The 555,032-nt window shown below is 56.1% G+C and overlaps 15 protein-coding genes, 3 long non-coding RNA genes and 1 other non-coding gene across 40 annotated transcripts in view; 9 read left to right on the forward strand and 10 right to left on the reverse strand.

Moving 5' to 3' along the window:
- Positions 1-18,768: 18,768 nt before the first annotated feature.
- On the reverse strand, positions 18,769-75,427 carry SLC13A2 (solute carrier family 13 member 2). 4 transcript variants are annotated; one of them, XM_075904456.1, is made up of 14 exons: positions 75,239-75,427; positions 65,287-65,365; positions 64,345-64,455; positions 48,008-48,136; positions 47,564-47,700; positions 41,916-42,142; positions 40,111-40,297; positions 39,750-39,872; positions 30,503-30,724; positions 29,576-29,688; positions 26,691-26,809; positions 24,519-24,680; positions 23,034-23,171; positions 18,769-19,911 (listed from the first exon to the last, which is right to left on the reverse strand). In XM_075904456.1, the coding sequence occupies exons 3-14, from the start codon at positions 64,399-64,401 to the stop codon at positions 19,774-19,776; spliced, it is 1,752 nt and encodes a 583-aa protein (XP_075760571.1). In that variant the 5' UTR covers positions 64,402-64,455; positions 65,287-65,365; positions 75,239-75,427; the 3' UTR covers positions 18,769-19,773. The 4 variants fall into 4 exon arrangements, with proteins under 4 accessions (XP_075760571.1, XP_075760572.1, XP_075760574.1 ...); XM_075904457.1 differs by lacking the exon at positions 65,287-65,365; XM_075904459.1 differs by lacking the exons at positions 64,345-64,455; positions 65,287-65,365.
- Positions 75,423-85,310, forward strand: SLC46A1 (solute carrier family 46 member 1). The gene is made up of 5 exons (XM_075904460.1): positions 75,423-75,789; positions 76,191-77,043; positions 77,486-77,569; positions 79,307-79,463; positions 82,990-85,310. The coding sequence occupies exons 1-5, from the start codon at positions 75,490-75,492 to the stop codon at positions 83,045-83,047; spliced, it is 1,452 nt and encodes a 483-aa protein (XP_075760575.1). The 5' UTR covers positions 75,423-75,489; the 3' UTR covers positions 83,048-85,310.
- Positions 85,311-88,097: 2,787 nt separating this feature from the next.
- On the reverse strand, positions 88,098-106,229 carry SARM1 (sterile alpha and TIR motif containing 1). 5 transcript variants are annotated; one of them, XM_006118016.4, is made up of 9 exons: positions 105,775-106,229; positions 95,015-95,633; positions 94,594-94,806; positions 94,017-94,108; positions 93,425-93,660; positions 93,156-93,258; positions 92,519-92,708; positions 92,275-92,396; positions 88,098-90,968 (listed from the first exon to the last, which is right to left on the reverse strand). In XM_006118016.4, the coding sequence occupies exons 1-9, from the start codon at positions 106,227-106,229 to the stop codon at positions 90,839-90,841; spliced, it is 2,160 nt and encodes a 719-aa protein (XP_006118078.2). In that variant the 3' UTR covers positions 88,098-90,838. The 5 variants fall into 5 exon arrangements, with proteins under 5 accessions (XP_006118078.2, XP_075760562.1, XP_075760563.1 ...); XM_075904447.1 differs by having other exon boundaries at positions 88,098-91,006; XM_075904448.1 differs by having other exon boundaries at positions 93,425-93,729.
- LOC142819213 (uncharacterized) lies at positions 96,990-108,020 on the forward strand. The gene is made up of 4 exons (XR_012897015.1): positions 96,990-97,416; positions 98,932-99,047; positions 105,792-106,218; positions 107,183-108,020. It is a non-coding gene; the product is annotated as an uncharacterized LOC142819213 (long non-coding RNA).
- A 4,002-nt stretch (positions 108,021-112,022) lies between these two features.
- Positions 112,023-117,785, forward strand: VTN (vitronectin). Of its 2 annotated transcripts, none has more exons than XM_006118017.4 (8): positions 112,023-112,175; positions 112,636-112,755; positions 114,358-114,639; positions 115,077-115,216; positions 115,588-115,744; positions 116,193-116,345; positions 116,936-117,220; positions 117,592-117,785. In XM_006118017.4, the coding sequence occupies exons 1-8, from the start codon at positions 112,115-112,117 to the stop codon at positions 117,687-117,689; spliced, it is 1,296 nt and encodes a 431-aa protein (XP_006118079.2). In that variant the 5' UTR covers positions 112,023-112,114; the 3' UTR covers positions 117,690-117,785. The 2 variants fall into 2 exon arrangements, with proteins under 2 accessions (XP_006118079.2, XP_075760576.1); XM_075904461.1 differs by having other exon boundaries at positions 112,048-112,175; positions 112,609-112,755.
- Positions 117,786-127,042: 9,257 nt separating this feature from the next.
- SEBOX (SEBOX homeobox) lies at positions 127,043-128,017 on the forward strand. 2 transcript variants are annotated; one of them, XM_075904463.1, is made up of 3 exons: positions 127,043-127,191; positions 127,294-127,478; positions 127,559-128,017. In XM_075904463.1, exons 1-3 carry the CDS (start codon positions 127,134-127,136, stop codon positions 128,015-128,017), a joined length of 702 nt encoding a protein of 233 aa, XP_075760578.1. In that variant the 5' UTR covers positions 127,043-127,133. The 2 variants fall into 2 exon arrangements, with proteins under 2 accessions (XP_075760578.1, XP_006118083.2); XM_006118021.4 differs by having other exon boundaries at positions 127,047-127,191; positions 127,297-127,478.
- A 9,378-nt stretch (positions 128,018-137,395) lies between these two features.
- Positions 137,396-147,650, reverse strand: VMA12 (vacuolar ATPase assembly factor VMA12). Its single transcript, XM_075904464.1, has 6 exons — positions 147,330-147,650; positions 140,788-140,861; positions 140,525-140,614; positions 139,509-139,551; positions 138,655-138,767; positions 137,396-138,476 (listed from the first exon to the last, which is right to left on the reverse strand). Exons 1-6 carry the CDS (start codon positions 147,523-147,525, stop codon positions 138,381-138,383), a joined length of 612 nt encoding a protein of 203 aa, XP_075760579.1. The 5' UTR covers positions 147,526-147,650; the 3' UTR covers positions 137,396-138,380.
- A 1-nt stretch (position 147,651) lies between these two features.
- Positions 147,652-160,519, forward strand: POLDIP2 (DNA polymerase delta interacting protein 2). The gene is made up of 11 exons (XM_075904462.1): positions 147,652-147,896; positions 148,363-148,444; positions 148,851-148,948; positions 150,932-151,028; positions 153,606-153,681; positions 154,640-154,747; positions 155,465-155,601; positions 156,025-156,051; positions 156,277-156,402; positions 157,338-157,417; positions 160,056-160,519. Exons 1-11 carry the CDS (start codon positions 147,739-147,741, stop codon positions 160,168-160,170), a joined length of 1,104 nt encoding a protein of 367 aa, XP_075760577.1. The 5' UTR covers positions 147,652-147,738; the 3' UTR covers positions 160,171-160,519.
- A 1,140-nt stretch (positions 160,520-161,659) lies between these two features.
- Positions 161,660-161,775, reverse strand: LOC112544954 (U5 spliceosomal RNA). Its single transcript, XR_003088332.1, has one exon. It is a non-coding gene; the product is annotated as a U5 spliceosomal RNA (small nuclear RNA).
- A 3,689-nt stretch (positions 161,776-165,464) lies between these two features.
- On the forward strand, positions 165,465-178,124 carry TSR1 (TSR1 ribosome maturation factor). 2 transcript variants are annotated; one of them, XM_075904443.1, is made up of 15 exons: positions 165,465-165,616; positions 165,696-165,799; positions 165,871-166,084; positions 166,188-166,322; positions 166,922-167,352; positions 168,041-168,200; positions 169,455-169,609; positions 170,193-170,395; positions 170,848-171,010; positions 172,094-172,204; positions 172,689-172,821; positions 174,350-174,466; positions 174,724-174,864; positions 175,210-175,284; positions 175,445-178,124. In XM_075904443.1, exons 1-15 carry the CDS (start codon positions 165,517-165,519, stop codon positions 175,621-175,623), a joined length of 2,421 nt encoding a protein of 806 aa, XP_075760558.1. In that variant the 5' UTR covers positions 165,465-165,516; the 3' UTR covers positions 175,624-178,124. The 2 variants fall into 2 exon arrangements, with proteins under 2 accessions (XP_075760558.1, XP_075760559.1); XM_075904444.1 differs by lacking the exon at positions 165,696-165,799 and having other exon boundaries at positions 165,503-165,616.
- A 1,594-nt stretch (positions 178,125-179,718) lies between these two features.
- Positions 179,719-183,829, reverse strand: SRR (serine racemase). Its single transcript, XM_006118018.4, is given in 8 exon segments — positions 179,719-179,922; positions 180,316-180,525; positions 181,208-181,282; positions 181,480-181,599; positions 181,691-181,794; positions 182,410-182,542; positions 183,435-183,505; positions 183,508-183,829. Coding segments are annotated over 8 exon segments (996 nt in total). The 5' UTR covers positions 183,587-183,829.
- A 340-nt stretch (positions 183,830-184,169) lies between these two features.
- SMG6 (SMG6 nonsense mediated mRNA decay factor) lies at positions 184,170-342,076 on the forward strand. Of its 7 annotated transcripts, none has more exons than XM_075904436.1 (19): positions 184,170-184,291; positions 186,987-188,757; positions 195,483-195,675; positions 196,808-196,918; positions 201,995-202,101; positions 204,581-204,659; positions 207,402-207,512; positions 208,283-208,495; positions 235,469-235,530; positions 242,456-242,601; positions 271,923-272,039; positions 272,552-272,711; positions 281,517-281,718; positions 324,944-325,120; positions 328,140-328,289; positions 333,940-334,093; positions 338,702-338,913; positions 339,172-339,253; positions 340,978-342,076. In XM_075904436.1, the coding sequence occupies exons 1-19, from the start codon at positions 184,189-184,191 to the stop codon at positions 341,106-341,108; spliced, it is 4,281 nt and encodes a 1,426-aa protein (XP_075760551.1). In that variant the 5' UTR covers positions 184,170-184,188; the 3' UTR covers positions 341,109-342,076. The 7 variants fall into 7 exon arrangements, with proteins under 7 accessions (XP_075760551.1, XP_075760552.1, XP_075760556.1 ...); XM_075904437.1 differs by having other exon boundaries at positions 184,171-184,291; positions 328,143-328,289; XM_075904438.1 differs by having other exon boundaries at positions 184,209-184,364.
- Positions 342,077-344,219: 2,143 nt separating this feature from the next.
- On the reverse strand, positions 344,220-350,869 carry HIC1 (HIC ZBTB transcriptional repressor 1). Of its 2 annotated transcripts, none has more exons than XM_075904453.1 (2): positions 350,612-350,869; positions 344,220-349,102 (listed from the first exon to the last, which is right to left on the reverse strand). In XM_075904453.1, the coding sequence occupies exons 1-2, from the start codon at positions 350,661-350,663 to the stop codon at positions 347,184-347,186; spliced, it is 1,971 nt and encodes a 656-aa protein (XP_075760568.1). In that variant the 5' UTR covers positions 350,664-350,869; the 3' UTR covers positions 344,220-347,183. The 2 variants fall into 2 exon arrangements, with proteins under 2 accessions (XP_075760568.1, XP_075760569.1); XM_075904454.1 differs by lacking the exon at positions 350,612-350,869 and adding an exon at positions 349,408-349,501.
- Positions 350,870-353,740: 2,871 nt separating this feature from the next.
- Positions 353,741-359,034, reverse strand: LOC142819210 (hypermethylated in cancer 1 protein-like). 3 transcript variants are annotated; one of them, XM_075904451.1, is made up of 2 exons: positions 358,508-359,034; positions 353,741-356,054 (listed from the first exon to the last, which is right to left on the reverse strand). In XM_075904451.1, the coding sequence occupies exon 2, from the start codon at positions 356,023-356,025 to the stop codon at positions 354,130-354,132; it is 1,896 nt and encodes a 631-aa protein (XP_075760566.1). In that variant the 5' UTR covers positions 356,026-356,054; positions 358,508-359,034; the 3' UTR covers positions 353,741-354,129. The 3 variants fall into 3 exon arrangements, with proteins under 3 accessions (XP_075760566.1, XP_075760565.1, XP_075760567.1); XM_075904450.1 differs by lacking the exon at positions 358,508-359,034 and adding an exon at positions 357,556-357,828; XM_075904452.1 differs by lacking the exon at positions 358,508-359,034 and adding an exon at positions 356,360-357,512.
- Positions 359,035-393,372: 34,338 nt separating this feature from the next.
- Positions 393,373-403,820, forward strand: LOC142819214 (uncharacterized). The gene is made up of 3 exons (XR_012897016.1): positions 393,373-393,468; positions 402,889-403,028; positions 403,326-403,820. It is a non-coding gene; the product is annotated as an uncharacterized LOC142819214 (long non-coding RNA).
- Positions 403,821-424,369: 20,549 nt separating this feature from the next.
- On the reverse strand, positions 424,370-426,327 carry OVCA2 (OVCA2 serine hydrolase domain containing). Its single transcript, XM_075904465.1, has 2 exons — positions 425,885-426,327; positions 424,370-425,657 (listed from the first exon to the last, which is right to left on the reverse strand). Exons 1-2 carry the CDS (start codon positions 426,183-426,185, stop codon positions 425,170-425,172), a joined length of 789 nt encoding a protein of 262 aa, XP_075760580.1. The 5' UTR covers positions 426,186-426,327; the 3' UTR covers positions 424,370-425,169.
- Positions 426,328-430,078: 3,751 nt separating this feature from the next.
- Positions 430,079-472,457, reverse strand: DPH1 (diphthamide biosynthesis 1). 3 transcript variants are annotated; one of them, XM_075904466.1, is made up of 12 exons: positions 472,302-472,457; positions 470,839-470,994; positions 468,817-468,880; positions 456,623-456,744; positions 451,216-451,370; positions 447,454-447,575; positions 437,791-437,859; positions 436,319-436,475; positions 434,287-434,387; positions 432,491-432,569; positions 431,714-431,848; positions 430,079-430,449 (listed from the first exon to the last, which is right to left on the reverse strand). In XM_075904466.1, the coding sequence occupies exons 1-12, from the start codon at positions 472,351-472,353 to the stop codon at positions 430,345-430,347; spliced, it is 1,317 nt and encodes a 438-aa protein (XP_075760581.1). In that variant the 5' UTR covers positions 472,354-472,457; the 3' UTR covers positions 430,079-430,344. The 3 variants fall into 3 exon arrangements, with proteins under 3 accessions (XP_075760581.1, XP_075760582.1, XP_075760583.1); XM_075904467.1 differs by lacking the exon at positions 436,319-436,475 and having other exon boundaries at positions 434,211-434,387; XM_075904468.1 differs by lacking the exons at positions 436,319-436,475; positions 437,791-437,859 and having other exon boundaries at positions 434,211-434,387.
- Positions 472,458-486,914: 14,457 nt separating this feature from the next.
- On the forward strand, positions 486,915-549,523 carry RTN4RL1 (reticulon 4 receptor like 1). The gene is made up of 2 exons (XM_075904469.1): positions 486,915-487,585; positions 547,698-549,523. The coding sequence occupies exons 1-2, from the start codon at positions 487,573-487,575 to the stop codon at positions 549,059-549,061; spliced, it is 1,377 nt and encodes a 458-aa protein (XP_075760584.1). The 5' UTR covers positions 486,915-487,572; the 3' UTR covers positions 549,062-549,523.
- LOC142819217 (uncharacterized) overlaps positions 534,324-555,032 on the reverse strand; it is a 23,243-nt gene continuing 2,534 nt past the window's right edge. Inside the window, exons 1-4 of the long non-coding RNA XR_012897018.1 lie at positions 552,241-555,032; positions 536,840-537,092; positions 536,171-536,456; positions 534,324-534,613 (exon numbers count right to left, since the gene is read on the reverse strand). The exon at positions 552,241-555,032 is cut by the window's right edge and continues 2,534 nt beyond it. This is a non-coding gene — a long non-coding RNA (uncharacterized LOC142819217). The remainder of the gene's footprint in view (positions 534,614-536,170; positions 536,457-536,839; positions 537,093-552,240) is intronic.

The raw sequence follows: 555,032 nt of genomic DNA on the forward strand, positions 1-555,032 counted from the left end.
CTGGAGCCGGGAGCAGAAGCATGTTTGGGGCTGTTTGGCAAGTAGACTAGGCCAAGAGTGACACTGATCCAAAAGAGTGGCTGGAAAAATATTACAAACTTGACTGCACCTGGTATAGCAGAAACTAAAGCTGTTAGTCCCTGTCCCTGCCCCCATCAGCAATCTTATATTTATGAGCTACAGGTGTGTGCTTACAGAGCAAAGAGGACCAGAAATTTTGTGTTTAGGGAAATAATCCTCATGCTTTCCATCAGAGTATTTCTGCTAACATACAGACGCACAAACATGCACTTCTGCACTTCCACACACCCCATGTGCACCTGGGGAAAGGACTGCAGCTTCCAGGGATGGGATGGCATACAGAACTCGCCCCTTTGGCTGTTGTGTACCTCGTTCTTTTCTGAATATATCACAAAGCCCACCTTCTATGTTGCTCGTGATACATGCTGTCTACAAACCTGCTAATTCCTCTGCAGATAGTTTTGGCCTGATGGTGCCACACTGGCACCTTTCTTGATGTACTGATAGCAGAAGGGCATCTAGACACTTACATTTAGATCTGATGAAAAGTACTGGATTAGCAGCCTAGAAGGCTGAAGTTCTCTCTCTTTTTCCCTGGACAGGTGCAGCATGTGTTCTGACAAAACAGTGTTTTCCATATTCCCCTCCTGTGTGCCTCATCCCTGTCAGGGAAGTAAGAGGAAGGAGTTTAGTTTCCATGATGCATCCAGTATCTGGCCTCTCTGTTGAGACTGTCCACCAGAAAATGAGTCCTAGTTCTGATGGATATTTTTAGTATGGATACCTGTTCACTGAGAATTTGGGCTGAAACGTCCACTTGGCTTCACATGCAGCATGGAATGGCCACCAGATACGCAATGACTTTGACTGTTCATGAGAGGAGAAAAACTTTCTGTCAGCCTCTGGGCCTGCAGGATCCCCTGAGCCACGCAGCCCCCAAGAGTCATTGAAATAAGTATCAGAAATGTTACCAGTTTGATCTGATCTGGATGGGAAGGATTTGAAAGAAATGACACAGACCATGTCAGTTGGAACAGGTGACAGTGGTTGCTCTTGGTCTCACCGAGCCCTTTGATCAGCTCCGCAGAAAGACGGGAAAGGAAGCGCACAGGTGCAAGGAAGCTTGCTTTGTATGTCTGGTATCTGCGGTACAGGCACATGATTTATGACTGTATATTTAATGTGGCAGGAATGATACTGCTAGAGGTAGAACAAGGAACAAAATCTAAATGTGCTTCAGGGGACATCCATACAAATAAAGCAAACCCTTTTGAATTTTCTGGCAAGTCTCATCAGGACAGTCCTGCAGCACAGTAGGAAACTTGGCTTTCTCGTTAGAATCCCAGCAGCAGTTACTGTCTGTCCAGGGCACACCTGATAAACACCAGGAGAGCAGCTGCCCTGACAGCAGTCTGCGTGTCGGGAAGTGTGTTCCTTTGTGTTTGCACACAACTTGTTGCTTTGACATCATCAGTGAGGGTCCCTCTTAACACAGAGCCGAAATATAGAGACATTTCTAACTATTTCTCACTTTGCTTTACTGAAGATGCAAAATACCACAGAAAGTCTGAGATTGATGAGACTTTTGACTGCATGGTGATACTGGCATGAACCGAACCAGAGTAGTTGTTATCAACTGGATTGGGAGGGAAAGGTTGCCTGGCTGGTTGGTTGAAAGCCACTTAGATTATTTGAAGACGGAGATTTGGGGGTCCCTCTGCTGCGTTTAGATTGAGCAGTGAATGAGGGAAACCAAGGGAACTCCAATAACTCTGCAGGTCTGAGCTCAGAGGCAGAGCAGATGGGGTGATGGAACTAGAACACTGAAGTACAAGTCTAAAATGAGCAGCAGAGCATAGGAGAGAAGAGGAGCAAGATGGTGGTAATATTAATCAGACTCGTTTGTATGACAGTAGCACCGAAGAGCTCAGGCCCCACTCTGCTACATACTATAAAACATTCAGGGCATTACACAGCAGAGCTAAAGCCGAAAGAAGCTAAGCAATTTGAGCTACGTCAGTTGCGTAGCTTAAGTCAAAATGGCTTATTTTGGCTTTTGGCACTGTCTACAAAGCAGGAAGTCTGAGTTAGAGCAGTCTTCCTCCAACTTCCCGTACTCCCTCATAAAATGCAGGTTACAGGAGTCAGAGTAAGTAGTCCTCCAACTTGACATTATTTCAAATTATGTCAAAATAACTACTTGCTGTGTAGAAGCAGACTTTATTTCAGAATAATGTTACTTATTCCAAAACAATGCTGCTGTGTAGATATAGCCTCAAAGACTTTTCACTTCCCAGAAAAACTTACACTCCAGGGTGTTCTTTGTGACAGGGAAGACTGGTCCTTTGGATGAACTGTTCTTTTCCTTCTTTCTTGCTCTTCAGTTTTGTGTTTATTCAGTTTCTCTTTCAGACTTTGACGCTGTTCTTATTCAGTTGAATTATTGCTATATTTTTAATTCAGCAGGAGTGCTACAGTGCAGCTCTTCTGACAATTAGTACCAGTTCAGCTTAGCTTTGTCTCATATGTTTTCCTACTGGCTCTTTGAAGTTGGGGTCATCCATCTCTGACATGGCAGAATGTCAGTGTTGGGTGAAGTGATTCTTGTGCTCCATTTGCAGATGCCTCCAAAAGGGCTTTGGGCCTTTCATGACAAAGGGCACACCACATATGTGAGCGATGTGTATGGTTTTATTGGTGGAAGTTGGTACCAAAAGCTGCAGATGACAAATAGCTCAGTCCAGGAACGTGTGGCATGCATTAAGAGAATGAGCTCCAGCCACTAGATGGCATATTGCATAAGAGTCTGTCCATGGTTTCTGATTAGCAACTGAACTTTACCTTTTCAAAGTCTTGTAATATGATTAATGGATAAATAACAATAACCATGTGTCTAATGAGAGAAAATGCCCAACCTTGGCAGTAGTGATTAAGGTTCATTAAGAAGTTGTTATTTTGGATACCTGGTGATTAGTGCATGCCAGCTACTTTATTTCCAGGCTTTGGCACCGTGGTCATTACTAACTCAAGTCATAAAGCAGAGTGAATCACAATGTCAGTCACTTTATTGGTTCTATGGTGGAAAGGATTCTGGGTTTCTGAAATTCCTTGATGAGTTGAAGTTTCAGATTTCCCAATTCCCTGCATTACTGTATCTCTTCCTCTCACTGCCCCCACTTCTGAGTTCTGTTATTCCTCAGCATGGACATTTAAATTGCTTTTCTGCTTCAAACCCATTGAAAGACAATACTCTGCCATCAAACTGACAGCCACAGGAACCAAAACTCTTTATGCTCTGAACAGGAAAAGCAAGCTAAGAGAATGCAAGTGTCCTGCCACTGCCTGTGTGCCTCATTTGTGCCCTAGACAGACCATCCCCCTGGGAGGAGAGGGGAAATCCCTCTCCATACCCCCCCTTACCAATCCCCCCCCCCCTGCTAGAAAAGAGACCTATTGTGTTGGGTGGGGTCCTCTTGTCCTGTAGGAATGGGACAATAATACAACATACAGCTTTGCAATGACTCACCACAATGGAGTCTACAGCCTAAAGCATAGGGGTGCTGAGTGTGCAGCAGCACCCCCTAGCTCTCAGTAGTAATAACAAACACCAAATACACAGGTTCAATCATCAGCATCCCTGCTATAAACATTGGCTTTGCACGCTTGCTAAAACAGACCAAAAACTTGCTTCCCAAGGAGAGAAGGCTCCCTGCCTCTGCGCTTCCCTCCTTCTGTGGGAGGGAGAATCCCCAGTAGGAAGCAACTTTGGAGACTGTTGTGAAGACTCTGCCCCTCCTGAAGGAGTTGCTAGTTGTGAGAGATGGTTAGTTCAGATATGTTTCCAGTTCATTGCTTTAATAGAACACGACTGTGGCTTTTAAATGCACACCATGATCCTCAAAGGATGTGATACAAGAGCATGTCTTTGACTGGCTGAGGTTCCCGGTAATGGTTTTTGGCATGCTGAAGAGGCCACAGGACTTCATGTCCCCTGTTCTAAGCCCTATTGCAGGATGGCTTTGTATTCGAGAAAGTTATGGCTGTCCTGCTTTGACACAGCAGACTGTCAGTGCTGGGTGAAGTGATTCTTGTGCACCATTTGCAGATGCCTCCAAAAGTGCTTTGGCCCCTTTATGACAGAGGGTATGGCGCACATCTGAGCTATTTGTATGGTTTTATTGGTTGGTGCAGCGTCCATCATATTTTCTAGTGGTTCCCTGGACAATGGAAGTGTTTGTGTCAGTTTAAACCCTTTGTTTTCCCTGGTGTGCACATATGTGTGCCTGTAGCTCCATGGCAGGGGTGTGTCTGGGCCTGGCAAGGATCAGCTGTAAAACTCCAGGGGGTTACGGGGAGCTGACTGCGAGTCACCCACTGAGTCATTGGCATGTGCTGTGGGAAACCTGTGGTGAGTGGCTTTGCAGTGCACTTGCTTTTCAGCCACACAGGCAGGCAACCGTCCCCTTATTAACAAATATGGCACTTGCCCCTCTTATGTAAAGCAAATCCAGCATGAGCTCTGACACAATAGCTTTGTGAATCACTTGGCAACTGGTGCTGAGCTGATGGTTTCAGAACAGATTGTGAAATGTGAGCACTGGGTAGGGAAGATAGAGCCACCCCTGGGGGGCAATAGCAGTGGAGAACCACCCCTGGAGAGTGACCACAGCAATAGTGTAGCTAGGAATACTTGCCATCTGCTTGGGACAGAACATGGTAAAACAAGGTGTGGAGGCTGGTGGTGTGCTAGTGGGTTTTTGCAGAGGCACGTTGTACTTAGCTGTACCTCAATAAATTCTGCTCTTAGCCACACCCCAGTAATAACAGAGCCTTGTGTGTACCTGCTGCCAACACACCCACCAGTTCAGGCTGAAATCAGTTCTTAGATCTCTCAGGGCCAAATACAGGTCTGAACTTTGCACTTTGACTTTTCTCCCCCTCACTTTGTTGCACTACTGGAAGTGTTTCACTATCAGTGCCCAGGTTTCAGAAGGCCAAGGCTATTGCATCTCTCCTTTCAGAAGCTGGATGGTCCCTTTTGGTTTGTACAACCCCTCATTGTCCCTGCTCATGCATCTTCTGCTGGGGATGCTGGGATTATGGTACTCTCGTGCTGATGACACAGGGAGTATACAATTTTACCCTACTTGGCCCTGGACATCCCATGTTACATCTTCCTTCTGCCTCTGAGGTCCTTAACGACTGTCGTAATACTGGTGAGGAGACTGTCCCTACACTCCTGAATTTATTTGTGAACAACTCACACCTTAAAGATGTGCACGGACAGCACAGAAGTCAGAGAACCATATGGAGGATTTAAGGGTCCAGAAGGCTAGATTTATTGGGAAATATTTTAAGAATGAAATATTTATAGCTTAACTAATCAACCATTTAGAGGGATATGAAAACCATCTATAAGAATTGAGAAGAAAAACAAACACAAAACAAACACCGCACTCACCAGTTCCTGGAAGTGAAGCACAAAGAAGGTATAACAAAATACAGGACTATGTAGCACTTTAAAGACTAACAAGATGGTTTATTAGAAGATGAGCTTTCGTGGGCCAGACCCACTTCCTCAGATCAAATAGTGGAAGAAAATAGTCACAGCCATATATACCAAAGGATACAATTTAAAAAAAAGTGAACACACATGAAAAGGACAAATCACATTTCAGAACAGAAGGGGGATGCGGGGGGGGGGGGGGAGAAAGGAAGGTGAATGCCAGTGAGTTAATGATATTAGAGGTGGGGAAGGGTAGATGTCTGTGAGTTAATAGTATTAGAGGTGATAATTGGGGAAGCTATCTTTGTAATGGGTAAGATAGTTGGAGTCTTTAAGTCCCCTGCGGAGAGTGTTGAATTTTAGCATGAATGCCAGTTCAGAGGATTCCCTTTCAAGTGCAGATTTGAATGTCTTCTGAAGTAGGATGCAGGTTAGCAGGTCATTGAGACAGTGTCCTTTCTGGTTGAAATGACAAGCAACTGTTTTTTCTTTGTGATCCTGTCTAATGTCTGTTTTGTGGGCATTGATTCTTTGGCGAAGTGTCTGAGATGTTTGTCCAATGTACATAGCAGACGGACACTTTCGGCACATGATAGCATAGATTATATTTCTGGAGGCGCAGGAATATGTATTCTTGATCTTATAATTCACTTGGTTAGGCCCAATAATGGTGTCAGCAGAGTGAATATGTGGACAAAGCTGGCAGCGGGGTTTGTTGCAAGGGAAAGTACCAGGGTTGGTATTAGTGTAGTATGTCCTGTGGTTGTTGGTAAGAATCATCTTGAGGTTAGGTGGTACAAAGAAGGTACACAGCAGCTACACAGATGCCACGATCATGAGGATAGCGCAAATACTTATGAAAGGATAATATTTGATTAATCACAAATAACTCAAACAAAGTAACTCAAAAATTAATCGTGATTTTAAATATCACAATCACAGTTTTAATTGCACTGTTTAAAATATCAATTGGAATTTATTAAATATTTTGGATGCTTTTCTACATTTTCAAGTATACTGATTTCAATTACAGCAAAAGTATATAGGGCTCTCTTTATTATAATTTTACTACAAATATTTGCACTGTAAAAATGATCAAAAATTGTATTTTTCAATTCACCTCATACAAGCACAATAGTGCAATTTCTTTATTGTGAAAGTGTAACTTACAAGTGTAGATTTTTGTTTTTGTTATATAACTGCACTCCAAAACAAAACTATCTAAACTTTGGTGCCTGCAAATCTACTCAGCCTTTTTTCTTGCTCAGGCAATCACTTAGGCTATGTCTAGACTGCAAGCCTCTTTCAAAAGAGGCTCTTTCGAAAGAGAGCGTCTAGACTGCACGCAAAATTTCAAAAACAAGCCGCTTTTTCGAAAGAAAGCACCCAGTGAGTCTGGATGCTCTCTTTCTAAAAAGCCTGTTTGCTTTCAAGAACGCCTTCTTTCGAAAGAGCACTTTCGAAAGAAGGCGTTCTTCCTCGTGGAATTAGGTTTACCACCGTCGAAAGAAAAGCCACATTCTTTCGATTTAATTTCAAAAGAACGCAGCTGCAGTCTAGACGCAGGTGAAGTTTTTTCGAAAAAAGGCTACTTTTTTCGAAAAAACCCCTGAGTCTGGACGCAGCCTTAGAGAAACTATCGGTAAGAAATGGTGTTCCTAGCCTCTGTTTGTCCGAGGGTGGAGATGAATGGCAGGAGAGAGATCACTTGATCATTACCTGTTTGGTTCACTCCCTCTGGGACACCTGGCATTGGCCACTGTCGGAAGACAGAGTACTAGGCTAGATGGACCTTTGGTCTGACCCAGTATGGCCGTTCTTATGTTCTTATGTTATGTGAACAGGTTTGTTTATATTTACAGGAGATAATGCTGCTTATTTATAGTGTTACCTGAAAGTGAGGACAGGTGTTTGCATGGCACTTTTGCAGTGAGCATTGCATGCTATTTATGTGCTAGACAGGCCAAACATTCATATGCCCCTTCATGCTTCGGCTACCATTTCAGAGGATGTACTTCAATGCTGATGTTGCTTGTTTAAAAAAATTAATTAAATTTGTGATTGACCTCCTTAGTGGGGGATTGAATGTCTCCTGCTTTGTTTTAGCCCTATTCTGCCATATACTTCATGTTATAGGAGTCTTAGATGATGACCCAACACATGTTTAAGAACACTTTCACTGCAGATTTGACAAAACACAAAGAAGGTATCATTAGGAGATTTCTAAGAATGGCTACAGCACTTGACCCAATTTTTAAGACTCTGAAATGCCTTCCAAAATCTGAAAGGGAAGAGTTGTAGAACATCTTTCAGGAGTCTTAAAAGAGCAAAGGCACATCTACACAGCAGATAAAATAACTGCGTAGCTTAAGTTGAAATAGCTTAGTTTGGCTTTTGGTGCTGTCCACGCAGCAGGAAGTCCAAGCAAGAGCACTCTCTCTCTCTGCCTTCGCTTACTCCTTGTAAAATGAGGGTTACAGGAGTTGGAGTAAGCAGTCTTCCAGCTCGACATTGTTTTAACATTATGTTGAAATAGCTGCTTGTAGTGTAGATGCGGATTATGTTATTTCGGAATAATGTCAATTATTCTGAAATAACACTGTGGTGTAGACATACTCCAATGCAGACAGGCAATAAGCCTTTTGCTGGAGACATCTGACTCAAGTGATGAAAATGAATGTGCATCAGTCTGCACTTCTTTTGGACTGCTATGGAACAGAACCCATCATCAGCATGGACACGTGCTCTGGCATGGTGGTGAAGAATGACAGGATATATGAATCCTTAGTATATCTCTCATATAAATATCTTGTGACACCAACAGTGCCGTGTGAACACCTGTTCTCACTATCAGGTAGCAATGTAACAAGAGGCAGGCAATGGTTAACTGGTAAGTATCACCCTTACCAGGTGATGCTTCCTAGTTGCAGTTAACTGGTAGGAGCTGGAACATCCCCCCCACCCACTGTAGGTAGGGGGCTGCTCCAGCCTGGCAAGGCCCACTGTGATTGGGGGGTGGTCCAGTCCAGCCAGAGCAGCCCCTACCAGCAGCTATTTAAGAGGTTAACTAGTCAAACATAACATTGAATCAGTTAACTGATTCAATTGAATTTTACACCTCATTATCTCTTGTAAATGTAAACAAACTTGTTTGTCTGGGTGACTGGCTGAACAAAAAGTAGGACTGAGTGGATTTGTAGGCTCTAAAGTTTTATATTGTTTTGGTTTAGTGTAGATTTTTTGTACATGATGCTACTACATGTGTATGTTTAACTTTCATGATAAAGAGACTGCACTACAGTAGTAGTAATTGGGGAGCTGAAAAATATTTTGTTTGTTTTTTACAGTGCAAAAATTGGTAATAAAAAATAAAGTGAGTACTGCACATGTTGTATTCAGTGGTATAATTTAAATCAATATATTTGAAAATGTAGAAAACACCCAAAATATTTAAATAAATGTTGTTATTGTTAGTGCAATTAATTGCAATTTTAAAAAATATCTTTACAAACACACGGCGGAAAAGTGAATGATTTATCATGGAACAAGAGCATTCTGAAAAAACACAGAAAACACCTGCTTGACTATTTTGTGGCAAAGGAAAATGCAACCCTTCATCCCTCTTTCCTAGTTATTCTACTGGTTCCAGACCCAATCAAGATCCTGGTCATAATTTTTAAAGCTGTTAGGAGCTGCCAACACAAGGAGTGAAACTGAGAGGACCAGGAAGCAGAGCTATCATGGCACCTGGCCCTCGGGCGGGACGGAACTCCCTCCATTAATACTCCAAATGAAAATGAGAGCTGCCACTTTTAGATGCAAACATAGAGCATACCTCTTCATCAAAGGAGATGTCTACATTGCAACAAAAGTGAGTCTCAGAGCTTAGGTCAACTGATTCCACTGAATACTATGGGGCCAGAATTAGCATGTAGACACTGCTGCTTAATCTGGGGCTTTGGCTCTGTGCTCCTCCCCCATTGCCAGGTTTTAGAGCCTGGGTGCCAGCCCAAGTGAGAACATCTACACTGCTGGTTTTAGCCCTGTGATATGAGACCCGGGAATCAGCTAACCCAGGCTGTGAGACTTGCTGACATGGTATTTTGTTACTGCAGTATAAACGTGTGTTTAGTCTTCTAATCATGAAGATAATAAATGGGAGAGAAGAAACATTCAGAGGGGTTGGAGTCATGTCTCAGGATAAAATTCAGGGTGGAGTGATAAATAGTCATCAACATCAAAGCTACCTCCAGATAATAAGATAACTTGGATTCTCAGTTTTTCCTAGGTGGATCCCCTGTCTTTCAACATCGTGTTGTCTGGCAGAATGTTTCCTGTCCTGGGTGAAGAAATCTACCTTCAGTTACCAATTTCATCTCAAAATATGACTTGTCAGTGTTTCCAGCCACATACATATTGTAGAGGTTTGCTCTGCAGTCTTGGATTAGTCCCTGAGAAAGCTCTGTCTGCTGTGCACACCCGCTGGGACACAGTGCTCTTGTGACTGAGGAGTAATGTCAAGATGTCGCCCATCACCTTCATTCTGCAGCTTTAAGCAGTTTTTAAATATGTTAGTTCTAGGCCGGTGAGCATCTTGCAGGTAGGGATGGAGACCTTGAATGTGACTCTGTATTCTCTGGGAAGCCAGCATAAAGACAGGACCAGTTTAGTTTGTTCATAGCCCCCTGTGTTGCTGCGGAGATGTGTTCTGCGCTACGTGAGGATTGCTGGCTTTGTGCCCAGCTCTGATTGGTGTTCTCCAAACATGAGGCGACAAAGGCATGTAGAACTAAACCAGGTCATCGTCCACCAGAATAGGGCAGAATGTTGTAGCCAACAAATGGTGAGAAAGTGTTTCTTACAACTGATGGAAGATGCTTAGCCTTGGTGAGGAAACCAGGAGCACTTCTACGCAAGGGATTGAATTGACCAGTGATGGGGGGACAGGGATGTCTTAACCAATGGAGGCTGTGCTGGGGCTGAAAGCTCCACAATGTGTTCTCCTGTGTCCCCTCTTCACTTGAATTTAGCTTCAACCAGCTGTTAGAACACTAGAACTGGAAGGGGCCTTGAGAGATCATCATCGAGGACAGGGGTGGCCAACCTAAACATGAGAAGGAGCCAGAATTTACCAATGCACCTGGCCCAAGAGCAACAGTCCTATGTCACCAGCCCTGATCATCTCCCTGTGACGGACCGGGCCGTGTCTGGGCACAACTGAGGGCGTCCGCTCAGGGCGAATTGCTCAAATCCGGGGCTCCTTACAGCCCCCCTGACTGGTGACCTCTCCAAATAGGCCACAAACCAGTCTCACAGAGCGCTTCAGCTGCCTGCCTGAAGCCTCACGAGCAAAACCCCTCCGACACCCCAGCAATATCCGTGCCCCAGATGGCCCCGGGCCTCATACACAGGTGGGGGGTCCTAGCACCCAATCCCACCTACCCCGAACAAGTTCTGTCCGGTTCCAAGAAACCAGCCACAGATCCCTGGTCAATTTACCCTCTGGACCTTACCCACAAATCACGCTGGGCCAATCCTTTAGACTATATATCTAAAGGTTTATTATTACAATAAAGAAAAGCATGAGAGTAAGGTTATTAAAGTACAGTACGTTACATGCACCGAATCTCCCAGTTCTCGATGCAGGCTCTAGCAGAGGTGTTGCAGCTGCTGGTTTAAAAGTTCTTATTGCACATCCTACGATCAGGATGGGTTCACAGGTCTTCCGGGCTCTTCGATCCCTGCAATGCTGCCTCTGGGATGAAGTGCTGAGCTGAGAACAAAATGGCATCGACCGCATGGCCTCTTTATACCTCCTTCCTGGCCTCTTCTTGTATGCAGCAAGTCACCTGGTCAGAGGCCAATCTCTATGTTCCCTGCTGGCTGCCCTCAGGTGACAAATCCCGTTCTTTGGGTGTGTCCATAGCCCATTGAGAGCCATTGTTCCACAGGGCTTCACTACTCAGCCTGTCCATAGCCATGCTTAACCACATTCAGAGAAATATTCAGCTTCCACACAGATTTACAGATTCCTACCTACACACACAGACATTATATACTCACATAAATAGCGTACATAAGATCAACAAACAATAAGCTCCCATTCAATACCCCACATGGCTCCCTTTTATACCAATTTCTGGGGCCAACACCCCCACCTAGGGGTGCAGCAGCGATCTGGCTGCTTCCCTCAAATTCAGTAATGTGACACTACCCATCGCTGCTCTCAGCACATCCCGCCCACGGGCAGCCCCACCGGTCACTGCCTCCTTCTCCTTTTCCTCCTGCCCACTGGGATCAGCTCTGTCAGTGGGAGACACTGGAGGGAGGAAGCAAACCTCCCTTGCTGCAATTTAAACCTATTGCTTCTTGTCCTATCCTCAGAGGCCAAGGAGAACAATTTTTCTCCCCCTTCCTTATAACACCCTTTTAGATATTTGAAAACTGCTGTCATATCCCCTGTCAGTCTTTTCTTTTCCAAACTAAACAAGCCCAGTTCTTTCAGTCTTCCCTCAGAGCTCACATCTTCTAGACCTTTAATCATTTTTGTTGCTCTTCTTCTTTGGACTTTCTCCAATATCTCCACATTTTTCTTGAAACATGATGCCCAGAACTGGACACTGTACTCCAATTGAAGCCTAATCTGTGCAGAGTAGAGCGGAAGAATGACTTCTCGTGTCTTGTTCACAACACTCCTGTTAATGCAGCCCAGAATCATGTTGGCTTTTTTTTGCCACAGTGTCACACTGTTGACTCGCATTTAGCTTGTGGTCTGCTATGACCTCTTTCTGCAGCAGTCTTTCCTAGACCATCACTTCCCATTCTGCATGTGTAAAACAGATTATTCCTTCCTAAGTGGAGTTCTTTGCATTTGTCCTTATTAAACTTCATCCTATTTACCTCAGACCACTTTTCCAGTTGGTCCAGATCATTTTGACCCTATCCTCTAAAGCACTTGCAACCCCTTTCTGCTTAACAAGCATAGTCTCTATGCTAGTATTTAAATAGTTGATGAAGATATTGAACAGAACCAGTCCCAAACAGGCCCCTGTGGAACCCCACTTGTTATATCCTTCCAGCATGACTGTGAACCATTAATAACTACTCTCTAAGGGTATGTCTACACTACAGCACTAATTCGAACTAACTTAGTTCGAATTAGTTAATTCGAACTAAGCTAATTCGAATTAGCGCATCTAGACTTAAAAACTAGTTCGAATTAGCGTTTTGCTAATTCGAACTAGCATGTCCACACTGAGTGGACCCTGAACCGAGGTTAAGGATCGCCGGAAGCAGTGCCGGCAGGGCATCAGATTAGGATGTAGAGTGTGGCGCTGCTGCCTCAGGCTAGCCGAGGGCTGTGCTTAAAGGAACCCGACCCCCACCCCGGACAGACAGTTCTCAGGGGTTCCCCGCTTGCAAAGCAGTCCTGGCTTGGAGTGCCCTGAGTGCCCACACTCGGCACATCACAGCACTCGGCCATCAACCCGGCTGCACTTGCTGCAGGCTGCCATCCGGGGGGGGGGGGTCAATCAAGGGGCTTCAGGAGAGTTTCCACCCCGAGGAGCCCGCAGAGCCAGCCCAGTCCTCCCCATCGGGGGCTCGTACCCCATTCCTCCCTCACCTCCTTCCACTTACCCCTCCCTAGCCCCCCTTCCTGATGTACAAAATAAAGGACACGTGTGTTCAAAAATAGAAACTCTCTTTATTGAACAAAACTCGGGGAGACTGGGAAAAGAAGGTGGGAGAGGGGAAGAGAGAGGGTGGGAGAGGGGAGGGCAACTAAAATGGTCAGGGGTTTGGAACAGGCCCCATATGAAGAGAGGCTAAAGAGACTGGGACTTCTCACCTTAGAAAAGAGGAGACCGAGGGGAGATATGATAGAGGTCTATAAAAGCATGAGTGGTGTGGAGAGGGTGCATAAAGAAAAGTTCTTCATTAGTTCCCATAATAGAAGGACTAAAGGACACCAAATGAAATGAATGGGTAGCAGGCTTCAAACTAACATCAGAAAGTTCTTCTTCACAAAGCAAATAGTCAACCTGTGGAACTCCTTGCTGCAGGAGGCTGTGAAGGCTAGAACTAGAACAGAGTTTAAAGAGAAGTGAGATAAAGTCATGGAGGTTGGGTCCATGGAGTGCTATTAGCCAGGGGGTAGAAATGGTGTCCCTGGCCTCTGTTTGAGGAAGGCTGGAGATGGATGGCACGAGACAAATGGCTTGGTCATTGTCTTCGGTCCATCCCCTCCAGGGTACCTAGTGTTGGCCGCTGTCAGCAGACAGGCTACTGGGCTAGATGGACCTTTGGTCTGACCCAGTACGGCCATTCTAAGCTCAGGGCTCAGGGTTGGGGGTCTCAGTGGACCACCTTGATTTTCATGCCAACCTGCTCCTGGGTGGCCAGGCTGGCAGCTATCCCGCCCTAGATGGCCACTTTCCTGTGCCTAGTGCGGAGATCGTGGATGAGGTCCACGATGTCTGCACCAGACCAGGTGGGCGCCTGCCTCTTGCGGACCTGGGCAGGCTCCTGGGAGCTGCCAGCCTGGTTCCGGGAAGAGGCGGAGGGCTGGGTGGCAGCGGGTGGCTGGCTCGAGCCGTGCCAGGTGCAGGGTCTGCTGGCTGGATGCTGGCAGGCTTGCACCTGGCACGAGCACCGTAGCCAACCCGTGCCCCTTTAAGAGCTCCGGGGCCGGAAGGGGGGCAGAAGAGTTTCCCTGGTGGTGCCCAGAGTGGCCACCAGGGAAAGCTGGGGAGGTCTAGCCTCCCAGTAGTTCGAATTAAGTGGCTACACAGCCCTTAATTCAAACTAGTTAGTTCGAACTAGGCGTTAGTCCTTCTGGAATGAGGTTTACCTAGTTCGAATTAAGCGCTCCTCTAGTTCGAATTAAGTTCGAACTAGTGGTTTGTATGTGTAGTTCCTATCAAAGTTAATTCGAACTAACGTCTGTTAGTTCGAATTAACTTTGTAATGTAGACATACCCTCCGAATGGTTATCCATCCAGTTATGAACCCACCTTATAATAGCCCCATCTGGGTTGTATTTCCCTAGTTTATTGATAAGACGGCCATGTGAGACTGTATCAAATGCTTTACTAAAGTCTAGGTATACTACGGCCACCATTTCTCCTTTATCTACAAGAAAGGATAAGAAATCAAAGAAAGCATTGTTGTTATCCTATCAAAGAAAGCATTCAAATTGGTCTGCCATTATTTATTCTTTACAAATCCATGCTGGCTGTTACCTATCACTTTATCTTCCAGAAGTTTGCAGATGAATTCCTTAATTATTTACTCCATTATCTTCTCTGGGTTCCCAAACTTTCCATTACCATGAAAGCCCATCTCTTTAACACCAGTATCCTTCCGGTAATGCTGTATGGCTGCAAAACCTGGAACATGATGCTTACAGAAGAATTAAAGCTACAAACCAGCCAAAGAGCAATGGAAAGATGCACGGCGAGTGTAAGTAGGGTACAAGCATATTACTATCGACAATTTACAGACAAGAAATAGTATCAATAGTATTCAAGTTATGTATGATCGGAAAAGAAGATGGGTTGGTTATGTAGTGAGATTGAGACAACAGATGGAAAGTGAGTATACTCCATTAGTATCCACAATATGTAAAAATACAAGAGGAAGGCCTCCAGCACATTGGGTGGATTCTATATGGAGGATTCATGGAAGAGAACCACATAAAACAGGATAGCGTGGAAAAGTTGCAATCTGCATTGGTGGTGAAACTGTTCACATTGATGAAATCATGGATCTTCCAAGTATCTTCCCTGGCACAAACGTTAAGCTGACTGATCTATAGTTTCTGGGCTTGTTTTTATTTCCCTTTTTATAGGCGGGCACTATATTTTCCCTTTTTCAGTCTTCTGGAATCTCTCCCAACTTCCATGACTTTTCAAAGTTGATAGCTAAAGGCTCAGATATCGCCTCTATCAGCATCTTGAGTATTCTAGGATGCATTTCATCAGATCCAGGTGACTTGAAGACATCTAACTTTTCTAAGTAATTTTTAACTTGTTCTTTTTTTATTATTTTAACTTCTGAACCTATCCCATTTCCACTAGCATTCACTATGTTAGGCATCCCGTCACCATTAATCTTCTTAGTGAAAACTGAATCAAAGAAGCCATTAAGCACCTCTGCCATTTCCAAGTTTCCTATTATTGTTTCTCCGTCTTCACTGAGCAATGGGCCTATCCTGTCCTTGGTCTTCCTCTTGGTTCTAATATATTTGTAGAATGTTTTATTGTTACCCTTTATGTCTCTAGCTTGATTGAGCTTGTTTTGTGCCTCTGCCTTTCTAATCTTGCCCCTTTATACTTGTGTTATTTGCTTATATTCATCCTTGGTAATTTGACCTATTTCCACTTTTTATACAACTCCTAGTTGATTTTTAGATCATGTAAGATCTCCTGGTTAAGCCAAGATAGTCTCTTGCCACAGTTTCTCTCTCTTCTATGCAGTGGAATAATTTTTGTTTTTTGGTCCTTACTAATTAATATTACTGGCCATGGGCCCATGTTGCCTCCTTGTTTAATCTAGAAACTGCATGTATGTACTGAATAAAACTAGAGGGAGAATCCTTGCAGGACACCACAAGTCAGTGATCCAGGGACAAAGGTGCCGTTTCTCATCCATACTCTGTGAGCCCCTCTAGGGAAGACTGAAGGCCTTTTATCAACCTCCACTGGAGCACTGCTCTTAGGTGAGACAATTGGCTGAGTGTGTATTGGCTGTATATTGCCAAGAGATGCAAAAGGGAAAGAATGGATGTCTGCCCTCCATCTATAGGTAACTGAAAACTTTCCATTAGTGCCACTAATGGCTATGTCCAACTGTGGCGGGGTAGCCCCGCCCCTCCCAGAAGCCGCCGGAACGCTGCGATCGCGGGGGGAAGGCCCCCCGGAGCGGCGTGTATAGCCGCCTGTCGTCCCCAAGCGGGGGGGCCGGCACACCGGCCGGGTGATGAGCCGGGGCCGGCAGACAGCGCCGAGAGGGGGCGGGGAAAAGCGGACGTGGCAGTGATGTCACAGGGAGGCCAGCCCGGGGGGGGGCCAGAGGCCGACGAGGAGGGTGACGTCATCTGCCTGCGACCAGCGGGCAGTTTAAATGGTCGCAGTGTGCCGGCAATCAGGGGGGACGCCGAGGAGACGCATTCCCCCCAGGAGCCGGTGAGCGGACACCGGTACTGGAGACCCTGAGCAGGACCGGAGTGTGAGCCCAGGTGAGACAATTGGACCTGGGGGAAGAAGTGGCCCAGGGCAGAGAAGTGGACCCTGAGAGCGGGGGAGTTTAGGGTTCTCGACCCCCCCCCCCCACTAGGTGGGGAGTCTTTCCCTGACCTTAGGGCCCTGGGTCGGGGTCCGGAGCGAGGGCGGGCCCGGACCCCCTTCCCCCAACCGCCGAGCTGAACCGAGCAAAGCCAGGCGAATCGGGTCGCTAACGACCGTGGAAACCGAGGGGGGCGGACGTAAGCTCCTCCGCACGGGGGAAACCCCTACACCAACTCATGTCCTAGCTTGACTATATGGCCTTCAATTAGATGAGCTTGCAGGTGGCCTTTGGCTAGTGTCTCTATGGCTGCGCTCAGGAATGGAAGGCTTGGTACAGGATCGCATGGCAAGAATCATGTATGCAAAGTAGAGTTCTTCAGTATTGGTAGGGTTACTGCATGTTTGGAGGAGGAGGGGAATAAGGCATTGGCTTACTCCCTGAATAAGGCATTGGCTATTGCAGTCGTCCCACGCAGGACTAGAGGTAAATGCACATGCAAATCTTAAATCCTCCATGTGGAGGGTGAAGAGATCTTGGCAGGTGCCATTAAATAATTGTTTGTTTAAATCTGAATCCTGCCAGAGGGATTGGGTCATCTGGCTTCTAACGTTAGCACCAGGGAAATAGCAGCTCATTAGCAGAGAAGGGTAAACCTTTTCTAGCCTATGGTTTACTAGCATCTGCTCTCCAGCTAGCACATTTTGTACCTAGAGACCTATACCTGTTTTACCAGCTGAGAGATTAGGATCAAATGCAGAGGGGTAGGGGAGGGGGCAGGGTGTGCTCTGGAGTGCGTGGTGCAGGAATTCCTGAACAAGGTAGATTTTATGCAAATACATGAGTGTTCTGTGAACTTGTAGCTCAATTTTCCAGAGACAGGCCAGGAGCTAGCCTGTTGAAATGAATCCTGATTTTCCATATCTCCATGCTCTTGCAGGCATTAGCTATGGCTTCTATAGGAGCCAATGGGTTCTCTTTCAAAAATCGGGGAATAACATTCTGCATTTCCATGCTAATGGGATTGGTGATTGTGACGATGAGTCGAGGTTCCTCCGATCCTGCAGCCCCGTAGCAGCAAGAACAGACTCCACCAGCCAGCAGAATAGAGGGGGTTTAATGCTTCTCCAGGATACAGCACAGCACAGACATGATGTGTCGACCAGGATGCCTCAGCCTCCTTGAGATGGGGTCTCTGGGCCCCTAGATTCCAGCCCCTCCTTTGTCTGTTTCCTTCATGGTTCCAGCCCAAGACTGACCCTTCCCCCAACACTCCCTTCCTTTGTTTCATCCCTTCCCTTAATGGGTAGAACCGGTTCCGTCACTGTCAGGGGGGCTCTCAGGATGCCCTCCGCTGGGCAGTGCTTACAGACAGAGGCCGGTAGGGGTCATCTGCAGAGCTGACACTACATCACAGAGATTATGCTATACTCCCTTTTCCCAAAGATAACTAGCCCTGTCCCTCTGTTCTCTGCGGAAATGGTAAATAGAGATGAAAGGGAACATTTTCAAAAGTGCCTACGTGCCTTCAAGCCAGGCTTTCAAAAGCAGCCTAATGCTTAGAGATGCACGTGGGCACCTGATGGAATTTTCAAAGGCAGGGTAGATGCTCTGCTCTCATTGACTTCACTTTCAATGGCTGTTAGGCATCTAACCTGTTTGGATGCGTTTGAAAATCCCACTGTGTGCCAAGGTGCATTGTTCGGTGCCTAAGCACCTTTAAAAATCTTCCTCTTTGCAATGTAGGTCTCACTGAACGTCAGAACAGGCTTACATACTCCTGAGTTGCTTAGGCACTGCTGTAGTTTGACCTGGATGCTGAAAACCAAGGGCTATTCCATGATTCTTTCCATGGTGTTAAAAGATATGTTGGTGGTGCTGGCTCTGCCAGGAGGAGTGGGAAGGGTATGGTGAGCTGACATACACAATAGCAGCAGAAAGATTGGTTTCTTATAGAAAAACTGGACAGAATATAGAAGTTGCATAAAAATTCTTTAATTCAATCAATACTTTAGGAAACAAGAATTTCCCCATTCTCAGGAGAACACTATAGTTCCTGTCATGTCCTTACAGCAGGGGGAGTCAAGAGGTGACAGTGGGCCATATCTTGACTGCAAGATGCTTTTAGACAGCCCCCTAGATCTTTTTATGTAGTTATTGCTAACAGTATTGTTGGGGGGCTTGTTATTTTTGTCTGGAATCTGTACCTTGATTAGATTTTCAACAAGAAATTTGGACCTTGACACAAAACAGACTGTCTTTGCACAGTCTTTGGGCCTCCATAAATAGTCTTAGGATTGATGTGATAGTGAAAATAGCCTCTTGTTTTCAGAAGCTCCTTTTCACTTCAACTACAGAGTGAATTTTAAATAAATAAATTAGAGAAATAGAATGGTCTAGATAGTGTTTTGATTAGTCCACAATCATTATAATGCATAGATTGTTGGAGTGCTTGCAGGTCATGCGTACAATTTTATGTTCACCAGGCCCGAGTACAAGCATACCTACACAGAGAGGTCTGTGCCTACAAACAGAGGTATGCATTTAGTTTCAAACACACAGTTGCAGTCACAGCATCAAGTACAAACTGTTCCCCTCTTTCTTCTTATATGCACTTCTGTGCCACCCTTCCTTTCCTCTCCTGGCACACTCAGAGCAAACACGGAATTTACAGGTAAAATCTGCGCTCTGATAGGAATGCCTAGTACTGGGGAAAATTTCCCACTGGTTCCCAAGAGAAAGGTAGCCTGGGGATCCCAGCAAAAGTTGCCCAGCATAAGGCTATATCTTGTGCACACAGTAGAAAAGCCAGAGAATTCCGTTGTTAACGTCTGGGTGCTTGGTTTCTAGAGGTTGTGTCTGATCCAGTACATCACAAAAGCTTGAGCAGATCAAGCTGGTGGTCAGAGTGAACAATATTCTGCTCCATCAGAGACCGCTCGTGGTTCCATTTGTCCATATTATTTACAGGCAGCTGGTGACGTGCTGTTTGCCCATACTGGAAAGTGGTTCAAATCAAACAAGGAGAAGCCCCAGGTGTGTATGGCTAACATGATTGTCAGGACACCCAGAATGTTGAGTACGCTCCCGGCTTTAGCCTAGAATTGTAAAGAGACGGTGTCATTGGCTGAACTAAGGGGATGCTTACACTACACAGGTTTTAGCAATGGCCATGGCATGAAAAGTCAGGCAGACTAAAAACTGCTTGTCAGCACTGTTGCCAACAAAAAGCTTCCATCCCTTCGGAGTGGCATTTGCTTTGTGGGCAGGAGAGCCTTCCAGCTGACAAAGCACTTTTAACACTAGTATTTGCCAGTGATTAAGCACCTGTGAATGGGCAAAGTTTTGTTGTTCTATTGCCAGTATAGACAAGGCCTAAGTCTGTTCCTGATCAGCAGTAGGAAGCTTGGATGGATGGCTTTTGGGCAGGGGTCTCAAACTCACAGGCCATCTATGGCCCAAGCAGTTCTACAATCCAGCTTGTGTGTGGCTGCCAGCACGAGTCCTTGCAGCCCTTTGTACTCACTGCAGCGGCAGGAGCTGTGGCGCAATGCAGCAGCCTCTGCTCCACTCCACCTCCATCCCCCGGCTCGCTCTGCTTCACTGCCAGAAGGCGCTGAAGCCCCACTGTGCTCCTAGGGGTGGCGGCAGGGACTCCTGGGAAATTTGCCCAGAGGCAGCAGGCAGGACAAAGGGATCCAGGGGGGGGGGGGGGAGTGCATAGAGGCCCAACCCCCAGAATCCTGCCGTAGGGGGACGCCTGCCAACCCCCTAGGAGGATGTGAGGACTAGTACAGGCCCTAAGGTAAATTGAGTTTGAGACCCCTGCGCTTGTGGGTTGATTTGTAGATCCTTATTCTAGCACCCAGGCTGGGCAAGGTATCTATCTGAAAGCCTGGGGGTGATGAACGGCTCGGCTTTGTGCTGGGAAGCTAAAGGCCCAGGTGGGGAAGGGGATGTCGATTTCAGAGCTCTCGGTCCCTGTAGCAGTGTGCAGGATAAAAGAAACAGCCTCTGATTGGGGCCTCCTAAAGGCACCTCACACAGCTCTCAGCCTAGGGGGAGGCCTGGGATGACTTTGCTGCCTTTGCTCTGTGCCAGAGGCTAGAATGTCCCCCGGTGCAGTGCTCTGGAGCTGTACATGCTGTGTGCTGTGGCCTCTCTCCCAGCCCTAACAGCATGCCCCCTAGAGTAGTGTTTCTCAACTATGTTTTATAAAGTACCCCTTGACAAAAAATTATCAGCACCCTCAAGACTTACAGTTTTCAGATACAAGTTTTTTTCTACCATTGAAACACATTTGTTTAAACAACTTAATCATAGCCAGGTGGGTGATGAAATTGTTGGGTGTAAAAATACAAAAATAATACAGCGCTGTAAAACGTAAAACAAAAATTCCGTTTTCTCCAAATTTCAGTTGTTGACCTACCCCCCTGACTGCTCTCAAGTAATCCTGAGGGTACTCGTACCACTGGTTGAGAAACACTGCCCTAGAGCAGGTGATGTGAGAGACCTTTGCATGCAATCTGTGGCTGTGTTCCTCAGTTCCTACCCTGGGGAAATTCTCCTCCATCTTGCTCTGGAAATTTTAGAACCCCATTAGGCAGCTCTGGGCCTTTGGTCTGTCAAAAATTAAACCCAGGGGCTGTGTCTAAACTGGCCAGTTTTTCCGGAAAATCAGCCGCTTTTCCGGAAAAACTTGCCAGCTGTCTACACTGGCCGCTTGAATTTCCGCAAAAGCACTGACTTCCTACTGTAAGAAATCAGTGCATCTTGCAGAAATACTATGCTGCTCCCATTCAGGCAAAAGTCCCTTTTCCTCAAAGCTTTTGCGCAAAAGGGCCAGTGTAGACAGCTCAGGTTTGTTTTCTTCAAAAAAGCCCCGATCGCGAAAATGGCGATTGGGGCTTTTTTGCGGAAAAGCGCGTCAAGATTGGCCACGGACGCTTTTCTGCAAAAAGTGCTTTTGTGAAAAAGCGTCTGTGCCAATCTAGATGCTCTGTTCCAAAAATGCTTTTAACGGAAAACTTTTCCGTTAAAAGCATTTCCGGAAAATCCTGCCAGTCTAGACGCAGCCAGGATGTTTAATTTCAATACCACTTTTTTTGCCTGTAGCTGATGTTAAATCACCCAACCCTGACCATTAATTTGGCTTTCCTCCCAAGGCCTCATTCAGAATAAACTGGGCCCCATACCATAGCTGAGCAGAAGCCTTTGCTTATTTTTTTGGATGGGGCTAAGTCTTATCAAAGACCTGGAATCCCAGCCACACACTTACATAGACCTCTCTTGATTTGGCATCTGAATCTGATATTCACTCGGGGACATGGGTGGCTGGTATGCTAAGTGGGGGAAGGCATTGGCCCCTCCCACACTTCACCCCCAGCATCCTCCTTCCAGTGCTCCAGGCCCAGGGAGGCTGGAACTGAAGATCCTCCTCCCTCCCCATGTTCTGGGGGCTGGAAAGGCTGGGGAGGCTATCCACCCTCCCCATAATCTGGAGCCAGGGAGGCTGAGGACACGCCCTCTTCCCTCCCCATGCTCTGGGGCCGGGGAGGCTGGGGCCATGTGCAGCTCGCCCTCCTCCCTTCCCTGTGGTGGCCTCCCCATGTCGGAGGGGGGCATGGGCATGGGGGCAGTTTGGCTCCTGTGGGGGGGGGGGGACCTCATCAGAAGGGGTGGGGCTGGGGCTTGCTTCCCCCAGCCCTACCTTCACCAACCACCCATGTTTGGGGAGAGTAATTCCGGGACCTCATATGTCAATTATAAAGATATCCTCTTCTTTTTGTGCTCTCGTGAGAAAGGGCATCAGTTCAGCCCGGGCGGAATGCACTGTGGAATGCACAGACAGCAATACAGACGCTTGTGCAAAAAAGTGGTTTGATAAGAACCCTTTTGCCAGCCCCACGGTTTGCATTTCGTTTATTTGCACGGCTACACCCTCCCATTTCCCATCAATGCCCTGTTGCTACGGACACACCCAACGAGACCTTTCCCTGCAGTGTCACTGGCTGTTTTCCAAGAGCTGAAGCGCTCATGGTTCTGAGTGTACGTCCCTGCCACAGTAGCCCATCAATGTACAAGTCTATGCTCTGTATTCCATTTGAGTTTAGCAGGGTACAGGCTGTTCTGTAATCGCTTGTCAAGGGAAAACTAATAGCAAAGCAAGGAGACAGGCAAAGAACAGTGTAACTGGCAATCAGAGGGGCCTGCTGCTCACCATGTCGATAACCTTGAGCTGTCCATAGGAGAAAGCAATGGCATTGGGAGGAGTGGCCACGGGGAGCATGAACGCCAGGGATGCTGAAAGTGTGCAAGGCAGCATGACGTAGAGCGGATTGAGGCAGATGGCTTGAGACTGTGTAAGAGGTGAGAAGAAGGTGACATCTTTAATACCAGCAGAGTGCATAGATGTAGAACTGACGTGTGCTCCACCCTTCCTTTCACAGACACCCTCCGTCCTGCCTCAGACGCTTCCAGTCACTCCCCCAGGGTCCCAGCACCCTCGGGCCCTGGTCCTGCTTGGGACATTTGGCCACCACTCTCATATAAATTCAGCGGCGGATATAGGGCAGGAGGAGCGGGGTGGCTGCCCCAGGCCCCGCACTTCAATAGGCCCCGCGCGTGCTACTTCCCGTCAGCTGCTGCCGAGGTGCATGCGCAAAATTGTGCCTCCCCGGGCCCCACGGCACAGCCCTGGGCCCCGCAAAATTATCATCTGCCCCTGTATAAATTAATAACAATATCACTGTTCAGTCCAGAATTGGTAAATCAATGAAAACAGTCATCAGAATCCTACATCCAGAGCTCAGTAAACAGCTCCCTTGAAGGAAAGAGCTCCAAACGCTCAGGGGAGATATTTGGGTAAGCGAGAATTCTGCTCTCTCCAGTGAAGCAATTACAGGTTACTCCTACTGTTCAATGTCTGAACCAAAAGACATCTGGTGACTCTTATTCCACTTCCGCCTGGGGCATGATTTTAACCTCCATCCTAAATCTGCCCTTGGGAAGGCAACAGTTTTCTCCTTGTAGTTAGTCTCAGTGGCGCTGCAAAAGTTCGAATAGACCAAGGAGACTGACGTACATGGTCACTGTAGAGGTGACTCTGGAGGGTCATGAGGAGATACACTGATGTGCTGGCATTGGGAAGTTCACGCTGCCGCTGCCATTGCCTTTCCTGTGACTAAGGGCACGTCTACACAGCAGCCCTAAACATAAAATAAGCTACGCAACTTGAGCTATGCTAATTGCATAGCTTAGGTCAAAATAGCTTATTTGAACTTTTGGCGCTGTCTGCACAGCAGTCATCTCAAAATAGAGAATGCTTCCTCCGACTTCCCTTACTCCTCATGAAATGAGGTTTATGGAAGTCAGAGTAAGAAGCCCATTATTTCAAATTTATTTCAAAATAATGGGTTTGCTGTGTAGACATGCACTATGTTATAAATAACACTGCTGTGTAGACATTGTCTAAATGGCCTTCAGTCTCCTAACTTCTCAATCCTATTATTTTCACCTGCATACGCTACTTTAGAAAGAGTGACCATAACATCTAGACTATATGTGATATCTACATTTCAAGGGCATGAGCCTGTGGTTGGCTTGGTCAGATTTTGTGCATAACTGAGTAGGTTTGTACGTGGAACATGATGGAAGGTCCTGTTGCTTTTCCTGCAGAAGCAGTCTGAAAAGGGATGGGACTTACCATGGAAGCCAGTATAGGAAGGAAGAGAGTGGTGGTAGCCACATTGCTGGTGCATTCAGTGAAAGTGGCAATCAGGAGACACAATAGCAAAACAATAGCTGGTGGTGAGATATTCTCCAAAGGTGCCAGTTTGCTACCTAGCCATGAAGACAAACCAGATTCCTGAAAGATAGAGATGGAGAGCGGTCCGTTAGCACAATGGACATGCAGATCAAGTTCTTGAGCAAGTGCCATATCAGAACTACACTCAGTAACTATATCCCCAGCCAACTGCCAATTCCTTCTTATGAGGTTCCAGACTGCTTACTGGAGAAAAGCAAATCATCTTTATTCCCAGGCAATAGACCTCAATGCAATGAATAAGACACACACACACACACTTTTTCCATCATAAAGCCACTGAGAGGGAAAGAATACAGCAAGGTCCTTTCTTGGTCTAAAGAGGTTCATCACAGTATTCAGGGCATTAGTTAGACATGACCACAGCTTAGATCTGTCTCCTTTCCAAACTACAATCTCCGCCTATCTTTCTAACAGGCCCTTGTGAGTGTCCAGCTGCCACTTCAAAGCAACATAGTCAAAAGTGAGTTCCGAACCTTCCTCCTTCCTCTCTCAGTGACTATGGCCAATGAGCATCCAGCCTGTTACTCAAGCCTGCAAGTTGGATCAGTTTTGACTTGGCTGTCTGTAGACTCAACACACCCTGGCAATGTCTATATCTTGCTACTTCTTCCTGAATAACATCTCTATGATCCAGCCTTTCCTCAGTCCACACAGCTCAAATTTACACACATTCTCATCTCAGATCTTGACTATTACGACCCCTTCCTTTCTGGACTTGACAAACGCCATCCTGCCCCTTCAGCTCCTCCAACTCCATTAAAAGCACATTCACAAAGGTGATCTTCTTGCTGTGTTACTCTGACCAATCATCTCACTCTGCCGCATTCCCTCTCCCCAATATCCTTTGTAGCCTGTTACCACCTCTTACACAGCATGGAGCCACCAACCACCTCTTCTGGACCACCAGTGATGCAAGTCCTTCTTTTTCATGAGACTGCTCCATAGACACCTCCTTATTTTCTCCTATGCCATTTCTGAGGCATGAGGTAAATTTCCCATGAAATCTGCATGATACTATATTTTCCTCCTTCACAACTCACCTTAAAAATTCACCGCTGTGGCAATGCCTACAAAACTCAACAATAACCCATCTGTTTGATGTGCTGTGACTATTGCTTTACTACACTAATCATCATCGTCACTGTTTCCTTGTGCTTTGGCCCACCACCTTTGTGATATATCTGCCCATTCTATCGTGTTATATGAGCATCTTTTTATCTGTGAGGGCAATGCCTAGGAAACTGAAGTCCTAATCTTCAACTGGGGCTTCTGGTTGTTACTACAAAAATGTACAAGTTGTTAGAAATTGTGCTTTCTTATATTCAATTACATTCAGTATCTTATTTTTTAAAATCAGTTTTCCAATGTTTAGTTTCCCAATTTGAAGAGAGAAACAAGTTATCCATGGTTGGCCCATCAGCTGCATTTATTGCTACTCGTTATGTTCTCCTAATCGCCAGGAAAAAGCCTTCTGATTTACTCTGCACCATGTTCTCCCTTCTTCCTCCTTTTCTTTTCTGTTCCATTTCACGCTTGCTAACAAATGCACATGATGATGCAAGTCCCTCCAGCTGTGCAGCTTCTGTTCAATGGGAGGCATATGACTCAGGTGGCCTGCAACCCTGCTGGCTGCTAGGTGGCAAGGTTGCATTGCCTAGATACTGCACTGAGGAGTGAAGAACCCTGAGATCCTTTGGAATCCCATCATGGGCAGATCTTATCTGCCTGAGCCACCTCACACCTTGGAAAAACTTGGACCCATGAATCATCACTGAATTGCATTTGTTGATGTGTTTGGCCCTTCCCTCACGAGTCCCCTTCTCAGCTGTTCTACTTCAGGAGCAGTGTCCCATTGTCTGCATGCAGCACTAATAGACTCAGGAGTGAGCACTGCACAAGAGACATGCCCCTAATGCTGATCTCCAGCTGAGAGAGAGGGCATTTGGTGCTACTCGAGTGCCCTCTGGTGCTCTACAAGGGTGCAAAACAGGAACAAAATGAAGTGTCCAGTTAAACAAATGTTTCAGGTCATCAGACACAGGAAGATACCTCGCTGCCTTTGGCTAGGGCAAAGCCACCGCCCAACAAAATCACAATGTTCCAGGGCATCTTCTGATTAACCGTCTTCCAATCCAAGAGAGCAGGGACTACTCGAATCTTTCTGCTACCTAAAATACAAAACCAATCTGTGAGCCACAGGAATGCAGATCACATCCAGGGATCATCTCTGTGTAACGCCAACAGGTGGAACCAAGCCTGGGATCTCTGGAGCTTAGCTCATGAGTCTCTACTACTTGAGCTAAAAGCTAGCTGAATCTCAGATAAGGCTGTAGAGCAGGCATGTCAAACTCGAAGCCTACTGAGGGCCGCACAAACAAAACCTGATAGCTTTCAGGGCCATCTAGGGTTCCCAGATGGTTTGTCGAGGGGCGGGAGGGGGAAGCACAGTTTAGGTGCCAGGCAGAAGGCACCAATACCGGACACCTGGCAACCCTAGGGCCATCAAAGAAAATGGACTTTGTCAGAAAGTCGTAGTTATCTATTATTATAGATTATGTTTTAGGTATATTTTATAATATTACAATAATTTGATGTGTAAAATTATTTGCTCATATTAAATAATTTTAAATTAATTTTACATAATTTTTAATTTAAATATAAATTTAAGGTACTTTTATATTTTGTATATGATACATAACTTGTTTTGTTGAAATAAAAACAAGTATAGACCATAGTTAATCAAATAGAAAAGGCTTCTGTGAAAATTTCAGATACTCTGTAAGTTTGAGATTTTGCGTAAAGATATAATTATTCATGGAATTTCAAAAAATTCATATATTTATTGATATAAAATGAATATACATTTTGAGATTTTATTTGGGAATAAATAAATTAAACAAAATATTAACAAAATAACTCCTTCTTCTCCCCTAGAGCCAGGCACTCCCATACCCCTGTACTAACCCAACCCCCCTTCGGTCCCCCAGAGCCAGGACCCCCCAACCTAATGCCTCCCTCCTCCCCCAGAGCCAGCTCCCCCCCCAACCTAATGCCTCCACCCTCCCCAGAGCCAGGCATTCCCAGCACCCCCAACCTAATGCCTCTCCTCTGCCCCAGAGCCAGGCTTTCCCAGCCCCCCCCCCCCCCAATAACTGGGTCCTGGAGTCAGCGTTACTGCCTGAGGCGCTGGGGTGGCATGAGCACAGTGGCCAGTGGGAGCACTTGCTGGAGAGCCCAGCGCAGAGCACCCAGCCAGCCGTCGGCACGTGCGCAGAGCAGCCCGGCCGACCGTGAACAGTTGCTGCGGTGCAGAGCGGCCCAGCCGGCTGTGAGCAGGCACTCGGCCACATGCTCCAAGTGGCCAGCGGGCTGCACTTCATTCTTTTATAAAAATGTTATGGCGGGCCACAAAAAACTTCGATTGGGCTGCATCTATGTGGAAAATCAGTGTTACTATGGTCAATCTTTCAGAGTTCAAATTAGTGGGTCGAGAAAAGACCCGCTAAATTGAATTCAGAGGGCGCCCCTGTTGGCACTGGCACTTCTGCTCCTTGTGAGGAGTAAGGCAAGCTGATGGGAGCATTTGCTCCCATTGACCACCCGCTGTGGAAACTGCACAGAAACTCAACCCCAGTTACATAATTAACATAGATGAAGTTGTGTATGTTAATTCGACCTTCCCCTGTAGTGTAAACTGGCGTAAGTGCCACTACATAGGACAGAGAGCCACACTCAGTAGGTGTGTAGTTACAACCACACTCCATCCCCATGGATCAGGGGAAAGAGTATTGGCTTGTCAGTTTCCTTTAGTAGTTCTGGTGCACAATGCTCCCCTGACAAATAGCATCAGTGCCACAATGTAGCTCTCCTCTCTGTTCAACACCCTGGCTTAGCTGAGGTTTTGTACTAACACACACAACACTACTAGGCTGTGTCTACACTGGGCCACTTATTCCGGAAAAACAGCCGCTTTTCTGGAATAACTTGAAAGCTGTCTACACTGGCCGCTTGCTTTTCCGGAAAAGCAATGACGATCTACTGTAAAATCATCAGTGCTTTTCCGGAAAAACTATGCTGCTCCCGTTCGGGCAAAAGTATTTTTCCGGAAAAACTATTCTGGAAAAGGACCAGTGTAGACAGCACAGTAGTCTTTTACGCAAAAAAGCCCCGATCGCGAAAATGACGATCGGGGCTTTTTTCTGGAAAAGCGCGTCTACATTGGCTACAGACGCTTTTCCGGAAAAAGTGCTTATCCAGAAAAGCATCCTGCCAATGTAGACACGCTTTTTCCGGAAATACTTATAATGGAAAACTGTTCCGTTTTAAGCATTTCCGGAAAAGGGTGCCAGTGTAGACGTAGCCCTGGTGTTTGACACCTGTAAAACTTCCCAACTCTTGCATCTCCTTGTAGTGGAGAGCTGGAGTTAAGGGGAGGGTGATCTACCAGACTGTGGAGTTGTCTCCAAAAGGAAGCAATGGAAGCATCATCATTAAAACTTTTAAAATTAGACTGGACAAAACACTATGGAAGAGACTGTGTAGAGAACTTGCTCTGGCCCCAAAAGGTGGGAGAATGGACTAGATGTATAGGAACATGTCCTCAGAGCTAGTCAGTATTCTCCCAGGGTCTAGTACATCTCCTCCTAGACTCTTCCGCTTCAGCAGTTATGAGACATGCATATAATGTCTTTGATTAGACGTGTCTCATTTAATTAGCATACCAGAAAGAGAGCCATGCTGTGATCAACCAACTGCACGGTGGAGAACATATAACCCAAATCCTGCAGGAATCCTTTGCAGACACACGCCCAGCACTGCCCTTTGGCTCCTTGAATTGTTCAGTGTTTGAAATTGCCTTTGTAAAGCCAAGAGGCAGGGAAACGCCTGTGTTCTATTGTGGCACCTGGACTGTGACTTGCTGAGTTAGGTCTTACCTTGCTGTTGTGCTTGCTGAGTCCTGTTGCGACAGAGATAAATGGGGATCTCTGAAGGAATTAGGAACATCAGAAGTGAAATGAAGATGACAACTGTAGCATCAGTCACATAACTGCAAGAGATTGATCCAGAAATGACTCTACTGAGTTTGGCAAGGATACCGAAGGAGCAAGGGCTGCACAATCTGGCAAAATTACCCCTAGAAATGGCATGGTCCTACCAAAAGGATAGGCCCCAGAATAAGCAGGATTTATCCAGATGGGAACAGAGAACCAATGTACTTTGAGATGAGAAGTCCAGGTCCTCTCCCATGTGCCCATGTTGGATCTCTAATGTTCAGTGTTTGGCTGATATTTGGTGAGGATGGAAAATCGTAGACTATTAGAACTGGAATGGACCTCTTGAAGGCATCAAGTCCAGTCCCCTGCCCTTACAACAGGACCAAGTATAATCGAGACCATCCCTGATAAACGTCTATCCAACCTGCTCTTAAATGTCTCCAGTGATGGCAATTCCACAACCTCCCTAGGCAATTTATCCCAGTATTTAACCACCCTGACAGGAAGTTTTTCCTAATGTCCAACCTAAACCTCCCTGGCTGCAGTTTAAGCCCATTGCTTCTGGTCCTAGCCTCAGAGGCCAAGGAGAACAATTTTTCTCCCTTCTCCTTGTGACACCCTTTTAGATACTTGAAAACTGCTACCATGTCCCCCCTCGGTCTTCTGTTTCTAAAGAAAACAAGTCCAGTTCTTTCAGTCTTCCCTCATATCTCATGTTCTCTAGATCTTTCATCATTCTTGTGGCTCTTCTCTGGACCTTCTCCAATTTCTCCACATCTTTCCTGAAATGTGGTGTCCAGAACTGGACACAATACTCCAGTTGTGGCCTAATCAGTGCAGAGGAGGAGGAGGAGGAGGAGGAAATACCTTTTGCCATTCTGGTTGAAGATATTAGTTGCCCAGCCTGCCATGAACCCAGGGTCCCTGGTAAACCAAAGCACCACCAGTAATATGAAGAGGATTGTGACAGCAGTCTCTGAAAATTTCATAGGGCCCAGTTTTTTGTGCTCATCCTTGATAATCCCGTAAGCCATTCGCTGCTTTGCTTGCATAGCGACATTAGCTCCACAGCCAAAATTCTTTCGGATGCTGGAAAGAGAGAAACAGATGTCACAGCAATTCCCTGGGCTTCACCCAAGGTCTGCACCTCTCAGAGGGCCAAAACTACGACTGTGATTGATTTGTGTTGCCATGGCACCCAAGACCAGGACCCCACTGCGCTAGGTTCTGCACAATCACAGGTCAAAGAGAGTCTCTGTGCCGAAGAGCCGAGGTCTAAATAGAAGAGAAAAGACGCTCGCTAGCTAGAGAGTGCTAGATGGCAGGATACAAGAAAACAATGAGAAAATGGTCAGCTGTGGTCTCAGGGCACATTACCTGTTGTCTTGTTTTTCTGTAGGCTTGAGGCAAAGGAGAGTTTTGCAACAGGAATTGAGGTGGAGAATGAGGTAGCTTTGTGGGTGAATATGGAGAGAGGCTCCCGCGTATGGGGAGCAACACAGGAGAAAGCATGAAAGGACTTGTTTGGACACTGAACGTGAGCAATGGAGGCTGATACCCAGAGCCAATTGGAGGCAGGAGCTGACATTTCAGTAGTGAATAAAAGACGGTCAGTGGGGTTTAAGAATCTTTGAGGTGAAGAAGAATCGCTTTTGTACATTCAACAGAGAAGAGGGGAACCAGTGGAAGGATTCAAGGAGAGGATGATGTGCTCAAAGCAAGTGTCATGGCTCAGTCCCCCAACGTGACACACTGCTAGCGGAATAAACACTGCAAAATCTGTGTCTGTGATTCACAGAGAAAAACTTAGTCAATCTCAGTCCCCCTGAGATCCAAAAAAGACAAGGCTGGTTCTGCACTGCCACCGCCCAAGTGATTACAAGAAAATATTTAAAAAGGAAACCTTTTCCAGAGAGAGAGATCACTTGGGAACCTACACCCCTAAGGTAAAGCACTCTCCCTTGCCCTCTGTTTTGCTTAGAGTTGGGAAAACAGACAGAGGGAATCCATAGACAGCAATAGACTCTGCCCTTGTAACTAGGCCCTTAATCCTAACAACACACCAATCAACCAATACTGGTTAATCAGAATAAAAAGAAAACTCTTTTATTATCAAAACAAAACTACTGTTGCAAGCATAGTAAATTGGCTAAGCGGTAAATAGCCACAATTGACCTAGACTCAGGGAAAGTCATTGGGCTGTAATACTTAATTACGAAAGAGAAAAATAATTAGCCAGCTCAGACATGATTTCCAAACCCCCAAACAAGGAAAACAATAAACCCTGACAGACTATTTAAACTTTTCCTTAATTACACATTTCAAGAAGTCCGTTCTTGGAGAGAGAAGCATCTTCCATCTCCCTCAATACCTGGGAGAAACTACTCTGCTCTTAAACAAAGAAGAGAGAGAGAAAAACCTCTCTTTTCCTGTTTGAAATTCCTACCTGAATTTTTATTGGCTGATGGCTTGACCCCCTCCTCCCCCCAGCTGACACCTTTGCTAGGTACCTGAGTTAACCCTTTAGTCACCAGGTGCTCGTCAGCACTCCTGTTCATGACAGCAACCAACTAGGAGCTTTGCAGCAGCATTCTAACCAGATAGAAGCAAGGCAAGACTTCATGGCTGTGTCTAGACTGGCCAGTTTTTCCGGAAAATCAGCTGCTTTTCCGGAAAAACTTGCCAGCTGTCTACACTGGCCGCTTGAATTTCCGCAAAAGCACTGACTTCCTACTGTAAGAAATCAGTGCTTCTTGCGGAAATACTATTCTGCTCCCGTTCAGGCAAAAGTCCCTTTTGCGCACAGCTGAGAGATTTTGTTGGGGGGGGGGGGTGAGGCAGCATGGTGAAGCCTCTCCCTCTTTCCCTACATCCCGCAGCAGAGCGAGCAAAACAAGCAGCTAGCCGCTTTTATTGGTGCTGCTCCCTGCTGCAGGGGTGGAAGCAGGTCGGATCAAAAGGCTTGGCTGGCCAAATTTTGCCTGTCTCTGCTTTAAGGGGTGCCAAAAACCCAGCCAGTAGGAGCGGTTGGGGAAAAGGCTGCAAAAGACACTTCCCTGTGCTGTTCCTCTAGCCAGGACAGGAGAAGGAGAACGGCAGTGTGCATGGCCTCTTCCCCACCACCACCACCAGACAGAGCTGGCCATGCAGGGTTTTAGTGCCGACTCCCCCACTGCTTCCCACAAGCTATTGAATGGGGGGTGCCAAAGTCATAGTTTGCCTAGAGCACCAAAAACTCTTCTGCCAACCGTGCTAGACAGTGATTATTATAGACAGCCCATTCAACGAGCTTTGAGATGACAGGAGGAAGGGTCAGTAGCTGGAGAAGCACAAGGTGCTCCACTTAGGAAGGAACAATCAGTTCCATACATACAAGATGGGAAGCGACTGTCTAGGAAGGAGCATGGCGGAAAGGGATCTAGGGGTCATAGTGGACCACAAGTTGAATATGAGTCAACAGTGTGATGCTGTTGCAAAAAAAGCAAATATGATTCTAGGTTGTATCAACAGGTGTGTTGTAAGCAAAACTCGTGAAGTCATTCTGCCGCTCTATTCTGCACTAGTTAGGCCTCAGCTGGAGTACTGTGTCCAGTTCTGGGCGCCACATTTCAAGAAAGATGTGGAGAAATTGGAAAGGGTACAGAGAAGAGCGACAAGAATGATTAAAGGTTTAGAGAACATGACCTATGAAGCCAGGCTTCATGAACTGGGCTTGTTTAGTTTGGAAAAAAGAAGATTAAGGGGGGACATGATAGCGGTTTTCAAATATCTAAAAGGGTGTCACAAGGAGGAAGGAGAAAATTTGTTCCTCTTGGTTTCTGAGGACAGGACAAGGAGTAATGGGCTTAAAGTGCAGCAGGGGAGGTTTAGATTGGACATTAGGAAAAAATTCCTAACTGTCAGGGTGGTCAAATATTGGAATAAATTGCCAAGGGAGGTGGTGGAATCTCCCTCTCTGGAGATATTTAAGAACAGGTTAGATAGACATCTGTCAGGGATGGTGTAGACGGAGCTTGGTCCTGCCTTGAGGGCGGGGGGCTGGACTCGATGACCTCTCGAGGTCCCTTCCAGTCCTATTATTCTATGATTCTATGATTCTATGAAGGGCTCTAAAGTGTTGGGAGAAGGGGCTAGAATGGGAGAAAAAATGTCATCTCTGCACTTTGGGATGGAGGTATCATTTTCAGCTCAAGAAGCCACTCCCAGACTCCCTGACCATCTTGGGTAATGGCCATTGATGGCCCATTCTCCATTAACTTATCTAATGTTTTTTTATCCCAGTTATCCTCTTGAGGCTACATCTAGACTGGCATGATTTTCTGCAAAAGTTTTTCAGTTAAAAGCATTTGCAGAAAAGAGCATCTAGATTGGCATAGACGCTTTTCTGCAAAAGCACTTTTTGCGGAAAAGCATCTGTGCCAATCTAGACACGGTTTTGCACAAGACAGCCCCGATCGCCATTTTCGCCATCAGGGCTTTTTTGCGCAAAACAGTTTTTAGCTGTCTACACTGGCCCTCTTGTGCAAAAACATTTCCGGAAAAGGGCTTTTGCCCGAACGGGAACGTCAAAGCATTTGCGCAAGAAGCACTGATTTCGGACAGTAGAACGTCAGTGCTTTTGCGCAAAATCAAGCAGCCAGTGTAGACAGCTGGCAAGTTCGCTTTTGCGGAAAAACTTGCCAGTCTAGACGCAGCCTTGGCCTTCACAACAATGACTATGCCTTGTGGCTACGTCTACACTGGCATGATTTTCCAAAAATGCTTTTAACAGAAAAGTTTTCCGTTAAAAGCATTTTCGGGAAAGCACGTCTAGATTGGCAGGATGCTTTTCCGCAAAAGCACTTTTTGCGGAAAAGTGTCTGTGGCCAATCTAGACACGGTTTTCCGCAAAAAAGCCTCGATTGCCATTTTCGCGATCGGGGCTTTTTGTGGAAAACACTACTGTGCTGTTTACACTGGCCCTTTTGCGCAAAAGTCTTTTGGAAAAAGACTTTTGCCCAAATGGGAGCAGCATAGTATTTCCGGAAAAGCACCGACGATCTTACATGAGATCGTCAGTGCTTTTCCAGAAATTCAAGCGGCCAGTGTAGACAGCTGGCAAGTTTTTCCGCAAAAGCAGTTGCTTTTGCAAAAAAACTTGCCAGTCTAGACACAGCCTGCTTGTATGAAACCCATTTTATACCCTAATTGTTTTTGCTGCCCGTCTCTGTACCCTTTTCAGTTCTAATATATGTTTTCTGAGGTAGGGCCACCAGAACTGCCTGGAGTACCAAGGTATGGGTGCATATAGAGGCATCATGATATTTTCTGTTTTAGCATCTATTCCTTTCTTAAAAGTCCTAACATACTCTTAGCTTTTTTGTCTCACACTCTGCACACTGAGTACATATTTTCAGCTAGAAATCTGAGACTTCTCAAGAAAACTATCCACAATGTATCAGTGAATTTAGGCCCCATAATTTGATATGTATAGTTAGATATGTATGTTTTCCAATGTGCATTAATTTTTGCTTATTGACACTGAATTTCATCTGCTGTTTTGTTACCCTCCCAGTTTTGTGAGGTCGCTTTGTGATGCTTCACAATTATCTTTGAACTTAATGCTAAATTATTCAAGACCGTTAGCTGAAAACTTTGCTACCTCCCTGTTAACACCCTTTTCCAGATGATTTATTAGTACAGTGAACAACAATGGTCCTAATACAAAATATCTGGGGTCCATCCTATTTACTTCTTTCCATTGTGAAAATGGACCATTTATTCCTATCCTTTGTTTCCTATCTTTTAATTAGCTATAAGTCCATGAGAGACCTTCCTTACTATTCCATGGCTGCTCACTTGCCTTACAAGCTTTTAGCATGCAGCCTTGTCAAAGGCTTCCTGAAAAGCCAAGTACAATATAGCCACTGAATCCCAATTTGTCAGGGCTGGATTAAGAAAAGGCTGTAGCGGCTGCTGCCCAAAGGCCCAGGTACCCCATCCCCTGCTCCAGCCCTGAGCCCCCTCCAAGTCTCTGCTCCCCATCCCCTGCTCTAGCCCTGAGTCTCCTCCCATACTCTAACCCTTCACAGTCATAGAATCATAGAATACTAGGTCTGGAAGGGACCTCGAGAAGTCATCAAGTCCAGTCCCTGGCCCTCATGGACCACCAGCTAAAACATTGCTGACCGGTGTCTGTCTAATCTGTTCTTAAGTATCTCCAGAGATGGCAATTCCACAACCTCCCTAGGAAATTTATTCCAGTGTTTAACCCCCCTGACAGGTAGGAATTTTTTCCTAATATCCAACCTAAACCTCCCTTGCTGCAGTTTAAGCCCATTGCTTCTTGTTCTATCCTCAGAGGCCAAGGAAAACAATTTTTCTCCCTCCTCCTTGTGACACCTGCTTAGATACTTAAAAACTGCTCTCATGTCCCCTCTCAGTCTTCTCTTTTCTAAAGAAAACAAGCCCAGTTCTTTCAGTCTTCCCTCATAGCTCATGTTTTCTAGACCTTTAATCATGTTTGTTGCTCTTCTTTGGACCTTCTGTGATGTAGTGTCAGTACCTTGCTGGTTGCTATGCTCCACTTAGGAAGGAATAATCAGATTCACACATACAGAATGGGAAGCGACTGTCTAGGAAGGAGTTCAGCAGAACGGGATCTAGGGGTTATAGTGGACCACAAGCTGAATATGAGTCAGTAGTGTGATGCTGTTGCAAAAAAAGCAAACGTGATTCTGTGCTGCATTATCAGGTGTGTTGTGAGCAAGACACGAAAAGTCATTCTTCCGCTCTACTCAGAGCTAGTTAGGCCTCAGTTGGAGTATTGTGTTCAGTTCTGGGCACCGCATTTCAAGAAGGATGTGGAGAAACTGGAGAGGGTCCGGAGAAGAGCAACGAGAATGATGAAAGGTCTAGAGAACATGACCTATGAGGGAAGGCTGAAGGAATTGGGTTTGTTTAGTTTAGAAAAGAGAAGATTGAGGAGGGACATGATAGCTGCTCTCAGGTATCTAAAAGGGTGTCACAAGGAGAAGGGAGAAAACTTGTTCATCTTGGCCTCTGAGGATAGAACAAGAAGCAATGGATTTAAACTGCAGCCAGGGAGGTTTAGGTTGGACATTAGGAAAAAGTTCCTACCTGTCAGGGTGGTTAAATACTGGAATAAATTGCCAGGGAGGTTGTGGAATCCCCATCTCTGGAGATATTGAAGAGTAGGTGAGATAAATGTCTATCAGGGATGGTCTAGACAGTATTGGGTCCTGCCGTGAGGGCAGGGGACTGGACTCGATGACCTCTCGAGGTCCCTTCCACTCCTAGTGTTCTATGATTCTATGCTTGGGCTATGGGCTGTGGATGACTCCTATTGGCCTCTGTCTGTGAGCACTGCCCAGCGGGGGAAGGGGGGCACCTTGAGGGCCCCCATGACAGTGACCAAACTGGTCCTACCTTTTAAGGGAAGGGACGGAACAAAGGAAGTGAGTGTTGGGCGCAGGGGCAGTTTTCGGGCTGGAACCATGAAGGAGACAGACTAAGGAGGGGGCTGGGAGTCGAGGGGCACAGATACCCCATCTCAAGGGGTAGGAGGCATCCTGGCCCAGATTCCTGTAGCCATGTCACGTCTACGCTGTGCTGTATCCTGGAGAAGCAATAAACCCTCCTCTATTCTTCTGGCTGGCAGAGTCTGTTCTCGCTGCTACGGGGCTGCAGGATCGGGGGGGAACCCCAACACGCCGTCACATCTTGTCCAGTTTCTGCACATCTTTTCTGAAATGTGGGGCCCAGAACTGGACACAGTACTCCTGTTGAGGCCTAATCAGTGCAGTGTAGAGCGGAAGAATGACTTCTCGTGTCGTGCTCACAATGCTCTTGTTAATGCATCTCAGAGTCATTTTGCTTTTTTTGCAACAGCGTCACACTGTTCACTCATATTCAGCTTGTGGTCCACTATGATCCCTAGATCCCTTTCTGCCGTACTCCTTCCTAGACAGTCGCTTCCCATTCTGTATGGATTGTTCCTTCCTAAGTGGAGCACTTTGCATTTGTCCTTATTAAAATTCACCTTATTTATTTCAGACCATATCTCCAGCTTTTGTCTCTTCATTCTGATCTGAGGTGCTATATATGTAGTCAGTATGGGGATAGTTGAAATTGCTCATTGTCTTGGTGTTTTCTGTTTTTGTAGCCTCCCTAATCTACCTGAACATTTCACAACCATCCTAGCCAGGTGGTCACTAATATGTTCCTTTGGCTATGTGCTTATTATTCAAGCAGGGCATTTTTTCCTTAGAGGTTTTATGTAAGACTGTTGCTATTTGACTCTCTGTTTTCTTCAACATGGAGGGCCACTTCCCCTCAACGGTAGCTTAGTCTGTCATTCCTGCATATTTTGAACTTTGGCATCACTGTCTCCCATTGATTATCATCATTCCACCAAGTCTCTGTGACGCCTGTTATAATATAGCTTTATTTAACACCAGGCATTCAAGTTCACCCATCTTAGCATTTAGACTTCTAGTATTTGTCTACACACACTTGAAAAATCTGTCACTTGTTACTTATCTGCCTTCAAATGATGTAATCGAATGTGACTCTTTTGTTTGACTATGTCTCTGCAGTTCCTACCTGCATGGGTAAATGGATTTCCTGGGGAGTCCCTGGGGAGTGGGTAACCCAGATTCTCCAATGATGCAACCTTCCCCCCTCCCTTCTGGAGCTATGTCTAAAGGAAAAGGTGACGACCAGGCAACTGTCAGATCCTGAGATAGGAGATCAAAGGCCCCAGCAACTTAAAGAAACAGCTAATCTGCTCGGTCTGGATGCTGGTTCTGGAGCTAAAGACTGTTATGAACAGGTAAACACTGGGACAATCCTGCGTGGGGTTTGAAGCAATGACCCCTATACAGGCAGTCCCCGACTTATGTCGGATCCGCACTTACGAACGGGGCTTTCTCGCCCCGGAGCTCACAGGCAGCGGTCAGCCACCTTGACCTCCGGGGCGAGAAAAGCTGCTCCCGGTGCCCCTGGTCTGCTGGGGACCATCTCCAGCAGACCAGGGGCACCGCGAGCAAACCCGCAGCCGTGGCGGGGTCCCCCGCTTCTGAGGCTTTGCTCCCCGCTGCGGCTTTGCTCCCCGTGTCCCTGGTCTGTTGGGGGGAGGGGCGCAGCTAGTGTGCCCCCCCCCCCAGCAGACCAGGCTTTTGTTGTGGACCCTGGGGCAGAGCAGCTGGGGCGCTGCCGGTTGGTCCCGCAGCGCCGCTCTGGGCACTACTGGACCAACCCGGCAGCACCCCAGCCCTCTGCCCCAGGCGTCCTGATTCAGCCGCTGCTGGTCAGTTTCAGCAGCGGCTGAATCAGGACGCCTGGGGCAGAGCAGCTGGGGTGCTGCTGGGTTGGTCCAGTAGCGCCAAGGAGCCGCGCTACTGGAGCAACCCAGCAGCACCCCAGCTGCTCTGCCCCAGGCGTCCCCAAGTCAGCCGTTGCTGAAACTGACCAGCGCTGACTACAGGAAGCCCGAGGCACAGTTGCTCTGCCCCGGGCTTCCTGGAATCAGCGGCTGATCAGTTTCAGCAGCAGCTGACTTGGGGTTCTTAAGTTGAATCTGTATGTAAGTCAGAACTGGCGGTCAGTTTCAGCAGCGGCTGAATCTGGACGCCAGTTCCGACTTACATACAGATTCAACTTAAGAACAAACCTACAGTCCCTATCTTGTACGTAACCCGGGGACTGCCTGTATTGAAGATGGGGGAGGTAAGCTTTTCAGCATGCAAGTACAGTAGTGCCTTTTCTATGCTTTGTAATGCTTTACAAAATAGATCTGCTTGCTTAAAAGGAGCAGAGTGATAACTTGTAACTGGTCAAACCTGGAGAGAGAGAGCAAAGCCCAGGTGCTGACCTTGGTCTGTCTGTCTTGCTAGGGCTACCACAGTCTAGATTTGGGAGCCAAGCAGCCTCAAAATCCCTGGTCAGAAGAGAATTGACAAGGATTCCTACCCATAAGCAGGTGACAGCCGGAGACCTGAGATCCAAGCAGAACATAGAGCAGGAAATGCTGGTGCGGTTACTATGAAATTGCAACAGGATCAATGGCAGAAACATCCATGAACATTTGTTTCAATGTGCTTACAATACTTACTCAAATCCCAAGAACATTATCTGGAGCCAAACCCAGGAGACAATCAGCAACAGGAGCATGGTGGGGAAAGCAAACACGAACCAAGAAGCAAAGTTCACCACATTGTTGTTTTTAGGAAAGAGGCTGGAAGAACAAACAGATGTCACTACTACAGCTGCCTTCATTTCTACACCCAAATCTGTGGCCCAGAGAAGCCAGAGGCTGGGAGGTCAGATCAAAGAGGAGTTTTTCCTGGTTCCCTTACTCAGAATGGTGATTTACTTTCTCATTCTCAGCTTTGGATGCAGCTCAACCCCAGACCAACGTTACTATTAACAGACAGCAATTCTGTGGTTGCAGTCCCAACTCTCTCCATACTCACTCATCCATCTGTCCCTTCATCACCAGGTTGGGAGTAGTACCAGTAAGAGTTGCAATTCCTCCAATACTGGCTGCATAACAAACAGAGAGGCTCATTCCCTTGCAAAATGTCAGGTGCTTCTCCTCTTGCAGCTGCTTCTCAGTTTTAAGTTTCTCCTCTTCCTCCACTGTCAGCACGTATCCATTATCTGGGGGCAGAGGCAGAAAGAGAAGAGTGGCACAAGCTGAGCTGGGCAGGAATGGGGAAGGTTGATGTTGCTGCACAATACAGTATTTCCAGTTTAGGACACAACAGGATATCCCAAAGTGAGGAAAGGCATCTAGACATGGTTGTTTCAGGGCAAACTTTAGGAGTTCCCTTAGCCTCAGTCCCATTTAATGTTTACATTCATACAAAATCCCATGATTGCAAGAAAATTGGAATAACACACAAAGTGTGTGTGTGAGAGAGAGAGAGAACACACCACATGGCTATACACCATGCAGACATTGGTAACTGAAATTGGCAATGTCTGAACTTGGAAGGAGAATGGGAGAAGAAAAACACATTCAGGGACATAGAGAACTGGCAACAGGCAGCTCATCCCACTGATTCAGATTCAAGGACACTTGAGTAGGATCGAGGGTCAGAAAAGAAGCAAAAGGAAGCTTCCTGCTCACAAGTTCATACATTTTAAAGCCAGTCATAGATCTTCCTTCGTGGAACAGGCCAGAGACCTGCAATCTGCATCCACGTACCAAGCCCAATAAGTTGTAGTTGAGGTGCAGGATGGTTTTAGAAGCTTCAGGGGGAGCCGAGTTAGACTGTACAGGATAAACTTTAAAAACAAGAAATAGTCTGGTAGCACTTTATAGATTAACAAAACATGTAGATGTTATCATGCGCTTTCGTGGGTACAGCCCACTTCTTCAGATCACCGGAGTTTCTGTATGTTCCCTTTACGTATATCTGATTTGTATCCATTGATTCTTTCCCTTAGGGACTGTTTAGTTTGTCCAATTTATATAGCAGTGGGGCATTATATATATAGCAATGCCCTCCCCCTCTCCCTTCTCCCCTATTTATTTTGGATCTGGACATCCTAAACTCAAAATTCTGGTCATCTGAAGATGTGGGCTGTGCCCACGAAAGCTCATGACCCCATCTACAAGTTTTGTTAGTCTTTAAAGTGCTACCAGACTATTTCTTGTTTTTTAAGTTTAGTATGGTTTTAGACATACAACCCACTTTATTTTGGGACTCCCAGGGACACAGAATTTGATACCTCTCTGTGAAAGTTGCTTCATTGATTAATGACCCTCACTTAAAAAAGCTTGAAAAACAAGAAATAGTTTTGTAGCACCATAGAGACTAACAAAAAACGTAGCTGGTATCATGAGCTTTTGTGGGCACAGCCCACTTCTTCAGATGTGCCCACAAAAGCTCTCAATGCCATCTACATTTTTGGTAGTCTCTAAGGTGCTGCAAGATTATTCATTGTTTTTTAAGTTTTTCCCGATACAGACTAACACGGCTACCCCAATGAAACTTCCTCACTTAAAATGTGCAATTTATTTCCAATTTCAATTTTTCTGACCAGCTTCCATCCACTGGGGTTTATTATACCTTGCTCTTCTGGATTAGAGTCCTCTCCTATCAGAAATCTTCTCTGAGATACTCTGGAGGCCAGAGACATCTTCCTTCCTTATGAAGTTCAAATTCAGAAACAGGGATGAATGAGGCCAGAAGCACCTAAGGTGGAGACGGAGAAGGTACCTGACCATCCTCCACTATCCTAAAGACGTAAAACACCCACAGCTACTCACCTTGTTTTTGTGTCTCTTGAGAGAGAGCTGATTTATCTGGAACCTCCTGCAGCTCGAAGGCTTTGTTGATGTTCTCAGCCACGTGCTCAGTTGAGTTTTTCTCCTGCTCTGACTTGTGCAGCTGCTCTAGGACAGCCTGGGATATGGGTACCATCATGGCTGTGGTGGCGGTATTGCTGATCCACATAGACAGGAACGCAGTGACAACCATGAATCCCATAATGAGCCTACAATGAAGAGGACTGATGTGAAGCTCACTTCAGAAACCAGAAATATGGCAACACTGTGTTTGACAGCATGCAGTGAAGACCATTCCAGGCTGTGGCTAGAATTCTGCATATGGTAAGTTTTAGCGTGTCCTGTCTGGGGAAATGCTATTAACTAGCTAATGCATCCTGGCCAGGGTGAGCATTTCCAGTGAGGAATCTCCTTGGAAAGAGAGCTTTCTTTGTTAGGAAAAAGCCCCGTGCCTGCTATTAGCAGCTCAGAGCCTTTGGCTTGGAATGCACAGTGAATCCCACACACATCACCATGACAGAGGGGTGTCCAGGCCATGCCTGCGCAAAAGGTCCTTAACAGAAGATGAGATGAAGCTTGCTCAGAAAGTGGAATGATACTATCCTGGGGGAACAGCTCAATGTATAACACTGTTGCCTGGGAGAAAAATTATTTTTGAGCTCAAACAGTGATCAGTTAATGCGTTTAAGCATGAGGATCAATAATCTTTGTAATTTCTCTCACCTTTTATAACTGCAAGGTCTATTCTGATTCATATCAAAGTCTAGTTCTCCTTTGGATAGTACTCCATTATTTTACAGCAATGAAAGATACAAATTGTGCAATGAAATATTTGAGGTTTTATTTATTTCACCCTATTGTCGTGTAATGTCCTCAAATGTTCCCTTGTTCTCATGGGATAGGTCAAAGGAGATTAGATCACACAGCATTCTCTGTGTATTTTATAGACCTCTGTAATTTTGTTTTACAGTTACCATTTCAAAACCAAATGGCCTCTGGTTTTCTAATCTCTCTTTTTATACAGTTGGCTACCACCATCCTACTCCAGGGTCATAATCATTATCACAGTGCTTTTCTATGGTTCTGGTGGTTATGTTCCCTTTCCCACTGTCATTTAGCTACATAATGTTAAATATTTCCTCATAAGTCAGTCCTTCCAGCTAGTATCTGAATTGGAGTATAAGAACAGCCATACCACGTTAGACCAACGGTCCATCCAGCACAGTATCCTGTCTGCCAACAGCGGCCAATACCAGATGCCCCAGAGGGAGGGAACACAACAGGTAATCTTCATGTGATCCCTCCCCTGCCACACACCTTCAGAGAAACAGAGGCTAATGGCACCATTCCTACTCATACTGGCTAATAGCCATTGATGGACCTAACCTCTATGAATCTATCTTGCTCTTTTTTGAACCTTGTTAAAGTCCTAGCCTTCACCACATCCTCTGGCAAGGAGTTCCACAGGTTGACCATGCAATGAGTAAAGAAAAACTTCCTTTTGTTTGTTTTAAACCTGCTGCCTATTAATTTCTTTTGCTGACCTTTAGTTCTTATATTGTGGGAATAAGTAAATAACTTTTCCTTATTCACTTTTTCCACACCAGTCATGATTGTATAGACCTCCATCATATCCCCCCTTAGTCTCCTCTTTTCTAAGCTGAAAAGTCCAAGTCTTTTTAATCTCTCTTTGTATGGGACCCATTCCAAAATCTAATCATTTTTGTTGCCCTTTTCTGAACTTTTTCCAATACCAATATATCTTTTTTGAGATGAGACAATTACATCTGTACGCAGAATTCAAGATGTGGGCGTACCATGGTTTCATATAGAGTCAATAAGATATTTTCTGTCTTATTCTCTATCCCTTTTTAAATAATTCCTATCTTTCTATTTGTTTTTTTTACTGCCGCTGCACACTGAGTGGATGTTTTCAGAGAACTCGCCACAATGACTCCAAGATCTCTCTTGAGTAGTTGTAGCTAACCTAGTCTCCATCATGTTGCACATATGCATTACTTTACATTTACTTCCAATGTGCATTACTTTACATTTATCAACATTAAATTTCATTTGCCATTTTGTTGCTCAATCACTTAGTTTGGTGAGATCTTTTTGAAGCTCTTCACAGTCTGCTTTGGTCTTACCAGTCTTGAGCAGTTTGGTATAATCTGTAAATGTTGCCACCTTGCTGTTTCCCCCTTTCTCTAGATCATTTATAAATAAGTTGAATAGGATGGGTCCCAGGACAGATCCTTGGGGAACCTCACTAGTTATCTTTCTCCATCCTAAAAACTTACCATTTATTCCTACCCTTTGTTTCCTGTCTTATAACCAGTTATCAATCCATGAAAGGACCTTCCCTCTTATTCCATGACAACTTACTTTACTTAAGAGACTTTGGTGAGGGACCTTATCAAAGGCTTTATGGAAAACTAAGTACACTATATCCACTGGCTCCCCCTTGCCCATATATTTGTTGACCCCCTCAAAGAACTCTAGCAGGTTAGTAAGACATGATTTCCCTTTACAGAAACCATCTTGACTTCCCCCAACAAATTATGTTCTTCTATATGTTTGACAATTTCATTCTTTACTATAATTTCAACTAATTTGCCCGGTACTGATGTTAGACTTAGCAATCTGTAATCGCCAGGATCACCTCTAGAATCCTTTTTAAATATTGGCATCACGTTAGCTATCTTCCAGTCATTAGGTACGGAAGCCGATTTAAAGGATAGGTTACAAACCACAGTTAATAGTTCTGCAATGTCCCATTTGAGTTCTTTCTGAACTCTTGGGTGAAAGCCATCTGGTCCTGGTGACTTGTTACTGTTAAGTTTATCAATTTGTTTCAAAACCTCCTCTAATGACACCTCAATCTGGGACAATTCCTCAGATTTGTCACCTAAAAAGAATGGTTCAGGTTTGGGGATCTCCCCAGTATCCTCAGCTATGAAGACTGAAGCAAACAATTCATTTAGCTCCTCTGCAATTACTTTATCATCTTTGAGTGCTCCTTTAGCATCTCAATCATCCAAGGGCCCCACTGGTTGTTTAGCTGGCTATCTGCTTTTGATGTACAGGCAGTCCCCGGGTTACGTACTAGATAGGGACTGTAGGTTTGTTCTTAAGTTGAATTTGTATGTAAGTCGGAACTGGTACATATTGTAGGGGAAACTCTAGCCAAACATTTCTCCAGAGCTCAGTTTTATTCTCCCACACCTCACTTCCCTCAGTCCTTTATTCTCAAGCTGAGGTGTCTGCTGAGAGAAGCCGCTCCGCATCTCCCTGGTCTGCTGGGGGGAGCGCTAGCTTCGCATCTCCCTGGTTTGCTGGGGGGAAGCAGCTAGTGCGGAGTTGCCTCACCCCGTTTATAAGTAAGTCAGATCCATGTAACCGATATAAGTCAGGGTATGTCTACACTACCCCGCTAGTTCGAACTAGCAGGGTAATGTATGCATACCGCACTTGCTAATGAAGCCCGGGATTTGAATTTCCCGGGCTTCATTAGCATAAGCGGGGAGCCGCCATTTTTAAATCCCCGCTGCTTCGAACCCCGTGTAGCGTGGCTACACGGGGCTCGAACTAGGTAGTTCGGACTAGGGTGCCTATTCCGAACTACCGGTACACCTCGTTTATGCTAATGAAGCCCGGGAAATTCAAATCCCGGGCTTCATTAGCAAGTGCGGTATGCATACATTACCCCGCTAGTTCGAACTAGCGGGGTAGTGTAGACATACCCTCAGATCCATGTAACCTGGGGACTGCCTGTACTTAAAAAACTTAAAAAACATTTTGCTATTATGTTCTGACTTTTTGGCTAGCTGTTCTTCAGACTCCTTTTTGGCTTTTCTCATTATATTTTTACACTTAATTTGATAAAGTTTATGCTCCTTTCTATTTTTCTTAGCAGGATTTTGACTTCCACTTTTTAAAAGATGTCTTTTTATCTCTCACTGCTTCTTTTACGTGGTTGTTAAACCACGATGGCATTTTTTTGGTTCTCTTACTGTGTTTTTTAATTTGGGATATACATTTAAGTTGGGCCTCTATTATGGTGTCTTTGAAAAGTTTCCATGCAGCTTGCAGAGATTTTACTTTTATCGCTGTACCTTTTAATTTCTGTTTAACTATCTTCCTCATTTTTGTTTAGTTCCGATTTCTGAAATTAAATGCTAGAGTGTTGGGCTGCTGAGGTGTTTTTCCCACCACAGAAATGTTAAATTTTATTACATTATGGTCACTATTTCCAAGCGGTACAGTTATATTTACCTCTTGAACCAAATCCTGCATACCACTTAGGACTAAATCAAGAATTGCCTCTCCCCTTGTGAGTTCTAGAACCAGCTGCTCCAAGAAGCAATCATTTAAGGTATCAAGAAATTTTATCTCTGCATCCCATCCTGAGATGACTTGTACCCAGTCAGTATGGGGACAGTTGAAACCCCCCACTATTATTGAGTTTTTTATTTCGATAGCCTCTCTAATCTCCTTTAACATTTCATAGTCACGATCACTATCCTGGTCAGGTGGTCAATAATATATCCCTACTGCTGTATTATTATTTGAGCGTGGAATTACTATCCATAGAGATTCTGTGGAACATTTAGGCTCATTTAAGATTTTTACTTCATTTGATTCTACATTTTCTTTCATGTATAGTGACACTCCTCCACCAGCATGACCTGTTCTATGCTTCCGATATATTTTGTACCCTGGTATGACTGTGTCCCATTGATTGCCCTCATTCCACCATGTTTCCGTGATGCCTATTATATCCAGTGCTTTTTTTGTGACAGTATGGCCCAGAATGGCGTACCGTCACCTATTTTCCCAGCACACAGAAAAGGAAAAGCATTTCCCCCGTGCGTACTGGCACTTGTTTTCCTGGGGCGGTTCGGCTCCTGACAGAAGCCTGTTCAGGGCATGCAGTGATTTTTTTTCCAGCTCCCAGCGCCACATTTCAGCCCCCAACAATTTTTTTTGTTTGTTTGTTTGTTTTTTTTGTTCAACAACTTTTCCCTTGAGTACTGGCACCTTTTTTTTTTTTTTTTTTTTTTTTTTTAAAAAAGCACTGATTATATCAATATCCTCTTTTAAAACTAGGAACTCTACTTTATCCATTTTATTATTTAGACTTCTAGCATTTGTGTAGAAGCACTTTAAAAATATATATTTGTCTGCCATTTCCTGATGTGTTAGTCTTTTTCATTTGATTGTGTCCCATCTGATCTGACACATACTTCCATCCTCTCCTCCTGACTAGAACATAGAGCATCTCTATTAATAGACACTCCTCTAAGAGATGTCTCTGTCCGATCCATGTGCTATCGGCTTCCCCCACAAAGGGGGAAAGCAGGAGAACTGGTTGCAGTACATGTCGGAAAGCACAGAGTTCATTACACAGGGAACTCCCAAGCCTCCACCAGCATTCTGGATGAAATGAGATGAGAATCAAATGCAAAGAAAGGGACCAAATCAAGCTCTTAAAGATCATTGTCACATGTACTTTGCTGCTTTCTTGAATCAGGAATAAGAAGATTTCCAAACTCCTTCCCTGGATGGAAACTGATCTTCTCATTGTCACTTCCTCCCCCCACACACACTTATATGAAGTTCTCACTCACAGTGCTGGTCGGACCCCAATGACTAACAGGACCCGCAGGGCGATGCGCTTGTGTAGGTTCCAGTGCTCCACAGCAATAGCCACCATCAGTCCTCCAATGAAGAGCATGTTTGTGTCCTTCAGATACTCCATACACACCTGTTCGAGAAAACGGGAGAGAAAACGGTCAGAGAGAGGAGGGGCCAGATAAAGCAGAGCGAGAACAGTTGCTGAAGGAGGGTCAGAGACACTGTTCTGCAGACTACATGCTTCCCAGTGCTAAGCATTTCCCTTTGTTTTCGCTCCAGGAGCTGTGCCCCTCATTCATTCTTTGGAGTCTTCCCTCTGGGTGACTCAAGTGCAAGGATGTTGGAACCACGCCTGGCCTGCTGGCTGACCAGATGGGAGATCCCAGACACAGTGAGCAGAGACTGATGGACACACATGAAAGAGCCGGATCTCTTACTTGGGTTGAATCCATTATGTTCATCAGCGGGAACAGCAGGACAGGAAATAAGGCAGTAACAGCCAGTGGCAGGACTTCCATACACCAGAACAGCGCCATCAGGATTATCACATAGCCACACTGGGCCTCCTGAAAGGTAGCACACACAGTTAGAGAACGGCGCACTGGCACACAAGCTTATTCAGATTCTCTCACTAGGCATGCAGTCAGAGGCCTGTTTCTAGCCTCTTTTTCCCAAGGTAGAAAAGAGAAGGGAAGGGATCCCAGGTATCTGCATCCTATAGTGGGAAAAAGGGCAAAGCAGTCAATGATCTTGTCAGAGAGCTGGGATAGAAATAAGGGGGCAGTGCATTAGGTGACCTTGTGGAAGAGCCTTTATAGGGAGAGGTAAAACTTACCCAGAAAAGTAAATCAAGCCGTGACTTTGAACCCTGCCCAGATAAGAGGCTGGCAGTTCTGAACATATTCCTTGATTTTGCTGACAGTATCAACTTCTCCCTGATTTACTTATGTCTTAGACTAATTGAGCAACTGAGTCAGTCACTCAACTGAGGGAGTCCACTTTGCTTTACTCCCTGCATGCCCAGATGAACTTTGACTGGCTTCCTCAATTAGACATTTACTTTTCATTTGATTTTTCACAACTAGCAACAGCCTTTACACAAGTTAATTTGCAAATTATCGTCACCACTCAACTTCAGGTCCTCCTCACTGGAATTTAACTGTTGTTTGTTTATTATCCCAAACGCTTTTTCCTTGCCCGCAGTGAAATGATCCCAATGTTTGTACCCTATTTTTCTTCAAGGGACTTTGGCTTCTGCTGTGCTTCTAAATTAAATGTGTACACTTCAGTACAGGAGCTTAGGGTCATCTGAATTAGCATGTTCCACAGGCGTTTTTTTCCTCAGAATACAGGCAGTCCCCAGGTTACATGGATCCGACTTACATTGGATCCCTACTTACAAACGGGGTGAGGCAACCCCGCACTAGCTGCTTCCCCCCAGCAGACCAGGGAGACGTGAAGCTAGCGCCCCCCTTCCTCCCCCTCCTCCCCCCCCGCAGCAGACCAGGGAGACGCGGAGCGGCTTTTCTCAGCAGACACCTCAGCTTGAGAATAAAGGACTGAGGGAAGTGAGGTGTGGGAGAATAAAACTGAGCTCTGGAGAAATGTTTGGTTTGAGTTTCCCCTACAATATGTACCAGTTCCGACTTACATACAAATTCAACTTAAGAACAAACCTACAGTCCCTATCTTGTACGTAACCCGGGGACTGCCTGTACTGGAGAGACTAAGGGTGTATGGGCTGTAAGGTGCCCTCACCAGCCAAGGTTCTGACTTACCACTGCATTACTCCAGTGTTTATGGCTACAGGCCTCCATCTATTTCAGTGTGGTTACTTAGGTGGTAACACAATAGTGACTCAGGCCTGCCCAAGGGAAGGAATTCATCCTTCTACTAGAGACATGGCCACCAACCAGTTGATCGCAGTGTCTCCATAGGTCAATCTTCACTTCCCTCCGAACTGCGCTTGTGCGGCTGCTCACAATAAATTTTAGATCTGCCCTCCTCATGTGCAGGGCAGCACCCATAGAACAGAAGGTGAAGACGGAAAGGTGAAAGTTACACCCCTTCTAGGTCAAAGCAGGATATCACATTAGATGGTCTAGTGAGGCTCCAGGCATCAGGTTCAGGTTCAGGTTCAGCTCAGTGGCTGTGTTTCTGAGTGATGCTGATTATTTGTCTTTTTATCTTTGTCAATTTCTCCTTCCTTTGGCTTTCACCAAACCCTTTATAACTATCTGTTTGACTCTTGTACACACAGTTTATCTCAGGGCCCCAGCCCTGGAGCAAGTTAATTATTAAAGAAAGTAGGCCGGTTAATTGTGAGGGATCTGACATCTCAATGTGGCATATGTTCTGCCTCTTCTCCTCCTCCCCTTGTTTTTTTTCCTTTCAGTGTAAAGTCTCAGCTTGACAGTCTTGTATGCGGAAGCCACACTGCTGGGCCAATGTAAGCCTCCCTCATGTGGCCCAGCAGCGTGCCCAAGCATAACCTATAAGGGCCACATTAAACTTCTAGGGTCAGTAATGTTCCATCTCTTTCTGTGGCCTAGGTCTTAGCCATGGATGTCTGTTGGTGTCTTGTGAAACTGAACTGAGACCCACCAAGTCTTCCCACAGAGAAACCAGAGACCTGACAAAATGATAACTTGCAGGCACTACCAGATATGGTGCGGTTTGAACCAGTGACGTAGTACCGAAAAGTTCTGGATCTCACTCCCCAGCTACATAAGCAGTTGTCTGAGTTAAATCCAATTTAATTTAGTCCCATAACTATCTTCTTGCTACTTTATGCTGTTAGAAAAATGTAGTCCTGTATCTGCCTGTTTGCTTTGCAGTATACTTGTAAGTTTTTGTGTCTGACACTGTCCCAGTATGGGGGTCCCCCAGACTGTGCAGAACACTTCTCTGTCTGTATTCATACTGTGCCTAACACAATGGGGCCCAGAACCCAGCTGCAGCCACTAGGTGCTACTGCAAGGCAAATAACTCTCAGAAATGTTGACATGCAAATGACAAAGAAATCAGACCTACAGGCAGAGTCGGCCCAAGCTATGGGGTGACCGGGCTACTGCCCGGGGCGCCCCATTGTAGGGGGCACAGCGCAGGGCTGCCGCGCATGCGCCGAGCGCCTAGAGGGGGGGAGCCGCGCATGCGCCAGGCGCCCAGGGCAGGGTTGCGCATGCGTCGGGCGCCCAGGGGCGGGGCCGTGCCACACATGCGCTGCACTCCTGGGGGTGGCGCCAAGCTCACGGGGCCCAGGGCACACGAATGGCTCAGGCCAGCCCTGCCTACAGGACACTTTCTGACAAATCCTTTCCTCAGTTAGTTGAGTTGTCAATAGCTATGACTGTGATGCTAATAAGAAAAAGAATGAAAAAGCCACAATTCTGTACAAACGAGAAGACTACCCAGCATTGCCCAGGGCCAGCCCAGGACCGGGGGGGTGGGCCTCAGGCTGACTATCCCCAGGCCCGGCCTGAGGCAGGGTGAGATTGAAGTGGGGGGGGGGGGGTGTTGAAGACCTGCTGGCACTTTCTGGGCCGGGGACCGGACGTACGTAGACCAGCCCCCGCAGTGTCCCTGACCCAGCTCAGGGAGCAGGGGTGGGAGGTCACACAGGCCAGCCCTGATGGTGCTCCCTGACCCAGCTCAGGGAGCAGGGGCGGGAGGTCACACAGGCCAGCCCTGATGGTGCTCCCTGGGCCAGCTCCCATTGTGGCCACGCTGGGCAATCCAGTGATGTTGGTGCAGGGAAACTGCCTGTGGATTCTGCGGGGTATGGAGGGGTGCAGCTGCGCTGCCCGGGGGGCCATGGCAATGGGGTCAGCAGGGCCATTCCCCAGTCGGGTGCTGGGGCCGAGGACCAGAGGGAAGGGTTTGGGACAGGGGCCACTTATCTTGGCCAGCAAAATGGCAAGCCCCATCCCCAGCAGGCTACTCCCTTCCTGGTGCGGCTGCCCCCAGTGGTCACTGTATTGGATAGCTGTCCTGTATGCTCACTGCCCATGGTGGTGACTGTGCAGTATTGCATCCTTCTGATCAGCTCCCTCCCTTTCCATGTTATGGAAAACAATCAAATTCCAGGCACATCCTGTTTGCCTACCACACCCAACCCCTGACCTTGCTTTAAGTTAGGGTAAGTGGAAGCTACATCCCAAATTTAGTGGCCCTAGCTGTTATAGTTTAAGAGGAATTCATGGACAAATAGACTCACAGATGGACTCACAGACAGATGCTTCTAAAACAGTGGTCCCCAACCTTTTGGGGCTGCCGGGCACCTGGGGGCGAGGCCGCTCACACGCTGCGCATACGGGGGCAGGGCCAAGGCCAGGGCCAGCAAGGGCACACGCGGCACACCCGGGGGCGGGGCCAAGGCCAGGGCTAGCAAGGGCACACGCAGCGCACCCGGGGGCGGGGCCAGGGCCAGGGCTGGCAAGGGCACGCGCGGTGCACCCGGGGGCGGGGCCAGGGCCAGGGCCGGCAAGGGCACGCGCGGCGCACCCGAGACCGGGGCCGGCCATGCGCCCGAGGCTGGCACCTGCCACACGCCCGGGGGCGGGGCCAGCCCAGATTGCTCCGCGGGCGCACGTAAAGGGCCCGGCGGGCGCCATGGCACCTGCGGGCACCAGGTTGGGGACCATGGTTCTAAAAGAGAGATAGAGAGATAGATAGATAGATAGATAGATAGATAGATAGATAGAGGGGTTATCTATCTATTTATCCCCAACACACACACCCAATCTATCTATCCCCACATAGACAAATAGATAGATGGATGGGGTGGGTGAGGATAGATAGATAGATAGCTAATAACTTATGGTCTGTATTGGATATAAGGAAGAGGTCACTGGCTGTGGAAAGCGATTGCTGATGAATAGGGAGAGGAGTGGTACTGACAGAATTAGATTTAAGGATGTGTCCTTATCCTGACCTTTGAATTTCTATGCTTACAATCATATATTTTATTTTTATAATTGCTTCAAATAATGTTATTGTCATGTAATGGTGTTAAATTATAACCAGGCTGTATAAAAGCTGTTTTGTCTGTGAATTTCTTTAGCTTTCTAAAGTTTAAATGTTTTGTATAACCAAGATAGATCTACATCTGAACCCTTTGTGGTGAAGAGTGGAGTCAAACAGGGATGTGTCCTTGCTCCTACCCTCTTTGGTATATTTTTCTCAGTCCTATTAAATTGTGCATTTCTAAACTCACACAGTGATGTATTTCTCCACAGAAGGTGAGATGGTTCTCTTTACAACCTAACACGACTCAAGGCTAAAACTAAGGTCAAGAAAGTCCTCATTAGAGAACTCCTATTCGCAGATGATGCAGCGCTTGTCACACATAATGAAGACACGCTACAGGCACTGATGGATTCTCTGTCCAGAGTTAGTAAACTGTTAGTAAACTCTCTCGATATAAGCGTGAAGAAAACTGTTGTGTTCGCTCAAGGTGTATCTCAACCACCCAGGGTCATTCTGAGTGACAGGCCATTAGAGGTGGTTCAACAATTCTGTTACCTTGGGTCTATTGTCACTACAAATCTCTCCATGGACGAAGAACTGAACATCAGAATTGGGAAGGGAGCCATAACATTTAGCAGACTTATGAAACAAGCATGGAACAATCCCAAACTGACATTGAAAACAAAGATACTGACATACCAAGCGTGTGTATTAAGGGTCTTGCTTAATGGATCTGAGACCTGGACTACCTACTCACGCCAAGAGAAAAAATTGAGCAGTTTCCACCTTCGCTGTCTTCACAGAATCATGAATATTAAGTGGCAAGATAAAGTTTCAAATGCTGATGGCCTATCAAGAGTGGCATACCCAGTCTCACAGCGATCCTTAACAACAGAAGACTCCGGTGGCTTGGCAATGTGAGGAGAATGAGTGATAAACGCTTTCCCAAAGAAATCCTCTTTGGTGAACTAACAAGTGGAGCAAGGGCAAGAGGAAGGCCAAAGTTAAGATTCAAGGATATATGTAAAAACACTATGAAAAGGTTTGTCAATCCAAGCTCTTGGGAATCTACATCAACAGATCGCAACACCTGGTGACAATTATTAAAACAGGGCACATCATTTTTTTATAGGACCTGTGCAAGTCATTCAAAAGAACTCCACCTCAGAAGGAAAAATTCTCAGACTCATGAAAATGGAAGTAGACTGGCATGTAGCTATTGTAATCGACTGTGCAAATCCAATATTGGACGCATAAGCCATGAAAGAAGTTGCAGATCCAGGCACAACTCATAGATTGTCACTGCCGCTGCTTCCCACAGTCTCTCGAGACGAATGGGCCATATATATATAAAACCAAGATGGGTGGCACCACCTGTTTTTAAGATTAGGCTCCACGTGCCATTATAAGACCCTGTTTTCCTTTGCTCTGAATTTTGCCAAGCTTTAACCATTTGGCTGAAATTTTGCAGGCCAAGTGTCTGCATCACACTGAATGTTTATGGAAAATTTCAGTCAAAATGAGTCAGCAATTCTAAGAACAAGACTAAGGCTACATCTATACTGCAGCCTTCTTCCGCAAAAGCTTATGCAAATGAAGCATGGCAATATTCTACTCCGCACTTCATTTGCATAAGCTTTGCGGAAGAAGGCTGCAGCACAGACGTTGCCTAGGAGAAAATACATTGTTTTGTCCATGTTAAGAAATTCTTGAAACCATTTTTTGAACAGCTCTCGTGTTGTCCTGTTTGGGAGCAGGAACTTGACCCATGGAAGGATTGGCATTTGTCACAGGGGTGTGCCTTTTGCTGTCCCTTAAAACCAAACTTGGCCCAGTTATACACCTTTGAAAAGTTACAGTTTTCACATGCTCAGTAGAGATTCCTTTGATTTTTAGCCACTAAAATCTCTGAAGATCGCTCCCTGGAGTTTCTCCCAGTTCTGAACAGAACATGAAAACCCCGTCCCACCAGTGCGTAAAACAGCCCAGGGCTAGAGGTGCTCCAGGCTGGGCACTGAAACTGAGCGTGGGAACCTCTCTCTTTTCTTTTGTGATCTGTTCTCAGCGATGCCCCCTGCTGACACCACTGAAACACGGAGGCGGAAACTGTCTGATTTGAATGTAGGAGAACAAAAGCCAGAAGTGGGGGAGGAAAGGAATAGATGGGGACAAAGAGTCTAGAAGGACTGGTCGGGGGGGGGGGGGGCAGGGAGCGGTGGGAAGAGAGAAACTGGGAGTAGCTGGGAAAAGAGCCTGGGACAGGCTAGGGCAGTGTTTCCTAAATGGTGTTCCATGGAACCCCGGCGTTCCATGAGAAAATTCCATTACAATAACATTTTATGATTTAAAAAAAAATGTGTACACAGTAAATGTGGTTTTTGCTTTTAAATATGTGCAATTCAACGAAATATTGATCTCATGACCTTGTTTAGCATTCGTTATTGTTATCCGTATTTATTGGTGGTCTACTTTTTCAGCTCCATATATAAGACTGTTATTAGGGGTTCCGCAAAATTATTTTGTGTTTAAAAGAGTTCTGTGGCCAAATACAATTGGGAAACACTGGCCTAGGGTGAGACTGAACCTAGAAACTGAGGGAGAGGTTGGAACTGGGAGATGGGGAGAAGGAAGCTGGGTTAGCTGGGCAAGGTGACTGGGGCTAGGGAACCACTGGCTGGGAAAATGACACTGGGCCCAGGAGAGGAGATGGGGAGATTGAGACTGGCTGAGCAAGGAGATTGGGACTACTGTGGGGAGAAGCAGGGGCACAGGAGACACATCTGACATGGAGCTAGAGTGGGGGGGGCAGGCCCAGGAGCCAGTGGTGGGGTTGGGGGAGACTGAGAGTGGATGAAGAGCCTGGGGATGGAGACAAGTCTGGGAGCCAGTAGTGGATGAGGGAAGAGACGTATGAGGCTGAGATTGGCCAGGCAAGAAACTGGGACCTTGTGTGGGGAGGGGGAGAGACGGGCTGAGCAATCCCAGAGGGGGAACAAGACTGGCTGGGCAAGGTGACCAGAACTGGGGGGAGAAGCATGGGACTGGGCCAAGGAACTCGGGTTGGTGGGGGTGGGGAAGAGACTAAACAGGAACAGATTGCAGGAGTTGAGGCAGAAGGGTTGGTGCCCATTAGAGAACACCACTCCAGAGCCTAGAATGGAACCCAAAATTCCTAAGTCCCATCATCCCTCGCCTGTCAGCAAACAGCTGTGAATCTCCTTGGCAGAGTGTGTGTGCCATCCCTAGCTCTGTTTGTCTGCAGCGAGGATACCAACCTACTACTGCTATCAGTTACTTTGCCCCACTTACAGAGATCTGTACCATGGATTGGTTCCAACCTTGCTGATAACTCATGCTGGTACAAATTTGATGCAACACAGTGGAATTTAGGGGTTTTTTTCAGTTAGCTTTTTTAAAAACCCTGGATATTATACAAAAAATTGAATTGATGTTAAGTTTACAAAGTCAAGCACTCAGTAGTTAGGAAATTATCATATTCAACCTTAATCCAGCCCCCTTGGGCGTAAGCATTATGATGAAGCCTGATTATATGATCACATACTATTTTTCCACTGCATCACAAACTCGCTTTGTATATAGGGTGGATTGTGCTCTGGAGTTGGATCATAGCTGTGTTGGAGGAGTAGGTTTGTACAACCCTGCCTCTTTTGTTGCATAAGTGGGAAGGTGTGTAATGAATGAAACAAGGGATTGCCAGAAGAAAAAGGGTTATTTGATGGGTAGGCAGTTAAATGCAACCCTATAGAACTGGATTCTATCTCGGTCTCTGCCACAGTATTCCAGTGCAATGCTGGACAAGTCACCGGAACCAAACTTTTTACAGGAGGTCACTAAGTCTTTCTCATTTTCTCGGTGCCCAATCTGATATCCTGGGGCCTCATTTGCAGCAATACTGAGGACACACAGTGGCAACTGAAGTCAATAGGAGCTGTGCTTTAAAGTCAATATAATTCTAAGAATTCATAAAAATGTCAGCTTCTTGATGTCTGAAATTGGGCACACAAAATTAGTGGAAACTTTTGATCTTAATCTGTGTGCCTCAGCTCTCTGTCTGTAAAATGGGGATAATACCATCTCTCGCCTCAAAAGGGTGCTCTGACCAGGGGGCCCTAGGCAAGGTGTGGGGGACAAGCTCTGTGCCCCTGCAAGGGGGAGGGGGCCTCAGTGGAAGGGGCAGGGGGGAGGCAGACAGCCCTCCACACCATCCAGATGGCAGCGCTGGACCCTCCCCCTAGTCCTTGGAGCTGCTCAATGCAGGCAGTGCAGCACTTTAAAGGGGCCTGGAGCTCTGGCTGCCTTAGAAAAGCTCATGAGGAAATTAATAATTCTGTCTCCAATGTAGCATTTGAATAATGGATAGCAAATAAGGCTGGGGCAAACACTGTACAGTGAGTATAAAACCACATTTGGAGCAGCTGCCCTTTAACAGTGATGTGCACTGAATGAGTCATGCGGGCCTGTGGAAAACAGCATGCACTCATGTAGTGAGACCACAGCGCAATGCATGTGCACAGGCAACCGTCGTCCTGGTCATTTCCTAGCTAGTGACTGCTCGACTTCATAACCTTTATAATCAGAGACTCTGAAATATCCGGCTGGAAGCGAACTTGAGACACCAAGTCCAGGCAAGACCAAGTAAACGGAGACCATCCCTGCCCTGTGTTGTCCAACCTGTTCTGAAAACCCTCCAGGGATGAGGGTTCCTCGGCCTCTCTTGGAAGCCAGCTCAGAAGTTCCACTCCCCCAAGAGTTAGTTTTTTCTAACACCTCACCTGACTCTTCCTTGCTGCAGATTAAGCTGATTACTTCTTGTTCTACCTTCAGTGGACCAAGAGAACGAGCAATCACTGTTATCTTTATTATAAATCTTCACGTATTTGAAGACCGTGATCCCTGACTGTGAGGTCATCCCTCAGTCTTCTCTTCTCACAACTAAGTCTGCCTTGTATTTCTAACCTTTCCAAATTGATTGGGTTTTCTAACCGTTTTATCAGACCACTCCAGCTGATACAGCCTAGAATATTCACCTTTTTTGTAACTCTATCCAATTGCTGATTTGTTTTCAGCTTCTGATCCACTATAACCCCAGATTGTTTTCAGCAGACTACCCCTTAGCTAGTTATTCCCCACTTTGAAGTTGTGCATGTGATTCCTAAGTGAATTACTCTGCACTTGTGATTATTGAACTTTATCTGGTGGAATTCAGAACAATTCTCCGTTGTGTTCTTTAATCGGTTTTCACATAGTGTGTAACTATGTGGAAAGGATGCTGGTGCTTATATTTTTCTGCTAGAGATACTACATTATGCTGTATTATAGGAGTGGCTGAAACACAAGACAAAAGAGTATCCAAATCAAATATTGCCAACAGAATTTGCAGCCTCCCAGAATCAGTGTGGCTCAGAGTTTACATACTGTGTAAAGTGAAACACACTTTATCTTTGTTCCATAGCCCAGAAATGCCTCTTCCTCCTGTTCTCATAAACAATCCTGACAGTGGTTCTTCTGTCTCAAGACAATACTTGAAAGTAGCAGGAAGGGAATTTTTTGAGAGAATCAGGAGTGAAGTTAAAATGGATCAATAAACCTCAATTCAGGAGGTATTTAAGCATAGGCTTAAGGGTGGGCACAGTGAGGGTGTGGACTTTTAAGCACCTCCAAAAATGCTTTGCTGAATCAGGGCCAGCATGTAAAGCCATTTACATTTTTATGTAAATCAGTGACACATTTCTAAGGTCGACTTACAAGTCTGCCCCTCCAATGAGCCCCTCATTGCTGTATAGTTTAGGTGCCCCCTTAGTGGCATAAGGGGAGTAACTGTCCCGCTCAGAAGCAATGCAAATGAATCAGGGGAGGAACCCGGCATTCTGGCTTGGTTTTGTAAGTTAAAAGAGTGAGTGCTTCCCAATCACTGACTCCCATTGGGTGGTAAGAATTCTTACCTTGGTAGGGACCAGCAGCGGGAGAGGAAGGAGCAGGAGAGGTACTAGCACAGCAATCAGATAATTCCTGTGGGCCAAAATCACTCTCCACACAGCAGGCATGCTGCTGGATCTAGCTCAGTGCTGAAAGGTGCATAGGTCTGTTTATGGGGACTATATAAAGGCTCGAAACATTAAACATTGACCTTGGCAGGTTGGCTGTTGTTTTTAGATCCGCGATCAGAGTGAAAGAGAAAAGAGGTGGCAAAGAAGGAAGGACAGATCAGGAACTTTCCAAGGGAAATCTTTCTGATGCAAGCTGATAAATTCAGCAGCAAATTAACTCCTTGTGGCCTAGCCAGTCCCACATTGATACAAAGGGACATATTCAAATATCCAGGCACAAAGCATAGGTGCCCACTGTTCTGCTTGCAGCCAATCTGAATTGACAAAGACAGCTAACATTCTGAGCTTCCGTAATAAAATGTCAGGGTATGTCTACATTACAGAGTTGTTCAGAAAAAAATTGAGTTACGTCCACACTGCAATTGCATTCTTTCGAAAGAAAATCAAAACAACTGAGGGGTTTTTCCAACATTGGTAATCCTCATTCTACAAGGAAGAAGCCTTTTTGCGAAAGAGCTCTTTCAGAAAAAGGCGTGTGTGGATGGGGAAGAGGGAGTTCTTTTGAAAGAAGAGGAAAGAGAAAAAAGCACAGGTGCCTTGGCGGCCACTCTGTCCATAGTAATCACAGCTGAAATGTGAGAGAGCATCTATTCAGTGTGGACACTATCTTTCGTAAAAGCAAATGGCTTTTGCTATGTGCTTTTGCAGTGTGGATGCTCTCAGGCCAGTTAGGGGACCACAGGCTAGCATGCATGGGACTTAACATCAGTGTTAACATTCCTGTAAACTGAGCTCTTGGACAGCCACCCCGGAGAGATTCAGGTGCTGCCCAGCTGATTGGCAGAGCGCCCACATCCACACATGCCTCAGTGCACAGAACAAAATGTATTCCACACTTCAGAAATAGCCTCAGTCACTGACTGGGGGAATTCTGCAGATGGTGAGAATCCTCCTATAGTCTATTGTGTTCTAATAAAATACTTCAAATGCTTAGGAAAGTATGGCCTCTCCCTGAAACTGTAAGACACCAGGGATTCCATCCGGCGCATCTTGTGACAGCAAAAACCACTAGAGCAACATTGAAGTGACCAGAACCACTCAGCGATGGAATTCCAGCCCTAAGCCTGGGAGCAGGAGCACTAGGTCCGACGGACCCAGCATCTGCGGCAGGGCAGTTCCTGGCACGTGCACAGTGCCCTGCAGCAGAGGAGTGGGAGTGCAAAGGTCTGCCGAGAACCCAGATCCCTCCGAGCAGGTTTGTGAACAAGGCCTGGGGCTCCAGGAGGAGACTGCAGAGAGCCCAACCTTTCTCTCTCCTATCCCGCCATGCTTGACCAGCCCAGGAAGAGAAACGGCTCGTTTTGTGCTGTGATTATTGCCCTAAGTAGTTAAAAGTTTTGATGGGAATTAAACCACAAACTGAGCCCAGTTTGCTGCTGGTGTAAACAGGCACAGCCCCACTTACTTTAGAGCAGCACCAGCTTACAGCAGCAGGGTATGTTGCCCATATTCCAGGCAGGTGATGTTACCTCATGCGGGCACAGTTCTGAACGCCTGGCTCACACAGAACCACCACTGACAGACTGGCCTGAGTTAGATGTTCAGGATTGGGCCCAAAGTCATAAAACAGAGGGTGCACTGGCTGATTCGGAAATGCTCTAGCGTGCTGCACACTCACTGACCCTGCTGACGTGCACTGAGTTCATTGGTGCACATTAACACAGTGCTGGTTGAAATGGAAGCACAATAATACGCACTAAGGAACTTCAGCAGGGCCACCTAGGCCAGTTACGGCACCACAGGCTAGCACACATGGGACTTAACATCAGTGATCCCTGTAAACTGAGCTCTTGGGCAGCCACCCCAGAGAGATTCAGGTGCCGCCCAGCTGATTGGCAGAGCACCCACATCCACATCCTCAGTGCACAGAACAAAATTTATTCCACACATGGATGGAAAAAACTGAGAGGGAACATTGCTTGACGTCCCAGCTAGTACGGACCAGGCCTTCTGTAGACAAGCTCCATGTTCTTGTCTCCTGAGCCAATGGAAGGAACCTCGCCTGGATCTCACTAAGGTGTAGACGGAACTGTTGATAAGAAGCTGCTCCGCACTATGGTGCCCCTGGCAGTGGAAGAGGATGACTTATTCAGGGAGCCGTGCAAATATCTACATTCTAAAGTTCACTCTTCACAAAGGGTATGTCTACACTACAAAGTTAGTTCGAACTAACTTAGTTCGAATTAGTTAATTCGAACTAAGCTAGTTCGAACTAACGCATCTAGAACTAAAAACTAGTTCGAACTAGCGTTTTGCTAGTTCGAACTAGTAAGTCCACATTGAGTGGACTCTGAACAGGGCTTAAGGATGGCCGGAAGCAGTGCCGGCAGGGCATAAAAGGAGGACTTAGAGCATGGAGATGCTGTCTCAGGCTAGCCGAGGGCTGCGCTTAAAGGGTCCCGACCCCCACCCCGGACACACAGTTCTAAGGGGTGCCCCGCTTGCAAAGAAGTTCTAGCTTGGAGTGCCCTGAGTGCCCACACTGGGCACATCACACCACTCGGCCATCAGCCCGGCTGCACTTGCCGCAGGCTGCCATCTGGGGAGAGGGAGTAATTGGGGGGCTGCAGGAGAGCTTCCACCCCCAGAAGCCCGCAGAGCCAGCCCAGTCCTCCCCATCGGGGGCTCGTACCCCATTCCTCCCTCACCTCCTTCCACTTACCCTTCCCTAGCCCCCCTTCTTATTGATGTACAAAATAAAGATAACGTTTCTTCCAACATTGACTCTGTCTTTATTGAACAAAACTGGGGGAGACTGGGAAAAGGAGGTGGGAGAGGGGAAGAGAAAGGCTGGAAGAGGGGAGGGCAACTAACATGATCAGGGGTTGGGAACAGGTCCCAGATGAAGAAAGGCTACAGAGACTGGGACTGTTCAGCTTAGAAAAGAGGAGACGGAGGGGGGACAGGATAGAGGTCTCTAAAAGCAGGGGTTGGGTGGAGAGGGTGCATTCATAAAAGTTCTTCATGAGTTCCCATAAAGAAGGACTAGAGGACACCAAAGGAAAGGAATGGGTAGCAGGCTTGAAACTAGTAAGAGAAAGTTGTTCTTCTTCACAAAGCAAATAGTTAACCTGTGGAACTCCTTGCTGCAGGAGGCTGTGAAGGCTACAACTAGAACAGAGTTTAAAGGGAAGTGAGATAAAGTGATGGAGGTTGGGTCAATGGAGTCCTATTAGCCAGAGGGTAGGAGTGGTGTCCCTGCCCAAAGTTTGTGGAAGGCTGGAGAGGGATGGCACGAGACAAATGGCTTGGTCATTGTCTTCGGTCCATCCCCTCCAGGGTCCCTAGGGTTGGCCGCTGTCGGCAGACAGGCTACTGGGCTAGATGGACCTTTGGTCTGACCCAGTACGGCCATTGTAAGCTCAGGGCTCAGTGTCGGGGGTCTCAGTGGACCCCCTTGATTTTCATGCACACCTGGTCCTGGGTGGCCAGGCTGGCAGCTCTCCTGCCCTAGATGGCCACTTTTCTGTGCCTAGTGCGGAGATCGTGGACGAGGTCCACGATATCCGCACTAGCCCAGGAAGGTGCCCGCCTCTTGCGGTCCAGGGCAAGCTCCCGGGAGCCGCCAGCCTGGTCCCGGCAAGAGGGGGTGGGCTGGGGGGCATCGGGTGGGTGGCTCTGTGCCGTGCCAGGTGCAGGGTCTGCTAGCTGGGTGCTGGCAGGCTTGCACCTGGCACGGGCACCGTAGCCAGCCCGTGCCCCTTTAAGGGGTCCGGGGCTGGGAGGGGGGCATAGAGTTTCCCTGGTGTTGGCCAGAGTGGCCACCAGGGAAACCTGGGGAGGGCTAGCCTCCCACTAGTTCGAACTAAAGGGCTACACAGCCCTTAGTTCGAACTAGCTAGTTCGAACTAGGCGTTAGTCCTCGTAAAATGAGGTTTACCTAGTTCGAACTAAGCGCTCCGCTAGTTCGATTCAAATTCGAACTAGCGGAGCGCTAGTGTAGCACCTATTAAAGTTAGTTCGAACTAACGTCCGTTAGTTCGAACTAACTTTGTAGTGTAGACATACCCAAAGAGGGCTGTCAGGACTGAGTTCTGTGGCTGGTTGCAGCGTGGCTCATCAGCACACGCCACTACAAAACATCGCCAACAACTGGTTGCTTACTTGATTTTTCACATCCACATTCAGAGTAAACACAATCATGTGATTTGTTTAGTGCAGACGCATCCTTGCACCTGTGCTTATGAGCCCTGGAGTCCTTGTGAAGACATTAATTTAAACCCCACAGCTTCAAGGTGCACGATTCAGTGTGCAAACGACTTTGCCATTGCTGCAAGAATGCTTCATATTGGCCACATGACTGGCCATATAGCTTACAGGCCATAAATGTGGTCACTGTTCTGGGGCAATCACAAAGCTGCTGTGCAGGCCTGGGCAAAATACCCTCCCAGGGCCAGATCCAGCCTGCCAAGCCAGCAGATCCAGCTTCAGGCAGACTCCCTTTCTCCCCCCTGAAAAAAGCAGCTGATGTGGGGCTCTATTTCAACAGCTGTGAGCCCCGGGGGCGGGAACAGAGGCTTCATGTGCTGCCGCTGCCCTCAGCATAGTCCCATTGGCTGGTTTCTGGCCAATGGGAGCTGCCTGTTAACAGCCAGATTTCAAAGCACCCTCTCCTCAAGCTCTGGGGCTGTATCTGCATTGGCGCGATCTTGCACCAAAGCAGCCGCTTTTGTGCAAAAACTTGCTGCCTGTCTACACTGGCGGGGAGTTCTTGCACAAGAACACTGACGTTCTAATGTGTGAAATCAGGGCTTCTTGCACAAGAACTATGATGCTCCCGCGCAGGAATAAGCTCTGTTGTGCAACTGTTCTTGCGCAAGAGGCCAGTGTGGACAGGCACCATGAATTTCTTGCACAAGAAAGCCCAATGGTTAAAATGGCCATCGGCGCTTTCTTGCGCAAGAGAGCGTCTACACTGGCACGGATGCTCTTGTGCAAAAGCACATCTCTTGCACAAAGGCACATGCCAGTGTGGACACTCTCTTGTGCAAATACTCTAACGCAAAAACTCTTGTGTTAAAGAGTATTTGTGCAAGATCATGCCATTGTAGACGTAGCCCAACTGTTCAAAAACCACATGGCCCCTGCAGCTGGGGAAGGGCAGGCAGGGAGTCTGCTTGAGAAGGCTTCTGGCCAGAGGTAAAAGGTAAAGCTCCCAACCAGAGCCTGCCTTTGGCAGCCCAACCCTTTACCCCCCTTCCCCACGCAACCTAAACCCTCTGCGCCCAGATCCTCTCCCAGATCCTGCACTCTAGTCCCCTGCCTCAGGTCACAACCCAAATCCTGTCCCCCCATCCTTCACCACCCCAGTCCCTGCTCCAAGTCACAACCCCCTCCTGCCCTAGGTCATAGTCCAAACCCCTCTATCCCATCAGGCACCCATGTCCCCTTCCCCAGGTCATAACCAGGGCCGGCCTTAGGCTGATTCAACCGATTCAGTCGAATCAGGCCCCGCGCTTAAGGGGGCCCCACGCCCCTGAACCTGGAAGTGCTGGTGAGTTACAATTCAGAGCTGGGGGCCCTGCTCCACCAATATGTGGAGCTGGGTCTCTCCCCCAGCTCTGCCTGGAGCGGGCCCCGGACGCCCCTTGCCAACCCCCCCCATGTGTTCTCCCACCCCGCCCCAGAGCATCCCCCTCAACCCCAGACCATTCCTACTGCGCACAGCTCCCCCTCACCGCCTGCTGCTGCCATGTGCGGAGTTGCAGGTGGGCGGGGCCCGGGCATGACATCATGTTGCGTGGCCGCCTCCGGCTTCGGATTCCAGGGCCTGAGTGCAGACTCCGGCCCTGCAACGTGGAAGGCAGAAGGTAGGGAAGGGGCTTGTGCAGTGGGAAGGGAGAGGGGGAGGGAAAAGGGGCTTGTGGGGAGGGGAGGGGAAAGAGCTTGTGCAGCAGGAAAGGGGAAGGGGCTTGAGGGGAGGGGAAGGGGAAGGGGCTTGTGCAGTGGAGGAGGCAGAGGGGAAGGGACTTGTGGGGAAGGGGAGGGGAAAGCTTGAGGGAAGAGGAAGGGGCTTGTGCAGCGGGGGAGGGGGAAGGGGCTTGTGCAGTGGGGGAAGGGGGAGGAAGAGGAGTGGAAAGGGAAGGGGCTTGTGGGGAGGGGAAAAGGAAGGGAAAGGGACTTGTGGGGAGGGGGAGGGGAAGAAAGGGGAAGGCACCAAGAGATAAATGGCAGGGGGCCAAGTGCAGACAATGAGGGAAAGGGCAGGAGGGGATGTGTCAGTGGGAGGGGGGGCAGGGTGATGCTGGGAGAGGAGAGGGAAAGGGCACTGGGGGTTTGGAGGGGGAGACGCTGGGATAAGGCTTGAAAGAAGGGGTGGGCATGAGAAAGGTGGGGATGGAGCAAGTCATGTGTGAGGGCACAGAGGGGCAGGAAGGGAACGGGGCAGAGAATGTGAGGGGATGGGCATCAGGAAAAAAGAGGGCAAAGGGGGCAGGGGCAGTAAGGGAAGGGGAGGCACCAGGAGGGTGCAGGGCTAAGGGAAGGTGCAGGTGCCAGGGGATTCTGGGGTGAAGCAGAAGGGCAGACACCTGCAGGGGAGGGACCAGCACCAGAGGAGAGAGGCAGGGCAGGTCTGTAGGCGGAGGAGTTGGAAGAGGGGATGAGGAGGCGTAGCTCACTTGATCAGAGTGGGGCTACTGGAGGAGTGGGCACAGGAGGGAGAGAAGGGCTGGTGGAGGGGGGCAGGTTGCAGGAGGGCTGAGGGCAGTGAGAAGGGCAGGAGTCAGGACAGCAGAGGAGGGTGAGGAGTTGGAGGGCAGAAAGCACCAGAGAAGATGATGGAGCAAGGAGAGGAGACATGGCAGCAGAGAGAAAAGGTAAAAGTTTTAAAATATTAATTAATATCTTGGTATGCTGCCCACGGCCAGTTTGTTTGCGCCCCACGGTGCAGTTTGGGTTTATGTGGGGATCAGCACGTGGCCAGCGAGTGGGAGCCAAAACAAAAAAGTAGTCAGTGTAATGATCTTCTGTTGAGATGCGTTTTAGTAGTTAAATTCTTGGACTGTCATTGCTCATGAAACGTGCTGTCACATGGGTAGAAATCGGGTAAATATTGCATTTTATTAATATCAGCAGAACTGACGTAAATGGGGCCTGTGTAGTGTAGTCTTGCCTTAATCTTTGTGTTCATGCCTGTCAGTGTGAGAGAAGCTATTTGTATAGATTTGCCTGCATATGCAACCACACTTGAGTTTAGGCCCTCAGCATGTTCTGTAAGTATCAGTATGGTCCCTGGGGCTTCCAAAGTTGAGTTGCCCTAGCTCATCCCTGACAGGTGTCTGTCTAACCTGGTCTTAAATATCTCCAGTGATAGAGATTCCGCAATCTCCCTGGGCAATTTATTCCAGTGTTTAACCACCCTGATAGGCAGGAAGTTTTTCCTAATGTCCAACCTAAACCTCCCTTGCTGCAATTTAAGCCCACTGTTTCTCATCCTAACCTCAGAGGCCAAGGAGAACAATTTTTCTTCCTCCTCCTTATGATACTTCTTTAGATACTTAAAAGCTCCTCTCATGTCCCTTTTCAGTCTTCTCTTTTCCAAGGTAAACAAGCCCAATTCCTTTAGCCTTGCCTCATAGCTCATGTTCTCTAGACCTTTCATCATTTCATCCATTCTTCTCTGGACTTTCTCCAGTTTCTCCACGTTTCCTGAAATGTGGCGCCCGGAACTGGACATGATGCTCCAGCTGGGGCCTAATGTAGATGTCTCATTCCCTGCCTAGGGGACATGAGACTGGGCGGGTTAATTTCCAATCCTCCTGTTTATTCTTTTCCTGAGCCAGGAGGGCACAGTGGTTCTGATGGGGGCTCTGCAGGAAGGCAGCCCGCACTGCCCCCTGCCTGAAACCTTGTGCAGGTGTTAAACAGCTGTCCAGCCCACCCTAGAGGTGACTGCATTTCAGTGTGCCTGAAGCAACACAGCACCAGCAATGGACAGGAGAATGGCTCCCGGGCATGGCTTGCTCAAGACTGCTTCAGTCCCGTTGATGGGCCTCAGCCTCTTTCCTTCTACTTCCCTGCTTTGCAATGGGGCTGTAGACTCTGGGGGAGAGGGGTGGAGGCAGGCAGAGGTGTCTCCCTGCAGCAGATATACACGTCTCTGTATTAATCATTCTCTCATTGAAGTTTTTAGCTTTGTATTGAGTCCTTTTACATGGAACCTTTGTGTTACGTCTTGGTAGAATAGTCCCTAGGACAAGTGAGGCAGAGACTGTCCCTGTGGGGTGAAGGAGGTGGGAATGGAGAAGGCGGAAGGTGAGCACCTCAGGGCAGTTGCAAAGGTTGGAGAGGGGATGGAAGCCAGATCCAAGATCAATGAGCCCTGAGAAGTGGGCCCATTGAAAGGAGACTGGACCTGTGGATGCCTTGGGGGTCCGCAGCAAGGGCCTGCTTTGGGAAGCCCCCTCTTTGGAGGTGAATGTGGCAGCATTGAGACACCACCCAGAAGCAGGCGCCACAGACACTAACTGCAGAGTCATGGGACGGCTCTCACAGATCTTGCACATGCATAAGATGATAGATCTGCAGGGGGGTGGGTCGTGGCATAGTGAGGGGGCCGGAAGGGTCAGTTGCCCCCGGGAGAAAAATAATATAAAATTTAGTTAAAAATAGATGTCACGTTTTTAAAAGGAATACCATATCTCCAGCCTTTTGTCTATTTTTGTCTCTTTAGGCCCCCAGTTAAAAATTTCAAAAGCACTTGAGTGACTAAAGTCACTTTTGAAAATTGGACTTGGAAATCTAAGCTCAGATTTTCAAAGGTAATTAAGCTCCTAAAGAGACAGTTGCCAACTCAGATCTTCAAAGATAACTATCTGATCTTTACACACCTTTGAAAATCTGGTCATAAGTGTCCTAGTCAGTTCTGAACATGCGATGTAGGAGCCCAGTCCTAATTCCTTCAGGCTTTTTTTTTTTTTAATTTGAACCTTTATCTACACTAATTCTCCTCCTTTCTCTTTCACTATCCAATAAATGCATGGATCAAAATTATAGGCACTTTGTGAATATGCTGACTTGAGAATGGAAAGATTTCATATTGTCATGTATGATTCCTGGTAACCCATCTCAAATATGAAAAACTAGATTGATACCTGTTCATATCAGGAGCTGTTGAATTCAGTTCACCATTTGCAGTATCTCATTAGGATGTTTAGTGGAGAAGAAACTGTTTTTTTTTTTATTTATACTGTGGGCAAAGCATGGGTTCACAAGAATTCCTCCATTGTTTTACCATAAGTCTTAAAACATTTGGGCTGTGTCTAGACTGGCAAGTTTTTCCACAAAAGCGGCTGCTTTTGCAGAAAAACTTGCCAGCTGTCTACACTGGCTGCTTGATTTTGCACAAAAGCACTGACGTTCTACTGTCCAAAATCAGTGCTTCTTGCGCAAATGCTTTGCCCGTTTGGGCAAAAGCCCTTTTCTGGAAATGCTTTTGTGCAAGAGGGCCAGTGTAGACAGCTGAAAACTGTTTTGTGCAAAAAAGCCCCGATGGTGAAAATGGCGATCGGGGCTTTCTTGTGCAAAACCGCATCTAGATTGGCACGGACGCTTTTCCGCAAAAAGTGCTTTTGCGGAAAAGCATCTGTGCCAATCTAGACGCTCTTTTCCGCAAATGCTTTTAATGGAAAAACTTTTCCGTTAAAAGCATTTGCAGAAAATCATGCCAGTCTAGATGTAGCCTTGGTGTTTTTCTAAAGGCCTGGAGTCACTTGATTATGTAGGAATCTCAGCTTTCATTTAAAAAAAAGTTCTCTATACTTCTGGGCCTTACAGCTAAGGAGGAAAGCTTTAAAACATGAATCCTAAATACTCAAGAAACAAAAGGCCAATAAAAAGCCAACATAGCTATTTTAAAAATAAAACATCTTATGATTTGTAGACCATTCTCATAACTTTGTGTAGGCGTTCCTTGGGATTTTGGGGTTGGCAATACTGCTCTTTGATTGGTGAATTTAGAGAGGTCTCTCCCTTCAGTTTCCCTTTCAACCCTCCTTTTTTGTCACAGATCATCAGAGAATCATAGAGACAATGGAGAGTCCATGACTATGGTTAATGACTGGTCAGGGTGACTGACTATTATCAGCCAGTGGTCTGAATGAGCTATCTAGTGCCATCTGTTAATCAACTGTAGGAAAAGGCTTCACGAGCAGACCTTATTTATATAGACAGACCTACTTTGCCACAGAGATCAGTAGACACACTTGCTGTGTCTAGGTGATCAATTTTTGGCTCTTTTGGGTTGAAATTCACTTAAGACTTGGAGCTGGGAGAATGAAATGTTGTTATTCATATTGTATGATTAAAAGGTAAAAGTCTTGAACTTAATGGCTACGTCTACACTGGCCCCTTTTCCGGAAGGGGCATGTAAATTTCACTAGTCGTCGTAGGGAAATCCGCGGGGGATTTAAATATCCCCTGCGGCATTTAAATAAAAATGTCCGCCGCTTTTTTCCGGCTTTAAAAAAGCCGGAAAAGAGCGTCTAGACTGGCCCCGATCCTCCGGAAAAAGTGCCCTTTTCCGGAGGCTCTTATTCCTACTTTGAATAACAATTATTCCTACTTTGAGGCTCTTATTCCTACTTTGAATAACTTTGAAGTAGGAATAAGAGCCTCCGGAAAAGGGCGCTTTTTCCGGAGGATCGGGGCCAGTCTAGACGCTCTTTTCCGGCTTTTTTAAAAGCCGGAAAAAAGCGGCGGACATTTTTATTTAAATGCCGCGGGGGATATTTAAATCCCCCGCGGATTTCCCTACGACGACTAGTGAAATTTACATGCCCCTTCCGGAAAAGGGGCCAGTGTAGACGTAGCCAATATGATCTGGCTTAGGGTCTACCATAACTTGAACACTAAGCAGAGGATAGTGAGTCACATCTAACTGAAAGTCACAGAAGATGGAAACGGGTTTATTTCTGGTGGTGTGGAGTCTATTTGGGAGTCCTCAATTATATCTGACACTTTACATCCAGGCTGTGTCTACACTGGGCCACTTATTCCGGAAAAGTAGACGCTTTTCCGGAATAACTTGCCAGCTGTCTACACTGGCCGCTTGCTTTTCCGGAAAAGCAATGACGATCTACTGTAAAATTGTCAGTGTTTTTCCGGAAAAACTATGCTGCTCCCATTCAGGCAAAAGTCCTTTTCCGGAAAAACTATTCCGGAAAAGGGCCAGTGTAGACAGCACAGTAGTCTTTTCCGCAAAAAAGCCCCGATCGTGAAAATGACAATCGGGTCTTTTTTCCGGAAAAGCACGTCTACATTGGCCACGGACACTTTTCCGGAAAAGGTGCTTTTCCGGAAAAGCATCCTGCCAATGTAGACGCGCTTTTTCCGGAAATACTTATAACGGAAAACTGTTCCGTTTTAAGCATTTCTGGAAAAGGGTGCCAGTGTAGACGTAGCCCCAGTGTTTAAAGGCAGAGCTGACTAGAATCAATTGAGAGTCCTTGTCTTGTCTCAGGGATCACTTGCGCAAAAATCATTGATAAAATCTTGTGTAGACTGACCTTGTACTCAACATGCAGGCGGTGTGTTGAAGGACAGTGCAAAGGAGGCAATGGTGGGGAGGTACCATATTACCGTTCCCTTATGTCTCGTGAAATGAGGTTTACAGGAGTGATCAACAAAGGCATTCCCTGTCAACCGATCCACATCTTGACTGCCACACTGTGCCGACGATCAGCTGAGCCGGCACAGCACGGCAGCCATTTTTATTTTAATGAAGCGGGGGATATTTAAATTCCCGCTTCACTGACTATGTTGGGTAGCCTATTTCACGTGCCTCTGTCGGCAGAAGCATGTAATCTAGACGTACCCATAGTGTCCAAGTTATTAGCGCACAAACTTACAAACATTCTCCTTTCTATATTAGATAGGGTGGTACTTGGACAGGTGTGGTGGAAGAAAATCAGATTCTCTGTGTGGGGCACAGAGAGGTGGCGGGGGACGGGTGGGGTGGAGCGGGGCACTGTCTGTGTGGGGCAGAGGCTGGCAGTTAGGGAGGTGGTGAGGAAGGGGGGGTGGCAGCGTGCAAAAGAGCAGACCCCTCTCCCGCTTCCTCCTGCTCTCTCTCTCCCCGCTGTGTCTGGCCCGGCGCCGGTTTTAACCGTCAGTGCCCTTTTCCATGCCGGTGTCCCTGCCAGCACCCCTGCTCTCCCCAGGTCCACCTGCCTGCCACTTTGCACACCCGCTGAGGCGCACCTGCGCCATGAGGGCGGTCCTCCGCATGCCACCTCTGCGCAAGAGCCACAGGCCCAGAACAGCGGCAGCCTGGGAGCGCATTGCCGCTAGTGGAGCTAGTGCGGGGGGTGGGGACCGTCACACCCTCCCACAGTACCTTAAAACCTTCTCCTGGAGGAAAGGTTATCCCATGCCGTTTGGTTGCGGTAGCTCTTATAGGCTACATCTACACTGGCATGAATATCCGAAAATGCTTTTAACGGAAAAGTTTTCCATTAAAAACATTTTCGGAAAAGCGCGTCTAGATTGGCAGGATGCTTTTCCGCAAAAGCGTCCGTGGCCAATCTAGATGCAGTTTTCCGCAAAAACACCCCAATCGCCTTTTTCACGATTGGGGCTTTTTTTGCGGAAAACAGTACTATGCTGTCTACACTGGCCCTTTTGCGCAAAAGTCTTTCGGAAAAAGACTTTTGCCCAAACGGGAGCAGCATAGTTTTTCCGGAAAAGCACTGATGATTTTACATGAGATCGTCAGTACTTTTCCGGAAATTCAAGCGGCCAGTGTAGACAGCTGGCAAGTTTTTCTGGAAAAGCAGATGATTTTCCGGAAAAACATGCCAGTCTAGACACAGCCATAGTGTCCAAGTTATTAGAGCACAAACATACAAACATTCTCCTTTGTATATTAGCTTAATTGAAATTATTCCTGAATTAGCTTAACAGCAACTCTTCAGATTTTTGTTTATTTCACGTACTAATTATAACTGTTCTTTGAGAGGGGAGAAAACCATAAGCAGAAAACATTTCAATAAATTGTCAGTTTATCTTAAATTAAGTAGTGACACAGCTGGAAGTACTGTGATTCTGTTTATAAGAAATACAGGAATGTGAATTTTTATAGTTCCATCTCTTTAGCTTTGTAACATGAATTAGTTTTACCACCAAGAAGTATATAAAGTACAGCAAGTCTTCATAAGCAAACACAGATATATCATTTATGGTAAAATTGCTGAAACAGATCTTTTTACTGTCCTGATCATTAACCCGAGAGCTATCTTATAACAAACTCATTCATTGCCAGATATTTCATAATCCTCTTGTTGAAGATTAATCATTTAATCACAAACCTGGTCAAGATAAAAACTTGTAAACTTTTTAATCAGTAAAAACATGCAAATTTACTTTTTGCTGACACATGCACTCATTCAAGATGAATTAGTTGATCACCAGACACTAGTTTAGGTCCTCAATTTGTAGGAAAACTGATATTAGGTTTTGGGGGAGGATTGGTTGGTTGGTCGGTCGTTTTTGGACCAGAGTTCTATGTACTAATAGGAAGGAGACAGTACAGAGGAGGTTTCATGGCATAAGTCTAAGAATTTGTTGCCAAAAAAGATGGGGTGCCAATTCCAACATGATGTGTAATATAATGTAAATCAGGCCCTGATCCTCAGCACACTTGCACATGGCCTTAAATATTCCCCCTTGCCCTCAGATTTCAAAACCAGAGGGGCCCAGATCTACAAAGGTAGAGGGGCCCCTAACCTCTATTGAAGTATCTTTGTGGTGGGTGTCTAACTTGTAGATGCCTTAGAAATTCCAGCCCTGCTCCCTACGGCACTGGGGAGCCTGCCTTGACCAGAAGAACTCAAACAGCAAAGTCCTGGCTACAGTATCAGAGCCCAGATACAGAGATCATTAGAGCTGAGTTCAACTTGGTCTTCCAAACTTTTTTTTTCCATTTCAAAAAGAGCTTTTTCCAAGACCCTGTTCCTTTGTCAAAGCCAGACATGTTGAGCTGGCCTTAGGGAAAAGGGTGCCCTGGGTGAACTCCCGGCTGGGCATCCCTTGTAAGCTTGCCAGCCCTCCCAGTTTCACTGGCGGTCTCCCGGAATAGGGCTCTGTCTCCCAAAGGCTACTGAAGCCAAACCAGATTGTAGGCCACTAAAAGTCTGGCAGCACAGCAGGACTAAGACAGCTTCCCTGCCTGCCATGGCCCCACACCACTCTTGGAAGCTGCCAGCATATCCCTGCAGTCCCAGGGGAGAGCCTGGTGCAATGCCCAAGCACCAACTACATAGCTCCCATTGGCCAGGATCTGCAGCCAATGGGAGCTGCAGGGGCAGTGCCTGTAGCCCTGTTATTCCTCCAGAGGTTGAAGGGACAGGCCAGATGCTTCCAGGAACAGCTCAGGCCAGAGCATGCAAGGAGCCTGCCTTAGCCCTGCTGCACCACTGACTTGGAGCTGCACAAAGTAAGTGCCACTCAGCTAGATCCTCCAACCCCTCTCCTGCACCCAACCCCCTGCCCCAGCTGTGAGTCCCCTTCCAGAGCTTTGATCCCCCCACCACCAATCCTCTACCCCAGTCCTAAGCTCTCTTCAGCACCCAAGCTATCTCCAAGAGCTTGCACCCCAACCCCTGCTCCAGGTTCAGCCTGGCACCCCTCCCACAGTCTGAACCCCTCAACCCCAGCCTGGAGCCCACACCCCCTCTGTTTCCTTCAGCCTGGTAAAAGTGAATGAGAGTGCGGGAGAGCAAGTGACAGAAGGAGGAGGGATGGAGTGAGCAAGGAGGCGCCTCAGGGAAGGGGCAACCCTGGCTCCTGTGGGTAAAGCACCCCCCCATTTCCCCTGGCACCATGGGGACTGCACTCCTCTCCTGTGCCGCCTTTGCGACTAACCAGGGATATTCTGTCCATATGATGATTTGGGGTGGCCCCACGATAGTCACCTCAATTGTCCTATAGACAGGTCCCAGGATGACCTGGGAGATTACCGGGGGGCCTGGCACAGGGTAGCAGCAGGAGTCAGGCTCCCCCGTACTCACCATGGTTGAAGGAGCCCCTCCGCCTTCCTCAGCCTGCTGCAATGAGGTGGGGTGAAGGTGGGGCACTGGGGAAAAGATTCCCCCTGGATTCTCCGCCATGCTGCCCCCTGCCTAGTACCCTGCCCCCTTATGCCCAAGGGCCACTAACCCAGAGACCTGAACAACAGAGCCCTACCACACACACTGCCCCCAACACCCAGCACCCCTCAACTGCTGAGCACCCCAGTCCTGAGGGAATTCAGCAACAAAAATGTTAACATTCCACATCTGTTATTTGTCAATAAATAAAGGGAGAGGCTCCAGCTTAGTCCGGGCTGCATGGAGGTGGGAGACCATGCTGCAGCTTTTCCCTCCTCTCCTCTCCTCGCTGGGGGCTTGGCAGTGAGAGCTCTGGGTGCCTGGCAAAAGGCCATAGGGAAGCATTTTACAGGAGGGCTGGGGTGTCAGCCAGGACTCCATTGGACCAACAACAAAGAAACAGCTGATCCCAGTGGCAGAGTCCAGCATCCCCGCCTGCCATGCTCTGGGCCATTGCCTTTAAATCTCCCTAAAAGAGCATTTCCCACTCACTATGAAAAGCACACAAGCAACCAGGCCGCATTATGACATTCATGGGCCCTAAGCACTTTTGCCTTCGTGGGCCCCTTCCCCCATAAAAAAATTATTTAAAACTATTTTTTATATAACTTTAAATACTTCAACATTTTATTTTTTTTCTGTTTTAGGAAAAATGTAATAGATTTTTGTGGGCCCAAAAAGTTTCATTTTTTTCTTCTGTGAGAAAAAAATTAAAACATTTTCTTCGACCCTAAAAGTTCATTTTTTTCTTCTGATTTAAAAAAAAATTAAAACATTTTTGTGGGCCCCTAAAAGTATCGTGGGCCCTAGGCCCTGTACCTACTGTGCCTAATGGATAAGTCGGCCCTGCAAGCAACCACATAATATGAAATAAAGCAACCAAACCTCACGGCTTCCATCCGTCCAAGGGAGGTTTAGGTTGGACACGAGAAAAAACTTCCTAGCTTGGGGGGGGAAGGGGGGGTGTCAAACATTGGAATAAGTTGCTTAGGGAGCTTGTGGAATCTCCGTCATTGGAGATATTGAAGAGCAGGCTGGACAGACACCTGTCAGGGATGATCTAGACAATGCTTGGTCCTGCTGTGAGGGCAGGGGACTGGACTTGACCCCTCGAGGTCCCTTCCAGTTCTGGTGTTCTGTAATTCCCTACGCTGCTTCTCCCCGCCTCCAATGCCCGGCTCGGATTCCCCCAGTTCGGTTTCTCCTTGGCACCCCGAAATGCCTGGCCCGCTCTACACCGCAAGCTCTGCTATCCTACTTCCCAGCCTCTGTGGGTATCCGCGCCCCCCAGCCTGGCCTGGCTCCCACCCACCCGCTGCAGAGTCTAGGCGGTGGCTGAGGTCGGGGAGATGCCCATCAGCCCAACACTACGGAGGGGCGTTGAAGAGTCCTCACTGCAGTGGGCAGCCACGTAGGGTTTCAACAAAGCCACCGGACACACGTGACATGACATCACAATCGACATTCCATCCGATTTCGAACGTACCGGCCAGTTCTATTGTCTCCATTGGGTTCCGGACAGAAAGCTCAACTACTGGCATCCGTAAGCCCTGCCCCCGCCGGCGGGGCCCCCTGGCTACCACACCCGGCCCTGAGCCCGCCCGGGGAGCTGATGAAGGTCCGAAGCAGGGGGCGGGGCGGGGCAAGGAGACGAGGGGGCATGAGGGGCAGGACTCGCGGCGCTGAGGGCCTGTCGCGCTAACCCTTAGGGAGCGCTGCCGCGGCTCTGCCCCGCCCATGGGCTCGGCTCCGCCCACCCGCCCCCGCGGGCAGAGCCCGCGGCCCATCCGCCTGCCGCGGCTAAGGGGCCGCGCCATGGCCGAGAGCGCGGCGCCCGCGGGCGGGGGGCCGCGCCGGGCCGCCCCCACGGTGGAGCCGGTGCTGTTCCTGGCCACCGTGGCGCTGGGCCTGCAGGGCCCGCTCTGCACCCAGTACCTGTGGGAGCGGCTGGGCGCCCAGCTCGGCTACAACGCCTCGGCGGCCGGCGGCTCGCCCGGCTGCGGCAACGCGAGCGGCGCGACGGACCCCCGGCGGCAGGTGGGCGAGGCGGGGGCGCTGCTGTGCCCGGCGGGAGGGGGTCTGGCGTGCCCCGGGTTCACCTGCCGGCCGGGGCCAGGCCCAGGAGATGGGCCCGCAGACCCTCGTGGGCGACAGGGGCCTGGCCCGCGGCCGGCAGGGGAGGGCAGCTGGGGTAGCTGCCCTGGGACCTGGCGATTTTCTGGGCCGCTGCCGTTGCTACTGTGGCTGCAGCGATGGCTGGAGCCCTCTGTCCATCTGCCCCAGAGCCCGGCATGGCAGGGTCCAGCGGCGCTGGGGGCTGGCTGCCCCGACCTCCACGCCTTCTGCCCCTTCTAGGGGCCTGTCACCCCACCCCCAACGCACAGGGCCAGTCGCCAGCTCTGGCCTCGTCTCCTGATGTCTGTGTCCTTCTGTCTCAGGAGGTGGCAACCTTGGCCGCCCACTGGAACCTCTACATCAACCTAGGAGGCTTCTTTGTGGGTCTCTTCTCCGTGACGCTCTTTGGGCCGTGGAGTGACAGCGTGGGGCGCCGGCCAGCACTTGTTCTGCCTGCGGTGGGCATGGCCTTGCAGGCCGCCATCTATCTCTTTGTCATGTACCTGAGGCTGCACGTTGGCTACTTCCTGCTTGGGCGCATCCTGTGTGGCCTCCTGGGAGACTACAACCTGATCCTGGCCAGCTGCTTTGCCTATGCGGCCGACATCAGTGACCAGCGTTCCCGTACGTTCCGCGTGGCCATCCTGGAGGCGTGCCTGGGTGTGGCAGGCATGCTGGCCAGCCTCATCGGAGGGCAGTGGCGCAAAGCTCAGGGCTACATCAATCCCTTCTGGCTAGTGTTTGCTGTCAGTCTTACCACTGCCCTCTATGCTGCTCTGTGTCTCCAGGAGTCGGTGAAGGAGAGGAAACCAGCCAAGCTGTTCACCCTCCGTCACTACGTGTCTGTGTACAGGCTGTATGCAGCCCCAGGGCACCAGAGCTCCAGGCAGAAACTTGCTCTCTACTCTCTGGCTTTCTTTCTCATTGTCACCATTCACTTTGGAGCCAGAGAACTCTTTGTCCTGTACGAACTCAGCTCCCCCCTCTGCTGGGGCTCAGATCTCATAGGCTATGGCTCAGCGGCGAGTTACCTGGCTTACCTGAGCAGCTTGGCAGGGCTGCGGGCACTGCAGCTGTGCCTTGAAGACACCTGGGTGGCAGAGTTAGGGTTGCTTTCCAACATCTCAGGCTTGGTTGTGATTTCACTTGCTTCTACAACTCCGCTGATGTTCACAGGTGAGGTTGAATCCCTCAATACGGGCAGCCCAGTGTCCTAGCTGAAAGTGAGTGGCATCCGCCTGAAAAGTCAGGAAGGCAGAGGAGACTTCTCCAAAGTACCCATATCCCAGAATTGCTGGGCTCTCCCGTACGAAAGCCTGTCACACCTTGTATTTACAGTCACCATGAGGTGGTAGCGGTTCTGCTAGAGGGAGTCTTTGCACACAGTTGTGAACCAACCAAAACCCACACAAACAAGGTTTTTAAGCCACACGTGGAGGCCCGATGGGGCCATAGAAGGAAGCAGGCCTGAAGGGTGGGCTGATGGGCAGGAGGGTGGCATTGGCAGCCTCCCTGACAGCTACAAGTGTTCTGTTTGGGGGGTGGGTTTTGTTTGAAGCACCAATGTTATTCCAGAGCTAAAGGAGCTTCCTGAGTGTGTCTTATTTCTCACTCACAGGCTATGGCATCCTGTTTCTTTCCATGGCAGCCACTCCAGTGATCCGGGCCAAGCTGTCCAAACTGGTGGATGAGAAAGATCAGGGTAAGGGATCAAATCGCGTAACCCACAGTAGGTCCTGACACACTCCAGCCTAGTGATGTCTGCATGACACGCGAACCCCAAACAACTCAGGGAGTGTGGCTTGGCCTCTCCTGGCAGGAGATACCAAAGAAATAGGTCAGGGAATCTCAACCTTCTTCTGAGCCCTCCTTTCCCAGAATGTGTGCACATCCCTAGGCCCTGCACCAGACACTCGCACTGAAGCATTGTAGGCAGTTTCTCTGGGCAGTGCAGTGCACCTGCTGGAGAAGAGAATGTACAGAGGGAGATGTAGTTAAAGGGAAAAGTATCGCATGAAAGCTTGGGGATGGGTCACTGAGGACCTTCCTCTGGCTTCAAAACTTGCCATGGGAACAGGAGTTAGAACAGGTTAAAAATAAACTCTGGAAACACTAGAACCCCAGGGTAAGGCTTTGTCCTACAGAAGCTGGCAGCCATCATAAGAACTCAGCATTACTCAGGGGCTGGGTCTAGACTGCATCCCTTTTCCGTAAAGATCCTTTATCCCAAGGGATCTTTCGTAAAAGGCTTTATTTTCCGAACGATCCGCGTCTAGACTGGTGCTTTTTTCCGGCAAAGCTCCGAGCCTGAAAAAAGCGGCAGCCATTTTTATGCAAATGAAGCGGGGGGGATTTAAATCCCTGCTTCATTTGCAATTGCGATGTGTCTAATTTGCATCCCTTTTACAGAAAAGGGATGCAGTCTAGACACAGCCAGGATGTCCCCACTGGGCGAAGGGTTACCCTTCTTTGTGAGATTGGGAAGAGCTGTGCCTCTCTGCCTCCCAACCCCCGGTTTGCGGACGTGGCTGGAAATGCCACTAGAGATGTAAGTGACTAGTCGACTATCTGATAACCAAATGCTTATCGGGTAGTCAAGTAGTAACTCAACTAGTTGCTTCTCCCCCCACCCACCCACCCACCCCGCTGTCTCTTTTAGAGAGAGGCAACGGGTAGGGGAGCAGGAGCTGATGCTGGGGGAAACCATCTTAAAAGCCAATTCCCCCAGTGCTGTCTGGGGCGGGGAAACAGGGGACGCAGAGGCATAGCCAGGGACTGGGCACGAGCCAGGAATCAGCTGATTCCAAACGCTGCGCCTCTACTTGGTGGGCTCTTAATACATTTAAAAGGCAGAACCGCAGCAAGATTAGCTCCCAGGGTTGTGGGCTGGCAGGGTTATCCCTGCTGTGGCTCTGCAGTTTCCCGACTAATCGAGTAGTTGATGGAAATTCCATCGACTACTCAATTAGCTGATTACATGCAATTTAAGATCGCTAAATGCCACTGCAGACTCAGGAGAGATGGGGGAAGGGCGCGGTGCGGTGCAGCCCAGAAATGCTTTCCCAATGGTTAAATGGAAAGTGCTGGTTGCTCCAGGCAACTCAGGTGAGGCCCCCTTAGACTGAAGTGAGTGTCAGTTTATTCAAGGGTCTCAAACTGAATGTGCAGCACTTCCTAGTCGTTGAGCCATAACGTGGCCTTGGTGCTTGCCTTGAGTTCCTTTCTGCACTGTCCGAATTCAGCCCTGGTGCATGCAGCTCCTGGAGGGCAGTTGAGTCCCCAGGAGCGCAGCTTGATCCATCGTGCTTGTGTCTGGTGCTAGACCCTGGCACCTGCACTGCAGAGCAGTAGGGTCACCTCCTGAGGGAGCGGTGGGCAGGAGTGTTCAGTCTCCAAAGAGGAGCCGTGCTGCTAAGTTCTGCCCTTGGCCTCCTTCCAGGTGCTCTTTTTGCCTCTGTTGCCTGCGTTGAAGGACTCTGCTCACTTGTGGCCACAGGAGTGTTCAACTCCCTCTACCCTGCGAGCCTGCACTTCATGAAGGGTTTCCCCTTTCTCTTTGGCGCAATGGTGCTGCTTGTTCCAGCTGCTGTGATTGGGTAACTCAAATCCTGGTCTTAGACCTCCGTCTAAACACTGGTAGTGTGTGGCTCGAGCAGCTGCCGGGGTCTCTTGCCGCACACGGCTTACGACAGCACAAGCCTGGGGAAGGCCTAAGGCCTAAGTCCTGCTCATTGGAGAGAATTCGGTGCCACCATAGGCAGGTGCCCAAGTTTCTCATCCGGGGAAACCTGCCCAAGTCCTCTCTTGGCTCCCAAGTAAACACACGTGCACTCAGTCTGTGGGAGGGGGGATGGTGCCCCCCCCACGCACACACACGCGCGTACACTCAGTCTGTGGGAGGGGGGATGGTGCCCCCCACGCACACACGCGCGTACACTCAGTCTGTGGGGGGGGGATGGTGCCCCCCACGCACACACCCGCGCGTACACTCAGTCTGTGGGAGGGGGGATGGTGCCCCCCACGCACACACCCGCGCGTACACTCAGTCTGTGGGGGGGGGGGATGGTGCCCCCCCCACGCACACACACGCGCGTACACTCAGTCTGTGGGAGGGGGGATGGTGCCCCCCACGCACACACGCGCGTACACTCAGTCTGTGGGGGGGGGATGGTGCCCCCCACGCACACACCTGCGCGTACACTCAGTCTGTGGGGGGGGGATGGTGCCCCCCACGCACACACGCGCGTACACTCAGTCTGTGGGGGGGGGATGGTGCCCCCCACGCACACACCCGCGCGTACACTCAGTCTGTGGGGGGGGGGATGGTGCCCCCCCCCACGCACACACACGCGCGTACACTCAGTCTGTGGGAGGGGGGATGGTGCCCCCCCCACGCATACACACGCGCGTACACTCAGTCTGTGGGGGGGGATGGTGCCCCCCACGCACACACGCGCGTACACTCAGTCTGTGGGGGGGGGGATGGTGCCCCCCCCACGCACACACACGCGCGTACACTCAGTCTGTGGGAGGGGGGATGGTGCCCCCCCACGCACACACACGCGCGTACACTCAGTCTGTGGGGGGGGGATGGTGCCCCCCACGCGCACACGCGCGTACACTCAGTCTGTGGGGGGGGATGGTGCCCCCCCCACGCACACACACGCGCGTACACTCAGTCTGTGGGAGGGGGGATGGTGCCCCCCACGCACACACGCGCGTACACTCAGTCTGTGGGGGGGGGATGGTGCCCCCCACGCACACACCCGCGCGTACACTCAGTCTGTGGGAGGGGGGATGGTGCCCCCCACGCACACACGCGCGTACACTCAGTCTGTGGGGGGGGGATGGTGCCCCCCACGCACACACACGCGCGTACACTCAGTCTGTGGGAGGGGGGATGGTGCCCCCCACGCACACACCCGCGCGTACACTCAGTCTGTGGGGGGGGGATGGTGCCCCCCACGCACACACCCGCGCGTACACTCAGTCTGTGGGAGGGGGGATGGTGCCCCCCACGCACACACCCGCGCGTACACTCAGTCTGTGGGAGGGGGGATGGTGCACCACACACACACACACACACACGTACACTCAGTCTGTGGGAGGGGGGATGGTGCCCCCCTACACACACATGTGCACTCAGTCTGTGGGAGGGGGGATGGTGCCCCCCCACGCACACACCCGTGCGTACACTCAGTCTGTGGGAGGGGGATGGTGCCCCCCCACACACACACACACACACACGCGCACACTCAGTCTGTGGGAGGGGGGATGGTGCCCCCCTACACACACATGTGCACTCAGTCTGTGGGAGGGGGGATGGTGCCCCCCCACACGCGCGCGCGCGTACACTCAGTCTGTGGGAGGGGGATGGTGCCCCACACACACACACGCACACGCGTACACTCAGTCTGTGGGAGGGGGGAGCCAGCAGCACGGGGGGGGGGGGCAGGCTTGCGCATGGCGGGCCCAGGCTTGCTGTGAGCAGAGGCTGCTCCATATCCTACAGATCAGCCCCTGCCGCAGGGGGTCATAGAATCATAGGACTGGAAGGGACCTCAAGAGGTCATCGAGTCCAGTCCCCCGCCCTCAAGGCAGGACCAAGCTCCGTCTACACCATCCCTGACAGATGTCTATCCAACCTGTTCTTAAATATCTCTAGAGAGGGAGATTCCACCACCTCCCTTGGCAATTTATTCCAATATTTGACCACCCTGACAGTTAGGAATTTTTTCCTAATGTCCAATCTAAACCTCCCCTGCTGTACTTTAAGCCCATTACTCCTTGTCCTGTCCTCAGAAACCAAGAGGAACAAATTTTCTCCTTCCTCCTTGTGACACCCTTTTAGATATTTGAAAACCGCTATCATGTCCCCCCTTAATCTTCTTTTTTCCAAACTAAACAAGCCCAGTTCATGAAGCCTGGCTTCATAGGTCATGTTCTCTAAACCTTTCATCATTCTTGTCGCTCTTCTCTGCACCCTTTCCAATTTCTCCACATCTTTCTTGAAATGTGGCGCCCAGAACTGGACACAGTACTCCAGCTGAGGCCTAACTAGTGCAGAGTAGAGCGGCAGAATGACTTCACGAGTTTTGCTTACAACACACCTGTTGATACAACCTAGAATCATATTTGCTTTTTTTGCAACAGCATCACACTGTTGACTCGTATTCAACTTGTGGTCCACTATGATCCCTAGATCCCTTTCCGCCATGCTCCTTCCTAGACAGTGGCTTCCCATCTTGTATGTATGGAACTGATTGTTCCTTCCTAAGTGGAGCACTTTGCATTTCTCTTTATTAAACCTCATCCTGTTTACCTCTGACCATTTCTCTAACTTGCTAAGGTCATTTTGAATTATGTCCCTATCCTCCAAAGAAGTCGCAACCCCACCCAGTTTGGTATCATCTGCAAACTTAATAAGCGTACTCAGGGTCCTAGCTCCCTGCTGGAACTCCTCGTGGACAGGGGCTGCTGGACCTGGTACAAACCAGGACTGAGCAAGCCTGGCTCAGTCCGAGCTCGCGCCGGGTCCAGGAGCTACCCCTGCTGCAGCTCAGCAGTTTAGCAGTAGTAGGAGCCAAGCCAGCTCTTACTACATTTAAAATGCCGGCACAAGCCGGGACTGAGCTGGGCTAGCACAGTCTCAGTTCGTGCCAGGTTTGGGACCTAGTCCTGCTCTGGCTCTGCAGTGTAAATGTGGTATGAGCCAGGCTGCCTGCACACCCACCTCTTCCTGTGTTTAAACTGCAGAGCCGCAGCAGGGGTAGCGAGCCGAGACCAAGCGCCTTCCCTTATTGACTAATCATGTAGTCCATTCAATTTGTATCGACTACACAATTAGCCAGTTACCAGCCTCTTAACATTCTTAATCCACAGCGGAGAGCTGGGATCTTTGCACGCTCTTGCTCTTTCACCCTTCCCCCAGCAGCTGCTGGAGGAAAGAGATTGAGCATTCTTAACAGCGTCTTCCAGCCGTGCCCTGCTAGTCAAAGCAAGAGTCACAAGGTGTCTTTCAATCTCGTCAGTGCTGGTGGTTCTGGAGGGAGGCCAGGCTGGGGTTTACAGGAGAAGGGCCTGTGATATTTACTCTCTGTTCCACTGTCCATTCTCTCTTAGGTGGCTAGAAGTCTCAGACATGGCACCCGAATACGGTCACTTTACCGACGCTTCTTGAGCCCCCGTGTGGCTTCACCAAAAGAGCTTGCCTTGTGTCACGGCGCAGGCTGTTCAGGGAGTGGCTGCTGCTTCTGCTGGGAAGATTGGACCCAACAAAGAGCTCTATGGGTCTTGCTGATTTCAAGTCCCAAGTACCTGGAAATCATGGCTTTAATCAGCCAGTAGACACATGGCCCAGCCAGCAGAATAGCTCCTTGTGGTCCTGCCCAAGCAAACACAAGCAATTTTACAAATAAAGGAGTAGAAGTAGCTGCTGCTGCCGCCCATGTGCAGGTGACAGGGGAGCAAGATCTAATGGGGAATGGCCTCTGGCGTATGAGGAGTTGGCAGTGATGTCAGGGAGCAAACTCCCTTCTGCGCAGAGGGTGCTGCCCTGCTGGGTGGCCAATAAGCCATTCGTATGGACGAGGAACCTCTAGGCCCAATTCACCTGTCCTCCCTAGGGAGAGGTGGCCCCTGAAAGAGCAGAACAGCGGTGGAGACTGAATAGAGCCCATGGCCCCTGCCTGCACCAGCACACCAACCTTGTCTTGCATGTTACTGCTTTGCCCAGGCCCTTGCAGTGATGCTGGGAGTGAGAAGTAAGTTCCCAGCAGTGTGAGAGAGCCTGGAGGGACGTTCCCCCTCCTGCCAGTCTAGCTGCAGCCCCCATCCCTGGCGCCATCGGAAGTGCCCATACGTCCTGTGGGAGCCAGCTGCTCCCTAACCCAGCATTAGCTGCACTTCAGTGTGTGCCATAGAGAAGAAGCTCTGGTGTGGGGAATGCTTTACAGATGCAAGTGCCAAGGCAAATAATAGTGGCTCCTTAGGATGTATGGGGCCCTACACAGTACTATTAAACCGGAGCCTCCATGCCTGGCAGCAGCCCGGGAGTGAGCGGGGATGATGTTATAATCTTCAGCACCGCGCTACTGAAATGCCTTTGAAATGAGGTCCCATCTTGTGAACCAACAGAATCTATTCAGACACTGACCGTCCAGTCTACAGGCATGTTCCACAGGCGTTTTTTTCCTCAGAATACAGGCAGTCCCCGGGTTACATGGATCCGACTTACATTGGATCCCTACTTACAAACGGGGTGAGGCAACCCCGCACTAGCTGCTTCCCCCCAGCAGACCAGGGAGACGTGAAGCTAGCGCCCCCCCCCCCCCCCCCAGCAGACCAGGGAGATGTGAAGCTAGCGCCCCCCCCCCCACCCCCCAGCAGACCAGGGAGACGCAGAGCGGCTTTTCTCAGCAGACACCTCAGCTTGAGAATAAAGGACTGAGGGAAGTGAGGTGTGGGAGAATAAAACTGAGCTCTGGAGAAATGTTTGGCTAGAGTTTCCCCTACAATATGTACCAGTTCCGACTTACATACAAATTCAACTTAAGAACAAACCTACAGTCCCTATCTAGTAGGTAACCTGGGGACTGCCTGTATTCCTGGGGCTGGCAAATGCCTGTTAAATGGCTTCCTTTCCACTTGAATGGCTCCTTTGCAGGTTCAGTGTCTGCCAACTCTCTGGCATTTGTAAGTTAACTCCATCCTCTCTGTAGAACAGGGTAGGAAGAGGTGGGTAGATGTTCAGACCCAGCGGAGCCCCAGTTGTGGCTGCCCTACACGCTGTGTATTCTGCGCATGGGTAAGGAGGGCCCTGCCTAGTGCCCAAAGCCCAGCATTCAGTTCTTTACAGAGGTGGGTTTTGCAGGTTGGAAGGCAGCTTACAACTAAAACTGTCAGACATTGGGCTCCCCTACATCCATAGCTGTAGGCACTTGAGTTTAATAATTGTAGATTAAGTGACTTCCCAAGGCCACAAAGTAAGCCAATGGCAGAGCCAGGGCCAAGCTCATCCAGTCATTACGCTGAGCTGGATGAGGGAGAACATAAGAATGGCCATACTGGATCAGACCACAGATCAGTGTAGCCTGACGGTGGCCAATGCCACGTGCCCTGGAGGTAATGAATAGAACAGGGAATCATCAAGTGATCCCTCCCCTGTCACCCATTTCAGGCTTCTGACAAACAGAAGCCAGGGACACCAACCCTGCCCATCCTGGCTAATAGTATTGATAGACCTTACCTCCATGAATGTATCTAGTTCTTTTTAATGTCCTTGTCTTCACATCATCCTCTGGCAAGGAGTTCCACAGGTTGACTGTGCACTGCACGAAGAAATGCTTCCTCTTGTTTGAAGCCTACTACCTATTAATTTCAGTGGGTGACCCTTAGTTCTTATGTTATGGGAGCAAGTAAATAAATTTTCCTTATTCACTTTCTCCATACCTGTCCTGATTTTGTAGACCTCTATTGTATCCCCCCTTTTCAAAGCTGAAAAATCCCAATCTTTTTAATCTCACTTCATATGGAACCCATTCCAAACCCCTCATCATTTTGTTCCCCTTTTCTGAACCTTTGCCAATGCCAAGATCTCTTTTTAAGGTGAGGCAACCACATCTGTACCCAGTATTCAAGATATGAGTGTAGCATGGATTTATATAGAGGTAATAAGATATTCTGTCTTATTTAAGAGTGGGGGGAGGATGTATTTGCAGAAGGGACCCCAAAGTTCTGTAGGATGTAATCTATCAGCAAGCTGCCTGCTGCTCCCCTTCCCAGAAGCTGGCAGGCGCCCTCATGGCTTCACACTGTCAGTGATGTTCTTCGGAGTTGTTGTCTAACACTGTTAAACTTGTTTCCTCTTGAATGTTATCTGTGCAGTCACTGAATGGCAGTTCTGATAATAAGCCCCTTATGCAAGGCTCTGAGAATTCCCCGTGATGGCTTGTAATCAGGTTCACAGCAAGGACAAGATTGCTCATTCCCAGAATAACAAGTTCCTTGCTCCTCTCATGGCCATAAAGACTGGCCTTGGCAACAGAGTGTTTTATAGAATCATAAACCAGGGCCTTGAGAAGACCCGAACGTCTTCTAGTTCCTCCTCCTGTGCTCAGGGAGGGCAAGTAAAATGAGACCGTCTGTGACAGGTGTCTGCTCATAAGAACGGCCAGGGATGGGGACCCTACAGCCTTGCATGGTAACACGTGCCAGTACTTAACTACCCTGACAGAAAGTTTTCCCTCATAGCTAACCTAAATCGCCTTTGCTGCAGACTAAGCCTGTTGCTTGGCCTGCTGTCAGTGGAGACGGGGGCCAGTCGATCAGTCCCCCTCTGTTGTCTTGTCTTCAGATTAAACATGCCCAGTTTTAGATCTTTCCTTGACGGTCAGGTTTTTAATCTTTTCTTGTTTAGGTTGCTGCTTGGTGGGCTTTCTGCACCCTTCCTTCCCCTCTCTGTCACTCTCCTGCTTTTCTCTCTTGGCTTGAAGAGTTTGCGGCGAGTTGCAGCACCAGATAACCAGATGCCATGTGGAGAATGAGCTCATCAGAGAGCCTGGAGCCATAAAGATGAGAGGTGACCCCCTGAAACTGGCTAGCAACAGCCGACATCCTGGGTTAGCTGTTCCCTGGGCCTTGCGGTGAGGTTCACAGTGGCTCTTACTCTGCCTGCTTGTACACTGAATATGCAGCATTTTCCAGATCAGCACAGGCTCTTGTCCTGCCCTGCTTGGGTGAAGGTTGAGGGAGAAGGCACGTGCAGCGGGCGAGGGGAGAAGTAGAGCAGGGCTAGAAGGGCCTGGTGTGATCACACTGGGCCCTTGGATGGGTGCTGAACTATGTCTATGACATAATGCTGGGGCTGCCTGGGTAACTCAAGTAAGTGCTAATACCGGGATGGGCAAAACCTGCCAAGGCTTTGGCTCAGACCTGTGGCCTGCTGGGATGCTCAGGCAGGCTCCCTGCCTGCTGCAACCCCTGGCTGCTCAAAGCTCCTGCCCCGGCACAAACATTGCAGCTCCCATTGGCCACAAACCAGCCAATGGGAGCTGCAAGCATTGTTCTGGGGGTGGGGGCAACACGCAAAGATCACCCTCCAGCAGCTGGCCACTTTGAGCGGCCTGTGTCTGCAGCAGACAGCCTGCCTGAAGGTCCCAAGGCTGCTGGCTGTGAGCTACCTAGCTAAGTGCCTCATGGCTAGCGCCTGCATCTGGCACCTCACCCTCTCCTGCACCCAAACTCCCTGCCCCAGGTCATAACTTCAGCACTCCCTGGGCCCTGCCCCCAATCCTCTGTCCCAAGTCACACACCGCTTCACCCAAACTCCCGTGCAGACCCCGCACCCTCTGCTGCACCCTAGTCCTCTACCCAGAGGTCTCTTATGCACCCAGCCTCTGTCTGAGACCCCACTCACCTCCATAGAAAAGTGCAGCCCTTGACCACTGACCAAAATCTTGAAGTGGCCCCCCCCCATCAAAAATGACTGCCCACCCCAGCTAACCCTGACTTCCTATACATAGGAAGGGGATGACTTTGTACCTGACTTCCTCAATGCAGTACCAGGCTGCTAAAACCTAGATGATCCCATTGGGCTGCAGGTCCAAGCTGGCCGTGTCTGTACAGTGCAGTTACATGGATCCCATCATGCTGGCCTTGCAGATCAGTCCCCTGCTGTGGAAGAATCCACTAGGACGTGTGGAAGAACAGCTTCTCTCTGGCTACGTCTACACTGCAGGCTTTTTGCACACGAATGGCTGTTCTTGCACAAGAACTTGCAGAGCGTCTATACTGCACACGTGTTCTTGCGCAAGTAAATGTAGTCCAGCGTTGAAAACAGGGCTTCTTCTGGAAGAGTTATTCCTCTCCCCAGAGCTCTTCCACAAGAAGGCAGTGTAGACAGGCAACATGAATTTCTTGCACAAGAAACCCCTATGGCTAAAATGGCCATCAGCGCTTTCTTGCGCAAGAGTGCGTCCACACTGCCATGGATGCTCTAGTGCAAAAGCACATGGCAGTGTGGACGCTCTCTTGTGGAAGACCTTTTGCACAAGAACGCTTGCGCAGAACAGTTCTTGCGCTAGACGCCTGTAGTGTAGACGTAGCCTAGTGTTGAAACAAGAACTCTTGGAACCACTGCATGACCTACCATGGAGTGGCCGTGCGCGGCAGGCACAGGGTGTCCTTAGAGCACAATGTGCACCATGCTCACATTAATCCCAAACCCTATCCAGGGCCAAAGGGAGGCTGGGAACCTTTTTATTTCACGTTCCACAGGTTCTCAAGTTGCCCTCAGCCCCCTAGTACCTGAGCACCTTCTCTCAGGTACCTAGCCGCGTGGCCCGGGTGCTTCTGCAGTTCATTGTCTTGTCCTCGTTCCAGGGGAGGAGCTGTGGGCAGTGGAACATTTGAGGAGGGTTCCCCTTGCTCCATCCGTGCTTCTCCAGGTGCATTGGGGCGGGGCACGTTCTCTGGCATGAGCAGCAGGCGGTTGCGTGGCCCTTCGCTCCCAGGGGAGCCGTGCCATGCTCTCAGAGCTCTGTCTCCCACACCCCAGCTTTTCCCTCAGGGCGGGAAGTTGCCGTGTGCCTGTGATGGACTTGCTGACCATGGCCTCAGCCTGGCCTTCGATGGTTACAGGAGTTTGTCCTTGACGCTCGGCGGCAGGAGGCCAGCGTGGAGGGTGGGGCACAGGCCGGACTCCTGGGAAGACACTGCAGCATCCTGCCTTAGCTGGAGTTTCCTATGACGGGCTGGCTGGCACCTTCCAACAGCCACTGAGCAATGGCACCCTCTCCCTAAAACCTACGCTGGCCCCGGGCCAGTGCCCCCCAGACAGGCTCTGCCCCTTCGGTCAGCGTGTGGGGTGGGGCCCCTGCTGCTGGTGGAATCGACACCCCCCAACGTGATGGACGCAGGCTCCTCGGCCCTACTGTGCCCAGGCCTGGCTGGCAGGCAAGGTGCAGGCCTTCAGGAACAGAGCCTAGCAGGCCATGCCCTGGGCCTGTGGCGCCGTCTCAGCTACGGCTCGCACAGCCCCCCGTGCCTCTTATGGAAAGCAGTTCATCGGGGCCCCTCGCCTGGGCTCAGGAGCACTGCACACGGGCCGTCCCTGCACCCGTTCTTCTGGACCCTGTGTGTGGCTGGAGCCGGGCGGGTGGGGCCGAGCAAGGCAGGCGTAACTCCACGGCGGGAGCTGCACAGAGGCAGGCCTTTGCTTGCTCGCTGTGACTGGCGCGGGAGCTGCTGGAGGAAGCCCGAGGAGGGTGAGGAGCAGGGAGGAGTGCCCTCTTCTGGCCATCCCCTCACATTGTGAGCCCTCTGGAGTGCAGGCCTGGCTCCTTTCTCCAAGGTAGGGCTGTGCTGGGGGAAGGGAGCCCCTTGGGAGGAGCCCACATCTCCACGCGAGAGCCCCAGAAATGGGCTTGTTAGAGCAGCTTCCAGCTGCAGCCAGACCGAGGGGCAGAGGTGTAGGGTGGGACACCAGCCCTGTGCAGAGATGGCAGTGGGGTCTGCAGCACAGCGAGCTGAGACCACCTGGCATTGGCTGCCTGACATCCGGCTCGTGTGTGCACCCGCAGATGCCACAGAAAGGCCACAAGCAAAGCAGGGCAGCCCTGTGCGAGCTGCAGCTGCGCTACAGGTGGCAGAGTGCACGGGCCAACGGCTGCGCCCCACACCGTGCACGGTCCTGCTGGCAGCCTGTCCCCTGCCCAGGCAATGCCCCCCCGTCCCTCTAGGCTGAGGAGCGGCTGATTGCCAATGTGCAAAGCAGCCAGGTCAGGTGCATTGGACCTGGAGGGGGGGAGGGGAGGCACTGGCCAGTCACCGAGTACTGGAGCCAGCCAAGCGGAGGTGCGGCCGCAAGCTCAGCGGGATGCGCAGCAAGCCCCATTGGCCATGCTGTGAAACCTGGAGTGACGCCTGCGGAGGGTGGGAATAAAGCACATCCAGTGCCCAGTGCCTTGCCGGTGTTTAACGGTCCCACAGGTACAGTGCAGCAGCATGTGCTCAGGCGCCCGGCAGGGGCCCTGCACACCTGGGCCTGAACGCCTTCACCATGGCACCGGAGTGGCAGGCCCCAACACCACCTTGCAAAGGCCCCTGGGTGAGATTCTACCTGAGCTGGGAGCCACAGACTCATGAGGCCAGGCGGGGACAGCATGGCCTGCTCTGTGGGCTGGGAGGGGCCAGGAGGGGGGAGGGGGAGCTGGCGGGACAGGTGGGGAGGGCTCACCTTGACACACAACATGGGGCTTGCACCTGCGGCCTCTCCTGCCCACTGGCACGCTGTGGCGCCACTCGCTCCCTGAGCCACGCCCTGGGCACCCAGCAGGTCAGGGCCTGTAAGGCCAGGCTGGTGTTTGTGGCTCCTGGGTCACGTCCTTTCACTAGCCCCTTCTCCTCCCACATCCTGCCCCACCCACCCTGCATGCCCTAGTGGCTGGGCTGCAGGGCAGGGGCTGTGCTCCCCTCACTGGCTTCGGGGGAGGCACTGAGGAGTGGGAGCCCTGCCAGGCAAGGGGACCAGCTGGCTCTGTGCCCCAGGCATTGGGAAGCACCGTGTGTCTGCCCCGCAGGCTTGGTCAGTAGGAGGCAGAGGGTAGGCCGTGGTTTGGGTCCTAAGCGGAGGCTGTCCCCCCCAGGGCCAGGGGCTGGATTCTGGTGGGAGGGGCAGGCTAGCGTTTCGTCTGTGCCTTTTCTCGTGCACGGGGGGGGCGGGGCAGTAGACCCAGGTCCTCCAGGGATGGGTCTGGGGCAATCCCGCAAGCAGGAAGCTCTAAAGGGAAGGATTTGACCCCGTGGGGGCGGGGGCCTCTTTGGGGAAGTCCCTAGCACAGTGTTTCTCAACCCCTGGGCTGAGGACTGGCGCCAGCCCCTGCGATCTCCCTGACACCAGTTAGGAAGGCAGCAAGCCCCTCCGTGGTTGAGCTACACGGCCCTAGAGGACATGGGCTGGGGCCGCCTGGCGCTAGGTCTGCCCCAGTGGGGGGGCACACTCCAGGCTGTTCTCGGAGCCCGCAGACGAATCCCGGGACGAGCGGCCCTGCAGGAAGCGGACGATCTTCTCAATGGTGGCCTCTTGGTACTCGTGGGACCATCTGCATTCAGGAGGGAACAGGCTGCAACACCCTGGTCTCTGCAGGTGAGCACAATACACCAGCCCATGGGCGCTGTCAGACCCACCCCTCTGGGCTGCTGCTCTGTGCCCAGCCACAGGCTGCCCAGGCCGCTGTTCTCGGCACTGGCCCACCCGCCCCGCAGACGCTGGTGTAATTGCAGGACCGCAGTGGCAGAGGGCACGGGCCACCCTGGGTCTGGGGCTGACAGGCCACGTCCGGGTCCTGCTGGCAGTGGGTGTCAGTGTCACCTTGCTGCCGGTCAGGGCGGGCACTGAGAAGGGGGGTTGTCAGTACTGGACATGGGGATCTGCAGCTCTGTAGCTCAAGGCCCTACGGCGGGTCCATGTTTGGCTCGACATGTCTGAGTCAGCGGCTAAGTAGCGTGTGCAGGCCTTTGGGAGGGAGCCCAGCAGGGGAGCTGGCATCAGGTGAAGCGCAAAGGGGCGTGCAGCTGTATCTGGGGGTGCAGACCGCTCCTGGCACCCTCCCCTGGAGGAGGGGCTGGGCCTCCTGAGAGCAGTGTCTCGGCCAGCCCGGTGGGAAGCTGTGGGGGGGACGCAGGGTGAGCAGCCGCGTTTCAGACGAGGGCAGCAGGGCTCAGGTTTGTATGAAATTGGATTTTGCCCTGTTTCCAGTCTTGCAGGGCTGGCTCTCCGGTGTCGTGGGGGGCTGTTCCTGCGGGAACATCCCGCGTGTCTGGTGCCTTGGCCTGGACGTGGCAGGGGCAGCGTGTCCTAGCACGTAAGGGCCAGGGAGCCCCAGGGGACGAGGCAGCAGGGCTTGCCTTGCTTGTGGAGTCAGGGAGCTGAGCCGCAGTGGCACACAAAAGGCTCCCTCATGCTATGGGCAGGTGGTAGCGAGGTGCCTCCGAGCCCTGGCACCTCTGGGAAGTCTGGGCCATGGGCACAGTGGGGCCCCACCCCTCCTGGGATGCGGTTCAAAGTGCCAGTGGGCCGTGGGTGCTGGGGACCAGAACAGTTGTGCCAGGAGCAGGGGTGGAGGACGACTCTGCCTAGCTTGGCTGAAGGACTGCAGGGGATATGAGACCTGCCTGCAGGTGGCTGGGGCCAAAAGGGCAAGGCGGGAGGAGAATCACGTCAAAGGGGGCCAGGAGAAGAAAATTCCACCTTGCAGATGGGTCCCCCCTGCAGAGGCTGGCACCTCCATGCGCCATCCCTGGAAGTGGGATGTTCAGCAGCCTCCCTCGGCTTCCCTCATCTGCCCGCTACTTCCTGACTGAACCGTGGCCTCCCACACGCCACGTGGCAGCTGCCCTCGCACTCACTTGATGCCGTTAAACTTCAGGACAGCCCGCATGTCCTCGGGAAGAGCCTGTGGATCCGGCCACTCAAAATGGTCAGTCACGGGGATGATGTTCTTCCCGCAGCTCAGGGCTGTCGCGATCTCCTGAGGGAAAGGCCAGAGCTTACCCCAGCTCCCGCCTGGCAGCCAAAGCCATCTCCAGCGCCTCCCGCTCCTGTGGTGGCTCCCCAGGCACAGCCCTTGGAGCTCCTGCACCAGGCTCTCACCTTGTGCACCCAGTCCTTGCGCTCAGGGTCTCCCATGCACTTATCCAGCGTGTTTGGCGAGAGAACCAGCACGAAGTTGCGGGCGTTCATCACGCTCTGGATCAGCTTGTCCTCAAACTTCCCCGCCTCCAGCTTCTCCACATCTATGAACACACTGAAGCCATGCAGCTGCAGATGCACCTTCAGCAGGCTGGGGGCAAGAGAGTGGCACCATCAGGGACCCACAGCAGGCACCCTCTCCCCCCCGTCCTCATCAGCTCAGCCAGAGGCCCTGGGAAACTGGAGCTGACAGCAGGCGTCCACAGAGCCAACTGCAGCCTCAAGGTGGTAGCCACGGGCTTGGGCCTGTGACAGAACTAACAAGGCAGGAGGCTTTCAGCCCAGCCCCTGACCGGCCCACCTGGGGTGTGGCTTGAGAAAAGTGCAAGTCCCCATCACATGGCCAGGCTGGCACCGGGAGGCTAAATTCCCCTGCTGGCCTCCTCCGCTCTCACTCAGCCTCCAGGCTCTGTCCCCGCCCACTGTTGCTCTTCCCAGGGGGCTGCAGCATTGTCCACATGGGTCAATCCTAAGCCACAGCGCAGCCATCGCGCCTTCCCTGGTATGGGTCCCATGGGGCGGGCCCCTTGGCACTCACCTGGCCAGCTGGGACCCAGTGCTCCGCCGGTAGCTGATGAAGACGTCGGGCCCCTCAGAGCTGGATTTGCAGCCACTGCATGGCAGGGGAGAGTGAAGCATTTCTAGACGCAGGAGTGGATAGAAGCCAAGAGTTAATGGTGACTTTGATCAGTCACGTAGCAGGCCTATTAATCCCACCCGGACCCCAGCCCAGTGCCTCAGCCAGCCTCGTCCGGGTCTGAGCAGAGGCCCCACCAGCCCCCAGCCGGCGCGGGGAGGAGGCCCTACCCCTGGCGGCAGAGAGGATGCGCACGCGGTGGAAGCCCACGCTGATGTGGCAGTCCTCCTGCAGCTGCTCCTCCGTGACGCGGTGGAGGAAGTTGCGGTCGATCCCGCAGGTCACCAGGTTGTACGTGTACTGGCGGAACTTGGGGTCAATGCTGCCCAGCCAGTCGGCCAGGTTGCTACGGTCGCAGGTGGAGTAATTTGCATATGTCTTCAGCTCCGTCAGCTCCCGGAAGAACCTGGCAAGTAAGCGGGCGTAAGCCAGGAAAGGAGTTACCAGGGCTCGGGGCAGGCAGGGACTTGGCGCGCTGGGAGGAGAAGAGAGCACAGGAGAGAGATGACCAGACAGACCAGCAGAGGGGCAGGACTTGCATCCTGGGGAGCAGAGGCCACGGCCAGTCTGAGTCTTTCTGAGCAGCAGGTCCCGTGCTGAGAGCCCCTTGCCAGCCACACCCTGTGAGAACTTCCACTGGCCGCGGGAGGTCACAGGCAGGTGCTGTCATTGCTGGGGAAGCAGGGGCAGCGCAAAGGTCTTTGCAGGGACGGCTGTGGGCGAGGCCTGCGTGTGCAGCGCTGCCCCAGGACACGGGCCTACCTCTTCCGGACGATGCTGGAGGCCATCCCCAGATCTTCCTGCAGGTCCGTCTCCGTCAGCCGCAGCAGCAGGTCCCCGTCCACCTCGTGGTCCTGCCAAGAGAGGAGATGGCAAAGCTGCCCACCAAGCACACTGGAGCCCTGAGCCAGGGAGGGGGCTCAGGCAGAGGAGGCGGGTGAGATGGCCATGCAGTGAATGGGGGCAGCTCCAGTGCCCTATGCCGTTAGCTTCACCAGCCAGGGGTGGACCTGCTCAGCAAGGACCATGCAGACCCCAGCAGAGAGAACCGCCCGCCGGCTGCCCACGCCTGCTCTGGCTAGTGACGTCTGTTCCCCTGACTGCTCGAGGGCAGCCGTACAGACAGCAGCGCACGCGTATGGCGGGCTGGCCTGCTCTGGGCATGCCACAGACACTGGCCTAGTTCCCTGTAGCCCTGCTCAAGGAGACGTGGCCATGAATGGCTCCATTGCTCTGGAGGACAATTTATCTGCAGGGACCCTTATTCCAAGGGTGGGTCCTTTGTGTGTTCCCGGCAAAGGGCCTGTCCACTGTCCCTCTCTCGCAAACACGACCCTACCAGGAAGCTCTGGCAGTGTTTGTTGAATCCAATCTGCTGCAGCCATGTCTGCACCTCGCTGGGTTTCCAGCTGGAGACGGTGGGCAGGATCCGCCGAGGCACGTCCTCGCCCATCATGCGCAGCGTCTTCTTGGCCAGGCACGAGGCAGTGGTGTTGGTGGAGTAGCACACTATCCTCTTCAGGCTCTGGGCAGCCCCAATTTCACTGAAAATCTGGGCACACAAGAGTAGGAGCCCTCACAGCCTTATAGCCCCAGGTGCCTTCCCTCTGAGTCATGCCACACAGTCCTGGCACATGGGCATGTCAGGACACCGCGGCTTCCCAAAGGCAGAGCAGTGAACACCCAGAGGATGCAGGACTGCTCGGACGCCAGCTCAATGCCCTCCTCCTCCCACACCTGCCTGTCGCAGGTAACCTTACCTTGGTTTTCTTCTGCCTGGCTTTGATGGCAGCCTCCGTGCACAGGTAGAAGACAGCGATGCACTGTGCCTCCAGCCGCGAGCTGTCCAGCAAGGGCACCAGGTGCTGCAGGTCCTTGGCTGTCCTCCCCTGACTGCTGTCACTGCTGTCCAGCAAGTCGCATGCGAACTGCTCTGGGTCCAGCGAGGCAATGAAGGGCTCCACCAGTGCCAGGGTCCCCGACCGCTCCACCTCCTTTTCGATCTCTTTGTTGGTGGCCAGCACCGTGATGGCCAGGCAGGCATGCAGGCGGATCAGCTCGTCGTCTTTGGAGAACACCAGCGGGAAGAGCCACTCTGCTGCCTTCTTCTCGATCATCAGCCGCTGGTTGGCTTGCCCGCCATACATGGCACAGTTGGCCAGGGCCATGGCGCAGTGGCGAAGCACAACGGGGTCAGTCCAGCGGCACCAGTAGAGGATGGCGTCCAGGCCACCATTGGAGATGAGCTGGGAACAGGTGTCCTCGGTGTGTTTGAACATGTGCTCCAGGATACCCGAGAGGCTGCGTGCCAGCTGGGGGCTGTCTCGCTCCTTGGTCAGATTCAAAATCACCCCCAGCCCAATCCGGGCGATCCGGTCCCTGGTATGAAAGGGATGTGTTGAGGCCTACCCAGAATATGTCAAATGAGCACCAGTTTAATTGTAAGTGGAAAGGAAAGGCAGCATTGTGAGATACAGGAGATAAAAATAAAAACAAAATTTGATTGGATGACCAACAATAACCCCGCTTTTAGGGAAGTAAGTAACTCAGACAGCAGTATGCAACAAAGTGCTGATTACCCCAAATGGAGCAGACGAAAGTTTTTGTAAGGGCAGCATGAGACAACAAAAATCTAACGTCAGCAATTGTCAGGCGAGTGGAGGATACCAAAATACCAAAACAGGGTATATAAGGTGGGCTGAAACAGACCAAGAGCGGACGGGTTGCGAATCCAAAAAGCCAGGTCTGATCAACCAGGACTCCCTCCCTGGCGCTGAATCTCGCTGCCGCACATAAGCTCCGAAAGGGGAACGAACACCGGTCGTAAGTTGCAACGAAAAATCCAAAGAAAGGAAAAACATAACGAAAAGAATCTCTCCTGAATCTAAGCAATGCTTCTGTCTTTCTTAACATGAGTAGTATATATTTGTTAACTCCATACATTGTTTAAAGGTAAATCAGGAGGGTATATCTGTAAGAGAAGTTATTATTTCTTGGGTTTTTTTAACTGTACTGTTTTTCTACTTTTTCTTTGTATATTATATTGTCTTAAAAGAATCAAAAATAGTGAATTGATTTAAATGGAAAATTAATTATAAAGTAAATAGAAAAAATAAAAAATCTTTGTTGACCCTAAAAAGAAGTATTCCTCTGTCTGTGGTTTCAAATCCTTTAAAGAACCAAACCTGGTTACCAAAACCTGGCAGCGTAAGAAGCAGAGGGAAGAAGGGTGAAAGCAAAGAACAGGGCAGTGCCATGATGCCTAGAGACTGAACTCGTCAAGGTTTGCAGGTGTTTGCCGCGGGAGGCTGTAACATCGTCTCATTAAAATGTAACCGTACAGACTGATTCTGTTGCCACCCTGATTCTGTATGTGCCACAAGGCTTGCCCAGGAGGTGGGGGAGGGAGGTGTCCGCGGGAAGGTGATTGGCTGGTATGAGTATGTGATGAGTGTGTGTGTCAATTGGGGTGCGACTGAGTCACCCCGGGGAAGCACGTGGCCAGTGTGCTGCCAAGGGCCTAGTCAAGGTGAAGGGCCCATCAGGAGCATTTAACTGACAATGGGAGGGGCCAGTCCACATCTGAGGAGCCTTCCTGGGACCATTCAGACTAGCATGTGAGCAAGGGTGTCTACCTGCAGACTGCTGAGCCCCAGCCCTAGATACCGTGACAGGGTCCGCGCAGCCCCACTACAAGCATGTGGAGCCCAACAGACTGGCCAGGCTGTGACACTGCAGGGAATGTGCTGGCAGGACGAGGAGAGGAGAGGAGAGCAGCCAGCCCCACAACGCTGTGCTGCTACTGGCCCAGGGAGTCCACATTGGGGTGGATCAGCAAAGTCAGAGGGATGCAGCCAGCCCCTCCATTGGGGCACGTGGGAGGGAGTTTCTGGGAACTCCTTTTCTCCGTGCTGCTTACAGTGACCTTGGGCTGGGTTTGGCAGCGAGCCGCTCAGAGAGCTCTGGAAAACAGAGCCTGCCTGCGGCTGGGATCCGGAGTCCAGGCCCTTCTGCATGATCCCCTGTGCGTGTGGATTAGCCGCGTCGCTGGCCAGGGCAGGGCGCGGGCATCCTGAGCTCATTGCAGCATGGGGACTGGTGCAAAGGATTCTGGGTAGGAGCTGGTGTAACGGGCCGCGTGTGTGGCCATGGACGGAAGCAGGTGAGAACCTTCCTTGAGTTTGAAATGGCTCAGCCCTGGGAGGCCGGTGCCGGGGGGCCAGCCTGGGAACACAGGGAAGAGGGATCCCCGCTCTGGGATATCCTGCCTGCGTTCGCGCAAGGCACAGCACAGCCTGCCATGCTGCTGCCGGGGCTGGCTGGCAACAATGAAGAGACTTGGCTGCAGGACAGGTTGTTCCGGCTGAGTCAGACCATGAGGCCAAGTGGCTGCTCCCTCTTGCCAGGAACTGAGGGGCTGAATTCAAATTCCTGGCGCTGACATTCCCTCCCATGGCAATGACACCCTAATGCAGGGTCTGCAACAGTCTTAAGCATGAGATCACGTTGGGAATGGAAACGCAATCCGGGATCTACCTCCAACCCAAACAGCCTGGCCCCGCCTGCTTCCCGCCCCTTCTCCAAGGCCCCGCCCCTACTCACCCCATCCTCACTCACTTTTATCAGGCTGGGGACAGAGGACTGGGGTGTGGGGGAGGGGGTGTGGACTCTGATCTTGGGCTAAAGGATTTGAAGAGGGGGCGGGATTCTGAGCTGACCCTGGGGCAGGGAGTTACGGTGCAGGAGGGAGTTCAGGGCGCAGGGGGACTTAGGGCGAGGGCAGAGGGTTGGGGTTCAGGACTGGGGCTGGGGTTTGGAATGCAGGCTCCAGCTGGGCACTGCTTACCACAGGGGGCTTCTGAGGGGTGGTGCAGGGGACTAAGGCAGACTTACCCCTACGCTGGCCCTGCACTAGTCCCGAAAGCAGCCAGCAAACTCGCTCCCCCCGGCCCCCTACCCCCCCACTTTGTGGGGCTGCGATACAGGCTAGGGGGTGTGGCACCCTGACATCAGCACCCCCTCCTCTTCTTTCTGTGCCCCACACAGCAAGCACGAGGCTCCCGGGGCTGGGGGCAGCTCCAAGGCAGAGGGCAGGAGCAACACAGCCCTGCTTCGAGGGGCAGATGAAGTGCCAGCAGCTGGCCAAAGCCCAGTCCACTGGCTGGTGACCACTGCCCTAAACACCAGGGCCTCCTGGGCCCTGCTGTTATCCCAGGGGGTGAATGTGGCTAAGCACCAGCCTGCCCAGTGAGGTCAGCTGCAGCAGGTGCCAATCAACACGGGCACCAAGCAGCATTCGCAAAGGAGGCCCTGCCCTCCAGAAATGCCTCCTGCTCCTGAGCTGAGTGTGTACTTGACAACTGGTCCCCGGCAGCAGTGTGGGCCCAGCACACGAGTGTGCAAAGACCGCACCTCGCACAGTCACTTTCTGAGCATGGTGCTACCTGCCCCCTCTGTTCCTGTCCCAGAAAAGTGAGTCCTCGCTGTCAGAGTCACCTCTCTGGACACCCAGGTCTGTGGGACGTCAGCTGCCTGTTGGGCCTGGAGCCAGGGCGCGTGTAGAGGCAGCAGCACTGGAGCTGGGCCCAGGCAGCGCGGGTAGCGAGCAGGAGAGGAAGGGGACTGGGTGGACACTGGCGTGAGCTGGCAGGACAGAACGTGACTGTCACCTTCACAGGAAACATGAAGACAAGACGTTTGGGCCAGCTGGCAATGCTTTTCTGCCATTTCCAAAGCCAAACTCGTCCAGCAGGTCCAAGCCCCGAGCTGTGCACTGTCCCATGGCCGGCGCAGGTGAGGGCAGGTCCAGGCCAACCTGGGAGCAAGGAACCAGGCGTGGGAGTCTGGGCTACTAACACAGAGGTCAGGGGCAACTGCGAGGGACTTGGGGGAACCAGCAGCCAGGCAGGAGCCACTGGTGGAGCTGGGGTGTACGTGCTGAGCCCGGGGAAAGCTGCCCTGGACCTCTCCCCTTGCAGCAGTGGCACAGAGCTCGAGCAAGAGACTTACTGACCTAGCAGGGCTTAGAACCAGCTGCCTCTGCCCGGCCACGCAGTGTCCCAGGGACAAGGAGCAAGGCGCTGGGGTGCAGGGGGCTGCTGCCAGCATATAGCTCAGCCACTGGGACGCCTTGGCCAGCTGAGGTCACCGGCTGGATGAGCTGCGCCCTGTGAGAGCTGAGATCACAGCCCAGCCCAGAGAGAGGCCGGTGGGAAAGCTGACCCGGGCGCCTGCCCCAGGACCCTCTGCTGCGCTACCTGTGAGCAGGCAGAGCTGCGTGCCTGAGCCCGGCGTGCAGCTCTAAGTTCGGCCCGGCCCGCCGCCCCACTCAGGCCCTTGGGCCCGTAGCTCCAGCAGCTGCAGCAGCACTAGCAAGCGTCAGCTGGAGGAGAACTCTCGTGGCCCCAGGCTGAGCCTCTGGGCGATGCAGGGGTGGGGCAGCGGCAGATATAGGGCAGGGCGAGCGGGGCGGCTGCCCCGGGCCCTGGGCCCCACAAACGCTCATCAGTCCCTGGGGTGGGGACAACGCAGCCGCCACCCCTCGGAGCCCACAGTGTGAGGGAGAGCGCTCGGAACACACGGCCTAGAGAGAGAGCCGAGCCGTCCCAAAGCCTGTACACACATGCGGGGCCAGCTTAACGCCCCGCAGAGCCCTGTCCAGCCCGGCCCCTCCTGCCGCTGGAGGACACTCCCTGGGCTGGAGAGGGGCCAGGCTGGGGAAGTGGCTCAGTCAAATTCCAGGGACTTGGAGAGAAGGGACCGGAGGAGGGCTCTGCGGGGGGGCACAGGAGGGGAGGGCTCTGCGGGGGGCACAGGGAGGGGAGGGCTCTGTGGGGGGCACAGGGAGGGGAGGGCTCTGCGGGGGGGCACAGGAGGGGAGGGCTCTGCAGGGGGGCACAGGGAGGGGAGGGCTCTGTGGGGGGCACAGGAGGGGAGGGCTCTGCAGGGGGGCACAGGGAGGGGAGGGCTCTGTGGGGGGCACAGGAGGGGAGGGCTCTGCAGGGGGCACAGGAGGGGAGGGCTCTGCAAGGGGCACAGGAGGGGAGGGCTCTGCGGGGGGGCACAGGGCGGGGAGGGCTCTGCAAGGCGCACAGGAGGGGAGGGCTCTGCGGGGGGGCACAGGGCGGGGAGGGCTCTGCAAGGGGCACAGGAGGGGAGGGCTCTGCAGGGGGGCACAGGAGGGGAGGGCTCTGCGGGGGGGCACAGGAGGGGAGGGCTCTGCAGGGAGGCACAGGAGGGGAGGGCTCTGCAGGGGGCACAGGAGGGGAGGGCTCTGCGGGGGGGCACAGGAGGGGAGGGCTCTGCAGGGGGGCACAGGAGGGGAGGGCTCTGCAAGGGGCACAGGAGGGGAGGGCTCTGCGGGGGGGCACAGGGCGGGGAGGGCTCTGCAAGGCGCACAGGAGGGGAGGGCTCTGCGGGGGGGCACAGGAGGGGAGGGCTCTGCAAGGGGCACAGGAGGGGAGGGCTCTGCGGGGGGGCACAGGAGGGGAGGGCTCTGCAGGGGGGCACAGGGAGGGGAGGGCTCTGTGGGGGGCACAGGAGGGGAGGGCTCTGCAGGGGGGCACAGGAGGGGAGGGCTCTGCAAGGGGGCACAGGGAGGGGAGGGCTCTGTGGGGGGCACAGGAGGGGAGGGCTCTGCAGGGGGCACAGGAGGGGAGGGCTCTGCAAGGGGCACAGGAGGGGAGGGCTCTGCGGGGGGGCACAGGGCGGGGAGGGCTCTGCAAGGCGCACAGGAGGGGAGGGCTCTGCGGGGGGGCACAGGGCGGGGAGGGCTCTGCGGGGGGCACAGGAGGGGAGGGCTCTGCAAGGGGCACAGGAGGGGAGGGCTCTGCAGGGGGGCACAGGAGGGGAGGGCTCTGCGGGGGGGCACAGGAGGGGAGGGCTCTGCAGGGAGGCACAGGAGGGGAGGGCTCTGCAGGGGGCACAGGAGGGGAGGGCTCTGCGGGGGGGCACAGGAGGGGAGGGCTCTGCAGGGGGGCACAGGAGGGGAGGGCTCTGCAGGGGGGCACAGGAGGGGAGGGCTCTGCAAGGCGCACAGGAGGGGAGGGCTCTGCGGGGGGGCACAGGAGGGGAGGGCTCTGCAAGGGGCACAGGAGGGGAGGGCTCTGCGGGGGGGCACAGGGCGGGGAGGGCTCTGCAAGGGGCACAGGAGGGGAGGGCTCTGCGGGGGGGCACAGGGCGGGGAGGGCTCTGCAAGGGGCACAGGAGGGGAGGGCTCTGCGGGGGGGCACAGGGCGGGGAGGGCTCTGCAAGGGGCACAGGAGGGGAGGGCTCTGCGGGGGGGCACAGGGCGGGGAGGGCTCTGCAAGGCGCACAGGAGGGGAGGGCTCTGCGGGGGGGCACAGGGAGGGGAGGGCTCTGCAGGGGGCACAGGGTGGGGTGGGCTCTGCAGGGGGGCACAGGAGGGGAGGGCTCTGCGGGGGGCATAGGAGGGGAGGGCTCTGCAGGGGGCACAGGGGGGGAGGGCTCTGCAAGGGGCACAGGAGGGGAGGGCTCTGCAGGGGGGCACAGGGCGGGGAGGGCTCTGCAGGGAGGCACGGGGGGGAGGGCTCTGCAGGAGGGCACGGGGGGGGAGGGCTCTGCGGGGGGGCACAGGGTGGAGGGCTCTGCGGGGGGGCACAGGAGGGGAGGGCTCTGCGGGGGGGCACAGGGCGGGGAGGGCTCTGCGGGGGGGCACAGGGCGGGGAGGGCTCTGCAGGGAGGCACGGGGGGGAGGGCTCTGCAGGAGGGCACGGGGGGGGAGGGCTCTGCGGGGGGGCACAGGAGGGGAGGGCTCTGCAAGGGGCACAGGAGGGGAGGGCTCTGCGGGGGGGCACAGGAGGGGAGGGCTCTGAGGGGGGCACAGGGAGGGGAGGGCTCTGCAGGGGGGCACAGGAGGGGAGGGCTCTGCAAGGGGCACAGGAGGGGAGGGCTCTGCAGGGGGGCACAGGGAGGGGAGGGCTCTGCGGGGGGCACAGGGAGGGGAGGGCTCTGCAGGGGGGCACAGGAGGGGAGGGCTCTGCAAGGGGCACAGGGTGGGGAGGGCTCTGCGGGGGGGCACAGGGCGGGGAGGGCTCTGCAGGGAGGCACGGGGGGGAGGGCTCTGCAGGAGGGCACAGGAGGGGAGGGCTCTGCAAGGGGCACAGGAGGGGAGGGCTCTGCAGGGGGCACAGGAGGGGAGGGCTCTGCGGGGGGGCACAGGGTGGGGTGGGCTCTGCGGGGGGGCACAGGGCGGGGAGGGCTCTGCAGGGAGGCACGGGGGGGGAGGGCTCTGCGGGGGGGCACAGGGGGGGAGGGCTCTGCAGGAGGCACAGGGGGGGAGGGCTCTGCGGGGGGGCACAGGAGGGGAGGGCTCTGCAGGAGGCACAGGGGGGGAGGGCTCTGCGGGGGGGCACAGGGCGGAGAGGGCTCTGCGGGGGGCACAGGGAGGGGTGGGCTCTGCGGGGGGCACAGGGAGGGGTGGGCTCTGCGGGGGGGCACAGGGCGGAGAGGGCTCTGCGGGGGGCACAGGGAGGGGTGGGCTCTGCGGGGGGCACAGGGAGGGGTGGGCTCTGCGGGGGGGCACAGGGCGGGGAGTGCTCTGTGGGGGGCACAGGGTGGGGTGGGCTCTGCGGGGGGGCACAGGGGGGGAGGGCTCTGCAGGAGGCACAGGGGGGGAGGGCTCTGCAGGGGGGCACAGGGCGGGGAGGGCTCTGCAAGGGGCACAGGAGGGGAGGGCTCTGCGGGGGGGCACAGGAGGGGAGGGCTCTGCGGGGGGGCACAGGGAGGGGAGGGCTCTGCAGGGGGGCACAGGGAGGGGTGGGCTCTGCGGGGGGCACAGGGAGGGGAGGGCTCTGCAGGGGGGCACAGGAGGGGAGGGCTCTGCAAGGGGCACAGGAGGGGAGGGCTCTGCAGGGGGCACAGGGAGGGGAGGGCTCTGCAGGGGGGCACAGGGAGGGGAGGGCTCTGTGGGGGGCACAGGGAGGGGAGGGCTCTGCAAGGGGCACAGGAGGGGAGGGCTCTGCAGGGGGGCACAGGGAGGGGAGGGCTCTGTGGGGGGCACAGGGAGGGGAGGGCTCTGCGGGGGGCACAGGGAGGGGAGGGCTCTGCGGGGGGCACAGGGAGGGGAGTGCTCTGCGGGGGGCACAGGGTGGGGTGGGCTCTGCGGGGGGGCACAGGGGGGGAGGGCTCTGCAGGAGGCACAGGGGGGGAGGGCTCTGCAGGGGGGCACAGGGCGGGGAGGGCTCTGCAAGGGGCACAGGAGGGGAGGGCTCTGCGGGGGGGCACAGAGGGGGAGGGCTCTGCGGGGGGCACAGGGAGGGGAGGGCTCTGCAGGGGGCACAGGGCGGGGAGGGCTCTGCAAGGGGCACAGGAGGGGAGGGCTCTGCGGGGGGGCACAGGAGGGGAGGGCTCTGCGGGGGGCACAGGGAGGGGAGGGCTCTGCAGGGGGGCACAGGAGGGGAGGGCTCTGCGGGGGGCACAGGGCGGGGAGGGCTCTGCAAGGGGCACAGGAGGGGAGGGCTCTGCGGGGGGCACAGGGCGGGGAGGGCTCTGCAAGGGGCACTGGGAGGGGAGGGCTCTGCAGGGGGGCACAGGAGGGGAGGGCTCTGCAAGGGGCACAGGAGGGGAGGGCTCTGCAGGGGGGCACAGGGAGGGGAGGGCTCTGCAGGGGGCACAGGGAGGGGAGGGCTCTGCAAGGGGCACAGGAGGGGAGGGCTCTGCAGGGGGGCACAGGAGGGGAGGGCTCTGCAAGGGGCACAGGAGGGGAGGGCTCTGCAGGGGGGCACAGGAGGGGAGGGCTCTGCAAGGGGCACAGGAGGGGAGGGCTCTGCAGGGGGGCACAGGGAGGGGAGGGCTCTGTGGGGGGCACAGGGAGGGGAGGGCTCTGCAGGGGGCACAGGGAGGGGAGGGCTCTGCAAGGGGCACAGGAGGGGAGGGCTCTGCAGGGGGGCACAGGAGGGGAGGGCTCTGCAAGGGGCACAGGAGGGGAGGGCTCTGCAGGGGGGCACAGGGAGGGGAGGGCTCTGTGGGGGGCACAGGGAGGGGAGGGCTCTGCAGGGGGCACAGGGAGGGGAGGGCTCTGTGGGGGGCACAGGGAGGGGAGGGCTCTGCGGGGGGCACAGGGAGGGGAGGGCTCTGCAGGGGGCACAGGGTGGGGTGGGCTCTGCGGGGGGCACAGGGCGGGGAGGGCTCTGCGGGGGGCACAGGGAGGGGAGGGCTCTGCGGGGGGGCACAGGAGGGGAGGGCTCTGCGGGGGGCACAGGGAGGGGAGGGCTCTGTGGGGGGCACAGGGAGGGGAGGGCTCTGTGGGGGGGCACAGGGCGGGGAGGGCTCTGCAGGGGAGCACAGGGAGGGGAGGGCTCTGCGGGGGGCACAGGGTGGGGAGGGCTCTGCGGGGGGGCACAGGGCGGGGAGGGCTCTGCAGGGGGCACAGGCGGGGAGGGCTCTGCAAGGGGCACAGGAGGGGAGGGCTCTGCAGGGGGCACAGGGTGGGGTGGGCTCTGCAGGAGGCACAGGAGGGGAGGGCTCTGCGGGGGGCACAGGGTGGGGTGGGCTCTGCAGGAGGCACAGGAGGGGAGGGCTCTGCAGGGGGCACAGGGTGGGGTGGGCTCTGCGGGGGGGCACAGGGGGGGAGGGCTCTGCAGGAGGCACAGGGTGGGGTGGGCTCTGCGGGGGGGCACAGGAGGGGAGGGCTCTGCAAGGGGCACAGGAGGGGAGGGCTCTGCAGGGGGCACAGGGAGGGGAGGGCTCTGCAGGGGGCACAGGGAGGGGAGGGCTCTGCAGGGGGCACAGGAGGGGAGGGCTCTGCAGGGGAGCACAGGGAGGGGTGGGCTCTTCAGGGAGGCACGGGGGGGAGGGCTCTGCAGGAGGGCACGGGGGGGGAGGGCTCTGCGGGGGGGCACGGGGGGGAGGGCTCTGCAGGAGGCACAGGGGGGGAGGGCTCTGCGGGGGGGCACAGGGCGGAGAGGGCTCTGCGGGGGGCACAGGGAGGGGTGGGCTCTGCGGGGGGGCACAGGGCGGGGAGTGCTCTGCGGGGGGCACAGGGTGGGGTGGGCTCTGCGGGGGGGCACAGGGGGGGAGGGCTCTGCAGGAGGCACAGGGGGGGAGGGCTCTGCAGGGGGGCACGGGGGGGAGGGCTCTGCGGGGGGCACAGGGTGGGGTGGGCTCTGCGGGGGGGCACAGGGGGGGAGGGCTCTGCGGGGGGCACAGGGAGGGGAGGGCTCTGCAAGGGGCACAGGAGGGGAGGGCTCTGCGGGGGGGCACAGGAGGGGAGGGCTCTGCGGGGGGCACAGGGAGGGGAGGGCTCTGCAAGGGGCACAGGAGGGGAGGGCTCTGCGGGGGGGCACAGGGGGGGAGGGCTCTGCGGGGGGGCACAGGGCGGAGAGGGCTCTGCGGGGGGGCACAGGGCGGAGAGGGCTCTGCGGGGGGCACAGGGAGGGGTGGGCTCTGCGGGGGGGCACAGGGCGGGGAGGGCTCTGCAGGAGGGCACGGGGGGGAGGGCTCTGCGGGGGGGCACGGGGGGGGGAGGGCTCTGCAGGGTATGTGCCTTTTGCAGACTCACCTATTTTCCGCTACCAGGATCTGCTCCAGCAGTTTGCCAGCCTGGCACTTGGTTTCCAGCTCTGTGGCCTGGAGCAGGTTCAGCAATAGGTCCAGGCCCCCCTCCAGGCGGATGACATCACACAGAGCTTTGGCCACGTCTCGGCCCAGCGTGGGCATCACCCAGGCTTCCTGCACCAGCTGGAAGATATCGGCGATCCCCTTCCTGAGCTCCTCAGGGTCGGCTGCCTGCTTCATGGAGGAAATGGCCAGGTGCAGCTCAGGCAGGATCCGCTCCAGAGCCACCCGCACGTCGGTGCTCACCCCAGGGGACACTTCTCGGCAGCTGCGGGCAGCCCCGGCCCCTGCCCACAGGCAGGCATGGCTCGTGTACGCAGGCACCGAGAGCCTCTCCGCGCTGGACATGGCAACAAACCGGCACAGTTTATAGATGGAGACAAGCAGGGTGAGAACCATGGACAGCCCCTAGCGCAGCATCCCAGTGCAGCCTCCGCAGCAGGGGCCTGGGCCTGGGCCCGGGACTCACCCTGGGGGACCCGAAGTTGGCTGCGCACGGGCCCTGCTCGCCTGGTGCCCACGGAGGGGCAGGTGCTGCTTGCAGCAGTGGGGTTGGGAATGGCTGGAGGAGGCGGGGCTGGGTACCAGCTGCAGTGCTTGGCTGGTGCCAGCTCCTTCTCCCCTCCGGCCCCGGATGCTGCTGTGCTGCCCGGATGTAGCCTCAGGCCCAGGCCAGTGACAGGCAGCTGCTGCCCCAGACCCATCCGGGCTCCGCCTGCTTCCCCTTCAGCATCCTCCCCTCCCCTGTGGGTGATGTCACCCCTTTCCGGCCCCGCCCCCACAAAGAGGAACTGTCCCCATGGCAACAACATCCCTCCTCCTGCACCACCAGAGGTGCTCTGGCAATGCACTGAGCAGGAGAGGCTCTCAGAGCAGAGCCTGCATCTGGCCGGCTGCTCTTGGCTCTCCACAGCCTGGCAGGGAGGCTTCTGGGCATTGCCAGGGTGGCAGGAAAGGAGCCTGTAGGCAGGGCATTTCAGCCTCCAGCCAAGAGAGAGACCCACTGGCCGGAGGGAGGTTGTGGGCCGTGCCCATGCAGCAGGGCCCTCCTGGGGGGCTCTCCCTACAGGGGCCAGTGGGGAGCCAGGCAGCAGCAGAGATCAGCATGCCTGGAGCCCTGACGTGCATGACGCTGGGGTGGCTGGAGAGCAAAGGGGCAGTGCTGACGAGGGAGTCCTGCCTGCCTTTGGCTCGGCCCATTAGGGAGGAATTAAAATGCTCCCTCCAGCTCTTCTTTCCAGCTGCCCATCCACACTGCCCCTGCGGAGGGCTCAGCAGCTGCCCCGGCCCAACCCAGTGCCGGTCGGGGCCTTGCCAGGTTCGACTTCCAGTCAGGCTCTGCTCCCCAGCAGGGGGCACCGGCTCGGAGACGTGTTTGGATCATCGATTGCAGACGCGTCGGGCTGGAAGGCACCTCGAGGCAGGGCCAGCACCCCTAGGGCAGCCCAATCTGCTACCCCCGCTGACGAAGTCCACGGTCTCCCGGGAGCCTCTTCAGAGCGTCACTGAGAGCTTCCCTCGCAGCTAGCCTGAGCCTCCCTGGCTGCAGGTGTAGCCCACGCCTGCCTGTCCTGCCGGCAGTGGGCCCAGAGAACCGCTGGCCACAGTGCTCTTTGGAGCAGCCCTGGACCCATAGCGCACGCACACCCCCATGCCCATCCTCTCCTCTCAAGAGTAACGGGCCAGGCTTGCTGACCTCTCCTCAGCCCAGGATTTCTGCCCTTTTCTTGGTTTTCTCATATCGGTTTGAAAGCGGCGAATGTCTAGGAGATTAGCCCTTTACCACTGAAGTAAAGGCTAACAGGCAAACCCGACTCGTCCGGCCTGCCTTCCCTCTGCCTTTCCCCCCGCCCCTTCCCCAGGGCCTCGCTCACCCCTTTTGCCTCCTGGAGGCCTTCAGCAATCACCTGCTGGCTGCCTCCCTAGCGCAGGGCCTGGCGCTCTCGGGTAAACATGTCCCTGGCTCCCAGCCTGCAGGAGGGGTGCTGAGGCTTGAGGCTGACAAACAGGGCTCCGGCCGGGGCAGCTGGCAGCGCACACAGGCAGCTCTCCCCAAGCCCCGCGCAGCCTCTCCTCCCCCACACACACGTGAGCAGAGCAGCGGGACTAGCTTTGCAATGGGATGCTGCCACCGCTCAGGCCGGGCCTGGGCAGTGTGTACAGACTGAGCCCAGCTGGGCCTCGCTTTGCAATGGGACACAGGCCCCACTCTGGCCGTGCCTGGGCAGTGTGTACAGACTGAGCCCAGCTGAGCCCAGCTTTGCAATGGGATGCTGCCCCCACTCAGGCCGGGCCTGGGCAATGTGTACAGACTGAGCCCAGCTGGGCCTAGCTTTGCAATGGGACGCAGGCCCCACTCAGGCCGGGCCTGGGCAGTGTGTACAGACTGAGCCCAGCTGGGCCTAGCTTTGCAATGGGACACAGGCCCCACTCAGGCCGTGCCTGGGCAGTGTGTACAGACTGAGCCCAGCTGAGCCCAGCTTTGCAATGGGATGCTGCCCCCACTCAGGCCGGGCCTGGGCAATGTGTACAGACTGAGCCCAGCTGGGCCTAGCTTTGCAATGGGACACAGGCCCCACTCAGGCCGGGCCTGGGCAGTGTGTACAGACTGAGCCCAGCTGGGCCTAGCTTTGCAATGGGACGCAGGCCCCACTCTGGCCGTGCCTGGGCAGTGTGTACAGACTGAGCCCAGCTGGGCCTAGCTTTGCAATGGGACGCTGTCCCCGCTCAGGCCGGGCCTGGGCAGTGTGTACAGACTGAGCCCAGCTGGGCCTAGCTTTGCAATGGGACACAGGCCCCACTCAGGCCGTGCCTGGGCAGTGTGTACAGACTGAGCCCAGCTGGGCCTAGCTTTGCAATGGGATGCTGCCCCCACTCAGGCCGGGCCTGGGCAGTGTGTACAGACTGAGCCCAGCTGGGCCTAGCTTTGCAATGGGACACAGGCCCCACTCTGGCCGTGCCTGGGCAGTGTGTACAGACTGAGCCCGGCTGGGCCTAGCTTTGCAATGGGACGCTGCCCCCGCTCAGGCCGTGCCTGGGCAGTGTGTACAGACTGAGCCCAGCTGGGCCTAGCTTTGCAATGGGACACAGGCCCCACTCTGGCCGGGCCTGGGCAGTGTGTACAGACTGAGCCCAGCTGGGCCTAGCTTTGCAATGGGACACAGGCCCCACTCTGGCCGTGCCTGGGCAGTGTGTACAGACTGAGCCCAGCTGGGCCTAGCTTTGCAATGGGACACAGGCCCCACTCTGGCCGTGCCTGGGCAGTGTGTACAGACTGAGCCCAGCTGGGCCTAGCTTTGCAATGGGACGCTGCCCCCGCTCAGGCCGGGCCTGGGCAGTGTGTACAGACTGAGCCCAGCTGGGCCTAGCTTTGCAATGGGACGCAGGCCCCACTCAGGCCGGGCCTGGGCAGTGTGTACAGACTGAGCCCAGCTGGGCCTAGCTTTGCAATGGGACACAGGCCCCACTCAGGCCGGGCCTGGGCAGTGTGTACAGACTGAGCCCAGCTGGGCCTAGCTTTGCAATGGGACGCTGTCCCCGCTCAGGCCGTGCCTGGGCAGTGTGTACAGACTGAGCCCAGCTGGGCCTAGCTTTGCAATGGGACGCTGCCCCTGCTCAGGCTGGGCCTGGGCAGTGTGTACAGACTGAGCCCAGCTGGGCCTAGCTTTGCAATGGGACGTGGGCCCCACTCAGGCCGGGCCTGGGCAGTGTGTACAGACTGAGCCCAGCTGGGCCTAGCTTTGCAATGGGACACAGGCCCCACTCAGGCCGGGCCTGGGCAGTGTGTACAGACTGAGCCCAGCTGGTCCTAGCTTTGCAATGGGACGCTGTCCCCGCTCAGGCCGTGCCTGGGCAGTGTGTACAGACTGAGCCCAGCTGGGCCTAGCTTTGCAATGGGACGCTGCCCCTGCTCAGGCTGGGCCTGGGCAGTGTGTACAGAGTGAGCCCAGCTGGGCCTAGCTTTGCAATGGGACGTGGGCCCCACTCAGGCCGGGCCTGGGCAGTGTGTACAGACTGAGCCCAGCTGGGCCTAGCTTTGCAATGGGACACAGGCCCCACTCAGGCCGGGCCTGGGCAGTGTGTACAGACTGAGCCCAGCTGGGCCTAGCTTTGCAATGGGACGCAGGCCCCACTCTGGCCGTGCCTGGGCAGTGTGTACAGACTGAGCCCAGCTGGGCCTAGCTTTGCAATGGGACGCTGCCCCCGCTCAGGCCGGGCCTGGGCAGTGTGTACAGACTGAGTCCAGCTGGGCCTAGCTTTGCAATGGGACACAGGCCCCCCCCACTCAGGCCGTGCCTGGGCAGTGTGTACAGACTGAGCCCAGCTGGGCCTAGCTTTGCAATGGGACGCTGTCCCCGCTCAGGCCGGGCCTGGGCAGTGTGTACAGACTGAGCCCAGCTGGGCCTAGCTTTGCAATGGGATGCTGCCCCCGCTCAGGCCGGGCCTGGGCAGTGTGTACAGACTGAGCCCAGCTGGGCCTAGCTTTGCAGTGGGACACAGGCCCCACTCAGGCCGGGCCTGGGCAGTGTGTACAGACTGAGCCCAGCTTTGCAATGGGACGCTGTCCCCGCTCAGGCCGGGCCTGGGCAGTGTGTACAGACTGAGCCCAGCTGGGCCTAGCTTTGCAATGGGACGCTGCCCCCGCTCAGGCCGGGCCTGGGCAGTGTGTACAGACTGAGCCCAGCTGGGCCTAGCTTTGCAATGGGACACAGGCCCCACTCAGGCCGGGCCTGGGCAGTGTGTACAGACTGAGCCCAGCTGGGCCTAGCTTTGCAATGGGACGCAGGCCCCACTCTGGCCGTGCCTGGGCAGTGTGTACAGACTGAGCCCAGCTGGGCCTAGCTTTGCAATGGGACGTGGGCCCCACTCAGGCCGGGCCTGGGCAGTGTGTACAGACTGAGCCCAGCTGGGCCTAGCTTTGCAATGGGACGCAGGCCCCACTCTGGCCGTGCCTGGGCAATGTGTACAGACTGAGCCCAGCTGGGCCTAGCTTTGCAATGGGACGCTGTCCCCGCTCAGGCCGGGCCTGGGCAGTGTGTACAGACTGAGTCCAGGTGGACCCTGGAGCCCATGTGCTTTGCTCCTTGCCCCCTGGCTGGGAGTTATCAGCCGCCAGGAGGAAGAGCCATTTTTGTGTTAATTAGTAATGACAGGACCTGATGAAAGGAATTCTGGGAGCAGAATACACAGAGCCCTGTGTAGCCAGTGAACGCCGAGTGCAGAGAAAGTGAGCGGGGGGGAAGGGGGTTCACACTCACTGGCCCTCTGGCTTCAGCCCCCTCACCACTCTAGGGTGCTGCCGGAGGGGGTGCCCCCCCCAAAAGTAAAATGGGCTCGGGTCAGGTGCTCCCAAATCATGAGAGAGGCTCAGACATCACCAACGCGTAGTTCCAGCCATTTGCCGTCTGACCTGGGGGGTCACTTGGGTCCCAGTTTGAAACCTGCCCAGCGCGCTAGACAGTTCCTGGCTCCGAAAGGGAAGCGGCGAGTCTCACAAAGCCTTCCCCCGGAGCTGGGTCTCATAGTGGCCACACACACGTCGGTAACACCGGTGGGAACTGAGGCGAACGTTTGACCGTCCCTGGGCTGGGATAGTTCCGTCGGGTTGGGCGGTTGGGTGGTGCATGGTGCTGGGTGGGGCTGGCGGCCTGTGGCGCACAGGTCAGACGGGTGGGCTGGTGCTCCTTTGGGGCCTTCAAAGTCTGGAACAACTCTCGCCTCCCGCCCAGCTGGGAGCCAAGGCAGAGGCTCGCTAGCAGCTCCTTTTTGTGGGGCGGCAGCTGTTTGGAAGAAGGCTCCAAGGGCCATGCCAAGCAGCAGGTTTCAAGCCTGGTTCGAGCTGGCACGATTGAAGCTGCCAGCAGCTTTGTGCACAGAGCTTGTGTTAGTCCATGCCTAGCACACACCGGCAGAGCCAAACCTGGGCCTCCAGCAACTTCCCACTTGAGCTACAAGCCAGCTGAGGCTCAGGGGAGGCTGCAAAGCAGACTCAGTCTCTCGCTCTGTACGTGGGCTAGGTGCCACGGCAAGAGACAGCACACCCAGACGATGTGGGTTACACCAGCTATAGACAGGCCCCCAGAGCAGGGTCCCAGAAGGCCTCCAGTGGGGGAGGGGGAAGCTGGGGGGTCAGTCACCTCTTGCTCTGTTGATCTCTGACCTTCTGTTTGTTTTCTCCCTGCACTGGGGCAGGCTGAGCAAACAGTGAGTTCCTGGGACGGGAGGCTGCAGAGCCTCAGCCTGCCCAAGCAGCCAGACCAGGTCAGCTCTCCCCGCCGTGCACCATGAGGCTGCTGGTCCCAGCACTGCTGCTGGGTTTGCTCCGTGGGGCTTTGGCAGCTGAAGGTGAGTCTCTGCTCATCCCGCTGCTGGACGCCCTGCTGGATGCTTCAGTTCAGGGTGTCCCTAACTCCCACTTGCAGCTAGCGTAGGGAGACAGTGGCTAGATCTGCTGGGCTTTGGGGGGCAAGGGGCCCGGGAGAAAGCAGCAGGTGAGTTCCCTGCTGGGGTTCTGGCTGCGGTGGCTCGGCAGAATCTCTCCAGTAGCAGCCGGCTGCTGCCCCCACAGACCTGCATTGGTCACCCATCACAGGCCCTGGGGGAGGGGGTGCTAGCAGTCAGCCCCCCTCATCTTCAGAGAAGCACACTGACGAGCGGGGAGGCCGAGGGGCTGGGCGCCTGGGCGAGGGCTGAAAACGGCCCTGGCCTCTTTGCACCAGCATGCAGCCAGCACTAGCAGTCGGGGCTGCTGGCGCCTTGGCTCATTTCTGGTGTGGAGGGGTCGCTGTGCTCACTGCCCTTTCAGAGTCATGCGTCGGCCACTGCGAGGACGGCTTCGATGCCCAGAGGAAGTGCCAGTGCGACGCCCTCTGCACCTACTACCAGAGCTGCTGCAGTGACTATGTCAGCGCCTGCAAGCCAAAAGGTACCTGTCCCCTGCAGACCCCCAGGCCTAGCCCCCACCCCGCACCAGGGAACAGGCACAAGCAAGGTTCCCTGTGAGCTGGCACTAGGGCGGCAGCCCCGGAGAGATACAGGTGCTGCCCAGCTGATTTGCAGCACATCCACAGTGCACACAGCTGGCAGCAGCTGTTTCTACTGTTGGTGCACATCGTCAGGTGCCTTGGTGCACATAAAATGTATTCCGCACATGGGGAGAAAACATTAGAGGGAAAATTGGACACAAGTCAAGCCCTGTTGCCTGGCTGGTAGCAGAAAGGTGCCGGACTGGGTACAGGGTTTGGGGGAGTCACCAGGCCCTGCATCCCCATCCGCAGCCAGACGTGACACTCAGCCGGCAAGCAGAACAGAAGGGTTATTGGGTCCCAGGGACACAGCGAAACACAGGATCGATGTTAACACAGAGACCCAGAGCAGGCGGCCTTATTCCTCTTGGGGGAAAGGGGTCCCGGGCCCTTGCTCCCCCTTTCCTGCCCTAAGCCCCGTCTCAGATCCTAGCCCCACCAAGACTGCCCCTTCCCCCAGGCCCTCGTCCCCAGCCTGGTGTCAGCCCAGCCTACCCTTTGTCTCCCTTCCTGGGCAGAAATTGTTATCTCCCCTGCCTAACCCTCTGGTTTTAGAGGTGTAATACACTTCTACAGTGAGTCACCCCCTCCTCCAGACAGTGCTGCCCTGCCCAGAACAGCAGGAACCACACAAAGCAACACGGCAACATGATCCCCGCTACACGATCCCCCCTACGCCCTGTCTCAGAGACACGAGCCCCGCTACATGACCCCCGCTACGCCCTGTCTCAGAGACACGATCCCCGCTAAGTCCCGTCTCAGCCACACGATCCCTGCTACGTCCCGTCTCAGCCACACGATCCCCGCTACACGATCCCCGCTACACGATCCCCGCTACGCCCTGTCTCTGCCACACGATCCCCGCTACGCCCTGTCTCAGAGACACGATCCCCGCTACGCCCTGTCTCAGAGACACGATCCCCGCTACTCCGTCTCTGCCACACGATCCCGCTACGCCCTGTCTCTGCCACACAATCCCCGCTATGTCCCAGCTGAGAGACACGATCTCCGCTGCATCCCATCTCAGCAACACGATCCCAGCTATGTCCCATCTCTGCCGCACGATCCCCGCTATGCCACGTCTCTGCCACACGATCTCTGCTACACCCTGTCTCTGGCAGACGATCCTCACTATGTCCCATCTCTGCCACACGTTCCCCGCTACGTCCTGTTCCCCGCTACGCCCCATCTCTGCCACACGATCCCCGCTGTGAGGACGTGCCTGGGGTCAGCGAGTGCCGGTTCTTCAGGGTCTGGCCAGCGTCGCACGTGCGGCAGCCGTTTGCTGAGCTCCCTTCACTAAGGGGCCCTTGCGAGTTCCAAAGGGCAGAAGGGCCCCGGAGCCGAGCCTGATTCAGAGGATGGGGGACGTACGAAGGACCCTTCATCCCACGCTGAATGGGAGCAGTCTCCCGGCAGGGCTGGTCCCCAGCCAGGCAGTGCCCGGCACAGGGGCAGGCTGCAGCACCCCCAGGGCCCTGACCCTCTCTTGCCCTGCACAGTGACCCGCGGGGACATGTTCGCGTTTCCCGAGGACGACTACGTGGACTACGCCACCAACACTTCCTGGAGCGAAACCACAGAGACTGGGCCCACAGCCACAGCCCCAGAGCTAGTCAGTGTGGCCACCACGGATTCGGTCACGGTGCCTGACAGCGATGCCCCTCTGCTGGTCCCCAGCGTGCTGGGGGAGCAGGAGGAGGTGGTGGAGGAGGTGCTGTGTAGCGGGCAGCCCTTCGATGCATTCACCGACCTGAAGAACGGTTCTCTCTACGCGTTCCGAGGTAGCAGCTGGCGAGGGCTGCCCATGGGCACTGGGGGGGTGGGGAGGCTGGGTCAGAGCATGGCCCAGGGCTGCATCCATCTCAGGTCGCTGCTCGGCCAGATTCTGGGAGGCAGGTGGGTCTCAGCCCAGTTCGCAGGGGTCCCCGCCATCACAGCTGACACCAGCTGGGCCTTTGACAGCCAGGACTGATTGGCCTTGGAGCCTGAGTGCCCCACACAGGCAGACCCATGCCTGGGTCATGTGCTTTGCTGTGGCTGTCGTGGGCACGATGAGGCCAGGTTTGGAGTGGAGCCCCTGCCGCTAGCCCCTTTCACACTGCAGACAGGGCAGGGAGAGGCAGCTGGACCCAAAGCAGAGGGAAGGGGGTTCGGTGGTGCTGGGGGGGGTTGTGTGGGCACTACCGCCCCCCCTCCCCCGATCTCCCTTGTCCCTCAGGGAAATACTTCTACGAGCTGGACGAGAAGAGTGTGAGGCCTGGCTACCCCAAGCTCATCCGCGATGTCTGGGGCATTGAGGGGCCGGTCGATGCCGCCTTCACGCGCATTAACTGCCAGGGCAAGACCTACATCTTCAAGGTGGGGCCGCAGGACGGGCTGCCGCTGGTGAAAGTCCTGCCCATGCTGCTGCTGTGAGCTCCACTCGCTGCCGTCACCCCATCCTGCCCCAGCCCATCATGCTGGCCGCTGCCTGCTCCTTCGGGAGGCCCCACGGAGGGGCTGTGAGGCCGCGTCCCCCTGGCTGGGGTGGAGCTGACCTAGGGCTTGTGCACCCCAGGGGTGGGTGGGGCATGCAGTGAGGCACGCGCTCCCAGGCTGAGGGGTCATGGCCCAGAGTCTTTATGGTTCTTGAGTCCAGCTTGCCAGGGAGGGCCACGGCACCTGGACCCGGGCAGGCTCTGCCCAGCAGTGGCGCCCAGCTGACCCTGCCTGGTGGCTGTGCCCCCCAGGGCAGTCTGTATTGGCGCTTTGACGACGGGGCTCTGGACCCCGACTACCCCCGCAACATCTCAGAGGGCTTCCAGGACATCCCCGACAACCTGGACGCGGCCTTCGCCCTCCCTGCGCACAGCTACAGCGGCAAGGAGCGGGTCTATTTCTTCAAAGGTAACCGCGCTGCTCTCCTAGCCGCACCCCTCCCCCCTCAATGCCCCGGCCTTGGTGGCCACACGTGGGCTGTGCCCTCAGCCCCCAGCCTAGTGCTGGCTGGAGAACCCAGGGACGTGGAACCCTATCCTGGCTGAAGTTGGTGCTGCCAGCTGCAAGTACTCAGTGGTGTCTGGGCTGCTTGCTGCACAGGGTCCCGGCTCCTGCAAATGGGAAGCCTCTCCCTGCCCCAGGGCCCCTAATGCACCGAGACCAGCGCTGGCTGCGAGGCCCGTGGGCTGCATGCTGGCCAGTGGCCTTGGCCTGCTAAGCTGAGCTGCCTCATGCTGCCAGCCAGGCACCATGCCTGGGACACCCTGCCCTGCCCAAGCCAGCCCCAGCCCCAGCCCCAGCCCCGAACAGTGGGGGAGCGTCTCCCCCGCCAACAGGCTCCATGCCTTGTTCCCAGATGAGCACTACTGGGAGTATGACTTTGCCAACCAGCCCAGCCGGCAGGACTGCGAGCTGTCCTCCCCCTCGCTGGTGTTTGACCACTACACGCTCATGCGGGACGACAGCTGGGAGGACATCTTCCACCTCCTCTTCGGGGGCACCAAGCAGAGTGAGTGGGGCTGGGAGGGGAGCCATGGGCCACGGGGGGCGTTGGAGGTGGGGCCATGCAGAGAGGAGGTGAGGATTGGCAGGCCGAGCGGTGAACGTGACAGGCTGAGGGCCCCGGAGCGCGCTGGACCCTAAAGCCCCTCAGTGGACGCCAGATTCACAGGAGCCAGGGCCTCGGGAGCCTGGACAGGAGTGATGGCACCCAGCCGCAGGCAGAGCCGCCCCCCCCCAGCCCCAGCCTGCAGCCCCTGTCCCCCGCCGGCACCAGGCACCACCCACCCCCGCCACACACCAGCGGCTGCTTGTGTGAACTGGAGCCAGCTGGGGTCCAGCCTGGGCTGTGTGAGGCCAAGTGGGGAGGAGAGCTCAGCTCCACGCGGCAGGCTGGCCCGGCCACCATGTCTCTTTCCAGCCTGCTCCACTCCCTATCCCGGGGATCAGGGCAGCTCTGCCCCCCGAACTCCTTTCCTTCCCGGGGGTCCCCACTCCTTGGTCAGGGGCTGCCTCCCTGCTGGGCAAGGCTCTGCCTGTGTCTGGGACGCTGCTCTCCAGGCTGCCAGCCCTCATGCCCACCCCGTGCTGTCCTGCCAGGTGAGGTCAGTGGGCCGTGGACCATCAGCAAAGGCTGGCGGGGGGTGCCAGGCCACCTGGACGCTGCCATGGCCGGAAGGATCTACGTCTCCTCCAGGGCCAGCAGCTGGGCACGAAGGCGGAAATCCCGGCGGCACCGCAAGAAGTACCGGAGCCGGCGGCCAGCGGCGCCCAGCTTCTGGGACTGGCTGCAGGAGGAGTCCGACTCCTTGGACACGGACCCTGACTGGCTGCCTGGGGGCTCCCGGTGCCAGCCCATCCAGAGTGTCTACTTCTTTGTGGCAGGTGGGTCCCAGCGCCGGGCGTGCTCCACCCCCGCAGCAGGACTAGGCTTCAGCTTTGTCATGTGGCCTCCCCGGTCCCTTATGGCCACTCTCCCAGGGCCCTCGCTGGCTCCGGCGTGCTGCCCAGCCAACATGCCGGAGAGGAGAGCCAGAGCAGGCTGCACACGGCACAGGCTGCGCACAGGTCTCAGTCTGCCCTGGCGGGGCCCAGCTCTGGCCAAAGCCTTGAGCAGGGTTGGCTCTAAGCTTGGTGGGAGCTAGGGGAGCCGGCAGGGCCCCGGTTTGCTCCTGCTGCCCCGAGCTGCGGTCGAGGGTGGGGTGAGCAGAGCCCTGGGCCCTGCGAGACTGATGCTCTTGCCTTTCTCTCTGCAGACAAGTACTATCGGGTCAACCTGCGCACCAAGCGTGTGGACTCTGTGCGCCCTCCCTACCCACGCCCCATCGCGCAGTACTGGCTGGGCTGCCCATGAGCCGGAGAAGAGCCCCCAGCACCGGGCTGCTCCGCCCTGCCTCGCCATAGCAGTGAGGTCTTTGCTAAAGCCAAATAAACAGGAAGTTGGGGTCCAGCTGCAGCACATCTGGCTGGGGCAGCGGGAGCTTCGGGAGCAGCAGGCTTCTCAGCCTCTGACTCATGGCCACCCCTTGGCGGGGCCCCACCTGCCTCTCTGAAGCCTGACGGGATCCGGGGCCCTGTGTCCCAGCCATGCCCCGGCACTGAAAGGGTTAATGGTTCCCGGAGCCCTGGCTTCCCAGGCTGCCATACTGGAGCTTGGGGACAGGAGCCATTAGAGCCAGCCCCACTGGGGGCTCACCTCCCCAGCTGCAAGGGCGTAGCAGGGGACCAGAGGCCCCACTGGGCTGGTCCCTAAGGGTATGTCTACACTAGCCCCCTAGTTCGAACTAGGGGGGGTAATGTAGTCATACGGAGTTGCAAATGAAGCCTGGGATTTGAATTTCCCGGGCTTCATTTGCATAAAGCCGGCCGGCGCCATTTTTAAATGCCGGCTAGTTCGGACCCCGTGCCATGCGGCTACACGCGGCACGGACTAGCTAGTTCAGATTAGGCTTCCTATCCGAACCTGCTGTATGCCTCGTTCCAAGTCCCGGGCTTCATTTGCAACTCCGTATGACTACATTACCCCCACTAGTTCGAACTAGGGGAGTAGTGTAGACATACCCTGAGACTAAGGAGCCGTCTCCATGGGGACATGACTTCCACGGGAGCCTCTGCCCCACATGTCCCTTAGCCCCTCATGCAAAGCATGCTGGGAACGGCTTCTCCCTTCACAGGCACTCCTTGGTGCTGACCCCCCAGCCTGCCTGGGCAGAGCCAACAGGGAACCGGCCCTACTCTCCTTGGCGCCCTGGCAGGGATGGGACTGACGGCACAGCCGGCCCCTCCAGATGAGGGGCAGGGCCCTGCTGCTGGGCGTCTCTCTGGAGCAGACGCGCCAGTGGGCCTGTTCCTTCCTCAGGCTCCTGCAACACAAGCAAGGGCTGGGCTGAGGCTGGGCGGGGGCCGAAGTGGAGCACAGGCAGCCCTAGCTTGGGCTGGATGGATACCTGGAGGCTTCGCCCTGTGACAGTCTCTCATCTCTGGAGACTCTGGGCCAATGCTGGAGGGCTGGCAACTCCACCCAGTCCCTGGGCCTGGGGGCCTGCTCCGGCCTGGCCAGCCCCGGGAGCCAGAGGGTGCTGCTGGGGCCAGGGCTGAGCTGGGTCCTCCCACAGGGACCTGGAACCGCTCTGGGCAATGAGCCCCTCTTGTGGCGGCAGCTGGAAGGACCAGCAGAGCAGAGGCTGGCAACTGCCCTGGTCTGTCCCCGCCAGGCTGCGGGGGTGGGGCGTACCTGTGAGACCGGAGGCAGCGTCTGCAAGAGGAAGTGTGCCCATGAGAGGCCATGGCGCTGCTGTCCAGCTGGCAGGGTGCCCTGTGTGTGCACTGGGCTGGGCGCCAGGGCCAGGCTGGAACCTGGAGCAGGTGTCCTGATGGAAGGGAGTCGGGAATCCAGGCTCCATGGCCCATCGGTCCTCTGCCCTGTGTGCACGCTGGCTACCAAGGGGCTGGCTAGGCCCGCCAGCCCCTAAGGCGGGCATGGCGTCAGCCAGCTTCCCCAGAGCAGAGTGGAACCACACCCAGCCAAGATGCTCAGGCCCAGCAGCAAGCCAGGGACTCAGATGAGTGTCACCAAAGCCCAGGCAGCACAGAGCTGGGCACGCTGGGCACCTAGCCAGCAGCTCCACGGATCTGGTGGGGCCTGGCCTTGGCTGAGAGGCCTCCTGGAGCAGGAGATCCTGCAATACCCATCCGAGGGGCTCCCCAAACATGGCTGGTCTGCCAAGGTGAGTGCTTCCCCTTGTACCCAGCCCCCCCCCCCCGCACATGTTGAGTACCCCCCTGCACGCCCCCCATGCCCAGCCCACCCCCAGTGGCCCTCAGACCACGTACTGGCTTTGGAGGCCAGGGTGGCTGAACTGGAGGAGCTGAGGGAGGCAGAGAGGTACGTAGATGAAGCTTTCCGGGACACTGTAGAACTGTCCCACCTCCGGTCAGACAGCCCCTGCGCTGTTAAAGAGGATGAAAGGCTCAGGGAAGGAGAACAGTCAACGGGAGCAGAGGGAAACCTTCCCATAGTTGGGCCTCTCCTTCCAGATGTTGTTGGGGTAGCCTCTCGCACTGAGATTACCTCTCTGGGGAGGGAACTCCACTTGTTAGGAAAAGGCAGGTGTTAGTAATGGGAGATTCGCTCATTAGAAATGTAGATAGCTGCGTTTGCGATAACCGGGAGAAGCTCTGCCTGCCTGGTGTGAAGGTTGTGGAACTCTTGAGGCATCTAGATAGACTTAGGTGTAGTGCTGGGGAGGAGCCGGTGGTCGTGGTACATGTCGGTACCAATGACATAGGGAAGGGTAGCAGAGACATCCTGGAGGTCAAATTTAGGCTGCTAGGAAAGAGACTGAAATCCAGGACCTCTATGGTGGCATTCTCAGAAATGCTTCCAGTTCCATGCGCAGGACCAGGTAGGCAGGCAGAGCTTCAGAGTCTCAATGCGTGGATGAGACGACAGTGTAGGGAGGAGGGGTTTAGATTTATAAGGAACTGGGGAAACTTTTGGGATGGGGGAGCCTATACAGCAAGGATGGACTCCACTTAAACCAAGGTGGATCCAGACTGCTGGCATTTAACATTAAAAAGGTTGCAGAGCAGTTTTTAAACTAAGAGATGGGGGAAAGCCGATTGGTGCAGAGGAGCACATGGATTGGACACAGATGTCTCTTACAGGACAGTCTATTGATAGAGATTCTCTAGGTTTTAGTCAGGAAGAGAGGATGGAAGAGGATAAAGTATGGGCCAGATCAGACAAGAAACTTTCACATAAAAAAGAATCTGACACATCAGAAAAGGACAGACAACTAAACAGTGCAGGGCAGACAACTAAAAGTTTTTTAAGTGCTTGTACGCAAATGCTAGACGTCTAAATAATAAGATGGTTGAACTAGAGTGCCTCTTGTTAAAGGATTATATTGATATAATAGGCATCACAGAAACCTGGTAGAGTGAGGACAATCAATGGGACACGATCATGCCAGGGCACAAAATATATCGGAAGGACAGAACAGGTCATGCGGGGTGGTGGAGTGGCACTATATGTAAAAGAATAATATAGAATCAAATGAAGTAAAAATCTTAAATGAATTAACATGTTCCATAGAATCTCTATGGATAGTAATTCCACGCTCTAATAAGAATATAACAGTAGGGTTATATTACTGACCACCTGACCAGGACAGTAATAGTGATTATGAAATGCTAAGGGAGATTAGAGAGGCAATCAAAATAAAAAAATAATAGTAGGGGATTTCAATTATCCCCATATTGACCGGGTAAACATCTCCTCAGGATGAAAAGCAGACACAAAAATTTCTCGATACTTTAAATGCCTGCTTCTTGGAGCAGCTGGTACAGGAACCCACAAGGGGAGAGGCAAGTATCAATTTAGTCCTGAGTGGAGCACAGGATCTGGTCCAAAAGGTAACTATAACAGGACCGCTGGGGAATAGTGACAATAATATAATAAAATGTTAACATTCTTGTGGTGGGAAGAACACCTCAGCAGCCTAACACTGTGGCATTTAATTTCAGAAAGGGGAACTATGCAAAAATGAGGAGGTTAGTTAAATAGAAATTAAAAGTACAGTGACTAAAGTAAAATCCCTGCAAGCTTCATGGACACTTTTCAAAGGCACCATAATAGAGGCCCAACTTAAATGTATACACCAAATTAAAAAATGCAGTAAAAGCACCAAAAAAGTGCCAACATGGCTTAACAACCATGTAAAAGAAGCAGAGAAAGATAAAAAGGCATCTTTTAAAAAGTGGAAGTCAAATTCTAGTGAGGTAAATAGAAGCATAAAGAATGCCAAATTAAGTATAAAAAGGTAATAAGAAAAGCCAAAAAGGAGTTTGAAGAATAGCTAGCCAAAAACTCAAAAGGGAATAACAAAATGTTTTTTAAGTACATCAGAAGCAGAAAGCCTGCTAAACAGCCAGTGGGGCCCTTGGATGATGCAGATACAAAAGGAGCACTTAAAGACGATAAAGTCATTGCGGAGAAACTAAATGAATTCTTTGCTTTAGTCTCCACGGCCGAGGATGTTAGGGAGATTCCGAAACCTGAGCCGTCCTTTGTAGGTGACAAATCTGAGGAATTTTCACAGATTGAAGTGTCATTAGAGGCAGTTTTGGAATTAATTGATAAACTTGACAGTAACAAGTCACCAGGACCAGATGGCATTCACCCAAGTGTTCAGAAAGAACTCAAATGTGAAACTGGAACTACAGTATTAACTATGGTTTGTAACCTAGCCTTTAAATCAGCTTCTGTACCCAATGACTGGAAGATAGCTAATGTGGCGCCAATATTTAAAAAGGGCTCTAGAGGCAATCCCAGGAATGACAGACTGGTAAGTCTAACGTCAGTACCGGGCAAATTAGTTGAAACAATAGTAAAGAATAAAACTGTGAGACACGTAGAAGAATATAATTTGTTGGGCAAAAGTCAACATGGTTTCTGCAAAGGGAAATCATGTCTTACTAATCTATTAGAGTTCTTTGAAGGGGTCAACAAATATGTAGACAAGCGGGATCCAGTGGGTATAGTGTACTTAGATTTCCAGAAAGCCTTTAACAAGGTCCTTCACCAAAGGCTCTTAAATAAATTAAATTGTCATGGTCCTTTCATGGATTGATAACTGGCTAAAAGACAGGAAACAAAGGGTAGGAATAAATGGTAAGATTTCTGAATGGAGAGGGGTAACTAATGGTGTTCTGCAAGGGTCAGTCCTAGGACCAATCATATTAAACTTATTCATAAATGATCTGGAGAAAAGGGTAAACAGTGAGGTGACAAGGTTTGCAGATGATACTAAGCTGCTCAAGATAGTTAAGACCAAAGCAGACTGTGAAGAATTTAAAAAAGATCTCACAAAACTACATGATTGCAAAATGGCAAATGACGTTTAATGTGGATAAATGTAAAGTAATGCACATTGGAAAAAATAACCCCAACTATGCATATAATATGATGGGGACTAACTTAGCTACAACTAATCAGGAAAGAGATCTTGGAGTCATCGTGGATAGTTCTCTGAAGACGTCCACTCAGTGTGTAGCGGCAGTCAAAAAAGCAAACAGGATGTTAGGAATCATTAACAAAGCGATAGAGAATAAGACGGAGAATATCTTATTGCCCTTATATAAAACCATGGTATGCCCACATCTTGAATATTGCGAACAGATGTGGTCTCCTCATCTCAAAAAAGATATACTGGCATTAGAAAAGCTTCAGAGAAGGGCAACTAAAATGATTAGGGCTTTGGAACAGGTCTCATCTGAGGAGAGATTAAAGAGACTGGGATTTTTCATCTTGGAAAAGAGGAGACTAAGGGGGATATGACAGAGGTATATAAAATCATGACTGGTGTGGAGAAAGTGAATAAGGAAAAGTTATTCCCAGCACGAAACCGAGAACCACCGTCAGCCAGTGCTCTGCCCCACCCCCCACAGCGCCCTCTGCTGGGAGAAGCGGGGGCTGGGGTAACCAGGAGCTCTCCTCACAGCCAGTGCTCTGCCCCACCCCCCACCACACCCCCTGTTGGGAGAGCTGAGGGCTTGTGACCCGGGAAGTGCAGGAAGGCCCTGAGTGACGTCTGCCCAGCATGGTGGGAGGCACCTAAGGGAGTCTCACCTGGGCTACGGGCCCCATGAGGCTGTAGGTCTTTCCAGAGCCTGTGTGTCCAAAGCCAACAGCTGTGCAGGACCTGGGGAGGGGCGAGAAGAGCTGCTGAGCACCTGAACCATTCCCTGGAGGGGGCCTCTGGTGGGGGAGCCAGGGCATGCAGCATGCACAGCTGGGTGGCCCCGGACGCAGCAGCTCTGGGCCAAGGAGTGACAGTGAATCTGGCTGGGCGTGAGGGTGTGGTTGTAGTTACTGGGGAGGGAGTCACAAAATGGAGTGGGGCTGGTGGACGTTTGCAGCTGGTGTGGGTAGGTGGAAAGCTGCAGCTGGCAGCTGGGTAGAAGGCCATGGTGGGGGTGAGCCAGCAGGGGACCATGTGCATGGCTGGAGAGGTGCAGGTGAAGTGGCAGGCTGCAAGGGGGGACATGCTCTTCACTCCGGTTTGCCTCAACCTCCCCCATTTGCTGCCAGCTTGATAAGTCGCTTCATCCGCTGCCTTCAAACAGCTCTTCCTGGGCCGCGCCTGCATCGAACACCGCACTTAACCTGCAGGCCAGCTCCTGCCCAGCTGCATGCACCTGGCACATGGAGAGAAGAGCTGGCTCAGGATCAGGCCCACTCGGGCCAGTGCCTGGCCTTGGCCCCTCCAAGGGGGACACATAGACAGTGTCCCCAAGACAATGCACCACACTCTGGTCTCCTCTGCGGAGCTCTGGGCAGGTCAGGGGCCAAATCCTAGCCCAAGGGAAAGGCATCATTCACCATGCAGGAACCCCCATGACCCCAGGGACCTGGACTTGGCTCCTTCACCCATCAGCCCCTCTTCCTTCGGCTCCCACCCTGGGCTTCACCCCAGTCTCATCTGGGCCCCTCGTGCTTTGTGGCTGCATTGCTGCTCTACTAACCTAACACCTGTGTCCCAGGCGTGGCCCCCGCCCCCACTGCCCGTCTGTGCCCTCCCTGCTCCCCTAGGCACAGCCCTGCCCCTTACCTGACACCCACCCAGAGACGCGTTTCCTTCCTGTTTAGGGGACAATCCTGTTTGCCTACTGGGCTCCTGGGGAAAACAACCAGGGTGGAGAAGGGACCCTGGCACCATCCCCCAGGGACAAACAGCCCCAAGCCATAGGAGGGCTGGGGACCAGCTTGCTGGGCCATGCAGCACTCAGGCTTTGGGCTCATTCTCTCTGGGCTCCAACACCCTGCAGCCCCTCCCCAACTGCAGCACTGAGGCCTGCTACTCAGGTATGTGGTTAACCCTTCCACCACCAGAGGGCAAGGAGCACCCCAGGCATGGTAGGAGACTCCAGGGCCTCCTTGGTTGAAGGGACCTGTGGTTCTTTTCCCCGGCCAGCACAGGGTGCCCTCACCAGCCTTAGCTCCTCAGCGCCCCAGAGAGCTGGGGTGGCTTCTCCACTAGCTCCCGCCCCCCCTCCCATGATTTCCAAATAGACTAGCTCCCGAGGCTCTGGCTTACTGCTCAGTAAGATGTAGTGGCTTGGCTCCTGTGCCCCACTTGGGCTCCAGTGCCTGCTGCAGCTCCGGCTCCATCTCCAAGTCCTGCAGCTCTCTTCTGCAGGGTGAAATCTGCAGTTCTTGGGCTGCCCAAAAGCCCCCTTCTCCAGCCAGAATTACCCCCAGCCAACACAGAACTGCCCAAACAAAACAAGTGCTAGCGCTCAGGTAAAATATTCACCTGCACCAGCTTCGGGAGCTGGTAGGGCTGCCAGGTGTCCGGTTTTGAACCGGACAGTCCAGTGTTTGAGCTTTCTGTTCCGGAAACAAATGGAGAAACTAGAACTGAGAAAATATAAATGTCCGGTTGTGACGGCGCGTTGGGGGTTCCCCGTCTCCTGCACCCCGAAATGGCACAAACAGACTGCACCAGCCAGTGGAATTGAGGGTGGTTTATTGCTCCTCCAGCACAGCGCAGCACAGATGTAATCTGGTTACAGTAACTGGGGCTAAGAGGCCTCAGTGCCCCCCCCCTTGAGATAGGGGAGTCCCAGCCCCCTCCCCAGCTCCTTATTCCCTGCCTTCCAGACAGGAACTAACCAACCCTCTTCCAGCCCTGCCCCCCAGCCAGGGCAGCATCCACCTCCCTTTGTTCCTCTCCATGGGGGGTGTCTGGCCACTGGTTCAACAAGTTTGGCATTACCTCTGCCTAGCGAGGTTTTCCCTGCTGGGTCTTGCTCCAGACAGCAGGGGTCACCACATCCCAGCAAGTACCCCCACTACGTCACACCGGTATTTTCTAAATAAGATGGAAAGTAGATTGTGAAGTAATGTCAAGTGTGTCCGGTATTTTTGTTGAAACCATCTGGCAACGCTAGGAGCTGGTCCCTCTCCCAGGCCTGGCTGGGAAAGTGGCCTGCTGCAGGGGAAACTCCTGAGGAGAAGGGGTCCCCTGCTGTTGGAAGCTAGCCAGAGCCAGCCCCTTTTAAAGGGCCTCAGAAAGAAGGATCAACTCCTGCCGGGGAGAGCCAGGCTGCTGCAGTTGGGGTAGCCAAGGCTGGAGGAAATGCAATGTGGGGGCCTGGCACAGAACAGCTTCACACTGCTCATTGGCAGCACTAGGTACCCGGTCAGGTGTCCTGTGAGTCCTCCCCACACAGATGGCCTGTCCCCCTGGGCCCAGTGTCGCTCTAGCTGCCCTGGGTAGGGGTCCCTGCACCCACTGCAGTGGCCGTGCCACTTGTGTTCTCTCCCCTTCACTGCTGGCATGTCCAAGGAGTCTTGGGCCCACTGACCCCTTCCTCTCCTTCCCTCTGCCCACTTGGCCAATTCATCGTCCAGCCCGTGGGCCTGTGCCAGGACCAGAGCAGTGCCTGGGAGGGGGAAGCCGTGCCCAGGCTCTGGGCAGGCGCGTCTCTGAATGCAGGCAGTGCTTCACCCCCCTGGGTGCCCCAGTTAGCACCGGCCAATGGGCAGCGTCCTAAGGACAGAGCAATTGAAGGCTGGGTCCCACCCGTACCCCCTCCAGCCCCACACTCTGGTCCTAGCCATGGCTAGTACAGCCGCAGGTAGGAAGAGGAGCCCTGGCAGCCCCATGCTGAGCAGTGCAGGCCAGAAGGGCTGAGGGCCCTGGGAGGCAGCCAGCCCACTGCTGACACCAACCATATGCCACAGACGAGCCCTACACGTGGCCTTTTGTCAGGCCCCCTCCCCTCCCCTCCCCGGATCATTGCTTAGCTTTTAAACTCCAGCTACACCCTCTGCAACCCGTCTTTAGGGCGGAGCCCCATGGAGGGCGCGAGGCGCTGCGCTCGGTGCCTAGGACTGCCCTTCCTCTGCAGCTGGGACAGCTTCTGGGCCACCCCTCTCCCCACCGGCAGGCAGGGCCCGGCCACTCACCTGGCTGGAGCGAGGGGCGGCGCCAGGCAAAGTTCCTTCCCGGGGCCCTGCGGGCTGGGAGACAGCATCCAGGAGCGGCTGCCAGGGCCCGGGACCCAGCAAAAGCCGCCCCGCCCTACGGAGCCCAGGCTCAGGCAGGAGAGCCAGGGCGGCCGGCTGGGATCCCCGAGGGAGGCGGCTGGGGCGGAGCCCGCGGGGAGCAAAGGCGGGCACGTGGGGACGCGGGCGGGCCGGGGATAAAAGCCCCGGGGAGCCGCCGGGCGTCTGTGCTGAGCCGCAGCTGCGGGGCGGGACCCTGGGCGCAGGGGCCCCGGCAGGAGAATGAGCGGGGCCGGCCCCTGCTTCCCCGACAGAGAGCCCGGCCGGGGCCCCCGCGCAGGTCGGTGCCGGGGGCAGAGCGCGCGAAGCGGGGAGGTGGCGGGAGCTGGGGCGGGCGCCGGGAGCAGCGCTGGGGCTGAGCTCGCCCCGTCCCTCCTGCCAGCAGGGAGCCGCCCGGAGCGGGGCGCTGGGGGCAGCCCGGCGGGGCCGAGGAGGAGGCGGCGAACCACGTTCAGCCGGGGGCAGCTGAGCGAGCTGGAGCGGGTGTTCGCCGCGCTGCCCTACCCGGACATCGGCACCCGTGAGCGCCTGGCCGAGCTCACGCAGCTGCCCGAGGCCAAGATCCAGGTGAGGCGGGCGGGGAGCCCGCGGGGGGCAGCCGGGCGCAGCGGGGCTCTGCGGGACCCTCACGGCCCATCTCTCCCCAGGTCTGGTTCCAGAACCGCCGCGCTCGGAGGATGAAGAGCGGGAAGCTGGAGCGGCCAAGCTGCCGGAGGGTTCTGGCCAGCAAACCGCCTCCCTCCTGCCCCCCGTCGCCCCGGGGCAGCGCCCTCCTGCCCCCGTGCCCAGGCGCCAGAAGACAGCAGGGGCCTGAGCTCCACCTGCTAGGCGGCTCCCCGCAGCAGTGCCCAGGCCCAGCGCTCCCCTGCCTGGTCTCTGCCTTCCCGGGGCAGGCCCGAGGGGAGGGCAGCTGCCAGCCCCCCTGCAGTCAGGGGGGAGCCCATTGGCCTCTGGCCAGCCCCAACCAGGCAGGGGTACCAGGAGTGGAGCCTGCGACCGGTGAGGGGCTCTCCTACTGGGACGTGTTCCCTGTGCAGACCTCCTTGGGGTGCATCTCTGACCTCATCTACAACGCAGCCATCGTCACCGACCTGGGCGAGCCCTAGGCTGGCCCTAGCTGAGGTGGGTGCTGCAGAGGTGCTGGGGGGCATCCCTCCAGCCTGGTGCTTAGCTGCTCAGCACCCAGCACCAGGAGAGTTCTGACACCAGCGCTGCTGGGGCTGTGCCAGGCAAGGGCTTGAGCCCTGGGGTGCCAGCTAGAAACCTGTTGCTCAGGGACATGGGAGCAATGCCAGGCTACCATGGGAGAGCAGCTGCCACACCTGTTAGCGGTGTCGGCTCCCAACCCCCACTCCATCTACGCACTGTGAACTGGCGCAAACACTGGCCTGACTAGCTGCGGGGCCCTGGCCACTCTGGGCTGCCGTGGGACAAGGAGGGTTAAGTGTCTGAATCCCTGGGGTGGGCCCTGGCTAAATTAATCTGAAGGGAGGCTCTGCTCTCAGGGGTTTACAGGATCCTGGCTTTCTTGGGTGGGCATGTGCTTGCAAAGCAATTCTGGGCCAGTAACTGAGGGGCCATGCCCCCTCCCCAGCTTAGCGCTGTAATTTTCATTAGATTGGAAGTATGATTGCACGGATGCCTTAAGATCTTTGTGATACCATCCAATATCCTAACTGCAGGTTGGTGCTGGGGGCAGGGGGCTGCCGCCTGAGCCTGCGTATCCCAATCAGCAGTAATACCAACTAATCTTTCAAAAAATACCTTAATCTCAGGCTGTATTTGCAAATGACTGTGGCCAGGCCCGGCCACAGCCTTTATCTACATTACCTAATCCTAGCTCCATGTAGCATTTCCAGGTTCCAGAATAGATTTGCACATATCAGAAATATTAAAGCACATTTCTAGAAGGGGCTTAGCAGACATCAGAACATTAATCAACATTGTTAGCTCCTGGCACGCTGCCCGCCTGCTAGTCCCTCCCTGGCCAAGCTGGGCATCCGCCAGCTGCAGTGGAGTGGGGAAGCCCACTGCATGGGGAAGACAGAGTCAAGGCTCAGGCCTCACCTAGCAGGACAGGTGCTGATGCCCCATGCTCAGCAGCAAACCCAGCCTGTGGGGCAGGCTTCCCTTCCTGCCCCCCTTGCTGCAGCTCTGGCAGCGGTAGAGCTTCCTTATGTGGGGGCTTGTGCCTGGGAGCCCCCTTATTATTGCCTGCCAGTAACTGCAGAGAGGAGCATGGTGGGAGGGGCCATAGGAATCTCTCTGACACTCGGTTATCTTTGCTGCCAGCAATAGATCACTGCAAGACCTTGCTGTGTCTTATCCCTGGGCACAGGGACAGGTGTTTCTGCCAGCCCTCCCCAAGGCTGTGGGCCTGCTCGCTGGCTCGGATTCTGCCTGGAGGAAGGGGGATTCTGAGACACGTTTTCAGCAGCTGGGTCAATGCCTGAAAATTACATACCCAAACCCATCCCCCAGAGGGGGGCTGCCAGTCCTGTTAGACAGGCAATTCAAACGGCCAGCTTCAGTAGGGCAGTTTAAAAGCCGGAGTGGACGTTTTCCTAAACAGGTTTAACACAAGTGTGATAATATTCATCGAAAAGTCTGATTTCTCATTTGGAAGCGCTCCAGTGAAATGTGGAGGCATGTGCTTAAGACACACTAACATCAGTGGAATTTAAGCACGTGCTTCAGCATTTTGCTGAATCGGGGCCTTGCTTGGCTCAAATGAATTCAGGCCCTCCAACTTAAGTTTACAGGGGTTTCTGTTAATATGTAATAAGAGTGATGCTTAATTGTGTGTCAGATCTGCTCCCTTGTGTGCAGGGGTAGCTTTTGTTAAAATGTCATTCAGAAGTAAGTGTGGGGGGGGGGGGGGGGAGGGGAATCTGAGTTTGCAGTGATGGGGACCAACCCCTTTCCCTAGACACTTATAAGTGATCTGGGAGACAACAATGAAACACCAGTCCAAAAATTATAGAAAAATAAAATTACAAAAATTACTGCTGCCAATGGACTAGTAAGGCTGGGCCTTGTGCTAGGTCAATTGTTCTGCCCCAAAGGCAAGTATTCAAAAGCCAGGAATTAGGGCCCCAAAGTCCCAAGATTGGCTCAAAACATGACAGGGGCAGAGAGGGTGTCTTTGCTGTCTGGTTGAAGTGCTCAGGGAGTTCGTGGATCACATTTTCAAGCTTTGTACCCATGAAAGCTAGATATTCCACTTAGAATCATAGAGCTGGAGGAGACCTCAGGAATCAACAAGTCCAGCCCCTGCCCAAGGCAGGACCAATCCCAACTAAATCAACCCGGCCAGGGCTTTGTCAAGCCAAGACATAAAAATGTCTAAAGATGGAGATTCCACCCCCTCCCTAGGGAACCCATTCCAGTGCTTCACCACCCTCCTAGGGAAATAGCTTTTCCTAATATCCAACCTGGACCTCTCCCACTGTAACTTGAGACCATTGCTCCTTGTTCTGCCATCCGTGACTACTGAGAACAGCCTCTCTCCATCCTCTTTGGAACCTCCCTTCAGAAAGTTGAAGGCTGCTCTCAAATCCCCCCTCACTCTTCTCTTCTGCAGACTAAACAGACCCAACTCCCTCAGTCTCTCCTCATAGGTCATGTGCTACAGCCCCCTTATCATTTTGGTCACCATCCGCTGGACCCTCTCCAATGCGTCCACATCCTTTCTATAGTAGGGGGGCCCAGAACAACACAATACTCCAGATGTGGCCTCACCAGAGCCAAATAAAGGGGAATAATCACTTCTCTGGACCTGCTGGCAATGCTCCTCCTAATATGCCATTAGCCCTCTTGGCTACAAGGACACACTGTTGACTCATATCCAGCTTCTCATCCACTGTAACCCCCAGGTTCCTTTCTGCTGAACTGCTACTTAGCCAGTCGGTCCCCAGCCTGTAACAATGCTTGGGAGTTGGGATTCTTCTGTCCCAAGTGCAGGACTCTACACTTGTCCTTGTTGAACCTCATCAGATTTCTTGTGGCTCAATCCTCTAATCTGTCGAGGTCACTCTGGACCCTGTCCCTGCCTTCCAGCGTATCTACCTCTCCCCCCAGCTTAGTGTCATCTGCAAACTTGCTGAGGGTGCAATCCATCCCCTCATCCAGGTCATTAATAAAGATATTGAACAAAACCAGTCCCAGAAAAGATCCTTGGGGCACTCCGCTAGAAACCGACTGCCATTCTGACATCGAGCCATTAATCACTACCCGTTGGGCCAGACAGTCTAGCCAGCTTTCTGTCCATCTTACAGTCCATTTATCCAGTCCATACTCCCTTAACTTGCTGGCTAGAGTATTGTGGGAGACCATATCAAAAGCTTTGCTAAGGTCACGGTATATCACATCCACTGACGTTCCCATATTCACAGAGCCAGTTACCTCATCATAGAAGCTAATCAGACATGAAAGCTGAGTGCCTCCCTAATCACAGGACTCCAGGAGCTGGGGTAAGACATCCAATGCTGCAAGCTGTCTCTCCTGTTGCAGTGCCTGGCATCACTGATCTCTGGTGCCAAGCAGGGAGCTGTGCTTCTTACTAGGCTCATGGCATTTGTGGTGCTGGGGGACACACAACGCAGGACTCAGTGCAGCAGCAAAGGGCTCTGTTCAGTGGATGGGAATGACTCTCTGCCCTAAGAGGCAGTGATGCCCAGCTATTGTCCACTCTCAGCATCTCTGGCGCCATGTTTGCACAACTGTTCTTGTGCAAAAACTTGCAGAGCATCTACACTGCGTGCCCGTTCTTGTGCAAGTAAATTTACAGTAAAGTGTTGGAACAGAGGGCTTCTTCTGCAAGTTATTCCTCTCTCCACGAAGAATAAGTCCTCTTGCGCAAGAGCTCTTGCAGAAGAAGGCAGTGTGGATGGGCAACAGGGGTTTCTTGTGCAAGAGAGCATCCACACTGCCATGGACACTCTTGCACAAAAGCACATGGCAGTGTGGACACACTCTTGTGCAAGACCTTTTGCACAAGAACTCTTGCGCAAAACAGTTCTTGCACAAGAAGCCTGCAGCGTAGACATAGCCTTAGAGTCTGTCACTCTGGGTACATCTAGATTACATGCCTCTGCTGACAGAGGCATGTAAAATAGGCTACCCAATATAGTCAATGAAGCAGGGATTTAAATATCCCCAGCTTCATTAAAATAAAAATGGCCACCAAAACGAGGTTTACAGGAGCGGTCGACAAAGGTTTCACTTGTCAAATAATCCGCTTCTTGACTTGTGTGCTGTGCCGACGATCAGCTGAGCCAGCACAGCACAGCAGCCATTTTTATTTTAATGAACCCGGGGATATTTAAATCCTCGCTTCATTGACTATGTCGGGTAGCCTATTTTACATGCCTCTGTCGGCAGAGGCATGTAATCTAGACGTACCCTGTATGGCTGGATTTCTAACCCTTTAATCATTCAGGTGGCTTTTCTCTGATTCCTCACCAATCTATCAGCAATCTTGTACCACTGCCACTGGTATAACAAAGTACCCTCTCTGCTTCTATTTGATCTTCCCCTTTCTACACCCCAGGGATGCATTAAGCTCCTTTAGCCACAGCATCACACTGGGAACCCCCCTTCAGCAGAATGTCCGCAACTCCCAGGTCCTTGTCAGTCATTGCTTCCAGATGCCTCTCACCTGTAAGCATGGCTCCCAGTCTGTTCCCATGTGTACATTGACATCTAGCCACATTAAAACATTGTTTGCTTGTACCCAGTGTATGATGTGATCTAAACCACTCGGAATCAGTGATTTGTCTTCATTACTTACCACTCCATGTGACTCGGGGATTTCACCCACACCAAGAAGGGGTTCTGTCTTTGCCTGCCCTGTGACACCAGGTGTATCTGTGCTTTGCAGCTGTGGATCAGAGCCCTGACACCAGCAGCATGTTCACCACACATTGGCCTCCTCTTGGCTTCCACCAGCCTGGTCATTCCTTGCAGGTTAACAACAACAGCCCTTCCTGTTTTGAATTGCCCCAAATTAGTCTCCCTTATAGTTTCAGATCCTTCTCGGTGGACTCCCCAAAGAAGTTAGCTGCCTCCAAAGAGACCAACAGTGCTCCAGTCAGGTGGTTTAGCTGAAGATCCAGATCTGGGGGTTTTAGCTGAAGACTTCAATGGCTGGCACAGGGATGGTTTTGTAATAACACGAGGACAAAGTTCCTAACAAAGAAGGTAGAGAACTTCCTATTGAAGGAGAATAGAAGACAAGAAAAACTTGCTTCCTAGTGACTGAAATTTAACTTTAGTAATTTACAGTCTTCATCTAAGCAGGTGGCTCACCATAGCCAGTTCCCAGACACATCAACCCACTTGACTGTGAAGGATCCACCTTTTTCACATTGAGAGCTCTGGCCCCTTTTGTTCCTGCCATAATAGTTGCCAAAATGGCTTTGTTTCTGCTTCTATTTTTCAAACTATCATCTCTGTTGCAAGAGCCAGGAAGGCTTCCTGGAAGGGCAGGTGACACCTCAGTTGTGATTATTAATCAGACTCTTTCTCTGCCCCCTCATTTATCTCTGTGGCTTTGTTTACCTTTTTTGTAGATATACTTTTTGTTGTTCTCTGAACTTTCACCTGGCTCTAATCACATTGGAGATGCAAGAAAACAGGTGAAACAACATTCCTTCATTTAGGACAGGACAGTGGTCCATCTAGCCTAGCAGCCTGTGTTTGAAAGTAGCCAATGCCAGATGCTTCAGATGGAAAGAACAGAACAAGGCAATTTTCAGTGATCCATCCCCTGCTGCGCAGTTACAAAGATCCGTTTGTAACTCTTCACTTGAGTAATTCAGTATCATCTGCAAATGTTTCCACCTCACTATTCACCCAGTATTCCTGATCACTTATAACTATGCTGGCAAGCACTAGTTCTAGTACAGATTTTTGGGGGACCCCATGATTTACCTCTCCACTGTGTAAACTGACCATTTATTCCTGCCCTTTTTCCTAGTTGTGAACCCCCAGTTACTGATCCATGAGAAGACCTTCCCTCTTATCCCATGACTGGTTAGTTTGCTTGAGCCTTTGGTGAAGGACTTTGTCAAAGGTTTTCTGAATGTTCAATAGTATTACCATTATCAGTCAGATTTTTTGATGAGATTAGCTAGATTGACAGCATCTGTTCCCACAAACTCTTGATTTGCATTAATAACATTAACTTTCCTTTAATTCTTGGGTAATCAAGTCCTGTACCACCAACTCCATTACCTTCTCTGGGCTTAGTGTCAGGCTGGCAGGCCTAAGACCATGGTCATTCCTTTCCCCTTTTTAAAACATGGACACAACGGTAGCTTGCTTCCAGGCTCCTGGAACTTCCCCAGTACTCCAGAACTCACTGAGAATCAACATTAGTAACGTGGTAAGCTACTTCACATGCAACCAAGATTTTTAGGCAGAGGGAGAAAAATTGTTCTCCTTGGCCACTGATGATAGGACAAGAAGCAATGGGCATAAATTGCACTGAAGGGCATTTAGGTTGAATATTAGGAAAACCTTCCTAACAACATGCTTTTTCCTAACAACCATCCTAACAGCAGCTGCTTTTGCGGAAAAACTTGCCAGCTGTCTACACTGGCCACTTGAATTTCCGCAAGAACACTGACTTCCTACTGTCTGAAATCTGTGCTTCTTGCGGAAATACTATGCTGCTCCCATTTGGGCAAAAGTCCTTTTGCACAAAGATTTTGTGCAAAAGGGCCAGTGTAGACAGCTCAGATTTGTTTTGCGCAAAAAAGCCCTGATTGCGAAAATGGCAATTGGGGCTTTTTTGTGCAAAAGCACGTCTAGATTGGCACGGACGCTTTTCTGCAAAAAGTGCTTTTGCGGAAAAGCGTCCATGCCAATCTAGATGCTCTTTTCCGCAAATGCTTTTAACGAAAAGCATTTGCAGAAAATCATGCCAGTCTAGACGTAGCCATGGGTGGCGAAGCACTGGAATAAATTGCCTATGGGGGTTGTGGAATCTAGACCATGGTTCCCAAACTTTTTGACACTAGGACCAGTAAATCCATTCACAAGCTTTTGGAGTACTGGTAACATTCATTTGCATATTCATTAAGCAAATTATGAATATTCAAATAGATTGTTTCTGGTCCTCCCAAAGTCCCCAGTGCCATTGTTAGCAAAGCTTTAGATAGTCACCCACAATATTCTTGCCAGCAAGTTAAGGGAATATGGAGTGGATAAATGGACTGTAAGATGGATAGGAAGCTGGCTAGATCAGGGTTTCCCAAATGTTTTACTTTAGTTGGAACCCATTTATTTTCAATACTGTTTTCTGCAGCCCAAAAATAAACACACACACACACACACAAATTAAAAGAATACATTTTCAGTGTTTCACCCGGCTGCATCCTCCACCCAGCCTGGGCCAGGGCTTGGGGAACCCAGCGCCACATGGGCACTCCAGGGCTGTGTCTACACTTGCGGCTTCTTGCGCAAGTATGGCCGTTCTTGCACAAGAATCCACAGAACGTCCACACTGCCCGCCCGCTCTTGTGCAAGAAATTTAAGTACGGCATGGTAAGAGAGCTTCTTGTGCAAGAGCTATGCTCTTTTTTAACAGGTGTAAGCCCTCTTGCACAGGAGCTCTTGCACAAGAGCGCAGTGCGGATGCTCGGCAGGGATTTCTTGCACAAGAAAGCCCTATGGATAAAATGGCCATCAGAGCTTTCTTGCGCAAGAGAGCATCCACGCTGCCATGGGCGCTCTTGCACAAAAGCACAGCTCACATATGGCAGTGAATGTTTTCTTGCACAAGATGTTCTCACACAAGAAGCTGCCAGTGTAGGTATAGCCCAAGAGGCAGGAGCAGGAGCAGATTGTGGGTAGGATATCTGGCTAAGAGGGAGGGTGCAAGGAGAGGTAGGGTTGCCAGGTGTCTGGTTTTGTACCGGACAGTCCGTTATTTGAGGGTTCTGTCCGGGAAACAAATTGAGAAATACCAGATATATAAAATGTCCGGTATTTTCTAATTAGGTTAAGTTTTATTATTATTAGGTGAATCAGTCTGTAGCTGTGAACTGCCTGGCTGGTAGATGTGCTCATGCTGCGTGAGTGTGTCTACCAGCCAAGCAGTTTGCAACTACTCGGGGGAGAGTATGGGGCGGAGGGCACAAAATGGAATCCCCAGGGCTGGACTCACTTGTGTGCCCGGGTCTGCGTGTGCCCGGGCCAGGCCTGCTAGCCTCCCCCCCCCCCTTCTCCCCAGTCCAGCACCGCTGCCCCCATCCAGCCCTGCTTCTGGTTCTCCCATGCTCCTCCTCCTGATCGCCCCCATCCAGCCCCATCCCCTGTCCAGCCCTGCTTCCAGAGGGTGGTTCTCCTGTCCTCCCCCTCCCCCCCCAGTCTCCGCTGGCCAGCCCTCCTGCCAGCCCTGGTTCCGCTGCCCGCCCTCCCCAATCTCCGCCAGACAGCCCCACTGCCCTCAACCCTGCTTCTGCCACCCACCCAGATCTCCACGGGACAGTCCTGCTACCCCCAACCCTGCTTCCCGGATGGCCTATTCCCCCCCTCCCCCCCCCCCCCGACACACACACCTCCTCCCAGCCCGCCCCGCTCTGCTCCCCTGCTGGCCCGGTATTTTTTTCCCGTGGCCTGGTACCAGGCCGTGGCCCGGTACCAGGCCATGGCACATAGTTTGGGAAACGCTGATCTAGACAGTGCTTGGTCCTGCTGTGAGGGCAGGGGACTGGACTCGATCTCTTGAGGTCCCTTTCAGTTCTAGTGCTCTATGATTGTTCTGTCATCAGAGGCCAAGAAGAATACTTTAATCATTTGTGTTCCTCTTCTCCAGACCATCTCCAATTTCACCACATCTTTCTTAAAATGTGGTACCCAGAACTGGACACAGTACTCCAATTGAAGCCTAATCAATGCAGAGTACAATGGAACTATTACTTCTCATTTCTTGTTCCTGTGAATGCATCCCAGAATCACGTTTGCTTTTTTCGCAACAGTGTCACACTGTTGCCTCATATTTAGCTTGTGGTCCACTATAACCCCTAGATCCCTTTGTGCAGTCTTTCTTCCTAGACAGTCACTTTCCATTCTGTATGTGTGAAACTGATTGTTCCTTCCTAAATGGAGTACTTTGCATTTATCCTTATTAAACTTCATCAGACCATATCTCCAGTTTGTCCAGATCATTTTGAATTATGACCCTATCCTCCAAAACAGTTGCAACCCCTCCCAGCTTGGTATCATCTGCAAATTTAGTAAGTGTCCTCTCTACACCATTATCTCAATCATTGATGAAGCTATTAAACAGAACCAATCCCAAAACAGACACCTGTGGAACCCCACCTGTTATTTGTCCTTGTGTCCGTTTGCTTCCCTTAATCATTTTCTAGTTTCTAACTTCTGACATCCTTCTCCACTGCATCTTTCTTTCATTCGTATTTTTTAATATCTGCCTTCCTTTCCCCTCCAAACAAAGTCAGTTTTTAACCAGTATCTCCTTCTTCCTTGTTTATATAATTTTGGACATCTAGTAAGGAATTCTTAAATTATTCCAATTATAATTTACATTTTTGTGCTTAAATCTCCCCTCCCAGCTCATTTGGGTCAACTGTTTTGAGCTTTGAAAAATTGGCCTTATTAAAGTAGCACATGTATCTATATTCAGACTGTTTGTAAGATATGATTACCTATACCTAAGCCATCTTTAATATATACTTCTGCGATCAGTTTCTCTAGAAGACCTTTCTTAACAGATAAAGAATTTCCTGTATTGGCAGCAACACCTTTTGAGTTAGGCAATTTTCCATTATGGGAAGACCAGCATGGGAGAAGGAGCCCTCATTCTCCAGGAGAGCAGCTGGCTGCATGGGGGAGAAAATACACTGCCATGAGTGCAGGCCTGGGCCAGGCATCCCTGCTTCAGTCAAGAGCTGGCAGTGCTCATGCTCTGTACAAACTCTGCTCTCCCCTAACACTGTCTACCTAGAGCATCATGCAGGACAGTGAAGAGCATTAAAGAAGTGGCTTTGCTAGAAGTGATAGAGCAGAAGCTAAAGAGGACAGAGAGAAGCCCAGATACTCAGTGCAGGCATTTCATGTGCAGCATCTCCACCCTAGGAATCTGCCTTGGGGCAGGAGAAAGTCATTCTTGTGCACACGGAATTCATTTGTTTCTAACAAGGGACAGAGCTAGAAGATGAGAGGCAGCAACAAACCCCCCACCTCTCCCTGTCCCATTCATGGACTGGAATCCTCCCACTGCTGCTGACTCTTCTGTTCCATGCCAGAATCCCCAGCCAGTGCATCTGGGAATCCATTTCAACTGCGGCAGACAGGCAAGGGACATGGTGCGAGGAAACTGTAGGAAGCACCGGGATCCACTAGACCAGAACCAAACATACCTGTGGACAAATAATTAACCCACAGAGGTGTAAAAGACCTCCTAGTGTAAGGATCACAGTCTAAATGATAGTCTCCTGACTACAGTCCTCCAAGCTCCCCTTCCACGGTCCGCACCATGACGTACAGTTCAGCCAAACCCACCACTGAAGCCACGATCACAGCTGACAGCACACGCTGGGGGGAAAAGAAGAAAAGGAAAGTTTAATTGATGCTGCTGGAGCTCTCCATTCAGCCTCCTGTGCTTAGTGGAAATGGAAGGACCCTGGCAGGAACGCCAACGTGCTCTGAACATGCCAAAAGACATTCAGGGTGGGGGGGGGGGAAGGGGGGGGAAGTCCCAGCTGTCACTCACCGCTGCTGTTTCTGTGAAGACGTATTGACTGCCGAGGTATGTGCAGGCAAATGCAGCCACCACCGTGACAATGAAGTTGAATATGGTGATGACCACAGCTTTCATGGACCTAACTGGAGTGGAGGGGAGAAACGTCAGCAGAAGCATTTGCAGATAAAAGCTGTTTGTTATTAGTATGCAACATAAAGGGGGTTGGGTAAGCTACAGTATCACTAGCTGGATCTGCCACTACCTTCCCTATTGTTCAGGCAGAAAAATACTCGAGTAAACTTGCCTTTACCTTTAGAAAATAAACTCCCTTCTTTTGAAGAAGCAATTTTGATTTAAAACACTTAAATTCACCCTCTGCCTGCAAACTGCAGCAGAGGCATACCATTAGTCAGAGAGAAGTAAGCTGGAAACAAAGTGTCACGGGGGAGGTTCTCTCTTCTTTGGGCACCATGCTCTCTCCTTTTGATCCAAACTCCCAATCCTTGAGGCTCTTCAAAATCCTTCAAGCTCTGACATGCTGCATAATCATCCCTTGTCAGTATTTATTGTTTAGAATAGCTCCCTTATTTCAAGCCATCTAGTGCTAACATCCTCCAAGAAGGGTGGGGCTGCCCCATCTTTGAGGATGGGTAGAATGATTTACTTCTCAGAGATTGTTTTCTGCCTGCTTGCTGTTTACTGTCTGAACATAAGAACGGCCACACTGGGTCAGAGCAAAGGTCCATCCAGCCCAGTATCCTGTCTGCTGACAGTGGCCAAAATCAGATGCCCCAGAGGGAGGGAACACAACAGGTAATCCTCCCCTGATCCCTCCCATGTCACCCATATCCAGTCTGGTTTCCTCTGGTGTTGATAGCGCTCACCTTGCCTTCCCAAATCAGCTAGAGTCCCATACTGGTTCAATTCCTAAGAGGAGAAGAACAGGGTTAAAAAAACCTATTCCACCCCAAGTGTCAATTGCATAGGGCAGACAATCCCAGTAAAACATCATGCATTTCTGCCCCACTGCGACTAGAACTATATTCAATCAGTAAGTTTGTATGGATACTACCCTGATGCTCAGGTTCTTGTGTTTAAAATACAGATTTGGTCGCCCTGTTTTTAGGAGGGAAAAAAAGACTTCCACCACTTCTCTTTCTCCCTTCAAAGGCCTCGTGCTGCATCAGTCCTCATTCCTTTAGAGGGACTCTGGAGTGGGGATGTAAGCAACTAGCCAACTACCCAATAAGCATATGCTTATCAACTAGTCACTACCCCCACTTGCTGCCTCTTACCAGAGAGAGGCAGCAAGTGGGGGGAGCAGGAGCCAGCGCTGGCTTAAAAGCCAGTTTCCCCCCAGCATCATCTCCCTGGGGAGGGCAATAGCAGGGGACTGGTTGCGAGCTGGGAATCGGCTGATTCCAGGCTCATGACTGGTCCCCAATGCTGTGCCTCTGAATCCATTTAAAAAGTAGAGGTGCAGCTAGGGGACCAGGAGTGAGGGACCTGGACCTGGCAGCACTTAACACATTTGAAAGACAAAGCCACAGCAGGGTTAGCTTCCGGGGCTGGGAGCTAACCTCACTGCGGCTCTACAGTTCCCCCCACCCCCATCAACTAATCCAAAATCCATCGACTACTCAATTAGCTAATTACATGCATTTTAACATCCCTACTCTGGAGCCCAACAATGATACTCTTGGATAAGCCAGTCAGGGCCATGGGAAAGCCTTATATGACATTTTCACAAGAACTGAGTTGCTTTTGCATCTGGAGATACCAGACCAAAGAACCTGGGACCTAAATTCATTACTAAATAGTTGTGCTGAGTCCCTTGTTACTTTAACATTAGAGAACAGACTGATCTTTGATTTGGTATCTTCCATGCCTTTCTTCAGACCTGGCAGTTGATGTTTCTTGTTATCCGCTTGTATTCCTCATTGGCTAGTTTAGCCTTTATCTTCTCCAGACGGGCCACCAACTCTGGATTCTAAAGATAATTAATAAACAAGAGAAACTGCAATGAGAGGTGAGGTGCCATTAGTTAATCTGTACATTTATTGACACATGGAAAACATCTAGCTTTGGCATCCCTAGCTAAGAGATGAAAACAGTGTACCAGCCACAGCTGTAGCCAGCATTTATTCCATGCTTGTTACATACCCTTGGAGGTTTCTCCACTTCAGGGAGATAGATCTCGCTGCCTTCCAGTAGTTCATGAAGATAGACTGGAAAACCTAAAACATAAAGAGTTCCTCTAAATCCTTTTGGTTCAAAAAAGCAGGCAGAGCAGTCAAATGTAACATCCAGGTCGTTCTCTGGATCCCTAAACTAAGTAACATCAAGGATGAAACATAAGAAGTGTCTCCAAGATCATCAAAGTGTGTGTGTTAAACAGAATGGTAAAACAGCAGCAATTTTTTAAAAAACAGCCATTTTAATTCAGTTACATAGTGTCAATAAGAACAATATAAAAATCCTTTCCATTCAGATGAATGAAAGACAAGTAGCATTATAACTACATTTTAAATTTGATTTGAGATCAGTTTGAGCAATGAAGTTGTTAAGTGAGGAAAGAGCCAAATGAGAGGTTTTATTTTGACTGTTTAACTTGCATTTTTACACTTTGCAATAGTTTTCATTTAGCCAATTCAGAGACTTTTTGTGGATAAAACTGTTACTTAAAAGTTTTGTAGAATTTTTTAGTCACAATGGATTCCCAAGCACTTCAGAGGAATTAAATTCTATACACTTGTCTAACAACTACCAGCTGAAGATTTCAATCCATTTTAAAAACCATAACTTAGGCCACCCATACTCTGTGAAGTCACTAAGTATTACTCTCATTTTACAAATGAGGAAACTAAGGGGTAGGTGTTAAGTGATTTGCCCAAAGTGAAAGAGCCATGAAAAAGCCCAATTTATGCCACTAAAGGTGTCAATTATGCAATCATTGTTCCTGCAATAGGAAAAGAAACACATAATAGATATAGGCATGACGAGACAGATACCAAAAGGGGTCTCTGGAAGCAAGAGTTGGAAGAGAAATGTGCTACAGCACAAATACCGGCCATCCTGTCAAAGGATAGAGGTGGATAGTACCAGACAAGAGGGAAATAGAAAGACAAGGTCTATAAATCACATGACTCAATTCCATGAAGGTTTTTATAGACAAAAATGAAGCCTGAAGTAAAACAGTAGCCTGAAGATTGTGCTAAACATGTTTATGCGTCTTTGTACATGTGAGGAAGGGAGCAGCAGTATTGTGTGGGAGAACTGGGGCTTGAAGAGACCATAGAGAAGCAGAGGTAATGGAGGTGAAAGGAACCAAAAGGATTTCAGGGAGGGAAATAAAGGCTCTGGCACTCACAGCAGACAGAAGGTAGGGTCAAGTTTTTGGGTCCCATTACTGGAGGGGAAAATAGGTTATTTTGGGAAGCCTGGAGGTTACTTTAGAAAAACCCACCATCCAGGGACCAGTTAAACCCCTAGAAAACAGAATCATAGAGCTGGAAGAGACCTCAAGAGGCCCACTGCTTAGTGAGGAGGGAGAAGCAGTAACAGGAAACTTGGAAATGGCAGAGATGCTCAATTACTTCTTTATTTCGGTCTTCACCGAGAAGTCTGGAGGTGTGCCTAACGTAGTGAATACAAGCAGAGAGAGGGTAAGTTTTGAAGATAGGCTACACAAAGAACAAGTTAAAAATCACTTAGGAAAGTTAGATGTCAGCAAGTCACCAGGTCCTGATGAAATGCATCCCAGGATACTCAAGGAGCTGATGGAGGAGGTATCTGAGCCTTTAGCTATGATTTTTGAAAAATCATGGCAGACGGGAGATTCCAGAAGACTGGAAAAGGGCAAATATTGTGCCCAGCTATAAAAAGGGGAATAAGAACAACCCAGGAAACTACAGACCGGTCAGTTTAACATCTGTCCCGGGGAAGATAATGGAGCAGGTAATTAAGGAAATCATATGCAAATACTTGGAAGGTAATAAAGTGATAGGGAATAGCCAGCATGGGTTTGTGAAGAACAAGTCATGCCAAACTAATCTGATAGCTTTCTTTGATAGGATAACGAGCCTTGTGGATAAGGGAGAAGCGGTGGATGTCACATACCTAGACTTTAGTAAGGCATTTGATACGGTCTCGCATGATATTCTTATTGATAAACTAGGCAAATATAACTTAGATAGGGCCACGATAAGGTGGGTGCATAATTGGCTGGATAACCGTAGTCAGAGAGTTGTTGTTAACGGTGCTAAATCCTGCTGGAAAGGGATAACAAGTGGAGTTCCTCAAGGGTCTGTTTCGGGACCCGTACTGTTCAATATCTTCATCAATGATGTAGATATTGGGATAGAGAGTACGCTTATTAAGTTTGCAGATTATACCAAACTGGGTGGGGTTGCAACTTCTTTGGAGGATAGGGACATAATTCAAAATGACCTTAGCAAGTTAGAGAAATGGTCAGAGGTAAACAGGATGAGGTTTAATAAAGAGAAATGCAAAGTGCTCCACTTAGGAAGGAACAATCAGTTCCATACATACAAGATGGGAAGCCACTGTCTAGGAAGGAGCATGGCGGAAAGGGATCTAGGGGTCATAGCGGACCACAAGTTGAATATGAGTCAACAGTGTGATGCTGTTGCAAAAAAAGCAAATATGATTCTAGGTTGTATCAACAGGTGTGTTGTAAGCAAAACTCGTGAAGTCATTCTGCCGCTCTACTCTGCACTAGTTAGGCCTCAGCTGGAGTACTGTGTCCAGTTCTGGGCGCCACATTTCAAGAAAGATGTGGAGAAATTGGAAAGGGTGCAGAGAAGAGCGACAAGAATGATGAAAGGTTTAGAGAACATGACCTATGAAGCCAGGCTTCATGAACTGGGCTTGTTTAGTTTGGAAAAAAGAAGATTAAGGGGGGACATGATAGCGGTTTTCAAATATCTAAAAGGGTGTCACAAGGAGGAAGGAGAAAATTTGTTCCTCTTGGTTTCTGAGGACAGGACAAGGAGTAATGGGCTTAAAGTGCAGCAGGGGAGGTTTAGATTGGACATTAGGAAAAAATTCCTAACTGTCAGGGTGGTCAAATATTGGAATAAATTGCCAAGGGAGGTGGTGGAATCTCCCTCTCTGGAGATATTTAAGAACAGGTTAGATAGACATCTGTCAGGGATGGTGTAGACGGAGCTTGGTCCTGCCTTGAGGGCGGGGGGCTGGACTCGATGACCTCTTGAGGTCCCTTCCAATCCTATTATTCTATGATCAAGTCCAGCCCCCGGCCCAAGGCAGGACCAATCCCAACTAAATCAACCCAGCGAGGGCTTTGTCAAGCCAAGACATAAAAACCTCTAGGAATGGGGATTCCAACACCTCCCTAGATAACCCATTCCAGTACTTCACCACCCTCCCAGTGAAATAGCTTTTCCTAATATCCAATTTGGACCTCTCCCACTGTAACTTGAGCCCACTGCTCCTTGTTCTGCCATCTGTCACTACTGAGAACAGCCTCTCTCCATCCTCTTTGGAACCTCCCTTCAGGAAGTTGAAGGCTGCTCTCAAATCCCCCCTCACTCTTCTCTTCTGCAGACTAAACAAATCCAAATCCCTCAGTCTTTCCTCATAGGACATGCGCTCCAGCCCCCTTACCATTCTGTCGAGTATCAGAGGGGTAGCCATGTTAGCATGAATCTGCAAAAGTGGTGAGGAGTCCTGTGGCACCTTATAGACTAACCGAAGTGTTGGAGCATAAAGTTTCGTGGGCAAAGATGAAATGGGCCCCTTATAATTTTGGTCACCCTCCACTGGACCTTCTCCAATGCATCCACATCCTTTCTATAGTGGGGGGCCCAAAACTGGACACACTACTCCAGATGTGGCCTCACCAGAGTGGAATAAAGGGGAATAATCACTTCTCTGGATATGCTGGCAATGTTCCTCCTAATGCATCCTAATATGCCATTGGCCCTCTTGGCTACAAGGGCACACTGTTCACTCATCTCCAGCTTCTCATCCACTGTAATCCCCAGGTCCTTTTCTGCAGAACTACTACTTAGCTGGTTGGTCCCCAGCCTGTAACAATGCCTGGGATTCTTCCGTCCCAAGTGTAGGATTCTACACTTGTCCTTTGTTGAACTTCCATCAGATTTCTTGTGGCCCAATCCTCCAATTTGTCTAAGTCACTCTGGACCTTATCTCTGCCCCCCAGCATATCTACCTCTCCCCCTAGCTTAGTGTCATCTGCAAACTTGCTGAGGGTGCAATCCATCCCCTCATCCAGGTCATTAATACAGATGTTGAACAAAACCAGTCCCAGAACAGATCCTTGGGGCACTCCGCTAGAAACCAACCGCCAAGCAGACATTGAGCCGTTGATCACTACCCATTGGGCCTGACAGTCTAGCCAGCTTTCTATCCATCTTACAGTCCATTTATCCACTCCATATTCCCTTAACTTGCTGCCAAGGATATTGTGGGAGACCGTATCAAAAGCCTTGCTAAAGTCAAGGTATATCACATCCACTGACTTTCCCATATACACAGAGCCAGTTACCTCATCATAGAAGCTAATCAGATTGGTCAGGCATGACTTGCCCTTCGTGAATCCATGTTGACTATTCTTGATCACTTTCCCCTCTTCCAAGTGCTTCACAATGGATTCCTTGAGGAGCCCCTTCATGATTTTTCCGGGGACTGAGGTAAGGCTGACTGGTCTGTAGTTCTCTGGATTGTTCTCCTTCCCTTTTTTAAAGATGGGCACTACATTTGCCTTTTTCCCCAATCATCTGGGATCTCTCCTGATCTCCACAAGTTTTTGAAGATAATGGTCACAGGCTCCACAATGACATTTGCCAATTCCCTCAGTACCCTCGTATGCATTAAATCCTGGCCCACGGATTTGTGTATGTTTAGCTTTTCTAAATAGTTTCTAACTTGTTCTTTCCCCACCAAGGGCTGTCCACTTCCTTCCCATACTGCGCTGCCTATTGCATTTGTCTGGGAGCTGACCTTGTCCGTGAAGACAGAGGCAAGAAAGCATCGAGTACTTCAGCTTTTCCCATATCATCTGTCACTAGGTTACCTCCCTCATCCAGTAAGGGCCCCACACACTCTCTGATCACCTTCTTATTGCTAACATGCCAGTAGAAACCTCTCTTATCCTTCACAACCCTTGCTAGCTGCATTTCCAATTGCGCTTTCGCCTTCTTGATAACTCCACTGCATCCTCAAGCAATATATTTATACTCCTCCCTAGTCATCAGTCCAATTTTCCACTTCTTGTAAGCTTCCTTTTTGTGTTTAAGCTTACCAAGGATGTCCCTGGTAAGCCAATCTGGTCGCCTATCATATTTGCTTTTCTTGCTGCGCATCGGGATGGTTTTTTCCTGTGCCTTGAGTAAGGCTTCTTTAAAATACTGCCAGCTCTCTTGGACTCCTTTCCCCTTCATGTAAGCATCCCAGGGAATCCTGCCCATCAGTTCTCTGAGGGAGTCAAAGTCTGCTCTTCTGAAGTCCAGGGTGTGTATTTTGCTGCTCTCCTTTCTTCCTTTGGTCAGGATCCTGAAATCTATCATCTCATGATCACTGCTTCCCAGGTTGTCACCCACCTCTACTTCCCCTACTAGTTCCTCTCTGTTTGTGAGCAGCAGGTCAAGCTGCGCATGGCCCCTGGTTGGTTCCTTCAGCACTTGTACCAAGAAGCTATTCCTAACATTGTCCAAAAACTTTCTGGATTGTCTGTGTACTGCTGTATTGGTCTCCCAACAGATGTCAGGGTGATTAAAGTCGCCCATGAGAACCAGGGCCTGTGATCTGGAAGCTTCTCTCAGCTGTCCAAAGAAAGCCTCCTCTATCTCATCCACCTGATCTGGCAGTCTATAGCAGACACCAACCATAACCTCACCCCTGTTGCTTCCACCTCTGAACTTAATCCATATACTCTCAATAGTCTTTTCTTCCTCAAAATACTGGAGTGCCAAGCAATCATACTGCTCTCTTACATACAGTGTAACGCCTCCTCACATAACAGTGCTCCAGTCATTCAAGTCATCCCACCAAGTCTCCATTATTCCAATCACATCATAGTTCTTCAACTGGGCCAGGGCTTTTAATTCTTCCTGTTTATTTCCCAGGCTTCTCGCATTTGTGTACAAACACCTTAGATAACCAGCTGATCGCCCTACTTTCTTCATTCAAATCAGGGATCCTCTTTTGTTGCTTGTTCCTCCTTGTGTTTCTTCCCGGTATCTGACTTCCTCACTTACCTCAGGGCTTGGGTCACAGTCCCCCAATGAACCTAGTTTAAAGCCTCCTCGCTAGGTTTGCAAGCCTGCCCTCGAAGATGCTCATTCTTCTCTTGGTTAAGTGGATCCCATCTCTTCCTAACAATCCTTGTGCCTGGAACAGAGTCCCATGGTCGAAGAAACCAAAGCCCTTAGGTTGTAAGAGTTTACAAAAGCATAATTTGGTTGCAGGCTCTGTTGCATAGATTTATCATTCATACAAAGGTCCCCACTTTGCAGCAGGTAACACTGTCCACGCCTTGCCAACAATGCTTTGGGGACCTTTCAAGATCTTTGGATGGAAGCAAATGTCCTCGTCGTGATCGTCCAGGGGCTGCGCTGGCTGGAGGCTCCGCCAGGAAGGGTCGCGGCCGAGGCTACAGTCAGCGCAGCCGCAGGCCCCGGCCCCGGGGCGTCTCTTACCTGCTTGGCGCAGGGCGCCCTGCAACTTCCGTAGCAGGCTGAAGGGGACGAGGAGGCCGGGGCCACGCCCGTCGGCCTGGGCGGCCAAGGCCGCCTCCAGCTCCGCCCGCAGCTCCAGGGGAAGCCGCTCGAGCTCCCCGCTGGCGGAGGCTGCCGCCCGCGCCAGCCGCTCCCCGACGCGCATGGAGGACGCCATCTTGAACAGGGCGGGCGGTCACATGACCATAGGCCAGGGCATTCCGGATCAATCATGGCGAGCGGGCTTCGGGGGAGGGGAAGGATGCCGGCCGCAAAGGACGCTGGGAAGGCGGCCGTTGCGCAACCGGCAGGGTTCGCCATGGTGCGGTGCATTGTGGTCTGGTGGTGGTGACAGGGCTCGGCCGCCGTTGTCCCCGCCTCGGCGCGCGGGATGTCGGGCTGCGCGGCGCGGCGCTACCTGGTGGCGGCTCTGAGCGGGTGCCGGGCCCGGGCCCTGCCGCCCCGGGCGGCCGCGAGCCACGGCCTGCGGGCGCTGTGTGCGGGGGGGGCCGGGGCCTGGCCGCCGCCGCGCCGCCTTCTCTCGTCCAGGTGAGGCCGGGGAAGCGGGGGGCGGGGCGAAGCTGGGGCTGGGGGGGGCCGGTCGGGGGGGCGGGGCGAAGCTGGGGCTGGGGGGGGCCGGGAGGAAGCGGGGGTCGGGGGGGCGGGGCGAAGCTGGGGCTGGGGCCGGGAGGAAGCGGGGGTCGGGGGGGCGGGGCGAAGCTGGGGCGGGGGGGGCCGGGAGGAAGCGGGGGTCGGGGGGGCGGGGTGAAGCTGGGGCTGGGGGGGGCCGGGAGGAAGCGGGGGTCGGGGGGGCGGGGTGAAGCTGGGGCTGGGGGGGGCCGGGAGGAAGCGGGGGTCGGGGGGGCGGGGCGAAGCTGGGGCTGGGGGGGGGGCCGGGAGGAAGCGGGGGGCGGGGGGGCGGGGCGAAGCTGGGGCTGGGGGGGCCGGCCGGGGGGGGGCGGACTGTGGGGCTGCCCCGCGCGCCCGGCCTGAGCGGCTGCCGGTCTCCCCGCAGGCACCGGGCCGAAGGCAAAGTGCTGGAGACCGTGGGGGTGTTCGAGGTGCCCAGGCAGCACGGCAAATACGAAACGGGCCAGGTAGGCGGGGCCGCGCCGAGCGCGCTGCTCCTGCCCGCGATACTGAAGGTGCCACGCAGCGGCTGGAACCTGCTGCCTCTGCCGAGCCCACAGGGCTGCCGCGCCCCGCGCCTTTCGTTGGCCGCATTCCCAGTTATCGCCCCCTAAGCCCGCTGGGCACCCTGTGCTGTCTCCGCTCTCCTCTAGAGCCCTGCAATGGAGTGAGGCTTGGATTCTTTCTTCTCTCCTGCCCCATCAATCTAGGTTGTGTCCATATCGTGCTGCTTCTTCCTGCATAATAAAAATAAAATGCTGCCTGCTTAGAAATGTGAGGTGGTTCGTCCTTTCCTTTATTGTTCATGGGTTTTAGTCTATTGGCTGTGAATTATCACAGGACTGAAGTTTATGATTTTCCCTCCCCTTTCAGCTATTTCTTCACAGTGTATTTGGATATCGAGGAATAGTTCTGTTTCCCTGGCAAGCCAGGTTGTATGATCGGGATGTTGCTTCTCCTGTTCCAGAAAAGTAAGGAGTTGGCTTTTTCCCATGCTGTTGTTATATTTAAGCCTTTTACTGTTTTTCCTGCTCTGAGGTTTTAGGAAAGAGTGGGGCAAAGCCTCAAGTGGGTGTTAAGAAGTGAGTAATTTGTTAATTGTGTAGTCAACAAAAACTGGGATGAGGCATACCTGGGAGGTTGACAAATATCTTTGATGTCCACCGCGGAACGTCCAGACTACCGCGTTGAGCTGACGAACAGCCGATCGGCTCAGTGCGGTAGCCATGTAAATTTAAATGAAGCGGCGATTATTTAAATCGCCGCTTCATTTTCCTATGCCGGGTAGTCTAATCTACATGCCTCTGTTGCTAGAGGCATGTAGTCTAGATGTACCCTAAGAGCCAGCACAGGGGTTGATGCTGGTCCCAGCATGAGCCAGGACTGAGCCAGCCTGCACGCACGCCAGCTCTTAGTGCTTGTAGTACAGAGCTGCAGTGAGGGTTGATGCTAGGTCCCAGTGTGAGTTGGGACTGAGCCAACCTCTTGGCCAGCTCACTAAAAAATTTACTTGTGAGGGGGGAGAGGAGTGTTGTGTGTAGTTGATAGCGTTACTCAATAAGCACCGGCTTATTGGTTGTTTTGTTGAATACACTATTATGGCCCTAGTGAGCACCAAACTGGGAGAAATGTGTTCATAATAAAAGAAGCTATTTTGGTATTAATGTAGACTCATTTAAAAGATGGGACAAAGGTTTCAGGAAATAGTGGTAGAATGTTAAGAAAAATATCCTTAGCTCTTTGAGGTGGATTTAGATGCAGGTTGCTGTATTGGTTCCTAGTGATTTGAGCTAGTTCATTTTGTCTCCATTCTTGGCAAGCTAAGTTCAGTTGAGCCTCCTCAGAGATGGAGCCTCCTTGTCTTTCACCTGTCTCTAAATGCAACTAATGAACCCTGCAAGTGAATCTTGGTTGATATGGGGAGGACTGAGGAGTGAACACACTGAAAATAAGGGTGGAGTGAAAGCATGAACCCAAATAAGAAGCCTAACTGATTAGTGGGACTCGTCTCAGTCTCTGTAAATTGGAGCTATCATGCCACTGACATTGTTGTTTTTGGGGGGAGGGGACATTGCTCATAATTTATTGCTGCATATGTAGGTGGTGTGAATCTCACATTTAGAGTCCTGCAAATCCACGGATATCTGTGGCTCATTTTTGCAGATGTGGATGCAGATACACAGTTTTATCTGCAAAAATGAGCTGTGGATATCCACAAATTTGCAGTTCTAGATACAAAATTTGTATCCCCACAGGGCTCTACTCATATTGACTGAAATGGAGTGACTGGAGATCCTGAAGTGTATTCACAACCTACTTTTTCTTTAAGAATGAAATTGTTGCTGGTAGCAACTGTTTATACCTTATCCATATCAGAAATGCATCCTGATGTGTGACACAACTTATTCCCCCTTTATGTACCAACTTGCTGCTGGTGTGTGTAATCATGTAGGGATGTAAGCGACTAGTCAACTACTCAATAAACATGCTTATCGGGTATTCAAGTTGTGACTCAGCTAGTTGCCCCCCCTTGATGCCTCTGTCAGAGAGGCAGTAAGAATGGGGGAAAGGCAGCTGGTTTGAAACCCGGTTCCCCCCCCCAGCACTATCTCTGTGGGGTGGGCAGGGGAGGCAGAAGTGAAGTGGGGGACCTATTGCAAGATGGGAATCAGTTGATTACCGGCTCGTGCCTGGTCCCAGACGCTGTGCATCTGCTTTGTAAATGGAATAAGAGCCTGGCAGCTGTTAATATATTTAAAAGGCAGGGCTGCAGCAGGGTTAGCTAACCCTGCTATGGTTCTGCAGTTTCCCCCCTTAGCGACTAATTGAGTGGTCGATGGAAATTCCATCGACTACTTGATTAGCTGATTCAATGCAATTTAAAATTCCTAATTGTGTGTAGGTATAGTCTAATGAAAGAGACTCTTGTGCTCAGAATTTGTCTTTCTGTTTAGGAGTGAGACCGGTGCAAGTCATGGATCCAAAGAAGTGAAAGGCAAAACTCATACCTACTATCAGGTGCTAATAGATGCTCGGGATTGCCCACATATAGTAAGTGTCTGATACCATTGGGTGTCACTGACAATGTAATCTCTTTTCTATTCCTTAAATGCACCCAACAGTTTAATGAAAGAGTGGGAGGGTGCAGTTAATGTTTCCCTGTGGCAGGGATGGGCAATAATTTTGGAAGGGGGGCCACTTCACTAATTTTGGAAGTGGCTGTGGGCTGACCCGGAAGGGGAGGGGCCTTGGGTGGAAGGGGCGGGGTGAGAACTATCCTGCTGGGTACAATGACCTTATTTTCTGAACCAGCTGCAGCTAGTAAGAACAGTTTAATTTAAATTGAAACAGATTAAGCGTTTTAACTTTCTCGTGTTAGTTTATCAAATTTCATTTTAAATAAAGTAAAATATTAAGTCCAACACAAAAGGTTTCAATGGGGTTTTTTATTTATGGGAGGGGTGGGGAACCCTTTTTGAGTCTGGGGTCACAGACCACAAAAAAATCAGTTGGGGCCCACACAGATAAGAAGCAAAATCTCCTCCAAAACCCCCCAACACTCACTGATGTGGCCCCAACTGTGACCTCACTCCTCTGGTGCCCCAGCTTCATGGGGCTAGAATCATAGAGTACTAGGACTGGAAGGGTCCTCGAGAGGTCATCGAGTCCAGCCCCCTGCCCCCATGGCAGGACCCAATACTGTCTAGACCATCCCTGATAGACATTTATCTAACCTACTCTTAAATATCTCCACAGATGGGGATTCCACAACCTCCCTGGGCAATTTATTCCAGTGTTTAACTACTTTGACAGTTAGGAACTTTTTCCTAATGTCCAACCTAAACCTCCCTTGCTGCAGTTAAGCCCATTGCTTCTTGTTCTATCCCCAGAGGCCAAGATGAACAAGTTTTCTCCCTCCTCCTTATGACACCCTTTTAGATACCTGAAAACGGCTATCATGTCCCCCCTCAAAAAGGGGAAGGGGAAACTAAGGTTCAGGGCTTCCCATAGACCAGATTTATGTTTCTGGGATTCTGGAGTTAATGGATTTTATGGACCTCCTTAGGCTCTGGGTTAGGGACAAAAATGAGGGGTACTGTGTGAGAGACAGGGCTGCCAGCAAGTAGGCTAGGGATGGGGTGCAGAATCTGGGAGGGAACTGGGATGCAGAAGCAGGCTAGGAGTAGTGTCTGGCCAGGTGGAAGGAGCAGGAACAAGGGAGGATGTCAGAGCAAGCTGGGGGTGCTGGGTCTTAGGGGGGAGGGAAGTGATGAGATTGGGGTGGGAGTGGGGCAGTCTGGGCATGAGGGGGAATCTTACCTGACTTCGTGCTCCCTTGCAGCAACGGCTGTAGCCACGCTGTCCTGGCTGCCCCGGAGGGAGGCCGGAGACATAGCTGCCATAGCTATGCTGTCCAGGACCGGCACCATGGCCACAGGCTGCCCCGGAGGTGTCGTGGCCACGGCATCTCCAGCCTCTGGGGCAGGCCCCAGACTGCATGGCTGTGGAAATCGCGCCTCCGGGCTCTGTTGAGGAGCCTCAGCCCCAATGCTGCCTCCTGTGCAGTAGCTGCACAGGAGGGAGGGTGGAGGGGCAAGGCTGAGCTCCGATTGGGGGTAGGACCTGTAATTGCTTCACAGGCCGGATTTGGCCCGCTGAGAGGCTTTTGCCCACCCCTCCTCTCTGGTGTGAATGGGGTGACTAACTGGTTCTGTTTTACCAGGTCATCATTCTGGAAAAGATCATCAGAAGTGTTTAACCATTACACTTCTGAGTAGGTCAGTTTCTTCTGCCTAGGCTAACTTCTTGCAGATACTGGAGTATGAGCTCTCTGATCTATTATATATTTTGAAGAGTTTGTTTGTTTGTGGATTTGTTTGTGCAAAATAAACTCATACTTCAGGATTACCTAAAGATACCAAATTTTGCATAAACAATCCTGCCACTTAAATTAGCTGAATGCACTACTTTTTACACCAGAATATGCTGGGTGAAAGGTTTAAATAATTTATTTTTGTTTTTCATTGGGGAAAAAAGTCATAGCTATTATGACTTAGCAATTTTTTTTATTAAAGCTAACAAAATTAAAATTGAGTCACTTGTTCACAACTGTCATTTTAGTGCAAAGAAAATTTTTAGTGTTACAAATCAGAAAATATTTCAAATTAGTTATGGAAAGAGTAATAGAAGCTTTATGAGTTTCTGATTCAAATGTACTATGCATGGTAACTTATTCAATAAAATGAGTAATGTCTGAAGTTGAAATCCTTCAAATTTAAAACTGTTCTTTTACTTCCCTTTTGCAAGCACATTAATAAAAACTTGTATTACATATATTTAATTTCTTGAACATTCCTGTAAGTGTAAGCTATTCAAAATGACTTTGCCTGGTTAACAACAGGCCTCGCCTGCTAGTGTTTGTATAAGACAGGTTGGGTAAAGGCAATAGATAGTCACAAAATCTTCTCTTTAGTCAGTGTTTGAATTGTGATTTCCTCTAGGTGATTAAAAAAGGAGAGAAATGTTTGTTCTGAGCTGATAAATTTACAACCTTGAGAGAAGAAGAATAAAACAGCAGCCAGCTTATAGTATTGCCCATTCAGAGCTCTAAATCCCCCTTATTTTCAGTCTCAGAGGTCACAGACAGAAGCAGTGACGTTCCTGGCAAATCATGACGACAGTCGAGCCCTCTATGCCATACCAGGTGAGTAAAGAGCTGTCTGTGTTAAGCTTTCTAGAGGGTGCAGACTCTCATGAGATCAGGCTAGAAGGATTGAGGGTATGTCTATTCCACGAGGAGTACAGCTAGTTCAGATTAGGAAGCCTAATCCGAACTAGCTACTCCGTGCCGCGTGTAGCCGCGCGGCACGGGGTTCGAACTGCCGGCATTTAAAAATGGCACCGGCCGGCTTCATGCAAATAAAGCCCGGGAAATTCAAATCCCGAGCTTCATTTGCAAGTGCGGTATGCCTACATTACCCTCCTAGTTCGAATTAGGAGGGTAGTGTAGACATACCCTGAGAGAGGTTCTGTTGCTAGTGTAGTCTAGTAACAGCACTACATAGATCTGTTTACATAGGTACATTCATGGGTACCCAGAATGCCCTATCCTAGCTACAGTTTCTAGCCCTCCTGGACAACAGTGAAATCACTGGCATGTATAGTGCTGTTCTTCAGATTTATGGAAGAGGTGTGTTCATCTGGAATCAGTAGTTTGGTGAATGAGGGAGTTGACTGTTGCTCAGATACTTTGAACTGTTGACTCCAAACCCCACTCTCTCCACTTAGCAATAGATGTATGCAAATCCTACACTCTGCATTTCTTTCTCCTCCTTTATTTTTAGGGCTGCTAGATATCTGTTTTTCCTTCTGTTGTGTTCTCTACCTGAAGTTCTTTTCTGATAGTGTAATCTCTTTTGTAGCCACTAGTGGTATGTGGGGAGGAGCATGTATTCATTTTGGAAAAGGTGGTAAAGTGAGACGTGAATAATAATTGCCAGGGAGTGCCCTGTAGGTTGAGGGTTCTTGTGCTATTTTAAATTTCCTCTGCCAGGCCTTCTTTCTTTACTGCTCATTAGTGTAATTTATTTCCCTGTGAAGATACCGCCTATGAATCTCCCTTTACTAATGTATTTAATGGTTTATGTGGGTTTCTTTTCTAGGTCTAGACTATGTAAGCCATGAAGACATCCTTCCCTACAGCTCCACTGATCAGGTGCCAATCCAGCATGAACTCTTTGAGAGGTTTCTTATGTACGACCAGACGAAAGGTAACTAACTGCTTGCCCCTCGAGCCTTGTCCTAGCGCAGGGGTGGCTAACCTAAACCCGAGAAGGAGCCAGAATTTACCAATGCACATGGTCAGAGAGCAACAGTTCTATGTCACCAGCCCATATCATCTCCCCATCACTGCTCTCAGCACATCCCGCCCACGGGCAGCCCCACCGGTCAGTGCCTCCTTCTCCTTTTCCTCCTGCCCACTGGGATCAGCTCTGTCTCAGTGGAGATACTGGAAGGGGGAAGCATGGGTGTGCCAGGCTCAGTGGAGAGGGTAGGAAGTGGCAAGATCCTAGGGGGACAGCGCCTAGGGCAGAGCTGGGGGTTGAACAGTGAGCACCCTCCAGCCCAGTGGAAAGTTGGCACCTGTAGCTCCAGCCCTGGATTTGGTACCTATGCAAGGAGCCTCATATTAACTTCTGAAGAGCTGCATGTGGCTCTGGAGCCACAGGTTGGCCACCCCTGCCCTAGTGAAAGCCTTTTCAGAGCCATGTACTGCTATGAAGCATCTTCCTAAAGGAAGATGGGTATCTGCAGCTTATTGTCTCGGGTGAAGGCTATTGCCATGCTGTGGTGAGTGGGAGACATAAGCATCCTTAGACTGACTTCTGTAGCCATGGAAAAGCTGCTGCTGCTCTGTCTGAGAGATGGGAGTTCAGTAGCTTATCTATAGCTGCTTTGATAAGTTGCCATCTTTCCACTGCCTACAGTACCACCTTTTGTAGCAAGGGAAACGCTGTGTGCATGGCAGGAAAAGAATCATCCCTGGTTAGAGCTGTCTGATGTGCACCGAGAAACCACCGAGAATATCCGCGTCACTGTCATCCCCTTCTACATGGGCATGAGGGTAGGTCTGGATCTTACCTAGTGTGCCCGCCATTGTTACTTTCTCCAAACCATTTAAAACACTAAACTGGTATGTGTCCCATCTGCTAGCCAACAGCATGTGGAGTTGGGCAGCTTCTAACTGCACAGAGGGCATGATTAGCATGGGTACCATGTCTAGTCAGTTCTCCAGTCACTGGCGAATCCCTGAAGCTCTTCTGTTGCACATTTCCATAGATGTTCCAGCCAGTGCCACCCCGAGAATGAGAGATTAACTCATGGGTGAATTTGGGGAGTACTTTAGTCTGTGCTGCCGTGTGGCTTGTCTGTGTCAGACTAGCATTGCCAAGTCACTGTCCTGTGTGCTTGTGCTGGGCTGATAGCTGCCAGGGCATTGGCGCTGAGCTAAAGGGCATCTATTAAACTAGTTTGTTTCTTTTGACAGGAAGCACAGAATTCCCATGTCTATTGGGTAAGTCCCTTGTGTTTCTGTAAGGGGGGAAAAGAAAAAAAAAAAAGCCTTAGGAGGGTGTTTCTGTGCTGTGGGCACGGGATGCCCCACTGTGGCTATAGACTGATGTGTCATGATTGGTTCTGATGGAGGGTGGCTCTTAGTAGTGGCATCAGCAAGTGGACTGGTACCTGGCCTATGATTGTTGGCTCCAGCTCCTGATGGCTTTGTGTCTCACCTCTCCAGTGGCGTTACTGTATCCGCTTGGAGAACCTTGACAATGAGGTGGTACAACTGCGAGAGCGGCACTGGAGGATATTTAGCTTGTCTGGCACCCTGGAAACCGTTCGGGGCCGAGGAGTTGTGGGAAGGGTACGTATTGCCTGATCTGTGTCCTGAGACATAGCCTCCATCTGAGGCACTGACCCTTGGGTGGTTTATCAGTAATGGGCACTTCCAGTGACGGTAGTAAGTGTGCACTGCGAGAGAGTTGTGCACAATTCCTTGCAGATAGTTACTCCTGTGGGAATTCTGTGCCAAAGTAAGTGATGCATATGGTATTGTAAGAGTCTTCACATTTTATCAATAAATGTGGCTCCAGCATGGCAATGGGGAGCACTTGCTGCGTTGAGGAGGGAAATCACTCTGAAGCCCCCCACTTCCTCTAGTACAGGAAGTCAGATGTTAGGCTGCACCTGACACCATGCAAGGGTCAGGCCTGCCCCAGGAACTCTCCAGGGCCCTACCCCTCTGTTCCTGGTGCAGCTGGGAGGCTCAGCCCAGCAGGATCCACGTGTGGAGGAGTTTTGTGGGTGAGAAGTTTCTGTGTGAGGCAATCTCTATGTAGGCAGATCAGTGGGAGATCTGGATGCACATGGACTTGTTGGGGGTTCTGGGTACAGGAGCAGTGGGATTCTGCAGGTGAAGATGGTTGGGGGGTCAACAATGGGGACATGGGTATGGGGGGGTAGAGCTCTGTGGGGCAGGAACTTCTGCTGGGAGGTCTGGGTTCTGGGGGATTGGGCAGAGCGCAAGCCTGGTCAGCCGAAGCTGGTTGTAATTCACTCAGCCTTCCAGCCATCTGACTATGGGGGGGAGGGACTGAAATACTGTGTCATGCTGTGCAGGTATATAGGTGTGACCTTTATTGTGCAGTGCCAAGACGTGAAAGAGGAACAATTGCTAAGCAGCATTTTGAAGCCTGAGGAGCTCTGTGAATTCTGTGGCAAAACAGACCTGCTAATAGGTGGCTATGGAGAAATCTAAAGGGATCTGACTGATACAGTGGGGTCTCTTTGTGTCCTCAGGAGCCAGTCTTATCCAAAGAGCAGCCAGCATTTCAGTACAGCAGCCATGTCTCCCTGCAGGCATCCAGTGGTCACATGTGGTAAGGAACATTCCCTCTGGTGGTCGTGCAGAGCCCCCAGTTGGCGATGATAACCCAGGACAGGCTGTGTCCAAGAGCGCTCAGTCTGGGATTCTGAAATGACTTGTCAGTTGCTGGGTGTGGACAAAGCAACTAAGGGTGGGTGCATGTTTGCATTAGCTAGACTTCAGCGATAGTCCCAGGTTGACTGTAGGAACCCTATTGCCCAGGAGCCTTGGCAGAAGCTCCGAGCTGGGTCCTCCTCCCTTAGCTGGTCTCAGACTTACAAAGGAGCTTTCCAGATTATCTGGTTATGTGCTCATTTCCCTGTTGAGTGCCAGAGGCAGGGTTGTATTGGGTCAGGGTTTCAGCTCTTATATCCTAGGCCTTCACTAGCGTTTCCTCCAGTGGGCTCTACTAAGGGCAGTGCAGTGACTGTCTCCCAGAGTGAGTCTGAAATTCAGACCCCAGCGGCCGGGCACTTGGGATTGTTCCCACCTTGTGCAGTCCCATGTACATCAGCAGCATTGAAAACCAACCACCCAATCACTAAGTCCCTAAGGGTATGGCTACACTAGCCCCCTGGTTCGAACTAGGGAGGCTAATGTAGGCATTCAAAGTTGCAAATCAAGCCCAGGATTTAAATATCGCGCGCTTGATTTACATCTTCCTGGCTGGTCGCTGTTTTGGAAATTCACAAGTCTGGACTAACTACCCGCGTCTACATGCGCCAGATTCCCAGTATTTTGAATTAAAGCCCTAAATCGAACTACCTGTTGTTCCTCCTCGGGGCTGAGCTGGAATATGTACCACAGGTTGAAGCTTCCTGGTCTGGCAAGTTTACTAGACCAGGGATAGTCAGTTCCAGCCCCTCTGCTGCCAGTTGAATTAAAGCCCCTTGGGCTCCTTGTTGGACTGTGCCTCCCCAAACAGTCTGAAAGGAAAGGCAAGGGCTCCAGAAGTAGAAAGTCATTCCAGCAATGGGGAAAGGAAGGGGCTGAAATCCCAGAATCACCAATCCACATGGCTTCCTGTCTGATAGGTAGTCTCAGGTGGTGATGAATGTGTCTGGGAGCTATTGTATTATCAGTGTTTCCTGTAAATTGTGGGTTGGAGCAGCCATTCAGGAGAGACTTAGATGCCGCCCAGCTGACTAGCAGAGCACTCACAGCTAGGTTTTTGTTTCTCCTGGTGGTGCACATACACACATGCACTCAGTGCACATCAAATTATTCCACACATGGATGAAAAAGATTAGAGGGAACATTGATCCCTGCTTGGTCACATCCTGTATTGTACAAGGCAGTTTGTCTTATCTGTTTATGGAAATGTGTGGTCGGTGCTTAATCTTTCCCTGATGACATCCTGAAGCAGTAACTCTAGTTTCCAAAGTGGTGGTGATGGGGCTTTAAGGAATGATTCCAGGGCACTGAGCCATTACTGCTTCTGCTGGTAAATAAGAATGTGAACTTGACCTGTATGCAAACTAAACTCAGGTGGCCTAACCTAGCCTGTCTGTGGTCTGGTCTGAGGAGGGCATTGTCCTACTCTCTGCTGGTGTCCTGAGGCAGCAGGCTGCAGACCTCTGGCTGCTGGGCTGCGGTGACTTTGGAGTCCGGGGCTGGAATACACTGTCCGGCACCTCCCCTGCTGCCATGGTTGTTGGAAGAGGCATGCCCTTCCCCACCTCTCAGCCAGCCAGCACCGGGCAGGGGCAGCGTCTCTTCCTGGACATAGGAGAGCACTGTGCATGGGAGGGCCATGCAGAGCCCGGCATGGCAGCCTCACAGCAGCAGTGACCCGGGCAGCAGTGTTCAGCTGGGAGGCAGCATAGGGCTAAGTGAGTGGGACGGGGGCAGGCACTGGGGGTTCCAGGGGTGGGGCTAATGCTGGGGGGGCTCTAGAGGGCTCTAAGAAGTGAGGGGCTGACACTGGGGGGGCATTGGGGCATTTGGGGTGGCGAGCTGGCACTGGAATGACGGGGTAGGGTTAATAGTGGGGGACTATGGGGGCAGGGCTGGCACTGGGGGATCTGGGGATGGAGCTAATATTGGGGGCTGGCACTGGGGATGGTTGGTGCAGTGGAGTTCTGGAAACAGGAGTCTGGCACTGGGGAGTTTGGTGGTAGCGGCCTTTAAGGGGTAGGGGGCTGGCACTGGGAGCTTTGCGGTCGGGAGGTTGGCACTGGGGGTGGGGTTTGATTGCAGGGGATTCTGGGGTCAGGGGCTGGTGCTGGGGGATGGGGGGGGGGGGGTCTGTAGGGATTCAGGCTGGCCCTGGAAGGCTCTGGGGGCTGGGGCTTTTGGCAGACAGGTAACCTTTTATTTGCATATCCATTATTTGCATGATGAATATGCAAATATTCAAATAAAATGTTACTGGGTCGCCAAAAGTTTGTGAATGGGTTTGCCACTCCGGTATAAGAAAGATTGGGAACTGCTGTCATGAGGTGTGTTTCCCCGTGGGCTGCCTTGTCCTGGAGCATCTGTGCTAGGCCTACCTCAGAGAGATTATTAGAGGAGGTGACGTGCCTGGCTCAAAGGTGCTTTTCTGTTGTTGGGAGGGACCCACAGAGACCCAGGAAATGCCATTCCGTTGCTGTACTGTGAGTGGGGAAGGTTATTCATTGGTCAGCCTGGTCTTTGCCTTTGTTTTGCAGGGGTACGTTTCGATTTGAGAGGCCTGATGGCTCCCACTTTGATGTCCGAATCCCACCCTTCTCGTTGGAAAGCAACAAAGATGAGAAGACGCCTCCTTCTGGCCTCCACTGGTAGAGCAGTCTGAGCACAGAGCCCAAGGAGAACAGTTGTGCAATGCAGACCTCTGCTTCCCAACCTGCTGCAGCCAGGGATATGGAACTTTTAAAATATTTCTAAATGATTTTGTTTTAACCATTGCTAAAGGGGAGTTTTTGAACTTTAACACTGGCTCTTTCAGGCAGCTTGTAAGCATCATTAGCTGTATTAGTTGATCCTTTCCTCCCCCTGGCACTGGCTGGTGCCCGAGCTTCGGGGATTTAGAAATGTGCTGTTGTGAAAGATGGGCCCACTCAGAGGATTGGATCCTCCCCAAATGTGTTTGAATTATCTTTAATAAACTGGCCCTTCTAGTTTGTGCACCTTCCTTTGTGTGTCAAGACACTGATCTCATAGCCACCTTGCCCTAGTCTGGCACCTATGTGCTGCTGTGCAAAGCAGCATCAGGCCACACCTCTCTGCCTGAGGCAGGTGAGCCAGCTGTGCTAATATGGTGCTGCTACCCTTGAAGAGGCCTGCTAGCCACTGTGTGGAGCATACCATTTGGAGCAGCGTTGCTTGCCAGGCTCTATCCTGAATTGCTGCCAAGCCCCTTCACTCCTTTGCAAAGGAGTGCAAGGGTAATAACAGTATTGCATGGGCATGTGCAGATCAGCTTAGGTCAGCACTTTGTGCTCTGACGGCAGCTCAAAGCATGGTCAGCATAGTTGAGTTAAAGATCACTAGGCAAGTCCCTCCCTCTCTGCAGTCCACACACTGTACCTAGGTTTGGAAACGTGCAGCTCGGTGCCTGCTGCTGACAGCCCTTCCTTGCAGACTTGTGACTGCAGGCACCACCCCGGTGGTGCCCTGGTTTCTCTCTTGCATTAGCAACTCCTGCTTGGACAGGAAAGTTCCCATCTGGGAATTAGTGGAGGGTGGAAACTGGTCTCTAGCCTGGCTGCTCCAAGGAGGTGCCTGACAGGCAGGGCAGAAAGACCAAGGTTGGTTCAGAACTTTATTCCCCAGCATGTGGGCTTGGAGTGGGTTGTGTTGAGACTAGGGATGTTAAATTTAGATTAATCAGCTAATAGAATAGTCGATGCAATTGGTATCGACTATTTGAGTCAGTACGGGTGCCTCCCCAGGGCTGTTGCTACACTTCAAAGGCAAAAGCGCTGTGGAGAGCATGGGCTGTTTCAAAGCGGCAGTGCCACCTGGATCCCAGGGTCAGAGTCCCCAATTCACCCTTGGCTCCCCACAGCGCTGCCACTTTGAAGCACCCCTTCCGCTTCCTCTTCCTGCCTCTTTCTGATAGAGGCAGCAAGGTGTGGGTGGGATGACTAGCTGACTAGTGTGTTGACTAGCCGATAACCTGGAGCTGCTTCTAATTCAGGTTGGCTGTAGGTGGGTGCTTTCTCCTTGTTGGTGTTGGAATACATCACAGGGGTCCTGCAACTCCCTAGAAGCCATACGTTGTCTTTCTGCAGCTTGGGAGTAGTGGCTGAACATTGTTGTTGGTTTTTTGAGCTTCACCGAAGCAAAGCCTCAAAAAATTGGGTACAAACTCATAAATGTTCCTCTCCATGGAAATCTTTAGTAAAAGGCAAAAGATGTATATGATCTGAAGAGAAAGCAGGGTATAGACTTGCAGGCCTCTGGGATACAGTGAAGGCTTTTGATGTGACCACAACCCCCAAGGCTCTTGTATTAAACCTGCAGCTGGTAACCCTCAATAACTAGGCTTCTTCCCTAATATTCCATGAGTAAAGGGAGCACAGAGGGTGCGTATGCAGAATATTCGAATATCAATGGCTAAGTGCTCCCCTGGCTGGTCCGATGGATGTTCTGGGTGACTAATCTTGTCCTATTTTCCTTTCTCTATCCAAATTGGGCTTTCCTGCCCTCCCAATCTAATAGGGCTGCGACCAGGAAATGAGCTTCTATTTGCAGAGTGGGAATAGTAATTCCTGCACTCTGTTCTGCCAGCCTCAAGGAATAGCCTTGTTCTATGACTGTGGGGCAGGTGGAATATTCATTTCACAACCCTGTGCAGGGCACCAGTAGGATGACATGCTTGGGGGTAGCTATTGTGCTACTCTGAAGAAACGGAGTTAAGTTATTAGGAAGGGCTTGGTGATCTTGGTGCAGAGGACTCTTCCAGGGAAGGGGTCAAGAGTGGCCAAAGCACTGAGCAGACAGCTTGCAGGTCCCAGTCTGCCATTGTCTGGGGAACAAAGTTCTATGAAACCAAGACCTGCTCCCTGTCACCATGATGAGAGCAAGCTGGTGAAATGCTTGTGGAGAGCTGGGCAGAGACATCCAACCCCTGACCTGCATCTGGGACCATAAGCATGAGGGGCAGTTGAGTCGCTGCTTTTCAGGTTATTCATATATGGAAGAGGCAGGGCTGTCCTTAGGCATAGGCAGAATAGGCAGTTGTGTAGGGCACCAGTATTTCTGGGGCACCACTCTGCTGGGACGGTTGGGAACTAGTGGAGCAGTGCGAAAAGCTTCCCTGCCTGCTAATAGAAAGTGCCGGCTAGTCAGCTGCTTAAAGAAGCAGCAGACTTGTTTCCTGTTCCCTGCCTCCCTATGCCTCTGAGTCGCCTGGGAGGAACAGTTGCTCCCGGCTGGCATACCGGGGGGTGCTGGACAGGAGTGACTCCACATGACCCGCAGTGGGGAGGGAAGCACTTCCCCTCCCCACAGGAGCCGGCATGCGCTGCCTGAACAGCTTGGGCTGTGATACCAGGCAACTTAGTTCCGGGGCCTTTCTGTGCGGTGCGGGGTGGTCAGGAGACCCAGGTCGGCGCAGCTCCGACTGTGCAGGGAACGTGCTCTGCCCTGGAACTCCCCGCACGCTCGCCCCCCCTCCCCCCAGGATGGCATCGTGGAGGTAAGTTGCTGGGATGCAACAGCTTCTGCTCAGGCAGGGTGCATGCCAACTATTTGGGGAGGGGGAGTGCAGTCGCACGCTTCCCAGAGGTGCTGCAGCATTGCCAGGTACTGGTCCCAGCTGCCCCTGTCCCCTGCCCAGACCCCCCCCCCCCCGCACAAGTACCCTGTCCCCTGCTCCCACCAACACTGTCACCAGTACTCAGCACCACCCTGTCCCTGGACCCAGCACCCTGCCACCCAGCACCACCCTGTCCTTGGCTCCAGCACCCTGCCAGCTGTGCCAGCATCCTTGGGACCGCATTAGTGAGGCTTGTTTGGGTTTTTTTTTGGGGGGGAGGCATCTCATGTGGCCCCAACTGACTTTTCTGTGGGTCAGTGAGCCTTGACTCAAAACAGGTTCCCTGCCCCTCTCATGACAATGATAGAACTTTTTTAGTTTAACATATTTTATTTAAAAATGAAGCCTGGCCAACATGCCCCCAATTGGGGCCAAATCTCCATCTCACTGCAGCATCATAACACTCCTGCACCACCTGACCCCAAATCTGAGCCTATCATACACTGGAACCCCCTGTCCTGAGCCTCTGACATCCCCAAACTCCTGCATCCCCATGTCCTCAGTTGTCGGCCACAACAACATTGGAAAGGGTTCAGAAAAGGGCAACTAAAATGATTAGGGGTTTGGAACGGGTCCCATATGAGGAAAGGTTAAAGCGACTGGGACTTTTCAGTTTAGAAAAGAGGAGACTGAGGGGGGATAGGATAGAGGTCTATAAAATCATGAGTGGTGTGGAGAGGGCCGATAAAGAAAAGTTATTTATTAGTTCCCTAAATAGAAGAACTAGAGGACACCAAATGAAATTAATGGGGAGCAGGTTTAAAACTAATAAAAGAAAGTTCTTCACACAGCGTGTAGTCAACCTGTGGAACTCCTTGCCAGAGGAGGCTGTGAAGGCTAGGACTATAATAGAGTTTAAAGAGAAGCTAGATAATTTCATGGAGGTTAGGTCCATAAAAGGCTGTTAGCCAGGGGATAAAATGGTGTCCTTGGCTTCTGTTTGTCAGAGGCTGGAGAGGGATGGCAGGAGACAAATCACTTGATCATTATCTTTGGTCCACACTCTCTGGGGCACCTGGTGCTGGCCACTGTCAGCAGACAGGATACTGGGCTAGATGGACCTTTGGTCTGACCCAGTACGGCCGTTCTTATGTTATGTTCACCTTCCACGCATGGCAAATGTGTGTCCTGAGCCCACCATATTCTCAATCTCCTTGCCCAGAGCCCTTCACATATCAAACAAACTCCTGCACCCCCACATCCACAAGCCTGTGACTTGCTCAGCACCTTCCACCTGAGCCCAACACTCCCCAGCCTTGAGCCCCCTTCCTGAGCCTGCATCCCCTTCTGCATCCAAATTCCCTCCCAGAGCTTGCACCTCTCACCCCTTCCCACACCCAAATCCCTCATTCCCACCCCAGAGCCTACACATCCTGTCTTAACCAAGTAAAATAGTGATAGAAATGTAGCCATGTTAGTCTGGTGTAGCTGAAACAAAATACAGGACTATGTAGCACTTTAAAAACTAACAAGATGGTTTATTAGGTGCTGAGCTTTCGTGGGCCAGACCCACTTCCTCAGATCAAATAGTGGAAGAAAATAGTCACAGCCATATATACCAAAGGATACAATTTTAAAAAATGAACACATATGAAAAGGACAAATCACATTTCAGAACAGGAGGAGGATGCTGGGGGGGGGGGGGGAGGAAGGAAGGAAGGTAAGTGTCTGTGAATTGATGATATTAGAGGTGGGGAGAGTGGGATGTTTGTGAGTTAATGGTATTAGAGGTGATAATTGGGGAAGCTATCTTGGTAATGGGTAAGATATCTATTTTCTGTGACCTGAGATATCTTACCCATTACCAAGATAGCAAGTGATGGAGAGGAGGGGAACAGAGAGGGTGGGGTCTTGGGGAAGGAATGTGATTTTAATGGATGGGTGGTTTTCTTGGGTTTTTTTGCTGACCAGACCTAGGGGTTCCTTGCCATTCTGAAAAGGTTCCATGGGAAACCCTGCGGTGGAGCAGGGACCAGCAGGGCTGGGTCCTAGAGCGAGCACAACGCGCCGCCTGCAGCAGAGACCGAGGGAGGGGGTGGGCTGCTGGGGTCTCTGGGGGGAGGGGCACCGTAAACCCTAAGGAGGCCCGGGAACAGGCTCCTCCCTGGTCCAAGCGGGAGCAGCAGCCGCTCAGGCCCCTGCGCTGCGGCACGCGCCCCCTAGGGGGCTGCGGCACCAGCAGGTAGGCGCTGGCCCCGCCCTCCACTCCCTGTGCGCGAGCCGCGACCCTGAATGGCGCCGCAGGTGGGGCGGGGGCGGGGGCGTGGCCTCCCTCCTCCGCTCCGCAGCCAGGACGGAAGTGGGAAGTGCCACTTCCGGGTAACGCACGCGGGCTGCCCTGGAAGCGGAAGTCTTAGGCAGGCAAGATGGCGGCAGGGGCCGCGCACCGGGCTGGGGCCCTGAAGCAGCAGAACAAGCCGCACAAGGGGCGGAAGCACCGCGGAGGGGCCCAGCGTCGGGCGGCAGGTGAGGTCCTGGCTGCGCCCCGTGACGCGCTGCGGCCGGCCCCGGGGGCCGCACTAACCGCCGCGCTTCCTCCCCGCAGGCCGCGTCCCCGCCAAGACCCTGAGCCGCCGTCGCCGGCGGGACCTGAGCAAGTCGGACCGGCGGCACCAGGCCCTGCAGCTCCGCAGGCAGAGCAAGGAGGCGGTGAGCGGGCGCGCCCGGGGCGGGGCGGGGCGGGGGGTGGAAGCTTCCTCACGCGCTGCGTCTGTTTCCAGGTGCTGACGGAAAAGCGAAACCTGGGCGGCAGAGACGGGCCGCCGCACCTGGTGGTGGTGCTCCCGTTGCACGCGGGGCTGCTGACCCACAGGATCTTGCGGGCGCTTCAGAGCGACGGGGCTGCTGTTGTGCACAGAGATGAGAGAGCAGAGGGGTTTGTGCTGCTCTCTCCCCAGTTTAAGCAGCGCTGGCGCTTTGTGACTGCACACATGGGTAAGGAAGCCCTGAAGGGATAGGAAGGTTTCTGCTAGTTCCTCCTGTTTCACTTTGTTCTGCTGAATCTCTTCAGTGTCTCATTCTGATACTGTGTTTTTAGGGAATCTCCATGCTGTGTTAGACCTGGCAAAGGTAGCTGATACCCTGCTGTTTGTACTGGATCCACTTGATGGCTGGGACAGCACTGGAGATTACTACCTTTCTTGCCTCTTTGCTCAGGGACTTCCCAGCTATGGTAGGTGACTTAAAAAGCAGAGGGTACCCCAATGGTTTGGCTGGGGTGTCAAAAGTGATTTCAGAGTTCTGGGATGGAAACTGGTGCAGTAATCCGTTCCTCGTAAAGTAGGTAGATTGCCCCCTGGATATTGCTATTTAGAGCCTTTCAGTGCAGATCATTTGATTTGATGTCATCACTCCCCTGCACCCTCTGAGTGTACCTGTTGGGTTAATGCTGGTGATCTAAAGACATGAGATGCAGCTCTGATCCAGGCTGTCGCTTATGTATGAACACTTATTAGTGTTTTGACAGTTTAGATGCACAATATAATAAGCATAAATGAATCCTTATCTGTACATCCAGTATGTCTATATTATGGATCCCTGCCCCAGTGAGTGCTTTCTCAACATAGATTGTCCTTCTTCAAGTTTGTAAGGTGAATTAATGTCCATTTTTTCCCCCTAAATGGGTGAAGCTACTCTTTTAACTTCTAATGTGACTGTATCACAGGCTTAACCACTTCTGGTTCTGAAAATCAGTCTATTTCTTGGCTGTAACCAACTGATGATTTTTGAGTTTTGACTCTTAACTGTGCGGTTCTTTTTGCTGTCTGCAAGCCCTTGCTGTCCTGGGCGTTCCTGATCTACCACAGAAGAAACAGGCAGATGCTAAGAAGAAATTGGGCAAAGCCATTGAGAAGCGCTTCCCAGATGCCAAACTCTTCCCCCTGAACACTGAGCAAGAGTCTTTGTTGTTGTTGAGGCATCTTGCTGCCCAGAAGCAGCGGCACCTTGCTTTCCGTGACAGACGGGCCTACCTGCTTGCCCACAATGCCGAATTTGTGCCCAGTCGTGATAGTGACTTGGTGGGGAACCTGAAGGTATCTGGCTATGTTCGGGGATGGACTCTCAATGTAAACAGCCTGGTGCATATCGTGGGACATGGAGACTTCCAGATGAGTCAGGTTGATGCCCCTCCAGACCCTTTCACTCTAAACCCCAGAGTAGCTAAAGGCCAGCAGAAGAAGGGCCAGGACATGGAAATACAGGTAAACTTGTGTTCTGGACTCTGAGTGGTCCACTGAACATTATCTGTTGCCTGCTAATTGTTTTAGATGGGGCAGGATCTTAAATCAATGCTATCTGCAATTTATTGCTGGATTAAGATTCACTTATTCTGTAGATGAGCTAATAAATCTTTCTGAAGGCAAAACATTCAGCAAGTAGTGGTCTGTTACAAGTGTGTAGCTCATTGGGACAAACTGATCACAATTGCATTTCCATGTTAACTCTTCTGTCCAATCAGTGTAGTTTTTGTGTTCAAATGTGTCTTTATTTTTATTTTTTTAGATACTTTATCTTGTTTTCAGAAACGTGATTACTCTGCAGTTTTTTACATGTGCCAGGTTATCTTATGTTGTTAAATGTTATCAGAACAGTCTTGCTAAAAATCCACGGTAGGCTTCTGTCAGGTTTCAATATGCCCTCACTCCCAGCAGTCAGCATCTGTGCTCATGCAGTTAGGATGGTCTAAGGCAGTCCGCAAAGCTTTGCCCTCTTTGGACAGAACACAGTTTTTTTAATGGGCATAGTGTGTGCTGTGTATCTGGACTTTTCTTGCTCGTGGTGGGATTCTCTTGGGTAAGGAGTGGTTGTGAAGGGGCTAGTCCTCTGCTACAAACTGCGATGTGCAGTGTGAATGGGGGGAGGGTCTCACTTGATGACTTTGTCTGATAGGATGATTCTGTAAACGGTGTCGTCGAGATGGAAGAAGTCATTAAGGTCCTGCTGAAGGTGGATCCTAGAAAACAGGAGTCATTGCAATCAGAGGTGATTCCCGACCCCATGGAAGGGGAACAGACCTGGCCCACTGAGGAGGAGCTGAAAGATGCAGAAGGTCAGGACTGGCAATATTTCTCTAGCCTTTCCTTAGATTGGTTGGTGAAGTTTTTCCTTTTTAGCAGCTGTAGCTGAGAAGCTTAAGGCTGGGAATGGTATCTGGCTTTGAACTCCTATTTTCAGCCCCTTCCTCTGACTGTTGGGCTGCATAGCTTCTGCCGTTTGACTCTGAATTTTGGCTGGCCAGATTGTTGAGGAGTAGGTCTTGGGATCCCAAGCATCTGTCTGCTGATGGCCATGTTGAGCTGGATTATTCCTAATTGCTGTGTGTCTCTAACAAGGTTGACTCGCCTTCATGGCAGTTCCTGCTGGTCACACTGGGAATTAGCTCAGTTTGTTGGCATGTGATGCCTTCTGGTCAGTGTCTTGCCCATCATAACTTGCACCCTTGTGGCCCCATGTTGCTCCCTGAACTGCTGCGTCCTCTTTCAGGACATTGCCTTTCAGACACTCTGTTCTTGCCACCTCCTTGGGGTGGGTGTCAATAGTCCTTAGCCATGGTGGCAAGTGTGAGTCTATCTGCAGCCCCAAAGTCTAGCCCCTTGCCATTGAGAAGCGCTGCAGTGCATAGGTTGTGCTGCAGTGTGGCAAAGTGTGGTGCAAGGAGGGGACCCAGGCCTGCCTTGTCCTGTCGTCCTTCATTCCCCTTAATTGCTTACAGTGTTCCCTGAGCCACTTCCCTGTGATCCTTGCACTGTCTCGGCCTTTGTATCAAGGCCGTCAGCCTCGGAGATATTTGACAGGAGCTTCTCTCCGGCTCTCCTGAGTCTGCCCAGCACTGCTCCACCTAGGAAGCCAGTCCTGCACCTCCCTTGTCAAGACCCAATGGCTCTCTGTTCTGCTGAGCAGCTCCTTACAACAGGGCAGCCCCAGCAAACTGCCCTTTGGCTCTGTATGAGTCTCTTTCTGATTGACTGGGTTTGTGCAGGCTCCCTCCAGCCTCCTTTTAACCTGCAGGAGTGGGACCACTGCCCTACCATAGTGAGAGAAAGAGCCATGCTCTCCCATCCTGATGTTAGTGATGCTGACTGGTGAACATGAACAGTTCATGAACAGTCTCTGGATTCTGGTTACTGATTTCTGCATGGGCAAGGTGCATTGCTGTAAATTCCTGTGTGCGCTCAACGGAACTTGCTCTTTTGCATGCTGTCACAATTGTGAAGGGGAAATAGAGGGAGCAGCATAGCATCATGTCTGGCATTATTCTAGATAAAGAGTTGAGGAAGTACTAACTGATATGAGGATCTGGCAGGGTCCTTAAAGAAAAGGAGAAAGGTGTTGAAGGTCCCCAAGGGAACATCCAATTACCAGGCTGCATGGATTGTGGATGATGGAGAGGATGGCAGTGAGGAGGAAGAGGAGGATGATAACATGGAGGACGAAGATTTGATGGAAGAAGCTTCCCAGGTAATGAGAAGCTGGCATTAAATTGTGTCCAAGTACTAGTATGCTTGTCACCCTGGAAACTGTCTGTCTGTCCTTCCTACACCCAGACAGGCACAACATATAGCCCAGCTGCTGTCCATGTTCTAAATGGGTAAAGTCCAATGCAGCCATGTGCTCCTTTGTATTACTTTCTCTGTCATAGTCAGATGCCCTTTTATCTAAACTCCAGCGGTGGCTGTGGTCTGCATTGTACAGTTTGCATGCAACCCTTGGAGAGTGTGTGTACATACATCTGCCTATGGACTCTAAAGCATGGGTTCCCAAACTGGGGGCATGCCCCCTTGGGGGGGGGGGGGGAATTCCGGGGGGCGGCGGCGAGGTGACCCTTCTTTCTACACACACCCCCTGTCCCCCCCGGCCGGTCAATCCCTCCCCCTCCCAAGTTTTGCTGCTATTTTTGTTTTTTGTCCCCAGTTAGTTCCTTTTTTTTCTCAACGAGTTTTGCTGCTATTTTTTTGGGGGGGGGGGGTCTCAAATCAAAAAGGGGGCATGATGCCGAGAAGTTTGGAAACCACTGCTCTTAAGTGTATGTTGTTTGTGTCAGGTTGTGGAAAGCAGTGAGGAGGAAGAGCTTGCAGAGGAGGAGTGTGAGACCATGACTATAGCAGAGTCTGCACGGGATGACCTATATGATGAGAAGGTAGATGAGGATGAGGAGCAGATGTTGGAGAAGTACAGGCAGGAGAGACTGGATCAAATGTTCCCAGATGAGGTGGATACCCCCCGCAACTTGCCTGCCAGAGTTAGGTAAGAAACCTCATGCCAGGATGGAAGGAGCGAGTGTGCTGGTGCCTCTCCTTGGAGTTGTCTTGGCTTCGAGATGGGCCGTGTGGAAATGGGACTGACATGCTCTAGTTTGCTTAGTGAAATTGGGGCTTTCCTGTAGTGAGAACCCATGTGGGTGGGCACATCAAACTAAGCCCTTCACCTTGTCTGTCTAGTCCAGTGAGCTGGCGCAGCTACAATCCTACTTTTGTGTGTGTCATTGGGGGCTGATGGCATCAGTATGTTCCTGAATCTTTGTGCTCAGATCTCCTATGGGCAGGATGAATTCCCCCCCCCCCTTGTTCTTTGTGAGCCCCTGAGTGGTGTAAGTTCCTGTAAAGATATAATGCAGATGTTCTTGCAGGGGCCAAGATATTTGCTTGCTGCCTGTTATAGGCTTTGCTGAGTAAAGTATCTGACACTCTGTCCTCCAGATTCCAGAAGTACAGAGGACTCAAGAGCTTCCGGACTTCTCCTTGGGATCCTAAAGAGAATCTCCCCAGGGATTATGCCAGGATCTTCCAGTTCCAGGACTTCTCCCGAACCAGGAAGCACGTCTTCCGGCAGCTAGAGAAAGAGGAAACTGAAGGGGCTATGGTACCTACGTTTCCTTGGCTAACTTATTCACCAGGTTCCCCTTATGTTGTCCAGCTCTCCTCCTCTGCTGTGTTTCCTTGCTTGTGGCAAGTGTGGTTTGGTAGTAAAATTGCACTGCAGGTGGCTGGCTAGCCCTGTCCCTGTGTTGTAGATAAAGTCCATGTCATGCTGGTGTCCTGTCTTCTCTACTCCACTGTTACCCGCACAAAATTCTGTCATTCATGTACTCTCGGGGCTCGGGCATAACTGTTTCAATACAGGCATCCATCCTCATCCTTCTGCAGGCTTGAGAACTCTGTGGGTTAATAGAGTCTCTTACCAGTGAGAGAGCTTTCCACGGTAATATCCCACTTAATCTCCATTTATTAACTTTTAAAAATGAGTAGCTTTATGGCACCTGAGACGGACAAAGCATGGTATTATTGGTGCAGGGTTGAGGACTGGCAGCTCTGGTCTTGGAGCTGTGTCCTGGAGCTATTTCCCAAAGAAATTCCTTTTGGGCCCTAGTTCATATAGTGAAACTTAAGTTCTACTTAGCTGTACTGTAACCAGTTATTTTACTAAAATGTTACTAACCAATCGTAATGTACTGTTACAGAATTACCTAACCAATCAGACCCATTACTGTAATTGATTTTCATCTAGCACAATTAATTATATAGCAACAATTAAGAATCCAGCCGAGATCATACAAACAATAGGAAAGTGAGGACCATAATCATAGAATGAAGATTCCATAACCCCAGTTATTTGGAAGCAGTTTCTTGCCAGACAGAAAGCTGTTAAACTAAGTTTTCTTTATGTATCTTGAGATCTGTCTCTTATCTGGTGATTGTGGGTGCCATTGCAATGAAATCGCCTTAGCAGCCTGGTATGACAGTTTTTTTTAAATGCAATTTAGATGGAATGTATGTGTGTGATTCCAAACTTTACAGCTAATGGCTGCTGTTCTTCAAGCTGGCTGCAGAGGGAAGGCTTCAGGCCTTCCAATAGGCTACAGAAAAAGGCTGTATCTTTACACCACAGGCTGCGAGCTCAAGCAATTCCCCATGTGCATGCTCTCCTGTCCTCCTGTCTCGATAGGTGGGCTGGTATGTTACGCTTCACATCTGCAGTGTTCCTATCTCAGTGATGGAGAGTTTCAGGCAGGGGATGCCTATGGTCCTGTTCTCACTGCTTCCCCATGAGCAGAAGGTAAGTATGTATGATTTTATACGACAGGGCTGTAATCTGTGGTCACCCACAAGAACTGGGAAGCCACTGTGCCTCTTATGCACAACTTTCCTCTCTGGCTTGGCCTTCTCCTGGCCTTCCTGGGGCCTTTTTTTGGAGGTCAGGGTCTGAGTACACAAGGAATCTAGTTCAACCCAACCTGCAAAAAAGGCCCCAGGTTGGGCTCACAGCCATTTCTGCAGGTCCTAGGGGTCAGACTAGAACAGCATGGAAATGGTGTTAGCTGAGACATCTGAAGTTTGCTGATGAACCCTGTATGGCTCGGGGGGTGTTTTCGGCCGGGTAGGGCACCTCTGGCCTAAAAGGAAGATCTGGAGGCCCTTTGGCTGAAGCACCTGGGATGTGAGATGCTGAGACCCTCGCTGCAGACACCTGGCTTGTGGGGCTGTTCTTCTGGCCTCAGCCCTGCTGTTGGCGCTGAGCTTGAGCCTTTCTCCCTTGGCAGATGTCTGTGCTGAACTTTGTGGTGAGGCGGCACCTGGGCAACAGCGATACCGTGAAAGCCAAGGAGGAGTTGATCTTCCATTGTGGATTCAGGCGCTTCCGCGCCTCCCCCCTCTACTCCCAGCATAGCTCAGGTGGGTGTAGGACCCAGTGGCAGGCAAACTGCATACATGGAGTGCAGCCCTTCACTCCCTTCTCTTGCAGATTTCCTGCTGGCTGGGGTCTCTGGTGGGAACCGTGTGATGTCTGAACCTGGCTGAAGGGACTCTGGGGCTTGTGTCTTGGCTTCAAGGGGAAGGGTATGAGTCCATTCGTTGGAGAGGGGTGGATTGACCTGGGTAGCAAGTGGTTTCCTGGCGCTTAGTAAGGCTCGTCCTTGCTCTGGATGGGGCGAGGCTCTATCACCTGAATTGAAGAGCTCTTGTCCAAGGGGTTGGCTCTCAACAGACTATTGTGACATGAAGGGAGAGGGCTAGATGTGACACTCCTCCCCAATCCCATGCTGCTGAGGTTGCTCTCTAGGCTGAGGAGGCAGGGAGAGACCTGAAGAATGTTCCCTGAGCAATGTGTTGACAACCCATTGGGTATAACAAGTGGGGTTCTGCGGGGGTCTGTTTTGGGACCGGTTCTGTTCAATATCTTCATCAATAATTTAGATATTGGCATAGAGAGTATGCTTATTAAGTCTGCAGATGATACCAAGCTAGGAGGGGTTGCAACTGCTTTGGACGATAGGGTCATAATTCAAAATTATCTGGACAAACTGGAGAAATGGTCTGAGGTAAATACGATGAAGTTTAGTGAGGACAAATGCAAATTACTCCACTTAGGAAGGAACAATCAGTTTCACACATACAGAATGGGAAGTGACTGTCTAGGAAGGAGTACGGCAGAAAGGGATCTAGGGGTCATAGTGGACCACAAGCTAAATATGAACCAGCAGTGTGATGCTGTTGCAAAAAAAGCAAACATTATTCTGGGATGCATTAACAGAAGTGTTGTGAGCAAGACACGAGAAGTCATTCTTCCGCTCTGCTATGTGCTGATTAGGCCTCAATTGGAGTATTGTTCCGGTTCTGGGCACCGCATTTCAAGAAAGATGTGGAGAAACTGGAGAGGGTCCAGAGAAGAGCAACAAGAATGACTGAAGGTCTAGAAAACATGAGCAATGAAGGAACACTGAAAGAACTGGGTTTGTTTAGTTCGGAAAAAAGACAGGACATGATAGCAGTTTTCAGGTGTTACGAGGACAAGAGAGAAAAATTGTTCTCTTTGGCGTCTGATGATAGGACAAGGAACAATGGGCTTAAATTGCAGCGAGGGAGGTTTAGGTTGGACATTAGGAAAATCTTCCTAACTGTCAGGGTAGTTAAACACTGGATTAAATTGCCTAGGGATGTTGTAGAATATCACTAGAGATATTTAAGAGCAGGTTGGACAGACATCTATCAGAGATGGTCTAGATTATTCTTGGTCCTGCCATGAGGACAGGGGACTGGACTTGATGCCTTCAAGAGGTCCATTCTAGTTCTAGTATTTTGTGATTCTAACCCTAATTAGTGTGCCTTATTGCTGCCCTGCTGCTTATGCGTGTCAGTTCTGGAGCTGTCCTGTGGGCCCCTGGCTGGTAACTGCGTTTACTTGGAGCTTTTTCTTTTCTAGCTGATAAGCACAAGTTGGAGCATTTCCTGCGGCCTGATGCAGCCCTTGTGGCGACTGTTTATGCACCCATCGCTTTCCCCCCTGCCTCAGTGCTGCTGTTTAAACAGAGGAGTAATGGTAAGGTGACAGAATGAGTAATGAAAGCTAAATCTAGCAACAGAGGTTCCCAGCTTTGACTGATTGGGTCCCATTCTCCAATCTTGCCATGTATCTCTCATGTATTAATCATCTTTCAGGGGCTCAGATGGGGTTAAATTGCCCATTTCCATTCCCTCATGTTCTGGTTATGACCTTATCCTCATTCTTGCTGTGTGACTGCCCTGCTCTAGCTGCACACTGAGCAGTGGCATTCATGTCCACACTGTGCTCCACAGGAATGCATGACCTCATTGCCACAGGATCTCTGCTCTCCGTGGATCCAGACAGAATCATCATCAAGCGGCTAGTGCTCAGTGGTCACCCTTTTAAAATCTTCAGCAAGACTGCTGTAGTGCGGTACATGTTCTTTAACAGAGGTATGTGTGCATGCTGGGCCCTGTGGTCCCATAGGACTCTGTCATGATTTCCAATAACTGGAGCTGTGGAGAGCTGGGCTCAGTGTGACATGATGCAGATCTCTGCCTGGTTTGCTAGCTGTCAGGCTGCTTGAGCTACTAGCAAGAGCAGTTGCAAATATAGCACCAGCTGCACACTGGCCAAAAAGCTATAGTGCATTCACCTAGAGGCACAGCCTGAAGAAACACAAGCGCTGCACGAATAGGTGTGCCCAGGGCAAGCTTCCTGAGCTATGTGGCAGGCTGCTGGGGAGCTGAAGGCCGCTGTGGCCAACTTCTCATGCACTTCTTGTCTTTGATCTGCAGAGGATGTGCTGTGGTTTAAGCCAGTGGAGCTGAGGACCAAGTGGGGCCGCAGAGGACACATCACAGAGCCACTAGGTAAGCTGGGCTTGACATGCCGCACAGCATTGCTTTCTTTTCGTGGTGTTGGGCCACACTCACGGTCCCTGCATCCCTACTCAGATGCTGCTCTTCCCTAGGCCAGGAGAGAGGAGCAGGTGAAATGTAGCTAACAGATTCTATTGCTTTCTTTGCCTAGGGACTCATGGTCACATGAAGTGCCATTTTGATGGGCAGCTGAAATCCCAGGACACAGTGCTGCTGAATCTGTACAAACGGGTCTTCCCTAAATGGACCTATGACCCACATGTGCCGGAGCCGGTACCGTGGGCAAGAAATGAACAGCAGCTCTTCATGCAGGAGCTGGAGATGGAATAGCCCTCTGGGCCTAGCATGGTTGCTGTAGTTCACACTGCCTATACCCCATGTGGGTGCTTGGCTTTTCCAAACCTCAGGAGAAGTAGGGAGAATTATCCTGGATTTGTGGGTACTGTGCCTTTCCTGAGTGTGTCCAGTTTCACTGGCTGCTGCATCATCACAGCTGCCTATGTCCTAGCCTCCACTGTGTCAGTTTATTTCAGTGGTAAATATTTCTTCACACCAATTAAAGTCCGAGTGCCCAGCTTTCTTGGGGTGGTGGAAGGGAGAAGCTGGACTGAGTCATTGTGCAGTATCTGCTGAGCCTGCAGGCTTTGTTCAACTTCTCCCTCTTGCCGGGCTTGAAACTCTGCTGGGGATTTTGTGTTTTGCCCCCTCCCTTGCCATTTGTGTGTAAACTGAGAACATTAAAACATAGGCTGCCATGCGGGGTCAGAGCAATGGTCCATCTCACCCAGCATCTTGTCTCTGCCAGTGGCCAGTGCTAGAGTTTCTAGGGGAGAGGACAGAGCCTGGCAGTTGGAATGAGCCACCCTTCATCCCCCGTTGGCAGTCAGAAGTTTAGGGTTGCTTCAGGCATGGGATTGCAGTCCTGACTGTCTTGCCTAACCATCACTGATGGACTGACCCTTTATCTTGTTCTTCATTGAGCCTGCTTATATAGATAGGTGGCCATCACAACATCCCATGGCAATGAGTTCCACAGTTTAATTAGGCACTATGAGAAAGTACTTCCCCTAGTTTGTTCTACACTTGAAACCTGTTAGTTACATTGGTACAGGTGATGATTTTATAGACCACCATCTCTTCTAAGCTGTTCAACTCTAATCTTACACTCTTCTTGTATGGAAGTTGTTCCATAGCCTTAATCATTTGTTTTCTTTCTCCAAACCTTTTCCATTATATCCTTTTTTGAGATGGGGATCAGAACTAGACACAATTCAGTGTGGGCACAATAGGGTTTATGTAGTGGTATTATCATATTTTCTCTTACTTTTTATCCATTTCCTCATTGTTGAGCATTGAGATGAGGTTTTCATAGAACTATCTATTGTGACTCCAAAATCCTTCAGAAGTGTTAATGCTAATGCAGAACCCACCATAGGTATATAGCTGGGATTATTTTTGCTGAAGTGCATTAATGCGCATTTGTCAATGCTGAATTTCATCTGTCAGTTCTGAGAGTCCCTGTGACCCTTAACTATAAAGTAATTTTGTATCCTCTGCACTGTGCCAGTTCAGTATTCACTCACTGCTTTTTTCAGATCATTATTGGCTATACTGAACAGCACAAGTCCCTGCACAGATCCTTTGGGACCTCACTGTTTCTCCATTATGGAAACTTTTCCTACCTCTTGTTTCTTATTTTGAATCAGTTACTGAACCATGAGAGGGCCTTCCCTCTTATCAGAACTACTTGGTTTCCCTGTTTCTGTAACTTTCACTCGGATTCATCTGATGAAATGGGTTTTACCCGTGAAATCATGCTCTAATGCAGGGGTTCCCAACCTTCCTTTTTCTGTCCCCGTACCTTCCTGGCTTTTAGTAAACCTTCCCATACCCCCTATTCAATATGAAAGGAAATAAATTCTGGACTCTAGAATCCACAACTTTTTTCACTAACACTATTACTTTTGGAATATTTCAATTAGAATAATCTAGTTATTTACCAAATATTCCCCGTACCCCCTTGACAAGCTTCTCGAACCGCCTGGGGGAACGCGTACCCCAGGTTGGGAACCCATGCCCTAATGAATCTGTTAATTTTTGCGGTACCACAGAATTTCTGGTTGGTTTTGCAGATGCAGGCTAACAGGGCTGTCCCTCTGAGATTTGTCACCAATAAATTGTGTTTGTCTAACTTAGTCTTGTCACTTGATACAAAATTGCTCAAGATAGTAAAATCCACAGCAGACTGTAAAGAGCTTCACAGAGATCTCACCAAGCTGGGTGACTGGGCAGCAGAATGGCAGATGAAATTCACTAAGTGCAAATGATGGGTTCTAAATTAGCGGATACCACTTAAGGGCTTGTGGAGTCACTATAGATCAGTGGTGGGCAACCTGTGGGTTCTAGGTGTGGCCTGTAAGACATTTTGCGTACTGTTGCCCAGGCACAGGATTGCCATATTCACTGGTTTCCATCCATACAGTTTTTCCTACCAGTGTTACTAACATGACATGCATGTGAAGTGCTGACAGTACGATGACTGTAAACGCTGTGCATTCCATTTGCATCCAATCACAGTGCTGCTATGGTTGAATCGGCATATCCTGCGGATTCTAGGTATGCAAGCACAGTTACCAAAACTTACCCGATCCAGGGGGACCATCTTGATTATGAAAATATTACAATGAAGGGCCACTTGTGCACCCTGCTGAATATCCTAGAATGCCCATTACTGTTGTAGATAGTTCTTTGAAAACATCCACTCAATGTACAGTTTAAAAAAAAAACCATCTGAGAAATACACATCAAGATAAAATATTGTATTGCTATTATACGTATTTCCTTATTGGACAAACTTCCTAACTGTCAGGGGAGTAAATAAGCACTGGAATAAAGTGTCTAGGTAGGCTGTTGAATCTCTCACTGAAGATATTTAAGAGCAGGTTAGACAAACATCTGTCAGGGATGATCTAGATCAGTGTTTCTCAACTGGTGGTCTGAGTACCCTTGGGGATACTTGAGAAGTCTGGGGGATATGTCAACACAACTGAAATTTGGAGGAAACTGTATTTTTGTTTTATTTTACAGTGGTTTTTTTACTTCTCTACTTTTTACACCCAAAAATTTTATCGCCCACCCAGCTATGTCAAGTTGTTTAAACAAATGTGTTGCAATGGTAGAAAAATTGTGTGTTTGAAAACTGTAGGTCCTGGGGATACTTTTTTTAAAGGGGGGTACTTTATAAAAAAAATTGAGAAACACTGATCTAGATAGTGCTTGGTCCTGCCATGAGGGCAGAGGACTGGGCTTGATGACCTCTCAAGGTCCTTTTCAGTTCTAGTATTCTATGAAGGAAAAGTTATTTACTCCTTCCCATAACATAATTAGGAGTTACCAAATGAAATAAATAAAGCAGCAGGCTTAAAACAAAAGGAAGGATTTCTTTACATAGTGCAGAGTCAACCTGTTGAACTTGCTGCCAGAGGATGTTGAGAAGGTCAAAACTTTAACAGGGTTCAAAAAAAGAGGTAGATAAATTCATGGAGGACAGATCCATCAATGGCTTAGATGGGACAGGCAGGGATGGTGTCCCTCGCTTCTGTTAGGTCTGGGAATGGGTGACAGGAGATGGATGACTTGATTTCCCTGTTGTTCATTTCTTCTAGGACACTTGGCCTTTGGTCTAACCCAGTATGGCTGTTCTTATGAGAGCACGGAGTTAAACTTTGCCAGTCTCCTGTTGCTGAACATGAAAGTGATCTTGCCAACCAATGGTCTGCCTTAGGGAGGCTGACACACCAGCTGTTTGGCTCCACCCATCTATACCAGGTTAAGAGCAGCACCAGCTGCCCCTTAAGATTACAAGGTTTCCCCAGCTTTATTAGAAATCAATTCTTTTTGCTCCTGCTTTTATTATTATAGTAACTTTCAGAGGCCACACTGTGCAAACAGCACTAGGTTCTAAGGCTGTTTCTACACTACAGGGTTTTTGCACAAAAACCGATGGACCGTCCACACCTCAAGTGCATTTTTGTGCAAGAAAATCAACAGAACAGAGGGCTTTTACTGGTAGTTATTCCTCTCTCCACAAGGAATAACTCCTTTTTGCACTACGGCTCTTGCACAAAATGGCAGGTATGGATACTCTGGAGGGGTTTTTGTGCAAGAAACCCCTATTGGAAAAAGCACAGGTGCTCTGATTGCCATTCACAAAACGGCCATCAGAGCTTTCTTGCGCAAGAGCCCCCATGCAGCGTGGACGCTCTTGCACACAAGCATGTCGCTTTTGCGATGCACTTTGAGGTCTTGATGTGCTTTTGCACAAAAACTCTTCCACAAAAGGCTTCCTGCACAAAAACCCTGCAGTGTAGACCAAGCCTAAGAGCCATTTTCTCATTCCTAGAAGTGGCTCGCTCTAAAGTCTGATCAGTTTGCATTTGCCTCTTTGCCAGGGGGGTTGAGCCAAGCCAGGGAGTCTAGGTCCACATTTCCTCCACACAGCACAATGCAAATTTTCTTCACTTCCTGGGAGACTGACTGAAACTGCTTGGAGAGCACAGCAGCTACTCCCACTCTGGCTGTAGGCTCAATCAGCAGCTTCACCCTCTCCCACACCAGCTGTGTTGTTTGCTATTGGGGCAGAGAAAAGAACAGTTACTGTGCTAAGCCATAAAAACTTGGTGTGATACACATCCTTTTGCATGGAGCTTGTGGGGCAGTGCTTTGGAGAGGCATACCCCACAGTTGTGGGTTTCCATTGATACAATTAGTGAAAAGCCTGGGCCACTAAACTGCTGCACCCTTAATGTAACAGCCAACCAGGGCTGCTCCTGATGCATTCTTCAGGCTCACAGTCTTGGGAGGAAATGGAGGAGGCCCTACTCTCAGCCAGCATAGCACAGAACAATACATTGTGGGAGGACAAGGTGGAAGATGGAGACAAAGTTGAACGAGTGAAGGCATCTAGCCCATGCCAAAAGGCTGGACCCTTACAGCAAGAGGGTGCTTGGAGTTAACGTTTACCTTGATCTCCTTCTCTGAGACAGTTAACACATCATCCACTAAATCCTTAATGATAGGCCAGGTGTTGGGGCCAATGTTGGTTTTAACACTGTCTGCAATAGTGCCTGGAGGGTGGAGGTTGGGAGTGAGTTCCCCTGTCACCTTCGATCTGTAGTTGTCATCTGCATTGCAGGGTTCGGCAGCATACACTCTTACGTCCGGTCTCAAAGCCTGCCTAAAGGCAGGGCAGGAATGTGTTATGAATTTGCTGGTGGACGTGGCAGGCCAGTCCATCTCATTGTGCCTTAACTCCCATGGTCCCTACCTGAGAAGCTGCCCTTAATGAGCTGACTCTGCCATAGCAGTTTTGGCTGAGGCAGGCCTTTCGTCTGCCCCTCCTGAAGAAGGGAGTCTGGCATTTCCGGGTGTGACGAATCAGAGCAGCCACCAATGAGCCAGGAGCAGGTTCCTTCATTTACTGTGGGCAGAAGATGAGCCCTTGCTAAGGGCAACTAATCTTACTCTGCTTGCAACTCTAGACCCTGCTGGATGAATGAACGCCCAACTCTCCTCAGGCTGCCAGTATCTCCCATCTGCCTGTGTTTCCAGTTAGAAGTGGTACCATTTCATTCTGAATCACGGCACAATGCTTAAACTAGACAGCATGGCAGCTGCTGTGATCTGTCCTAGTCCCCGTGATCTTTCATTGCAACCTGGGCCTGGAGGAGAGTGCCTGATCCAAGCCAGGAAGAGAGAAAGGGTCAGCCGTGTGAAGGGCTGCTGAGTTCAGATGCTGTGTGAGTGGGAGAACTTCCTCCTCACAACATGAAATGCTCATTTCAAGGCACCAGTGGTCCCCTCCTCTCCTGCCCCCCATTCCCAAGGAGCGAGGCAGTCAAAATGGGAAGTTTACCTTGGCAGCAACTGCTATTCCAGCCACCATCCCTCCTCCTCCAACAGGAACCACCGGTGCATTCACCTGGGGTACCTAGCACAGCAGAGGCCAAAGATAAACTCTTGACTGCTCAGAACCACAGACGTGCTCTAAAATGGCTCGCTCCCCAGATGCTGGCTCTAAGCCCTGACGGCTGAACTTCTGGCTGTCCTCACTCTGCAGGAGCGGATGTATGGCCCCACTTGTCCTCTCCTGCCTGACTTGAATTGTGCTGGGGAGGGTGTCCTCACCTGCTGCAGCACCTCCAGTGCTATAGTGCCTTGGCCTGCGATGACAGCAGGATCCCGACTAGAGTGCACCATCACGCCTTCCTTCTCCTAAACTGTCTGAGCTGCCACCTCCGCACGGGACTGGGGAGACAAACCAGGCACAAAATCTGTTAATGCTGCTGTGTGAACAAGGCCGATTTACCCAGCTGCTGTCTCCCTCCATCCCCGTTACCTTGTCAGTGGGCTCACATGGTACCAGCCTGGCTCCATAGGAGCAGATGGCAGCTTTCTTACAGAGCAGCGCTGTGCAAGGCACCACTATGTGGGCAGGAATCCCTGTGGAATGAAAAGACTGGACAGTGATGGGGGCCTGACCCAGGAGGCACATCCCCTGCTCTGCTGAAAGTAGGTCAGACTGACGTGGAACACAGGATACCCCCATGAGAGAAAACAACCCTGCTGTTCCCAGGCCCTGGGCAAGTAACCACCAGGGTGGCGGGCATAGGAAAGGGATGTGAAGTTGCATGAGCTCAGCTGTTGCATTGGGAGTTCCTAGCTCTACCTACATGAAGTCATGGACAGACCCATGCAGGGAAACACTTCGCCCTGATGGCTGAGATTAAGCCACCTGGCTGCAGGCAGAGACCAGGGGCTGGCTTGCTCCAAGGGATCCTCACATGTAGTTAGGTCAGCCAGAAACTGAGTGGCAGGATGGCTGCTGAACCAGCTGGGAGCCAGGACTGCTTCTTAGCATCAATTCCTGATCACTGGCAGGTTTCTCCTGGGATAACCAGCCACCTCACGCTGGCAGAGCCTTGGCTGACAAACTGGAGCACAGGGCTGCTCTCCTCTTATTGCTCAGTAGCTCGTGTTTCTGGAGGAATGAAGGGGCCAGTGAGATGCCTCCAGCCCCCCTGGCAATGCACAGACAAGCAACTGACTCCCTGTTACCTTCCAGTTTAGCTGCAAAGGCAAGAGCTTGGCCATGATTCCCACTACTGTGTGTAACAATGGCTTTGGGCTGCTCTCTGTTGCCCGGTGCTGCAAGAGCCAGGCTTCTGACAGCATTTAATGCACCATGGATCTGGGGAGAAATCATAGGCTCAGTGAACCTGCAAAAGAGAGAAAGTCTCAGCTCTTCAGGATCAGATGGGGCAGGGATTTGCTGCTACAGCTCCCTGCTCTTGTGACCTAGCTGAGGGCAGCAAAGGGAGTTGGAGAAGCTGCTCCCCTGTAACCTTTTTAATCTGCAAAAATAACAAGTCCAGTGACACCTTAAAGACCAACAAATTTATTAGAGCTTTTGTGAGGTATAAGTCACTTCCTCATTCAAGCATCTGACAAAGTGAGCTGTATCTCACAAAATATGATCAGCTTATATCTGCTGTCCTTGTTTTTGCTCAGACAGACTAACAGCTAGCTCTCTGAAACCTTTTTAACTTGCTTTCCCCGGCAAAGTAGCAATCGTGGAATGTGAATTTCAGTGTGGATTCCTTGAACCAGTACAGCACCATTGTCAGCTTTCCTTCCTCCCTCTCCACTCCTAAGCTGCAGAAACCCCCACCATCTGGAATGGCTCATTTAACCTGTTCCTGATGATGTGGCTGCCAGTAAGCATTTGTAAGTGGTGGTTGTCCAGTAGGAAGTAGCCAGGGCCCACCCACTTTGTTTCTTGGAAGCAGAGGAATGGAAATTTCTAGTTCTTAATGCTTTGGGACTGGACTTAAATTGGTGTCCAAAGCTGACAGGGCTTGAGGGCTAAACTGCCATTGAACCCACATAGCATTTAAGTGCAGAAATCGGGAATGCTTCGTTTTACACATGCTAATGGGGCATGCTCTTGCATTTGAACTTGCTTCTCAAATCCAATCCATGGTCAGATCCTGTTGCATTTTCCTTTGAGCTGCAAAGCTAGGTAGGGGCAAGGCTGCTCCTGCTCCTCCCTTTGCACTGTGTGCTATTAGTGTCAGCTTTACCTTAAAGGAGCCAGTCTTCTGGAAGAGCTCACACTTGAAGAAGAGTCTGTGGCCAGCTAACTGGTCTAGGTTGGAACAAGGTGGATAAGGCCATGGAGATGTGACTGTGCAGCTTCCACATCTGCCAGTGAAATGCAGTACAGAGAGGACATGTTCTGTAAGCTTGGGAGAAAAGAGAAGCAGGAAAAACATCCTAATGGGGGAAAGCCTGCCTCCCCAGGCTCTTAACTAATGCAGAGCAGAGAGGATCCCAGTGCCCTACTCTGAATCTGTGTCTGGACACAGTTTTGAGCTCAAAACCAAGGATGGTGCAGTTTTTAAACATGGACAAATTTGAAATTTAAAAGCAAATCCACGCAACCCCTGTTGCTGTGCGGTTAGGAGGGCTGTCATGGCAGTTGTGCACTAGCACAGGATGGGTAGCCTTTGGGGGGGGGGGCAACTGACCCAGAGAAAAATCATTTGAGAGCTGCGCACACGTGAGAAGCCAAAAGCCCCTCACTGACGGGCCCCTAAGGAGACAGACAGCAGAGCCTCAGGGGCCCAGGCTTGTAGATTGGGGGCTCCAGCCCTCTGGGGGGGGCCCCGAGCCCGGCTCCGGCTCCCCACCCCTGCACTGGAGTGAAGAGCCAGGAGGCGCTGCCTGCAGGGAGGCGGTCACGGGACCAGCCCGCGGGGTACGCCCATTGGCCGGCGGCTGCGAGCACTCAGCCCCCTGCTCCCGAGGGCTGAGGGGGGCGGATCCGAGTGGCGCATGCGCGTCAAGCGGGGCGGTTTGGGCCCTCCCGTGTGCCGTCCGCCCCCTCGCGAGGGGGCGGGGCGGGCCGAGAGTAAAGATGGCGGCGGAGCTGGAGCGGGTGCGCGTCTCGGCCGCGGAGCTGAGGGGGAGCCTGGCGGCGTTGGGGAGGGCCCCGGGGGGCGGGGGCCGAGGTGAGACTTGAGGGCCCAACCCCCCCCCGTCCGTAGAGCCTCGGGCGCGGCGCCCCCCGTGTCCGCGCGTGTCGCGCCCGAGCGGCGCTGGGGGCTGCGCGGCCCCGCTCCGGCTGCACGTGCCCGCGGCCGTGCACCACGTAAACAAACCGAGCCCACGTGGGGCCGCGCTGCGGGGCGCGAGGAGCCCCCATTCGCCGTGTGCGCCTGCGCGGGGGGCGCCGCTTAGCTCGCCGGGCCCCGGCTGCTCGTTTGCGCTCCAGGCCATTGAAGTGACGCGCGCGCCCGCGGCTCCCTGCGCGCGGCGGAGGCCGGGACCGAGCGGTGCTCGCTGCGCTGGCCTGTAACGTGCGTGTCCCGGCCTCGCGCCAGCCTGGCTTGGGCCTTTGCCGCTGCCCAGCTGCTCTGCTGGCCGCGTGTCGAGCGAGTCGCTCCGGTTCCCCGCTTCATGGCCAGTATCGTTCATCCCGGTACCATAGCGCTGGCGCCCCGGAGTTCCCGAGGACTCTGGCCGTAGCTCTGCCCCTAAAGTGCATGAATGTCCAGAGTCCAGCCAGCCCTTTGTCAGTAGTGTCTCCATCAGCAAAATGGGCTTAGGTCTGACTGGACTCATGGGACAGGTGACTGGCGAGTGGCTGTGTTAGGTTCTGTTAATTAAAGCCTGGATAGTGCTTTGAAGATGAAAACTGCAAAATAAATGCAAAGGATTGCTCACGGCAGTCCGTTCCATCATCGCTGATTTCAGGGTGCTCTTAGTTATTTTGCTATTGTCAGGCAGTAGGTGTAGCAGGAGTTGAATGGTTGTGTCTTAGCAGATGCTTTCTGTATAGCCAGTAATATCCAAAGCATATGAGAAATTGTGTGTAGTTTCACTCCTTTGTGACATACTTTGGGATCCACTGGTGAAAAGTGCTACATCCAAAGTTGGTATGGTGCCCCACAAGTTGTTTCCCCCTAAATTTCTCGGCTGGTTTGGAGCTAGCTAATGGCATCATCAAGGCAAGTATGTGTCTGTTACAGAAATGGTTAACTTTCTTTACTCTGAAGTATTGTGAGCAGAGTGGAGTTTTGAGTCTAAGAATGTTGGTTTTACAGATGCTGAACTTTTTTTTATTCAAGGCTGCTTGTGATGGAGATTTGGCAGTTGGCTCCTACAACATAGAAATCTGCACAGCTACTTGTTGAATATGTTTATATGCTGTAGTTTCTTGCAAATTATCCCAGACGTTGCGGCTGTCAAAGTTAAAGCAATGGGAGTCAGGAATACTGCATCTCTTCATATCTATCTTGTAATTTTCAGTCAGTGAGATTCATTTGAGACTGGTTTAAAAGTGCAGCCACTAGCTTGACATTATCATTTCTCTTTGGTCTTTGACTGCATTGTTGTTTGGTTAGAACAAAAGCAATTTAATACCACATTGTTTTATGATGGTGTCAGAACAATCAAGCTACTTCTGTTAATCTCTGTGGAGTATGAAATCCTTCAGAGAGAGAAACCGGGAAAGCTGAAATTCTAAAGTCAAATTTTTATGCATCTAAACAAACTCTGGCCAACTGTCTAGAGGACAGATGTCTCCAGAAGAAGTCCATGCTCACCACTCCCATTTCAGAAGCTTCTCCCATCAATGCTCTGTCGTCATGGATGCAGTTTATCCAATGTTCTAATGACAGAAACTTCAGAACTGCCTCTGTGGTGCCTTTTGTTTCTTACTGTCAATGATTTGGTTAGGCTTCTGGGAGTAGGTTACTGAGAGAAGATCTGTAATTTCCAGTATGTTTTCTTCTGAGCAAGGTGTGTATTTGCTTTGAGTGATTTCTCTCTGTTAGGTAATACTGAAGCCATCTTAGTGGTGGTTTTTAGTTGATATGAAGTAGAACTTATTCTATAATTATGGTGTTAAACCCCAGCCAGACCCACAGATTTAATAGGAATAATGCATAATGCTGATGCATGTGGTAATATTATTTTCATGGTGTTTGTCATGTCAGTTGTGTTCTTTTAAGTACTTCTAATATTAATATCATTACAGAAAGAAAAATGTAATGAGTTGTGGGCCAGGGAGAAAAGAAATCTTCAGAATTGGGTTGAGATGTAGTGTGAATGGGGCAGGGAAAGTACAGAGACCTGTTCCGAATGGCAAGAGCTGCAGAGGGAAAGGCATACAGACCAACAATAGGCAGATCAGGGGAGCCGAGACTGAAATCAGAAAAACAGTAGCAACAAAATCCTTTGCTTGCATTCTGTCTGAGACTCTCAATGTCTCTTATCTGTTTCTTAGTTTGTATGCTGCTCAAGGCTAGGGCAATTTTGTACTTGTTTTTTGTGTAGTGAGGGGTACGTTGGAGGTGCTTAACAAACAAAAACATCCTGAAATAAGGCCACAAACTCAGAGTCATAGGTTTCCTTTCTGCATCCTACTCTGCATTTCTCTCCCCTGCTGTGTGTGATTTCACTTAATACTCAGATAAAGAACTTCAGTTCTAATTCTTAGTTTCAAAACTTCTGCCCCCTTGGAGCCAGCCATCCTAAGACCATTAATTTCTATAATGTTTGTGTCTCTCTTACCCTGCTCTGCTATTCCTCAACTGGAATAACCCCATCTCTTTATCTCTTCTTTACAGAAAACATGAAGGAACTGAAGGAGCCCAGGCATCGGAAAGATAACCGGCGTCCAGACCTTGAAATCTACAAGCCTGGCCTCTCCAGGCTCAGGAACAAACACACACTATTAAAACAGGAAACCTCAGCGTATGAAGAGACCAGATCTGAGGAATCCAAGGATGACATTGCTAGTGACAAAGATCCTGTTGTTACCGGAGGGGGATCTCAGGTCACTGGAGACCTCAGCAAAAGTGACAACCAGAAGCAGAATGGTCCTTCCCAGGGAAATGGAGAGATGGAAAGTAAAACTGTTTTTCAGGGGCAAGAGAGTTTACATAAACACTCTCTCCCAGAAGAGTGGTGTCCCAGGATCATCAGGAGAACCAAGAAGCCAGACCAGCAGATTTATCAACCTGGGAAACGCCTGCAGACTGTTGCCAGGGAACCAGCCAGTCAGCCAGCTAGTGATGAAATCATCAGTAAGATGGAGCAGCTGAAAGCTGAAGGAGATGAGGAGACCGAAAGGGACATTGGGAAAGGCAGCAACAGCAGGAGAACTAAACTGAACAAAGAGGAGAGAGAGGGAAGCCTTATTAGTGAGGGAATGAAAACCACAAGGGGAGAAAAAGGAAAGCGGGTAGAGCGGCTTGACAGAGCCAGGAAATCAAGTGATGATGTGATCCAGGGGACACTGGGTTCCACAAAGCGATACTCTCGTTCTGACAAACGGAGGAGCCGATACCGCACCTGTAGCACAAGCTCAGCAGGGAGCAACAACAGTGCAGATGGAACTCCATTCTCTGATGGGGGAAAGAAGCGACAGGAGCGGGCCAAAGAGAGAAGCCACCCTAGAAAACAGCTCTCTGCTTCCTCCACTGATTCTTTGGAAGATGACAGAATTGGGGAGACTGAAGCTTATGACACCAACAGGAATTCAGAGAGAAAACGTGCAGAGCAGAGCCGAGCTTCTAAAGGGGAGAATGATTGGAGCAGCAATGGGAAGGAGATCAAAGGAGCCCTACGCGTCACCTTTGATAACAAGACCATGAATAGAGACGTTTGTGTGGCGTATACAGACAAGACAAAGCCTCCAAAGGCTTTTAATGTAAGTGACTCCATAGAGGCTTTGGAGGTGAAGGGCAGGGAGCCTCAAGGGAGAGGCCGTGGGATTCTCATCCTGCCTGCCAACACAGACCTCTCTGCCAATGCGGCAGGCTCTCCCGAGTCTACTCAGTCTGGGCCCAGGCTCCTGCTTGGCAGTGGTGTCAGCAAGGGGCTGAGAGGCAGGGGCCGTGGAGGCACCATGCGCAGATTGTGGGATCCAAACAACCCAGACCAAAAACCTGCTCTGAAGAGTCAGACCTCACAGCTTCATTTTCTAGATACTGATGATGAAGTGAGCCCTACTTCCTGGGGGGATGCACGCCAATCCCAGGCCTCCTACTACAAATTTCAGAACTCTGACAACCCCTATTATTACCCCAGTCCAAAAGGCCAAGGTCCTCCGTATCCCTATGGAGGGTACGCTTTGCAATATCAGATGGGCCCCAATAACAGTGTTTACCCAGGAGCTTACTACCCTGGATATGCAGGCCAGTCAGGGCCGTATGTCTGCAGTCCCCTTCCCCCTACCCCTTTGAGTCCTGAGATGGAGCAGCAGATGAGGAACTTACAGCAGCAAGAGCTCAGCAAATTCCTCCGAGAAGCTGGGAACCAGGAACAGCAGCTCAGCAACCTGCTCTCCAGAGACCGCATCAGTCCTGAGGGTCTTGAGAAGATGGCACAGCTGAGGTTTGAAGCTTTCCCTTTGGGCTGTGCTGTGTTGGGATGGGGATGAACTACAGTGTCATCCCCACTGAGTAGACATCTGCAGAATACCACCCTCAAATGTTTGCTCTGTCGTTGGGCAACTCACTGAGAGGGGCTGGTTGTCAGACCACGGCCCAGCCACCTGCCAGAGGGGTGTAGAGGGTGGCTGCCTAGTTCGAGGCAAGTTATGTCTGCACTTGTTGTGCTAAAGAGTTTCATAGAATCATAGGACTGGAAGGGACCTCAAAAGTTCATCTAGTCCAGTCCCCTGCCCCCATGGCAGGACTACATATTCTAGACCCTCTCTGATGTGTTTGTCTAACTTTTTTTTTAATGGGTAGCTGTGTTCATCTGTATCTGCAAAAACAATAAGGAGTTCTGTGGTACATTAAAGACTTAACTAGCCTTGCACTGTTCATATACTTGATAAGTAACTTCCTTCTTTTGATAGGCTAATACATAAATAGATCCCCACCTCTGTGATTTCCATTCCGAACATCTGATGAAGTAGTCTTTACCCATGAAAACTTATGCCTAAATAAACCTGTTAGTCTTTAAGGTGCCACAGGTCCCTCCTTGTTTTTAAAAATGATGGAGCTTCCACACCCTCCCTAGGCAATTTATGCCAGTGATTAACCATCCTGACAGGACGTCCAACCTAAATCTCCCTTGCTGCAATTTAAGCGCATTGCTTCTTGTCCTATTCTGAGAGGTTAAAAGGAACAATTTTTCTCACTCTTCCTTATAATAACCTTTTATGTACTTGAAGGGTGTTATCATGCCTCACTGTCTTCTTTTTTCCAGATTAAACAAACTCAGTTTTTTAAGACTTTCCTAATAGGTCATGTTTTCTAGAACTTTTTGTGGTTCTCTAGGGAAGTGAATGGGTAACTGGTTAATGAGTGATACTTAACCATTACCCAGGAGCAGCCCCTGGTGCGGGCTGGGAGTTGGCAGCCCCGCGGTGGGGGGAAGAAGACTGCTGGTTCCCAGCCTGCGCAGACTCATGAACTAGGGTTTGGCAGCCTCATGGAGGTGGAGGGGTGGGAAGCAGCAGTGGATGGCTGGGAGCCAACAGCCCTGCCAGGCTGAAGCAGCCCCTGCCTGCAGCAGGCCAGGAGGGTGGGGTAGGGTACTCCAGTCCAGTGGTCTGGACTGGGACCCCCATCCACTACTGGTCAACTAGTTAAACTTAATGTTTAACTGATTGGCTAATGAAATGGAGTTTTACATCCCTACTCTTTTCTGGACTTTTTCCAGTTTCCCACTTTTTTCCTGAAATGTGGTGTCCAGAACTGGACACAATAGTTCAGTTGAGGCCTAATCAGCATGGAGTAGAGCAGAAGAATTACTAGTGTCTTGCCTACAACACTCCTAATACATCCAAAATGATGTGTCCCCCCCAGATCCCTTTCTGCGGTACTCCTTCCTTAAGCAGTCATTTGTATTTCATATGTGTGCGCCTGATTGTTCCTTCCTACATGGAATACTTTGCACTTGTCCTTGTGGAATTTCATTCTGTTTACTTGACACCATTTCTCCAAGTTGCTCAAGATTCCTCCTACATGGTAAAAGCTAGGACCACCACATTTGGTGTGCAGTTTTCTCTTTTCATAACTTAAAGCAAGATGAATATTTGGTTATGCCAGGATAATGAAATGTGCCTGGAATTCCTTTTTCTCATAACATGGAAAGGGAGGGGTCTGGTAGGAGGGACAGTTATACTGCAGAATAACAATAGGCGGGCAGCAAGGGGCAAGAGATGAGGACTGGGACAGCTGGGGCCAGACAGATGGGGACTGGGATACCCATTGTGCTGACAGGAATGGAGAAAGGGACAGGTGTCTCCTAGGGATGTGAGCATGTAGTCAATTACATGCGCTCATCGCTTAGCCCTTTTGGGACCCCTCCCTTCACCCCTGATACAGAGGCAGCAAGGGGATAGGGAACGGGAGCTGGTGATCGCAGAGAGCCGGTTTCCCCCCACCCCCATGTAAACGTGTATCAGCTGAAAATTTCAGCAGATACGCATTTACACAATTAAACACATTTTAACATCCCTGCTCTCTACTATATATTTCAGAGAGTTTGTGTGTGTTGCCTATTGCCCAGCTGGGGGGAAATGCACTTCTCCCCCACTTGCACTGACCATGGACAGGAACATCTCATCTGGCCCTAAGCTGCTGCAGTGAGAGAGAGCTGGGGTTCTTCTCTCTCCCCTGAGGCAGCCTGAGTACTGAACCCCCCTTCTCCAGTCCCACCCCAGAGCAATGGTTTAAATGAAGAAAACCAAAACTTGTTTGAATTAAGGACCTAAACAATGCCGGGCAAATCTTCTAGTAGCTAGGTCTTTCTGGGCCAAGCACCCCAGCTGTACAGCTCACTTGTGTGCCAAACAGATTACATCAAACAGTTGATGGTATTCCAGCCTGCACAGGCAGATAGGAGTGTGTCAAACTACAGAGTGCTTCACAGAGAGGTGTGATAACATATCAAAGCAGGCAAATGGAGAATGACTGTTCATGGGTAGCCTGGGAGAGCGGTGGCTCAGAGTAGGATCTGATTTGGAGTCCTAGGCTAAGGGGAAGAGATGGCGTCGGCTTACTCCAATGGTCTCCACCCTTTTTAACTGCAAGGTCACTTTTTCAATTTAAGTGCAATGTAAGATCTACCTCAAACCCAAAGCCCCTTGCCCCACTTCCTTCCCATCCCTTCTTTGAGGCCCTGTTCCTGCTCCACCCCTTCTCTGACACCTCACCCTGCTCACTCCATCCTCTTTCCTCCCCCACTCTGTCTCACCTTCACCAGGCTGGGGTTGGGGTGCAGGCTCTGGTCTTGGGCCAAGGGGTTTGGAGTGTGTGAGGGGCTCTGGGCTTAGCCCAGGGTGGGGGATTGGGATCCAGAAGGGGGTTCAGGGTACAAGCTCTGGGCAGGAGGTTGGGTGTAGGAGGAGGTTCAGGGCTGGGGCTGGGGTTCAGAAAGCAACTTCTGGCTGGGCCCCATTTAACTGAGACGACTTCTGGGTGGAGGAGCAGTGGGGTTAAGGCAGCTTGCTCATGCCCTGGCCCTGCACCACTCCAGAAAGCAGCTGGCATGTGCAGCAGTGACTCCATGTGCTGCCCCTCGTCCACAGGCCCTGAGCCCACAGCTTCTACTAGCCACGGTTTCCCATTATTGATCACTGGGAGCTGCAGGAGCGGTGTCTGCAGGCCAGGGCAGCATGTGGAGACCCCCTGCTCTGCCTCTCTCAGGGGCTGCAGGGACATGCCAGCCACTTCCAGGAGCAGCAATTACCATAAGGATAATTACTCCAGCCATGACTGGTTCGGCATTTTAGAACTCACTCCTCAAAGAATTGAATTTAAGCGTAAGAGAGAAATGAAAATGCTGAAATGTACAGACCAGTCAAAACCCAAATAACCCACTTTGCAAGCAATAACAGAAGTAACAACAACAGGGCCTGTCTCCCCCATGTGTTGTGTTGGGAGATGAGTGAAGGACAGTGTGTGTTTGTGAGAATGACAGACACACACTCGCAGTGTGGGAGAGTGACAGAAATTTGCATTGCCAAGCTCTCTCCATCCCCTTCTCTCTGTGTGGAGATGGGGTAAACAAGTGGGGGAAGGGATACCCTGCCATCGGCCCCCCCTCTTCTCCCTCCCACATCGTGCACAGCAAGCAGGAGGCTCCCATGGGAAGCTCCAGGGCAGGAGTAGCATGACAGTGCGTGGAGGGCAACTGAAGTGCCAGCAGGTAGCTTCCTGGCCAGACCAGTCAGGATCCCCTGTCAGAGGCTCCAAGATCCAGCAGTAGATCCCGATCTACGTGCTGGTGACCACCGGCCTACTCTGTCTTCATTCTTCCAGCTGAGTGTTTTCAAAAGCATCCTCCCTGGGGAACCCCTTTACCTGTGTGGTGTCAGGCATCCTCCCTGGGGAACCCCTTTACCTGTATAGTGTCAGGCTTCCCTGACTTGGCTGAAGTGTTGTAGCTTCATGTTGACCGTTCTTGGGTGGGGACGGGAAGGAAATGGGACAGTTGGTCTGAATTTTTCTGCTGCTTTGTGGTTCAGAGATCTATAAGAAGGTTTGGGTTAGTCTGTAAAAACTAACAATAGCTCAGAGCCACAGCGACTCTAGCCCGTGCTCTGAGGGGCCAATGGGAGACCCTGATTTTTCTGCCTGCTTGGTCTCTTACTCATTGGGGTTTGGTTTTGACTATTTTGTAGATTTTTGACAATGAGGGAGCTGGGGGAGATTGTTTATGAAGAGAGCTGATAGCAGTCCAGTTAGTATATAGTGTAGCTTGGCTAAATTTTTGTGAGCTACAAACATTTGGGAAGAACAGAATTAGCCAAGGTGGTCCAAGAAGATACAAAAAACTTAAAAAACAGCAAATGGGTTGGTAGCACTTTAAAGACTAACAAAATATGTAGATGGTATCGAGCTTTCGTGGGCACAGACTACTTCTTCAGATGACCGGAGTGTTGGAAGTCCAGATCGAAGACTAAATAAGGGAAGGGGGGGGGGGGGGGCAGGGAGGAAAAAAAATTGAAGGGGAGGAAGAAGAAAAAAAGGCAGTGAGTAGATAAGCTTCAGAGGGATAGCCAAGTGAGTCTGTAACAGGCAAAACTTAAACAACGACAAACAGTCTAGTAGCACCTTAAAGACTAAATAGCTACAAGAGGCTGATAAGAACCATTAGTTAGCACTGGGAAAGGAAGATGACCAACAGAACAGTGGGCTGATAATGGAAATGTAGACTAGACATCAGAGCAACCTCCCTGACAGTGGGATCATGCCCCAAAAGCTGGGGAGTCATTTACAGCTGAAATGGTCCAAGCTCTAGAGATTCTGCAATGGCCTTGGGGAGATATGGAGGTAGAACCTTGATTTCTATCACATCAAATCACTCTCATCTTCCCCCTTTTATGTGGTTTGGCTGGGCAGGTGTAACATTCCCAGATGTATTTAATCACAGAAAAATGAAGGGGGAGAATAGAGACGGAATAAAGTCTGTTTTTTAGCTTGAATTTGTGACTTATTTTTTCATTGGGACGCAGGGAGGTATGTGCATCCTTCTTTTGGTGGTATGACTTTTCCTGCCTTCTAGTCATATCTTTCCCTGACCTACACAGTGACTTAGTGTGCAGAGTGAGGGGCTAAGGCAACAGTGGGGGAAGAGCTACTGTGCATTGGATCATCATTGAAAGTTGGTACATTCACTTCTGAGTACCAAGATTCACTTCTGCCTGAAAGCCCAGCAGTGTAGTTGTGGTAGAACAACCTTTCTCTCCAACTATCCAGAAAGAACATAGAGACTCTCTCACTTGTACGAGGAATCATAGAGCTGGAAGAGACCTCAGAAGGTCATCAAGTCCAGCCTCCTGCTCTAGGCAGGACCAATTCCAACTAAATCAACCAGCCAGGGCTTTGTCAAGCCGAGACTTAAACACCTCTAGGGATGGAGACTCCACTACTTCCCTAGGTAACCCATTCCAGTGCTTCACCACCCTCCTAGTGAAATAGTTTTTCCTAATATCCAACCTGGACCTCTCCCACCACAACTTGAGACCATTGCTCCTTGTTCTGCCATCTGTCACTACTGAGAACAGCCTTTCTCCATCCTCTTTGGAACCTCCCTTCAGGAAGTTGAAGGCTGCTATCAAATCCCCCCTCACTCTTCGCTTCTGCAGACTAAACAGACCCAAGTCCCTCAGCCTCTCCTCATAGGTCATATGCTTCAACCCCCTAATCATTTTGGTTGCCCTCCGCTGGACCCTCTCCAGTGCGTCCACATCCTTTCTGTAGTGGGGGGCCCAGAACTGGACACAATACTCCAGATGTGGCCTCGCCAGAGACGAATAAAGGGGAATAATGACATCTCTGGATCTGCTGGCAATGCTCCTCTTAATGCAGCCTAATATGCCATTAGCCTTCTTGGTTACAAGGGCACACTGTTGACTCATATCCAGCTTCTCATCCACAGTAACCCCCAGGTCCCTTTCTGCAGAACTACTACTTAACTGGTTGGTCCCCAGCCTGTAACAATGCTTGGGATTCTTTTGTCCCAAGTGCAGGACTCTGCACTTGTCCTTGTTGAACCTCATCACATTTCTTGTGGCCCAGTCCTCCAATTTGTTTAAGTCACTCGGGACCCTATTTCTGCTCTCAAGTGTATCTACCTCTCCCTCTAGCTTAGTGTCATCCACAAACTTGCTGAGGGTGCAATCTATCCCCTCATCCAGGTCATTAATAAAGATATTGAACAAAAGCAGTCCTAGAACCGAACCTTGGGGAACTCCGCTAGAAACCGACCGCCATCCTGACATTGAGCCGTTGATCACTACCCGATGGGCCTGGCCTTCTAGCCAGCTTTCTATCCATCTTACCGTCCATTTATCCAATCCACATTCCCTTAACTTGCTGGCAAGAATATTGTGGGAGACTGTATCATGACCGTATCAGGAGAAGTATGTGATTGCTGCCATTCACATCTGTCTGTAGGCGTGTGCTGTGGAGGGGATTAATTTGCTGCCTAATGGAATAGAGGTTTCTTACATCTTATTCTTGTGGTGTTGGGTGGGCGTAGTAGCAACCAGTTCAGCAAATGTTCCCTGGCAGCTCAGAATCTGCGCTCATACTAGCACAGTGGAGCAGAGACATTTAGTTGCTGCTGGTTCAACCGTTGATTGTGTCTCCTTCTAGAGCAGAGATGCTGCAGTTGTATGAACGATGCATTCTAATGGATATTGAGTTCTCCGATAACCAGAATGTGGATCAGCTGCTCTGGAAGAACGCCTTCTATCAGGTGATTGAGAAATTCCGGCAGCTCCTGAAGGATCCACTTGGGGAGGACTCTCAGGAACTTCGGAACAAACTGCTTCAGCTGCTGGATGAGGTACGAAGAGAAACACCTGTTTGAGCCTAGCTAGACCTTTCGAGAGGAAATGCTTTCTAGTTGTTAGAGCAGGGCTGTGGCGAATCAGCATGTTTACATTCTGACCCAGTTTGCATGTCCTTAGCAAATCTCTTCTCTGTTTGTCTACATGAGAAACTTGCACCAGTTTAAGGGTACATCTATGCTGCTTGCAGACTGGGATGTACATATGCCTGTAGCTCCACTAGCACAAGTGTAAGTAGCAGTGTAGCTGGTGAGATGTAGCTTAGACATGTAAAGACATGCCTAAAGAGTCTGGGCGTAACTCGATTATATGTCTACACTGCTCTTTCACCCGTGTAATGGCTACCTCCCTCCCCACTGTGGGATCTTTCCCTGCTTCAGGAAAAGATTCTAGAGCAGACAAATGCTCTGTCAAGGGGAGACAGCACTCCCCACTCCTGAAGTCTGTCCATGCCACACAGACCTCTGAAGCCTTTCCCAGTCACAGCAACTCCTCTTGAAGCTCTTCTCTGCCATGGGGAAAAGCTGTGGCAGCTGTCTGCTGCTGAAGCCTCTCCCTGCAGCCTGAAAAGCCTCCAGCATCAGGGAAAGACTGTGGCGGGGGAGAAACGGGGTGTTGCTGCAGTCTTTTCCCAGTGTCTCCCCTCTCCACATGTCAGTGAAACACTTGTAGCTATGCACTCCCATGTGGACTCACTGCTTTTCACTGTAGTAGTACCCTGCATGCTAGCACCGGGGCGGGGAGTAGTGTAGATGCAGCCTAGAAGTGTGATTTTAATTTGCTGTAGTTAAACTGGGACACGAGGCAACAGCACTAGTGACCATCTTGTTGATTACAGGTCAGATCAAGTTTGATTTGTTTTGGTTTAAAAATTAGTTTAAAATAAACCAACATAAGCCTAGATTAAACTGAAATAAATGACAGCGTCTACAGACTTTTGTATTGCTTGAATTAAATTGGTTTAAATCACACCTTTAATTAAACCACTGCACATTTCTGGTGGAGGCAAGGCCTTTGTTTCCTTATCTGTACAGTGAGAATACTGATCTGCCTCCCCAAAATGTTGTTGGATGCTTTTCGGTCCCTGGATGACAGACCCTAGAAGTTTTGTCTGCTTGTTTGTTGCAGGGCACAGTTTTCTTTGACAGCTTACTTCAAAAGCTGCAGGTGTCATATCAGTTCAAACTGGAGGATTATATGGATGGGATGGCTATTCGCAGCAAACCCTTGCGGAAGATGGTAAGTAGGCTTCCCTTCCAGGACGTGTTGTCACATGAGTGAGGAGGGCTTTAAACTAGGTACGACAGGGACAGGTGAGCAAAGGCCACAGGTAAGTGGAGAACATGGAGACGTGGGAGATGGGTCGGAAATGGGAGGCAGCATGGGCTATAATGGTAGAGAGAAAGGAGGGTCAGAGTAAAACTGGAAGGCAAGATCAAATCAGTATCTTAGATACCTGTATACAAATGCAAAAAGGATGGGTAATAAGCAGGAAGAACTGGAAATGCTAATAAATAAATACAACTATGGCATTGTTGGCATCACAGAAACTTGGTGGGATAATACACATGATTGGAATGTTGGGATGGAAGGGTACAGCTTGCTCAGAAAGGATAGACAGGGAAAAAAGGGAGGCGGTGTTGCCTTATATATTAAAAATGTACACACTTGGATGGAGGTGGAGATGGACATAGGAGACGGAAGTGTTGAGAGTCTCTGGGTTAGGCTAAAAGGGGTTAAAAACAAGGGTGGTGTCATGCTAGGAGTCTACTACAGGCCACCTACCCAGGTGGAAGAGGTGGATGAGGCTTTTTTTAAACAACTAACAAAATCATCCAAAGCCCAAGATTTGGTGGTGATGGGGGACTTCAACTATCCAGATATATGCTGGGAAAATAACACAGCAGGGTCCAGACTATCCAATAAGTTCTTGGACTGCATTGGAGACAACTTTTTATTTCAGAAGGTTGAAAAAGCTACCGGGGGTAAACTGTTCTAGATTTGATTATAACAAATAGGGAGGAATTGGTTGAGAATTTGAAAGTAGAAGGCAGCTTGGGTGAAAGTGATTATGAAATCATTGAGTTCACAATTCTAAGGAAGGGATAGAAGGGAGAACAGCAAAATAGAGACAATTGATTTCAGGAAGGCGGATTATGGTAATCTCAGAGAGCTGATAGGTAAGGTCTCATGGGAATCAAGACTGAGGGGAAAAACAACTGAGGAGAGTTGGCAGTTTTTCAAAGGGACATTATTAAGGGCCCAAAAGCAAGCTATTCTGCTGCATAGGAAAGATAGAAAATATGGCAAAAGACCACCTTGGCTTAACCACGATATCTTGCCTAATCTAAAAATAAAAAGGAGTCCTATAAAAAATGGAAACTAGGACAAATTACAAAGGATGAATATAGGCAAACACAGGAACGCAGGGGCAAGATTAGAAAGGCAAAGGCACAAAATGAGCTCAAACTAGCTACAGGAATAAAGGGAAACAAGAAGGCTTTTTATAAATACATTAGAAGCAAGAGGAAGACCAAGGACAGGATAGGCCCACTGGTCAGTGAGGAGGGAGAAACAGTAACAGGAAACTTGGAAATGGCAGAGATGCTTAATGACTTCTTTGTTTCGGTCTTCACCGAGAAGTCTAAAGGAATGCCTAACATAGTGAATGCTAGTGGGAAGGAGGGAGGTTTAGAAGATAAAATAAAAAAAAGAACAAGTTAAAAATCACCGAGAAAAGTTAGATGCCTGCAAGTCTGATGAAATGCTTCCTAGAATACTCAAGGAGCTGATAGAGGAGGTATCTGAGCCTTTAGCTATCATCTTTGGAAAATAATGGGAGACAGGAGAGATTCCAGAAGATTGGAAAAGAGCAAATATAGTGCCCATCTATGAAGAGGGAAATAAGAACAACCCAGGAAACTACAGACCAGTTAGTTTAACTTCTGTGTCAGGGAAGATAATGGAGCAAGTAATTAAGGAAATCATCTGCAAACACTTGGAAGGTGTTAAGGTGATAGGGAACAGCCAGGATGGATTTGTAAAGAACAAATCGTGTCAAACCAATCTGATAGCTTTCTTCGATAGGATAATGAGTCTTGTGGATAAGGGAGAAGCAGTGGATGTGGTATACTTAAACTTTAGTAAGGCATTTGATATGGTCTCGCATGATATTCTTATCAATGAACTAGGCAAATACAACTTAGATGGGGCTACTATAAGGTGGGTGCATAACTGGCTGGATAACCGTACTCAGAGAGTAGTTATTAAGGGTTCTCAGTCCTGCTGGAAAGGTATAACAAGTGGGGTTCCTCAGGGGTCTGTTTTGGGACTGGCTCTGCTCAGTATCTTCATCAACAATTTAGATATTGGCATAGAAAGCACGCTTATTAAATTTGCAGATGATACCAAGCTGGGAGGGGTTGCGACTACTTTGGAGGATAGGGTCATAATTCAAAATGATCTGGACAAATTGGAGAAATGGTCTGAGGTAAACAGGATGAAGTTTAACAAAGACAAATGCAAAGTGCTCCACTTAGGAAGGAACAATCAGTTTCACACACAGAATGGGAAGCGACTGTCTAGGAAGGAGTACGGCAGAAAGGGATCTAGGGGTCATAGTGGACCACAAGCTGAATATGAGTCAGCAGTGTGATGCTGTTGCAAAAAAAGCAAACATGATTCTGTGCTGAATTAACAGGTGTGTTGTGAGCAAGACATGAGAAGTCATTCTTCTGCTCTACTCTGCGCTGGTTAGGCCTCATTTGGAGTATTGTGTTCAGTTCTGGGCACCGCATTTCAAGAAAGATGTGGAGAAATTGGAGAGGGTCCAGAGAAGAGCAACAAGAATGATTAAAGGTCTAGAGAACATGACCTATGAAGGAAGGCTGAAAGAATTGGGTTTGTTTATTTTAGAAAAGAGAAGATTGAGGTGCAGTTTTCAGTTACAGGCAGTCCCCGGGTTATGTCAGTCCAACTTAAGTCGGACCCCTAGTTACGACCGAGGGGAGGGGCCCACAGCTAGTGCGGGGTGCCTCCCCCACTGTCGCTGGCTCTGGCGGCGTGGGGGGCGCTTCCCCCCAGCAGACCAGGGAGACGCGGAGTTAGCGGGCCCCCCCCCCCAGCAGACCAGGGAGACGCGGAGCGGCTTTTCTCGCCGCAGAGGACGCAGGCGGCGGGACCGCCGAGATGCGCTGCGGTCCTGCCGCCTGCGTCCTCCGCGGCGAGAAAAGCCGCTCCGCGTCTCCCTGGTTTGCTGGGGGGGGGCGCAGCTAGTGCACACACCCCCCCCCCCCAGCAGACCAGGCTTTTCTCGCCAACGCCTGGGGTAGAGCAGCTGGGGGGCTGCCGGGTTGGTCCCACAGTGCCAAGGTGCGGCGCTACTGGACCAACCCAGCAGCACCCCAGCTGCTCTGCCCCGGGCTTCCTGGAATCAGCCGCTGATCAGTTTCAGCAGCGGCTGACTTGGGGACACCCGGGGCAGAGCAGCTGGGGTGCTGCCGTGTTGGTCCAGTAGCGCCGCACCTCGGCACTGTGGGACCAACCCAGCAGCACCCCAGCTGCTCTGCCCCAGGCGTCCCCAAGAGCAGCTGGGGTGCTGCCGGGTTGGTCCCGCCGCGCCAAGGGTCGGCGCTACCAGACCATCCCAGCAGCACTCCAGCTGCTCTGCCCCAGGCGTGTCCGATTCAGCCACTGCTGGTCAGTTTCAACAGCGGCTGAATCTGGACGCCAGTTCCGACTTACATACAAATTCAACTTAAGAACAAACCTACAGTCCCTATCTTGTACGTAACCCGGGGACTGCCTGTATCTAAAAGGGTGTCATAAGGAGAAGGGAGAAAACTTGTTCATCTTGGCCTCTGAGGATAGAACAAGAAGCAATGGGCTTAAACTGCGGCAAGGGAGGTTTAGGTTGGACATTAGGAACAAGTTCCTACCTGTCAGGGTGGTCAAACACTGGAATAAATTGCCCGGGGAGGTTGTGGAATCCCCATCTCTGGAGATATTTAAGAGTAGGTTAGATAAATGTCTGTCAGGGATGATCTAGACCAGTGGTCCCCAACACGGTGCCCGCGGGCACCATGGCGCCCGCGGGGGCATTTGTGTGTGCCTGCCAAGTGCATGACTCATGGCGAACGGTGAGCGCTGGACCCAGGAGCGCCACGAATTGGCCGCCCGCGCTCTGGGCGCACGGCGCATGGGGGAAGCACCGGCCCCAGGTCCGCGGTGAATTGGCCGCCCGCGCTCTGTGCGCGCAGCGCTTGGGCGGGAGAGCGGGTGTGGGGTGTCCCGGCCCCGGGCGCGCGGCACTTGGCGGGGGGGGGGGAGAGACAGGCGGTGCCAGCCCCAGGTCCACGGTGAATTGGCCGCCCGCACTCAATGCGTGCCCTGCTCCCGGGCGCGTAAGTGGCCCCGCCCTCTGGCGCCCGGCAGGCGAACGGCCATGCCCCCTGGCACCCGGCAGCCTCAAATGATTGGGGACCACTGATCTAGACAGTATTTGGTCCTGTCCTGAGGGCAGGGGACTGGACTCGCTGACCTCTCGAGGTCCCTTCCAGTCCTAGTATTCTATGAGAGCTCTGAGCCCCCTCTGACTAAATCTCTCTCCCGGCATCGTCAGAAGGTGGGGATTGTTTATATCCATGACAGTATATTCTAGTTAGTCTAATAATCCAGAGTTACACAGCTCCAGTTTGTGTTTATTATTCTCATATTTCTTTGCAAAAGATCATTTTGTTGTGCCCCAACACTCAGACCAGGGCTGAGAGAGGGAGTCAATGTTAGAAAGAACCATAGCCAGTGCCTCGTATATTGAGCACCCTTTTTGTGTCTGAGAGGCCAGGTCAGTGATGGGAGAGACAGAGCGGCAGGGCCACATCTGTGCGACCTAGTAGCATGTCTACCTTGGGTAGTAGTGCACAAGTGTAGTCGCCTAGCAAGGGATGTTCTCAGTCCAGCTCCATTTCCTAGGGGGCGGGTGTTCACATCATAGCTTCCCCCTGATGGGCAGTCTTAGCAGAGCGCCCAAGGCCTGAATGAGCCAGGGAGCCTGCATCCCTGAAACTCTTCCAAGCCACAGTTGGGGCATGGTTTTGGGATGGGAGATGGGAGTGGGTAGGGGAACTCATGGTGTTGCTCCACATGCTGAACATGTGTTATGAAAAAAAAGTGTTTCTTGCAGCATCTTTCACCAGAACTCCAGTTAAAGAGCAACCCCTGTCTTCCTGGAGGTGTGTAGAGCCTTGTCCGCTGCACGCCGACAGTGGAACAGTAGTGCGGAGTTTCCATAGCATGCACTGAATGTTTCTTTTCAAGGTGAAGTACGCACTGATCAGTGCCCAGAGGTGTATGATTTGCCAAGGGGACATTTGCAGGTACAGGGAGCAAGCAAACGACACAGCAAACTACGGGAAAGCACGCAGGTACTGTACCCTCCCCCAGCCTTAAGCAGAGCTCTCACTGTACCTAGCCACAAGGGCATCACTTCTATGCACCCTGTTATTCCTGTTGCCCATTTGAGAAGTGACCTTCTGCACTTCCCATTTGATTATTGTCCAACAAAACTAAAGGATGCAGGGGATGTTGGACAGACTGATCTGTCTCCCAAGAAGCAAGCTTATTTGGCTGATGGGTTTTGCCCCTCAGTCAGGGAGCGCTAACATAGAAGCAGTGCTGTGCTAGTCTCTGAAGCAGTGCTTCTCAAACTTTTTGACCTGTGGCCCACCCTACTCAATGCAAACATTTCCATGGATCTCCAGCCAACCACCTTTGATGACCAGATGGGTTCAGGAGTGAGCTGAGGATGGGAGTCTAGATGGGAGGGAGGGTGCAGGATTGGGCTGGGAATACAAGTCTGGGCAGGAGGGAAGATGCAGGAGCAAGATGGGGGTGGGGATCTATGGAGGAGGGAGGGTGCAGGAGCAGGGTGGGCATGCGTGGTCTCTGTGGGAGGGGTGTGTGTGAAGGGGTGGAGTAGGTGTCTGAACACGAGGGGGACAAGAAGTTGCTTACTTAGTACCATGCCCCCTGAAGCTTCCAGGTACTGCCCCCACTGCTCCCATTGGCTGGAATTAACCGATAAGCCTTGGTTTATTGGTTAATCACATCGATTACATGGATCTTCCCCCCCCTCCCCTTGCTGCCTCTGGATCAGAGGCAGGAAGGGGAAGTAAGTGGGAGTCAGTGCCTGTAAGGAGCTGGCTTTAAGCAGGCTCCCCGTGAGCACTGGATCCGCCTGCCACCCCCACCCCTGCGCTGTTGCCTCTGATAGAGGGGCAGGCTGGAGCAAATACGCACGGGGAGCTGGGTTTTGGTTCTCCAAGCGTGTTGGCTCCACAGACCCGTCTGCCCCCCCCCCCCCCCCCCGCCACTGCCTCCTACAGAGGCAGCAAGGGGGGGCAGGCAGGAGATGGTGTTGGGAGGAACCAGCTTAAAAACCAGTTCCCCCAGCACCAGCTCCCCACCCCTTCTCCCTGCACTGCTGCCTCTGATACAGGCAGCAGTGAGGGGTGAGGGCCAGCAGGGGAGGCCTCTGTCCACGGCTGCCCAGGCTTGCTACCACGCACTGCTGCCGCTGGTTTTTAAACTGGCTGCCCTCGCAGACCACGTCCCGCCTGCCACCTCACGCTGCTGCCTCTGATAAAGAGGCAGTAGCAGGGGGCTCCCCGAAATTGGAGCTGGAAGCGCACTGGCTGCCGGCCTGCCCCCAGGGACTATCGAATAGTTGTGTAACCGATAAGATTTCACGGGGTTACACGACTAGTCAGTTACACACTATCGAACATCCCTACTGCAAATAATGGGGCACTGTCAGGGTATGTCTACACTACCACCCTAGTTCGAGCTAGGGTGGTTAATGTAGGCAACCGGAGTTGCAAATGAAGCCCGGGATTTGAATTTCCCGGTCTTCATTTGCATCTTGCCGGGCGCTGCCATTTTTAAATGTCCGCTAGTTCGGACTCCGTGCCTGCGGCTACACGTGGCTCGAACTAGGTAGTTCAGATTAGGCTTCCTATTCCTACCGGTACACCTCATGGAGCCTAATCCGAACTACCTAGTTCGAGCCACGTGTAGCCACGGGCACGGAGTCCGAACTAGCGGACATTTAAAAATGGCCGAATTGGCCGCCCGCGCTCTGGGCGCACGGCGCATGGGGGTTCGAGCTAGGGTGGTAGTGTAGACAGACCCTCAGTGAGGAGCAAAGGGAGCAGAGTTTAGCAGGGCTTGTCTGTAAGGGGCAATGTGCAGAGCAGGGGAGCTAGCTTAGCCACCACGGCTTTCTGACTTCTTTGGAAACCATTTGCCTGGTGCTCTTGTGGAACTGCTCTGCTCAGGGTGAGGGGGGACACAGGAAGCTCATCCCTGTCTGAGCAGCCCTCCCCCTGGGACAGAGGCATGTGGAATAAAGTAGTGTACACTGATGAGCAGATACTCCCGCTGCTAGAGAGGCAACTACTGGTCAGTGCAGGCCCTTTCCTCCAAGGTGGCTTTACCATCACAGAAGGATACAAAATGAACAGAACAATGGAACACACGTGGTTCCAGCCAGCAGAGTCCTTTCCAGTTTCCACTGGGTAGCCTTTTCTGACTCCCTCCTACTCCTTCTGTTGGATCCCCCTGGAAGAGACTTCCCTGCTCCTAATCTCCAGCAGGCAGTCACAGGACACTTTGTCAGCAGGCCCCTCTCCATCGTGTGCCCTTTCTGAGACTACAGGTCTCAAGGGGCATAACAGGGCTAAAGCAGATGTGCTGACAGCCCCTTAAGGCATGCCCTCCTTGGATTTTCCAGTGATGAAAGAGGCCCCAAATGAAGGGAAGAATTCTCTGTGGTGTTAATAATGGCCGGGGGCTCTGCAGTGTCTTGCCAGTAACCTGCTATGTGTGTCTGTCTCCCCCACTCAGTTGGTATCTGAAGGCTCAGCATATTGCTCCCAAAAATGGCCGTCCGTACAATCAGTTGGCTCTGCTGGCTATCTACACGGTAAGATCCTGTCTCTGCATGGGGGTCTAGAAGTGGTGTGGTCTCTTGGGCGATTGAAGATGCCCTTCCGGGGGATGGGGTGACCATGTGTGGGGAGCAGCTGCCTGTGGTTTTCACGGCGTAATGGGGCTGTGCGGAGACCACATGAGGGCACCATAGGTAAAAGGGACATGCTGTCAGATGTGGGCAGCAGGAGTTCTTGTTCTTGGCCTGTCTGCAGCTCTTGGGCTTGGGGTAGTTACTGCTCAGTTGCATGCTGTGTTTTGAGAGTTTCTAGTGTAAGTCTGAACCTGGTGTCTCTAATTCTCACTAGAGGTACTGCTTCTAGCCACACCTGCCGCATTCTGTTCTCTGCAGGCGCCTAGTGCAGGGGTTGGCAATAATTTTTGATGAGGGGCCACTCCAAGAATTTGGAAAGTGGTTGAGGGCCGCACTCTTCCATGGTATTAATGGGGAGTCTGAGCCTGGGGCAGGGAGTTGAGGTGCAGGAGCGGGTGCAAGCTCTGGGAGGGAGTTTGCGTGCAGGGGGACTCAGGGCTAGCTTGGGATTTGGGGTGCAGGGAGGGGTTCTGGACTGGGGCTGGGGTTCGGAATGTGTGTTCCAGCTTACCACAGGTGGCTTCTGGGTGGTGGTGCAGTGGGGCTAAGGCAGGCTCACCCCTGCTCTGTCCCTGTACTACTCCCAAAAGCAGCCAGCAAACTCTCTCTTCCTGCCCCACATTTGCTCTGTGGAGATGGGGTACAGGGTGGGAGGAGGGGCACCCTGACATCAGCGGCCCTGCCTTCTTCCGGTGCCCTGCACAGCAAGCAGGAGGCTCCCGGTGTGGAGGACAACTCCAAGGCAAAGGGCAGGAGCAGCACGGCAGTACTGAGAGGAGCAGCTGAAGTGCTGGCCCTTGATAACCTCCCAGGATCACCTGTCAAGGGCTCCAAGTCACCAACCACTGGCTTAGAGAGAACACTGCTGCCTGTCCCTCCTCCACACAGGCTGCAGCCATGTGCTGTGGAACCCCTTGAGATTCGTGCCTGTCTGTCCAGAAACCGGACAATGAGATTGTGCTGGGGGCAGGAGCAGCTCCTAAAGCTTTCCCCCTGCTCACCTCTGGACTCTCAGTTTTTAAAGAAAAGCTGCCCTGCAGCCGTGTTTCTGAGCGGCGTGAGGGTGGGGCGAGGCAAGCGGGCAGCCTTCCTGGGGCTCCCCACAGTGTCCATGGGCTGGATCTGGAGGCTTGGTGGGCCAAATCCAGACTGCAGGCCATATTTTGCTCAGGCCTGGTCTAGTGTGTAAATATGGCTGGTTAGCCTTCATCTTGCTTGATTCTACTCCCGAGGACACAGTCCCTATCCTAGTGAGCTCACATTCTGAATAGTCCTGTCATGAACCAGCTGGCTGTGGGCAGCATGTTCATTGGGATGTTAGCATGCAGGTTTTCAGGCTGTGGTTGGGATAGGGTTGCCAGTGAGAGAGTTCTGCTGTCCGCCTTGTTAATCCTTTTGGAAAGGGTGTATTTGATGGCAGACAGCGTCAGGCCAGAACAGAGCAATCAGAAATCAAACATCTGCCGAAACGTGTGATCTCTGAAAGAGACACCTTAGAGCAGAATAGCTGAAAACTGCTTCCTCTGTCCCACAGAGCAGGGCTCAGAGGTGTTTCACTGACAACTGCTGCTGTCCACCCTGACTCCCGGAGCAGAGTGCGCTGCCTCGGAGCTTCCTGCTATGCTGGTGATGTCTGTGTGACTCAGCGTTCAGGAGAAACCCTCAGTTCTAAGTGGGTCTTGCTGGGTACAGAGCCTGCGGGGCACCCCTTAGTAATGACTGCACAGATGGCACGGTGACGCTGACAGGAGCAACAGTCCAGAGGTTAGAGCATTAGCCTGGGACTTGGAGTCTTGGGTTCAGTTCTCAGCTCTGCTCCAGAGTTCCTGTGGGGCCTTGGGCAGGTCCTTTGCTATCTCTGGCCCTTAGATTGTAAAATGAGTAGACGAGGACTGCGAGGTGCTTAGATACAGTGGTAATGGATGGGGGAGCACATCCCATAGACCAGGGCTGGGCAAGATGCAGCCCAATGACCGGATCTGGCCCGCCTAACACTTGGATTTGGCCCACAGACGACATCTGGTCACTTCATACCCTGCTGCCTGTGCCACCGAATTTCCAGGCTGTTTAAATGGCTCGTGGTTCCCAGTTGCGGTGCTAACCCAGCAGGTTCCAGAGCCACAATCCCTTTAAATAGCCGCAGCACTCCTGGGCGTCTGCCAGGCAACGCAGTAGCAGCAGGACCAGGAGCCACGAGCCCTTTGCAACTCTGGGGGGAGGCTAGTCCAGCCCCACCCCTTCTGGGCACAGCATGGCCACGTACCAGAATGCATAAGCGGCCCTCCTGTCAACATTATTGCCCACCCCTGTCCTAGACAGATTTGTAGCGCGAGGAACAGAGTGAGATTGGGGCTTTCAATCTCTATGGTCACCAATTAAACGGGCTCATTTCAGTCCCTGGTTCACTGGGCTTGAGGCCTTTGGCCTGCTGAGTAACCTGTACTCTCCAAGGTGCACAGAGGCTTGGACGTGGAGCTGGGCTGCAGGTAAATGTGCCCTTCGAGGCCCCATGGTGTCTGGGGCATGTCTTGGAAGCAGGACACGACTGCTCTGGGTATGCCAGGTGTGATGGGTGGCTGGGACTGGGCTCATACCACATGCTCCAGAGTGAGGTGGAATGTTCATCTGGTTGTGTTTCTGCAGAGGAGGAAGCTGGATGCTGTGTACTACTACATGCGCAGCCTGGCTGCCAGCAACCCCATCCTCACAGCCAAGGAGAGCCTCATGAGCCTGTTTGAAGAGACAAAACGCAAGGTGGGTCCTGGCACAGGGCTGCCTGATGCTGCAGGTGCTGCTGCTCCATGCTTGATGGTGCTTTCCTTTTGCCATGCCCTGGAGTTGGGCTGGCTGACCCTGCAGGTGCTAGGGCTGTATTGCTCTCACACTGCGGCATACTGGTATAGTGGCAGGGGGGTTGGCAAATGGCTATTGGGCCTGGATTTGGCTCTTGCATAGTTCTGAGAGAGTCACTTCTGAGGGTGCAAAGAAGACTCAGCTGCCAAAGCAAAGCCTCTTTTCCTGTTTTTCTCCAAAGAGCAGCAAGTGATTCAAGAGATCACTGATAAGCGCTGGCGCTTTTTCACCTCTGGTCCCTGGTTAAAGGGCATCTTAGGAGGCTGTGGCTGAAGATTGCTCCAGTCCCTAGTGGAACAGGTATCCACCTTGTGACAGTCACCATCACCCTACTTGGCATGCTCATTGGGGGTTATCAAAAAGGGGTTCTGTTCAGACGGGCCATGGAGCCTGAGCACCTCTCCTCTCCCTAGAGGCAGCACAGGGCTATGCTGTGTCTTGTGGCTAGATAACGTCTTTCAAACTCCAGGGTGTTCAATCTAGCACCTTTCACCAGTGCTGAGGTGGCAAAACACCAGCCGCCAAACAATAGAGCAGCGAGCTGCTGTGGTTTGCAAGCTGGGTGATCAGTTGGCTTCTGACAGATCCTTTACCCTGGAAATGAACTGAGAACTACTTTTCCCAAGCCATGATCCCAGAGGTTTCTGAATCTGTGCGTTTTGTCTGCCTAGGCTGAGCAGGTGGAACAGAAGCAGCACCAGGTGCTGGAACTCAGCCCCAGCCGATGGGGAAAGGGCAAGAAATCCACATTCCGACAAGTTGGAGACGATGCCACTCGGCTGGAGATCTGGATTCATCCATCCCACCCCCGCTGCTCCCAGGGCCATGAGTCTGGCAGGGATTCAGAGCAGGACAACGGTCTTGGGAACCTCAGCCCCAGTGATGTGAGTTCTGTGGAACACCACTGTTGACTTGGGTGTAGTGTTTGGAATGCAATTGAATGACACTGCATCTGTTTTGCTTTCTTGCTAAATATTCCAGTGTTTTGGCTTCTCCTCTGCGAGCAGTGACGGGGTCAGGCTATGGAGTTGGTGACTTGTACTGTGTGTGTTTAAGGCATGTTGTTATCACTGATTCTTTGGAAACATGTAGTCATGTTGCTGTTCCTGGAATTGTAGAGACGGATGGAAGAGGTGGCAAAACGCTGAGGTTGGCAGCTGGTGATGGCTGGTAATCTCCCAGCCTTTGGAACGTTTTCCCTAGAGCCACCTGGTTGGAGTTGTGCTCAGGGAGGAAGAAAGCCAGGGATTTAACTTTTATTGTAGGCGTAGCATGTGTGGGATTTATTCTGCTGGAAGCCAGATTTTTTCCCTTTCCTTCTGAAAGAGACAGAATAAACCAAAGGCGCATCTCTCAGGTCCCATCTGTGTCCCTAGCAAGCCTGAGTCTGTGTGAGCTTGGTTAGTCATATGGTGCATGAATGGGTAAGATGAATAACCCAGGATTAGGACACCTGTGTGGAGCTCTGCCTTTCTTGGGGAATGCTAACTTTTTTGGCATATCTGGCATGCAAGAGACCTTGTGTAAGAGTTCTGGGCAGCCTTTCTGGAGATGGCTGCTGGGGAGATACCTGATCAGGGATGGAAGAAAAGGTTCTTCACATGGAGCAGAGCCAAGAGCCGCACAAAGATTGTTTCACTGTTAGAACTGGTTTGTCGTCTTCAGCTGCATACTGAAGCCTCATTCTGTGCTATTGCTACAGCCCTTCTGAAACACAGCTTGCTGCCAGTGTCAGTCTGGGGGCCTGTTTTTCTTATTAGACTTGGATTAATGCATGGGCTTGAAACTCAAGTTCTAGAAATGGCTTTTCCCATCCCTGGTGTTGCTGCCAGTGATACAGAAGTCAAAGTGAGGACAGCTGAGAAGGCAAGAACATCTTACACTAGGATCAGTGCGTGAAGCTCTTCTGTCTTTGTTCCTTCTTTCTTTCCTCCATCATCTTCTGCACCGTGTCTCATTTGTGTTTTCTCTGTCCTGCTCTTTCTGCTAGGGAGGGTTGAGGAGTGCTCTGGCTTGCCACTGTGTGGTGCTGTTTCTCCTCCTTAGGAGGTTGTGCCAAGCACCAGAGTGAGTGAGGCAATGCTGACCTAAGAGAACCTCAGCCCTTGATCACAACAAGCAGGAGCATAAGTTCACTGGAGGGGCGGGGAGGCAACTGCTGTCCCAGGGAAGATGCACCAGGATTTTGGATGCTCTTTTAAAGATGAATTAAAACTGTTTTGTTGCCTCCTTTGTTGCCTTCTGTACCACCTTTAGCACTAGGCAAGGTCGGAGCTAAGCAGTCTGCTGACTCTGAGGTGCTTGGGACTATGTGTACATGAGATGCCTACCTCACTACATGCTCCCCATCTGTGGAGAAGTGGTATTGAATTTCTGGACAAGAGCAGGATAGGGAGCAGGCAGAGCCCTGTCACTCCAGAACTGAGTGTAATACTGTAAAATAGCTGTTGTATTACGTGTGGTTCAAGGAAATGAGGAGAGATTTGGATTCTTGAGCTTTCCTTCTCTCGATGCTACTTTGGATTCAGCCCAAGGCAATGGTGACTGAAAATGGTTATCCTGAGTCTGTTCCGAGGTATCCTGCTGTCTGCATCATGCTCAGCAGAGACCATATACTGAGTATTTGTTCTGTGGACAGAGGCCATCGTCTCCTGGAAGTGTACACTAACACTGATGTGCTGTCTGTATGTTGTTTGTGAGCAGGCAAGTCTGCTCAGCTTTGCACTCCTCCCTCTGTGCCTTGGGCCAGTCACTTCCCCCTCTGTGCCTTCTTTTCCCTTTCTGGGAGAGAGGCAATGACACCAGCCTTCGAGTGGGCTGACCAGTGGGTTAGTAAAGCCCTTTGGTGGAGATGGTGAGATGTTGAAGGAGGACAAATTCCTAGATGGATTATCACCACCATGAAGATTGAAGTGCATTCTTGCAATTTGCCTATAGCACTGTATGCAAGGCTTGGTAGAGGTTTGGGGTGGCTTCTTCTCACATCTGCCGGGGGCAGCAGCACTCAGCAAACTGAGGTACCCTGGCTCGAGCCTTCTCTCTGTTGGTATGGAGGCCTGCATGCTCAGGGCATCCTTTTGCCTTGGGCTGTATCCCAGAGGGCAGGAGCCGTCTAGTTTGAGGGGCATGCAGTCTTTGGGGGTTGCACTCTCCTTGTCTCTCTTTCTCCAGCTACACTGAGGTCTCTTGGAAATGTGGGGCCTGTAAAAGTGCCTTGACACTCTAGGCCAGTGTGTCCCAATTTTATTTGGCCACGGAACCCTTTTAAACTCGAAAGAATTTTGCAGGACCTCTAATAACAGTCTAATATATGGTCAACTGGTTTGACAGCTGAAGCTTTGACTTTGTCTGACGCGGCACTGGTATATTCGTATTCAGTCACCCACGTGATCCACGCTCCCTGAGAGTGAGTGCGAGGTTTTGCGGTGGTCTATAACAGGCGATCGCACCACTGACGGACTGTGCGCAGCGCTGAGTAGTGACATCATCGTCCCCACTCTCTGGCTAAGCTGGCATTACACAGGGACACTTATTGTGGCAAACACAAATGAACATTGTGTTCACTAAAATTCATAAATGCTTAAATATTAATTATTATTTTTTAATCATAAAATGTTATTGGAATAGATTTTTCTCGCAGAACCTTTTATTTTCACTTCAGAACCCCGGGGTTCCACGGAATGGAACACCATTTGGGTAACTCTGCTCTAGGCTGTGCCGAGCTGGTGCATTGGCCCAGATGGCTGGATTGCCATGTGCACCTTCCTTCTCACGCTGAATCAGTGAGTAGCTCCCTGGATTTTATAGCTGGGTAGTGCAAAGGGAGCCAAAGAGCTGGGTCCCTGCTTCCTGGACGCTCCTGGCTGCCTTTTCCTTGCATGTGTCTCTGGGTTTGAAACGGGACACTTGGTGGGTGCAGTTTGGTGAGCATACTGCAAGCCAATGGAGCAAGCCGTCCAAGCTCTTTCAATTCCTTGAGAAAGGGTTCGTGTTACTCAGAGTTCAAGATTTTAATCGCCCTCCAGGAAGTGCAGAGTGAAGGTTCCCACAGTGACCTTGCCTTCTGGTTATGTGTTGAAGTAGACTGTTCCTCACATTGTCATGCAACATGCTTCATGGGTGCCACCGAGGTTAGAGGAGAGTGGCTTTGTAATAAGAATTAAATAACCCTTTGCCCTTCTGCAGAGCTTTGCATGTTTTACAACCAGGGATGAATTCAGCATCCTTTCTGAAGTAGGATAGTACCATATAGCTACAAACAGGTTATAGGCCTCATGGAGAGCCTGTGGCAAAGCTAAGCCTAGAGTCCAGGTCTCCTGCTTCCCTGACCTGTGCTCTAGCCACAAGACTTTTCTGTCCCCTGCACGGTGGAGGGGTTATTTCTTGCCCAGTGTTGTGGGCCCTTGTAATGAAAGACCCTTTTGCAGTACCACATAAATGCAGTGGGACAAAGCTGCAGCTGCAGGTGGACCATTGGAACTAGAGTTGAAAGCTCTGCAAGCCCTAGCTCTTCGCACAAGCCTTCTTCCTCAGCAGTAGCAACTGAAGAACAGTTCAGCTTCATTTCTGCAAACAAACAATAGAATTCCACTAGCAGCTGAATAAAGGTATGAAGAGAGCAGATGCCTTCTTGCAACTCAATGTAGCGTGGTTTTCACCTGTCTGTTGAGCATCACGATACTAAGGTAATGAACGCATTGGAGATACCTGCACAGGGTCTTCATTCTTGGTGATTAATGTGTTAGCCTTAATGCTGCATTAGCATAGCTCATTGCGCATAATGTCTTTGATTTTGCTGTTCACTCTCTAAATGACTGGTGGGTGTGAGTGCTGGTGGTGAAAGTGGGAAGGGCGTGTGACAGCTTGTGTGAGGTGGCGAACGTAGCTGACAGAGCATGAACATTGCTGAGTGTCAGATCTGTAGGCGATACCTCCCTGTGTGATGCCATTACTGTCACCGACCCTTGGAGAGAAGTAGGGCCCTTCTAGACGCCTGTACTGTGCTTGATTGGAAAATCTGCTTGCTGTTAGGTGAGCGGGGAAATGCTCGTATGAAGCTGGAAATAGTGCTCTTGAAAATGCCGTGCCAACCCTTTCTTTGCATGGCAATTGAGATCAGATGGGTTGTCCCTGCACCTCCTCTGGAATCCCTGTCTGGACTCTTCTGGCTCATGGAGCTTCCAGACCGTGCTTGTCTCCCTCTATGGCTAGATACAATTTGTTTCTGTTTGCCAGGACGTCTTTGACCATTTTCATCTTCCTATTCTCTTCAAGCCACTGCTTGTCTAATCCACCCATCACCAATGGTGTCTAGACACCAGATGCATCCCTGCAACCATAACCATAATCAAAGGTGGGAGGAGGCACTTCCTGTGACTCTGGCTAGCTGGCTGTCCAGAAGCATTGAAGAGTCCTGTAGGTTGCCTGGCCTGCATGCTGCTTTCACCATAGGGCAGCTGCCCTCAGCAGAGAGCAAGGTCGCTTTCCCAGTCAGCTGCTCTGTGTTTCACATCCGTTTTCGCTGGGTTCTGTTTGCTGTTTCTTCTCCATGTGCTTGTTCCTCTTGGGTGCTGGGTCACTTGGGTGACAGTTGCCTGGGACACCAAGGGAATGGCTGGTTTCCTAGTCTGTTTAATTTCAGTCTAAAGTCTGTTCTGAGCTTGGGATTCTGTGTGTGGGGATGAGATTTCATAATGAAGCAGAATTAAATCTGTTGGCCTTGTAGAATACTCCTCTGTCCTAGATCACTGCTTCACTCTCCCCCGCCAGCTTGACTCGGCCACTCTTGCCTATGTATCAATCCCACCATCCAGTCCACGCTCAGACTGGGATTGCTCTGCTCGCTCTGGGAGCATTTCCAGTTTCTGGCGTGCTTGGCATTGTGTTAGCTAGTGACATGGCATTGCACATACTGCTATACCACAGAGAAGTACTCTCTTGCCTTGTGAAGTCGTTGTGTGTGAAGGGAGCTGCTGTTCTCATCTGCAGCATTTCCTGTAGCTCTTTTCCTCTACATATGATGAGAAATAAGCAAGAGACCAATGTTGAAATGGCATGTACTTGGCAGTAGGAAACCTCTCTTTTCGGACAATTTGTCAGGCTAACAGGAACTCGTTGCTTCAGTCACATTTCTCATGCTAGCATGTTTCTGCACTGCCTGCACAGTTCCCACAGGCTAAGAAATTATTAAAGGGGAGGCCTGAAATTCCAAAGCCACTAAAGAGAATTGTTCAATCGTGGTGTTTTGGACAGATGGGAAAGCAAATATCGGCTGAGCTATGGGATGGCAGGAGGAGAGCAGCTCACAGAGCCATGTCGGAAGATGTGAGTTAATGGAGGAGGCTGTGCTGCTGACTGCAGAAGAGGGAGAGGCTGAGAATTTAGAGGGCCATAAGCAAAATCTTCCCAGATTTCTGGTGGTATTTCCATAAGACTTGGAGAGACTTGTCCACTGAGAATGTCCTGGCATCTCGCTTAGGCTTCAAGCTGTTCTCACTTTTTCCTGTTTGTGCAGGGCTACAATGGTTTTTACAAGAGCCTGACGAGAACAATAATATCTGCGTGGCAGAAGTGCGAGGCTCCCTGGTTGACTGCCTTATGGGGAGCCCAGGCAAAGAGTGGCCCTGTTGATTGGGGAGCTGAGATCTGGAAAGTAACTTGAGGCAAACCTGGCTTCTATTTCCTGTTTAAATAGTACAGTCCGGACTCAAAGCACCAGCCCTTTGATGCAGCAGGCTCTGTTCATTGTCTCCTCCCACTGTGCTCTTGGAGCACAGCTCTTTGAAAGGTGAGAGGTCACCCAGCATGTGTGCACTGGGAAACGTGCTGGACTACACTCACCACTTGCATGAGCGCCCCAGAAATTGTTACCTCAGGACTGATGCTTTTAATCCTTGTGAGATGTTCACTCACAGCCTGCACCATCTCTACCCAAAATCACTGAGAGGGGTAATTCGGCTAAGTCCCTGACCGCCATGGACCCTCGTGTTCTTGCCTCATGCTGAGGTGCTTCAGAGAGGTGTGTGTGGGGTGTGTTCTCTCAATGTGGGTGACTCCTGGTTCTTCGACAGTGCATGAGCCAGGGCTGGGTCATGCTCCCCACAGGGCCTTGTACTAGACCATTTGGGTGGGAAGGGGCTTAGCTGTCGTCCTTACTGCATCACATTGAATTAGATCAATTGCGCTGAAGTGCTAGTCCGGAGAGGAGCGATTTCTGGGGAGAGGACACCAGGTATTAGCAGGAGGCCAAGGGCCAGCTTCCCAAAGTTTTTCCTCTCTCTTCCTCACTATACAAGTGGCAGACTCCTTGAATTCTCTTCCCTTGGCCCCACTAGAGACTGGCTTCCTGATTTCTCTTTTCTACCACCCCAAGCAGAGTCCCAGCTCCACCCCCACAGGCTTGCAGGAAGCTTTTTGGTTTTGGTTACTCACTTGTGGAGGTCAGGTCAAGGTCTGGGTTTTTTCCTTTGTGTTTAGGAAACAGTTTACACATTGTGTGTCAGGAGCAGGCCTAGTGCAGGTGACGTGTGACAGGGGCTTTTCATCCTGTTACTTGCTGGACTTGAGTTAGTTTCTTCTTTGTCTCCCCACTGTCATTTTTCTCTTGGTTGGCAGCGTGAGCACCTCTGAGTGCATCCCCCAGCCTGCAAACTCTCCACCTCCTAACGTGACCTCGGTCACCAAACCACCCTGGCCTTTATTTTTACTCGCGCTGTTTTGTTTAGAGCTGTGATGTTGGTTTCTTTCCTCTAACAGAGAGAGGCCTCCTCTTGGGAGGAAGCAGAGTGTGCCAGGCTGCAGTTGAGGCTGGTTAAACACTAAAACCACATTCCTAGCCTCTCTGGGCTTGAGACGTGACATAAGCCATGCAGCTAGCACTGGCTTCTGGTCCCCTAGACTGCCAGTTGCACACCTTCCCAGGCTTGCACGGAACTCTGTCTTTTTTTAGTTACGTTTTTTTATTTGAAAATATTTGTAAAGCCCCCCTCTCTTGTCTCAGCTGCACCAGAGATCCCCAGAATCTCCAGGCCTGGACTCTTGATCTCTCCCATGAGCCTTCCCAAATATGCTGCTGAGAACTGCCACAGCTCACCAATATAGCCTGTGTGCATGTCAAGTAGAACCCACATATTGCTCTCCAGCCCACTTGACCTTTCGTCACTACCCAGAAAATGAGCGCTCAGTTACTAGTAAAAATTTCCAGAAGTTGGTATTGATTTTTCAGTCCATGTTGGTGGATTTTTTTTTTGTAGTGTGAGGACCTAGGTGGGGACTTTCCTTCCAGCTGTGGGCATCTGGAACATTATGGTGCCTTGGGAAGGTGCCTTTGTGAGGGGCTGTTCTTACATCCCCTGTGTTCAGAAAGGCTTGGACATGCAGGTAGAGTCCTAAAAACACCTTTCTAGATTTTAAAGCAGATGCAACCTTCCTGAAAGCCCCTTTCCCTGTGACTCACTCTATCTTCATTTCTTTCCCATCATTGCTGAGTAGCCAGGGATTTGTGTGCGGCCAAAGCCCCCTCCTCATTCCAGCCAGCAGCTGCTGCTGCTGCGTGAGTCTTTCCCTCCAGAGTGAGTTTGCTGGTTCTGGGCTCTGGAGGGGGCATTGCTGAAGATAGGAGGGAATTTGTGGTGTAGGCCTAGCTATGGTAGAAATTGGCTGTGCTGGGAAAGGGACTAAAGGACAGAATGGTCTAATGCAGTGGTCCCCAATGCGGTGCCCGCGTGCGCCATGGTGCCCGCCGGGGCATGTACGGGTGCCCGCTGACTGATCTGGGCCGGCCCCGCCCCCGGCACATGGGCGGCCCCTGCTCCGGGGCGCGGCACATGTGTGGCCCCGCCCCTGGGCGCCCGGCAGCCCCAAAAGATTGGGGACCACTAGTCTAATGGGAGTGTCATGAGAGTGTTTAGTACATTTCCCAGTGTGGGGCAGGCTCAACAGTGCTTCTTATGATGTTTGTCATTGGTCTAGGAGCCTGTGTACGTGGTCCTGGCAAAGCACACTAACTGTTGCGCTCTCACTGCCCTGTTTAGACCCTGCTGGCGTGCTCTAATTGGTATCCAGTTCATGTTAACAGTCCTGTTTCAGACCTTTTCAGCTGCTAGGACAGACAGACCTGGTTTTCCAGAGACTTGGTCCTCCTGACAGCTAGATTGAATCTCAGGTGATACATGTTCCAGGGCCTAATCCTGGGTTTCACAGAGGCATCAGTCTTTGAATTGAATCCCCTCCTCACCACACTGTTTATGTGCTGCTACTGGGTAGGTTCTCATCCAAGGAAGAGGTGAGCCTTTCCGCTTGAGCTCTCCTGACAGCACCAGTATGATACTGCACAACAGTATTTTCCTCGAAGTTCTTACTCTACTGCAGAGTGAGGGAGAGTCCTGTCTCTTGGGCTCCTTTCCATTCTGTCTTTGTGCTACATAACAAGTGGGGTGATAACCTAGAAGGGGGACTCTGGCAGCCACCCCTTGGAAATGGCTATTCAAAACATTGGCCCCTTCCTTTGATTCTTTCCTTGGAAAAACCTTAAAATCACACTGGATTCTCGTCCAGGCCCCTGCACTTCAGGCAGGACTAAGTATTACTCCTCTTGGGTTTCTCCCAGTTAGAAATTGGGTCACCAGTAGAGATGTTAATTTTCGTTTGACATGTGAACTGATTAAATGCTAGGTTAAGCATGGTGCAGATGTGGGGCTGCTCCAGCCTGGCCAGGCCCAGTTGAATTTCCCCCGTGTGCAGCACTATGGGCCTGGCTGGACTGGAGTAGACCCCAGCCCATATTGAGCAGGGGGCTGCTCTGGCCCAGCTGGGCTGCTCATTAACTGGTTACCCATAAGCATCACCTGATAAGGGTGATACTTCACAGGTAACCAGTTAACTGGTTAACCCTTTACATCCCTAGTCACCAGTTGAACAGCACCGCTCTAAGAAGTGCAGGTCTAGCACAGAGCTCATAAACAAATGAGACAATCTATCGATCCTATCCTAGAGAAGGCTAAATTTTGACTTGGTCACACTCTGTACGCATGACACAGGGAGAGTCTGACTATAAAAGCATCTTTAATCTATCGACAACATAACAAGATCTAACTGCTTGAAACTGAAGCTAGAAAAATTCAAGCTGGCGGTAAAGTGCCCATTTGTAGCCGTTGGAACCACTCGGGATTCTCCATCACTTGGATGTTTCTCTGGGAAAGCTCTGCTCTCGCACAACCACCAAGTTACGGGCTGGATTCAGGGACCGGGGGAGGTTCTGTGGACTGGGCTGTTCAGGAGTTCAGATGAGATGATTGCAATGATCCTTTCTGATTTTTAAAATCTGTTAAATGTGTCCCTCACATGCTTCCCAGGATTACTTTTCAATCCATGATTGTTTGGATCTGCGGAGTCAGTGTCATTGGAAGGAGGGCGCCTCCTGTTAGGGGCAGCCAGCTGGTTTCAGTAGTGTTTGCTGGGTATGAGTTTGTCTGGAGCACTGACTGCAGCTGCCAGTGTCGCTTGTCTTGCGGATGCCAGTGCCCGCTGCATTGCCACGTGTCCCAAACAGCTAGGGATGTTAGAGGGATAAATTGAATAATCATGTCATCTCATTGAATTATTCGATAGTCACCGGGGGCAGGGCCGGCAGCCAGTCTGCTCCTGGCCCCATTCCCAGGGTGCCCCCTGCCATCCCATGGAGCGGCCTCTGTGGCGATTCTGGGCCTGCTGCAGACAAAGGCTGCTCTGCAGTGGCAGCAGCCCCTGTCCATGAGGCATCTGAGCTTGCCGCAGATGGGAGCTGCACTGGCATGCGGCCCTTTTCCATGCGGCAGCAGCCCCTGTTCATGGGAGGCCCAAGCTCCCCACGGACAGAGGCCTTCCCCTGCCCTCCCTCCTTACCTGTCCATGCTGCTGCCTTTGGTAGAGGCAGCATTGCAGGGGGACAAGTAGCTCCTCAGACCCAGTGCTCAGGTAGAGCCGGCTTCTAAGCTGATTCTCCCCAAGCACCAGCTCCTGCCTGCCCCCCCTTGCTATCTCTGTGGGAGGCAGCAAAGGGGGGATAGGTGGCTCTGCAGAGCCAGCATGTGAGGAGAGCTGGCTTAAAAACTGTCTTCCTGTGTGTGCTGGCTCCTGCCTGCCCCCCTCACCCTCTGTGCTGCTGCCTATCAGGGGCAGCAGGGGTAGGGGAGAGGCAGCTCTGCAGACCTGGTGCTCATGGGGAGCCAGCTCTTAAGCTTAAAAGCTAGCTCCCCACAGACTCCTGTTCCTGCCTCTACCCTCCCCCTTGCTGCCTCTAATACAGAGGCAGCAAGGGTGGGGAGTGTGCGTAGTCGTTAAGATTGTTAAGCCTAGACTTATCAGTTAATTGTGTAGCCCACTACACCTTGGCATCCCTACAAACCACCTGCAGCACCAGCACCAACTTGTATAGAACTCTCCTTTTAAGGTTAACCTGACACCTTGTCCAAGGAGTATCTGTAATCTTTGTTTTAAGAGTAGCCAGTGCTGGGAAGGAGAAAACTGGGTGCTGATTAATATATTCCAGTGTATGTATTGGTCAGGTACATTTGGTGGCTCAGAAATGGCAAGAGCTAATGGAGTTTCAACTGACTGGATCATTTTGCTGCCATGCCCTGTGTACAAACTCTGCTCATTTCCCATCAGCCTTGCAGTGGGACCTGTTGGTGCCCTGAGGGGGGGTTGGAAGGCTTGTCTTTTTCAATGGAGCTTCTCTAAGTGTTTCTGCTTCCATTGTTGAGATAATGACTTAGGGCCGGGAACAAAGGAGAATTCTGTATCCATTTGATGATGTTGGAGAATTTAGTCAGAATATAATTAGCTGGTGGTGGAATTTGGCCACAGTGCTATGGTTAACGCATATATTCTTGCAAAAGTTGTCATGTCATCTTAAAGCTTCCTTGGTTTTATATCTCATATAAAATATAGCCCCTCTAACAACACAGTGCCCACCAGTGCCTTGTTTGGGTTTGTAGGAAAAGGGAAAAGCACCTGCTACTATTTGTCCAGCACCCTCCAGCTCCCTGTTTCTTTCCAGGTTTCTACAGGCATGTTAAGAAGAAGAAGGTGATCAGAGAGGGTGTGGGGCCCCTACTGGATGAAGGAGGTAACCTAGTGACAGATGATGTGGGGAAAGCTGAAGTACTCAATGCTTTCTTTGCCTCTGTATTCATGGACAAGGTCGGCTCCCGGACTAACGCGCTAAGTGACACAAGATGGGATGAAGATGGACAGCCCTCAGTGGGTAAAGAACAAGTTAGGAACTATTTAGAAAAGCTAAATGTACACAGATCCATGGGTCCAGACTTAATGCATCCGAGGGTTCCGAGGAAGTTGGCAAATGTCATTGAGGAGCCTTTGGCCATTATCTTTGAAAAATCGTGGAGATCGGGAGAAATCACAGATGATTGGAAAAAGGCAAATGTAGTGCCCATCTTCAAAAAAGGGAAGAAGGACGATCCAGGGAACTATAGGCCAGTCAGTCTTACCTCAGTTCCTGGAAAAATCATGAAAGGGATCCTTAAGAAATCTATTTTGAGGCACTTGAAAGAGAGGAAAGTGATTAGGAATAGTCAGCATGGATTCACAAAGGGCAAGTCATGCCTGACCAATCTGATTAGCTTCTATGATGAGGTAACTGGCTCTATGGACATGGGTAAGTCAGTGGATGTGATATACCTTGACTTTAGCAAGGCTTTTGATACGGTCTCCCACAATATTCTTGCCAGCAAGTTAAGAGAATGTGGATTGGATACATGGAGGGTAAGATGGATAGAAAACTGGCTAGAAGGCCGGGCCCAGCGGGTAGTGATCAACGGTTTGATGTCAGGATGGTGGTCGGTTTCTAGCGGAGTGCCCCAAGGTTCAGTTCTGGGACCGGTTTTGTTCAATATCTTTATTAATGACCTGGGTGAGGGGATGGATTGTACCCTCAGCAAGTTTGTAGATGACACTAAGCTAGGGGGAGAGGTAGATACGCTTGAGGGCAGAGATAGGGTCCCGAGTGACTTAGACAAATTGGAGGATTGGGCCACAAGAAATCTGATGAGGTTCAACAAGGACAAATGCAGAGTCCTGCACTTGGGACGGAAGAATCCCAAGCATAGTTACAAGCTGGGGACCAACCAGCTAAGTAGTAGTTCTGCAGAAAAGGACCTGGGGGTTACAGTGGATGAGAAGCTGGATATGAGTCAACAGTGTGCCCTTGTAGTCAAGAAGGCTAATGGCATATTAGGTTTCATTAAGAGGAGCATTGCCAGTAGATCCAGAGATGTCATTATTCCCCTTTATTTGGCTCTGGTGAGGCCGCATCTGGAGTATTGTCACGTTCTGGACCCCCCCCCCCCCCCACACACACACACACTACAAAAAGGATGTGGACACATTGGAGAGAGTCCAGTGGAGGTCAACCAAAATGATTAGGGGGCTGGAGCGCATGACCTATGAGGAGAGGCTGAGGGAGTTGGGTCTGTTTAGTCTGCAGAAGAGAAGAGTGAGGGGGGATTTGATAGCAGCCTTCAACTTCCTGAAGGGAGGTTCCAAAGAGGATGGAGAGAGGCTGTTCTCAGTAGTGACAGAGGGCAGAACAAGGAGCAATGATCTCAAGTTGCGGTGGGAGAGGTCCAGGTTGGATATTAGGAAAAACTATTTCACTAGGAGGGTGGTGAAGCACTGGGATGGGTTACCTAGGGAAGTAGTGGATTCTCCATCCCTAGCAGTGTTTAAGTCTCAGCTTCATAAAGCCCTAGCCGGGTTGATTTAGTTGGGATTGGCCCTGCCTAGGGCAGGGGGCTGGACTTGATGACCTTCTGAGGTCTCCTCCAGCTCTATGGTTCTATGATTCTATGATTAGTAAGGTAACATTTGTAGCGTTTTGAAGATACTAAGGGCTGTATGAACATATTATTTCCATTGATCATCTCCCGTTCAAATCGTGCCCAGGTCTGACCCTGGTTAGTTTGGCATGTGATAAGATCTCAGGCTGGCTGTACCACTATAGTGGCTACTGCTTCAAAAACTGGTTGGATACCATGGTTCTAGAGCATGATGGAAGGCCTAGCAGAGTGTCCACCGAGCAGGCAGAATCTCATTGTCCCAGCAGGATGCCTGGCTGAAATTCCTGATCAAGGAAGCTGTGCTTCAGAAAAGACTGATGCCACTAGTGGCTGGTCACAGATAAATCCACCAGTCTCTAAGGGTGCATCTACATTACACAGTAAACTTAAGATAAGATACGCAATTTGAGCTATGAAAATTGCGTATCTTATCTCGAATCTGTTTCAAAATTTGGCACATCTACGCAGCACCAAATTTCGAAAACATGCTATTACGAGCCATTCCTTATCTCGAGTGCAACGAGGTTTACTGGGATGGCAAAATAGCACGCCTGTTATTTCGAAAAATATTTTGAAATAATGGGCAGCTTGTGCAGACACAGGGTAGCTGTGCAGGGTAAACGCACCCCACGTGTTCAGGACAGATGTAAATGTTTTGGAACTGAGATGGGTAGTTTAGGGTCCTGCAGCCAATGCCCTTTACCACTGAGATCACCCTAGACATGGGGTGGGCAATAATTTTAGAAGGGGTCCACTTCACAGATTTTTGAAGTAGCCCCGGGCCACCCCAGAAAGGTACCAGAAAGGATGGGGCCTTGAGAGGAAGAGGTGGACCAGGACAGTTACTGTGCTCCCTCGTCCACAGACCTTGATTGGCCTGGGGGCGGGGAAGCACGTGAATTCTTTGGCACCATGTGCCCCTGGTGGCAAGAGGAAACTTTGTGCGCTCCCTCGATTGGCCTGGGGTCAGGGGAGCAGCAGGGCGACCATGAGCCGGATCATCCAGCTTGACGGGCCAAATCCAGCCCGTGGAAGCTCTTACCCATCCCTGCCCTAGACCTAAGAGAGCTGCTGGCTCTCTCTCAGCCTCCTGGTGGCGGTGGTGTGTTCTCTTCATGCAATCTTGCATCTGGTGTCTCTTGATTAATGGACCTGTCTCTCACAGCCCATATTGATTCTGACACTGCTTTCTGCTCCACAGCTTTGCTGCTGTTGAGGAAAGTTTGCTGTACTTGATGAAGAACAGATACAGAAATTTAGTTCCAAACCTGAAGGAACAATTTTTAACTTGAAACAGTTTTTCCTTGGGAGTTGATGCGCCAGAATCCTTCCCTTATTTGGTGCCTTGTTCCCAGCTGGGGCTGTTGCTCAGGTGCCAGAGCTTTGCACTCATTCTGGCTCCTTGCAGCAAGCCAGATGGATCTTTGCTCATGTAGCAAGCTGGCTCCCCCGGCTCCTCCATCAGTTCCTGCCACTGCCTTTCTTGTCACCCTGACGGTGGTTGCTGCGCTGGCTGGAGACATGTTTTGAGACGTTTCTTGAGCAGCACAAAGTCTCTTGAAATTGAATCTTTTTCTCCCCTTTTCTGACTTGAGACTGTTGAACCTTCACTTCAGCTGTCTTACCAGCTCTAAAAAAGACAAGGGAGGCAAGGTAATGTCTTTATTGGACCAGCTTTTGTAGGGGAGAGAGACAAGCTTGCGAGCGCCACACATCTGGCCTGCAGAAGAGGTCTGCAGTACTTGAAAGTTTGTCCTGTTCACCAACAGAAGTTGGTCTAATTAAAAAAATATCCTTACTCTTGTCTCTGCCAGTACTAAGCTGTTTGGTAAAGGCTCTGAGCATCACCTGGGCATTCTCATTGTTCCATCTCTGATTTAAGCTGACTTGTCCACCGTGTCTAACTAATACTGGTTTCCTTAGACTTCTTCCAGCTGTTAATCAATGCAGATCCCTTGCATGCGAACACATCCCATTTGCTTGGTGGGACACCTTATGAAAGCTGCATGTATACAAGTAGGCAGCTTTGTCTGGTGGTGTTACCTCTTCCTGTGAGGCACTAGTCTGTCTTCACATACTGACTCAAGACATCTTAAAGAGCTGTTTCAGCTTCTGGTCCTAACTATGTGCAAGGTCTCCCCTCTTCTGACTGACTAGGTGGTTTGGCTTTATAACTGGTTCTTTCACTGTATGCTCATAACTTCTTTGGACACTTTTGTGTTTCTGGGATGGCCACTACTGAATTGTCAAACCCCTGCTCTATGGTAGCATTCCCTGAAATGCTTGTAATTCCATCCATAGGGCCAGACAGACAGGCAGAACTGCAGGGTCTTAATGCGTGGATGAAACAATTGTGTTTGCAGGGGGCATTTAGGGTTACTGTATTAGGAAAGGGGAAAGGAAGAGCATATGAGGGAAGGATGGGCTCCACCTAAATCAGATTGCTGATATGTAAGATAAAAGAAGTTCAGAGTTTTTAAACTAAGGCCTGGAGGAAAACCAACATGTATGGAGGAGCATGCAGTTTGGACAGATGCAGCCCTTTGGGGAGTATTTATTAAATGGGATACTTTGCTTCCTAGTGCAGAGGAAAGGATAGAAGTTGATAAAGCACACATAGGAACTGAAAAGATTCTGTCAAATGAAAGAGAATCCCATTCAGTTACATCACATGTACTAAATATTGACACATTTTCGAAGTGCTTGTGAACAATTGCAAGAAGTTGAGTGTATTAAATGAGGATGTTGTTGTCATAGGCATTAAAGGAACTTGATGGAATGATAATTAGTAAGGTATAAAATACATAGGAATCACAGAGTAGGTCATGCTGAGGGATGGGAGAGTGGCATCACTTGTGAAATGAAGCATAGAGTGGAATCTGAGTTACAAATTTACAAGTCGACCACAGGCTAGGTTTGGTATCAGAAGTTTACAGTCAGGCAGAAGCAGAAAATCTCCTTCCCTCCCAAAAAGCAAATACAAGACAGTACTCTCAATTTGTTAGTAGTTTGTTTAAAGCTTAAAATTTTTGACAGGTTAAGGAAAATGTGTTTGCTTAACTTAGTATACAGGCAGTCCCCGGGTTACGTACAAGATAGGGACTGTAGGTTTGTTAAGTTGAATCTGTATGTAAGTCGGAACTGGCGTCCAGATTCAGCCGCTGCTGAAACTGACCAGCGGCTGACTACAGGAAGCCCGAGGCAGAGTTGCTCTGCCCCAGGCTTCCTGGAATCAGCCGCTGATCAGTTTCAACAGGCTGAATCTGGACGCCAGTTCCGACTTACATACAGATTCAACTTAAGAACCCCAGACGTCCCCAAGTCAGCTGCTGCTGAAACTGATCAGCAGCTGATTCCAGAAAGCCCGGGGCAAAGCAGCTCTGCCTCAGGCATCCTGTAGTCAGTGCTGGTCAGTTTCAGCAGCGGCTGACTTGGGGACGCCTGGGGCAGAGCAGCTGGGGTGCTGCTGGGTTGCTCCAGTAGCGCCGTTCCTCGGCGCTACTGGACCAACCCAGCAGCACCCCAGCTGCTCTGCCCCAGGCGTCCTGATTCAGCCGCTGCTGAAACTGACCAGCGCTGACTACAGGATGCCTGAGGCAGAGCTGCTCTGCCCCAGGCTTTCTGGAACTGACCAGCAGCGGCTGAATCAGGACGCCTGGGGCAGAGCAGCTGGGGTGCTGCCAGGTTGGTCCAGTAGCGTCCAGAGCGGGACCAACGGGCAGCGCCCCAGCTGCTCTACCACAGGCGTCCGGAGAAAAGCCTGGTCTGCTGGGGCGGGGGGGGGGGGGACTAGCTGCCCCCCCCCCCCCTCAGCAGACCAGGGAGACGCGGGCGGCGGACCGAGACGCACCGTGGTCCTGCCACCCGGGTCCTCCGCATCTCCCTGGTCTGCTGGTCTCCAGCAGACCAGGGAGACGTGGAGCAAAGCTGCGGAGCACGTGGGCAGCGGGACAGCCGCGGCGCGTCTGGGCTGTCCTGCTGCCCGCGTGCTCCACGGCTTTGCTCAGCGTCTCCCTGGTCTGCTGGGGGGGGGCTCCTCCCCTCCCCCCCCAGCAGACCAGGGAGACGTGGAGCAGCTTTTCTCGCCCCGGAGGACGCGGGCGGCGGGACCGCAGCGCATCTGGGCGTCCCGCTGCTCCCGTCCTCCGGGGCGAGAAAAACCCCGTTCGTAACTGCGGATCCGACATAACTCAGATCCGTGTAACTCGAAGACTGCCTGTAGTTAAAAACAGGTAAAGTTTCAAAGCTGTGTTAAGTCAATGTTCTTTTGAAAGAACAACCATAATGTTTTGTTCAGTTAGGAACAACCACCATTCCTGAGGTATTTATAGCTCTGAAGTTCTATATAGTAAAAATCTAAAATGTATCAAATAGTACTGTAAAACCTCAATGGATAGTAATTCCATGCTTGACGAATACCGAGTATACCTGTAAGAATATACCACTAACCACCTGGCCAGGATAGTAATGGTGATTTTGAAATGCTTATGGCAATTAGAGAGGCTCCAAAAAACAGATACCCCAGTAACAGTAGGGAATTTCAGTTATCCCCATACAGACTGGGAACATGTTACCTCAGGATGGGCTGCAGAGATCAAATTTATGTGCACCATTAATGACTACTTTTTGGAGCAGCTAGTCCTGGAACCCACAAGAGGAGTGGCAATTCTTGATTTAGTCGTAAGTGAAGCACAGGATCTGGTCTAAGAGGTGAATATGGCTGAACCACTAAGTAATACGGACCATAATGCAATTAAATAGAACATCATTGTAGGGGGAAAACACCAAAGAAACCCATTACAGTAGCATTTAACTTCAAAAAGGGGAACTACATAAAAATGAGGAGGCTTGATAAATGGCAATTAAAAGAGTGAAATGCCTGCAAAAGCTGCATGGAAACTCTTTAAAAAATACCAAAATAGAGGCTCAAATTATATGTATACCGCAAATTTTAAAAAGGCAGTAAGAGGATCAAAAAAACCAGTATAGCTAAGCAACAAAGTAAAAAGTGGTTAGAAATAAAAAAATTATCTTTTAAAAATTGAAAGTCAGATACTACTGAGGAAAATAGAAAGGAGCATAAACTCTGGCAAGGCAAATGTAAAAGTATAATTAGACCGGTGAAAAAAGAAATTGAAGAGTAACTAACATAAGACAAAAACTAATAATAAACATTGTTAAGCACATCAGAAATAGGAAGTCTGCCAAACAAACAATGGGGCTATTAGACTATTGAGATACTAAAGGAGCACTCAAGGGAGTCAAGGCGGCTGTAGAGAAACTCAGTACGTTTTTCCATTGGTCCTCACTGTAGAGGATGTGAGGAAAATTCCCACACCAGAGCCATTCTTTTCAGATGACAAATCTGAGGCTCTGTCTAAGATTGAGGTGTGAGTAGAGACAGTTTTGAACAAATTGATCAATTAAACAGTAAGAAGTTACCAGGACCAGATAGTATCACCCAGGAGTTCTGAAGGAACTCAGATATGAAATGGCAGAGCTTCTAACCATGGTAAGTCATATATCATTTAAATCAGCATCTTTATCACGTGACTGGAAGATTGCTCATGTAGCACTGATTTTGAAAAAAGGCTCCAGAGGTGATCTTGACAACTATAGGCTAGTAGGCTTAAGTTCAGTACCAGGCAAATCAATTGAAACTGGAGTAAAGAACAGAATTATCAGGCACATAGTTGAATATGATTTCTTGGGGAAGAGCCATGCTGTTTTTTGTAAAAGGAAATCACACCCTCACCACTCTTAGAATTCTTTCAGGGTGTCAGCTACTGTGGATGAGGGTGAGCCAGTGGATATAGATAGAGTCCTTGCTCTTTCAGAAAGTCTTTGACTCACCAAAGACATAAGCAAAGGAATCAGCAATAGGATAATAGGGGAGGTCCCATCAAGGATCCGTAACTGGTTAAAAGATGGGCGGGGGGGAAGCTAGGAATAAATTGTCAGTTTTTATAGTGGAGAGAGGTAAATACTAGGATTGCCTAAGGATCTGTATTGGGACCCATGCCCGTCAACATATTCATAAATGAGCTTGAAAAAAGAATATAAACAGTGAGGTGGCAAAGATTGCAGACTATAGAAAATCAGTCAAGCTAGAAGTATTAAGTCCAAAACTGACAGAAAAGAGTTTACAAAGGGACTTCACAAAGCTGGGCAACAAAATGGCAGGTGCTTCAGAGGGGGAGCCGAGTTAGTCTGTAACAGGAAAAACTTAACAAATAGTCTAGTAACACCTTCGAGACTAACAAAACATGGAGATGGTATCATGAGCTTTCGTGGGCACAGCCCACTTCTTCAGATGACCAGAGTGTTGGAAGTCCAGATCCAAAAATAAATAAGGGAAAGGGTGGGGGAGGAGAAAAACGACAGAAAGGGAGGGGAAAAAAGAGATACAGTGAGTAGATGGTTCAAGTAGTTACAAGAGGCTGTCAAGAACAATTAAAACCTCCATTTGTTTGCTTGGTTGGTTAAGTAGGATGTGGAAGGTAGTGTGTGAGCCAGCTGATGTCCCTGTTCATTCCATTTGTATAAGAATTAAACTTGTAAATTCTTATGCAAATGGAATGAACAGGGACAAAATGGCAGATGAAATTCAGTGTTAATAAATACAAACTAATGCACATCAGAAAACATTATTGTAACAGTACTTACCAACTCTTGAGGTCTAAATTAGCTGTTACCACTCAAGAAAGAGATGTTGAAGTCATTGTGGACTTTTCTCCTTAAACATCTGCTCAGCATGCAGCAGCAGTCAAAAAGGCTAAGAGAACATTAGGAACCATTAGGAAAGACCCAGATAATAAGACAGAAAATATGACAATGCCACTATATAAATCTATGGTATGCCCTTATCTTGAATAGTGCATGCAGTTCTGGTCACCCTGTCTCAAAAAAAGATGTCTTAGAATTGGCAGAGGTACAGAGAAGGGAACCAAAATGATTAGGGAACAGCTTCCATGTGAAGAGAGATGGAACATACTAGAACTGTTCATCTTAGAAAAGAAGCTTTTGTAAATGGGGGAGATATAAAAGAAGTCTGTAAAATCATGAATGGCTTGGAGAAAGTGGGTAGAGAAGGTTATTTTCCCTTCACATAACAAAAAAATTGGGTGTCACCCAATGAAATTAATAGGTAGCAGGTTTAAAACAGACCAAAGGAGGTATTTCTTCACACGACACGTTGTCAGTCTGAGGAATTCTGACGGGATGTTGTGTTCAAGTAAAATTGGGTTCAGAATAGAGATGTAATAGAGTAGCCATTTAAATGGTTAACCAGTAAACATGAGCTTATTGTTTACCATAACAGTTACACACACTGGCTCCAGGCCCTGCTCCCGGGGAGCTATCTGCCACCTTGAGCTGCTAGCTGTGTATCAGAGCCTGCAGCACAGGGTGGCAGACTGTTCCCTGGGAGCGGGGTCGGGAGCCAACTGCCACTCCATGCTGCGGACTCTGTAGTAGAAAGCTTGTACTTCAGAGCATGCAGTGTAGAGCCGTGTTAAAAAGCAGGTAATTAAGTAACTCTGTAACCACTGAAAATCTGCAGTGTTTATACGCGGCGAGCTCTGTAGTACAAAGCTTATACTGCACAGCCAGCTCCCTGGGAATGGGGCAGCAGTCGGAAGCCGGCTCCTGGTGCACACTGACTGCCGGCCCTGCTCCCAGTGAGCTGGCTGTGAAGTATAAGCTTTGAACTACAGAGCCCACAGCGTATAAACACTTCAGATTTTCAGTGGTTACAGGGTTATTTAATTACCCGCTTTTTAACATGGCTAGTTCAGAAAGAGCTAGATAAGTTCATGGTAGGTATCAGTTGTCATTGGCTGGGACAAGCAGGAATAAAATCTGTGCTCTGGATCCCTAAACCACTGACTGCCAGAAACTAGGACTGGACAAAGGGACAGATCACTCGAGAAATTGCCATGTTCTGTTCATTCCTTCTGAAGTATCTGGCACCAAACACTGTCAGAAGCAGGATACTGGGCTAGAAGGACCCTTTGACTCAGTACAGCCATTGTATTTGTACTCTGAAGGTCATTGCATTTTCCCCAGAGAGTGCTGCACACCCAGTGCCATTTCACTGGTACCTGACTGGGGCTGCTAGGACCTCCGTGTGGCTGGGTTACGGTGTACCTGGCTGCTCGCTCCTGGAGGCAGCCCGCTGCAGAGTGCAATAATCTGTATATTCAGGGAACTTGCTCTTCCCTTTGATCTGGAAGTGTATGGCACATACCATATAAAGAGTCTGCTTTCACAGCCTCTCTCCCCAAAGCACTTTGCAGAAGCCTCTTGTGGCACTCTCTGCCCTTCAGCACTGAAGGCTGCTAGGAGCTTTGAGGAAGTTACAAGGAAGAGAATCCTTTGAGCCCTGCTAACTGTGCTTTGCCTCTGCCTGGGTCCCTGGGCTGTATTCCGTGCCTCTGGGTCCGAAGCTCATCACCCTGGGTTTGGGGAAGTGTTCCCTGCCCCCACATGGCAGAACAGCAGGTGAGGTGACTTCTGCTTTCCCCAGCCCCCCAGGCCTGCTGCTCAGTGGAAGTCACTGTTCCCTATTGCTGCAAAAAGCAGCATTTGACTGGATGAGCAGGAGGGTTCCCAGGGACTGACTGGCAGGTGAGTCACAAGGGGAAGAGTCATTCGGAGAGGAGCCCAGTCAAAGCAGCCAGTGGCCTGAGGTTGAACTCTGCAGCTTTCATATCAGTGTCAAGTGATTAGCTCATCAAACGCTGGGGGGTAGAAGTTGTGCTGAGACAAGTGCAAGAGGTGCTGCCCAGAGGTGCAGCTACCACAAGCACATGTAGACTCCTCTCTGCCCAGGCCTGCCAGGTGGCTGGTGCTGCAGATGCTGGCTAGTGTATACCATGCTGTTTCCCCAAGGGGTTCGCTGCGCATTCTTGCATCCACTTCCTAGAAACAGTCACCATGGCCATGTGGGGCCCACTTAGCACATGGACTGTCCTTGGGGCCGTAGGTGGGAGCAGCCCTAGCATTGCTCTGGACCGCAGCTTGGTGCTCCCTGCTGGAAGGAGTGGAGCTGGGAAGCTGCTTACTCCCCTCCCCCTTCCTCTGAAAAGGCTGGTTCATGCTGTGTGGGAAGAGTCTGGTACATGGTTCCCCAGGGTGTGCATGTGTCATTTTCCACTCTCAGTGGGGCGGGTTGCCACTCCCCCACTGCCAGTAAATGGGTGCAGTGGCTACAGGCTGAGAATTTTTGGGGGCTGTGGTTTGGGAGTGGGGCTGGAGGAAAAGAGCTTTTGTGCGATCCCACCCTATCTTCCCCACCCCTTTCTCATTTACATGCAGCCTGCAAACAGGGTCTGGTACAGCTGCCGTGAGAACATTGGGCATGTGTGGGGGGGACATGATAGCGGTTTTCAAATATCTAAAAGGGTGTCACAAGGAGGAAGGAGAAAATTTGTTCCTCTTGGTTACTGCGGACAGGACAAGGAGTAATGGGCTTAAAGTGCAGCAGGGGAGGTTTAGATTGGACATTAGGAAAAAATTCCTAACTGTCAGGGTGGTCAAATATTGGAATAAATTGCCAAGGGAGGTGGTGGAATCTCCCTCTCTGGAGATATTTAAGAACAGGTTGGATAGACATCTGTCAGGGATGGTGTAGATGGAGCTTGGTCCTGCCTTGAGGGCAGGGGGCTGGACTCGATGACCTCTCGAGGTCCCTTCCAGTCCTATGATTCTATGCTGGGGAGCGGGCAGGTTGATGGAAGCAGGACCTGGGCCAGTCAGCTTATTCCCTCTCCTCAAGGATTCTGGAGGTGGCAAATTCTCTCCCATGTCTCCAGCACCCAAGCAAGCATGCAGGGTAGGGGGCTCGGCTGCCCATTTGTGCTCTGGATTCATCTCTTTGTGGGCAGAGAGACTTACCCCAGAGACGGGGTTTCCTTAACGAGGGCATATGGTAGGACCTGGGAGGCTCCAGCCAGGATGCTGGGATACCCCAGTGGTAACATACTTCCTACAAGCTTTCTCCTGTCTGTCCAAGTGCCTTGCCTTAAATGCTTCCTTTTCTGGCCTTAGCACCCCAGAGCTGTGTTGCTGGCACCCCAGAGCTGCGTTGCAGGCAACGGAGAGGCTGCCTATGCTGTGCTTTATTTAAACTTGCCAGGCACAATGAATTAGGGCCCTCACTGAACATTGCTTGCTCTGATCTCTGTTGCTCTTCACCCTGCTGACCCGGTATTCCTCAAGTCTGATCCAGCATTCCCCATAAGCTGTGTGCTTATGCAGCCGCTCTGGAGAGATGGCCAGTGACGTTCCAATGCAACACAAGGGGTTCTTCGGAGCTGCAGTAAGATGGCTAATGAGTGAGTGAAAGCCCCGGTTGCAGGGCCAGTATAATTGGTCTAGGGCTTCTTATGAGCCCAGGAGCGACACTGCAGCAAGGCATCTTTCTCCTGCCTGGGTTCTGAGGGGATTCAGGTTAAGGCCAGTTTTACCCAGTTGAGCAGCCCCACTGCACGGGGCTTGCCGTTCAGTAGGTGTAGGCCACAAGGTGATTAGTGTCAAAGCTGGGACCGTCATGCCATGGCAGATACCCACTCGTTCCACACTTGTACAGGCACTCCAGCACTGCCAGGCTACTGCCAGAAATTCACGTCTGGGCTAGAAGCTGAATCTTTACCCTAGGGGATGGGGCACTGTGCTGGGACTCAGGAGACCTGGGTTTAATTCCTGGCTCTGCCAGTGGCCTGCTGGATGACCATGGACAAATTGCTTCACTCCCTGTGTTTCCTCATCTGTAAAATAGGGACAGAAAGAGTGCCCTCCTTTGAGACTGAAAGGTGGAAAGCACTAGAGGAGAGCGAGGGGTTGTTACTGGTTTCCTGGCCACTGTCTCTTCTCCAGGGGGTGGAGAGTTTGGGTCGATGTCATTGTCTCCTGCGACAATAGCACTGTGTCTGTCCATAGTCCCTTTTTTACTGGGATCTGAGAGCTTTACAAATGAGCCTCACAGTATCATGTGAATAAGAAGGGTAAGATATATATATATATATATATATATATAATATAGAGTGTTCGGTGTATCCTGCCTTGTAATGCAGCCACGTCTTGGGCGAAGCACAATAGCTGTTTAACCACACACAGCAATGTCTAGGGCAGTTTAGGGAAGGGAAGAAGGCCAATATTCAAATGAACTTGCAGAGAGAGTTTTTTTTTGAGCAGCAGGATGTAATTTACATCTGATGCTTCCTGCAGGCACCCAGGGTTGGGCTGCATCTCACTACCAGTTGCCTTCTTGTGCCTGCTGTGGATCCCAGTCTCCACTAGCCAGGGACAACATCTCATGCAGGCTCTCTGTCCTGGTGCAGGCACACTCCAACCCACTCTGTCTCAGGAGTAGACAGCTCAATCCACAGGGAATTTTCTGAATTTACAGATCTGCTACTCACAAAGGAATAGAACATGTCAGTTCACCAGTTTATTCACCTCAGAATCACTGCTCTGCTTACCACAGTGCTTTCCAACCTTTTTACACCCAAGATCACTTTTTAAATGTCAGGGCAAGCCAGGATCTGCCTCATCCTTTCTCCAGGACCCCACCCCTTTCTTGAGACCCCACCCTCTCCAAAGCTTTCCGTGGATGATCCATTGCTAATGGAAACTCACCCTTAATTACATAATTACACCTGAGCCATTTTGCTAGTGCTGCAGCTGGGGAGAACGGTTTAATTTAAATTATTAAACAGATTAAGCGTTTTAACTTTCTCATGTTAGTTTATCAAACTTCATTTTAAATAAAGTAAAATATTAATTTATGTCCCACACAAAAGGTTTCAGTGTTTTCTTTATTCACGGCAGGGGTGGGGAACCTTTTTTGTGTTGGGGGTCGCTGACCCACAGAAAAATCACTTGGGGACCACACAAATGAGAAGCAAGAAAGCGCCTCCCAAACTCCCCAACCCTCACTGATGTGGCCCCCAACTGAGACTCCTCACTCCTCTGGTGCTCCAGCCCCACGGAGTGAGGGGAAGGGACAGGGAGGACTGAGGTTCAGGGCTTCCCATAGGCCAGATTTACTTTCGTGGGGTTCCAGAGTTAGTGGATTTTGTGGACCTGCTTAGGCTCTGGGGTGGGAACAAAAATGAGGGGCTCAGTGTGCGGGTGAGAACTGCCAGTGAGTGGGATAGGGTTGCAGGATGTGGGGGGGAAGTGGGGTGCAGGACAGGTGAGGAGGGCAGGGTCTGGAAGGGAGTGTGGCAGCAGGAGAGGGGGTGGGGGTACGAGAGGGAGTTTGGGTACAGGAGGGGTCTGGGGGAGTAACGCAGAAAAGGTGAGGGGGTGAGAATGCTGCCAAATAGCTAGTTGGAGAGGGAGGCAAAGGGGGGAGGAGAGAGTAAAGGAAAGTACAGCTTCTGCAAAGTAAAGTATTCTCCTCCCCCCCCCCCCCATCTTCCCTCTTCTCCAGCTTTGCTACCCTCGGCCCCATGATACCCCCCCCATCCTGATCCCCTGCATCGCCCTGTGACCCTCAGTGCAACCGCTGCCCCTCCCATCCTGCCCCTGCATCCACCGTTGCTGCCCCCACATCCCTGTGTCCCCAGCACACTCGCTGGCAAGGCAGCAGCACTGGGACTTGCAGCCTCCTGGAGTAGGGTTAGGGAGGGGCAATCTCTTCCCTGCCCGGCCCAGCCCTTTGCCTGCAGGTAGCAGTGCTGGGCCTGGGGTTGGGGAAGGCAGAGCCCAGGTCTGGCTCCAGCCTGGCCAGACGCTGGGGAAGGGAATCCCCAACCCCCCACACCCCACAGGGAACAGCATAGCGTAGCCCAGTCCCCGGCACCGCCACGTGTGCCGGCTGCCCAGCCCCGGCTCTGTGGAGCAGGCCCAGCCCCTCCCCTTCCTGGAGTAGGAGACAAGAGCCGGGGCCTCTTCCTCCCACCCCCAGCCAGCAAGTTAACAAAGAGGGGCAGCCACCTGGGCAGCTGCCCCTCTGTGCTCTAGCCCAGTGGGAGATTCAAGAAGAAATCAGTAGCATGATGGAAATGAATGGTTACATATTTGAAAAATCATAGCATTCATTCTAAAGCCTAGACATAGCTAACAGGTTACGTTCAGGTCCTGTAGAGTTTAGCCTACCCCAAAGTTTTTCTCCTAGCGTTTTACAGCCTGGTTGGCTGTGATCCTTGGTACATAAGATGTGGATGCTGGCAGCTTGTCTTGTGTAAAGTCTACAAGATACGCCCATGTATAGTCCATCAGTCCATTTTCTGTACTTGTAAACTCATGAGCTACCTGTGAAACACTTCCACGGGGACATAGAAACAGCTCCCTGTCTAGCAGGTGATGGATGGAAGGAGTGCCCAGAGAAGGCATTTGTCTCTGCTACAGCCTTCATAACTTCCAGAAATACCCTCCTAGGTCTTGCAGGATCCGAGAGGCCTGCAAACATGCTGTTTATCTTCCTCTAGCTTCTATGTCACTTCCTGATTCTCTGGTAAAGATCTGGCATGCCTGGGAAGAGAGAAACCTGCAGGGTCCTTGTTTCAGATGGGGCTAGAGGATATGAGGGCTTTATTCAGGTAAGTGGTAGCGATGTGTTGAGCAGTGCAGTGCAGAGCATAGCAAGCAGCCATGTAGCTGTTGCTGTTACTCTTCCTGGGTGTTGCAAAGATTCCCACCATTGAGCTGAGTCCAAGGTACATGTCTACTTATGCAATAAAACCATCTGCACCTTTGTGGCTGTTTTGTTTCTAGCTAATCTTGGGCACTGTTCAGTCCAAGTTGGTGGTTGTGATGGACACAGTAGCCAGCAGAGGGTGCTGTGTGCCCATCCAGCCTGCTCAGTTTGGCTTTATTCTCCAGCTGTTTGGCACTTGCCCTGTGCCTATGTGCATAGTGTTTGTGAGAGTTCGGGTATGTCCATTTGGTTCCCATCTGCAATGCCCACCCCCACATCCAGGCCAGGCTATTCTCTCACCAGAGACGCTGTTAATGTACAGGAAATCAGAGAGTGTTTAATTGTTTTCTCCTCTTTTTTTTTTTCCCATGCAGCTGAACAAAAGGTTCATCCTCAGTTTTCTCCATGCCCATGGGAAGCTGTTTACCAGGATTGGGTAAGTGTGCAGGATGTTTATTTTATTTTCCTACATTACAAGTCTTTTTGGAATTTAATATTGTTAGCAACTAGGCTGTGTTTGTAACTGAGGGCACAGGGTGTGAATTCTTGCAGGCCTAGCCTTCTGGTTCTTATTCTCCTTAGCTGCCCTCCAGTCCTGGGCTGGTTATTGTTTGGGCTCGTTCTCTTCTCACCCACCTCGAGGCTATGCCCTGTCCAGGCTGGGAACAGAGTACAGGCCTGGCCTTATGCTGTGGGCTCTGGGACTCCTAGGAGCAGCTTTGTATTTCCAGTCCCCTCCTTTGTACAGCTGTTCCCAGATTTGCCCACCGGATTTTTTCCCAGCAAAGAGGCTGCTTGCCTGGCTTCCCTGGGTGTGTCTGACTGCTCAGGTGGTTTTTTTCATTCCTGTCACTGCAGACCTGCTGTCCAGAAATGGTGAGACAAGCTTTATCCCTCAGTCACTTTGTCTCCTTTTCCCTGGAGGCCTGTTGGTTAAGTACTACTCATTTATAAACAGCGCTCTTAGCATATCTGTAATATTGGGGTACCAAATAATCAGATGGCCCTCCTTGAAATATAGCACGTCTGCTCTGTGGCGTCCTGCAAATCCGTGGATATCCACTTTCTAGCTGCAGGTATCTGCCTTTGCTTGTGTGCATTTGAATATCTGAGACTCATTTTTGTGGCTACTGATGAGGATGCAAAGGGTTAACTGGCCTAGCTGGAGCAGTACCCCTCCTGTAGTGCAGTTGGCCCAGCCCAAGCAGACCCTGCCCACAGTGCTGTGTGGTGGGCCTACCTGGAGCAGCCCAGGGTTCAATCAGTTAACTTTTTAAATAGGATTTGGCATCCCTAATAGAGATGCAGGTGCAGATACAAATTTTGTATCTTCACAGGGCTCTACTCATCAGGCCTGGGCTGGTCTAGAGAAGTGATTATTCCCCTTTATTCGGCTCTGGCGAGGCCACATCTGAAGAGTTGTGTCCAGTTCTGGGTCCCCCCCCCCCCCCCCGAAAGGATGTGGACGCATTGGAGAGGGTCCAGCGGAGGGCAACCAAAATGCTTAGGGGGGCTGGATCACATAACCTATGAGGAGAGGCCGAGGGAGTTGGGTCTGTTTAGTCTGCAGAAGAGAAGAGTGAGGGGGGATTTGAGAGCAGCCTTCAACTTCCTTATGGGAGGTTCCAAAGAGGATGGAGAGAGGCTGTTCTCAGTAGTGACGGATGGCAAAACGAGGAGCAATGGGCTCAAGTTACAGTGGGGGTGGTCTAGGTTGGATATTAGGAAAAACTATTTCCCTAGGAGGGTGCTGAAGCACTGGGCTGGGTTCCCTAGGGAGGGGGTGAAATCTCCATCCCCAGAGGTGTTTAAATCTCGGCTTGACAAAGCCCTGGCTGGGTTGATTGAGTTGGGGTTGGTCCTGCCTTGGGCAGGGGGCTGGACTTGATGACTCCTGAGGTCTCTTCCAGCCATATGATTCTATGACATCCCAGCTTGGAGGACTCACATCTGACCTAGGTGCGCAAGTGCAGTCTTTCCATGGTGTCTCTGTGAGTCATCTGAGCTGGGCCTGTTACTGTCAGATAACTCGGTGCTCAGTGCTTGTGTGTTTGCTTATCGTGCAGCATGCTCCGTCTCTTCTCTTGCTTCTTCGTGGTATTGTAACCAGGGTTCCCATGACTCCTACAGTTTCTGATAGGGCTGTTTGTTACTGGTTACCAGACTGAGACTTGTTAGAGCCCACAGAGAGAACCCCACACAGACCCCTGACTGGCTCATGATCCTGTCTCGTATAGCAAATTCTTCAGGCAATATAGTTTCTTGTTCTAGTAGGGCCTGTCTTTCCACCCTCCCTGGAGAAAGGGAATGTCTGTCTTATGGGCTGACGTATGTGTGCATTAGTAGAAGTGTTGAACACAAGCAGTGAGCTTTGCTTGTTCTAGAGCTGCAGTTCCTGCCCCAAGTAGCTCACATTCCAAACTGGCTGATCAAACTGTGCCTTTGAAGCCACAGCTGTCTGCAGTTTCTGGTGTCTTTCAGTTTGATTTGAGGATCTTCCCAACTCAGTGGGCAAAGTATGAGCCACTCTGGCCAATTCAGTGGAGAGCTGCTGATAGCTACCCAGACTGTGCCCTAGGGCACTGTTGATCTGAATGTGGGCAGCTCACTAGTGAGGAGTCAAGGAGCGGGATGTCCTCTTGAATGGAGAAACAAGGGCAGCTGGAAGATGTAGTAACTGAATGGTGTTTCTCTGCTTGAGGGCGTTGTGTCCACAGACCTGCCTGTCCCGAGCTCTGCTGGGTCCTGCTCAAGGCTGGGTGAGGGTTTGTGTGCTTGCCAGCAGGAGGGATTCATGGGGATATGGTGGTGATTGCTTGCAGATTTGTCTCCTGGGACTTTCATAAAATTAAGATGCAGCATTTTAGGAGGTCACTTCCCAGGACAGCCATTGAAAACATATCCAAGTCTGTTTAGTGACCGACTCTCTCATGTTCTTAAGGGAACTTGAATGTAAGTCCCGGGGAGGGAAACCCTTTGGTGCTAAACAGCATCTGTGCTTAGAACAGGTGAATGCTGAAAAATAGATCAGACCTACCGTTTGTGCTTAGGGCATTTACCTGTGGGTGACATGGGCCATGTTCTGAGGCATAATTAGAATATCTCACTGCTGAAGAGCAATGGGAGGCAGGTCAGCGAAGACTTCCATTCCACTGCTGCTCTTCTGAGCTCTGGGCTCACCACACATACTCCCCGATGTGCTAGAGTTATCAAAGCACAGCTGCATGGGTTGATGAACCCTCACTCCTTCGAGCCTTCCAGAGTCCCAACATGACAGTAAGGTTCATTTCCTTCCGTAAGAAAGGAATACGTTGGGGAGAACTCCACCCTGCAGAGGGAACCTTTGCCATGCTGAGACCTGGGCTTGCTTTGCGCTTACAGGTTCTGTGGTGACTTGACCGTGGCAAGAGACTGTATCGCAGTCTGGAGGCTGTTAAAAACACTCCTATCTCCCAAACGCCTCTTGGGAAAGGGAGGCTCAATGTCCTGTAAGGGGTCAGTCCCTTCTGCAGGGCTACAGACGAGCAGGGCTGTTGTAGTAGCCAGTATTTGATGCAACAGATGGTTTTGTGCTGCTTCTGCAGGCAGCATGCAGGGCATGGACTGTCCTGCTGCTGGGCTGGGTTGAGTTTCAAAACACACCCATGAAGCTCAGCCTTTGAAAGTAGAGTGAATTGCATCTGACACGATCCAGCCAGCCTCAAAGTATGTTGGGGAAGCCCCAAAACGTTGTCCTTGTGGGTTACCAGAAGCATCTCGTTCATCCAGCCTGTAGCCTTCTGACATTGCAAGGTCTGAGTTGGGGGGAGGACAAAGGAGATTGACACCTGAGCATGTCCCGCAGGCCCTGCTGCTCCAATCCTCTAATGCTGAAGCTGCTCCTGCTTCTTCCCGGATGATTTTCAGCTTTCCTGTGCATCTCTGGAAGGGTGCCCTGTGCCAGTGCTGACTGGAACTGGCAGTCATCCTGGAACACTGCCCTGGCATGGGCTCCTCACTAGGGCAGAACAACTTTCCAGAACAGTGTGGAGTTTGCTGGGGGAGATCAGAAGTAAGGAGTGAGCAGTAACAATCTTTCCAGTCCGCTAGTCTCTCTGGAGGATGTGAGCAAGAACTGGTTTAGACAGACATTTTTAAATCAGAAGACTTTTAGATAACGTGCATCCAAGAGCTTTAAAAGAGCTGGCTAAGGAGCTTGCTGGACCACTAATGTTGATTCTCAGAAAGTCCTAGAACACTGGGGAAGCTCTAGGAGAGTGGAAGCAGGCTACGGTGATACCAGTTTTTAAAAAGGTAAACATTTGTGATCATTATAGACCTGTCAGCCTGACACTGAGCCCAGGGAAGATAATGGAGCGTTTAATACAGGGACACAGTGAATAATAGGGATATAAAATCCCAATTAATCAGTTAACCTAACATTTAACTGGTTAACTTAATGGTTAAACTGTTAACAGACTAAGCGGGACCCCAGGTGGGAGACCGCTCCAGTCCCCCGCAGGGCTGGCTCCTGGCCCAAGCCACTAGCTGCATGGGACCAGCTGCTCCTGGGAAACCAGTTAACCATTACCTAGTAAGCATCACAAAGTAAGGATGATGCTTACCACGTAACCAGTTAACTGGTTACCCATTCACATCCCTAATTGTTAAATAATTAAAGGAAGGTAATGTAATTAACAAAATGAATTTATGGAAATAGAATCTGTCAAACTAACTTGATATTTTTATGAGGTTACAAGTTGGTCGATAAAGGTAGTAAGGAGTCTTTTAGCACCTTATAGACTAACAGATGTATTGGAGCATAAGCTTTCGTGGGCAAAGACCCACTTCGTCAGATGCAAGTGGGTCTTTGCCCACGAAAGCTTATGCTCCAATACATCTGTTAGTCTATAAGGTGCTACAGGACTCCTTGTCGCTTTTGCGGATCCAGACTAACACGGCTACCCCTCTGATACTTGATAAAGGTAATAGTTAGGGAAGTGAATGACTAGTTGCTCCTCCCCCCCGACAAACGCGCTTGCTGCCTCTATCATAAAGAGGCAGCAAGTGGGGGGGAGAAGAGGGGGGTGCTTCAAAGCAGCAGTGCCACATGGAACCTGGAAGTCACCAGCTGGCCCAGGCTGCTATCAGAGTTTCAAAGCGGCAGTGCCACATGGAGCCCAAGGTCAGCTGGGGACTCCACTGCTTACCTTGGGCTCCATGTGGCACTGCCGCTTTGAAACGCTGCAGGGAGCACGGGGCCAGCGGGGGACTGCTTGAGTCCCCCACTGGTCCTGTGTTCCCCGCAGCACTTTCACCTTTGAAGTGTAGCAATCACCCTGGGGCTATTGCTACACTTCAAAGGCAGAAGCGCTCTTATCAACTAAACAAATAGTCAATTAGCCAGTTAGTTGAAATTGTACATCCCTAGGAATAGTGCTGATGTAATATACTTAAACTGCTGCCTGGTGTTTGGCTTGGTACCACCTAGGGATGTTAAACAGTTAACGGGTGAGCATCCCGGTAAGTGTGAGCTTAACTGACCCTTGGCAGTGAACGCCACTGGCAGCCTCAAAGAGGTTGGCAGACTGAGCAGCAGGACCTCATGCCTGCAGCGGACTAGGCTGCAGGAACTGAGTCGAAATAGTTAACCTGTTAAGTTCTCTCGTTTAATGGGTTAACTGTTTTAATGTCTCTAATATCACTGAGCAGAATGAAAAGATTCTATCCTCACTGATAAAGTTTGCAGATGACACCAAAATTGGGGGAGAGGTGAACATTGAATAGGGCAGGGCACTATTTCAGAGAGACCTGGGTTGCTTGGTAAGCTGGACACAGGCATACAGTGTGCATTGTAATATGACTAAGTGGAAGTGTGCATGTCTAGGAATAAAGAACGTGAGCTGCACTTACAGGCTGGGGGACTTTGGGAAGCAGTGACTGAAATGATTTTGGAGCAGCAGTGGATAGTCAGCTGAACATGAGCTTCCCATGTGAAGTTTAGGCCAAAAGGGCTAATGCGATGGAGAAGAGGGGTTATTTTACCTCCTGTGTTTGGCACTGACGTGACTGCTGGTGGAACGCTGTGTCCAATGCTGGTGCCCGCAGTTCAAGAAGATTGTTGATAAATTGGACAGGTGTCAGAGAAGAACCTTGAGAATGATTAAAAAGATTAGAAAAAAATGTAGTGTTGGACCCAAGATGCTCAATCTGTTTAGTTCAACAAAAAGGCTAAGGGGTGATTTGTTAGTCTGCAAGTGCCTCCAGGAGGAATAAATATTTACCAATGTGCTCTTCAGTCTAGCAGAGAAAGGTCTAACCTGATCCAGTGTCTGGGAGCTGAAGCTAGAGAAAGTGAGACTAGAAATAAAGTGTAAATATGTAAAGGTTCGAGTAATTAACCAGTGGAACAACTGACCAAGGGGTATGTTGGATTCTCCATCCCTGGCAATCTTTAAATCCAGATGGAATGTTTTTCTAAAGGAGTTGCCTAGGAATTATTGTGGGGAGGCACTCTGGCCTGTAATTAGATGGTCACAGTAGCCTTGGAATCGGTGAAAATGCCCTCTGGTAGACATCCCCTGAAAAAGCAGAGAAGAAACAGTCCTGATTTGCTTGAACAGAACCTGGGTAAATGTGTCTGTCCCACATACCTGTCTGCTCTTAGTTTGTGAATCTTTTGGAGGCAGGAATCTGTCTTACTCAGGACTGTAAAATTGCTAGCACACTTTTGGGGCTATACAAAGAGTGATACCAAATGAAGAGCATCATGAATGTATCAGGTTTCCCTGGATAAAGGTGTCTGTAACCGCCAAGGCGTTTGGCGTTGACAGGACGCCTTTCTCAAAGCTGTGGCGTTGCATCTGGTGGCTGGTTCCTTTTGATGAGTGATAGTAGCTGTGTGTTTCAGGAAACAGCCGGGGTTTTGACACTGGCTTTCAGACAGTGACTACCAGCACCTAAATGAGACTGATTGTTAATCTGCAGGGGACCCCATTTCTCTCCTGTGGCCAGTTGGGGCTCTCACAGATAAGATCCAGCACTGGATTGTGTGACTTGCCCTCACTGACTGCCATATAACTGTGGTGCTGGGATCAGCACTGGGAGCACTTTCCTCATCGGGAAGTGGCTCTGACAAACATTGACAAAGTCAATTGCCCCCTGACTCCATGAGTGTGGGTCAGGCTGACACCTCCACTCAGTCTGCCAGCTCCAGCACTCTATAGCCTGCTGCTCCTCTGCAGCCGATGGGTGAGGTGGCTACCCCAGAGCTGGGAGGGTCTCCTTCTGTCCCCCTCCTGAAATGAATGCATTGTGCTGCTACCTCGCTGTGCCCTGAGGCCTTGGTGCAAGCATTACAGCTGTTCCCTTTCTGACTGCAGGATGGAGTCGTTCCCTGCGGTGGCAGAGGAAGTCCTGAGGAAGTTCCAGGTGCTGCTGCAGCACAGCCCCGCGCCCATTGGAAGCACCCGAATGCTGCAACTTATGGCTATCAACATGTTTGCAGTGTACAACTCCCAGCCCAAAGGTACCGGGCCTTGTCCAGGAGGGCGGGGATGGGGGGCTAGGGAGCTTTGCCCTGCTCTGAGTGAACAGTGATGAAATCCATATTGATGGAGAAGAGTAGGGGAAGATTCCTGAACAAGCAGAGCTGCCCTTGAATGCCGGGGATGTGGAAGAAAGTAGAAAGAGGGCCTGAGATGCCAGGATCCCAGGGCCTCTCCCCAGAAAGCGCCACTCCTGTTCTGGGTGGGGGAAAAGCTTAGAGGTGTCTTCCTGGAGTCAAGCAGAAGAGGGCTGTGGCGGAGGAGGGTGTATGATCCATTACACCTCATGCAGAGCCTGTCAGCATGCTTTCCCAGCACCTGTTCCTAGCTCCACTGGGAGCCTCACGCTGGTGCTTAGAGGTAGAGCTCTTGGAGGGCATTGTGACTTAACGGAAGGGCCAGGAAAGGAGGCTCACCCTGGACAGAGCCAGCTGGGAAACAAAGCAGGGGTTTCCAGATGGGGCATCATAGTTTCTCTTCTTGTGCCTGCTCCATTCACTCTTGGGCTAGGTGTGTTCGCGCCTCTGTGTTTGTAGCCTTGAGCCTATTGAACAAGTGGCTGTCCCCGAACCCAGGGTGGGCACCTTTCCTGTAGCGCTCGACAGAGAATTCCAAGTGCAGCTAGTGGCTAGTTCTTCCCCACATGCCTGTTTGTTTGCAGCCATGTGGAATGAGAGTGGGGCAGGACTTGAGCGCCCAGGGCAGGATGAGTCCGCGTTTAAAGCTGCTTGATACTTACACTTGGAAGGGGTGAGACCTCTTTTGCTCCATGGTGCATTGCAGTAATAGCCAGAGTTCTGGTTCTTCCAGACCGACTGAGACATGATACCTGCCCCAAAGAGCTTGTGATTTCCGTTTTTCCTCTGCTAGCAGCTGGCTCCTTGCAGAGCCAGACTAAATGATTGGGGGGACAAGACGAGCTGACTGGATGAATTGGTGGGCTGGTGAATTAGAAACCACTCTCCTTCCCATTGTGTCCCCGCCTGCTTCACAGCATCTTCCTGCCTCGAGGAGGGACTGCCCCTTGGGAGTCCCAAGAGCTGCTGCTGGATGCCAGCTAACTAGAGTGTTTCTCTTTCCCAGCTCCAGAGTGCTTTACAGACATGAGCAAACACCTGGGAGCAGGCCAGTGTCCTTATCCCTGTGCTACAGATGCAGGGACAGGGGCACAGAGTAGGAAAGGCACCTGGCCAGGGTCATGTTGCGAGGCAGAGCTGGGACCAGATCCCAGGTGTCTTATCTCCTAGTCTTGCACTCAGACCACCAGCTGCTGCAGCCCCGGTTCCAAGGGATACAGGCAAAGGAGAAGGAGCTTAGGCCGTCTCGTCACTTGGTGTATGAAATAAGCCCAAATGTTTAAGGATCCCTTGCTCCTAAGTGAATTGGCGGCTGCTGCACCCAGCCTTTGGTTTAAGTAGGGGGCTGCCCCTTTCCTGCTAGGGGTTCGTGAGGTGCCTGTGAATTGGAGGGTGCTGCATTTCCCACCTGACAGACAGTGGTGGGAAATCCGTGCCCTGGCCGCTCCCCCTTTCCCCCGTACCTCTCACGCACTGGGTCAGCGGTTTTTTCTCACAACCCAGTTGAAGACCATTGCTGATGCCTGCGACCCAGCAGAATTTGATCTTTTGACTGGAATGCGGGCAGTGAGGGGGGGCTTAGGGCTGATGCATGAGATTGGGGTGCAGGCTGACTTCCAGCAGCACTCGGTCGCCAGCGCTGCAGGCTTGCTAAGGCAGGTTTCCTGCTTGTCCTGGCATCACAGATCATGCCCCAGAAACGGCCAGCCACAGATTCAGTTCCTTTGCGGAGGTGTGTAAGCCAGGAACCAGCAACAGGAGAGGGGAGCTGGATCACTGGGGCCCTTCCCCTAGACTGGCCACTTCCGGAGTGCAGCACAGTCCTGCTACAGCAAAGAGACCCAGTGCTTGACTTTCTGGGACTCAGTACTGGATTGGGACCTGCACTTTGATAACCATGGCACTGGAGTCCCATACTTTCTTCTCCTCCACTTCCCTCCCAGCACTTTCCGATGCGCAAGTTGCTTGATTTGCTCTCTGTCCTCTCCTTCCCAGAACTGGAACGGTGTGAATCAGCTGATTGTGGCTGTCCAAGTTCTGGCAAGGTGCAAATCAGGAGATTCACATGCTCTGATGGTGCCAGGATGAACAGGGAGGAGCGGGGTTCTGGTGCCCCAGCGTGCGACAGAGGTGTGTGTGGGGTGGGCAGCCATGGGGACCATGGGGCTGCATTCGGAGCACTGAGGTGAAGGTGAGCCGCTCACAATTTGTGTTTGCCCATCACTGCACTCAGCACTAGGGATGTAAAAATAACTGGTGAACCAGTAAGCATTGCCTTACCAGCCTGCTTACTGGGGCTAACTGGTGCCCAGCCGACCAGAGCAGTCTCCCGTCCACTGCACCCCACAGGCAGGTGGCTGCTCAACAGAGGATTCTTCAGCCCAGGTTAAATTTGTAGTTTAACCAGTTAGCAATGTACACAGGGTTTTGCGTCCCTGCTCAGCACTGTTAGAGGTTTATCAGGGGTTTTGTGCTTATCTGTCATGTATGAGCCCCCGAGACACTGCTGATCACATTCCTGGGTGGAAATACTGTTGTCAAAGTGAGCTTGTTCCCAGTCCAAATATCCCTAACACCTGCTGAATGCTGGCAAAGTCCCATGTGAGTTTGGAGCAAAGTCTGTGGTAGTGAGAGGTACTAAGATCCGGACACTGAGGAAAAGCAAAGGGCCTGAGATTTTAAATGTGTGCAAGAGCATTTGCTGCATTGTTGCCAAGTGCCCAGTGCAGAGCTGAGGCGCTGGCTCCACGCCCTGGTGTGTGGGTTGCTGTGGGCAGAGGGCTGAGTGAAGCTTACTGCAGTGATGGCTGGTGGGAAGATGCATGTTTCCATTTCCCAGCGTATGAGTCACCTTCTGTGTGTTGCACTTGACGGACAGCGGCAAGAGGGGGTGTTGTGGTGATCAGCCTCTGTGTGTATTTGGGAGGCTGCAAGGCCTGAAACCTTTCCCTAACCAGCAGCAGTCCATTCACTGAAGGGCTGGCAGATCATGGGTGATTCCATTCAGCAGCCTCTCCATGCTGGGCAGTGCAAGTGTAGCAGTGCTGTCCCCTGCACACGCCTGCATGTTTGGGCTCTGTCCAGGGGCAGTCTGGCTGGTCTCTGCTCAGAGCAGGGGTTATTCAGTCTCTAGGGCAGTGGGGGAACTCTGCATTGCCTTGGGGCTCTTGCTGTGGAGTGCACCTGCTGCCCATTAGGGATGTTAAGATGAGTTTATTTTGGTAAACAAACCGGACATCAGACAGACATCTTCACAAGGAAAAACCTGTCAGTTTGCATTTCAACCTATCTGGACATAGTCTTAGTGACCTTACTGCATGCATCTTACTTCAAAGAGACTTTTACACCAGATTACAGAAAGAAACTTCAGAACTTTCATTCGTGCTTAAATTTGACACTTTACGAATGCGCCTTAACAAAGATGCTAATTACCTTACACATTATAAAGACAGCTTCCCCACTTATCACCCCTGATTAGCCATTCATTGACTTATAAACAGCTATTCCCTCCCTCTCTCTCCCTTGCCCCACCTTCTGTTCTAAATCTGATTTGTCAGTTTAATAATGTGTTCACTTTTTTCATTGTATTCCTTTGGTATATATGGTCATGCCATTTCTCTTTCAGAATATGAGCTGAGGAAATGGGTCTGGCCCCCGAAAGCTCATCACCTATTAAACCATCTTGTTAGTCTTTAAAGTGCTCCATAGTTTTTCCTTTTGTTTTGGTAAATGAGTAACTGCTGAAATTTTCAGTGGTTACATGTTTACATTTGGAGGGGTGATGGCTCTGTGGGAGCTGCTATGTGCTGGGGGCCGGTACTCTTGGGGAGTTGGCTTAAAAGCTAGCTCTCTGTGCCCACTGCCTCCCTCCCCTGCCCAGCTGCTGCCTCTGTGTCAGAGGCAACAGCAAAGGTGGGGAGAGCCTGCTTAAAAGCCAGCTCCCTACAAGCACTGGCTCCCACCTGCCTCCCCTCCCCCTGCCCTGTGCTGCCTCTGAGGCAGCAGCGCATTGCGGGAGGGGAAGGACTGCGTGTAACCGTGAAGGCTAACCAATGAGTCCAGGCTCATTGGTTAACTGTTTACAGTCACATCCCTTCTGCCCATAGAGTGAGTTGGCTCATGAGCCTTCCCTTTGCTCCGGTTGATTTCCAGGCCTTTAAGACCCATGTCTGTACTAGAAAATCTTTCAAAACGTCCCTGCCAGGAGCTGCCACTTACTCTCAATTAAATCTGCTTTCAGTACGGATAGTCTGTGTGGCTCCTCTCCATTCAGGCTCCCATCTCTGCTCAGACTGAGTGCTGAACTGCTGCTAGCAAAGGTTGGGATCTTGTGCAGAATCTCTCTCGCGTAGATCAGGGTGGTGGCCCGGGGACTGATGTCAGGCTCTCTCTCCCTGTGAGAACGGGACTGGTTCTATTGCTTTTATACCCAGGATATCACTTGACTCCTGGTGGAACCAAGAATCCCACTCAGGATCTTTTCTCCTTGCTTTTGAATGTGAAATGGAGCACCTATTAACCAGTGATCCAGCCCATCAGACATCCACGCGGAAGAGGTGTTAGGAAGGGTCTGTTTGCCAAAGCTGCTGCCTCGTATCAAAGCTGTGGTGAAGGAATTCAGTAGTGCTATGGCAGACCCTGGACTGGATGGGTGCAGGGATAGCAGCTGAGGGAATCTGAGGCTACAGTTTGTGCAGTTGCTGGCCCTGTCCAGTGTAAGTTGTCAGTGTCTGCAGAAACCTTTTTGGGGTGGCCATATTCAGCAGTTTGGTAGCCATCTGCACATGTGACTCACAAGGAAGTTTAGCTGCCTTTATCCAAACCACAGACACTCCCAAGAATTTTAATTTTTCTAATTCTGTAATTTTGGGAAATACAACTCTGGTTTCTGAAAGGGCTAATTGAAGCCGTGCTTGCAGCAGGGGCATGTTGGTTGGGAGAGAAACCCCCTCCCAGCCCATCTGTGCCCAATTTACTCCAATCTGGCCTCTCTGGGGCTTTCTCTCTCTCTCTCTCTCTCTCTTTAATAATTTGTTTTATAATTCCTGGAATCAAACCCATCTTAGACACACTGTTTTATTTTACTGTGTTATTGGATTATACTTCCTATAAATCACTGGATGTTATTCATGGGCCACCACCGGAATAACTTCCCGTCTCCTCCGATGGGCCTACATCCCATGCCGACGCTCACCGCCCCGGAGCTCGCCAGAGGGCACCCTGGACATGCTGCCTGGAAACCCCAGCGCATTTGCCTGACTCTGGGTGTGAGGCATCAGGCTGCAGCACCTGACTGCCTTCTGGCACTCTCTCCTATTCATTTGTTCTCTGGGGCTTGGGAGGAACTTGGACTGAAAGGCAGGGAGGGGCTGCCATCGGGGGACATCTCCTGGGGCTTGGCTTAGAGCCGCGGCTGGGGACTGCTGGCTGGGCAGGTGCTTTGGGCTTGGGAATGGGAAGACCAGCTGGTCTTTAATCAAAAGAGAGTCAGTGAATTGTGACGACCAGCCTGTGTCACCTGCTGACCATTAAGGGGTCTTGCCGTGTGGATGGCAGTTGCACCATCACGGTGGCCTTGAGCAAGGGAACAGGTTAATTGGGGCAGCTTATAGGAAATCAGTCCCTAAGATAGAATCACTTGGTTGGTGTCTAGGGCTTGGCTCACATGGGCCAAACTCTGGGCCCAAAGCTCCTCCTTCCCCCATTGGCAAAATAGGGCCTGGAGGGCAAAAGGACTGGTGTGGCCATGAACGGGGTGAGTGCAGGCTGAGGAGAGAGTCCCCACTCTATACACCATGAGACTGTCTCTGGGGGCCATCCTTGCACATCTGCAGCCACTGCTGTGCACACCTGGAACGCTGCACCTCTTGTAAAGGAACAGGCTAATGCCTAGCAGAGCTGTCTGGCGCAGACTTCCTCTGCACCTATCCTGTCAGGCCACTGGTAGACAGGACCGGATAAAGAAGTTTCTGTAGTAGTGCAAAGTATCTGTGCCCCAATGTGTGTGCAAGACCCTCCCGCTCCTTCACCAGGTGCATGTTGAGTATCTGCCCACTGCTGGAGAAGGAGGCATCACTCATGGAATTCTCAGCCAAATTCTTATATACTTAGTCTGTTACCGGCTCCCCTGCCCTCAGAATTATAGAATCATAGAGTACTAGGACTGGAAGGGACCTCGAGAGGTCATCGACTCCAGTCCCCTGCCCTCACAGCAGGACCCAGCACCATCTAGACCAATGTTTCTCAACTTTTTTTGCTCATGGCCCCCTTCTGAGCCTCTTCCTCTGTGGCCCCCCTCATAGCCGCTGTTAGTTGGAAAAGAAGGTACATAATTTACCTTATGTTCCGTTTTTCCATGTGGCCCCCTAGAGGTAGGGTGTGGCCCCTGGGGAGCCATATGGCCCACCATTGAGAACCACTGGTCTAGACCATCCCTGGCAGGTGTCTGTCTAACCTGCTCTTAATGTCTCCAGAGATGGAGATTCCACAACCCCCCTAGGCAATTTATTCCAGTGTTTAACCCCCCTTGACTCTTAAGAATTTTTTCCTAATGTCCAACCTAAACCTCCCTGGCTGCAGTTTAAGCCTGTTGCTTCTTGTCCTAGGCCCATCAGAGGCCAAGGAGAACAAGTTTTCTTCCTTCTCCTTGTGACACCCCTGCATGAGCATACAGTATGCTTCACTTTAATGACCACAGTGACCAGATGCTCGGACTTGAGCGCTAGACCCGTGAGCCCTTAAAATAGCCCTTGATATGTTGGAAAGGCAAGCAGTGTCCGCCCTGGGCGGCAGAGCTGGGCCCATCTCTGAGTGTCTCTTCAGCACTCGCTTGGTTTCCCGCGCGGATCCGACTTCGCTTGATGGGCTATCTGCAGCATCGGAAAAAAGGGTCAGCCGGAAATATTTGCTGCTCATCTAGTGCAGCCGCATCTCAATGGCTTCTCGTGAGGCTCTAACCACATCGTGTATTGGAGCACACACAAGGTGCTGGGAGCTGAGCCCTAGGGGGTCCCGTGCATTCGAGCTGGTTTAAAAATAAAACCCTGCTGTGGACAGCAGCCTTGGTTTGGTGGAGTTTTAAAATTAGGTTTAAAACGAGGCTTAATGAAACCTCAGGCTCCAGTTAGCAGAAGCAGCGGTGTGATCGCCCTGGCCGGGAAGTGGAGCTCAGCCTTTCTCCTAATTCGCCCTCCCTGTGGTAAAGCTCGGCTGGCCCATTCTCCGTGCTCTCCAGAGTAGCGCACCTGGCGCAAGGGGAAGACCAGAGAGAGGTTCTGTCTGGCAGGCTGGACTTGCTGAGGCTGGAAGCCAGCTTGGATACATCTCTGAGTGTTTTACCCATAGCTGGGTCTCCTAGCATGATAGGGTGTGAGAACCTCTAGAATAGGCTGGTGTTGTATCCCTTTAAGGCTGACTGAGTGTTACTGCTCTTAGTATGTGCTGGGGGTGGGTCTGAAATGACACTCCCAGAGCTCTGCTTTGCGGAAGACAGTCGTTAATACTCCCCACTTCTCCCTGTGCATGGACCAGGGGCTGAAAACCCAGAGCGTAGGACAGGAATGTCCCAGACTTGTGGCATAGCCCAAAGGAGGAAGAGGGCTGGTTTGCAAGAGTCCAGTCCGTTTGGGACTGCCGTCCCTACCTACAGCTGCGCTGAGCTTGCAGTGCAGGTGGGGCTGGGAAGAGCATGCACTGATGGGCACCTGGGGATTGCTGCTTTCATGTGGGTTTAGGGTCTATCCTCTGCATCTAGCAGCTCCTGCCATGGACCCAAGATCCTACTGCACTAAGCATGGTCCCTGCCTCAGGGAACTTACAATCTGAGTAGTGCCTTAGCCTTTGTACACCCCTGCTTTGTGCTGTTCCCTTGAGGAGAAAATGTACACCTGCTGCACCCCCGCCACTTCCATGAGCCGGGCCCCTTCTGCTCAGGAGAAGCCCGCTATTCCAGAACTGGAGTACTGCAGTCCAGGCGAGAGGGCGTTGTCCAGTCTGTGAGAAGGAAAGGTCTCTGCACCCTTCTCCCGCTGTGCTGAAGCCCATGTGAAAGTGGGGCTGGCCTGAGTGGAAGGGCTGGCAGACTGTTAGGGTTTGCCTGCTCTCAAGTGGCTGTGAGGGTGGGGTTTGATTGAGAGGATGCTAGGCGCTCCTTCCCTTTCAGGGCGGGAAACCTATTCCTCTCGGCCACTAGATACTTCGGTAAAGCTCAGGTTAGCTGCAGTGGTCCTAAGATGCTTTCTGAAGAAACCTCTCCTGAGCACTTGTGGCTGGTGGCAGCAATATTTAGAGCAAAGTCTTCCTTTGCTTATTCCCCTCTATTTCCTGTTTAAAAGGCAGATTGTCACATATCTGGGGATTTATTTACCGTAATTGGAATTATTCTCATGGCTTCTGGCTTCCACCCTCTGATGCAAGACTACACAGTGTAGCGTGTCCAGAAAGCCATGTGACTTTTCCCTCTTGCCACCAGTGCCAGCAGGAGGAGATGTAAGCAACATACTGCAGGGAATTTCCATTTGCAGTTCAGGTTTCTGAAATCTAGACTTTGGCTTGAGAAGCAGTGCAAGGAGCAGGACTTTGTGGAGGGGGGAGAGGTTTCCAATGTGTGCCGAGTGCCTGCCGCTGTGTCAGATTCTCCAGCTGGAGTGGGGCTGTACAGCAAAGGTCCTTATTAGGGGAGCTCTGGGGGGGGCTCTTGTCAGGCCTTCCTGAGATGTAGGCACTTCCAGCCCTTGCTCGGGGGAGAGGGCGAGACCTAGATCTCATTGCAGGGCAGCCGGCAGCGGGAAGCGGTCTGTATTCGCAGGCCAGGCTCTGGTGCCTGAGCATGCAGGTTAGGACACATCCTGTGGCACTTGGGATCCTTTATGAGCACTTTGGTGCTGTTGTGTGACGCTGAGCCCAGACTAGGCGTGGGAAGTGCCTGGTGAGCACTTCAGAGACCCGGGGGGGGGGGCATGCCCTGGAGATGAGTGGTGATCAGGACCGCAGTTATGCAGTGCGGGGAGCAGGGGAGTGCTTGTGTTGGCCGAGTGAGGATGTGGAAGGGGATGCCGGGCTTGTTTGCCCCCTGACAGGAAACCCTCTCTTGGCTGTGCGTGATTTCCTCCTGAGGCTGTGGAACACTGAGCTAATTGCTGTGCTTTCAGTTCATGCCGTGGTGGAGAACATTGTATAACTGAGCTTGTTACGAGGCTTTGCAATGTGGTAATGACCTTTAGGAAGCTTGCCAGGCTGCTCGGTAAGGCCTGCCAGTGTTAAGCCAGGAAAGCCCCATGCCCTGTGTCACTGCCCTGCGCAGGCTCGAGACCAGCATCCCAGTTCTGAGTGTACCTTGCCCAGTGTCCTGGGGGCTGGAGGGCAGAAGAACCAAATGGCACTCTGTTCTGTCTCCTCTCTTGGTGCATTCCCGGGGCCTGCCTGCAGAGTGTGGGACTGCTCGTAGGGCTGTGGGGGCAATGCATGGGGATGTATTCAGGGCTTCTGGCCTGCCTGCAACCAAGGTGGGTAAGTAAGCACAGCCAGCCTATAGCCACCCATATATTTCAGGGATCCATGTCTCTGTGGGTATGTCTATACTACCCCCCGAGTTTGAACTAGGGGGGTATAATGTAGTCATATGGCGTTGCAAACGAAGCCTGGGATTTGAATTTCCCGGGCTTCATTTGCATAAAACCGGCCGGCGCCATTTTTAAATGCCGGCTAGGTCGGACCCCGTGCCACGCGGCTACACGCGGCACGGACTAGCTAGTTCGGATTAGGCTTCCTAATCCGAACTAGCTGTACACCTCGTTCCACGAGGCTGTACGTTCCACGAGGCATACAGCTAGTTCGGATAGGAAACCTAATCCGAACTAGCTAGTCCGTGCTGCATGTAGCTGCGCGGCACGGGGTCCGACCTAGCCGGCATTTAAAAATGGCGCCGGCTGGCTTTATGCAAATGAAGCCCGGGAAATTAAAATCCCGGGCTTCATTTGCAACTCCGTATGACTACATTACCCCCCCTAGTTCGAACTAGGGGGGTAGTGTAGACATACCCTGAGAGGGAAAGTGGCTCCTTCAGCAAGCTTAGGCCAACAAGGAGGCTCTTGCCTATCTGGTCTCTCTTGGGGGGAGGCCATCTGGACCCATGCATGCTGATGCATTTGGCCTTGTGGCAGACCAGTGTTGGATCTGCCTGTGCTGGTTCTGTCTACACTGCTTGCAGAGTCATGTTCCACACGGGCTGGTTCCTGGCATTTGTGGTTAAGGTGACCTAGGGAAAGGCAGTGAGTGTCAGAGAAAGAGGGTAGGTGACTCTCCCAATGGTAATGCTATGGCTAAAGCAGCCCACGTGTGCACTTCTTGCTGACCCCACTCTAGCTTCTGCACTGCCTGCCAGGTCCTTTGTCCATCATTCTCCCGGAGCTTTGGATTGGGCCTCAGTGTGTGCCAGCCGGGTTCCAGAGCCCTTTGCCCTAAGAGCCATGCTGTGTGTGGGATGGGGAAGGAGCCCTTACTGCCATGCAAACCTGGGTGGTTTTCTGGCTGTTCTCACACACCTGGGAGTTGCAGCTCTGCAGTGAGATTTTGTTGTAACCTTGCTCAGACACCTCCTCAGCGGGCTCTCCCAGCGTATGCCTCTCTGCAGGCTCCTGGTGCATCTCTGCCTGCGCTCGAATGGAGACAGGAAGGCTTGCGTAAGCAGAGCCTGCTCTCCAGATAATGGCACCAACACAAAGTGGGCTCCTGCTGCCAAATGTACACAGGGAACAGCATAAACCCTTCAGAGTGAATCCTAGAGAGCCAAGGTCTGATCAGACTGCTCAGTTGGTGCTGGGAGCAGGCCTCGCCCTTCTCTGGGGCCCCATGTCCAAGGTCCATGTCGGCAAGGAGAAGAATTCTGCCACATGTGCTTGTGTCTTTAAAAGTAGGCAAAGCGGAAGTGTTGCTCTCAGCCCATCTGCACTCGGGGCTGCGCGCAGAGCTAGACGCACTGCAGCTGGTGCGAGGCCCTGGCAGTGCGAGGAGCTGCTGTCTGTTGGGGTTTAGTGCTGTCTACGTTGAAACATGGCTGGGAGGGGGTTCGTGGCACAGTGCCAGGCCCTGTTAGCCTGCCCTTCTCTTTCCTTTCTCCTCCTTCTCCCCCCCACTCCATGCTTTAAAGTCACATTTCCAGGCCAGACATAGAATTAATCTCTGGGCACTTCACATTGCTGGCAACACAAAGCAGGATGTGGGATCTTTTTTTCTCTCTCTCTGCGTCTTGGCTGACTTTTTTACCTCTCGAAGAATTTGGAAGGGCCGTGAGATTCCCCCCCCTTTCAGCTCCCCCCTTTCCTCAGTGCCGTGCAGTTTTTCAGCAGGCTGATCACCCTGCTGTGGCTTCACCCTAATAGATTTCATATGTTGATGCAGTTGACATCAGTATCAAACTATTTTACATGTGATCTGGTGTATTTCCTGAGGAAATCTGCAAGATATTTATTAAGAACTAATAAAATAAACCTCTCCATGCGCTTTTAGGTAGTTTTCAATTTTTCATGTCTCTCTCGTTTCCTTTTATCAATGAGTTTCTATTTTCTCCCTCCTCTCTGACGATTGCAAAAGGAAACAAAAATAAATGCTTTAAACCATTCCTGAATGGACCCTGAAAATATTTCTGCAGTGATGTATCAGCAAAGTTGTATTTTTAGTGAAGTATTGTCAAAACCAAAAATATCCTACTGTAGTGCATCCTTTTTATAGGGTGTCTGTGTGTGTGTTTTGAGCATTGTTCAGGCTTGCTTCAGAACCTGCCTTTCTACTACTGTAGCTTTGCCTCCTATCACAGCTGGAGTCCATTAAATCTTCGAAATTAAAGTAATCCTGGTTAAGAAAGAAAAATTAATCAATCTAGCAGAGCTGCATTTTCCCCACTGAGCCTGGATACCTGAATGGCAGCACTGGCTTGAAAGACTCCAGCGAACCAAGAATGTGTGGGTTGGGAGTATGCTGTGGTCCAGTGGTTTTGCTGCTGTGTTCTAGTACCAAAGTGAGCTTGCACGCTACAGAAGGCAGCAGTTTCCCTTTCTTGGTGCGTTCTGGAACATCCAAACCAGTGGGGTCTGGCTGTGGGCTGTAGTCACCTGATGGGCTCCTGCTCAGGGTTCGTTCCATGGGAATCCTTTGGGGGCTTGGTACAATGGAGAGCAAATGTGTAACTGACTAGAGATTGTAGCCTAGTTTTCCTAATGTCAACGTCATACGTTCCAAGGAGTTTTCTGTATGTGCTTTTTGGGCATCTAATCCTGTGTTCTTCATTGAGCTGTCCCCTAATGGAAAGAGCAGAAGGTCAGAGTTGAGCTGAGCAATTACCCCCAGCTTCCAGCTCCCACCCAACATCCAATGTACAGGCTGGCCTGACCTAGAGAGAATCTATTACCCAGTCTGTAATCAATGCTTTAAGCTGAGCTCCAGTGTCGGTTCAGCCTGAGAATTAATTCTGGCTACTGCCATCTCCAAGACGCAATGTCTGCTTGTAAGCGTCTCCAGGCACCCTGTGCACTCTGAATTCTGGGTGCCACCAGTGGCAGGTGCTATAACCAAGGCCAGCAGAAATCAGGGAGACCACAGCAAATATCGTGCGTGATGCTAGTCCTGGGCCCCCGTTCAGGAGCTGGTGTCCCTCAAACTCCAGTGAGGGCAGCAGGACCTGTTTGCCTGGCAACCTGTCTCGGAGTCACTTGTCTCATCTACTCATGGGCGCTTAGCATTACTGTCTGCTGCTGTCTGGAGATCTGCAGTGCTCAGTTTCCTGTAGAGCAGTTTGGTGAAAGCAGGAATTAGGGCTTATAAAATGTATTTTATTAGCAAGAAGTGTTGGTGGGTAATCGGCCACAATTTGAACCCAGCCAGATTGGAGATTAAAAGATCTCTGGGATTTTTGATTAACCAGAACAGCCGGGGTAGCTCCTTTCCCAAGCAGGGGGGCAGCAGGCTGCCATCGCCTGCGCTGTACCCGTCCTTGAGGGTGTTTGATGCTGGCATTGGAAGAAAGGAAACCTTGTTTTCCAAGAACTCTGCTCTCTCTCAGCTTGATAAGCATTTAAAATAAAAGCTGCACAATTGGAATTGGCAGAGCATCCTCATTCTTTTGTCTGTCTGTTTATTTTTTTCCCCTCATCCCTCGACATGTGTGCTACAGCCCATGGTTGCTACACCCCGCAGAACTGCAGGCTCACACCAAGCTCTGCCCACCCCCACCCTGGCTCTTTGAAGCCTGGCTCAGCAGCAGAGCTCTGGTCTGCAGACCCCAAGTTCCATTTCTGGTCCCAGTGTCACTTCTCAGGGTGTGGCTCTGGGCTGGGACCCTGGCTGCCTCGCGGCCTGCTAGGGCACTTGGTTATTGCGCACAACGTGCTTTCCTTTCTGCTTGGCTTTGTGCAGGAAGGCAGCACAAAGAGACTTTGGGGCAGGTTTTCTGGACCCGGCTGTGCTTGAGACCTCTCATGTTTGCAGCCGTGGGTAGAGCGCATCGAGGTTTTTTTTGTTTTGTATAACTTTTCATATTACCCATTTTATTTAGGTGAGGGGTTGGGTCTGCTGGGGGGGGCGGGCGTTGCAAAGCCAGCCCATCCAGCACTTACTCTGCATTATTGCTCCTGTCATGAGTTGGGGCAACCATGCCAAATCTGAGTGAGCTACACTGCAACCCTGTGCACCAGGGCGCAATACCTGGCCCAGGGAGCCAGGCCCAGCTCTGTGGGGCAGCGTGAGGTTTTTGTTTTATTTCATGTTGTTTCACATTTGCAAGGACCTGGAGGCTCTGCCCGTGCATTACACTGTGAAACTGGAACTGTTCTCACAACATGGTCTTCTGGGTCTGAGGCTGGGATGGCTGCAGCCTGTTTATTCATCACGGTGGCTTGTGTCCCCGATTGGTGAATGAACTGATCCAGTCAGGGAGTAAGGGAGAGGCAAGCCCCTGCACAGTATGTCATGTTAGGTTAGCAGTGCTGTGTGACTCAGAACAGGGTGTTACTTCAGTGTACTAGTCCTGCTTGGTGTAACTGAGCAGGGTGTTACTTCAGGTTAGTAGTGCTTGTTTTTGCTTGGCAGCTGGGAGTGGAACCTGGTGGAACAGTTTCCAAAAGAATATTTTTGGTTTTAAAACTGAAGGTCAGCAGTTCGCAAGTGCTATGCTTGCAGCCAACTCTGTGGTTCGCCTTGTGCCACTGGGCCAGCAGCACTGAAATCCTGATCAATTGATCTGCAACAATATGAAACCACAAATGGGGGCTGCCAGATAAAACTTCGTCTCGCCCCATTTTCCCCACCCAATGTGCCTTTCTGCCTATATCCCCTTTCTCACTGCCTGTCTCCCTCCCTCCCTGTCGGCTGTGTCTATCTTTTTCCATCTCTCTGTCTCTTTTCATAACCGTTTTTAATAATGTTTTAGTTAGTTCCAGCCTTTTCCCTCAATGGATCCCATTGGAAAATGCATTTGAAAGGAAACAGTTATACACTTCCCTTCCTTTGAAACTCTGTTGGCACCTTTTCCAGTGCAGTAAACCATACAACATGGATTTTCAAAGTTTCCAAACACAGACATGCTGGCGTTAAATATATGAAAAAATATTTTATTCGGCTGTATAGTGACTGAGAGTCTCTGAGCTGCTGGTCACAGTGAAATCAAAGCTCACGTTGGAATTACAATAGGTTTTCAAATCTCTGCAGGAAATGGAGCAACACCAGCTATAGAGGAGCTTACAGCTCTCTCTGCACCTAGCCTTTCCCAGCAGGCTATCCAGCGCAGAAAGGGACAAGGGCTCTGGTTGAGGGACGGCTCCCAGCTTTTTCCAGCAGGAGGAGGTGTTGGGAATGGTGCAGGCGCATGGCTGTAGGAAACCTCACAGTTCTGCTGGTCCCATCTGAAATAACCAGGGAAGAGGAATTTGTCACGGACCTGTAGTGTCCTATAATTCTGCTAGGAAATGGAGATTAATTCTTTTAGGTTACTGTAGGCCAGGGCGCACTCCAGAGGGGCTGAAGCAATGCTTTGGGACCTCAGGCGCCAGATGACATAGGCTGTCAGAGCTCACACTTCACACACGATGCTTTGCACAGATAGTAAAGGTCTCTGGGAACTGTGGGTTTGTATCTCGGTTTGCTCCTTCCAGGAGAGGGGACACACTGGACACCTGAGACTCCTTCCTAGCAGGTTCCTAGGTGTAACGGAAAGTTTCCTTTCAAGCTTCCAGAACAGAAGAAAACTACCTGTGCTCATCACCAGTGCAGGGATTGGCGATTTCTTCCTGCATGCCCCACACACTGCCACTTCTCATGTAAGGTGTCATTTATAATAGGGATGTGAATGGTTAACCGGTGGGGCTAGGGCAGCCGCACCATAGACAGGGGGCTGCTCCAGCCCTGAGCGCCCGCCACAGGCAAAGGGGCTTCAGCCAGGCCAGAGCAGCTCTGCTCCACGGTGGACCTGACAGGATGCGCCGCAGTGGCCTTCCCACTCACCACATTTAATTGGGTAACTGGTTAAATACAACGTTTCACCCGCTAATTAATTAAACAGGATTTTACATCCCTAATGTATGAAAAGCAACTTCCAGAGCACCTGCCCTGGTGCTGTAAGTGGCTGTGCTTTGCCATAGCATTGGTGAGCCTGTGTCCTAGTGGTGGCCATGACAGTGAAGCAGGGAGAAGATCCTTGGATCCCTCTTTCTACTGACTCTGTTCTTGTCTCATTACCCCAGCACTACTACTTCACAAAGGAGTTTTCTAAGCAAGCTACTGTTAGGTGCTGTCAGAGGCGTGGCGGTCCCTGCTTCCAGGGGCTTATGGCCTGCATTGCCAGACAGCTCAAACACACCGGGAGGCCTAGAGGAGGGTTCTGTCGTGGAGCATCTTGGTTTGACATGGGTCTGTCTAGCTAGGGGGCTTGATACATTTAAAAAAACTAAAGACTGTTAAGGCTGCACAGTGGAGAATCCAGAAGTTAGGAAGCAGCGTTTTTATGGTTGGTTCACGTGGTCACGATTTTGTGCTCTTAGTGACCATTACCTTGTATGTTCAAAGCATGACTCCCCACTGGCTTTGTTTGCAGCTGAGTGCCCAGCACTTCTGAAAATCTGGCCTCCAGCATTTGAAATTGGATGCCCAGAACAAATCATTGGTGACCAGCTGTGGAAGTTGGGTCTAGGTGACTTGCCCAGCGTCACGGGAGAACTGTTATCTGACTTAACCGTGACCAGTCCTCGGCCTCGTCCAGTGTACACCTGCCAGCAAATGAGGCAGGGTCCAGCCTCCTTCACTACACAGCCCTGACTTGTCCCCAGAGAGGGTCCAGCCTGTGCACTGAGGCAGGATTCTGTGGGGGACAAGTAGTATGTGGTCATGGCGCTCTAGCCAGCGTCGTAATGCGCACGTACAATGGGACTGAATTAATGGTACACAGACAGCCCCAATCTGGATTTCCCAAGGGTTCAGGCTGGAGTTTGCTCTTTTCACAGAGTTGGTTTAGAGAAGGTAATTTTTTCAAAAATTTGTAAAAAACCAACTGAAAAATTCGATCAATGCGTAGCCATAATGAGCTCCACGTGGGTCATCAGCAGAGTGTGAGACCATTTTGCTCTCTGCCACTTGAGCTAATGAGGAACTGGTAGCACTAGACGGGTATCCCCTGTGTGGACCAGACACTGCAAGGGAATGTGTCACGTGCTAGTGGGTCTCACGACAGTGGCTGCCAGCAGAGGAGTATTAGGATGGTTCTGTTCTGGGTTTGAGGGAGCATACTTAGTTGTTACAAGTTCCTTTGCCCCTACCTCTTCCACCCTGCCCTGTTCTGTCCATCCCTTTCTGCTCCTATCTCTCCTTATGCTAGTCAGCATCCTCTAGTCTGTCCCTGCCGCTCCCTTTCTCCTTGTCTCACTGCTGTCAAGAAAATCAACCAGTTTTTTTGTTCTCCTCCTAACTGCATGGGCACCATCACTGAGGAATTGAAAACACCAGAGTCTCCTCGCTTTCAGAGTCTGGTGCCACTGCCGTCCCTGGGAGCCACAAGATACAACTGTAGGAAGAATCCTGCTCAGATGCTGCGTGTGTGGTGCAGACAGAACCTTCCCAAAATAATGCTGCCAGCTTCCTAGACTCCTAGGGCTAGCAGAGACTTCAGGAGGTCATCGAGTCCAGCCCCCTGCCCAAAGCAGGACCAATCCCAACTAAACCATCCCGTTCTAACAGCCCTCTACCTGAGAGACAAAGGGAGGAGGGGATATCTCGTATTGAACCAACTTCTGTTGGAAAGAGAGGCAAGCCACCACGTCCTCCAGCTAGGCTCTCTTGTCATTGCATCAGCAACACTGCATACAGAGTGAGAAAGCGCTCCTACTCGCATATGAAGTGCAGTGTTCAGCGGGCTGTATCTTGATCAGATTTGGGTGAGTTTTCATGAGGTTGGCAAAAAGAACATCCCTACCCTCAGTGCGACCCTGCTCCAAAGCATGAAGGTGCTAGATCGTCCTTCTAAACTCATTCCTGGAAGTGGCTCAACATTCTTACCTGAAACTTACTGCAAAAAATCAGCCTGGAAGAGACACTTGGCAAGGAGAACGTCAGCCCCAGTGGTTAAAGTTTGGCAAAATTATAAGCAAATGAAAGCGGGGTCTTTTAATAGAAGATATTGGGCATTGCTCCCAGCACTGCTGCACGATGGCCACCGTGTCTGGGCACCAGGGGTTGGTGGCAGTGCTTTTCCTGGCAGGGAATGGCGGTGTTTAAGGCTGCATTGCAGAAGGAGACACTGAGCAAGCCTCAGAGAGGCTGGGATGCTTGGTGCCCTGGAGTGGGGAAGGAGTTCCGGGGCAATGGGGTTGACACCTCTTCAATGGGCCAGAGGGTTTGTTGCATTTGCTGGCAGTTTCTTTGCAAACTCTGACAAGCTGTTGTGCGCTGATCCCTCAGGAAGCCATAAAAAGAAGAGCAGCAAATGAGTATGTTGAAACGGAAGCTCCTCACATCACTCTGCCTCCCCATCAAAGGCTGCTCTCTGCGAATGTGCCTGTCTGCAGGCACTTTCTCTCATTAACTTCTACTCCAGGCGAGAAGCGTTCCCGAAGGCTCACACCAGAGAGGCATGCTTTGAGCAGTCAGGGCTGCTGCCAGAGACGTGCCCAGCTCCAGCACAGGGGGAAAGGGCTGCCTTTCAGTTGGGGGATTGTCCTGGTAAAATTTCACTGTGGGCTGGAATGAATCTCTTGGGAAGCCCTGTTCACACCTCCTCCCCCGCTGTAAATAACATCTGACACAATTATGGTTGGGAGCGTGCGGCTCCTGGGGGGAATGCTAGTAGCAGCTTGCTGCGCCTGCAGTGATATGTTGAGCTGCTGTGCCTGGCAGCATATCCCTTCCAAGCAAGCATGGGATTGTGCGTGCACCCTCACTAGCCTTTTGTTCCACTGGCTGCTTCTGGGGCAGCTGACCCTGTGCTAGCAGTGGTGAGAGCTCTGGGTAGCCGCTGGCCCAGCTGCTGACATTTGATCCACATGGTCCCGGAACTCAGTATAGAGCAGGTCTAATGAACATGGTGGTTGATTTGCTGGTCCCTGGTCTGCACTAGTGCTCCCATAGGTGACGCTGCCGTGGTGGGAAATTTCCTGAGCATTGCCTGTGTGGATGAAGCCTAGGTGCCTTCAGTCTTGTGCATGCTTTGGAGCAGATGTGCTTGCAGCTGGCATTGCCTGGTGCCCTTGTGCAGACAGGCGATTTTAAAAGTCAAGCCACACAATGACCCAAGCTGCAACTAGCACTGTGGGTGGCAATGTCTGCCTTGTTTCAAGGCTTTGCTGCGAGGGTACTGATTTAAAGCAAGCAATTTAAATCATGATTTCAATCACCAAGTGGAAAGCCTTGATTTAAATAATTGATTTAAATAGAAAAAAATATTTGAACCTCACTTATTTTCTAAAGAGAAGTGCATTCTCATTTATTGATGTGACCGTTAAAAGTGTTGATTTACAGCTCAGTGGAGCCTCTGCTCTACGGTTAGTGGTGTGCACTATGTGTATGCAGTGGTGTAAGCAATTAGACAGGTTAATCTTTCAGATTCTTATGAGCGGTACGTCTTTAGAATATTAGAAAATGGTGACTGATGGGGGAAGTCCTAAATGTTCATCATTTGAAACCTGGCCCAGTCAGAACTCCAGTGGGGAGAAGCTATAAACCAGGAGGAGACTGCCCCGGTGAGCTCCGTGGATAATCCTAATGAGATACATGACAGTGTCTTGTGGAGTCAGGGGCTGGGTCCCAACACATGGGATGACGTGACCAGTCTGTTGCACTCAGTAGCACAACCCGTGGGATCCCTGTGGGATCAAGACCTTACTATAATACATGCCCTTTTGTGCCATATTTATAAAGCCTGGCTTCAAAAGTCAGGTTTGTCCCAATTCTTTCTTTATACAGAAAATTGCTTCTAATGCAGAGGTTTTGGTAGTGTCTTATGGATTTGCATATTTATTTTTTATTGAAAATGTTCTGAGTATAAGAAGTGTAGGTCTTAACATAATTTGTATTCAATTCCGATTCATTTTAAGACATTTTATTTTTAAAAAGAAAAGCATTTTAATAGTATAAACAAATCTGATTAATTATTTTTAGCTTGTTGTTTTATCCCTGTGCTTTGCCAGGGCTGTTGAGTGAAGAGCTAGAGACTGCCTCTGCCCACAGGACTCTTGTGGGCTGTGCTGGCGACCCAGGCAGAGGGAGCCCTGCAGGTGGAAGTGGCTGAAGTCCATGTTTTGACTGATGGGTCTTTTCAGGAAATTTCTGAGAATAACATTTTCTAAAACCGGCTGCTTCTTCCCACAGATATTTCCTGGAAAAGGCTGGAGTTAATTTTAAACCAGTGTCCTTTTCCTTTTTCAGGGGGAAGTGCTCTCTGCTTGCCCTCCAGGCAAGCGTCAGTTCCTTCTTTCTGGGATTGGAGGGCTGCCTGTAGTGATGCAGGGAACAGAGCAGAGCCTGCGGGAGCAGCTGCCCTCCTGGGGTAGCCTATGGAGTTGTTGTGTGCCCTAAGGAAAAACTTCCTGGCTATGGCTCTGCCTCCCCCAGGAGACGGGATAGATGTGTTTTCTCTGTTGCGTTCCTGGGTGCACTGCTTCTGATCAGTCCTCAAAGCACAATCTGCTTTTCACTGACTCCGTGTGTCCTCCTTCACCCTGGAGCTCTGCTGTCCAGCTTGGGCTCAGCTGGTTGACACCCTTCAGAGTGAATTCCAACCCTGAGGGCAGCAGGAATGGGCTGTCCTGGGTTAGCAGAGCCCTCTGTGGCAGTGAGAGTACACGGGAAGGCTTGCAGCTCTGTGTGGGAATAGGTCATTAACTTTTATACTTTCCCCGTAAACCATTGACCCTTTTTATGATGTCATGAGGGATTCCTTAATTTTGCAGCTGCTTCCTGGTTACGTCAGAGAAGAGCCTCCTGTCCTGAAGCCCAGTGCTGCACTCCACAATGGCTGGAAACAAATGAAGTGTTGAATATCTAATGGCTTCCACAGGGAGAGCTGCTTGATCCTCCCCAGGCCCCCGGCATTCCTCACCTCACAGGCCTTCCTTCCTCCCTCCCGGAGACAGCAGAGAGCAAAGCTGGTTGGGAGCTCCTGAAAGGCTGTGGCTGTCCTGAGCGCATGTACCAAGGATGCTGCCCTCCTATGTTGTGCATCAGCCCGCTGTCTGCTGGGTCTGTCCATCCTCCCACCTCTCGGGCCGAGGAAGGCTAGAGTTAGAGTAGCCAGGAGCTCTCCCCATAGTAGGAAGTCCTGGCCCATTCCCTTCAGTGCCCCCTTCTGGGGAAGCTGAGGCTGCAGCAGTTGGAGCTCCCCTTCAGGGCTTGTGCCCATTTGCTACTGGAGGACTCGAACTGAGGCAGCTGAGTGCCCCTCAGCCAGCTCCTCCGGCTGGAGTAGTATTCCTGTCTGAATTCTGTCTGCACTGAAGTTAGAGCTCAGCTGTTCTGGGCTCACGTCTTGAGCATGGTCCCTGTAGGGTGGCTCATGGCCTGCCAGTGCAGTTGTGGTGCTTCCGTCCTAGAGAGTCGCACTAGGACGTTTGTGAGATTTGGCAATGGGGTGGAGGCTGGTAAGCAAGATTCCCACGTTCTTTAAGAGGGCAGGGGCTGTGACTGGCACGTTCTCAGGGGCATAGTCATGCGTCTGACTCATGCTCCACAGGGATAACAGGGAAGGAGGGTCGGAAGGAGCAACAGGCCACGACTCTCCTTTTGGTTGTGGCTTTGTATTCCTGTCTGGTTTGTGTGCTGGCTGCAGTTTCTACCGCCAGCTGCTGCTGTGCAGAGCCCAGTGCATCAGTCGTCAGCCCACTGGTGCTCTCCTCTCGTTGCCCACTTCCTGCAGACAGACACGGTGGGGCGTACTGCTCGGGAGCTGTGCCAGCCCTCTGGCTGACTGGGGAGTGACTCATGGAGAAAAGGCGCTTGTGTCTCAGTGACAGGGGGCAAACAAACCCGCCCTGGTGGTGGCGGCTTGACGGTGACCAGCCTTTGTCTCCTTCCCTGCAGGTCAGTGGCTGGCTGGGAGCAGAGTGAATCAGTCGTCTTGTCTGTGCTTTTCCCTAGCTGCTGCTGGTGCTGCTGACACAGGGCCTATGGTTCAACTCACTGAGCACCACTGCACTCTCACACCGCCTCCTTCCTCCGTAGCCCCGCTGGCCAGACATTCTATCTCCCCAGCAGCACAGCAGCAAGCTGTGTACTTGGGCAGCTGCCCCGGAGAGAGTCAAATGCTGCCCTGTTGATTAGCAGAGCACCACAGCCAGCAGCAGGTGTTTCTACTGATGGTGCACATCCACATATTCCTCAGTGCATGTAACAAAACTTATTCTGCACATGAAAATTAGAGGGAACGTTGATCAGGAAACCTGCTCTCTACTTGTTTCCATTCATGGTCCCTGGGAGGTGTGACTCTGAAAAGGTCGTTTCATCTGCTGCTTCCTAGGAGCAGCGTAAATCACTGCTGTTCTCCATTCCACGGTAGCCGCAGGTCACCTGTCCCACGATTCATCTGCCAGGAAGATCTCCTAGGACCAGGGCAGCAGCTGGGGAACGCCCACCTGGAGACTGTCTCACTGTTGTCCTACAGCAGCCTACTTGCCTGAATCAAAGGGGTTCTGGTCCTCTTGACTTCGTGCTAACACTTGTCAGCCTGTTGTGTGTTATCTGCTAAAGACTCAGGGACCTATGGATTAAGATTGACAAGGACAGAAGTATTAGCTTGTCGGCTGTTGCTACTCGCAAGTTTCAGAGTAACTGGGTCTTTACACTGTTGCCTGCTACAGGCTAGGGTTTGACTAGCTGAAAGTTCTCACATCCTGCTGTCCTGCCCTGTTCTTTCTAGCATTGCCTACCGGCGAAGACTGGCAACGGAGTTTTAGTTGTGCACTGAAGTGCCTCTGCTTTGAGCTTCCCTTGCAGGGCTTCCTCCTGAGGTTGGCACTGGAGTACAGGTGAACTTCCCCAGCATATTGCTGTTCCTTCCATTGCCTGCTCTTTTCCCATTCCCATTTCCTGTGGCTGGCTGCATTGCCCTCGTGGAGATCTGGCAGTGCCGTCTTGCACACCCTGGTGGGAGAGGGGATGTGTTTATCACTTTTCCTGGAGATTATCTGTTTAAGCACTCTCTGACAGTTACAATAACAAGGGCAGCGCGTTGTGTTTCCCAGCAGAAGGACACTCGCTGCTGAAAGATGTATAGCACTAATTAGAAATACATAACATCCGGCCACATGGCAGCCTTCTCCCGGCCGCTCCATTTCCTGAGCTCAGGCGACTTTGACGACAGTTGGTTTATGTTTTCCATGAATATAATGTTCTCAGAGAAGCACAAATTTCTCCCAGTTACACAAGGTCCCCCTCTTCCTCCCTCCCAAAACCAGGTAGATTTATAGCTACTGAAAACTTGGGCTGGACTTGCCTGACAGGGAAGGCAGAACAGTCCTGTAAGCCCTAGCATGGAGTGTAGCTGAGAACCCAGGTAGGTGGCTCAGAGGGGCACTGCAGCAGCTGATGGAGTCAGTCCTGCACACTGTTGTAAAGGAAGCTGGTTTGTGAGATGGGAATAATGCTGTTAGTGGAGGATTTCACGTGCTCCTTCTCTTCCACGCTGCTGCAGGAGAGGGACTAAGAGTGGGCTGGGAGAGACCTGCTGGAGCTGGTTCAGTCTTACACACAGAACTGTGCTAAAAGATTACTAAGTTGGCAAAGTCAAGCATTAGAATAATGCTAACATTATTCAATCAAAAGTTAGAATAATGCCAGAATTAAGGTTTCCTTTGTGTAACCAAGTTCGTTCTCAGAGGCGTCGCCCTGTTAGTCTCTCTCTGCAAAAATGCGGGGTCCTAACAGATTTATTTGGACATCAGCTTTTGTGGGTAAAAGCCACTTGATTAGCTTAATTAACAGAAGAAACGTCTGTAACTTCCACTCCCGTTTTGTCCCATCCTCCAATTTCAGCCTCCTTGTCACAATCTGCTCCTTTTCTCTGCCCCGTCCTTCCCCTGTCCAGCATTTGTTCTAGCTATATTCAGTGAAGACAGCTTCCTCCTCCACTGCCAGCATGCCGTCCGGGGTTCATGGAGAGCACAAGAGCTCTAGGTTCCTTGCTTGCATTTCCAGTGTCCGGGAGCAGCCTTTTCCCCTGAGGTAGAGCATGCTCTGCTGCTCGGGGAAGGTGGCACACAGCAGTAGGAGCTGAGAGGCTGGAAGTGAGGATGGAATCTTGGAGAGTCTAGCTGCTAAAAGCTAGGTTTTACTGAGCATGTCTAAAGGCTTCTGATGTAGCCACATTTGGGCAGATTTTCATGGGGTTATCAAGAGGCTCGTCCCTGATTATTCCATTGCCCGTGTGCCAAAACCTGGAGCCACTGGCGCTGGTGAGAGAGAAGGTTGTAAAAGCATTTTTAAACAGGAGCAAAACCGTGTTATTTGTCCCTATCCCGAGTCTCAAAAAAGGCTGAATTGACAAAAAAATGCAGCCAGAGGCAGATGCCCAGCATGGAAAATTTAAGCCGAAACAGAAAAGTCTGGCAAAAATATAAACTGAGGACAGGATTTTATAATGGGAAGTGCTGGGCATGCCAAAAAGTGGAGCTAGCAGCCCCACCTGTGCGAAGAGACTCCCAGGCTCAGCAGGCTGCAAAGCCCAGCACATCTATGGCTCCAGCATCTGTTTCAGCAACACTTTTTCTGAGAGAGTTTTCTCTTGGGCAACGCAGTCAACCGCATTGTGCTGGGTGTGTGGGGCCGTGCTGGGGAGGTGCAGAGGAGGTCTCAGCTGTCAGCACTCACCCAGCATTTTGCAGCTTCAAAGCACTCTACAAACTTCTACCTAATTAACCTCCACTTCCTGGGCACTCTGCATCTGCTCTGCTCTGTGCTTGCTAACTTACCCTGTCCATTTTCTGTTGCATGCCAGTCTCCTTTTGGCCTCCTTTTGTAGGCTCCCACAAGCCCCTCTGGCATGTAGCTGCTGCGTCTTCACTGTACAGCTGCCAGTCCCATCTCCCGAGAAGGAGGAGGAAAGTGTCTGAGCCCTGATTTTCAGAGCTTCCTTTCTGCTACGGACTCGAATCCCTACGATGGGGACACGGGAGCAGGGGTGCTGATGTAAGCGTGGGGGTCCCCTGTCTCCTGCACCCCGAAATGGCACAAACAGACTGCACCAGCCGGTGGAATAGAGGAAGTTTATTGCCTCTCCAGGATACAGCAGAGCACAGATGTAATCTGGTCACAGAGCTGGGCTAGGATGCCTCAGGCCCCCTTGAGATGGGGGAGACTGGGCCCCTAAACTCCAGCCCCTTTCCTTAGGCTGTATCCTCCATGCTCCCAGCCAGCCACTAACTAACCACCTTCCAGCCCTGCCCCCCAGCCAGGGCAGCATTCCACCTTCCTTTGTTCCTCTCCATGGGGGGTGTCTGGCCATACTGGTTTGCATAGTGACTCATCCTGTTTTGCTGGGTCCTGGTACCCACGGCAGCCAGTGGGGGTTACCCCAGAGCCAGCAGCATAGAAACCAGCCAGGTACCCCCACTACGTCACATAAGCGTAGGTTGTTGAGCAGCCCCGTAGCTCCTCCCTTGAATATCCCCCTCTTGCTGGGGCTAGGAGAGGTGGGGCGCTTCCTGCCTTTGGCCCCTTTAGGAGCTCCAGTGAATGAATTCTCAGGGCCACGTTGTCCTGTTATGCTGAGAAGGCAGGGCCCTTTGGAGCTGACCTGGAAGTGAAGGGGAGACCAGCCTTCAGTTCATGTGTCATGCTCCCTGATTCCTCCTTCGGCCTGCACAGCAAGCTGCCTCTTACGCAGACCTTATTCTCTGCAGGTAACTCCAGGCTTTGTAATATCCCCCACATGTCTGTGGTGGTTCCATGTGTTACGGAGTCACAGGGTGTGTGCTACCCTCCAGCTTGTAAACCCCCTTTGGAGGAACGCTTCAGTGGGGCCTACTCCCAAGGGATTCCACTTTCTTCAGGATACCCTGGCAGCCTCATCATCATCTGGACTGAGCTACCTGCTGCACACTGGGAGCTCTGCCCTGTGGGGCAGACTGCCAGTTGGAGACCTGCCCCCTCTTCAGGGACTAATGCTCTGCAGGCCGGTATTTGCCATGACACCCAAACAGCATTCTCTCTCTCTCCCCCTCCCCCCCAAAAAAACCCCAAACCAAACCATTGTGGGGTTTCTTAGTGGTCAGGGATGCAGCACCGGAAGGTCTCAGGTTAGCAGAGAAACAAAGGTGAAAACATGGTCCATCCTGGCTAAGCCAGCACAAGTCACCAGCCAGCCTGCCATGAGCACCGTTTCAGGCTAGGTCTCTGACTTCCTTAGGGAGACCCAGGAGAGAGCAGCCAAGTTCCTCCAGGAAGCCCACTCTTAAGTTTAGCCCACGCTGCTCATGGCCCAGTCCTTTGTTCTCAAGCTGGGATCTGCATAGCTTCCCTGCCAAGAGATGGGCAGAAAACCTCCCTCCTTTTGGTGGCTGTTTCCTAGGGGCCAGTGTTGGTCATAGGAGTGTTTCCATTGTCTTTGGGATTCTGCATTCATGCCTGGCTTTCAGCAGGTTCCAGACCGTTCCTGTTTACTGCAGTCTAGACAACGAGGTGACACCTGCACCTGATATCCTCTGCTGCCCCAACAGCAAATTTAACCCTTTTCCCTCCATTGGGTAACATACACCGGGAAACCGAGGCACACGGGCTGCAGCCATCTGGCATTTGCAGAGAATCTCATGCACTGTGAAACTAGCTGTGGCTGGCCCAGGGTTTGTTTCCAGAATAGGACAGGAGTTGGACCTGCATTCGAGGGGGAGTTACTGCAGTACTGGGTGAGGTGCATGTGTGGCGGGAGTGTAAATCAAACTCGAGGGACCAGAGCCCTGAGGGCACTGTCTGAGAAATACCATCTTGAGGGCTGTGTGCGGTGATGCCCAGAGCTTTTCCAAGGGTAATTTCCTTTGTCTTTAATGTACAGGCAGTCCCCGGGTTACATACAAGATAGGGACTGTAGGTTTGTTCTTAAGTTGAATTTGTATGTAAGTCGGAACTGGTACATATTGTAGGGGAAACTCTAGCCAAACATTTCTCCAGAGCTCAGTTTTATTCTCCCACATCTCACTTCCCTCAGTCCTTTATTCTCAAGCTGAGGTGTCTGCTGAGAAAAGCCACTCCGCGTCTCCCTGGTCTGCTGGGGGGAAGCAGCTAGTGCGGGGTTGCCTCACCCCGTTTGTAAGTAGGGATCCGATGTAAGTCGGATCCATGTAACCCGGGGACTGCCTGTACTGACTTCCAGGGAAGCAGAATGCAGTTTCTTGATCTGGACATGGCCAAGAGACTGGGGCTCTTGCTCTTACTGTGGGAAAGGGTTCATGAGAGTGAGCTTTAGGGACTCAGAGGGTACACACCTGGGGTTGCCAGGTGTCCGGTTTTGAACCGGACAGTTCAGTAGTTGAGCTTTCTGTTCGAGAAGCAAATGGAGACAATAGAACTGGCCGGTATGTTCTAAATCAGATGGAATGTCGATTGTGATGTCATATCAAGTGTGTCCAGTATTTTTGTTGAAACCATCTGGCAACCCATGTCACACCCTCAGATTTTATGATCCCTCTGAAAGTTGGCACCCCCTGCAGTTCCAAGGGGGGGGGCAGGAGGGGGATCAGCACAGCCTCGCAGATACAAGCACCCCTACTTCACTTCTACTGACTGGTCTCCCATTCCGCTACTGAACTCCATAGCAGCTACTTAGTTCAGGCCTGCCTCTCAATTTTTCCTCTTTTGCTTGATTTTTCTTATCCCTCTTCCCACCTCTTTGAAATAATTTTGTCCCTTCTGAAAATCCACAGAGTCTGTGGCCTCCCCTGCCCAGCCTTTCCTTGATCCCTGCAAGTGGGTTAAGGCTCTTGCTCCTAGCTGAGATCTGCAGCCTGCCATGACTTTGGAAGTTCAGCTTAGAGGCTCGTCTCTTTCTGGTGCATTATTATGCATGGCTTGCTAGCTAGCTAGATAGTTGCATTGCAGTGGCACCGAGAAACCCCAGTCATAGAGAACATGTCTATATCCATGGGGAGAGAAGTCTCTTAGCTGCTGGGCCCATCTGCTGTGGCTGACAGTTGGCATGGGCACTGCCTGGCATCTCTGTTCACTGTTGTGATAGCCAGGTTCTTCCGTGGCTCTTTGCATCACACTCTTCCTTGGTGCACTGAGGCAGGTGGGCTGTGCAGATGGGGCTGAGTGAGCCAGTGGTGTGCCAAGGCAGAGGGGCTATTGCAGCATGACTAGCCTGGCCTTAAACATGGAGCCATACATCCTGCTCCCTTCTTCCTGTGGGCAGGGCTTCACCTCCCTGCTGCTGAGCTTGGTCCCCACCTGACAGCTTCATGGTCGGGTTCCTCTCCGCACTCTCCCGGGGTGAAGCCACAAAAAGGAGCAGAGAAATAGTGCTTCATGACCGTCCTCGGACGAAGTGCCTGTTCCCCCGGTGCCCCCTGCCATGACTGACCAGCCTGGAGCATGGGGCAGCATCTGGCTTAGCCAGGTCTCTGCCACTCTCGGCCTCAGAAGTGGCTTCTGCCTGGGGGGGTGGGATTTGCTCTTCTCTGTTGGGAAGGGTTGTGGCATTTACTTGAGTAACCGCTTCCATCCAGTCCTCTTGACAGGGACCCCGTCTTCAGCGCTTGAGGGGAACACGCCTGCAGGGATGGGGTCAGACGTGCAGCCAACGGCGCCTTTAGCCCCCGGGGAGTCCCCCCATTCACAGGAGACAGCAGGAGTCTGAGGGCTGGCTTAGGTGTGCTGGCTCTGGCAGTGTGGAGCCAGGGTGTTCTGCGCCCCCCAGTCATTTGCGCCGGGGCCCTAGTGCAGCCATCCCAGGAGCAGCAGCACTTGGTGCAGTTGGGTGCCTGGAGGGGCTCTGCAGCCTGGCGGCGGCTCCGGGTCCTGGAGGAACTAGTCCCAGGGGGCGGGCAGCACTTCGCGGGCTGTCTCCCCCTGTGCCGGCTGGAGCCGGGGTCCCTGGCCCAGGCCTGCACTTGCTGTTCGCGAGCAGCGCAGGGTCTGGCGGATCCGCTCAGTCCCGCTCCTTTGAGTGGCGAGGGCAGCGCCTGCCCATAGGGGGCTGGGGCTCCGGGACACTCTGCTTTTCTTGGCGCACAGACTCGCCGTCCCACTCCAAACCACACACCTGATGGGCACGGGGAGTCGGGGGGATCCAGCCTCTGCTCCACCGGCTGCGGCTCCTAGACAGGCTTTTGAAGTGCCCACTCCTGCCGCCCGGCCCTGCCTCGGTGGCTTGTCTGCAGGGAGCAAATGGCCCGCCAGCGCTGAGCTCGCCGCATGGGGCTGTGCGCCCCCCCGCAGCCCGGCGCCCCCTAGCATGACCCCCAGGGGCAGCTGCCCCCCTCGCTATGCCACTGGCTTCTGCATGCTTTGTGGTGCCCAGTGGCTGCCAGGAGCTTGGGGTCTCCGCCTCGCCACTTCCCTGTTGGAGGCCATGCTGATTCCTCCTCTACTGCTGGGGTGGGGGGCTGACTGGGGAGGAAGACGCATGCCGAGTGCTTGGCCTTTCCCTCAGCCCCTGCGCGAGGCTGGCAGTGCCAGACTGTCCTTTATCTCTCAGGTGGGGTTCGGGGGAAGGGTGCATTTCTGGCCTGCTGTCCTCACCATGAGCTGCTGTTCTCTGCTTGTCTCCGCAGAGTGCCTCTCGGAGGACTGCCGCTCGGTGCTCCAGGAGCAGGCCACGGCACTGGGCCTCTGCATGTTCGCCCAGCTGGTGAGGCGCTGCACCGGGCTGCTGCAGGAGTCCGCCCGAGGTAAGGGGCTGTCTGCGCTGCCTGGGGCGACACCTGTGTGCACCCTGCCCTAGCCCAGCCCCCTTTCCCAGGCCTGTTGCCTCCTTCTCCATCACACACCAGCTCTTGCGGCCATTTCCTGACCATTCCTCCCTCTCCCCCGGGGTCTCTCCCTTGAGTCCAAGCAGTGCCAGGACTTGCACATGGGGCTGCCCAAGCAGGAGAGCCTGCCGTGTGCGACCTCAGTCTGACACGTGACAGGCTTCCTGGTGCCTCAGGCAGTTCCTGGAAGTCAGGACTCCTGGCTCTGCCATTGTCTTGCTGTGTGGCCTTGAGCAGGTTGCGACCGCTCTGTGTAAGGCTGCATCCCACCCTTCCCTTGGCCCGTGACTGCACCTGGGGGCGCAGTGCACTTTGCGCCCCTCCAATCAGGCACTCAGTAGCTTTTGCATGTGTGCGGAGGGACCCTGCAGGCCTCCCCAGCAAGGGGGACTGCAGCAGGCCTGGCCCAGCTTTTCTTTTTGTCCCTGCAGTGAGGCCCCAGGAAGCAGGGCAGGAGGAGGATCTCAAGGTCTCCGCCTTGCCCCAGGATCTGAAGGAGCTGCTCCCCAGCGTGAAAATCTGGTCAGACTGGATGCTCGGCCACTCGGACACCTGGAACCCCCCTCCCACCTCCCTGGAGCTGCCCACACAGTATGTGAGCTCTTCTGCACGTCCAGCGTGTGCCCGCCTTTGGGGGCGTCTTGCTGGTGCCTCTCGTTCCCTTGCTCCCCAGCATCACTGCCCTTGCTGGGCAGGGGGTGTGGCCGTGCCCTGTGCATGGAGAAGGGTGTGAGGTCTTCCCTAGCAGTGACACCTGGCTACTGGAAGTGGGGCCTGGGTGGCTCAGGTATCCAAAGGGCACAGTGTTAACCCTTGTGACTGGCTCCCCTTCTCTCTCTAGTGTGTCAGGGAAGGGTGGGCTGGATTTCTAACTTACATTTCCTGGGGTTTATCTCCCTGGGCCCTTTGCCAACCAGCCAGCTCTGTCCACTCCCAGCTCAGTGCGTCTGAGAGAAGGAGCTGGGCAAACTCCATTCAGGCTGGGTCAGGCCTGGAGCAACCTGGCTGTGCCTGTAACCCCCTTCTCTGCTTTGAAAGCCATTTCCTCCCGCTTTCACAAAGGGTTAATTTGCTAAACTGGCTGATTCCAGGCCATTAGTCCATAATGCAGACTAGGCAATTTGCATATTTTTGGACAGAGAATCATGTGAAGAGGCCAAGTATGGAGTATGCGAAGCAGCATCTGAGCATGCTCCGTGACTGCTTCCCGCAGGATTTTCCATCTGCCTCTGGTGCTCTGGATCCAGGGCCTGAAATCACGTCGTCTTGTTAATCCAAAGGAGCCAGAACCAAGGGCGATGTGAAAGCACATTTAGAGTAATCCAGCGAAGTGGCTTAACCATTAATGGCTCCCTGCTCCGATGCGTCAGGTCCAGTCCCACTCTCCTGTTTTATTGCCTCCATTCCAGTTCTTTTTCATTTGGCTGAGGAAATGGAAATCTCACACAGGAAGTGCTGGGCCTCATTTTGTGGAGATGGAGTCTGTTTTCTGTTTGTCGGCTGCTCGATGTGGGACCGTTGCCTGCTCATGTGAACTGCTGCCCATCTTTGGGCAGGAACTCAAACTCGGAGCTGTCACGGGACGCGCTCGCACCAATCCGGGGCCCGCTTTGCGCTGCCTCTGCAGGGAGCTGCTGTGCTGTCAGCAACGGGCTTGTTCGAGATGGAATTTCTGATTGGGCTCATGCAGCCTGGGGAGGAGCCATCTCCTCCCTAGGTCGGGTGCAGCCTGAGATCTGCTCCAGCTGTTCCCTGATGGGGCTAGGACCAGGTGCAGGTTCCCCCAGGACCAGAGAAGGTGAAGGTTACAACCCAGCTCCTGTCAGAGACTGTGGCCCATGGTTCCACCAAGTGCCAAGGAGCTGTGGGAGGCTGGGCCATAATGGACTTGGAACTCCTGCTCTGCCCAGGAGTGGGGAACGGATGAGCTCCACCATTTGGTGAAGGCCCAACCGCACTCTCTGTCTTGCTGTCTTCATGCGGTGCCTGGCCTGCTCACATCCCTTCTGTGCAGTGCCTACCGCCTGGCCTTGCCCCTTGCCTGCTGGCGGATGGGCCCCTGTGGAGGTGCTGAGCTGTAGTTTTCAAGGCATTTCTCTGGCTTATTTTGGGTACAAGAAGTTCTTTTAGTCTGAGACGGGGTGGGCAATCATTTTTTGCTGGGGGCCACTTAAAACATTTTTTGAAGAGGCCGCGGGTCCCACTGGAAGGGGCGGGGCCAGGATGCTTCAGGCTTCCCCACCCCTAGACCATGATTGGTCTGGGGGTGGGGGAGCCCCTTTGCCCCCCTCGCTTCCCACTAAGCACCCATGCCTCTGGCGGTGGGAAGACACTTCCTGTGCTCCTCCACCCCCAAGCCAATCAGAGCCTGGAGGCGGGGGAGCATGCAAAGCCTCCTCCCACCCTGGTAGGGCAGAGGAAACTTTGTGCGCTTCTCCCGCCCCCAGGCCAATCAGGGCTTGGGGTTGGGGGGGGCATGCGAAGCCTCCTCCTGCCCTGCCAAGGGTGCACATCACCTCAAAGTGCTGTGCGCTCCTGGCTGGGCGGAGGAAACTTCACGAGCTTCCCCCACCCCCACCCCCTGATTGGCCAGGGAGCGGCAGGGCCTCCGCGGGCCAGATCCACCCGCTTGGCAGGCTGGATCCAGCCTGGGGTAAGAGATCTTTGCCTGGTCCCCACCACGCTGGCGTACCTCCATGTGAAGGAGCCCATGACCGCACAGTGACATGAGCCCTTGAGAAATGGAGCAGTGGCTCTCCAGGCAGGACAGCCAGCTCAGCCCTGCCCTTCCCTTGCCCAGTCTCAGCGGGTCCCCCGTGTAGGCCAGACGAGAGCTCAGCGTTCGTGCTTGTACTGCCGCAGGCCTGCGCTCTGGCTCTGGGGCTGTTGCTAGCCAGGAGAGATCAGATGTTCTGAAAGGGAATCCTGGGCCAGGGTAGGGTGAGTATAAGTGCCAAGTGCAGAGCTTGACTCTTGGGGCGGGGCAGCGAGGAGGTGCCATGTTCCAAACTCCATGCTCCCTACTGCTGTGAGCTCCCTCCCTGGCATGCGCTTCTCCCTCCTCGCTCCCTTCTCCATTCCCTTCAGGGCTGCCTCTGGGGCTGGGAGCAGAGCAGAGGGACTGAAGGGGCATTGAAGTGTGGGAGCAGCTGGGGATCCAGCAGATCTCCGAGGCGGCACAAAGCCCAGGCTCAGCACCAGCACAGAGGCATCTCCTGAGGCTGGAGCTGGGGCTCATCCTGAGGCCACGGCCAGGCCCGGCCCAGGCAGCAGCTTGTCCTGGGGTGAGGCCGAGTATCGTGTGCAGCGCAGTGGCCCATCCCAGCTCAACAGGGTGGGCTAGGACTGGTGAGGCATCTTGTCAAGGCTTGTTCTGGAGCCTGGGGTCTAGGCCAGTGGGCCGCCTCATGCCAAGGTCCCTGCTCATGCTGTATGCTCCCATTGGTGACTGGTAGTCCTCCGTAAGGGACCGTGTCAGGGGACTTTGAGAACGTCTAAACTCAGCCCAGCTGTGGCAGTTGGTTTATTGCTTTCAGCTGGTACTTGAACCCGGGTCCTGGTCTTGGAGTCTTTCCCAGGTTTAATCCCCGGAGTTCTCTCTGCAGCTGTATGACACTGCACTGACCCCGAATGAGGATAGGAAAATAGAACCAGTGCCAAGCCAGAGTCTCTTTTTCATTTGGAGTCTGGCTGGCTGCCCATGACCAGGGTTACATAATGGGAAACATAGCTGGGGCTCTGGAGAGCCCGCGTTTCACCACGTTGCCCAGACCTTCACATTCTGATGCTATATATCTTCCTAATTGTAGCTCAGCTGCATTTATCACACTGCTGGAGTTGAGTCCTTATAATAAAAAACCCCAAATTCCTCAGCCTGCCGCTTTCCCTGCAGGACAGAGTGGGAGGAGAAGGTGTGAAAGGTAAATGCTGTGCTCTGCTCCAACACATGGCATGGGGACTCTCCCTGACAAGTACTCGGGAGCAGACTCTGCCTCTCCAGCCCAGACGGGATTGGAGGCCCTGCATGTTAGGAATGATGGACTGCACCCACACTCCTGCTTCTAGGTGGCTTGGAGTGGCCCCCAGCCAGAAGAGGCTGACCACAGTGGTTATGGGGAAGCTACAGGCAACATTCAGCCCTCTTTGGGAGGTGGAACATGGCTGACGTTCCTTCTCCTCCACCTATCTGGGGAAGTGCCTTCCATGGCTTCCATGTTGTGGCACAGTCCCTGGGTAGCAGCCAGGCCGTGGCACAGCTGCATCATAGATTCCAGCCATCTGGGGACTCCCTTTCCTAGAGGGCTTGGTGAATGAAGAGTGACTCACTCAGGCTGAAGGGAGGGCGTGTCACTGCCCAGACAGGCTGTGTGCTTGCTCCTGCCCCGCCCAGTGGTACCAGAGTAGGTTGTGCAAGGCAATAGCCCCCAAGCAGCACCTGACACAAACTGCCCCCAAGCTCCTTGCAGAGAATGGCTGGGCGGGGCAGGGTGGGCGAGATGCAGGCAAAGGAAAGTGGAAACTGAGGCACGTGATGGTGGCCAGAGGCAGACTTGCAGGCCGAGGAGGAGAGTTTGGGTGTGAGAGCTGCAGGCCCAGGAGTTGGAGGGGAGGCGTGAGTGGAGAAGGCAGGTGGGGGAGCCAGGGCTGGAAGCTGCTCCTGCCCTTGAGTTAGTGGCTGAGGAAGCTGAGAATGGGGCAGGAGAGAGCTCGGGTGCCCTGTGCTTGCCAAGATCTGCGCCCCATCAGCCTGGTGAGCTCTTGTCCTGCAGGGTGCTGCTCAGTGGAGAAGCCCCGGGCTACGCGCTGTGGCACAGGGGCAGCTTTCCTGCTGGGCTGAGCTTGCTATAGGCTGCATGCGGCCATTTACTGTGGTACCTTGAAACCAGCTAGTCAGTTACACCCACACGCCCACTTGAGAGGAGCCAGAAGAGCCCTCGTCCCACAGGCCTGCTAAGCTGCTGCCGCTCCCCGAGGGCACAGCCCCAGGCAGGCTGGTGGGGGTTACGAGGGATTGCATTGCAGCTGCGCAGGCCAGTCCCTGTGGCGGGAATGCTTTACAGTGTCCGTAGCTGCCTCGAGATCAAGGCAAAGGGGGAGAGGGGGAAGCCGGTGGCTGCAGAGAGCTGGGCCATGTTGTGGCTAGTGGTGACTCCTGTGTCTTTGCTGAGAAAGCAAAGATAAGAGCTGGGGGTCGGTGGGGTCTCTGGGCTACAGGATGCTTAAGGTGACAAGGGAGGAAATAGGAATGGTGCCAGAAGTCAGCGTGTTGTGTGGGATGGGGAAAGTACTGGTGTCGGTGGGAGGAGGCTGGGTCTAGAGGGGATTGTCTGACCCCAGCTGGGCTCTCTCTGCAGCTTCACTACAGTGCCCGGGGGCGCCAGGGTCATGTCTCCTCACTGGGAAATGGGCTCAGTGGAGAGAGTTAAGAAGCATCAGTTGGATTTTCTGACTGACAGAGTTGAGGGAGGGGCTCAGGGCTCCCCTGGAGCTGAGAGGGAAGTTCTCCAGGCAGGTGAGGCTCTGTGGTCTGCAGTGTGCTGGAGAGCGGACACAGTGATCAGGATGGTGCCTTCTGGCCTTACTGGCTCAAGCTGGGCACATGTGCTGGGGCTCCTCTAGCTTGGGATCTGCCAGAGGCCAGACTGGTTGATCAGAAGGGGCCTGCTGCCCATAACCCCTGGGAATCTAGCCCTGGGGTGTATCTGCTCTTTCCAGACTACATTTCCACGAGTCCCTGGCTGTGGCTATCCGCTTGAGAGCCAGGGGAAGTGGCCATCCCCTGTGTGACGGCAAGGGCCCTTCAGAGTCCTCTGTGTGACATTAGGGGCAGGGTGGGAGAGTGGCTCGTAGGGGTGAGCTCACACTTTCCATGCCTACAAGAACTGCTTTTATGCTTGCTTCCCCCGGGCTGGAATGGGGCTTGGGGGTAAGGGGGAAGCCTGGTGGGGTGGCAAGGACAAATGTGGAGAGCCTGGTGTTCCTGGATTGAGTGCTTCAGCCTCCTGCGTTGGCTGCCTTCTCTGGGACTTGCTTGCCTGCTCTGCACACCTCAGGAGAAGAGGCCCAAGGCATTTGCCATCTGCACCGCGGCTTGGGGTCACAGGGCAGGCTTTCACCCACTGCTCTCCAGGGCGTTGGAACAAGCTGGTCTGACGAGGAAACGGACGCCGCCCCGGCTTGGAACATGGGGTCGTGGTACTTGCCGGCTGCCCCTGTGGAGATGGTGGCGTCTGTGAAAACACTGCATAGCTCCGGCCCTGTCCGGGAGGTCCAGTGATGTTGGGCTTGTTAGCAAGAGCTGCCCTCTCCTGTCCTGCTCTGTCTTCAGGGTGCTGGCCTGTGGCCCTGCTTGCCCTCCTCCATGCACACAAGCTGTGTCCCCTCCGTCCCCGGCTGGGCTGCATCCTGGCGCCTGGCTTCCCTCCCACAGACAGGTATCGTCGCCTGGCTTCTGAGACAGCAGAACGTGAGCCAGCCCTTTGCGTGTCCCTATCTGCACGCCAGTGGAGAAGAGAATGAGCCCCACTTGTGAGCAGAGACCCCGGGCTTCCTTCTGCTTGCCCGGGATCTGTGTGCTCAGCAGTTCCGCAGAGCCCTCCCCAAAGGGGCCTCTTGCCACTCAGACACTGTAGGTACAGCACGTGCGGGTGGCTGGATCTCGGAGACTGTGCACAGGAATCCCTGAATGACAGCGAGCTAATCAAGTGATCGACGCCAGCCAAACCTAGAACTGCCACTGCGAGCTGACGCAGAAAGCGTATGGCCAGGTTCCTGAGGATCATGTGGCTCTCCAGCATCTCCCCGCAGGGCAGTCTGCTAAGGGTTCAGGCAGTGAGCTTCTTGAGGCTTTGGCCATCACCTGGACCTGGTGCTTGGTGTGTGGAGCTTGGAGAACTCCCCGGTCCTGCAGTGACATGCAGAAAGGAGGCTGCTGCACACGATTCTGTCAGATGCACTCCCAGCTAAGTGCCCATCTTTCACAGAAGGAAATCAAGGCAAAAACAGCAAAGAGAAGTTCCATCCTTATTGCCCAGGACCCAAGCTCACAGAGATACTTCCCACCTCAGGGCTGCAGCCAATCGCCTGCTCTGAATAGCTCAGGACAAAATCGGCCTGATGTAATTTGGATTGAGGGGACCGTAAGGTGGAAATCTGACCTATACGATGGATAGGGTGGGTCTGCTGAGCCGTTGCCAGGTTGTGGAGAGCTCGGAGGGTGCTGCAGAGCAGCAGCAGCACCCCGTGCCCAGTGGAGGGGCTGGAGACGGGGCTGCAAGGGTAAACTCTTTGTTGGTGGGGCTAGAGCACTAGTGTCTGCGGAGGAGGGCTGCTGTCCAAGCTGCCATGCCTGCTGGAGGAGAACGCCCGGCTTTGGCACTTGAGAGAATGGAGAGGGGTCTCAAATGCAGAAATGTGAATTAGGGACACGTTTGTGTGGCCTGGTGACAGGGTTGGTCACTGCACCTTTCGGAGGGCAAAGGCCATGGGTGTCACATCAAGACACTGTTTCTGAAGTGTGGTAATATGCCTCCATCTCCCTCACCCCACCAGAAGAGCCCCTTGCCACGAGCCGTTGTGTGACCGTGGCGCTCCTCGGCCATAGAGCTCTGCCGCCAGCACTGTCAGCCCTGTCCCAGCCACCACCTCACTCCCCCGGCACCCTGTGGCAGCCACGTCCCCCACCTATTGGGAAGGCAGCCTGCCCTGTGCTTGTGCCCCTCCTGCTCTGAGGACCACGACCGCAATGTGACCAACTCGCGCAGCAAAGTGACGTCCCCTCTCAGCCCCTGCGTGTCTCCCATGGGCAGAGCTCACGCTGGAGGTGGCCCAGAGCCACCCTGTCACATCCGGTGCTTGTCTCTGCAGCCTGGGCCAAAGGATAAACTATCAGCACTGTGGGGCAGTGGGTCGTTCCTCCTCTTCTTTTCTTTGCAGATGGGGTCATGGAAAGTTCAGTTCCTTTTAACCCTCACAGCCCTGTTTATTTTCCAGCTGGTAGCACAAATGCAGCATTTCCCATTACATCACAAAGGGCCTCGGACAGATCCCTCCAAAAAACGTGTTGCAACTGTTTATTTTTTTCCATATTTAAACAATTCTGACAGCCAGACCTGGCCAAGCCAAGTGATGGAGCTTTATGAATGAGCCCAGCTCCTGGTGTCTGCACAGAGGGCTTGAAGGCCCTCTTCTCCTCTGCAGTGTGTTTGCCGGGGCCGGCCCAGGGACGTGGGCGACTCTGTGTTACATGTGTGCTGATTATGTGCCGAGCTTTGATTAATGGCAGCTCATTCCGCCCGGCTCCCAGGACGCTCTTGAAAACAAGATGTTTCATTTCAGTGCACTTTCCTGGTACATTGATTGCCGTAAATAAATGAGTGCAGACTGTCCACCTGGAGCAGTTCACAGAGCAGGGGGCCTGCTCCAGCCCCTTGGCTGCCTCTGCCTGTGGAGCTAGTCACATTCCCCTTGGCAGTGGTCTCTGCCCTGTGCCTCATCGCTCATCCAGAAGGCACAGACAGGCACAGCACAAGGCTACTGTCAGGGACCCGAAGGCATGGGAGGTCCCCAGAAGCCCTCAGCTGCTGCTTTCCCTTCCCCATCTCCCTGCTCCTCCCCTGCCTTGCACTAAATCACCTCATTTCTCTCGCCAGAAGAAATGTGAAAGCATTAACAAGTGGCAGTGGGACTGTGCCCCTATCTGCCCCAAGGCCCCGCCAGGCACTGGGCCAGCTGCCCTCAGAGGAGGACAGAGGCTGCAGGCAGCTGCGGAAGCTGTGTTCACACCCTGGGCGCCTCATGTCACTGGGGCTGGAGGAAGGTGACACACCACGCAGGCAGCTTTGCAGGTCACTCCAAAGTGTTGAAACTGTGACCAGAAATGAAACTGTGATGTCTGGTGGCTGGCGCTTAAAGACTAAGCCCTCCTGTGGCCTCAGCACCCTGTGTATGGCAGAGAGCAAGCAGGGCTCTGGCTGCACTTGAGACAGGCCACCCGGCTCGGGCAGGGCCCTGGGAACGTTAGCTCTTGGAGGGGCTGGAGCTGTGGCTGCCCACCTTCCCCCTTCCCAGATGTAGCAGGGAGCGAGCGGGGTTATCTTCATCATCGCCAGGTGCTTCCCCACGTCTCCACCAGATTGGGCTTGTGCAATGGAGGGAGGGGTCCTGGCAGCTCCCTGGGCCATAGCGGAGGAGTAAGGGGCTTGTGCTAGCGAGTGCTGGGGTCACGGGCAGGTTAATCCTCTATGCCGTTGGGAGTCCATGTTGCTGCACTCCTGCCCTGACGGGTGTGTTGGGAGCTCCTTGGTGCCTGGGATGCGTCTCGCCTCCTTCATGCTTTCTCTAATGATGCAGAGAACATGCCAGCATTGCTCATCTCTCTTCCCCTCACTCTCCCAGGGTCTCAGTGGACGTGTGGGCGACACTGGCTGACTTCTGTAACATACTGACCACGGTGAATCAGTCGGAGGTGCCGTTGTACAAAGACCCCGATGATGACCTTTCCCTGCTCAGCCTGGAAGAGGATCAGCTCCTTTCGGGCTTCGTCCCCCTGCTGGTCGCCCCCCAGGAGCCCTGCTACGTGGAGAAAACCTCGGACAAGGTCAGCACTAGGCCAAACATCCCCCCTTGATTCCTCCAGACTTGTATTCTTGGGAAGTTTTCTGTGCAAACGGAACACGATTAAGTCATTGAGAAGGGTGTTAAGGGAAAATATCGACCTTTTAGCCGCTGACATCCAGCTCTGTGTCATGAAAACCCCTCTCGACTTCCTCTGGTGTGTGTGTGTGCTCGCTGGCATGTTGTATATACGATCATTTCCTCACTTGTTTAAATAGTGCAGCTTGTGTTGGCAGTGCTCTCACTCCACTCCAAATGGTTTGCATCATGCTCAAAGCACCCTCCCCCTCCCCCGGCCACAAACCTCTGGGCTAGGAAAGCAGCCAGGGTTTTTTTCCTCCTCTGAAGAGGAGAGTGATAAATAGGTGACTAGAGAGGCGCAGACGCCATGTGTTCCCCTACAAAAGGTTTTCAGGAACATGGAGCTTTCCCTGCTGCCCGCTCTCCATGTTCCTTTCTTTGCCCTGCAAGCCCAGTCGAGCCTGAACTTCCCTCGCCTGCTGGGTTCTAGAAGAATGAACCCAGTTCCCTTGCCGCTGCGGGGCTCAGGTTCCGTTCTGTCCAGCTGTGGCTGAGAAGGTGCCTGTGCCAGCCCTGAGCACTCCTGGTGAGGGTGGGGACCTCGGGACAGGGCCAGACTGAGGAGGGTTCCCTTGGTGCGTTGCCTGGGCGAGCCCTTTGAGGCAGCATCCCAGAGCTGGAGCTGTCCCTCTCACAGGAGGATGTTGTGGTGTTTTCCTGAGCAGAGAGGACTCTAGGAAGAGAAGTGGAGCTGCTGGGACCAGTCTCCACTGTGAGCAGTCTGTGAGAAAGGTGGGTGAGCGGGGACTGGCTGCAGATGTGCATTTCCAGGTGTCACTTCTCCATGACCTGCTTGTGAACTGGCTGTGAAGTCTGGGACCCTCATGAGAAGGGGAACCTGAAAGGTGCTCATTTCTGTTTCACTTCCCTGCCTCCCCGCTGCCACGTGTAACGCTGCGCTGGGCAGAGAAGAACACAGTCGCTTTCCCTGTGTTGGAAGCACCTTGCCCCAGGAAGGACCTTCAGGGCCTCGTTCCTGCGGTCTAAAATAGCAGCTCTGCAGCCACTGTGTGGAGAAGCTGGCTTATGTTGGCAGCCCTGCAGAGTGGCCTGGGCTTGCTTCCTCTGGGCCACGTTGGGCGGGAGGAGCCAGCTGTCTCTGGCCATGTATTCAGCACTGATGGCTGACACATGCACCTGCAGTCCCAGCATCCCAATCCTAGCATCCAACCTATGGCAGAAATGGCAAACATTCAGGCCTGGTAAGCTGGCTGGAGAGCACAAGGTATCTGCTGGGTCAGCATTCCCTGGGCTTTGCCATTTCCCACTGTGCACAGAGGCGTTCAGAATACCCTGACATGCTTGAAGCATGTTCCTGAGGCCTCAGTCAGCTGCAGAGCAGCCACAGAGCTGAGGTTTTCTCCCTTCTTGGTCTCCTTTGGTGTGTAGCACTCAGTGGGGGGTGTAAGAGGACTGTGGGAAAGTGTCTCTCACAGTGAAACAGCTTCCGGCCAAACATCATGGGTTCTCTAGGTTGTTGGTCGAGGATGTGAAACTGCCCCTCTCAGTACTGAATCTCACACCTTGCTGTGTAGGAAATTCCATTTCCTGTGCAGCCATGTCTTCCTTACCCTGTTTCGTCCGCCCCGGGGCTAAGCACATTGCCGCATTCCCCAGGCTCTGCACACGACAGTCGTCGTCTCTCAATACTGCAAATACCTAGGAAGAGAGACATTTGCATAAAAATCCTCTTTATTTTAGTCCCTCTCTGAGAACTCCTGAGATTGGCCTTCAAGTCTTTGGGGGTAGGGTCTGTCTCTCTTTATCATCAATAATAAATGCTGAGCATTGCAATTGCCGATTCTTCTGCTCGTTCTGTCCCATTTTCTGGAAGAGTGCTGCAGTCTGGCAGAGCCTCTTCGCAGGGGGTCGCTGGACATTTGCCTCCATCTTGTTGTGGATGAACATGTTCCATCACCTTTCTGTAGTGGGCTTTATTCCGGAGCCAGCGTGATGGTTAGATTTTTGTGTCTTCTCACTGAGGTTGTCACCTTTCCCCCATAAGGCCAGCGTATCACTAGCTCCAGCTTCCCCTTTCATGTTCGTTCCAGACTGAGTATTGTGTGGTGGTGTTTAACTGGTGCGTGTTGGGCGAATACCTGGTGAAGCACACACTTGCATGCAGAACTTAAGCACTGGAACACAGTGACATGAACTGATGAACCACAGTCTACACAGCCAGCAAAGTGAGACTTCCTACTGAGTCTGTGGGTTCACAGATTCCGGGCGTCTTGTCGGGACCCTTTCGCTGGGAGCTGATGCCATGCCCCGGCGTCAGACCCTTTCCTAGCTTGGCTCCCCAGAGCAAGTGCTGAGTATGATGCTGTGATTGTATGCGGGTGCTGGCAGAGGGAACAGTAAAGCATGTGGGTTTTATCTGTGCATGAACGATGCTGGTGGTGGGGGTCTCCACCACCACTTGGGTTGCACTGAAAACAGAGCCCAGTCGGATTACAGTCCATCTGCTCGGTGCAGCAGCAGCATTCTCCTAGATGGCCACTGACTGAAAGAGGACCCTTCCTGTGCAGTAGGTAAGGGTGTAAGTGGGTGTGAGAACGGCAGGGGAAGCTGTGTGCGATTCTGGAGATGGGTTGGATGCATCTCGTCATCCCTCTGAATCCTGCAGTGGCTGGGCACTCAAAGGGAGGGATCTAGCAGCTCAGCCGTCATTTACATTGAAAACACTGTACAGCACGTGCACCTGAGCCTAAGCATGTACCTGTGTAGCAGATCCCATGAGTCTAGCCAAAGAAACGTGGAAAAGAAAGTGTTAACGTCCCTTCCCACAATAAATTTCTGTGATTGGGGGGTCCTGAAACCTGAGCCCCTGTCTCTCCTCCCCCAGCCCTGACATACGTTAATAAAAGGTTTTTAAACACCAATAAAAAGGCAGCAGCCTCAGCTCATGGGGTTCGGGGCCTTGTGTCCTGGGGAAGGCCCTTCACAAATGTGGTTTTTGCATTTTCACGTTTTTGGCTGGTGAATAAGATTGAGAAGAAATGCTCCTTCCCCTGATAACAATACAGTGAGACGCAGGATCAGCAGTGTGTGGATTAAAACCAGACGGTGAATGATTAATACACTCGCGTATGGGGCTAGTCACTACTGCTCCCTCCACTGAAACAAAAAGGAGCCTTTCTCTGTGCACAGGCTCATAGGAGCTTGCTCTGGGTATGTGGGGGGTGAACTTGTTTGGATCTTCAGCAGTGGCAGGATCCCAAGTGGTCTGTCTCTTGTGCACTTCTGGAAAGGAGACGAAGCCCTGCCACGCATCTCACAATGAGACACGCTGGTCGAGGGATTGGCCTGTGTGAGATGGGGCCCGTTAAGCTTTTCGTGCTTGCAATCCACTCTACTTGACAAATGCTCAACTGCCCCCTCTGTCCATGGTCACCTGCCGGGGAAATGGTCAAGCAACTGATCCCAAACCTGGTTCGTTTAAGGACCTTTGTTTCTCTGTGGAAAGTACAAGCCTCTTTTCACTGGTTCCAAGCCAGATATGTTTCCTGAGCTGTTAATCTCTCTCTAGCGTGGCTCGTATGCTCTGGATTTCCATAACTGCTGGCTACTGCGTGGGCTTCTCAGGAGCTCTCTCTGATCCAGTGAAGTGGGTTTTACCCAGGAAAGCTGATGCCCAAATAAACCTGTTAGTCTCTAAGGTACCACGGGACTCCTCGTGCTTTCGGAGCACTTCTTGTTTGGTTTGGGCTAGTGTCATATCTTAGCTAGCAGAGCATCAAGGTGCACTTGTCTAAAGGCTTGCAGCTCTTTCTGTTGTGTGAAATAGAGAGTCAGAGCCCCACCGATGCACCAGAGTCCCACCTTTCTGTGTCGACAGAGCTATGGCTAGTCTGAACGCCTCCTGGGGCAGAAGCAAGGACATTTACCTTTGTGGGAGGGGCTCTGGAGTTTGTAGTCTTGAGCTAAAAAAGAAGCAGCTGGAGAAGTTGAGCAGGGCAAGTGCCCGTGGGGGGTTGGCAGAGCAATGTGGGTATTGAGGAGTATAAAAGCTTCAGGCTCAGTTGGCCACCCATATGCTGAGTAACCCCATCCCCTCGAGTAATCTCATGGATTGCCCTAGACTCTCAGCGAGCATGGTGCTGTCCAGGAGGAGGAAGGGTGGCAGCCTCCTCCCCAGCAGGAAAGAGAACCCTGAGGCCCAGTGATGTACCTGCTCCCAGCACCTGAGGCACTGTGTCTGTACCCAGCCACGCTGAAACGCTGGCTCAGACATCCGAGCAAGGGCTTGCGGCTCCTTCGGAGCAGAGGGGGGGAGCAGTGAGAACCCTGGCATGGAGGGTCCAAGGAGGAGCAAGCAGCGATGTGACAGCAGCGGGCAGCCCCCAGGCAATGAAATTAAACACCGACGCACTTGCAGACCAATAGCTAAACTCCTCCTTGGCCTCGTCCTTCCCTGTCTGGTGGGCTCTTTGGATCGTAGAAGGCTCTGATGCTGAGCTCTTCCCAACATCAGAACTGGTAGCACTGGAAGGCGGCATGCAGAGTTCTGCCTGGCTTGAACTCGTGAGCTGCATTTCCCTTGAACCCCATGTGCCCGTGATTGTCTAGAACCCCTAGTCGGCAGGCCTTCTGAATTTGCCAGCCTTCATTGATGCCCTTTCTTTGCGGTAGGAGGTCTCAGGGTCCATCCACTGGGGCATATAGAGGACACGCTGACCTCTGACCTGTGACGTGGTCAGTGTTTAAATATCCCTTTAAAGAAAAGGACGTGATGGAGCGACCTTGGTACCTTAGCCAGACTTTGCACAGCGGGATTTGGACTGGCTCTCATGTCTTCTGTCCTGCTGATTGCTGCGTAAACAGAGCAACATTTGAGCAAATTGTTAAAACTCTGTTTTACTGTGGCTGAAAGTAAAGGCAACTTGGTGCAAACAAGCTGTGGCATTGCATGAGGACACTAAATGTAGCCCTGGAGAAATTTACAATATGGAATAATAGTTCAAGCCCTTAAAAGGGGGGAGGAGGGGCAACAAATCCTGCAATAAATCTAGCGAGTGGAATCCAAGGGAAATGATCCCATCTGGAAAACTCCAGTACTGGTGCTGCTGAAGCCTTAAGAAGCGATGCACATCGCAGAGAGAAAACCCTGCAGTCTGAGGGTGACAGGCTCCTTAATTGATGTCCATTGCAACTGGTACTCTGCCAGTTTCTGTTGGCCATCTTCCAGCGTGCTGTAATTTTGGAGCCAGGTGTGAAGCGTTTCTGTTTTGTCTTGTTCCCAAGCACCTACAGAAGCCTCACACATTTCTCTTGAGGCTGCAGTCATATAGGAAACAGCTGTACAGGTATTGGTGGCAGGAAATGTCACAGCTGAGTTGAACATGCTCCCTCACAATTCACCTGAGGTCTGGGTAGGAGAAGGGGCACCCACTACACCAGGCTTAGGGAATGTGGCCACTGTCATAAAGTCCTGGCTGTTGATCGGGCACTGTCAAAAGCAGCGGGAGTCTGGGAAGAAACACACAGTTCCTTCCGCACAAGACATCTCTCCATGACAATGTATTAGCCAGTGGAATAGCAAACTAGCGGCAGGGATTCCTAGAGGGTAAGGCCAGAAGGTACCACTGTGTTCATGTAATCTGCCCTCCTGTAGAACGGGCCATGGGACTGCCCCAAATTAATGCCGTGTGAAATACAGCAGATTTTTTTAGGGGGGGAAAATGATCAGTGAGGGTGAATCTGCCATGACCCATGGTAAATTGGTCCAGTTGTCAAATATCCTCACTTAGGATGGATAAAATAAATATTAATCAAATATAATAAATGGCTGTTATTTAAAAAAATGCATTTCATTTTTTAAAAATAAACCATTTGAAAATTAAATTTGAAAAGCCAGAATTTACTGTAACCTGTTAAAATAATTTGAATTCAATAAAACAAGTAGCGTATATTTGTAGTCCAGGTTTCAAAGAAAGTCAGACCACTGAACTGATCATAGAATCATAAACTGGAAGGAGCTTCATGGGGTCATCAAGTCCAGTTCCCTGCACTCATGGCAGACCCAAGCACCATGTAGATCGGGGTTTTCAAACTCTGGGCTATGGATTGTAAGGGCAAGCTGGTAGCTGGCCTCAAGACTCTTTGTTTACCTGTACCTCCGCAGGCACAAACAATCGCAGCTCCCATTGGCCACAGAACGCTGTTCCCTGCCAATGGGAGCTGCAGGAAGCAGTGTGGACCAGGAAACCACTTCCCACAACTCCCATTGGGCAAGAACAGTAATCCATGGCCAACAGGAGCTGCAATAGACCATCCCTGACAGGTGTTTGTCTAATCTGCTCTTAATCTCCATTGATGGAGATTTCACATCTCCCTAAGTAATATATTCCAGTGCTTTACCACCCTGACAGGAAATTTTTCCTAATGTCCAACCTAAACCTCCCTTGCTGAAAGTTAAACCGATTGCTTCTTGTCCTGTCATCAGAGGTTAAGGAGAATAAATTTTCTCTCTCCTCCTTGTAACAACCTTTTAGATACTTGAAAGCTGTTATCGTGTCTCCCTAGTTTTCTCTTAGCCAGACTAAACAAACCCAATTCTATCAATTTCCCCTCATGGGTCATATTTTCTAGACCTTTCATCATTTTTCTTGCTCTTCTCTGAATTTTTTTTCCAACTTGTTCAGATTTTCATGAAATGTGGCACCCAGAACTGAACACGGTACTCCAAGTTGAGGCCTAATCAAGCCTGAGGTAGAGCTGAAGAATTACTTCTCATGTCCTGCTTATACTACTTCCTATTAATTCATCCCAGAATGATAATTGCTTTTTTTGCAACAGCATAGAATATTAGAACTGGAAGGGGCCTTGAGAGGTCATCAAGTCCCAGTCCCCTGTGCTCACAGCAGGACCAAGCACCATGTAGATCATCCTTGATAGATGTCTGTCTAACCTGCTCTTAAATATCTTCATTGATGGAGATTCCACAACCTCCCTAGGCAATTCCAGTGCTTAACTGGATAGGAAGTTTTTCCTAATGTCCAATCTAAACCTCCCTTACTGCAATTTAAGTCCATTGCTGCTTGTCCTCTCATCAGAGATTAAGGAGAATGTTTTCTCTCCCTCCTCCTTGTAACACACTTCCAGGTACTTGAAAGCTGTTGTGTCCCCTCTCATTTTTCCAAACTAAACAAACCCAATTCTTTCAGTCATCCCTCATAGCTGATAGCATTACACTGCTGGCTCCTATTTAGCTTGTGGTCCACTATAACCTCTAGATCCCTTTCTGCTGAACTCCTTCCTAGGTGGTCATTTCCCATGTAATCTAAGTCTCTGGCTGAGCTGGAAACCAGTTTGTTGAAGTGCCAGTTCTACAAGTTCAGAGAGAATATTTATCTCGTTTTGGTTTATTTGGCTACTTGAATTCAATGACCAGTTCATTCAAAGCCAAGGAATGGGTTGGGTGTTGAAAAAGCAGAAAAGTTGCTTTACCTTTCCCAGTCTTTGAATAAAAATGTGAGGTGAGAGGAGGAGAACTAGTTAAGTCTAAAATCTTGAAGGACATGGGACCAGAAACAATCAGTTCAGTTCACTTAACTATAGGTAAATAATTCCTTAGGTTAATTAAACCTGTTATTTTAAAATTAAAACAAGTTTTGACCATTTTTTTGGTCTCCTGCACATATAAAGTAGCCATATGTAACTATTTAAAAATGCTCTCTTTGTGCATTTGAATGTAGTTGTGCAAATGAATTATAATTTCCATCCATATAACTGACACAAGTCATAAGTAAAAAAGTGATACCAGCTTGTAAATAGGAAATGCATCATTAACCATTTTTTAACATAAAAAAATAAGAATTAAGAATCTGCATAAATATTTGTCAGTCTAGAAAATTGCTTAAATAAACATATATAAGTATAGTGTAGTCTTCTGGTTAGGAAAAAGATGTACAGATTTTAATGGAAAGGTTATATTTAGTTGCATATCTATATATTTTAATGGTTACCAATCATTGAGACTCCACTTCTCTTTAGGAAGATAACTAAAAAGAAACTATAAAACGAGATTAAAATAAACTATTAAAATAAAGGTTTTCTTGCTTGCTGATTTAACCCTTTATTAAACTTGGTGATTTAAGTCACTTTGATCTAAATCAGTCCACCCTGACCTCACTCTTAAAAACTTGTGCAATTCTTTGTGGTCTTGATTAGTCTAGCTTCAGTTTCCAGTGGCTAGCTCTTGTTATACCTTTGTCTGATAGACTGAAAAGCCTATCAAATTTCTGGTCTCCACATAGGTACTTGCAGACTATGAACAAGTCGTTCCTACACCTTCTCTTTGTTAAACTGAACACATTGGCCTCCTGTCACTGGGCAAGTCTTTGCTCCAGCACTACGTACTGCAGCTGCTTCTGTGCCAGTGGGGGAGTGCGCTGCCATTGGACCTCGGCAAGCGGGGCTTTTCCACCAACAGAGCACCCATGTGGCCAGAGCAAAGCTTGCATAGCTAGGGATTAAGTAGCAGTATAGACCTGCCCGCTATCGGGCATGTTTTCCAACCCATTCATCATTCTCGTGGCTCTTTTCTGAATCCTCTCTGCATTTTTCGGCATCCTTCTTGATTCTGACATTGTGGAATCCAGGGTTGGAAACCCTATTTGGGTAGCAGTCACCCAAGTACCAAATACCCAGGAAATATTAACCATTCTACAGCCACTTGATCAGTGCTTTTTTGAGTTAAAAAAAGGTGCCAGTACTCCAGAGGAAAAGTTGTTGAGCTCTGACTGGAGGTGCCGGTACTGTGTACCGAGCACTACCATCACAAAAAAAGCACTGCACTGAATAGTCCTCTGTTTATGTATTCCAGGGTCGCATTAGCTCTTCTGGCTGCTGCATCATACTGGGAGCCCATGTTCAGCTGGTTTACATCATGATCCATATGTCCCCATCCACAGGTCACCGTTTTCCAAAATAGCGTTCCCACCCGGTGAGACTTGCACATGGTTCCTAGACAGTCAACTTCATGCTCGGCTGTATTGCATCCATCTTACCAAGCTCTGTCTTAGTGACTTATCTCCGTTGTTTGGGACGGCCTGAGCCTTCCTGTCATCCGCACACTTTCAGTGATTATTTTATATTTTCTTCCCGGGCATTGATGAAACTGTTGAACAGTGCAGGGCCAAGTGCTGATCCCTGTGGGCCCCCTCGGGAAAGGCACCCGCTCCGTGCTAATTCCCTGTTTACAATTACATTGAGACCTGCTGATTGGCCAGTTGTGAGTCCACGTAATATGTGCCATGAGCTGCAGTCTTGATGCTGGTGTGGTCTGTTCAGGAGCTTGAAGTCTTTCATCTTGGCTCATCCAGCCATGCAGAAGACCTGTGGGGATGGCTGCCTGCCCACTGGCACACAGCCATGGCATTGCAGAGAGGGCTAGGCATCAGGCACCTTGCTCTGACCCAGACTGGCCCACTTTGCTTTGACATTAACCCACCCCTCCCGCGGGGGAGGCACAGTGTAATGCATCGGGGCTGTGAGCTCAGCCTCACAGGGACAGAAGCTAGTGAAGGAAACTCTGTTTAATTCAGTGCCCTAGGGTAGGCCCCGACTCCTTTCGTGCCCTGCCCTGCCCTGCCCTGCAGGAGCTGGCAGCATGAGAACTGGAGCCTCAGGTCACTGCAAATAGTTTCCTTTCAGAATTGATGAACCTGGCCTAGCTTCACCTGAGTTGGGAGCAGCCTTGTGCTGCTCCGGGATTGAGAGGGAGCAGCTGCGAGTACCCTGGCTCTGCCTGCAGCTGTCACGGCCGGGTGCAGTGGAGGGGGGAGGTAGGAGTGCACCGGGATTGGGGATAGAAAAACTGGCACAGGAAGCAGCTTAGACTACCATGTGGTTGGCCAAATATTTTCCTGAGTCCCACTGACATCCATTTCCTCTGCCTTCATCTACCCGCCTCCCAGCCCAGCCTTTTCCCAGCCTTCCTGCTGTGCTGTGAAGCAGACAGTCTGGATACTCCTCTCTGGGGCCAGTGCACATGCAGTTCCATTCCAGCGCTCTGCACTAGCCCCACTGCACTGACTCCATCTTGAAGATGCGGGGCTTCTTTCCAGCAGCGACTGGAGGTATGGCATGACCCTCAGTGAAAGCCTGGACTCTCACATGCATGTTGCGGTCAAAGGTGAACGGCTAGCACCAGTCACTGATTTTGAGAGAACAGAATAAGTCGGATTCACTACACAGGGATTGTTTTCAGCCCGTCAGTGTTCAGGGAACTTCTCCCGCAGAGCAGATTACTGTCGTCATCTTGCATTGCCGCCACCACCAGCCAGGCCTTGTTCATGGAAACTCCTCTGTGGCCAGTGGCAATCCATGGAGTCAGCCTGCACTCTTGAGGAACAGGCTCTTCGGAGATCTTACTAAGCACATGGTCCCAAACTCTAGCACAAGGAAACTATAGGTTAATTAGGGAAGTAACCTAGGAAGGGAATCCAAGGTCTCCTGTGCAGCAGCCTCTAGGGAGATAGTAGCACAGAGTCCATTCTGAGGAGCATTTTTTGCTTGCAGCTCACATTTTCTTGCAATTTAGGAGTGGCCAGGAGCCCAGCTGCTGTTGCTCTGACAGTTTTTCATTGCAGCAGTGTACTAAACCCTCCATCCTGGCAGAATGTCAGTGCCAGGTGGTTCACAGCACTCAGGAAAGGAACATTCTTCATCACCTGTTCCATGTATTAAGAAGTGAAATGTTGAAGTTCAGATCTTTTGCAATTTGCTGATTAGCTTGTATGTGAATTGAAAGACGTTAGATTTTTATAACATTGGATCCTTCCCAATGAGCTGTGTCTTCCTAGTGTCTGGAGAGACCTTGAGCAAAGAGAACCTCACTTACTTGGCTGACTGAGACATTCCCTGAGATGAGGAGTGTCCTCACCTCTGAGAATTTTTGTATTGCTACTGGGCTTGTTGTGGTCCGTTTTTAAGTCATGGGTGAACATAAGAACGGCCATACTGGGTCAGATCAACAGTCCATCCAACCCAGTGTCCTGTCTGCTGACAGTGGCCTATACCAGATGCCCCAGAGAGAGGGAACACAACAGGTAATCCTCACGTGATACTTCCCTTGTCACCCATTTCCAGAGAAACAGAGTTTAGGGACACCATTCCTACCCATCCTGGCTAATAAGTATTGATGGACCTAACCTCCATGAATCTATCTCGCTCTTTTTGGAACCCTGTCAAAGTCCTAGCCTTCACCACATCCTCTGGCAAGGAGTTCCACAGGTATGTTCGCTGAGTGAAGAAAAACTTCCTTTTCTTTGTTTTAAACCTACTGCCTATTAATTTCATTTGGTGACCCCAAATACTTATATTATGGGAACAAGTAAATAATTTTTCCTTATTCACTTTTTCCACATCAGTCATGATTTTATAGACCTCTACACACCTTTTATAGACCACCTTAGTCTCCTCTTTTTAAGATAAAACGTTCCAGTCTTTTTAATCCCTCTTCATAAGGGACCTGTTCCAAACCCCTAATCATTTTCTAAACCTTTTTTAATGCCAATATATCTTTTTTGAGATCAGGTGACCACATCTGTACGGAATTTTCAAAATGTGGGCATACCATGGATTTATACAAAGGCAATAAGATACTCTCTGTCTTATTCTCTATTCCTTTGTTAATGATTCCTAACATTCGGTTTGCTTTTTTAACTGCTGCTGCCCATTGAGTGGATGTTTTCAGAGAACAGTCCACAATGACTCCCAACATCTCTGTCTTGAGTAGTTGTAGATAAATTAGTCCCCATCATATAGTTGGGATTATTTTTTCCTATGTGCATTACAGTAGAGTCCCGATTTTCCGACCTAAACGGGACCATGGGGTGGTTGATTACCAAAAATGTCAGAAAAAACGGAAACTGGTATGAAATCAGGTTTATTACTTATTATTCTACAGAACAAGTAACATAATAGAGTACAGAACATTTAGTATGTAGTATGGCAAAACGCTAAAGTTATCGTTTAAAAAAATTAGTGATTGAAGTTTGTTTCCCAGCTTTGTTTCTCTTCCTTGCGGCGAGGTCGCGCCAGCGTCTCAATAACATAACATCACTAGCAGTTGCCTCCCCTTGTTCAGCGTAAGCCAGTGCCTCCTCGAGAGCCTTGACTCCTTTGCTATGACTAATTCTCTCCGTTTTGTCATTGTCATTTGTATCTTCATCTTCATTGTCATTGTCATTCCAATTCACCAGAGTTGTTATGTTGCGGTCAGTCAGTTCTAGTTTCTCGTCTTTCTCCATCCATTCCTGTATATCATCATCATTCACCTTCTCACAACCTGGAATTTGTTGTAACAAAGGTAGCAGGTTATCACAATTTTCTTGCACCATTTCTTGTGTGTTTTCGTCTTCCGAAAGTAACTTTCTCCATGATCTTGCCAGAGTTTGTGGTTCAATCTCTTTCCATGATTGTGCGATCCAATAAATAACATCTTTTATGTTCACTGTCCTTAGCTTATCTATCATATCATTTCCATCGTCTATCGCCTCAATGAGCATAGTTACAAGCTTACAACGATATTTTTTCTTTAATGCTTCAAGCACACCCTGGTCCATAGGCTGACACAACGAGGTGATATTAGGAGGAAAAAAAATCACTCTAATGTCCCCGCTGATCAGTTCATCCTCATGAGGATGAGCTGGCGCATTATCAATGACAAGGATTGCTTTCCTTGGTAGGTTTAGCAAATTCAAAAATTGTTAACTGAAGGAAGAAATTCATTGAAAAACCAGCCTCGGAAAATTGCTGAATCCATCCATGAATTCCTCTGATTCTTGTATGAAACTGGTAGAGCAGTAGGTGATATGGTTTTGAAAGCTCGTGGGTTTTTTGCCTTTCCAGTAAATGTGAGTCTTAGTTTGTGGTTACCAGTAGCGTTACTACAGGCTAGAATCATCACTCTTTCTTTGCTTCCTTTATACCCAGTAGCTGAAGCTTCAGCCTGGGAAGCTAGAGTTTTTGAAGGCAGCATTTTATAGTTTAAGCCTGTCTCATCACAGTTATATGTCTGCTCACCTCATAATCCTTCATTTTCGATGAGACAATGAAAATTTGCTTTACATTTCAGAAACCCTTCCTGATTTGCCGATAATTTTTTGCCATATATACTGAGCTGCCTTAACCCATATCTTTTTTTTTTTTCCAGCGATCAAGCCAGCCTACACTAGCCATGAAATCAGGTTCCCTTTCATTAAATTCTTTTTGGTAACTCAGAGCTTTCTCTTGCAGAATTGGGTCTGTGATAGGCATGCCCTTATCCCTTTGCTGTGTGAACCATAAGAACAAAGCTTTTTCATGTTCACATTTTTTCATTGTTTTTCTGTCCTTCAGTCCTGCACTTGAGGGTTGATCAGAGCACCACTTTTCTAACTCACTTCTTTTCCTCTTCCAGTCACCAAGGCTACGTCTACACTGGCATGATTTTCCGAAAATGCTTTTAACGGAAAACTTTTCCGTTAAAAGCATTTTTGGAAAAGCGCTTCTAGCTTGGCAGGATGCTTTTCTGGAAAAGCACTTTTTGCGGAAAAGCGTCCGTGGCCAATCTAGACGCACTTTTCCGCAAAAAAGCCCCGATCGCCATTTTCGTGATCGGGGCTTTTTTGTGGAAAATAGCACTGTGCTGTGTACACTGGCACTTTTGCCCGAACGGGAGCAGCATAGTATTTCCAGAAAAGCACTGATGATCTTACATGAGATTGTCAGTGCTTTTCCGGAAATTCAAGCGGCCAGTGTAGACAGCTGGCAAGTTTTTCCGGAAAAGCTGCTGATTTTCCAGAAAAACTTGCCAGTCTAGACACAGCCCAACTGTAACTCACCCCACACTGAGTTCAGATGCAATTTTTAGCATGGACGCGCCTTTGTCTATCTCTTTAACACTTCAAGTTTTTGTTCAATGGAAAGAACCACTTTTTTCTCTTTTCACATGCTGTGTTCCTCAAACAACAAAATTATATTCCAGTAAGGGGAACACGTAATTGGAAAAATGAAACACAATCACAGCACAAACAGAAATCACTGGTGCAAAGGAACAAAGGAAGCTACGGCCATGCCAGTATGTGACTATGGACGTGAACATAGCACGTCAAATGACTGTGTTGGATAAACCAGAAGGTCAGATAATCCGGACTCCACTGTACTTTACATTTATCAACATTAAATTTCATTTGCCATTTTGTTACCCAATCACTTACTTTGGTGAGATCTTTTTGAAGCTCTTTGCAGTCTGCTTTGGTCTTAACAATCTTGAAATTTCGCCACCTCACTGTTTACCCCTTTCTCTAGATCAGTGGTTCCCAAACTTTTGGCATCATGCCCCCCTTTTTGATTTTTGAAACCACCCCTCTTCCCGCCCCCCCCCCCCCAAAAATAGCAGCAAAACTTGGTTATCAAAAAATATATATAAGGAACTGACCAGGGCAGCAAAACTTGATTGGGCTGCGGGGGCTGAGTCACCTTGCACCCCCCCCCCCCCGGAATTTCTTCACGCCCCCCCAGTTTGGGAACCCATGCTCTAGCTCATTTATAAATAATTTGAACAGGATTAGTCCCAGGACAGACCCTTGAGGAACCTCACTAGTTACCTCTGTCCATTCAGAAAACTTACCATTTATTCCTACCCTTTGTTTCCTGTCTTTTAGCCAGCTATCAATCCATGAAAGGACCTTCCCTTTTATCCCATGACAACTTACTTTACTTAAGAGCCTTTGGTGAGGGACCTTGTCAAAGACTTCCTGGAAATCTAAGTATACTGTATCTTCTGGATCCCCCTTGTCCACATGTTTGTTGATCCCCCTCAAAGGACTCTAGTAGATTAATAAGGGTATGATTTCCCTTTACAGAAATGATGTTGACTTCCCCCCCAACAAATTACGTTCATCCATGTGTCTGACAATTTTATTCTTTACTGTAATTTCAACTAATTTGCCCGGTACTGATGTTAGACTTACCAATCTGTAATTGCCAGGGTCGCCTCTAGAGCCCTTTTTAAATATTGGCACCATATTAGCGATCTTCCAGTCATTAGGTACGGAAGGTGATTTAAAGGATAGGTTACAAAAAGCCTTGTGGTCCTGGGACACCCTTTTGCTTTATGGTTTGTCTGCCAGAACTTGCTTTGAGCCATTAAGACTCCTAATTCAGTTATTAAATCATGCCTTTAGCCATAGTTGACTTTTGCCATGTGGGGACCATCATCTTAGCCATTGGGCTTGATCCTTAATTATCATGTTTTTTTATGTTGGATCGTCAGTCATGTTCCTTGCATTAAGATGCCACACTGGAGTTTCAGCAGGATTCAGTATCTATCAGTGTAGCTACTTGAAGGAGCTTCACAGCACCCGGAGAAAGACCTCAATAATAGAAGAGAATGTCTCAGCCATTGTAGCTCCCCGCTATTAGTTTGGCTAAGAGCCATGTTCTGTGAAACCTCCCAGAAATGTAGAGACTTCATGAAATGTAGGCAGTGGTCAGCCGTCTCTCTCTGGGAGATGGAAAATAACCTTCTGTCATTGACTTCCAAGTCTGCTAGCCACACTTCTGTCTGCAGGAAGACCCTTTCCTGCTTTGTATGGGTGCATAATCAATCTCCCTTTTGTTTAATGGTGTTAGGCTCATCGTCATTGTCATGCATTCATCTAGTATAGCTGCATTTTACACTCGCTAGGAGGCCTTGTTGGACCATGACAGGGAGTATCATCAGGGAGTCCTTGTTTGTCAGTGTTCAGAATGTCATGGCCACCTTTGTGGCTTTCTACTAGCCTTATGGCTTTTCTGTGGTGCTCATCATCAGAGCATATCTCTGAATCTTATAATGTAGAACCACAATGCCCTTATGAGGTAGGGAAGGATTATCTCCACGTGGAGAATTGAGGCCCCAGATTTAACAGGAAATCTTTTTCAGGGCAGGGAACAAACCCTTACATCTGCAGAGTTTCAGTCTGATGCCTGAGCTACCAGTCATCTTTCCCCTTCAGAAAGGCAGTGGAGCTATTAAGAGTGGGCTCGCTGGAAATGATAGATAGTCTTTCCAGACACAGATCTTTTTGGCACAGAGTGACAGCTGCTGAAGGAAGTCGACTCATCTGCAAACTACAGACTTACATTGCCATTAAAAAGGCTAGTGGTGACCTGATCGTTTAAATTATTTCCCTTTGAGTTTCATCCATTTGGTTATTGACAGTTTCGCTTTCTACTTACACGTTTCTGTATCATCCTTAATATGGAATGTCTCTGTTTGGAAAAAAGGCACACCAAAAACTTGTTTAAAGCAATACGATTTTGACATCAAAATGTTGCATGTCATTTTACAGAGAAATTGTTCTCTTCTGACAAATATTTTTGTCAGTTTCTCTAATATAAATAAAGGCACTGATGGTGAAGAATAATAAGAATTTTGTTCTCTTTAATTTTTTCAAACCTACCTTATGCTTGAGAGAGGTTGATAGATCTAAAATAAAGTTCCTGGGATGGAAACAAGGCCATTTGTATATTAAAGAGGTCCAAAAAAAGTATTAGACACAAGCTCCTTCCAGTTGCTAAATGACCAAATGGATTTTCATGTCGCTTTCCAGAAAGTAAATGTAAGTGGTGTGACTTACTCGTGAAGTCATTCTGCCGCTCTACTCTGCACTAGTTAGGCCTCAGCTGGAGTACTGTGTCCAGTTCTGGGCGCCACATTTCAAGAAAGAGGTGGAGAAATTGGAAAGGGTACAGAGAAGAGCGACAAGAATGATTAAAGGTTTAGAGAACATGACCTATGAAGCCAGGCTTCATGAACTGGGCTTGTTTAGTTTGGAAAAAAGAAGATTAAGGGGGGACATGATAGTGGTTTTCAAATATCTAAAAGGGTGTCACAAGGAGGAAGGAGAAAATTTGTTCCTCTTGGTTTCTGAGGACAGAACAAGGAGTAATGGGCTTAAAGTGCAGCAGGGGAGGTTTAGATTGGACATTAGGAAAAAAATCCTAACTGTCAGGGTGGTCAAATATTGGAATAAATTGCCAAGGGAGGTGGTGGAATCTCCCTCTCTGGAGATATTTAAGAACAGGTTGGATAGACATCTGTCAGGGATGGTGTAGACGGAGCTTGGTCCTGCCTTGAGGGCGGGGGGCTGGACTCGATGACCTCTTGAGGTCCCTTCCAATCCTATTATTCTATGATTCTATGACTTTAATTTTGGCCAACTTTTTTCACCTAAACCAAGGATATAAAACCCCATCCATAGCTGAATAAATGTGTGCAACCTTAACTACAAATTCACTCCCAATGTCTTCCTAGTAATAGGTCTGTGTGTATAATACCTGATACTTATGCATCGTAGGGATGCCAGTTTTTTTTTTAATAAATTTAGAAAAGCAGCCATTGAGTAAAAGTTTCAAAAGGCCTAATGATGAAGTCAAGTTTCAAAAGTGACTTAATGACCTATTGACTTTCCATGACAGTTAGGCTTCTAAAGCACTTACATCATGTTTGAAAGTTGGACTTTGTCTCCTAAGATATTTGGCACTTCAGAAGATTTTACCAATGGCCAAATAAGATATTTTGCTTTCCTCCAGTTCATGGTGGAATGTTTCTTTTTCTTCTTTTCGCAAAGAGAGAGAGAGTTCAACTTCTGTCCTAAATAACAAAATGAATGTTGATCCCTTGGGTTATACAGGAAACTGTCAGAGCTCTCATCAGTCCAATCTGTCTCAAAGCCATTTTTGCTCTGAACACTATGTATGATCTTGAAGGCTCCTAGATGGAGGAACCTGATCTCAGACACACACATCCAGAGAGATTATCCTCTGACTGTCACTAGTGAAATATGTTCACTAGTGATTTCATTGCTGTGAGACAGGCTAAACGTCTCCTGTTATCAGTATCCTGTGGTGACTATGAACAATGAAGTGTCTCCGATACCATTGTGGTGGATATACAGCCTGCTAAGCCTTCAGTAGGCTAGCAGTCTGAAAAATCCCAGGGTCCTAAGGGTTAATGCCTTTAGACAAAGCGGGAATTTTTGGATGAATCCTGCTATACACTGATAGCCAGATTTCTATGCTAATGGGTTTTGCTTAATAGATGGTTATGAATACTGCTAATTTGTAAATGGAGTAACAGCCACAATGGTGTGGAAGAATCAGCACTTCCTATCGGCCCATGGAGTTTTGTCCACATGGTCGTGAAAGAAGAAATACTGGCAATGGTGTTTGCATTACTCATCTAGACTAGCCATCTGATCTCTGTGATCGCGAACTGGCTCTGGTGACATATGCCACCCTGACCAACCACTGGGCAAGAGATTTGGGGACCAATTTGCAAACAAGCGTCAGAACCTTTATGTGTTGTAGGTGAAGGTCTAGTGAGGCTGCTGAGTATTTTAGTCCCCTTGAGCATCCCAAGTTGAGAACTACAAGAATCAGCTTGGAATGAGAAAGATGGGCATTCACTGCACGTTGAGTCTTCTGCTCATGCTGTGTCCTTTGGGGTTATCCAGTAGTTGTCCTCTGGCTCCCATTCAAGCTTTTGGCACTGACCATCAGCTCTGTGCTGCTACTCAGCCAGCCCCTGCTCATTGGCTTTCCCATGCTACACAAGGTGATACTGGCTTGTTACAGGCAGGGCACTGGGGCATCTGCCACTCATGGTGGTGACTTCCTTCCTGTGAAAATCAACAGCAGGAGTATGGCCTCTGGTGGATTCCACATCTGTGGCTCTCCTCCCTTCTTGGGTAAAAGCGCCATTGTGGGGGGTTGGTTGATTTGTTTGCATGCTTGGGGGGAAGGGCTGTGAAATAAACTCTTGAAGAGGCTCCAGTGTCTTCTCGTGCAGAGAAATGGGGCTGTGGGGTTTGCACATTAAACCCAGAGATCTCTGCTCAGCTCTTCAGAACCACAGACCTCCTGACGGGTATTAAATGGTGGTTTCTGCTGCTGCTATGAACTGCAGCCACAACGAGTCACCAGTGGGGTGCCTGTGTGCTGTCTGATAGTGTCCCCAGAGCACTAAGACAAGGTGCTTCCCAGAGAACTGCCGGGGTGGTGTCATGCTCTGTGAAGGCCCCCCCTCTCCTCTAGCTGTAGGGTTTACGGCCCCTCAGGCAGGCTCCCCACTTCCCAGGTTCCCCCTCCATTTCCCCTTTCATTGGAATGCTTGGCCTCTTGCACTCAGGCTGAGGGCGGAGTAGTTTGTTTCTGCAGCTGGCCCCGGGCCAGACGTCATCACTTCAGGCTGTGCCACGCTGCACATCTTCAGCAGTTTGAAATGGAGAGACAGAGAAATACAGATAAGATCAGCAGCTTTAGGTGATGGCATTGTTTCAAATAAACCAGGCATGACCCAAAGCTTCCACTTCAAATGGGGAATGAAAATTGCTTCATCCTTTGACAGCTTGCTCCATGAAAGAAATTTATCTCCACTTAATTGCTTTGGATCCCAAGAGGCTGCCTACAGTAATTTCTAGGAGATAATTATATCAAATTAAACAAATATGTGACTATCCGACTGCTGAGCAGAAGGCAGTGGCCAGAAAGCGAGGCAAGAGGCACACCGCATCTGACAGCTCCCTCAGGTTATCCCTTCCACGCTGCTCGTGGCCCACAGACATGGCATTTGTGGAGCCCACGTAGGAGAGTCTCTCTGGGACGGGCCTGGACTGGGATTGAGTTACATAGCCAGCTGAGAAGTGGGGGGGGCAGAGACCTGTGTTCTGTGTTGCTCGTCTCAAGGGCATTTAACTTTGGAGGGCTCTGTGTGCAGAACCTTGGCATCTCTCTTCACCTCCCACCTGTCGCAAGGTGGCTGTGGCTCCCACCGGCACCTGTCGTGTAAGACTAGGCTGTCCAGTCAGGGTGGCGGTGTGCGGCAGGGCAGCTCTCACATTGACAGAGCTGAGGAACCAGAAAGCTTGTTGATTTAAACGTGTGTATTTAGAAGTCCAGTGTAAACTTCCTGCCTACACTGAGACTGGATTCTTGATCACGTCCGAGTTTCCAGATTTCGTTTCCTTTGCCCTCGTGCTTAACATTGTTTGTAGCCCCCAGCGTGTTCCCTCACTCATCCCCTCTTCACCATCCCTTGTCTCGCTTTGCTCTCGTTTCGAAGCCTGTCTAGGGCTCCAGGGTCGTGTCAAGAATTGTCACTGGGAAGAGAGCTGGGCTGTGGCTGGGTCGCCCTCGTGCAGGCCTCCTCGGTGCGTCTACACAGCACCCTAAACTCAAAATGACATATGCAAATTGCGTATCTTATTTCCGCTCCACCTTGAAATAGCTTCTTCTGAAACTTGGCATGTCTACAGGGTGCCAGATTTCAAAATTAAGTGCTATTTTGAGCCATCCCTTATCCCTTGTGCAACAAGGTTTACCAGGCTGGCGAAATAGTGTGCCCGTTATTTCAGGACGTATTTGTGTGCACGTGCCCCAGAGATCTTTGCAGCGGGGCTTCCTTTGGTTCAAAGGCCGTCCCAGTGGTCTGTAGGCTTTAGAATGGGGACAGAATCAGAGGGCTTGATGTCTTGCAGGCCTGGGCCACAGATCTGCTCCTGGCCATTCCTGCTGATCTCTGCGGACAAGTCTAGCGCCGGGGAAGTTCACATAAACCACCGCACTTCTCAGCCACTGGCCGCCTTGCCCGGGCTGGGGACTGAGTGGGCCACAGAGAGTCAACTTCCCTCCCCCGATGCAGCTGGGACACCTTGGCCAAGGAGAGTGTTGGAAGAAGCTGGCCCTTCTGTGTCCTGGGGAGGAAGAAAACTTCCCTCCCTCAGGCTGCATCAGCCTTTACTCGAGCAACGACATTCCTGCCCAAATGATGCATTGCTGCGAATGCTTCCAGGGCAGACCGAAACGGCCCCATTGCTGGTTCTGCAGCATCCCAAGGAAATCAGGCACTTGGAGAGGGAACTGGGCTTGCATTTGTGTTTGAGGGATCAGCACAGCAGTGCTTTAGTGTCCTCTCGTTCCCTGGTGCTGTCAAAGAAATGAAACCTTCTGGATTGGCTGGAACAGTGGTGGGTAGCCTGTGGCCTGTGGACCCCTTGTCTGTCTCCCTCCCTCTTGCACACAGGGGCACCAGAGCTCGCATGTCCTACCCTCTCCCTCCCTCCCAGCAGTTGAAGCACCACAAATCCACTGATTGGGTTCGCGGCATTCCAGCTCTGGGAGGGAGGGGGAGGAGCAGGGCGAGAACGTGCATCAGGTGATTCATGGTGCTCCAAAAGTGTGTGGGGGGAGGAAGTGCAGGGCTCTGGTGCCCCGTGCGTGAGAGGCACATGGGGTAGGTGGGCAGACAGGAGAGCGCAGGTGGCACCCCAGTAAGCCGCAGGCTGCTGCAGCCCATTGAGACTGAGGAGGGCCTCTCCTGTGTCCTACTCACTCTTCTTGGCTGCCCATCACTGGCCTGGAACATTTGCACTGGAGAGGGGTAGAGAGCATGGTACTCAAGTCAGGGGAGTCCTCCATGGCCACAGAAAGAGCTCTGGCCTTGGGATTCAGGTCCCTCCCAAGGGGCCAGCTGCTGTGGGGTGGCAGAGGGCCGAAGGCTCAGGCGAAGGCAGAGACAGGAAAGCTGGCATTCTAGAAAGGTCTCCACAACACACCTAGCAGTGTCCCTTGGGGCGCTGAGCTATTTAAAATCCACTGCTGGTCAAGGCCCGGAAGCACCATGGGGAGACTGCAGGGATCTCCTGCCGGGCCTAGGAGGCTGTCCAGGTGTCAGGAGTGGGGCAAGCAAAGGCCACGTGCTGCACGGTGCCCGAAGGAGATGATCAGAGAGTTGGGTGGGAGCGGAACAGTGAGATCCCAGCAGATGTTAACAGCTGGGAGGCAGATGCATGGAGGGGAGGGGCGACACGGAGGCATGTTGGAGTGGGCGGAGGTGGGGTCTGTGCTGGGCTGAGAGATGGCCATGGTTTGGGCGGAAGGCTGGCAGTGTCTGAAGGTCCCTCCTGTCCCTCCTGTCCCTTCCTCAAAGCACAGCAGGTCTGTTCCCATGGGGCGCTCCTAGTACATGGTGCAGCCCTGTCAGGAAGTGTGTCCTGACTCATCTCCTCACACCTAGTCCTGCTTCCTTGAATTGCTCACACTCGGCCACGGCAGGGCCAGGTGCTTTTACTATTTCCAATCAGATGAGCCACTGGATTCTTTTTCCTCTTCTCAGAGCTTCCCTTCAGGTGGCTGATACCTTTCTGCTAACAAGTTTGCACATCTGAGCGTGGCCTCCTCCCTGCAGCGTAGAGAAAGGCAGTGACCACTGAGCCGGCTGATGTGTGCAGCCCCCATCTCTGATCTTTCTGGGACTGGGTGGGAGAGACTCCTCCTTGGGAGGGATGAGTCAATAGGTGCTTGGTGTGCTGAGCAATCAGGGCTTTTCCTCCAGTGACCTGTCGATTGCCTGGCATAGCCACATGTTGCAGCTCTGCTGCATGGCCCAGTATCCCCTAGGGTACCATCTGCAGGGTGTTGCAGAAGAGTGAAGTGAAGCAAGAACACACCCTATAAGAAGGTGAAAATCCCATGGGCTTCCCTCTTGCTCACTGGGAATAGTACTTCCTAGCCACAGTCGTGTTGTCCAGTTGTAAGGTCACTCCTGGGAGTGGAGAATGACCTGCATCTGACAGTGGTCTGCAAGGGGCTGGTATCTTATGGGAGAAGCACATACCAGGACCTGCCTGAAAGCTGCTGCTCTCAGGGAAACTGAGTTTGTTTCAGAGACCATTCATGCATTCATTAGTCAGCAGCGATCCCTCTGTTTTAGATTTTGTCCCTTCCCCCTCCCCAGGACCTCAAGCTGTGGCAGGAGATGAAGTAAAACGCTAAAGTTTATTGCAAAGTTCATCTCTGAATCGTGCTGGAACTTGTGTGTGTTGTGTTGGCAACTTCAAGGGGATGCTACCTGGTAATTAATTAGGTGTCAAGAGACAGCCCAGAGGTTCTTGCTAATAGAAATTGTCTCCTGTTACGCTGTTCTCCACAGCTTGCCTCTGTTTGTGCGGGGCTGGAGAGAGCCCAGCTACCCATGGGAGTCTAGCTCAAACCTTTCCTTGGCCTCCCTTCTGCATACGCTGCGTCTTGCCTTGGGTGGAACATGAGCCCTAGACGCAAGGAGCCCAGTCTTGGAGCCTCTTTGTCAGCCATGCCGGATGCTGCTCTTGCCCTGCCCGTGAATCCTGCCTCCCTTCTCCCTTGCCCTCTTCTTGCTCTCACCAGCCCCTGGATCCCCTCCATATCCCAGAGCGCAGGTGTCAGTCCTCTCATTTCGAATGCCTGCTCAGGGCTTACTTCTGCCATGCAGCCCCTAAATGCCTTTCTTCCCTGCCACCCCCCACCCCCCGCTTGGCACAGCACCGCCCTCTCGTCTTTGACAGTCACCCTTTCCCTCCCAGACCTCTTGGCTCCTTTTCTCCAGGCTCTGACTCAGGGCTGCTTCTTACAACCCCAGCCCCTCCCAGTTACTGACCTCACCTGTCTCTTGCCTCCTTCCTTGCAGCATCCACGCACACACTGCTCTCCCCCTCCCTAAAGGAGAGAGTACCCTCAGCCCCACCTGGTTCTCCAACTGCTGTCTCCTCTCCCTTCTCTCATGCACATCTAAGCTACTGTAATGGTGCTGCTGGCCAGGCTCTTCGAACGGCATGGCAGGCCCACTGCCCTGTCTGGTTCCTGCCCTCGCCGCTCTACTGAACCGCCTCTTGCTCGCTGAGGCTGCATCTCAAGGAGAAAACCTGCCCCAGAGTAACTCTCTATCAGCACATGCCACCTGCTTGGGCTCCAGTGATTGCTCTCTGGCCAAGTCTTCGGTCTTGTCTTCATCCTTAGCTTCCTTGCGCTTTGTACAGCCTTCAGAACTGGTGCTCATACGGTCATGACCCTGTGCTCTCCTGGTGCCCTGTCTCGTATACACCCTGTCCTTGGGCAGCCACAGCCTTCAGAACTGGTGCTCATACTGTCGTGACCCTGTGCTCTCCTGGTGCCCTGTCTCGTATACACCCCGTCCTCGGGCAGCCGCAGCCTTCAGAACTGGTGCTCATACTGTCACGACCCTGTGCTCTCCTGGTGCCCTGTCTCACATACACCCTGTCCTTGGGCAGCCGCAGCCTTCAGAACTGGTGCTCATACTGTCACGACCCTGTGCTCTCCTGGTGCCCTGTCTCGTATACACCCTGTCCTTGGACAGCCGCAGCCTTCAGAACTGGGGCTCATACTGTCACGACCCTGTGCTCTCCTGGTGCCCTGTCTCGTATACACCCCGTCCTCGGGCAGCCGCAGCCTTCAGAACTGGTGCTCATACTGTCGTGACCCTGTGCTCGCCTGGTGCCCTGTCTCGTATACACCCTGTCCTTGGGCAGCCGTAGCCCCTTATCACTATGCTAATGACTCACAAATGTATTTCTCTGTCCTGCCCAGTCCTGCATATCTGTCTGTCTGTGACCGCTCATCTGGCTGGCTGGCTGCCAGCCCACACGCCATTCGGCCTCGCTGGGCTCCTTCGTCCAAGAACACCTTCTCCTTTTCTGCCACCCTACTCTGCAGGGAGGAGCAGCACCAGCCCCCAGGTGCTGGAGGTCCCCAGGAAGCTTGCCTCTCACTGGGTTGAAATGGACGTTGAGTTCACCTGTATCCAGACAGGGCTCCCTCACTGTCTGCCTCATGTGGAGAGCTCCCCGGCCGACGCGCATGCCAGGAGAGACTCACAGTGGAGGCGGGTAGCCTCTGTTGGAAGAGGAGTCCAGGTCTCGGGGCACACACAGTTCTTCAGGCCTGTGTGTCTCAGAAGCTGCTGTCTCTGACCAGCAGAAGTTGGTCCGGTGAAATGCTTCACCTCCCCTGCCTGGCCCCTAATCACCTGGGCCCATACATTACATCTGCATGCTCCTGCCATCACATTTCAAAAGAGCAGGACAGTTGAGGGGCCGCCAGTACCAAGCACAAGGAAGTAGACACCAAGATGTCTCAGACTTGTGAAAGCTAAAAGAATTGCTGCTCTCACCTTGCCATGCCCTGCACACAAAGAGGGGCCAGGTCCGGGCACATAAGAACAGCCACACTGGGTCAGACCAAAGGTCCATCTAGCCCAGTGTCCTGTCTGCCCACAATGGCCAATGCCAGGTGCCCCAGAGGGAGTGAACAGAACAGGGAATCATCCCTCCCCTATTGCCCATTCCCAGCCTCTGACAAACAGAGGCTAGGGGACACCCTCCCCCGCCCATCCTGGCTAATAGCCATTGATGGACATAATCTCCAGGAATTTATCTAGTCCTTTTTTGAACCCTGTTAAAGTCCTGGTCTTCACAACATCCCCTAGCACGGAGTTCCACAGGTTATCTATTCACTGTGTGAAGAAGAACTTCCTTTTGTTTGCTTTAACCCTGCTACCTATTAATTTCATTGGGTGACCCCTAGTTCTTGTGTTATGGGAATAAGTAAATAACTTTTCCTTATTCACTTAACCATACCAGTCATGATTTTCTAGACCTCAATAATATCCCCCCTTAGTCTCCTCTTTTCTAAGCTGAAAAGTCCCAGTCTCTTTAATCTCTTCATATGGGACCCGTTCCACACTCATCATTTCTGTTGCCCTTTTCTGAATCTTTTCCACTGCCAATTTCTCTTTTTTGAGACAATGAGGCGACCATATCTGTAAGCAGTATTCAAGATGGGGTCGTGCCATGGTTTTATACAGAGGTATACAGTACTACAGCTGTGTGGAGTACTGCAGCTGCAAAATATACAGTGTCAGTGGGGTGCTCTCGCAGCTCCGAAAGCCTGCAGCCTACCCTCGAGAGCACAGGCAGCCAGTGGTGCGCCCACGTCACTGCTGCTTTTAAAATTCAAGGCCACATGTTCTTTGTATTTGTTTGGGTGTAGGAGCAATTATTCCTGAAAGATCCTATTGCTTCTAAGCTATTGTTGCTGAGATGGCTCTGTAAGCGTAAGTGGCATTTTACAGGCAAGGTTCCTGCCCGGCCCTCGTGCTCTGGGGGGAGGAGGGGCGGAAGAGGGAGGTCTGGGTGAAGGATGGGAGTGCTCCATGGTGCTCAGCTGCTGCTTCATGGTTCTGTGCTATTTAAAATCCACTGCTGGTCAAGGCCCGGAAGCACCATGGGGAGACTGCAGGGATCTCCTGCCGGGCCTAGGAGGCTGTCCAGGTGTCAGGAGTGGGGCAAGCAAAGGCCACGTGCTGCACGGTGCCCGAAGGAAATGATCAGAGAGTCGGGTGGGAGCGGAACAGTGAGATCCCAGCAGATGTTAACAGCTGGGAGGCAGATGCATGGAGGGGAGGGGCGACACGGAGGCGTGTTGGAGTGGGCAGAGGTGGGGTCTGTGCTGGGCTGAGAGATGGCCATGGTTTGGGCGGAAGGCTGGCAGTGTCTGAAGGTGGGGCAGTGGGGCTTGGTGGCAGCAGGACAGGTTGAGTTTGGGAGATGGTACCTGAGCCAGAAGAATGGGTGAGGCCAAGCCAGAGAAAGGAGGCAAACACTCAGATGTGCAGCGCTTGGGATGCCTGTGGCCATCAGAGCGCCGGTTGCTTTCGGTGCTTGCTGACCCCTCGCGGCACTTGACTGATTCAAGATGAGTTGGGTGTTTGAGGCAATTTCGGTCATTTTCTTTTTTAGCTTCTCCAGATCCTCAGGCCCTGCAAGGGACAGTCGGGGCAGCATCTGTCCTTTTCCAGCCAGAGCCTTTGGCAGAAAATGAGATTGACTTGGCCCCTCCCCAGCTGTGGCGTCTGGCCTTCCTGCTGCAGTTGGGTTTGTGTAATGGGAGAGGGAGAGAAACGCATCCCGTTGGAACGGGTTTTAAACGTGGATGCAGCAGACATGGCGGCTGTGGCTAGTTGCCCAGCATGGCTTGCAGAGAGTACGTTTTGATGAACAATGTGGAACAGCCTCCCCCTGGTCATGTGTCCTGTGCAATTTCCACCCTGCCCCATGGCTGTGCTGAGCGGGCGGGGGCATTCGTGCAGTGCGCCGTTGGCCAGCAAGACTGGCTCGGACTCGGGCTGAGTGACTCCAGGTTGTCTTGGCTTTTTCTCTGTAAAACGTAGTAAATCAAATGCTAACAGGCCGTTTCCCAGCACCGCATGAAGTTCCCCAGCTGAGAGTCAGGACTCTGCACTCAAGTCTGTTTTCTCTGTGAGTTTCGTGTGCCGCTGTGCAGGAAGAGGGGCACCCCGTGCCGACTGCTGCGCGGGAGCCTCACTGCATTACTGGTTTCTTCGGCCTGGGAGAGATGAGGCAGTGGTGTTTGGCGTGGCAATGAGCCGTGCAATATGCCTTTTGTCCCCTGGCCACGCTGCTAGGTCTCACCGCTCGCAGCTTCCCTTCCTTCCGCTGCTTGCGAACTTGGGATTTACCTTGAGCTCCTCGGAACACACTGCACTAGCCCTGAGTCAACACAGTGCTCCTCGCGGGGACCTGCTGTCTACACCAGGGCTGGTAATGTCTGGCCCCAGTTCTGCCAAACTTGGCTCCCCACACGCAGCTGGGCTGCCGGGACAGTGTTACATGGAGGGTGGAGCAGGCACATAGCCCTCTCCTCCTACTGTGCCTTCAGGAAATGGAGCTACAGCAGCTGTATGTGTGCATGATCAGTGCCCCCTCCCTGGCCTCCTACCCTGTCCAGCCCCGTCAATGTCCGCACCCCTATTGTTCTGATTCAGCTCCTCCGTGTCAGGGCAGGGGCCCAGCAAATGCTGTGTCTGCATCTGGGTCCTGGGAGGAAGGGCTTGGGTGAGAACAGAGGGGAATGGTTTTTCCCTTGCAGGCGCCCTGCGAGTTCCCATAGCTTGGTTCCCTCCCTAGGTGTGCTTTCGACCCCCAGCCCAGCTGGGCAGGAGTGACTGAGAGCCAGCCAGCTGAGCTGAGTGTTTGGGACAAGTAGCAGAGCTGTGTGTGCTGCTTCCTGAGAGCCACGGCTGCAGAGCGCTCCCCTCCAGCTCTGTTACCTCTCTGGCAGGCTGGTGAAACCTGCTCTCCAGCAGAGGACGCGGGCTTTCCGCACAGTGGGAGTCCCCTGCGCGGCAGCGTTTGTCTCTCCCCAGAGTGGCAGCTGGAAGTGGGCTCCTGGTGTCGGAAAGTGCCAGGACCGCTGATATCTCTGGGCTGTTGCGCAGCAGCTGACCACCATGTGGAGGCTTTCTCCTGGGGTCATTCAACTCCCCGCCACAGTCCCACCCTCTGTTTTCAAGGGCATTCACAGACTACATTCCCTGCCAGGCGGGGCCATGCCCCAGGGGCCTCTGGCATTCCCACTCTGCTCTGCTTTGCTGCACAGTCGCATGGCCCTCTCCTTGGGCCTGACACGCACGGCGGCTGCCCAGGTGGACAGCTGTTATTTTTAGGGAAATATTTCAATTGCTTCAGCTGCTTCTCATTAAGAGATCGTCCAAACTCCCCAAGTTCCCTGCCATTCTGCCACTGGGCTTAATGGGGGAGGGGTGCAGTGCTCAGAGCAGTGGTATGTGAATGGGGCAGATGATTCGCAGAGCACTGCTTTTGTTTTAGGAGAGGAGCCTTTCCATCGTGCTGCTGTGACTTAGGTATCTGAGTCTTTGGTGCCTGTGCATGTTGCACTGTCATTCCGTGGGCATCGTGCCGTTTTGCTTAGTAACCTCCTCTGCTCTGCTGGCTTGTTTTAGTTCGGGTGTCTCCGAGGTGGTGAGAGCAGCATTCTGAGAGCAATGCACTCTGTAGTGTTTTCACTTCGCAAAACCCCATGAAAATCAGCGGAGCAGCCATCCAATTCCGAGTACTAGCCTACAAACACACGCAGCCTGCTGGAATTACACTGCACCCACAGACACACATTAACTCAGATTTCATGCTGCCACGCCCCTTAACTCTCCCAGTTAGTATGTTTCTCAGCTCAGAGGTCAGCCTCTTTGATTTGCTCCCCTGTATTCAGTGGGGTGAAATGACAAGGCTAAGTCCTCTTGCTTTGGGGGCTGAGGAGGGTCTGTGTTTTTCCTGGCAGAGCGGCCTTTCCTGTGTTCAGTGCCAGTCTGCCGTTGAAAACCATTTTAGTTCTTTTCAGATGCTACGTGTTACTGAGCCAGGCAGCCAGTTTCTCCAGGGCAGGCTCCCAGTTCAGTAAGGTCTGGATTCAAACTGGCCAAGCTGCTTGTATTTGAGTCACTGAGGATAGGAGCAGAGCCACTCTGAGCAGTAGCCAGGTATAGCCACTTTCCTGGCTTCTGTGGTTTTGAGCTGCTGAAGTGAAGTGGTCTCACCAACCTCAATGTTCTTATCCAACGTTTCCTAAAAGAGGAGCAGAAAATTCCCAAGTCTTTCATCCCCATTCAAATATCACCAGGGCAAGCAACCGGGGAGCTTAGAGTGGAATCTCAGTTGACATTCTCTGGAAAGCAGACTTCATAGAGTCAAAGTATTCCGTGGCTTAGCCTAGCCAGTGCCCTCTGCATGGATTTGGCCTGCGTCTGCACCTCTTCCCATCCTGGGCAGATGAACAAAGGCTGGAGAGGGTGAATCACAGAGTCTGCCTGAGGACCCCTTGTGCTTTGAAGCCTTGGCCCTTCTGTGAGAGATTTAAATGACAGACAGACATCTAGAGATCCGTAAATACATGCTTGGTGCCAGCTAAACCACAGAGAAGATACTGCGTTTGTGGGGCTGGGAGGTTCAAATATTTGTGGTCAAACTTAAAATTTGACATAAAACTCTCATCTGTGATGGAAAGCAGCCAGGAACTGCACAGAGGATGCACAAGCTGTGCAAACTCTCAGAGACTGCTTCCAGATTAGCTCTGCCAGTACGAGGCAGAATGTTCTAGCTCCTTAACTGCTGGTTGCCTCCCACTGCTTAGGTCGTAAGTCAGATCTCCAAGGGATGCAGCAACTGGGGTCTGTTTCCATAGGCAGGACTCGACCATGCTCTGATTGCTACTGCCACTGCTTCGTGTTCTGCAGACTTCCGACAACCTGGAGACCCAACGTCATTTTCCTGCCAGACTGAGAGTGTACCTTCCCGCTGCCCCTGCTGGCAGCCTCGAGGCCACATCAGCTGGGGGCCTTGCTCATCCCTAGAGCTTCATTATCCGAAGATGTTGGGAAACAGAAATGAGCTACTTCATTTCAGGCCTCTCCACACACTCTACCAGGCAGGTCGCAGCTGGCAGCTGGGACCTTCAGAATCAATTCCTGGCCTGAACAAGTAGTTCTGCCTTCAAGTGACTTGCTCTTCTAGCTTTAGTGACTCCCTCAGAGGCAGCAAGTGTCTGTTGGGGATGCAGGAGTCCCTTTTCCCTTGCTGAGCCATTCTACCTCCACCAGGGAGCCTGCTATAACCCACTTTTGTATCTCTCTTGCAATGCCACAAACCAGCACATGGACTCAGAACTAGCCAGGGAAGCACATTGTCCTAGTGCCTGAGAAGGGAGGGAACAGAGCAGGGAAAGTCTTTATTTCCTGGAAGTAGCTCAGTCCAGGTGATCAAATAATGGCTTTGTCAAAGTCAATCTGAGTAGAGGTCATGAGATCTGTCTTCCTTCACTGTCTTTCCCCCATGCTTCAGCCTGGGATCAGGCATGGTCAGGCCTTTAGCACGGCTGGTAGGGTAGGACAAGATGTGGCAGATGGCTTTTGCTGTTACTTTCAGTTGCTTGAATTCTCTCTCTCCAGTAGAACCCTAAACAGAAAGCTCCCATGACCCGTGGATGTGTGTTGACATCCATAGCACTTGGCAGGGCAGCATGGTGAGCGCAGAGCACTCGAACCCTGGCTTCAGGTATCTGGAATGCAGGAGAGAACGTGGAAGGGTGTGAGACGCCCCCTTGCTGAATGGATACACAGTGGCACAATGGGCTGAGTGCCCCATGTCTGATCGGTACACAGCCAGAGCTACAAGGACGCTGTGGGGCTAAGGCACGTGGCTCCCTGCACGCTCTTACAGGGAGTCCTCAGGCCTGCTCTTCACACTCATCCAAACGTTCTGTACAAGTTTCCCACGCTCCTAGCGCCCTGCCCACCCGTTGGGAGGCCATGTTTCCAGTGTATTGCCATAGCTGCTGATTTGAGATGCGTGGCCAGCTGAGCGAGGCTTCACCTTCGCATAAGGTATCCTGATGGACTCCCTTTGCCGGGAGGCCCTTCTGGAGTGGGAAGCACCTGCTGGGTGGGGAGCTGAACTGAGCACTGGCCCAGGGGAAACGGCAGGAAGAGTTGGAAATGTTGGGATTTGGTCTGGGTGGCAGGCTTCTCCAAGCTCCTGGAGGCCATGCACTGGAGGCCTGTGCACAGCTTCATTCCTGGGCAACAGAAAGCGCTTGGAAAGACATCTAGAGACACCACCTCCCACACTCCAGGGGCTGACCCTCTTTGGCACTGTGCCTCCCCCAGGGCTTGGTACCCAGCAGGGACCCTCTAAGATTTTCCATCTGTGAGCAGAGGGAGTCTTGTCTTGTGCACCAATATTGAGGCCAGGTGCACCGTGGCACCCACCAGGTACTAGCACATACCTTTTATATCTTCATTAAATGTTATGGAAGAAAGATACTAACGCAAGGGATAATGAACAACTTGAAATAACTTCAGATGTGAAATCCAACAACTAAAGTAAAACTGCAAAATTTTCAGCAGCCACGAAGGAAGCTAGATGTCTGCCAAACCATGGGAATTACAAATCTGTTCAGTCTGACGTGTCAATTATATTGACTTTCCTGATAATGTGACGCAAAATCCTGCAAGTGAAAACACATTGGGCTTCTTCACTGTCAACATCAAAGAAGCTATAATTATGAATCAAGAGAGATACTCCAGCTATTGCTCTCCTGAGCAGTGCATCGCTTGATATGTGAGTTTGTTTAGTGCCCTCATACATCTGCCTGCCTCCACTTCACACACCCACACACACCCCTTCATTCATTGAATTTTGTGCTGGGGATCGAGTTTGCATCTCCAAGTCATATGTTTCCATGATTATAACTGATTTTGTAAGCAAGTAGTTTTTAAACTTGGAGGTACACAAGACAAATTAGACTCCTTAGTGGGGGTACACCAGTATTGAAAGGTTGCGAGTCATTGATCTTTGGGCTTTTAAATTTGTGAGTTACATACTAAATGGTTTGTATTCTGATTTCTTCAGCTGCTGTATCTAGGACAGCCCTGACATCTATTATAGTTGCATTGCTCTATACTATATCTGCTCATGTTGTGATGAGTCAGTGGATTATGAGTGAAAAATATACTCAGAAAAGATACTATTTGTTTTAGATCTTTGTATTTTGGCTATTTGGAAATGTTGCATTAAAAGTGTTTAGATTAAATATGATTTCAAAAATGTAAAGGCACGCAGTCTGATTAAAATGAGTGAGCTGACTAAGTTTGACATAATAATTGAAGAAATTCAGCCATTTTTCTAGAACCAGTTCATGAATTACAGATGGTTAATTAAGGCAAAGAAAACAGGGCAACTCAAACCACGGTGTCCTTGTTGAAGTGCAAGTGTTGACCCACCTGCCGGATCTGGAACTGGGACCGGTGACATGGCCCCAGCCGGAGCAGAGAGCAGCCGCCTGCTGCCACGTTCCACCGCCGGAGCTGGAACCACGGCTTGTGAGACTGTCCCTGCCAACACAGAGGGGGCAGCCGCCCACCGCCACGTTCCACCGCCGGAGCTGGAACCACGGCTTGTGAGACTGTCTCTGCCAACACAGAGGGGGCAGCCGCCCACCGCCACGTTCCACCGCCGGAGCTGGAACCACGGCTTGTGAGGCTGTCCCTGCCAACACAGAGGGGGCAGCCGCCCACCGCCACGTTCCACCGCCGGAGCTGGAACCACGGCTTGTGAGGCTGTCCCTGCCAACACAGAGGGGGCAGCCGCCCACCGCCACGTTCCACCGCCAGAGCTGGAACCACGGCTTGTGAGACTGTCCCTGCCAACACAGAGGGGGCAGCCGCCCACCGCCACGTTCCACCGCCGGAGCTGGAACCACGGCTTGTGAGACTGTCTCTGCCAACACAGAGGGGGCAGCCGCCCACCGCCACGTTCCACCGCCAGAGCTGGAACCACGGCTTGTGAGACTGTCCCTGCCAACACAGAGGGGGCAGCCGCCCACCGCCACGTTCCACCGCCAGAGCTGGAACCACGGCTTGTGAGACTGTCCCTGCCAACACAGAGGGGGCAGCTGCCCACCGCCACGTTCCACCGCCAGAGCTGGAACCACGGCTTGTGAGACTGTCCCTGCCAACACAGAGGGGGCAGCCGCCCACCGCCACGTTCCACCGCCGGAGCTGGAACCACGGCTTGTGAGACTGTCTCTGCCAACACAGAGGGGGCAGCCGTCCACCGCCACGTTCCACCGCCAGAGCTGGAACCACGGCTTGTGAGGCTGTCTCTGCCGGCGCAAAGAGAGCAGCTGGCCAGAACCCACCAGGCCACCGCCTCCACCACTCACCCTCCATTCCAGCAGGCGAGTGAGTGGTGGTGAGTTCAGCGGCAGGGTGGGCGGCCCAACATTTCTTTTGCACGGCATAGAGGGACCGCTGGTTCCCACACAGCAGAATGTCTGTGCTGACCATGGCAAAGCAGCACCCTGTCCTTCTAAAATAGGAGTCTGAACTAAGCGTGCCAGTGGCTGGCAGCCGACTGCAGTGCAATCCATCTGTCCAGTGAAGGTGAGCTGGACAGTTGAACTGACAAAAGAAGTGTCCAGGCCACATCCCAAGTAATTAAAACATCAGGGCAAGTCATTCCAGACACTGGGGAAAGTCAGACATCCAGTTTGGAAAGAGAGAGGTTCCTCTTTGGAGCCATGTAACTTGTCTGGCTTCTGCGGCTATATGGGGAGCTCCATGCAGACTTCCAGGGTCTCGAATGTCATCCTAGGAGAGTAACCCGGAGCTGTCCTCTGGCCCCCTTGCTCAGTGCTGATTCTTCCGGCAGGCACAGCCACAGGGACTCTCGGTATGTCAGCTCTGTGGTAGAACAGCTCAGCCCTGGAGTGCTGCCATGTAGACACTTCCCTCAGCAATGGGGGTTCGTAGCCCCACTGTCTGAGAGGCAGTAGCTAGGCCAGCAGGAGAATTCTTCCATTGAGCTAGCTGCATCTGCCGCTTGTTTAGGTTGACCTAACTACACCCCAGAAGCTGCAAAATGTATCCTAGTCCAAGAGATGCAATTCAGTCTGATTTTCAGAAGGGACCCAGCCTTAGCACTGTACCTGGGGAACTCTCCCCCTGATTCCTAACCCAGTGAAGCCCTAGCCTTGTGCAATTGCATCCTCCCCAGGGCCTCAGCTCACCAGGCAAACAGCAAGCTCGGGAGGCAGGAAGGAGGGTGTGCTGAGCAAGGTGATGCAGATGGGCTAGTGGGTGATCAGTTTCCAATCTGGAAGTAGCAAGGAGGACAGTCTGTGGAGCAATGTGACAGAGGAGCTCTGCCCTTGCGCCGAGCTGCACAAGGGGAGCCCCGGGGGCAGGGCAGTTTCTCACAGGCAATTTGTATCTTATCCTGCCTGGATCCATAAAGGTGCATCTGTAACCCTGCTTCACCCTCAGTGGGTGCCAGTCGGGGAGAGCGGTGGCCCTCAGCTGGCCTATTGGAGAAGGCTTGAACCTTGACATGACTGCAGGGATTCCGCTGGAGGGGTGGTTCTGGAGCTACAGCTTACGTGGGACACTGAGGCTAGGGGAGAGCCGCAGCTGGGCATGGACACAGCTACATTGCGCTGCTCTTTGCCTTTGGAAGCTGGGATTAGCTGGGCAGCTGCTGTGATGCTGGGGTAGAGACACTGGGTTTCTCTTGTTCTTTGTGTTACTGTCATCCCTGGGAGCCCCGGTTGTGTGCCGGGGCCCCCCTGTGCCTGCCATCTCCTGCCTCTGAGTACCAGGGCCCCTCTGTGCCTGCCATCTCCTGCCTCTGAGTACCAGGGCCCCCCTGTGCCTGCCATCTCCTGCCTCTGAGTACCAGGGCCCCCCTGTGCCTGCCATCTCCTGCCTCTGAGTACCAGGGCCCCCCTGTGCCTGCCATCTCCTGCCTCTGAGTACCAGGGCCCCCCTGTGCCTGCCATCTCCTGCCTCTGAGTACCAGGGCCCCCCTGTGCCTGCCATCTCCTGTCTTGCAGCACTGTGTAGAGCCTGAGAGGAGCTGTGTGCAGCCTCCTAAGCCGCTCAGCTATACTGGCCTCTTGGCCCAAAAGCTGCCTGCAGGGAACCTGTAGGGAAAGCTGCCTGCACTCTGAACCAGCCCAGCAATCCCAGTAGTGAGGCTCAATTGTCTATGACCAGGCCACTTCAGTGCTCCCTCCTGATGGCACCTCACTTTTTCCTCTTGCGATGGTGCAGATTGTGCCCCGTTGCTAGGTACAGGTGTTGCCTGGATCTGCCTTATCCCTGCATTGCAACTTTGTCTGTGCAGCCAGGCCTTCCCCTTCTCCAGGGTTCTTGGCTGCATGAGGCAGGGTGGATTGAGTTAAATCAAGGTAATTTAAAGCATTGATTTAAATCATGTTTCCCACTGCTGCTACATTACATATTTCTTCAAACAATGGTGCAAGTGTGATCACTAAAACATGTTAATTTACAGTTCAGTACAGCATTTTACAACATCTAAGGGGGTTTCTTTTAGATAACTTGATTGTTATTAATTTAGGAAATAGCACATAATACTCATTACCTGTGTCAAGCTACAGATGTAGCAGCAATACATTAGGAACTATTAGAACGAAATCACACACACAAACACAATAGCACTTATATTTTATTAAACTAAATCTTAAATGTTATATAAATGTTTCACATTTGCAATGGCAGTAGTCTCCGGAGTTGCCGGCCAATATGTGTCTTTAAACTTCTTTTTTTATTTCCAACATTATTAACATTAACAAACAAGTCCCCAGAACACTTAAATGTTTGGTGTCCTTAAAACCTCTACAACTAGCTCTCATCTTCCCCACTCCCACTGTCATTTTGATGCAGATCTGATTCCAAGTAACCTAGCTCATCTGCAGAAGTGGGTTTTCCCCATGAAAGCTCATGATACTATCTATATTTTTGTTAGTCTCTAAGGTGCCACAGGACTACTCATTTCAAAAAAGCTAAGACTGTGTGCTTACAGTGCACTTAATTTTGGAGTAAGCCCCATTGAAAACAAGCATAGAATAGGGCTTCTTTGGGAAAGCTGAGTTAAGCTGAAGTAAAGTAGGGAATTAGACTTACAACATCACCATTATGGTCTGTGACCATGAGCTTCAAAAATAAGAGGCATATATTATGTAATATAAAATAGGAAAATGACAGTGGCAGCTGGCAACTCTAGATTTCTCTTACTGCAGCTTTCTGTACTTTATATTTGGATAATAAATTCTGCACCTAGTTAGTTAATTAAACAAGCCATAAAGATTAGCTAAGCTAAACTTTATTCTAGCAAAACCCAGTACAGCAAACAGCTTGGGAATTTACTTGTCAAATCACACTTACACCAAAAGGCACAGAGAGAATCTTGAAGGATGATGCATTGCAAAGTTGATCTGCATTGTTCTTCAGACGTAGCCACATCATTTTCTCCCGATAAGTGGTTTTCCTTATCATGTTTCATTCTTGCAGCTAGGCCCTGCATCTTCCTTTTCTGCTTACACTTGACACGTTTTCCTTTTTTACTCTGGGAACAAATTTCTTTAAACTATTCTAGTCTCTTAGGCCCAGAAGCCATGATAACTTTTCTGTGGCAGAAGTGTAGGGGAATATAGAAGTGTGTGTGTGTGCTGAATAACCTCTTCCCTTTTTCTTTCCAATGCACTCCACTGTTCCCTTCTATGCTGCCTCCATCCTTTCCTATATATTGTCAGTCTGTCTTCAGACAATGTCTTAAGTAACTCCTCTGCTGAGTTTGGCCTAGGTCCACCACACATAGGCACAGCACAGAAATAATCCTGTCTGGCCTGTCTGGCTTTGCACTTGTTAGTCTGCTGAGAAACAGAAATTGAAGACCCAGAACTTTCAAGGACCAAGAGCTACTTGTTAGCTGGACAGACTAGAGCCATTAATTCACGTTATGAGCCTGTAGGTTCAGGTGTCGCATGTTTGTGATAAGATTTAATTGTCAGCATTATTTTTAAATGAGAAGTTTAGTATTTTATTGATTATTTTAAAACAAAAAAGTCCAATGTAAATATAAATGCAATTTTTTATTAATTACCCACCCTGGAGTGGCAGTGCCTGGATTGGCAGGGCACATGGCCAGGTTCAGACCAAGCCATTTTAGCAGTGGCGGATGGTTGGCTCTGGTTTTGTCCTGCATTCAAGTTGCTGAACCGGACACGGCCAGACAAAGCCTTGGGATTGCAAAAATGGAAGTGTTCACCCATCAGAGAACCATAGAGCTGAAAGAGACCTCAGAAGGTCATCAAGTCCAGCCCCCTGCTCTAGGCAGGACCATTCCCAACTAAATCAACCCGGCCAGGGCTTTGTCCAGCCGAGACTTAAACACCTCTAGGGATGGAGACTCCTCTACATCCTTAGGTAACCCATTCCAGTGCTTCCCCACTCTCCTAGTGAAATAGTTTTCCCTAATATCCAACCTGGACCTCTCCCACCACAACTTGAGACCATTGCTCCTTGTTCTGCCATCTGTCACTACTGAGAACAGCCTCTCTCCATCCTCTTTGGAACCTCCCTTCAGGAAGTTGAAGGCTGCTATCAAATCCCCCCTCGCTCTTCTCTTTGGCAGACTAAACAGACCCAACTCCCTCAGCCTCTCCTCGTAGATCATATGCTCCAGCCCCCTAATCATTTTGGTTGCCCTCCGCTGGATCCTCTCCAATGCGTCCACATCCTTCCTGTAATTGGGGGCCCAGAACTGGACACAATACTCCAGATGTGAGAACATGTCTGCTGTGTTGCCTGGCTCCTGTGAGACCCAGGGGAGAATGAAGCATGTAAGCTGGCTGGCACATTGTTCCATGAGGATCCAGATGTTGGGGGAAGAGGCCTGGTTAGGACATTGCCTAGGATGTCGTTGGTAGATTCAGGACTCAGAGGCCAGAAGGAACCACTGTGATCATGCAGTCTGCTCGCCTGTGTTCTTCCTAGCCTGCTCTGCACGGGGCTTGTCACAGGCACACACTATGCTAGCAAGTTTGGGTGGAAGTCATGATGCAGGCGTTCTTACGCTGTGTCAGCTGGAGCTGCTGGGGCGTTAATGCTGGTGGGCCTGTCAGCGCTAGTGCGCTCCCCAGCGGAGGTGACCCGCCTCAGTGCAGTGCTGGGAATTTCAGAAGCATGCTAGTCTTGGCACATGCTACAGAGCCCTTTGGAGCCCTGCACATCCGCGGCTCTCCTCTGTCCTTCCGTGGGTATCTGCATCCGCAGAGAGGCATGCAAGTGTCCGCAGCTTATTTTTAGGGATGCCAGTAGGGATACATATTTGTTCAGTCCTGCCTCGTACCCGGCAGAGTTCCAGGCACATTAGAATGGATCTGGGAAGCCTGCTGGAGGGCTAGCCAAAAGCAGGGATTTGGCTAGTGCTATCTCTTTCCTTGCCTGCAAAAATAACCCAGCCTGCACCCTGCTGTGGAATGTCCTGGCCCCAATCTGCCTTGTCCGGGTGGCTCACGGGGCTGTTGCTGACTGTAGCCCAGAGCACAGCCTGCGCTAGCTATAGACCTAGTTGCCCAAAGAGCTTAGGCTGAGCCCAGGCTGGCCTGGTTAGTCACACGTGTCTGAGAGCCCCCGACCCCAGAATGACACCAGAAAAGAGCAATTCCCCATCCTGTTCCAAAGGCTGCTCTGAACCCCAGCGAGAGGCCCGAGGGTGTTTAAACATGGCCATAGCCAGGTTCCACCCGAGCCTCAGCTGGCGATTAGGTCACTGTTCAGTGCGAATGGGAAGCATGTGGCTCCATCTAGGCAGGTTTTCTGGGATGTGCATAGGCCCAACCACCTGTGAAATCCTGAGGCCCGGGCCCCACGCTCCTCGCCCCAGCTGCCTGTTCCCAGGAGACGCTAGTGAGGGCATCACTCGTGTCTCTAGGGAACTGAGCCCAGGTCACAGCAGGCACCAGACCACTTCACCAAAGCTTGGGCTCAGGTTTCCTTTTCAAGTGGCGTGTGCGTGTCAAGTGAGGGGTGCGCTGAGTGACTGCTTGAAGCTGGGCTTTCGGTTCCTGCTGCCTCACTGCACCGCCTGTGGGGGAAGGGTGCGGGCTGCTCTCGCTTTGCATTTGAACTTTCGGTTCTTGCTGCAGCCTCGGAGACGGACCCCCTGGGCTGCGGCATCTCTGCTGCTTCCCAGCTCAGCCTGTGCTGATGGCCCCAGGCTGCCTCTTTGGGTCTGCAGCCCAGTGGCTGGAACTCTTGGCCTGATGCGGGTACTTCCTGTTTTCGGGATGGAAACGGAAGTTTCAGTGCACTGAGTAGCTGTGTGTCACGCAGGCTGCTGCCAAGGTCAGCCTGCTCTCACCCACCAGAGGCCACCGTCCCTGCTGCCAGCTGCGCTGCAGGAACACACAGGGCTGCAGGCTCCTGGAGCTTCATGTGATGAGGTGCTGAGGTTCTCTGCTTCATTCCCTTTTACTGATGTGTTCATGAGGCAAGTTACTGGTGGACTATTCCCTGCACTGCCAGCTGGGCTCTTCTCCCAGAGCAGAAGAGCTGATTTTAATCGCGCTCAGCCTGCACTAGCCTGGCAGGAAATCATTCGCTTCCTAGTTGGATATTTTTTCAGGGAAGGGGTAAGAGGACAAGCCTAATCCTCCCCGCCCCCCTTTTCTGCAACATTGCTGACCACTCTCAAGGCCAAAGCCCCCGACTTTGTAGAGGATTTAGCAGTTTAATCCTGGTCCCTCCTGTTTACTTTCAACTTCTTCTTCGGGTGTATAAGGGCTGGCTGGGGGCAGCGTATCTCCAGGAGAACTAGGAATGCCTCCTCGTGCCACCTTGCAGGAGCTCAGGCAGCCCTCAGCCCTGCTTTGTAGCTGCCGAAGAAAGCCTCTGGGATTCTAAATAAGGCAGAAGATGTAGGCTCAATTGTCGTTCATTTCAGAGGTGCCTCCCAAATATCCCGTCAGGAATGGGTGTGGATCCAACACCCTGCTGCTTCGCTCTGCTGTGCCCCTCACTCCAGTCGCAGGTCCTGGGCTGGCTGCATTCCTGCCATCAGCACCTTGAGTGACCAGTTGGAGACTCCACCTCTTGCTGCTTGCAACCAGCGAGGTGGCTGCACTCACCAGTCCACAGCAGCCTCTTCCCAGGCCTATGAGTCCTTCCTCGGCGGATGACACCAGGAGTCACAATGCTGTGTGTCCCAGCAGCACCCAGCCACATCCCTCCTGCCCATGCATGCAAACTCGGGCTTTGCCACGCCCAAGTATTTGCACAGCTGTGCTGAGTTGCTGTGCGCGGTTCCATTCCCACAGCAGCTGGGCCCCGTGGAACCGCTGGGAAAAGTCCTGTCACTGGGCCTAGAGCTGGGCACCAGGGATTTAACCCAGTTAGTTTTCAGTGAGCCAAGCAAGGGGAATTCCCCATTTCTCCACTATCTCCACAGCCAGGTAGTTCTCATGGGCAGGAAGTTCCCTTGCTCTTTAGCCTCACTGTGTTGCGCTTTGTTCCTCTCACCTCTGCCCCCACACGGGATCATGTATTAGGGACAGCCAGAGGGGGCAGCAGTCCCAGGCACCAGGGAGGTGTCCAGTCTAGATTTAGGGGTGTTCCAAGCAGTGAAGTGCCCTCCAGGGACAATCCCCAGCCTAGACCATAGGAGTGGCCATATTGGATCAGACCAATGGCCCATCTGGCCCAGTATCCTGTCTTCTGCGCCAGTGCCAGAGGGAGTGAACAGAACAGGGAATCATCCAGTGACCTGTCGCCCATTCCCAGCTAGTCGCAGACAGAGGCGAGGGACACTCAAAGCACGGGTTGCATTCCTGCCCACCCTGGCTCGGAGCCACTGGTGGACATATCCTCTGTGAACTTCTCCAGATCTTTTTTAACCCTGTGATTGTTTTGGCCTTCTCAGCATCCCCTGGCAAAAAGTTCCTCGGGTCGACTGTGTTGTGTGAGGAAATACTGCCTGCTGCCTATTCATTTCGTTGGATGAGCCCAGTTCTGGTGTTGGGTAGAGTACGTTTCCTGAGTCACTCTCCACACCAGCCAAGATTTTCTAGACGTCTATCATAGCCCCACTTATTCGCCTCTTTTCCAAGCTTGACTAGCTTGAGTCATTTAGGGTTGGCTGCAGATTTTGCCCTCTCACTGTTGCCCCTTTTTGCAGATTGTTGATGAATCTCTTGGCTAGTGCGGGTCCCAGTACAGACTCCCAAGGGACCCCCTCTCCAGTCTGAAAACTGACCATTAGTCCTACCCTGTGTTTCCTGTCTGTTACCCAGTTCTCAGTCCGGGAGAGCGTCTCCCTTATCCCATGACAGCTCTCTTGGCGCAGGAGCCGTTGGCGAGGGACTTGTCATAGTTTGAATGTTCCTGGCAGTTTTCCTCCGTTTAGAGTGACCATTCCCTCTAGCCCTGCGCCTTGTGCCTCTCTGTGTTACCCCCCATGAGTCATTCTTTAGCTCCACTGACACCATGTAGGCTCATGTCCTCCAAGGCCCCTCTGAAAGGTGTTAGGTGCCTTAGTGCTTTTCTTGTTCCCGTCTGGCAGCCCCCCCCCCCCCCCCGAGGTCTCTGCCCATGGGAGTCGGAGCCAGGGTTCTTTTGCCTCCTGGCTGTGCAGTGAGCCCTTCAATTCTGCGCTGCGTCCGGCAGAGAAAGCCCTGCTCTGACGTGAGGCTCCCTAGTTCATGCAGAAGCGAGGGCACAAGGTCAGGGGTCACAGCGGGGCCAGGTGGCTAACACACTGGAACAACAAGGTTAAAATTAGCCCACAGAGAGGAAACGGGCAGCATTGTGGAAGTGCAGAAGTTTCCTCTGCACCGCAGCCTGGTGCAGTGGGGGGGTACTCGGCATGCTGCTTGCCAGCCCATTACTCACTGCTACCTCAGCCCTGCGTCTGTTCCTGCTCTCACGGCACATGGTCAGCAGCGTCGCCGGTAGCTGAGTGCGCTGCTGCCCGGCTGCTCCCCGTGCCCACACTGAATGTCAGGCCTCCAGCTGATCTCCCACTGTGTGGGGTGCCCCCCATTCCTGCTGTCTGATCCTAGCTCCCGCCTGCGGGAGTTCACTGGAGTGAAATGCCCTAGAACCGTGAACGAGCTGCCTGGTTCGGGGCTCCACAAGGGGAGAGCAGGCAGGGGCCTTGATTTGGGGAGTGGAGCCTGGGCACTGGTTCCGCGGCAAGTGGAGGCGAGTGCTGAGTCGGACAGGTGCAAAGGGAAGTCCACGGAGACGCTGGGAGCTTGGACATGGTCACTGGCAAAGGCGGGGCTCTCCAAGGCTCATGTCCCAGCACTGTGCTAGCTAGCCGGGGAAGGAGCCCAGGCAGAGGGCTGGAGAGTTCCCGGCTCCCATGCTCCGAGTCTCAGCCATCGGAGAATTACCTGAGCTATTCAAATGCATCGGGCTGGCTCAGCCCTGCCAGGCTCCCTGGTTTTTTTGAGAGATGGGATCAGTGGAGTCTGGGCGGTGTGTGTACACCTGTGAGCCTGCCCCCATTCTGAGCTCCAGGGCCAGACACTATAGCTGGCCGCTGGTCGTTCGCTTCAGTCCTGAACCCAAGGGGGCTGAGGAACCGTCCTCTCCCGGGGCTCCCTGGGCCTGTCGCTACTCGCAGCCGCAGCTGGGCTCTGAGGGTTCCCTCTGGCCAGTGCCTGAGCGCCTCTCCTCTCCGCCTTCCCTGAGCCTGTCGCTGCTCGCAGCCGCGGCTGGGCTCTGAGGGTTCCCTCTGGCCAGTGCCTGAGCGCCTCTCCTCTCCGCCTTCCCTGGGCCTGTCGCTGCTCGCAGCCGCAGCTGGGCTCTGAGGGTTCCCTCTGGCCAGTGCCTGAGCGCCTCTCCTCTCCGCCTTCCCTGGGCCTGTCGCTGCTCGCAGCCGCGGCTGGGCTCTGAGGGTTCCCTCTGGCCAGTGCCTGAGCGCCTCTCCTCTCCGCCTTCCCTGGGCCTGTCGCTGCTCGCAGCCGCAGCTGGGCTCTGAGGGTTCCCTCTGGCCAGTGCCTGAGCGCCTCTCCTCTCTGCCTTCCCTGGGCCTGACTGGTTTTCATTCTCTCTCCCCGATCCCCTCATCCTCACCCCGTAGGTTATTGCAGCCGACTGCAAGAGGGTCACAGTTCTGAAGTATTTCCTGGAAGCCCTTTGTGGACAAGAAGAGCCTTTGCTGGCATTCAAGGGTGGAAAATATGTGTCAGTGGCACCCGTCCCAGACGCCATGGGAAAGGAAATGGGAAGCCAAGAGGGAAAACAACTGGAAGATCAGGTACCGTGCGGGAAGAGCGCGCCTCAGCAAGGGAAGGGTCACCCCTGTGGGGCCCAGCCCCTGCTGGCCCTGCAGCTCCCGCTATTTATAGCCAGGATAGCTGCGTGTGCATTCTGCATGGCGGGGGGGGATAAAATGTTGTGCAGCCCTGGTCTCTCGAGTCTACTTTGCTCTTGCCCCTTCCTGCCAGTCCCACCCATGTGCCTGTCTTGCTCACTGCTATGAGTTCCAGATGCTGCTGCTGAGTGCTTAAAGGGGAAGCGCTTGGACACCGTGCAGCCCCGGAGCCTGGCGAGGGGGGTCAGGGGCCGGGCTCAGGCTCAGGTTTACAGGCGTGGAGCTCAGTGTGGCAGAGGCCTGAACCCCAGCCTGCAGCGCACGCACAGGAAGCGCTGACACTGCCCCCCTCCTCCCCCCGCCTCTCACATCCTGATGTGATTAAGGAATTCGCCTCTTGTTTTTCTGCCCTGGCCTGTTCCTGTAGCAGGCTCCGGGCATACAACGCCCCTGCCAGCCACGCAGCAGGGTGACTCTTGGGACATGGCATTGGGAGCTGGGGGCTGGGCAGCCCTGGCTTTGCCCCGCCTCATGCAGACCCACACAAGAGGTAGAGTAGGGAAGAGCCCTGTACTGGGGGGGCTGCGTGGGGTTGTCCCCAGTGGAGGGCTGGCTGGAGAGTGCCCTTCGCTTCCTTCAGCCTGCCTGCGAGCCAGGCCTGGACGTGCTGGGAGCTGAGCCCCTGACCGGCAGGGACACAGGGCAGCCCCCGGCTGTGCGGAGAGGCAGCCTGAGGTCACGGCAGCAGCGGTCACAAGCTGTGGCAGTACCCCAGAGACCTAACCCTCCAGGCAATGGGAGGGATGGAGACTGACCCAGGTGGAGTCTGGTGGCCCAGTTCTGGGTCTCAGCAGGGGCATTCCTGGCAGAAGCGCTGACCACCCAGAGCTGAGCTCAGGCAGCGAGCGGTGCCCCCGCCCTGTCGGCTTGCTCAGCTGTAGGAGCCTCTGACTCCTTACGTAACCCAGGAGCTTCTGCATTTGGGTCCAAGCTGAGCCTCAAGCTGGCCAACGTGACCGTCCCCTGACCCGGGGTGAGCAGATTCCCAACCTGGGAACACACTGACCTGTGCCCTGCCCTGGGGCTCCCTGCGGTCGGGGCTGTCCTGAGAGAAGGAACTGAGTCTGGGCTCGTCTTCCTCCTTCCCAGGGCTCCGGGGCCACGGGAGAGAAGAGCTGCTCAGTGCAGGGCCAGGCCTGGGCTCAGGACAAGTGCTGAATGTGAAACGAGGAAGCTCTGCACTGCCCGGCGGGGGAGTATTCCCGGGGCTCCCTGGCAGCCTCTGCGCTCCCCGAGCTGCCCCGAGGTTACTCTCTGTCCCAGGCTGCCCCTGCGCCCTGGCCTGGGAGTAGCCCACGCGTGGCCAAGGGAATGCCCGAGGCGGCTCAGTCCCTACAGACAATGGGGCCCAACGCACAGGCCCCGACCCCATTGACCCCAGGCCAGAAGGAGCCATGGTGCTCATGCCCATCACAGGCGCAGAGCCTGGCCCCGTCACTGAGAATCCGCCAGTGCCCCAGGCTGCAGTGGAAGGTGTGGGGAGGGCCAGGGCTTGGGCTCCACATCGGGGTTAGCGCCCTGCAGCGCAGAGGAGCTGCCATTGCCGCCTCAGCTCCAGCACGCTGGGTAGTCCTGAGGCCCCGCCCAGCCCCCAGCACGAGCCCGGCCCACGCTTCCAGGTGTGGAGCAGCTGCAGCCTGCTGGGGAGCCAGTCAGCACTGTAAACAAGTCGACTGGTTGACTAGGGATGGGCCGTGTGCCCTGCCCTGGAGGCCAAGCCCTCTGCAGTGATTCTAGGAAGGTCCCCAGAGCCTTCGCCACCCAGCAGTGCTCCGTCTCCATGGGGTCAGCTTGGAGCGGAGGGCGGCTCTCGAGAGCAGTGTGGATCCCCAGCGAGGAGCCAGGAAGGCAGCTCTCACGTGCTGGACACGACGCTCTGGAAAGCAGGAGGGGGTGGGAACTGGCCAAAGCACTGGGCTGGCTCAGCGGCGGGTGCAGCCCTGGGCTGTGTCTGCAGGGAGCATGGGGCTGGGGCTCCGGGCTGGCTGCCCGTGTCCGGAAGGCCGAGGGCCGCGGAAGGAGCTCAGTAATGAGCTGCGAGGCCGGGCGCAGGGGGAGGCGCTCAGCCAGTTTTGCCCCAGAGAAAAGGAAGTGGCGTCTGGTCCCAGCCAGGAAAGCCCTCCCTGGAGGAAGAGCTCTGAGGGGAGAGGGCGCCTCCACCCAACCAGGGCTGACCGAGCCCCAGGGGCCAGGAGCTGCAGCCAGACAAGTTCCGGATGGGAGTGAGGGTCGCGAGCCATTGAAACGGTTCGCCGGGGAGCTGTGATTCCCTGCACTCGGGGTGTCTAAATCCAGATTGGACTTCTCTTTCTAAAAGATCCGCTGTAGTGCGCGCAGCAAGCGCAGGCTTGGTGCATGGGCCACTGGGGGCAGGTGTGGCCTGTTACGCGGGAGGTCAGACCAGAGGGTCCAGTGGTCTCTCTAGCCTTGGACTCCAGGACTCTAGGTCTCCTTCTCTAGTGGAGTCTACTTTGGGCTTCCCGCCTTGATTCCGAGTTTTCCCTTGTCTTAGGGGAGTGCCTGGGGTCTCAGCAGCACTTGGAGCCCTTTGGCCCAGACGCGATCAGAAGCAGTCTCTGCCCCAGAGAGCTCGCACCCTAAAAGACAAGGCATTGAGGAAGGGTGGGCAAAAGGCAGCTGCAGTCTCCCATTTGCAGAGGTTAAATAACTTGTCCAGGAGCCTGCCTGAGCCTGGACTCGAACGCAGAACAGTGCTTTAACCGCACAACCCTCGCCTCTGGATTTCCTGGCCTTTCCGTGGTGTGTTTCCGAAGGCGAGTGGGGAGTTACTTTCCCTTGGTTTCCTCTTCGGTATTTCCAGGGGCGACGGGGGCCTTCGTGTGCTGGGTGGGCACTCAGTACCGCTGACTCTCCTCTTCTGCTTTGTCTGGTTTCCGGTAAGAAGGAGGATGACTTGAGGGTCGAGGCGTTTGAAGACGATTCGGAGGCTGATGCCAGTGGAGAAGAGTTTGACATCAGGGAGCTCAGAGCCAGGAAACAAGCGCTCGCCAGGAAAGTGGCTGAGCAGCAGCGACGTCAGGACAAGATTCAGGTAGGGCAGCCTCAGAGAGTGACCGCAGGCCCGGGGCAGAGGGAGCATCGTGGAACGGCCTGCTCCCTTGTACACCCGCATACACCCGCACGCTTGGCTCCCCACTGGGAGGGCAGGAGTCGGCTGTTTTCCCTGCTGTGTCTGGGGGCAGGGACCCACGGGGGGGTCACACGGGACAGTCCTGCTGCCATGGGAGTCCAAGGTAAAAGCCAACCTGTCAGAAACCTGGGAGCACCCAGGAGCAGGCCAGGCCCGACTGTCATGCGGGGTCATCCTCCGGTCAGGGATCCGCACAGCCAGACCTCGCGCTGTGCGTGTCGGGGGGCCAGAGCTGGGCTCAGCGTTTCTCCCTTGGGGGGGTCTCTGCAGTCCATTAAAGAGCCCCACGGGGAGATGCTCTGCCTGTGGCTGTAACCAAAGCATCGCTATGGCAACGCAGCCTGCATTGAGTTCCTGGCGTTTTCGCCAGAGGTACCTTGTGAGCGAGCTGGATTTGGAGCTGGGCCCTGGTGGGGAGCGCGCTGGCCCTTTAAGAGCAGCCTGCATTCATGGCTATTGGCCACTTGGCTTTCTCTGGCCCCTCTTCCTCCTCCACCCTCACAGCCCAGATGAGGATTTCTCAGCAGAGGAAAATTCTCTCTGCCCCCCTCCCCCTCACCTCCGCCCTCTCTAATGCCCAGGGCCCTTCACTTCCATAATTCTTCATTTTCCAGCCTTGAACGTAAGCCAGACACATCTGTCTGGCCAGATGCGTGAACTCTGCCGTCTGTGCCGAGGCGGTTGTAAAACAGGGCCGCTGAAGGCCCTACTGGGAGAGCGCACACATGTGTACCCTCCAGCTATTGGCGGGGGGCCCAGAACCACGGCACTGCACTTCCAACCCACCCCAAACTTGCTGGATGTTTCCCCTTTTTCTACAAACCCCTCTCCAGCGCAGGTCTGATTTGTGCGAGAGGGAGGGGCTGCCCTGTGCTAACCAGCCCGTGGCTGCTGGCAGGGAGCTGGGTCACATTATTGCTACAAGGGAGCTGGGGATTGGAGCGAGGGGCTGTAAATTACAGCAAGCGGCCTGCAGCCTCCAGGGTTGGTAAGTGGGAGGTGTCAGTAAATTCCCCACTTCCCAGCACCGTGTTCAGACACAGCAACCAGGAACTGCACATGTTCAGGGACGGCAGCGTGTGCAGAGCCCCCTCCGGCCACCAGCCCCCCTGCCAGCCCCAGGGATCGCCGCTGCACAAGGACCAGGGGGCTGCTGGAGGGTGTCCTGGGCTTCCTTTCCAGCGCGTCTCTCCAGAGCCGCTGGGGCTGGACGGCGCTCAGGCCGAGGGTGTGGGCATGTTGGGGGATGTAGCTGGGAGCCAGAGTGCACTTGGAGCCTGATTTCCAGGGGTGGAGGAGAGCTCCTGAGGGTTTGCGTGAAGTAGCTGAGCCCAGGGTTGGCCAGGCAGAGTGGAGCAGGGCCCCAGCCCTCATGCTGCAGTGGGTGCTGACCCGAGGCGAGAGCCTGAGGCAGGGAGTTGGAGGAGCAGACCGAGAGAGGCCGGGCTCCCCGGGAGTAGCCTCCCCAGCATTCGTCCTAGCTAGTGTTCCCTGCCCTGAGCAGCAGGGAGTCTGAGCCTTCTCAGGAGTGACTCCACAGCCGGGCCTGGCTTTCTCAGCTGCCCCTTTCTTCCTGCTGTCATCCCCCCTTCTGAAGCCTGCCTCCCCCTCCTGCCTCCCCACCTGTCCTGGTCTGGCAGCCCTGCCACGGTGGAAATGGCCCCCTTCGCTGCAGCCCCTGGCTTTACTGTGTCTCCTCCCAGAGCCGGGCTGCGCGGCGGCCCAGAGGCACTAAGGGACTGTCTCCATGGCAGGCAGAGCCCAGTAGCATGGCTGGGCTGCGCTGTTTGGGCGGAGGCTGTGGGGGTTGGTCCTGGAACCTGTCTGCCAGCCCAAGCCCAAAGGGCCCCCAGCAAGCCAGAGTTACTTGGCCTGGGCCCTGAGCCTTGGGCTCACGAGGGCTGCTGCAGAGTAGATGCACCCCGAGGGCCTTGCCCAGGCCCACCTAGGGAAACTGTGGCAGGGCAAGGAGCTGAGCCCCCCCCTCGCAGCCACTGAGCCAGCCTCTCTCCCTGTCCCCATGCTGGCTGGCCGGGCTGGCCCTCTGCGCAGCATTCCAGGGGCAGCCAGGGCAGCTCTGTGGAGAGGGGTTCTCCACTCCCTGCTCCGTGCACATCCCCAGATCCCTTCCCCTCCCTGCCTGCTCTGTCGCTCCGTGCGCCCTTGCCCCTCAGGCTGGGGCTGCCTTCCTGCCCCCGGCTCCTCCTCCCCCGGGGCCGCATCCGCATTCTTCCCAGCGAAACCCTCTTGCGCTTTCTGCCATCCCTGCCAGGCTCCCGTCTCCCATCGTGGCTCCCCGCCCTAGGCCGTCAGGGAAGGCCAGCCACAGCCCTGTGGCGCCCTGAGGCGCGTGCTCCAAGTTGGATGCCTGGCCATTTGCCATCACTTCCGATCCTTTGTCCCCCAGGCCAGCCCTGATGTCCAAGCCCACTGACCGCGCTGGTCTGCGCGACGCTCCCTTGAGGTAACGGGCCCTGGTCCCCTCAGCCTCTGGCACTTGAAGGAAGCGGCTCCTCCAGTTCCCGGGAGGGAGACAAGCGCGGCCCAAAGCGCCCTCCTTCCCCTGAGCAAAGGGCGCCCGCTCCCAGCTCTGACTGTCTGCTTCACAGCCCGTCCTCCGCTCTGAGTGTCATCCCCTGGGCCTGCCTTCCTGCAGCGGAGAGTCCTGGTCCGATGCCCCTTCACCCTGGCCTGGCTGCCCACTCCTCCCCTGCGCTCCCAGGCAGCAGAAGTGCTGCTGTGTTGAAACGCAGAGCCGTGCAGCTACCGTGTAACCCTCCTTCTGGTCCCGCGCGCTGCCGCAGCCCGTCACCCAGCACAAATGTGCCCCAGGCCTTTGCTCCCTCTTCGCGGGTCCCTGCAGTGCTAGTGTCAGGCAAGGTGGGACTCCCGCAGGGCGGTGGGTTCACTTCGTATCACACATTCAGCCCTGGGGCCGGGGAGCAGAGTGCAGCTCTGAAGAGACGGCAGAGCAGGGAGGTGGCTGGTGGGCTGAGGCGAACCTCGACCTCCGTCCCCTGCCAGGAGCTTTCTTGGGCACTTGTGGCCTTCTCACACTGATCCCACTGGCCAGTTTTGCTGCTCATCTCCCAGCAGGCCAGGCCCCCCTTCTCCCCTGCCTCATGTCCCCTCAGCAGTGGGCAGGGGGTGAGGGACTGGGCTGGGGCGCAGTGCGGGGGCGCCCCATCCGGGCGCACTGCAGGAGGCGGGGAGGGAAGTCTAACGCTGTGTACAGCAGCTGGGCCCCTCCCCGGCAGCCATGTTTTCTCTTGCGAAGCGCTGGCTGCTGCTGGATTCCCAGCCTCCCCGCCCCTTGGCCAAGCACTTGGTCCTCTGTCCTTTGTGCCACTGCTGTGCGCTGGGAGCGGTCAGGTTTCCTGAACTGCTGAAAACATCCCACCTGAACCATAACAGGCTCTTCCTCTGGATGCTGCTATTGTTTTGCTGGACATTACAGAAGCAGCTTAACTGGGCAGCCAATTCTGACATGTCTTCCCAAAATAGCCTCACTCCTGTCCCTTCCGTGCACACGCAGCGGCCGCCCCCTTAAGATGCAGCCGCTCCTTTGTGGCAGCAGCGTGAGTAACTTTCTAAATATAGCCCCGGCCCATTCACGCTCTCCATGGAGGAACAATGCGGCGGGCGCACACGCGCTGACACGCACCTGCCTGGGAGCGGGTGCCTGCTGGCTGCGGAAGCCGCACACCCTCCCACGGCGGCTCCACGGCGGCGGCCCCAGCTCGCTACCAGGCCCGGGGCACGTTTACTGCTGAGGAAGACGCTGCCGACAAACCTTGGAACTAGGAAGCCCTCAAGCAGAGCCCAGCGACAGGCATTGTTCTCCGTCCCTGGAAAATCCGCCTGCTGTCCCCGCGGAGCAGACAAGGCCCGCGTGGGCAGGCGCCTGGGCAGAGCAGGAATAGCGGCGGCGACCTGGCCGGAGCAGGGGGCTGGTGCTGCTAGCAGGCCCTCGGGCAGTGGCGTGCCACCTCCGCTCTGCTCTGCACGCTCTCATCGCTTCCTGGGGCCTCCCCCCAGGCCTGCAGAGCAGTGCAAGCCGGCCCCTGAGTCTGCACTGTATGATGGGCACTGCCCAGCCGGGGCCCTCCTGGACAGTCTGCACCATGGTGCTGCATGTAGCTGGCTCCCTTTCCAAGCTGGAGCCACTGGCCAGTCCCCAGGGGCTTCCAGCTGATGCAGATATGGAGGGGACTGGGCTGCCAGTGTATTCAGAGGTGCCTCATCTCTGCCCCACCAAGGGCAGCTTGAAAGGTCACCCCCCAGCAACCCTGGGCGAGTGGGCTGTGTGCTGGGAGGAGGTATCCCACCGGGGCGGAGCGCAGGGCAGAACCTGCGGCTCCAGGTCATGTGCTGGCAGAGGACATGGAGGGCTGCTTGGGCTGCTTCTGCCCTCCTTCAAGACAGCTCGCCTGGCATGGAAGTGACCCTCTGTGCTCACTGCCCCTTGACCCAAGAGCTTGGGGGGAGCCAGGGCCCCAGCGTCTCTTTCAGCACCAGCTGTGACTCTGGCCCTTCGCGGCATCCCAGGGCTTCATGCGCCACCCAAGTGGGGAAGGGTCATTGTCCCCAGTCGAGTGAGGGGAAACTGAGGCCCAGAGAGAGGACTTGGTTTCAAGGCACATGTGCACAGAATAGAAGCCCAGGACCCTACTCCCCGCCCGCTTCACTTCCTCGTGACCATGATGCAGGCTCCCGTGTGCTCAGTACCAGCTGAAGAGTTAATCAGAGGCAATGCCTCCAGCTCTGCACACAGACTCTTCCATCTTTGGCCCAGAGCCAGCGAGAATCCAGGCCACTCCCCCCATGCCCCTTGGCCAGAGGCTTCTGCAGCCTTTTACTCGCACAAACAAAAATAAATCTTGCTGCGGCCTCTGAACTCTGCAAAGGCGAGTTTCCCTCTGGCTCCCTGAGCGTCTTGGAGCTGCAAGAGGGGACTTGGCACATTCCCCACCGACCTCGCTCTTTCCCTCCCTGCGCATCCTGTGTCCTTCTCTCACCGGGCGGCCCAGGGAGCGGGATGGGACGTGACGACCAGCACAGGCACTGCTCACAGCTGCCAGGAGTCTGAGGGGTACCATCTGGAGAGCTGGGAGGCAAACGCCACACACCAGGGGCACGCATGTGGCACGGTCACAGAGCCCCACGCGCCATCACGTGACTGGCATCACTGTGACCCTGTGTGTTCAGACAGCCTGCCACTGAACCCTGAAACCCGCTCCCCGGGGGGCTGCCCTGCCACCTGCACTTAGCCCGTCAGCGCTGTGCCCTGGCCAAAGGGCATGTTACCAGCCAGCGCCTGGGCCTGGCACTGCTCTGAGTTCTGATGGGGATTCCACAATGACATCCAGGGGAGCTAGCAAGAGCTGCCATAGCGCAGCACAGCACAGCTCATCCCTTCCTGCATGGCCCTGCCCGCCTCTTGGGGGGCTCGGCATTAACTGAGAACCACCCGACTCTTCTGTGGCTAAATGTGCTTGCCCCAGGCCATGGGGGGCAGGCCTTGCTCAGGCTCCGCTCTGGCCTCTTACAGGCCGTGCTGAAGGATCAGAGCCAGATGCGACAGATGGAGCTGGAGATCCGACCTGTCTTCCTGGTGCCAGACACCAACGGCTTCATCGACCACCTGAACAGCCTGAAGAAGCTGCTGGAGGGGCGGAAATTCATCCTCGTGGTGCCCCTGATTGGTGAGTAAGACCAGAGCTGCCCTTCCAGCAGGAGGGCCCAGTGTCCCGTGTGGAGTCCTAGCAGGCTGGCCCCTCTGTGGGCTGGCCCCACGGTTCTGTGTGGCCTGTGCGGTGCTCTGGCCAGCCCGTTCAGTTCTTGCCATTGGGATGAGATGGGATTCAGCCGGTGGAGCCCAGACCTGGGCAGGGGAGCATGATTCCCACAGGCACTTCAGCAGGTCCCATGCAGACACCGCGCTGGCCCCGTCACTGGTGGCTCCCTTTGCCCATGGCCTGCCTCCTGGGTGGACGCCCCTCTCCCAGGGGTGCCAGGACACCAGCCCGTGGGAGGCAGAAGGATTTGCAGGGAACAGGGTGGGGGATTGTCAAACAATGCAAGCAGACAGCTTAGCCTGGCGGAGCTGGGGCTTAGGCAGCCAGAGTACATGGCCAGCCTGTGTCCTAGGGAAGCCCAGCCCTTCTTTTTCTCCTTATAAAGCTTGCAGTAAAAGCCAAGCTGGTTCCCGTTATTGGTAAACACGCGGCCTGGCAGATAACGGCTGTGCTGCTGGGTGGTCTCCCAGGGCGGGAGGGCTGCCTCAGCTCCGACTGCTCATGGGTGCGAGTGTTGTTCCGCTGCCCCGGTCCGCTCCAGCCTGCAGCCCGCACAAAGGAGCTGGACAGAGCTAAGTGTCTCCAGGCCAGTGCCCCAGAGTGCCGCTTCTGTCCCTGCCCGAGTCCCCAGCCTGGGGCCCTGGCTTCCCGTGGCCGGGGTCTGTGCCCAGGACGGGGGGTCGCCTGTTGCCAGCTTGTGGACAGGGACGCCAGCAGCCGTGTGAGACGGCCTTTGGCACAGAGCACTGGGGAATGGGGAGACACCCGGTGTCCCTGCAGGCCCTGGGCAGCAGTGTGATCCAGGGGCTTGCTGCACAGCTCCAGCTCTGTTGCCCAGGAGATGCTGGGCTCTTCCACGGAGGCCAGCAGGCCTGTCCGGGGAGGGATCCAGGACCTGGCTGCCCAGCTTGGCAGAGGTCCCGCGGTGCGCCAGCGCTTTGGGAGCAAAGGGCAGGAAGCTGGCAGCCCCGGGGGCGGGCATGCCAGCCACGCTAGCGGCACCTGCAAAGCCGACGCCTCCCTGCTGCTGCTGCGTGGTTTCACTGAAGCTGCATAACCCCGAGCCCCAGCTAGAAGGCTAGAGACCCTGGGTCCCTTTCCCCCCCAAGCTTCAGCCAGGGCCCAGCTCAATCCCTGGGGCTCTAGGCTGCTGTGTGCACTGCTTGGCCCCAAAGAAGCAGCTTGAGCCAGGAGTTTGTGGATTCTAATCCTGGCTCTGACATCCCTTGCCCATTTGTGCCTCAGTTTCCCCATGTTGGTAGGCGTGATAGGGCCTCGTCCTCATGGGGCTGTCAGATCTCCTTCCTGGCTAGTAGTAAAGCATGCTGAAGCAATGAGCCTGGCTGTGCTGGACCATCCGCTAGCTGAGGGAAGGCCCCAGAGTTAATGAGATCTGTCCCCTGCAGTCAGCGTGAACCCTTGGCTGGAGGAGCCGAGCGGGCCCCAGGTGTGTGGCAGGAGCAGGGCACCCCCCCAGCAGCAGAGGTGCTCAGCTTGCAGGCCGCACCAAACCCCGCACCACCGGGACGCAACAAGGGGTTAAGAGTGTCGCTTTCCATTTGCTTTGCTTCTCTTGCTCTTTAACCTGCTCTGTGCTCCTTCAGCCTGAGCCTGCCATTGAGACGCTAGGCCTGGTGCAGCAGCACAAACAAGGCTCCCCTTTGAAGCCTGTTTGGGTTGGAAGCAGGAAGGCGGATTTCGGGCTGGAATACCAGCTTTTCCTGTTGGATGTTCCGTTTTTGCACCACTCCCCCCCAGCCTCAGCCGTGCAGTGTGTGGAAACGGCAGCCGTGGGCCTCGGGAGTCAGGGATGAGTGAGGAGTGAAGCTGCCCGACGTAGCTTTCGTTCAAATGCCCAGACAGTGAGTGCCAGCCTCCCCCTGGAACAGAGCAATCACACAGCTCCCTGTGCAGTGATTCACAGCACTGGGGTGAGGCCTCAGGCCCCCAACGCTCTCCCAGGCCCCCAAGGAATGCATATTTCCCACTTGATCTCAGGGCTTTGGCTTGGCGCTTGGAAAGAATCTTCAGAAATTAAGCTGTGTCTGAAACCCAGACTGCGCACGGGGCCTTGCTCACTCCCTCCCTCCCGCGCACGGGCTTGTTCGCTCGTGTGCAGACAGCGATCACCCCCCGACTGCGCACGGGGCCTCGCTCACTCCCTCCCTCCCGCGCACGGGCTTGTTCGCTCGTGTGCGGACAGCGATCACCCCCCGACTGCGCACGGGGCCTCACTCCCTCCCTCCCTCCCGCGCACGGGCTTGTTCGCTCGTGTGCGGACAGCGATCACCCCCCCCCGACTGCGCACGGGGCCTTGCTCACTCCCTCCCTCCCGCGCACGGGCTTGTTCGCTCGTGTGCGGACAGCGATCACCCCCCGACTGCGCACGGGGCCTCGCTCACTCCCTCCCTCCCGCGCACGGGCTTGTTCGCTCGTGTGCAGACAGCGATCACCCCCCGACTGCGCACGGGGCCTCACTCCCTCCCTCCCTCCCGCGCACGGGCTTGTTCGCTCGTGTGCGGACAGCGATCACCCCCCCGACTGCGCACGGGGCCTCACTCGCTCCCTCCCTCCCGCGCACGGGCTTGTTCGCTCGTGTGCAGACAGCGATCACCCCCCGACTGCGCACGGGGCCTCGCTCCCTCCCTCCCTCCCGTGCACGGGCTTGTTCGCTCGTGTGCGGACAGCGATCACCCCCCCGACTGCGCATGGGGCCTCACTCCCTCCCTCCCTCCCGCGCACGGGCTTGTTCGCTCGTGTGCGGACAGCGATCACCCCCCCGACTGCGCATGGGGCCTCGCTCCCTCCCTCCCTCCCGCGCACGGGCTTGTTCGCTCGTGTGCGGACAGAGATCACCCCCCGACTGCGCACGGGGCCTCACTCGCTCCCTCCCTCCCGCGCACGGGCTTGTTCGCTCGTGTGCAGACAGCGATCACCCCCCGACTGCGCACGGGGCCTCACTCCCTCCCTCCCTCCCTCCCGCGCACGGGCTTGTTCGCTCGTGTGCGGACAGCGATCACCCCCCCGACTGCGCACGGGGCCTTGCTCGCTCCCTCCCTCCCCCCGACTGCGCACGGGGCCTTGCTCGCTCCCTCCCTCCCGCGCACGGGCTTGTTCACTCGTGTGCGGACAGAGATCACCCCCCGACTGCGCACGGGGCCTCACTCGCTCCCTCCCTCCCGCGCACGGGCTTGTTCGCTCGTGTGCGGACAGCGATCACCCCCCGACTGCGCATGGGGCCTCGCTCCCTCCCTCCCTCCCGCGCACGGGCTTGTTCACTCGTGTGCGGACAGCGATCACCCCCCCGACTGCGCACGGGGCCTTGCTCGCTCCCTCCCTCCCGCGCACGGGCTTGTTCGCTCGTGTGCGGACAGCGATCACCCCCCGACTGCGCACGGGGCCTCGCTCCCTCCCTCCCTCCCGCGCACGGGCTTGTTCGCTCGTGTGCGGACAGCGATCACCCCCCGACTGCGCACGGGGCCTCGCTCCCTCCCTCCCTCCCGCGCACGGGCTTGTTCGCTCGTGTGCGGACAGCGATCACCCCCCGACTGCGCACGGGGCCTCGCTCCCTCCCTCCCTCCCGCGCACGGGCTTGTTCGCTCGTGTGCGGACAGCGATCACCCCCCGACTGTGCACGGGGCCTCGCTCACACGTGTGCACAGACAGTGCTCACCCACTTGCCTATCCATGCCCACTGTCTCTTGCACACGGGCGGTTTTGGGCAGGCAGCAGAGCCTCCTGGGGTGTCTCCCAATGAGGTGCTGAGGGCCAGGGCTCCCAGTGGACACGGGCGCTGGAGAGGCTGGGGTTTCCACAACGGGCTCTAGGACTTAATCCTCAGCCAAGCAAAATGAGCAGCAGCCGAGGAGTCAGCCTGCTCCAGGGTGGGGCCCTGCGTGCCAGGAGGGCAGATGGAATCCCTGCCCCTCCACCAGGCTCAGGGCACCGGCGAAACCCCTCTGTCCCGCAGGCTGGGTGCCAGGGGCCGTGCATCTCCCTCCTTCAGCCACACCCCACGTGGCTGCACGTGTCGCCCAGAGCCACCTGGCACCCCACCTCCTCCCGGAGCCGCGGGGCAGGGGGACCTGCGGCAGCAGTTCTGCAGGCTGTAGGGAAGGGGCCAGGCTCATGCTTAGCCTGGTGCAGCCGTTCGTTGCTGTAGCCTGGAGGCAGAGATGGGACTGCGTGGCCCGGAGCTTCCTCCCGCACTGCCTGGGTGTGGTGTGGTCCGTGGCAGAAGCGGCTGGAGACCCCAGGGGTCCAGCCTCACTGGGGGGTGCTGGGCGCACTGACGAGCACACAGTCCAATGGGCAAGACGGAAGCGGGGCGGGGAAAGCAGCAGCATTTCCCATTTCCCAGGTGGGCAGGTGACCTGCCCAGGGTCACCTGCAGATTGTGGCAGAGCCAGGAGTTGCGCCTGAGTCTCGGCCCAGTGCCCTCTCCCAGCCTTGGGCGGGTCTGTGCCAGGCTCTGGCTGCCTGTACCCAAGGCCCCTCTGCCCTTCTTTCTCCAAGTGATCAATGAGCTGGATGGCCTGGCCAAGGGCCCGGAAGTGGAGCACCGGGCCGGGGGCCACACCCGCTTGCTGCAGGAGAAAGCCCGGAGAGCCATCGAGTTCCTGGAGCAGCGCTTCGAGAGCCGCGACAGCTGCATGCGGGCTCTGACGAGCCGAGGCAACGAGCTCGAGTCCATCTCCTTCCGCAGCGAGGACACCACCGGCCAGCAGGTAACGGGAGGCGCGGCCGGAGGAGGCTTGCAGCGTGGGCAGATCAAGCGCTGGAGCTGGGCACGTGGCCAGAGCGCATCCCAGAGCTGGGCGGCAGCTCTCCCTTCCGCTGGCCACCCGCGTAGGGGAGAGGAGCCTTCTGCTTGCGGGCTCTGCACGTCCTCCATGCCACCCGCCCCAGGCTGGGTGTGCTGGGAGCTGCCCCCAAGCGCTGCAGACCGGCTTTGCTGACATGGGTTGCGTTGTCCTTCCTTCCAGGGCAGCAACGACGACCTGATTCTGTCCTGCTGTCTCCATTACTGCAATGACAAGGCCAAGGACTTCATGCCCACCAACAAAGGTACAGGGGCAGCGGCTCCGGAGGGGCGAGAGCCCCACCCACCGGCACGAACTGTGCCAGACACTCCAGGGGTGGACCCCAGTGCTCCTTGCCCCCGCGCGCGCCAGAGTCTCACGCCGTGAGGCCACTTGGCACCACGGCCCCAGGCTCTCGGCCGCCAGGTGTGCAGGAGCAGCCAGTGCACAACCCCGGAGGAGCCATCGCCAAGGTTAGCCCGGCTGCCTCCTGTGGGAGAGGTGGAGTTACGGCTGCACGGGCAGAGTCCTTCCGTCTCTAGCTAGCGGCGCACCTCAGTGCCGTTGGGGAGCGGCTCGGGGCTGTCTTCCCTCTGCACAGCAATGCCCTCCCCTCGGCTTGCCCGCCAGGCCCTCGCCCCGGACAGCGCTTTGCAAGGGCTGCTGGGACAGGCATGACATCAGCAGCTGCCCAAGAAATCAGCGGGCGTTTGTCAGTGCAAATTCTTAGCAGCTTAACTTGTCAGATTCGCAGAGAAACCGTCACCCAATGTTTATGCATAAATGATGCTGAATTTTCAAATCATGTGGATTATGGTGGATGGGGCCTGACAAGCTGACAGCCTCTGGTTTGTAACAAGGAGCCACGTCAGCAGGCTCGGCACAGTGGATGTTTATTGTTACACATTTCTCAGTGTCCGCGCAAAACCTCCTGATCCTGCTGCCAACAGATCCCCGGGGCCAGTGCATCAGGTCCCAGGATGGCCTCCCACTGGCCCATCTCTCCCAACCCAGCAGATCCCAGGGACCCACCCCTTACAACCCACCGGGTGCCCAGACACCTTCCTGTGAGTCTGCCCCTCCCAGTGCATCAGGCCCTGGGCCCATGGTGCACGTGGTGGGCTTCCAGGGACTTGGGTGTTCTCTCCGGCCCCGGTTCAGAGGCGCTGTTCTTGCGGTGTGCCTAGGACCAGAGCTCTGCTCAGAGGATCCAGCGCCTTCCATCCACCCTGCTCAGTTCCCCAGCTAGCCCAGCCCCAGAGCAGCTCAGCCGTCTTGTGGGCAAGACCATGTCAGTCATTTGGCGGGGTCCAGCTCTTCCTGTCTAGCCCAGCAAAGCCCTAATGTTTGTGGTCCTGCAAAGGCAAAGTGGCTCCCAGAATAAGGCTTGGTGTTAGATCTTCCAGTGAGCACCCGCTTCCTGCTGGAGCGTACATCAAAGGCTGCAAGCCTGCTCTGCTGCGCCAGCAAGAGCATGGCCTGACCTGGGCTTCCTGCGTCAACGTCCCCCGGCCTGGGGCCTGCTGGACACACGTTAGGGCTCCGTGCGCAGGTCAGATCTGCCCTGTGATTGGGGGCTGGCTCTGATTGGCGTCAGGGTCAATATGCAGAAGTCATGAGGCTCCATCAGAAATTATCTGCCATCGCTCCAGTGAAGTCTCTGCTCAGGAGTCAGGGTGTGGCATGGCAGCCTTGGCCGGACCCCACAGGTTGCAGGTGGCGGCATGTCCTGTCCATGGGGAGCCCTTGCTGGTTGCAGTCAGTACATAAGGCTTCCTGCCCTGGGTGGAATTCCCTCAGCAACTAGCAGAGCGCACTGCTGGGGCCATGCAGGTGCCAGGGCTCGGGGCGGGGGGCAGTATGAAGGAAGGAACCAGGCTGAGTGGGAGAAGCAGAGCCAGCCCGGGCAGCACCAGGTGGCCGCATGGCCGGCATGCTGACTGTGCAGCTCTGGCAGGGCTTCTGCTCAGCCGTGTCACTCTCTTCCAGACGACCCGATTCGTCTGCTCCGAGAGGTGGTGCTGCTCACGGACGATCGGAACCTGCGTGTCAAGGCGCTGACCCGCAACGTGCCGGTGCGCGACATTCCCACCTTCCTGAAGTGGGCCCAGGAGGGCTGAGCCAGGCGCCTGGGGAGACGTCCCTGCTGAGTGATGCAGCGTGGTGCTGGTGGGAGACCGGCTTCCAAGGCAGCCCTGCCCCACCGCCACTGCCTCCCGCCCCACCAGTGACCAATAAACACCACATCTTCACCCCAGCCCCAACTGGCCGTGCTGCAAAGGCAGGTCCCTGCTGTGGACGGGTCGTGCGGCGCTGGGCCCGCAGGCTCCCATGGCCTGTGGGAAGAGGGGGCAGAGGAGCAGGCGGGGGCTGGTCCCTGGGGGAAGCTCTGGGCAGCCTGGATTGGAGCGCGCCCATGGGCGGTCAGTGCTCCTGCTGGACTTGTGCTCTGGGCAGGGTGCCGTGTGTCTGGCCCCTGGCTACGCAAAGGGGGTCCCTGCTATTGTGGCAAATCCTGCTGGCAGGGGCTCAGCCAGAAGTTTCCAGAGGGGCTGGCTGTGCCCCCAGGACACTGTGAACTTGGGGAGCAGGCTGCCCTGCTCTCCCGCCATGTCACTCCCCCTCGGTTCCTTCCTCTGCCCACGGTGCTGGCAGCTCGGGTGAGTGCCCTTCCCTTGATCCAGCGTGGCCCCAGGGCTGGGGCAGGACCAGCCCAGCAAGTCCAGCGCTGGAGCCTGGCCGGACGCTGGGCTCCATGACCAGCCTGGGGAAGCAGCACCTCAAGCAGGTGGCCAATTTGCTTGGGATCCGTGGCATGGCTGGCACCACTGTTCTTTGGTTGCTTGTCCCTGAGCCCCCTGCCCTGTTCTGCCCCACGTGCTCCCCTGAATTCCCTTCTCTGCTCCCCTGCCCCTTATACCTCCTGAGCCTCTGCCCCACAGCTCCCCTAACCCCCCCATTCTGCTGCCCTCCCCACTCTGCCCCCCAGATGCACACCCTTAGGTCCTGCCCCCCACACTCTGCCTCTTGTCATGCTTGTAACGTGCTCTCAAGGCTTTGACATTACAATAAAACTCTCCGTTGAGTCGCCCGGGCTCCTGCCAGGCCGTGCTTGGGGGGGGTGAATTGTTACTGGGGCAGGAGGGGCTGGGCTGGGCAACGGGTCCCAGGGCTCTGACTCCAGTGCCAATGGCTATTGCCCAGTTCCCCTACCCCGCCTTGTGCCTCCCTGAGCTCACCCGGAGCAGCAAGGGGCCCACGGCCCCGAGGCAGTTCAGGCTGTACAGCCCAGAGGCCCTCGCAGCAGCGGCTGAGCTGTGTCCTCCCAGCTCCCAAGCAAGGCCAGGGAGCTCTGGGGACAGGCAGGTACCCAGCACTGTCAGGGAGGCGCGCTGTTGCCCTCTCTAGGGACTGCGCTGTACTCCCAGGGAGCAGTGGCTGGAGGCAGCCGGCTGCGCAGTTTGCCAGCGAGACTGGTGGGGGCAGGCCCGTGGAACAAGGGCAGAGCTGCTCAGCCCACTCAGCACGGGCAGGCCAGGTGCTGTGCCCCAGGACCGTCGGTGTGGGGCTCAGGCCCAGCCCTGCCGTGCCGTGCCGTGCCGTGCAGCAATGCCAGCCAGGTGCTGTGCCCCAGGACCGTCGGCGTGGGGCTCAGGGCCGGCCCCGCCCTGCCGTGCCGTGCAGCAATGCCAGCCAGGTGCTGTGCCCCAGGACCGTCGGTGTGGGGCTCAGGGCCGGCCCCGCCCTGCCGTGCCGTGCAGCAATGCCAGCCAGGTGCTTTGCCCCAGGACCGTCGGCGTGGGGCTCAGGCCCAGCCCTGCCATGCAGCAATGCCAGCCAGGTGCTGTGCCCCAGGACCGTCGGCGTGGGGCTCAGGCCCAGCCCTGCCGTGCCGTGCAGCAATGCCAGCCAGGTGCTGTGCCCCAGGCCCGTCGGTGTGGGGCTCAGGCCCAGCCCTGCCGTGCCGTGCCGTGCAGCAATGCCAGCCAGGTGCTGTGCCCCAGGACCGTCGGCGTGGGGCTCAGGGCCGGCCCCGCCCTGCCGTGCCGTGCAGCAATGCCAGCCAGGTGCTTTGCCCCAGGACCGTCGGCGTGGGGCTCAGGCCCAGCCCTGCCGTGCCGTGCAGCAATGCCAGCCAGGTGCTTTGCCCCAGGACCGTCGGCGTGGGGCTCAGGCCCAGCCCTGCCGTGCCGTGCCGTGCCGTGCAGCAATGCCAGCCAGGTGCTGTGCCCCAGGACCGTCGGCATGGGGCTCAGGGCCGGCCCCGCCCTGCCGTGCCGTGCAGCAATGCCAGCCAGGTGCTTTGCCCCAGGACCGTCGGCGTGGGGCTCAGGCCCAGCCCTGCCATGCAGCAATGCCAGCCAGGTGCTGTGCCCCAGGACCGTCGGCGTGGGGCTCAGGCCCAGCCCTGCCGTGCCGTGCAGCAATGCCAGCCAGGTGCTGTGCCCCAGGCCCGTCGGTGTGGGGCTCAGGCCCAGCCCTGCCGTGCCGTGCCGTGCAGCAATGCCAGCCAGGTGCTTTGCCCCAGGACCGTCGGCGTGGGGCTCAGGCCCAGCCCTGCCGTGCCGTGCCGTGCAGCAATGCCAGCCAGGTGCTTTGCCCCAGGACCGTCGGCGTGGGGCTCAGGGCCGGCCCAGCCCAGCCGTGCAGCAATGCCAGCCAGGTGCTTTGCATGGGCTTGCAGCCTCCCCCAGTTTCAGCTCATCTGTGTGGCCAGGCGCCCAGCCCATGGCCGGAGGCTGCAGTCCGGAGCAGGCCTGTGCACACGGCCGTAGGCCACTACCGGGAGTGTGGTGGCTGGAGCACACCCAGCGGTGCGCCTGGGCAGGGCAAGCTCCAGTAGCTGCCGCCTGCTCCTGGACACCCCTGCCAAAGCCACTGCCTGCCTGGGCTGCTGCTGTCAGCCACGCCTCTGCCTAGGCCCTGCTGCGCGTGAGTCCTTGTGGCCTGCTGAACTCACGTGGACCGGCAGGAGAGAGCGGGCAGCCACCCGCCTGGAATGGGCCAATGGCCTCGGAGCTGGACGGGCCCTGCCCTCTCCCCGGGCGGAACTGCTCTGCGTACCGGCAGCAGGGACCAGCAGGCACCACGGCGGAGGCAACGCCCGGCTTCCCCGGGCCTGGAGTCCTGCAGCCCCAGGGCAGCTGCTGCCCCCCTTGGCTGGGGCTGGCCTTGCTCTCAACTGGACTGTGGCTCGGGGGGGGGGGGGGGAAGCAGGTCTCGTGCCCTGGGCTTCACCAGATGCCCAGGAGGCTGGGCAGAGCCTGAGAGCCGCCCCCTCTCGGCTGGGCCAGGCCCCAGGGCAAGGGCCGGGGGCTGCGCTGCTTCGGCTACTTCTGAAAAGGCTCCCTACCGAGCGGTCTCTGGCTGCCTGGGGCTGGGAACCGGGCTGGTGGGCCTGCTGCCTGGGGGGGCCCCTTTCCCAGCCAGGCCAAAAGGCCCCCCCAGGTGCTTCGGCTTCCCCGACACCCAGGAGTTCGCCCACTGACTCCTATGAGGCTGTGGGGCTGTGGGGGGGGCTGCCCTCCTGCACAGCCATGGGCACAGCAGCCACCAGCACAGAATTGCTGCTTGGCCATTGGGGTGCTGGCTGGTTAACTGTCCATTAATTCCCCGTGTGTCTCCCCCCCACTCCCCGGGAGCCGACAGCAGCCTGCCTGGGGCTGTTTCCAACACAAACCGCCACCCCTACTGTGGTGCCGCCTGCCCCATGGGGCCTGTGGGTGCCTGGCCTCGGGGGGAAAGGCCATTACAGCCCTGCCTCACCCTCTGCCCTTCCTGGGCACAGCCAGCCCCGCCTGCCCAGCCCCGCCTGCCCCTAAGCGGCAGAGGCTGGGCCCATCCAGCCCCCAAGGAGTGGAGCCCTCAAGTGTTAATGTCACTTTATTGCTCATTGGGTTGGAGTACAGAAAAGGGCCAAACGGCCCATGTACAAATCACAGGAATATACAACCCCACCCCCGCCCCCACCCCCACGCTTTGGTCACAGCTGCTGCAGCTTTGTCCCTGACAGGGGGCCTGGGTCAGGCTCTGGCCTGGAAGTCCTGGCCCCAGCCCAGCCCTTAGTGGCCTGGGTGCCCGGCAGAGCTGGATAGGGGAGGCAAGGTCCGTGCCGGAGCGGCAGCCTGCCAGGGCACCCAGCCGGGGCCACGGCCCTTGGGGGAGCAGCCGCTCGGGCTGAAGGCACCATTGGTGTGAGGCCGGGAGCAAGCTCCGCGCAGGGGACCCCGCGGCCTCGTGTGCAAAGGCAAAAAGACAAAGGCAGGGAAAAGAGCTTCACATTATCCGGCAGGCCAGGCGGGGCGGGAGGGGCCCGGGCGCGGCCCCTGCGGCTTTGGTGGCTCTGCCTGGACAGAGCAAGGCAGAATTCCAGGCACGTAATTCTGCCCTTCAGCAGCTGGGCCTGGCCCCCCAACTCTTGTGCCCCATTGCCCTGGGGGAGGGGGAGGCAGGAGATGCCCGTTCAGTGCAGCCTGGCCAGCCCCAAGGTCCCAGCTCAGTGTGCTGTCGTGGGGGAGGGGAGGCACCGGCCCCATTAGCCAGGGGCAGGACCGGACCACTCCCATCAGTGCCACTGCCCCCCATGCCCTGGGCTTCCGCAGAAAGCTCCCTGCCCCCGCCCAGCAAGCGTCTCCCTGGCACAGCAAAGCAGGTGCCAGCGTCTGTCTGGCTCAGGCTCCAGGCACAGGCCTGAGCCTCCAGGGAGCAGAGGGGAGGGGGCCTCTTGCCCGGGACGCAGGAGAGCAGCACGGCCCAGCCCAGCACATGGCTGCTTCACTGCCCTGCCTCCTCACTGCAGCCCAGAGACCGGCCTCCTGGACAGGCAGGAGGGGAGCCCACCCCAGGACAGCCCGTGGGGAGGGGGGGAACTAGCAAACCACTCCCATGGCCTCTTACTTCCACATACCCCTCCAGAGAAACAACTAACACCCGTCCCCCAGCACACGTGAGCCCAGGGAGTAGAGACAATTGGCAGGGGGCTGCCTCCCAGAGGCTCAGTCTGTGGAGAGCCTGGCCCCTGGCCCATGATCTGTCCCACCAGGGCCCAGGAAAGGGGTGGGGGAGCTGTCTGGACTCAGGGGCCTTGGGAATGGCCCACGGCAGGAATTCTGCCCTTCAGCAGCTGGGCCTGGCCCCCTGGGGCCATCCCTGAGTACAGCAAGAGGGCGGGGCTGGCTCCCCTCAGCTGCTGGCTTTGGTTTCTGCTCAGCTGGGTGTGGCCAGGCCTGGAGACCTTTGGGTGCCAGGCCCAGCAGTGGGGGTGGGGAGAGCGCAGAGGCTGGGGCAGGAGCCAGTGGGGGGTGCTCCTGCCCATCGCCCAGCTGCAGTCTGAGCTGGGCCAGGGGCTGCCAGGCAGGCTGCAGAGGCCTCAGACATCCAACCCGCTGCGGCTGCTGTTCCCCCAGTGGAGGGCGTGGCTGGCGGCCACAGCTGGGGTTTTGCTCCTGCCCATCCTCACCAGGAGGCAGCGCCCAGGTACGAGCCATTCCTAAGCCCTCCTGTCACCTTGCTGCTGCCCCCAGCATGGGTAGAGCCCGGAGAACAGGCTGCCCAGCCTGTGCCAAGTCCCTGGCAAACAGGCCCTGTGCTTGTGCCCCAGGCCGGGCGGCACTCAGAGCTGGAGGGCGTGGGAGGCCCAGCTGAGCCAGTGGAGCTCCCTCCCTCGCAGAGCCACTGTCCCCTCTAGCCTGGGCCAGGCTGGCGGTGCCCTGTGCACCGGGGCAAGTTGCACTTCTGTGGCAGGGAGGTTGTGGGGAGCCGCTGCCATGGCCCTTGTGTCTTGGCCGGCAACGGGCTCCTGAGGTAGGAGGCAGGTTCACATTTTCCTCAATGGAGAAGTCCTTGCGCTGGAAGGCAGCAGCCCCTGCGAGCACAACGGGGCTCTGCCAAGGGGGCAGCGGGCTCTGTGGGACACTCAGTGGGGCAGCCATTGCACACCCAGCTGCAGCCCCTCCCCCACAGGCTAGCTGAAAACAGCCCCCGGCCTAGCACGTAACCCCCAGCCTGCCACCGGCACCACACCTGGGGGAGCTTCTGAGAGGGGCTTGGCCTCCCCCTGCTCTCGCTTCCTCTGGCCGCTTGCCATGAAGCGGGGGAGGGGGAAGCCTCCCTCACTCCTCGCCCCAAATCCGACAAGAGTCCGCGGCTGAGGGAGACTGTTGGCTCCCCCAGCAGTGAGCAGCCACGGGGGTCCATTAGGGGGGCGAATAGCGCTCTATGGTCCGCTCAGCATGCAGCAGGGGTCCTGGGCCCAGCAGCTCAGCCGCCTTCTCCTGGCTCAGGCCCAGGTGCTCGGCCGTGAAGCGGGCCAGCGGGTACAGGCTGTCCATGCCCTTGGGCTCGCTCAGGAAGTGCGAGGTGTGGGAGAGCAGCTCGGCCGCCTTCTCCTGCTTGAGGCCCAGCTGGTCGGCGGTGAGGCGCGCCATGGCGTACACGCTCTCGGGGAAGTCCAGCTTGGCCTTGCCCTCGGGCCCGGCCGCGTGCATCTTCATGTGGCTGATGAGGTTGCGCTGCTGGGCGAACTTGCCGCCGCACACCTGGCACTCGTAGGGCTTCTCGCCCGAGTGGATGCGCATGTGCTCGGTGAGCCGGTACTGGCGGGTGAAGCGCATGCCGCAGGCGTCGCAGGCGAAGGGCTTGAGGCCCAGGTGGCTGCGCATGTGGCGCGTCATGGTGCCGCGCTGCGTGAACTTCTTGCCGCAGATGGTGCAGGGGTAGGGGCGCGTGAGCCAGTGCGTCTTCTCGTGCTGCCGCAGCGTGGCCGGGTCCTTGTAGGCCTTGTCGCAGGAGGAGCAGCGGTAGGGCCGCAGGATGTCGCCCAGGCCGGAGCCGCCCTTGTCCAGGAAGGGGCCGGCCTGCTCCACGCCTGCCTTGTGGTACAGCTCCTCCTCCGTGTGGGCCTCCACGTGGGCGTTGAGCTGCTCGGAGCTGGGGAAGCCCTTGCCGCAGGGGATGCACACGTACAGGTTGTCCCCCAGGCTCTCGGGCTCGTAGGCCAGGTGGTTGCAGTAGGGGCCCAGCGTGCCCCCGGGGGAGGGGCCCTCGCTGCTGCCCGTGTCCTCGCTGGTGCTGTTGTCGTTCTCCAGCTCGTTGCTCTCGAGGCTGGGGTAGCGGGACTGCGGGGGCGACTCGGCCTTCTCCTCCCGCTCCGACTCCTTCCCCGCCTCGCACTCCTCCAGGTAGCTGCCCGGGGACTCGTGTTTCATCCAGTGGTAGAGGAGGCTGCGGCCTTCGGCCCGGGCAGGGGGCTCGGAGCAGGGCGGGCTGCCCCGGAAGCGCTCCGTGGGGTGGATCACGCCCTCGCCCGCCTGCAGCGGCTCTTTGTAGGCAGAGCTGTGGTTGACCAGCAGGGAAGCACTGCCCGGGGGGCTGTCGTGCCCGGGGGGCAGCGAGGGCTCCCTGCTGTCCCCTGGGTGGAGTCTGTCAGTGGGCAGCAGCTGGGAGGGAGGGCCGGTGGGGCTCTTCTTGGAGAGGTCCAGGCCACAGGGCGGGGAGCAGTGCCTCTCGGGCGGGCACAGCCCAGGCTGGTGCAGGGGGGCGCCCTGGGAGGCGGAGGCGTAGAGCTCCCCACACTGGGTGCTGAGCGGGTTGAGGGGCTCGCCGGGCGGCACGTCCATGGGCCGGGGGGCCCCCGAGTAGCAGGCCTGGATGACGGGGGTGGCGGCCCGCAGCCCCCGGGCCATCTTGCCGTAGGGGCTGTAGCCGCCCCGCAGGTGGCAGTACTTGCCCGTCCGCTTCAGCTTCTTCTTGCACAGGGCCACCAGGGCGGGCACCTGCAGGTAGCTGGCGGCGGCCAGCACGGCGCCCAGGCCCGGCTCCCCCGGCTCGCCCTCGCCCAGCCGCCCCGTGTAGATGAAGTCCAGCACCAGGCGGAAGACGCCCGGGCTCACCATCTCGTGGTCCAGGTTGAGCAGGTTGTCGTGCACCACCAGGGCCTTGAGGTAGGCGCTGCTGGCCGCCAGGATGTTCTTGTGCGCGCGGAACAGCGCGTTCTGCACCACGATGATCACGTCGCACAGGAAGCCTTTGGCCCGCTGCGTGTTGAGCTGCAGCAGCAGCTGCCGCGAGTGGCTCGGCACCTCCATGGCCTCGCGCCGGGGGCTCGCCCCGCCACCTGCAAGAGAGACACGGTGAGGGGCGCCGGCCAGCGCGCGGCCTCCTTTAGGCCCAAGAGCCCGGCCCGCGGCGCCGCGCAAAGGCTGCGGGACGCGGGACGGGACCGGACGGGCCCGCCCGGCTCAGCAGGACCGCGCGGGCTCCTAGCGCCCGGCCTTGCGGCGCCCTTCCTCCCGGGACGCAGCGCGCGGCCGGGGCAGTTGCGCTCCCGGGGCTGAGGCCGCGCCGCCACGCTGCAGCGGGCAGGGAAGCCCCCGGCGGGGGAGGCGGCGCGGAGCGGAGCTGCCCGGGCCCGGCTGCTACCTGCGGCGCAGCGGGCGAGTCCTGTCGGGGAGCCCGGGCTGCGCCGCCTCCACTGCGCACTGGCTGCCGCTGCTTGTGCCACCCCTTATATCGGGGCTTCTCGCGGCCGGGGGGGGGGGGGGGGGGGGCGAAGCCCCTGCAGGCGCCGGGGGAAGGTGACATCACTCCCGCCGCTTCCAGCACCGCCCGCCAGCCCGGCCCCACCTGAGCGGGGGGCGGAGGGGCCAGGCCACCTGCCGCCCCGCTCAGCTGCTGCGCCCGGACCGCAGGGGTCAGCTCGGGGCGCTGCCGGCCCAGGAGACCCTCGCCTTCCGCCCCGCGCTCTCTTGCCTCGGCGCCCGGCTGCCGCCAGCGCCGCCGCGGGCCACGTTCCCGGTGAAGGAGCCTGGCCGGCTTCCCCCGACCCGCGCCGCGCCGGGCTGGCTGCCGGGTCCCGGTCCCGGCTGGCGGGCGCGGGGCAGAGCCAGGACGAGCGAGGGGAAGGCGCAATGGCCGGAGTCCCGGACCGGGCAGCCTGGCGCAGCTGTTGCGGGGGGCGAGCCGGGCGGCGGCTCCTCTGCGCGGAGAAGGGGCCGCGGGCGCGCCAGGACAGCGGGCTGGGCTCGGGCGGAGAAGGGCCCGAGCCGAGACCCGCCGGGGGAGCCAAACTTCGCCATTTTACAGCCTCTCCGGCTGCGGCGGGGCTGCAGCAGACACCGGCCAGCAGCGAGCCGAGCCCGGCCCGACCCAGTCCGCCCGCGGGATCGCGCCGGGCGGCTCCGCTGAAGGGAAGCGAGTCCCCAACGGGGCCCCCGTCCACGGGCCGTCGGGAGCAGTGACAGCAGCGCCTGGTGGAGCCACAAGCCCTCGGGCCGCTCCTAGCTCCGGGGTGCGGGTCACGAAGGGCCCAGCGCTGGCTGCCCGGCCCTGGACCCTTCCCCGCCCTCATCCCACGGCGCGGGGCGGGCGTGGGGTGAGAGCCACGGTCCCCAACTCAGCGCCCGCAGCTCCCTCGCCCCTGCAGCGCCTCTGGCCGGGCGCGCGGCAGGGACCGACCCTTCCTCGACCGGTCGGCCAGCGGCTCCCGGCCCTGCCTCGCCCCGCTGCCGCGGCCCCTCTCCGCCTCCGTGCCTCACTAGAGGGGCCCCGGGACTCCCCGGCGCTGGGGCCCGCCCTGCTCGCAGGGACAGGAGCCGTTATCTGGCGCCCTCCCGCCCCGCGGTACCTGGGGACTCCGTCGCGTCCGCCAGCCAGTCGAGGTCTCTGCGGATTCTCATGGCCCTCGAGCAGCCGCCTCAGTCCCTGGGTCCCCGCCGAGCGCTCCCCGCTGCCGGCCGGCGCCTCCGGCCCATGCCCGCTGCCAAGGCGCTGCCCCCCTGGGCGGGCGCTGCGCGCTGTGTGCGGGGCGCGGCGCAGGAGGCAGCATGTGCCGGCGGCGCACGGCTGGGCGCAGAGGTAAAGGCCGGGCTGCGAACTCCCCCTGACCTCGGCCTGAACTCCGCTCCGCGCCAGCGCCTGTTAAAGGGACAGCAGCTGATTTCCTCCTCCCCTGCGCTCCCACCCCCGGGCGGGGCCGGGCCGGGCTGGGCGCGCGGGCCCGGCGGCAGGGGGAGGAGCGGGGCCCTTGGACGGTTCCCCACGGGGCTGCAGCGGGGCCGCTGCCCGGGCGCCGAGAACAAGCCCCGCCTGCCTCGGCCGCGGCCGCCCAGCGCAGGGAGTTTCTCCCGCCTCGCCTGCCTGCGGGCGCGGGCCCGGGGCCGGGGCTGGGAAGGACCCGGGGGAAGGGGAGAGCGGCAGCGGCAGCACCAGGTCCGCGCCCGGCTCCCCGGCGGCCCCTTCCCCGCCAGCCCGGCTCCCGGACCCGAGAGCGCCCGGCCGGATGCCTGGTGAGTCTGGCGGGGCAGGGGAGCGGCGGGTCCCCCGCTTTCCTGCTCCCGCAGCGGGGCTTCCGGGGGGAGGGGGGGGCTGGATTCTGCGCTGTCCGGCGGGGATGGGCCCGAGGGGCGCCGAGGAACGGGTCCTCCTTTTGCCGGGAGTCCGGGGCTGGGTTTCCCCGCTCCTGTGCGGCTCCCGCCGTTCTCGGCCCTCGAGTCCTGCTTCCCCAGGGCAGCTGCTGTCCCGCTTGGCTTGGGCTGGCCTTGCCTTGCTCTCGTCTGGGGTGGGAGGGGACTTTCGTGCCCTGGGCTTCACCAGGTGCCCAGGAGGCTGGGCAGAGCCTGAGAGCCGCCCCCTCTCGGCTGGGCCAGGCCCCAGGGCAAGGGCCCGGGGCTGCGCTGCTTCGGCTACTTCTGAAAAGGCTCCCTACCGAGCGGTCTCTGGCTGCCTGGGGCTGGGAACCGGGCTGGTGGGCCTGCTGCCTGGGGGGGGCCCTTTCCCAGCCAGGCCAAAAGGCCCCCCCAGGTGCCTCGGCTTCCCCGACACCCAGGAGTTCGCCCACTGACTCCTGGGGGGGCCACAGTGCGTGTGAGGGGGTGTCTGCCCTCGGGGGTCTGCCCTCCTGCACAGCCTAGGCCCCAGCATTCTGCAGCCCGCTGGGATCGTCCATTAATTCCCCCCTCCCAGTAGCATTTCTGCTCCTAGACCCCTGAGGAGCCAGTCCCCTCCCACCGTGCTGCTCTCCCCCCCACCGGGGACCCTGTCCCCTACTTGCCTGGTGCTGCTTTACAACAAACATCTGCCCCTGCTGTGGGTCCACATCCCAGGGCTGCCCTCGCAGCAACATCTCTGCCCTGTGAGGCCCACTGGTACCCGCTGTACATAGCCAGGAGGAAAACTGGTTTACAGCCAGTGCTCCTGTAAGCTGGGCACTTGTACTATTGCTCAGCAGCACCCAGAGCTAGGTGGTGCACAGTCACACATGCCTCAGTGCATCTAACAAAATTTATTCTGCACCAATGGAAAACATGAGAGAGAACATATTTTATGGCCCCTCACAGCTGCACAGTCCCTCTTCAGTCTATGCCCTCCCCGCGTGGGGGGCAGCCCCACCTCACCCATCCAGCCCCCAAGGAGTGGAGCCCTCAAGTGTTAATGTCACTTTATTGCTCATTGGGTTGGAGTACAGAAAAGGGCCAAATGGCCCATGTACAAATCACAGGAATATACAACCCCACCCCCGCCCCCACCCCCACGCTTTGGTCACAGCTGCTGCAGCTTTGTCCCTGACAGGGGGCCTGGGTCAGGCTCTGGCCTGGAAGTCCTGGCCCCAGCCCAGCCCTTAGTGGCCTGGGTGCCCGGCAGAGCTGGATAGGGGAGGCAAGGTCCGTGCCGGAGCGGCAGCCTGCCAGGGCACCCAGCCGGGGCCACGGCCCTTGGGGGAGCAGCCGCTCGGGCTGAAGGCACCATTGGTGTGAGGCCGGGAGCAAGCTCCGCGCAGGGGACCCCGCGGCCTCGTGTGCAAAGGCAAAAAGACAAAGGCAGGGAAAAGAGCTTCACATTATCCGGCAGGCCAGGCGGGGCGGGAGGGGCCCGGGCGCGGCCCCTGCGGCTTTGGTGGCTCTGCCTGGACAGAGCAAGGCAGAATTCCAGGCACGTAATTCTGCCCTTCAGCAGCTGGGCCTGGCCCCCCGACTCTTGTGCCCCATTGCCCTGGGGGAGGGGGAGGCAGGAGATGCCCGTTCAGTGCAGCCTGGCCAGCCCCAAGGTCCCAGCTCAGTGTGCTGTCGTGGGGGGGGGGAGGGGAGGCACCGGCCCCATTAGCCAGGGGCAGGACCGGACCACTCCCATCAGTGCCACTGCCCCCCATGCCCTGGGCTTCCGCAGAAAGCTCCCTGCCCCCGCCCAGCAAGCGTCTCCCTGGCACAGCAAAGCAGGTGCCAGCGTCTGTCTGGCTCAGGCTCCAGGCACAGGCCTGAGCCTCCAGGGAGCAGAGGGGAGGGGGCCTCTTGCCCGGGACGCAGGAGAGCAGCACGGCCCAGCCCAGCACATGGCTGCTTCACTGCCCTGCCTCCTCACTGCAGCCCAGAGACCGGCCTCCTGGACAGGCAGGAGGGGAGCCCACCCCAGGACAGCCCGTGGGGAGGGGGGGAACTAGCAAACCACTCCCATGGCCTCTTACTTCCACATACCCCTCCAGAGAAACAACTAACACCCGTCCCCCAGCACACGTGAGCCCAGGGAGTAGAGACAATTGGCAGGGGGCTGCCTCCCAGAGGCTCAGTCTGTGGAGAGCCTGGCCCCTGGCCCATGATCTGGCCCACCAGGGCCCAGGAAAGGGGTGGGGGAGCTGTCTGGGCTCAGGGGCCTTGGGAATGGCCCACGGCAGGAATTCTGCCCTTCAGCAGCTGGGCCTGGCCCCCTGGGGCCATCCCTGAGTACAGCAAGAGGGCGGGGCTGGCTCCCCTCAGCTGCTGGCTTTGGTTTCTGCTCAGCTGGGTGTGGCCAGGCCTGGAGACCTTTGGGTGCCAGGCCCAGCAGTGGGGGTGGGGAGAGCGCAGAGGCTGGGGCAGGAGCCAGTGGGGGGTGCTCCTGCCTCTCGCCCAGCTGCAGTCTGAGCTGGGCCAGGGGCTGCCAGGCAGGCTGCAGAGGCCTCAGAGCATAGAACCCGCTGCCCTTTGCCCCCTTCTCTTTGGCTCTCCCGGCCTTTCCCCGCTGGCCGCAGACAGGGTAAGAATTTGGCCCTGCACATTTTCTGGGAGCAGCCGACACTCCCAGGTAGCATACTCCATCGGAGGGGGGCTTCCGGCTTGGCAAACACTGGCTACAACCCCCAGCCCCAGAGTGGCTCTGCAGTTCAGATGCCCGTTAGCTGGGTGAATAGCACTCGATGCTCCGGCTACCTTCACTGTGCAGCAGGGGTCCTGGGCCCAGCAGCTCAGCCGCCTTCTCCTGGCTCAGGCCCAGGTGCTCGGCCGTGAAGCGGGCCAGCGGGTACAGGCTGTCCATGCCCTTGGGCTCGCTCAGGAAGTGCGAGGTGTGGGAGAGCAGCTCGGCCGCCTTCTCCTGCTTGAGGCCCAGCTGGTCGGCGGTGAGGCGCGCCATGGCGTACACGCTCTCGGGGAAGTCCAGCTTGGCCTTGCCCTCGGGCCCGGCCGCGTGCATCTTCATGTGGCTGATGAGGTTGCGCTGCTGGGCGAACTTGCCGCCGCACACCTGGCACTCGTAGGGCTTCTCGCCCGAGTGGATGCGCATGTGCTCGGTGAGCCGGTACTGGCGGGTGAAGCGCATGCCGCAGGCGTCGCAGGCGAAGGGCTTGAGGCCCAGGTGGCTGCGCATGTGGCGCGTCATGGTGCCGCGCTGCGTGAACTTCTTGCCGCAGATGGTGCAGGGGTAGGGGCGCGTGAGCCAGTGCGTCTTCTCGTGCTGCCGCAGCGTGGCCGGGTCCTTGTAGGCCTTGTCGCAGGAGGAGCAGCGGTAGGGCCGCAGGATGTCGCCCAGGCCGGAGCCGCCCTTGTCCAGGAAGGGGCCGGCCTGCTCCACGCCTGCCTTGTGGTACAGCTCCTCCTCCGTGTGGGCCTCCACGTGGGCGTTGAGCTGCTCGGAGCTGGGGAAGCCCTTGCCGCAGGGGATGCACACGTACAGGTTGTCCCCCAGGCTCTCGGGCTCGTAGGCCAGGTGGTTGCAGTAGGGGCCCAGCGTGCCCCCGGGGGAGGGGCCCTCGCTGCTGCCCGTGTCCTCGCTGGTGCTGTTGTCGTTCTCCAGCTCGTTGCTCTCGAGGCTGGGGTAGCGGGACTGCGGGGGCGACTCGGCCTTCTCCTCCCGCTCCGACTCCTTCCCCGCCTCGCACTCCTCCAGGTAGCTGCCCGGGGACTCGTGTTTCATCCAGTGGTAGAGGAGGCTGCGGCCTTCGGCCCGGGCAGGGGGCTCGGAGCAGGGCGGGCTGCCCCGGAAGCGCTCCGTGGGGTGGATCACACCCTCGCCCGCCTGCAGCGGCTCTTTGTAGGCAGAGCTGTGGTTGACCAGCAGGGAAGCACTGCCCGGGGGGCTGTCGTGCCCGGGGGGCAGCGAGGGCTCCCTGCTGTCCCCTGGGTGGAGTCTGTCAGTGGGCAGCAGCTGGGAGGGAGGGCCGGTGGGGCTCTTCTTGGAGAGGTCCAGGCCACAGGGCGGGGAGCAGTGCCTCTCGGGCGGGCACAGCCCAGGCTGGTGCAGGGGGGCGCCCTGGGAGGCGGAGGCGTAGAGCTCCCCACACTGGGTGCTGAGCGGGTTGAGGGGCTCGCCGGGCGGCACGTCCATGGGCCGGGGGGCCCCCGAGTAGCAGGCCTGGATGACGGGGGTGGCGGCCCGCAGCCCCCGGGCCATCTTGCCGTAGGGGCTGTAGCCGCCCCGCAGGTGGCAGTACTTGCCCGTCCGCTTCAGCTTCTTCTTGCACAGGGCCACCAGGGCGGGCACCTGCAGGTAGCTGGCGGCGGCCAGCACGGCGCCCAGGCCCGGCTCCCCCGGCTCGCCCTCGCCCAGCCGCCCCGTGTAGATGAAGTCCAGCACCAGGCGGAAGACGCCCGGGCTCACCATCTCGTGGTCCAGGTTGAGCAGGTTGTCGTGCACCACCAGGGCCTTGAGGTAGGCGCTGCTGGCCGCCAGGATGTTCTTGTGCGCGCGGAACAGCGCGTTCTGCACCACGATGATCACGTCGCACAGGAAGCCTTTGGCCCGCTGCGTGTTGAGCTGCAGCAGCAGCTGCCGCGAGTGGCTCGGCACCTCCATGGCCTCGCGCCGGGGGCTCGCCCCGCCACCTGCAAGAGAGACACGGTGAGGGGCGCCGGCCAGCGCGCGGCCTCCTTTAGGCCCAAGAGCCCGGCCCGCGGCGCCGCGCAAAGGCTGCGGGACGCGGGACGGGACCGGACGGGCCCGCCCGGCTCAGCAGGACCGCGCGGGCTCCTAGCGCCCGGCCTTGCGGCGCCCTTCCTCCCGGGACGCAGCGCGCGGCCGGGGCAGTTGCGCTCCCGGGGCTGAGGCCGCGCCGCCACGCTGCAGCGGGCAGGGAAGCCCCCGGCGGGGGAGGCGGCGCGGAGCGGAGCTGCCCGGGCCCGGCTGCTACCTGCGGCGCAGCGGGCGAGTCCTGTCGGGGAGCCCGGGCTGCGCCGCCTCCACTGCGCACTGGCTGCCGCTGCTTGTGCCACCCCTTATATCGGGGCTTCTCGCGGCCGGGGGGGCGAAGCCCCTGCAGGCGCCGGGGGAAGGTGACATCACTCCCGCCGCTTCCAGCACCGCCCGCCAGCCCGGCCCCACCTGAGCGGGGGGCGGAGGGGCCAGGCCACCTGCCGCCCCGCTCAGCTGCTGCGCCCGGACCGCAGGGGTCAGCTCGGGGCGCTGCCGGCCCAGGAGACCCTCGCCTTCCGCCCCGCGCTCTCTTGCCTCGGCGCCCGGCTGCCGCCAGCGCCGCCGCGGGCCACGTTCCCGGTGAAGGAGCCTGGCCGGCTTCCCCCGACCCGCGCCGCGCCGCGCCGGGCTGGCTGCCGGGTCCCGGTCCCGGCTGGCGGGCGCGGGGCAGAGCCAGGACGAGCGAGGGGAAGGCGCAATGGCCGGAGTCCCGGACCGGGCAGCCTGGCGCAGCTGTTGCGGGGGGCGAGCCGGGCGGCGGCTCCTCTGCGCGGAGAAGGGGCCGCGGGCGCGCCAGGACAGCGGGCTGGGCTCGGGCGGAGAAGGGCCCGAGCCGAGACCCGCCGGGGGAGCCAAACTTCGCCATTTTACAGCCTCTCCGGCTGCGGCGGGGCTGCAGCAGACACCGGCCAGCAGCGAGCCGAGCCCGGCCCGACCCAGTCCGCCCGCGGGATCGCGCCGGGCGGCTCCGCTGAAGGGAAGCGAGTCCCCAACGGGGCCCCCGTCCACGGGCCGTCGGGAGCAGTGACAGCAGCGCCTGGTGGAGCCACAAGCCCTCGGGCCGCTCCTAGCTCCGGGGTGCGGGTCACGAAGGGCCCAGCGCTGGCTGCCCGGCCCTGGACCCTTCCCCGCCCTCATCCCACGGCGCGGGGCGGGCGTGGGGTGAGAGCCACGGTCCCCAACTCAGCGCCCGCAGCTCCCTCGCCCCTGCAGCGCCTCTGGCCGGGCGCGCGGCAGGGACCGACCCTTCCTCGACCGGTCGGCCAGCGGCTCCCGGCCCTGCCTCGCCCCGCTGCCGCGGCCCCTCTCCGCCTCCGTGCCTCACTAGAGGGGCCCCGGGACTCCCCGGCGCTGGGGCCCGCCCTGCTCGCAGGGACAGGAGCCGTTATCTGGCGCCCTCCCGCCCCGCGGTACCTGGGGACTCCGTCGCGTCCGCCAGCCAGTCGAGGTCTCTGCGGATTCTCATGGCCCTCGAGCAGCCGCCTCAGTCCCTGGGTCCCCGCCGAGCGCTCCCCGCTGCCGGCCGGCGCCTCCGGCCCATGCCCGCTGCCAAGGCGCTGCCCCCCTGGGCGGGCGCTGCGCGCTGTGTGCGGGGCGCGGCGCAGGAGGCAGCATGTGCCGGCGGCGCACGGCTGGGCGCAGAGGTAAAGGCCGGGCTGCGAACTCCCCCTGACCCCGGCCTGAACTCCGCTCCGCGCCAGCGCCTGTTAAAGGGACAGCAGCTGATTTCCTCCTCCCCTGCGCTCCCACCCCCGGGCGGGGCCGGGCCGGGCTGGGCGCGCGGGCCCGGCGGCAGGGGGAGGAGCGGGGCCCTTGGACGGTTCCCCACGGGGCTGCAGCGGGGCCGCTGCCCGGGCGCCGAGAACAAGCCCCGCCTGCCTCGGCCGCGGCCGCCCAGCGCAGGGAGTTTCTCCCGCCTCGCCTGCCTGCGGGCGCGGGCCCGGGGCCGGGGCTGGGAAGGACCCGGGGGAAGGGGAGAGCGGCAGCGGCAGCACCAGGTCCGCGCCCGGCTCCCCGGCGGCCCCTTCCCCGCCAGCCCGGTTCCCGGACCCGAGAGCGCCCGGCCGGATGCCTGGTGAGTCTGGCGGGGCAGGGGAGCGGCGGGTCCCCCGCTTTCCTGCTCCCGCAGCGGGGCTTCCGGGGGGAGGGGGGGACTGGATTCTGCGCTGTCCGGCGGGGATGGGCCCGAGGGGCGCCGAGGAACGGGTCCTCCTTTTGCCGGGAGTCCGGGGCTGGGTTTCCCCGCTCCTGTGCGGCTCCCGGCTAAGTCGGGTTCTCTGCCCTGTTGGGGTCCCCATGTGGCCTGTGTCTGGCACCGTGCCCCTGGGCTGCCCTGAGCCTCTTGCGCCTCCGTCCCGGCTCCTACCTGGGGCTCATCCCTCAGGCCAGGTGCAGCGGCTCCCGCCGGGTGCTCTGCGGGCACCGGTGCCACCTTCTCCTGCTGCCATCTAGCGTCCCTCTCCGCGCTCTTGCGCCGCGCTAGTTCGCCTGCGCCCAAGCGGCATCCGCGCAGCCAGGAGGCGGCTCGTCGCGCAGCTGCGCGCCCTTGGCACCGGGGGTCGGTGTCGGCACAGAGGAATCCAGCGTGCCCGGCAGCTCCAGCCCGCGGCGTGGTCTGGTGGCAGCGGCGCCGGCTTCCCCTCCGGGGCGAGGAAGTTCGGTGGCTCGAGCTGCAGGAGGGTCTCAGCTCGCTCGCTGCCTGCTGCGGACAGCCTGGAGCCGAGCGCGGAGCTCGGGAGGGGCAGCGTGTTCGCTGGGCGGCCGGGACCGGGCAGCCGCGGGGTCTGGAGCCGGCTCCCGGGACCTGGTGCGGCGCGGGGGGCCGGCCCAGCTGCAGGAGGACCAGAGCGCCGCAGGAGAGGTCTGGCCTGGGCCCCCCAGCCAGGGCGCGGAGCGGGCCCTGAGCTGGGGGCCGGGATCCCCCGAGGTGGCGGCGGAGCCCAGCCCCCGTCGGGTCACTGGGGACTTTGGGGGGGGCGATCACGAAAATGAAAGTTGTTGGTTTTGGGGTGTCACCACGTGACTTACATTGGCCAATGGAACTTGGAAATGCGACACCCGAGTACAGCAAATGAAGGAAGGAAAAGGGGGCCCTGAGGGCTGGGCCGGCACGTGCTTCCCGGGAAAGTTGGGAGGAGAAACCCCAGCCCAGCTGCCCCCCGATCTAGCTCCCCCGAACCCCAGGATCCATCTGCTGTCCGCCCTGCTCCCCAAAGGGCAGCGTGGTCTCTTTCCCACGGGAGGGATTTTACCTTCTGAAAACACTTCTCCCTCTGCCTCCCACTGGCTCTGCACCCTGCTGGGAGCCCCCCGCAGCCCCCCAACTGTGCTTTGGGTGCCCCTTGGCTGGCAGGGAGTGTGGCGAGTCCCACCTGGCCCCATCGTGCAGTGACATGGCTGTCCCCCAGGGGATGGCTCATCACCGTGCCATTGACGGGTGCCCGGTCTCTCCAGTGCCCATTGCACTGTGGCTGGCAACACCCATGTGGCTTGCAGCTCCCCTCCCTCCCTCCCAGCACTGAGAGGCAGCTGCCCGAGTCCTCCACATGCGCTGGCTGGGAGGTGGGCCGTGCGGTGTGGCTGGCGCATGGCGGATTGTGAAATAAACATGCCCTGTGTGTGACAGGCCCAGGGTGTCTGCGCCAGCTGTGCCTGTGGCATAGACAGGCCGACCTGACCTCAGTGGGGCTGTTCCATCTGCAGTCTGCCAGTGGGCTGGCCCGGAGAGGAGAGTCCAGAGCTCCTGAGACTGACGTTGGCCTCTGGCCCCATTGCAGGGGAGTGGAACCAGCTCCCTTCCCCTTCCACCCTGCCCAAGCAGCAGCATGGGACCAACCCTCAGGCCTTGTCATCCCCTGTGCATTTGGCCCACTCAGTTGCAGCGGTGTTTGACGAGGCGTCCGGGGGCCTCCGACCCTGCACCCTCATCCACAGCCAGATGTGACTCCAGCGGCCAGTAGAAAAGAAGGTTTTATTGCCTCCCAGGGTACGTCTGCACTAGCCCCCTCATTCGATCTAGGGGGGCTAACGAGGGTGACCGAAATTGCAAATGAAGCGCGGGATTTAAATATCCCGCGCTTCATTAGCAGGTTCCCGGCCGGTCGCCATTTTAGAAATTGAATTAAAGCCCTCACTCGAATTAGCTGGTAAACTCATTGCAGGAGGAATAACAGCTAATTCGAGTTAGGGCTTTAATTCGGAATCCCGTATCACTGCCGCGTGTAATCGCGGGCAATTACTTGGGCTAGTCAGTTTCTAAAATGGCGACCGGCCAGGAACCTGCTAACGAAGCGCGGGATATTTAAGTCCTGCACTTCATTTGCAATTTTGGTCACCCTCGTTAGCCTCCCTAGATCGAACGAGGGGGCTAGTGTAGACGTACCCTCAGAGATACAGCATGGCACAGGCTCAATGTTGACATAGAAGCCAGGGCAGAGCCTTAGATCTCTTGTGGGAGGGGTTCACAGGCCCCTGAACCCCCCTGTCCTGGACTTAGTCTGCTCCCTTCATGCTTCCTCCGGCCAAGACTGCCCAGCTCCCAGCCCTGCCCCCAGCCAGGTGGCCGTCTCCACCTCCCTCCCTTTGTGTCTCCTCTGGGAAGAGCCTTGTTAACAGCTCAGGCAGAGACTTAGGTGTCTGGGCCAATTCCCATGTGGGGTGAGTTGGGAATCGCACAGCACAGCCAGGTGGGCACACTGGGTTAGAAAGCAGACAGCCCCCCACTATGACAAGGGGCTCAGCTGGAAGGGCTGCAGGAGAGGAGCAGTCGCAGCTGGGGGGGCAGGAACCGTGCATGTGAGCACCTTGACGATAGCAGACAGGCTGTGAGAGAGGCAAGCCCAGGCCTGCGTCCGCCCAGCCGCAGTGTCTGCTGACAGCGGCGCCGGAGCCGCGTGTGGTGGTGATTGGCAGACATTTCCATGGTGTCAAATGCGGAATATTCCAGTCTGGGGGGAGTGCTGGGGTGAAGCATCCCCCGCCTCATTTAACTCACGCCTGAGAACAAGCCATGCTGCTGGGCCCCAGTAGGCCCTGTGTTTACAACCCGCACCCCAGAGCACAGACTACCAAGCCCCTGAGTCCCTGCATCCCAGGCCCGTGGCCTGCGCTCCCTGTTCCAGGAGTGCACATGGGTATGTGGTGTGTCGCGAGGGGCAGTATTTGCTTGCAGCCATCTTACCAATAATCCAGGTCACCTGATCCCCGTCACTCCTCACCATGCTCCCAACTCTCCTGCCCTCTGCAAACTTGGTCAGTTCTGGGACTTACGCTGCTCAACCTTGTTATCAATGAGCTCATGGATTGAGTAGCGTAAGTCCTAGAACTGATTCCTGTGAGACCCCAGTAGAAACTCACTTGCTCTGTGCTGATTGCCCATTTACAGTCCTGTTCTGAGACCTAGCAGTCAGCCAGTTTTTACTCCATTTAACATGTGCCATGTTAATTTTATATCTTTCTAGGTTTTTCACCAAAATATCATGTAATACCAACTCAAATGCCATATAGAAGTCTAAGTATATTACATCAATATTGTTACCTTTATCAACCAAATTGGCAATCTAATTAAAAAATGCATATATCAAGCTAGGATGACAGGATGCATTTTCCATAAACCCACATTGAATGGCCTTAATTACATTATCCTCCTTTAACTTTTTATTAACTGAATCCCATCAGAGCCATTCCATTACCTTGAATGAGATCAATGGCTGTCAGGTCAATAATTAGCTGCTGGCTCATCTCCTTTCCCTTGTTAAATATTGACACAACAGTAGCTGTCGTCCTTCTTCCAGAACTTCCCCAGTGTTTCAAGACTTCCTGAAAAGCCATAGTAACATTCCAGCAAGATCCTCAGCCAGCTCTTTAAAACTCTTAGACGCAAGTTAGCAAGATCTGCTGATTCTTAAAATGTCTGCCTTTAGTAGTTTGTTTTACATCCGTCAGTGAGTAAGTTCCAAGGGAGCTATTTCCACCCCTTTCCACAGCCCCTCTAACTACGTAGTTGCAGGAAGGCCTTACGGGGGCTCCGGGTTAAGCTGTATATTAGAATAGCTGTTTGGAAGGCTGTGCCGTAGTGGGGGTACTTGCTGGGCTGTGGTGACCTCTGCTGTCTGGAGCAAGACCCAGCAGGGAAAACCTCACTATGCAAAGGTGATGCCAAACCTCTTGAACCAGATACCCCCCATGGAGAGGAACAAAGGAAGGGGGAATGCTGCCCTGGCTGGGGGGCAGGGCTGGAAGAGAGTTAGTGAGTTGCTGGCTGGAAGCATGGAGGAGACAGCCTAAGGAAAGGGGCTGGAGTTTAGGGGCCCAGTCTCCCCCCATCTCAAGGGGGCCTGAGGCATCCTAGCCCAGCTCTGTGACCAAATTACATCGGTGCTGTGCTGTATCCTGGAGAGGCAATAAACTTCCTCTATTTCACCGGCTGGTGCGGTCTGTTTGTGCCATTTCGGGGTGCAGGAGACGGGGGACCCCCGCTGGGCTAGGATGCCTCAGGCCCCCTTGAGATGGGAGGCCCCCAACGCGCCGTCACAAAGGCTTAGTGGGAAACAGGAAACTTTTGGTTAAACGGAGGCTTAAGTACTCGGGTGATCACAGGAGGAAACTTTGTAGCTTGCCGGCTGTCCCCGTGGTTACACACAGTCGGCTGCTTTACAAGACCTGGGCAGTTCATCAGGCGACCTGGTAGAGCTGTTCTGCTGGGTAAATGCCTTTATGCGTTAGTCAGACTCCAGCCCAGAACGCGTAGGCTGAAATGAAATGCCAGGGGACATGCCCAGCCCCCATTAATGGGAGCGCTGATAAGACAGGCTGAAATACCCCAGGGGAAATTCCAGATCCAGACATCAATCTGTTACACGCTGTCATGCATGCTCAGGCCTGGACAAGGTGCCTCCAAATGTTGCCCTGGTAGCTGGGAGTGCGAGGGACCTGCGGCCTGGCTGACAGTCTCCCAACGTGGCTGTGCCACCGCCGCCTCCCTCTGCCAGCCACAGGCACGTGGAACAATGGCAGCCGGGGGCGTGTGCTTCCCACACTGGCGTTCGCACTCTCGCCTCTCAGGAAGGGACGTGCTGCTGTGGGGGAAGAGGCCAGCGAGCAGCAGTCGCTTGGAGCTGGAGAAAGCAATTAGGGAAAACCTCAGGCAGATTCTTCCACATTAAGCTGATTCTGGAAAGCAGGAATCCCCTATAATTAGCTCTGCAGCTTCCCAGCAGCCCAGCCCCTGCCATGTGCTGTGAAGCAACCAGGGGAGTTTCAGGAGCAAAGTAGCCGGCAGTAGCATCTTTGAATGGTTTTCAGCTCCAGCCCTTTTCAGGCTGGACTCATTTCTGCTTGGCAGAGGCTTAAAGTCTCAATGAGGAGACTCCAAGAGCTTCTCCAATGAGTTTTGCTGTGGGCCAGGGGTTTGGGTCTATCCTGGAGCCCTCCTGCAAAGGGAGCCTCACCCCCTGGGGTGTCTTCAGACAGAGGCGCAGCATCACCTGCGGGTACCAGCAGGGCTGGGACTCTGGGAAGGGGGAAGTGCAGGCAGGGAAGGTGAGGCCCGGCCCAGCTGTGTCACCTCTGGCCTGAGAGGCACCGGGCCAGCTGGTGTCAGGGTCTCCTCTCTGGATGCGGGCGCTCACTGCTGCACAGGGCTGGGTCCCCTGGCTGGGCGGAGGGTGCATCCATGGGAGCCATGGCCAGGGAGTGCCGGGGCCCGTGCCTGAGCTCTCCAGAACTCCATGGAGGCCGGATCCCAGAGTCGAGTCTTGGAGGCACCTCAAGGGCATCTGGCTCAGTAACAAAGGCTGGCGGGACAGGCAGCCGCGCCGCCTGGAGGGGGAGTGGAGCCCCTCTTCTGTGGGCCAGGGCTGGGCATAGTGCCAACGTCCTCGAGCTCACAGGGGCCCTGTGCTTCCCTTGTCACCGCTCCTGTGTGGCCCCAGGCAGAGACTGGCCCAGCCATTGGCCTGGGGGCCCAGACCCCCGGCGGAGGCAGAGCAGAGTGCTCAGAAGTGACCCCCGCTCCCAATGGCCCAGGGCTCCGCACCCTCTCCACAAGGCTGGCTCTCCAGTGCCAGCCGGGCATCCAGCCTGCCCCTACCTCTGCCTGCTAGTTCCAGCCCACCTGGTCCTCACTGACAGCCAGGCAGGGGCCCGCTGCTCCCTTGGCCCATGGTGGAGGCAGGGCCCGTGGTCGCTCTAGTCTGGGGTGTGCCTGTGATGGTGAGTCGGGGTCCCCTGACCCTGAACCCCCGTCCTCAGCAGGCTGGGACTCCGCCAGCCCGTAGAATCGAGAGGGTTCACTGCTGCTCCGAGATCCAGCCCAGCGTAGGAGCGATGCAGGCATAAGAGGCCAGGCCGACAGCCCTGATTCCCTTGGGGGAGGGGTTACAGGCCCCGATCCCCCCGACACTGCTTAGTCTGCTCCCTCCACGCGTCCCCACGCTCTGACTGACTCCTCCCCAAGCCCCCCCCCGTGCTGTGTTCAACCCCCTTCCCTGCTCAGGTGAGAAACCTGTCGGGTCATTGTCTGCCTGACATGACGCCCGCGGGGCGACACCCCCCCCGGGCAGTGCTCACAGACACAGGCCAGTTGGGGTCACCAACAGCCCCCACAGCAACCAGTGACAGGGGCCCAGGGCCACTAGAGCACACAGCCCCCAACTACGTCACAGCCCCCCACTGGGGCAGGGCAGGCAGGTGGCTGTGGGTCTGAGCAGGCTGGGCTGAGCCCTAATGCCTTCCTTGCCAATGAGGTGGCTGTTCCAGGCCCGTATGCAGGAATTTCTGGGGGGGGATGATTTTTTAAAAATGTGGATGGCAAGGGCGTGAATGCTCCCTCCCCCCCCCCCCCCCGTTCCCCCAAGGAAGCGGGCGAATCAGCCCCAGCCTTCCCTGGCTGGTCACAGCATGGGGGAGGGAGGCTCAGGCAGCGTGCCATTCCTGTCTTCCCCTGGCTGGCTGGAGCGTGCTCACTTGAGGGACTGGGGAGCATACGGGCCTGTGTTCCCTCCATGCCCAGGGCCTAGTCTGGGGCACCCATCGCAAGGAAGCGCTCGGGGCTTGGCCCAGCTCAGCATTTAGTCTTTCAGAAGCCAGGTTGCTGAGAAGAGGCCAGAGCAGCGGGCGCTGCTGGCCAGGCGTGCCGGGGATGCGGGAGTTGCTGGAGGTGGCTGGAGAAGGCTGAGGGTCATGTGGGGAACATTGGGATTGTGTCTGAAGGGGGGGTCAGGCCTGTGGAGTTAGTGGGTGCCTGGGGGTCACAGGTAGGAGGAAGGGCAGAGCGTGGGGGCTGATTTACTGCCCGGCACTGGGGTTGTGCACTGGCACCCGGGGGGGCAGGCCCAGGGCCCGGTTCGGTTTAGGGCAGAAATGGCCTCTCGGGGTGACGTCTCTCGGGGTGGCTCTCAGCCAACAGGACGTGCTGGTTGCCTCTTGTTTGACTTTTGCTTCCCCTTTCTCACAGCCCAGCGGCTCTTGCCCAAGCCCCGGTGGCACCGTGCCAGAGGCCACACGCGCACCAGCTGCACCAGTGGGAAGCGCCTGCCCAGCCGCCTCTCTCACGGCTCCGGGTGAAATCGCCCCAAGCAGGCTGCTGAGGAGAAAGCCATGAACAGCCAAAGGGTGCTGTCCTTCGCTAGAGCACTGTCTGCCGAGCTCCGCCACAGGAAGGAGCACGCTCAGACACACCCGTGCACTCACACCTACACGCTCACCCAGCCTGGGCACACGCATGTGTTCCCTGCACCCGCGCATCTCAGTTAGGAGCCCACCCCCCCGTGCAGCCCCTCAGGCTGGGCGGGAGTTCGGAGGCCAGCCGCTTTCCTCTGTGCTGCTGGCGTCCTGCTGGGCTGTTGGGACGTGGGGATGAACCACAGGCTGTGGGCCAGTTTACATTTGGGTTTTACTGTGGCCTGTAATCTGCTGTTGGTTCCTTCACACAGCGTGTCCCAAGCTCTACACACAGCTGTAAATCACAGGGCCCGCTGGCCATGCGCCCAGCCTGCTCCCATGTTTAACGGGGCAGTGGGACCCTGAGAGGCAGGGCTGCTGCTGGCACGTGGCTCACAGCTGAGCAGATGGACAGGAGGGCACTGGCTGGGCCACCATGGGCATGAAGGAAGCTGGCTGCCTTGAAACACAGCCTCCCTCCCCAGCGCAGAGGCAGAGGGGTCTGTGGAATGGCTGCTCTGCAACTTGTTCCCACATGCTGGAGACACAGCCACCTGTGTGGTCGTTGTACCATGCAGGGTTACAACCGACACCTGCCAAACCCCTGGGGGCACAAATGCCGCAGGTGTGAGAGAAGGAGAATTGTTCAGGTGGTGGACCCAGGGTTAGGGTGCATAGAGAGTGTGTGCGTGCGGGGTGTGCGTATGCGTGTGTTTGTGTATGTGCGCTCACACGCATGTGTGTACTCGAGTGTGTTTGTGTGCACTTGTGTGTTGTGCTCATCACGTGCATGTGTGTACTTGTGTGTGCTCACGTGCACATGGGGGTGCACGTGTGTGTGTATGTGTGCTTGTGAGTGCACTATGTGCATGTGGGTGTGAAGGCGTTGGTGCAGAAGTGGAAGCTAGGGACTGGCCAGCTCTGTCCCGGTCACACATTCTCACACGCTTTCATCACTGGCCGGGAGCTACCTCCTCAGGACTGAGTGAGAAACCTGTAAATACATCGGTCTGCTCCTTCTCGCAGACCTGGGGCAGCACGAGGGCGCCTGCCTATAGGCTGGGCTCCCCACTCGTGGGCCAGCTGGGAAAGCTTGTCCAGGGCCCCGAGGGAAACGGAACGCTGAACACGTGGGCGTGAGATCCCTGCTGTGCAGGGCAGCAAGCGCTCACCCCTCCCCAGCAGGGCTCACTTGGTGCCCGGCACGAGCTCCCTTGTCCTGCTGTGCCATTGGCCACCCCACGGGGCGGCGTTTCCCTGCCAGGCTGAGAGGCACAGTGCTGGCGCAGGGCCGTCCCTGCCTGCCGGGCTGAGAGGCGCAGTGCTGGCGTAGGGCCGTCCCTGCCTGCCGGGCTGAGAGGCGCAGTGCTGGCGCCGGGCCGTCCCTGCCTGCCGGGCTGAGAGGCGCAGTGCTGGCGCCGGGCCGTCCCTGCCTGCCGGGCTGAGAGGCGCAGTGCTGGCGCAGGGCCGTCCCTGCCTGCCGGGCTGAGAGGCGCAGTGCTGGCGCAGGGCCGTCCCTGCCTGCCGGGCTGAGAGGCGCAGTGCTGGCGCAGGGCCGTCCCTGCCTGCCGGGCTGAGAGGCGCAGTGCTGGCGCCGGGCCGTCCCTGCCTGCCGGGCTGAGAGGCGCAGTGCTGGCGCAGGGCCGTCCCTGCCTGCCGGGCTGAGAGGCGCAGTGCTGGCGCAGGGCCGTCCCTGCCTGCCGGGCTGAGAGGGGCAGTGCTGGCGCAGGGCCGTCCCTGCCTGCCGGGCTGAGAGGGGCAGTGCTGGCGCAGGGCCGTCCCTGCCTGCCGGGCTGAGAGGCGCAGTGCTGGCGCAGGGCCGTCCCTGCCTGCCGGGCTGAGAGGCGCAGTGCTGGCGCAGGGCCGTCCCTGCCTGCCGGGCTGAGAGGCGCAGTGCTGGCGCAGGGCCGTCCCTGCCTGCCGGGCTGAGAGGCGCAGTGCTGGCGCAGGGCCGTCCCTGCCTGCCGGGCTGAGAGGGGCAGTGCTGGCGCAGGGCCGTCCCTGCCTGCCGGGCTGAGAGGCGCAGTGCTGGCGCAGGGCCGTCCCTGCCTGCCGGGCTGAGAGGCACAGTGCTGGCGCAGGGCCGTCCCTGCCTGCCGGGCTGAGAGGCGCAGTGCTGGCGCAGGGCCGTCCCTGCCTGCCGGGCTGAGAGGCACAGTGCTGGCACAGGGCTGCGGCTGCCTTGCTGGGATACGGGCCGGCTCCAGCGAGCCAGGAGAGCGGGACCCGCTCGCTACAGAGCCACTCGCTTCCAGCCCAGCTCCCTGGACGCCGATTCCCCGTCTTCCTGTTCAGCGAGGGGCTGGAAACGGCTTGGCTTTTGGCAGCGGGCTCGGCCGTTGCTGTGAGGAATGGCTCCCGGGGGCGCCGTCCGGGTAATTTATAGGCTGTGCTGCATACATCAACCCATGGAGCAGCTCGGAGACAGCTGCCTCCCTGAGGCCTAGGAGGCACCCGCTGCTGCCTGGCTACCTGCTGAGTGACACAGCCACATCCCTGAGCCGGTCCCAGCCTGCTCCAGGGGCCAAGGGAGCCCCAGGGATCACACAGGCAAGCGGGGAGCGACCCAGCACTCTCCCCTCGCACACCTTCCCAGCTTCCCTCCCATGGCTCAGCTGCCCATGGCGCCGGGGGGGCAGGTAAAGGCTGGTGTCAGAAGTGGAGATTTCACAGGGCGCCCTGCACCCAGCTGCTCCCTCTCCCAGGGAAGGGCCAGGGCCTTGCGTTAACCCACCTCCTGCCTGCCTCTGGGGACCCTGCTCCCAGCTCAGAGCCAGGGGAGGGAGCCTGGGCATGGCTGGAAGGTGGAGCACACGCCCGGCAAAGGGCCTGGGGCCTCTGGGGAGAACAAGCACTCAGCCACTCCGGCTTGCTCCTAGGCTGGGCAAAGGTCAGGGTCCCCGGCTGTGAGGGTGGCATGGGCTTTGCACAGGTGGGTCCGTGCTGGTCAGCCAGTGACTCAGAACCAGCAGCATGACCCGAGCCGCACAAGAGCAGCCCCGCTGTGGGGAGCCTGGTGCCGTGGTGAGGTGGCACAAGGGAGCGGCTGGGAGGCTGCCAGGGGGGCTGGGCCTGCTGGAGGCAGAGCAAAGGGCTGTGCACAAGCGTGTGTAGGAAGGGGGCACTTTCCCCTCAATGTGGCGAGCAGATTGGAAACAGCTCTGGTTAAGTCATTGGCTCTTTTGGGAGGTCTGCGCTGGAGCGTCTCCTGTCTGTGCCCCCTCCCCACCATTAATCACAGTGCAGCAAATGAGCCCAGATGCTGGAAGATTCGGTTCAAATCCAGCTGTGGTTTGGATCTCACTCGCATGCCTGGCTTCATGTGGGACCTGGGCTTTTGGACAGGATGCAGCCCCCTGGTCTCCAAAGGGCCCTGTTTCCGCCATCAGCCGCTCCCTAAAGCCCGCACACATGTGTTCAATTAAGCAGCACTTTGGCCAGTGACTGCATGGAATGAGGCTGGAGCCCCTGGTGGCAGCGCGCAGTTAATTTTCCTGGCGTAGCTGTGCCACGCCAGCGCACGGAGCAGCCCCAAGCGGGTCCCCTGTGCGAGGCAGGGCGTTAACCCTTTCCTAGCTGCCACCGGCCTGGGCAGCTCTGCCACACTAATCTGGCCTGCTCCCGGCACGCACAGCTTTGGCTGTGCTCCGGCAGGCTCCGGTCCCAGCCTGGCCCCTGGCAGCACTGTGCCACAGACGCCGCTTTCTGGAGCTGGGGAAAGGAGGAAGGTGCTGATGGCCCAGACTAGGCCTCCACCTCTCAGGCCTGCTGCAAATTCAGCAAAGCAAACAAAGCTCTGGAGCCCAGAGGGCCCCTCAGTACATCTCCAGGGCTTTCCCCAGCCAGAGCCTGCACCTCAAGGTCCCCATCTCTGGCTGCCCACTGAGGCATCAGGGCTCAGGCCTGAGTGGTAAGTTCAGCAGGGCCAGCTTTACTAGCCGAGGAAAGCCCAGATCTGTGGGAGTGGCTCAGGGAAGGGGAATTGGGCTCATATAAATAATTTCCCCACCTCCTGCCCTGCCCTGGGAGCAGCTGGAGCTGAGAGAGGCACATTTTAATATCTGTGCTTCTCCTTAACTCGGAGAGGCCAGCTGGCTGGAGCATCAGAACCAAACATCGGCCTCTGAACGTGAGAGCTGGAGCTGCGAGGGCGAGCACAGGGGGTTCTTGTTCCAGCCAAGAAGAGTTAAGCAGCTGCATTCAGTCAGGAGAGCCCTTATTTCACAGGGAGAGGACAGCAGGGCCAGAAGGAAGGAATGAAACAATATCTCACTGGGAGTGCAAAGTGTGGGCCTCCCATGTGACAATCTGCATTGATCCCAACACAACATGGCTGCCTGGTTCTGCAGAAACCCGCAGCCTTTGGGGCCAGGCAAGGAGAGCAGAAGCACAACACCCACACAGCTAAAGACACTCGTGGAGAGCAAAACCCAGCAGTGAGCCACTCACACGCTGTGGGGACATTGGGGAGGCTGCAGCTGGGGGCGAGCTCAGACTGACAGGTGTGTTGGGGAGAATCTGCTAGGTGGGACCAGCCACTTAGCTACTGTGACGGCGCGTTGGGGGTCCCCCGTCTCCTGCACCCCGAAATGGCATGAACAGACTTCACCAGCCAGTAGAATGGAGGTTGTTTATTGTTCCTCCAGCACAGCTGTAATCTGGTTACAGGAACTGGGGCTAAGAGGCCTCAGTGCCCCCCTTGAGATAGGGGAGTCCCAGCCCCCTCCCCAGCTCCTTCTTCCCTGCCTTCCAGCCAGGAACTAACCAACCCTCTTCCAGCCCTGCCCCCCAGCCAGGGCAGCATTCCACCTTCCTTTGTTCCTCTCCATGGGGGGTGTCTGGCCACTGGTTTGCATAGTGACTCATCCTGTTTTGCTGGGTTGTGGTACCCACGGCAGCCAGGGAGGGTTACCCCAGAGCCAGCAGCATAGAAACCAGCCAGGTATCCCCACTACGTCATAGCTACCAAGACAACGACCCCGGTAAGCCCTGGGGCTGTGGTGCAAATGGGGTGCATCCCAGCAGCAGAGTGGGTAACAGGAACCAGCATGAAGGGTTACGCTGGACTCTGCCCACTGGCCATTGGCTAGCACTGTGCAGCTGCCTTGGCCTTGCTGTGGGCAGCTGGCTAGGAGAGGAAGCAGAACAGGCAGCTCTGCCTCAGCACTTTTCAGTTTCAGCCCCAGGTTGGGGGCTCCCTGGTTTCTTGACCTTTTGGCCCTGGTGCCAGGCAGACTGGCTGAGGAGCATGTGACATGGGGCCTTCCAGATCCCGCCAGGAGACAGGCAATGCCTCCTAGCCCAACCCTGCCCAACGGGTAGGGCAGTTGCCAGGAGGGGGCGCCAAGGTCAGGCAGAGCAGGTCTGAACTCTGGAGGAGCTCCCGGTGTACTGTGAGTTGCAGCAAGGGCTGTGCTCTTGGGACTCTGCTCCTAGTGCCTGGCCGGGGGCAGGGGAGCTGCACAGCACTGCTGGCCTTCCTCATTGCTAGCCCAGAGTCTGATTGCCCACCCTGCCCTGCCCCTCCTTGGGCCCCCATGTGTAACATCTCATGCAGGAGACATGCCCCTGTTCAGCAGGGCCCTAGGCCAACAGACACAAGCCAGCCACCCGTGCCCCTCCCCCGGAGCAGCGCCCAGCCCAGTTACATACAAACACTCCACACACAGCTGCTCACAGCCACATACACATGTACATGTACCACAGAGGACACCCCAAGCTCACCCTCTGCAGAGGGCACTGCCCAGTCCAGCCCCTGCACTCACAGCAGAGACGTGCTCAGGAGCACCAGTCTGGCTGAACTGCTCCAGGGGCGTCCTACCCCAACACCATCTCCTGGGGAGCCCTGAACCCCATCCGGCAGGGAGCTCACTAGCGACCCCTGGCGGTGAGCAGGAGGCGCATGGCTCAGCAGCTGGAGAAGCCAAGAGGCTCAATCGGGGAGGGAGCTCTCTGCTGCCACCTGTTGGAAAGCAAGTGGCACGGACTGAGTGGGCCAGGCCTCGTTTGCATGCTGGTTACGTAGCCTGAGCGGGTATTTCATTCACAATACTGCTGGTGTGACTGAGCCTGCCGGGAAACAGGAGGAGGAGCTGGACCCCCTGATGTGTCTGGGTCACTGTGAGTGGGGCTTGGTCGCCCCGTGCAGGGAGGGGTGGGTGCAGTTGTCCTGCCAAAACAGAAGGCAGCACTAAGGCAGCACGTTAAAGACTGACAAGCTGGTTTATCAGGTGAGGAGCTTTGGTGGGTGATGCTGGGGGTAGGGGAGGGGTTTTCCATCATGGGTGTGTCTCTTGAAGTGGCACTTGCCAAGGGTTTCAGGTGCCAGGCAGTTGGGTTTGAAGGGGGGGGGGGGGCTGGACAGCAGACAGCTAAAGCAGTTTGCAAAGGGGATTGGTTCTGAGCTACCAGCACAAAGCTGAGGGGCCTTGAAGCTGCAGAGGCAGATGCCACCTGCGGAAGGGGCTTGGGTACAGGCCTCCCTACCCAGCACCTCATGCTGACATCTCCTTTGCTGGGTCAGCAGAGCCCCTGGAGCAGCCTGCACACCAGGGTCAGCAGCCCGAGCCCGGCACAAACTGGCAGCAAAGGTGAGTGGGAAGCCGGGGAAGAGGGAGGCAGCCACCCCCAAATCAAGCGACATTCAGAGGCTGGGGCCACTGTGAAGATGGCCTGGGGTGTTGGATCACATCTTAGAACTTAGGAGCTGCAGGGGGTAGGCGAGTTAGTCTGTTATAGAAAAAAAACAGCCAATGGTCTGGTAGCACTTTAAAGACTAACACAGCATGTCGATGGGATCATGCACGTTCGTGGGCACAGCCCACCTCTTCAGATGACTGGAGTTATGAATTTGTTACTTTGGTAACTGTTGGCTGCTCCCCTGCCTCAGCTCCCCCTCTTAGTACAGTCCTTTGTGCTAAGTCTCTGGGCTCAGGACTTGTGCAGGGGAAGCACTGCCCATTGGGGTTCCAAAGTGGGGGATACAGCGCCCAGGTGCCTGGGGGGGAACCAGCAAAAATGAGCTGCAGCCGTCTCCACTGACGTGCGCGAATGCAGCTGCCCTGCAAAAGCAGATTTGCCGGGCTCTCCTGATGCTCATTAGCGGGGACCCCCTGGAAAACGGAACCTGCCCATTTGCTGCTGACAAGTCCTGGCAGAGTTTATAGCCCTTGGAGCCTGGCCTGAGGTCCCTGCTGCAAAGGGCAGGAGCAGAGTTTATAGCTGGGAGCCTGGCCTGAGGTCCCTGCTGCAAAGGGCAGGAGCAAATCGCTGGGGAGGCGGCAAGGAGCTGGGCAGCCAGGGAAAGTGGCTGGCAGCTCTGAGCCGGACTGTCGTTTTCTCGTCACTGGTGGAGGTGACCAGGCCCGGCGCTCACTGTGCCAGTGTCTCTGGACACGCCTTCTGCAGCTGCTCCTTGCCGGAGCTTTAGGGACTGGTCCAGGCAGCAGTGGGGGGAGCCTGTTGAACTAGGCCAAACTGGATGAACCAGAGGCCTTGGGTAGCAGAGCCAGCAACTGCGAGCAGCCTGCGTTTGTCTCAAGAGCCAGCTGAGGGAGCCATTGTGAGCTTACAGTTGAGCAGAACCACCCCACCCCCATCTCCCCTCTGCCTGTGCTCACTATCACCCCAGGGCTCCTGCCCTGGCTAAAGCCACTAGTCATGGTGCAGGCTTGACCCAGACCTGCCTGGAGGGCATGTGATCCCATATGTCCCCCCAACACGTCACCTCTACCTGGCAGGGCAACCAGCAAGGAGAGGCAGAGAAGCTTCACTCCTCCCTCCCTCCCAGCTCTCTGTCTCCCCAGCCCTGCTCCATAGGGGGGGCCTGTCCCCTTCTCATCTGGGAGAGGAAGCTGCACAGAATCCGTGGTGGGGGGTAGGGGCGGCGGGGCCGGGAGATTGCAGTGGCCCTGGGATTAGAGGGGGAGTGAAGAAGGCACCCAGGGGAGGGGGATGCCAGGAGCCCCTGCAGACAGTGTGCAGGCTGGCTTGGGCTGAAAGTGCCCTGAGACAAGCCTGGCTCCAGGCACAGCCCTGCCACTGGCCTGGGGTGAGCGGGAGCTTGGTCCTGAGGCTGCAAGGCTAGTTCTTGTTTTGTCTGGCTCAGGCTGTCCCCTTGCAGCAGCAGACAGGGCCTGGGGAGAGGAAGCAGCTTCCTGCTCAAACTTGGCTCTGTGTGTTGGGGTCACTTCCCCAATTTCTGTAGCATCCCACCCCCACCTCCCCACTCCAGTCTCTCCAGAAAGCTGCAGCAATGCTAAGATCCTAGCCCCTCGCTCTCTGGCTTCCTGCCTTGCCTGTCAGGTTCAGTCCTCTCACCCCCTCCCGCTGGCCCGCTACTGGTCCAGCCTGCCTCTTTCTCGCTCTGGTTGCACCTTCTCCCCCTCCAGCCACGCTGCCCTTGCTCCCAGACCTCCTGTCTCCCTGCTTGGTTCCTCTGCTCTCTACGCGGCCCTGTCTGTTGCACCAGCTCAGGGCAGAGCTCTTGCTCCAGGCCTTCCTGAGTGCTGCATTGTAGGACCCGTGCGCCTATCTCATGGGGAGAGGCTCAGCCATTGGGACTCTGTAACTGGCTCTGTGGACGTGGGAAAGTCAGTGGATGTGATCTACCTTCCCTTTAGCAAGGCTTTTGATACGGTCTCCCACAATACCCTTGCCAGCAAGTTAAGGGAGTATGGATTGGATACATGGACCGTAAGATGGATAGAAAGCTGGCTAGACTGTCAGGCCCAATGGGTAGTGATCAACGGCTCAATGTCAGGTTGGCAGTTGGTTTCTAGTGGAGTGCCTCAGTGATTGGTTCTAGGGCTGGTTTTGTTCAACATCTTTATTAATGACCTGGATGAGGGGATGGATTGCACCCTCAGCAAGTTTGCAGATGACACTAAGCTGGGGGGAGAGGTAGATACGCTGGAAGGGTCCAGAGCGACCTGGACAGATTAGAGGACTGGGCCAAAAGAAATCTGATGAGGTTCAACAAGAGCAAGTGCAGAGTCCTGCACTTGGGACAGAAGAATCCCAAGCATTGTTACAGGCTGGGGACCGACTGGCTAAGAAGCAGTTCTGCAGAAAAGGGCCTGGGGATTACAGTGGATGAGAAGCTGGATATGAGTCAACAGGGGGCCCTTGCAGCCAAGAAAGCAAATGGCATATTAGGCTGCATTAGGAGGAGCATTGCCAGCAGATCCAGAGAAGTGATTATTCCCCTTTATTCAGCTCTGATGAAGCCACATCTGGAGTATTGTGTCCAGTTCTGGGCCCCCCACTACAAAAAGGATGTGGACGCATTGGAGAGGGTCCAGCGGAGGGCGACCAAAATGATTAGGGGGCTGGAACATACGACCTGTGAGGAGAGGCTGAGGGATTTGGGTTTGTTTAGTCTGCGAAAGAGAAGAGCGAGGGGGGATTTGATAGCAGCCTTCAACTTCCTGAAGGGAGGTTCCAAAGAGGATGGAGAGAGGCTGTTCTCAGTAGTGACAGATGGCAGAACAAGGAGCAATGGTCTCAAGTTGTGGTGGGAGAGGTCTAGGTTGGATGTTAGGAAAAACGATTTCCCTGGGCGGGTGGGGAAGCTCTGGGCTGGTTTCCCTAGGGAGGGGCTGGAATCTCCATCCCTAGAGGTGTTTAAGTCTCGGCTTGACAAAGCCCTGGCCGGGTTGATTGAGTTGGGATTGGTCCTGCCTTGGGCAGGGGGCTGGATTCGATGAGCCCCTGAGGTCTCTTCCAGCCCTTGGATTCTATGATTCTATGACTCTGGCCCTTGGGGGACACAGGTGCACACAGAGCCTCAGGCTAGTGCTGTGTACCAACCCATCGATCGTGATCGACTGGTTGATCCGGGGGGCTTGACCAGTCAATCGCGAGGCTTTTGGGGGCCCCCCACCCCCAAGATGAATGCCGTGCTGACGCTACCTCCAGGGACAACGGGGTAGCATGGGCTTCCTGGGGGGTGGGGGTGGGGAGCTCTGCAGCTGCATGACAGGTCCTGGAAGTGCACGGGCTGCTCTCCTCTCCCCTGCCAACAGCTGGCACGGTACCTAAAATGCCAGTCCATCATGCTTTGGGGACTTCCTTCCCCTGCTGCCTTCCTGCGCACGGGGGAAGGAGTCGGGGAGAGAGTGGGAGTCCAGAACTGTGCCAGCTCCAACTGCTCAGGCAGCACGCGCTGATGTGGGGAGCGGAGGAGCAAAGCGCACGCTGCTTGAGCAGTTGGAGCTGGCATGGTCCAGGATTCCTCCTCCCTCCCGCTGCGCAGGAAAGCAGCAGGCACACGACAGACCAGCGTTTCAGGTACTGTGCTGCTGTTTGGAGGACGGGGGAGCAGCTCATGCACTTCCTGGACCTTGGCGTGCAGCTGCAGGATCCCCAGGTACCGGTCCTTGTCCCTTCCCCCCACCCAGACCCCCACAAGTACCCTGTCCCCGTCACCCATTGGCACCCGGCCCTGGCACACTGACCCCTGCCTCCACCAGCATAGTTGGGGCCACATTAGTGAGGCCTGAGGGCTTTGGAGGGGTTGTGTTTTTGTATCTCACTTGTGTGGCCCCAACTGATTTTTCTGTGGGTCAGTGACCCCTGATTCAAAACAGGTTCTCCGCCCCTCTCATAAATAAAGACAATCTTGAAACATTTTGTGTTTGACATAATATGTTATTTAAAAATGAAGCCTGGCCAACAAGCCCCCAATTGGGGCCAAGCCCCCATCTGGCTGCAGCACCATAATGCTCCTGTACCCTCCACCCCGACCACAAATCTGAGCCTATCATACACTGGAACCCCCCTGTCCTGAGCCTCTCACAGCCCCAAACTCCTGCATCCCCACATCCTCTGTCTTCTGCCACAACACTCTTGCACCAACCACACATCACAAATCTGTGTCCTTAGCCCACCATACTGCGAGCCTCCCTGCCTTGAGCCCCTCACAGACCCCAACCCAAACTCCTGCACCCCCACATCCACAAGCCTGTGGCTTGCTCAGCACCCCAACCCTCCACCTAAGCCCAACACTCCCCAGCTTGGAGCCCCCTCCCCGAGCCTGCATCCCCTTCTCCTGCATCCAAATTCCCTCCCAGAACTTGCACCTCTCACCCTTTCCCACACCCAAATCCCTCATTCCCACCCCAGAGCCTACACATCCTGTCTCAACCCAGTGAGGGTACAGCTAGACTGCAGGGCTGCGTCTAGACTGGCAAGTTTTTCCGCAAAAGCAGTTGCTTTTCCGGAAAAACTTGCCAGCTGTCTACACTGGCCACTTGAATTTGCGCAAGAGCACTGAGGAGCTAATGTATGATTGTCAGTGTTCTTGCGCAAATACAATGACTCTCCCATTCGGGGAAAAAGCCCTTTTCCGGAAATGATTTGCGCAAGAGGGCCAGTGTAGACAACTGAGAACCATTTTGTGCAAAAAAGCCCCGCTGGCGAAAATGGCGATCAGGCTTTCTTGCGTAAAACCGCGTCTGGATTGGCACGGACGCTTTTCCGCAAAAAGTGCTTTTGTGCAAAAGCTTCTGAGCCAATCTAGACGCTCTGTTCCGCAAATGCTTTTCACAGAAAAACGTTTCCATTAAAAGCATTTGCGGAAAATCCTGCCAGGCTAGACGTAGCCCAGGAGTTTTTCCGGCAAACAAACTCTTTTGGCAGCCCCTGTATTCCTTGTTCCCATGAGGAATGAGGGGGCTTCCAAAAGAAGGGGGTTTCTGACATTTGGCCCAGTCTAAACAGGCCAAATGTTGGAAAAATTTCTTCCAACAGAAGGATCGAAAGAAGCGGCAGTGTAGCCGTACCCTGAACATGTACAAGGGCCGGGGATAGCAAGGGATGGAGAGAAGGGGAACAGAGAAGGCGGGGCCTCAAGGAAGGGGCGGGGTCTTGGGGAAGGATAGGGTAGATCTGGGCTTGTCCTGACATTTTAAAAGTTATCTTGGGTGTAAAAAGGTTGGAGACCACTGGGCTAGTGCCACTGCATTGTAGTTTCTCCCTGCTGCCACTGGATGGCAGCACCTGACCTAGACTGGCTGACAGGAGCTGGGGCTGGCTCCAAGCAGGTCCAGTGGAGAGGCGACTGCAGCAGGGACTGAGGCTTCTCAGTGAGGGAAAGCAGCCCCCACAATGCTGCTGGGGCACCTCTCCAGGCTCCCTGCCTGGCTGTGTTGCAGGGCAGATGTGACTACGTGCAGCTGGTCCTGGCAGCCTTCGCTGTCAGAGCCCTACAAGTCCGGCTGTGCCAGAGCTCCATGGCTGGGGATCCCCGGATCTTCCTGCAGTGGCCTGATTTACAACCAGGTCTGAAGAGCCCACATGGGCCTGGAGAAGAGATTTGTCCTCCTGCCGCAGCCAGTCTCTAAGCATCTGAAACTGGGCAGGTGGCAGGGGAGATGGGGGGCTGATTATTGGCCTCTCTCTGCTGTGCCCCCAGCAGAGACAAGGAACTGGGTCTCAGAGAGCCCAGCTTGGCCATGCTAATGTCCCTGTGTGAGCCAGCCAGAGTGCAGTGCTGGCTCACAGGGCCATGACTGGCTCCCTTTGGGGAGAGCTTGGGGCTGGGCTTCTCCTGGGAGCAGTTTGCTGCAGGATGGGATGGACGTCCTGGATCCTCTGTTCTAGCACGGCCCTAGCTGGCTCCAGGCAGGATCTCTGGGCAGCTCCTCCTTCCTTCTGTCACGGCTCCCCTCCCCCAAATTACATGTATCACTTACCAGCAGAGCCTTAAGTGCCTCCCCTGCACGTCAAAGAGAACAAGTGCTGTTGTTGCAAGTACCTGTCATATTCTCACGTCATTGTCCCAGCCGAGCAGTCCTGCTGTCACAGGGTGACGCGGTGAGTCAGTCCGGCTGAACCGGGGAGCTCGCAAACAGTCGCAGCGCACGCAGCGAGGAATCCCTGCCCCACACCACCTCTTTGCTCTCCCTGCTGCGTCCTGCTCACCTCGGCCTGGCCCCTCTCCCACTCATGCAATTCCTTGACCGTGATCCCACCCCTGGGTCTGCAGCTTGGCCCTTGAACATCTCTTACTCAAGCTTGGGAAGGAAGCAGGCACCTGGCCCGGGCATGCAGCCTAAGGCCCTGAGCCGAGCTATCTGTGCCATGGCACCTGTAGGTGGGTGACCGGGGAGCTCAGGACAGCAGTAGCTGGGGGAGAGGGACAGCGCAGTTGCCTGCCTTTGCCTTCAAGTCCAACTGCTGCAGACGCTTCCCTTTTGCCCAGCCGTGGCCCTGCCCGAGCCAGGCCCTGCATCTCCTTTGCACCAATATTCCCCTGCTTGCACTGCCACCTCCCCACAAGCCAAGACATCCAGGGCAGCTTTCCTGGCCCCAGGGGTGGTTCACGCAGGGCTCACCCTGGGCTGGCAGGCAAAGGGCATTTCCCAGATCCCTGGGGAGCTGGGCTGGTTGCTGAGACAGACCCTGGGTCACAGAGTCAGCAGGTGACCAGAGCAGGCCCTGCTGGGGGATGATGCAGGTCCGCGGCCCGCGCTGCCTGCTCCTCAGGGCGCGGTTGCTAGGACCCGCGATCCCGTGTGGACGCGCAGCAGCTGGGGCTGAGCGGCCCTTGCCCAGTCCGCCTCCCGATTGGCTAGCGCGCTGGAGAGGGCGGAGGTGTTGCTCCGGCAACTAATGAGGCGCTGGTCCCCGCGGGGATGCTGCGGCTGCTGCTGCCCCTGGGCCGGACGCGGCGGGTCCCGCAGCGGCGCTGGGTGCCGAGGGTCCAGCCTGAGGCCGGGGGGCTCCAGTCCCCTCCCCGCCCCCGGTCTCCCTGCAGCTCTCGGGCCGGGGCCGCGAGGCTGCTCCTGGCACGCGCGCGGCGGGGGGGCCGGCTGCACCTTGCCCGTGACCTTGGCGCGAGCCGCAGCCGCCCCCCCGCCTCGCGAACCCCGGCAGCCGCGCGGGGAGCAGTGACGCAGGCGGTGACGTCCCAGCGCTGTCAGCCTCCCAGGGCCCCCCCATCTGATGTCATCGGAGCCGGCTGGAAACGCCGCCCGCGCTGCGCCCCTCGCCGGCCCCTGCGCCACGAGCCGCGCGGAGCGGGGGGGCAGCGCGGGGCTCCCGCCTGCCCCTCCCCCCGCTTTGCCTGGCCCCGGCCGCTGCCAGGAAGGGGGGAGAGTCACTCGGGGGCGGGGTAGCAGGGAGCTGCAGGGGCCACAAGCCCTGGGCCCCCCCCCCCAAGCCCCCTCTGGCCGGCAGGTGTGCAGACGGGCTGGAGCAGGGCAGGAGCAGAGTCGCTGGGTCTCACGGTGTCTGGCAGCTCCTGGCCCTGGGACTCCCTCATCTTGTGTCCCAGGGGCAATGAAGAAACCTGGCTGCACTGCAGCAGAGGGCAAATGCTCAGAGCCGACACTCTGCCAGGGCTGACCACTCGCACCCCAAGCGCGAGCCAGGGCCCAGCTCGGCTTGGGTGACTACCACAGAGCCTTGGCTTTGGGGGTTGAGGTGACTCCTTTGCCTGCATGGTTGCACGGAGAATTTGCCAACATGCCCTGTGCAGGGCCATGCTGAGGCCTCCAGCCGCTCTGAAAGTGCAGCACAGGGCTGCTGGGCAGGAATCTGAGCTGGGCCAGGGTGATCCTGAGAGACCCTCAGGGCTGTGCAGGAGGCTCCTCCGGATGCAGCCCCCAAGGTGTGTGGGGAGGAGGGGCACCAGTCACTGTGACCGGCCCCTGTGAGTTAATGCTTGAGGAGTGTGAGTGCCCAGGCCTGAGGTTTGTTCCATTCAGATGAACGCATGTATCTTCCTCTAGGCCAGCCTTTGTGGCGGGGTGTGACGGCGCATTGGGGTCCCCCGCCTCCTGCACCCCCGTAGTGGCACGGACAGACTCCACCAGCCAGTAGAACAGAGGGAGTTTATTGCTTCTCCAGGATACAGCCCAGCACAGATGTCATCTGGTTACAGTAACTGGGGCTAAGAGGCCTCACTGCCCCCCCTTGAGATGGGGGTGGCTGGGCCCTACAATCCCAGCCCCCTTCCTAGCGCCTTCTCCCTCGCTTCCTAGACAGAAACTAAAGACAGTCCCTTCCAGCCCTGCCCCCAGCCAGGGGCGGCATTCCTCTTTCCTTTGTTCCTCTCCCTGGGGGGTAACTGGTCGAACAGGTTACCTCCCTGTCCCATCAGCTACTCTGCTGGGCCGTGGTACAGGCAGCAGCCAGTGGGGGTCACCCACAGCCCAAGCCTAGCAACCAGCAAGGTACCCCCACTACGTCACACGGGGGTATGTATGGCATGTGCAGGGTCATCTGTAGTGTCTGGGGAGAACCACTCTACCCTGCTTACAACAGGAGGGAGTCTTGTCTGTGCCCCCGAGGGAACCTCTGAGTGCCAATGGATGGCAGCACAAGCGCTCCCTTCCAGCCCCACTTTCCTTCCACGGGCTAGTAAGGGTCTGTCTACACTACCAAATTTCCCGGGCTTCATTTGCATATTGCCGGGCGCAGCCATTTTTAAATGTCCGCTAGTTCTTGGAACGAGGTATACCGGTAGTTCAGAATAGGAAGCCTAATCCGAACTACCTAGTTCGTGCCGCATGTAGCCGCGGGCACGGAGTCCGACCTAGCGGACATTTAAAAATGGCGGCGCCCGGCAATATGCAAATGAAGCCTGGGAAATTCAAATCCCGGGCTTCATTTGCAACTCCGGTTGCCTACATTAACCACCCTAGTTCGAACTAGGGGGCTAGTGTAGACAGACCCTAATTTACTTTGGTACGTGCAGCTCAGTCCCTCTGGAAGGAAGTGGGAATTTTCTGTAATAGGGCTACTGTGCAGGCCTCCGTTTCCCCCATGCTTTGCATTGTGACCCTGGGGAGGAAAGGGTTAGGTTTGTTCTCAGGGCATGTCTATACAGTACTTATGCGGGAGCAACGCAGGTGATCCATCTCCCTGAGAGGCCATGGGTAGGTCAACAGATGGATTCTCCCCTTCACATAAGGGTCCATGCCCAGGTTAGGCCTGTCTCGGGGTGTGGGCTTTTCTCACCCTGAGAGAGGGAACTGTATCGAAGTGACTTCCAAATGCAGACCAGGCCTCAGGCCAGACGAAGGGGCGCTTACTGCCACTGCACTCCTGGGAGACTCCAGAGCAGACACTGCTGAGGGTCCCCCATCACTGCAGCTTGGCTGGGGAAGCGTGCCTGTGCTTTGGCTTCCATTTCTCACTCCTAACCTGAGCCTTCCCTGCTGCATTCCAGTGGATTAATACACCCGCTGCTGTTTGGGTCTCAGGGCAGATACTGACTGGCGAGCATTAGTCCCTGCAGCATGGACACATCTCCCTCAGGGGTCACTGAGCAGAGCAGCAGGGCTGAGGCCCAGGCTAGGAGCAGTGAGGCTGTGTGGCCTACCCTGAAGGAAAAGAGGTACTGGGGGGTCTGGCACACTGACGGCATTCTCTGAGAGACTGATCAGTCTCTCTAGGACAGGGCGACCCAACACGCGGCCCATGGCCTGTTTGTTTGCGGCCTGCGGTGCGGTTTGGGTTTACAATGCGGTTTGTGTTGAGATGTGTTTTAGTAGTTAAATTCCTGGACTGTCATTGCTCATTAAAAGTGCTGTCATATGGGTGGAAATCAGGTAAATGTTGCATTTTATTAATATCAGCAGAACTGACAGAAATGGGGCCTGCGTGTTGTGTCGTCTTGCCTTCATCTTTGTATTCATGCCAGTCAGTGCGAAAGAAGCTATTTGCATATAAATTTGCACATATATTCAACCACATTTAAGTTGCGGCCCTTGGCATGTGCTGTGAGTACAATTGTGGCCCTGGGGCTTCTAAAGTTGAGTAGCCCTGAACTAGGGCATAGCACGGATCCTGTGGCTCCATACCTCCCTCCCTTTTCTTCTGCTCACCCCACAGTGCACCAGTCCACTGCCCCATGGAGCAGTGCAGCTTCGCCAGCTGATTTTGCAGGAGTCTGCAGTTTATGTAACAGGACCCAAGAGAGGTGCTAATAAAGGCAAGTAGAAGGATATGGAAACCCAAGGTGACAGGTACCGAAAACAGTCGGCAGCCCACACTTATTAAAGACTCTTTCCTGTCGCAGTAGCTGGTCTTCAGCCAATGGTCAGTTCTGACAGCATGTGTCCAGTCCAGCAAGCTGGAATCCACCTTCAGTGAGACACCCCCACCCCCTCCCTGACGGACAGTCTCTCCTCTTCCATGAGTAATGCCTGCTCTGTGCTTGTCTCCAGACAATAGGGACATGTCTACCTGGGAGTTATTTTGAAATGACAAGGCGAGCTTCCAGACTACCAAGCCTGTTATTTCGAAATAATCACTCTGGCTTGTGAAGGGGAATAAGCTTATTTCAAACTAGCTATTTCAGGAGTGATTATTTTGAAAGAAATAACCTGGCAGCGTAGGCATAGCCTAGCAGACTATGGTCTCTTCCCCAGGGGTCCCTCGTCAGAGACTTTGGGGTTTCTTTTGCCCTTGCAAGCCTGCCCTGGCCCAAACAGGAAAGGGGGGCCGGCCGGCCGGCCATGGTACTCACTGCTGAGGGAGGGAGGCCTGACACCTACTTGTTTCACTTCAGTGGTTTGGAAACCTAATATCCTACATCACGTGGCTCTACAATTATTTCCTGTACAACTACCCTGCAATACCCATGCCAGTCAGCTACTGCTAGCTCCACACACAGTCCCCAGGAGATGGTTGGACACTGGTAATACACCTGCCTGGGCATGTCTGTGTCCCATGGGACCCTCGCTGGTGTCTGCCTGCTGCCAGAGCTCCCCACCATGTCCAGAGGCAGTATTAATGGCAGTGCTCAGTTCAGGTAAGCAACTGTTACATCAATGCAGTTTAACCCTTTCCTTCCTGGCACAGGCCTGTATCTCCAAAGGTCACCCAGCACAGAGAGCTCACGTGGTCCCAAGGCCCCGTGAGGGCAGGTTGGAGGCTGAGGAAATGGCTCTGTGAATCCCCCCAGCTGTGATGGGGAAAGAGCAAGCAGAGCAGCAGGGCTGGGGGAACTCCTCTGGCCAGAGGGCCCCCTGGGAGGGCACATGGCTTCAGCAGCCTTCCCGGGGGCTGATTTTGTTCTTGCTTCAGGAAAATGGAAGCAGCTGTCCCAGGCGGAGGGGAGCTCCCCGTTCTTTCCTGGAGGTACTCGGAGCAGGAAGAGGAGCCTTCTGCAGCCTTCCCTGCACAGGGTTCTCACCCTCCTTTGTGCAGGTATCCTGCCCCGTGTGTGCGCATGCAGCCTGCGCTGCTGGTGAGCCTGCCGCCCCCTGCAGCGAGCCACGACACACGCAGCCTCTGGGGCTGAGAAGCCAGGGCTGCTGAGCGGGTGCATGTGCTGTGCTGTGCCTGGGGAGGGCAGAGCTGCCAACCCGCACTGACTAATCCCTGTGCAGAGCAGCAGTCACACTGCTCTTGTGCTCTGAGTGGTGGAAAGGGGCTGCAGCAGAGCCAGGCACAGCACAGACCTGCTCCCGCCTGGAGTGCTGGGAACCCAGAACCGCCTAGCAGGGCCGGATTAAGGGGGGGCTAGCCGGGCAGCTGCCTGGGGCGCCAACCTATGGGGGACGCCTGATGGCAGCTGTAAGGGGTGCAGTGCACCAGGGGGCGGGGGCCAAACATGCACCATGTGCCCAGGGGCGGAGCTGCGCATGCGTCGCGCACCCACTGCCCGGGGCGCAGGAATGGCGCGAGCCGGCCCTGCCACCTAAGGCCTGACTGGGGGGGGGGCCAAGCACCCCCAGTTGAGCTGGTTGACCAGCCTTCTGGAAAGGCAGATGCAGGTCCCGGTGGGCAGGGCTTGTGTTTGGGAAGGGGGCTGCTGTGTAGGCTGCACAGCTTCCGTGTCCAAGTGCATCCCTGTTAATGCTGCAGCACTGAGGTGGGGGAGCAAGACCTGGGCAGTCCAGAGTGCGGGTCCCAGGCTCCACTTGGGCCCAGGGCACTAGCCCTGGCATGGTCTGGTGCACAGGCCTGTGCAAAGATTGCTAGGGCGAGGAATACTCTGCTCCTCTGTGAAGTCGCATTGGGTATCCCCTGATCCCGCACCCCATCTGCAGCAAGCTGAGACCCCGCCAGCCGGTAGAACAGAGGGGCTGCGTCTAGACTGGCAAGTTTTTCCTCAAAAGCAGCCGCATTTGCGGAAAAACTTGCCAGCTGTCTACACTGGCCGCTTGAATTTGCGCAAGAGCACTGACGATCTGATGTAAGATTGTCTGTGTTCTTGCGCAAATACAATGCTGCTCCCGCTCAGGAAAAAGCCCTCGTGGGCAAGTGCTTTTGCGCAAGAGGGCCAGTGTAGCCAGCTAAAAACTGTTTTGCGCAAAAAAGCCCTGATGGCAAAAATGGCGACCGGGGCTTTCTTGTGCAAAACCGCGTCTAGATTGGCACGGACGCTTTTCCGCAAAGAATGTTTTTGCGCAAAAGCGTCCGTGCCAATCTAGATGCTCTTTTCCACAAATGCGTTTAATGGAAAAACTTCTCCGTTAAAAGCATTTGCAGAAAATCATACCAGTCTAGACATACCCAGAGGGTTTATTGCTTCTCCAGGATACAGCACAGCATAGACGTGATGTGGTAACAGGTGTCAGGGCCAGGCAGCCTCAGACCCCTTGGGGTACGGGTCCACAGGCCCCTGACCTCTCAGTACTCAGCTTAGTCTCTTCTCTTCATGATTTTCCGGCAAAGACTGCCAATAGGGGTCACCCACAGCCCACACAGCAACCAGTGGATGACCAACGAGAGTGGGCCACGGACCACTAGAATAAACAGCCCCCCAACTACGGCACACTCTAGTAGAGCGGAAGCTCCTGCAGGCAGGACCTAGCCTCTTGTTCTCTGGCCATGCAGTGCCCAGCACAAGGGGCTTCCAGCAGTGTAGCAGTGTGTCGAGGGGTGTCGCAGTGTGTATAGCTCTGTGTGTGTGTAGCAGTGTGTCGAGGGGTGTCGCAGTGTGTATAGCTCTGTGTGTGTGTAGCAGTGTGTCGAGGGGTGTCGCAGTGTGTATAGCTCTGTGTGTGTGTAGCAGTGTGTCGAGGGGTGTAGCCGTGTGTATAGCTCTGTGTGTGTGTAGCAGTGTGTCGAGGGGTGTCGCAGTGTGTATAGCTCTGTGTGTGTGTAGCAGTGTGTCGAGGGGTGTCGCAGTGTGTATAGCTCTGTGTGTGTGTAGCAGTGTGTCGAGGGGTGTCGCAGTGTGTATAGCTCTGTGTGTGTGTAGCAGTGTGTCGAGGGGTGTCGCAGTGTGTATAGCTCTGTGTGTGTGTAGCAGTGTGTCGAGGGGTGTAGCAGTGTGTATAGCTCTGTGTGTGTGTAGCAGTGTGTCGAGGGGTGTAGCAGTGTGTATAGCTCTGTGTGTGTGTAGCAGTGTGTCGAGGGGCGCTCTTGTGCAAGAGGGGCTGTGTGGGCAGGGACAAGCATGTGTCACTGTGTGCAGGAGCGGCCCTAGACGAGCTGCCGGCAACTGGCGCCCTAGGCAAAACGTGCCATCAGCACATGATCAGCGCCCCTGCCTCCAAAGCCCTCAACGGCCGTTTATCTTGGTGCCCTAGGCTACCGCCTAGTTGACCTGTATTGACGGGCCGCCGCGGACTGTGTGTGTTAGGTGGCAAAGCGCCTACCAGAGGGTCATCTCTCTGGCTCCCTTGCCCTGCTCCTCCGGAGCCCACTAACAACTGCACAGGCCTAGGGCAAGTGCTCCTTATATGCTGTGCACTTGTGTAGCAGCTCAGGTGAGTTTCCAGTGCCGCCTGGCTGATTAGCAGAGCGCACACATGTAGGCTATGTCTACACTGTAGGCTTCTTGCACAAGAACTGGTTTGCACAAGAGTTCTTGTGCAAAAGGTCTTACACAAGAGTGCATCCACACTGCCATGTGTTTTTGTGCAAGAGATGTGCTTTTGCACTAGAGCATCCATGGCAGTGTGGACGCTCTCTTGCACAAGAAAGCTCTGATTGCCATTTTAGCCATAGGGGTTTCTTGCGCAAGAAAATGGGGAGAAGAATAACTTTTCCAGAAGAAGCCCTGTTTTCCTATGCTGTACTGTAAATTTACTTGTGCAAGAACACACGTGCAGTGTAGACACCCAGCAAATGTTTGTGTAAGAACAGGTGTTCTTTCACAAAAAGCCTGCAGTGTAGATGTAGCCATAGTGTTTTTTTGTTTTTGTATTGTGGTGCACATTTGCACAGGCCTCAGCGTACATCAAATTTATTCTGCACATGAATAGAAACAATTATAGATCCTTTTTCCTTGCACCACTGGCATCCTTCCCCTCCCTGCCCCTGACCTCTGTCTAGCACCTGTGGGGAGGTGATTCTGCAAACCTCTCACAAATGGATAATACCCAGGTGCTAGGCAGATCTGGGCATGCCCAGTGTGGGATGCTAGCATGCTGTACTTGAACTGTGAGCCCATGGCATAGCTAAGACAGGAAGATTGGGTGGGCTCCAGCTTTCAGGGTAGGTGGACAATGATAGGGCAAAGGGGGAAGGATGGAGAGCCTTGGGGGGCAGGAAGGACCAGATGTGCAGGCAGAATCCAGTAACCTGTGGAGATGGAAGGGATCTGGTGTAGGAAGGGTTGGAGGTGAGAGGATTATGATACCCTGGGGGGAGGGGCAAAGGAGGGATCAGGCACCCTGACAAGAGGGAACAGGAGGAATGAGGAACAGGCTGTGGATGCATCGATGGGGCACAAGAGAGCCCCGCCAGGGCTTGCGCTGGGGTCAGGAGTTCCTGCCTGTGGAAGCAGGGGTCTGGCCTGAATGCTAAATGGGTGGGTCACAGCCCACCTGTAGCTGCCCCCTGGTGGGAGTCGGTGGGCAGTTTGAGCAGGCAAGGGCAGCCTGTGGAAGCTGGGCTGCCTGCTCCCTCTGGGCCAACGTGTAACCCAGATGTACAAAGAAGCAGGTTTGTGGAATGAGCCGAATGCCGTGGACGGGGCCTGGGTGGGAGGCTCAGCATTTTCAGGGCAGCTGGCAGCCTTGAACCGAGACAGGGAGCAGGGCTGCCAGCTCACTGGGCCACAGCAAGGTCAGGGCCAGGCTGCCTCCCCTACGGAGCATCTGGCTGTGGGAGGGAGGCAGCCCAGCAGAGACCAGGCACCTGGGCAGCACTGGGGTTGCTAGGTGGGAGCTGGAATAGCTGGGGTCTGGCAGAACAGTGTATCTGTTTGGCCTGCCCAGGACTGGGCTAGCAGGGGGATTGGGGGGCAGTGACAGAGAGGGGGGGCAGCAGCATGGGGGTGGGGGCAGTGACTGAGGGGGGCAGCAGCATGGAGGTGGGGGCAGACAGAACTGGGGGCAGGATAGAGCGGGGGGACAGGGCTGGGCCAGCATGGGGGTGGGGCAGTGACAGAGCGGGGGGGCAGTGACAGAGCGGGGGGGCAGACACAGAGCTGGGGGCAGGGCAGCAGCATGGGGGTGGGGCAGTGACAGAGCGGGGGGCAGCAGCATGGGGGGGCAGACACAGAGCTGGGGGCAGGGCAGCAGCATGGGGGTGGGGCAGTGACAGAGCGGGGGGGCAGCAGCATGGGGGTGGGGCAGTGACAGAGCGGGGGGGCAGCAGCATGGGGGGGCAGACACAGAGCTGGGGGCAGGGCAGCAGCATGGGGGTGGGGCAGTGACAGAGCGGGGGGGGCAGCAGCATGGGGGTGGGGCAGTGACAGAGCGGGGGGGCAGCAGCATGGGGGTGGGGCAGTGACAGAGTGGGGGGCAGCAGCATGGGGGGGCAGACACAGAGCTGGGGGCAGGGCAGCAGCATGGGGGGGCAGACACAGAGCTGGGGGCAGGGCAGCAGCATGGGGTGGGGCAGTGACAGAGCGGGGGGCAGCAGCATGGGGGGGCAGACAGAGCTGGGGGCAGGGCAGCAGCATGGGGGTGGGGCAGTGACAGAGCGGGGGGGGCAGCAGCATGGGGGTGGGGCAGTGACAGAGCGGGGGGGGCAGCAGCATAGGGGGGCAGACACAGAGCTGGGGGCAGGGCAGCAGCATGGGGGTGGGGCAGTGACAGAGCGGGGGGGGGCAGCAGCATGGGGGGGCAGACACAGAGCTGGGGGCAGGGCAGCAGCATGGGGGTGGGGCAGTGACAGAGCGGGGGGGGCAGCAGCATGGGGGGGCAGACACAGAGCTGGGGGCAGGGCAGCAGCATGGGGGTGGGGCAGTGACAGAGCGGGGGGGGCAGCAGCATGGGGGTGGGGCAGTGACAGAGCGGGGGGGCAGCAGCATGGGGGTGGGGCAGTGACAGAGCGGGGGGGCAGCAGCATGGGGGGGCAGACACAGAGCTGGGGGCAGGGCAGCAGCATGGGGGTGGGGCAGTGACAGAGCGGGGGGGGCAGCAGCATGGGGGTGGAGCAGTGACAGAGCGGGGGGGCAGCAGCATGGGGGTGGGGCAGTGACAGAGCGGGGGGCAGCAGCATGGGGGGGCAGACACAGAGCTGGGGGCAGGGCAGCAGCATGGGGGTGGGGCAGTGACAGAGCGGGGGGGCAGCAGCATGGGGGTGGGGCAGTGACAGAGCGGGGGGGCAGCAGCATGGGGGGGCAGACACAGAGCTGGGGGCAGGGCAGCAGCATGGGGGGGCAGACACAGAGCTGGGGGCAGGGCAGCAGCATGGGGGTGGGGCAGTGACAGAGCGGGGGGGGCAGCAGCATGGGGGTGGGGCAGTGACAGAGCGGGGGGGGCAGCAGCATCGGGGGGCAGACACAGAGCTGGGGGCAGGGCAGCAGCATGGGGGTGGGGCAGTGACAGAGCGGGGGGGCAGCAGCATGGGGGTGGGGCAGTGACAGAGCGGGGGGGCAGCAGCATGGGGGGGCAGACACAGAGCTGGGGGCAGGGCAGCAGCATGGGGGTGGGGCAGTGACAGAGCGGGGGGGGCAGCAGCATGGGGGTGGGGCAGTGACAGAGCGGGGGGGGCAGCAGCATGGGGGTGGGGCAGTGACAGAGCGGGGGGGGCAGCAGCATGGGGGTGGGGCAGTGACAGAGCGGGGGGGCAGCAGCATGGGGGTGGGGGCAGACACGGGGGGGGCTGGCACAGGGGCCAGGGTACCGCAGCGCTGCGGTGAGGAGGGGGCGCTCCCAGGGGCCAGCCTGGCTCAGCGCCGCTCCCGCCCGCGGCTCCGCCCCCGGGTGACTCAGGCTGGACCCGCCCCCTGGCTGCTCCCCCCCCCCCGCTGCCAGGGACAACGCGGCTGTTGCCATGGCGACCAGGGTGATGCTTTAGCAGAGCCCGCGTGAGGTCACACGCCCCCAGCGCGCTCGGAGCGCCCCCCCCAGCCCCAGGGCCCTCGCGGGGGGAGCCCGGGCTGAGGGGCGGGGCTACGACCCAGCGCGGGACCCAGCGCCCGGCCGGGTGTCTCCCCAGCCCCCCGGTACCCCCGCACCACCCCCTTGTGGAGCGAGCTGCACCTAATGGGCCCCCGCCCACGTGCGCTTCCGAGCCCGCAGCCAGGAGGGCGCAGAGATGCTGGGGGAGGAGGGAAGCGGCCTAGGCCCCCCCTCGCATTCGGGGCTTTGCTCCCCATTTCCCGCCAGCGCCCTTCCCACGCGTCCCCTTCTCGCGCCCCGCGGTCCCCAGGCAGCTCCTGCCCAGCCAGCCCTACCTGGCCCCCGGAGCAGCGGGGTGTCCGCAGCGGAGCCGGGAGCGGGCGTTGCAGTCCCCGAGGCCGGCTGCTGGAAGCCCCGCGTTGCTCACGGTGGGGCGGGGTATGTCCCTGGGGGCTAGCGCCCTGGTACCCACTGCCCACTTGGGACAACTCATGACAACCAGGGTCAGCGTGAGGGAGCCAGAGGGGAGAACCTGGGTCGCCCCTCAAGGCTGCTTGGGGAGCCAGTGGGCGCCACTCAGTGGAGATACATGAAATCAGGGAGGAGCAGAAACAGGCCCCCCCTTCCAGCATCCTCCTCCTGCCCGGGGTGGGGTGTTGGGCGGCAGATGGACTTGACCCCACTACCCTGTACCCCCCAGGCCACTGCTTTATCTCCTAGTTACTCCAGAGCCCACTGCAGCGGGCCCCTTATCTGGCCTTCCTAATGCAGGCGCCAGCTCCATCCCTTGCCACTGTCCCAGGAACTCTCCGCGTCTCCCTGCTCTGCGGGCCCCACCTGCAGCAGCTGCCCCTAAACCAAGCGGCAAAGACCACGTGCCCGTCTGGCTGCGGCCTCTGCCAGCGCACTAGCTACTGGTTCGCCCAGGAGTCCCTGGGAACCCTCAGCAGCCCCGTCTGTCAGGGTGACTCGCTTATTGCAAGTGGGGAAACTGAGGCACAGGAGGACTCGCCCAGGGCATCGGTGACAAAGCCAGGAACGGACCTCACGTCTCCGGGCTCCCGCGCCCTGGGACTCAGGCTAATACTCTCCCTGCCCCTGTGAGGGAGATGAGGCTGGGAGGGGTGCCTCGGTGTGAGGCGGGGGATGAGTCACACCCAGACAGCGCGCTGCTGGAGACCAGCCCAAGGCGGGGGAAGAGTGGAGATGGAGGCCGCGTGTGGGCCGGCTCTCTGGGGAGAGGGGAGCCAGACCACCAGCCACTTCTCCAGCTCTGCTTCGGGCTGCAGGGCCACTCCCCCAGCCCCTCGTGCTCACGGGCCTCCCGGCGCTCAGCGCAGCGGCCCGTGGCTGGAAACCGCGCGGGGGCAAAGGAGAAGGGAGCAGGGCGGGACTGGGCCGCGGAGGGGCTGGTCAGCAGGCGGGGGAAGAGGCGCCCGAGCTGCCAAGGTGCCTCTCCCGCAGGGCCGGCCCCTCGCAGCGGAGCGAGGCCCGAGGGATGTGCCCAGGACCTTGGCATGGGAAGGGCGCACGCAGCCCGCTCCCTAAGCCTGGGCCTGCCAGAGGGGGCCACTGTCCCTTTAAAGCTGCCCGTGAGCCAGCAGCGCCGCTGAGCAAGCGGCTGCGCCCGAGCAGGTGGCCGTGGGAGGAGGGGGCGGTGGGGGAGGCAGGCAGCTGGCCTGGGGCTCGCTCGCTGCAGCCGCCTGCCCAGGCCGGAGAGCAGCTTACAGCTGAGTCAGGGCGGGCGGCGAGCCGCGCTGATTCATGCTCTGGGCAATGGAGTGAGCCGGGGGGCGGCCCCTCCGGGGGCCTTTTCAGCCAGTCAAAGCCGCCGCAGAGGGAGCCAGGGGGACTGAAGCTCCCCAGCTCCTGCTGGCACCAGAGCAGCCAGACTCGGCTGCTCCCGGCAGTACCCGGGCGGGGCCTGCATCACCCCACAGAGCACCTGCCCCCGCACCTACACTGCCCCCCTCTGGGAGACCCGGGGCTTGCACTAGTGAGGGACTGCAGAGACACCAGGCAGGGGGCTGGTACAAGGGCACCAGCAGAGTTGAGGGGGCAGCCCGGGCCGGGATGGGGGGGCTGTGGGGCGAGTGGGGGGGGAGCCCGGGAGGAGATGGGGGGAGCCCGGGGCCGGGATGGGGGGGGCTGTGGGGCGAGTGGGCGGGAGCCCGGGCCGGGATGGGGGAGCTGTGGGGTGGGAGGGGGAGCCCGGGCCGGGATGGGGGACTGTGGGGCGAGTGGGGGGAGCCCAGGCCGGGATGGGGGAGCTGTGGGGTGGGAGGGGGAGCCCGGGCCGGGATGGGGGACTGTGGGGCGAGTGGGGGGAGCCCAGGCCGGGATGGGGGAGCTGTGGGGTGGGAGGGGGAGCCCGGGCCGGGATGGGGGGGTTGTGGGGCGAGTGCGGGGGAGCCCGGGCCGGGATGGGGGAGCTGTGGGGCGGGATGGAGGAGCCCGGGCCGGGATGGGGGGGTTGTGGGGCGAGTGGGGGGAGCCCGGGCCGGGATGGGGGAGCTGTGGGGCGAGTGCGGGGGAGCCCGGGCCGGGATGGGGGAGCTGTGGGGTGGGAGGGGGAGCCCGGGCCGGGATGGGGGGGTTGTGGGGCGAGTGCGGGGGAGCCCGGGCCGGGATGGGGGAGCTGTGGGGTGGGAGGGGGAGCCCAGGCCGGGATGGGGGGGCTGTGGGGTGGGAGGGGGAGCCCGGGCCGGGATGGGGGGGTTGTGGGGCGAGTGCGGGGGAGCCCGGGCCGGGATGGGGGAGCTGTGGGGTGGGAGGAGGAGCCCGGGCCGGGATGGGGGGGTTGTGGGGCGAGTGCGGGGGAGCCCGGGCCGGGATGGGGGAGCTGTGGGGTGGGAGGAGGAGCCCGGGCCGGGATGGGGGGGTTGTGGGGCGAGTGCGGGGGAGCCCGGGCCGGGATGGGGGAGCTGTGGGGTGGGAGGGGGAGCCCGGGCCGGGATGGGGGGGTTGTGGGGCGAGTGCGGGGGAGCCCGGGCCGGGATGGGGGGGCTGTGGGGCGGGATGGAGGAGCCCAGGTAGGAGGGGCTGCAACAGGACGGAGGGACGGTGCAACTCCCTTTTCCTGCAGCTTCCCTCCCCCTTTCCTGGCGGGCCCGGGGCACGTGCTGCGCCTTCCCCGGGACCTGGGCTCCAGCTCGGAGCTTCCCGGCAGGCCCCGGCTAATCCCCCCTGCCTGACCCCAGCCCGGCCCCAGGCTCGGCTCGCGCCGCCCCTCCCCCCGCGCTATAAATAGCGGCCGCTTCCCGTTTCCTAAATTTTCCCGCTGACGTAGCGCTCACGTCATTGTGTAGGTTGATGCTTTTCTATGAATGAGCCGAGATCCCCGTTACTACGAGCCGGAGCCTATAAAAGCCGGGCGGGCTGCGGCGGGCGGCAGCTGCAGCGGCTCCGGCTCCGGCTCCGGCTGGGGAGCGGCCGGCGTGGGACGGTGCTGCCGGGCCAGGTAAGGGCTGCGGGCCGGGCGCTGCGGCGAGCCCGGGCTCCAAGGGGGCTCAGCCCGCCACGGGCTCACGTGGCCCGGCTGCCGCCCATTGGCTCCCCCCGGCACGTGCCGCGGGGGCGGGGGGCTGCGGGGGGGCGGGGTGACGCCCCCCGCGGGGCAGGCAGCGCGGGCTGGGGCAGGAGCTCGAGACCAGGCTCCGCGAGGGACGGGGGCGCGGGCTGCTGCGGGCTCGGCGCTGTCCCCATCTGCGAGCCGCGGGGCGAGTGCGGCGCGGGGCTCAGGCTGGGCGGGACGAGGCGCAGTTGCGGGGCGGCTGGCACAGGTTCCCTGCGGGCCCGGTGAACCCCTGGGGACGCGTCGCCCGGCCCGGCCCTGCGGGTCTCCCGCACCCCCCGCTTCGCAGTGACTCGCGGGAGTGGCTGAGGCGGGGCCACTCGCACGTCAAGGCGGCTTCGCCCCCAGCCAGGGCAGCGCAGGAGCAGCCCGCAGCCGCGGCCGGGGGGCTGGACGTGGGGGAGCCGGTGAGGCTCCCCAGTAGGACCGGAGAGACTAGCGCGTCCCGGCGGGTCAGCCCTTGCGGCTTGTCCCGCCTGCTCTGCGGACCCTCCAGAGGCACCGGCCTCGCAGGTACCGTCGCCCTCGGGCTCCTCCGGCGACGCGACGCCCCGCTTCCCCGCGAGGCGTTAATCGTCGGGGCTGCCCGGCTCTGGCCGCACCCGCCCTGGCAGGGCGGGAGGTTGGACTGTCCGCAACGCCGGTCACGTGCAGAGCGGCCACACTGGTTCGGCCCCGTTGGCCACCGCTAGAGCGGAGCCGCCCGGGTCAGCATCCCGCAGGGCCGCGTGGGCAGGCTCAGCGGATCGCTGCAAACCTGAGTCCTCCGCTGCCTGATGCGCTGTGGGAGCTCTCCCTGCCCAGGAACGGCCAAGCGGCTCTGCCAGCAGCTGTGTTCCTAGCAGGGCAGGGGAGTTCCCCAAACAGAGGGCGGGGCCAGGGCAGCAGGGATCACAAAACACTGAGCAGCCCTCAGGACGGGATTGTGGGATACTGGCGGAAGTCGGTCCCTTCCAGGCCCCACTGGCGGCTCCTCAACAATAAAGGGAGGGCAGGAGAAAGGCCCCTCCCGGAGCAGGACGTTTCTTGTCCCCAGAGCTGGCTCTTTCCTCACTAGTCCCATTGCCCCAGAGCCGCTCTGGCTTGGCAACAGAAGGCAGGTTTTGGTGACAAGGTGCCAGTGGCCTTCGCCTCCTTCTCTGCGCTGCTGGGAGCCCAGCCCAGCCAGATGGCGGGTTTGTGACACTCTCAGCAACTGGATGCTGCTCCAATGGGCCCCTGGGCCTCCCTGAGCAGGCCCGTCATGCCTGGGGGGTCACTAACTGGGCTCTCCTGGTGGCGCAGCCCTTTGCCTTGAATTGCCTGAGCCAAGACCAAGGGCAGGGCAGGGCTGGGCCAGAGCCAGGGTCCCTGGGAAGCAGGAGCAGCCAGAGCCCAGCTCAATGAACCAGCCCTTACCTGGGTCTGACCCTGGTCTCTTGGGTGCCTGCTCTGCAAGCTAAAACCAGCCACCTGCGGCCCCAGGCTGGCTCTGCCACTGGGCTCCAGCTTGGCCTGCTGGGCTAGGAACTGGCAGCATGGGGTGCTGGAGGCCTCCTCAGACTTCCTGCCCCTCAGGGTCTGAGAGCCTGAACATTGAGTCGGCCATTTCCTAGCTCTGCAGCCCAGGCCGGTCCAAGGTAGACTGGCAGGATTAGGAGCTTTAATACCCTTCCCTTCGTACTAGCATTGAATGTGGGACAGACGCCCCCGCCGCCTCCTACATCCCGGGCCTCGGGGTCTGTAGCCGGGAGTTCCGTCGAGCTCCCCTGCCTGCAACCTGCTCTGCTCTAAACTGCTGCCAGGATGGGGATCCCTGGGGAGCAGGTATCAAAGTGCCGCTTCCTGGGAGTGGAAGTCAAGGGGGGATTCTCGCTAACTTAGAGCTGCCTATGCCGGGTTAGGGCAGGTTGCCAGCACTGGGTGGAGGGTTTTCATGCCCCTCAGAGGCCTGGTTCTATCAATCCAATTGCCTAGTCTAGGCCAGGCCTTGGTCTCTGGTCCCTTTGTTTCCTTGCCCCTTCTGGGGATTGCCTCTTTCAGACGGTCACAGGGGGATCATACCCCCCCCCCCCCCCCGTGCTCCTTGGCTTTTGCACAGCAAGCTTGGGTTTAGTCTTGCAGGACCCAGAACTGTGCAGGCGTTTGCTGGGAGAAACAGCCCAGCTGTGACCGCATGCCCTGCCACTCGCGTGTAGCCATCTCTGCAGGATGCGCCTTGAGGTCGCACTCGCTGGCCAGTAACATCCTTCGAGGTCCAGTTCCCAACAGAAGCTGCTGCTCTCCCAGGCCAGGCTGGGAAGGGGAAGCTGGTTCCTCTGGGAGAAGGATGAACTGCTGCCCCCACCAGGTGTAACTAGAGGTGACTGACCCCATGCTGGCCCAGGGCCTTTCCTTGGCAAAAGCAGGGCCAGACCTGTTAACCTCTTCCCTGGGAGCCTGTGTCTGCCCAGCTTTGACTAGAGATACCTGGCCTGCGAGTGCCCCACACCTAAGGAACCAGCCTTTTGAAAGGGAGGAGGGTCCTGACAGGCTGGGCCATGCTGGGGAGGGTTTTACCTGGAGCCAAGTGCAGCTTGAAGTTTAGCTACTCAAAGCACTTTCCCTTTTCCTCCTGTGACCGGAATGCCTTGTGCCTGAGAATTCCTTCTCCGCACTGACCCAGTGCTGGGTTTAAACCCAACTGCGGGGAACTCCAGGGGCAGTTGTAGGCTGATGCATACTGAGCAGTTATGGGGTTGAGTGTGTGGGGGGTCTCCCAGCAAGTAACTGAGGCTGGTGTCAGGGCTGTTGGCTCAGGCTGGGGCTAGACACAGGCGGTCAGAATGTGACCTGGAGGCTGCTTGGGAGAGGCTCAGGTTGTGAAGTCCCTCAGCAGAGCCTTATGAGGCACCCACTGGTCCAGGGCAGGAGGTGAGCAGCCCCTTGCTGGCCTGGAACAGGACCCCAGCGTTCCAAGGCGCCTAGGCTGTGCCATTGACTGTGGGGCATGGCAGGAGAAGCTTTTTCTTCTTCTGTTTCTTCAGCAGGAGCTTGCCAGCTCCCCAGCCATGTGCCTGCTTATTCTGACCCCTCTCGAGGAGCCAAGGTGAGCCTGGCATTGAGGTGTCTAGAATGGATGGCGAGATTCCCATTGGCTGTGTTGGTGTCAGGATATTGGCGAGACCAGCTGGGTGAACCGTTTTTATTAGACCAGCTGCATTTGGAGAGACACCCACTTTCCAGCAATGCGGGGGTGAGCAGGTGTGGGACAGGCCCCCACTGGCCTAGCTGAACACTAGGGCTGTGTCTAGACTGGCCAGTTTTTCTAGAAAATCAGCTGCTTTTCTGGAAAAACTTGCCAGCTGTCTACACTGGCCGCTTGAATTTCCGCAAAAGGACGGACGATCTCATGTAAGATCATCAGTGATTTTCTGGAAATACTATGCTGCTCTCATTTGAGCAAGTCTTTTTCCGAAAGACTTTTGCGCAAAAGGGCCAGTGTAAACACCACAGTAGTATTTTCCACAAAAAAGCCCCGATCGCGAAAATGGCAATCGGGGCTTTTTGGCGGAAAACTGCGTCTAGATTGGCCACGGATGCTTTTCTGCAAAAAGTGCTTTTGCGGAAAAGCATCCTGCCAATCTAGACGTGCTTTTCCGGAAATGCTTTTAACGGAAAAGTTTTCCATTAAAAGCGTTTTCAGAAAATCATGCCAGTGTAGACGTAGCCTAGGTGGAACCGCTCAGTAGCTACTTACACTGAGCTCAGTTCAAGGGGAAGCCGCCTGTTAACACCACAGCAGCCATAGGCCAAACAGAGGGGCTGGCAGGTCAGAGCGTTGTCATAGGCCATGGATCCAGTGTCTTAGGGCTCTGGTGATTTTAGTGGTTGCTGTGGGGATGAGGCCTGAGGGCTGGGGTGCAGACTGGCAGCTGCGTGAGGCACTTGCCAGGGGCTCTCGGCCGACTTTCTTTTAGCATTTCTCTGTGGGAGCTCCCTCGAGGAGCAGAGCGGAGGTCTGCTTTCACCCACCAGGGCCCTGGCTGTGGCCCCTTCCACAGCTGTTTTACCGAGGGCTGGGCTGAGCATACAGGGCAGGGGATGGGGAGGAAGAGTGAAAATTCCCTTCTCAAGGTCCGGTTCTGCTTGGCTGACTCTATTGCCAGCCATACAGAATCCCTCAGCTGGGCTTTGCCCCCAAGCCAGCAGCTCAGAAACATACCTCATTAGTGAGCTGGAACACGTTTGCTCTGGAGTCACCAAGAGATAATGAATCCCAATTTGGAATAAAGCCCAATGTACAGAAAGCCAAAGCTGAAGGGATAGTCCAAGGTAAATAGGCATCAGGCTTAAAAAATAAACCTTAATTTCTTCATGCCATGCACAGTCAACCTGTGGAACTCCTTGCCAGAGGAGGTTGTGAAGATCAGGACTTTAACAGGGCTCAAGAAAGAACTAGATACATTCATGGAGATTAGCTATTAGCTGCGATGGTCAGAGATGGTGGCCCTAGCATCTGTTTCAGAGGCTGGGAATGGGTGACAGGAGGGATTGCTTGATGATTCCCTGCTCTGTTTACACCCTCTGGGGCATCTGGCGCTGGCCACTGTGGGTAGACAGGACACTGGGCTGGATGGACCTTTGGTCTGACCCCGTGTGGCTGTTCTGGTGATCAGGGCCAGGTCTTGGCAGAGGAGAGGGGCTGGTCCGCTCCGTGCCCGCTGAGTATGGGGTGGGGAGCAGCGTTCCCTCTAATCGAGGTGTGGAATAAGCGTTCTGTGCAGCGAGTGGAGAATCTAGCCTGGCAGGGGTGGCTGTGAGACAAGGGAGTCAAATGCTACTTTCCAAGACAGAAAATGGGCAAAAAGCCCAGAGGTGGCAGCCAGATCCTGCTCCTGACCTTGCCTCTGCAGCGTGCTGGTGCTGAGCTGGTGGGAGAACCTGAGCAGGATGGAGCTGAGACTGCCTCCGGGGCCCCATCTGCCTGTGCCTGGCCACAGCCTGGCTCCTGCCAGCTGCCCCATATAATTGTGCAGGCAGGCACAGCGTGGGGGGCTGGGTGTTGGTGGGCCAGGCAGAGCATGGGGAGCTGGGTTTCTTCCAGCTGGGAACAGAGGACATCTCAATAGCCTCTGATGCCTCACTCAGCGCGCATAGGTGGTGACGACAGGAGCTGCCCTGCTGCCTGCCACCCCCTGGTGCCCTCCCCTGCCCTACATGGGCCATGAGATCTAGCCTGGGAGAGGAGAGTGTCTGGGGAGGCTCCTCTCCACGCCCCAGCCAGAGCATCTGGGGGAATCAATCCAGCGTCTCTGTTCTGGCTTTTGGGCCCATTTGTGTTCAGTGGGTTGGTGTTTCCTCCAAAGACTCCTGCCTCCCACCCCGCCCAATCCGTTCCCCTGGCCTGGTGCTCAGCAGATGCTGCAAGTTTCTTCAAGCAGCCTCAGCACTGCCCTGGGGTGGCAGGCGCAGAAGTGCCCCCACCTCCCCAGAACTGGTCCTCCGTCAAGCCTGTTCTTTGAGGGGGCCAACAAGCATGTGCACCGGGGGGGGGGGGGGTTGGACTTTCTGAAAACCTTGGACTCCTCGCCAAAGTTTCTTAAGCCGAGTGAGCAGTCATGGGATGAGAGGGAAGGTCCTCTCAGGGAGCGGTAACTGGCCAACAGACAGGAAGCGAAGGGTAGCAATACACAGGTCTCCCACTGGAGATGTAAATGGCAGGGTCTCCCATGGATCTGTACTGGGATCAGACCCATTCTGCATGTTCACAAATGATGGGGAAAGGGGGGTAAAGGGCCAAATTTTCAGAGAATACAACATTACTCGAGCTAGTTAAATCCAGAGCAGACTGTGAAGTTACCAAGGGACCTCCCAAGACTGGGTGACAAAATGGCAGATGAAATTCAGTGTTGATTAATGGACAGGGGGAAATGAGTCCCAGCAATTCATGCTAAACACTGGGCTCAAAATGAGCTGTTACTACTGAAGGATGAGCTCCTGGCATGGCTAGCCACCTGCCAACCCCACTCAGTGTGCAGTGGCAGGTAACGTGAGCCATTTGGAAAGCCCCAGAGAAGACCATGGCACTATAGAAATCCGGGGTATTGCCCGTATCTTGCTACTGGGTGCAGTCTGGTCTCATTTAAATAAAGATCTTAGAATTGGACAAAAGCACAGAGAGGGGCAATAAATAATTCAGGGTGTGAAACAGCTTCTGCGAGGAGAGCTGGCAAAGCCCAGGCCTGCGTCTCAGCCATGGAATGACAGATCTCCCACGGCCTGGGGGTTGTGGCGAAGGGGGGATCAGGAAGTGGGGACACAACACAAGAGCGGGGGGGTCGCCCCTGGACATGAACAGGCAGCAGGTTTACAAGCCGTCCGTCCGTCGGGGTCTTCCCGCAGCCAGCCTGGGGAACCCATTGCCGGGGATGTTGTGGGGGCCAAAAGCAAAACTGGGTTTTAAAAAGCATGAAATCCGTTGGTGGCGGTCAGTCCATCAGGGGCCGTTAGCCCAGGGGCCGTTAGCCCAGGGGCCAGCGCTGCACCCCATGCTCTGGGTGTCCCGAAGCCTGCTGGGCAGCAGGGGATGGAGCAAATTGCCCAGTCCTGCTAGTCCCTCTAAGCACCTGGCACCAGCCACTGCTGGACCACAGGACACTGGCTGTGGCCTGCTGGTCTGAACCCATGGGGCCTCCCTATGGCTTAGGGGGCCAGCACCCGGCAGCATGTGTAGGAGCTGGGGCCTAGGCCAGCCCTGTAACTCCTAGGCGTGCACTGGCTTCCCAGCAGCATGGTTCCTTCGGGGGAGGAGCGAGGCCAAGCTCCCCATGTCACCCTGCCCAGCCCGGAGGACGTGTCTGCAGAACTCACCCATAGCTCCATGCCACTGCCATCCCCATGCCCAAGGCCGTGAAGAGCCGCTTGTGGAGACTCTGGTGAGAAGATCCCACGTCAGCGCGTCGGCACCTTGGCTCTAGACTGCTTACTGCTACGTAGCGTGAGAGACACAGTAACAGTCTACAGTCATGGCTACTGAAGCATGACAGCTGCAGCGCCTGCACCCAGCGCCACCGAGCAGCCCGGCCCAGCCCACCCGGAGTGAAAGGGCTGCAGGCAGGCAGGGGCTGTTGCTCATCCATCGCTCCATCAACCATGTAGAGGGGGATCACAGGGACGGAAGCCCCGGGCTCGTGGGGGCGAGGAACAGGGGCAGCCGTAGCCATGCCAGCGGGAGGTGCTGTAACCAGCTGCCCATGTTTGCACTGGTGGTTCCTTCCCTGCCCTGGGTTGTGGCCTGGGCTGGGGACAGAGCAGGCGATCGCGTAGGGCTCCCCCAGACCTGCAGCTGCATCTAAGGTGCCAGCTGTGCCCGCCAGCCTCGGGGCCCGCCCCCCCCCCCCCCAGGCTGCGTGGAGCCATCGGGCTGTGGGCAGGGCAGGGCCTGGCGTGCAGGGGGACGCCTGCCTGCTCTTTCCGTGCCTGGGGGTGGCTGGGCTGCAGGCAGTTACCGGGGGCCTAGGAGGCAGAGACACGCGGCTGGGAAAGGTCCCCTGGGGGGCTCCGACTTCACCTTTAGCTCAGGCGCTGCATCTGGTCCCCGCTTCCCCCCGTGGGGCCATTCCCCAGGGCTCGCCGGCCGGGGCGCACGGCCCTTGCCTGTCGGAGGGGGCGGCCTGGCTGTGCCGGCTGCTGTCCATGGTGCTGAGCCGGCTCGGGCCACTGCAATTGCGCTCGCGCTGCGGTGGGGCAGGTCCCGGCGGGGGTCGCTGGAGCAGGCGCAGGGGGAAGGTTTTGTGCAGCGCTGTGAGCACATCGCCCCCCCCCCCCCGCACTTTCGGTCGCCCAGCGCCCACCGCCTGCTCGGCCTGGGCCCCTGCTGCTGCTCGGTCCTCCCGCAGCCTCACAGCCCCCGGGCTGGCGCCGCTGAGCCGGCGGGCACCTGCCTGCCCGGGCGCCGCCTCCCTGCGGAGCGGGTCTTGGGCGGGACAAGCCTCGCGGCTCCCCGCGGTGTCTAAGCCGCGCGCTGCGCGCAGCTGCCCCGACGCCGGCTCCGGAGGCTGGGCGCGTGCCCGCTCGAGGACAGGGACGGGGCTGCCTTGGGGCCAGCGGGCGGGTGTGTCCGCTCCGTGCGCCTGCCAGAGCCCGGCCCCCGCGCCCCGGGTGACGCCGCCGCGCTCGGCAGCCCCCGCTCTCCCGCCCCGGGCGCAATTAGCGCCCCCCCCGCGGCTGCGCGCGTGCCCAGCCCCCCCCTTTTCGGACACCCGCAGTGCGCCCAACCGCTGCCTCTGCGCTAGCCGGCCCCGGCCCCGCCAGGCTCGCTGCCCCGGTACTAGGAGACGCAAGAAGCTACTGAGCAGGGGCTTGCCGAAGCCCCAGGACGGGCAGTGACCAGGCCGGACAGCCACGGCCACAGGCAACGAGCCCGGCCAGTCTGGAGCGCTGGGGCAGGCCAGCAAGGCAGGTCTCCCCTGGGCTCAGTCGCCCACATCGGCAGGGCCTGGCCGGTCAGCAAACGCTGGAACTGGGCAGAGGGCAGCACAGCTGGCCCCATTCCCCGCCTTTGGGCGGCCCCAGGCACTTCAGGCAGCCAGGGTGTCCCTAGTCAGGCTGCTGCAGGCCTGACCCTGTTCTAGCCTGGCCTGAGATGGGGGCTGGCCTCCCTGGTGGGAGTTAGCGCAGTCGATAAGGTACAGAGGTTGAGGGTTCGTGTCCCACCCTGAGGGCAGCCCCCCCCCAATCTCAGCAAGGGACCTGGCGCCCCTGGAAGGTTGGGTTGGGGAAGCTGGTGGTGGCGACTGCCCCTCCAGGCGCTCTGGAACGTGTGACAGGGGCTGCTGACCCCCCCCCCGGCCCAGCAGGAGCCGCCCCACTTGACACACAGCCCCTCCCGCACTGGCTAGACCACATTGCACATCTCTTACCACACGGGCACACATGCCCAGCCAGCTCTTGGCGAAGCCCCTGCCTCCCTTGGGACCTATGGCCAGCTGCAAGAGCAACCGGCTGGCCTGGCTCACCGCATGCATGTGCTGCAGAGGAAGGTGTGTTCCATGTGCACCACAGCCATGCGTGCAGGAAGGCATGGGATGAGGAGAGGCTGCTGGATGGGGATGGGGCAGGCCGAGGGGGCAGGCCTGGTGGCCTTCCGTATGCACGTGCTCCAGTGGGGGGGCCACGTTCCAGCTGCTGGCATGTTGACACCCATTAACAGGGATGATGGGCAGGCGCCCTGGCCGCTGGCTGTGCCCCAGACTCCAGGGCCATTTCCAGCTGCCCACATCCCATGGGGGTTGAGTGCACAAAGCGCTTGGAGCTGCCACTAATGCAGTGACGCTGTTAGTGCAGCATCGCCAGGGCACGCCAGTGGGACAGCGGCCTCCCAGGCCCATCAGCACAGCAGGTGCTTGGGGACCAGCAGCAAAACCTCACAAGGGCGCAACCCAGCTGCACCGGAGCTTGGCCGGACTCCCCCAGTGGCTGAGCAGGTAGGTCTGTGGGCGTGGGGAGGGAATCTGGCCCCACCTGCCCTGGCTTCCCGAGCACGTTGCTGTGCCCGCCTCTCAGCCTTGAGCAGCTGCCACTTCCCCATGCCCCTGCTGGGGTTTCCACAGTGGCCACCAGCCTGCCTGTGGCTGGGTGCACACAAGGGGGGTGGGCAGGCAGAGGGAGGCTGCAAGCCTGGGCAGCTGTCCTGTGCTGGGCCCAGGGAGCGGTGGATGCTGTTTGGCATGGAGCAAAGCCCAGCTGCACCCGCCACCCCAGCCTGTCTCCTCCTGCTGCAGGGCCAGGGATGTGGATGGGCATGGGAAAGAGGGAGCCTAGCTGGGCACGTCCCAGGGAGAGGCGGCGCCTAGGAACTGCCCTGCCCAGCCTGAGAAGCTGCTGACTCTGGCCCCGTGAGAGCGACCTCCGGCTGATTCTAGGTGTGCGCGACCTGGGCTGCGCCTCACGGGACCCAGCTGGGCTCCCCTCTGCGCCTGGTGGGACGTGTTTCCCTGCAGGCTGTTGGGCAGGGGCCAGCACTAGGGAAGCACCGACTGGGTGGTGCTGCCCCGGCAGGCTTGTCTGGGGAGGTGGGGAGACCCGTCCGCACACAGTGGGCTCCGGGCTGATGTGTGTCTTGTCTCGCCCGCAGGTGCGGAAGGAGCAGCCCAGGCCTGTCACCCTGCTCTCCTGACACTGAACTGCGGAGGTTCCCTTGCGCCGCTCCTCGTCCGGCAGCAGGTGGCCCACACTGGTGCAGCCAGGCAGGGCTTGTACTCTCCTGCAGCCCCCAAGTGGGGGGGGGGGCAGAAAAAGGACTTGGAACCTCAAGGGCATAGCTGCGGCAGCACATGCTGGGCTTGACGCTGATTCCAGCTGGAAGATGGTGATTCCAGGCAGGAGCCTGGTGCCACCTGCTCTGCCCAGGGCGTGAGAAGGGCGATGAGCCTGGAACGGGGCAGGCCTGGTGAAGCAGGGTCTCCCCCAGCTCCTGCTGCTCCAGCCTGGACTCCTCCACCATGCAGCTGGGCTGAGGCTCCTGAGTGAGACCAGGGTGGTGCCTTGTGCTGAGCTGGGAGAGGTGAGTGGAGACCCAGGGCACAGCCTCCGGCCGCCCTGAGGCCTGCAAATCCAGGTGCTGGGGGGAAGGCTGAGGCCTCTGGAGTGCAAGGAGCAGGGGTAGGCAGGTGCAGAACTGGAGGCAGCTCTTCCCCCTCCCTGCCACGGCTCGTCTCCAGCGCACAGGCTGTGGGACTCCCTGCTGGAGGCCATCGGGACCAGGTGGGCAGGGGAGAGGAGCTGGGTGCTACCAGCCCCATGCAAAGGGGGTGGATCCTGCTGTGCTACTATGCAGGCGCCGGAGTCCTTGTCTCCTGTATTGACTGAGCCTGTTTTGTCCCTGTCACCATGGTACCAACTTCTCCTGCCCACGCCCATGTCTCCAGGGCAACCGTGGCTTTAGATTGTTACTGTGTCTTGTGTTGGTAACAGTCTACAGCCATGGTCGCTTGGGCCAGACGCACACTCCTCGGGGGCTGGAGCCCTGGTTCCCTCTGCAGACACATCCCGCCTGCACAGCCAGGAGCAGGCAGCTGGCCCTGTGTGGAAGGGGCCTTCCAGCCACTGCCACCCGCCCACAGAGACCGGCCGGGGGGGGCAGTGCCCACTTGCTCTGCGGGGAGGGGCTGCCCCTGTGGTGTGGCGGGGGGGGTCTGTGGGGGGGGCAGTGTCACACTTGCTCTGGGGGGAGGGGCTGCCCCTGTGGTGTGGCAGGGGGTCTGTCGGGGGGGGGCAGTGTCACACTTGCTCTGGGGGGAGGGGCTGCCCCTGTGGTGTGGCAGGGGGTCTGTGGGGGGGGCAGTGTCACACTTGCTCTGGGGGGAGGGGCTGCCCCTGTGGTGTGGCAGGGGGTCTGTCTGGGGGGGGCAGTGTCACACTTGCTCTGCGGGCAGGGGCTGCCCCTGTGGTGTGGCAGGGGGTCTGTCGGGGGGGGCAGTGTCACACTTGCTCTGGGGGGAGGGGCTGCCCCTGTGGTGTGGCAGGGGGTCTGTGGGGGGGGGCAGTGTCACACTTGCTCTGGGGGGAGGGGCTGCCCCTGTGGTGTGGCAGGGGGTCTGTCTGGGGGGGGCAGTGTCACACTTGCTCTGCGGGGAGGGGCTGCCCCTGTGGTGTGGCAGGGGGGGGTCTGTGGGGGGGGGCAGTGTCACACTTGCTCTGGAGGGAGGGGCTGCCCCTGTGGTGTGGCAGGGGGTCTGTGGGGGGGGCAGTGTCACACTTGCTCTGGGGGGAGGGGCTGCCCCTGTGGTGTGGCAGGGGGTCTGTGGGGGGGGCAGTGTCACACTTGCTCTGGGGGGAGGGGCTGCCCCTGTGGTGTGGCAGGGGGTCTGTGGGGGGGGCAGTGTCACACTTGCTCTGCGGGCAGGGGCTGCCCCTGTGGTGTGGCAGGGGGTCTGTCTGGGGGGGCAGTGTCACACTTGCTCTGCGGGGAGGGGCTGCCCCTGTGGTGTGGCAGGGGGGGTCTGTGGGGGGGGGCAGTGTCACACTTGCTCTGGAGGGAGGGGCTGCCCCTGTGGTGTGGCAGGGGGTTTGTGGGGGGGGCAGTGTCACACTTGCTCTGGGGGGAGGGGCTGCCCCTGTGGTGTGGCAGGGGGTCTGTCGGGGGGGGCAGTGTCACACTTGCTCTGGGGGGAGGGGCTGCCCCTGTGGTGTGGCAGGGGGAGTCTGTCGGGGGGGGGCAGTGGCTACACTAGTGAGCCAGGCATGGACTGAGGGCAGCATGGGGGTGTTTCACGGGGGAAGGGATGTAGCCTGCTGGCTGTCAGTGGCACCAGTGCAGACAGGGGCTGTGTTGTGGGCTGGGGGGGGGCGGCTGGTATGGGCTGGATGGGAGGGGCCGTGGTGCAGGTTGGGTGAGGAGGGGCCATCGTGCGGGTTGGGCGGGAGGGGGCCCTGGTGCGGGCTGGGCCGTGGTGCAGGCTGGGCGGGAGGGGGCCCTGGTGCAGGCTGGGCGGGGAGAGGGCCCTGGTGCGGGCTGGGCTGGGCGGAGCCGTGGTGCGAGCTGGGTGGGAGGGGCCCTGGAGTGGGCTGGGCTGGAGGGGGCCATGGTGCGGGCTGGGCGGGGAGGGGCCATGGTGCGGGCTGGGCTGGAGGGGGCCCTGGTGCGGGCTGGGCGGGGAGGGGCCGTGGTGCGGGCTGGGCGGGGAGGGGCCCTGGTGCGGGCTGGGCGGGAGGGGGCCCTGGAGTGGGCTGGGCGGGAGGGGGCCGTGGTGCGTGCTGGGCGGGGAGGGGCCCTGGAGTGGGCTGGGCAGGAGGGGGCCGTGGTGCGGGCTGGGCGGGGAGGGGCCCTGGAGTGGGCTGGGCAGGAGGGGGCCGTGGTGCGGGCTGGGCGGGGAGGGGGCCCTGGAGCGGGCTGGGCGGGGAGGGGGCCGTGGTGCGGGCTGGGCGGGAGGGGGCCCTGGAGTGGGCTGGGCGGGGAGGGGCCCTGGAGTGGGCTGGGCGGGAGAGGGCCCTGGTGCGGGCTGGGCGGGGAGGGGCCGTGGTGCGGGCTGGGCGGGGGCCCTGGTGCGGGCTGGGCGGGGAGGGGGCCGTGGTGCGGGCTGGGCGGGGAGGGGGCCGTGGTGCGGGCTGGGCGGGGAGGGGGCCCTGGAGTGGGCTGGGCTGGAGGGGGCCCTGGTGCGGGCTGGGCGGGGAGGGGGCCCTGGTGCGGGCTGGGCGGGGAGGGGCCCTGGAGTGGGCTGGGCGGGAGGGGGCCATGGTGCGGGCTGGGCGGGAGGGGGCCCTGGAGCGGGCTGGGCGGGAGGGGGCCGTGGTGCGGGCTGGGCGGGGAGGGGGCCGTGGTGCGGGCTGGGCGGGAGGGGGCCCTGGTGCGGGCTGGGCGGGGAGGGGGCCGTGGTGCGGGCTGGGCAGCAGGACGGCTATAGGGTGTCCGCTGAGGAGGCAGAATGTGTTGCAGAGTGAACTCGTTTCCCTTGCCTTGCGGGCTCGGATTTGCAGGAATCACTTGGGCAGATGGGCCCGGATGTGCCCAGTGCAGGGCAGCAGGATCACCTGGAGAAGCCAGCTGAGACAGGCAGGCGCCCCCGTCAGGCATGCATCATACAGCACTAGGCCTTGCTCACCTGCCTGCTGGAACGGGAGAAGAGACAGGCCGCCCCTTCTCCTTAGCTCAGTCACCCAGAGCAGAGGACGGAGCCACAGATGGGACCCGTGGCTACTCACTCGGGAGCCCTGAAAGCGCCGGGCCGTGTCACCGTGGGAAATGAGCTTCGCAGCAGCAGAGCGCTCATGCCGTGGGATCGGCTTTGCTGCCGCGGGGCGTGGAAGGGCCAGGGATTTCCCTTGCCCAGAAGCTGATCTCACCTATGCAGGCTGCTGGGCCCTGGCTTTCCTGGCTGCAGGGCTGGGGTCTCTGAGTGGCGGAGTGAGGCTCTCTGAGGGAAGGGAGCAGAGCCTGCACTGGGTTCGTAGCCAAGGGCTGTGCTGGTAGAGTCCATCCAGGTCTGCACTAACCCCCCCCGCCTCAGTGTGCAGCCCCTGGAGTAGTGTCCGGGTGCCGTGCCGCGCTTGGGGCTGTTCTCAGCTGGGCCTTGCCTGTCCGGGCCTTGGCCCAGTTTCTGCGGAAGTGCAGGGGCCGTAGGGCACTGGTGTCCCCAGGGTACCAGTCAGCCTGGGGGCAGATCTTAGGGACGTACCCACCCAGTATTCTGCCAGGAGCACTGGCTGTGGGAGAGATGTGCCCTGGCGGGTCTGCAGGGTGCTGGACCGCACGGCTGAGTTCTTACCTGGCCTTCCCCAGCTCTGGGGTGCTGCAGTGCAGGGTGCTTCCAGCCTCCCAGAGCAGTAGGAGTTCACCTGCAGATTCCAGCTCTCACCGCACGTAAACTCTTACTGTTTGGGGAGACCCAAGGCCAGGGGGGCTGCGCAAAGTGCTCGTGCTGCTGCCTTAGGCCAGGCCAGGGAGAAGAAACGATTAATGCAGGGCAGGGGTCCCTGGCCCCCCACTCCCACCTATACTCTTGCCTTCTGCCTCCCCCACGCCAGCGAAGACACTGTGCTCATGGCTGGGGTCTGGCAAGGAAACACCATGCACAGGGGACCAGACCCACCGGCCGGCTCTTGGGGCCTTCGGCCGCAGAGCTGGGAGAACAGCTGCTGCCAGCCCAGTGCAGTGCTGCCCTCGGGTGGCGCAGGGAAGACCTGCATAGGCCCAGTGCTGCTCCGCTGGCCTGCAAGCAGGGACCAGAACCCCACTGCAGCTAATGTGACCAGCAGGCACTGGCTGGGATGGGGGCTTGGCACAACAGACCAGGGCAAACCTGTGAACTTGCCCATTGTAGGGCCCAGGGACATGGCCAAGCAGGGGCAGCACTCTCATGGAGGGGGCTTGGGTGTCGTGAAATCCTGCTCCTTCTACAGGCCAGACACCTTGCCTATGGCATCCCTGGAGAGCAGGGGCCACTTTTCCAATGGAGACAGGCTACACCGAAGGCAGCCCTGCCTTGAGCGGGACGGATCAGGGCGGCACAGCCCTGCGCCTCTCTGCGCGTGCCGCTTGCAAGGAAGTTACACTGCCGTGTGACGGCCGGGCGACCCAAGCTGGAGAGAGCACAAGGCGGGTCCCTAAAGCTGCTTTCGTCTGGTTTCCCTTGTTGCAGGCAGGAGCCATAGTGCTCAGCCCTGGCCCTGGCTGCCTGGATGGGGAATGGCGTGGGGGTGGAGTGCTAGCCAGGGGGAGAGGGGCTTTCCACCAGAGCAGGGCTGAGTACGGCAGGGCTCCAGGGGAAGGGGCTGCAGCTGGGGTCCTTCGGGGCAGAGGCCATGACTAGCTGCAGGACTGACCGGCAATGCGCTGTTCCCCATGCGCCCACATGTGGTAGGTGGCAGCCCCTAGGGCCCAGATCCCACCCAGCAGGCCCGGAGGTTTCCCAGGGCAGGGCTCAGATTTCTTCCTGCTGCATCTGGAAGCAATTCCCAGCCCTGCTGGAAGGAGCCTCTTGCTTTGGCAGCCGCAGGGAACAGGCCGTCCCCAGCACAGGAAGTGCCTGCTCGGCTCGTCAGCACTGCTGAGCAGAGGCCAGGGCTGCCTGGAGCCAGGTCTCCGGCTCCGGGACTGTCCCACATGCCCCCAGCCCAGGCTCGATTCACTGCGCATGGGGCTGCCCCAAGGGGTGGAGGGTTTCTACCACCCTATGGGTACAAGGGCCCTGGCACGCTCCACCCAGGGGACTGTGTGGGGGGGGGGAGAAGCAATGGACAAGGGACAGGTTCTGGAGGCTGCCTGGAAGGGGGGACAGGCTGAGGCCAGGACCAGCCTCACCTGTGGACTCCTTGCAGGGAGGGACCAGCCCCTGGGGCTCTGTGAGGGGGGGACAGACCCCCCAGGGCTACATGAGGGGTCCAAGCAGCCCCCAGCTTGGCCCCTTCCTCTGAGCACAAGCCTCTCCCCTGCCTTGCTCTCTCCCCCCGCCTGGGGCAGCCCCTTTCCCCACAGGGCGGGAGGGAAGGGGGCCGCTCCGGCCAGGCGGAAAGCAAACGGGGGGGCATGGCTCTGCCCTTCACGCCCTCGGACCGGGAGGGGGAGCCGGCCCGTCCAGCAGCTCCCATGGGGGCAGGCGGGAGGGGGGGGGCAATGCAGAACCGCCCCCCGCCCGCGCCCCCCGCCAGCGCAGCCGCGTCCACCTGCCCCCCAGCCCCGCTTGCCTGCTGCGCGCTCCGGGCGCGCCGGCGGAGGTGCTGGAGCAGGAGCCGCCGGGGGCCCGGCCCGACGGGCACTGAGGGCGCTTCCTTTCGTCCCGCCGGCGGGGCCGGGCCAGGCGAGGGGGCGGGACGCGCAAACAGGTTGCACAATCCGAGCGGGGGGGCAGCCCCCCCTCCGGACCAGGCGCGCGCCCTGCCCGCCCCCTTCGCTGAGCGCCCCCCCCCCTCCAGGCCAGGCGCGCGCCCAGTCCCCCCCCTTTGGCGGAGCGCCCCCCCCCCCCTCCGGACCAGGCGCGCGCCCTGCCCGCCCCCTTCGAGGAGCGCCCCCCCCTCCGGACCAGGCGCGCGCCCTGCCCGCCCCCTTCGCGGAGCGCCCCCCCCTCCGGACCAGGCGCGCGCCCAGTCCCCCCCCTTTGGCGGAGCGCCCCCCCCTCCGGACCAGGCGCGCTCCCAGTCCCCCCCCTCCGGACCAGGCGCGCTCCCAGTCCCCCCCCCTCCAGGCCAGGCGCGCGCCCAGTCCCCCCCTTTGGCGGAGCGCCCCCCCCCCTCCGGACCAGGCGCGCTCCCAGTCCCCCCCCACCGGACCAGGCGCGCTCCCAGTCCCCCCCCTCCAGGCCAGGCGCGCGCCCAGTCCCCCCCTTTGGCGGAGCGCCCCCCCTCCGGACCAGGCGCGCGCCCAGTCCCCCCCTTCGCGGAGCGCCCCCCCCTCCAGGCCAGGCGCGCGCCCAGTCCCCCCCTTTGGCGGAGCGCCCCCCCCTCCGGACCAGGCGCGCGCCCAGTCCCCCCCTTCGCGGAGCGCCCCCCCCTCCAGGCCAGGCGCGCGCCCCGTCCCCCCCCTTTGGCGGAGCGCCCCCCCCCGGACCAGGCGCGCGCCCAGTCCCCCCCCTCCAGGCCAGGCGCGCGCCCAGTCCCCCCCTTTGGCGGAGCGCCCCCCCCCTCCGGACCAGGCGCGCGCCCTGCCCGCCCCCTTCGAGGAGCGCCCCCCCCCTCCGGACCAGGCGCGCGCCCTGCCCGCCCCCTTCGCGGAGCGCCCCCCCCCCCCCTCCGGACCAGGCGCGCGCCCAGTCCCCCCCTTTGGCGGAGCGCCCCCCCCTCCGGACCAGGCGCGCTCCCAGTCCCCCCCCTCCGGACCAGGCGCGCTCCCAGTCCCCCCCCCTCCAGGCCAGGCGCGCGCCCAGTCCCCCCCTTTGGCGGAGCGCCCCCCCCTCCGGACCAGGCGCGCGCCCAGTCCCCCCCTTCGCGGAGCGCCCCCCCCTCCAGGCCAGGCGCGCGCCCAGTCCCCCCCTTTGGCGGAGCGCCCCCCCTCCGGACCAGGCGCGCTCCCAGTCCCCCCCCTCCAGGCCAGGCGCGCGCCCAGTCCCCCCCTTTGGCGGAGCGCCCCCCCTCCGGACCAGGCGCGCGCCCAGTCCCCCCCTTCGCGGAGCGCCCCCCCCTCCAGGCCAGGCGCGCGACCAGTCCCCCCCTTTGGCGGAGCGCCCCCCCTCCGGACCAGGCGCGCGCCCAGTCCCCCCCTTCGCGGAGCGCCCCCCCCTCCAGGCCAGGCGCGCGCCCCGTCCCCCCCTTTGGCGGAGCGCCCCCCCCCGGACCAGGCGCGCGCCCAGTCCCCCCCCTCCAGGCCAGGCGCGCGCCCAGCCCCTCGCACCCACAGACGCTGCAGTTAACACTCATTTGCATACGCTAATCGCTCCGGCAGCCGCTGCGCGTGCACAGCACGGCCCGGGGCAGCACGTGGCGCCCCCAGCCCGCGCCTCCGCACGATCCCTGGGCACCGGCGCAGAGCTGCCTGCGCGGGCCACGTGGGAGCCGCTCAGCCCGGTGCTATGGGTCGCCGGCTCGGGCCCCGCCTTGCCCTCCTGCAGCCAGCGCGCACGGCGAGCCCATAGGCGGGGCTGCAGGCTGCACCTGGAGTCCTCATTCGTACCTCGGTCTGGTGGCCAGTGCAGAGGAAGTCACGTAATGGCTGCTGGGCCTCAGTTTCCTCGTACAAAGCCAGGGAGAAGGGGAGGGTACCACTTGTAGGGTCATGAGTTCTTTGGGAAGCTCTGGGTGCCATTGCAGGGTGGCCAGGTGCCCCTGCTTGGAGATTTTAAGCTTGCAGTATCCTTGGATCCTGCCCCTTACCCAGTCTCCTGCTGTAGTCCAGTGGTCACCAACCAGTAGAGCAGGATCTACCAGTAGATCTTGGAGCCTCGGACAGGGGATCCTGACTGGTTTGGCCAGGAAGCTCTCAAGCACTGGCACTTCAGTTGCCCCTCCACCCACTGTCATGCTGCTCCTGCCCTCTGCCTTGCAGCTGCCCCCCTGGGAGCCTCCTGCTTGCTGTGCAGGTTGTGGGAGGGCGAAGGGGGGGGGCTGATGTCAGGATGGGTACCCCATCTCCACACTGAGAGAAGGGGATGGAGGGAGCTTGGCAATGCAAATCTGTCTCACACAGTGTGTGTGTCTTTCATTCTCACAAACACACACTGGCCTTCACTCTCCTCTCCTGACCCAGTGGGGGTTGTTGTTACTTCTGCTGCTTGCAAAGTGGGTTGTTTGGGTTTTGACTGGTCTGTGCATTTCAGCATTTTCATTTCTCTTACGCTTAAATGTAATTCTTTGAGGAGTGAGTTCTAAAATGCCGAACCAGTCATGGCTGGAGTAATTATCCTTATGGTAATTGCTGCTCCTGGAAGTGGCTGGCATGTCCCTGCAGCCCCTGAGAGAGGCAGAGCAGGGGGTCTCCACATGCTGCCCTGGCCTGCAGACACCGCTCCTGCAGCTCCCAGTGATCAATAATGGGAAACCGTGGCTAGTAGAAGCTGTGGGCTCAGGGCCTGTGGACGAGGGGCAGCACATGGAGTCACTGCTGCACATGCCAGCTGCTTTCTGGAGTGGTGCAGGGCCAGGGCAGGAGCAAGCTGCCTTAACCCCACTGCTCCTCCACCCAGAAGCCGTCTCAGTTAAATGGGGCCCAGCCAGAAGTTGCTTTCTGAACCCCAGCCCCAGCCCTGAACCTCCTCCTACACCCAACCTCCTGCCCAGACATGAGTCCCCTTGCACCCAAATGCCTTCTCAGATCTTGCACCCTGAAAGCCCTCCTGGATCCCAATCTCCTGTCCTGGGCTAAGCCCAGAGCCCCTCCTACACTCCAACCCCATCCCCCAGTCCAGCCTGGTGAAAGTGTGAGAGGATGGGGAAAGCAGGGGGATGGAGTGAGCAGGGTGAGGCCTTGGAGAAGGGGTGGAGCAGGAGCAGGGCCTCTAAGAAGGGACGGGAAGGAAGTGGGACAAGGGGATTTGAGGTTGAGGTAGATCTTACATTGCACTTAAGTTGCAAAAGTGATCTTGTGGTTAAAAAGGTTGGAGACCACTACTCTAGTTTGAGGGCCTCTAGGGCAGGGCAGCCCTACCACTCCTGGGCTACATCTTGACTGGCATGATTTTCTGCAAATGCATTTGCGGAAAAGAGCGTCTAGATTGGCACGGATGCTATGTGGGGACAGTGTGGCTGTTGCCCAGGGAGGAGGATGCAATTAAGACGTGGGTTAGCTTAACAGAATACAACCCAAGAGCTGTTTGGAAAGTCTGAGTGTGAAAAGCAAGTTGGCAAGCTGAGGGGCACTGGACGGTTCTGTCTCTGGCCACAGGCAGCTGGGAAGTAATTGGAGTGATGGCAGGTCTACGAGACCGGTACGTGAGCCTGTGCTGCTGACAATCTCCAAAGGCACATGGCCATCCATTGCACCTGGAGGACCACCCACAGGGACAAGGGCTTGGTGAGGAATAACCCTTCTTCTGGGGAAGGCCTGGTAGGTCTGAAGATGGAGAGTGCTATTCTACTGTCTGCCACAGATGAGCTGTAAACAGGAAATACATTACACCACAGCTTAGTGATGCTGTGCATATCCAGCCACATTCCAGGGCTTCTGCCTCACCTACTAGACAGCAAGCTTGCATCTCTCCCACTGAGGCAAATCATGAAGTGGGCTCCCTGTGTGATGCTTACTGTGGGGAAGGGGGGCGGTTAGGCCTTCTTGGTATTGCTCAACCCTGACATTAAACTTGATCAGAGATGGCCAAGCTATTATCAAACCAGTCCATGAAGGGCCCCAAGGCTGCTCCAGAGAACAATTTGGGATTTTCCCCTTTTCCTAACACTGGTCTCCAACTCAATAGCGGTGGCTACGTCTAGACTGGCCCCTATTACAAAATAGCCATGCTAATTTCCAACTTTGGAATAGGGAAATCCGCGGGGGATTTAAATATCCCCCGTGGGATTTAAATAAACATGTCTGCCGCTTTCTTTCCGGCTTGGGGAAAAGCCAGAAAAAAGCGTCTAGACTGGCGCGATCCGCCGGAATAAAGCTCTTTTCCGGAGGATCTCTTGTTCCTACTTGAAAGTGTTAGGAAACTCAGGATGTCACTGCCCCACTCCCTATCATCCACGGAGAGAAGGGCTCCAGCTTTACATTTCCACTGGGGCTCTGAGCCAAAACTGACACCACAGAGCTGGCTTTGCCATGAGCCTGGCTTCCATTACACTGGAACCCAGCTGTCTCTGTTCCCAAGCAGCTGGGGGGTCATGCAGATGTCAGAACTGAGGGGGAAGGAGGCAGGCCAGAGCCTGTGGTCATCTTTAATACACAGAACGTCTGATCCAGTACATGTCTGGGAGGGATTTGTGCCTCTTCTCTGCCGCAGCTGAGGCTGAACTATGGCTTGTTTTTAGCGACTTATGATTCACACCTTTCTGTACTCAGATTCGGACTGCTATTCCTACTCCAAAACATAGCCCATCTAAAAGAAAATTTACTCAAAACTGTATTACTGTGTCCTTATGCACATCAGCTACTGCCTGCATCATATTACCTGTGTTAATGAACGCCAGGCACCATGGACTTCAGAGGGCCTATGCATTTATGCAGCTCTTAGCCCCCTTTCCAAGCTCAACATCATGCTAACATGGAAATACACCAGGGCTACTCAACTTTGGAAGCCTCGGGGGCCACAGTGATACTCACAGCACATGCCGAGGGCCGCAACTTAAGTGTGGTCGCATGTACATGCAAATATACACGAAGAGCTTCTTTCATGCTGACGGGCAGGGATACAAAGATTAAGCCTCAAGCTGCAGCGCCGGACCCAAACATGGCCAGGGGGAGCAGTCAGAACCTCTCAGGCTCTGCCCACAAGGCTAAGCAGCCAGCACTTCCTACGATGCCCCGCTGCTCCCGGCACCTCCTCCCTGGAGGCTAGAAACGCCGACCCGCTGTACCCATCTGTTCCAGCCCATCCGCTTGCGTCTTTCAGTGCTCTCCCCCCAGGAGACACCTTGCCATTGTGCAGTGTGTTCTCAGTGGAGGCCACAGTCAAAGCAACCCACCCACGGGCTGTATGTTGAGCCCTATGTAAACCCAAACCGCACCGTGGGCTGCAAACAACCAGGCCGTGTGTTGAGTAGCCCTGAAACACATAACACAAGTGTTCAAATACATCCTCAGGTGCAGTTAAGGGCCAGGTGCACTGACCCCTAGTTTGCTGCAGAAAGAGGTCAGGCTCAGGCAGTGGTCTGGAGCGTCCTGCCCTCCTTGGTCTGTTCTGTGTCAGGAAAGGGTCTTTTGTTTCATGTCAGTATTCTCTCTAGAGCACAGCCTGGTGGCCTGCTCTCCCTTTGGTTTGGCTTTCCTGGAGCTGTGCTAGAATCAGCGTTCATGTCTTTATGCGGCACATGCTAGTGTTACCATCTGACAGCTCTTGGCTGAGTGGCCTTGTGTTTATCCCAGCTAGTGGCCCAGCCCAGCATGGGTTTCCATGGAAAACTTCCACCAAAAACAAGGAGAAAGGGAGCTGGAACACGAGTGACTCAGACACAACTGGAAGATTCTGTGGGATAAATGGGGGGGGGCCGGTATTTTATCTGAGATCACATCTCAATGCTCTTTGCCAGATGCAGACATCAGGGGCAGGGAATGACCGTGTCTCTCCACACTTGCCTGCCTGCAGTGATCCAGCAGGACTCCCCTTTGCAACATACACTCCCTCCTTCCTGTCTGCATCCCCCTTTGTTTCCTCTTAACACCCTTCCCTCTGCCCCCCACATTCTCTCCTGCCTGCCCTTTCCGGGCTGAGGAAATGATGCCAAATACATTCCAGGCACACGGACAAGCTTGGACTCTGGGGTCTGAGTTGCGTAACTGTCTGTGAAGCATGTTGATTTCCATTTGTACCATCACTCCAGCCTCATGCGTCAGCCTCACCACGTTGTCAGGCACTAATGGGAGCGCTCTCGTGTTTAGAAGGACAGGCAGAGAGCTGAGTAAGAAGCTGGGCTTGTGGCTCTGGGTAACGTAGCAGCGCAGGCTTTGCAAAACAGCCTGGAAGCTCCTGGCTCTGTTGCATGCACCCACTGCAGAGCGTTGGCAGATAAGGGGGTGGTCACTCGAGGGGAAGTTTCATTTCACTGGACATTGGTCTGTTCTCTTCAAGCTGCCCCACTGTCTCCCCTGTACCCCTTTAAATAGACTCAGTTTGCCTGAGGGGGCAGAGACACGCTGCTCCCAACTAGGGATGTTAAATATCAGTTAATTGAATAGTCAATTAAATCATGAATTCTTATTGGTTAGTCGACTATTCTATGGTCCCCGGACAGCCCCTGTCCGGGGGAGGGGTCTGAGCTCTCAGACCTGAAACGAGCCGGAACTGAGCCCAGCTGCCTGCCTACCTGGCTCCTAATACACTTGAAATGCAGAGCTGCAGCAGGGGTAGGTCCAGGACCCAGTGCAAGACAGGACTGAGCCAGGATGCTGGCCAGCCTGCTAAAAAATGTACTGGCAAGCTGTGCCCGGGGGGGGCGGGGGGATGCGTGCAGTCTATCGCATTAACCTATAAGCGTTTGCTTCTTGGTTAATTGACTATACTATTACATCCCTACTCCCAACAGCACCAGTGGGGTGTGAAATGGCAGCTCTCTCAATTGTAAGAGGCATGCCCAAGCCCTTCTCCTATGCAGAGCTATCCATCACACTGAGGGAGAAACAGCAGAGCTTTCACCTCCTGCAGGGACGGAGAACCTAAGGCCCAGCCCCGGGGGCTGGAGCACTCAGAATCTACTAGCCTGGGCCCCCCCAAGGCTCTGATGTGCGAGGGGAAAGTCTTTCTCCTTCTCAGTCGGGGCCACATCAGCGAGGGTTTGGTTGTTTTGGAGTTTTTTGCTTCGCACTTGTGTGCGCCCCTCGACTGATTTTTTCTGTGGATCAGCAGCCCGACCCAAAAAGGTTCCCCAAGCCTGACCTACTTGCCTGCTGGTTCCATCAGAAACTTGGACTCTATCCAGTAAACATCACCATTGGCTACATGGCCTCTGTAATTCAGCCATGTGTTTATGTGGTTAACTGTGGCCCGGCTGGGCTGGAGCAGCCCCTCTGTTCATGTCTGGTGGGCGGCTGCTCCATCCTCGTGGAGCTCCCCATGCAGGATCCCAGTTTACCAGTTAAATGGCAAGTTTAACTGGTTAACTTTTTAAATGGGATTTTACATCCCTAACACGCTGCTGTGAGGAAACTCCTAGCTTGAGACCGGGCTGGTCGCAGCCGCTGCTGGGCGTAGGAAGCAGAGCCAGAGCGCACTACAGCAGGCACTGGTGCCATTAAGCAGTGAATACAAGAGAAGAGCCATCCGAGCTGTGGGGATAGCCAAACCCTCAGGACAGCGTGTGAAATGTCTCTGTCAGGAATCCATGAGCATTAAGTCCAGTCATTCCTGACAAACTCAGCTCGGAGTCCATTGCGCAACTCCTGAGAACGTAGCAGGCCCCAGCAGGGCAGTCCTGTAGCCACAGGCTGTGTCCGGGCATGCTTCCCCCACATGCCCCAGCCCTGCTACAGAATGTTCCTCCTTACGAGCCAGGTCAGTAGCCATGGCCAATTAACCCTTGGCCTTCCTACCAACTAGCACCTGCCATGGGAGTGATTTTGGGGCTGGATCTTCCTCTAGTTCTCTCCCAGTCTCACCGCCCAAAGCTGCTCTAGGCTCCCCGCAGACACAGGCCTTTCTAGAGTAATACTCAAACTCAGGTTTGAGGCAGCAGTGCACAGAAGGCTGCATGCATGCAGCAGTCTTTAATAGCAGTGTTGCATTGATGAGCATGCAGGAAGATAATACCAGCTTTGAGCAGAGATCGTTTTGAATGGTATTGTCTAGTTAAAAGGATCCAGGACTCTGGGATTCCATTTTCAATTCTGCAGTGACTCTCGGCATGACTAGGGTTGCCAGATGGTTTTGACAAAAATACCAGACATACTTGATCTCAGATGGGGGAGACAGGGGGGCGGGAGGAATGGCCATTGGGAAACAGGGCTGGTTGGGAGAGGGTCAGGGGGAGCGGCGTTGGCCAGGAGAGCTGGGGGGGGGGGAACCAGCTGGTGGGGAGCAGGGCTGGCAGGGAGGTCAGGGGGAGCGGAGCTGACAGGAGAGATGTGGGGGGGAACTGGCCGGTGGGGAGCAGTGCTGGTCGGGAAGGCGTGGGGGGTGGAGCTGGCTTGGGGAGAACTGGCCAGCGGGGAATGGGGCTGGCTGGGAGGGGATCGGAGCTGGCTTGGGAGGAAGAGCTGGGGGCGAACTGGCCGGCAGGAAGCGGAGCTGGCCGGGGTGCATGCAGATCCTGGGGCGCTGCCTGTCCCCCGCACAGTCCAGGCGGAGCACACGGGTGATTCCAGCCCTGGAGAATCCATCCCACCCAGGCCCCCCACCCCACTGTGTAATTGCGTGCTGCCTGGCTGGTAGACATGCACATGCAGAATGGATGTGTCTACCAGCCAGGCAGTGAGCAACTACGTTCTGATACTCATGAGAATAATAAAACTTAATTAGAAAATACTGGACATTTCTATGCCTGGTATTTTCTCTGTTTCCCAGACAGAAAGCTCAAATAGCAACCCTAGGTGTGACTTGGGCAAGCCACTTCCAATGTTCCCTCCAAAGTTTTCCATCCACGCGCAGAATGTTTTTATGTGCATGAGGGATATGCATGTGCACCACCAATAGGAAGACCCGCTGCTGGCTGTAGGTGGCTGTGGGCACTCTGTTAATCAGCGGGGTGGCAGCTGAATTTCTCCTGGGTGGCTGCCCAAGCGCACAGCTTACAAGTGACACTGGCCACTTCCCTCTGCTAGGCTGCTGACCTTTTAAAAAGCGTGTTGCTACCCTCGCATAAAAGACCAGTGTGGTAAAGGTGTCAGGCAGCTGAAGATCAGTGCTACAGAGGGTTTTCAAATGGACCTAACTCCATGGGAGTTTAGTGCTGTCAGAAAGCCTACTATGTGCTTATCTGTATCTTCATGTGCCTAAAATACCTTTGCAAAATCCGGCCCCGTTTCTATTTTGAAGTAAGGCAGGTACCACAGAGTTAAGAGGCATGTGCAGACTCTTACCACGCACTTCAGTTCTGAAATACAAGAGAAAGTTGGCGTGGTGTTTCTTTCCTGTCCCCTGTAGGGTAAGGACGGCAGAGGGCTAGGGATAGAGACAAGCGGATCTCTGCTGTGTGCCTGGACAGCACAACACAGGCAGTTGCTCTACCGCCGTGTTTCCAGAGCACTGACACAGAACGCAGGGTCAGGGAGTTGCTCTCTTACTTCTTCATCCATGAAAACTGCTGCAGACACTCCTAGCCAGAGTGTGAAAAATCACAGCTTTGGAATTACGGACTCAAGCTGCTTGTCCAGCTGAAGCCCTTTTGTAATTAAGAACAGCTAATTGGAAAGAACCAGTGTTTCTCAACCAGTGGTTTCCCTTAGGGGTACTCCAGAGAAGTCTGGGGGTACGTCAACAACTGAAATTTGGAGAAAATTGAATTTTTGTTTTAAGTTTTACAGCGCTTTATTATTTTTACACTTTTTACAACCAAAAATTTCATCACCCGCCCAGCTACAGTTAAGTTGTTTAAACAAATGTGTTGCAATGGTTGAAAAAAGTTGTGTGTCTGAAAACTGTAGGTACCAGGGGTATTTATAATTTTTTTTTAAAGGGGTACTTTATAATAAACGGTTGAGAAACACTGGAAAGAGCAACACCAAGACACGGAGGATTTGCCTGTTCTCTGAGCTGGTCTCACTCTGAACTGCAGGAGCTGAGTTTGAGAAGCCCCCCTAGAGCAGAGGGGGCATGCACCACTCCTTATGTCCCACCTCAAAAGCCCTTCGAAAGCTTCAGAAGGAACATGAGGCAGTTAGGGCAGATGGTCTGATTAGGGTAGAGACAGCGCAGGACCTATCTGTGCTTTTCACAGAATCATTTCTGCTAGCACCTGGGTTATCACCAGTGTTCCCTCTGCTTACCCTGGTGTGGAATAATTTTTATATGCACAACAGCATGTATGAATGTGCACCACCAGTGGAAACAAAATACTAGCTGTGGGTGCTCAGCTAATCAGCAGGGCAGCATTTGAATCTTCCTCAGCAACTGCACAAGTGCACAGCTTACAGGGAACACTGGTGACCACCCTCCTACGCAGTGGTTAACGTTCGCTCTCCATTCACAGCACAGTCGTGTGTGCACATAACTCCCTGATGTATAGAGTCTCACCTATTTTTAAGCTGGGACAAACCATGGGCCTCTGCTGTCCAAAGCCAAATCTGACATTGTCACCACCCCTCTACTAAGCAGATTCAGACCTGTAAATGCTGGCTCTCTCGCCAGCCATGCTTGGCTCACCCATAAGATGTCTTGGTCCTAGGGATGTAAAATCAAGTCCAGTCCTCTGCGCTCATGGCAGGTCCAACCACCACTAGAATAGGATAGCAGTGGCTAACTGGTTAGCATCACCCTTACTTGGTGAAGCTTATTGGTTAACTGGAGGCTGGGCCTGGCTGGAAGAGCCTCCGCCTGCAGCGAGGACTGCTCCAGCCCAGCTCGGCCCATCGCATCACACAACAGGCAGAAGGCCACTCCAGCCCACCCCTTTTTAAGCTGTTAAATGTAACATTTAAATGGAAAACTGATTGAATAGGATTTTACATCCCTAGCACCTACAGCTAGGGTTTTTTTTGTTTCTACTGGTGTTGGACATTCGCACATGCCTCCGTACACATAAAATGTATTCTGCATATGGATGGAAAAACCCCCACACATGGATGGAAAAGAATAGAGGGAACACTGCAGGTCACCAGTCAGTACAAATGCTGAGAACAGAATGTTGGCTAGTTTAAAATCCTACAATTACCACAACTACCACAAGAGGGCAAAATAGCCCTATCAGCCAGAATCTTGTCATAGCAACAAGGCATCTCAGCCTATCTGCCTTCCTATCCTTGGGTACCACCCTGCAGAATTACAGGACTTTTCCTACTCGTTTCTAGAGCTCTGACTATATCATCAGCACTACTGCGTGGCCTTTAGCGTTCATTCTTGGACAACACTATCCGCTCCCCTTAACAGCAGCAACCAGGATTTCTTTCCCTGCCCTACAGCTGCAGGGACACTGTCTTCTGTCCTGTAAACACCTAGCAGAGGGTTTGACTCTGGGGCAGGGTCACTCATCACTGTGAGGTGTGTTCAGAGAGAATCCTTTAAACATAAGTTTGTGACTCAGGCTCTTTTCAGGGGAATACCCTCATCTCAGACACAGCAGACTCCTCTTCAAGAATGTCTAGTACGCCCAGTGTGAGAAGCCCAGTAGAGCCCCAACTCCCAACCCCATTTCTGAATGAAGCTTACTGTATGTTCCAAGAAAATGTCTTAAGCCGAAGATCTGGCCTAGAGTCAGGAGAGCAGATTTTTACATGCTGAAGCTCTTTCTTTGAAAAACTGCATTTTATATGGGATAAACTGTGAGAAATGAAATTACATCTAGCTGCTCGGGGCTGGATGTGCACAAGAGTTCATGGCTAGGAGGGCATTTGGTACATTCCCCTTTGTGCCAGCAGAGGGGCACATGGAATGTTTTCTGGAGCTAGTTAGAAGCTTTGGCACCAAGTTTGGCCAAGTAGCTGGTTGCTTTTGCAGAGCCACTCCAGGGCGTAAAGGCTATGAGATCAAACTGCTCCCCTCATTTTGTCTCTCTAACACTTTGTTTGGCCAAGATCTGGGACTCCCATCAATACCACTCAGAGCAGCCAACTTCAGTGTTTTCTCTAGGAACTGAAATTTGGGGTGGGGGTGGGGATGTTTGAATTTACAAGGGGGTATCATCAAGGATGGTGAAGGTGGGCTGTATGTTTTCTCAATGTCCACAACTTCACATTTATCAGTCTCAACTAGACATTTAAAATGATGGGGACTATATCAGCTGTTGCAACTTGAGAGCAAGATCTTGGAGTCACTGTGGAAAGTTCTCTGAAAATATCCACTCAATGTGCAGTGGCAGAAAAAAAGCACACAGATTTTCAGAACCATTAGAAAGGTGATTGATAAGGCAGAAAAAAATCATAAAGCTACTATATAAATCCATGGTATGCTCACATCTTAAATATTCAGTGCAGTCTGGTCACCTAATTCCCTCCCCCCAAATATCTATATTTATATTTTACAGTGTGTCTGTCTGTGTCTCTCTGCGAGTCCATTTCTTCAAGAACTCCTAAACAGTAAGAGCTAGGGCCACCAAATTTGTATTCTGCTTCCTCCTCTCCTAACTTAAAGCAAAAAGTCAGTTTGGTTGTGTCAGGAAAACCAGAAGCCTTGGGAAAAGGGCAGTTTTTTTTTGTTAGTCTATAAAGTGCTGCCAGACCATTTGTTGTTTTGTAAATTTACCCTGTACAGACTAACTCGGCTCCCCCTGAGGTTCCATAGCGCAGAAAGGGAGGGGCTGCTGTTTGAAGGGACACAATATAAAAGTGAGCCTGCAAGGGGGGAGCACTAGCCTGCAGTGATCACTGGGAATAGCTGTACCACCACTGGAGAGGCTGGCAGGGCTGGGGCTCTGACATCTTGGCTGCAAGCACACAGCTCCCCTGCCCCAAACCCTTTCCCTCTCCTTCCAGCCCTGTGCAGCAGCACTGGAGGAGGTGGGGGAGAGAAAAGGCCTGTGATGGAGGGAACCTCCCGCCCTGGGCCCTGCCCCCTCCTCAGCCACTAACTCTCACTCTTGCACGCCCCCTTTCTGCAGCCTTCTGCACGCCCCCAATCCACATACCCAATAACCTGCTCTGAGTCCTGCACCCCCACAGTGCCAGCCCCCTGCCCTGAAGGACCCGGGCAACGCCAGGTAAGTCTGCCAGTGCACATGTGTGTATGTAAATGAACTGGAAAAGGTACAAAGAAGGACTACTAAAATGATTAGGGATATGAAATTGGAGGAGAGATTAAAAGGACAGATTTTTCATCTTGGAAAAGAGACAATTAAGTGGGGATATGATAGACGACTATAAATCTTGACTGGTGTGAAGAAAATGAATAAGAAAGCGTTATTTAATCCTTCTCATAACACAAGAACTAGGGATCACCCAATGAAGTTAATAAGCAGCAGGTTTAAAAAAACCCCAAAATAGGTATTTCTTCACACAAAACACAGACAATTCATGGAACTCTTTGCTGGGGATGCTGTGAAGAGTTTAACCCCCCCCCCCCCCCCCCCCCAAAAAAAAAAAACCCAAACCAACCTAGATCAGCTCCTGGAGGATTGACCCATCAGTGGCTATTAACTAGGATGGGCAGGGATGCAACTCCAAATGTTCCTAGCCTCTGTCAAAAGCTGAGACTGAAAGTGACGGGATGGATCACTTGATTACCTGTTCTGTTCATTCTTTCTGGGGCAGCTGACATTGGCCACTGTTGCAAGACAGGATACTGGGATAGATGGACCACTACTCTGATGCAGTACAGGATAAAAATAATAAAAATGTTTAGTACGGAAATTCCAAATATAATCATCTCTCAAGATAGCAATGACGTTGAGATAACAACCTTGACAAATAATACATTCCAAAAGCCTTGGCCTACTAGGAAACATTTTTCTAAGTTTTCCAGTCACAAATCTAGTGTTCTGGAGCAAAGTCACTAAAACATAGTTAAACCTAATCCATAGACACCTTTCCCTACAGCACACCCTACTTACTGTGGTGCTTGGTTAGTGGAGACTCAGAAATCAGAATTGCTTTCACATGAGTTCATGGGGAAAGGTTGGGGGGGGGGGGGGGGGGGGAGAGAAGCACTATGCTATTTCTCCAACCACTCACCACTTGCTCTGGCCACTATAGTTTGTTGTGCCACTGTTCACTCCACCATTCTGTTGCAGATAGTTCAGCACCATCGCCACTTGCTGCAACCTGTCATGGTAACCTCTGCAAATTGGTCTCTTGAGGTTTCAGCTCTCAATAATGGAATCTCATGGCTAGTGCAGTCTGGGCAGTCTCTTCCACAAAAACACTGCTTAGACAGGCTCTGGAACATTTCAGCTGCTGTGTTCTGGCTCATGCCAGGTCTGGAAGCCCAGACCATTCCCTAGACAGGGGCTGCTGCAACCCCGACCCAGGGCCTCTTTGTAACAGGCAGCAGCACAGGGTGACAGGCAGCTGGCCCACCAGGGGAGATAGTTTTTAAACTGGGTCCCCTTGCGGACCTGCTCCCACCTGGCATCCCGTGCTGCTGTCTCTGATGGGTCTTCTAGGAGTGAAGCTGGGGCACACTGATTGCTGGGCCTGCCCCCGCGGACTATAGGATAGTTGAGTAACTGATAAGAATTCATGAGGTTACTTTATTATTCAATTAACCGATATTTAATATCCCTAGTTGTCAGCCCATCCAGGAGGCAGGACAACATAGGGAACTTTGGAACCTACACAGGCACACTGATGACAGCTCAACTGGAGTTCCATTTATTATAGATCATATGACCAAGTACATGCTTCCTTGACAAGACTCCACCTGTCCTGAGTAGTAGATTTTTAACATCAGAAGTAGTAGGACAATTTAGTTTGTGTTTCAGCATAACACAAAACATTGAATTTCAACCAGCCATTCCTGCCTCAAACCTGTAACTTAAAGCCACTGAATATTGATTTAGAATCCATGTGCCAGAGAATCTGCCACAAACCAAGGCAAAATGGTCCAATGGCTATTAGTGTAAAAATTCGTGTCTTATTTCTAGTCTGAATTTCTTTGGCTTCAACTGCCAATCACTGGATCTTATTATCATTTGCTAGATTAAAGAGCCCTGGGTTTATCAGAATCTTCTCACCAAGTAGGTGCTACTTCCAGACTGTGGTCAAGTCACCTCAACTTTTGCTTGGGTCACCTAAAGATCCTTTAAATCTGAGGGGTCACCATGTTAGTCTGCACCTGCAAAAAAAGAGTCCTGTGGCACTTTAAAGACACAGAGATTTAGGAGGCATAAGCTTTCCTGAGTGAAAACTACTCTGTCAGATGCAAAGCTGATGCCCACATAAGTCTTTAAGGTGCTTGTGAGCTCCTGCATCCGGCCACAGGGGCAGGCCAGGACTGGTGCCAAGGGTTGCATGCTGCCTGTCCTCCGTGTTCATGTCGAAAACTGGGCCAGGAACTCCAGGTAGGCTCTCTTCTGGGGGGCGGCGGCCGGCACGAAGTGCCCCCCGGGGTGGGTGAGCACGACGGGCTGGACGAAGTGGGCGGCCAGCTGGCGGCCGAGGGCGGCGGGGATGACGCGGTCGGTCTCTCCCAGCACGTGGAGCGAGGGCAGGGCGATGGGCTCGCGGTAGTAGGCGCGGTGGGGCACGGCGCGGCTGGCGAAGCCGGCGACGAGGATGGCGAAGCGGACGGGGGGGAAGCGCGGGTCGCCGCGCTGCTGGAGCGCGCAGACCATGGCGGCCAGCGCCGCGCCCTGGCTGAAGCCCAGCAGCCCGTCGAAGGGGCCCTGCTCCGCCAGCGCCCGGGACACGCTCTCCAGCGCCGCCTCCAGCCCCGCGCACTCGGCCGCGGCCTCCAGCGCGTCGAACGCCGCCTCCCGCGGCCGCGAGAACCACCAGCCGCGGGGCTCGGGCGCGCCGCCTGCGGGGAGAGGCAGCACCAGGCCGGGCTGCAGCGGGACCCCGCCCCTCGCCCGGTTCCTCCCCGCCCCGCCCCCGAGGCCCCGCCCCTCTGGCGGTTCCTCCCCGCCCCGCCCCCAGCCCGAGGCCCCGCCCCTCTGGCGGTTCCTCCCCGCCCCCGTGCTCCCAGCCCGAGGCCCCGCCCCTCGCCCGGCTCCCCCCGGTCCCGCCCCTCAGCACCCCGCTTACCCTGCTCGGGCGGCGCCGGGACCGCGTGGGGCGCGCTCACGCTCACCAGCTCCGCGCGGCCCCGCAGTGCCTTGCGCAGCGCCCCGGTCCGCTCGTGGAAGACGCGCTGGTTCTGGCGGTAACCATGGAGACCCAGGAGCCGCAGCGGCCGCTTCCCCTCGGACATGGCGGGCGCGGGGACCGGAAATCCGGCCGCCCTGCCGGAAGTGCCCATGCCCCTGGGCGGGACCCTGTTGCCATGGCACTGGAGCGGGGTTTGCATTGGCCGGCGCTTGCTGAGAGGCGGGGTCCGCCTGTCCATCTTGGGGCGAGGGGACGGCCAGTCTGTGCCCCTCCCCCCAGGCTGCAGCGGGGAGTAGCAGGGCCGGGCACCCCGGAGCCCCGCCCCCGGGCTCGTGCCGCTTCCCCCTTGCGCCAGGCGGGGCGGGGCGGGGCGACGCTCGATTTGGGGCCGTGCCGGGGGGGTACCCCCGCGTCAGCCCCCCCCCAGGCCTCCCCCGGGGCACCCCCGCGTCAGCCCCCCCCCAGCCAGCGCCTCCCCTCCCCAGGCACACACACAATGGCAACCCCCGTGGCAGCCGGGGTTCACTGGCCCCCCAGCCCGCACCTCCCCTCCCCAGGCACACACACAATGGCAACCCCCCTGTCAGCCGGGGTTCACTGGCCCCCCAGCCAGCGCCTCCCCTCCCCAGGCACACGCACAATGGCAACCCCCGTGGCAGCCAGGGCTCACTACCCCCCCAGCCCGCACCTCCCCTCCCCAGGCACACGCACAATGGCAACCCCCGTGGCAGCCGGGGTTCACTGGCCCCCCCAGCCCGCGCCTCCCCTCCCCAGGCACACACACAATGGCAACCCCCGTGGCAGCCGGGGTTCACTGGCCCCCCAGCCAGCGCCTCCCCTCCCCAGGCACACACACAATGGCAACCCCCGTGGCAGCCGGGGTTCACTGGCCCCCCAGCCTGCGCCTCCCCTCCCCAGGCACACACACAATGGCAACCCCCCTGTCAGCCGGGGTTCACTGGCCCCCCAGCCCGCACCTCCCCTCCCCAGGCACACACACAATGGCAACCCCCCTGTCAGCCGGGGTTCACTGGCCCCCCAGCCCGCACCTCCCCTCCCCAGGCACACACACAATGGCAACCCCCCTGTCAGCCGGGGTTCACTGGCCCCCCAGCCTGCACCTCCCTTCCCCAGGCACACACACAATGGCAACCCCCCTGTCAGCCGGGGTTCACTGGCCCCCCAGCCCGCACCTCCCCTCCCCAGGCACACACACAATGGCAACCCCCCTGTCAGCCGGGGTTCACTGGCCCCCCAGCCCGCACCTCCCCTCCCCAGGCACACACACAATGGCAACCCCCCTGTCAGCCGGGGTTCACTGGCCCCCCAGCCCGCACCTCCCTTCCCCAGGCACACACACAATGGCAACCCCCCTGTCAGCCGGGGTTCACTGGCCCCCCAGCCCGCGCCTCCCTTCCCCAGGCACACACACAATGGCAACCCCCGTGGCAGCCGGGGTTCACTGGCCCCCCAGCCCGCACCTCCCCTCCCCAGGCACACACACAATGGCAACCCCCCTGTCAGCCGGGGTTCACTGGCCCCCCCAGCCTGCACCTCCCTTCCCCAGGCACACACACAATGGCAACCCCCCTGTCAGCCGGGGTTCACTGGCCCCCCCAGCCCGCACCTCCCCTTCCCCAGGCACACACACAATGGCAACCCCCCTGTCAGCCGGGGTTCACTGGCCCCCCAGCCTGCACCTCCCTTCCCCAGGCACACACACAATGGCAACCCCCGTGGCAGCCGGGGTTCACTGGCCCCCCAGCCTGCGCCTCCCCTCCCCAGGCACACACACAATGGCAACCCCCCTGTCAGCCGGGGTTCACTGGCCCCCCAGCCCGCGCCTCCCCTCCCCAGGCACACACACAATGGCAACCCCCCTGTCAGCCGGGGTTCACTGGCCCCCCAGCCCGCGCCTCCCCTCCCCAGGCACACACACAATGGCAACCCCCGTGGCAGCCGGGGTTCACTGGCCCCCCAGCCTGCGCCTCCCCTCCCCAGGCACACACACAATGGCAACCCCCGTGGCAGCCGGGGTTCACTGGCCCCCCAGCCCGCACCTCCCTTCCCCAGGCACACACACAATGGCAATCCCCCTGTCAGCCGGGGTTCACTGGCCCCCCAGCCCGCACCTCCCCTCCCCAGGCACACACACAATGGCAACCCCCCTGTCAGCCGGGGTTCACTGGCCCCCCAGCCCGCGCCTCCCCTCCCCAGGCACACACACAATGGCAACCCCCCTGTCAGCCGGGGTTCACTGGCCCCCCAGCCCGCGCCTCCCCTCCCCAGGCACACACACAATGGCAACCCCCGTGGCAGCCGGGGTTCACTGGCCCCCCAGCCTGCGCCTCCCCTCCCCAGGCACACACACAATGGCAACCCCCCTGTCAGCCGGGGTTCACTGGCCCCCCAGCCCGCGCCTCCCCTCCCCAGGCACACACACAATGGCAACCCCCCTGTCAGCCGGGGTTCACTGGCCCCCCAGCCCGCGCCTCCCCTCCCCAGGCACACACACAATGGCAACCCCCGTGGCAGCCGGGGTTCACTGGCCCCCCAGCCTGCGCCTCCCCTCCCCAGGCACACACACAATGGCAACCCCCCTGTCAGCCGGGGTTCACTGGCCCCCCAGCCCGCGCCTCCCCTCCCCAGGCACACACACAATGGCAACCCCCCTGTCAGCCGGGGTTCACTGGCCCCCCAGCCCGCACCTCCCCTCCCCAGGCACACACACAATGGCAACCCCCGTGGCAGCCGGGGTTCACTGGCCCCCCCAGCCCGCACCTCCCCTCCCCAGGCACACACACAATGGCAACCCCCGTGGCAGCCGGGGTTCACTGGCCCCCCACCCTGCGCCTCCCCTCCCCAGGCACACACACAATGGCAACCCCCGTGGCAGCCGGGGTTCACTGGCCCCCCAGCCCGCACCTCCCCTCCCCAGGCACACACACAATGGCAACCCCCGTGGCAGCCGGGGTTCACTGGCCCCCCAGCCCGCACCTCCCCTCCCCAGGCGCACACACAATGGCAACCCCCGTGGCAGCCGGGGTTCACTGGCCCCCCCAGCCCGCACCTCCCCTCCCCAGGCACACACACAATGGCAACCCCCCTGTCAGCCGGGGTTCACTGGCCCCCCCAGCCCGCACCTCCCTTCCCCAGGCACACACACAATGGCAACCCCCGTGGCAGCCGGGGTTCACTGGCCCCCCCAGCCCGCACCTCCCCTCCCCAGGCACACACACAATGGCAACCCCCCTGTCAGCCGGGGTTCACTGGCCCCCCCAGCCCGCACCTCCCCTCCCCAGGCGCACACACAATGGCAACCCCCCTGTCAGCCGGGGTTCACTGGCCCCCCAGCCCGCACCTCCCTTCCCCAGGCACACACACAATGGCAACCCCCCTGTCAGCCGGGGTTCACTGGCCCCCCCAGCCCGCACCTCCCTTCCCCAGGCACACACACAATGGCAACCCCCCTGTCAGCCGGGGTTCACTGGCCCCCCAGCCCGCACCTCCCCTCCCCAGGCACACACACAATGGCAACCCCCCTGTCAGCCGGGGTTCACTGGCCCCCCAGCCCGCACCTCCCCTCCCCAGGCACACACACAATGGCAACCCCCCTGTCAGCCGGGGTTCACTGGCCCCCCAGCCCGCACCTCCCCTCCACAGGCACACACACAATGGCAACCCCCGTGGCAGCCGGGGCTCACTGGCTCCCCAGCCTCAGCCTGTGCCTCTGCCCACTTGTTCGGAGGGGAAACAGAGCGGCGCGGTGGCCTGAATTCATTGTCCCCACACGGCAGGGAGAGGACCCAGCCCGAACCGCCACACTCTGCCCAAGCTTGTGCCTCAGCAGCTCAGCGCCATTTCCGCCTCTGCCACACAGGGCATTTCAATGCGAATTAATCAAGGTCTGGGCACAGCTGATCTCAGTTCAGTGCCCAGGGAATGGTCCTTGGCACCAGAACCACAGATCCAGCTGGCCCTTTCAGGTAGCGGTGGAGAGGGGTACGCAGCGACCCGGCCCGGCTGGGCCCTCTGCAGCATGATGCAGGTGGGGGGATGCACCAGTGGCTCCCCACTCAGGGTGCAATGCAGGGGGCTGGTTAACAGGTTAAACATACAGTCGAACCAATCCACATTTGAAAGGGCATTTACATCCCTACTTTCAGGCAGCCTCCCTGGAGACACTTCATGCTGAATGGCCAGACAGGGAGATGGTTCCCTCAGGCAGTGAGAGGCTCCGCCACTGCCTATGCTACCTGCCCTGGGTGTCAGACACTGCAGGGCTGGGTGGCCCCTTCCATCAGTCTCCAAGTCAGAGACAGCCCTTCCTGAGAGCAATGCTGCCTGTGCCGGTAACTGCAGGGCTGTGCCTGCCAATGTCCCTGTGGCTTGGGGGTTCAGGGGTGTTCTGGCTGCAGTGAGGGCTGGTCTGGACACCTGCATTCGGTGCACTGCTTCCCCACACCAGCATCCATGGGTGCCACAGGTTCAGGCAGCTCCCTCTACAGCCGAGAAAGAGAGAGAGAGAGAGAGCGCATTCAGGAGAGGATGGGCCTCCAGCCCAAAATTCTGCCAACACCATCCCATCATCACACCTTGCTCCCTAGTGCCAGCTACTGCCCTTCAAACACCCCCCTTGTGGCCCCTACGAGACATTTTTGGTCTCCTATCCATCCCTTGCAGAGCCTACACGCTGGAAGTCGTGTTCCCAGAGTGGATTTATGGCCCGTTAAACCTCCCCTTTCATTTCCTAGGCAGATGACACCAATAAATGCTCACACATTGCCCTACAGTGAACAAGTGACGGGCTGCGACACAGCCTTTGTGCTGCTTCCGCTTATCACACTCTAGACAGGCACCGAGCAGCCGCCACTTGTTACAGAAACAGCTACAATAACTCAGAGGAGCGCCTGCTCCCAGTCCCATATCTCAGCAGGAACAGCCGAGACAGATCAGACAAGATTGCAGCTTCTCACAGCCGCTCCCGTCCTGCTGGCCCCTTAAATCACTTCTCAGAAAGTCCTTAGACACCAGCTCCCTGTGCTGTGGCATTGTGGGGCAGCCCTAGTCACCAGCACTCCCCAAGAGGGCAAGCCCCAGCCCCCGAATGGGCTTCAAGTGGCACTTGACCAAGGACTTGCCGCCTGAGGATGGAAGTCAGGACTCTTGAGGCCTTTGCCGCATGCCCTTGGGTCATGAAAGCCAGCGCCCCTTTCCAGGCTGGCACGGGGGGAAGGGCTCCAGCTGCCCAGCACTGGGCCAACACCAAGAGTCTCATCACCAGCTACCGGCTGGAGCCGCTGGGTGGCGCTCTCAGCACACGGCAGAGCCCAGGCATGCAGGCCGAGCGGCCGCTTCCTTTGGCAACAGGAAAACCCAGCAAAGCAGGAGTGAAACTTGCCCCCGAAGGCTGGTGTCTCGTTGCCCAGGGCTCTGGCACGGTTCCCTCCATCCCTAGGGAGCACCAGGTGCGGCGGAGGGGGGGGGGGGGTGAGACAGGCCATTCCTGCCTTTGTCCACATGCAGCAGGTACAAGGCTCTAAGCACCTGCAGTCCTCTGGTGGCTAGGTGCAGGCACCGAGGAGGGTGTTTCTCCTGGGCACAGGAGGCCTAAGGGTGAGGCTCAGGAGAAGCAATGGCCTTGGTTGGGACAGGTTTATGGGCATCAGCATCAGCCAGAGAAACAGGTCTGGAGGAGGCAGCTGAGAGAGCCTGTGTCTCCCCAGGGACCCTTCTTCCTTGCAACCCCATTACTGAGTCCCTCACCTGCGTGGGCTGGCTGGTGGTCCTCTGTGGCCGGTGGCTGGCATGGTTGGCTGTCCAGGGCCCCAGGGACTGGCTGGCGTAGAAATCCATGGGGTAAGTCTGCTGCCACTCGATTTCCTTCAGTGCCACGGCAGCCTGGCCAGGTGCAAAGTTGTGTCACCACCACAAAGGAACCAGCGGTCTCCATAGGGGGTAGCACAGAGAAGCGACCAGTGCGCCAGGGGGCTCCTACTCCGAACAGGCACTTTAACAACTCAGGAAAATGGCACTCTGATCAGCGTCTGCAGCCTGGCACTAACAGCGCTGTGCAGCGCGGGGTCCCTGGACTGTGTAGTAAAGCGCGACAGAGCGGGTGGGGGCGCACAGGACACCAGGCCTGCAGCGCTCTGCGTGTGGCCTACAGACGCCTGCGCAAGGTGGAGCGACTGGCCCTGAGAACTACAAACGGGTCCATAAATCTTCCCGAAAAGAACGGGCTGGTGGCCCCTTCGTCCTGTTGCTCCAGCAGGGGAGGCCCACTCCCAGCCAGGCTCAAAGCTCCCAGAGTCTGTCTCCCTCTTGGGTTGCCTGCATGGGGCCGGGAGAACGGCACTAGGGGAGCTCGGGGCTGGCCAGGCTGGAGGTGCAGCTGATTCTGCTGTAGAGCAAGCTCAGCCAGCAGAATGTCTGTTCCAGGCCCCAAGCCTTGTGCACTGGGGTTCTCTCCTGGCAGGCAGTCCTGGGGTTCGGGGCAAGTCCCCACCCTGCCTCAGCCAAGGGCTGCAGGGGGCGTCTTACCTCGTAGGGTGTGAGCAGCGGCTTGCTGAAGGCTCCTCCCCAGTCGATGGACAGCCGGGGACAAGCCACCTGCACCCAGCTGGAAGGGAAGGACAGGGGCTCCATCACCCAGCTAGTTCAGGCCTGTTCCACCACCTCCTGGGCAGGGCTTGCACCACCAGGGGAGACTTGCTCATTCGCCCCCTGGGATTCCAGGGGCTAGGAACAGTGCAGGAGGCTGGGGCCAATGGGCAGCGCCTTGCTGGCACTGGGGACTGGCACAACATGGCTTTTCCCCAGCGAGTGCCCTAAGGTGGGCAAATCCCCAGTGCGCGTGGGGTGGGGGGACAGGCTGCGTGCGCTGGAGGGGCCTTACCATGCGCCCAGTAGCAGCAAAGCTGGAGCCTCTGGGGGCTTTCTGGCCACCTCCATATCCGAGGTGTCGCTGCAGGGGCTCGGCTGGGCAGGGCAGGGGGAAGAGGGGCTTGGCAGACACGAGGGGAGCTCGGAAGCTGCAGAGGCCACAGAGCAAGTCCGCCCTACGCAAAGACCAGCCCCCCAGCCGTGACACGGCCCCAAGAGCTGCCCCTCAGCGAAGCAGCTACTAGCGCTTGGTGCTTGGGGTGTTTATTGCGGCTTGGCCTGGGCTGCATCCCGTCGCCAGGGCTCTGTCCTGCCGCCGTCATGCCCAGCCGAGCGGACGCGCGGCACCGAGCAGCCTGGCACTCAGGGTGGAACAGGCAGGGCTAGGAGACGTCTCCCCCCAAGCACGGGAGGGGGGGCATGGCCTGGGGCCACCCAAACCACCCGTGCCAAGGCAGATTCACAGGCAGCGGTGCTCTGCTCTGGGGGCCCACATCCCCGAGGAAGGGCCCGTGCGGGCGGCTGGTGGGCTCTGCAGACGCTTGCCTGGGAGAGGACAGGAGGGGGCGCCCTGGAGAAAAACTGGGCTGGGAAGGATGCCCTGGGGGGACGAGCGAGTGCAGAACTGGGCCTCCAAGGCACAGCGAGTGGGGAGGGGCTTGTGGCCACAGGAACCCCCAGGGCTCTCCCCTTTCACCACGGGATCCTGGAGCTGGGCCACCCACTCGAGCTCCCTGGTGGCCCCCCTCAAATCCCAAGGGCATCGCCTGGGGTCCCATGCCAGGCCGCTTGCCTGGAGCCGAGCCTCCTGCTGCCAGGAACCAGAGCATTCCTGTGGGGCCTGTGCGCACTCCTGCTGGGGGGGAGGGGTGCTGGCCCATTGGGGGCCCCCATATTGCTCAGGGCCCAGAGCCACCACTTGGCCTGCCTGTGCCTACGGCTGCTCTGCTGGCACCTGCTGCTAGGTGTGTCCCTGGGAGCGGGGACACCAGCCAGTGAGGCTCCTCCACCACCCCAGAGCGGAGCCAACAGCCTCGGGGCTCCAGCGCCCTAACCGTGTCCCCGTGACCCGCCATCCACCCCCGCCCCGGGGCGCACAGGGCCTTGGGGGGGACACAAATTAAGCCCAGGCCCAGGCCCGTGGGCCCCGCAGCGCAGAGGGCACCTGCCTCTAGCTCCCAAAGCCTCAGGCCGCCCGGGCTCAGCGGAGGCCACCCACAGCCCCGTGCAGAGAACTGAGCGCAAAGCACAGCGGAGGGCAGAACGGGCCTTGCCTGGCGAAGGCAGGTGCGGGGGGCTGGGCTATTCTCCTCAGGGGAGGAGCCAGGCGAGGGCTGGGGGCTGAGCAGGGAAGGGAGCGAAGTCTCGCCTGGACAACCTGGGGCAGGGCTGTGGGAGGCAGCCAGGTGGGCCCAGGGACGGGCCGATGGAGGCAGAGCCAGGCCCACACTCACGCGTCCACGTCGGGGAAAAGCTGCAGCTTGCTGGGGAAGATCTCGGAGAGCAGCACCCTGACGAACGGGAGGCCCAGGCCTTGGAGCCGCACCTCCAGGTGCTGTGGGGAAGGAGACACGGGAGCGTTAGCAGAGCCCCAGCCTGGCCGGGGCGCTTGGAACCCCCCACGGCAGTGCCCTGGGAACGGGCCTCCAGCTTCCCCTGCGCCTGGCCGGAGCAGAGGGCTCTGACAAGCGGGGGGCTGCCCAGGACAGCCGGACATGGCCCCAGGGACACGGGGGGCAGGCAATGCTGGGTGGCATGGAAAGGCCCCGTCTCTGCAGCCCGAGAGCCACCGGGGACAGGCCCAGCAAGCAGGGGCTGGCACCATCCGCCTGGAGCCCCAAGCAGCAGCAGCAGGACAAGCTCCCCCATCCCTGCCCCTCCCAGCCGCTCTGCCACTGGCAGCTGTGGCTAATGAAGTAATTACTGCTCAACTACAACAATCTGTGCTCGTTAGCGGCAGCCTTGGCCTGAGCTGGCAGCAGCAGGGCCAGCGGGCTCCATCCTTCCCAGCTCAGCCGTGCTGGTTGTCCTGCCTGCCAGCCGCCCGCCTTGCCCCGCGGCCAGAGCTCCTGCAGGCCCCGTCTGCTCCCTGGGGGCCTCGGGGCCAGGCAGGGCACCACCAGCCAGCAGGGCTGAGAGCTGAGCCAGGCACCAGGCTGTACGTGCCCCTCATCAATCCAGAGCAATCCCCTCCCCCCCCAGGCCCCGGACCCTCCCCTCCCCCATCCATCGTAATCCCCTCCCCGCCCCGGTCCCTCCCCTCCTCTCCCCCATCCATCGTAATCCCCTCCCCCCCCCAGACCCCGGACCCTCCCCTCCCCCCCCATTGATCGTAATCCCCTCCAGCCCCCAGCCCTCCCCCCCCAGGCCCCGGTCCCTCCCCTCTCCTCCCCCATCCATCGCAATCCCCTCCCCTCACCCCTCCCTCACCCAACACAATCCGCCCCCCCCAGGGCCTGGTCCCTCCCCCCCCATCCATTGTAATCCCCTCCCCCCGCCAGCCCCCAGCTCTGCCCCTCCCTCCCCCAGCACAATCCGCCCCCCAGACCCCGGTCCCTCCTCTCCCCCATTCATCGTAATCCCCTCCCCCGCCAGCCCCCATTCCTCCCCCTCCCCCAACAAGCACAATCTCCCCCCACCAGCCCCCAATCCTGGACTCTACCCCTCCCCCTCCCCCACAATCCCCGCACCCACCAGCCTTGGACCCTGCCTCCTCCCCTCCCCCCCCATCCTGCTCCCTCCCCCTCCCTGGAGCACTCCCCATGCCAACCTGGCCTGGCGTAGTGCTAGTACCACCCCCCGGCCCCGCCTCAGCGCTGCCTACTCGCTGTGCCAAGCTGGGGCAGTTTTGTGACTCAGACCCGGGGAAGCTCCCAGCTTGTCCCCTGGGTGCAGCACCCTGGGCGTGACCCCAGGCTGGGAATGGGGCACAGCCATGACCTCCCAGGGACGCAGCAGGTGCTGTCCCTGGTGGCCTGGGACACTGCTGCTGCCAGACGCCTTGCAGGGCCAGTGGGACCCAGATGAGGCAGCGCACTGGGGGGGCTGCAGGGGGCAGCTGCCAGGCCCTGAACGTGGCCAGGATGCAGCCCCCCGGCCCTTGGCACGGGGCCAGGCAGGGGAAGCGAGCCCACGCCCACGTCAGAGCTAACAGCAGCTGAGAACGAATTGCTGTTTGGCCTGCAGCTCTGGCTCCCTCACCTCCTGCTAATTGTCCTGCCAGCTCCCCCACTCTGCCCCGCCTCAGCCAGGCCAGATCCCCCCGCAACGCCTCAGCCGGGGCAGGGAGCCCAGCTGGGCAGCGCCAGGGCAGCAGCGGGGCCTGGGCACAGTGCTGCAGACCCAAGGTGAGGCCCAGGGAAGCTCCCGGGCAGCAGCAGGCCCCAGAGCAGTGGAAAACCCAGGTTCCCTTCCCACTCCTGAGTGCTTGGGGGAGGCCTGCGGGGAGCCCAGCCAGCTGCAGGGCAGGGGCGTCTCGGGCGGTACCTGCAAGACGGAGGGGGAGCCCTGGCGCCCCAGGGTGCCGAGAATGAGGCCCCAGGTGCGGGCGCGGGCGGCGGTGCGGATGGCCTCCTGTCGGGCGCGCTGCATGCGCTCGTGGGCATAGTGCTCCCTGGACAAGACCTTGCCGTAGGGGTCGTACCTGTGAGCAGACGCAGGGCTGAGGGGACGTACAGCCGGCAGCGCCTCCCTAGACCCAGGCCCTGGGGGGAGGGAGCCTCCAGGGCCTGGCGCTCAGAGTGGACACCACGTTCGGGGGAGGGGGCTGACCCCCTCTTCTGGCAAGGAGGAGCCTGGAGCCAAGCAGAGGGCCTGGGGGTGACCCCTCACTGCTCTGCCATTCCCGTCAGTCCCAGATAGCCAGGCTCTCCTCTGATGCCCACTGAGCTACCTGCCCCATGGGGGCAGTGCACAGGCCAGCCACGGCCAGACGGCTCCTGGGGCTGACACATCGCGTCCCCTCCTCAGGCCGCCCTGCGCTGCCCGGGCCGAGGACAGAAGCCTGGTTCCTCCGGCCCAGCCAGCCCAGCCCAGCGGGCCCCTCGTCGCGGAGGCCGGGCCTCTCGCTCTCTCCCTCAGCAGTTATGCAGAAAACTGTGATTTGTTGCTTTGTTTGACGAAGAGAATTTTAATCAAATCCCACGTGGGCTGCAGCAGCTTCCCCAGCCCCATAAACCGGAGGCGCCTCTCCCGCCAGTAACAAACGACCTACTAAGAATTCCGATTCCACCGAGCGGGCCAGCCTTTTGCTCCCCATCGTTCATCTGCTTTCAGCAGCCTCATCATCGCATTTTATGGCTTCTGCCTGCAGCAGCCGGAGTTTAATGGCTGCACCTCAAAGAGCTTTCCCAGGTACTTGTCAAAATGTTTATATTCAGCTGGAGTAAATGGCTGGTGTTCATCTCCCCCCCCTCCTGGCCCTGCTCCTCCCGCCAAGTGCAGAGGGGCTGGAGTGCCTTGCGAGGACATGGGGGGTGGAGCCCTGGGCCAGGGGCTGCTCCAGGAGCAGCCGCCCCCCACGCCCACGGCCCGGCTGCCCAAGCACCGTGGGGTGCTGCAGCGCAGCTGGCGAAGACGCTCTCCCCTTGCCTGTGGGAGTGGCAGAAGATCTCCTGGCCGGAGCCCTGTGCACATGGGCACTCCCCCAGGCGGAGGGACCCACAGCACCTGCAGCGGCTCCTGGGAGCAGGCCTGCTCGTGGTAGCCCAGTGCCTCTTTCCTCGCCCCGCCATGCTGTCCGGGGGCTCTGCAGAGCAGCGGCTGCTGGCTTCCCCACCCTGACACTTGGCAGCCAAAACGCTAAAGGCAGCAGCGCTGCCACAGCTCCTGTGTGGGGATGGGGGGCCTGGGGGAGCCAGGCCCTAGTGCCAGCCAGAACTGGGAGGGAGGGGCTGTACCCACGCAGGAAATCCCAGAGCCGCCCCCAGCAGTGCCCCGTGTGATGCTGGCTGCAGTACCTGTAGGCAGGGATGCTGGGGTTGGCGATCATGACCGACTCCAGGTGGAAGCGTCCGTCCCCCAGGTACCTATGGCAGGCAGAGAAGAGCTCAGGGTAGTGGCCAGGCTGATGTGCTCAGCCAATCCCAGTGTTTGGCCTGGCCCGTGCTGAGCGGGACAGGAGCAGCGCAGCGCAGAGCAGCCCTGCACTCGGACTTCCACACACAGCCCCCAGCGAGGCCACGGGCAGGGGGACCCACCTGGCGAGGGGCTGGGTCTGCTGGGCCCGGCCTTGGGTCTGACTCACAGGTGGAGCCCCACCAGCCCCGGCGCACACGGGAGCAAGATGAGCAACACAGCGGGGCCTTTGTGGCCCAGTGGCAGCAGTGGGAACGGGGGGCCACGGCGCTTGGTGCCTGCATGGGGGACCAGCTCTGGCTCCCCAATTCAGGCTGGGGCCTCGCGTCTGCTGCTATGGCCAGGGAACGGTTTGGCCAGCCCCCCAGCGCCGCGGTACAGACCCAATGGAAGCAGCTTGTCTGTTGCGGTGGGACCCCCGGCCCATGGGAGCAGCTGTTCTGCCCACGGGGCGGGTTCTTCCCAGCCCTGAGTGACGAATCAGCGCTGCCCCGTGGGCAGAACCCGGCCATGCTCCGCTGCCCCCGTGCACACCTCCTGGTCCCACCGACACGGTGGCACCCGGGCACAAGACAGCCGCACCGTCCCCTGCGTACCAGACAGGGACACGAGTCAGGAAGCCACGCCACTTCCATTCCCACCGCTCCGCCTGGGCTCCCCCTCCTGCTGGGGCCAGGAGAGGCCTCCTTCTCCACCCACAAGCGGCTCGGTGCAGGGTGGGCCCATGTGCCGAGCCTCAGAGCTGCTCAACAGCTCCGTCTGGGCACAGACATTTCTGCTTCCTTTTCTAATCGGATTTCAAGTCAGCAATTACATTTCAAAGCCTTTCACTCAGCTGCCCTAATGGAGTGAGGGCTTGGAAAATGAATTCAGACGCAAAACTTGACTAGATTTTGCCCTTAATTGGAGAATGACATTTTGGAAGATCAAAGCTAATTTGTCTGCAAAAGTTAGCCCCAGAGACGGGCCTAAATAAGAAACTAACTAAGAAAGGAGCAGGGGAGTCGGCAGGTACTGCCACCAGTGCCACAGCTGGGACTCACCTGCAGCAGCGGGACGCTCACATCTGCCATGGAGCTAGAAGAGAGCAGGGCCAGGAAGGTAGCTGGTTTGGAAAAGCCCAGATCTCCATGGAGTCTGAATTCCCCTCCCCAAGAGGGTGGGACATGGGAAGGCCACAGGTTTACTAGCCGGCACAAGAAATGACTGGGGGCAGGAGCTCAGCTGGGCGGCAGCAGGAAGCCGGCATGTCCTAGGCTAGTTCCTGTTCTCCACTGCAAGGCCCACAGACCCGAGTGGAGCTGCCTGTCAATCATGACCTCCAGTGGGGCAGCTGCTAAAGCAGGCTCCTTGCCTGTCCCAACCCACGCTGCTCCCAGAAGCAGCCAGCACGACCCCCCTGGTGAGGGAGGGAGCAGAGGGCTCCAAGCTCGGAGGACTTCTGCCTACAAGCACCGCCTCCCACAGCTCCCATTGGCTGGGAACGGGGAATTGTGGCCAATGGGAGCTGCAGGGGTGGTGCCTGCAGAGGGGCAGTGCACAGAGCCATGTGCTCCCTCCGGCCTCTTCCAGGAGTGGGGGGGGACCGAGGTTGCTCCCTCCTCCACCCTGTACCCCAAGCCTCAGCCCTATCCTCTCCCAGAGCCCAGCATCCCATATGCCTTCTGGGGGGGCTGTCTGCTCTGGGACCCGGGGCCCCCTGCGCTGGGAGGGGAGATTCTCACTGACTCTCCCAAATGTGGATTAACCCAGACACCCAGGCACAGCCACCCAGGCAGAGACAAAGGGAGGAGGGTGGAGACCAGCACCGGGCTGGGGGGCAGGACCTGGGAGGGAGGCAGTGGCCGGCTGGGAAGCATGGAGAGAAGAGGCTAAGCCGGGGCCTAGGGGCGATGGATCCCTAACCCTGGGTCTGAGGCATCCCGGCCCTGAGCCCTCACATCTGTGCTGGGCTGTACCCCAAAGGTACAATAAACCCTCTCGATTCTACGACTGCCGGAGTCTGTTCTTGCTGCTACGGGGCTGCAGGATTTGGGGGAACACCGACTGCGTCGTCACACCTCCCGCACCCCGACCCCCTGCCCCAGCCTGCTGTCCCCTGCACCCACCCCCTGCCCCAGCCTGCTGTCCCCCTGCACCCACCCCCTGCCCCAGCCTGCTGTCCCCTGCACCCACCCCCCTGCCCCAGCCTGCTGTCCCCTGCACCCACCCCCCTGCCCCAGCCTGCTGTCCCCTGCACCCGTGTCCCCTGCCCCAGCCTGCTGTCCCCTGCACCCAACCCTCTGCCCCAGCCTGCTGTCCTCCCTGCACCCAAACTTCCTCCCGCACCCCAACCCCTTGCCCCAGCCTGCTGTCCCCCCTGCACCCAGGCTCAGCCCAGAGCACATTCCCACTCTGCCAACTCCTGGTCCCCACCAACAGCCTGCATCCCCCTTTCCAAACCTGTCCCAGCTGGGTGACACCGAGTGATGGTGGAGGGAAGGGAGTGAGCAGGGCGGGGCTTCGGGGAAGGGGCGGGGCCAGTTTTTGCGAGGGTGCCCCCCCGCTCCAGAGAGAGAAGAACACTGCTTTAGGCAGAGCGAGTATTTCCTGGACAACTCTGAGCCCTGGAGCTGAGCCTGGGATGTCCCATGGCTGAGGCGGCTTCCCCAGCCAAGCCGTCAATCCCGCATGTCCCTCCCCCCCTTGTGCCCACTTGTTCCTCCCTTGAGAGCAGATGGTGCTAGCGGCAGCCCGAGCAGGGTGCTGGGCTAAGGGGAGCCCCTCTGGGCACAGCTGCTCTCCCCTCCCCATGCTGCAGCACCCACCAGATCCCCCCCCGATCCTAGCGCAACGCACCCGGAGCCGGCAGCGCGGAGCCAGCGAGGGGCGGCCACAGATCTGAGCACGGGCGTCAGGCGCTCCCCACGGGGAGCTGGGGCCCTGCCAGAGGTGGACTAGCAGCGTGAAGGACGGGGTGCCCCTGTCACCATGATCCCAGGCACTGAGGGGCCAGCGTCCCCGTGTGGGCTGGGGTGAGACACACCGGGCTGCTCCGGGAACTTGCCCTGTTCCACACAGAGAGCCGAGCCCTCCCTGCCGAGACCCCTACGTAGCCCACTCAGCCCCGGCCCATGCTCCCCCCACAGGGCCGGCACCGCCCTGCTCCCCTCCACGCTCCCAGGAAGGCTCAAGGGGCCGCGTGAGCTGTGGGTCGCACCGAAGGCATGGTCAGCACAGCTCTGCCGGGCCCCTGGGGCGGGGTCCTTTGTTTATTTATTCTGCAGTCACTGTATTCACAGTACATTAAGCATTTCCATTACCTAAAATAATTAGGCGATAGGAAGCGAAGTGCTCCCTCTAATTTGCTGTCCTTAAATAAAATTAATGGTGCTGTGATGTTGGGGCCTGACCATTCGTCTTCTCCAATTATCCGCCCGCCTTTCCATCTATTATCTAGTCTGATCTACGACTCAATTATTCCTTCCGCGCTACCAGCACAAGCCACTCTGTGCCGAGTCCGCCAGGCCGGTCCTGTCCCCCACAGATCTGGCGCTCAGGCTCTGTCTACACTGCAGGCTTCCTGCGCAAGAAGCTTTTTGCGGAATATCTCTGCAAAAACTTCTTGCACAAGAGTGCACCCACGCTGTAAACGTGCAATGAAAAAGCAATGGGCTTTTGCACAAGAGAGCACCCAGACTGCACGGATGCTCTGGAAAGAAAGCGCTGATTGCCATTCACAGAACGACCACCAGGGCACCTGGGCTTTTTTCGATGGGGGTTTTTGGCGCAAAAAGAGGCAGTTCCCCCTCCCCACACACCTTTCTGCACAAGAGCTCTTGCACAAAAGGAGTTATTCCTCCTAGAAAGAGGAGTAACTCTTGTGCAAAACCCCCTCCGTTCTGTCAATTTTCTTGCGCAAAAACGCACTTCAGGTGTGGACGCTCTGCGAGTTTTTGCACAAAAACTCTGCAGTCTAGACATAGCCTCAGAGACCCACCTCTTCCAGAGTCCCTGCTCCGCTCCTGGCACCCTAGAGCCCAGGTGCCGTAACGGCTGTCCTGCGAGATGTGTTGCTCATTCTCCGGGAGGCGTGTGTGCCTGCCATGTGCACTGGTGCTGGAAGTTTTCCACAGCAGTACCACAGGGGAAGGCTGCAGGATCGCCCAGCCGAATCCGGCATTGGCCCTTGTCAGGGAGGCGAGGGCGCACAGTACGGCGCAGGCATGCCCTGCTGACCAAGCCATCGCCTGACGTCCTGGGCTGGAAATGCCGCTGCTGAAGCCTGTGCCCTGCAAGTGCGCCCGCACAATGGGTAGCGGGGTCACAGTGCGCACAGGGACACCCGGAATGGCCCGGTCCTGGCCAGGTAAAAAGCCAGGGCCCGAGTGACGGCCTGTCGGGTGTGGGACAGACGGGCCCGGCTGCAGGCTGACCCTGCTTTCGGGAGAGGCCGGCTGGGGACGGAGTGGAACCTGGTCCTTATGGAATACGTGCACCGCGGCTCCGACATCAAGGCTCCAAGTTCGGAAACTCGTTACCGCCACGAGGACAGGCACCTCCAGAACAGATGAACCAGGAGCACGTGGCTAGCTGTTCAAACCAGGAGGTGAAAGGTTACCTGGCTAACCGGTTACCTGCTGCAGCCCCAGCCAGTTAACTGGTTCAAGGATAGACCTGTAATAGTTCTGATCAATATTTACATCCCTAGTTCAGATGAGGGGCCAGAGAGCTGAGACAGGACCAGGTTCCAATCCCATGGCGGAACCAGGGTCTGACCAGGAGAAAAAGCTGGTCCAGACCCTTGAGGAAACTGCCCACCCTGTCCCAGGAGACAACCACGTGGCCCTGCCTTGGGGACGGAAGGCGGAAATGGACGCCAAATGCACCTTGAGGGCAGAGCGCACCAACCCCATGTAATCCAGGATCGACCGGGTCGGGCCTTCGCTGGAGAGATGCCATGGATGGACTCGGCCGGGCAGCTCTGCCAGCTCAGGGCTTCCTGCTTTTGAGGAGAAGGCAGCAAACACCCGCCAAGCAGGCCTGCTCCTCTGCGTTCAGCCGCGCAGCATCCACACGGTGGGGGGCAGGGACGTGGGGCTGGGATGAGGTGGTGGCTGTGGTTCCGAGGCAGGAGCAGCAGCAGCCACGGGGGGGGGCGGGGAACACCGCAAGCTCCACAAACCGATGCTGCTGGGGCCACGCCAGCGCTAGCCTGACTTTCTGTAGGACTTTGCTGAGGAGCAGAAAGGGGGCAAATGCGCCAAGCAGACCCCCTGCCCAGGGCAGGAGAAGGCATCTGAGAGGCCCTGCGCCCGGGCCCCTCACATCCCTTTGGTGAGCCGTGGTGTCTGCCTGGGGCACGGCAGGGGAGGGGCTGTCTGCTCTGTGACCCGCGGTCCCCTGCGCTGGGATGGGAGATTTCCACTGACTCGCACATGTGGATTAACCCAGACACCCAGGCTCAGCCGCCCAGGCAGAGACAAAGGGAGGGTGTTGGAGACCAGCACCGGGCTGGGGGCAGGGCTGGAAGAGAGTTTGAGTTTCTGTCTGGAATCATGGAGGAAGCAGCCTAGGAAAGGGGCTGGGATTTAGGGGCCCAGGCTCCCCCATCTCAAGGGGGCTGAGGCATCCTAGGCCTGCCCTGGAACCAGATTCCATCTGTGCTGTGCTGTATCCTGGAGAAGCAATAAACTCCCTCTGTTCGACTGGCTGGGGGAGTCTTCGTGCCATTACGGGGGTGCAGGAGTCGGGGGAACCCCAACGCGCCGTCACACTGAACATACGTGCAACCCAGGACCTGCCTCAGACCCAAATACCCCTGCCCCACCCCCTTCGTGCCCCTTCTCGGAGGCCCTGCCCCTGCTCACTCCGTCCCCCCTCCTCCCTCCCTTTCTCCAGGCGAGGCAGAGGGTTGGGGCGCAGGCTCTGGTCTTGGGCTAAGGGATCTGGAGTGTGAGAGGGGCTCGGAGCTGAGCCTGGGCAGGGAGTTGGGGTCCAAGGGGCTCAGGGCTAGGGCAGGGGCTTCAGGTGCAGGGGGCAGTTCGAGACTGGGGCCGGGGTTTGGGATTCTGGCTCCAGCTGGGCCCTTCTGACCTCAGGTGGCTCCTGGGTGGGGGTGCAGGAGGGCTAAGGCAGCTCCCCCTTGCCCTGGCCCTGCACCACTCCCAAAAGCAGCCAGCACCCTCCCTCCATCCCAAGCCCTGGTGTGCCCCCCCATGCTTTCTGGGGAGATAAAATACAGGGTGGGAGGGGGCACCCTGACATCAGCACCCCCTCTCCCTTCCTCCCGGGGGGGGAAGCAGCTCCAAGGCAAAGGGCAGGAGGTGCGCAGCTGTAGGGGGAGGGGCAGCTGAAGTGCCGGCACTTGACAGCCTCTTGGCCGAACCAATCAGGTTCCCCCGTCAGCGGCTCCAAGATCGACCGGTAGATCCCGATCGACTGGTTGGTGATCGCTGAGCTGGGGAAGCCAGGGCCACCAGGGCAGACCTCCACGTGCAGAAGCTCTGGCCTGTGCCCCCAGCTGTGCAGGACCCTCTCCATGAGCCAGGCTGGGACATCTCGTGAGCAGAATGGGCAGCAGAGCCCGAAGAGACAGCACAGGCATCCCCTGCCCCCCCTCCCCCGCCCCCACAGAGACTGGAGTAGCCAGGAGCCCTGCCCACAGCCAGCCCGGTGCCCTGCTCTCCACAGTGCCCCCTGCTGGGAGAGGCCAGGACTGCAGGAGTGAGGCCCCCCCCCCCCCCGAGAGTGCCCCCTGGTGGGAGAGGCCAGGACTGGAGGAGCGAGGGCCCCCCCCGAGAGTGCCCCCTGGTGGGAGAGGCCAGGACTGGAGGAGCGAGGGCCCCCCCCGAGAGTGCCCCCTGGTGGGAGAGGCCAGGACTGCAGGAGTGAGGGCCCCCCCCCCCCCCCGAGAGTGCCCCCTGGTGGGAGAGGCCAGGACTGGAGGAGCAAGGGCCCCCCCCGAGAGTGCCCCCTGGTGGGAGAGGCCAGGACTGGAGGAGCGAGGGCCCCCCCTCCGAGAGTGCCCCCTGGTGGGAGAGGCCAGGACTGGAGGAGCGAGGGCCCCCCCCCGAGAGTGCCCCCTGGTGGGAGAGGCCAGGACTGGAGGAGCGAGGGCCCCCCCTGAGAGTGCCCCCTGGTGGGAAAGGCCAGGACTGGAGGAGCGAGGGCCCCCCCCCGAGAGTGTCCCCTGCTGGGAAAGGCCAGGACAGGAGGAGCGAGGGCCCCCCCCCGAGAGTGCCCCCTGGTGGGAAAGGCCAGGACTGGAGGAGCGAGGGCCCCCCCCCAAGAGTGCCCCCTTCTGGGAGAGGCCAGGACTGGAGGAGCGAGGGCCCCCCCCCGAGAGTGCCCCCTGGTGGGAAAGGCCAGGACTGGAGGAGCGAGGGCCCCCCCCGAGAGTGCCCCCTGCTGGGAAAGGCCAGGACTGGAGGAGCGAGGGCCCCCCCCGAGAGTGCCCCCTGGTGGGAAAGGCCAGGACTGGAGGAGCGAGGGCCCCCCCCGAGAGTGCCCCCTGGTGGGAGAGGCCAGGACTGGAGGAGCGAGGGCCCCCCCCCAAGAGTGCCCCCTTCTGGGAGAGGCCAGGACTGGAGGAGCGAGGGCCCCCCCCGAGAGTGCCCCCTGCTGGGAAAGGCCAGGACTGGAGGAGCGAGGGCCCCCCCCCAAGAGTGCCCCCTTCTGGGAGAGGCCAGGACTGGAGGAGCGAGGGCCCCCCCCCGAGAGTGCCCCCTGCTGGGAAAGGCCAGGACTGGAGGAGCGAGGGCCCCCCCCGAGAGTGCCCCCTTCTGGGAGAGGCCAGGACTGGAGGAGCGAGGGCCCCCCCCCGAGAGTGCCCCCTGGTGGGAAAGGCCAGGACTGGAGGAGCGAGGGCCCCCCCCGAGAGTGCCCCCTTCTGGGAGAGGCCAGGACTGGAGGAGCGAGGGCCCCCCCCGAGAGTGCCCCCTGGTGGGAAAGGCCAGGACTGGAGGAGCGAGGGCCCCCCCCGAGAGTGCCCCCTGGTGGGAGAGGCCAGGACTGGAGGAGCGAGGGCCCCCCCCCAAGAGTGCCCCCTTCTGGGAGAGGCCAGGACTGGAGGAGCGAGGGCCCCCCCCGAGAGTGCCCCCTGCTGGGAAAGGCCAGGACTGGAGGAGCGAGGGCCCCCCCCCAAGAGTGCCCCCTTCTGGGAGAGGCCAGGACTGGAGGAGCGAGGGCCCCCCCCGAGAGTGCCCCCTGCTGGGAAAGGCCAGGACTGGAGGAGCGAGGGCCCCCCCCCGAGAGTGCCCCCTTCTGGGAGAGGCCAGGACTGGAGGAGCGAGGGCCCCCCCCGAGAGTGCCCCCTGCTGGGAAAGGCCAGGACTGGAGGAGCGAGGGCCCCCCCCCGAGAGTGCCCCCTGCTGGGAAAGGCCAGGACTGGAGGAGCGAGGGCCCCCCCCCAAGAGTGCCCCCTTCTGGGAGAGGCCAGGACTGGAGGAGCGAGGGCCCCCCCCGAGAGTGCCCCCTGCTGGGAAAGGCCAGGACTGGAGGAGCGAGGCCCCCCCCCGAGAGTGCCCCCTGGTGGGAGAGGCCAGGACTGGAGGAGCGAGGGCCCCCCCCGAGAGTGCCCCCTTCTGGGAGAGGCCAGGACTGGAGGAGCGAGGGCCCCCCCCCGAGAGTGCCCCCTGGTGGGAAAGGCCAGGACTGGAGGAGCGAGGGCCCCCCCCGAGAGTGCCCCCTTCTGGGAGAGGCCAGGACTGGAGGAGCGAGGCCCCCCCCCCGAGAGTGCCCCCTTCTGGGAGAGGCCAGGACTGGAGGAGCGAGGGCCCCCCCCCCGAGAGTGCCCCCTTCTGGGAGAGGCCAGGACTGGAGGAGCGAGGGCCCCCCCCCGAGAGTGCCCCCTGGTGGGAAAGGCCAGGACTGGAGGAGCGAGGCCCCCCCCCCGAGAGTGCCCCCTTCTGGGAGAGGCCAGGACTGGAGGAGCGAGGGCCCCCCCCGAGAGTGCCCCCTTCTGGGAGAGGCCAGGACTGGAGGAGCGAGGGCCCCCCCCCCGAGAGTGCCCCCTTCTGGGAGAGGCCAGGACTGGAGGAGCGAGGGCCCCCCCCGAGAGTGCCCCCTGGTGGGAAAGGCCAGGACTGGAGGAGCGAGGGCCCCCCCCCGAGAGTGCCCCCTTCTGGGAGAGGCCAGGACTGGAGGAGCGAGGGCCCCCCCCGAGAGTGCCCCCTGGTGGGAAAGGCCAGGACTGGAGGAGCGAGGGCCCCCCCCGAGAGTGCCCCCTTCTGGGAGAGGCCAGGACTGGAGGAGCGAGGGCCCCCCCCCGAGAGTGCCCCCTGGTGGGAAAGGCCAGGACTGGAGGAGCGAGGGCCCCCCCCGAGAGTGCCCCCTTCTGGGAGAGGCCAGGACTGGAGGAGCGAGGCCCCCCCCCCGAGAGTGCCCCCTTCTGGGAGAGGCCAGGACTGGAGGAGCGAGGGCCCCCCCCCCCGAGAGTGCCCCCTGATGGGGGAGGCTGAGTGACAGCCAGTGCCCTGCCCCCTCCCACAGCGCCCCTTGCTGCAGGCTCCTGGCGCAAGCGTAGCTGAAAGCAGACGTGTCCGAGCACGCTGCCTGGTACTTACACGACGGCGTCCGTGTCCGGGGCCAGCCGGGGGGACGTGCAGCCCAGGATCTCGCCTGGTGACAGCGGCTTGCACTGCGGGATGCTGACCTTGTACTCGGAGCGCAGCTCCTGGGATGCCGCCTGAGGGGAAGAGCCCAGGGTCAGAGCCCCGCTGCTGGGAACGGGGCCCAGGGTAGGCTAAGCTGAGAACAAATGGCCCCGGGGGCTGAAGGAGATGGAGGCATGGAGCGGGGTGTGCTTGGAACAGCGCACAGGGCAGCACAGCCAGGGCACTCCCAGCCCAGCTCATCACACCTCCACAAAGCCCCTGGGCTCCAGCAGCGCATGCTGGGAGCACCCGGGGTGCAGGCGGAGGCCGGGGGATCGGCCGGAGCAGTGAGAACTGGCCCCACCTCGGGAGGGACGTGAGCCAGGCGCTGGGGGCCGCTCACAGACGCATCAATTAAAAGACAAGAGAAAACGTTTAACGCTTCAGTGGCCCCGTGTTTGGACAGACGCGGCTCAAGAGGCTCATTCATCTCTCGGGTCCTGCTGAGCCGGCCACTCCCGAGGAGCAGCTAATCCGCAGCCAGCGCCTCCCCTGCCACTGCCAGCCACGCAGCAAAATGCCAAGCGCTCAGCTGCCTGCCCTGACATTTACCGGGCCGGCTCCCCGTGCGGGGGGGCACGGCCAGGAACCATTGATCAGAATTAGTGCAAAGCACTTGGCAGGAGGGGCTACTGCAGCTCCTCACTGGAGGGGAGCTGGCAGCTCTGGGCAGCCGCCCAGGCTGGAAAGAGAGACACCACTAGACAGGCACGCACCCTGCCTGGCACCTCCCCCCCCCCAGAGCTGTGCACCCTGCCCGGCACCTCCCCCCCCCCAGAGCTGTGCACCCTGCCCGGCACCTCCCCCCCCCAGAGCTGTGCACCCTGCCCGGCACCTCCCCCCCTCCAGAGCTGTGCACCCTGCCCGGCACCTCCCCCCCTCCAGAGCTGTGCACCCTGCCCGGCACCTCCCCTCCAGAGCTGTGCACCCTGCCTGGCACCTCCCCCCCCCCAGAGCTGTGCACCCTGCCCGGCACCTCCCCTCCAGAGCTGTGCACCCTGCCCGGCACCTCCCCCCCCAGAGCTGTGCACCCTGCCCGGCACCTCCCCCCCCCCAGAGCTGTGCACCCTGCCCCGGCACCTCCCCCCCCCAGAGCTGTGCACCCTGCCCCGGCACCTCCCCCCCCCCAGAGCTGTGCACCCTGCCCGGCACCTCCCCTCCAGAGCTGTGCACCCTGCCCGGCACCTCCCCCCCCCAGAGCTGTGCACCCTGCCCGGCACCTCCCCCCCCCCCAGAGCTGTGCACCCTGCCCGGCACCTCCCCCCCCCCCCCAGAGCTGTGCACCCTGCCCGGCACCTCCCCCCCCCAGAGCTGTGCACCCTGCCCGGCACCTCCCCCCCCCCCAGAGCTGTGCACCCTGCCCGGCACCTCCCCCCCCCAGAGCTGTGCACCCTGCCCGGCACCTCCCACCCCAACAGAGCTGTGCACCCTGCCCGGCACCTCCCCCCCAGAGCTGTGCACCCTGCCCGGCACCTCCCCCCCTCCAGAGCTGTGCACCCTGCCCGGCACCTCCCCCCCTCCAGAGCTGTGCACCCTGCCCGGCACCTCCCCCCCTCCAGAGCTGTGCACCCTGCCCGGCACCTCCCCCCCTCCAGAGCTGTGCACCCTGCCCGGCACCTCCCCCCCCCCCAGAGCTGTGCACCCTGCCCGGCACCTCCCCCCCAGAGCTGTGCACCCTGCCCGGCACCTCCCCCCCTCCAGAGCTGTGCACCCTGCCCGGCACCTCCCCCCCCCAGAGCTGTGCACCCTGCCCGGCACCTCCCCCCCCCCAGAGCTGTGCACCCTGCCCGGCACCTCCCCTCCAGAGCTGTGCACCCTGCCCAGCACCTCCCCCCCCCCCCCAGAGCTGTGCACCCTGCCCGGCACCTCCCCCCCAGAGCTGTGCACCCTGCCCGGCACCTCCCCCCCCAGAGCTGTGCACCCTGCCCGGCACCTCCCCCCCCCCCCAGAGCTGTGCACCCTGCCCGGCACCTCCCCTCCAGAGCTGTGCACCCTGCCCGGCACCTCCCCCCCCCCCCAGAGCTGTGCACCCTGCCCGGCACCTCCCCTCCAGAGCTGTGCACCCTGCCCGGCACCTCCCCTCCAGAGCTGTGCACCCTGCCCGGCACCTCCCCTCCAGAGCTGTGCACCCTGCCCGGCACCTCCCCTCCAGAGCTGTGCACCCTGCCCGGCACCTCCCCTCCCCAGAGCTGTGCACCCTGCCCGGCACCTCCCCTCCAGAGCTGTGCACCCTGCCCGGCACCTCCCCCCCCCCCCGAGCTGTGCACCCTGCCCGGCACCTCCCCTCCAGAACTGTGCACCCTGCCCGGCACCTCCCCCTCCCCAGAGCTGTGCACCCTGCCCGGCACCTCCCCTCCAGAGCTGTGCACCCTGCCCGGCACCTCCCTCCCCAGAGCTGTGCACCCTGCCCGGCACCTCCCTCCCCAGAGCTGTGCACCCTGCCCGGCACCTCCCCTCCGGAGCTGTGCACCCTGCCCGGCACCTCCCACCCCAACAGAGCTGTGCACCGTGCCCGGCACCTCCCTCCCCAGAGCTGTGCACCCTGCCCGGCACCTCCCTCCCCAGAGCTGTGCACCCTGCCCGGCACCTCCCTCCCCAGAGCTGTGCACCCTGCCCGGCACCTCCCTCCCCAGAGCTGTGCACCCTGCCCGGCACCTCCCCTCCAGAGCTGTGCACCCTGCCCGGCACCTCCCCTCCCCAGAGCTGTGCACCCTGCCCGGCACCTCCCACCCCAACAGAGCTGTGCACCGTGCCCGGCACCTCCCCTCCAGAGCTGTGCACCCTGCTCGGCACCTCCCCTCCAGAGCTGTGCACCCTGCCCGGCACCTCCCTCCCCAGAGCTGTGCACCCTGCCCGGCACCTCCCTCCCCAGAGCTGTGCACCCTGCCCGGCACCTCCCCCCAACAGAACTGTGAACCCTGCCCGGCACCTCCCCTCCAGAGCTGTGCACCCTGCCCGGCACCTCCCCTCCAGAGCTGTGCACCCTGCCCGGCACCTCCCCTCCAGAGCTGTGCACCCTGCCCGGCACCTCCCCTCCAGAGCTGTGCACCCTGCCCGGCACCTCCCCCCACAACAGAGCTGTGCACCCTGCCCGGCACCTCCCCCCCCCCAGAGCTGTGCACCGTGCCCGTCACCTCCCTCCCCAGAGCTGTGCACCCTGCCCGGCACCTCCCCGAACACAAACACACACACACACACACAGGCCCCCTCCCCTGCCTGGGCACATGCTGTGTTCCACAGCTAAACCCGGCGGGGGCTGAAAGCCAGCAGGAAGGGCGTGCTGGGTCTCCGCACACCCTGCGCCATCTTAGGGCCCTTCAGGGTGCAGTGGTCCGAGAAAAGCAAGCTCTTCCCCTCCCCTGCTTTCATCCTGACACTGTGCCCAGAGGCCTGGGAGGGCGTATACCCCTCGCCCCAGGACACTGCAACATGCAGGTGGAGGGGCCCTGGCCGACGTGCGCTTGCCCAGGAGAGGCGGGTGCGAGTGAGCTGTCAGTTATGGGCCGTACACAGTCCCAGCTGTGCTCCTTACAGTCACTCGACCTGTTAACCCTGGGAGCACCGAGTTTGCCCCGCAGGTACCAGCGAGGATGCTCCAACGTGGGCTCCCTACTGACAGCCCCGTGCGGGAGCCCAGGCCTAGGCGCCAGCCCGGCCCCACACCCGCCTCACCTGCAGAGCAGAGACGAACTGGATGGTGCTGACGAGGGCCAGGCAGGCGCCCTTGGGGAAGTTGAACTGGACAGTTTCCACAAAGTGGGCCGTGTCGATCTTGATGTCCACGAACACATAGAGCATCTTCACGCCCCGCGTGGCGTCGATGGGAACTAGGGCCAGGGAGAGAGACGTGAGCTGCCCTGCCCCCAGCTCTGCCGGCACACGGGACACAGAGCCTCTCTCAGCCCATGCACGGGCCCTGGCGGGGGACAGAGCCAGCACGCGGCTTGCGCACGGCTGCTGAACAGCGCCCAGGGCCTGGCCTCCAGGGCCGAGTGCGGCTTTGGCGCGAGGCTGCCCCACCCCACGGCACCGCGCTGGCTTGCGGAGCAGCAGGTAGCCCCCGGCCCGGCTCCCTGTGCGCTGCTGTTCGGTTCACAGGCAGCCAGAGCTCCCAGGCCCAGTGGCTGAGCCAGCCAGGAGATGGTGCACGAGCCCCTCGGCGCGGCCGCGGCGCGGCAACGGGAAGCAGCACCCGGTCAGTTCTCCCTGGTAACAGCCACCCAGAGAATCGATGAACACAAATCTAATTACCCGGGTGCGAAGGAGCCCGTGTCACCACGATGAAGCGACTAATTAAAGAACAAGGGGTCCCATCGATCACAGCTCCGCGCTCGCCGGCCGTGGCACTAGGAAGTGCCAAACGACTCCCGGCTGGGGGAGGCTGCAGGCCCGTGTCCTTCACGGCCCGCAGGAACTGACCGGGGAGAGGTGGCAGGAGTAGGGTCACCAGCTCTGCCCAGAGCAGCCTGGGCATCAGCCAAGGGAAAGGCCGGCAAATCAACGGGGAACCCAGTATGGGGGGCAACAGCCAGCAACTGCATGGCAGAACACCCCCCCGGCTCCTCGTGGGACCAGACCCCCCCCTCTCCGCACCACTGGGGCCAGCCCGAGGGGAGGACAGTGCCTCCGCTGCCCGGCCACTGGCCCCTGGGGGAGACAGCCCCGGGCCCATGGCTCCCATGCTGAGCAGGACCAGGCTCAGGCTGGCCCCCGCACTCTTCCCAAGTCGTGGCCACCCCAGGGTCAGGCTGTCAGTCGGCCGTGCAAAGCGGTGTGCCCAGGAGAAGGGCTCCCGTCCCGCAGTGGCTGCATTGCCCTGGCAGTGCCCAACACAGGCCCCACCCACGTGCCTGGGGAGATGCTCAGGAGACCCCCCCTTGGAGGGGGTCTGCAGCAGGCAGCAGTCACCCCCCGGCCCGTTAATCCACCAGCTGGCGCAGAGCAGGAGCCTCTGTGCTCCCAGGCCGCTGACCCCGTGGCTCGGACTTGCAGGCGCCCGTCACGTGGCCTGGGACCCTCGGCTTCCAGCCCTGCGCATGGACGCGTCCTTTCCACACCTGCAAGCACCCCTCACCCTGCCCGCTGCCATCCAGAGCAGCAGCTCCGCGGAGCCACCTTAAAACCCTCGGCGGCTCATTGTTATTTTTGGGCTGATTCCACCCTGGGTGGACTTCAAAGTTCCCAGCATCTGGGACAGCAGCGCAGTTTCCATGGCAACCGAATCCAGGCTCCCCTCCCACCTCGGGAGCGCAGAGCCGTCTCCTGGCCGCCCTCCCGGCCCCGGCTAGCGCCACCCCCACGCCTCTTCAGCGCCCACCGTTCCCCCCGGGGCCGGGGCGCGGGCGGGGAGACGGCACCGACCTGCCTGCCGGGCTGGGGCAGGCCCTGCGCAACCCGCATCAAGCTGTGATCAGAGCCCGCCCCCGTCTGAACCCAGAGACACCCAGGCCCCAGGACTGGGGCAGGCCCTTTTCTGGGCAGCAGCTGGAGGGCTCCCCGGGGCAGTGGTGCCCAAGGCCGCCTCCATCTGCCAGGCAGCCCCCCCATGCCCGGGCATTCAGTATCTCACGACCCCGCCCAGACCCACGTGCCCGGAGCGTGGCTGTAACACGTCACGCTGGGGCTGTTGGGGGCACCGCTCCCCAGGGCCGCTGGTGATGGCAGCAGCAAGGGGGGTTGCTCACGCCACGGCCCCTCAAGAGCAGGGAGCACGGTGGGAGGGGGACTGACTTGGTGCTGCTGGCTCCGGGGGTCTTGTGCCAGGGAGGGACCCCCTCTCCCTCCCTCCCTCCCCTGGGAGGAAGCCTGGGTCCCCCTGGAGAGCCATACCCCCCTCGCCCCAGCTTGGGCCAGAGTGACCAGAGCCTGCAGCTGGCGCTGGTCCAGCGGAGGCTGGAGGAAAGGTCTCCATGCCAACGGGGCCAGTGTTTTCCAACTAGGAGCGCTGCCCCATGCGCCGGCCGCATTGGGCCCCTCCACACGCCCCGCTGCTTGAGTCTGAGTCTCCCCCCCGCGCGCCCGCCGCTTTGGGCCCCTCCACACGCCCCGCTGCTTGAGTCTGAGTCTCCCCTCCGCACGCCGGCCGCTTTGGGCCCCTCCACACGCCCCGCTGCTTGAGTCTGAGTCTCCCCCCCGCGCGCCCGCCGCTTTGGGCCCCTCCACACGCCCCGCTGCTTGAGTCTGAGTCTCCCCCCCGCGCGCCTGCCGCTTTGGGCCCCTCCACACGCCCCGCTGCTTGAGTCTGAGTCTACCCCCCGCGCGCCCGCCGCTTTGGGCCCCTCCACACGCCCCGCTGCTTGAGTCTGAGTCTCCCCCCCGCGCGCCTGCCGCTTTGGGCCCCTCCACACGCCCCGCTGCTTGAGTCTGAGTCTCCCCCCCGCGCGCCGGCCGCTTTGGGCCCCTCCACACGCCCCGCTGCTTGAGTCTGAGTCTCCCCCCCGCGCGCCGGCCGCTTTGGGCCCCTCCACACGCCCCGCTGCTTGAGTCTGAGTCTCCCCCCCGCGCGCCCGCCGCTTTGGGCCCCTCCACACGCCCCGCTGCTTGAGTCTGAGTCTGCCCCCCGCGCGCCCGCCGCTTTGGGCCCCTCCACACGCCCCGCTGCTTGAGTCTGAGTCTCCCCCCCGCGCGCCCGCCGCTTTGGGCCCCTCCACACGCCCAGCTGCTTGAGTCTGAGTCTCCCCCCCGCGCGCCCGCCGCTTTGGGCCCCTCCACACGCCCCGCTGCTTGAGTCTGAGTCTCCCCCCCGCGCGCCCGCCGCTTTGGGCCCCTCCACACGCCCCGCTGCTTGAGTCTGAGTCTCCCCCCCGCGCGCCCGCCGCTTTGGGCCCCTCCACACGCCCCGCTGCTTGAGTCTGAGTCTCCCCCCGCGCGCCCGCCGCTTTGGGCCCCTCCACACGCCCCGCTGCTTGAGTCTGAGTCTCCCCCCCGCGCGCCCGCCGCTTTGGGCCCCTCCACACGCCCCGCTGCTTGAGTCTGAGTCTCCCCTCCGCGCGCCCGCCGCTTTGGGCCCCTCCACACGCCCCGCTGCTTGAGTCTGAGTCTCCCCCCCGCGCGCCCGCCGCTTTGGGCCCCTCCACACGCCCCGCTGCTTGAGTCTGAGTCTCCCCCCCGCGCGCCTGCCGCTTTGGGCCCCTCCACACGCCCCGCTGCTTGAGTCTGAGTCTCCCCCCCGCGCGCCTGCCGCTTTGGGCCCCTCCACACGCCCCGCTGCTTGAGTCTGAGTCTCCTCCCCGCGCGCCCGCCGCTTTGGGCCCCTCCACACGCCCCGCTGCTTGAGTCTGAGTCTCCCCCCCGCGCGCCCGCCGCTTTGGGCCCCTCCACACGCCCAGCTGCTTGAGTCTGAGTCTCCCCCCCGCGCGCCCGCCGCTTTGGGCCCCTCCACACGCCCCGCTGCTTGAGTCTGAGTCTCCCCCCCGCGCGCCGCTTTGGGCCCCTCCACACGCCCCGCTGCTTGAGTCTGAGTCTCCCCCCCGCGCGCCCGCCGCTTTGGGCCCCTCCACACGCCCCGCTGCTTGAGTCTGAGTCTCCCCCCCGCGCGCCCGCCGCTTTGGGCCCCTCCACACGCCCCGCTGCTTGAGTCTGAGTCTCCCCCCCGCGCGCCCGCCGCTTTGGGCCCCTCCACACGCCCCGCTGCTTGAGTCTGAGTCTCCCCTCCGCGCGCCCGCCGCTTTGGGCCCCTCCACACGCCCCGCTGCTTGAGTCTGAGTCTCCCCCCCGCGCGCCTGCCGCTTTGGGCCCCTCCACACGCCCCGCTGCTTGAGTCTGAGTCTCCCCTCCGCGCGCCCGCCGCTTTGGGCCCCTCCACACGCCCCGCTGCTTGAGTCTGAGTCTCCCCCCCGCGCGCCGCTTTGGGCCCCTCCACACGCCCAGCTGCTTGAGTCTGAGTCTCCCCCCCGCGCGCCGGCCGCTTTGGGCCCCTCCACACGCCCCGCTGCTTGAGTCTGAGTCTCCCCTCCGCGCGCCGGCCGCCTCGGGTCCCCCACAGCCCCTGGGGCACACGGCACGGCCTGCAGCTCAGCCAGCCAGAGCCGGCCCTCCTGCTCCCGAACATGCCCTTGGGCAGCTGCCCCAGATCGTCCCGTGGCCGGGGGAGCTGGCGGGCACCACAGCCGGGCGCCATGGGAGCGAGCGCCAGCCCTGGCTCCCCACAGGCCCCGGGGGCCGGGTTTGCTGCCAGGCTGCAGCAGGGCGGAAGGCCCTATAGGGCTGAGCAGGCTCTGGGCTGCTCTCGCCTGTCCCAAGGCTCCGGGGCGGCCCGGCCTGGCGGTGAGGTCTTGTCCTCTGGGCTGCTAGTGAGGGGGCTGATCCCCCACCCCAAGCTCTCCCCTGACGGGTGCTGCACAGGCCCGGCCCTTAGGGGGGGACCCCCAGGAACAGCCAGCAGCCAGCGCTGCTCTGCCCACACACGGGCTCCTCCAGCATGGCTGCGGGGGCTGGAGGGGAATCAGGATGGGGGGCCTGGGCCTGGGCCCTGAGGTGTGGGGAGGCGAGGGGGAGCCAGTCAGGGACCGGGGTTAGGGAGGGCCTGGGGGAAGGGAGGATGGGCTCGGCTGGGCATTGGGGAGGGCCAGGGAGGGACCTCGGCTGGGCATTAGGGAGGTTCGGGGGGGGGGGGTGGGATGGGCTCGGCTGGGCATTGGGGTTGGGGACGACCGGGGGGGGGGGGGGGGGGACCTCGGCTGGGCATTGGGGTTGGGGATGACCGACGGGGGGGGGCACCTCGGCTGGGCATTGGGGTTGGGGATGACCGGGGGGGGGGGGGGGTGGACCTCGGCTGGACATTGGGGTTGGGGATGACCGACGGGGGGGGGGGGGGGACACCTCGGCTGGGCATTGGGGTTGGGGATGACCGGGGGGGGGGGGGGGAGACCTCGGCTGGGCATTGGGGTTGGGGAGGACCGGGGGAGGGGAACCTCGGCTGGGCATTGGGGTTGGGGAGGACCGGGGGAGGGGAACCTCGGCTGGGGACCGGGAGCCAGGAGATGGGGCTGCTCTACCCTGGCTTTTCCCTTGGTACTGATCCTGATCCAGGGCGCCCCGAGGCCCCAGGAGCAGACCCCCATGCCCGGCAGGTACGTACCCAGGCAGCTGTGGCCGTAGTGCACCAGGAAGTCGGCCCCGAGGGCCCGGGCAGTGTAGTCGTCCACACAGCAGGCGCCATAGGTCACGTCTGCCATCACCAGCACCTCAGCCCCCGTGAACCTGCGGGAGGGCGGAAGGGGGAGTGTGAGGGGGTGGGGGGCGGACCAGGACGGCCTGAGACCTCCCCTGAAAAGGGTCAAACAGGCTGATGCTGGGCCAGGGCCAAACCCTCCTCTTCTTGCCCCAGGGCTGGGGCAACTCAGGCCTGGCTGGGGAACGTCCCACAAACACACCACCGGCCTGCCTTCAGCGCGGCCCCTCCCCCGGGAGCGTCTCTAGCCCCCCAGGCCCAGGGCTTAGCGGGGCCGCGCAGAGGGGCTGGGGCAGGTGCTGGAGCCACCGCTGCCGGTTGCACGCCCGGAGGCTCGGGCCCCAGGAGCGTCCCAGCTGAGCCCAGCACAGAGCCCGCTCCAGGCCAGCGTCTCCCCTTGGCTCCCGAGGCCGGTCTGCCCGACATCGCCACTTCCGCTCGCCCGGCGCCAGCCGGCACAGCAGGGCAGGGCGTGTGCCAGGCTCCCAAGCAGCCCGCCCTGGCTGGGCGCCAGTGAGCAGCTCCCGAGACGGCCGGAGAGGTGACACCCCTCCAACTGGGGCAGCTGCTCGCAATTCAAGGGTTGACCTGCTGTTTGGTGGCCACCTGCCCTCGCACTGGGTGGGGCGAGCGCGTCAGCCCCCCGGCGCACGCCCCCTGCGGCTCCCGGACCACGCGCAGCCGAGCGGGAAGCGACCGAGCCCCACTGAACGGGGGGAGCTGCCAGGCCCCTCGCACGTCTGTGGGGAGCAGACTGGGCCCCTCCACCGGGCGTGAACGCTGCGTGGCAGGCTCCCCCGGCGGAGCATCTGCTGCTGTGTCACCGGAGAGACGTGAGTCACCCGGCTCCGGGAGCCAGCCTGAGCGGAGGACCAGCACGCCCGGCCCCGGGCCCACGCAGCCGGAGCAGCGCCAGAGCGGCAGGAAGCACAGCACCCAGCTGGCAGCGGGGGCTGCTCTGTCACTCACAGGCCCCACCTCTGCAGGTGCTGGATTGCACCAGTCCAGGGACTAGGGGCTTGGCCGCGCGCCCGGAGCCGCTGTGGCGTTTTAATTAGGAGCACAGGTATTGTCACGGCAAAGCCCCTGCCCGGGGAAACCGTCTGCTAATTCCTTAGTTACACCCAGGGGCCCAGAGCTCCACCTCACTGCACCACTGCCTCCGGCCTGGCCTCCCTGGGCACGGCGCGAGCTGGCAGCACAGCCGGCAGGCTCACCGGCACAGCCCAGCCCAGCGCCGCAGCTTCCTGCGAGACGGCTCCAGCGGGACCCGTTTGCAGGCAGCGCCAGCCCGAGTGGAGCCCAGCAGCAGCCGAGGGGAAGGGCCTGCAGACCAGGGTCTCCCCAGCCAGCCTGCTCTCCCCGCAGGAATCAGGGGGCCTCTCGCTGTCTGCTCCCCCTTGCCTTGGGTTCCACGCAGGGCTGAAAGTAACTTACCTTTTTACAGGTTGTCACGTTACCGAATTGGAGGGGAGCAGCCAGATCGCTGCTGCACCCACAGGTGGGGGTGTTGGCCCCAGAAATGGTATAAAGGGGGCCATGTGGGGTGTAGAATAGAAGCTCACTGGCTGCTGATCCTGTTCACACTGGTCATGTGATTGTAGAACGTCTGTGTGTGGAGTTAGGAGTCTAATCTGTGAGGAGACTGAATATTTCCCTGCATGTGGTTGAGCATTGGGCAGAGCCCGGCCTGTGGACATGCTAATCAGCGAGGCCCTGTGGGACAATGGCTCTCAATGGGCCAAGGCCACACCTAAAGAATGAGGGCGGACACCTGAGGGGTACCAGCAAGGAACACAGGGATAGGCCGTGGGCCAGGTGAAGTGCTGCAGCCAAGAAGAGACCAGGAAGGAGGTATAAAGCGTCCATGTGGTCGACTCCATCTTGTTCTCAGCTCAGCACTTCATCCCAGAGGCAGCAGTGCAGGGATGGAAGAGCCAGAAAGACCTGTGAACCCATCCTGCTCCTAGGATGCGCAACAAGGACTTTTAAACCAGCATCTGTAACATCTCTGCTAGAGCCTGCATCGAGAACTGGAGATTCGGTGCATGTAACGTACTATCCTTTAACAACCCCACTCTCAGGCTTTTCTTTATTGAAATAATAAACCTTTAGATATAGATTCTAAAGGATTGGCCCAGCGTGATTTGTGGGTAAGGTCCAGGGGGTAAATTGACCAGGGATCTGTGGCTGGTTTCTTGGAACCAGACAGAACTTGTTCAGGGTAGGTGGGATTGGGTTCTAAGACCCCCCCACCTGTGTATGAGGCCCGGGGCCATCTGGGGCACGGATATTGCTGGGGTGTTGGAGGGGTTTTGCTCGGGAGGCTTCAGGCAGGCAGCTGAAGCGCTCTGTGGGACTGGTGTGTGGCCGGTTTGGAGAGGTCACCAGTCTGGAGGCTGTAAGGAGCCCCGGATTTGAGCAATTTGCCCTGAGCGGACGCCCTCAGCTATGCCCAGCTCCAGCCGGGTCCATCACACAGGTACTGTCTGATCTCACCAGCCCGGGGGGCCTCGGGGCAGGGGGCTGCGATAGGACAGTACCTGTAAGGAATGTAAGTGTGGGGTGGAGCACAGGGGGCTCAGGGCAGAGCCCTGGGTTGGGGGGTGTGGGTGTCAGGGCAGGAAGCTACCGGGGGCTGGCTACCAGGGGCGCTGCAGGCTGGCTACCGGGGGCTGGCTACCAGGGGCGCTGCGGGCTGGCTACCGGGGGCTGGCTACCGGGGGCGCTGCGGGCTGGCTACCAGGGGCGCTGCGGGCTGGCTACCAGGGGCGCTGCGGGCTGGCTACCGGGGGCGCTGCTGCCAGCAAACGGGCAACAGCAGTGAGACCGCCCCCGCTGCTGCTCACTTTCCTGTGCTGCTGACAACGGCACATGCCACGTGCTGCCCGGCGGCCACCCAGGGACAGGACAGGCGCAGACACACCCGGAGCCGGGCTGGGAGTGCACCGCCAGCCGGCCCCTCTGCTTGCGCACCGGGGCTCCAGCACCAGCCTGCCGCAGGAGCCCCAGGGGGCTGGGAACGCCCTGCACATGCCGGAGCGGCGCCCGGGGAGCTCTGCCTTCCTTTCACCTGTCTCCGGGCCAATGCTTCAGGGGCTCCTGCAGCACGGGCCAGCGTGGGGTGTTGGCCCTGAGCTCCCGGCACTCAACCCATGCAGGAGCAGCCCCCGCATGATGCGCACCGCGAGCGTCGCCTCCAGGGAGGGGCAGGCCACGACGCACCCCCTGAGAATAGAAACTGTGGGCAGAGCCGGCCAGATGGCAGGGGAATCGCAGAGCGAGCTGCATATTAACAGCTCAACCGCATCCGTCAGTGCCAGGGTGGGGAGAGGGATGGCATCACGCGCTGCAGCCCCTCCTCCTGCCCGGGGGCAAACAGTCCCCTGGAGGGAAGCTCCCAGGGCTGACGGAGGCGCCGCCCCGCTGGCTGGCACGCAGCAGCCCTGGCACAGCCTGACAGCATGTTAGAAACCCCCAAACTGGTCTGTAGAGGGACAATGACACACGGCGTCACACAGCAGTGACCTGATGCTAGGCAGTTTTCCTGGCCCTCGAACCTCCAGCTCCCGCAGCCCTGCAGCCATGGGGCGACAACGGCCACCCTCCCCCAGAACCCACCCGGCAAGCGGCTGCCCGGGACTCCAAGGGAGCGTCAGACTCCAGAACACGGTGTCAACCCAGCCACGCTGCCCCGGAGCCCCTCCTCCGCCCCGAGGTGCTGAAATGAACATGACTCAGACTCCACGTCTCGGGGAGAGGGGGAATTATTCATCGTCAGATTCCGGGTGGGGAGGTCTGGCTCAGAGCGGCAGCCTGCACCACTTAATTTTTTATAGATTAAAATGTATGCAAATTGGCCAAGCCCCAGAGAAAGCCCCTGGGGTGCAGAGCAAGAAAACGAAACAGGAACAGGAGGGGGGAGCAGGAGGGGGCTGCCCTGAGCACCCAGCCCCCCAGCCCCGGCTCTGTGACTTGCCCAGGGTGGCTGGGGGCACGGCAGCGGCTGGGAGCGCGGCTGGGCCGGCGCACAGGGTCTGCGGCAGGAACTCGAGCACCGGGCTTGGACTGGCAGGGCCCCGCTCCCTGCCCCTGGGCCCAGCGCCCGGGCTGCAGCCGGGCGACATGGGACCGGCCATCACCCCCAGGACAGAGCCCAGGCGAGTGCCAGACACACCCTGGCTGCTCCACCACCGCGGCGCACGGCATCCAGCTACGGCTACCCCGGCCGGCCGGGCCCAGCGCAGAGCAGACCCGCACCAGGCCCTGTGGCTGGCCCTGCCCCCCCCACCCCTCACGGGCCCCACACCCCCGCCTCCCATTCCCCACACAGCACCCCCAGGCCCTGTATCCATCCACGGAGGCCCTACTGGCGGCCCAGAGAAAAGGCACTTCGTTCGCGGGGCGCTCGTCACCAAGCCATATTAACGGGCTCCGACTTCATTAGCACAGGCAGGCTGCCGTAATTAAGGTAACGAGCTGGCCCTTTTACTGCAAAGGGCTCTGGAGCAGCGCGGTTGCAGCTGGCAATTAGTCTGCGTGAGCCTGGCACCAAGGCGGCCCCAGCGCATCGCACGCTGCAGGGCCACGCGGCCCGTCGCTCACCCCGCAGCACCCCACTCCCCCGCCTCTCCGCCCGCCTGTGTCCCCCCAGCAGCCTCTGGGCCAGGAGAACTGGGGGCCGCTACAGAAAATCCCCCCAGCCAGGCGCCCAGCCTGTGCCACTGGCCAAGTAGGCTGGGGAACTCAGGACACTCACTCGGCTCCTGCCCCACCTGGCCGCAAGAGCCCCCTCTGCCCCACAGGCCGCTGGCATCTGACAGCCCCACGCTGGGAGGCCCAGCGGGCCCAGCAGGCCGCACAGAGGGGCTGAGGCGTCTCCCTTGCTGACAAGCCAGTTGTCAGAAGCTTTTTTGCTCCTCATTATCTCCCTTGCCTGGTGCAGGGGCCTTTGCCCGCGCCCGCCTGGACACGTTCCCAGCAGGCGCAGCCCTGGCGAGAGGCTTAACTCCTCACTGCCCGCGTGGGGCCGTGTCTCGGGCCAGCGCCCGGGGCAGCATGGACAGGCCGCAGGCACTGACCCGTCAAGAGGCCCAAGGCTCACGGGCTGCCTGCCCCACCCCACCTGCTAACACACAACGCCCTCCCGCAGCTGCCTCCCACCTGCCTGCAGCCCTGCCAGCTGCGTGGAGCTCTGGGGTCAGGGAGCCCAGCCCCCCATGGCCAGCCAGCGCTGCAGGGCCCCTGGGGCCACCCGGAAACATCTGGGCTACTCCACAGGCTGCGGTGCAGCTGGTCCTGCCGCGGGACTCAGCCCTCGGGGCCCTCTCCCTGCAGGGGCGACGGTGGGAGCCGCAGCTGGCAGACGAGCTGCCCGGCCACACAGGGCACGCCCCCCCCATCCAAGACAGAGGGGCAGGGACCCCTCAGGCCCATGGTGTGACGTAGTGGGGGGTACCTTGCTGATTGCTAGGCTGGGGCTGTGAGTGACCCCCACTGGCTGCTGGCTGCAGCACGGCCCAGCAGGGCAGGGGATGAGTCATTATGCAAGGGGGCTAAGAACCTGTCCGACCAGTGATCTCCCAGGGAGCCGAACAATGGGAAGAAGGGGAGTGGAGCCTGGGGGCAGGGCGGGAAGTGAGGGGGGTTTCTGGCTGGAATCATGGAGGAAGCAGCCTAGGCAACGGGCTGGGATTTAGGGGCCCAGGCTCCCCCATCTGAAGGGGGGCTGAGGCATCCTAGGCCTGCCCTGTAACCAGATTACATCTGTGCTGTGCTGCATCCTGGAGAAGCAATAAACTCCCTCTGTTCTACTGGCTGGTGGAGTCTGTTCGTGCCACTACGGGGTGCAGGAGACGGGGACCCCAATGCGCCGTCACACCTGGCGTCCCAGCTCCAGAGCAGAATCTGCAGAATCAGAGAGCTAGTGTGTTCCCAGGGGGCTGGGGGGACCTGGAGGGGCTGCAGGGCCCCTGCGACACACAGAGAAGGGACAGGGATTAGCAGCCCACCCCACACTGGGAGTTTGCTGACAGGGGCTTGAGAGCTCAGCTGAGGAGCCTGCTCCTGCCCCACCCAGAGCAGGGAGCCAGCTCTCTTCACACCCCCCCATGGCCCTGCAGACCTGCCCCACCCAGCTGGGGGGCCGGATGCGCAGAATCCTGCCCAGGGCTCTCCAGCAGGCCTGACCTGCAGACCCCCCCGCCCCACACCCCACCCCCCGGCACAGCTCCCCGCCGCCAAGTCGCACCAGCCCCTTTGGGACGCTCCGAGCGAGCAGCACGGGCTGAGTGCAGCAGCCCAGCGGGAGCCGCTCAGGCCTAGCCAAGGACCCCCCAGAGCACGGCCCGGCCTGCCCCCGCAGAGAGCTCGCCTCAGCCAGAGCCGCAGGGCGCTCACAGCAGGGCTGCCAGCCCTCCAGGAATCACATCCCCAGGGACTGGGCCGACGTCGGCAGCTCTCCCGGCCCGGCCCAGACCGGAGATGGGGCCCCGGCCTGGCGAAGGGCCCTGCAGGCTCCAGCTGCGGAGGGGGAAGCTCCCTTCCTTGCAGTTTGTTAGGAAGCAGGTAACAAAGACAAACCCATTAATGCTAATTAACGAGGCCCTGACCTAATCAATTCTGTCCCCAGGGCACATCCAAAGCCCAGGCTCAGCCTGTCAGCAGCAGCTGCAGTGCCCGGCTAACAGTCTTCATTTAGCACATGGGCCCCAGGGACGGGCCCAGCCCCACAGGCCTGACCTCAGTCCCAGAGCACCAGGAGAGATGCACGGCCCGGCCCCCGCACTGTGGGGAGGGATCCTCGGCCCTTCTCCCGACAGGCCTCGCCTTCACCACGCTCCTGGGCCTGGCCCGTCCCACACGCCCTGCCCCGTGGCCCATCCTGCCCCCCGGGCTCAGGGCTGCCTAGAGCAGATGCCTCTGGCTGTGGGTGGCAGGAGCGACAGAGCCCAGGCCAGACACCTCCCATATGAACACAGCACGGCAGCCAGCCTGGCACCCCCCCCCCCCCCGCTCCGATCAGAAACCCAGAGTGACACCAGCCTGCCAAGGCCACCTCGACGCCTGGCGGCGGGGTCTCGGGACAGGGCCTGGCTCCATGCCAGCCATGGGCACCCAAGGGTAGTGACTGGGCACACGCATGGCCTCCCGCTCAGCTGTCGCCAGACTGTCTAGGAGAGGGCGCTCTGCAGGGAGGGCAGCGCGTAGACGACTACGGGACACACGCCTGGGCTTATCCGTTAACCTCAGCGCCTCCACGCACCCCCGCTGCCTCTGGATCAGAGGCAGCAAAGGGGAGGGAGTGGGAGCCAGGGCACGGGAGGAGCTGGCCTTAAGCAGGCTCCCCGTGAGCACCGGCTCCTCCCCCGCCGTGCTGCTGCCTCTGACAGAGGGTGAGGGGGGCAGGCTGGAGCCAATAGGTGCGGGGAGCTGGCTTGAAAGCCGCCTCCCTGCACATACCAGCTCCGCTGCCCCCCCCAGCACCAGCTCCGCTGGCCGCCGGCCCCGCCCTCACGCGGCTGCCTCCGCGGTAGCAGCCTCTGTCCATGGGGAGCTCAGACCTCGCCATGCGGACACCGTCAGCGGCAGCAGCGGGGGCAGCCGGTCTGCGCGGGGAGCTGGTTTAATCTGGCCCCCATGGTGGGCCGGCTCCCGCCTGGCACCTCACGCTGCTGCTCTGACGGCGGCAGGCCGCCCCAGGAACCCAGACAGGGGCCACACCCAACCCGCCCGGCACAGGCTGCCACTGGCACTCAGCAATTACTGCACCGCCTGCCCCGAAAGCCAGGGGCCAGGTCAGCGATACAAGCCCCGGCGCACTCAGGAATCGGGGCGTCGCTCCGGCGGACGTGCAGTCCCACCGCTGGGCGCAGAGCCAGGGCTCCCTCCTGGGACACAGCCAGGAAGCCACAGACCACGGGCTCCCCTTGCAACACGACCACCGAAAGGCCCGTGATCCGGGGAAGCACGCAGGGATCCCAAGCAGGACGGGAATGTTTTCCCCTTAATGGGTGGGGTTTAACGGGGGGCGGGAGGCCAAGCGCTGGGGGGGAGCAGGGAGCCCAGGCTGCTCCCCCGAAGCCCAGCAGGGGGTGTTGGCCCAGGCTGGCCGGCCCCGGCTCTGGACAGCGGCCCCGCGGGCTGGGGTACTGCCCTGAGGGGCTGCTGCTCCCGGCTCCCGCAGGGGTCTCCCAGGGCCGCCGGCTCCAGGCAGGGCAGCCGCAGGGACTGGCCCCCATCAGAGCAGGAGCACGGAGCATGGGCAGGCGCCCCGGAAGGGCAATGGGGCACTTAGAGCTGCGGTGGCAGAGAGCTCATGGGGCCTGGCTCCTTTGGGCTCCCTGATCAGCATTCAGCAGCCGTGCTCGGCAGCTCGGCAGAGGAGCCTTTGATCACCCGGCTGGATCCCAGGCCCCATAGCCCACGTGCTCCCCGCTCCCTGCCACCCCCGCACAGCGCGGGATCACAGGCTGCTCGCAGGGAGCCGGGACCAGCCCCCGACCGGTGGCTAAGGGGCCTCCCCGGGGGAGCCCGGCAGCCCCAGAATTCAGCCTGGCTCAGGTACCCCCAGCCCTCACCCCACAAGACTGCGCCAGCCCCCCAAAGGGCACGGCTGGGGCCACAGCACACGCCCTCCTGCCTGGCTCCATGCGGCTCCTTTCCCACTTGTGCTGCCCACCCAGTCGCAGCTCCCACCGCACTGGGCAGCCCCAGCTGCGCTCCCTGTGCCCGCTCCTGCCCGGCTGGGAGATGCCCCAGGGGCTCAGCCACGGCTGGGGCGAGCACGGGGCAGGACGTGCCAGGGCTGGTCGCACAGGGAACGCCCCACTCACCTGCTGCGGGAGACGAGGGGTCCTGGAGGGGAGGAGGCAGGGAACCCCGCGCCAGGCAGCATGAGACAGACGGGGCCCGGGCTCCTCTTGGCGCTGCCTTGCGGCTGTTCCTGTGGCTAACGCAGCCGGGCGCAGGGCGACTCCCTTCCCAGGGATCGGGCCACAGCAGAGACGCAGGCAGCGCCGGGACCCGGCACGACCGGAGCGCTGCCCTGAACGGCCGAGCCCCACCGCCAGGCCTGCGAGCGCCCAGCCATGGGGGGTCGTTCCCGCAAGCCCTGCCAGGCGGAGCCAACCCCAGCAGCCAGCAAGCCCATGGCAAGGGAAGAACCAGGCCCCATGACTCCAGGGCCCTGCTAGCCACATGCCCACTGGCCAGCGGGCAGCCTCCTCGTATGCACCCCCCAGGCCACAGCTCCCTCCAGGCTGCCAGAGGAAGGGCCGTGCTCAGGCCAAGACGGGGCAGCCACAGGCCACGATCTCCCTGCCAAGCCCTGCTCCTCTGGCCTAGGCCACATCTATGCTGCAGCCTGGGTCGCAAAGGCATCGCGGCCGAGTGCCGGGAACGTGCCTCTCCCCCGAGTGCCGCCCGGCCACGGGCCCAGGCAGCCGGCGACCATCGCAACCGACCCTCCGGGGTCTCGGCTCGGCAGCACCTCCCCCCCACCTGCTGAGACGGGCCGGGCTCAGGGCACGGGAGGCGAACACAATCTCCAGACCAGGCCTTAAGAAAACTCCCCTTCCCATCACTCCAGCCCAAACCCAGCGGGCTGGGAAAGTGCAGGCCCCCTTCCTGGACTGGCTCTAGGGTTTGCACCCCCTGTTCCCCAGGGCCCCCCAGCGCCAGCTTCCAGAGCGCGGCACGAGCCCCTTCCTGGTGCAGAGGTGGCCGGTGGCCACAGGAAAGTGCAGCCCAAATCCACCCAGCCCACGCCAAGCATCGCTCCCGGGGACCGCCCAGGTCTGCTCCCAGGGCAGCAGCTTCCTGCTCGGCGTCTGCCCTGCACATCAGCTTGCAGCCGCCCTGTGTCTGGGGCGCCACGAAAACGGGTCAAAGTCCGGCTTTCCGAGCCCTGGCCTAGGGTCCCCGGCACCGCGCCGCCCCGTGCCTTGCCCAGCCCACCCGGCCCAGCGATGGGCGGCGAGGGGGTGGAGCAGTGCCCCGCCGACACCAAACGGGCCGGGACCTGCTTCCAACTCTGCAGAGGGGGCCGATCAGATCACTCGCGCCCCGGCCGGCACTCGCGGGAGGTGGCGGCGTCCTGGAGGCAACCCCCCTCCCTGCCCCGGGACACCTGTTCCTGCCCAGTCTGGCTAAGGACAACAGGCAAAGCTGCCCCCCCCGGGGAGCTGACGGCAGCAGGCGCCCTGCGGGGTGGGACCAGGGGCGCTCAGAGCCCGCATGTGGCTCCAAAGCGCCGGACAGCAGCCCTTGGCCAGGTAACGGGGCCCCCGACTGCCTGGGATCTCATCCATCCCGGGTGCGGGCGCCCCTGGGACTCGCCGTCCTGCAGGGCGGGACCCACACCTCCGGCACGGAGCAGTCAGGCACGTCGGGAGCCACGGCTGCCGGATGAAAAGGGCCGGCCCACGCCGCGCTCCCCTGGAACTATCAATGGCGCTACGAGGCCAGGAGCAGCCGGCTGGCGCGCAAGCCCTCACCGCAGGCAAGCGCCTCCCGCCCCGCGTGGGCGCCACGTCTCTGGGGCAGCGCCGGCTCCCGCTGGCCACAGCCACAGCCCTGCGCCACGCGGCCAGGCCCACCGGCCTTGGACTCCAGCTGGTCCCCTCAGAGTTACGCCCAACAGGCCTCAAGCCAGAAGAGGGGTCAGGGCTAGCCCAGCACTGTGGGATAGGAAGGGGGTGGCATCTGGGGGCCGGCACGGTACTGGGGGGAGGGGAGAGCGGCCACCCCCCGCCCTGTCTCTGTCCCAGCTGAGGGCACAAGCTCCAGGGCCAGGCCGGGTGGCCTCCAGGGAGTGTCACGGCCCCGTGCCACCCGCACACCATGTGTCGCTGCTCCCCTCCCCCACCAACACTGCAGCCTGCCCAGCCCCCCCACACGTGTCCCCCGGCTCACAGGCCCACTCACGGGCACCCCCAACTCCCTCCTGCCTGGGGTCAGCCCTCCTCCCCGCAGCCTCCTGCCAATCACAGCTGCCGTCTCAGCCCCAAGGGGCCAGGGGCAGGTGCGGGGCCCCAGGGAGCATGGAGCAGAGGCCATGGGCTGCGAGGGGGCCCCCTCCCCAAGCAACGGGGCACTGACTGGAGACACCAGCCTCTCACCTGCCCCAGGCCCGCCCCCCCGCTGCTCCTAGCACACCGCCCGCCTGCCAGCTGTTGACCTGGGCAGCAGGACCCCAGCGAGGGCCCGGGCACGCTGAGCTATCAGCCGCTGGCTCTGAGGCGCAAGGCAGAGCAAAGCCCCCCCCCGATACGGCCGCGTCGATTCAACCACACCCCGCGCAGGGTGAGCTCTCTGGGCCTGCCTAGCACAGGAGACACCGGCCACGCGGCTCCGGCCAAGCTGGGACGCTCTCCTCCCTCACCCCACCTCGCCCGCCCAGCCCCGAACGCGTCAGGACCCCTGGGCAGCGCCCGTTTCCAGCCTCCGCAGCTCTCCCAGGGCCGGGGGCCGGGCGAATGGGGGTCACATGGTCCTGACGCCAAGTAACCCCACCGACATGCTCCGGGCAGAGCCAGGTCGGGGGGGGGGGGGGGGGCACAGAGCTGTGCTGGCTCCGGGCCTGGCACCAGGGGGCACGGTGTGACGTAGTGGGGGTAACTTGCTGGTTGCTATGCTGGGCAGTGGGTTGTGAGTGACCCCCACTGGCTGTTGGCTGCAGCACGGCCCAGCAGGGCAGGGGATGAGTCATTATGCAAGGGGGCTAAGAACCTGTCCGACCAGTGATCTCCCAGGGAGCCGAACAATGGGAAGAAGGGGAGTGGAGCCCTGGCTGGGGGCAGGGCAGGAAGTGAGGGAGGTTTCTGGCTGGGATCATGGAGGAGGCAGCCTAGGCAATGGGCTGGGATTTAAGGGCCCAGTCTCCCCATCTCAAGGGGGGCTGAGGCATCCTAGGCCTGCCCTGGAACCAGATTCCATCTGTGCTGTGCTGTACCCTGGAGAAGCAATAAACTCCCTCTGTTCTACTGGCTGGGGGAGTCTGTCCGTGCCACTACGGGGGTGCAGGAGTCGGGAAAACCCCCACGCGCCGTCACACGGTGAGGGCCGCCACCCCCCGGCAAAGAGCCCGCCCTGCCACTCACCGTTCAATGATGTCCGCAATGGCGCACACGAACAGGAGGAGGCCTTCGGGCATCTGCAGCGCCACTAGGAGAGACAGAGCCCGGGGTGAGCAGGTGCTCCCTCCACAAAGCCAGGCCCCACACACAGCGCGGCCCTTCCAGCCCCTGCACCCACCCCGAGCTCCTCGGGGCCCGGCACTGCCCAGCGCGCCCAGAGGCTGCCGGCCCGGCCCAGGCTATGGGCTGCCGTTTAAAGCGTTTCGGCCCGGGAGCTCCGCCGGGGCGCCGCCAAGGCCTGAAGTAAGATGGGGCCCGAGCAAAGGAGCAGGCCTCACGGGGACTCGCTGGCCAGGGACAGGGCGCTCGGCAACCCCCAGGCTCTGCTCTCAAGGGCCTGGCAGCGGGAGCCTGGGGGCTGGCTGCTCTGACCCAGCGGGGCCCTGCTTCTGCTGTCAGACTGGGGCTCTGCCCTCTGGACCCTCTGAGAGGCCAGGGACGGCCCTGTGGGGTAGGAGCTGGGCACCGGGACTGGGGCCTTGCGCTCCAGCTGCAGGTCCCATTAATCCTGTTATGATCTTAACGCTAGAGGCCAGGAAGCAGCCCAGCCTCCCTGCCACTCACCCAGCCCCGCCCCAGCGCTGCCTAGCAAACCCCACATCTATTTAAAGGCCAACTGGTCGGAATCGCACTAAGCTCCAGCTGCCCGACCCCCAAAGCTCCTCCACTAAGTACTCAGCTTAGCCAGCCCGGGAAATCCGGGACTCAGACACCTTGGGGGGCCGGAGCGCCGCTTCCTCCCCGGCCGGCCCTGCCGCCCTGGCCGGGCTGGAAAGCCGGAGGGCCACATCTGCCAGCCCCTCCCAGGGAAGCAGCCAAGAGCCCAGCACATGCCAGGCACGAGCACTTCCCAGCCAGAGCCCCCCAGAGCCTCTTGCTTGCGCGCCGGCACGTGCTCGCCCACGGGGCACCGAGAGGCACGGCTCGGCACAGCGAGCTCCTGGGCTCCGACGCTGGCTGAGCCAAGCTCGCTGCCCCTCCCTCCCCCGGGCCGGAATCTGCAGCCCCAGACTTGCCTTTCCAAGTCAGGCCCCTGGTTCCTCCGGGGCTGGAGAGAGGGGGAGGGAAGCACAGGACAGGCAGCTCGGCACCTGCCCGCTGTGCCCAGGGGCTCTCCCTGGCCTCTCTGCTATGGCCCCGACACACGCTGGCCTGGGGGTGCAGCTGCACGACCACGTCATGCCCCACTCATGAGCCCTCCCCACCCCAGCTCACCTGCCCCCCCGCAGGAACACGGAGATGCCAGAATCCCTCCATGCCCAGCACCCACGGGCGCCTGCTCCTCTGCTCCGGGGCCCAGTGAGGCCGACGTGCTGGTCTCTGCCCCGGCAGGCAGCCCACGAGGAACTGGGCCAGGGAGCGGGCTGGGGCATTTGCCAAGAAGGGGACAAAGCAGCAGCCACCAGCTGAAGCCACGTCAAGTCAGAGGTGCCAGAGCAGCAAGCAGGACGCCTGCACCTCCCTCTGCCCGAGCCTGGAGCTCATCCCTATGGCTGCCCCCGAGCGCCTCCCGGCCCTTCACCCACATTCCACCTGGGCACTGGTTCCCCGGGCGGCCGCCCAGGCGCAGGCAGGAAACGGGGACAGAGCCACGAGCCTGGAGCGGGGCGGAGAAGCGGAGACTGGCGCCCCAGCCAGGCTCCAGCAGGGTGACAGCTCCGCATGACTCGCCCCTCCTGTCTAACACGATTACGACCGAGGCACGAGGATGCGAACTCGGCAGCAGACTTCTGGCCAGGCCCCGTGACGTTAAACGCCAGCAGCTGCTGCCCAGCCTGAGTGACAGCTTGGCACGGGCAGCCCCCATCGCCGCGGCCCCTCCGTGAGCCGGCCAATGGGCCCCACACGCTGGCCAGCACCAGGCATGTTCTGGCTCAGGAGGGGCCAGGCCTGCGGCTACGCGGTTCCGTGGAACCAGGAGGGCACGACGCCCGGCAGCTCCACTCGCACACCGCTCTCGCCTGGCCCCGGCCCGCCCCCACTTACCCTTCTTGGCCTCGGCCTGCTGAATGCGCCAGACTGTCTTGTAGATCTCAAAGTTATAGTTGCTGGGGAGGGCTCCAACCGCCTCCTGCAGCTCCTTGTTGGTGAGAATCGCCTCGGGGATCTGCGTGGCCACCCGTCGGCGCTGGGGTCCTCGGCCTGCAAGGAGAGCCACGAGCTTCTTACAGACACGCCAGGAGCCCAAGGGTCTGGGAGGTGGGAAGGCCCGGACCCGCTGGCCTCCCACCAGATGCATGTGCTGCACCTGAACCCGGGAGCTACCTGGCCTCCCGCTGCAGGGAGACAGGCCGCCCAGCCGGCCCAGCTCCATCCTGCCCGCAGGGGACCGGCTGGGAGGCGCGGTGAGACGCCAGACGTGTCATTTGAGGGAACCACCTGTTGTCCCCAGAGGCCAGCAAGGCAGCATCCACCAGGAGACACCAACGCACTCAAAGGAACCTGGAGCCGGTGCTCAGAGCCCTCTGAGAGCGAGGGGGGCAGTGCCCGCAAGGCAGAGCCCCCCCAGAGACTGGCTGGGTGCAGGACGAGGGGAGGGGGTTTCCACCCTGCAGCAGCCAGGCCCTGTAACAAGGGGAGGCACCAGGCCTGAGAACCTAGCACAGCAGGGGGGAATTTCATGCTCCATCCCCTCAATACACTGACGTTAAAGGTAAGAAAATGAAACCGCAGGCTCCAGCAAAGCTGCACCCTTACAGCGAGCCGCTCCGTAGCAGTGCGGTCACAGGGCGGGGGGAGGGCAGCTGAGCCCAGATTAGACACTCCCAAGAGACCTAGCTGAGTGCGCCTTGGCCACAGCCCCCAGCCCCCGACACAGGACACAGGGGCCGCCCCGTGCCACAGACCCAGCCAGGAAAGTGCTGCTGGGCCATGGAGGCCGGACCCCTCCAGGAGAAGCCACGGGGAGAACCACGACAAGTCCCCGGAGAGCAGGAGTCCAGCGAGCCCAGCGGAGGGGGCAGCGCCCGAGCAACAGGCCCCTGAGCAGAGCCGGCTGCCACTTGCCACTTGCCCTGCGTCCCAGCCAGGCCCAGGGAACCCGGAGAAGTCTCCTGTTCTCCCGGCAGCCGGCAACCACCGGGCGGGGCCCCAGGCACTGGGCCCCTCAGCAGCAAGGACACCTGAGGCCCTGCAGCCGGGGGGCAGGGGGAGGCTCAGGTTAAGGCCGAGCAGCCAGACACTTGGTGCAGCGAGCTGGGGCGCTGTCTGGGAGGGGCCCTGCGCCCGAGCTCCCCCCCGCCAGGCCCCCCCCCGAGCTCCCCCCAGCCAGGCCCCCCCCCCAGCTCCCTCCAGCCCCCCCCCCCGGCACGGGGCCAGCTTGGCGGGCGCTGAAGGGCAGGTTTCTATTCCTGGCGCGCCGTGAGCGCCCGGGCCGGGGGGGCGGGGCTGACTCAGCCCGGGCGCTGCCAGACGGGCCCGCGAACAGCTGCGGGAAGCGCCCCCCCCACCTGGCGCCGCTGCCGGGGGCTCGCTCCGCGCCCGCTGCTCGGGGGCCGCCATCGCCGACCAAGCCACGTGGAGGGCGGAAAGGCAGCGCGAGTGGAGCCACGAGCGAGCCGCCAGATGCCAGGCGGGAGCAGCCGCCGGCCGAGCCACCGAGCACAGACACCCCCCCCCGGGGGCGGGGCCTCTGGACCTTCCTGCCCCGGCGTCTCCCGCTCGAGCCCCGCAGGGGAGCGTCCTGCACGGCCCCTCCGCCCCCCTGCACGGCCCCCCCCACTCCCCGCGCACGGCCCCCCCGGCACGGCCCCCCCGGCCCGGCCCCCGCACGGCCCCCCCTGCACGGCCCCCCCGACTGCCCCCCCGGCACGGCCCCCCCGACTCCCCGCGCACGGCCCCCCCCGACTCCCCTGAATGCCCCCCCCACTCCCCCCGCACGGCTCCCCCCCCGACTGCCCCCGCACGGCCCCCCCCGGCACGGCCCCCCCCCACTCCCCCCTGCATGGCACCCCCGCCCCGCCCAGCATCCCCAGCTCCCCCTGCACAGCTCTCCTCCCCCCCCCGCACACATTCCCCCCCCCCCCGTGCTCGCTGCAGGGCATTCCCCCTTGCTATCCCCCAGCGCACGGGGCAGGGTTTCTCCCGTTGGCAGAGCCCTGGCATTCACATGCAGACTCAGCCCCTGCTGGCCCTGAGCCAAGGCCAGACTTCCTGGGCTGTACTGGACCAGTGGGCAGGCCTGGCCCCACCCCAACAAGCATTGGCCACCGGGCCCAGGGTCTGTGTCACTTTCCATACAGGAGCAGCCCTGCCAGAGAGCTGTGTTTGGCCTCCCCTAGGTGCCGCCTCACCCCTCTCCAGAGCCATTCACCCGGCCCAGGGCAGTGCCACCAGGCCAGGGGCTCAGGCAGCAGGCAAAGGGCCCGTCTGCATTGTGAGGGAGTGGGTCCAGCCCTTTGCTCGCTGCACTCAGGGCTCTAGACCCATGTGCCCCTGGGCTGGGTCCGTTCCCATGAGCATGCAGCAGCACAGCCCTTCACTGGCTGGAATGGTGTCAGCTAATGGGCTCCACGTGCTCCCCACTCTTGTCCTTTGCCCAGCAGTGGGTACAGTGGGCAGGCGACCTCTCAGTGCTCCACACAATCTTGGGAGAAACCTGTGGGGCCAAGAATGGATCTGAGCAGAGCTGTCTTGTGGGGTGGGCAGCTCACACACATGCTGTCTAGGTTGGACATCAGGTCTTCTCCACACACGCAGTCCAAGAAGGAGTCCTGCACAAAGGGATCTAGGGATCACAGTGGACCACAAGCTAAATATGAGCCCGTGGGACACTATTGCAAAAAAACCCAAACAAAACAAACATCATAATTCTGAGCTGTATTAGCAGGATGTTGTAAGCAAGACACAAGAAGTAATTAGGCCGCAAGTGGGCTACATCTCGACTACATGCCTTTTTCGGAAAAGGGATGCAAATTAGACGTATCACAATTGCTAATGAAGCGGGGATTTAAATCCCCCCACTTCATTAGCATAAAAATGGCTGCCGCTTTTTTCGGCACGGAGCTTTGCTGGAGAAAAGCGCCAGTCTAGACGCTGCTCTTGCGGAAAATAAAGCCTTGTCCAAAAGATCCCTTATCCCTCTATGAAATAGAAGCAATGGGCTTAAACTGCCACAAGGGAGGTTTAGGTTGGACATTAGGAAAAACTTCCTCCCTGTCAGGGTGGCTAAGCACTGGGATTAGTTGTGGACTCTCCATCGCTGGAAATACTTAGGAGCAGGTTAGACAGACACTTCTCAGGGATGATCTAGCTGGTGCTTGGGCCTGCCCCGGGGACAGGACTGGATCTGATGACCTTTTGAGATCCCCTCCAGTTCTAGGATTCTATGTTTTCCAAGAAATCCTGTTACAATCTTCCTTTTCCAGGGTGTCATTTAAAGGTTCTAGATTTCCTTCCTGGGTGGAGGTTGCCGTTTTCCGTGTCACTGGCAAGGCGTTCCATGTTCTCGGGACACTTGTGGCAGATGGAGGGTGCATTGTGGAACCCTGCTGAAAGCACATTGCTTATCAAAGGAGAAGTTGCACCACGATTCGGGGTGAGTAGGGATCTAGAAGGAGGCGTTCGATCAGACTAGGACAGAAAACCGAGCTTTGGCAGGGACTGCTGCAATGATTCCTAGTGCCGAGCTCCTGATAATCCACAGCTAATCACCAAGCGCGCTGATCCACCTTGAGAACTGGCCGGCTAAGTGCACTGCACAGACGAGACGTCTCTGCCTGCACTCCTCAGTCTGTCAGGGCTGCTAGAGCCTCTCAGGAGATCGGCAGTGGCCGGTGGACATCTGTACTGGTGCTGCAATCTTGGATCTGGCCCAGGCACTTTGACTTCTTCCTCTATTTGCCTGCACTGCAACAGGGGAGAGGCAAAGCCCGTGGTGTGTTCAGTCACCACCTTCCTTACCTGAGTCCCACGCAGGCAACTTGCTCCCTCCCCGGGCCTCCATGCAGCCACTCAGTGTGATGCTGGATCGTCTCGTGCTCCTCTTTGGTTCCTTGCATGCGGGGCTGGTACGGTAGGTCAGCCACAGTCCAAGTGTCTTCAACCCATTATGCCCCAAATCCCACATGCCTCCAGAGGGGACTCCAGAGGTGGGTTTGCATTAAACTCCTTGGCTGTGTCTAGACTGGCGGCCACTTTTGCAGAAAAACTTGCCAGCTGTCTACACTGGCCGCTTGAATTTCCGCAAGAACACTGACGATCTCATGTCCGAAATCAGAGCTTCTTGCAGAAATGCTGTGCTGCTCCCGCTCGGGCAGAAGTCCTTTTGCGCAAGAGGGCCAATGTAGACAGCTCAGATTTGTTTTGAGCAAAAAAGCCTCAATCGCAAAAATGGCGATCGGGTCTTTTTTGCACAAAAGCGCGTTTAGATTGGCACGGACGCTTTTCTGCAAAAAGTGCTTTTACGGAAAAACGTCCACGCCAATCTAGACGCTCTTTTCCGCAAATGCTTTTAACGGAAAACTTCCCTGTTAAAAGCATTTGCAGAAAATCATGCCAGTCTAGACGTAGCCCAGGAGCGCACAGGATGGGTTGCAGAAAGGAGACTGCTCGTTTTCCTACCGAATCCTCCTAGCATCTCAACTTCCTAGACAGGCTTTTGCTCTAGGTTCAGCTTTTGTGCTGATAAGAGATAGTGGGGCCTATGTGGGCCAGTCAGGGCTGTTTAAAAATCTCCCAACTTGCCCCTTGAGTAGCTTTCACTACAGGCCTCCCCCTTGATAACTGAAGGTGGCGCCACAGGCACTGGGGGAGACGGGCCTGGGCCTCCTCACCTTGGCTACGTCTACACTGGCATGATTTTGCGGAAGAGTTCTTGTGCAAAAACTCTTCCGGAAGAGCGTCCCCACTGGCATGTGCCTTTGTGCAAGGGCATCTGTGCCAGCATGGACGCTCTCCTGCACAAGAAAGCGCCAATGGCCATTTTAACCAGCGGGCTTTCTTGTGCAAGAAATTCATGGTGCCTGGCTACACTGGCCTCTTGTGAAAGAGCAGTTGCGCAACAGGGCTTCTTCCTGAGCGGGAGCGTCAGTTCTGGTGCAGGAAGCCCTGATTTCACACATTAGAACGTCAGTGTTCTTGCGCAAAACTTCCCGCCAGTGTAGACAGGCAGCAAGTTTTGGTGCAAAAGCGGCTGCTTTTGCGCAAGATCACACCAGTGTAGACACAGCCCCAGGGGCCATGTAATTGTTACTGTCTGCTGACACCTGCCCTTTTGCCACCTTCCTCCGGCACAGCCAGGCCTGCGCGCAGCACCTCGGGGAGAACATGCATCTGCTCCTCAGGCCCACGGGGCACAGACGTCTCCACAGCATCACTAGGCAAGTTCTCCCTCCGGCAGGGCGCTGACTGCTGATTTTCCTGGCTGACCTCTCCTGAGCTCTTTGCTGCTCTGTTTTTGCCATCGCTGCTGCTGCTGCTTTGCTCCTTAGGTTGCTTCTTGTGGTTTTCCTTAGCCACAGCCGCCTGGGAAAGCTCCCCCTGTAGTTCAAAAGCTGCCCTGAGCTTTTCTCCTATCCTGCCTGGTTGTGTTCCTTGGCTCTACGGCCCCACAGTGCCCGTCGGGGCAGGCAGCAATCCTGGGACCACAGCAGCCTTGGGCCTCCATGTCACAGGGGCAGGTCCAGCTGACCAATAAAGCCTCAGGATTTTCCTGCCATTTGCCCATGTTCAGTGGAGAGCCAGCCGAGGACACGGCCTGTGGGAAGTAGAGTTTGTACATGTCCCCCCACAGCGTCATGCTGGGGCCGTGTTAGTCACTGGCACAGCACCGGGCCGGGCACTGCAGTGCTGTTCCTCAAGGGAGTTTGCGGGGTCCTTGCAGACACGGGGAGAGGGCTAATCTTCGCAAGCCCATCCAATGCGTTGGGGCTCCCAAGGTTTTTCCCATAGTGGAAGCTGGTTCAGCCCATCTCATCTCAGGTGCTCTGGATCCAGAGTTGGTACCGGGGCCATAGGAAGCCCTCAGCCCTCCTGGGCATTTTCAGAAACTTCAGCTTCTTGGAACCTAGGTGGTACTGAAGGTTGACACTCTTGTTCCAGGGACCTTGATCACTTGAGTCCTCCCAGAGCTGCAGCGCTCGAGGACTCTAGCTACCCTGCTGCGAACACTCCTTGGATTCTGGTCAGTTTCCCTTTGACCTGGCGAGCGTGCATTGGCCGGCGGTGGGGCTGACAGGACTCCTGGTCGCTCTGATCGCTTTCCCCAGCTCTCACTGCTGCCCGAGACTCTCAAAAACAATGAACCAGAACGTGGACGTCAGTCTCCTTGTCACTTACCCAGCACTTGCTAATCCACCCAGCTGATCCGAGCAGCGCGACAAACTAGCTGGCTAATAGGTCACTGTCAGCTCCCAGCCTTTCCAGTTCCTGACTTAAGCCAGGAGATTTCTGCTTTACAGCGTCTGCTTAACTCCTTGGCTGCGATTGCCAACCCCCCTCGCAAAGCCCGTTTGGATTCTCCGACTGAGGATTGGTTCAGCTGTTAAGAAACCCCCATTTCTGCCATCCTGCCTCTTCTGCATTGTCCCCTGCAAACAGAGCCGCAGACTGGGGTGGGCTTTGCCTTTTCCTAAAGGTTTCTCGCTAAACTCAATTATTGCAGCCAGCTGCTCCCAACATCCCGTCAGTTGTGCTTATACGTTGCCTGACCCACCTGCCTGGAGAAGCTTCAAGGGCCAGCACGTTGCGTCAGAGTCCAGCAGCACCCAGCACTGAACTGGTGTGTCCAAGAGCCTTCTCAGCTCTCACCAGCCCATGCAACCCCGCTAGGCTGGCATCTGCTGGGCCACGATTTGGGCCAACCAGGCTGTCAGAAGCAGCACCTGCTTGCCCCCAGCTCCCTGGCTCGTCTGGACGGAGCTATCACAGACAATTCACACCCACCGGCTGAGCCGCCTGCTGCTGCCAGCAAGGACCTCACTGTCCCTCCGACCACGTGCGTCAGCATCCCTTCCTCCCGCCCATGGCTGTCCACCGCAGAGCCAGCAGCACTCCAGCTGCTTCCGTCCCTGGGTGCCAGGAAGCCACTGGCCCCCTATGCAGCATGGCCACCCTCGCAGCCTACAGACCCGGGGAAATAACTAGAGGACACAGCCTGGAAAGTGGGGGGCACTGACTAGGGGTCCTGCTGTGGTCGCCACAGATGTTAAACGCCAGGTGGGTTGGGAAAGAAGCCAGGAATCAATCCCCCTTCTTCAGTCCACCTCGCTCCGTGGCTGATGAGCAATCCCCTTCCGCAGCCCAGGCCTTCCCGCCAAGGGAAGAGCATCAGGCCCTTGCTGGGGCACAGGCAATGCACCGTATTAAATAAGCCAGCAGGTTGCACACACGGCCGCCCGGGACTATAGCGGGCTAAGGAGATAAACAGGTAAACCTCAGAGGTCAGGCCTTCTCCTCCAGCCGCATTGTGTGGCCTGAGCCCTCGGCCTGCAGCCACTGGCCACCTTAGGAGAGTGGCAGCCACGAGCTAAGCAGCAGGAAGTCACCTCCTCACACTCCATCCTAAAGCCGGGTCATGCCAGGCTGCTACGGAGCTGACCCCATGCTGCTCACACCCACCATCACCGGTCACACAAGCAGGTCGAAAGAGGGGCAGAGAAAACCGAGCGTGGTAGCAATTTATGTGGCAAGAAACCACGTCTCAGTCTGTCTGGAAGGTCCCCACTTCTCTATTGTTTGATCTCCGGCTGGTTCTTTCCTTGCTGTCACTAAGGGTACGTCTAGACTACATGGCTCTGGCGCCAGAGCCGTGTAGATTAGTTTACTAGACATATCCAAATGAAGCGGCAATTTAAATAATCGCCGCTTCATTTAAATTAAAATGGCTGCTGCGCTGAGCCGATCAGCTGTTTGTCGGCTCAGCGCGCTAGTCTGGACGCTCCGCAGTCGACAAAGGCATTTGCCCCGTTATGCCTCGTGGGATGAGGTTTACCGGGGCAGTCGACAAATGCCTTTGATGTCGACCGCGGAGCATCCAGACTAGCGCGCTGAGCCGACAAACAGCTGATTGGCTCAGCGTGGCAGCCTTTTTAATTTAAATGAAGCGACGATTATTTAAATTGCTGCTTCATTTGAATATGTCTAGTAAACTAATCTACATGGCTCTGGCGCCAGAGCCATGTAGTCTAGACGTACCCTTAGGCTGTGTCTACATTGGCAAAATCTTGCGCAAAAACTTGCCACCTGTCCACACTGGCGGGCAGTTCTTGCGCAAGAACACTGACATTCTAATGTAAGAAATCAGGGCTTCTTGCATAAGAGCTATGATGCTCCCGCTCAGGAAAAAGCCCTCTTGTGCAAGAACACTTGCGCAAGGGGCCAGTGTGGACAGGCAACATGAATTTCTTGCGCAAGAAAGCCCGATGGTTAAAATGGCCATCGGAGCTTTCTTGTGCAAGAGAGAGTCTACACTGGCACGGATGCTTTTGCACAAAAGCACATCTCTTGCGCAAAGGCACATGCCAGTGTGGATGCTCTCTTGCGCTAGTACTTTTAATGCAAAAACTCTTGCATTAAAAGTCTTTGCGCAAAAGCATGCCAGTGTAGGCGGAGCCTTTACTGACTAGAGAATGTTGTTACAATGTGCCAAGGCTGCTTAGGAAAATGGTTGGTTCAGATCTAGCTAAACAGGACTCAAGGGTCACGGTATAAACTGTAAAAGGAAGGAAACAGAAGAACATCAGAATGGCCAGACTGGATCAGACCAAAGGTCCACCCAGCCCATGGTCCTGTCTGCCCACAGAGGCCAATGCCAGGTGCTTCCAGAGGGAATCATCAAATGATGCCTCCCTGTCACCCATTCCCAGCCTCTGGCAAACAGAGGCTAGGAGACACCATCCCTGCCCAGCCTGGCTAATAGCCATAGATGGACGTAACCTCCAGGAATTTATCTAGTTCCTTTTTGAATCCTAAAAACAGGACTAGGCAGCACTTTAAAGACTAACAAGATGGTTTATTGGGTGAGGAGCTTTCGTGGGCCAGACCCACTTCCTCAGATCAAATAGTGGGAGAAAATCGGCACAACCATGGTATATATGGTCGTGCCAATTTTCTTCCACTATTTGATCTGAGGAAGTGGGTCTGGCCCACGAAAGCTCCTCACCCAATAAACCATCTTGTTAGTCTTTAAAGTGCTGCCTAGTCCTGTCTTTTGTTCTAGCTACGCCAGACTAGCACGGCTACATCTCTGTCACTTTTTGAATCCTGTTAGGCTACGTCTGCACTGGCGGGTTCTTGCTCAAGAATGGCCCGCCCCTGCAAGAACATTTACAGTCAAGCGTAGTAAGAGAGGGAGTCTTGTGCAAGAGCTACACGCTTTTCTAACAAGTGTAAGCCCTATTGCACAAGAGCTCTTGTGCAAGAGGGCAGTGGGGACGCAAAGGGGTTTCTTGTGCAAGAAAGCCCTATGGCTAAAATGGCCATCAGCAGGGCTCGACAAATAATACAATCTACTCGCCCGTGGCGAGTAGACTGCAACCCAGAAGAGCCGGGTTCAGGCGATCTGTGCAAGATCCTGCCAGTGTAGACATAGTCTTAGAGTCCTAGCCTTCACAACATCCTCTGGCAAGGAGTTCCACAGGTTTACTGCGCACTGTATGAAGAAATACCTCCTTTGGTTTGTTTTAAACCTGACACCTATTAATTTCATTGAGTGACCTCTAGTTCCCGAGCGATGGAAGCAAGTAAATAATTTTTCCTTATTCACTTTCTCCCCACTGGTCATGATTTTATAGACCTCTAGCACATCCCCCTGTAACAGGTTTGGTTCTGTGCGTGAGCATCCCTTGGTGGCTGAAGGGGGTCTTGCAATATTTAACTCACTTGCCTGTGGGCAAGTCAATGTCCAGTCCGTGGCTGAGGTTCAGGCCTCTCCTCTACCCCCCCCCCCCCCCCCGCCTTGCTCAGGTGTCAGTTGCGGGGGGGGGGGGGGAGAGAAACGACGACTCAGGCCTGCCCATTCCTCTGGGTCCCAGCCCAGGGACCCTATACATAGCAGTTACCTGTCAAGTTTCGGAGTCTAATTGTGGTCCCATCCCTGGGCCACTTCCCCAGGATGCTGTTTCAACCAGCCCGGCTCAAGGGCCTTGTTGCTGAATTCCCCTTGTCCAGGGTTCTACAGAGTTGTCACTGGCTAGCCTTTAGCCACAGGATCTAGCTACACTCAGTTACAAGGGCCCAGTGCCCACTCAGAGCCAGCCAAGGTTCTGGTGTTCCACAGTCAGCCCAAAGGTCTACCTGGGTTGAGCTCCAGGAAGGAACTGGGAGGCCTTAGCTAGCAGCTCCTTATATAGCAGCCTGCTGCATCCTGATTGGCTGCAGTGAAGGCTGCCCTTCTACCCTGCCCGGAGGACCTTTCCACTGCTTCTGCTGCTGGCCAAAGTGCTGAAAGGTCTCCAGCTGGGAGGTCGGGCTTTGTCCGCTCCATCACCCCCCCTTAGTCTCCTCTTTTCTAAGCTGAAAAGTCCACGTGTTGGTTGATAGGTTCGGAGGGCGGGCGGGAGGGAAGTGGGTGGGTGGGTGGGTGGGTCTTCTGCTCTCCTGTGACGTGCAGCAACCAGAACCAGATGGGACTGACCGTGCCTGGCCAGCAGAGGAAGTGGGCCTGGCACCATGTGCCTTGCATGCATATCCTGCTTGGTAACTGTGCCTAAACAGAGGCCAGGGTTATTACCGGCAGGGCTAAGGTCCTGCACAGAGTATGCCCTGAGCCCTAGGCACTAGGTGAAGGTGCATGTCCCCAGAGCAGGGGTGGGGAACCTAAGGCCTGAGAGCCAAATGCAGCCCTTAGCTTGCCTGGATCTGGCCCGAGGCTCCGGGCTCCCCCTCAGCATTGGGGAGCCCAGTGGAGCTAGAACCCCCAGAATCTACTAGCCTGGGCCTGCCTAGTCTCTGGGGTGCAAGGGGAATGTGGCTTCCTCCTTCTCACTGGGGGCCACATCAGTGCAGGGGGTTGGTTTGTGCTTTGCCCTGATGTGCAACCCCTGACTGATTTTTCTGTGGCTCAGCGGCCCCTGGCCCCAAATGTTCCTGCTCCTCCCTAGAGTGTGCAAGCCCCAAAGACTCTTTTACAGACAAGTCTGGTGCAGAGAAAGCGGCAGCCCAAGGTCACTGCGAGGACATTGATCTAACCCCACCCAGTCCCGGCCGTGGGACGCGGGCGGCATTTGGACAGAATGGTCACGCCCTGCGTGGCACCATGTTCACACAGACGCAGCAGGAGGGAAGGAAATCAAGCAAGGGGCCCAGGCTGGGTGGGGTTTGCTGTGGAGCACCCCCCCGCTAACGAGGTCCCTGTCTGGGGACAAGGCTCTCTGCAGGACAGGATGCCCTGGTGCTGCTTGGAAGGGGCGTGCTGCCTTCTGTAAGTGCAGGAAGCCCCCCAAAGGCAGCGGCTCTCAGCGCAGCAGCAGCCTGGGCCTGGTGGAAAGCTGGCGCTAATCTCTCCAGCCTGGCACATTCCAGGACAGGCCCCTGGAGGGTTGCAAATGCCACATGGCTCTAGGGAGGGGCAATTTGGCTCTGTATGAGGCAGTGGAGTGTGCCAGAGCAGCTTCAGCTTTCGAGCAGGCAACAGCTCTTCCGGGGACTGTGAGCAACTCGAGCTGAAAGCAGAAAACCTGAATGGGAAGCTATTTACATTGCAAATGAAGCTGGGGGTGCTGGGGCAGCTACAAGCCAAGGAGGATGGGCCCAGACAGGCAGCAACCACCCAGTCTGCAGGCAGCAAATAAAAAGAGAAAACATGCTGGGGACCCAGAGGGGCACGTAGGAGCAGCAAGGGGAGGCGCGAGGGTGGGCACCAGGGACCCCCGACACCTGGGAGGACACTTGGAATAGGAAGAGTTGGATGGCTCCTGACCAGAGAGATCCTAGATGTCCCGTGCCCCCACCTGATGCTTTCCCTCAGGGGCCCTGCCCCCTGCACAAAGGGAATTGCAGGATTTGAAATTAAAAGCACAAGAGCTCAACCATGTGGAGGGGCTGAACCCCGAGAGAGTGGATTCCCCAAGGAGGGGCGGTCACACTTAAGAGGATTCCTCCCTGAGTACCATACGGGACAAATGCAGGCACAATCTGAGTCAGTGACAGAAGGCCCAAGTGTTGCTGGCACAGAGCAGTGTGTGGGTGGGGTGTAGGGAGGCCCGGGTGTCGCTGACACGGGGCAGTGTGTGGGTGGGGTGTAGGGAGGCCCGGGTGTCGCTGACACGGGGCAGTGTGTGGGTGGGGTGTAGGGAGGCCCGGGTGTCGCTGACACGGGGCAGTGTGTGGGTGGGGTGTAGGGAGGCCCGGGTGTCGCTGACACGGGGCAGTGTGTGGGTGGGGTGTAGGGAGGCCCGGGTGTCGCTGACACGGGGCAGTGTGTGGGTGGGGTGTAGGGAGGCCCGGGTGTCGCTGACACGGGGCAGTGTGTGGGTGGGGTGTAGGGAGGCCCGGGTGTCGCTGACACGGGGCAGTGTGTGGGTGGGCTGTAGGGAGGCCCGGGTGTCGCTGACACGGGGCAGTGTGTGGGTGGGCTGTAGGGAGGCCCGGGTGTCGCTGACACGGGGCAGTGTGTGGGTGGGGTGTAGGGAGGCCCGGGTGTCGCTGACACGGGGCAGTGTGTGGGTGGGGTGTAGGGAGGCCCGGGTGTCGCTGACACGGGGCAGTGTGTGGGTGGGGTGTAGGGAGGCCCGGCTGTCGCTGACACGGGGCAGTGTGTGGGTGGGCTGTAGGGAGGCCCGGGTGTCGCTGACACGGGGCAGTGTGTGGGTGGGGTGTAGGGAGGCCCGGGTGTCGCTGACACGGGGCAGTGTGTGGGTGGGGTGTAGGGAGGCCCGGGTGTCGCTGACACGGGGCAGTGTGTGGGTGGGGTGTAGGGAGGCCCGGCTGTCGCTGACACGGGGCAGTGTGTGGGTGGGCTGTAGGGAGGCCCGGGTGTCGCTGACACGGGGCAGTGTGTGGGTGGGGTGTAGGGAGGCCCGGCTGTCGCTGACACGGGGCAGGATGTGGCATCTAACAGGTCACTGCAGGCCCCCCAACCTGCCAATTCCCTAGCACCCAAAGATGGAGGGTAAGGGGTGACCAAACACAGCCTAACAGGGCCCCTTTGCCAGTACATTCTTCAGCAGCCTGGCTCACGCCTGGTCCAGGACCTCCCCCTGCTGCAGCTCTGCATTTCAAGTGTATTAGGAACACTCAGCTCAGGCAGCCCAGCCCGGCTCAGTTGTGGCTCACGCCGGGTAGGGGAAGAGAGCTCAGACCCACCGGACAGCGGCTGCTGCCATCCTGCACTATCGGGGCGATGGGGGCCGGTCCGTGAGGGGAGCTGTTTTTTAAACTGGTTTCCCTCGCGGACCTGCTCCCGCTTGGCACCCCGTGCTGCTGCCTCTGATACAGAGTGGCAGGGGGCTCTTTGGGAGGGGGGGCGGAGCGCACTGGCTGCCGGCCCCACCCCGGGACATAGAATACTTGAGTAACCGGTAAGCATTCATGAGGTTTATCAACTATTCAATTAACCGAGATTTCACATCCCCAGCCCAGCCCTGTGGGGCAACAGACCAAGAGCTCCACCGAGGAATTTCAAGACTAGCTCTGTCCCTGCTAAGGCCGCAGCACCCCAAGGCCTGCTCCCCCCTTAGGAGGCACCACGCACTGACAGGCACCCGGTCTGGGGCTGGATGAGCTATCGGGGCCTGGGTCCCCAAGTTCCAGGAGCCCCCCGGGCTGAGAGAACCAGACAGGTGCCAGGCCCCTCAGCCATGGGCTCTGACGCCTGATTGTCCAGATTCAGCTAATCTCTCCGTGTCTGGGACATCAACATCCACTGGCACCCAGGAATGGGGCAGGGTTGGGGGCCATCGGGCCTGGGGCTGGAGAGGAGAAAGCTTCACCCAGCGAGCCCTGGGGCAGGCGAATGCGGAGACAGGCGCTTTGGGGGATGAGCAGCCCTTGCCGAAGTGCATCAAGGCCTCTGGCGTGCAGGGCTCTGCCCCGACTGTCCCACAGCAGCCCCGCTGCCCCGGGAGCCCTCTGCAGAGCCCACAGCCCCTTGCTGGCGCACACGGGCCCCTCACCGCTGCGTTTGGCCAGCTCTGCTCTGCCATCTGATTCCAAACGCCTCACACCAGCCCCTCCCTCCCCCACACAGGCTGAGTGACAGCTGCACCACACGCTCCCCTCCCCTGACCCCCTCTTACTCAGCGTCTGAGTAACCAGTGTCTGCCTCCCTCTGGACAGACTTTGGCAGGCGTGGGCTCCGCTCCCACCCCCATTTCACACCCTCCTACCAGTGCCCCCCCCCAGGCCTGTGGAGGGCTTGGCACAGTCCCTGGGCTGCTCCCTCTTTGGAAGTGTTCCCAGGGGGGTGGCAAGAACAGGAGCCTCACATCACAGGGGCTGGGCGGGACTTTGAGCCATCGGCAGGGCCCCAGACAGCCAGGCTGGCCTGACCCCTTTGTCCAGCCTGGGGCTGAGTGTCCACAGGCCGCAGAGTGCCATGGCCCTGGGGTCAGACCTGTCCCTCCTGCCAACCTGCAGCTCAGGCCCATTGCGGGCCCTGCCTTCCCTGGGCATGGAGCACAGCGGATCCCCAGCTGCTTGAAACCAGCCCCCTGGCTCCTTCTCTGAAAGCTAAACAGGCTCCATTTCCGCCTGTGCCTGCCTCCCCTGGAGGGCAGCTCGGCAGAGAGAGGGGCTCCGCCGTGCGCCCCCCTCTTGGCTTCCGCCAGCTTGCCCAGTGCTCGGTGCAGCGCGGGCGGGACGCTGCCTGGCCCAAGGCGCCCTGCCCTGCGCTGTCACCACTCATCCCCGGGCTGCTGCCCCCTCACACCTGCCTGGGAAGGGGCAAAGGACAAGGGAGGAGGAAGCCAGGGCCTAGGCAGCACCAGTAAACTGGGGCCCTGCCCGTGGGCCGGCGGGGGTAGAGCCGTGATCGTACAGCCAGCAGCAGGGGATGAAACACTTTCAACGGGGGGCCGGTGGCGTCAACCAGCTCGGGGCCCAGCCCCCGCCCGTGGCACCTGGGCTGGCACAGGCCTGCGGAACAGCCGCCTGGCCGGCCCCGTCCGGTCCCCGCAAGCGAGCCGGCCTCCGCGGAGGAAGCAGACAGGCCCGGGCAGGGGGCGGGGCCCAGCGGGGCCACACTGCGCGGTGCCGGGACTCCCGGACACGCAGCCCGCTCGCTCTGCGGGGCCGCCCCACCGGCACCGAGCCCCGCTGCGGCCACGGGGAGGCGGGGCCCGGGGCAGCTCCTGGGGAGTCCCGGGGGGGCTGCCAGCGGGACGGGGGTGGGGGCGCCCAGGCTCCCGGTGCCCCCGCGCAAAGGACCCGGCGCGCGCCAGCGCATCCTGCGCGCCCGGGGAGTTGGCTCCTGGCGTTGTCATAGCGATGAGGAGAGGGTCTTGTCGGCCCGTTGCCATAGCTACAGCAGCTGTCTGTCAGCGAGCAGCGGCCGCCCCTGACCCCGCCGAGCCCGGGGCTGGGCTCGCTAGGCTCGCGGGGGCCAATGGCCTGAGCGCGGGGACTCGGGGCCGGGCCGGGGGCACCTGCCTCCTCAAGCTCCCGCGTGGGGCAGCCAGAGGCAGCGCCGCCCCCATAGGGCAGGTGGATGCAGGGCCGGGCCGGGGGTCTGCGGGACAGGGGCGGGTCCGACCCCCCCCGGGCAGGGTCCGGGTCTGAGCCCCCCCCGGGCAGGGTCCGGGTCCGAGCCCGCCGGGCAGGGTCCGGGTCTGAGCCCCCCCCCGGGCAGGGTCCGGGTCCGAGCCCGCCGGGCAGGCCCCCACGGGCAGGGGCGAGGCGGGTCCGGGTCTGAGCCCCCCCCGGCAGGGTCCGGGTCTGAGCCCCCCCCCGGGCAGGGTCCAGGTCTGAGCCCCCCACGGGCAGGGGCGAGGCGGGTCCGGGTCTGAGCCCCCCCCGGCAGGGTCCGGGTCTGAGCCTCCCCCCCGGGCAGGGTCCAGGTCTGAGCCCCCCACGGGCAGGGGCGAGGCGGGTCCGGGTCTGAGCCCCCCCCGGGCAGGGTCCGGGTCTGAGCCTCCCCCGGGCAGGGTCCGGATCTGAGCCCCCCACGGGCAGGGGCGAGGCGGGTCCGGGTCTGAGCCCCCCCCCGGGCAGGGTCCGGGTCTGAGCCCCCCACGGGCAGGGGCGAGGCGGGTCCGGGTCCGAGCCCCCCCGGGCAGGGTCCGGGTCTGAGCCCCCCACGGGCAGGGGCGAGGCGGGTCCGGGTCCGAGCCCCCCGGGCAGGGGCGGGGCGGAGTCGAGGAGGGGCCGGGGCGGCGGGCGCGGAGCTCGGCACTTTCCCAGCCGCTGGCCGGGAGGCGGGAGCGCGGGGAGCGGGGCGGGGAGCGCGGGAGAGGCCGGGCTAGCCCAGCCCAGCCCTGCCCAGCCCTGCCCAGGCGCCGCGGCTGCAGCGCGGGGAAAGACACCGCCGCGCCGAGCCGCCCTTTATAGGCGCAGCGCGAAGGGTGGGGGCGGCCGCGGCTCCCAGCCCAAAGGGGGGCGGCTCCCCCTAAAAGCCGCCGAGGGCAGCGGCGCCTGGCACAGGGTGGGACCGAGCGAGGCAGTCGATGCGCTGCGCGGCCCGGACTCCGGCTCCGCTGCCGCCCGCGATGCCCCTGCCCGGGCAGCTGCCCCGCGATCCAGCCCCGAGCTCTCGGATTAGCCGCCGCCCGCAGACCCGCCCGGGACTCTGAGCGCGCCGCGCCGCCGGGAGTTTTCGCCGCGTCCTTCCCGGGCACCGGCCCCAAGATGCTCCGCAAAGGTGAGTCCCGCCGGGGCTGGGCAGGGGCTGCGCGGAGCCGGGCAGCGCGCTCCGGAGGGGCCGGACCCTGCGCCTGGCGCCCGCCCGCGGCGCCGCAACATGGGCACTTGGTTCGGCGTCGCCAAACTTGGAGCAGCTGCAGGAGCGGGCGGGACGCGCCGGGCTCCGCTGTCCAGGGTGCTGCGCGCGGGTCCCGCGGCGCCCGGCCGGTGCAGGCGCCCCAACCCCAAACTTTAACGCCAGGAAGAGTTGGGGGGACGGGGGCTCACGGGACCGAGCTGGGACCTGGGACTCGCCGGCTCGGCTCGTGCCCTGCGGGCCCCGCTGTGGGGGATCCCCGCCGCCCCCAGCTCCGCCCCGCCCGGCCCGGCCCGGCCCCGCGCTCAGTGCTCGGAGCCGAGCCCCCTGGGAGGCCGGCGCAGAATCAATCTCTCCCGCCCCAGAGCGGGATTACAGGGCTTGCCAAGGTAGCTCATTAATTTTCCAAAGGCTGGAGAGCCGGGGCTCGGCTCGTTAACCCCCGCGGCGCCGGGAGCCGGGCGGCTCCGCACCTGCCGGGCACGCCCCGGAGATGCGCCTTCCCCCGGGAGCCGCGGTGATGTCATTCCCCGGGCGCTGGGCGAGGCCCGCCGGAGCTCGGGCTGTCCCAGAGGGGAAGGGGAGCTGGGTCCCTGCGGTGGCCCAGGAGCAGGCAAGAGAAGCTCGTGCAGCGGGCTTCTGGGGCCGGCAGGGAGCTGGGGCCCCTCCGCTGAAGTTGGGCGGTTTTCAAGGGGAAAGCTCCAGTCCCCTTGTCCCGAGAGAGCCCCGGGCCCGAGCGCCCCGTTGCGCCGCTGAGACCTGCGGTTATCGGGGCAGCGAACTTCCCGACGTCCCTGCCCCTAGGGAGGAAGGCAAAGCCCACTCCGCTCACACCCGCAGGGCCGCCGAGTCCTGGGGCAGGCCGGGAGCTGGCCCGTGTCTGCGCCGAGCCCGGAGGCGCAGAACCCGGCCACGGGGCGTTTCCAGTGGCTGCGGCTCTGCGCCCCCCCCCCCCCCCGGAAGGTCCGAGCTGCAGCTGGCCCCGGCACAGCAGCCCGCGCTGGGGGCCCGAGCCCTTCCCCGCTCGCCGGGCCTGCGGGGCTCAGATCAGGCGGGGTTCGGCCTGCCCCTCGAGGCGCTGTATCCGCTGGGGGGGCGAGGGGCGAGCCGGAGTAAAGGGCTCAGGGCCCGCCCGGGGGCCCGCGGGGAGGGCTCCTGGCTGGGCACTAAGGTCACCTTGCAGCGGGGCCCTTGGGGCGCGCTGCCTGCCACGTGCGCCGGGGCCGCCTGTTAGTCCGAAGCAGCGTGTTGATGCCCCGGGCCAGGCGCTCCGTGCGCTGCGCTCCCTGGCGGGCAGCCTCCCTGCCAACACAGCCCGGCAGGAAACACAACTTGTCGCGAATCCCGAGCGTGCCGGGGCTGCGGACGCTGCTCGGAGCTGAGAAGCAGCAGCCGGCCTGGTTTCCAGCCCCTCCACGCCCAGGCGGTGCTGGGGACGAGGAAGCGCTGGGCTGGCCTGACAAGGGGCGGGGACATGGGAGCGGGCTGGGTGGAGCTGGAAGGAAGCGCTGGTCCCATTTCACCGGGCCTGGCCTGTTAAGGTCAAGATCTATCGCTCTCATTTTCAGAGCTAGGAAAACAAAATGCAAATCAACGGCCTCGGGGCTAACGCAGAACCTATTCTGAAAGTTTGTGTCTTGTTAAGCAAGGAAATAGAGTGCCAAGCAGGCTTTGTTAAGTGGCAGTCTAATTAATAATTGAAAATCTTGTAGCTGTCTTTCATTAGAATTTATCTGTACATCAACCACAAAATCAGTCAAACACACTCATTTATAAGTTAATGCCGTCTCTGAATAATTCAACAAGCAGCTAGATTAAGGCCTGCATTCCTGCAAGCTGCACTCCTCTCTGAAGCCAGATGGTCTCTGCTCGGCAGCTTGGAGAAGCCCAGGTCCTTGGCAAGTCTGCAGGGCCGGGGCACCGCCAGGCTGGTACATGGGCACCATCCCACAGGCCTCGCTGGTGAGGCCGAGCAGTTCCGCGGGGAGGGAACGGAAACAAATGGGAACCGCGAGCCAGGCGGGAGCGAGTGGGCCGTGCGGGCCGGCCTGCCCTTCCCCACAGCAGGCGGGAGGGAGGAGCAGACTCCACAGCGCGCCCTGCCTGTGGGCGATGGCTGAGAAAGCAGGGACTTGCTAGAGCCACAAGCTTCATGTGGCCTGGAACTGGTGGTGGAGCTTAGAGCAATGCCTCCTGGATGGGCTGCAACCTCCTCTGGGCTCCCCACAGCCCCTCCCGGGGACGGCTCCGCAGGCCATGGGGGGCTTCCCTTGTGAGTGGCGTTGGGTTTGCCACCCACACGAGGGAGCCGGCGTGTCGCTGCCTGGGTCTCAAGCTGAGCTCCCAGAGTGACGGCCCTGGGAGGGATTTTATTCCTGCCCCGGTCTAGCACCGCTGTGCAGTGCTGTGTTACAAAGGACACCTCCCGGTGCAGCCTGGGCAGACGGTGGGGCGCAGGGTTCGGGAGGAGAAGCAGCAGAAGGGTCACAGGGCCAGGGAGCGGGCGCTGCTGAGGGAAGGCTGCTCCCTGATGAGCCAGGCTGTGGGAGAGGTAGATAAGGGCACAGACCTATGAGGGGAGCTTTCTGCTGGGCTCCCACAGTGAGGAAGGGATGCAGTGGCATGTGACTGCAGTGAGGGACCAGGGAGCGTGATGGGACCACTTCATGCCCGGGGATGCTGCCTCACCCCCGGCCCCTTGTCCCAGCCCCCTGGGGGTGGCGCATCCTGCACAGACCAGCACCGAGAGCGGCCAGGGGAGTTACACTTGTCACGACAAGAGAGCGACGCTGCCCTGCGGTACTCTGGGCCCAGGGCTGGCGTAGGGACAGCGAGAGCTGGACCAGTCTGCAAGGGGCAAGGCATGCCACAACCTCACCCTGGTAGCCTGCTACTGGCGGCTGGGCAGCACATGTGGAGCCAAAGCCCAGCGGTGCCCAGACCTTCTCCCAGAGGTGGCACTAGTCAGGCGTCCTGAGCGGGAGACTTGGGTGCACAAGGTGAGTTCAAGGTCAAAGACGATGCCAAGCTCACGGCCAGCAGAGCCCAGGGGTTGAAGCTGTCCATGGGGCTCGTTTCAAGCCGCTGACATGTCTTTTTAGCTCCTCTCCTGCTTCACTGAAAGCTTCACGCGCCAGATGAGCAGCAAAATGACATTAAGTTAATTTCATGTTGTTGCTCAGCTAGTGCATGGAAGGCAGCCAGGAGGACAAGCAGGCGGAAGATGCTGGGGCAGGGAGGGAGCTAAGGAGGCCCCGACAGCCCATTTCTGCCCATTTCCCTTTGCAGAGAGAAACCGCCTAGGATCAATCCTTGTTCATTCTGCATCAGAGGGCCTGGCTGCAGAGGGGAGGGGATCAGAGGCTCTTTACAGCCAGCCTCACCAGAAAAGAGAAGGATGCTGAAGGAAAAGGGATAATCTTGGGCAGTTTTCCTCCAGGAGGCAGGAGAGATGGAGCTGAGCTCAGGGGCTGTTTTCTTGCCTAGGCCTTGTTTCCATCAGAGTACAACACAGGCCTGGTTTGGGATGGGGGACTCATGGAGGCAGGAATTGGTCCAACAGCGGTTTGGTTCCTGATCAGTGAGAAAGCGTCCTGCTTAGGAGAGGTTGGGACCATGGGGGAGCTAGGTGCTGCGTGTTCACTGCCAGGCAAAGGGCGAAGGTGGGAGCCCGTAGAGAAGTTGGAATGTGTGGAGTGGAGGATCAGCCCAGGGAAGTGCTCTGAAGTTTAATCAGAGAGTGAGGGAGCAGAGAGCCGACCCACAGCTCGTTCACAGCCCAGTGTTCACAGGAGCAGCGCAGCTTCTACGAATAGCCCCTCAGCTGCATTGGAAGTCGCCTCCCTAGACGTGGCAAGTGACACCCGCTGGTCCCGCGTGCCCCTTGCGCCAAGAAGCCCCTAAGACATGAGCCCTGCAGAGCGCTGGCGGCTGGAAGAGGCACAGCCCTGCAGATCGAAAGTGGCAGCTTCTCGGTAGCCAGATCCATTTGCTACATTACGCAGCGTGTGCACCACGGCCACCTCACCTGCACTCAGCCCACAAAGCCATTACTGCCCAGCCATTTCAAACAGGCCAAATGTCTGAGAGGGATCAAAGAGCTGCATTAACAAAGACATCAGAATAAACCCTGCCTCCTGCCAGAGACATGAGCCATTGTAGATTACACTCGCCCCTGGCTTCCAATGGAGTGTCAGTATGTGTTCCCTAGAATGCTCGTGCGTGTCCTGTCCCCTGGGAGCATGGACTGTTTCAATCAGTTTTGACCATGGGCGTTTGAGGAACAAACCTCCCTCATGGCCCTAGCAGGTGTACAAGGGTGTACAAGGTCCTGTTGGAGGTGCAAGGGTGTACATGGCTCTGGAATGTGTACAAGGGTATACATAGCCTTGTCAGATGTACAAGGTTGTAAATGGCCCTGTGGGGTGTAAAAAGCTCTGGTGGGGGTAGATGGCCCTGGCAAATGTACAAGGGTGTACATGGCCTTGTCAGGTGTACAAGGGTGTACATGGCCCTGTTGGGTGCACAAGGGTGTACCTAGCTCTGGCAGGTGTACAAGGTTGTACATGGCCCTGGGGTGTATACAAGGAAGTACATAGCTCTGCCAGGTGTACAAGGGTGTACCAAGCTCTGGCAGGTGTACAAGGTAGTACATGGACCTGTGGGGTGTACAGGGGTGTGCAAGGCCCTGTTGGGTGTACATGGCCTTGTCAGGTGTACAAGGGTGTACATGGTCCTGTTGGATATACAAGGGTGTAGCTAGCTCTGACTGGTGTACAAGGGTGTACAGGCCCTGTTAGGGGTACATGGTCCTGGCAGATGTACAAGGGTGTACATGGCCTTGTCAGGTGTACAGTCTCTATCTGATCTACTGAATAGCTAGCTTTTCTGCAGAGATCTCTGCAGGTAGGTTGAAAGCCCATCCTCAGAGTAGTGTCAATGGCTTGCAGTCAGATTGGGAGGATGTGTCTGGTAGGGTCCCACTGGGGTCAGTGCTAATGACTTGGATAATGGAGTGGCGAATGGTCTTATCGCATCTGAGGTGACACTAAGCTGGGCGAGGCTGGGAGCACTTTGGATGTCAGGAGTAGAATTCAAAAGACACTGACACATGAATCTGAAATCACCCAGATGGAATTCAACAGAGACCAGTGCGAAGCACTTCACCTCGGAAGGGAAAAGAAAATGCACAATTACAGCCCCTGGACCGCGCTAACTCGGGAATATGCTGGAAAGGATCAGGGGAAAGCGACTCCCAAATTGATCAGGAGCTAATACCACTTTCGGTGTGTTAACAGGCCCGTATGCAGGGAGGGGTTCGAAAGCCCCGCCCCCCAAGTAAGCATGCTTTGGCTGGCCAGGGGAAGGCAGGAGCGGAGCGCTTCCCGAGTCTCCCTCTCCCATGCTCTGGCCGGCTGGGAGAAGTCTGGGCTGATTTCCCCACTTACTTGGGAGACCATGGTGGGGAGTGTTCACACCCTTGCAGTCCACATTTACACCCCCCCCCATGGTGTAATGGGAGGTAATGGTTCTGCTCTGCTCGGCACTGGGGAGACTCCGTCCGAGCGCGCTGACCGGCGGCGGGGGCCCCCCTTGAGGACAGATGTGGCCAAACAGGAGAGTGTCCAGGGGAGAGCAGCGCAAACGGCCAAGGGTTACAGCACCCGATCTCTGTGAAAGGGTCACGCACAGGGCCTGCCTAGTCTGGAGCCAGAAGCTGGAGGGGAGACCATGCGGGAAGGGTTGTTATATGGAGGAGGAGGGGTTATTTTTCTCTGTGTCCACAATATGCAGCAAGGGAGCGTTGGGTGCAAGATTAGGGAAAACTTCCCACCTTGCAGTGAAATCCTGGAGCCGGTTAGCAAAGGAGTCATGGACTCCCCGTCCCTGGAGGGTTTTGAGACTAAGGCTCCGTCTAGCCAGTGGGGCTATTTCGGGACACCGGGCGTATCCCAAAATAGCAATTCTGCCTTTTCAAATGCACCCGCTATTTCAGAAGAGATGGTGAAAGAACGGGCGCTATTCCCACGCCCCGTGCCCTCGTTCACAAGGGGCAAGGGACTGGCCAGAGCAGCGCTTTACTCCAAACTCCGGCGCGGTGTAGAAGGAAGCTATGCCGGCTGCGCAGTGCAAACCGCTGCTTATCTCCAGGCCAGGGAGCAGTGTGGCCGCGCCCTAAGACTGGGCAGGCTCTGACCCCGCCTCAGCAGGGTGCTGGGCCTTATGACCTTTGAGGTCTCTTGCGACAGGGCGTGGTTCTGGGAAGCACGCCAGGCTGGAGGCGGCCATTTGGCACGCGTCTTCCACAGGCCACTGAGCAGCCTGAGTGCTAACAGCTCCTGGCAGCTAAGAGCCTCAGCCCCATTTGAAGCCGGAGCCCATTATCAGTCCCCTGAGCCCGTGTACACACTTGACTGTGCCCACCCAAGCCACTCAGCCAAAGCGTGGGAAGGAGCCACCGGTCCCAGGGCTCCTAGCCTCATCCCTGTGTGAACAGCCTGCTCCTGACGAGCACAATGAAACCTCTCTGGACGAGGGGAATGAACTGAAAGGGAGCAGAGGAACAAGCGGCGCGGCGGGATAGTGTAGGAGCATGTGCTTTGCTGGCCGCGCTCTCCAGCCTCTGCCAGCCCTTGCTCTGTGACCTTGGCCAACTCACTTACGTGGCGGCGCGTCGTGGTCTCCCGCCTCCTGCACCCCCGTAGTGGCACGAACAGACTCCACCAGCCAGTAGAACAGAGGGAGTTTATTGCTTCTCCAGGATACAGCACAGCACAGATGGAATCTGGTTCCAGGAACTGGGGCTAGGAGGCCTCAGTGCCCCCCCTTGAGATGGGGGTGGCTGGGCCCTATAATCCCCGCCCCCTCCCTAGCGCCTTCTCCCCTGCTTCCCAGACAGACACAAAAGACCCGTCCCTTCCAGCCCTGCCCCCAGCCAGGGGCAGCATTCCACCTTCCTTTGTTCCTCTCCCTGGGGGGTAACTGGTCGAACAGGTTACCTTCCTGTCCCATCAGCTACTCGGCTGGGCCGTGGTACAGACAGCAGCCAGTGGGGGTCACCTACAGCCAAGCCTAGCAACCAGCAAGGTACCCCCACTAGGTCACAACTTACTGCCCGTCCGTCTGCATGCTGGGCATAACCATTCCGGCCGACCAGCCCAGGACCTGGCGTCAGTTTCTGCAGCCATTGCGACACGCAACCGCATGGGCCCTGAACCCCACACGGACTGATTTGAAGCAGCATGTAGAGGCACCATGGCTGGAGCACATTGTCTGAGGCGCATGCGCTGAACCCCAAAGTGTGAGCACAGCACTGCGCCAGCAGCTCCTAAAGCCAAGCGCCAGCTCTGACACTGATTGAACGGGGGCCCTGGGTGAGTCACTGAACCTTGCTGTGAAAATGGGATAGTAACGGTTGCTCTCCCTGTCCCATAAAGCTCCCAAGACGGGGGCTCTGTCTACACTGCAGGCTTCTTGCGCAGGAAGGCTTCTTCCTCATACGACGCGTCAGAGGCCTTCCGCAAGAAGCCCTCTCTTACGATGCTTTACTGTAAATGTTCTTGCGCAAGAACGCGCGTGCTCCACAAGTGTAGACATAGCCTTAGGCTGTGTCTACACTGGCCACATAACCCGTAATAGCTATGGAAATGAGAGAAGTCAGAATAGGGAAATGCGCGGGGGATTTAAATATCCCCCGCGGGATTTAAATAAACATGGCCGCCGCTTTTTTCCGGCTTGGGGAAAAGCCGGAAAAGAGCGTCCAGACTGGCGCGATCCTCCGGAATAAAGCCCTATTCCGGAGGATCTCTTATTCCTACTTGCAAGGGCGCATTTCCCTATTCTGACTTCTCTCATTTCCATAGCTATTACGGGTTATGTGGCCAGTGTAGACACAGCCTTAGTGTTTGCAAAGAGCTGTACAAGAGCTTAAGCATAAAACCAAACGAGGGGTCACCTGGAGATCTAGAAACCGTCCCCACTGCTCAAGCAGCGATGGCTTCGTTCTGGCTGCCTGGCAGGTCACTCAGTGCGTGCTGCCCGTGCTGCGGTGCCGCTATGATAGTGCCCAGCTCCTTATCACGCTTGTCGTTGTGTGGATGAAGGGTGGGGCCCTGGTGCACAGGTGCGTTACAAAGCAGGCCCTGCCCTAAGGAGGGTAATAAGTGGGTGTAACAGGTGGGCAGGAGGCAGAGGGTCCCAGCTATAAGAACACTGCACAGGCAAACCGTGACCAGCCCAGTGATTTCCTTGTCTGAGCATGCTGAGTTCACTGAAAAGCAGAGCTGCCACCACCCAGAGAGCTGGTGCAGAGACCCAGCAAGGCGAGAGGGTTTTGGCTGCGTGTGGGCGCAGCAATGCGCTGCTGCACCCGGGAAAGGTCTGCGGCGGAGAGCGGAGTATTCTGCTGCCAGAGCACGGGCAGAAGGGCATGCGCTGGCCCAGGGCTTTCAGAGGTGCGGCCAATTGCAGATGGCAGGTCACAGCAAGTTTAGAAAGGCAAAGGCACAAAATGAGCTCAAACTAGCTACAGGCATAAAGGGAAACAAGAAGACCTTTTATAAATACATTAGAAGCAAGAGGAAGACCAAGGACAGGGTAGGCCCACTGCTCAGCGAGAAGGGAGAAGCAGTAACAGGAAACTTGGAAATGGCGGAGATGCTCAATGACTTCTTTGTTTCGGTCTTCACGGAGAAGTCTGGAGGTGTGCCTAACGTAGTGAATACAAGCAGAGGGTAAGTTTAGAAGATAGGATACACAAAGAACAAGTTAAAAATCACTTAGGAAAGTTAGATGTCAGCAAGTCACCAGGTCCTGATGAAATGCATCCCAGGATACTCAAGGAGCTGATAGAGGAGGTATCTGAGCCTTTAGCTTTGATCTTTGAAAAATCATGGAAGACAGGGGAGATTCCAGAAGACTGGAAAAGGGCAAATATTGTGCCTATCTATAAAAAGGGGAATAAGAACAACCCAGGAAACTACAGACCGGTCAGTTTAACGTCTGTCCCAGGGAAGATAATGGAGCAGGTAATTAAGGAAATCATCTGCAAACACTTGGAAGGTAATAAAGTGATAGGGAATAGCCAGCATGGGTTTGTGAAGAACAAGTCATGCCAAACTAATCTGATAGCTTTCTTTGATAGGATAACGAGCCTTGTGGATAAGGGAGAAGCGGTGGATGTCATATACCTAGACTTTAGTAAGGCATTTGATACGGTCTCGCATGATATTCTTATTGATAAACTAGGCAAATATAACTTAGATAGGGCCACGATAAGGTGGGTGCATAATTGGCTGGATAACCGTAGTCAGAGAGTTGTTGTTAACAGTGCTAAATCCTGCTGGAAAGGGATAACAAGTGGAGTTCCTCAAGGGTCTGTTTCGGGACCCGTACTATTCAATATCTTCATCAATGATGTAGATATTGGGATAGAGAGTACGCTTATTAAGTTTGCAGATGATACCAAACTGGGTGGGGTTGCAACTTCTTTGGAGGATAGGGACATAATTCAAAATGACCTTAGCAAGTTAGAGAAATGGTCAGAGGTAAACAGGATGAGGTTTAATAAAGAGAAATGCAAAGTGCTCCACTTAGGAAGGAACAATCCGTTCCATACATACAAGATGGGAAGCGACTGTCTAGGAAGGAGCATGGCGGAAAGGGATCTAGGGGTCATAGTGGACCACAAGTTGAATATGAGTCAACAGTGTGATGCTGTTGCAAAAAAAGCAAATATGATTCTAGGTTGTATCAACAGGTGTGTTGTTAGCAAAACTCGTGAAGTCATTCTGCCGCTCTACTCTGCACTAGTTAGGCCTCAGCTGGAGTACTGTGTCCAGTTCTGGGCGCCACATTTCAAGAAAGATGTGGAGAAATTGGAAAGGGTACAGAGAAGAGCGACAAGAATGATTAAAGGTTTAGAGAACATGACCTATGAAGCCAGGCTTCATGAACTGGGCTTGTTTAGTTTGGAAAAAAGAAGATTTAAGGGGGGACATGATAGAGGTTTTCAAATATCTAAAAGGGTGTCACAAAGAGGAAGGAGAAAATTCGTTCCTCTTGGTTACTGAGGACAGGACAAGGAGTAATGGGCTTAAAGTGCAGCAGGGGAGGTTTAGATTGGACATTAGGAAAAAATTCCTAACTGTCAGGGTGGTCAAATATTGGAATAAATTGCCAAGGGAGGTGGTGGAATCTCCCTCTCTGGAGATATTTAAGAACAGGTTAGATAGACATCTGTCAGGGATGGTGTAGACGGAGCTTGGTCCTGCCTTGAGGGCGGGGGGCTGGACTCGATGACCTCTCGAGGTCCCTTCCAGTCCTATGATTCTAAGTGCAGCCTAGTGGTATGGTGAACCCACAACACCAGGCTAGCCCCAGGCTGTGTAACAGCCCTGCTTGTCCTGTGGGGTAGCCAGGCCCCCCAGTGCCTGCTGGAGCGGTGCCTTGAGGCTGGGCTGCACCTCCCCAGAACCCCCCGGCAACATTCCCAGGTAGGGACGTCTCATTGGTCCTGTGCATGGTAGCCCTGGGGCCAGCGGGACACTCGCAGGCCTATTCAGTTAGCTCAGCACAGGGGGCTGGAAGCTGAGGCTCCAGGGGAGCCTGGTTCTGGCATCCCGAGCTGGGCCAAGCAGCTGAGATGGGCCCGGCCTGCAGCAGAGGCGGGGCAGCCGAGCAGCGGCCAGTCAAAGAGAATCTTCTTTGTTCAGAGTAGGATTGAAAGTCCCTCCACAGAAATGCTCCACTGGATGCAGAAAAGCCTCTTTCTTGCTCCCTGCAGCTTTAAGCACCTCCAGCTGTTTTCCGTTTGCTTCCCTGTGCGTGTGCCTGCATCACGGACTCTGGAAACAGTCTGCGCGGCCTGGCCGCTGTGTCTGACCTGGCCTTGGCTTCACAAGCAGCTTCTTATGGCTCCTGCAGAGGCAGCCACGAGGGATACATGGACTAGAAGGGGGATAGAAGCCTGGCTAGATTGTCGGGCCCAACGGGGAGTGATCAACGGCTCCATGTCTGGCTGGCGGGACGGTCGGTAGCAAGCGGAGTGCCCCAAGGGCCAGCTCTGGGGCCAGTTTGGTTCAACATCTTTATTAATGACCTGGCTGAAGGGATGGATTGCACCCTCAGCAAGTCTGCAGATGACACTAAGCTAGGGGGAGAGGTAGATACACTGGAAGGCAGGGACAGGGTCCAGAGTGACCTGGACAGATTAGAGGATTGGGCCACAAGAAATCTGATGAGGTTCAACAAGGACAAATGTAGAGTCCTGCACCTGGGACGGAAGAATCCCAAGCATTGTTACAGGCTGGGGACCAACCAGCTAAGTAGCAGTTCTGCAGAAAAGGACCTGGGGGTTACTGTGGATGAGAAGCTGGATATGAGTCAACAGTGTGCCCTTGTAGTCAAGAAGGCTAATGGCATATTAGGTTGCATTAAGAGGAGCATTGCCAGCAGATCCAGAGATGTCATTATTCCCCTTTATCTGGCTCTGGCAAGGCCACATCTGGAGTATTGTGTCCAGTCCTGGCCACCATTACAGAAAGGATGTGGACGCATTGGAGAGGGTCCAGCGGAGGGTGACCACAATGCTGAGGGGGCTGGAGCACATGACGTACGGGAAGAGGCTGAGGGATTTGGGTTTGTTTAGTCTGCAGAAGCGAAGAGCGAGCAAGTAAATAACTTTTCCTTATTCACTTTTTCCACACCTGTCATGATTTTTTTAAACTTCTAGCATATCCCTCTTGACTCTCCTCTTTTCCAAGCTGAAATGTCCCAGTCTTTTCAATCTCTCTTCATCTAGGACCCGTTCCAAGCCCCTCATCATCTTTGTGGCCCTTTTCTGAACTTTTCCCAATGCCAAGATCTCTCTTCTGAGACAAGGCGACACCTTGGCAGCAGCTTTCGGGCCGTGGGTACCGTGGATATTCTCTGGCTGAGTCTCTAGCCCTGGGCCAGTGGCTTTGAGAGCTGCCGCTGTGCACTGGCGCTGTGCGTGGAAGCGCGTGGGGCAGGAAGGACACTCGGAGGAACGCCCCGTCCAGCACTTAGTGCACGGTGATGCCTCAGCGGCCTGCGTGCTCGCCCGGTGCCGTGCCGGCAGCTGCCGGGCAGCCCCCCAACGCCAGGCCCTGTGTTAAGCCTCCAGGGAGGGGTTCTCAAAGTTAGCAGCATGGCCCTGCCTCCTCTCATCACCGTGGCAACGGCAGCGTCTTTTGGGGAGAGTTAAGGGAAGGGCGTTTCCAAGGGTTTTGGAAACGAGGAGGAGGAGCCAGAGCCACGTGATCGGTTGTCTGGAGGGTGGGGGCAAGGCCGTGGCACTACCAGGCACCCGCAGGCCAGCCCTGCAGTGGGGAGCCAAGGAGCCAGGCGGCTGGAGTTTGCTGGTCATGTCAGTAGCGAATCCAGTTCACGTCGTCGGCCCCGTGGTCAGGCCCTGTGGCCCTGGCAGTAATGGCTCCCTTCCTGAGGAGTGAGCGCTGGGCTCCCCGGACCCCGCTGACTCACCCTGGAGCTCCCGGGCCCAGCGGGGCTCTCACCCCGAGGGAGAAGCACCCCAGGGTGCAGCAGGCCTGGCCTCCCCTTCGCTGCAGGGCTGGGCCCAGGGGAGCCACGTGACGCCGCAGCCAGACGGTTCTATGGCTGCTTTAACAGCGAGTTGGGACCCTGAGGGCAGTTGCCGAGCACCCGACAAATCCCTGTGCACTGGCTCCGGGCTGCTGAGCCCTGGCTGAGCTGGGCAGTCAAGCCGGGACGAGTGGCTCCGTGTGGGCCTGCGGAGGAGCACCCGGCGGGGGGGCTCTAGCTGGGGAAGCGAGTGCGATGGAAACAAGCCACGGCCCTGCCTGGCCACCTGCCTCTGGGGGGGGCAGGCACTCAAGCCCTTGGGCATCTCTGGGGGCTCAACAGAACTGACCGGATTTGCTGAGCACACACAAGCGGCACAACCCGCTGCCCAAGGGCCCGGAGAGAGGGGCGTGGAACTACCCGCCCAGGCCAGCGCGGGGCACGGCGCCAAGCAGCTGCCCCCAGCCCAGTCTGGCTGTTGATTTCGCTGTCCTGACGTGCACTAGCTGTGCCGGGGGAAGGCTCTGCCCGGGGAGCTGGCCCGCAGCAGGCCGGAAACTCCCCCTCCAGGAGGCATTTACCTGGGGGCCCCTGGTCACACCCTCTCGCCGCTTGCACCAGACGGTCCTGCTGCCGGCCGGGCAGGCGCTCTCGGGGGCCACCGCTGAGCACGGAGCCTCTCGCCGCTCTGCACAGCCAAGCCGCCTGTGCCACGGGCACCCAGCTCCCTGGCACGTGAACCGTCGCTCCTGCAAAGAGCAGGGAGGGCGGGTGGAGCTCCGCACCGGGGGCTGGGGGTGCAACAGCCTGAGCTCAGCCTGGGCGCGGGAGGCCCAAATCAGCAGCAAGGGCTGCAGAGCTGGGTACTGGGGGCAGATCCTGCTCAGTGTCCCTGGGGCAAATCCAGAGTGACGCCAGGCACGGCCCTGTCGGTCCCGAGCAAGCAGCCTGGGTCCTGACCAGCCTTGTGGTCTGTGCCGTTGAGACTAAATCTTCCAGCCCAGCACGGGGCCTTCCCATCTGAGGTCACAGCCCCTGCTGGATTCGGGGGGAGCCCCCAGCTGCCGAAGGACGGGGCTGTAGATGTTCCTGGCCACTGTCTAGAGCAGGGATCTGGGGGTCAGTAATTCTCTGGGGGAGGGTTATTGCTTCTTCCATCAGGGACCCTCTTGCTGCAGGAATTTGCTGGGTGCGTCTGCTCCCAAGCCAGAATATTGGCATTTCAGTGGAATTTAAAAAACAAACCAGCCCTCACGCAAACGACTCTGCGGTGCCTCGGCCCGGGCCTAAGCTCTGCTGCTATCTGTGTTTTAATAATTGAGGGTAATAAATATGTATTTCTTCCTCCTTTCTTCCGCCTTCCGCAGCTTGTCAGCTCGCTGCGTCTCTCCTCTGATCAGGCCGCATCTTTGCTGAGCAAAAAAAAAAAATCTTTTAAGCAAAAAGGATTAAAGCCTTGAAAGTAGGTCTCCCCGTGCCTGTGCTCAGCCCCTCGCAGCCAGCGATCCTCTGCCAGGCCGCACAAAGTGTCAGAAGCCGGGGAGCCGCCAGGGAGCGAACGGGGCAGACTCAGAGGGGAGGGCCACGCCGGGGGCTGCCAGGCTGGCTTCCCTCCCGAGTCACACCTGGCCGAGAGGAGGGTCCGAAGCAGGGGAAAGCTGCGTCTCGCACTGGGCCGGGGGGCTCCTCCCGGCTTGTGGAGCACACGGGGGGGCTGGAGGGGCAGGGGCGGGTGCTGGGAGAAGCTGGCGGTGCCGGAGGCAGGAGAGCAGGGCGGCCCTGCGCTGGGAGTCTCGCCAGGCCAGGCCTGGGTGCTGTGCCCTGGGCGCGGCGGGCGCTGCCCAGGAGAGTGGCGCTTTCCTTGCACGTCAGCAGGATGATTCCAGTCCAGGGACCCAAGAGGCCTTGTGATCTGGCCATGCAGCCACGGGGGCACCCAGGTGTGATCCGACTGCTGCTGTGACCCGCTGGGCCAGGAGCCCCAGTGCGGGCTCGGGGAGGGGCCGGCTTGTTCTGCTCTCCGTGATGGGTCCTTTCCTGCCCGCGTCTCTCGCAGTAACGATTTCTGCCGGAACTGCCGCCTGGTAGCTAAGCAGCCTGGTGGTGGCGCCCCAAGGCCCAGCCCCATCTGGCCTCGCACCTCTGGCCGGGCTGGGAACTGCTGCGGGTTCCCCGGCCCTCCGTGCGCTGCAGGCCACGTGCCTCGGAGAACCATTCTGAGCTGCCCTTCTGCGGGCCGCGGGCTCCACCCATGGGAACAGGCTCGTCCGAGCGCCGCTGGCAGCTGGGTCCGGCCGGACAGCCCTCTGCTCTCAGGCACCAGCAGCTGTGGCTGCCCGGCGGAGCCCGGGCGCTGTCTGATCAGGAGGGGCTCATCTGGACGGAGCCTCTGCCTCTTCCGAGGGGCGCTGGTCAGGCTGCGGCAGCAGCGGCCGTGGAGCCGAGGGAGAGGAGCCAGAGCGAGGGAAGAGGCTATTTATAGCTCTTCTTCCTTTGCCAGCGGAGCTCTGTAAATAGCACGCAGCTGGCTGCCCCGTCTCCCCGGCCCAGCCTTGCCCCGGAGGGAGGCCGCTGCGAGCCCCCGAGGATGGGCTGTGAGTGAGCCTCTGCCTGCGGCCACTTCCTCCCTGTGTGCTGTGCACCAGGGCCCGAAGCCTGGCGTGGGGGGCCTGTCTCAGCCAAGCAGGGATGGATGGAAGTGCCTGCGGGCCCCATCCTGAGCCGCTCTAGGGAGGCTGGATCCAGCCCCACGCGGTCCCTGCTCCTCTGACACCCTCCCTGCGCTGGGGCTGGGGCTGAGAAGGGGCCAGGGAGCTGGCCGCCCTCCCCTAGGGCTGGAGTGGCAGGGGGGTGCAGACTGGAAGCTGCCGTGTCCCCGGCCCTGTGGGTTGCTGCTCACAGCCTCTTCCCTGCTGCTCCCCCCTCCAGCCGGCCCCGCGGAACAAACCAAACCAAGCCCAGTAAATATTTCAGGGCCCAGGGAGCCGGGTGCAGTAAGGCGGCTGAGTGCAGCAGGAATCAGCAGCAAAGCCAAGCTCAGGGAAGGGGGCAGCTCGTGCCCGGCTGATGGAGCCCAGACTCCCCCGGTCTGGAGCCGGCTCTCGTCCATCCCCGAGGCCGGCCTGCTCCGCCTCCCACCAGCGTGCCCAGGCGTCAGCGGAGCTAGTGATTCCAGCCTGGGCCAGGTGGGAACAAGGCCTGGGGGGTCTCCCCTTGGGGCTGGCTCTGCTCCCAGGCAGCGCTCCGAAAACACCCGCCTACAGGGCAGCGGTAGGAAGGGGCGCGGGAGCAGGACGGAGACTTATTACCACTGGATCCTCCCCGGTGCGCCTGCCTCTCGCGGCCCGCGTGCGGGGCGCCGCCTCGTCCCAAAGCGGCACCGCGGGATGACGCAGGGAAGGGCACCGAAGACGCCGCAGGGCCTGGACCCTGTGCGGAAAGACCAGAAGCCTGGCGTGCGTGGCTGGGAACAGAGCTGTCGGGGCTCTGCTGAGGCCCTGCACAGTCATGGCTGGCGTGAGGCAGGGGCTGGGGAGGGCTATTTACCCCTCCCATAATGCAGGGTAGGGGATGCCCAGTGAAAGTAGCAGGCAGCAGGTTTAAGCAAACAGGCAGCCACGCGCAGTCGGCCTGAGGAGCGGGTTGCTGGGGGGCGGCGAAGGTCAGATGTGCCAGTGAACGCCAAACAGGACGAGCTGCGTCCCTGGGGGTCAGGCCCTTCCATGTCAGGGATGCAGGCCCATGCCCTGGGGGTCCCTCATCTTCTGGCTACCGGGAAGGGGGTGCGATGACGAGGGGGCCACGCAATGGCTGCAGACACATCTGACATTGGCCAGACAGAAGACAGGGCTGGAGGGCCACTGGGCTGAGCCCGCATTGAACTGGAATGCAGGCCACTTGCACAAGCCTTGGAACGTAACGCCATGTCCAGCTGTGGGACCCATCCCAAAGGCAGGAATAGACAGTGCCTGGCTAGCACAGGGCCCTCCGCATCCCCGTGACTCAACCAGCCAACCGGGGGACTTACGACCCCTTTGCACCTTCGCTATCCGCTTCATGCAGCACGAACACGCGACTGACCGTCACTCCCCTTCCCCCCATCCCTTATTTAGTTCGAACTGGACCTTTAATAGCTCCGCTCATCTGAAGCAGAGGGCCATGCCCACGAAAGATCATGATACCGTCTACGTGTTTTGTTAGTCTCTAGGGGTATGTCTGGACTACAGGGGTTTTTCGAAAAAACTTCCCCTGCGTCTAGGCTGCTGCCGCATTCTTTCGAAAGTAAATCGAAAGAACGCGGCAGTTTTTTCAACCGTGGAAAACCTGGTTTTACGAGGAAGACGCCTTTTGTCCAACGTGCTCTTTCGAAACAAGGTGCTATGTGATGCAAACTGTGCTTGTTCGAAAGAGCGTCCAGACTGCCTGGGTGCTCTCTTTCGAAAGTACTGCTTGTCACTGTGGTGTGGGGGGGGCTGTCTGCTCTGTGAGCCGGGGTCCCCTGCGCTGGGACAGGAGAGTCTCACTGACTCCCACATGTGGATTAACCCAGACACCCAGGCTCAGCTTCCCAGGGAGAGACAAAGGGAGGGGGGCGGAGACCAGCAGGGGGGCAGGGCTGGAAGAGAGTTTGAGTTTCTGTCTGGAATCATGGAGGAAGCAGCCTAGGAAAGGGGCTGGGATTTAGGGGCCCAGGCTCCCCCATCTCAAGGGGGCTGAGGCATCCTAGGCCTACCCTGGAACCAGATTCCATCTGTGCTGTGCTGCATCCTGGAGAAGCAATAAACTCCCTCTGTTCGACTGGCTGGGGGAGTCTGTTCGTACCACTACGGGGTGCAGGAGGCAAGGGAACCCCCAACGCGATGTCACAGTCGTCTAGATGCTCTTTCGAAAGCGGCTTGCAGGCTGGATGCAGCCTCAGGTGCTGCTAGACTATCTGTTGTTTTTTAAGTTTTTCCAGGTACTAACCGGACTAACGTGGTTTCCCCTCTGACGCTTTTGAGCCAGTCTAGATATTCCTGTTTGCTTTTGTCTGGGTTGTTTCTCCGGTTCGCTCCCTCCTTACCGGGTGTCTTGCCCAAGAATTGGAGTGGAAACAGCCATTGGGTTAAGGGTCTGTTCCCTTTTGGCACCTGCCCTGAACCAGGCTGCAGGCCACAGAACCTCGCCCCCCTCTCCTGCAATCAACCTCCGGCTGCGTTCTCGACTTCGTGGAATCACAGAGCTGTAGGGACTTCGAGAGGTCATCTAGTCCAGACCATCTGTTATCTAGAGCAGCCCTGGCAGTGTCTGTCCAGCCTGCTCTTAAAAACCTCCAGGGATGGTGTGACGGCGCGTTGGGGGTCCCCCGTCTCCTGCACCCCGAAATGGCACAAACAGACTCCACCAGCCAGTGGAATTGAGGGTGGTTTATTGCTCCTCCAGGATACAGCATAGCACAGATGTAATCTGGTTACAGGAACTGGGGCTAAGAGCCCTCAGTGCTCCCCTTGAGATAGGGAAGTCCCAGCCCCCCTCCCCAGCTCCTTCTCCCCTGCTTTCCAGACCGGAACTAACTCTACCTCTCCCAGCCCTGCCCCCAGCCAGGGCAGCATCCACCTCCCTTTGTTTCTCCCCATGGGGGGTAGGCTGGTTCAACCGGTATGGTACCTTTGCATAATAAGGTTTTCCCTGATGGGTCTTGCTCCAGACAGCAGAGGTCACCACAGCCCAGCAAGTACCCCCACTACGTCACAGATGGAGATTCCACAACCCCTGGCAATTGATTCCAGTGTTTCACCACCCTGGCACCTAGGAGTTTTTCCTGATGTCCAGCCTGAACCTCCCTTGCCTGTTGCTTCTCGTTAACAAGAGCTATTTTCCTCCCTCCTTGTAACAACCTTTTAGGCATTTGAAAACTTATCGGCTGTGTCTACACTGCACCCCTTTTCTGGAAAAGGGATGCAGATGAGACAAGTTGGAATTGCAAATGAAGCAGGGATTTAAATATCCCCCGCTTTGTATAAACATGGCTGCCGCTTTTTTCCGGCTTGGGGCTTTGCCGGAGAAAAGCGCCAGTCTAGACGGGATCTTTCGGAAAATAAACCCTTTTCCGGAAGGTCCCTTATTCCTCTTAAAATCAGGAAGACACAGCCCTCATGTCTCTTCTCAGTCTTCCCTGCTCCCAGTTAGACGAGCCCCACTTCTTCAGCCTTCCCTCCCAGGTCACGTTTTCTAGACTTTTAATCATTTTTGTGGCTCTTCTCTGGACTTTTTCCAGTTTGTCCACATCTTACCTGAGCTGTGTCACCCAGAACTGGACACAGTACTCCACCTGAGGTCTAATGAAAGCAGAGTGGAGCGGAAGAATGATTTCTCGTGTCTTGCTCACAACACTCCCACTAATGCATCCCAGAACCACGTTTGGGTTTTCTGTAACAGTGTCGCACAGTTGACATTAACTTGTGGTTCACTCTGGCCCCTAGCCCCTTTCTGCAGGACTCCTTCCTAGACAGTCGCGTCCCATTCTGTAGGTGCGACACTGATTGTTCCTTCCTAAGGGGAGCACTTTGCGTTTGCCTCCAACCATTTCTCCAGTGTGTCCGGACTGTTTGGAATGTTACTCCTGTCCCCAGAGCACGTGCAGCGCCCAGCTCAGTACCGGCTGCAGGTGTCTGTCCAGGAGGACTCCTGGATTCCGGGGGTGGGAATGCTGGAGGATATTCCTGCCAGCGTACTGCGCCAGAGAGGGGGACCTGTCTCTGGACTGAGGACAAAGGGTTCCCTGCAGAGGGAAAAGGCCAGAGTCAGCATCTCGGGGCTCTTCCTGCCCATTTGCCGCCTCCTGGCCACACCACGCACGTCGCCCCCATAGCCACCCGGCACTCACAGGGCATGGGCCAAATCCGAGAGGGGGTGGCGCTGTGACCGGGCCCGCAGGGTGGCTGGGCCAAAGCAAGAAGCCCTGCAGCTGTGCCGGAGCGACTGGGCCATCGGGGAAGCGTCAGCTCCCTTCCCCACCCTGTGCTCAGGTGCTAGGCTCCAGCCCGCGCCAGCGGCACTGTGCCCGGAGTCGCCTGCCAGAGAGAGCTGCCTGGGGCCCACTTGCAAGATGATTCTCCGTGGACGTGAAGGTGGCTACGGCAAGAGGAGAGGACGTGCAGAGCAGGCTGGGACAGGGACGGCTGCTTTCGGAGCCCCCGGTATCAGCCACTGCCTGGTGCCGCAGGTGCTGTCTGCAGTGGGAGAAGAGGAGCAATCGGCCTGAGCTCCTTGGGCGGATCCCATTCCAGAGCGTGCGGAGGGCTGTGCGGGCCCCACCCCCCAGCTGCAGACTTGCGGAAGTTTTGCAGCAGCATTAGAAAATGTTGACATGTTTTTTGAAACAATTTCAGATCCGATATCTGCACCAGATTGAGTTTGTAACCAGCTTTATTGTTTAAGCCTGCTGGGATTTCATCAAAGGCGGCTGCTGTTTACCCAGAACCATTTCATTGGAGAACCAGCGCACAGCCCTGCATTTCGATCTGATCTCACTTCTTCCTTTCCCAGGAATTTAAGTGCTTGTGAAAAGGAGGGCTGATAAGGCAGAGCGATGTGGCTAAACCCCGACTGGCACGGAAGGGCTCCAGCAGCTGCTGCCAGGTTTATTAATAGACTGAAAGTGATTTGGGGGGCTGCTGTCAGCCTCTCCGTGTGGGGTAACCGCCTGCCCTGGTGTGGGCCTTGTGACCCAGGGAGCTGCTGACCCACTTCCGCTGGCAGCGATCCCAGGCGGGGGGAGAATCCATTCAGCCATTTTAGAGCCTGTTTCTGTCCAGGGTCAGGTTTCTGTCCCTGCCTCCCGAGAGCGCAGCAGGGACGCAGCCTGCAGATCTGCTCAGCAACAGGGACGCCCCGAGGGGGGTACAATCACGGGAACAGATAAAGCTGGAGGAGGAAACGAACAGCCTGGGCTGAAGAACCTTCATTCTTCTGAGCACTCTGTCCAGGAGACTTGGCAGGGGCGCTCCGGGCCTGCCGACTTACCCAGCCGGCTGCCCGCGCCGCTCAGCCATGTCGGGGAAGGCCAGAGTCCCACAACCGGGAAACCAGGGAGCGAGAAGCCAGAGGCTGATTAGCCCCATTGGTGGCGCCAAGCTCTCAGATGCCAGACCCTGTTTTATGAGAGACTAGACCTGCTGTCCCAGGCCAGGGTCCTTGGCTTCCCCAGCACAGTGGGAATTCCTTCCTCGCACCGTGTGCACGGCCGCTGCCAGGCCGGGAGCAGGAGAACCCTTCCCAGAGCACAGGCCTTGCTACTACTATACGGTGGCGCTACTCTAAGGTGGGTGCATAACTGGCTGGATAACCATTCTCAGAGAGTCGTTATTAATGGTTCACGATCCTGCTGGAAGGACACCAAGTGGGATACCCCAGGGGTCTGGTTTGGGACCGGTTCTGTTCAATATCTTCATCAACGATTTAGACATTGGCATAGAGAGGACACTTATCAAGTTTGCATATGATACCGAGCTGGGACGGGTGGCAAGTGCTCTGGAGGACAGGGTCATAATTCAAAATGATCTGGACAAATTGGAGAAATGGTCAGAGGTAAACAGGATGAAGTTGAATAAGGACAAATGCAAAGTGCTCCACTTAGGAAGGAACAATCAGTTTCACACACACACAGAAGGGGAAGCGACTGTCTAGGAAGGAGTACGGCAGAAAGCGATCTAGGGGTCATAGTGGACATATGAGTCAACAGTGTGAAGCTGTTGCAAAAAAAGCAAACATGATTCTGGGATGCATTAACAGGAGTGTTGTGAGCAAGACACGTGAAGTCATTCTTCCGCTCTACTCTGCACTGGGTAGGCCTCAGTTGGAGTATTGTGTCCAGTTCAAGAAAGATGTGGAGAAATTGGAAAGGGTCCAGAGAAGAGCAACAAGAATGATGAAAGGTCTAGAGAACATGACCTATGAGGGAAGACTGAAAGAATTGGGCTTGTTTAGTTTGGAAAAGAGAAGACTGAGGGGGACATGATAGCAGCTTTCAGGTATCTAAAAGGGTGTCACAAAGAGAAGGGAGAAAATTTGTTCTCCTTGGTCTCTGAGAATAGAACAAGAAGCAATGGGCTTAAACTGTAGCCAGGGAGGTTTAGGTTGGACATTAGGAAAAACTTCCTGCCTGTCAGGAGGGTTAAACACTGGAATAAATTGCCTGGGGAAGTTGTGGAATCCCCATCTCTGGAGACATTTAAGAGCAAGTTAGACAGACCTGTCAGGGATGGTCTAGACAGTGCTGGGTCCTGCCATGAGGCAGGGGACTGGACTTGATGGCCTCTCAGGTCCCTTTCAGTCCTAGTGTTCTTTGATTCTATGGGAAAGTCACCGGGGGGGCTTTTCCCCTGTCTCCAGGCTCTTGTTTTCCAACATCAGGAGCAGGAACTTCTTAGAGGCAGGGGAGCTGACAGTGTCTCGCCCTGGCTTCTATTCTCAGTGGGAATGGCAAGTGAGGGCAGAGTTTGCTCGGTCACCTGCTCCCCCTCAGGTGCAGTCTGTGATGCTCAGGTGGCATTTCCCCACTCCCTGGCCAACTCCACATCCTATAGGCCCCGCACCTGTGCAGGGAGGCGCAAGGATGGGAAGGGCAGGGAAATCAGCTAAGCCCGTAGATCTCTCCAGCCAAGGTCAGGGTCGGAAGCGAGAGCAGAAATGCAGCCGTGTTGTTTCCAGTCACACAACGTCAAGCTCTGTCTCGGTGAACGCTAAGCAGCTGAGAGGGTAACAAGCCTTGTGCACAGGGGAGAGGTAGACGTGGTGCAGCTCAACTTTAGTAAGGCTTTTGATATTGTCTTACTGGTATTCTGGGAAATGCAACCTAGACGGGGTTACTTTGTGGTGGGTGCATAAGTGGCTGGAAAACCATTCCCAGAGAGTACTTCTCAATGGTTCACAGTCATGCTGGAAGGGTGTGACGTAGTGGGGTACCTTGCTGGTTGCTGTGCTGGGCAGTGGGCTGTGAGCGACCTCCACTGGCCGCAGCACGGCCCAGCAGGGCAGGGGATGAGTCATTCTGCCAGGGGGCTTCGAACCTGTCTGACCAGTGATCTCCCAGGGAGTGGAACAATGGGAAGAAGGGGAGTGGAGCCCTGGCTGGGGGCAGGGCTGGAAGTGAGTTAGTTAGGTTTCTGGCTGGTTTAATTGAGGAGACAGCCTAGGCAACGGGCTGGGAATTAGGGGCCCAGGCTCCCCCATCTCAAGGGGGGCTGAGGCATCGTAGGCCTGCCCTGGAACCAGATTCCATCTGTGCTGTGCTGTATCCTGGAGAAGCAATAAACTCCCTCTGTTCTACTGGCTGGGGGAGTCTGTTTGTGCCACTACGGGGGTGCAGGAGACGGGAAAACCCCAATGCGCCGTCACAAAGGGCACAACGAGTGGGGTTCCGCAGGGATCAGTTCTGGGACCGGTTCTGTTCAATAGCTCCATCAACGATTTAGATGATGGCATAGAACGGACACTTATTAAGGTTGCAGATGATATCAAGCTGGGAGGGGTTGCGACTGCTTTGGAGGATGGGTCATAATTCAAAATGATCTGGGCAAACTGGAGAAATGGTCTGAGGGAAACAGGATGAAGTTTAATCTGGACAAATGCAAAGTGCTCCACTTAGGAAGGAACAATCCGTCACACACACAGAATGGGAAGTGACTGTCTAGGAAGGAGTCCTGCAGAAAGGGATTTAGGGTCAGAGTGGACCACAAGCTAAATATGAGCCAACAGTGTGATGCCGTTAGAAAAAAATCATGTTGTGATGCATGAACAGGAGTGTTGTGAGACCGAAGGAGTCATTCTTCCCCTCTACTCTGCGCGGATTAGGTCTCAGCTAGAATACCGTGTCCAGTTCTGGGTGCCACATTTCAGGAAAGATGTGGACAAACTGGAAAAAATCCAGCGAACATCAACAAAATGATGAATGGTCTAGCACACATGACCTATGAGAGAGGACTGAAAGAATTGAGTTTGTTTAATCTGGCAAAGAAAAGACTTAAGAGACATGCTAATAGCTTTTACGAACATAAATGATTGTTACAAGGAGGCGGGAGAAAAATTATTCTCCTTAACGTCTGAGGACAGGCCAAGGAGCAAGGGGCTTAGCCTGCAGCGAGGGAGGTTTAGGTTGGACATTAGGAAAAACTTCCAGGGTGGCTAATCAGAGGAATAAGCTTCGGGAGGTTGTGGAATCTCCATCCCTGGCGGTTTTTAAGAGCAGGGAGACAAACACCTGTCAGGGATGGTCCAGATACTACTCGGCCCTGCCTGAGTGAGGGGACCAAGCTAGATGACTTCTCGAGGTCTGTGACGTAGTGGGGTACCTTGCTGGTTGCTATGCTGGGCAGTGGGTTGTGAGTGACCTCCACTGGCTGCAGCACGGCCCAGCAGGGCAGGGGATGAGTCATTCTGCAAGGGGGCTTCGAACCTGTCGGACCAGTTGTCTCCCAGGGAGCGGAACAATGGGAAGAAGGGGAGTGGAGCCCTGGCTGGGGGCAGGGCGGGAAGTGAGTTAGGTCTCTGTCTGGGAGTATGGAGGAGACAGCCTAGGGAAAGGGGCTGGAATTTAGGGGCCCAGTCTCCCCCATCTCAAGGGGGCTGAGGCATCCTAGGCCTGCCCTGGAACCAGACTACATCTGTGCTGTGCTGTATCCTGGAGAAGCAATAAACTCCCTCTATTCTACTGGCTGGTGGAGTCTGTCCATGCCACTACAGGGGTGCAGGAGACAGGAAAATCCCGACGTGCCGTCACACGGTTCCTTCCCACCCTGGGCTCCTGTGGTGCCACCTTTCCTCCGCCGGCCCAGGAAGGGCTTGTGACAGTGGCGCTGTCTCTGCGCACGCCGGTTTCCACTCATGCTAATTCACTCTGGCCAGTCCGGAGGCGACGTGTCTCCCTCCTCCTCAGTGCTTGTCCTCTCAGCCGGCTGTGGCCTGCTGGGATCGCACTGCGAGGGTCCCGTCGAGTGCCTGTGCATGCGAGTGACACCGTGTTGCCAAGTCTCCACGCTCTGCCTGTGGGCTGGTCCCATTGCCCTGGCCAGGGGCTCCTCCTGGCCTCATTTAGTGGTGTCTGTCAGCCCGGCGCTGCCGTGGCGACCAGGACGGCTTGTCGCTTACATCTATCACACCTGCACGGTGACAATGTCATTTTTATGGCTGGTTGTTTATGTCTCAGGCGGAGCTACTTGTAAATTCCAAGAAGAAAATAGATCCCTGCCGGTGACAGAACCAGCACAAGACGATTCATCTGCCCTGTTAGACGGGAGGGCCAGCCTGTGCTTGTCACTGGGAGTCCGGAGACAAGCCTTTGGCAGGGCACGCGGGGAAACGCAGCCCCCGACTTAGCACTGACTCCAGATCTACACCCACCGTAACGGCAGCCAAACTGGGCTTTGAACTTCAGGCTCTTTATGTTTCTATTGGGTGTAACACATGAGTTAGATATCAGAGGGGGAGCCGTGTTAGTCTGAATCTGCAAAAGCGGCGAGGAGTCCTGTGGCACCATAGACTAACCGAAGTGTAGGAGCATAAGCTTTCGTGGGCAAAGACCCACTTCCTCAGATGCATGTAGTTAGATGTGAGTGACCCACAAGTCCCATTGGCACGACCAGCTACACACAAGGCTCCGGGCCCATCGCCCCGAGATGGAGAGGACCACTCAAACGTGGACGCTGAGGGCTGATGCTCACGCCACTTGTACCAGCACGTGGCCAAGAATCCAGCTTAGCCAGAGTCTTAAGGACTCCCCTAGGGCGAAAATGACCCTGTCCTTTGCCCCCACTGTAGGGCGCGCTACCAAGGGAATAGGGCAAGGCCAGGAAATCTCCATGTGCCAGTGATCTTTGGCTGTTAGAATGGACCTTTTGACTCTAGAAAACTGGGCCCGAGGCTGCTCCCCTTTACACCAAAGCCTGGCCTCGTGGCTAGATGGCCCCAGGTTTGGGAGAACGCAGACGTGGGTCAGTGCCCATCATCCCTCAGTGGCTCTGGGCTGTCTGGCTAGGGGTTTAGCAGACTGACCTGCAAGTTTCTGATGTGAAAAAGTTGCCAGAGCCAGTAGCCTGGGCCGTGGCGAGGGGGGCGAGGGGCAGTTGTTGGGGGCTGGGTCGTGGCAGGGGGCGTGAGGGGCAGTTGTTGGGGTTTGGGCTGTGGCAGGGGGCGTGAGGGGCAGTTGTTGGGGTTTGGGCTGTGGCAGGGGGCGTGAGGGGCAGTTGTTGGGAGCTGGGCCGTGGCGGGGGGCGCGAGGGGCGGTTCTCGGGGGCTGGGCCGTGGCGGGGGGCGCAAGGAGCGGTTCTCGGGGGCCGGGCCGTGGCGGGGGGCGCAAGGGGCGGTTCTCGGGGGCCGGGCCGTGGCGGGGGGCGCGAGGGGCGGTTCTCGGGGGCCGGGCCGTGGCGGGGGGCGCGAGGGGCGGTTCTCGGGGGCCGGGCCGTGGCGGGGGGCGCGAGGGGCGGTTCTCGGGGGCCGGGCCGTGGCGGGGGGCGCGAGGGGCGGTTCTCAGGGGCTGCCTCAGCACTGGCGCTCGGAGACAGAGGTGCAGCCCGCTACTTCCCACTGGCGGGGAGGGCCTCTCGGCTTCGAGCCAACGGTTTCCCTTTCTCGATTTCAGCCCACTGCTCCAGTTTTGCCCCCTGGCACCTGGGCACAGCCCTGGCCTGGCGCCAGCTGTTTGCCGCCCTTTGGGCCGTCAGTGCACTGGGCCCCCGCGGGGCAGCGCACGCTCTCCCCATCTAGCAGGAGCGTCTGGCACTCCCAGGGGCAGCAGGCACCAGGGCTTTGCCCTCCCCCTGGGGCCGCCGAAGCCCTGCCATGGCCTGGGGGCTCGTGGCGACAGCACCTGAGCTGCGTGGCCCTGGAACCAGCTCCCTGGAGCTCTCCTGGGGTGACGCAAACAAGGATTTTCCCTCCCCTCCTGCTCCTGGCCTTTGGCACCCAACTCCCAAAGGGCTGCAGAGGGAGACTTGTGCACAACCTGGGGGGCTGCCCCGGGCACGGAGAGACGGCGAGTGTTGCTGGGGGACAGGTGGGGCGCAGGGCAAGTGAGCGGGGGCCAAAGGAGAAGACCGGGGGGGGGGACTCGCTGCCTCGGTAGCTCCCGACACTGCAGCGTCTCTGCCATGTGCTAATGGCCTGGCCGCACCCGCACTGTGGGACTGGCCGCGTGGAGTCCACCTCCGCAAGGCAGAAACCCGCAGCCTTCGACCGCTCCCCCTTCTTGGCGCCTGCCTCGGCCCGGCTCCGGCTCCCTGGACTGTGCTAATAGCTTATTGGGGGGAGAAAGGGGGGCTGCCCAATTCCCAGGCTCCTTTGCGGCTCGCTCTCAGCAGCAGGGCCAGGCCGGCACTGCTGCTCTTCGAACAGTCAGGGCTCTGGGCCACTGATTTCACAGCAGGTCAAAGCGTGGCTGGCAGATTCCGCGCGGCCCAGCAGGAAGCAGCGTCTCCCCCCGGGAGTGGGCCGGGGCTGCAGCGGGATTCGTCGGCCAGGGCGGGCAGTGGGAGCGGGAGGCCCTGGAATAAAGGAAGCTGCCCAGCATGTCCCCAGCTTGCAGCCTTGCTTGGCTCACACGGCCTGCGAGAGCAGGGAGCTAGGCGCATCACCCTGGGGTGCAGGGACTCGCCCGCCAGCGGGGAACCAGTGACACAGCCCCGCCCTGCTGCCGCCGGAGGGAGCGAAGCGGGGATGCCCAGGCCAGCTCTAGGTGCTCTGCTAGTGCAAAGGGTCTTTGCGTTAAGTGCTCTAAACCAGGGTTTCTCAACCTTTGTTTCAAAAATGCCCCTTTTTCCACAAAAAAAAAAAAAAAAAAATTAAGTCCCCCCAGGACCTACGGTTTTCAGACACAATTTTTTTTCTACTGTTGCAACACGTTTGTTAAACAACTTAACTGTAGCCGGGCGGGCAGTGACATTTGTGACAAATAATAAAACGGTGTAAAACGTAAAACACAAATCCAGTTTTCTCCAAATGTCAGTTGTTGCCGTAGCCCAGACTGCTCTCTCGGGGCACTCGCAGCCCCGGCTGAGAAACACGGCTCTCGACACCCCGCCCCAAACAGCCCCCGAGCCACTGGAGCCGGAAGAGACCCTGCCCAGAAGGAGCTGCCGGCCCCTCCCGCACGGCCCGCCGATGAACGAGGCTGGGAATGAAATCCAAAGCCAGAGCTGTCCCAGGGCTGCCGCGCACGGGTCCCCGCGATCCTGGGCCCAGCCCAGCCCAGCCCAGCCAGGGTTCTCTGACCCACGTCGGCCCTTTGGACCGGGGCAGACTCTGCGTGGTCCAGACCAGCAGCAGCTTCTGAGGAGCTTGCAGGTGCCTCGCAGGGAAGCTGACCCAAAGCCTGCTGAGGGGGAATGGAAGACTCTCCTTGCTGCCCATGGGTTAGGGATCGGGCCCAGGGAGGGGCAGTGATCCAGTAGCAAAGCCCTGGAGCCTGTCGAGGGAGCAGCTGAGCAGGAACCTGGGGGCTTAGCCAGAGACGGACAGTGCCCAAACCCCTCCCTTGGGGGCGGGGCGAGCGCGGGCCGCGGCCTGCAAACATAAGAACATAAGAACGGCCGTACTGGGTCGGACCAAAGGTCCATCTAGCCCAGTATCCTGTCTGCCGACAGTGGCCAGCACCAGGTGCCCCGGAGAGGGTGGACCGAAGACAATGATCAAGCGATTTGTCTCCTGCCATCCCTCTCCAGCCTCTGACAGGCAGAGGCCAAGGACACCATTTTATCCCCTGGCTAATAGCCTTTTATGGACCTAACCTCCATGAAATTATCTAGCTTCTCTTTAAACTCTATTATAGTCCTAGCCTTCACAGCTTCCTCTGGCGAGGAGTTCCACAGGTTGACTACACGCTAACGCAGTAAACATCGGGCTAACGCAGCCCCCAGGCCCTTTGTGGCACGCGCTGGGTGCATGGCACTGGTGGGCACCCCCAGGCATCCCAAAGGCAGCCGTGGCACATCAGCCCGGGTCACCTCCGAAGAGCTGCTGCCCTGGTTGGCGGGCAGAGGCATTTTGCTCTCTGCCTGGATCTCTCAAACTGGAGCCAAGTGGTGAGGCGCGGATGCGAAGGCCCCAGACTCCTGAGGGCCATTCGCCTGCTGTGTTTGGCCGCCGCTGTCCAAGCAGCAGTGCAGAGGGGCATGCAGCGCCAGGCACAGCTAGACTGCACCCCTGGTTTCTCCTCCAGTGGAAAGCTGAGTGGGGGGCACTATACGGGCCAAAGGGCTGCAGGCCAGGAGTCAGACACCCGCTGGAACGGGGGGCCACAGCAGTGCCTGCCTTGTCCTCAAGTCCTGTCACATTGGGAACCGTCCCGCTGGGAGCAGAAATGGTTTCGAGATGCCCACAGGACTCACTGAAATGGATCTGCCGGGGCTCGTGTGGTCCAGAGTCTGTCCCTGAGAGGAGAGAGTCGTAAAGCTTCAGAGACAGGAACCCTCCAATGGATAATTACAGAATAAGGGGCTGATAAGGGAGATATTTTCCTTGCTTTGGGCAGTCAGAAGCTGTCTCAGGGCCTGAGGATTCTTATCTGTAATTTTATCTGGGCTAAAGTAACTGGAGATGCTCTCAAGATCCATACCAGTGTAGAACTCTGTGCCGTAGTGGGGGTATCTGGCTGGCTCTGTGGTAACCCCCACTGGCTGCTGTCGGTACCAAGGCCCAGCACGACAGGGGAAGAGTCATTATGCAAAGAGGGTCTCAACCGGTCCGACCAGCTACCCCCAGGGAGAGAAACAAAGGAAGGTGGATGCTGCCCTGGCTGGGTGGCAGGGCTGGAAGAGAGTGAGTTAGTCTGTCTGGGATCATGGAGGAAGCAGCCTAAGCAACAGGCTCGGGGTTTAGAAGCCCAGACCCTCCCTCATATAAAGGGGGGCTGAGGCATCCTAGGCCTGCCCTGGAACCAGATTACATCTGTGCTGTATCCTAGGCTGTGTCCAGACTCCATGCCTCCGTCGACGGAGGCATGTAGATTAGCGAGATCGGAAGAGGGAAATGAAGCCGCGATTAAAATAATCGCGGCTTCATTTAAATTTAAATGGCTGCCCCGATCTGCCGATCAGCTGTTTGTCGGCAGATCGGGAGAGTCTGGACGCGATGCGCCGACAAAGAAGCCTTTCTTCATCGACACAGGTAAACCTGGTTTCACGAGGCTTACCTGTGTCGATGAAGAAAGGCTTCTTTTTCGGGGCATCGCGTCCAGACTCTCCCGATCTGCCGACAAACAGCTGATCGGCAGATCGGGGCAGCCATTTAAATTTAAATGAAGCCGCGATTATTTTAATCGCGGCTTCATTTCCCTCTTCCGATCTCGCTAATCTACATGCCTCCGTCGACGGAGGCATGGAGTCTGGACACAGCCCTAGAGAAGCAATAAACTCCCTCTGTTCTACTGGCTGGGGGAGTCTGTTCGTGCCACTTCAGGGGTACAGGAGACGGGGGAACCCCAACGCATTGTCACAAACTCTTGATTCTGGCTAAACTTCTGGCCTCCATGATGTCCTGTGGCAGTGAGTTCCACAGGTGAATTATGCAGTGTGGTTAATCGCATGGCCCAAGTAGAGATTCATGAGGAACACTTCCAAAGTGACAATTGCTGTGACGAGTGGGTGGGCAGACCTAAACGGGCACAAGTCAGTCACTGAGTAACACACACTCTTGCAGAAATGCTGGTCCGTAGATAATTCATGAACAGACCAAAGGGCTACATTAGATGAATAAACCATTAGCTGTGAATTGTGCCCCCAAGCTCTTCCTCAAGACTCAGTCTGAGGCTGTTGTGCCCAGTCTCTGGGGCTGGCATTGGAAAGCCAAAGCCAATTTGAATTCAGTCCAATTCACATCAGCTCCTTTAACCGGCCTGTTTCTCCTGCTGGAAGTGCAGTCTGTCTCCTACCAAAACGAGAACCCATCTCGTGCGCTGGAGCCAGCTCCTCCAAGGAAGATAGCGAGCAGACCTGGGTGGAGAGGGAGGAAAATCAGAGGCTGCTTTTAAAAGTCGTTTTGAGTGACTGCTGAATGGGCTTGGGGAAATCGCCTCAAAGGCCGGTTCTCGGTGGGGAAAGCATTTTTCGTGGCGCACGAGTATTTTGAAACTTAATTGCACATTTGCATGGGCCAGTGTGTTGATTTCTCTCGGGTCTCTGAGGTGGCTTTGAAGATTGCTGTCCGTCTGTAATGGTTCTCGCTATCTCCACATAAATTCCACACACCTGTGAGGTGGAGCGGCGTGAAAGAAACGATGCTGAAATTGGCTCTCGATTGAATAAATCTGCCCGCGGAGCTGGAATGCAGAGCACACTGAATCTGCCTCCCACTCCCCTTCCGGGCCTTTCCCTGTCCGATTAGTTCGGTTTGAGCCTCTCCCCTCGTGCAGGCCACAAGCAGCAACAGGCGGCCGTCAGCCACCTCTGCCAGGGCCCCGCCACGTCCTGTCCCAAGAAGCGGGTCGTTTGAGGCTCTGATGATGTCACCTGTTGGGTGACAGCCATGCCAGCTGAGGAGCATTTCCAGAGTGGAATAGGCTCTCTCTGCTGGCATGCCCCTTCGGGCTGACCCAGAACCTCCGGACCTCTCCGGGCAGCCAGCACGCCCCTTCGGGCTGACCCAGAACCTCCGGACCTCCCCGGGCAGCCGGCACGCCCCTTCGGGCTGACCCAGAACCTCCAGACCTCCCCGGGCAGCCGGCACGCCCCTTCGGGCTGACCCAGAACCTCCGGACCTCCCCGGGCAGCCGGCACGCCCCTTCGGGCTGACCCAGAACCTCCGGACCTCCCCGGGCAGCCGGCACGCCCTTTCGGGCTGACCCAGAACCTCCGGACCTCCCCGGGAAGCCGGCACGCCCCTTCGGGCTGACCCAGAACCTCCGGACCTCCCCGGGCAGCCGGCACGCCCCTTCGGGCTGACCCAGAACCTCCGGACCTCCCCGGGCAGCCGGCACGCCCCTTCGGGCTGACCCAGAACCTCCGGACCTCTCCGGGCAGCCGGCACGCCCCTTCGGGCTGACCCAGAACCTCCAGACCTCTCCGGGCAGCCGGCACGCCCCTTCGGGCTGACCCAGAACCTCCGGACCTCCCCGGGCAGCCGGCACACCCCTTTGGGCTGACCCAGAACCTCCGGATCTCCCCGGGCAGCCGGCACGCCCCTTCGGGCTGACCCAGAACCTCTGAATCTCCCCGGGCAGCCGGCACGCCCCTTCGGGCTGACCCAGAACCTCCGGACCTCCCCGGGCAGCCGGCACGCCCCTCCTGTCTGACACCTCCCCCCCCCCCCCCGCCCTGGGGAAAGCCTCACAGGAGAGAAGCGGTGTTCCAAAGGAGATGGCTCTGCGCCCTGTTCAGCCGAGGGCCAGAGAAGGGTTTGGCCCGTCTCTGCAAGGAGCCTGCCCCTCTGTGGGAGAGTCAAAGTGTCTGACAAGGGCCCTGCTGGCGGACCGTGGGGCGGTGGCATTTGGGTGGGGCCTTTGCTGAGGCAGGGCTGCCGGTTTCTGAGTGTCTGAGTCAGGAAGCAGCAGAGCCTTTGTGCTACACAAACAGGCGCCAATAAAAGCCGCACGCGCTGCACGCCCAGCCTGGGGTGCGAGGAGCTGCCAGCCATCCCAGTCCCCCCCAGAGTGGCCAGCCCCACCAAACTGACTGGGAGCCGGGGAACCCTCCTCCCTGCTCCACGTGGTGCAAAGCCCCCTTGGGCGCCTCTGTCGCCCTGCCGCCTGCCCGCGTGCGCCTGTGCAGCGTTCCGGGCAGGCGACACTCACTCCCACTTTGCAGAAATGCACAAGGGCAGAGGGGAGCCAGACAGCGGAGAGCCGGGCCTCCACCGCAGGGGAGCCTCGCTTGATGTCAGCTCCCGCGGAGCACAGCAGGAGCCAGAGCACACTGCTGCCAGGGCCTGCCGGGTGGGAAGACGCCCCCGTAACTAAACGGGGGCTAAGCCAGGGCCCTGGCTCAGGCTGTTCAGCCTGCGAGCGCTGTGCTGGCCCCGGCGTGCTGACACCACACGCCGCCACAGAAGGGCGGGTCTCCGAGCGGCCTCCGTCCCTGTCCGGGAGGCAGTAGCTAGGCTGATGGCAGGATCTGTCTGCCGACCTTCCCGCGTCTACAGCGTGGGAGCTGCACCTGGCTCCGGGTCAAAGCCTCGTGCAGCCCCGAGTGACGGAGGCGGATCTTACTGTGACGCGTGGGCCCGCTTGGAGCCAAGCGGGGTTTGCTCTCATGTGCCACTTCAAGCCACGAAGCCCCCTGTGCCCGCACGCAGCCGCCAGGTCGCACCCCGGGCTCCGTGTGATGCGGCTAGCAGGACTTGACCCCTGAACTTGCTGAAACGGGTGCTCAGCGTGCACCGGTGGCAGCAATGACGTTGCTCCACCGGAGCATCGCTCCCCCGCGGCGGCAGGCCAGAGTGCGGGGGCCACACCTGGCACCGTCTGTCCACACGGTGGTTTTCAGCCAGAGCCGCCGGCCCTGCGATCGCTGGGAGCAAGGCTGTGCCTGGAGTGGCGGAGAGCCTGTCCAAGAGCGTTGAAGGGTGCATGGGAGCATACCACGTAGAATCCACTTCTCTGCAGCTCTGCCCAGTTCTCCATTGGAAACGCTGCGATTCCCTCAGTTCCCTCTACACTGGCCCTTGCTCTGGCCCCGCGTTGGCGCCCAGCGGGCGGTGACACCTCCCAAAGGTCCCTCAGCGTGTTGTCCTCTCCCCTCCTTCGGAAGGCTCTCTCCTCTGGCCGGGCAGACGAGGGCTCCGCAGCGCGTCTGGACTATGCTGGAGCTCGGAGCTGGAACAGAACGGGGCTTCCAGCGTGTTTGTTTGCTAATACAGTCACTCTTGAAGGAGCCTCCAGCCTGCGGCTTCTAGCTGGTTTCCAGCAGTGACAGTTTATCCTGCTAAGGCGAGCCATGCTGTGTTCACCGCGCTCTCCATTTCGGAGCCCGGGCAAAGTCTCAGAGAAATGCCTGCAGCAGAATCCAGTCACTCCACGGTGTCACTGCAGCAAAAAGAAACAAAGCCCCTTGCGCCGGGGCCAAGGCACGTGTGGGGCAGCCACACGAGTTCAGAGACAGGTTAATGGCAGCTGCAGCTGCAGCATGATGCACACCTGGAGTTTTCCATCCCCACCTTGTTTCTTCAGGGACCAGTCTCTCTCTTGCCCCGGCGCTCTCGGGGCAGGGGCTCCCGGCTCGGTCCATCCCCAATGCACCCTGGGTTTCTGGCGAGACCCGTGGAGCCGCGCACGGGGGCTTTCACCACACAGGGGACTACGGAAGAGGCGCAGGGCCAGGTGAACAGAAAGACAAATAGCGCTTGGTGAGCAGGCAGGCAGTGCGGCCCACGACGGCAGACGAAGGGGCTGGCAGTAAACGGAGGAGGACGTTTCCCTCTGGGCCGTGCCAGGGCTGGCTGCCGCCTGACTCCCTGTGGCGAGGGACCCCTGGCACCCTGCTCCTGCCCCCCTTGGGGGCCCCTGAGAACCGCCCGCAGGCTGCTCTCTGGTTAGCAGCCCGGCCTGGGGCCATAGCAGCCCAGGCAGGCCCACCACTCAGAAGCCCACATTTCACTCTGGTTCTTCCCTCCCCTCCTGAACTCTTCATGTGTCCCAGTCTGTGCTCAGCCCGTCAGCTCAGCCTTCCCAAGCCGGCCCCTCAGGCTGGGTTTCCCCACAGGAGCTTCCGGCTGCTCTGCTCGCAGGGTTTTCCCTGCAGGAGACCTTCACCCTCCCAGCAGCTTTGCGGCCATTTCCTGAGCTGCCCCCCCCCATTGCTGCAGCCTCCTCATTCATCATTCATTAACTCTCCGGTGCGGCGCGCAGAGCTCCACTCCCGAGACGCACATCTCCGGCCTCGCTGCCAGGGCCCGGCGGGTCGGGGCCTCGTGGCAGGTGAACTCGGCCTCTTGCAGAGCAGGGCCCATCGGCCGCCTGCAGTGTGATTTGCTTCCAGTGGGCCTGAAGCCCGCCGTGCCCCACCGTGTGAATACACTCAGGGCATCGACGGATGAGCTACAGCCCCAGTGCAGGCCTAGTCCCGGCTGCACAGAGCCAGGTAGCAAGCGGCCTCCGCTAGGCTCGCTGGAACGGGTGCGCCCGTGCTTGGCAGGCCGAGTCCAGTGTGCGCTCTTGGGGAGCGGTGTCAGACACGGGACGGTCTGCGGCCACAGCCACAAAGCAATGCCCAGCCCTTTCCGGCCCTGGCGTCCCATACGGTTCCTTTACTCCTCGCAGCAACGTTAGTGCTCGCTCGAGGGGGCCCCCACCCCCCTTCCGAGGGCAGTGTGGCTCGTTCCGCAGGCAGGGCTGGTAGCCCCGGCCCCGAGGGGCAAGTCACCTCTTGCAAGCGACCTCGGCCAGGAGTGCGGGGCCAAGAGGGTCCTGTTTCAGCTCTGGCCGGGGGAGGAGGGCTCCTGAAATTATGCAAAATGTTCTAGGGTGTCCCCAAGTTCACGCTGGTGTTTCCCAGGCGAGGCTCCACGGGAAGAAGCCGTGTTGTGGAGTCAACGGATTCCATTGAAAAATCAACCCCCTTGTGCCGTTTGTCAGAGCACGTCATTCTCTGAACGTCTGCTGTGTGGCACCAGCCGTTAATCGGGGTCTTCTCTGCCTCAACGCTGGGTCATAACGTTAGCATCAGCGGTAGGACTCCCCTGGACAGGGCACTCCAGCTGTGGTTCTGTCTGCTCTCGCTCTCCTCCCCCCACAGTACATGTGGCCACCACACTCTCTTATCCCCCCTTCCCGTGCTTAACCAGACTCTTTCACTGCCAGACTCTTTGCTGAACCGCTGGCCTTGCAAATGGCTTTATATATAGCACTAACCCTCCATCTTCCTGCCTCTCCATCTCCCTGAATTGATTGTATCCATTCATACTTCTCTAGCTAAATAGCTGTCTAAGTTTTCATGCCTGGCTCATCACCATGGTACCTGAACACCTTACAAGAGTAAAAAAGAAGGTTCCCATTATGAGAATCCTCCCCAAGTTTTAGTCGTGCTCACTAGATCAGAATGTCAGTGATTAACCAGCACTTCATGTTCTTGTTGCTTGTCTCCTGTGCTCCATGGACTGATGTAACAACACTTGGATATACTAAGATTCCTCCTCGTCTTCATCTTGTATCCTCCAGAGCCCGTCTCCTGGAGCACACCCCAGATTCTCTGTGCTGACTGGCGGTTCCCTTTCTCCTTTTCCCCAGGCAGTTTGAATCCCGATGCACGTGGTCTGCCAGTTTCGAATAAAGGAGAACAAAGGCACTTGGCTTAGAACGGAGACCTTTTCACGTGAGTGGTCTCCAGCCACTGAGACTATTCTAAGTCACCGCAAATTCCAAAGCCTCCCCCAGCTGCGCCAACGCTTTGGGCTCTAGTTCCGATGTGGGGCTGCTCCCACACCCTGCCCCGCCACGCACTGTGGGCAGCCATTTCCTGGCGTTAAATGGTCTCTGCAGTTGCCGGAAGTGGCTGGAAGGAGATGACTGACTGGAAAGGCCACTGGCTAACTGGGGTCTAGGGTCGGTAACAGGGACAGCCCTTGACTGAGTTCCTGGGTGCGAGGCGAGGCTGGTGACGGAGGCAGCCCACAGGCCCAGGCAGCCAGCGGGTCTCCGGCCTGTCTCCCCAGGCGGCAATGTCCGGTTTAAGTCTCATACACTCATAGACTTTAAGGTCAGAAGGGACCATTCTGATCATCTAGTCTGACCCCTGCACAGTGCAGGCCACAGAATCTCACCCACCCCTCCTAGAATAATCCTCTCACCTAGATCTCAGATATTGAAGTCCTCAAGTGGTGTAAGGACCCCAAGATGCAGAGAATCCTCCAGCTGTGACCTGTGTCCCATGCTACAGAGGAAGGCGAAAAACCTCCGAGTCTGAGCAGGACACCTGGGCTCCTGCAGACTGAGCCTGCGTGGGACCCGAACGGGGGCTCTGCCTGCTGAAAGGGGTCGGACTGGCCCTCACCGGCACAGAGGCCCCGCAGGTCTGCCTTGGCGGAACGTTCATGCTCGATTCCTTCCCACTGAGGCAGGCTCGGATCACGGCCCATGAAAGTCCCCTCTGCCTCTGGGCCGGGAAAGGAGCAGAAGGGAACGCGTCACCCGGTCGCTCCCGCCCTGTGGCATGGAAGGCCAGCGGCTGGGCCTCCCGGGCAGGGCATTCCACACCGCAATTAGCAAGGCGCTCACGGTGACACTGCGCAGCGGGACGAGAGCGGCTCCAGATGGAGCCTGGCAGGTAGCCCCAGGGAGAGGCAGCAGTTCTTGGGGGCTGGCCGGAGAAGACTCAGATGATCGCACAGTCCGGCACGCGAGACAAGGGAGGGAGGCCATGGGCTAGGAACAGGAGGTTACGTGTGTTTAAAGGCAACCCCGAGGCTGGGACGATTTTGCTCAGGAGCCATCGCGTTTCCACAGAGACGTTTGTAACTGCAGCACCACTGCGTCTGATCAGAGCAGAGTTCCTGCCATGGGGAGTGCAGCTGGTCCATGTGCTGACCCTGGACAGTGTCCCACTAGGGCCCCAAGAAATACAGGTGGGGCTCCCCAACAAGACAAATCGCAGCCTGTTCACACGCGGCATTTCGAGTTGTAATGCTAAACTGTGGCCCCCTTGAATGGCTCGGGGCCCCACGCAATGGCTTAGCCTGCTTGTGCGGGGCACCCCTGCGGACTGACAGTGCAGAGATGCTCACACAAGCACACGAGTGCTGGGAGTCACTTACTGCTGCACCCCCAGCCTGCCGGCCTGACACAGGCGCCAGAAACGGCCTCTGTGGATGATAAAACCTGCAGCGAGTGCTGTGCTAATGTGAACCCCAGAGGTCCTCGGTCTGTGTGCTCACAAGACAGCTTCCAAACGTGTTCATTCTGCCAATCAGGCAGCCGGCTTGTGCGCGGGGGCTTCACACAAACTTCTCCGAAAACAATTCTGCTTGTTCAATGGATCCTTGTAGTTTCGGAGAATCTGTCATGAGTCACAGCAGGGAATGAGAGGAAAGAGCTCCCGGCTCTTCCTGCCCAGCCTCCCCAGGGAGAAGGGGTAGGAACGCTGGCAGCAGCCAACCCTCGCCTCTCCCAGCCCCGCGGGCCACGGGGAGGAGGGTGTGATGGTGCGTTGGGGTTCCCCGTCTCCTGCACCCCCGTAGTGGCACGAACAGACTCCACCAGCCAGTAGAACAGAGGGAGTTTATTGCTTCTCCAGGGTACAGCACAGCACAGATGGAATCTGGTTACAGGAATCGGGGCTAGGAGGCCTCAGTGCCCCCCCTTGAGATGGGGGTGGCTGGGCCCTACAATCCCAGCCTCCTCCCTAGCTCCTTCTCCCCTGCTTTCCAGACCAAAACCAAAACTCTTCCAGCCCTGCCCCCCAGCCAGGGGCGGCATTCCACCTTCCTTTGTTTCTCTCCCTGGGGGGTAGCTGGTGGGACAGGTTGAGAGCCCCTGGCCTAGTGACTCATCCCCTGTCCTGCTGGGCCGTGCTACAGCCAGCAGCCAGTGGGGGTCACCCACAGCCCCAGCATAGCAGCCAGCAAGGTACCAACACTACATCACAGAGGGCAGGGAAAACCCACCCTTGGACAGCCATTGCTGGCTCAAAGCTCTAGCAGGCAGATGTGGCCACCAGTGAGGTCGCAGATGTAAATGCATTTGCTCCCATGCCAGAGCAGTATTTTGGTGCTATTATTAGACTCCAATGGCTCTCTGTGGGCAGCTGGAAACCACCGAGGCCTTTAGTCATTTAGAAGACAACATTGCATGGTGGGCTCTATTAGCGCTGCTTGGGGATACAGCTCTGCTTAGCGTCCAGGTCTGGTGGGTACCACTAAGCTAAGAGCTCTCCCCAAGCCAGAGGTGGAGGAGGTGCAGAGGCAAGATGGGGGAGCAGGGGAGGGTTAATGAGCCTGGTTGTTTCACAACACCCTGGAGCTGGAGCAGCAGCGGAAGGAAGGAGGTCTGGCTAATGGGGAAGTCAGGAAGCCCCTGAGAAGTGCATGTGTTGGAGGGACAGGCGAACAGACCCGGATGGGCAGGGTGAGTGACTCTGTACTGCTCCGGGTGCCTGGACAACGGGCTAAGCAACGTGCAGAGGCTGCCCTGGAGGCCGGGGCAGGACCTGGGGATGAGCTGGCGCCTTTGTGTGTGGAGGGAGGCTCTTGCAAAACTGCTTTCCCGACAAAAACAACCCCCAATTCCGTTTGTCATTGGCTCCTCCGGGCATCGCTGGTCACGAGGGACAGCCGAGCGCCCAGAACCAGCCAGGTGCTAAAGGGAACCAAGGGCTTTGCCTCTTCCCCGGAGCCCCTGGGGAGCAGTGCAGGAAGCTGGCCAAAGAGCTCCCGGTTTCTCCCCCGCGGCTGCTGATAAGCAGCAGTGTTTAAACGCCTTTGATGTGGCTACTGGGCGGATGAAAGCCCTGGCCACGAGGCTAACACAGACGCGCTGCGCTGCAGTCAAACCCGGGAGAGCAGCACAGGCGGCGGGGAGAAGGAATGGTATCAGCGGCGATCAGACAGGAAGGGAAAAGGGAGCCTGGGGCTGCTCCCTCTCTCCCCTCTCCACAAGTGTCTGGGGCCGGGGACCCTGCCAGGCTTGCCTGACAAGGCGTTTCAAAGCTTCCCCGGAGCCGCTGTGGCCACTCGGCCAGGAACCCAGCCCCCGCGGAATGGGCGTTCCAGGCGCTTTCCTTTCACGCGGCTGCCAAGTCCCCCCCTTCTTTTTCAAATCAACGGCTCCTGCTGTCTGCAGTTTGGTGTAACTTCGTCAGCTGTGCAGGGAGCCACAGGCTAGCGGGAGGCGGGGGGTGAACTGTCCCTGGTGGCGCTCCATGTTGCTTGTTGCCATAAATAGATTTCTGTTGCAGCTGGTGTGAGCTGGGGAGTGCGGGGCTGCTGAGTCTCCTCTGCACCACAAGCCCTCTGACAGCCACAGCCACGGCAGGCAGTGCGCCAGATTGGCTGGCATTAGCTCTCAGTCACACACGGCCCTGCAGCAAGACAGCCGGAAGGGAGAGGGTCGGCCCACAGCTGTCTACAGGCCCGCAGCAGGGCAGGGCTTCTGGGCAGCTGAGTAGGATTCCAGAGGTCAGGGCTGGGCGGTGATGTTTGGGGCAAGACAGGCTGAACATCATGTCATTTCCTGGGGAAACGAATTACTCCTGAGACGGGCAGATCCTCTTCCAGGGGGAGGGTCACCCGCCTCCGAGGGGACATGGGAGAACTGAAGGAGGTTCAGAGACGGCCAAACAAGAATGGTCCAGAGCCTGGAATGCTCCAGTAACTGGTAAAAGAAAAGACTTTTTCATGCAAGGTGTGATTAGACCGCGGAACTCATTGCCACAATAAGTCTCTGAGGCAAAGAACTTCGTGGTATTCAAAAAGGGACTGGACAGTGATATGGATAAGAAGGGTTATAATAGTCAGTGCCAACACGATTTTGGAAAGGAGACAGAGCCTTCTATTTCAGGGTGTTGGAGTCAGCGATCAGGAGGAGACCTAAAGTGGGGTGCAGGTTACCCCACATGTGCTATGGCCAGGTTCTTACAATTTTCTCTAGGTGGCCCCCAGGTCTAAACCAGTATGGGAACCGCTGTGCTCCTACGGCCACCGCCGGTCTTTGCACTGCCAAACACGGCTGATGAAAATCCAAATGAGCTGATGTGACAACAGGCACCACAGTCACCTTCTTCCCCTAAACAGTTGTTCTAATCCTCTCATTCACAAGCTAGGCATTCTCCCTCTTCTGTCCTACATGTTTCCAGCAAGCATCTTAGGTGGTAAGTGAGACAGTCGCCTGGCACTGGGCACTTGCCCTATTCTTTGGTTCCCCCCTTAGGCCTCCTTTGCCCAAGGCAGGAATTCTTTGTGCTCAGTTCAAGCTTCTCACCTTGAGTGGGAAAGCCCAGATCCAAAATGGGTACCAGCATCAGGGGGCCTGGCCACATGTCTCAGCCAGAGTTTGGGCTCCCGGGACAAACAACCCCATTCACACATTGTTGCCTTGATCACTGAGCCATTAAGTCCCTAAAGTCTCACTAATGGCTTTTAGTAGAATAGCTCAACTAATAAAGCAGGTTCCCACTTAATATTTCTAACTTCACATACAAAAATGATACATGCACAAAAATAGAATATACTCATCCGGGGGGTCATAGGCTCTTGAACGATAAGTTACATAATCCATTTTGCATAAAGGGTATTTGAGTTATGCATATTCATAAGAATTTTCATAAAGCATAGGAGGGGCCATGCTAGGTCACCTATCACAGCCCCCCGCTCAAAGCAGGACAAACCTAACTAAATCTCTTCCCAGATCCCTGACATTATTCTAGATCAGTGTCTCTCAACCTATTTTTATAAAGTATCCCTTTTAAAAATAAATAAATACATAAATACATTCTAAGTACTCCCACTACCTACAGTTTTCAGACACACAAAATTTGTTTCTACCGTTGCAACACGTTTGTTTAAACAACTTAATTGTAGCCAGGTGGGCGATGAACTTTTTTTGGGGAAAAAGTACAAAAATAATAAAATTCTGTAAAACATAAAACAACAATTCCGTTTTCTCCCTATTTCGGTTGTTGACGTACCCCCCAGGTGCTCTCGAGTCCCTCCGGGTACTCGTACCACTGGCTGAGAAACGCTGCCCTAGAGCAGATCAAGTCTCCCGTCAATAGCATTCCTGGATCCCACGTGGGTTTGGAGTATTCCTGGTGTGACGGCGCGTTGGGGTCCCCCGCCTCCTGCACCCCCGTAATGGCACGAACAGACTCCACCAGCCAGTAGAATAGAGGTGGTTTATTGCTTCTTCAGGATACAGCACAGCACAGATGTCATCAGGCTACAGGGCAGGCCTAGGATGCCTCAGCCCCCCTTGATATGGGGGGTGTGTGACGTAGTGGGGGTACTTGCTGGGCTGTGGTGACCTCTGCTGTCTGGAGCAAGACCCAGCAGGGAAAACCTCACTATGCAAAGGTGACTCAAAAACCTGTCTGACCTGCGGCCCCCCATGGGGAGAAACAAAGGGAGGTGGATGCTGCCCTGGCTGTGGGCAGGGCTGGAAGAGGGGAAGTGAGCTCCTGTCTGGAAAGCAGGGGAGAAGGAGCTGGGGAGGGGGGCTGGGACTCCCCTATCACAAGGGGGCACTGAGGCCTCTTAGCCCCAGTTCCTGTAACCAGATTACATCTGTGCTGCGCTGTGCTGGAGGAACAATAAACCACCTCCATTCTACTGGCTGGTGGAGTCTGTTCATGCCATTTCGGGGTGCAGGAGATGGGAAAATCCCGACGCGTCGTCACAGGGGGTCTCGGCTTCTAAACCCCCCAGCCTGTAGCTGAGGCTGCTTCCTCCATGCTCCCAGACAGAAACTAACTCCCTCTCCTCCAGCCCTGCCCCCCAGCCAGGGCAGCATTCGCCTTCCTTTGTTCCTCTCCATGGGGGGTAGCTGGTCGGACCGGTTGAGAGATCCCTTTGCATAATGCCCCATCCCTGTCCTTCTGGGCTGTGGTACCGGCGGCAGCCAGTGGGGTTACCACAGACCCATAGAAACCAGCAAGTCCCCACCCACTACAGCACACCTGGCGCCCCAGCATGCTTACAAGATCCCTCGCCACAGGGCGATGCGATTTCCCCATCGCCCAGGAGGCTGCATAGCACCTGGGTCACTGAGGTCTCCCTCCAGGAGGCCCTCATCTGTGGGCCAGTCCCACTCCCGCTGAGGTTGGGGACCAGCCCGTCGTCGGGAGTGTGGAAAGCCTGCAATCCCTGCCCCGCAGAGGAGAGACGGCAGGTGGGTGCAACCGAGACAGGAGCTGTCAGCTGCCAGCCGGCAACAATCACAGCTACCGGCACGCCACACGCCAGCCCCGGGACAGCCCCCAGCCGTTCATTTAGCCCCAGTGGCGCTGTCTCCACTCGACGCCTACGGCAACGGAGACAGGAGGAGGCGATTTACCCAGAGCCGCACAGGAAGCTTTGAAACAGAGCGCTGGGCTCCTAGCCACGCAGCCCTCTGCCCTAGCCACTGTAAGCCGGGCACCTGTGCAGCCACTCAGGAGACAGCCCAGTGCCGCCCAGCTGAGTGGCAGAGCGCCCGCAGCCAGGGCTGTGTTTCTATTGGCGGTGCACATAACAAAACTTATTCTGCACATAACTGGAAAAAAATCTGCCCGTGGATAGAAGAGAAGAGCGGTAACATTGGTGGGGTCAAGAAAGACTCTGTGGTGCTGGCAGGCCAAGTCCAGCTGTAAAGGAGCAAGCACCTCGCTGAAGGTGTGACCCCGGGACCAGGGCCTCCTCCCTACCTCTGGGATTTCCACTCCATGCAGCTGGCAACTTGGCTTTGACCCGCGGACGCTGAGGCCCCAGCAAATCTGTGAGTCGAGAGGTGCCACAGGCTCCGCGTTGCTTTCACTGAATGGGATATTGACAGAGTGTGACGTAGTGGGGGTACCTGGCTGGTTTCTATGCTGCTGGCTCTGGGGGAACCCCCACTGGCTGCCGTGGGTACCACGACCCAGCAAAACAGGATGAGTCACTATGCAAACCAGTGGCCAGACACCCCCCATGGAGAGGAACAAAGGAAGGTGGAATGCTGCCTTGGCTGGGGGGCAGGGCTGGAAGTGAGGGAGTTGGTTGCTGGCTGTCGGAGGGCATGGAGGGGAGCCTAGGAGAAGGGGCTGGAGTTTAGGGGCCCAGTCTCCCCCATCCCAAGGGGGCCTGAGGCATCCTAGCCCAGTTCCTGTGACCAGACTACATCGGTGCTGCGCTGAGCTGGAGGAGCAATAAACCACCCTCAATTCCACTGGCTGGTGCAGTCTGTTTGTGCCATTTCGGGGTGCAGGAGACGGGGAACCCCCAACGCGCCGTCACACTGGTGTCAGGAGCGGGATGCACTGCACCCCGTGGATGGAGCTTCCAGCGGCAAGCGACAAGGCGCAGTAGAAGCAAGAGCCCTGGAGCCAGGCGTGCTGGAGACAGAGCGAAGTGGTTCCTGGGAATCGTGGGGCGCTGCAGCACTAGACTGGTGAGTCTGCACCGAGGGGCCCAGCGGGCAGATGGCCTACGCCCGACTCTTGAAGGCAGAGCTGGTGGGGCTGTGCAGAGAGAGGGGCTTGCCTGTGCAGAAAGCAACCAAGGCCCAGCTGATTGCCCAGCTGGAAGATAATGACCAGCCACAGGGCCAGGATCTTGTCCCCAGGGGAAGCAGCCAGACCCCCCCTGAGAGTGTGTCAGGCTCAGAGAGGGGGAGGAGCGCTGGAACCCACCGGAGAGATGAGACAGCGTCTCCCGGGAGGCCTGCAAGCCGTAGCCCATCTAGGGCAGGGGCCAGCCCAGCGGAGCTGCGGCGCCTGGAGATCCAGCTGCGGATCAGGGAATTGGAAGTAGAGGACCGAGAGAAGGACCGCCAGGATCGAGAGAGGCAGCGGCAGCATGAGCTGGCCATGGCAGAGCGGAGAACCGGCGGGGCCCCGGCTGCGCCAAGTGCGGATGGACCCCAGGGTCCCAGGACTGCCAGGCGCTTGGAGAGGCTCGTGGTGGCCCAATTGAAGGACATGGGTGACATAGACGGGTTCCTCAGCTCCTTTGAGAGGGCCTGTGGACTGCAACGGGTTCCCCCAGCTGACTGGCTGCAGGAGCTCATCCCCGCACTGAACCAGGAGGCGGCCGGAGTGCTCAGTCAGCTGGAGGACCTACAGCCAGGGGATTACAACCGAGTCAAGGAGGCCCTGCTGCACAAGTTCGGGCTGACCCCCGAGATGTACAGGAAGAAGTTCCGGGGGGTACAGAAAGGGCCACGGGAGACCTATGTGGACCTGGCCTCCCGCCTGGCGCAATACTGCCGCAAGTGGGTGTCTGGAGTCGGAGCCCAGACCGCAGAGGAGCTGCTCAAGCTGGTCATGATGGAGCAGTTCTATGAAGCGTGCCCACCCAAACTGAGGCTGTGGCTCAAGGACCGGAGACCAGAGAACCCCCAGGAGGCCGGGAGACTGGCGGATGAGTTCACGGAGAGCCGGTCCGGGTGTGAACGGGAGTCCCGGAGAGAGAGGGAACCGCGCAGAGACCGGATCTCGGATGAGCGACGGAGGGAGTCAACTACGGGGCGAGACCAAGGAACAGGTCGTCTGCGCCCCAGAGAACCAGCCAGGGCCTGGACAGAGACAGCCCAAAGCCTAACTTGCCATCGCTGTGGGCAAAAAGGCCACAAGAGGGCTCAGTGCACCAGGTCCCAGGACCGGGGACTTTCCAGGGTTAACTGGCTGGGGCGGGAGGAAGGGCAGGCTGCCCCAGAGGCAGGGGCTGGCAGGCAAACCTCAGCTCAGAGAGAGGGGAAGGATGCTCAGTGCACCTCCCCTGGGAGGTCTGATTCTCAGGAGGCGGATTTCTCCGTGTACCGGGTGGGGGCAGGACGGCCCCTGCGGAGCGAGTGCCTCATACCCCTGGAGGTGGATGGTAGGAAGGTGACGGGCTTCTGGGACACGGGGGCGGAGGTGACTCTGGCCCGATCCGACATAGTGGCCCCGGAGCGGATACTACCCCACGCGCAGCTGACCCTGAAGGGCATAGATGGGTCCCCGTTTAGGGTGCCTGTAGCCCGGGTGCATCTGAAATGGGGGGCCAAGGAGGGCCTCAAGGAAGTGGGGGTGCACCCGCACTTGCCCACCGAGGTGCTGATGGGGAATGACCTAGAGGAGTGGCCCCATGAATCCCAGCGGGCTCTAGTCACTACCTGGAGCCAGAGCCAGCGGGGGGCTGACAACGTGGGTCCAGGGAAGGACTCCTGGCAGCATCCTCAGGGTCCCATCCCAGTGGACACGGGGTCCAGCCAGGCTGGGACTCCGGACCTAGGCAGAGGTGGGGGACAGGTCCCGATCCCTGCCTCAGCAGCTGAATTCCAGGCTGAGGTGCAGGCAGACCCCTCCTTGCAGAGGCTGAGGGACCAGGCTGGCCTCCATGCAGCTCAGCCCCGGGGGAGAGGTGGCCAGGAGAGATTCCTGCGGGAGCGTGGGCTCCTGTTCCGTGAGTGGCTCCCCCCCAGGAAGGCGAGGGCATGGAGGGTAGAGCGGCAGCTGGTCGTCCCCCGAAAGTATCGCCTCAAGCTGCTGTATTTGGCCCACGATTCCCCCGTTGGGGGCCACCGGGGGATCCGGAGCACCCGGCTGAAGCTGCTCCAGCACTTCTATTGGCCGGGAATCTTTACAGCCGTGCAGCGGTACTGCCGGTCCTGTGACTCCTGCCAGAGGGGCGGGAAGGCCCAAGACAGGAGGAAAGCGGCTTGGGGGTCTCTACCCCAGATAGACCCTCTGGGCTTGCTGAGAGAGTTATGGGAGGGGAAGTCCTCCCTGGATGGAGCATCGGGGGTGGAAGCCGCCCTGGCTGTCCAGAGAAGGCTCGCTGGGCTCATGGCCCCAGCCCGAGAGACCCTGGCCAGAGATCAAGGCCAGCGGAAGGGTGGGTGTGACCCCCGAGGACAGGCCTGTGCCAGTCGCCCTGGAGCGGGGCGGCGAGTGGACAGAGGGAAGCCAGCTCATGTGGGGCCTCGCCACGGCCGGCCCGAGTCAAGGGGAGCACCCATGTCCCCGGGGCGGGTTCCCACGCAGAGGACCCGATCTTCCCTAGGTCACGAGCGGAGTGACCCTGCTCAGTTCGCTCTCGGAGGGGGGAGAACTGTGACGTAGTGGGGGTACCTGGCTGGTTTCTATGCTGCTGGCTCTGGGGGAACCCCCACTGGCTGCCGTGGGTACCACGACCCAGCAAAACAGGATGAGTCACTATGCAAACCAGTGGCCAGACACCCCCCATGGAGAGGAACAAAGGAAGGTGGAATGCTGCCTTGGCTGGGGGGCAGGGCTGGAAGTGAGGGAGTTGGTTGCTGGCTGTCGGAGGGCATGGAGGGGAGCCTAGGAGAAGGGGCTGGAGTTTAGGGGCCCAGTCTCCCCCATCCCAAGGGGGCCTGAGGCATCCTAGCCCAGTTCCTGTGACCAGACTACATCGGTGCTGCGCTGAGCTGGAGGAGCAATAAACCACCCTCAATTCCACTGGCTGGTGCAGTCTGTTTGTGCCATTTCGGGGTGCAGGAGACGGGGAACCCCCAACGCGCCGTCACACAGAGGCATTTCCGGATGGAGCTGAGCAGTTTTGTATCCAAGTCACCGCACGCCTCCATTTTTTAATGTATCGAAAGCTGCTGCAGACTCTCGAGCCCAGCCCCGCATTACGAGACGGCACGGAATTCACTTCCACTTGCTGTGCAATTCACAGGTCCTTATCTCCCAGGCCTCTCTCCCGGTGCCCACTTCTGCCAGCGCCGCGGAATCGTAATGATGCTCAGCGCAATACAGGTTCGCACTCGTTCATTAACCCTCCGACAGCCCTGTGAGCCAGAGAAGTACCATCCCGAGGCTGTGGGTCAAGGAAGAGCACAGGGAACAGCTGTTCACATCCCTCTGCCGCCTAACATGTCACTTTGGGCTTCCTGTTGCTTGGAGCTTGAGTGCAACACAAACCCAGGCCTCACACGCTGCTTAGATGCTGTGGCGCCACATAAACGCAGATGGACACCCTGCTGCTGTCTCCACAGCTCCTGGCAGGCTCAGGAGTAGGCCCACTGTATTCACAGCTCTCCAGGGGACCCAAGATCTCTGCTACAGGCAGCCCCGGGCCCTGCCGCCCTCCGAGCCGGGCGCCCCTCCGCCCCGGGCCCTGCCGCCCTCCGAGCCGGGCGTCCCTCCGCCCCGGGCCCTGCCGCCCTCCGAGCCGGGCGCCCCTCCGCCCTGGGCCCTGCCGCCCTCCGAGCCGGGCGCCCCTCCGCCCCGGGCCCCGCCGCCCTCCGAGCCGGGCACCCCTCCGCCCCGGGCCCCGCCGCCCTCCGAGCCGGGCGTTCCTCCGCCCCGGACCCCGCCGCCCTCCGAGCCGAGCGTTCCTCCGCCCCGGGCCCTGCTGCCCTCCGAGCCGGGCGCCCCTCCGCCCCGGGCCCCGCCGCCCTTCGAGACAGGCGTTCCTCCGCCCCGGGCCCCGCCGCCCTCTGAGCCGGGCGCCCCTCCGCCCCGGGCCCTGCCACCCTCCGAGCCGGGCGTTCCTCCGCCCCGGGCCCCGCCGCCCTCCGAGCCGGGCGTTCCTCCGCCCCGGGCCCCGCCGCCCTCTGAGCCGGGCGTTCCTCCGCCCCGGGCCCTGCCACCCTCCGAGCCGGGCGTTCCTCCGCCCCGGGCCCCTCCGCCCTCCGAGCCGGGCGCCCCTCCGCCCCGGGCCCCGCCGCCCTCCGAGCCGGGCGTTCCTCCGCGCCGGGCCCCGCCGCCCTCCGAGCCGGGCACCCCTCCGCCCCGGGCCCCGCCGCCCTTCGAGCCAGGCGTTCCTCCGCGCCGGGCCCCGCCGCCCTCCGAGCCGGGCACCCCTCCGCCCCGGGCCCCGCCGCCCTCCGAGCCGGGCGCCCCTCCGCCCCGGGCCCTGCCGCCCTCCGAGCCGGGCGCCCCTCCGCCCCGGGCCCTGCCGCCCTCCGAGCCGGGCGCCCCTCCGCCCCGGGCCCTGCCGCCCTCCGAGCCGGGCGTTCCTCCGCCCCGGGCCCTGCCACCCTCCGAGCCGGGCGTTCCTCCGCCCCGGGCCCCGCCGCCCTCCGAGCCGGGCGTTCCTCCGCCCCGGGCCCCGCCGCCCTCCGAGCCGGGCGCCCCTCCGCCCCGGGCCCCGCCGCCCTTCGAGCCGGGCGCCCCTCCGCCCCGGGCCCCGCCGCCCTTCGAGCTGGGCGCCCCTCCGCCCCGGGCCCCGCCGCCCTCTGAGCCGGGCGCCCCTCCGCCCCGGGCCCCGCCGCCCTTCGAGCCGGGCGCTCCTCCGTCCCGGGCCCTGCCGCCCTCCGAGCCGGGCGCCCCTCCGCCCCGGGCCCTGCCGCCCTCCGAGCCGGGCGCCCCTCCGCCCCGGGAGTTGCTAGCCCCAGAACACTGCTCCTGCACATTAATGAGAGGGACTCACGTTTCACACACGGCTCTGGCATCACACGGTAGCATCTGGAGACCAAAGGAGCAGGGTGAAAGACGAGCTCTCTACTCCGGACCTGGGAGACAGAGACATCGGATCCAGACCAAACTGGGAGCTGGACAGAATGAGACCAGCGCTGTCTGAGAAAGGAAGATGCTACCAAGGCTGATGCATTGAAGCCCTGCACGCCTCTCTCCTTCGGAACTGGGCACCGCTGAACGGAGGAGGCGGCGGATCCTATTTGCTCCTCATCGCACCAACACAAGGGCATTTAATACAACTGAAAAAAGAAAGAAGGAACGAGTAGCTCTTTGCCCAGCATACCATTAGCCCGTGGGACACCCCGCCAAGCCAGTACTGAGGCCAGGGCCTTCGCAGGATCAGCCCTTCAGAGACACAATGCTCTTGTATACGGACCATCAACCCTCCTGCTTCAAAGGGGGAGCCGTTCACTAGCACGTGGCACTAGGACAAGCTTCCCCTGGGCAGGTTATTCTGCACTTGGTCACTTGTGTGAAGCTTTGGCAGCTGGATTCAGGGCCTGTTCCCCAGCGCTACCTGGCGGCTCCTATCTACACAGTGCAGGGAACTCAGCCGTGCACGCAGGAGCCTGGAGCTGAGCTCTCAAACCCTCTGCTCCCTCTACCTGAAAATGTTTCTCACCAAGAAGCAGAAACTCGGGAGGCCCCAGCTAGCGTGTGGTCCAAGAAAGGACGGGCGCATCTCTGCTGTCTCCTCAGCCTGTTCACTGCCTGGCTCCCACTGAGCTTGTGTTCCTCTCGCTTTACTGGGAGACTGGTGGATGGCTGCTGGGCCAAGAAACACGTCCCCGCGGCTGTTCCGAACGAAGGCCTTTGCACGCCCGGGAGCAGCGAGGTCCCTTCCCGACAAAGGAGAATCCAAGTTGCTGACGATTCTGCCAAAAGATGCAGGCAGGTGAGCCAGACGATCAGTGACACCTAGGACTCCATAGCCCCTCTCGGGGGATCACAGCTTCCAGCCTCTCCCTGAGGACTCCCGCCCTCTGCCGTCCCTTCCCTTCGCTTCGCTCTCAGTCCAGTAGTGGGATACCTTTCCTCCCGGGGCCCATCTGTTCTTGCCTCAGCTGACTAGCTGGGCTACTAACCGCCAGGACATCACCTCCTCTTAAGACAGAGCTCAGCCCTCTCAGCACTGATGGCCCAGGACTCCCGCACACCAGCTGCTGGGAGGCCACCACCTTCAGCACTGGTCTGTGGGCTCATGCCTGGAGCATTAGACGGGGAGGGCTGGGCACCTGGGCTCTACCAAACTCACTGTTTGACTTGAGGTGAGTCACAGCTCCGCTGCCTCAGTTTCCCGTCTGTAAACTGGGGGTGATAATTGCCTCTTCCCAGGGTGTGTGATGTGCCACGCGGGGTGCACAGCAGGTGCCAGCTGGAGACAGTGTGTGTCAATCACCCTTATGCAGCCGTGCTGGGGAGCGTGGCTCCGAGCTGCCCAAAGCAGCTCACCACGGAAGGTTCCTTTCCCGTGGGGCTGGGTGCGTCCCTTCCTCATGCCGTGGAGGGAAGCTGCGTGGCTCCTCCCAAGGCTTGAGAGCGCAGGCAAGCGCGGGGCGCGTCTGAGTTACAGACCAATCTGCCAGCTGGCGGGTGGCATCTGCCTGGACTCACCCGCCACTTAGAATCACCAGCTTTTCTTTAAGCAGCTGGAAGCAGGCTGCAGCGCACGCTGGTGTCCCCAGGCCCAGCCGGAGCCTCCCAGAGCCCTGCCTTGCTCCCCGCCTCCCTCCCAGCCACCCTGCAGGAGCAGGAGGCGGGGCAGGGCAGCAGAGACACTCTCTTGGCATAGCCACACTCCCAGAGATGGGGGAGCAGCTTTGCCCTTGTCCCCGAGGCGTGGGGAGCCAGCAGCAGTCAGCACCTCCCATCTCGGGGGGCTCGGACTCCTGGGCCCCATCTCTGCCCCCAAGCCAGCGAGACCGACTCACCCAGCCCCCCTGCAGCCAGGCTTGGGCTTGCTTCCCAGGCAAAAGGTGTCACCAGGCTCAGGTTACGGAAAGCAGCAGCCACTGTGTGTGCAGGGGAGACACTCCCGCCCAAATTCCCACGCCGCTACCTAGCTACTGGTGCTGTGCCTGGGGAAACTGAGGCACGGCTGGGGTTACTACAGAACAGCAGACTCACATGCGCAAAGCCCCCAGAGTGGAGTCACAGCCCTGCCCCGCACCCATGGGCCTGGCCACAGCCCCAGGCACCCCGCCCAGCCTCGCTCCCGGAGAGTCCGTGCAGCATGTGGCAGGTGGGCGCTCAGCTGCCCACGCCCAAGAGCTGCAGCGGGCTCCCCGGCAGCTCTCCCCGGGGAAGGCGCTCACTGGAGCCAGCAGCCTCCCACTCCCATGCTACACCCAACCAGCAGGCCAGCTTCTCCTGCAGAGGGAGTCTTATGGCCAGCCCCAGGCTCTGCCCTGTGCAGGGCACAGAGGGCTGGAGGCGGCTGGTGCCGCCCGGGGGCTGGGCAGGCGTGACTGGCACTCAGCCGAGCGGAAGCAGTGTCTCCGTGCTCACGGAGCAGAAGGTGTTTTCCAAAAGGGGGTGAAACAGAGAACAGACGAGAGGAGGCTGCACACGCCTTCCCCGCTCTGCGCTTCCATCCCACAGCCCCCGCTGCGGCCCTGCTCTTCTCTCCTCTATCTACTGCAGCCTGAGCCAGCGGCCACGGAGCTGGTATTTCCCAGGGCAGCGTGCCGTGCCCAGCCAGGCCCCTGCCCGAGGCGAGGGGCCAGGCTGCTGGCGGGGGGCGGCGTGCTGGACGCGTCATTGCTCTCTTGCCCTGCGGAGTGGGGAGCCAGCCCCGGTACAGACGGGAATCGGTGCTAACTCGCTGCTGAGGATCACACGCGACAGACAACCCTGCCTCTCTCTGCATATTTCAAAGCAGTGTGATGGCAACCAACGGAAAACAAAGGAGTGAGTCAGAGCAGCCCTCCCTGGCCAGTGTGCCAGGGAATCCAGGGTGGCCCTCACTTACCCTGCCCCCACTCCAGAAACAGGCCTCAGGGCAGGGGCTGTGGCAGCACCATGGCAGCATCGTGCAGAATTACGGCGGGGGCCCAGCACATGAGCTTCCGCCCAGGGGGGTCTGCGCTCATGGGCTTTGGCTGGGTGTGCGGAGGCGGCTCCGTATTATTTCGGCTGCAATCAGAGACCGGGGCCCTGCGATCTCGCAGGGAAAGCTGCAGCTCCACTTGGGCTGGGCCTGCTGCTTAGCACAGTGGTTGAAATGGCGCCGCGGCGTGTCCAGCCGTCTCGAGGTGGCGCGTGGAAGCAGCACAGGCCAGGGCCAGCTCCCTGTGCACAGCGTGCTCTCCAGGCGCCCGGCACTCGCACAGCGCAGCACCTCTATTGCCCGGGGAACACGTTCAGGGCGTTTGCCTGGGGGCAAAGAGGCATTTTCCTTGGCGCTCGGCGTGCAGCCGCCTCGGCCCGACGTCTCAGCCACTCGGAGGGGCAGCGTGGGCTGCTGAGCGAGGGGCGATTCTGGGTCCCTTTGCTAGTCCAGAACGCTCAGGGATTCGTTCGGGCTGAAGGTCAGAGAACGGGAGGGGCCAGCTCCATGCAGAGGGACCTGGGGCTGTCCAGGAGCCCCACAGGATGGAGCAGCCCCCCATGTCAGTCAGCTGTCGGATTCAGAGGGACGGAGTCTGTGGGGAGGCATTGGGCCCTGCCCAAATGAACGAGAAAGCTATTGTTCCAAAGAGAGCTATTGATTTTTGCATTATTACACTAAGAAATTTATAGTCCTATGGTTTAAAACCGCAATAAGAGAAAATGTGCAAGCTCAAAAATTTCCCAATGACCTTGCGTTTGACCTTGTGGAGGGGGAGTAGTTAAATGCCTCCTCCACCCCATATGTGGGGCAAGTTCAACCCCAAGGGGGCCCTGGGACTTCTGCCAAGAACACGGCCCAGGCCTGCTGCTGTCCACGTGAGGGGTTGCAGAGGAAATGGGGTGTGTACAGGCGAACGCAGGCAGTGGGGTATCTGCCCCGTCCAGCCCGAGCTCCCCCACTCTCATGACCCAAGACACTGCCTGCTGCTCGGCCGGAAGCACCGCACACGTGTGCTCAGAGCGCGGGAACCTCTTCTCCTTGCTTTCCCGCAAGCCTGGACTAACAGCAGCGCCCCTTGCAGGCACAGCGCCTTGCTTACCGCAGGGGGAGGCCGTCCCAGACTGGCCCAGGGCTCTGGCTGCAGCGTTGCAGGGACAGAGGAACTCGCTGGTGGGGAGGGAGGGCCGAGGTCTGTGTGTGCGGAACTGCTCGAAGGATCCCAGGCTCCTAGTCACCCTTGGGTGGGGTCCAGCGAGGGAGGTGTGTTCTCCCCCCACATTTCCTTGGGTTCCAGAGGGAGCCTCTCAAGTGCCACTAGAAAGGACGAGGGCGCAGATGAGGTTCAATGGCTACAACTGTTGTCTGGGCCCCAGCTCTCCTGACGGCTCTCCAGGGTTCTTCCGCCCCACGATTTCTTCCCGCTTTCCGCAGCACCGTTCCTTCTGCACCCCCTGGCGGGCCGCCGCTCTGACACAGCTCCCTGGCAGCGGACAGGGACGGGACCAGCACTTGCAGCTTGGGGCAGGCGGGAAAAGGGTTTCCTCTTGGCCAGAATAACTTGGATGTTCCCCCCGGCCGCCCACCCCACAGCTGCGTGGAGACGGGGGCCTCCCTGCTCCGCGCCTGCCTTTGAGGTCACACTAGCTATTAAATCGCATCTCGCCTCACCAAATGAGGCAAAAACAAAACGATCTCCAATGATTTTTATGTTCCTCAAATGTTCCAGAACTGCCGGCGTGGATATGGGGGATTGGAAGCAGCTGTCACTCTCAGAAACCATCATTCCAAACAGCTGGGGTCTGTCAGTTAGTTACGATGCCGTTTGCAGGGAATGATGAAGGTGGCTGGGTGGCTGGCACTCACCACACAGAGCGCACCCGCTCCCAGAACTGGCTCTGGCATCCAGGCGCTGCAAGCAGATGGCTCATGGAGTGAAGGCGCAGCGGCTGCAGGGGCTGTGTGGTGTGCGTGTAAGCCGCACGCCTGCTGGGCGTGGTGCACTGTCCCAGGGAGTGGCTCTGCGGCCCCCTGCAGAGAGAGGAATCTGCTCTACCACCGTACTGATGCTCCTTCGCCATCCTCCCAGCTCTTGGTGGCTCCGGGGAGGCCAAAGTCCAAGTGGTGGCTACTGGGAAAAGCAGTCTGGGTGCAGGTCTAACCAGCCCCAGCCACTGACCAGCGGACCCATCCAACGCCGACCTGAAAGGCAGAGCCTTCTCGCCAAGACAAAGGCCCTGCAGCACGTGGAGTTGTGCCAGCCTGGGCTTCGCTGCTAACGGCCAGTGTGCAGACGTGACATTCTGCCATGGCTCCCAATGCCCCTGGGCGCTTTGCTTTGCCCTTGTGCCTCTGTCTGTCCGGGGCTGGATGATGAGAGCCTGGGCTGATCGAATCAGGGTCTTGGATGGATCTAGGCAGCTTCATTACAGACGCTGGAGTTGCACCGGCTGTGAACTTGGTCTCAGGAGGGTGCGAGGAGCCTGATAACACTGACCGGCCCCGGACCCTGCTCCAAGTATTATTTCTAGGGTCTGGGGTGCAAAAGTACATACACTGGCATAGAGAAATCTAGGTCACTGCCCTACAGTGCTTGTGAGGAACTGCATGAGCCGGCCCATAACAACCACAGCAGGTGACCCATGGAGGCCCACGTGGCCCCTGCCACAGACCTGCTGTGCCGAGCAGGGGGAGATCTAGGAACACTCGGAAGGTGCTTGACCGATCCCAGACAGGATCTTACCTTAGAACGAAGGGCTGTGCTCAGCTAACCCCAAGGCAGCTGGGCTGTGTCTGGCGGGTGGCACCCAGAGGTACCAAGCGGATTCCAATCGATCCAGACCAGTTGCTCTCCTCCCTTTCAGACTGCTGGACCCATTTCAGGCCTCGGACTGGTCTTGCGAGCCCCGGGGCTTCACCTCACTTAAAAACGTAGTGGCAAAGTCAGACATAAAAATCCAGAAGTGTCTCCGCACACTGGGCCTGGCAAACTGCTTACATTCTCATTCCTCCCGCCTAATTATAAATCAGCTGGAATATAAATATTGTACTTCCACCGCAGCGTGCAGCGCGTGGAGCAGCATCCACACGCCACTGCCTGAAATCGTACCTGGTTCCCACTTTGCTAGTGCTTTCTATGTAGCCTAGAGAAAGAAAGTGGTGTAGCAGATCTCTGTGCAGCCTGGTTGAGAGCCACTGGTTCGGGTCTTCTCACCTGCTCAGGCCTGGCTCTTTACCTCACAAGCCCAAACGTGGGAGTCAAGCCGAACAGCCATGCAGGCGAGTTCTGAGCTTGCACAGAGCCGAAGAAGAGCCGGTCTCCCTCCCCAGCAGAAGCTGGTCAACAGGAGAGATTCCCTTCCCCGCCTTGTCTCTCTCAAAGCTAGAGTCCTGCGTGGATACACAACTGGTAGCTGCATTTGTCTCTGCCAAAAGGGGCTGTGGATACGACGCCTGTGGCTCCAATGTGGATTTGCTGGGCTCTGCGCATAGCCTGGGATGACAGCTGAGGAGCGCATTCCTTCTTGTGACATAAACAACTTGTTCTCTCCCCTTCGGTCCAAGCCTTGGCCTGTCTCGTGAACATGGCCAACTCCAGTGATCAACACCCGGCTCCGGAAATACCGCGGCACAGGAGCGCCCCCCCCCGCTACCCACCGGCTCCCCCTGCTCCTCCCCTCCCTCTGGCAGCAGGCAGCCCCAAGTGCAACTGCAGCCGACCTGATCCCCGGCAGCTGGAGTGCCAGTCAGGGCAAGGCTCAGGCTGCACAGGGGCCATGCAGGGCAGGGTTGGGGGCTGGAGGTGCTGAGTCCATCCCGCGGCACCAGCTGACTCCGCCATGTGGGTCCTGCCATTGGCCAAGGAGGGTCCTCAGCCAGGTGCCTGGGCTTGAGGGCTTTTGACACATATTAGGGCCCTACCGCCCATTTGAGCCCTGGGTTCACCCTGCTGCCAAAGGGTCACACCTGGAGCCGCCAGTCCCAGACCCAGGCCCTGGGCATTTAGCCCACATGGGCCTACCACAAAGCTGGGGATGCTCTCCGGGTGAGGGTCTCGGAGGAGGGTTTTCCCCTTTCTCTATGCAGCCTCCCTACTAGCCCCGTGCTGGGGCCGGTGCCGGGGCCGGGAGAAACGGGCCCCACCCTGCACGGGAAATAAAGACGTTCTGTCGCGTTGGCGCACAGACGCTGGCCCTGGGAAGCCCAAGCCTTGGGCGCAAGGCGCCAGCCTCCCCTGCGCCAGGGAGCACAGTCCCCCAGGGCTGCGCACAGGCAGGCCTCAGGCATTAATAATGCATGCGGGAGGAGCAAGCCGCCCTTCCAACAAGGCCGAGACGTTGCAAACAAGCAGGTAATGAAGAATATTTATAATGATGTTAGTCTCTCAGTGAGCATAATGCTGAAATAAGTAACACTGCAAGCTGGACACGTCCAGAGATAAATTATTTCTAGCAGGCATTAACTAATGCCTAATTAACAGCCAATTAAAAAAAAGGCTGCATGGGAAATAATTCAGACAGCCCCATGCATTCACTCCAGCCAGTAAGAAGCCAGTGCAAGCCAAGTGAATGCAGAACGATCCCGTGAAAGGCAGGAGGGGAGGAAACAAAGCCTCACGCACGTGTAGTAACAGGCGTGTGAAGCGCTCACAGCATCCTGGCATGTTTACCAGTGGCGACAGTGCTGCATCTCCCTACAGCAATTCATTAACAGGTTCCCCACCAGCATGAGTCTGTTCAGCTCAGAAGCGCTCCCTCCCTGGTCAGTTCTGACACGCGAGCCAATGGCACCGTCTGCTCCAGCCTCCGCAGGACGAGGCTGAGCGCTTTGCACTGGAGATAACAGAAGATTGTTCGGCACATTAATCAGATTCTGGCTCTCTGGTGAGGACGGCAGGCTGGGCGCACAGCTCCCCAGCAAGGGTGCACGGCCCAAAGAGAAGCTCTCGGAAGGCGGGGACGGGGGGCTCCGATTTGGGGAGGTCTCCCTATTCCAATTCAGGAAGGACTGAACTGCTCCGGATCAACGCAGAGCCATTTGACAAGTCACTACAGGGGACCGTATTGATAAGCTTGGGGGCCCACCAGTGGCATGGGCCAGCCACACACTGGGTTTGTAGCGAGCTCCAAACTGACCAAACCCAGGCTTATCCCCCAGCGTAGCAGACAAACGACTGACGTGCGGGCGTACGGCCAACGCGCCCTGATCACCGGCAGGTGGGCGTGAACCTGTGACCTCAGCAGCTCTCCGCCGCATGAACCAAAAGCCAGCTGGCGCTCAGCTTGGGCTGCAGAGCGGGCGTCACTCACCCGGGTCAGCGGCCTCAGTGCCTCTGGGTTACATTTGGCTCCAGCTCCGCGGGGTGTCTAGAGAGCTGCCTGGTTTCTTCTGCTTCCCCGCCCCGCCCCATCTCTGGAACAGCAGCACTTAGACTGCGGCCAGTGGCAGCTGGCAGCCAGCTCCTGTCGAGCTGGGCCGCCCCAACGAAGAGAAACCCCTCGCCGTGGGGGCTCCACCACAGAACGTCCACGCGCCCATCTCCGGACAGAGCCAGACGACGAACCCGCCGTGCCTGGGGCTTTGGAAAATGAAATCAGACTGTCTGTGCTTCCTTCGAACCCTGGCTCTGGGGCGGGGCTGGGGAGGAGGGTTCAGGGTGCAGGCTGCCTGGGGAGAGAGGACAGCCCCAGGCCTCTCTCACCACAGCATCTCTCCATGGCCACTGCACTCCAGCGGGCACAGCTGGGGGAGGGTGCGTGTCCCCGGCCGGGGCAGACCCAGGTTAATTGGCCTTTTGTGCTCCCCAGCCAGAGAGAGGACTGCAGCAAACTGGGCATTTTCCCCTGGCTCCCTGGCGAAGGGGAACAGCCTGCGATGCTGCTGTACGACTGGGGGGAGGGTGCCTGGGACAGGAGGCTCAGGTTGGGGCACCCCCGGCCAGCCAGGCGATTGTCTCAGGCCCAGCCAGACGCTGCTGCCAGGGGGCTGCGTACTGAGTGGGTGGGCCCAGCCCTTCCCGCAGCGGAGGCATCTGGAACGCAGACAGACAGACAGACGGACTGGGATATACAGAAAGTATCAGACGACGTTAACGCAGGAGCACCTGTCAATTGCAAGGAGGGGCCTGACTCTCTCATGCGGCCCCTGGGAAAGGGGTGGTGGGGGCCGTGGGGTGGAAGGCGTGTGGCCGGGGCAACCGGTCCTCAGCCTGCCCAGGCCACAGTGCTGATCCCCCGCCCGCAGTGCCACACAGAGTGCGTGGGGCTCCCCCAGCGATGTACGGGGCCCGGGCTACGGCTGCCTGAGTAGCAGCAGTGGCAGCTGGGAGTCCCGGCTCCCTTCCTGTCCCGTCGGCAGGCCTGCTCCCACGTGAATTCACACCCACGCTGTGCCAGGCAGGGCCGAAGCAGACCCAGGTGTCCAGCGTCACTGCGCTGTCACGGCAGCCTGTGTCATAATCATCACACATGTGCAAACCGCCCACCTCATCAGACCTTTCCCTCAGCTCCCCCGTGCGCCTGGTGATGAGTGTGTCACGGAACAGCGTGTGTGACCACGCTCACTTCCTCTGGGGGAGCCACTCTCCTTGACTCAGACCCTTCTGCGTAGACATTTGTGAGAAGGGGTTTTGCGCAGACAGAGAGCAGCCCAGGGGTCTGTGCCTGGGGAGATTCTGCTCACAAGCCCCGATTGCTGGACTTCAGCCTCCCTCTGTACAATGGGAGTAATGGGACCTCACACCCCTGCCCAGCGCTTGGCGAGCCAGGGACGAAAAGCACTAAAGCCGTGGGAAGTGCTGCTTTTCCTACCTGCCTGCACATGCTGATGGGCTCTTTTGGGCTGCCGTGGAGAGGGGCATGAAGAGGTCAGGGCCACTGTGAGGGCATTAGATGGGCTCATTGTAAAGGACCAGAACCCTCTCCCCCTAGAAACCAAACACAAGTAGTAGCCGCGCCAGATGGCAAGCGAGTGCTTCCAAAATGCTTCTAACAAGCAGCAGCAGGAATCGCGGCTTTTATGGAACAGGGATTCCTGACAGCAGGCCCTCCGTGGGCAGGCGTGCAGAAATGGGAAACACCCACATCTGCAAATGCAGTCCTGTGACCTCGGCAGGGGAGGGCGACAGAACTTTTGCCGGCCTCACTGGGCCGGGCTCTGACTCTCTGGACGCGGTTCTGAGTCCTCTCACCAGCACAGAGAAGTGATTTATTGGGAGCCCTTGTGGCGCGCGCACCCTAAAACATGACAGCGCTGCTTTCAAAGAGCGGAACCACATGGACAGGGCCCTCAGAATTAGCCATGGAGTGTTCCGAGAGGTGAGCCTGCTTCAGCAAAACCACAGAGTCTGGGGGCACTTAGAAGATGAATGAATTGAATCAGCACTGATGTCCCAGTCCCAGCTCCGTAGCCTTTTTCTTTCTTTTTCTCTTCAGCGTCTGAGACGAGTTGTAGCTCACCCATAATAGCCTACGAAATGTGAGTCTTTCAAGTGCCATCGGACTCCTGGTTTCTCATGCTATACCACATGAGAAGCCAAGAGGAGTTTCTACTCTCCTCCCACCATGTGACCTGAATCCTGGACCCTACCCCAGCCTGGTGCAGTGAGTTTGGGAGGGGATGGCGGGAAAGAAAGCAGGGAGCTAGGAGCAGGCGAAGGAAGTGCACAAGGAGAGAAGGCTGGCAATGCAAAGGCTGTGACCATATTTCCTGCCCCTTTATTCTCGGAGTCCGGTGTGTGGTCTCAGAAGCAGGAATATGTCTGAGCACCCGCTTCCAGATTCAGTTTTCAACTCAGCACCTTCTCCAAATGTGGACAAAATTGTATTTCCTGGGAGTCTCTTGTTCTTTAGATCCCTAGGCTGCTGCTTACAGGGCCTTGAGCTGGGGAAATCCCTCATTCCCCGGGTGCCAGTGAAGGGGCTCGGGCTGGCTGGTCTCTCCTTAGTACTGGAAGAGCTGGAGGATCCGTGCGAACGGTTACTCGTGAGCATGTGTGACACACTTGCTCCCCTTGCTTTGCTGTGCCACACGGGGGCTTTACGCACATGGCCATTGTGAAAGATCGTGCTACAGACGTGTTGCACGGATGCAAAGCAACACACGCGCTCTTCCCATTGCAAGTGCTGGCCCCATTTATACAGGTGCAGTTGTCAGGGCAGCCACAGCACCACGTGACTAAGGAGGCCAGCCACACCCCACAAGCCACCACCAGGGAATAATCAAAACAAGCCCCGCCGGTGAGTACGAGTATCTAACCTGCTCGTCACAGTCTGCTTGTGGGTAATTTATGGAGAGAGAAAGTGGTTGAGTTAATTGGCCACATTTTTCAGTAGGAATAATCCTCCCAGCTCTAATTACCAGGCAGGTGGCTCTGAATGATTTACAAGATGTCGTAATTCAACTGACCTTGTTCTCTCCTTTTCTTGAACAGGGGGTTATGTGGAGCTGCTCCTGGTGCTGCTGGGATTTGAGATCCACTTCACTGCAGGCTGCCCTGTGGACTGTGTATGTTACCCGTCACCTATGACTGTCAGCTGCCAAGCCCACAACTTTGCATCCATTCCAGAGGGCATCCCAGAAAACAGCGAGCGGATTTTTCTGCAGAACAACCAGATCACATTGCTCCTGCGAGGCCACTTCAGCCCATCCATGGTCACCTTGTGGATCTATTCCAATAACATCACCTTCATAGACCCAGGCACCTTTGAGGGGTTTGCCAATCTGGAAGAGCTGGATCTGGGGGATAATCGCTATTTAAGGGCTTTAGCCGCGGAGACCTTCCAAGGGCTGGCGAAGCTCCATGCCTTGTATCTGTACAAGTGTGGGCTGAGCTCGTTGCCCAGCGGGATATTTGGTGGCCTCCACAACCTGCAGTATCTTTATCTACAAGATAACCATATCGAGTTCCTTCAGGACGATATTTTTGTTGACCTGGTCAACCTCAGCCATCTTTTTCTCCATGGAAACAAGCTGTGGAGCCTTCATCAGAACACATTCCGAGGGCTAATAAACTTGGATCGGTTACTCATCCACCAAAACCAACTCCAGTGGGTCCACAGGCGAGCGTTCCATGACCTCCGAAGACTGACCACCCTCTTCCTGTTCAACAACAGCCTCTCTGAGCTCCAGGGCGAATGCCTCGCGCACCTGGGGGCCCTAGAGTTCCTCAGGCTGAACGGCAATCCTTGGAGCTGTGACTGCAAATCCCGGTCACTCTGGGATTGGTTGCGCAGGTTCCGAGGCTCAAGCTCCAACGTGATCTGTGAGTCTCCGGAGCAGATGCATGGCAAGGACCTGAAGGGGTTAAAAGCAGAGGACTACAGAGACTGTTCAGGGTCTGAGTCCCTCCACCAGATCAAAACACACACTTTCTCCACAGCAGACAGAGGAGCCTCCAAAGACCGCTACCCACCCCACTCCTCCAAGGAGAAGAGTAGAGAGAGAGGGGTCGAGCACGGTTTACACAGCAGCCAGCCAGCAGCGCCCCCCGGATCACGTCAAGGTTACAGAAAGCCCAGCAAGAACTGCACCAGCCACAAAAGCCGCAACCGAACCTCTAAGCCAGCGTTGCTGGGGCCACAGAAAAGCATTCATGAGGTTCAGGACTACGTGCCTGACTACCAGCACAAATTCAGCTTTGGCCTGCTGCCTACAGCACCACCCAAGCGGAAGGGTAAATGCACCCGGCGGACACCCATCAGACCCCCCAGTGGAGTACAGCAGGCGGCGGGGAGCTCGATCCTCAGGGCCTCGCTTCTAGTTTTTATAATGGTGTTAGTGGTCATAATACGCTGAGCTGGCTGTGTCCGATAGTGTCTGTGCCACCACCAATCTACAAAGGACCAGAGTTTCTTTTCTTCTTTTTTCGTACATGGAGGATTTGGCCTTGGGAAGGAAAGAATGTTGTTTAGGCTTTTGATGGTCTCCATACCTGGACGAGTGGATTACAAACATGAACTATACACAATGCACCCAGCAGGGAGTGGATTAAAGGCATTATCACATGCTTGTCACAAACAGCCCCAACCGAGCACCTACAAAAAGCCAACATCACGCAAAAGGAGCTAATCCTTCATTAATAACAACCGGACAAACACGGACAGTCGCTGTGCTCTAGGTGAAACCCTGTTCATTTGAGAGGGCTCCGAAAGACCCTGGGATTACTGAGGGGAACATAATTGCTGTACAAATGATCACCAATTAAGCCTACACCATGTATCTGAAACTGTGTGCAAAGACACGTACAAAATGTATCATAAGGACATTGGTTCTCCCGCATTTTAGCCCTTTTGGCTCAAAACCCACAGGCCACAGCTGGCCAAAATCCTCTTGGAAGACAATCTCAGACCGCTGTATCTCTCAGGCACATAGCTGACCAGGGCTTGCCTGCTCGGCTCAGAGTAGCCAACTACCAAAGGAAAGACTTATTCAAGAGGGACACTCAAAACTCAAGTGACATGAAATTCCTTCAGAAGGTGCATTTTTTGTAACCCTGTTCACATATAAAATAAACAAATGCACAGGTTCCCTTCCTCTCAATTATCCATATGTATGTCTGATCATGTTTATAAGCTATATGGAAACTGTATCTTCAGATGTAAGGATTGTATTGTTGAATTTATAGCAGAAGAACAATGTATGATTCTTGCTAGAAAACAATCGGCAGCAGTGTCTGCAGAGGCAGGGCAGCGCCCCCGCCCGGCTCAGCGTATGCAGGAGGGAATCATAGTGGACCAATGTTCTTAGCAATGTAGAGCACTAGATTTGGGGGAATTTTTTGTATGCAATGCAACAAAGTCGGTATCTGAAGAGCCAAAACTCACTCTTATGACCTAATTTCTGATCTGTCACATGCTAGGAAGAAAGGGAGTAATTCGAAAGCTTCCAGCCCAGCATGCACAGCTGTAGTGCTCCGTCTCCTCGGAAGCACCAGGAGGTCAGGGTAGATGTTTCTAGCAAGTGCTCAGCAGTGTTAGCTGTGTGAGGACCTTTATAGCTGGTCTAAGGTTTTCACTCCAGTGGTAGAGTAGTGCAGGGGCTCCCAAGCCAGCCCTGACAGCCTGGGAAGTGATGGGGTCGCTAGCGTGGGAGACACAGAAAGGGGCTGGAAATGATGAACTGGGAATCGTACGGAACAGAGTGCCCAGGACTTTCGTCCACGATAGAAAAACGTACAAGGCAGATATACGAAGGGGGTTGTGGAAGAGAGGGCTGGATGGAGCAGGTCTGCCTGCCCATCTACCCTCCCCCACGACCCACTGGCAGTCCCCTGTTCAGCTGGAGGGGCGGGGAAGGGGTGTGTGGAGTCGGGTCGTGTGCAGGCTGGCGTCTGGTGGAGATGGCAGTGTTATTGACCAGAGATGATGTAACACAAGCAGTACACAGTAATTCCCTATCAGAGTGGATATGTGAGAAGAAAAAAAGCCACTTAAGTTAATGAAAAGAGGGAAATAAAAATTATCTTGGACAAGCAAACCCTGTTTTTCATTTCCTAAAAATACTCCAGCCACAGTGGCATGTCTGGCCTGGAGCTGATGTTTGGAGGCAGACAAGAAGGCCTAAGGAAATGGTTCGAGTTCTCCAGCATGTAGTCAAGTGCTTGAGCAAGGGTGTGCTGGCTCACTGAAACCTCAGGAAAACTCCTGTCCTCCACACAGTTAGCCTCCCAGGACAGCTCCCGCTCCACACGCATCTGACTGCAAGGTGCATGGGATAAGCCTGCCCTGCCCCTGAGCTGGGGCAGAGACCTCTACAGAAATCCCTGGAACTGGAAAGAGAAACCCCTTCACTGGATTGTTCTGGGGGCAAAAATGTCTCTCTAGGTTCAAGGATTTGCTGCTCAGGAATCTGGAGATGTAATCGGAAACAAGGGCAGCATCTCCCGCTTGCCTCCCAAAGAGGGAGGGAGAGCGGCGAGCAGAGCCTGTATTCTTCGGCAGAGTTCCTCCTGAGTAATGGCCAGAACAGTCCTAGAGAGAGGGAGGAAGGGGTTACTCAGCTAGTGCTCTGGGCCCGCTCTACCCAGACTCCTCTAAGCCTCCACTAAAGGGATGCCCAACGCAGCCAGAACCAATAACGTGTGATCCGCAATCGCTCCCACACACTGTAGCCAATAGCGGCTGCATGTGTCTGGCCCTGGCCCTAGACATCTCCGAGTGTTATGTTGGTTATTGCCTCTCCTGCTCTGGAAATCAAAGCTCTCAGTGGGAGAATGAAGAAGAGAAGCACTTTCTTAAGTCTGCCTGCAGCTCCCATCATATGGAAGAGCAATGTCAGCACAGGGGGTGCTAATGGTTGGGGTGCACCAGGCACCACGGACTTGGAGATGAATTCTATTAGAACAGGCTATGCCCAGCCCAAAAGCTCAGTTGTATTTCTAGTATGTGTCTTTCCCCTCTGAGATGCGCATCTTGCCTCTAAACGGCAACTCCACGGTGCGTCACATCACATCCTCTGTCAGCCCGGTGCCCTGGCTCCTGCTGTTCAAAAACGGAAACTAAGACACAAAGAATTGCTAGACAGGAAAAAGCCCACGTGATCCATTATGGCCTGTAGGATTCTCTCACCCTCCCTTTATTACCGTCTGCCTCTGTGCCCACTCGTCCAACGCACGGCCATGTCTGCCGGGGTGTAAACTCATTTATGCTCAGGACCCAATTCCACCCTCACTGCTCCTGGGACCCGTCTGCCACAGCCCCGTTTGCTCCCGCGAGACGGCCCGTCCCCTTTCGCCCTCTTGCCCCAGAGTTTGCTTCTGGTTTCACAAGGTCAAACATCTTCCTACCTTCTGAAGGCATCTGGGTCAGTTCAGCAACCTCTCTCCCCTGGGGAGCCACCCCTCCCCCACCTCTTGCAGTAGAGGCTCTTCTGTCCAGCACAGGGCATAAGACGACCCAGCACCTGGAGGGGGGTCTGGCTAGAAATAAGGCCCCGATTTTCCACGGTGAGGGTAATTCAGCATTGGACCAACTTACCAAGCCACATGGTGAATTCTCCATTACTTGGATCCTTGCCTCCAGATGGGATCTCTTCTGAAAGGTTTGCTCCAGCTCACCCGCAAGTCCCAGCCTTGGTGAAATGCCATGAATGGTGTTACACAGGCCAGACTAAAATGTTCCCTCTGAGTCTCCTCACACATCAACAGCCCCCAGCCTCACCGGCCTGCCCCTCTAAGAGTGCAGAGGGGTGCGAGAACAGCTCAAGTCCCAGAGAGAGGAACAGGTCGGTCCTTGAGATGTGTCTTCTCAGGGCTCTCAGCTGTGGGTTGAATCACTCCTGTGTAGGACAGCCACAGCTTTCCCCGTAACTGCCCCCTGGCTCTCTGCTGCACCCTCCCCAGGGCAAGAGAACTGCCCCACAGAACCAATGAGCAGGACTGAGCTCCAGCCCCCCAGCTGTCCTCTGCAGTGGCCCAGGAGGCGGTTTGCCTACTCTGAGCTTCCCGCAGTGGCCCTGCAGGCTCTGAATTCCCTCGGGCAACACTTAATGCGTGTTCATTCTCCACTCTGGCCGCCCAGCTGCCTCGCTGCGAGATTCAGCCGTGCTCTCTAGTCCCTGCGTTCGTCACAGGCCAGATCCAAACCCTTCCAGCAAACGGCAATCTCGGAGCTTTCCTCGTCTCATCTGCGCAGACACATGAACAAACCCACCCTTGATTAGGCCTCTGGAAAGTCACTCGCGGCGGATCTATTTCCACTATGTTCCTGAGTGTGGCTGAATTCTCAATGTGTCCAGTCTCTCCAGAACACTCTGCATATCTCCCTCCATTCTCCTGAGCTCTTCCCCTACCTCATCGAGCAATCTGATCCTCTCTCAGGCAGCTCCCCTTCCTCCTCTGTAAAAACAGAATCAAAATAACTGTTTAACGAATCAGCCATGAGCCATTACAGTCTCCCTTGTCACCAATTCCCTGCTATCATTTGGTAATGGACCAATTTTCTCTTTTACCTTCTGTCTGCTCTGAATATATCTCCAGAAGCTTTGACTATGCGTGAAAATATCCTCTCCAGTTCACTGCTTGCGATCTCTTTCTGCTCCTCTAATTGCCCTTTTAACTTGCTTCTCAGTTTTTGTACCCATCTCCCTATCCTCCCCTTTGCAGGTTCTTAACACAGTTAGAACTTACATTGGTAACACGTGTGTGTTTAATAACACATGGCAGAAGATGACTGCTGTGTGGTGCGTCCGATCACATGCTCTCTGGACCAAACAAGGCCCATTTTAACCCCCTTGATCAGCACATGGCTCACTTGCGCCTCCTGCCATTTGCCAGTGTTTGTGACTTCTGGTGCATGATGCTAACATGACTAATTCCAGCTTTGCTAGAAATCTGTCTCCTGAAAAAGAAGCAGGATAAAGGGGACTGTGCAGTAACGCTCTTGTCTAGCTCTGTCTGGGCCACGTGGAGAGGAAACAAAACAGGTTCACCAAAGAGAGGTGGGACCTAACCCGAGTAGCAGGCAACAGCAAACAGCAGCTCTCCCGACCTTAACGCTGGAAGAATCGTGAACAACTTACATTGCTCTTCACTCCCACAGAGCCCTTGTGCTATTGACAACCGCAGGGTGACGTGTACCACTCACCACACACCGCTTTTAAAGGACTTGCTAGAATTACTCAGAACCTCCATTTCTTTGCCCAATTTGTTTATTTTAGTCTCATCTCCTCCCTGACTGAGAAGATGTTCTAAGTGCTGCATGGACTTTCACAAGCCCTGGCCTGAATGTTTTCCACATAAAGTCTGGACCCAAACAGGAGGCCTTAGGATTGTTATGCACATTATTTAGATTTAAAAAAAACTCACCCTGGGCTTCCAAAGGCAAAGGTCTCTCTGAGGTCAGCAGGAGTTTGGCCACAGGGAAAACTAAGCAAGTGCTTTGGGGTATGGTCTCAGTCTGGATTGTAAACTAAGCAGACTCTTGCTAAATCCTCAACACAGGATATATATATATATATCACACACACACACACACACCCTGGCTTGAACCGAGCTGAGCAAATTGTTGCTACTTAACAACTATGAAATAGCGAGTAACCCTAATAAAGCAGTGTCCCTCCCCAGCATCACTGCCAATGTGCGCTTTATCCGACCCCCAGATGAGTCAGGCGGTGGCTACTCACTCTGTGGAATCAGCAACAACATGGCAAGCCAAACCTTACCCCAAAACACAGCTGCATAGCCACATACCCCAGAGCCTCCCGGTACTGGAATCATGGAATCACGGGACTGGCAGGCACCTGGAGAGGCCATCAAATCCAGTCCCCTGTCTTCACGGCAGGACCAAGCACCATCCAGATCATCCCTGGCAGCTGTTTAACCTGCTGTTAAAAGTCTCCAGTAACGGAGAATCCACAACCTCCCTGGGCAATTTATTCCAGTGTTTCACCACCCTGACAAGTAGGAACTTTTTCCTAATGTCCAACCTAAACCTCCCTTGCTGCAAGTTAAGCCCATTGCTTCTTGTCCTATCTTCAGAGGTTGAGGAGAATAATTGTTCTCTCTCCTCCTTGTAATCTTTTATGGGCTAAAAAGCTGCTATCGTGTCCCCTCTCAGTCTTCTCTTTGCCAGACTAAACAAACCCAGTTCTTTCAATCTTCCTTCACGGGTCTTGTTTTCTAGATGAGTCGTCATTTTTGTTGCTCTTCTCTGGACTGTTTCCCATCTATCCACATCTTTTCTGAAATGTGGTACCCAGGACTGGCCACAATAGTCCAGTTGAGGCCTAATCAGTGCAGAGTAGAGCGGAAGAATGACTTCTCGTGTCT

This window comes from Pelodiscus sinensis, chromosome 21 (genome assembly GCF_049634645.1).
Source record: "Pelodiscus sinensis isolate JC-2024 chromosome 21, ASM4963464v1, whole genome shotgun sequence".
NCBI lineage: Eukaryota > Metazoa > Chordata > Testudines > Trionychidae > Pelodiscus > Pelodiscus sinensis.

Coding starts and splice junctions, on each gene's coding strand:
- SLC13A2 (XM_075904455.1), bottom strand. CDS start 58,603: ATGCCTGCTGTGTGGAGAGTGATTTTGGCCCACAGGAATTATCTGATT. Junction 39,873..40,110: donor ATGAAGGGACAGATGGATGA/GTGAGTATGGAG, acceptor TTGTTCTTCCAG/CCTCTTTCCTAAAAACAACA. Junction 30,725..39,749: donor ATAATGTTCTTGGGATTTGA/GTAAGTATTGTA, acceptor CTCTCTTTCCAG/CATCCGAAAGAATTTTGGCT.
- SLC46A1 (XM_075904460.1), top strand. CDS start 75,490: ATGGGCTCGGCTCCGCCCACCCGCCCCCGCGGGCAGAGCCCGCGGCCC. Junction 75,790..76,190: donor CGACGGACCCCCGGCGGCAG/GTGGGCGAGGCG, acceptor CTTCTGTCTCAG/GAGGTGGCAACCTTGGCCGC. Junction 77,570..79,306: donor GGTGGATGAGAAAGATCAGG/GTAAGGGATCAA, acceptor GCCTCCTTCCAG/GTGCTCTTTTTGCCTCTGTT.
- SARM1 (XM_075904446.1), bottom strand. CDS start 106,229: ATGGTTCTCACCCTGCTTGTCTCCATCTATAAACTGTGCCGGTTTGTT. Junction 95,634..105,774: donor ATCCTGGTAGCGGAAAATAG/GTGAGTCTGCAA, acceptor CTTTCATACCAG/GGACCGGATCGCCCGGATTG. Junction 92,397..92,518: donor GCAAGGACTGGGTGCACAAG/GTGAGAGCCTGG, acceptor CCTTTCCCTCAG/GAGATCGCGACAGCCCTGAG.
- VTN (XM_075904461.1), top strand. CDS start 112,115: ATGAGGCTGCTGGTCCCAGCACTGCTGCTGGGTTTGCTCCGTGGGGCT. Junction 115,217..115,587: donor GCAAGACCTACATCTTCAAG/GTGGGGCCGCAG, acceptor TGTGCCCCCCAG/GGCAGTCTGTATTGGCGCTT. Junction 116,346..116,935: donor CTTCGGGGGCACCAAGCAGA/GTGAGTGGGGCT, acceptor CTGTCCTGCCAG/GTGAGGTCAGTGGGCCGTGG.
- SEBOX (XM_075904463.1), top strand. CDS start 127,134: ATGAGCGGGGCCGGCCCCTGCTTCCCCGACAGAGAGCCCGGCCGGGGC. Junction 127,192..127,293: donor CGGCCGGGGCCCCCGCGCAG/GTCGGTGCCGGG, acceptor CCCTCCTGCCAG/CAGGGAGCCGCCCGGAGCGG. Junction 127,479..127,558: donor TGCCCGAGGCCAAGATCCAG/GTGAGGCGGGCG, acceptor ATCTCTCCCCAG/GTCTGGTTCCAGAACCGCCG.
- VMA12 (XM_075904464.1), bottom strand. CDS start 147,525: ATGGCGTCCTCCATGCGCGTCGGGGAGCGGCTGGCGCGGGCGGCAGCC. Junction 139,552..140,524: donor CAAGAAACATCAACTGCCAG/GTCTGAAGAAAG, acceptor TTCTCCTCTTAG/GAATTGAACCAGTATGGGAC. Junction 138,768..139,508: donor AGCTGATTTGGGAAGGCAAG/GTGAGCGCTATC, acceptor CCTCCACTCCAG/TTAGGTCCATGAAAGCTGTG.
- POLDIP2 (XM_075904462.1), top strand. CDS start 147,739: ATGTCGGGCTGCGCGGCGCGGCGCTACCTGGTGGCGGCTCTGAGCGGG. Junction 148,949..150,931: donor GCTTCTCCTGTTCCAGAAAA/GTAAGGAGTTGG, acceptor CTTTCTGTTTAG/GAGTGAGACCGGTGCAAGTC. Junction 156,403..157,337: donor GCCGAGGAGTTGTGGGAAGG/GTACGTATTGCC, acceptor TTGTGTCCTCAG/GAGCCAGTCTTATCCAAAGA.
- TSR1 (XM_075904443.1), top strand. CDS start 165,517: ATGGCGGCAGGGGCCGCGCACCGGGCTGGGGCCCTGAAGCAGCAGAAC. Junction 166,085..166,187: donor CTTTGTGACTGCACACATGG/GTAAGGAAGCCC, acceptor CTGTGTTTTTAG/GGAATCTCCATGCTGTGTTA. Junction 167,353..168,040: donor GCCAGGACATGGAAATACAG/GTAAACTTGTGT, acceptor TTTGTCTGATAG/GATGATTCTGTAAACGGTGT.
- SMG6 (XM_075904436.1), top strand. CDS start 184,189: ATGCGCGTCAAGCGGGGCGGTTTGGGCCCTCCCGTGTGCCGTCCGCCC. Junction 204,660..207,401: donor CTCTGCTGGCTATCTACACG/GTAAGATCCTGT, acceptor GTGTTTCTGCAG/AGGAGGAAGCTGGATGCTGT. Junction 208,496..235,468: donor GGAACCTCAGCCCCAGTGAT/GTGAGTTCTGTG, acceptor TTTCCCATGCAG/CTGAACAAAAGGTTCATCCT.
- HIC1 (XM_075904453.1), bottom strand. CDS start 350,663: ATGAGAATCCGCAGAGACCTCGACTGGCTGGCGGACGCGACGGAGTCC. Junction 349,103..350,611: donor GGACGCGACGGAGTCCCCAG/GTACCGCGGGGC, acceptor TCTCTCTTGCAG/GTGGCGGGGCGAGCCCCCGG.
- LOC142819210 (XM_075904450.1), bottom strand. CDS start 357,607: ATGAGAATCCGCAGAGACCTCGACTGGCTGGCGGACGCGACGGAGTCC. Junction 356,055..357,555: donor GGACGCGACGGAGTCCCCAG/GTACCGCGGGGC, acceptor TCTCTCTTGCAG/GTGGCGGGGCGAGCCCCCGG.
- OVCA2 (XM_075904465.1), bottom strand. CDS start 426,185: ATGGACAGGCGGACCCCGCCTCTCAGCAAGCGCCGGCCAATGCAAACC. Junction 425,658..425,884: donor CCCGGCGCCGCCCGAGCAGG/GTAAGCGGGGTG, acceptor CTCTCCCCGCAG/GCGGCGCGCCCGAGCCCCGC.
- DPH1 (XM_075904466.1), bottom strand. CDS start 472,353: ATGGCGGCCCCCGAGCAGCGGGCGCGGAGCGAGCCCCCGGCAGCGGCG. Junction 456,745..468,816: donor ATTGCGGACATCATTGAACG/GTGAGTGGCAGG, acceptor GCCCTCCCGCAG/GTTCACGGGGGCTGAGGTGC. Junction 436,476..437,790: donor CCCAGCATCCCTGCCTACAG/GTACTGCAGCCA, acceptor GTCTGCTCACAG/GTACGACCCCTACGGCAAGG.